Here is a 523,937-nt window from a genome sequence, read left to right as displayed (position 1 = left end):
CATGTTTCCCCACTTCTCATAAAACTCCAGTGGTTGCCCATCCACCTCCACATCAAACAAAAACTCCTCCTCATCAGCTTTAAAGCACTCATTCATTCATTCATTCATTCAATAGTATTTATTGAGCGCTTACTATGTGCAGAGCACTGTACTAAGCGCTTGGAATGAACAAGTCGGCAACAGATAGAGACAGTCCCTGCCGTTTGACGGGCTTACAGTCTAATCGGGGGAGACAGACAGACAAGAACAATGGCAATAAATAGAGTCAAGGGGAAGAATATCTTGTAAAAACAATGGCAACTAAATGGAATCAAGGCGATGTACATTTCATTAACAAAATAAATAGGGTACTGGAAATATATACAGTTGAGCGGACAAGTACAGTGCTGAGGGAATGGGAAGGGAGAGGGGGAGGAGCAGAGGGAAAGGGGGAAAAGAGGGTTTAGCTGCGGAGAGGTGAAGGGGGGTGGTAGAGGGAGTAGAGGGAGAAGAGGAGCTCAGTCTGGGAAGGCCTCTTGGAGGAGGTGAGTTTTAAGTAGGGTTTTGAAGAGGGGAAGAGAATCAGTTTGGCGGAGGTGAGGAGGGAGGGCGTTCCAGGACCGCGGGAGGACGTGGCCCAGGGGTTGATAGTGGGATAGGCGAGACTGAGGGACGGTGAGGAGGTGAGCAGCAGAGGAGCGGAGCGTGTGGGGAGGGCGGTAGAAAGAGAGAAGGGAGGAGAGGTAGGAAGGGGCAAGGTGATGGAGAGCCTTGAAGTCTAGAGTGAGCAGTTTTTGTTTGGAGCGGAGGTTGATAGGCAACCACTGGAGTTGTTTAAGAAGGCGAGTGACATGCCCAGATCATTTCTGCAGGAAGATGAGCCGGGCAGCGGAGTGAAGAATAGACCGGAGCGGGGTGAGAGAGGAGGAAGGGAGGTCAGAGAGAAGGCTGACACAGTAGTCTAGCCGGGATATAACGAGAGCCCATAGCAGAAAGGTAGCCGTTTGGGTGGAGAGGAAAGGGCGGATCTTGGCGATATTGTAAAGGTGAAACCGGCAGGTCTTGGTAACGGATAGGATGTGTGGGGTGAACGAGAGAGACGAGTCAAGGATGACACCGAGATTGCGGGCCTGAGAGACGGGAAGGATGGTCGTGCCATCCACGGTGATAGAGAAGTCTGGGAGAGGACCGGGTTTGGGAGGGAAGATGAGGAGCTCAGTCTTGCTCATGTTGAGTTTTAGGTGGCGGGCCGACATCCAGGTGGAGACGTCCCGGAGGCAGGAGGAGATGCGAGCCTGAAGGGAGGGGGAGAGGACAGGGGCGGAGATGTAGATCTGCGTGTCATCTGCGTAGAGATGGTAGTCAAAGCCGTGAGAGCGAATGAGTTCACCAAGGGAGTGAGTGTAAATGGAGAACAGAAGAGGGCCAAGAACTGACCCTTGAGGAACTCCAACAGTTAAAGGATGGGAGGGGGAGGAGGCGCCAGTGAAGGAGACCGAGAATGACCGGCCAGAGAGGTAAGAGGAGAACCAGGAGAGGACGGAGTCCGTGAAGCCAAGGTGAGATAAGGTATGGAGGAGGAGGGGATGGTTGACAATGTCAAAGGCAGCAGAGAGGTCAAGGAGGATCAGAATGGAGTGGGAGCCATTGGATTTGGCAAGAAGGAGGTCAGGGGTTACCTTAGAGAGAGCAGTCTCGGTAGAGTGGAGGGGACGGAAGCCAGATTGGAGGGGGTCTAGGAAAGAATGGGAGTTAAGGAATTCTAAGCAGCGATTGTAGACGACTCGTTCTAGGATTTTGGAAAGGAAGGGTAGTAGGGAGATAGGACGATAACTGGAGGGGGAAGTGGGGTCAAGAGCGGGTTTTTTTAGGATGGGGGAGACGTGGGCATGTTTGAAGGCAGCGGGGAAGGAGCCATTGGAGATTGAGTGGTTAAAAATAGAAGTTAAGGAAGGTAGGAGGGCAGGGGCGATGGTTTTAATAAGGTGAGAGGGAATGGGGTCTGAGGCGCAGGTGGAGGGGGTGGCACTTGCGAGGAGGGAGGAGATCTCCTCTGAGGATACTGCAGGGAAGGATGGGAAAGTAGGGGAGAGGGTTGGTGGGGGGGAGGGGAGAGGCGGAGGGGTGACTTTGGGAAGCTCAGACCTGATTGTGTTGATTTTCGTGAGGAAATAGGTGGCCAGATCATTGGGGGTGAGAGATGGGGGAGGGGGAGGAACAGGGGGCCTAAGGAGAGAGTTAAAGGTCCGGAACAATCGGTGGGGGTGGCGGGCATGGGTGTCGATGAGGGAGGAGAAGAAGTTTTGCCTGGTGGAGAAGAGGGCAGAGTTAAGGCAGGAAAGGATAAATTGAGGTGTGTGAGGTTGGCTTGGTGCTTGGACTTTCGCCAGCAGCGCTCAGCAGCTCAAGCATAGGAGCGTAGGAGGCCGACAGAGGAGGTGATCCAGGGCTGTGGGTTAGTGGAGCGAGAGCGGCGGAGGGAAAGGAGGGCAAGAGAGTCGAGATGAATAGAGAGGGTGGAGTTGAGAGCGGAGACCTGATCGTCAAGAGTGGGAAGAGAGGACAGGGCGGCAAGGTGAGGAGAGATGCTTTGGGAAAGATGGATGGGATCGAGAGAGCGGAGGTCTCTATGGGGCAGTAGCGAAGATTTGCAGGGGGAGGGAGTGTGAGAGATGAGGCAGGTGAGAAGGTTATGGTCAGAGAGAGGGATTTCAGAGTTGGTGAGGGAGGAGATAGTGCAGCGGTAGGAGATGACGAGATCGAGGGTGTGACCGAGTCGGTGAGTGGGCACGGTATGGTGGAGGAGGAGGTCGGCAGAGTCGAGGAGGGATAGCAGGCGGGCGGCAGAGGAGTCGTCGGGTACATCCATATAAATGTTGAAGTCTCCGAGGATCAGAGTGGGCAGAGAGAAGGAGAGAAGGAAGGTGAGAAAGGGGTCAAGGTGGTTGAAGAAGTCGGAGGTGGGACCGGGAGGGCGGTAGATGACAGCGAATTTATGTGTATCAATCACCTTGCCCCCTCCAACCTCACCTGTTCACTCTCCTCCTACAACCCAGCCAGTACTCTTGACTCCTCTAATGCTAGCCTTCTCACTATTCCTCAGTCACATCTATCTTGCTGCCAACCTCTCGCCCATGCCCTGCCTCTGTCCTGGCACACCATCCCTCCTCATATCCAACAGACAGTTACTCTTCCCTCCTTCACAGCCTTGTTGAAGGCACATCTCCTCCAAGAGGTGTTCCCTGCTTTCCTCTTCTCCCACTCCCTTCTGCATCACTGGGACTTGCTCCCTTTATTCACCACCCAACCCTCTAGCACTTAGCTGCACATCTGTAAATTATTTTTTATTAACATCTGTCTCCCCCTCTAGACTGTAAACTCACTGTGGACAGGGAATGTGTCTGTTTATTGTTATATTCATTCATTCAATCATATTTATTGAGCACTTACTATGTGCAGAGCACTGTACTAAGTGCTTCAAATGTACAATTCGGCAACAGATAGAGACAATCGCTGCCCAACAACGGGCTCACAGTCTAAAAGGGGGAGTCAGACAGCAAAACAAAACAAGTAGACAGGCATTAATACCACCAAAATAGATAAATAGAATCAAAGATATATACACACAATTAATAAAATAGAGTAATAAAGAATATAAACAAACATACACAAGTGCTGAGAGGAGGGGAAGGGAACAGAGGTAGAGAGTAGGGGCAATGGGGAGGGGAGGCGGGGTAGAGGGAAAGGGAGGGCTCAGTCTGGGAAGGCCTCCTGGAGAAGGTGAGCTCTCAGTAGGGCTTTGAAGAGGGGTAATAATAATAATAATAATAATAATGGCATTTGTTAAGCATTTGCTATGTGCAAAGCACTATTCTAAGCGCTGGGGAGGATACGAGGTGATCAGGTTGTCTCACGTGGGTCTCACAGTCTTAATCCCCATTTTACAGATGGGGTAACTGAGGCACAGCAAAATGAAGTGACTTGCCCAAAGTCACACAGCTGATAAGTGGCTGAGCCAGGATTTGAACCCATGACCTCTGACTCCCAAGCCCATGTTCTTTCCACTGAACCACGCTGCTTCACTGAGCCACATTGCTTCACAATAAGAGGACAGGATCAGAGAAAGGAACTGGGCTCTTCCAGGATCTCTCCATCTTTAGCAGAGTCCCCATATTGCTGACTCAGTGGGCTCTTGTTATATCCCGGCTAGACTACTGTGTCAGCCTTCTCTCTGACCTCCCTTCCTCCTCTCTCGCCCCGCTCCAGTCTATTCTTCACTCCGCTGCCCGGCTCATCTTCCTGCAGAAACGATCTGGGCATGTCACTCCCCTTCTTAAACAACTCCAGTGGTTGCCTATCAACCTCCGCTCCAAACAAAAACTCCTCACTCTAGGCTTCAAGGCTCTACATCACCTTGCCCCTTCCTACCTCTCCCCCCTTCTCTCTTTCTACCACCCACCCCGCACGCTCCGCTCCTCTGCCGCCCACCTCCTCACCGTTCCTCGGTCTCTCCTATCCCGCCGTCGACCCCTGGGCCACGTCCTCCCGCGGTCCTGGAACGCCCTCCCTCCTCACCTCCACCAAACTGATTCTCTTCCCCTCTTCAAAACCCTACTTAAAACTCACCTCCTCCAAGAGGTCTTCCCAGACTGAGCTCCTCTTCTCCCTCTACTCCCTCTGCCACCCCCCCTTTACCTCTCCGCAGCTAAACCCTCTTTTTCCCCTTTTCCCTCTGCTCCTCCACCTCTCCCTTCCCATCCCCACAGCACTGTACTCGTCCGCTCAACTGTATATATTTCCATTACCCAATTTATTTTGCTAATGAATTGTACATCGCCTTGATTCTATTTAGTTGCCATTGTTTTTACAAGATGTTTTTCCCCTTGACTCTATTTATCGCCATTGTTCTTGTCTGTCCGTCTCCCCCGATTAGACTGTAAGCCCGTCAAACGGCAGGGACTGTCTCTATCTGTTGCCGACTTGTTCATCTCAAGAGCTTAGTACAGTGCTCTGCACAAAGTAAGTGCTCAATAAATACTATTGAATGAATGGTACTCTCAGCCCCCTTTTCCTCTTCTCCCACTCCCTTTGGTGTCACTCTGACTGCTCCCTTGGTCATTTGTACTCTTCCCAAGGGCTTACTTAGTGCAGTGCTCTGCACACATTAGGCATTCAATATATATGACTGAATGAATGAATTACCTAAATCCATGTTCTGATCCATCCTCAACTCTGTGACTTTTGTTAGGGTACCTGTCTTTCTTGGCTTTATTGTCCCCAAAATTGGGATCAATAGCCTAGTTGCCCTAAGAGCAGGGCTCTGTAACAAGCAGTCAATCATATTTATTGAGTGCTTACTATGTACAGAGCACTGTACTAAGCACTTGGAAGAATACAATACAAGAGAATTAGCAGACACATTCCCTGCCCATAATGAGCTTACAGTCTATATGCCCAGGGACAGAGGAGTCCAGGGGACCTCGAGACCAACAATGCTCTCCCCTTCTCTGAAGCTCCTGCACCCTGACTCCATTCTTAAGCTGCTCTTCCTGATATTACCAGAATTACCAGTAGTCCCAGGAGCACTAGCAGAGTGGTGGGACAAAGTGGTGTTAGAGAGAAGGAAAGGAGTGGTTCCTTTTAGCAGCTACTAGGCAGGGGCAACTATCTCATTCTTTGGCAAAGCTGTGGCAGGACTTTGCAAGGCTCAGATGAACTTGAGGCTGTGACCCACTAGATCTACCATGGTGGTGCAGCTGGGCAGGGACCCGCTTGGGCAGGAGAGGAAAACTGGCTTTCAGGTCTACAGAAAAGGGTTGGGAACTTGGGAAAGATTCAAAGACAAAAGAGAAGACCCAGGAGAAGGAAGTTCTCCACATCAAAAACTCTTCACCATTGGCTTGAAAGCACTCCACCACCTTGCCCCCTCCTACCTCACCTCACTACTCTCCTTCTCCTTCTACAACCCAGCCCACACACTTCGCTCTTCTAATGCTAGCCTTTTCACTGTGCCTCAATTTCACCTATCTCACCCCCGATCCCTAGCCCATGTCCTCCCTAGCCCCTTCCTCCTCAAATCCGACAATTAGTCTCCCCCCGTTCAAAGCCTTATTGAAGGCACACCTCTTCCAAGAGGTTTTCCCAAACTAAGCTCCTCCTTTCCTCTTCTCCCACGCCCTTCTGTGTTGCCCTGACTTGCTTCCTTTGTTCTTCCCCTCTCCCAGCCCCACGGCACATATGTACATATCTGTGATTTATTTATAATAATGTTGGTATTTGTTAAGCGCTTACTTTGTGCAGAGTACTGTTCTAAGCACTGGGGTAGATACAGGGTAATCAGGTTGTCCCACCTGAGACTCACAGTTAATCCCCATTTTACAGATGAGGGAACTGAGGCACAGAGAAGTGAAGTGACTTGCCCACAGTCACACAGCTGACAAGTGGCAGAGCCGGGAGTCGAACTCATGACCTCTGACTCCGAAGCCCAGGCTCTTTCCACTGAGCCACGCTGCTTCCCAATTAATTTGCATTGTTGTCTGTCTCCCCACCTCTAGACTGTAAGCTCATTGTGGGCAGGGAATGTGTCTTTTTATTATTATATGGTACTTTCCCAAGCACTTAGTACAGTGCTCTAACACAGTAAGTGTTCAGTAAGTATGATCAAATGAATGAAAGTTAGGAAGAAAACAGCAAAGTATGTTAGGAGGAGGTTATCCACTGAGAAAACCCTCCAAATGCTCCAGATTGATTGACAGGTCTCAGTTATCCAGTTCACCATGGTAAGCACCACTGCCTCCAGTCACGAACTCGATTTTTTGTTCCCTTGGATCTGGTGTTCTTTCTGGTCCAGAATCTATGAGAGGAATGCTGCAGGACCATGGACCTCCATCTGGGGGACCCGATGTAAAAAACTTTGGCTTGGTCCAGCTTCAGAGGGAGAGCCAGCCAGCTGAAGCCAGACACAGCTCTCGGGCAGCCCCCAGTACCCGGTATGTAGGGGTGTCTTCATGAGTGAGGAAGGAATGTGCTCAAGGAGACACCAGAGAACTGGACAGAGAGTCTCACAGGAGGCCCTTCTCCTCCCCACCAGATCAACTACCCCATGGCAAGCAACCGAACATTAGCCTCCGTCCCTCTGCAGGTATGGTTGGTGTTATCAACCACTCCATCCCTCTCCCTGGGCTCCCCAAGGAGATGTTTGTCCATCTGCTTGTCCAAAACTGAGCTCCTTATCTTCCCTCCCAAGTCCTGTCCTCTTCCTGACTCCCCTATCACTGTGGATGGTATGACCATCCTTCCCATCTCTCAAGCCCGCAACCTCGGTGTCATCCTTGACTCAGCTCTCTCATTCATCCCACACATACAATCCATCACCAAGGCCTACCGGTCTCACATTTATAATATCGCCAAGATCCACCCTTTCCTCTCCATCCAAACGGCTATCTTACTGGTACAGGCTCTCATAATATCCCGGCTGGATTATTGTGTCAGCTTTCTCTCAGATCTCCCTTCCTCCTGTCTCTCCCCACTCCAGTCTATTCTTCATTCATCTGCCTGGATCATCTTCCTGCAGAAATGCTCTGGGCATGTCACTCCCCTCCTTAAAAACCTCCAGTGGTTGCCTATCAACCTCCACATGAAACAATAACTTCTCACTCTAGGCGTCAAGGCCTTGCCCCCTTGCCCCCTTGCCCCCTCCTACCTCTCCTTCCTTCTCTCTTTCTATTGCCCACCCCACACGCTCAGCTCGTTCTCGCCTATCCCGCTGCCGAACCCTGGGCCACATCCTCCCGCGGTCCTCGAATGCCCTCCTCCTCACCTCCACCAAACTAACTCTCTTCCCCTCTTCAAAGCCCTACTGAGAGCTCACGTCCTCCAAGAGGCCTTCCCAGACTGAACTTCCCCTTTCCCTCTGCTCCCTCTGCTCCCTCTCTGCCACGCCCCCCTTTACCTTCCCTCAGCTAAGCCCCCTTTCCCACCTTTCCCCCTGCTCCTCCCCTCTCCCTTCCCCTCCCCTCAGCACTGTGCTCATTTGCTCATTTGTATATATTTTTATTACCCTATTTATTTTGTTAATGCGATGTAATAATAATAATGTTGGTATTTGTTAAGCGCTTACTATGTGCCGAGCACTGTTCTAAGTGCTGGGGTAGATACAGGGTAATCAGGTTCATTCATTCATTCAATAGTATTTATTGAGCGCTTACTATGTGCAGAGCACTGTACTAAGCACTTGGAACGTACAAGTCAGCAACAGATAGAGACAGTCCCTGCCCTTTGACGGGCTTACAGTCTAACTGGGGGAGACAGGCAGACATGAACAACGCAATAAATAGAGTCAGGGGAAGAACATCTCATAAAAATGATGGCAAATAAATAAATAAATGGCAAATAAATAGAATCAGAGTGATGTACATCTCATTAAACAAAATAAACAAAATAAATAGGGTGATGAAGATATATATAGTTGAGTGGATGAATACAGTGATGAGGGGGTGGGACGGGAGAGGGGGAGGAGGAGAGGGAAAGGGGGGAGAAGAGGGTTTAGCTATGGAGAGGTGAAGGGGGGGTAGTGGGAGCAGAGGGAAAAAAGAGGGGGAGCTCAGTCTGGGAGGGGGGAACTCATTCAGGTTGTCCCACGTGAGGCTCACAGTTAATCCCCATTTTACAGATAAGGTAACTGAGGCACAGAGAAGTTAAGTGACTTGCCCACAGCCACACGGCTGACAAGTGGCAGAGCCGGGATTTGAACTCATGATCTCTGACTTCCAAGCCCATGCTCTTTCCACTGAGCCACGCTGCTTCTGAATTCCAGGCCCCTAGTCTTTCCACTAGGCTATATTGCCTCCTTTTGCATTGGAAGAATCTGGGGAAAACAAGAATGAAAGTGCAGAACGCTGGGTGTATTCCAAATAAACCAGTCAGTCAATTGTATTTCCTGAGTGCTCAGTATGCAGAGCCCTGTATTAAGCACTTGGGAGAGTACAATATATCAATATAACAGATACATTCCCTGTGTGCAGGCTCACGAAGAAATATCCTGGGACTAGAGAAGATAAGAGGATAGCAAAGGTCAAGTTGGCTGAACTCTACAGGGACCCAAAATGACAAATGAGCATGATTATATTTACTCGAGAATTGCTTCCATTGCATAATTTCTCCTTCCCTGATTTTTGAGGCAGAAATGAAAGATTATTTTTGAAATCAGTGATAGTAGTATGCACCAGGGGAGGAAGAAAGGTGGACCTGGGACCTTCAGGATATAGGTTTAAGCAACAAAGGTTTCTTTTGTGAAACACACTCTTGCAAGCTGAGAAAGGAAGGGAGTTGTTGGGGGGAGACTACCTCATTGAGTGCCTAGGATATATGCTGCACTTGGGAGGGTATGTGATAGAAGTAAATACCCTCTTACCTTTCTCTTCCTTATCTTTTCTTTCCTTCTTCATTTTTTCCTTTTTTTCTCCTGATCTCCTTTTTGCTTCTATTTGAGACTACTCAATTCTCCTGTTTCAGGATTTCAAAAATTATGCAAAAACTGGGACAACTTAATACAGTAATTACTTGTGTTATTGATTTGCCCCTACCTTGTTCTGAGAACTGTGCTAAATGGTGAGAGTAATACAAGATCAGTAGTTCAGACACGATTTCTGTCCCATCCCTGGGTTCCCATTTGAGATGGAGGAGAAAAAACACAGAGAGATTACAGACAATAAGAACAAAAAGAAAGAACAACGAAGATAGATGAACAAGAGTGGGAGGGGGCAGCCTTGAGAATTCTCTGGTCCAGACCACAGTCTCTATCTACAAGGTGACCCAGACTCCCAGCATTCTAGCAGGAGAGAAAGGCTAGTGGTCTCTGGGCCCAGTCCCAGCCTCTGTTGGGGGTTGGCTGGGGTTGGATTCCCTCAGTGACAGGTGGGATGGGAGGGGATACACCAAGCAGGAGCTCCTCCCACCCCCTCACTGTGAGGGTCCCTCAAGTCCAGTTCTAGGTACCCTTCTCTTTTCAATCTACATTCACTTCTTTTTTGTGCTGATCTGTTCCCATCGCTTCAACCACCACCTGTATGTAGATGATTAATCAGCATGGCAAGGCATGACAAAGCAGCATGGCACAGTGGACAGAGCATGGGCCTGGGAGTCAGAAGGTCAAGGGTTCTAATCCCGGCTCCACCACTTGTCTGCTGTGTGACCTTGGCCAAGTCACTTCACTTCTCTGGGCCTCAGTTGCCTCATCTGTAAAATGGGGATTGAAACCGTGAGCCCCGCATGGGACAGGGACTGTGTCCAACCCGATTTGCTTGTATCACCCCAGTGCTTAGTACAGTGCCTGGCATATAGATAAGTTCTTAACAAATACCATTATTATTATTGATTAATAGTAATAATAATAAACCTTGCTCACCTGACCTCTTTCCTTCTAAGGAATTTTTCATTTCTTATTTCCACCAGGACATCTCCATATGCATCCCACCAGTCCCTCAAGCATAAAATGTCCAAAATTGAACTCATCTTCCCTCCTGAATCTTCTCCTCCATCTAACTTTCCCATTGAGGTTGACATCACCCAACCTCCCATCTCAAAAGCCTGTATTCTTGGTATCCTCAATTTCTTCCCGTCTTTCAACCCACATATTCAGTCTCTTGCCTGTTGGTTCTTCCTCTACAACCATTTCAGAATCAATTCCTTCCTCCCCAGTCTGAAGATCACCACATTAATAAGGTATTTATCGTACTCTTACTTTCTTACTATATCTGCCTCCTGACTGATTTCCCTGCCTCCAGTCTCTCCTACCTCCAGTCCATACTTCATTCTGCTGCCTGGATCATTTTTCTCAAATGTCGGTCTGCAAATTTCTCCCCACTCCTCCAAAATCTCCAATGGTTCGCCTTTCCTCACCACATCAAGCAGGAACACTGACAACTGGATTTATGGCATTTCATCATTTTTTTTCCCTCCTGCTTATCTATTCCCTTCTCCCACTACCCCTTTGATTGCACTCTTTATTCCTCTCAGTCTAACCTATTTACTCTATCTGGTTCTCATGTCTCTAGCTGTCAACTTCTTCCACAGGCCCTCCTTCCTGCCCAGAACTCCACCCTCTTCACATCTGACAGACTACTGCTCTCCCCATATTCAAAACCCTTCTGAAATCTCACCTTCTCCATGAGGTCTTCCCTGATTGATTCCAGGAGGTCTTCCCAAATTGCCCCAATTTTTATCTCCCAAGTGCTATTTCAGCAACTCCACACCACTCAAGTAATAGTAATAGTACTTATTTAAGTGCTTACTTTGTGCAGAGCACTGTACTTAGCTCTGAGAATGTAATTCAGGTGGGAATTAAATATAGACCCTGATCCTTGAGGGGCTCACAATCTATGAAAGCACTAATCTACCTTAGTACTTCAGAACTCACCCTCTGCCATAATAATTATATAGATGACTTTATACTATTTATATATAATTATTATTATATATGACTACATACATAATACATTACAATATGTTATTATTTATATGAATTCATTCTATCTGTCATATATTTTAGTGTCTGTCTCCCCTGCTAGAATGTAGGCTCCTCGAGAGCTGGAATCATTTTTACAAATTCCATTAGACTCTCCCAAGTCCTTAGTAGAGTGCTTTGCCCACAGTAGAGGTTCAACAACACAACTGATTGATTTATTGATTGATTACTTGATGAAATGATTGTCTAGGAGCAGTTCCTTAAACTTCTGGGAGGCATGACGGATCCAAACACCTAGGTCCTGGTCCTGACTGTTTCTGGCCAGCAACTCCTGAGGGGTGCTGGACCTGGCCTTAGATCCAGAACAAAACGTGGAGTTCAGACCAGGACACTAATGAGAAGGGTAAAGAAAGAACATGATCATATAAATACAAGATCAGAAACAGCGAGCAGGAAAGCTGGAAACAGTTGGGAAAGTAAAGCATAGTGAGAGGTATAGAAAAAACTTTAATCCAAACATTCTTTGATTTTGTCAGGTAAAACAAAAGGCTTAAAGAAAATTTCACACATGCTTCTTCAGCAGGTAGAGAGGGAAAGCTGAGAACAGTTAGCTGTGAAAAGATGAGGTTTTTTTTTTCCCACTTCTGTCTTCATGAAAAAGATCAACAAAAATCAGGACACCAGAGCAAATACTTTCTCTTTCTTCCCTTCCTTTGAAGCCCAATTCATCAGCCTCTACCACCCACTCCAGATTCTAGTAACTGTCATCTACCTCCCCGCAGGTACTACATCCAACTTTATCCATTTTGATCCCTTTCTCACATTACTTCTCTCTTTCTCCATGCCCACATCGATCCTTGGGGACTTGAATATCCAGAAGATGTTCTTGATGACCCATCTGCTGACCACCTTCTAACACTCTTCAATTCCACTGACCTCATGCTCCACCCCACTTCACACACTTACTAACTTGGACACACACTCTATCTCATCATCTCTAACTACTGCATAATCTCCACCCTCACAAACACTGAAATCCTTCTATATGACCACAACTTTCTCACTTGCCTCCTCACCCACAAACCTCCTCCCCATAAATCTGTACTATTTCCCCACAGAGACCTCCGATCCCTGAACTCCATCCAATTTTCTCAATTTATCATTCCCCACTTAGCTTCCATACCCAAACTACCCTCCATTGGTGACCAAATAGATGCTCTTCCCACCACCCTCTCTACTGAACTCAACTCACTCGCTCCCCATCCCTTCCTCGATCTCGTACCACTAACCCATAGTCCTGGATCCCCTCCACAGTCTGCCTCCTTCGCTCTTGTGCTCAAGCCACAGAACACTGCTGATGGAAAATGAAATATCAGGCTGACTTCATCAACTTCAACTTTATTCTTGCATGCTTTAACTCTGTTTCTCCTCTGCTTAGCAAAATTATTTCTCCACTCTGACACCCATGTCCATCTACCTTGCCAGTTGTTCCAGACATTCTCAGGCCACTGCCCCCGGCTTCCCCCATCCCTTGCCCCCAGTGACCTGGCCTCCTATTTCATTAAGAAAATTGACACTACAAGGCTCCCTAAAATCTCCCCTGCCCCTCCTCAGTCCCTACCCCTTCTGGCCCCCTCTTCCACTCTTCCAACCTTCCCAGCAGTATCTCTAGAGGAGATCTTTTGCCTCGTCTCAAAATCCACACCCTCCACCTGTGCATCTGACTCTTTTCCTTCGTATCTTATCATAACACTTGCCCCCTCCTTCCTTCCCTCCCTAACAGCCATCTTAAACTGTTTGCTTTCCAGTGGCTTCTTCCCCAGTACTTTCAAACATGCCCAAGTCTCCCCTATCCTAAAAAAATCCCTCCAAGATGCCACAGTTCCCTCCAGTTATCACCCCATCTCTCTCCTACCATTCATCTCCAAATTCCTTAAGTGAATTGGCTGCACCTCTGTCTTAAATTCCTCTCCTTCAATTCTCCCCTCGACCCCCTCCAATTTAGCTTCCTTCCCCTTCACTCCACAAAAGCCGCCTTTTCAAAGGTCACCAATGATCTCCTTCTTGCCAAATTCAATGGCCTCTACTCCATCCTAATCCTCCTCAGCATCTCAGCTGCTCTTGACAGAGTGGAGACCACCCTGGTCTCCTGGAAATGTTACCCAACCTTGACTTCATTGACTCTGTCCTCTCCTGGTTCTCTTCTTACCTCTCTGGTTATTCATTCTCAGTCTCCTTCGTGGGCTCCTCCTCTGCCTCCCACCCCCAACTGAGGAGGTCCTTCAAGGTTCAGCTCTGGGTCCCCTTCTATTCTTCATCTACACTCACTCCCTTGGAGAACTCATTCACTTCCATGGCCTCAACTACCACCTCTATGTGGATGATACCCAAATTTACATCTCCTCCCCAATCTCCCTCCCTCTCTCCTAGCACACATCTCCTCCTACTTTCAAGACATCTCAAGATTAAGATGTCCAAAACAGAACTCCTTATGTTCTCGTCCAAACCCTGTCCTCCCCATGACTTTCCCATCACTGTAGACAGCACCACCATCCTCCATAACAAGCCCATAACCTTGATAATATCCTTGACTCCTCTCTCTCGTTCAACCCACATATTCAATCCATCACTAAATCTTGTTCGTCCCACTTTCACATCATTGAAATTAGCCTTTTCTTCTCCATCCAGACTGCTACCACATTAATACAATCACTCATCATACCCTGCCTGGATATGCATCAGCCTCCTTGCTGACCTCCCAGCCTCCTGTATCTCCCCATTTAAGTCCATACTTCACTCTGCTGCCCAGATTATCTTTCTACAGAAACGTTCAGGGCATGTCACCCCCGTCAAAAAACTACAGGGGTTGCCCATCCATCTCTGCATCACACAGAAACTCTTCTCCATTGGCTTTAAAGCACTCCATCACTTTCCCCCCTCCCCCCCACCTCACTACTCTCCCTCACTTCACTACTCTTCTACTGCAACTACACTTTACTTCTCTATTACTAACCTTTTCACCATGTTTCGAGTTCACCTATCTTGTCTCTGACCACTCAACCATGTCTTACCTGGAATGCCCTCCTTCCTCAAACCTGGCAGACCATTACTCTTCCCTCCTTCAAAGCCTTATTAAAGGCACATCTCCTCCAGGAGGCCTTCCCTAACTAAGCTCCCCTTTCCTCTTCTCCCACTCCCTTCCGTATTGCTCTGACTTGCTCTCTTCATTTATCTCCCCTCTCAGCCCCACAGCACTTATGTACAAATCCGTAATTTATTTATTTATATTAATGTCTGTCTTCCCCTCTCTAGACTGTAACCTCACTGTGGGCAGGGAATGTGTCTGTTTGTTGTTGTACTGTACTCTCCAAAGTGCTTAGAACAGTGCTCCGCACACATTAAGTGTGCAATAAATACATTTGAATGATTGAATGAAACACAATCAGAGAGGAAGTGAGACTACAATTCGAAAAGAGAAAAATGTTAAGTTACGACAGAATGCCCATTAGAGTCAGAAAAATTCCAGTGGAATCCCCATTGACTGCGGAACTCCCTTCTCTCTTTCTACCGCCCACGCCGCACGCTCCGCTCCTCTGCCGCCCACCCCCTCACCATCCCTCGGTCTCGCCTATCCCGCCGTCGACCCCTGGGTCACGTCCTCCCACGGTCCTGGAACGCCCTCCCTCCTCACCTCCGCCAAACTGATTCTCTTTCCCTCTTCAAAACCCTACTTAAAACTCACCTCCTCCAAGAGGCCTTCCCAGACTGAGCTCCTCTTCTCCCTCTACTCCCTCTGCCATCCCCCCTTTACCTCTCCGCAGCTTAACCCTCTTTTTCCCCTTTTCCCTCTGCTCCTCCACCTCTCCCTTCCCATCCCCACAGCACTGTACTCGTCCGCTCAACTGTATATATTTTCGTTACCCTATTTATTTTGTTAATGAATTGTACATCGCCTTGATTCTATTTAGTTGCCATTGTTTTTCGAGATGTTCTTCCCCTTGCCTCTATTTATTGCCATTGTTCATGTCTGTCCGTCTCCCCCGATTAGACTGTAAGCCCGTCAAACGGCAGGGACTGTCTCTATCTGTTGCCGACTTGTTCATCCCAAGCGCTTAGTACAGTGCTCTGCACATAGTAAGCGAGAAGCAGCGTGGCTCAGTGGAAAGAGCACGGGCTTTGGAGTCAGAGGTCATGAGTTCGAATCCCAGCTCTGCCACTTGTCAGCTGTGTGACTGTGGGCAAGTCACTTAACTTCTCTGTGCCTCAGTTACCTCATCTGTAAAATGGGGATTAAGACTGTGAGCCCCACGTGGGACAACCTGATTCCCCTATGTCTACCCCAGCGCTTAGAACAGTGCTCGGCACATAGTAAGCGCTTAACAAATACCAACATTATTATTATTAACATTATTAAATACTATTGAATGAATGAATTAATGCGGAAGACGGGAGGCTGCAGAGAGCAGCAACGGGAAGCTTGTAAATAGTTTCAAATGTATCAATTACCCAGTTGTTGTTGTATAAAGTCTTTATTGTCTGGTTCAATAATCAGAGATGTTACACAGCTTCTGTTACTGATAATCTCCTGGGGGTGAAATTCCCCCAGAATTTATAGCAGCCAAGCTGCAGCCGACTACAGTGGTCTGCCTACACAGTCTGTCCTTGGCCAGAGCAGGACACTCGATTCTCTTGGCATGATTTACTTTTCACAAAACTATGTTGGTGGTTTCTCAGTCTCCTGTGCCTCTTCAAAAGAGGCTTTCAGTGTCTATCCAGGTCAAATTGAAATTCCTCATAATCAGCTTCAAAGTTCTCTTCCATCTGGCTCCTCTTTTTCTATCTGTTCTCTTCACCTGTTATTCCCCAACTGGCTGCTTCCTTCCACCCAAGCCAACCTTCTAGCTGAACCTTGCTTTCGACTCTTCCCCTGTTTCCCCTGCTTGGAACACCCTCTCTCCCCAAATCAGATGGACCCCAGCTCTCCCCATATTTAAATCCCACATTCTAAAAGCCCATCTTCTTCAACAAGCTCTCCCTGATTAATTTCCCAGCACCTTGAGCCACATTCTCTCTTTAGTCAATGTTTGACCTTAGGAACTAATTTACATGCTCCTCAGGACCCATGTACTCAAGTTATTTGTTTTGACCACTCTACTTGTAAATATTTTTATGTTTACTTCTCCCCTTACAATGAATGCTTCTAGTGGGCATGACATGCGACCTTTCTTCATTCTGAATTTCCCAAGCCCCTTAAAACAGTGTACCACACCGAGTGGGTGGGGAAGAAGGCTTGCAGGTCTTAATAGACCTCTTCTCCAAATCCATGAACTGTCATGGATTGACAATCAATCTGAGGACTGAAGTTATGTATCAGCCTGCACCTGGCAATTCTTATGTGCATCCATGGCACAGAGTGAATGCTATATATATATAATGGTATTTGTTAAGCACTTACTCTGTGCCAGGCATGGTACTAATCTCTGGGTTGGATACAGGCAAATCATGTCAGCATGGCTCAGTGGAAAGAGCCCGGGCTTGGGAGTCAGAGGTCATGGGTTTGACCCCATGGCAGTGTAATGGCATTCCCCATTACACTACCCCAGCACTTAGAACAGAGCTCTGCCCATAGTAAGCACTTAATAAATACCAACATCATTATTATTATTATTATGTTGGACACAATCCCTGTCACATATGGGGCTCACTGTCTTTATCTCCATTTTACAGATGAGAGAACTGAGGCACAGAAAGTGAAATGACCGACTTGTTCATCCCAAGCGCTTAGTACAGTGCTCTGCACATAGTAAGCGCTCAATAAATACTATTGAATGAATGAATGAATGAAATGACTTTCCCAAGGTCACATGACAGACAAGTGGCAGATCCAGGATTAGAACCCAGGTCCTCTGACTCCCTGACTCATGCTCTATCCACTAGATCATGCTGCTTCTCATGCTATCACTCGGTTTTGTTATCTGAATAGGACAAAGATGCAGGACTGGACAAGGAAATAGAAAACAGAATACACAGGTTACTGTGGTCTTTGGAAGATTAAAAGACTGCAAATGTCCCTAGGATGGCATTGGGATTCTTAATAATAATTAATAATTATAATATTTATTAAATATTTACAATGTGACAGCAGGATACAGGACAACCAAATTGGACACATTCTCTTTCCCAGAAGGGCTCACTATAGTAACTGTGGTATTTATTAAGTGCTTATCAACAAAACTGTCCTGGTAGGAGGAGGCTCTGATTCTCCAGCCCAAACTAGAGGAGATAGGCTTTGGCATCACTAAAACTGCAGGGAGTGTGAATTCAGTTTGGTAAATCGTGGGTTTGGATCCCGACTCCGCCACTTGTCAGCTGTGTGACTTTGGGCAAGTCACTTAACTTCTCTGTGCCTCAGTTACCTCATCTGTAAAATGAGGATCAAGACTGTGAGCCCCAAGTGGGACAACCTGATAACCTTGTATCTACCCCAGGGCTTAGAACAGTGCTTGGCACATAGTAAGCGTTTAACAAATACCAGCATCACTATCGTCTTCCTGGCTACAACCATCCACACCAAACAAATAACATGGTTGTTGGGAAAAATAGTTTCTAGTTCCCCAGAGCCCAGAATATTATAATTTTTTTTATTAAACACCTACTAAGCGCTGATTAGGTCAGATCCACTGGGCATTCAGTCTTCGAGGAAGGGAGAGCTGAGATCTTATCCCTATTTTACAGGTGGGGGAACCGAGACTCAGAGGAGTAACTTGCCCATGGCTACCCAAGAGGCCTGTGGTGGGCCTGTTTTCTTTCCACCAGGCAATCCTGCCTCCCAGAGAGAAGCAGATTAAATTCGAGCTGAAGGGAGAGTCTCTCCTCACCAAAGGGAGCTTCTTCGGTGCTTAGTACAGAGTACTAATAAGCACTTAGTAAGCACTTAACAAACACCATTATTATTATTATTATTATCTTGCGACCACCTTTCTCTGGAGACTGTTTGGCACCCAGTAGGTGCTGAATGGCTACCTTTTTTTCCCGTTGGGCTACCGCCTGACTGGGGGCCCAGCCAGGCAGGGTGCGCCCTCCAGCTAGCTGGTCCTAGGAAGACAAGGGAACGCCATTTACACTGATTCATTGCAACGGGTGCCCTGCACATCCTTTGCAACTGAAATAGTCCCCTGCAGCTTCCTCCTCCCTCCATTCCTCCCTCTCCTTCCACACCTTCCAACGAAGCTGATTTCTGAGCCATTTGTCTTGCTCCCACGCGTGTTTTACGGTGGGTAATTACCTGGTAACGGGTTGTTAAGTAGCTGATGAGGTGTGAGTCAGCCACCACTTTGTTTTCTCTATTTACAACTTTCCCTGGTGCTGGAGGCTGACGGCAGGATAACTTTAATTCCCTGGTCACTTCCCCAGATTAAAAAGTGATTTGTGAAGCTGTTTTCAATCTCTCAGATTCCATTAGAAAGACCCATCTAGGGGAATCTGAATCAAGACACGAAAAGTTTTAAAATGTGAACATGGAAAGCCCCGATGGTACGACAAGATTACAGCCACACTATTCAGCTAATGCCTCTACTTGTCTGATGTCTGTGCTAGCATTGACCTTTTCCACTTTTCAAATCAGTCACGAGGCTTCCTTTCAGCTCAGATATTCTCAGATACACGTGGAACAGGGCTTTGGGCTCAAGAAGGGGACCTGGGGGGCAAGAATAGTGGTTGCTACCATGTAGACACAAGGCCTGTAGGGAGGCTCAGTCTTGTACAACCCTCTCCTCACCCCCAGCTCACAAGCCTAGGGCCTCTAGATAGGACAAAGTCAAGGCCCCTCCTTCGCTTTATGTGGGCACTGAGGGGAGGAGGGAAGTTGGGGGAGGAAAGGAAGGAATCAGCTGGGACGAATCACCTGCTCCAGAAGTTTCCCCAGGAAAGAGAAATGAAAGACCAGGCAGAAGGTGGTGGGAGACCAGCTACCCCAGCCCTTAGCATGCCAGTGAGCGCTTAGCAAATACCACAGTTATTATCATTATTATTAACAAGGTCAGGGTCAGTGATCCCGAGGAGGGTAGTGTGTATATATAAAACAGATATATGTATAATTCCAAATATATTAGTACATGCCTGGCACTGTACTAAGAAGCGCAGGGTAGATACAAGCAAATTAGTTTGGACAAAGTCCCTGTCCCATATGGAGCTCACAATCTTAATCCCCATTTTACAGATGAGGTAACAGAGGCACAGAGAAGTTTAAGTGACTTGCCCACAGTCCCACAGCAGACAAGTGGCAGAGGCAGAATTAGAACCCAGGTCCTTTTGAGGGCCAGGGCCATACTCTATTCACTAGGCCAACCTGCTTCTCAAGCCCAGCTGTCCAAGAGATGGGAGAAGCCATGGCTGCTGCTGCTTCATGAACGGGGAGCAGAACCAGACAGGCAGAGGGTGAGTTCAGGAGCTGGCTTCTAATCCAAAAGTCCACTCCTCCTGACTGGAAGCAGGACAGCCCTTGCAGGAGACAGGCAGGAAGCGGGCAGGGGGAGAGGCTGCCTGGCACAGGTGACTTGGATGAATGCCCACTCCCAAAAGCAGAAGTCAGGGTTCCTCCTTGGGTCAGGCGACACCATTTTGTCTCTGCCACAGTGTCTACTTCAGTCACCAGTGAAGCATAGATTGGCAGCCCCATGGGAGCCAGAGATTGAGCCAAATGCTTGGAGGAGCCTCAGAGGGAATGATCCAACTCTTCCTCCACCGTTATTGTCCAGCATGCTATAACATGGGATTCTCGCCCTGGCATTAGCAGGCTACTCATAGCATGCTCCTCTCTTTCGGCTCTGGGAGTCATGCTAAATAAAACAGCCTGAGAGGGAGGAGGGGGAAGGGGAAACTGTCTGAGGATTCAGTTTGTCCTTTTCTCCCTCCTTGGAGAGCTGTTGGGGGTCACCAATAGAGTGCAGAGCAACCCCAGCCTTCCCACCTGTTCCCGGATGTGTCCGGAATAGAGAGACAGCCCTCAACCTGGGGGGCCTGCTTCAACTCAGGGGCTACGGCAGCCTCGGCTCTGGCAGACACCTGGGATTGGGGTAGGGGAAAGCGGGTAATCAATCAAACAATCAGTGGTATTTATTGAGCATTTACTATGTGAAGAGCACTGTACTCAGCGGTTGGGAGAATGCAGTACAGTAGAGCAGGTAGATATGATCCCTTCCCACAAGGAATTAACATTCCAGGCAGGAATCAGATAATAAATTAAATTATAGATAGGAGAAATGGCAGAGAATAAGATGATATACATAAATTAATCAATCGATCATATTTATTGAGTGCTTACTGTGTGCAGAGCACTGTATTAAGCCCTTAGGTGAGTACCTTAGAAAAGCAGCGTGGCTCAGTAGAAAGAGCATGGGCTTGGGAGTCAGAGGTCATGGGTTCTAATCCTGACTCCACCACTTGTCAGCTGTGTGACCTTAGGCAAGTCACTTAACTTCTCTGAGCCTCAGTTACCTCATCTGTAAAATGGGGATGAAGACTGTGAGCCCCACGTGGGACAACCTAATCACCTTGTATCCCCCCAGAGCTTAGAACAATGCTTTGCACATAGTAAGCGCTTAACAAATGCCATCATTATTATTATTATTACTTTATAGACAACTTGGTAGACACACAATGAGCTTACAGTCTAGAGGGGGGTACAGACATTAACATAAAAAAATTATAGATAAGTACTAAGAGCTATGGGGCTGAGGGAGGGGTGAATAAAAGGTGTAAATCCAAGTACAAGTGGGCTGTGGGTGGGCCAAATATTAAATGCTTAAGGAATATAGATGAATGAATATAGATCCAAAATTCATACGTGATGCAGCTGGGAGGGAGAGAAGAGGAAATGAGGGCTTAGTCAGGGAAAGTCTGGCTAATGAGGTGGAAAAGGAAAGCAGCAGACTGGTGCTATTTCCTCAAAGAGACTGGAGGGGGCTAGGAGCATTGAAATACTGTAACACCAAAAGCCAATAGGGGAAATGGGTGCCATAGAGACCGGGAATGGAGCATGGAACTAATAGAGATTGAAATTTCTTTTAGGATTTCTCGGTTCCAAATCTTGTAGTCACAGTCTCATCCATCAGATTGGTTATACTGTACTTTCCAAAGTATTTAGTACAGTGGTCTCACATAGTAAGCACTCAATACATTCCACTGATGGATTGATTGAGACAAGTCTCTTAGGTGGGTAGGAGGGGTCCCCTCTTCCTACCCGGCCTCTCCCCCAAGTTTCCAGCTGAGACAGGTTGCAGCTTGAACTGCTTTATTTGCAAATGGAAATTGATTTGTACCATTTGGTTCTGCAGACTCTGCTAATGATGTCAAGCCCTTGGTCCTCCAGTTTCCTTTCACTCTGTCCTTGCAGACCTGGCTGGTCATCTCTGCAAAATAAGCCCCTCTCTAGGGATGCAGGGCCTGGAAGCTATCTGAGCAGTGGGAGAGTCCGACTCATCTGGCATTTTCAACCCCTCCCTGCTGCTTTTTCAGCCCATTGTTGCCCAGATAGGAGAGGTGTGCAGACGGAGTGATGAAGAAGGGTGCCCAGGACTATTACCAACTGGGTGAATTGCCTCCAAAAGGTCCTGTGCTAGGTAGGTTAGCAAGTCTGGAATACTGGGGGAAGTCGGTATTTGGAAAGGCGACATCACCCAGCAGAAAAAACATAAGCCTGGGAGTTAGGAGGCCCGAGTTCTAGTTCTGACTCTGCCACCAAGCCTCTTTGTGACCTTGGACAAGTCTCTTAATTCCTCTGAGCCTCAGTCTCCACAACTGTATTTGGTATTCAGCCCACCCTCAGCCTCACAACATTTATGTACCTATCTAGACTGTAAACTCGTTATGGACAGGGAATGTGTCTACCAACTCTATTTCACTGTGCTCTCCCAAGTGCTTGGTACAGTGCTCTGCACAGTTAGTGCTCAACAATAATAATAATAATGGTATTTGTTAAGTGCTTACTGTGCCAAGCACTGTTCTAAGCGCTGGGGTAGACACATAGGACTCACAGTCTTAATCCCCATTTTACAAATGAGATAACTGAGGCACAGAGAAGTTAAGTGACTAGCCCAAAGTCACACAGCAGACAAGTGGCAGATCTGGGATTAGAACCGATGGCCTCTGACTCCCAAACCCTTGCTTTTTCCACTAAACCATGCTGCTTCCTGTTGATTGATGCTATTGATTGATATATAAATAAATTATTATTGTCTGTCTCTCCCTCTAAGTTGTTCATTCATTCATTAATAGTATTTATTGAGCACTTTCTATGTGCAGAGCACTGTACTAAGCTCTTGGAATGTACAATTCAACCACAGATGAGACAATCCCTGCCCAATAACGGGCTCACAAGTTCACTGCCACAGAGAACATCTCTTATATTGTACTCTCACAAGTGCTGAGTACAATTTTCTGCACACAGTAAGTGCACACTAAACTCCTTGACTGATTGATTGATTGATTGAATGATCTGTAATATGTTCTACCTCCCTGTTCTACCTCCCCTAAGACTGTGAGCCTCATGAAGAACAGAGACTGTGACTGATCTACTTATCGTCTCCAGTGCTTAGTATATTGTAAGGCTCAATAATAATGGTAACACTAAAGTATAATATGATATGCTATGATATTTGATGGAATAACAATAATAGTTCATAGGCTCAATAATAATTTTGCCTAGCCAAATTATTTCTCCACCCTTATTGTCACCCATGCCCATTGCCTTCACCAGTTATTCCGTTGTTTAACTCCTCAAACCTTCTGGCCCACCGCCTCCCCCATCCTTTGAACCTAATGACCTGGCCACCTACTTTACTGAGAAAACTGACATTATCAGATGTGATCTCCCTAAAATCTTCTCTGCCCCTTCCCAGCCCTTCCCCCCTCCTGATGCTTTTTCAATTCTCCCAACTTTCCCAGCAGCATCTCTAGAGGAGATCTCTTGCCTTCTCTCCAAATCTCCCCCCGACCTATGCCTCTGACCCCATTCTTTCGCAGCTTATTAAAACACTTGCTGCTTCCATCTTCCTTTCTTAACTGCCATCTTCAACTATTCGCTCTCCAATGGCTTCTTCCCCACTGCTTTCAAACATGCCCATGTCTCCCCTTTCCAAAAAAAAAGCCTCTCTTGACCCGGCGGCTTCCTCCAGTTATTGCCCCATCTCCCTCCTACCATTCCTCTTCAAACTTCTTGAGTAAGTTGTCTATACCTGCTATCTCAAATTCCTCTCCTCCAATTTTCCCCCTTACCCTCTCTAATTTGTCTTCCTTTCCCTTCACTCCACAGATCTTCTCAAATATCACCAATGATGATAGTGACCTGAGACAGACTCTTGGAGAGGAGGAAGTAAGAACACCAAGGGATTGGCCCAGGTGGGACTGTCATCTTTTAAATTCCTCAGTAGGAGGCTGCAGCCCCATTCCTGCCATCCTGGTGAGGTCTTCCTTGGAACCCCACTTCCCCAATGGAACACTGTCTGTAAACCACCCAGCTATCCTGGGAAGTGCACTAATCACTAATATGTAATATCTCACCTGAAATATACAGTCCCCTCAGAGACTGATGATGATGATTACTATGGTATTTATTCCCACTCTCAGAATCACACTTGGAGAGTTTCCAGCACTCTACTAATCTCGCCATGGGAAGGAAAGTGAAGCAGAGGCATACCTATTCCATTCCTAGCTTAAGCAGTGGCTAGCGAGTGGAAGGCGATCTGCTACAAGTCAAAATTCAGCTGTGCAAGGCAGCAGCGGCATGGGAGAGAGTCAGGAGAGGAGACTCAGGTTTACTACGTGGAAGAAGGCAATAGTAAGCCACTTCCAAATTTTTACCAAAAAAACTATGGATACACTACCAGAAAACTTGCAGTTGGAGATGGGGCATTCTGGGAGAGATGTGTCCATGGAGTTGCTATGGGTTGGAAACAACTCAACAGCATAAGACAAGAAAAGACATGGTATTTATTAAGATCTTACTCTGTGCTAAGATCTGGGGTAGAATATAAAACAATCAGATTTGATATAGTCCCTGACCCACATAGGACTCATAGTCTAAGGGAGAGGAAGAACAGGTATTTTTTCCTCATATACAGATGAGGAAACTGCAGCCCAGAGACAAACCTGCCCAAGGTCAATCAGCTGACAAGAGGCAGAGGTGGGACTAGAAGCCAAGTCTCCTGACTTCCACAAGCCATGGAAGCCAAACCCCCAGTGTCAGACAGTCAATTCAGGATTTCCCCATGGTTTTACAGTGGAGCTCCCCAGATTTATGGTAAAGTGTAATTAGCAGCTATGCTTAACTCCAAGTTTGGTTAATGACCAAAGCTTCAGGTTCCCCAGCCCATCTAGTTGGTTGGAAAATTTAGAATTCTCAAGGTTACCTCAGGAGACCAAGCAGCCATATGAGAAACAACAATTATTGCATCCTTCAATAATTAAAGGTGGAAGAGTACTGGGAAATATTGAAAAAAGGGACTGGACCTCCCTTTCTACCTCATATCCAACAGCCACCACTGTACCCATCTTCAAAGCCCTACTAAAATCATCTCTCTTCCAAGCACCCTTCTCTGACTAATCACTTGTTTCCCCACCCCATTTGCCCTCCCTTCTGCATCACCTGTGCATTTGGGTATGTATATGTATGTATGTATGTATATGTATGCATATATTATATATTTTATTTATTTGTATTGATGTCTATTTATATTGATGTCTGTCTCCCCACCTCTAGACTGTGAGCTCATTATGAGCAGGGATTGTCACTTTGTGTTGCTGAGTTGTACTTTTCCAAATGCTTAGTACAGTGCTCTGCACACAGTAAGTGTTCAACAAATACAATTGAAGTAATGAATGAATATCCCCTTAAAGCACTTGGATACTCACCACCCCGGCCCCAGATCTATAGCACTTATGTACAGATCCTTTTATTCTGCCTCTTCCTTTATCTATAATTTATTTTATGTCTCTCTCAAGCTTTAGACTGTAAGCTCCTTGTGGACAGGGATCATGCTTACCTAGTATTATTGTACCATATTTTTCCAAACACTTAGTAAATGCTCTGCATACAGAAAACACTCAATAAATACCACTGATTGGTTGATTGATTGATGGGACATAACCAGAAGTAGAGACCCAAGCTGGAGCTTGGTGCACCAGTGGAAACTCCTTGAGAATCATCTCAGCAACCAGACCATGATACATACATTCCATGAGGGATCATCCTTCGGGTCTTCAGAACTGGCTCGGTGGGCAACCCATAAGAAAGTCCACCAAACCCCAGCCAGAAGTGCCCTTAAAGGAGTCCAGTGAGGGTCCCACCTAAGGTTAATGATAAATGCCATGGAATAGAGAATTCTAAAACTGGTCAATGAGTTTTCCCAGGACTTGGGATGGAGGTCAGTTTTCCCTGGCTGTGGTGCTCTATGAGTGAAGGCTCTTTGTGGGACAAGCTGAAATGGGCCCTGCATGGTCTTATACTCTCCTGCTTCTCCTTGCTATTAGCTCCTTTGAGTAGGGGTCATGTCTACCAACTTTTTTGCATTGTAGCTTCTCAAGCTCTTGATACAGTACTCTGCACACAGTGAGCACTCAATAAACATTATAGATGATTATGATGATGATGATGATAAAAGTCTGGGAATTTTTATGGCAATACAACAGTCAATCAATCAAATTTATTGAGCGCTTACTGTGTGCAGAGCACTGTACTCTTTACTTAAGAGAGTTCAATACAACAATATAACAGATATATTTCCTGCTCACAGCAAGCTTACAATCTAGAGGGAGAGATAGACATTAATATAAATAAATAAATTATGGATAGGTACGTAAGTGCTGTAGGGCTGGGAGGGGAAATGAATAAAGGGAGCAAGTCAGGGTGAACCAGAAGGGAGTGGAAGAAAAGGAAAAGTGGGCTTAGTCAGGGAAGGGCTCTGGGAGGAGATGTGCCTTCATTGAGGTTCTGAAGGTGGGAAGAATCTTTTGGATATGAAGAGAAAGGGTGTTCCAGGTTAGAGGCCGAACCTGGGAGAGGTCCAAGGCGAGATAGATGAGATTGAGGTACAGCGAGTAGGTTGGCATTTGGGGAGTGAAACGTGTGAACTGCGTTGAAGGAGATTCGCGAGATTAGGTAGGAGGGGGAAAGGTGATTGAATGCTTTAAAGCTGTTGGTAAGGAGTTTCTGTTTGATGTGAAGGTAGGTGGACAACCACTGGAGGTTATTGAGGATTGGGGAACATGGGCTAAATGTTTTTTAAGAAAAAAGATTCAGGCAGCAGAGTGAAATATGGACTGGAGTGGGAAGAGATAGGAGACAGGGAGATCAGCAAGGAGGCTGATACAATAATCAAGGCAGGATAGGATAAATACTTGGATTAACATGGTAAATGCTTAGATTAACGTGGTTAAACCATGTGTGGCCCTTCTGGTTCAGTTTGGCTATAGACACGGTCCCCATGCCAGGGGAAGATGGATCTGCCTCTATTTTCCCCAGGACAGAACAAAAGGGTAGAAGTTGTCACCACTGACACCTCAACCCCAAATGCATTAATGGGACAGAGATTGTAACTATTAATACTGACTCAGTATGGGGAAGGGGACAGCTCCATGGAGGTCAAGAGTTTGCTGCTTGAATCAGAAAAAAGAAGCTCAGAACAGCAGTGTGGGACTGGCTGTGCCTGTCCAGGAAGGCAGGAAGTCCCTTGATTACATCAAGAGGAAAATAAGGAGGGGGGCAAAAAAGGAGAGAAGAGAAGGTAAAGAAGGGAGAAAGGGAAAGGGCAAGGGGCCAAGCAGGGTTAGGAGTTGCTGTGTCAGTCCAGCGGGGAGGGGGATGTGAGCTATTGATTATCTGAGGAATATGGGTCACACTCCCCTGTTTGTAGCTCATGGACATGTTGGTACTTGCCCAGGAGGAAGTGTCAATCAAGGATGCCACTTCAAACCAAAACTCTGAGCTGATGCCTACAAGAAGTGACCCTGTTACTGACTTGTGATGGCCAGGATTAGTGGAAAGCCTCCCCTCACCCTCTCTCCCACCTCTGAACACCTGGCAAAGGGCTGCTGAGTCGTGCTCTTGAAATCTGGCTCCTAATTAACAGAGAGTCCAGGATCCTAGTTGGCCTTCTGGCTGCCACAAGCCCAGTAACAATGATCCACGAGGGGCAGGTGGGAATTTGGACAGCTAATCTTTTGCTGACAGAAGGTATGAGGCTTTTATTTAAGGAAATGTGGCCAAAAACTGCTGCTGCTTCTAATCCTGAAGAAACTCTTCATCCTGGGCTTTGTCGGCCAGCCCCAAGCCAGGTATCAGAGATACCAGAGATCCTGCAGGTCACAGCTGGGTATTGTACTCTGTGGCCTGAGGGTGCTGGCCTGAGTGCCTGTCCCCTCTTTACCTAGTGGTGCAAACCAGAGAACAGGGTGGGCAGGGAGAGAAGAGCCTAGGGTGTGGAACTGGGCCCTGTCAAGGTAGATAATGCCCCTTTAAATGAGGGATGGGAGGCGGGTCTTCCAGACAATCAATCAATCGTATTTATTGAGTGTTTATTGTGTGCAGAGCACTGTATTTAGTACTTGGGAGAAATCCACATAACAGAGATGGTAGACATATTCCCTGTCCACAACGAGACAATTGTTGACCTCCACATCGCCTCTGCCTCCATCAGGGAGGGCAGCCGGGGAGATGAGCAGAGTGATCAGTACAAAGTCTGCGACACTCAACCAACAGCCACGATAATCTAGCTCTTCCACCTAGTTCTGGGGCTAGGCTTTGGGGTGGAACATCTGACCATAAGTTTACCTGAGACCAGGTAATGTGCCTTTTATTTTGGTACTTTCCCAAAGAAAGTGTGTGCTGTGCACACAGAAGGGTATTCAGGTACTGCATAGCACACAGTGGGTGCCCAGGTCAGTGCTCTGCATACAGTAGGTACTCAAAAAATGCAAATGAATGAAAGAATGATGCTCTGAAGGAAGGGAGACCAAGTTGGTCCTGTGGAAAAGAGCACCAGCAAACCAGGAGCTGGTCTTCAAGTGCTTGTGTTCAGCTTGGGCCTCATCTTAGCCCTAGAGCACCTACCGAGTCCCTACACTAGCCCAATTCTCTTCCATCCAAACTCCTGAGTTCCCAGTGAGGTTCCAGTGCAGGAGTGCTCCAGCTGTCATCAAGAAATCCTCGTTGTCTCCTCTGCATGTTCCCAGGCTGGAGTTGGGGATCTGGGTTCACCGTGTTGACTCTGCCTGTCCTCATCTGACACCTTGTCATAGGCTGAAGTGCAACACTACATGCCTTCTGCCAGAAATGGAGGTCCATTTCTGACTGAAGGGATTAAGCCATTAAACAGTGGGCAGTCCCCAGGCAGCTTGGGTGCCATTGGACTGAGTTTTTCCCAAGTCTGGAAAGGTCAGAGGGGGTCAGGAGTCCCACATTTGCCAACCAGTGTTTGTGTCCACGGTGTTCCCATTCCTTCTCTCCATCTCTCATCCTCTGGTACCCTCTTCTTTGCCCCACTTCCTCCCCACAGTAGTGCTCCAGTTTGTGGAATAACGGATGGCTTTCATGAATACCACAGCAGGAGATGCCTGAGATATCATGCTCAAAAGCCAGGCACACAAAGGAATGTGATGTCAAACTCATTATTTGGCAGAAAGATGCCAGTTTTGCCATTCCTGGAGCATTTTTCCTGGAAATATCCATGAAGCTTCCCACCACTCCATGTCACCTCCCACTCCAGGCCATTACATCTCTCTAGGTCTAAAGGATTAGCAGCAATTCAACTGAGCTGCCAAATCAATCTTCACCAAGGGACACAGGTCAGCTAAAGACCAGGCTGCCCATTGTAAAACTGGACACATAGCCCTCCCTAGCTTCATTGGTGTGTGTGTGTGTACCCTGTACCCAGAGGGGAATTTTCTTGGTAGTCCCCTTCCATGCTTCCTGTCAGCCTTCCCTCTGCTCATTGCAACCTTGTTCTCCTCTCCCACCACCCCAGTCCCAGACCACCCCCTCCTACCAGATACCTCATCCCAGTCCATCCTTAACCCTGACTCGCTATGCACCACTCCCACCGCCGACCCAATCTGCAACTCCATTTCGCTGTGGCTTCTGGAAACCCCAGTCTAAACCCTGCTATGTAAAAATTCCCTTTAGTCTGAGACCTGGGCTGTTGTCCTCAATCTATCATCCTCCAGGACCCTCCACTGGAGATCTGGAGGAGTTTGGTGTCTTTCTCACCTTCCTCCTCTTAATTCCATCCCTTGTCCTAACCCTTGGAGACTGGGACATTCTCATCAATGGTTCTAGGACACCCACCTCCAACCAGGGTCTGTCTTCTCCTTACAACTTGATCTTGAACGTCTCCAGCTCCACTCCATATCAACCCCACACTCATCCTCATGCATGCAGTCCAGGTCTCATGGCATGTGAAACATGGCACCAACTCCCAAATCACTCTATCTCTATCCCTTTATCCCAAATCTGAATTATCACTTACCCACCTGTCAGCTCAACCACATCCTTTCATCCTTCATCTCCTGCTCCTTATTGATACCCATACCCACTGCCCTCACCAGTTGTTCCAGATGTTTAATTCTCTCCTCAAACTCCCTGTCCCACTGCTTCCCACATCTCATGCCCCAGTGACCTTGACACATACTTCAGTGAGAAAATCAAAACTATCAGTTGTGATGTTCCTGAAATCTCCCCTTCCCCTCTCCAGTCCCTCCCTCCTTCTACCCCTTCTTCTACTCTCTCATCTTTCCCAGAAGAGGACATCTCCTGCCTTCTCTCATGATCCACCTTCTCCACCTGGGTATCTGACCCCATTCTTTCACACCTGATCAAAACACTTGCCCCCTACCTTCTTCCACCTTATCAAAACACTTGCCCCCTACCTTCTTCCCTCCTCAACCTCCATTTAATAAAGGAACTCAATGTTCTGTACAAAAATCTGCATGCTGATATTTCTAAGCTATAATTTCATTTGTATGAAAGCATTTTCTTCAAGTGCTTTCAAATGGGGAGATTAATGAGCCAGAATTTAATCCATTGAACCCTATCAGCATGCGTTAATAGTAATAATAATGAGTAATAATTATGACATTTAAATGCTTACTATGTACTAAGCACTGGGGTAGGTATTAATAGTAATAATTCTGGTATTTGATAAGTGCTTACTGAATGCCAGACACTTTACTAAATGCTGGGGTAGATACAAGCAAATCACGTTTACAATATCGGCGAGATCCGCCAAGATCCGCCCTTTCCTCTCCACCCAAACGGCTACCTTACTGCTACAGGCTGTTGTTATATCCTGGCTAGACTACTGTGTCAGCCTTCTCTCTGATCTCCCCTCTTCCTCTCTCGCCCCACTCCAGTCTATTCTTCACTCCGCTGCCGGCTCATCTTCCTGCAGAAATGATCTGAGCATGTCACTCCCCTTCTTAAACACCTCCAGTGGTTGCCTATCAACCTCCGCTCCAACCAAAAACTCCTCACTCTAGGCTTCAAGGCTCCACATCACCTTGCCCCTTCCTACCTCTCCTCCCTTCTCTCTTTCTACCGCCCACCCCTCACTCTCCTCTCCTCTGCCGCCCACCTCCTCACCGTCCCTCAGTCTCGCCTATCCCGCTGTCGACCCCCGGGCCATGTCCTCCCGTGGTCCTGGAATACCCTCCCTCCTCACCTCCGCCAAACTAATTCTCTTCCCCTCTTCAAAACCCTACTTAAAACTCACCTCCTCCAAGAGGCCTTCCCAGACTGAGCTCCCCTTCTCCCTCTATTCCCTCTACCACTCCCCCTTCACCTCTCCGCAGCTTAACCCTCTTTTCCCCCCATTTCCCTCTGCTCCTCCCCCTCTCTACCTTCCCATCCCCTCAGCACTGTACTCGTCTGCTCAACTGTATATATTTTCATTACCCTATTTATTTTGTTAATGATATGTACATCGCCTTGATTCTATTTAGTTGCCATTGTTTTTACCAGATGTTCTTCCCCTTGACTCTATTTATTGTCATTGTTCTTGTCTTTCTGTCTCCCCCGATTAGACTGTAAGCCTGTCAAATGTCAGGGACTGTCTCTGTTGCCGACTTGTTCATTCCAAGCGCTTAGTACAGTGCTCTGCACATAGTAAGCGCTCAATAAATACTAAATACTATTGAATGAATCTTCAACTGTTTGCTCTCCAAAGGCCTCTTCCCCGCTGCTTTCAAACATGCTAATGTCTCTCCTATCCTAAAAAAACCCCTCTCTTGACCCCACGTCTCCCTCCAGTTATCACCCCAACTCCCTCCTACCATTCCTCTATAATTCTATTTATTTATCTTGATGCTATTGATGCCTGTTTACTTGTTTTGATGCCTGTCTCCCCGCTTCTAGACTGTGAGGCCATCTTGGGCAGGGATTGGCTCTACTTGTTGAATTGTACTTTCCGGTGCTTAGTACAGTGCTCTGCACACTGAAAGAGCTTAATAAATATGATTGAATGAATGAATGAATTCTTCTCCAAACTCCTTGACTGAATTGTCTAAGCATGTTGTCTCAAATTCCTTTCCTCTAATTCTCTCCTTGACACCCTACAATCTGTCTTCTGCCCCCTTCACTCCACAGAAACCACCCTCTTACAGATCTCAAATGATCTCCTTCTTGCCAAATCCAACAGCTCCTACTCCATCCTAATCCTCCTCAACCTCTTAGCGGCCTTTGACACTGTCAACCAACCCCTTCACCTGGAAATACTATCCAACCTCGACTCCACTGGCACTGTCTTCTCCTGGTTTTCCTCCTATCTCTCTGGTTGTTCATTCTCAGTCTCTTTCATGGGCTCCTCCTCTGCCTCTCATCTCCTAAATGTGGGGGTCCCTCGAAGTTCAGTTCTGGGTCTCTGTCTATTCTCCATCTACACCCACTCCCTTGGAGAACTCATTCTCTCACATGGCTTCAACTATCACCTCTGTGCAGATGATTCCCAAATCTACACCCTCAGTCCTGATCTCTCTCCCTCCCAGCAGTCTCTCATTTCCTCCTGAATTCAAGTCATCTCTACTTGGATGACCCGCAATCTCCTAAAATTTAACATGTCTAAAACAGAACTCCTTATCTTCCTACCCAAACCTTGTCCTTCCTCTGATTTTCCCTTCACTGTAGGCAGCAGCCTCACAATCCCATACCTTGGCACTTATCCATGACTCCTCTCTTTCACTGAACCCTCATAGTCAATTTATCACTAAATTCAATTGGTTCAACATTCACAAAATTGCTAAAATGTGCCCTTTCCTCTTCATCTAAACTGTTCCCGCATTAATCCAAGCTTGTATCCTAATCTCCCTTGATTACTGTGTCAGCCTCTTTACTGACCTCCCTGACTCCTGTCTCTCCCCACTCCAGTCCATACTTCACTCTGCTGCATGGATCATTTTTCTCCAAAAACACTTCTCAACTCCTCAAGAACGTCCAGTAGTTATCCATCCATCCATCCATCCATCCATCCATCCATCCATCCATCCATCCATCCATCCATTCAATCATATTTATTGAGCTCTTACTGTGTGCAGAGCACTTTATTAAGTGCTTGGAAACTAGAGAAGCAGCGTGGTTCAGTGGAAAGAGCATGGGCAGGGGAGTGAGAGGTCAGGGGTTCAAATCCAGGCTCTACCATTTGTCAGCTGTGTGCCTTTGGGCAAGTCACTTAGCTTCTCTGTGCCTCAGTTCCCTCATCTGTAAAATGGGGTTGAAGACTGTGAGCCCCACATGGGACAATCTGATCATTTTTAATCCCCCTAGTGCTTAGAACAGTGTTTTGCACATAGTAATCATTTAACATTCATTCATTCATTCATTCATTCAATAGTATTTATTGAGCACTTACAACGTGCAGATCACTGTACTAAGTGCTTAGAATGTACAATTCAGCAACAGATAGAGACAATCCCTGCCCACTGATGGGTTTACAGTCTAATCGTGGGAGACAGACAGACAAAAACAATAGCAATAAATAGAATCAAGGGGATGTACATCTCATTAACGAAATAAATAGGGTAATAAAAATGCATACAAATGAGCAGATGAGCACAGTGCTTAGGGGAGGGGAAGGGAGGAGGGGAGCAGAGAGAAAGGGGGCTTAGCTAAGGGGAGGTGAAGGGGGGGCAGAGAGCCAGCAGAGGGAACAGAGGGAAAAGGGAAAGCTCAGTCTGGGAAGGCCTCTTGGAGGAGGTGAGCTCTCAGTAGGGCTTTGAAGAGGGGAAGAGAGTTAGTTTGGTGGAGGTGAGGAGGGAGGGCATTCGAGGACCGCGGGAGGATGTGGCCCAGGGGTCGACGGCGGAATAGGCGTGAACGGGGGACGGTGAGGAGGTGAGCGGCATAGGAGTAGAGCATGCGGGGTGGGCAGTAGAAAGAGAGAAGGGAGGAGAGGTAGGAGGGGGCAAGGTGATGGAAAGCCTTGAAACCTAAGGTGAGAAGTTTTGGTTTCGTGCCGAGGTTCATAGGCAACCACTGGAGGTTTTTAAGAAGGGGAGTGACATGCCCAGAGCGTTTCTGCAGGAAGATGATCCAGGCAGCCGAATGAAGAATAGACTGAAGCGGGGAGAGACAGGAGGAGGGGAGATCTGAGAGAAGGCTGACACAATAATCCAGCCGGGATATTATGAGAGCCTGTACCAGTAAAATAGCCATTTGGGTGGAGAGGAAAGGGCGGATCTTGGCGATATTATAAAGTTGAGACCAGCAGGCCTTGGTGACAGATTGTGTGTGGGGGGTGAATGAGAGAGCTGAGTCAAGGATAACACCAAGGTTGCGGGCTTGAGAGATGGGAAGGATGGTCGTACCATCCACAGTGATAAGGAAGTCAGGAAGAGGAATACCATCAATATATTATTATATTATTATTACATTACAGCAATAAAGAAAGACAATCTTACAGTCTAGACGGGGCGAGACAGACATCAAATCAAGTAAACAGGTATCAATATAAATAAATAGAATTATAGACATATACATTCATTCATAAGTGCTCTGGGGCCGGGGGGAAGAGCAAAGGGACTGAGTCGTGGTGACACAGAAGGGAGTGGGAGCTGAGGAAAAGTGGGCCTTAGTCTGGGAAGGTCTCTTGGAGAAGGTGTGCCTTCAGTAGGGCTTTGAAGTGGGGAAGAGTGTTTGACTGGAGGATTTGAGGAGGAAGGGCATTTCAGGCCAGAGGTAGGAAGTGGACCAGGGGTCGGCGGCGAGACAGGCAAGATCAAGGCCCAGTGAGAAGGTTGGAACCAGAGAAGTGGAGTGTGCAGGCTGGGATGTAGAAGGAGAGAATAATACTAATAATTATGGCATTTGCTAAGTGTTTACTATGTGCCAAGCACTGTTCTATGCACTGGGCTAGATGCAAGGTAATCAGGTTGTTCCACATGATACCCATGAACATCCATTTTACAGATGCCCAAGGTCACAAAGCAGGCAAGTGGCAGAGGTGGGATTAGAACCCATGACCTCTGACTCCCAAGTCTGTGCCCTTTCCACTAAGCCATGCTGCTTCTCTGTAATAATGATGGTATTTGTTAAATGTGTACTATGTGCCAAGTTCTGTTCTAAGTGCTGGGGGAGATACAAGGTCATCAGGTTGTCCAACGTGGGGCTCACAGTCTTAATCCCCATATTACAAATGAGGCAACTGAGGCACAGAGAAGTGAAATGACTTGCCCAAAGTCACACAGCAGACAAGTGGCAGAGGCGGGATTAGAACCCACGACCTCTGACTTTCAAACCTGTGCTCTTTCCACTGAGCCATGTGAGAAGGGAGTTGAGGCAGGACTTTAAAGCGTTTTTGTTTGATACGTAGGTGGCTAGGCAACCACTGGAGATTTTTGAGGAGGGGAGTGACATGCCCTGAACGTTTCTGTAGAAACATAATCCGGGCAGCAGAGTGAAGTATGGACTGAAGTGGGGAGAGGTAGGAGGTTAGGAGGTCAGAAAGGAGGCTGATGCTGTAATCCACTTGGGATAAAATGAGAGACTATACTAGTGTGTTAGCAGTTTGGGTGGAGAGGAAAAGGCTGAAGTTGGTGATGTTATGAAGGTGAGACTGACAGGATCACCCCCACTGTACGCTTTCTCTACCCCTGCATTTGTACAGATGAGCGATCTTGAGAGAAATCCAAAGACCAGGCAAGCCTTTGCCAAAACACATTTACAGTTGTCAGCTGTAGCAGTGTTCTATTCATCTGCACAACAAAACTACTACATGTCTTTAATTGACTTCTATTCCAGACCTTTCACTCCCTAATAGCTCCTGGTGTCCTCTCTCACCCTGATGACTGAACTACTATGTTAGCAAGATAGAGGTCATTAAGTAGTAATAGCACGTCCTGAGGGAGTATATAAATATGCAAATGTTAGGGTTGACTGAGGAATTGATGTGACAGGTTATTGGGCTTTAACTGGGGAAGGCTTGTCGGAGGAGGAATTTGAGGGCTTTGAAGGTGGAGAGAGCTGTGGCCTCTTGGGCTATGGGGAGAGGGAATTCCAGACCAATGGAAAGCAAAAGGGAGTGGGCAGGGGATGGAGAATCAAGAGTGAGAAATAGCTAGAAGATTTTCTATGGAGAAGCCAAGAGAGTCAGCTGGAGAGAAGAGGGTGAAGTAGGCAGATAGGTAAAATAAGAAGAGTTGGCCTTGAACCTAGTCGTTGTGAGGAGTTTTTGCTTGAGATGAAGAGAGACAGGAAACCACAGGAGGGTTTAGAAGGGAGGAGAGAAGAGGGGAGTTGTGAGATGATTCAAGCCTCAGGAAAATTACTTCAGCAGTAGATTGTAGTATGGACTAGAGGATGGAAAAGCTAGAGACAGGGAGACAAGCCAGGAGATCAATACACTAGTTTAGCTGTTATAAAACAAGAGATTGGAATTGGGGGCTAGAAGTGAGGGTGGAGTGAAATGGGTGGTTGCTGGAAATGTATTTAGTAAGAAGCAGCAGGATTTAACAGCAGCTTGAATGTCAGAGGGGAAAGACAGTGAGGAGTCAAAGATGACACCACAGTTGGGGGCTTTTGGGAGATGGAAGATAGTGGTGTCAGTCCATACTTCACTCTGCTGACTGGATCATTCTTCTACAAAACTGTTCACTCTAGGTTACTCCACTCCTCAAGAGCCTCCAATGGTTGCTCATTCACCTCTGCTTCAAACAGAAACCCCTTAACCTTGGCTTTAAAGTATTCAATCTCCTTAACCCCTCCTATTTTGCCTCATTGATTTCCTCCTGTAACCCAGCTTGCTTACTTTGCTCCTCTAATGCCAAACTTCTATTCTCCAACTACAACCACTCGTTTGGAGAAGTCATTCATTCATCCATCCATCCATCCATCCAATCTTATTTATTTATTCATTCATTCATTCAATAGTATTTATTGAGCGCTTACTATGTGCAGAGCACTGTATTAAGCGCTTGGAATGTACAAATCGGTAACAGATAAAGACAGTCCCTGCCCTTTGACGGGCTTACAGTCTAATTGCGGGAGACGGACAGACAAGAACAATAGCAATAAATAGAATCAAGGCGATGTACATTTCATTAACAAAATAAATAGGGTAATGAAAATATATACAGTTGAGCGGACGAGTACAGTGCTGAGAGGTTGGGAAGGGAGAGGGGGAGGAGCAGAGGGAAATGGGGGAAAAAGAGGGTTTAGCTGCGGAGAGGTGAAGGGGAGCGGTAGAGGGAGTAGAGGGAGAAGGGGAGCTCAGTCTGGGAAGGCCTCTTGGAGGAAGTGAGCTGTAATTAGGGTTTATTGAGTGCTTACTGTGTGCAGAGCACTGAGCTCACAGTCTAGAATGGGGGAGCAGACATCAATACAAATAAATAAAACTACAGATATGCCAAGAAGGAGAGAAGACAGGGTTGGAGATGTAGATTTGGGGCTGGGAGTAGGGAAGAGCAAAGGGATAATAAAATTACAGATATGTGCATAAGTGCTTTGGGGCTGGGAGGGGGGAAGACCAAAGGAAGCCACTCAGTGCCACACAGAAGGGAAAGGAAGATGAGGAAAAGTGGGGCTTAGTCTGGGAAGGCCTCTTGGAGGAGATGGGCCTTCAATAAGATTTTGAAGATGGGGAGAGTAGCTGTCTGGCAGATTTGAAGAGGTAGAGCATTCCAGGCCAGAGGCAGGATGTGGGCTAGGGTTGGTGGTGAGTCAGGTGAGATCGAGGCTGGGTTGTAGAAGGAGAGAAGAGAGGTGACAGAGGAGGGGGCAAGGTGATGGAGTGCTTTAAAGACAATGGTAAGGAGTTTTTGTTTGATACGGAGGTGGATGGGCAACCACTGGAACTTTCTGAAGAGAAGGATGATGTGTTCAGAAGGTTTTTGTAGAAAAATGATCCAGGCAGCAGAGTAAAGTATGGACTAGAGTGAGGGAGAGACAGGAGGCTGGGAGGTCAGCAAGGAAGCTGATGCATTAATCCAGGCAGGATAGGTTGAGTAATTGCATTAATGTGATAGTATGAATGGATAGGAAAGGGTGGATTGCAGATTTTAGTGATGTCGTGAAGGTGGGACCAACAGGATTTAGTGATAGATTGAATATGTGGGTAGAATGAGAGAGAGGAGTCAAGGATAATGCCCAGGTTACGGGCTTGTGAGACAGGAAGGACGGTGGCACCATCTACAGTGATGGGAAAGTCATGGAGAAGACAGGTTTGAAGGTGAAGACAAGGTGAGAAGATAAGGAGCTCTGTTTTGGACATAAGTTTGAAGTGACGGGAGGACATCCAAGTAGAGGTGTCTTCAAGGCAGGAGGAGATGTGAGGCTGGAGAGAGATCAGGAGAAGAGATATAGATTTGGGTGTCATCTACAGAGAAATGGTAGTTGAAGCTATGGAAGTAACTGAGTTCTCCAAGGGGGTGGGTGTAGATGGAGAATAGATGAGGACCCAGAACTGAACCTTGAGGGACCCCCACAATCTCTCATGGCTTCAACTACCATCTCTATGCAGAGAATTCCCAAATCTACATCTCCAGCCATGTCCTCTCCTTCTTCGCAGTCACGCCTTTCCTCCTGCCTTCAGGATATCTCTACCTAAATGTCCCCTCAACACAAACTAAATGTGTCCATAGTAATAATAGTAGTAATATTGGCATTTGTTAAGTGCTTACTTTGTGCCAAGCACTGTTCTAAGTCCTGGGGTGGTTACAAACAAATTGGGTTGCACACAGTCCCTGTCCCACATGAGGCTTACAGTCTTAATCTTCATTTTACAGATGAGGCAACTGAAGCACAGAGAAATAAAGTGACTTGCCCAAGATCATCCAGCAGACACATGGCAGAGCCAGGGTTAGAAACAGATCCTTCTGACTCCCATGCCCGTGTTCTATCCACTAGGCCATGCTGCTTCTCAGAACTCATCTTCCCCCTCAAATCCAGTCCTCCCACTGCCTTCCCCATCACTGTAGACAATACCACTATCGTCTCTATCTCACAAATACATAATTTTGGCATTGTCCTTGACTCACCTCTCATTCCACTCACAGATTCAATCTGTTATCAAATCCTGTAGGTTCTATCTTCACAGCATCGCTAAAATTTACCATTTCCTTTCCATCCAAACTGCTATCACACTGATACAAGCACTTCTCCTAACCCATCTTGACTGCTGCATCTGCCTCCTTGCTGACCTCCCTGCCTCCTGTCTCCGCTCCAGTCCATACTTCCCTCTGCTGCAAGGATCATTCTTCTAAAACAATGTTGACTCTACGTCTCCCCATTCCTCAAGATCCTCCAGTGGGTGCCCATCCACCTCTGCATCAGATAGAAACTCCTTACCATAGACTTTAAAGTACTCAATCAGCTGGCCTTCTCCTACCTTACCTCACTGATATCCTACTAGCCATTCCACAGCACAGCCACTCCCAGACCTCAACTCCACTTCTCTGTCTGATGAATTACTGTTTCACCGCTTCCCCAGTCTCATCTGACATCCTGTTAGTTTGCCTCAGCCTGATCAGAGGTGGTTTGTAGAACTCTCCAAAGATGCTATTTTTGATAACTTATGGAATGTCTATCCAAAGGGAAGCCATGGTTCTCCTTTCCACCACTAAGATGTTTGAACAATACCACATCTTCTGTTTGTTGAGCACTCATTCTGACTTTTCTCATGGAGTTCACAAGTTGTCCATATTTTATCTCATTGGATTTTTACGCTGCACCAAGCCTCAAAGATGCCAATTTTACCTTGGACATTAACTCATCCCCTAACATTCCAATTCTTCAACAGTTATAAGAAGTAGAGTGGCCTGGGAAAGAGCACAGGCCTGAGAGTCAGAGGACCTGGGTTTTAAGCCCAGCTGTGCCACATGTCTGCTGGGTGACCTTGAGCAAGTCACTTCACGTCTTCCATACTTCAGTTCCCTCAGGGGCAAAATGGGGATTCAATTCCTGTTGTCCCTCCTACTTAGACTGTGAGCCCCAAGTGGGAACTGATTATCTTGTATCTACCCCCAGCGCTTAGTACAGTACTTGACACATACTAAGCATTTAATAAATACCACAATTATTATTATTATAATTCAACTGGCTCCTAGTGTGGTGAAATGGAAAAGACACAAGACTGAGAGTCAGGTGACCCAGGGACTAATCCCAACTCCTCCACTTGTTGCAGGACCTCTGGAAAGTCACTTGACTTCTCTGTGCCTCAGTCTCCCCATCTGTAAAATGGGCATTGGATACTTGTTCTCCCTCCTACTTAGACTTAGAGGCCCATGTGGGACAAGCACGATGTGCAAACTGATTCGTGGCCTACTGGATAGATCACAGGCCTGGGAGTCCTTCTGATCCCGGCTCTGCCTCTTGTTTGCAGTGTGACCTTGGGCAAGTCACTTCACTTATTTCTGTCTCAGTTGCTTCCTTTGTTAAATGGGGATTAAGACTATGAGCCCACTGTGGGACAGAGACTGTGTCCAATCTGATTGGCTTGTATCTGTTCTAGTGCTTAGAACAGTGCCAACATAGTAAGCACTTCAAAAATACCACAATTTCTTTATTATTATTATTATTATCATTATTAATAACATATCTATCTCAGTGCTTAGAACAGTGCATGATAAGTAATAAGCGCTTAACAAATCCAATAATAATAATGATAATAATAATAATAACTGCGTGATCTGTGTGGGCCAAGAATTGTGTTTGATTTGATTTTCTTGTATAATAATGATAATGATGGCATTTGTTAAGTGCTTACTATGTGCAGAGCACTGTTCTAAGCGCTGGGGTAGATACAAGGTAATTAGATTGTCCCACATGGGACTCACAGTCTTAATCCCCATTTTACAGATGAGGTAACTGAGGCACAGAGAAGTTAAGAGACTTGCCCAAGGTCACACAGCTACAAGTGGCAGATCTGGGATTAGTACCCAAGGCCTCTGACTCCCAAACCTGTGCTCTATCCACTAAACCATGTTGCTTCTCTTCTATCTGCCTCAACACTTGACACAGGGAAAGTGCTTAACATATATAATAATAATAATAATGTTGGTATTTATTAAGCGCTTACTATGTTCAGAGCACTGTTCTAAGCGCTGGGGTAGACACAAGGGAATCAGGTTGTCCCACGTGGGGCTCACAGTCTTAATCCCCATTTTACAGATGAGGTAACTGAGGCACAGAGTAGTTAAGTGACTTGCCGACAGTCACACAGCTGACAAGTGGTGGAGCCACGATTTGAATATCCCTATTATTAAGCATAGTATTTGGGTTTTGGTCTTTTATCATTTTCCCTAGCTGTCTCTTCCTGCTTCATGGGCACCACACTACCCTCATCATTTCCTTCAAGTGTTCTATTTGATTCGCCACCTGCCTCCCTCCTCCTTCCCACCTCCTGCATTCCCCTGATTTCAAGTCATCTCTCTCTTAGAAGATTGGGCCAGTGTGAGCCACGTGATTTTCTGCACTGGAAGTCTGTCCTCCTGTTTTCAGTTTAAATACTGCTTGACTACTTTCTATGTCTAGGGCCAGCAGCTTGGGGTCAGGTAGGTTGAAGAGAAGCACAACCCTCCTGTACAAATTCCAGCTCTCCCAAACGGTCCTCCCTTAGTGTCTGATGTATCTAACCCTACAATCTGCACCACCAACTCATCCATACTTTGAGACCTTGGAACTCTTCCACAGAGCTACTGGACCTAGATTTCTTGCATGTGATTTAAATCTATCTCCCAGGACCTCCCTGAAGCCCCTTCCTACGTCAATAGTGCAACATATGTCATCACCTCAAGGTCCTTCCCACCCCATTACAGCCCATCTTAGTCAATTGTATTTTTTGAGGGCTTACAGTGTGCAGAGCACTGTACCATGCGCTTGGGAGAGTACAATATAGCAATAAACAGACACATTCCCTGCCCTAGAGGGAGAGACAGACGTTAATATAAATAAATTATGGGTCTGTGGGGCTGCGGTGGGTGGGGGAACGAATAAAGGAAGCAAGTCAGTATGATGCAGAAAGGAGTAAGAGAAGAGGAAAGGAAGGGTTAGTAAGGGAAGGCCTCTTGAAGGTCATGTACCTTCGGTAAGTCTTTACATGGGGGGAGAGTAATTGTCTGTAGATATATGGAGGGAGGGCATTCCAGGCCAGAGGCAGGACATGAGCAAGAGGTCAGCAGCAAGATGGACAAGATCAAAGTACAGTGAGAAGGTTGTCATTAGAAGAGTGAAGTGTGTGGGTTAGGTTATAGTAGGAGAGCAATGTGGTGAGGTAGGAGGGGGCAAGGTGATGGTCTACTTTAAAGCCGATGTGAGGACTTTTTGTTTGATGCGGAGGTGGATGGATAACCACTGAAGTTTCTTGAGGAGTGAGGAAACATGTCCTGATCATTTCCTGAAATTCCTGAAATGTCCTGAAATTTCCACAGAGTTTCTGCCAGCAGCACTCTGCGGCTCATGCGCAAAAGCGAAGGATGCAGATTGTGGAGGTGATTGAGGGCTGCGGGTTAGTGGTACAAGAATGACGAAGTGAGTTGAGTTATGTAGAGAGGATGGTGTTGAGAGTGTCAATTTGGTTATCAAGGGAAGGTAGTTTGGGTATGGAGGCTAAATGGGGCATGATGAATTGAGAAAATAGGATGGAGTCAAAAGATTGGACGTCTCTGTGGGGGAACAGCACAGATTTGCAGGAAGGAGTTGGGTGGGAGAGAAGGCAGTTGAGGAATTTAGGGTCGGATAGAGGGATTTCAGAGTCGTTGAGAGTAGAGATTTTGCAGTGGCTAGAGATGATGAAAGAATGTGTGTCCAAATTGGTGAGTGGGCGAGGTGGGGTGGAGTAGGTGAGTGGAGTTGAGGAGTGATAGAAAGCAGGCAGTGTAAGGGTCATCAGGAACATCTGTACCTTTGCACCTGCCAGGCAAATCACCACAAGGACCTTCTGTCATCACAAAATAATAATAGTTGTTTTTGTTCGCCTCTGCACCACTAAGGAGACTCTATTCTGTACTGCCTTCTGCCATTCTGGTGAGAAAGAGAAAAGCACCTGCAACAAGGAAGCCTCTTCAGAACTTGGGCAGACTGGTGGCTGCTGCAGTGATCACTATGGCTGAGGATGTGCCCTGAACTCTGTGACTCAAAGAGCCTGGAATTTTGCTCCTCTAACCACAGCACCCTACTGATTTTGTATATATTTTGTGTATTTGCCTATGTTGTGTTTTATTGCTTCATCACTCCTGATGTTTCCATCTCCAGCTTCTTCTCCCCATCTGTACTTTTAGATTGTGAGCCTCCCTGAGGGGCAAGGACCATGTCTAATTCCCACTCATCAATTCTCACCCAGCTCTTAACACAGTGATCTACACACAGTATGTGCTTAATAAATACTATTACTAGTACTACTAGTATTAATAGTATTATCACCAAACACTGGGATAAACATAAACTACTCAGTTTGGACACAGCCCCTGTCCCATAGCCTCATGTGGGACAGGATAATCAGGGTTTATGGGGGTGGGAGAACAAGTTTTTAATCCCCATCTAACAGATGAGGAAATTGAAGCACAGTGAATTGACTTGCCCAAGTTCACAAAGCAGGAAAGTGGCAGAGCTGAGATTGGTGCTCAGCTCCTCTGATTCCAAGGGCCGTTCTCCTTCCACTAGGTCAGATTGCTCAAGCCCAACAAATTTCTTGGTCCAGCTTGTGGACCTCCTCAGTATAGAGTCCAGAGGACCCTTGATGTTAGTTGTTGGGAGGCTCCCATATATGGGAGAGCCTCTTCCCTCTTTAGCTGGGGACACCCTTTTCTCCATACCCTAACCACTATATTGAGCCTTGTTGCTGACTTCCCTGCTTCTGATCTCTCCCCACTACAGTCAATATTTCACTCTGCTGCCTGGACCATGCAGTCTATGTTTCCCCACTCTTCAAGAACCTTCAGCAGTGGCCTATCCACCTCTACATCAAGCAGAAGCTGCTTACCATCTGTTTTAAAGCACTTGAATCACCTTGCCTCCTCCTACCTTACCTCTCTGATTTTCTACTCCAACCCAGCTGGCACACTTCACTCCTCTAAATGCCAACCCACTCGTTGTACCTCAGTCTCATCCAATCCTTTGCCCACATCTTGTCTCTGGCCTGGAACGCCCTCCCCATTATATCTGACAGACAATCACACTCCTCACCTTCAAAGCCTTACTAAAACACATCTCCTCCAAAAGGCCTTCCCCAACTAAGTGCTTACTTCCTCTTCTCGCACTTCCTTCTGTGTCATCCTTGCACTTGGTCTAGTATCCTTTAGTCATTCCTCTCTTAGCTCCACGGTACTTACATACACATCCTTAACTCATTTATTTATATTAATGACTGCCTTCCTCTCTAGGCTATGAGCTCCTTGTGGACAGGGAATATGTCTACCAACTCTGTTATGTTGTACTCTCCCAACTTCATAGTTACAGTGTTCTGCACACAGTAAGCACCCAATGCATACAGTAGAAACTGAGACTGAGATTGGGAAACAATGAGACTGCCAATACTCAGGAACAGGAGTAGGTCAAGATCCAGCACTCAGGTATTGGGTTGATAAGTTGTGAGTTCATCAGAGACACCGATAGGTCACAGCAACAGTGGAGAGATAAGCAACTCATTATGATATTCAAACGAAAGCTGACCTGAGGGCCACCCTTCAAACTGCTGATGAAGCTGGTTCTAACTGAATCAGGCCAGAAGTGGGCTGGTTGAAACCGTTTGTCAGAACTGACAGAGTGAAGTGAAGCCATGCCAGCTCCCTAGAGAGTGGCTCCTGTTAAGTCCCACTGATGGGAGAATTCTTAACATCTCCATTGTGAGATATTGGGCTAGTCAATGGGCAACGCTTTGGGCTTGGTGGCGATGGGCCACCCACACAACCGAGTTCTAGAATTTGCCCCTGTCCTTCCTTCTCCAAAGTCAGAGTCATTAAAATGGCGGCACAGCTCTGAATGTGTTCGATACTTGTGGTGGGTTCTGCGGCTAACCAGTTGCACTGGAGCCACACCAGCCCCAGGAGGACATGCTCGTGCTGACACGGGGTCTCATTCGATTCCACCCCTGGGTGCAGTGGACCGTGCTGATTTGGGATGTGCTTTCTCTTCCACCCTGTCCTGATAACATCCTAGAAGGTTCCAGGGGGCTCCTCATGCTTTTTAAAATGTTTTTCTCAACATCTACAAAATCTGACCTCTGCTCTAGGAGTTGCCACTGACCCAACACAGTCAATCCTTATATGGAGGCTCCCCCTCCTCCAGTTATCCATTCCTACTTCCCCACTTGAGATCTCCAAGCTGAGAGGAAGGAGCTCAACAAGAAGGTTGTATGTGAAGAGAACAGGGGCTGTCCTGTAGCCCTCGTTCTACACCCCAGCCTGCACTTTCCGCTCCTCTGGTGCTAACCTTCTCACCTTGCCTCGATCTCACCTGTCATGCCATCCACCCTGGCTCACTTCCTACCTCTGGCCCGGAACACCCTCCCTCCTCAAATCCTCCAAACGATCACTCTTTCCCCCTTCAAAGCCCTTCTGAAGTTTCACCTCCTCCAAGAGGCCTTCCCAGACTAAGCCACCCTTTTCTTCATCTCCCCCTCCCTTCCGCATCACCTCAACTCACTCCTTTTGTTTGCCCCCCTCTACCCACCCCACAGCACTTGTGTATATATCATTCTATTTATTTCTATTGATGCTTGTTTACTTGTTTTGATGTGTACATTTCTATAATTCTATTTATTTCTATTGATGCCTGTTTGTTTTGATGTGTATATTTCTATAATTCTATTTATTTCTATTGATGCCTGTTTACTTGTTTTGATGTCTGTCTCCCTCCTTCTATACTGTTAGCGTAGTGTGGACAGGGATTGTCTTGTCTTTCTCTATTTCTGAATTGCACTTTCCGAAGCTTAGTACAGTGCTCTGCACACAGTAAGCACTCAATAAATATGACTGAATGAATGAGCTCATTACCACTCCAGACAAATGTGAGGAAACTTGGCGTAATTACGATTAATCGAGTCCTTTTATTTCATATTGACCATTCTGCAGAAACATCATGAACATCAGGGCAAACAGAATCGCATGAAGTGTTCGGCTGCAAAAAGGACTCCCATAACACACGTACGTGATAAATGCAACAATTCTGCTCACTGCCAGAATCCAAAATGGCTTCCTGAGCAGTTAACACTGATTCATTCTGTGCTCAGGCACGAGTCAACAAACCCATTAAACTGCACAGGGTGAGGAAACCAAAGCAGCTTTGTTATCGGATGGACAGGTGACACCCAACTTGAATGGGAGGCATGGCCTCTTGGGAGTCACAGGAATCCGTAGCCTCCTCCAGCTCGGAGCATGTGATGACAAATGCAAAGTGTTCTCTTCAAAAGCAAGAGCAGGTTTGAGAAATTTCAGGTTGCAAAGCTAAAATCCACAGGTTCTTGGATTATGAATACTTTCACTAAAACATAAATATTTTTAACATATATTAATTTCTTCTGACATTCAAAATTGTAAAGTCAATATGGCAGAATTATTGTTAAAAGCACATATGTACAAATATTCTTTTTTCCATACATAAAGTGTTTGGCATAATTATAACAATCATACTGCATACACAACAGTTTGCTTTTATTTCATTTTTTTACACGTCATGGTATATCTTATTAAAATTAACCAGTTATGTACAAAAATACTTGGACATTTATTATAGAAAACCTCTATCATCACCCTTGACAGCTGCTGAACAGTTTCACTGAGAGAAAATATAAAAAAGTGGTCACCATCTTCCGAGTTGGCTGGCAACAAAAGCAGACAACAGTTAAACCCACATCGGGTTCCTGACACAAGAGATAGAATAGATTTGAACCTCTTGGTCTGAAACTCAGTTCCCTGGTCCGCTGTCCAATGAGGGTTTTCTACACAGCCAATCAGAGAAAAGAAAAAGTACAAAATACAAAAGTACATACAAGGTGCTTCGCCACAACCCTTTGAGGGGGTCTTGGGTCACCGCCTTCAGTGGCCTGCAGGTGCTGGGGGTCAGAGTTTCTACTAGAAGGGAGAACGGAGAGTTCAGAGCCCTTCTGGAAAGGCCTAACTCGGTCAGGGGAATCAGGATAGCTCTAGGGAGGAGGCGGTGGTGGTGATGATGGGAGGGGGGGAGGGGAAGAGGGCAGAAAGGGGGAAAGGAGATGAAAGAGTGGTTTGGGATTTTTCTATTTTGTGCAGAATTGAATTAATGCCCTTGTCTTTTCCAAGTCCCGATGCTGTTTCATCAGGCTAATAGATATTCTTGAAGAGTATACTCCCCTTCTATTTGCTGTATTGAATTAATACTGGCTAGTATCGATTCCAGGAGCTCTGTTAATGGGAAACATTTATTTGTGCCTATTTAATGCTTGAACATCTGTTCATCCTCAATGACGAATTTTATGGAAGATGGTTTCAGGTTTGGAAGAACAACTCCAACAGCGTCGGCCAAGAAGGAACCATGTCGGGGCTAGCTGCAGAGATACCGAAGGTAAATGGCACCTTTAAAGAAATAGAAATGTCACCAGCTCCATCTGCAAACTCTAATGGAGCCCCAAGGAGCTGATTTGCCAGTGCTGTGTCCTCTGAGGGTGTGGTTAGCAGGCTGCCCCTGTCAACTCCCAGCAATCTTTGACTTTTCAAACTGAGCCCGGTTCACGAAAGACGCTGACAGCCCCCTGAGGGTAGATGGGTATTTGGACGGATGGTCTATCTAACCTAATCTTGTCTCTCACAGCACTGGCCAGACCAGTTGGCACTGGCTGCTGCTGACCCAATTCCACGGGTCTCCTAGGTGAAGAATATGCAGGTTAGGGAATGCATTGGTTTTGAGAAGAAGCTTTTTTGAAGTATCAAGTTTTCAGTAAAAACTACACCACGGTAACCTAAAGGACAGTTTTGTGTGAGTTTGAAGAGTAAACTAGGTTAAAAAAAAGGGAACATAAAAAGATACAAAAAGGTCTGTGTCACAATTTACCACTTTGAACTTCAAGAGTCTGTTTTTTTGAAGTTCTCTCTCTCTCTCTCTATTTCTCTCTCTCTCTCTCTCTGTGCTCTGGCGTCCTAGAACAGTCACTGAATGGGACACTGTGCAACTAACTAGGGCTAAGCAAGTTTTACGTCATTCACTTAAAGAGAATCAGAAAAGGAGTAAAGTGCCAACACCCTCCGCCTCTGCTCATGTCCTTCCTTCCGGTGCCTTGGCCCAGAACCCTCCCGCGTCTTTCCTTCCAGGCTTCTGCCCAGGCTTCCACCCACGTCCTTTCCTCTGGGGCTTCAGTCCAGAACCCTCCCACATTTTTTCTTCCTGAGACTCAGCCCAGGTCCCTGCCTGCTTCCTTCCCTCTGGGGGCCTCAGCCCAGATCCTGCTCACGTCCTTCCTTCGAGGGCCTTGACCCAGAACCCACCCGCATCTTTCCTTCTGGGGCCTCGGCCTAGATCCCGCCCACGTCCTTCCTTCCAGGGCCTTGGCCCAGGCCGCCAGAGGCCCCCAAGAGGTGGCTTAGAGCTGAGACACCTTCCGTGGGAGCGGCCTAGGGCGTGGGGCCGGCTCTGTCCTCCGACTGACATTGTCCAGGTTGCTGGAGCGCACCAGGAGGGGCTTGGGTGGCAGGGCTGGGGGCTCAGCAGGGATGGGGATGGAGAGGCTGTGAGGTAGCGGGACAGGGCGCCGCAGGGTCCGCTCGTAGACACTATATGGGGGTGGGGTCTTGCTCTCCTTCCGCACCGGCTCCTCGGGGACACTGTAGCTCACCGCCACAACCGTGGGCTCGCTTCCTTGATTTTCAAAGCCTGAGGTTTCAGATGTGCTACAACGACTGAGGGAGGAGATGCCACTGCTGTAGCTCCCCGACAGGGCTGGGGAGTTGGAGATCAGTCCTGAGGAGTGATAGTCCACCGGAGATGGTGTGAATGATGGCACGGAGCCCTGGCCGGATGCAAGAGACCAACACACACAGATTAGGGAGAGGGTGTAGAGAAACAACCCCGAGGACCTCGTGCCCCGATTCTGGAAAAAGAAACGGAAATGGAATACTTCCAGTCCATTGGCAGCCATCCAAGTCTGGCCTGTGGGTAGGGGAGGAGGAAACAGACAGAGGGGGGCAAGGGCCAGGTGCTGGACAATTGGAGGTGAGGGGGAGGAGCCCTGGGAGGGACTCAAGGGTCTGCTTTTTTCCTTCCCCTAAGCAGGGTGTAAGTTACACAATTTACTGTTGATGGCTTTTATGCTGATTGGATAATATTCTAGTTGTTTTCTGCATCTGTCCTCCCCAATTTAGACCATATCTGAATTGGTGTTCGTGTCTTTAGTTTAGCAGGGGAGGGTCTGTAGGACAGCTGATGAGTGTCCTAGGGAGACCTGCAAGAGGAGGTGATGCCACGAGGAAGGGACAGTTGGGGAGACTACAGGAATCTCTCTCTCATTAGCTCAAGGTCAGCCCAGTATATTCCCACGGGCCCAGAATTGGTGACCTGATAGTTAGTGACCTAGTTTCCTGCTCTGCACATAGTCAGGGCTCAAAAAATACTGATGATGATGATGATGACAATGAAGATGGCAAAAAATGGAACCATAGCAGATTACTAAGAGAGAGACTAATAGGGGTCACTAATGGTCTCGGCCACTAGCCCGGGGTCTTGGCTTTCTGCCTGGACTATAGACTGTTACTGTCTCAGACCTGAAGCTTGCCTGGAAAACAAGATCAGCCTTTGGGAGTCTCCCCCAACTCACCCTCATTACTTGGGCTAGAATCAACCCTTGCTCAAAGAGACCCTGTCAGTTTAAGTCAGGTCAAGTCACTGCCAGGGTTCTGGGGACTTTCCAACCCCCTTGGCAGCCAAGCCCTAAACCTGCAGAATAGTACAATTTGACAGACAAGAAAGAGAGACAGAGGAAGATTCAGGTCTGGACCAAAAGATGGGAGATGACTGCCCCCTAGTGTCCAAATACAAGCACTGCAGCGCCAACTGGAAACAATGCCAGCCAAACTCTCCAGACAACAGGGCCTTTACCCTCTGGTGGACCCAGAGGAGGAGGCTGGGGCTGTTTCTGACTCTGGTCAGTCTTCCTGTCTGCCTGGAGTGACAAGGGACCTGCGGGCCAAGCAGGGTTGAACTCACACCAATTTTACTGCTGATGGTTTTCTCGTTGCTTGGATTTTGTTGATTCTGACTCCCAGGCCCGTATTCTTTAATAATGGTGGTATTTGTTAAGCGCTTATTATGTGCAAAGCACTGTTCTAAGCGCTGGGGGGGATACAGGGTGATCAGATTGTCCCACGTGGGGCTCACAGTTTTAATCCCCATTTTACAGATGAGGTATCTTAGGCCCAGAGAAGTTAAGTGACTTGCCCAAAGCCACACAGCTAGCAAGCGGCAGAGCCGGGAGTCGAACCCATGACATCTGACTCCGAAGCCCGGGCTCTTTCCACTGAGCCACGCTGCTTCTTTCTGCTTCTCTCGTTGCCTTTCCCCCTCTCTCTCACCCCTGCCTCCCTTCCCATCCCCATCCTCTCTGTCCTGAGTGGTTGCATCTGCCCTTACTGCCCCCTCCAACCCTTTTTACCATGAGAGAACCCGCCTTTCCCCTAGGCACCCCAGGCTGGGTACTTGGGGCTGCCGACCGCCCTCCCCTTAAACAGGTACCTTCATTGGAGATCGCCCAGCAGGAGATGGGGACACAGCTGCCACATGTCTTGCTGGAGAAGCTGTAAGGGGAGCAAGATGGCATTTCAGGTTAGCAGGTGGCAGAGACCCATAGATCACAGAAGAGGCATCTGTGAAGAGACTTCTGATGAGCCCGTGGGGAGAACAGCAGATAGGCCCCAAGGACCCAGGAGACCGACCCTCTCTCTGCGGGGGCTGCTGATTGGGTGGGAACCGGGGCACTGGGGACACTTCCAAGGAGGGAACAGGCCTGTGACTGGGGGATCTAGGGCCTGTCAGGGGCCCTGGGGTTGGTACAGCTGATGGGGACTCCTGAAGGGCTGTCTGCGCTGTCTCCTGTCCCCCGACGACCAGTTGATCTGGGGCCCATGGACTAGAGAGTGCAAAAGGGACCAGAAATTTTCCATCTGGTGACTGCAACTCACTCACCTCCAGACTGACCTTCTGCTGGAAAGTTTGGACAGGCCTGGGGCAGGGCCCTCAATCAGTGATGCTTTCTAAACCTAAGTGTCAGTTACCTAAAACCCCCTCCCCAAGACCCTGCTGCCCAGAACCCCACTCCCAAGACTCCACCTTAGGATGCCACTCTCAGGACCCAACCCCCAACACCCTTCTCTCAGGAACCTAGGATCCCCAGGACCTAGGCCAAATTTTCCTCCCTGCCAATTAGCCCTGACCCCCATCATGTCCATGCAGATAGACCCTCTCACCCCATAGTTTTCCAGGAGAAAATATCTGTTCATGAAGGTTTTTGTTACAGTATATGAACACACCCTCATGGCCTTATATTCATATTTGCATGTGTATGTCCTGGTGCAAATTTTACATGTACACTGGTGTGTGTGTGTGTGTGTGCACACATGCATGGTGTGTGTACCTGCTTATGAAAGTGCACCAGAATGCAAGAGTGGGGTGTGCTTCACTGGGGGCAGCAGTGTATGCTCCCACCATCTTCCACCATCCCAGGGGGCTGCCCAGGATGTTGGCCCAGGGGAGCCCCTCTCTGAAACCACCCTGCAGTGTTTGGAGAAGCACAGCCCTATCCACTAATTGATCCACATCCTGTGGGCCAGAGACACAGATGCTGGGCTCACATTCCATAGATTTCGCCACTCACCCCAACTCCATCCCCGGGCCCACAGCTCCCCCAATGTCACTGCCTACAGGGAGCCCAGACCCACAGCCAGCCCACAGGAAACCCACCATTCCCCCCAGCTCCTGGAGAGTCTGGGGGAGGGGACAGAAGGGCAGAAGGAAAGGGGCTGTTGACTCCACCGCTTTCTCCCCGGCCCCACGGGCAGGACATCTTACAGCATGGACGCTCCCTGCACTACGCACAGCTGGCCCGGTCTGCCTTTGGCACAGTAAGCATCCATCTCGCACGGTTCTCTCTGGGATCTTAGCCCTGGGGGTTAGCCTGTTCATGGGTGCACGGAAGGTTTCTCACAGAAGGACGGGCAGACTTTCCCTCCTGCTTGAAGGCTTAAAATTTCAGAAGTCTCCCTGCTCTCTGAGCTCTAACCTCAGGGACTCCCAATCACCGGTCTGGAAGTGTGGCAGCAGCGTGTAGGATGGGGTGGAATGGGAGGCTCTACTGCTGGGGACCGCCCACCTGGGGTTGGCAGGGACACTTGGCATCTTCCTCTGATGAACGAACTCAAACAAGACCCAGTGCAATATCCAGTTTAGATCCCAAGACTGCCACCTCCAAGGCTAGATTCTCTGCCCAACAGTCACACTGTATTTACAAAGCTGGCAGGGAGATTCCAGTGGTTCCTTCTAGCCTCTCCCAGTTTGGGGACACAGGTGTGGTAGGAAGGACTTTTCCAGTTTAAAGATGTGGAAACTGAGGTCAGACTAAGGTGACAAGCAGATTGCAGGAATGCTGAGGGGAGGCCCCTGGTCCACGACTTCCTGCCCCTTGCTCTGTCTCCACCACCCAGCCCCTAGCCCCGGGAAGCTCAGGGCTGTCTCTTCTTTTCCTTGACTCAGAGGCTTTACCTGCTCTGCGAGTCAAGAACAGAGGTGACCTAGGTGACCTGCCCACCTTGGCTGGAAGACATGGCTGACAATGGCTCCTCCAGCTGTCCTGCATTGCAGTAGGGGGACAGCAGCTGTGCTCGGGGGTCTGGCCTGACTCCTGGGCACCCAATCCTCCAGCACCCCTGGCCAGGTGAAGCATTGGCTGCCACAGGATCAGGAGAGGAATTTCACTCCTGACCCGAGTGGTCAATGTCCGTCTCCTTGCTGGCCATGACTCTGGCACCTGGCATCCACTGATGTTCAGAGGAAGCTGCCAGCCAGGGCAGCAAAGGGGGAGCCAAGAATGCCATGTAACTTCTCGGGGAAGGTGGAAAGCTGGTAGAAAGTGGGGGCGATGAGAGAGGAGGCTTCTCATGAGGGATGGACAAAACGGCTTAAATACCCACCAGTCTGAGTGGGCCTCGGCGGGACCGGGGGAGAGATAAATTTCCCTCCGTCTGACATGCTCTTGGCTTCTTTCCCAGTGTCCAGGCTCCAGCTGCTGGGAATGGGGTTCACAGCTGGAAGGGAAGAACAGGGCTGAAGCATGATCTAGTCAGCCATCCACTGCTGACAGCAGGAGGAAGCCGTGAGGGGCTGGTCACTCTGCCAGAGTCCTTGGAGCCCTCGCAGCCTGCCCTGGGTTAGGACATGAGACTCCCATCTGACAATGGCGAATCCCTTCCCCTGTTCCCTGCTCTGGTTTTCCTCTCCCTCCAGTGGCCACACCAGGCCACGGCGAGATCCATTGCAGTGGGGCAGGGTAGGGCAGGGTAGGGAAGGACTTGGGGGGTTGAGTTGGGTGGGGCAGGGTGCAGCAGAGTAGGGCAGGGACAGGATTGGGTAGGGAAAGGTGGAGCACAGCAGGATGGAACATGGAAAGATGGGGAGGGCGTAGTAGGGAGGAGCAGGGTGTGGTAGGGAAGAGAATCACTGTGGGTTCCTCTCTCTCTCTCTTTCTCTGTCTCTCTCTCTCAGGCTACAGACAGATGAGGCCTCTGGCTGGATCTTCTAAAACCATCTTCATTGCTCCACTCCTGGGGCAACACCCCTAACGTCTTCTCTGTCTGCACTGGTCTGCCAGACTGACCGCCATTGGCTGTTGGGTGGGAGGGAAAATTCTGGTCTGTCTGGGCCCCCTCCCTCAAATGAGACTCAGCCATATCCAGAATCAAACCATCGCTCCCCGCCCTGGGAGACTCAGCAGGAACTGGGCAACCAAGACAAGCAGTGGAGGCCAGGACTCAGTCCTAGATGCTACTACTCTTTCTCCTTCCACCTCATCTGGAGAGAAAAGGGGGAAACTCTCCTTCTGACTCCTCCAGGGCTGGGTGCAGCCCAGTCAAAGCCAGCACTAGAGGATTTCCCAGCATGCTCAGGGCTAGGTTCTCTGGCCACTCCCTCCTGTGGCTCCTCCTTAACACACTCCAGGAAGGGTCAGTGTTGGGGGTAGGGTTAGGGTTAGAGTTGGGGGTCAATTTGAGTTCTTCCTTTGGGGCCAGATCCACCCTTACAGATTCCCGGCAGAAGCCAATGTGAAATTTCTACCCACCTTTCTCAGGGCCCGAGAGACTCGGGTCACTCCGAGGCAGAACTCCATCTCCAATGTGATTAAACAGCATCCTCTGGAATTCAGAACAGGCTCCTTTGTGATTCAGCCCTGGGTCCCTTGAGGCCTTTAGGACAATCATTACCAAGACCCTGGGGACTCAATCATCTCCCTGGGGATTGAAAGTGCCGAAGACCAAGTCTCCAATTATGTGAAAAAAAACTAGGCCCTTTTTGGAGGAATAGGAAGAAACCCTGGTTAGTTTCCCTGATGACGAGAAATGGAAATCTTGAGGAAACTGGGATGGAGTGATCGGTGTTTCTGGGCTGATGTCCAACAGGAGCAATGGGTGGGGGCAGCTCTTCCCCCAGGGCCCAAGCTAAAACAGCTCCATGGCTGTGGGGGAGGCTGGGGCTTAGATAGTGATAGGTTTGCAGGGTCCTGAGCCCTGCATCTCCGTCCCAGGAAATCTTGTGCCCTCCCCTATGCCCTGCCCTCTGCTCGGTCCTGTTCATGCCCTGCATTCCCCCGTCAACTCCAAGCCCTGCCCTCTGCCCATCACTGTGTGTCCTCCCCTGCATCCCGCTCTGTGCTCTCCACTATACCCATCACCTTGAGATCTGCCCTCTGTCCTGCCCTCCCTGGGACTGGGGAGCCATTTAGGAATTGACACATCTGCTAACCCTACAGACCTGTCCTCCATCCCACATCTCTCACAGCTCTCCCACCCTCCAGTTCCTGTGTATGGTAGGGGACCTGGGAGCCTGGCTCTAGGAGGGCCAGGCACATGAACTCAGGGAGTTTCTTACATAGTGCTTGGCACTTGGTAAGCACTTAACCATTACCATAAAAAAAAAATGGTTTCTGAGCTCAGTGAAGTTCTCAAGCAGCAGGTGAGTATGGGACCCCTGCCCTTCCCACCTCGGGAAAGAACGATGCCTTCTCCACCTTCATCACAGCCCCTGGAGGCTCAGGGCCTCCCCTCACCCCCAGCTCCCTCAGGACCCTCAGTGGTGAGGTTAGGGTCTGTGAGGTTAGGGACCCCATCCTGGGGACCACAAGGGGTGCCCAGGGCATTTGGGCAGTCAGAGGGCAGTGGGAGCCCTGCCTGTGAAAAGACCGCCAGAAGCAGGCTCTGAGTCTTGGGCTCAGTCCCTGCCTTTGGAGCGAGCTTGGTGAACTTGTTCAGGTTTAGGGTGAATTTATACCAAGCTCCCCATTGATGGAGAAATGCCTGGAGGTTCCAATCCCACAGTTCAAGCTCCTTCTGCTGAGAGTGGAGAAGGTAATACTGTCTGAACAGCCTTGAGGCTTCTGGGCCCAGGGAGGGAATCAGGGCAGCTCTATCAGCCTCACAGCTCCCATTGCTTTTGGGGGACCACATAGAGTGAAGAGCACAGGGGAGCCCAGGAGCTGCAGGGAGCCTCCTGCAATCAACAAGCATATACTGGTCCAACCAGTCCCAGTGGCCACCAGCAGTCCTAACCCTTGTCCCCAGATGCCCAGGGAAGACAGCTGCAGGTGCACCGAGCTCTCTTCAAAGGCAGGGACTGAGCCCGAGGCTCAGAGCCTACTTCTCCTGGAGGTCTTTGCATGGCAGGGCACCCAGGGGCCACTGTCTGCCCACATGCCCCAGACACCCCATGTGGTCCCCAGGATGGGGTCCTTAACCTCACCTCTGAGGGTCCTGAGAGAGCTGGGTGAGGGGACCCTCAATTTCCAGGGGCTGCAACGAGGGTAGAGATGGCATCGCTCTGTCCCAAGGTGGGAAGGGCAGGGGTCCCATAGATCTCACCTGCTGCTTGAGAACCTCACTGAGCTCAGAAACCAAATTTTTTTTAATGGTATTTGTTAAGTGCTTATAAAGTACCAAGCACTCTATTAAGTTCTGGGCTAAATATAAGCTAATCACTTGTCTGACATGGGGCTCACAGTCTTAATCTCCATCGTACAAATGAGGTAACTAAGGTCCAGAGAAGTGAATTGACTTGCCCAAGGTCACACAGCAGACAAGTAGCAGAGGTGGGATTAGAACCCAGCTCCTTCTGACTCCCTGGCCTAAGCTTTATCCACTAGGCTTCAGAGAAGACTGTGCTGGAGGAGCAAGTAGTGGGGTTTACTGCAAATCAGCTAGAAATATGACTCAGTTTGGGCACAGGGCTGGAGATTCATCAACTGCGCATACAGACACACAATTACATGAGTACAAAGACACACAAAAACACATATGGATATCTATACACAAACACACACACACCACACACAGAGAAATTCAAAAACAGGCACTCATATACAAGAACTTAAGTGAGATACCCACTTATTTCTCTCCAAGAACCTTTGCCCTCTGTCCTTTTTAAAAGTATTATTTTATTTTTAACAGTATTTGTTAAGCACTTACTATGTGCCATGAACTGTTCTATGTTCTGGGGTAGAAACAAGGTAATCAGGCTGGACACAGTCTATGTTCCAAATGGGGATCACAGTCTGAATCCGTGTTTTACAGATGAGGTAACTGAAGCCCAGAGAAGTGAAGTGACTTGCACAAGGTCACGCAGCAGATAAGTGGTGGAGCTGGGATTAGAGCCCAGGTCCCTCTAACTCCCAGGCCCATGCTCCACTGACTAGGCTATGATGCTTCTCACCCCTTCCCTCCATGCTTTTCCATAAGGTTGCAAAGCCACACAGGACCCAGGAATCTTGGCCCAGATCTTCTCCTCACGCATTGCCGGGAAATTCCTCCCACTTGTGTGTCTCAGACTGAAAATCCAAACTGGGGGTCAGGGACCTTGGGGAGTATTGGGAGAGCATAGGGTTAGGGGGATAGGGGTCCAGAGGGAGTTGTCCCTGTCCAGCTCAACTCCAGCTCCACTGTGCTGGCCAGGAGCAAGGGCACCTGTTAGCTTCCAGTGTCCGGGCCTGTTTGCACTCTAGAGCACAGGAGCAGGTAGAGTCCCTCCCAAAAGGGGTCCTCCCTCCGCCCCTCCCCAGCCCAGAGGAGTACCTGGCAGGGCTCCGCAGGGGTGGGGTAGACGGCACTGCACGGCCTTTCTCGGGGGGACAGGCATGCGTTCTCCCGGGAATGTTTGTGCTTGTCGGAGAGGAGGGGCGAGGCTAGGCACGGAAGAGACACGGCAGCACAAAGATTGTTAGCGGGTCTTCCCACCTCCCTCTCCTTCCCCACTGGTCAAGATATCGTTGGGACCCGGGAGCCCTGAGGTTGTTGGCCTATATGGCCACTCACCTCTGGCGCTGGATGGGGCCGAGCTGGTCACGTTAGGAGAAGCAGAATGAGTTGAGCTCAAGCTTGAGGTAGATGGGCTGGGCTGGGAGGGCAGGGAAGCTGCCATTAGCTGGTGCGGACAGGGAGACACATCCTAAACCCCCACCCCACATCAAGGCCACACCCTTGGTCTCAGGGTGTCGGCCTCCTTAGGAGGACAGCCAGTCCTACCCCACCAGCCCTGAGCATGCCCGCTCCTCCCTCTACCACCCCATCCCTTCCAGGTTCTATGGGCACAGCTCCCCTGGAGTGCTGAGGCCACAGAGCCAGTCTTTCCGGCCCCGGCCTATGGGATAACATGGGGCTGCTGACCCTGACAGACCCAGGTGTTATTTGCAGGTGCGGATCCAGGCTGAGCACCCTCTGGAGCCCGCGCTCCCAGGTGCACCTCACGTCTTATGGTGGGGGCACAAACGCTTTGCCAGGGAATAACAGGCCAGTCAGCCCATATGGCCCATCCAGGCACTGACAACCTGAGCCCAGCCTAGCAGGAGGCAGGCGGATCCACCAGCCATCAACCAGGAAGAGGAAGCTCCAAGAAGAGAAAGCCCTTCCTCAGCCACAAGGTAAGAGAGCAGGAGGTTAAGAGAGACCGATCTCTCTCCTTTTTCTGCAGTCTTGCATTTCTTCCAGCCTTCAAGGCATCTCTACCTGGATTTCCCACCGACACCTCAAACTAAAAATGTCCAAAATAGAACTTATCTTTCTACCCAAGTCTTGTCCTTCCCTTGACATTCCCATCACTGCAGATGGCACCAGCATCCTTCCTGTCTCACAAGCCCACAACTTTGGCATTATCCCTGTCCCTTTTCGTTTCTTCAAGCTGCGCATTCAGTTAGGTGCAAAATCCTGTCACTTCTATCTTCACAACATCTCCAAAATCTGACCCTTCCTCTCCATCCAAACTGCTATCACACTGGTCCAAGCATTTATCAAATCTTGCCTTGATTGCTGCATCAACCTTCTCACTGACAACCCTCCCTCCTGTCTCTCCCCACTCTAGCCCTTTCTTGAGTCTGCTGCCCAGATCATTTTTTTCAAAACATATTTAGACCATGTGTCCCCACTCTTCAGGATCCTCCAGTGGTTGCCCATCCATCGCAGAAATTCCTTGTCATTGGCTTTAAGGCACTCAATCAGCTCTCTCCCTACTCTTTATCTTCAGTCCTCTCTGACTACAACCCAGCCCGCACACTTTGCTTCTCTAACACTGAACGTACTTACTCTGCTTCACTCTCATCTCTCTTGCTCTTGACTTCCTCCGACCTGGTACTCTCTCCCTCTCCATATCCAACAGACTACTACTCTCCCCATCAACTCTATTATAATCACAACTCTATTATAATCACAACTCCCCCTGGAAGGCTTTCCTGGTTAATCTCTTGCCCTTCTCATCCACCTTTCCCTCACTGCTGTGTCACCCGTGTACTAAACACTTAGGTAACTACCTCATCCCTCACCCCCAACGACACTTATGTATGATTCTTTATACTTAGTTGCTTCCCTTAATTATAATTTATTTTAATGGTGGTCTTCTTCCCCAGACTGTAAGCTTCTAGAAGACAGAGATCATGTCCACCATATTATTTTCCCCCAAGCACTTAGTACAGTGCTATGTGAAGAGGAAGTGCTCAATAAATACCATTGATTGACTTTGTAAGAGAGCCACACTCATCACCTGCATGTTGAAGACTTCATCAGAGCTCTCAGACTGGCCCGTGAGGTTACTGACTTCGGCAGAGGCTTGCGATGACAGTGAAGATGATGAGTATCTATTGACTGCTGGGTAACTTAATGGGCTGTGGCAAAGAAAAGGAAATGGTGGCTTGCTCAGACCTGCTTTGCACCATGCTGGGAAGGAAGGGGACATGGAGTGGGGAGGGAGGGGACACTGAGGGAAAGAGGGGACAGAGATCCTGCGAGGTGGCCTCAGCCATCTCTTGGCACTAGCCATTTGGATTCCCAGCTCTGTCTTGCTGGTCCGAGGGCACTGAGACAAGCAGATGCCCATGACAGCGTTAAAGTCAGAGAGACACAGGGACCGGGCCAGGCTCTGGTGGCCAGGCCAGACTCAGAGGGCTCGCCCCGGCCACACTCTGCCCCGCCCAACCCTACCTGCGCCGAGGGATCCCACGGGCACCATCCGGGCTCATGGATGCAGGAGCGGAGTTCCGACAGCCTCGCGGGCTCCCGTTGGGGAAGTGCACTGGGCTGGCTTGGATGCAGGCGGAGAACTCCTAACAGAGCATTTGGAAAAGGAACATTTGATTGGCACAGTGTCCATTGTGGGGGCGGCAGTTTGGGGCCCAATCCATGAGATCCCTGGAGAGAACCTGGCGAGGCCCAACTCTGGCAAGAAGGCACAACTGCATTCTGCCAGCCTGTAGTCTCCGTGAAGATGGCCCGGTGGTGTAACTACAGCCTCATAGCCACAAGATGTCACCATTTGCGGTCCAAATCTCCCTTCCTCCTGGAGGGAGATGGGTGGCCAACCAGCCTGCCCCCTCATGACAAACCCCACAGCCCCTGCTGGAAGATACCTGTGCCTGGATGCCCAAGCTGGACTTCATCACGAAGAATTGGTCAACTAGCTTTTTGTGCAGAGGCCTCATATCCTGTGGCACAACCTTCTCGTGCACGGCCAAGCCAAACTCCAGGATCTGCGCCTTTGTAGGGGACAAGAGGAGGCAAGGAAACGGGGTGTTCCATGGCAGCCTAGCCCCAGCCCCCAGCAGGGAACAACCCACAGCTCATCCCTGAGGGTTACCCCTCTCTGGGGCATTTCACAGTCAGGCTCCTGGATTTAATTACACTTCCTCCAATAGACCAACCCCAATTCAAACCTCATTTCCCCTACTTACCCTTCCTTTCCTGTCATCTATTTACTTGGTTCTGTACTCGTTAAGCAACTAGATATTCACCCCACCCTCAGGCCCAAAGTACTTAAAAAATATCTTTATACACTGCTGCTTCCCCTCTCTGAAATTCATTTTAATTTTTAATTTAATCTGTCTTTTCCTCTAGACTGTAAGCTCCTTTTGTAAACAGGGCTAGGCATACCAACTCCACTGTGTTGTAGTAGAAGTAATAATAATAGTGGTGTTTGTTGAGCAGTATTCTAAGCACTGGGGTAGGAACTAGATAATCAGCACAGGTAGTTCCTGTGTTACATAAGGCTCACAGTCTAAGTAGAAACAGAGGCCCAGAGAAGTTGTAACTTGCCCAGAGTCACACAAGCAGAGCTGGAATTCAACCTGGGTCCTCTGGTTCCCAGGTCCATGCTCGTTTCTCTGAGCCAGAAGAGTGCTTTGTAGCTAGTAATCACTCAGTAAATATCATTGATTGACACTCCTCAATGCCCCTCATCCAAATCAGCACCCCCGGTGGAACAGGCAAAAGGGTTGAAATGCACACCACTCCCTGCTACAGCTACAGCTTTGTGGAGGGACATGTTGGAGTGCTAGTTGCCACCAAAGCCACATGTTGCTAATCCTGAGAATCATATTCATGTTCAGAAGTGACACAGACACATTCCTGCCTCCTCATGGAGCCACCCTGCTCCCACCACTGATCCACTCTAGCTGGCTCTAATACTACTACTACTACTAATAATAATAATAGTAATTGAGGCATTTGTTAAGTGTATACTATGTGCCAGGCACTGTACTAAGCTTTGGGGTAGAAACAAAATAATCACATTACACATAAGGGGCTCACAGTCTAAGCTGGGAGGGATGACAGGCTCTAGCTGGTCTGAGCATCTCCTGAGCAGAGGGATTGGGAGAAATCACCGCAGACAGTGGCATGGTTGGTGGGGAGGGGAGAGGGAGGAGGTGAGTTCTGGGGGCTCTGGGCTGGACCAGCCATCATTTTACCTACAACTTGGCTCAAGGGAGCTCAGATCTTGTCCACAGGGGAACTTGTGGATGAAGCGACTGGTCTCTCCATTCTGCTCAATCAGTGGCCCCCAGGAGTCCCACTGCCCTGAACTGCTGAGGCACATGGCGTCGCCTGATCGTGCCAGACACTCAGGTCGCCCTGGACCCTGACCATTTTTGGGGGTGCATTCACAGTCGGCCTCCATGCTCAAAGACACACTGCTGACAGTGTATCAGCATCCAGCACCCCCAAGCCAGGACGGTTTCCAGCAGAGGATGACCGACAGCCCCGAGCTGGCAAATTCATTTTCACTGCTGCATTGTCGGGGCAGGGTGGATTAAACACTGTCCAGGTTCTTTTCAGAAGAACAACCTGGCAACTCTGAACCCTGAGCTCCACCTTCATACAGCTCCACAGCCTCACTCAGACCCTGCTCTGCCTGTGGCCTCCTGACCCTGTCTTTAGCTGTAGGGAGGGATACGATGCAGTGTGATGCCTACTGCTCCCTATGATCTGGCCAGTGGAGTGATCTGGACTGGGTTGGAACTATCTTTCTGACTTCTTGGCCAGGGATCCAAGCCAATCTCCTGCTTTAATCACCTTTCCCCCTCCTATCTTACCTCCCTGATTTTGTATTACAATCAGACTGTACACTTTGCTCCTCTAATGCCAACCTACTCACTATACCTTGATCTTGCCTATCTTGCCCATGTCCTCCCTCTGTCCTGGAACTCCTTCTCTCTTCAAATCCAATAGAGAATCACACTCACCACCGTCAAAACTTTATTAAAAGCATATCTCTTTCAAGAGGTCTTCCCTGATTAAACCATCATTTCTGCTTCACGGACTCCCTTTGTTTCACCCTTGCATTTGGATTTGTACCTTTATCAACCCTTTCCTCATCCCCAGAGCACTTATGTACATATCCATAACATTCATTTATACTGTCTGCCTCCCCCTCTAAACTGTAAGCTCATTGTAGGCAAGGAACGTGTCTTCCAACTCTGTTACATTGTACTCTCCCAGGAGTTTAGTACAGTGCTCTGCCCACAGTCAGTGCTCAACAAATACAACTGATTGATTGATTGGTGGCAGAACCAGGAACTCAGCAGAGAGGACTTATGTCCATTCTCCTCGACAAACTCCCTTCCCCTTGCTTTTTCTGAGCCTGCATCCCACTTGCAGCTCCCAAACCCCAATCCATGGCCCTGGCTTCCAGCTGGCTCTGTTTGGAGAGCTACTACCCGACACCCACCTCTGGGCCAGACACTTCTAGGCCTAGACACTCTCAGATCTGAGATGTGGGGAGTGAACTCCTCAGACAAGTGAGTTAGGGGGCCATTAGCTGGCTTGGTGGTACAGTGGCCAGTGTCTGGAGGGGGGCTTCCTTGTCGCCATCCCCACAATCCAGCCCAGGGAATCTCTGGTCATTCTCTGAGAAGCAGCATGGCTTAGTGGGTACAGCACAGGCCTGGGAGTCAGAAGTACCTGGGTTCTAATCCCAGCTCTGCTACTTGTCTGGTGTGTGACCTTGGGCAAATCACTTCACTTGTCTGTACTTCAGTTATCTCATCTGTAATAATGGGGAGTAAGACCATATGGGACATGGACTGTGTCCAAAATGATTAGCTAGTATTTACCCCAGAACCTAGTACAGTGCCTGGCACATAGTAAGTGCTTAATACCATTTAGAAAAAAAAAAAAAGGGCCAGAGATGTGCACCCTCTGCCCACCCCTAGTAAGCAGCCCGTGGGAGCAGGATCTAGGCAGTTGGGGTTGCAACTTCCTCAGCCGGGTTCCACAACCCCCAGAGTAGGGCCAGCCTGGAGTGCCCACCAGGCCCAGTGGTCACTGTACCTGCTCCAGCATCAGCTCCCTCAACCGCGTGATCTTCTCTCCATCCTCTGGGTGGTTCAGCATGTACTCCTTCACAAAGAACGCCTGGCAAGACAGTCCCAAAGCCATGGACTGGCATTCCGGAAATCGGCCCAGGAGTCGAGGCGCCTTTCCTTAGGACACCCCGGTCTCCGCTCACCACCATCTGAGCATCCTCAGGGCTAATGCTCTTGTTACTGGCCAAACCCTGGCTTTTAAGCTGGGCCAGGCCAGGGAACTCTGGGGCTGAGGCCTCCTCATCTGGGGACTAGATGAAGTGGAATAGTGCTCACTCCAGGAGGGAGGGCAGTTCAGGGGGCCGATGATGGCCCTGTGCCCGGACTGCTGGAGACATTGGCTCCCAGAGCCATAGCCCTGGAGGCTTCGAGGAAGATGGAGATATGAGGCTGTTCTGGGACTGGTCTAGTGGGTGCTGGGAAATGTGCAGGCCCACAGAGAAGGAGGCCACAGGGCCTGGAGGACAGTTCCTGCTTCCAGGATTTTGTCCCAGAAAAAGCCCTCTACTGGCCCAACTCAGCATGCAGCCCTGCCCCTGACAGGGAGAGGGATTGCCTGGGGCATATTGGCCTTCTCCCTGCCATGGGCCTTTCCTCTAATCTCTGGAGATTTACAGTTCAACATCTCCATCCCCATCCCCCCCATCCCATCCCATCCCATCCAACCCCACCCCTCCTCTTCTCCAACTGTCCATCCCAGACTCCCTAATAGCAGCCAAAACCACCAAACTATCCCCAGGAAGCCCCCAGACCCAAGTGTCAGGTGGCTAGCAGGGGCAGAATGCCATGTTCCCCACATTGGATGACCACACTGAGACGATGTGGGGTATCACCATACACAATATGACATTTGGTCACTACTGCTAAATGCTGGGTTCAGGGGGCATCTCCCTCCCCATCACCCCTGACACCCACCTGGGCCCCATCCATCTATGGAGGAAGGGGTGGCACCCGGGGTGAAATGCTTCTCATACTGAAGAGGTCAGGGTGGGGGGCAGTGCAGAGGCAATGAGTCCCTTCCCCCATCAACTCCTATATCCCCCTGCACAGAGTCCTGGGCTGCAGCTCCAAGGTGGGCAGGAAATTAGGAGAAACTGACAGAGCCAGCCACTCAGCCGGGTCTTGTCTATGTCCAAGAGATGTTGCATGCCCCTGGGGAGTGCCCCTAGAAGGGGAAGGAGACTAGGGTGGGGGGCGGGCCTTGGGAGAAGAGTGAAAACACTGGGAAATGTGAGCTCCAATGGTTCTCCCCCAGATGGAGATCCGACTCTCACCTCCTGGTACCTGGATACTCCTCCATTGACGGCAGCATCGACAACTCCATTCAGACACATGGTGAGTGGGTTAATATTTTGCATCTGCCGTGTCTGGCACTGACTAATAAGGGTCTTCAGCTGCTGGTTCTTGTTTTCCAGTACCTCAATGGCATTCTCCAGAGGACTCATTTCCACCTGACAAAGACCCCCAATCCCACCATGAGGCCTTCAACAACACCACCTTGAATCAGCAGAGTCCCCACTTCCCCCCAGCACCCTTGAGCCACCCAAGCAGAACCCAGAGTCGGCTGGATTAGGCCTGGTTCCAGGATGACCACCCCAGGGTTTCTGAGAATCTGTGAAACACTTTGGGAGAGAGGAGAGAAGACTGGATGTCTCCCCATCCCCAAGTACCAGGCAAGTTTACTTGTGGTTGCAAGAATGGGATGAGCTTTGCTGGAAAGAACATGGGCCAAGTTCCTGCATCTGGAGCCATAGGCAGAGAGCAAAAGAGGGTTTCAATTAGGAAGTCCAAGCTTTTCCAGAGGGCTCAAAGTGACTACTGTGGGAGGTTTCTTAAACCACAGAAAGATCTGATCTGCAAGGTAAGAGCTGTATATCTGTCCTCCTAGGCCTGGCCCGGGGCAAAGGAATCTAGGTGCAGGGATGAGTGCTCTGGGTCTCAATGAATGCCACTGTTGATGGCAGCTCCCAGGAAAAAAGACAGCTGCATGCTATGCGTCCTAAGCCCCTTGGAGCTCATCTTCTCAGGGACCAGGGCAGTTGGTGGGACAAAGGCGTGTTTCCCTCCTTCCCCACTGCTCTGGTGTCCGGGGAAGTCACTAACGAAGTGTATGGGCTTAGAAAGTACTCATGGCCTCACTCCATTCTGTCTGCCTGCCTGCAGGAGTCATGATGAAGAAATCTGTTTGCATACTGCTATCACCCCTATCCCTGAGACCCCAGGGTACATGTGCTACCACCATGCAAGCCAATAAATCACGAATTTCAGGTTTGTTGTCAAAGACAGAATATCCTGTGGACCCACAACCGACATTTCAAAATAAAAATCTCTTCCGGCATCATGGGATGGAACTCTGGGAGGACAGGTTGGATTGGGGGCAAGGGCTGAGGAGGGTCGGAGGGAGAGGTGGAAAAAGCATTGGAGGGCCCCGGGACTTATCCCAGTACTTATTGGCAGGTAAGGAGCATTCACTCCAACAATGGGCAGGGTGAAGCAGATCGCCCCCACTGCTCAAGGATTGGGACCCCTTGGTTTGCAGATCCAGAACTGGGTGTCCTAGAGGCGAAGGGCCCAGTTCCACTTCCCTAGGTGAAAGACTGGGGTTTTATCCCCAATTTACTGGGCATATTCAGAAGGGGCAAGCAAACCTCTGCTCATTTGGGATGCCCACGTCCCAAAGGTCCGGGGAACCTAATGGAACCAAGTCAGCCACACGGGCTCGACGGTGGACCAGCTCAGGCCTCACTCACCACTTCACGCTTCTCCACCTCGAACCAGCGGGAAATGCCAGGCAAACTCTGCACCAGGATCAGGGAAGTCCTTTCTACCCACAGGCTCTACAAAACACAAGGAAAGCCAGTCAGTCTTCCCTGTTGGCCATGTAGCCTTGTCAGTTCCTGGAGCCTTTTGTCCCAATCTCTCTGGCTGAGCCAATTCCCCTCCCAGCTCTCTTTGTCAGATGCCACCTGAACTAGGAAGACTGAGTCAGGAATGGTAATGATGTGGAGTCCTAGGTGGCAGAGAGTCCTCCACCTCCTGCAGCACCAAGTATATGTAATGCCTGCCTGGCTGGTGCATGGGCAAAGACCCGGGGTAGGCAGAGTTCCCCTGATGCTTAGCTCCCCCTCCTCTTACTCAGCCTGCTGGCTGGTGCCACATCTCTATGATCCTAAAGTCCAACCCTGAGTCTAGTTGTTTCACCTAACACTTTTTGGCTGCTTCCCAGCACCAGGAGGGAATTGCGTTCACCCAACAGGACATCAGTGGTGTGCCCAAGCCCCTGAGTTAGAGAGCAGTGCTATCGAGCAGGCATGGCATCCAACTTCCAACTGCCAAGGAAGGATGGTGATAGGATGGCTAGGCTGACTTGTAATCCACCCCGCCAAGCTGAATTGGAAATGTGACTCCTCTGGGCTCTGCTGGGTCTGAGCCTGCCCTGTCTAGTGATTGCTAAAGTCCAAGGGCTCCCTTTCCCCAAACTTTCTGCTCCACCGTGGAAAGCAACCAGGCCAACCTGGCACATGCTAATTTGGAATGAAGGGACTTGATTGCAGAATAATAACAATGACTGCAGTATTTGTTAAGTACTTACTATGTGCCAAGCACTATACTACCCACTGGGCAGATACATGATAACCAGGTCAAACACAGTCTCTGCCCAAATGAAAACAGCACTAGACAAACATATAAGGTACATGTAGTCTGAATGTCTGCATATGCCTCATCAATCTTCTCAGCCACACTCACCCCAACAAGTAAACCCCCTGTTGCAGAAGTCTTTGAATATGAGGACCAACCAGAGGCAGAAGAGCTTGCCTGAAGAGCAGAAGTGTCACACAACACAAGTTGTGGGTTACTTCAAATGACAGTGTGTCTTTTCTTCAGGAAAAAATGGTCCCCACTGAGACTTGGTTTGCCAATGGCGAGGGGTGGGAATGGTAATGTTGGACTCTGAGCCTTGAGCTCAGGACGGAGGGGCTCTCATAAGCTATTTTCTGGTGGTTAGGCCAAGGTGGTCTTTCTCTCTCCTCAGCTCTTTCCTTAGCCTAGGGGTGTATCCTTCCACTGTTCACTCCTGACTGTTTAGGGAGGGCCAGCTATGTGCTTTTCACCTCATGGCACATTCCTTGAGAAAAAAATACATATTACTAGCTCCATTGCTCTTCTTTCTCACTGATTAAGTGTAGCAGGTCAGTACCAGATTATCACAGACCCCAACATTAGCAGACCAAGACACTGCAAGAATCGCTATGTTCCAGTAAATTTCTTTAGTCTTTGGACTGGCATGCCAAAGTCCTAGTTGTAGATGAGCTGAGACTGTTCTGCAGGCCAGAGGGCTGGTTAATGTGACCCTGGGCCAAAGAATTGCTGCAGGGCTGATTCACTAGGCATCTGAGAATCCAACTTGAGAGACCCCCCAGCCATGACCTCTCAGCTGCCTTTGACACTGTCGACCATCCCCTCCTCCTTCTTGCCAAATCCAATGGCTCCTACTCCATTCTAATCCTCCTTGACCTCTCTGCTGCCTTTGACACTGTCGACCATCCCCTCCTCCTCCATACCTTATCTCACCTTGGCTTCACGGACTCCATCCTCTCCTGGTTCTCCTCATCTCTCTGGCCGGTCATTCTTGGTCTCCTTCGCAGGCACCTCCTCCCCCTCCCATCCTTTAACTGTTGGAGTTCCTCAAGGGTCAGTTCTTGGCCCTCTTCTGTTCTCCATTTACACTCACTCCCTTGGTGAACTCATTCGCTCTCACGGCTTCGACTACCATCTCTACGCAGATGACACACAGATCTACATCTCTGCCCCTGTCCTCTCTCCCTCCCTTCAGGCTCGCATCTCCTCCTGCCTCCAGGATGTCTCCACCTGGATGTCGGTCCACCACCTAAAACTCAACATGAGCAAGACTGAGCTCCTCATCTTCCCTCCCAAGCCCGGTCCTCTCCCAGACTTCCCTATCACCGTGGATGGCACAACCATCCTTCCCATCTCTCAGGCCCACAATCTCAGTGTCATCTTTGACTTGTCTCTCTCGTTCACTCCACACATCCTATCCGATACCAAGACCTGCCGGTTTCACCTTTACAATATCGCCAAGATTCGCCCTTTCCTCTCCACCCAAACGGCTACCTTACTGCTACGGGCTCTTGTTATATCCCGGCTAAACTACTGTGTCAGCCTTCTCTCTGATCTCCCTTCCTCCTCTTTTGCCCCGCTCCAGTCTATTCTTCACTCCGCTGCCCGGCTCATCTTCCTGCAGAAACAATCTGGGCACGCCACTCCCCTTCTTAAACACCTCCAGTGGTTGTCTATCAATCTCCGCTCAAAACAAAAACTCCTCACTCTAGGCTTCAAGGCTCTCCATCACCTTGCCCCTTCCTACCTCTCCTTCCTTCTCTCTTTCTACTGCCCACCCCGCAAGCTCCTCTCCTCTGCCACCCACCCCCTCACCATACCTCGGTCTTGCCTATTCCGCCGTCGACCCCTGGGCCACGTCCTCCCGTATTCCTGGAATGTCCTCCCTCCTCACCTCAGACAATCTAATTCCCTTCCCCTCTTCAAATCCCTACTTAAAACTCTCCTCCTCCAAGAGGCCTTCCCAGACTGAGCTTCCCCCTTTTTCCCTCTGCTCCCTCTACTCCCCTTCACTTCTCCACAGCTAAACCCTCTTCTCCCCCTTTTCCCTCTCCTCCTCCCCCTTTCTGCTCCCACCCCCTCAGCACTGTACTCGTCTGCTTGACTGTATATATCTTTATCACCCTATTTATTTTGTTTATTTTGTTTAATGGGATGTACATCACCCTGATTCTATTTAGTTGCCATTGTTTTTATGAGCTGTTCTTCCCCTTGACTCTATTTATTGCCTTGACTCTACTTATTGCCACTGTTCTTGTCTGCCTGTCCCCCCCGATTAGACTATAAACCCGTCAAAGGGCAGGGGCTGTCTCTATCTGTTGCTGATTTGTACATTCCAAGCACTTAGAACAGTGCTCTGCACATAGTAAGCGCTCAATAAATACTATTGAATGAATGAATGAATCTCCCCAGTGAGGAAACAAATGTTTCTCGTTTCCAGAAAAACTGCTTTGCTTGTACAAGATGTCAGCATTGCAGCTAAAATATCCTCAGGGATTTCTTCTGCCCCCTTCATGTTGAGACAAGAGGCTATCGCCTCTTTCCTACATGCTTCAACCTCTCTTCAGACACAAGATGTTCCAACCCCTTGATTAACTTTTCTACCTCCAGTGCCAATGCACAGGGATGCCTGGAGAGGGCTCGGGAAAGACCAAATGGATTGGAGTGTCTAAGAAGGAGACACTGATGTAAAACACCCCAGAAATGCATGAAACACACACATAAAAGGTCTCTAGATCATCCTGGCTACCAATGGATTTATTTTCTGGTAACTCCTAGGCCCTGTCACTGCTTCTGTGCCTAAGCCCTGCAGCAGGTTGGGGATTTGGTGAGTGGACTGGGGATGAGCTGGCAGTCCCTAAATTGGGAGTGGCTCCAAGGAAATGTTTGCAGCCAGTAGACTGAGGCAGCAGGGAGCAAATGCCCTGTAGAAAGTGGCAGGGCCACCTAGGCATCAACCTGCAAAGACATAATCTGCCGAACATCAGGCTCTTTCTGGCCACTAAAGTCCTGTCTTTGTAGTCTCCCAAACTCCCAGGTGCCGGCCAGTTTGATCAAGAACGCCCTCCCTTGGGATAGTGATCCATGCCCCAACAAAGGCGCCTGGGAATGCAGGAGTGAAGCAGTCAAATAAGGGACTTGAGAAGGTGTCAGGGAGACCGGGCACCTCCACTTGGATGTCTGGTAGCCCCAGCTTATTTAGACTAGGGCATTTTCTCTCTCCCCTCCCAGGAGGTGGGGCTGTCATGGAGTCACTGGGCTAGCTTTGCTTGAACATCTGTCCAGTGCCCATCCCAGGGTAAGGACACAAAGCCAAGGTGGCTTATTTTGCAAACACACTAGTTGGGAAGGTTGAGGTGGGAGTCCCTTGTGCCTGGAGGAAGGAAGCCCCCAGCTGAGGCATTCTGTCTGGCGATGGGGCTGTGGCTGATTCAGCACATGCAGGTCTAAGACCCAGGACTTGCACAAAATCTCCCATGTCAAAAGAAGAGTCCCCAAGAGGGCCAACCATTTTCCAACAAAGAAAATGAAGAAACAGACACAAACCATTCCTCAAATACACTTATACCTAGTCTGCAAGGCAGGAAGAGCAGTAACAGAGACTCTCCCTGACATCTCATGTGAACAAACCGTTCCCCATCACTATCCTAACCTAGGAAACACCTAATGAAGCAAGCAGGAGTCCCACTCTCTTGGCCAGACCTCCTGGTGGTAAACATGAATTCTCCCCAAGAAACTGTCCCTGTCTGGAGAATGTCAGCACCTTGAATTCATTCTCCTTGTCCTTGGTCCCCTTGTGGAATGGCCGGTCATAGCGGAATCTCCAGATGTGGTTCACTTTGTAGAAACTCTTGATGTTGTCTGGGATGCCCTCTCTCTGCAGGACCTCCTGGCTCTCCGGGATGGGAGTAACCGCGTAGATCTGCAGATCTGCATTCTCAAGGTTAAGGAAAGGAAACCAACAGGCTGGTCCCCAGAGCTAGAAAGCCTAAGTGAGGGAGAGAGGTGTCACTCACACTTGGGAATGAGGGTCAGAGAGTGTCGAAGGTCGGGGAATAGAGGTGATTTCCCCAGCAGGCATCCCAGACTGTCCCCACCTCCCTGCTCTGGCCTACCACCCATAGACACCAGTTTATTCATCTACTTTTGATTGCTTTCTTACTTACTTTGGATGTTTGCATCTGAATCTGTTTTCCTTCTTGTTCAAATCATATATATACTATCTGTGTCTGCTTGCCATGAGACTGTAAACCTTTTGAGTGTAGGGGTCATGTCTTCTCATTTTATTGTACGCTCCCAAGTGCTCAGTATTATTATTATCATTATCTTTGTTAAACACCTACTATGTGTCAAGCACTGTTCTAAGCACTGGAGTAGATACAAGATAGTCAGGATTGACACAGTCCCTATCCCACAAGGTGTTCATAGTCTTAAGTAGGAGGGAAGATGATTTCATTCCCATTTTACAGTTGAAGAAACTGAGGCACAGAATAGTTAAGTGACTTGCCCAAGGTCACATAGCAAGCAACTGGCAGAGTCAGGATTAGAACCCAGGTTCTCTGATTCCAGGGCCCATGCTGTTTCTCAATACACTCAGTTCTTCCATACTACACAATTTTACTACATGTGCTTGGCTGGAACACTGTTAGAGAATTAGCAAACATTGTTCTGACAACACACATCTAGATGTCAAAAGAAACATGTGTGGGTGGGCCTGGCATCGAAGATGCTGTGCATGTCTCAACGCAGGGATCTTTAGTACGTAACCCCCCGCAATACAGGAGAACTGAGTGGACAGCCATTTGGACATGGGGATGGGAAGTTCCCATTTGGTGACCATTTTTTTGACTCCAGGAAGGGGCTGCTCAGGTCATAGTTTGTGGTTTTGGCCCCTGTTGGCCCCTGGTGGCTTAAGCCTTCAATCCCAGCTCAGTGAACCCATCTGCCCTGTGGCTGCTGTTCATCCTGGGCCAGCTGGCCCAGCCGAGGGCTGGTTGGGGAACACAGTGCTTTCAAGGACAGACACTGGCCACTCAAGCTCCCTCTGGTTGATTCCTGCTCTCTCTTGCCGTACCTGGAAGCCAGAGGGTTTGAGCAGACCAACCCAGAAGTCATTCTCACCTCCATGGGACAGGACTGAGAGAAGAGAGCAGCTAACATCTCTTGGAAGCTCGTCAGTTCTGGAGGGCAATGGGGCTTAAGGGGCACTCAGCTGGGGAAGAAGTCAATCGCTGGGTAGACGCCCTTTAAAATGAGGTTTCCAAGTCAGCTGGAGTTGGTGGGATGGGGGAAGAAAGGGACTGGGAAACAATTTCAAACACCAAACACAGACACTCCTCTGCCCAGAGGGTCAGTTGAGACTCCAGGCTGGGCTGGGTGGATACACTGCGCCTCGGCCTGGAAGATGGTCTCGTCGGGCTGGTTGACGTGCTGCATGGTGATGGCGTGTGGAAACTCAGTCAACATGCGCTGCTGGAAAGCCTCCAGACGTTCATAGTCATGCCCGCGGCACACAAACTCCTTGTTCTAAGGGAGACAGAGAAGCCAGTCATTGCTGTATCCTGGGCGGGTCTGGGAGGGGTGGGACGGGGTGGGGAAGGCCCTCACAACTGTGCTTCTGAGGGCAGAAAGGGTGCTCTAAGAGGGAAAAGCAGGTAGGGCTCATTTAAGGAAGAGTTAGTCCTGGGGCTGCACATCTTTGTCGATAATTTTTCCTGAATGGTGGCAGGGGAAGAGAACTTTGGGTTTAATATTCAACAAGGACCAAACCCTAGAATTCCAAGACATCCTGTTGAGTAAGACTGAACCTGCAGCCCCTGAACACCAGTGTGCCTCCTCACCCACATATAAAATATACATACCTGTATCATGTATATGCACATGTATGCACACAGCCATGTATGTGCATACATATGTACACCCCTCAAACATGTACATAGGTGCACATATGCCCCTACATACATATGCACCCCACAAGAAGACAGACATCCACGCCTTGACACATGCACAAACAAATGTATACTTGCCTACCCAGGGGCTACCCCCTGCCACTACCTTCCTCCTGCCCCCCTCAACATACCCCCATGCCCAATCCTGAGAGCACAGAAGGCTCAGAAGGCACTACAAAAACCTGGAGGAGAAAAAGGAAGATTCTAAATAACAGTGACCTGCCTTCCTCTCTCAGACCCCAATCAGGCTGCACTTTATAGGTCCTGCAAGAAAAAAGAAAAAGGGCTCCCTATTCCTACCCAGGGTGGCACCTCCACTCCCCATGACACCCACCCAGGCAGGTCCATATGAGTCAAGGCCTGGAGCTACCATCGCTTCACTCACCCCAGAAAGCAGTGGGGGAAAAGGTTACTCACCAACCATGTCAGCCACTGAAGAGGGCAGGTGCCAAGGGGAAGGGGGAGCCACCCTGGAGAGGACAGCCAGTGCTCTGCACCTCCCTGGAGTGGGGACAGCGGCTAATGACAGCTGAAGCTGGAGGGATTCTGGTTAAACATTACATGTTGTCCAGTGGTTTTAGGAACCAAAATCAGGGAAAACTTGCCAGTTGGTCCCCAGACCCAGAAAGAAACATGACTTCATGCCAGAGCTGGAGCAGCGGGGCCCCAGGATTCAACTGAAAGCAGCTGTGGCCCTCTCCTGCCCCTCAACCCTCACCAATGTCAGGTGGGAGAAGCTTCTCTGGGCATCTTCTCTGGGACATCTTCCTGGGGAGGGGTTGGCGAGACAGGGACCCACTTCACCTTCCCCACTTGGGAGATCCATCCTCTGTCCCCACAGGCCCCCAGGCTGCCTTTCTGTGAGTCTGGGTGGGTTGGTGGATGGGGGAAGGGCTCAGAGCCTCACTCTAAATAACAATAATAATAATAATAATAATGTTGGTATTTGTTAAGCGCTTACTATGTGCAGAGCACTGTTCTAAGCGCTGAGGTAGATACAGAATAATCAGGTTGTCCCACGTGAGGCTCATAGTCTTCATCCCCATTTTACAGATGAGGTAACTGAGGCATAGAGAAGTTAAGTGACTTGCCCACAGTCACACAGCTGACAAGTGGCAGAGCCGGGATTCAAACTCATGACCTCTGATTCCCAAGTCCGGGCTCTTTCCACTGAGCCACACTGCTTCCGTCCCCTCTGGCAGGGGCAGGGGGACTGCCGGGCATGAGGTTGGGCACATTTCCAAGCAGTTTCTCCATGCCTGAGTAGAGGGAATGATGATGGTATTTGTTGAGCACTTACTATGTGCCAAGCACCGTTCTAAGTGCTGGAATAATAAATATATACATATATACACAAGTGTTGTGAGGTGGGGAGAGGAGTAGAGCAGAGGGAGGGAATCGAGGTAATGGGGAGGTTGTTAAGCACTTACTATATGCCAAGCACTGTTCTAAGTGCTGGGATAGATACAAGGTAATCAGGTTGTCCCAAGTGGGGCTCACAGTCTTTAATGCCCATTTTATAGGTGAGGTAACAGGCACAGAGAAGTTAAGTGACTTTCCCGAAGTCACACATCTGACAGGTGGCAGAGGAGGGATTAGAATCCATGACCTCCGACTTCCAAGTTCGTGCTCTTACCACTAAGCCACGCTGCTAAGGAGTTTACCCAGAAGAATGGATGGGGAAGAACTAGAGCAGATGATCAGATAGGTTTCATACTCTGCTTCCCGAAAAGCTTAAAGAAAATGAGAGACTCTGTAGCTGGAGAGGGCAGAGGCCACTCCCCTTCCCTTTCACACCCCCGCACCCCCAGCCGGGACTTGCAGGGCCAATTCTCTGGGGCTGACATTTTGGTTCTGGGGGATTCTCTGGTTAATACACCCAATGGGTCAAGTAAAGATTCAGTGCCGAGAGGGGTTTTGCTTGGCCAAGCCTGGGAAGAGGGGCTGCTCTTCAAAGACTAGACTTCAGGTTGCAGAATCAGGTCCGTGCACTCAGCATCAAGATGCGGCAAACCCAGTCACAGGGCATGTGAGGATTAGGAAACCAAGAGATTGGATCTAATGGTGTTTGGGAGCATTGCTTAAAGAACATGAGGAGGAAGGCCTGTCTTTTTCACTGATCACTGTTAGGTCACTCCTGAAAGGAAAGGTTCACCTCTTAGAGCATTGCCTGACTTTTGGATGAGGTTGTGAGGACTTCTGAACTGGGCCATGAGCACCCAAAGGAGGATCCTTCATAAACTCTTCGCGGCTTATATCTACAGATATGAGAGAGTGCCATCTGGTTCATGGTGCTCAGAAGCCAGGGTGCTGGCTGCAGTCTACAATTCTACATCAGTAAATCCTGCCTGTGCTTGCCAAACCCACTGGCAGCCACCTTTCCCTCTCTCCATGTGCATTCCTGAAAGGGGAACTCACGCAGAGGTTGACTTTTGAGTGACTTTCTCTGCTAATTGGCACCACTTCTGAATTCTCTGAACCATCCCAATTTCCCAACCCGTGCCCCTTGGGACATGTTTATTTGAAAGGTGACTTCGCACCACATGACTACTCTCCCAAGTGACTGGGACACTATTCTGCATACAGTAGACATTCAATAAATACTGATAGATTGCTAGACTGATTTTGAGGGTTGACAGTGCCAGAGACAGGGGAGTATGATGGTTTGGGCTCCAACCTGCTCACCCAGCTCCTCTCACACCAACCTACTCTCTGTACCTTGATCTCATCTATCCCACCCTCGACCCCTTGCTAATGTTCTTCTTTGGTCCTGGAACTCCCTCCCCCTTCATATCCGACAGCTCACCACTCTCCCACCTTCAAAACTCTCCTCTCCTCCAAAAGGCCTTCCCTTTATTTCTCCTATCCACATTCCCCCATGCATAACCAGAAACCTGGCTTTGGACCCCTTAAGCAACTTGATCATCACCCCAGCTCCACAAAACTTATATAAATAGTTCAATACTCTACTAACTCCCTTTTCACTGATCCCTTTAATGTCTTATTCCCCCTGTAAGAGCTTGTGGGCGGGAATCATGAATCCCAACTCTGTTGAATTGTACTTTTCCAATTTCTTAGTGCAGTATTTTGTACACAGTGTTCAACAAATAGCATTGATTGATTGATCAATGTTATTGGACTGCCTGACTTTGCCTACTTCTGTGGCCTTTGGAATGTTCCTTTAGACTGCAAGCTCATTATGGGCAGGCAATATGTCTGCCAACTCCAATGTATTGCACTCTCTCAAAAACTTAGTACAGTGCTCTGCACATGCTAAGCATTTAATAAATACCATTGATAATGATGATGCATCCTGGGGAGCAGAGTCGCTATGAGTCACGTTATGGTATTTATTTATTTTTTAAGTTAGTTATTCATATTACTGTCTGTCTCCCCCTCTAGACTGTGATCTCACTATGGGCATGGAATGTGTCTGTTGATAGTTATATTGTACTCTTCCAAACATATAGTGCAGTGCTTTGCACACAGTAAGTGTTCAATAAATATGATTGGATGAATGAATGGTATTGCCTAGGACTCTCGTGGGTTTGAACAAAAGTGGCTGAGATTTGTGTCTTCCTCTCACCCCTGAAGCCCACCTGCTCTGCTCTTGCTTAAAGGTGGACAACACCGATTTATGTCTGGGACTTCATAATAATAACAATGATAATAATAATAAAGATATCAAGAAGTAAGGTTCATGATTCATTATGGGGCTTCACTATCCTTTAGGTTTCAGGACTAAAATTTCCTCCAGAGAAAATGGATCTTGGTAACAATGCTTGGGAGCCATCCTGGTCTCCTGCTGCCTGTCTCTTTCACAAAGAGATGAAATGACTTGAACAACCCTGCCTTGCTGGATTTTCTTGCCAGGATGAACACTTACAACTCCCCATTGACAGAGAATACTCACGGTTCCATTACTTGTCTTAAACACTACTCTAAAGGAAATCATAGCCTTAATCTCACGCTCTCTGGGCAAGCCAGGGACCATGAACAGGAGAAATGTGAAACTATTTCACAGCATAATCCCAACACTAAAGCACATCAGGGAAGGGGAAACCCCCACCATCCACTAAAAGTCAGGTCCTGGAACACAAGAAATTACCGTTCAGCTTAATACTTCTAATTAGCGGAGCTAAGCAGAGGATCCTGTGATTTTTGTGCTATTTCCTAAAGGGAGGAAGGGGAAAAGTAATGGAGACCTAGTGTCTCCAAGTTGTCCTGTTTCCTTGACTGGAAGTCAGGAGAAAGGATAAAGAGCATATTTACTCACTCTCAGGAAAAATGGAAATTTTTTCCCATAAAATCCAACTCTAAAGAACTCCGGCTCCAGACGCTGCTGGTCCATAATTTTGTCGTATAAAGAAGCTTCCATCATCTGAGAAGGCACAGGAAGAGTTATTAGGGCGCTGGCTACCATCAAAGTCCCGATGTTGAATGGAGGAGGCGTTTCCTGTCCACTGGGCCAGAATTTCATCTTGGAACAAACAGTGTGAGGGAGCACTTTCACACTCCTTCATGTACCAGAGCGAAAATGTATCTTTTTGCTTCAGCATCTGATGCAATTCATTTCCAGCCTAGCCAAGCAATGACATATTCACAACCAAATGGAATGTTTCTCATCTTTGCAAAATGGCCTCAGGGCTTACCAGCTCCCAGGGCCACTGCATGGAGGCATCAGAAAACCAAGCCCCGGACCTTCTTCAGTTAGTCACTCCTCTCACTCCATTCTCTACCAAACTGGTTCCTGCTGTGCCTTTAGTGAATACCCATGTTTCAGGTACCCATGATCACCAGACCTGAACCAGAACGTGGGCCTGAGCACAGCCCAAGCCTTGCTAAATGTCATAAGCTGGTGAGTCTATAATTCAGGGTCCAAGGGGTGAACCCTGCAGGAAAGATGGAAAACCTGTCCAGCTCATCCCAGCTGCTGGGACACCCTGCTCCACCCCAGGTGACTTTATTCCCAATCCCCATTTCTCCTCTCTCTTTTCCTTTAGGCACTGGCACCATGAACCAGCCCAAATGTGAGACAGTTCACCTCTTGCAGGGAGGTCGATCCCGATCAGGGGATCCACCGGCTGCCAGCCTCTCAACCAACCTTAGGGTTTTGACTGTGAAAACCTGTTTGTGGCTAAAGTCTTTTTTGTTGATGAGTCCTGGCAGGGCAGGCAGAGGAGGCTTCAGGCTTTAGGCTTATAAGAACCATAGCCAGGATGGGGACCTGCCAGCCAGAATGACAAATGACACCAAAAAGACTTCTATCAGGCTGACCTCAAGCTGACCACAGTCACACTACTATAATTCCTAGGCAAAGCTTTAGGGACTGTATCACTACCTTGTCTCTGCCCCGGTGCTTAGCGCAGGGTTTAGCATGTATTAAGCACTTAGCCAATGCCACAATTATAAGTGTCCAGAGCCAGAGGAGGCATGTTTGGCAGTGGATTGAAGGACCTGCAGTGATTAGTGTGGTTGACCTGTGCCCATTGATATGCCAGTGGCTGACATAGGAAATGGGCCCAGTTCTAAGGCTGAATGGCAAGACCACTGGCAGGGCAGACCACTTCCTGGAGCACATCAACTTTCCCCAGGATGGTGATAGCCTCCATCTCCGTCCATGGAGCCGGTCTTATGCCTGTCTCCACAAGTGACATGCAGGAGGCATCTCTGAGAGGTGGCCCAGCTGTCCAATTAGGCAGTTGCCACCCCCAAACTGGTTACCACCAATAATGGCATTGGCTCAGCACTTGCTATTTGCCAAGTACTGTGTCAAGTGCTGGGTAGATACAAATAATCAGATCAATAATAACAGTGGTACTTATTAAGCATTTACTATGTGCTAAGAACAGTGCCAAGCACTGGGGTAGATATAATATAATCAAATTGGACCCAGTTCCTGACCCACACAGAATTCAATTCCTAATGGGGAAGGAGAACAGGTATTGAAGGAGAATGGGTATTTTATCCCCATTCTCAGTTGAGGAAACAGGTCAAGAGAAGTTAAGTGAGTTGGTCAAGGTCAGACAGCAGGCAAGTGGCAGAGCTGGAATTAGAACCCAAGGCCTCTGAATCCCAGACCATGCTCTTTCCACTGTCACACTGCTGCTCAGACACACAACTATCAGACACAGACCCTGCTCAGAAGGGGGTTCCCAATCTAAATGGAAAGGAGAGTTCATCAGCTCAAATTCCAGGCATCACCAAGGACGGTGACATGAAGTAGTTAGGAGACTTGGGACTGTCTTCCTTCTACTGCTCTGTCTTTTTATGCTCCCTCTGCTTTTTGTTAGTGGACTGTAAATGCTCCCATTGTCTGTAATTGACTTCTGGTTTCTGTATATCTGTCTCCCCACCATCTAGACTGTGAACTCCATGAGGGACATGGATGGCATCTGATGATTATCTTATGCTTAGTCCATTGTCTCGCACATGGTAAGTGCTTACTAAATACCATTATTCCTTCTCCTCCTCCTCCCCTTTCTCAGAGGTCTAAACAGATGGGAAACAGCTAATGCATCTTCCAACATTTCCTGCTCCCTAAGAGCAGCAGGCCCAGGTTTGGGAAGTGATGTATCCAGGTTCGTTTCCTTGGTACTGCAGACTTAGTGAAGAGGTGACCCTAGAGAAGAGGAGAGGGGAAGGGTGTGGGTTTGCCTCCTTCATCTGCTTAGTCTTAAGGGATCCACAGTGGAAAAATAAAGCATCCTAAGATCCCCTCAGAGGTTTCAGATTGGGTGCTCCATTTATGCACTGTAATCTAATCCATATCCTACAAGGGTGTCATATATATATATATATAGAGAGAGAGAGAGAGAGAGAGAGAGCACGTGCATTATGGGCAGGGTATGTGTCTGTTTACTGTTGTACTCTCCCAAATGCTCAGTACAGAGTTCTGCCCACAGTAAACTATCAACAAATATGACTGAATGAATCGTATTTCATTCAAACCAGTCTTGGTTTCTCAGAACCAATTTAAGTGTGTGCTTCTCAGGAAACAAATGGATGTCTAAAAAAAAGTTTTCAACCAAGACTTGCACAATCATATATCTTTAAATTATATATTATAGATTATTCTTATTAATTTCCATTTCCCCCTCTACACTCTAAGCCTGCTATGGGCAGGGAATGTGTTTACCTACTCTGTTATACTGTACTCTCCTTAACTCTTAGTACAGCACTCTCTGCATAGAAAGCACTCAATAAGCACAAAGAAGAAAATGTGACAAACTTAATTTCACCCAGCTCCATTGCAGAACTAATCCAAAAAGAGTTTCCAAAATCAGGTTAAAATAGAACAAGTACATTACCCTCATCTTGCTGAGGTTCCGATAGTCATAATAGCTCTCATATTGCTCAGCGATCTTTCTGCACAGGATAATGCCGTTCTCCCAGCACTGTGGACAAACAAGCCACATGAATGCAGTACTGGGACCACCGATGCCAGGGAAAGTCCTTGCTACAAAAACACTGGGATCTCAGGGGGCAGGGCTGTCACACTAGGGTGTCCTCAAAGCCCCAATTACTGGTGGAAAGTGGAGTCCCAGGAGAGAGTTCAGGGGCCATTCAACTGGATTGAAACAGGGCTAGAAACACACAAGTTGAGGCTTGGAGGCTGGACCTACCTTGGCCAATTATCTCAGTCACCTAGGCCACAAAAATACCATTCTAAACTGATCAGACCTTTTCTCCCAACTGTGTGGATCATTCAGGCCAGGGTAGTTTGGGCCTGGAATTCTCTGACCAGTTAGAATTCAAGGGAGTGCTCAGGGAGTTGTGAGGGGACATTTCCGGAACAGTCAGTCAATTCTGGCTATGAAGGAGCAAAACGAGGGAGTTCAGACGGCAATTGGGGTGCCCCAATTCCTATCCTAGTGACCCAGTAATGCGGAATCACACTTGTTGCCTCAGAAGCCTGACACAGCTCCTTCCTGTCTTCATATCCTCAGAGTCCTCGGACTCTCAGAAGCCTCAGCCTTGGGGGACTCTGGGTAGCTTGATGACTCACTGAAGAAATGATGGGATTTCTGTGGGAGTAGATGAATTAGTGCCACTTCACAAATTGAGGGTAAAAGTTCTTCCTGAGCATGAGAGATTCTTTGACATGGGTTTCAGAGCAGGGGCGGGCCCCTGGGCCTTTGGTTCCCAGCCCTGCTCAACACTAGTTTCACTGGCTGCTAGTAGGGGCTGCGCAGAAATCCTGCAGCTGACAGCAAGTGGAAACAACCCTTCCTGGGCAAGTGGCTGAACTGAAGGAGGAGGGGGAAGGGGAGGAGAAGGAGAAGGGGGGGGGAGGAGGGAGAGGAGGAAGAGGAGGAGGAAAAATGGGGAGGAAGAAGTGAAGGGGAAGGAGAGAGGGAAGAAAGGAGGAAGGAAGAGAAGGAAGGTGGGGGAGAGGAGGAGAGGAGGAAGGGAAGGAGGAGGCTCCCCTCAGTTGACAGCTGGATTTGGATTCTGCTGTGGAGAAAGGCAAAGGACAGAACTGCAGTGAACTCCACCTCTTGGCCTGAACCGAGCCTGACAGAGAAGCCACCAGCCGGACCACTCACTTTGCCTCTGTCAAAGTTCTGGATGACGGTGAGGTGAAGGTATTCCTTGCGCTGCCACTCAGTTTGCATGGGGTAGGTCAAGAACTCCCTTAGCGGCCGGTCAGACCACTCCAGCAGCTCATCATACAGCAAGAGTGTGTAGGCCGCCTCTGGAACAAAGGAGAATGGATGCTTCAATGGATGCTCCCTCCCTCTGTCTAGCCCAGCCCAACTCAGCCCAGCCACGACACTTCCTTCATGGAGGAGGGCATGAGGGGCAGGCTCCTGGCTCCATGGGGAGGCAAGGGATCTGGTTTTAGGGGCCTATGACCAGGAGTCTCTTCCCCTCCACTCACAGTGCCCACTCCCCTTCCCTCCTGCCTGCCTGTTGCCTCTTTTCTGATTGCCCAGTTAAGTTCCCTTCAGCTGCCTGCTCCCTCCCTGAATTACATGCCTAATCTGGGGTGGATGCATAGACTGGCTGGTGACAAGAGACAGACTCTGGACCTACAAGGTTGGACAGGGTCAAGGGGCAAGCACTGGTGAGGGCCCTCTCCCCTACCAGTGACTGCAGAGCATGGCCCAATGGGAAGAAAATAAGCAGAAAAAGAACCATTCTCCTCAGGCACCTAGCTGAGGTGAGAGTAGATGGTTCTGTTCAACAGGGCACCTTCTCGCCATTTACTGCCTAGCATGTCTAAGACTGACCTCCTTATCTTCCCTCCCAAATCCTGTCCTGTCCCTGACTTTCCCGTCACTGTGGAAGGCACTACCATCCTTCCCATCTCACAAGCTTGCAACCTTAGTGTCATCTTTGACTCCGCTCTCTCATTCACCCCACACATCCATTCCGTCACCAAAACCTGCTGCTCTCACCTTCACAACATCACCAAGATCTACCCTTTCCTCTTCATCCAAACCGCTACCTTGTTGGTACAATCTCTCAGCATATCCTGACTGGAATATTGCATCAGCATCCTTTCTGATCTCCCAACCTCCTATCTCTCCCCACTTCAGCCTATACTTCACTCTGCAGCCTGGATTATCTTTCTAGAGAAACGCTCTGGTCATGTCATCCTCCTCCTCAAAAATCTCCAGTGGTTGCCTAACAACCTTCGTATGAAGCAAAAACTCCTCACTATTGGCTTCAAAGCTCTCCATCACCTTGCCCCCTCCTACCTCACCTCCCTTCTCTCCTTCTACAGCCTGCATACTACGTTCCTCTGCAGCTAACCTCCTCACTGTGCCTCGTTCTCGCCTGTCCTGCCATCAACCCCTGGCCCACGTCCTACCTCTGGCCTGGAATGCCCTCCCTCCTCACATTCACCAAACTAGGTCTCTTCCCCCCTTCAAAGTCCTACTGAGAGCTCATGTCCTCCAGGAGACCTTCCCAGACTGAGCTCCCCTTTTCCTCTGCCCCTTCCCATCGCCCTTACTCCCTCCCTCTGCTCTATCCCCTTCTCCATCTCACAGCACTTGTGTATATTTGTACATACTTATTATTGTATTTATTAATGATGTGCATATATCTATAATTTTATTTATCTATTTTGATGCTATTGATGCCTGTCTACTTGTTTTGCTTTGTTATGTCTCTCCCCTTTCTAGACTGTGAGCCCGTTGTTGGGTAGAGATTGTCTGTATCTGTTGCCGAATTGTACTTTCCAAGCACTTAATACAGTGTTCTGCACACAGAAAGCACTCAATAAATACGACTGAATGAATAAATGAATGAAACCGCTGGGCCTGGGGACAGAGACCTGGCTTTGTCAGTACTACATCTTCTTACCCTAGACAGGGGCGCATTATATGACCTGGGCTTGCCCACAGGCCCATGGCCAGGTCCAGCCTGAGATGATTCTGGGTAGGTCTCGGGCCTTTGATTCCTTCTGTCAATGAGAGGCCACTCTACTCTCTCCAGGCAGCAATTAGCCAGGGCTTCCCTGCTGAAAACAGTTACAAGACTGTCATGGTGGACTCACAATGACTGGAACAGGTCTGGGGAACCAAGCTGGGGCTCTCTGAGCCCAGCTCACCCCATCCCTTTCTGGAGCTCTGAACCTGCTAGGCAAACTGTCTCCACTCTAGGACTAAACCATTTTTACACTACTGAACCTCACCTGAAATGATGGGCAGACGGATGGACAGAAACACAGACACACAGACACACACAGACACACAAAGGCATCCACCCAATCACATTTATTTATGAATGGCTGAGCACATGTCTTCTGCAAGGCATAGAATTACCTGTGAAGTTCTGGGCTTTCAGGTGCAAATCATAGAGTTTGTGGATGTAGCGAATGTACATCTCCTCCTTGTTCAGTTCAGTCTTATAAAAGTTCTGAAACAAGAACACAAGTGCAATAAAGGATCAAATCATCTCTCCCCTCCCTCTGTTTCATAAACTGGTTGATATGAGGGCCGTGACAGGACTAGAAGCAAGGAGATCTGGGTTATTCTAACCCCTGCTCCACTACTTGCCTGTTGCATGACCTTGGGCAAATCACTTAACCTCTCTGTGCCTCAGTTCCCGCATCCACACAATGGGGATTCAATACCTTCTCCCTCTCCCCCCTTAGACTGTAAACCCCCTGTGGGACAGCAACTGTGCTGATCTGTCTTGTATCTAGCCTAGTGCTTAGCACAGTGCTTCTTATTATTTCTGTAGGGATCAGGAGGTGCTGTGGGAAAGTCTCCAGGGTGAGGGTGGTGGGTGGAGGAACCAGGAGAGGTAGGATAATGTGTTTGCAGGGGAAGACAGAATGTCCTGATAGTTCTCTGGAGAAACAGGTGAACAACAAAATTCTGCTGAGCTCCTCCACCTGGGTGGTCCCTTGACCATGTACCTGTGAGTGGACCAACTGGTAAAACCATAGTCCCCATAGCCTGGGTTTGTGTTGCTTTGGCCCAAATTTGAGCCATTCCCAGCTTCACAAGGAGGAGGGAAGAACTGACCAGGGGTCTGCATGGCTGACCGCCCCCTTCCTCCTTGTCGATCTCCCTGCCGAAGATGGGAGCATTCTCCATAGGAAAATCCCAATGCCCCCACCCTCTTTTAAACTAACCCCAAATTGGTTTAATCAACTTGAAGGGCTGGGCCCCAATTCCTGCAGCAAGATTTTGTAAACCATTAAGGGATGATGTGTTTTAGGTAAGAAACAGTTCTGCTCGGGAAGGATAGGTGATTCTTTCTGAATGGAGAGCACTCCTTCACAGAAAGCTCTGTGAGTCTCTCAGCAGACAAGCAACTCTCACAGATGTCTGCCAAACACAGATGGCACAAGGAACAAAACAATAGTTAAGTTTCCTAGTATTAGTCACATCAAAGATTAAGGATTTTATCAGTTTAGACCTGGGTTTAACTCATGCCAGTCATAAGGGGAAAAGGAACTTGCCTCAAGTTCTGGTGTCTTGGGCTCGGAGCAAAAGTCATGAGGAAGAAAATACCAATGAAGTGAAACAATGAAACAATGGCTTTGAGCAAGTCCTGGGTCTGCTGGTGTGGGATTGGGAAGTCTGGTCCAGAATTGATGGATTGGGTGCTCTCTGAGAATAACTGTTTCCATTCGTGGTCAACTTTTCCCTTCTCTGTGATGACCCAATAACTTTCCTTCCCAATCCAACAGTGCTATTGAATGAGCATCTACTTAATAAAGAACACCAGACTAAAAGTCTGGCAAGTAAAGGTAAGGAGCTGACAATCTCACTGGGGAGACAGATGTTAAAATACATCACAGGAAGGAGGAAGGCACGGAGTGTAAAGATGTTTAGAGGTTGGGGGTACAGTACCGAGGGGTTTGGGAGATTGAGAACTGTTGAAGTGGCAGTTGGGGTGAGGGGCACCTGCTGAGGAGGTAAGAGATTAATTTTGGAGGGCATCCTGGAGAAGGTGTGATTTCAGAAGGGCCTTAAAGATGGGGAGACCAGTGGTCTCTCAGCCGTGAAGGGAAGGTTAGTTAGAAAGATATCTCAGGGATGGAAATGGAATCACTCCTCTTCCCACACCATTTGGTCTTTTCCACACAAAAGGATGGGTGGTATCACATGGTCTGGAAGGGCACTGACTCTGGCTACACAGTGATGTTAGTGAGTGATTTATGCTGATGAATGACTGGACCCAAACTGCATAATCTGAAAAAGTTTGTGTCCCTTCTGAGAGTTCAAAACAGGGGAATCACTGGAGCAGAGGATAGTGAAGGGAGGCGGAGAGGAAGGAGGGTTGGCTAAGGTGGGGAGGGGTTTCATAATGGAAATGACAGTATCCAGAGCTGGGTGGTAAGTCTCATAAAGGAGGAGCAGTCACCCAAAAAGCAGGCAGAAGGCTGGGAGGCAGGTGAGGGCAGGCGCCTGGAGAGGGGGGCAGAGGACTGAAGGCAGGTCAGGAGGGCAGGCACCCAGAGAAGGGGCATTGCATGTTCAGAGGCAGTGATGTGGATCTGGAGCTGTGAGGGTGGATTTGATGCAGGAGAGGTTGGTTACACACTGAGGGAGTGGAATGGGCAGACAACTGGCAGATTGGGGGCAGAGAGAGTGAAAAAGAAGAGGAAAGAAGGAGGAGGAGCCGTGTGTCATCAGCTCATGGCCAAAGAAGGTCTGGCTGTGGAGAGGGGAAACAGCAGTGAACGTGGCAGGGCGTAAATGAGACCAGCGGGGAGAAAGGAACATATTGTGTTGGACTGGGTGGAAAAAATGGATCAACTGAAACAATGGACAAAGGAAGGAGTGTGAATGTTGACAGAGCTAGAATGGGGCGGAAAGAGGTACAGTTGCCTGAATTTTACAAAAACACACAGAAATGTGCTGCAGTGCCTAGCTGATCCTCCAGATTTATACTGATAAAATGTCCTGTCCAAGGCCCAGTTCCCCTGGTGGCAGTAGAGCAGATGAAAAAGCTGAAGGTGCAAGACCCAACCAGCTGCCTGTCAGCCCCGAGAAGCTGACAGATTTAAAAGAGGGGCAAGAGACATTTGCCATGTAATTGTCCTGGGTGTGAGTTGGCAATTAGGCAATTAAGCCTTGCCCTCCAAATTTATTGAGGAAATCATCATTTCTACGCATTAACAACAACTTGGCTATTCAGAGCCCAAAGAGCCATTTAATTATTATTATTATTTTTAATTTCCCAGAAAAGACATTTCTGGAAAGTGGCACAAAATTAGGGGCTGTAGAGAGAGGGAACTTCAACAAAGGAGATGCTGATTGTAACCTGTAACCTCTCAGTGGCTGCTTAATGAGTAGAGTCGGAAGGAAAGCGAGAAGGTGGTGGGGTGGGAGGAGGAAGGGGGGAGGGGGCACTGAAGGACACAAAAGGAGAAATCAGTGCCACTCCTGGGAGGCGGCTTTATCTTGCTCCAGAGGAAACCCAGAATCGGCTCCAGCTGAGATGGCAGAGACATTCGGCTGGTTCTCTCAGGCCCTCGAATGGTTTGGGGAAAGCAAAAGAAGTTAGCAGTTTCAGGGGTTGGGGAGTCCAAGTTCTCTGTGGTGCCCAATCAGATCACCGCTGGGTGTGTGCTCAGTTACTGGCTTCAGAGCAGGAGGAAAAGTGAATTTACCAGCCACGCTGGACCAAGCATCTTTCTGGAGCGGCTCTGAAAAGCCGGCTGGAAATTGAGCTCAGTGAAAACAAAGCCTGCCCCCACCCAGATGGACAGGGACCCCATGGGGATCAGGAGTTTCTAGTGTCCAAGCCCTGTGGTTTTAAGCCCACTACACCTAGACCAGTGTACGCACCAGGAGGCTCACGGTGCAGCCAATTTTTTTGCCATCCACTTCCCCTATCTTCATGCAGTCCCTGGAAACAAAAGAGCAGAGTCACCATCTGCGGAAAGACAGAAGGAACAGACCCCCAACACAGGTTGCTGGAGTCGAGAACAGGAGAGAGGGCAGACTGATCGAGGGGCGGAGCGGGGGAGTGGACTGTGGCATGTGATAGGCCCCGAGGGGCAGTCCTGGAAAGGGCGAGGTGGCTTAGAATTTCCTGCAAGGGAATAGCAGGTTCATCACTGAGGGGGCCAGCCTAGGAAGTGGCCCGCTAGAGGGAATCACGTTTACAATGGGGGTCATTGAACTGACCATCTCCTTGATGGTGACAGTGTGGTGACACTCTGTCCCTCTCACCGTGCCCCTGGCCCGAGAAGAGGTAAAGGCAGATGGTTATAACTCAACGAGGGTGGTTGCTGACGCCACTCAGGAAAGAGCAATCGTGGCTATGCTGGCTCCCCTTTCCCACATATGCAGTTCTGGCTGGAGGCAGACCAGCTGGAACCCCAAACATCCAGTACAAAACCAAGTGAGGGACCACCCTATCCTCAACCGCTCATCCCCAGGGCAATATGGGGGAGGCTGGCCAGGCCATCCAGCCCAGATCTCTTGGGTCTGACTCCAATTCGGGGGCTTGGGGAGCCCAAGAAAGGAGTCGTCATCATCAGAGGAATGGGGATCTGCCTCCTGGAGTCACATCAGGTAGAAGAAGGCAGGAGGTCCCCCAGCTCACAGTGCCACACTTGCCCCACCCAGACTCTCCCGAGATCTCAAGTGTGCTTAGCTCACTACATTTCCTAGCTTAGGGCTAGGATTCCCAGGTGGCCTGAGGCTGGGCTCACCTGTAGTCCAGGAGCCTCTCCATCAGGCGTGTTACAGTGGCAATTAATGAAACGCCACTCTCTCTCCATGTTTCCCGCTCAATTTTCTTTAGGAGGCTGGGAAAGAAAGAACCCAGGGCAATTTCAACATTTATTTTTACCGGTCACCATGACAACCATTTTACTTTCATCAGTACCTTAAATGCCTTAGCAACCACTGCAACATCTCACAAGTATCACAGTTTGCAAACAATGTCTTACCTAGGATATGGACCAAATAGTGGGATTCTAATCCAGGAAGCATTGACAAAGCAAATTGATGTTCAGATTATCCGGGTGGTAAATATCAGAACACAGGTGCATGCAGATCACCAGACACTCCCAAGACCCACACGGTTTCTAGCCCCACGACATCAGCAGTCTCTCCCAGAGTGTGGCCAGCCTGCTCAGCTCAGGAAATTAAACGAAACTGCACAAAGAGACCATCCCAGTGGCTGCAAGTTTCCTTTAAGGAGGCTCTCGGGTTTATTTGAATAAAAACGTTCTCCTACCTCTCGGTGGAATGCATCTCCTCCCTGGCAGTTTGACTGCAGTGCAACGGCTACAGGAAAATCCTTGTACAGACGGAATGACGTTTCGCGTTTTTTCCTTTTACTTAACATTTGCCCACTCAATACATATTGTACTCTTGTGCCCTCCCTCCACAGTTTCTTCCATTCATTTTGCCGTTAATCACAGAGCATTTGCTTACCAAAGTAGGCTGGTGACTAGCCCCGGACCCCGTCTCTCCTCCCGCCTTCCTCTGGATTTTAGCTCCTTGGACCAGAGGCTCTCCACAAATGTAAAATAAAAGATTATGGGGGAACAGGGGCTGGGCTAGTCTTCTCTGCAGCTGAAACCCAATGGTAATGATAAGTTGAGTCCATCTAGTTAACCCTGCAAAACCAAACTTGATCCAAGAGGGACTGAAAGTTGTCGGTGTTGCAGCACTGAGGCCAGGGCACATGTCTGAGCTGGTTTTCCAAGGGAATTCAAAATGAAATCATCTCATTGGCACCTGCGTTGGGTCTCTGTCTTTCACCGGTAGCCAAGGGGACACCCATCTTCCCCACAAATCCCACTGAAGCTGCCCTGGCGCTATCCTGTCTTTGCCCAGTGAGGCTCCTGGGGCTCAGTTCATTTCATTTCTGCAGCTCTGCCTGCCTTTCCTTTCCCCAACAACTTGGCGTCCCCCCAGCCCAGCATCTCTGCTCCCCATGGCATATGTCTGGCAAGTCCAACCTGTTCCCAGGGTTCCTGGGAGCTGTGGCAGCTGGGCGGGGGGCATGGCCCTGACTAATCCCTCGGGGGTGGCCAGATCTCTGAAAGGCACCTGCTTCGTTGGGCATGGCAAATCATAACAAACTGAGCCCCAAGGCCATGCCCGCCTGTCAAGTCCACTCAGGAGGACTCGTCTCTGGGTAAACAGTTACTATGCCAAGCAGAGTGCTGCCAGAATGCCAAGGAGAGAGCATGCATGTGTGGGAACATTGCTTTGGAGAAAGGGGCTTGACCTGCTGAGACCTTGGGCCTTGCCAGCTGTGGGCTTCATCTTCCCTTACTGGTGATGATCAGGGCAGAGGGCAGAACCTGGACCCTCCAGTGGCAAGTCCAAGCCCAACTGTGACCCAACCAAGCACCAGGGTGAATCTCTGGGACTCTGGACTTCCACTGCAGGGCCTTCATCTCAGCCATCCATGGGGGGCACTGGACAGATCAGATTTGAAGCAGCAGCTGGGGGGGTTGGCCAGGACTGCCCCATTGTTGAGGGTCAGCCACTATGCCACTATGTGGACTGAGCTGTGGAGCCAGGCCACTCCCTCAAGCTGTGGCAAGAACCACATGCCTTTTGGGGGTCAAGCCTCCTCCATCTCCTCAGCCCATGGCTGGGACTTCAGTCTTCAGAGCCTACTCCCCAGGGGATCCCCCAGGGACCAGAACCCAGTCTCTGAACCGCTGCTGCTGACTGCTCCATTTCCAAGGCATCAGAGAGCATCTCTGCATTCTTGCCTGGACTGGAGCTGGCCCCTGATAATCCCCTCACCGCCCCAATTGTGGGGGCTGAGCTCCAGGGTCCCCAGTCCCTTCCAGTTCATGGTTGAGGAAGAGATCGTGGGAAGGAAGTGGGATGGGCCCCCTCCCCACCAACCAGAAATACGCTATCCTGACCACTTTTGAGAAGCTCTGGGGGCTGATGGCTCCCTTTGACTTGCCAGCTCGCCCTCTCTGCTCCTACGAAGCAATCCTCATAGCTTTCCCCCACCCACCAGAGAGTATAGAAAAGGAAGAAAAAGGGAGGTAAACCAGAAGGGCTGTGGCTTTGGTGCTCGGGGTTCCGAGGGACCCAAGGTTCTGGTGAGTTCTCAGGCATGATTGTCAGGACAATCTTTCTGGAAAGGGAAAGGCTTGATATGATTCAGCTGCAACTTAACTTTGGGTTCACAAAGACTGTTTAACTGACTTGATGGCGTACAGCAATCTGGGATAGGAGGAGTGCACCACTCACAGAAGCCACAGCCCTTCCCCAGGGTTGGCGGCTGATTTTAGGAGGCTGTTATGCTTTGCAACTCTCTGCCTACCAAGACCACTGCAGGGAGGAGGCAAGGAAAGAGGCTGAGGACCAAAGTATTTCCCTCCCTCCTGCTTATCATCACAAATAGGAAGCTCCTGAAAGAGAAGGGGATAAGCACAGAGCCCTAAGTTCTCTGTGTTGAGAAAGTTGAGGCGGAACAGATATTGTGATGGGGATCCTTTCTGCTTGTCTGGGCTTGTATGGAGCCGGGGGACCGGAATTCCCCCATTCCACCCATCACTTTCCAAGAAGCAACAGTCAGCTTTTAGAACATCGGACCCTCAGCCATCTGATCCTGAGTCAGCCCTGCCACCTCCCAGGACTCTGCCTCTGATAGGGGTACCAGGACTCTTAAAGGAGCTCTGTGATATCTGCCCTCCTGGACACCCAATTTCATGGTAAGGATGGCCTATCCAATACACCAAAATGTTCCCACTAGGTCTTTGTCTTTCCCCCTATACTATCCTACCCAAGGTCTCTTCCCTGAGGGGGTTCTGTCCTCCATCTGTTTAGACTGGGAGGCCCATGGGCCAAGCCCCATGTCTTAATTTCTGTCAGTGTATGTCATTTTAGATCGACTAATCTTCCCATTCCATGGTCACCTTACTGCCAGAACACACATTTTTATCCCCATGCATTGACTTGCAGAGTAGTTTAACACTGTCCATTGCTCTTAAGCTAAAAAGTCACTAAAAAGATCAAATATCAGCTAAATGAACTAGGCACATAAAAAATACCCCAGCCACAGAAAATCCTATTGGCCTGGTGGGTTTGATTTCAAGGGGCTGTCTCTAGTCTACTCCCACAAAGCTGAACGGAAGTAATCCCATCTAAGTCTAAAAATCAGTTCAAAATGAATATTTTAGAGCTCCATTACATTCTTGCTTCCCAATCAAGTCAGACAGCTTGAAGCTGGTTTCAGAGCTGTTTTTGAAAAGAACGTATGATGTGCACAGTGTTCATCCAAGAAAGTCTGTTAATATTGAGCATATGTGAATGAATGGTTCCTTGTCGTCCTAATGATAAAATGTTGGTTTAATTGACCATTACTTTCAGACAACATTACGTGTGGCTTTGCCACTTCCTGAAGGCTTTTGTGAATGGGTGTCGAGAAATTATTTCAACATTCTCCCCCAAATAGCTACCTATGGCACGAACCATTTGGTTTTCTGAATCAATTTCCATAATGTTTCCAGATGTTTTATAAAACCTGATGAAGTTTAGCACACTTAGTTGGCCACACACAATGTAATTTTCACATCTTAATTTCTTCCTCATTTCCAACGGTTAAGGCGCCCTGGCGCTTATTTAGGAATTCTGAGCTATGCCCTCAGTGGCACCGAGGAGAACACAAAGCTTTCCAGAATCTACTTGGAGAAAGATACAAAAGCATTTTTTAAATGGCAGAGGCCTCTACCCACACTCTTTTGTGTGTGGGTGAAAAGGGCAGATAATGTACATGCCCATGGAGCTAATGCTGCTTTCAAAGATGCCGCAACCGGAACAATCTCAAGCCAACCTACTCACTGGGCATCATTTTCATCTCTCTAATCACCAACCTCTTGCTCACAACCTGCCTCCTTCCTGGAACTCCCCTCCCAATTCATAACCAGCAGGACACTGCTCTCCCCTTCTTCAAAGCCTTTCTGAAATCACACCTCCTCCAGATGGTCTGATTAATCTATCTTCTCCACACTAATTCTCCTCCTCCTGCCATTCCAGTGCTTTCACATCAATCAATCAATAGCATTTATTGAGCACTTACTTTTTAAAAAAATGGTATTTGTTTATCTCTTAGTATGTACCAGGCACTGTTGTAAGCGCTGGGGTATATACAAGGTAATCAGGTTGGACACAGTCCATGTCCCACATAGGACTCACAGTCTCAATCCCATTTTATCGATGAGGTGACTGAGGCACAGAGATATGAAGTGACTTTCCCAAGGTCACATAGCAGACAAGAGGCTGAGCGGGGTCTCGTCCTGCCTCTGGCTTGGAATGCCCTCCCTCCTCAAATCTGACAGATAATTACTTTCCCTCTCTTCAAAGCCTTATTGAAGGCACATCTCCTCCAAGAGGCCTTCCCTGACTCAGACCCCCTTTCCTCTTCTCCCATTTCCTTCTGTGCTGCTCTGACTTGCTCCCTTTGTTCTTTCCCTGTCCCAGTGCCACAGCACTTATGTATATATCTGTAGATTGTTTATTTATATTACTGTCTGTCTCCCCATCTCTAAACTGTAAACTCATTGTGGGTAGGGAATGTGCCTGTTTATTGTTATATTGTACTCTCTCAAGTACTTAGTATAGTCAGAAGCAGCATGGCGTAATGGAAAGAGCCCGGGCTTGGAAGACAGAGGGCATGGGTTCTAATCCCAACAACTCCACTTGTCAGCTGGGTGACCTTGGGCAAGTCACTTCACTTCTCTGTGTCTCAGTTACCTCATCTATAAAATGGGGATGAAGACTGTGAGCCCTATGTGGGATGACCTGATGACCTTGTATCTACCCAGAGCTTAGAACAGAGTTTGGCACAAAGTAAGTACTTAACAAATACCAACTTTATTATTATTATTATTACAGTACTCTGCACACAGTAAGTGCTCAATAAATACGATTGAATGAATGAATGAATGAAACCCAGGTCTCTATGACTTCCAGGCCCATGCTCTATTCTCTAGGCCATGTTGCTTAATGTGTGCAGAACACTATATTAAGTGCTTGGGAGAGTACAATACAATAGAGTTGGCAGACACATTTCCTGCCCACAATGAGCTTACCGTATAGAGGGGGATAGAGACATTAATTTAAATAAATTACAGATAGATACACAAGTGCTCTGGGGTTGAGGGGATGGTGAATAAACGGAGCAAATCAGGGTGAAGCAAATGAAGTGGGAAAAAAGAAATGAGGACTTAGTCAGGGAAGTCCTCTTGGAGGAGATGCTCCTTCAATAAAGCCTTGAAGGTGGGGAGAGTAATTGTCAGATATGAAGAGGGAGAATGTTCAAGTTCAGAGACAGGACGTGAGTGAGAGGACGACAGCACACAATAAGCACTCAATAAATACAATTAATGATGATGAAAAATGATCTGGGCAGCAGAGTGAAATATGGACTGGAGTGGGGAAAGACAGGAGGCAGGAAGGTCAGCAGGGAGGCTGATGCATTAATCAAGGAGGGTTAGGATAAGTGAATGTGAATGGAGAGGAAAGGGTGGATTTTAGTGACATTGTGAAAATTGAAGCAACAGGATTTAGTGGTAGATGTGTGTTGAATGAGAGAGATGAATCAAGGATAAAGTCAAGGTTATGGGTTTGTGAGACAGGAAGGATGGTGGTGCTGACTACAGTGATGGGAAAATCACGGGGAGGACTGAGTTTGGATGAAAGTAAGAGGAGTTCTGTTTAGGACATGTTAAGTTTGAGTGTTGACGGGACATCCAAGTACAGAAATTTTAAAGACAAGAGGAAATGTGAAACTGCAAAGAGGGAGAGAAATCAGGGCTGGAGATGTAGATTTGAGAATCATCTGCATTGAGGTGGTAGTTGAAGCCACTGAGAGAATGAGATCTCCATGGGAGTGGGTGTAGATGGAAAATAGTGGTTGAACCAGAACTGAGCCCTGAGGGACGCCCACAGAGCAAGGGAGGCAGAGGAGGAGCCTGCAAAAGAGACTGAGAATGAATGGCCGAGAGATAGGAGGAGAACCAGGAGAGAACAGTGTTAGGATGGAGGTTGGATAATATTTCCAGGAAAAGGGGGTGGTCAACAGTGTAGAAGGCAGCTGAGAGGTCAAGGAGAATTAGGTGGAGTAGAAGCTTTTGGATTTGGCAAGAAGGACTTGTAACCTTTCAGAGGGTGGTTTCCGCGGAGTGAAGGAAACTGAAGCCAGATTGGAAAAGATCAAGGAGATAACTGGAGGAGAGGAACTTGAGACAGCAGGTGTAGATAACTAGCTCAAGGAGTTTGGAGAGGAATGGTAGGAGGGACATGGGGTGATAACTGGAGGAAGGCGTGGGGTGAAGGGATATTTTTTAAAGATAGAGGAGACACGAGCATGCTTGAAAATGGGGGGGTTTTTTAGGATGGGGAAACATGAACATGTTTGAAAGCAGTGGGAAAAAAAACATCGGTGAGAGAACAGTTGAAGATGGAAGGGAGGGGGCAGGTGTTTTGATAAGGTGCAAAGGAATAGAGTCAGAGGCACAGGTGGAGGGGGCAGATTTTGAGAGAAGGCCGGAGGTCTCCTCTTGAGAGACTGCTGGGAAAGATGGGAAAGTGGAAGAAGAGGCAGGAAGAGGGAGGGCCTGAAGAGGAGCAGGGGAAATTTCAGGACAATCACACCTGACAGTTTCAATTTTCTCACTAAAGTATGTGGCCAGATCATTGGGGGCAAGAGACTGGGGAGGCTGAGGGACAGGGGGTTTGAGGAGGGAATTAAACATCGGGAACAACTGCCAAGGGCAATGGGCATGGGTGTCTATAAGGATGGAGTAATAACCTTGCCAGGCAGAGGAGAAGGCACACAAGGATAAAGTTGAAATGGACGAGGTAGGCCTGATATCTAGATTTCTGCCAGCAGCGCTATGGAGCTCATGCACTGGAGCAAAGAAAGTGGACTGTGGAAGTGATCCAGGGTTGTGTTTTAGTGGTAAGAGTGGTCACCTCTGCACTTGAGTATTCATCACAACCCTGACCCCAGTAGCACTTAGGTATATATCATTATGCTCTATTGCTTTCGCCTATCTGTAATTTATGTTAGTGTTTTTCTCCCTAGCTAGACTGTAAGACGGCAGAGACTATATCTACTAACTCTACTCTCCCAAGCATTTAGTACAATGCTCTGTGCAAGACTAAGCGCTCTAAGTGGCCAAACATCGGATGTTCTGCAACGTCAGATGCTCTGCACACAGTTGGCACTCAATAAATGCTACTGATGATGATTTTATCGCCAAGGACCTTCGAAGTCTTCTAGAAAGCAGTTGGCTCCCACCATACCTGTCCATCTCCCACTGCACACTCGCCATTTCAACTCATCTTGTGACTTTCTGGGACCCCAACACCCAGTCTTCCCTCCCTTCTCTCCTGTGAGATCTTGGACAAATCACTTCACTTCTGTTTACCTCAGTTACCTCATCTGTAAAATGGGGATTAGGAATGTAAATCCCATGAGGGACAGGGACTGTGTTCAAAACCTGATTAGCTTGAATCATTCCCAGTGCTTAGAACAGTGCTCGAGACATAGTAAGTGCTTAACAAATGCCATTATTATTATTATTGTTATAGATACTACTGATTAGAACAGTGAAATCAGTATTTGAGGACCTCTTTAGGCAGGCAGAGAAGAGACTATATGGTAGATTTACATTCAGCTCCCTGAAAAGGATTCCCTTATTCAGTCAGAGACCCTCAAAAGAAGAAAGGGGGTCAGCTGATCCTTACTGTGAGTGGGAACTCAGGGTACTGGGGATGGGCACTGAGCTCCCCATCCACAGGGCCCTCAGTACAATCCCCCTACTACACTCTTTTTCTCCTTCCCTTCCTTCCTCCCCCTTTTCCTCTCACCCCCGACTCAAGTGCCTGGGGCTGGATTACAACAGACCCGACTGTTTTGAAACTCTGAGTTTGTCTCTCTCTCTCTCTCCTCTTGTCTCTGACCATTTCTCTGGGTCCCTGACTTGTTTTGATACCTGTCACCCCCCTTCTAGACTGTGAGTCCATTGTGGTCAGGGATTATCTCTATTTGTTGCCGAATTGTACTTGTCAAGCGCTTAGTACAATGCTCTGCACACAGTAAGTGCTCAATAAATATGATTGAATGAATGAATGAGTACTTCAACCCCCCACCCTTCACCTGCCCCCTGCCTTGAGTCATTCAGCTACTCCTTCTTCTTGGTCAGAGGCAGCCAGGTTGCCTAGGGGAGCCTTTCCCCTCTAGATGCTAAGCTCACTGTGGGCAGGGAGCCACTCTTGTATTATATTCTCACAGGTGCTTAGTACAATGTGGTGCACATAATAAGTGCTCAGTACATAGCATTAATGATGATGATGACTTTTGAATTTGTGCTCATGCCTCCCCTCACCTATCTGCCTTCAATCCAAGTGGCAGCAGCAGCAGCAGTGACAGAAGCATGGGCAGAATAAAACAAATGAGGCATCTGGAGGGTAGCACCTATTGGGCTCCTCACATCCCCTTCTCCCTCCCTCAACAACCAGAAACTGCCCCATCTCCCTCTGTCTGCTCCAACAAACAGGAATTGCCCCTTCCATTTCCCTCCCCAGACTCCTTGCCCCAATAACCAACAACTGCTTCTCCCACCTCTCTTTCCCTCCACCTGCAACTTTTCTTCTCCCTATCTAAAGTGGTCAGGAAAATGAAGGGTAAAGTGAATTATAGTTACACTGTCCACCCTAACAAGGTAAAAGCTTCTGTCAGTAGCAGACTCAGACTCATTTGCAAATCCCCTCTGTTAGCCAGGATTCAGGAGACAGTTCAAATGAGAGACCACATCCACCAGGATACCGGAGACACTGAGGGAAACGAGCCTGAGAGAAATCTCTTACTCACATGCTGTTGAAGAGCTCCCGGTATGTCTCGTCCCCTTTTCCTTCAGACATCAAACTGTCCAATTTGTCGATCAGTTTGGCCTCCACCTGAAATAGGCCCCAGAAGGAGACTTGAACCCCTCTTAGCTCTGGCTTGTCATCGACTCCCAGAGGCATCCTGAGAAAACTCAAATGCTCTCAGGAGATGTGTCCATTTTATGGGGGGTGGGGAGGTTAGAGAAGCAGCGTGGCTAAGTGGAAAGAGCACGGGCTTTGGAGTCAGGGCTCACGAGTTCGAATCCCAGCTCTGCCACTTGTCGGCTGTGTGACTGTGGGCAAGTCACTTAACTTCTCTGTGCCTCAGTTCCCTCATCTGTAAAATGGGGATTAAGACTGTGAGCCCCACGTGGGACAACCTGATTCCTCTATGTCTACCCCAGCGCTTAGAACAGTGCTTGGCACATAGTAAGCGCTTAACAAATACCAACATTATTATTATTATTATAAGGGTGTCATACTGCTGGCTAGGCTGACTGGCACCTATCCACTGGATTTGTTTTTAGACTAAGTGGAACAACGTGACTCCAAATGTCTGGAGAAGAGTGGAGTTGGCCGTGGCTATCTGTGGATTGAAAGCAAAAAGCCGGCAGCCCTGCTTCACTCCCCGATTCTTCCTCAAGGACTGTGGTAAGGAGAAAGATAGGTCTTTACAAAGCTAACCAACCAGTCACCAGAGTCTGGGGAATGGGGATACCTCTCCATTACATCATCTCATTTCCAAACTGTTTGGCGACTGCTGCCTGGCCCTGGAGTTTGGGGCTGGACCCTATCTGGACTGGGGAACAAGCAATTCCTCTGCACAGCAGTTCGGTTCAGATCTTTAAACTCTGAACCTGTCATTTATTTTATTGTCTGTGTACCCCCACTAGATTGAAAGCTCCTTGAGGACGGGGTCGTGTCTACTTACTCCATTGTATTTTCAATCATATTTATTTATCATTACTGAGTGCAGAGCACTGTACTCAGCACTTGGAAGAATACAACATAATAATATAACAGACACTTTCCCTGCCAACAACTCTCCAAAGCACTAAAGCACTCTGCCTAGATCAAGCATTCAATAATTGCTATTGATTGATTGATTGATTATTCCTAGAACCACCTTCCCAGCTTTGCTACTTTCCTTTTCTGGATTAACTCCCATATTGCCAAAGAAGGCAGCCACAACACTCTAGGTTCCACTGGGCAGAGGAACCTCCACCTGACCACAATGCCCCCAGGCATCAGCAATTCCTTCCTCTGCATCCCTTGAAGTTGGGCAGAGCAAATGACCAGTTCCCATCTCTGCCTTCTGCCGGTTCCATGGGGTTGACTTGGCACTCAGCAGTCGGAATTTGCAGTGCACAGGCCCCAGCTCCACGAGGCCAACGGGGCTGGTTCCCCCCTGACTCCAGATGTTGAGGCTACTTGGACTGATGCCCCCCAGGTCCCCAGGTGTGGGGAAGATGACAGGGACCAATGCCCTCCCCAAGTTCCAAACTGTGGGGGTGAAGCCACTGCTTCCCTGCAGCCTTCTGGGCTGGACTCTCAATCTCATTAACTGTGGGTCTCCAACCAGACCTGAGAGTTTTTGAGTGGGACTAGCAAGAACTGAGAGTTATGCATGGGGCTGGAGAGACCCAAACCAGATCTTTCTTCCTGCAACTGCCCCAGGCTTCCCCTCAACTCTCTCCTGCCCTGCTGTTCCATATGACCCTGCAGTTCGGCCCCCTGAGATGGAACCACACCCACTTGCTTGAAGCTGCCACTGCGCCGCTGCTCCCAGTCCATCATGTCATGGAAGATGGGAATCATGACACTGCGCAGGTCCGGTTGAGGAATCAGAGTCACTTCTAGGAAGGGGCCGATGAGCGCAGGGATGAAGTGGAGTTTGTGCTCCCCTGGAGAAGGTGAGAGGGAAAGAGGGGGGATCAATGTCTGGTGTTCTGATGGGATTTAGAGAGCAAATGAAAACTGCAAACAGCAGCAGAGGCAATGGCATCTCAACCTGCCCAAAGGCTGAGGCAAAGACAACCTCGGGCTGGTATCATCAGCAAAGCACCCCATTCAGCTTTGCTGAGCCAGAAGGAGGGGAAAGCCACTCTCTTGCACCACAGAGAGCCTTCTGGAGATGGGCAGCTGTGCCGATTGTGTCCTACATTTATAAGTTACCTGGCTACATTTCAGTGGATTGGTCAGCACTGGAATCTGGGGTGATGGATCCTTCTTCCTGGGAGACCTGGGGAAATCCTCTCCTCCTCAAATCACTCTCCTCCATCTCAGAAAAATTGAGGTTCCCCCACTTCTAGTTACCCCCACTGACATCTCCCAAAGGGAGACCCACAAAACCCCCTCAGGTGATACCCTCCCTTAATCCTGCACAGCATCCCTCCACCTGGGGGACCTCCACCAAGGCATCATATCCCTTCTCCTCTCCCCTCAGAATTCAGACCACGGAGTACTCCGACAGCCACTGAGACACTGAGACTACCCACCTAGAGCTGGCAACAAGTTCAAATCAAAGCAGCTAAAGTCAAATCCCTCCCTGCCAAACTCCTTCAACCTCCAGAGTCCAAGGTCTGCCTGATAGGCCAAGCTACTGAGCAAGTGAGGAAAGTCTTATTTTCAGCACTTATGTAGATATGTATTATAAATTACTTATGTAATTTATTTATATTAACGGCTGTCTCCCCATCTAGACCGTAAGCTCTTTGTGGTCAGGGAACATGTCGACTAACTCTACTGTATTGCTCTCTCTCAAGTGCTTAGTACAGTGCTCTGCATACAGTAATAAATATCATTGCTTGCTTGCTTGAACCTTGCAAATATGGAAAATAGGATTTAAGGGGACTTGATGGTAACACTGCTGATCCTGTCAGACACTGAGCCCAGTGACCAGGTGGACCAAAGGAGTGGCTCAGGAAGTATCATTCAGGATTCGTGGTCTAATTCGTCATGTATTGTGACCTCACCAGATTAGAGGCCTTGGGCACCCAGTAGTGTGGAGCTGAGAGTGTGGGGGGTGGCATGGACAAGACCAGGAAATGTGAAAACAAGATTTGAGCCCCCTGGGAAAATATGAATGCCATCCACTGACCCCTCAGTTGTGTCAATCTGACAATCTAGAGATGCAGCCTAGAAGTGAGTGTGGTCTGGTCACCACAAGAGTCACATCAAAGCTGGGAGCAGGTCCAGGCTTCCTCCTGAGTCCCTGTTCTTTGGCTGTACACTCAATTCCTATCTAGATGGAACCGGGGCTAAGTCACAGCTGTCCTTTTCCAAGCACCAGCCTCCTCAACAGGAGCTGAAGTGGGAAAGGAGGGCAGGCAATAGGCCCGGGGGCTGAAGAATAGATTGAGGAGCTGGAGGGGGATGGGTAGAGAAGGGCCTGTCATCCTTGCTCCCACAATGGAGGGCTACAGCCAACACAGGCTGGGCAGATCCCATGCAGGCCAATGTGAATGTCTCCACACTAATCCCACCTCCCCCCTTTGATTTTTCCAAGTGAAATGCTGAGGGCATTGGGCTGTGAGGAGATCTGGGAAGTTGTGGGGGTGTGCAGGAGATACCTCCTCCCTCTGCAAGCCTCTAAAAGTAGGGGCGAAGTTTCCTTCCTCTCTGAACAGCTTGCCCAGGGCTGAGAGCAAGAGCTGGTAGCTCAGAGAGATCAGTTAAGGGATGAGGGCCACAAGCAGAGGAGGGGGAAGGAACTGCCTTCTGCTTGCTGATGCCGGAGCCCAGAATCAAATTGCTATCTCCTCCAGATGCCCCCTGGGTAATGTCCATGGCTCTTTCAGTCCTCAGTAAAAGTTCACCTGGTGTGAGCTGAATGATCACCATCAAACACAGTTTGGCGTAGAGGAGAGCCCCGATGTGAGCTGAGTGGTCACATCTAACAGTTGGGGGTATGGAGGTGGGCTTCGATGCAAACTGATTATTCACCATCAAACACAGTTCAGGGTTTGGAGGTGGCCCTGGAAAGAACTAAGTGGTCACCAACAATACAGTTACGGGTATGTAGGTGAGCCCTAGTGCATGCTGATTGGTCACCAACTAATAGTTTGAGATAGGGAGGCGGGCGCTGGTGTGAGTTGAGCTTTCATGTATGAACACAGTTTAGGGTTTGAAAAAGCACCCTGATGCAAGCTCAGTGGTCACCATCTAACAGTATGAGATATGGAAGTGGGCCCTGGTGCGAGCTGAGCAGTTACCATCTTCAGGGTAAGGAGATGGGCTCTCGTGTGAGCTGGACGGTCACCATCAAATGCAGTTCAGGGTATGGAAATGCACCCTAGTGGAAACTGAGCGGTCATCATCTAACACAGTTCAGGGTACGGAGGTAGGCTCTGGTGTGACCTGAGTGGTCAGCATCAAATGCATTTCAGGGTACACAGGTGCACCCAGGTGTGAGCTGACCTGTCAACATCAATTGTAGTTCAAAGTAAGAAGGTGGGCACTGGTGCTAACTGAGTGATCACCATTGAATGCAGTTCAGGGTATGGGGGTGGCCGCTGAAGTGAGCTGAGTAGCTACCATTGAACAGTTAGGCATACAGAGTTGGGCCCTGGTGTACTCTGAGTAGTAGCTATCGAATGCAATTTGGAGTACGGTGTTGGGCCTGGAAGCAGCAGCATCAACAGCTCTCCAGTTAAACTTTAGTGAACAATTAAAGAACCCTGGCTAAGCTAGGGCTACCACCTAGACCACTGAAGAGCCAGCTAATGCCCCCCTAAGCCAGACAGCACCCTTCCCCAACAGTCTCCTCATCGTCAGCAACTCCCACTTAGTGGATTGAGGAGCTGGAGAGGGATGGGTAGAGAAAGGCCTGTCATCAGACCATCTGTCTGAGGCCAGACTAAGAGCTCAGATCTGAGTACTGAAGGAACTCACAATAGAAGAAAGCGATCCCACTAAATTAAAAGAGCCTTGAGAACAGGAACAGTGTCTACTAATTCCACTGCATTTGACTCTTCCAAGTGCTTAGTACAGTGCTCTGTATATGGAAAGTGCTCAATAAATGTCACCAATTGATCGATTGCTTGATAGGCTTCAGCCTTCTAGGAGCATCTACTCTAATGGAAGATTAAAGTTTTCCATCACCACTTTACTCCAATTAACCCCACAACCTCCCGGGATCCCCCTACCTCACCTCTAGGACAGCCATCAGCACAGAAAAATAAAGGACCTAAAGGAAAAGTCTTCTAGGACTACCCTAAGGAAACTCCCCAAAGCCCCAGGAGATCCAGGCTGCTGGCCTGAACCAGGCTTAACACAGGCCAGTGGGTAATCGTGGGATCAGTCTGTGGTTGTGATGGCTTTCCAGTCAGGTTCAAGAGATGTGTGTTTTCGTCAGCCTGAAGCACTGTGGTGCTTGCAGCTTTAAAAGTGGTAGATCTCACCGAAAGCCCCCACACAGAGGGGCTGACTAAACAGGTATCAGGTTCACTGCTTCCCCTTCTTGCAGCTTTTCTAACTCTAAGAGAATCTGCACACTGGCCTCAGTGAAGAAAAAACCAGAGGATTATAAAGGGGGCAAGCTGTGGATAGGGGAGAGACTGGGCAGAGGTTGACTGGTATTTGTTGAGTGCTTACTCTGTGCCAAGATCTGGGGTAGATAATCAGGTTGGATAAAGTTCCTGTCACCAAGAGAAGCAGCATGGCCTAGTGGAAAGAGCACGGGCCTTGGAGCCAGAGGACCTGGGTTCTAATCCTGCCTCCACCACTTGTCAGCCATGTGACCTTGGACAAGTCACTTAAATTCGCAGTGCCTTAGTTACCACATCTGTAAAATGCAGATTAAGACTATGAGCCCTATGTGAGACATTGACTATGCCCAACCTGACTATCTTGTATCTACCCCAGGGCAAGGAGAATGAACAAAACTGAAATTCCAGGCTTCTTCCAAGCATAGATTTATTTCAGATTGACCTGGGATACCCTCTAGGCTTTGTGCTCTTGGGTTCAAGTTTTTCAAAATAAAGATGTTTAAACTAAGGGCTTCTGCAGGACTCAAAATGAGAGTAATAGCCTTTGCGGTCTCAACACAGGACTCTTTTCTAGGAACATAGTTTTAAGCCTGAGAAATCACAGATTCCTCAGGAGACACTAGTGTGGGTCCTGATCACACTAGAGAATACATATGGGATGTCACATGCACTACCCTGTGCACACCACATAATTGATGACACCCAACACGCTGCACTGTGCCTGGACCATTAGTGTTTCTCCAGGGAGATCCTCTCCCCACCCCACTTCCTCTAGAGCTGTGGCATTCCATTTCCAGTTCTGAGTGAACATGGGAGCCGCTTCCTGGCTGGGGACTTTGGTGGGTAGAAGCCGAGGTGTAGAGTGGTCGGGTATTGAAAATAAAAATGCTGGACGAACAGGTATCTGCTGTTGAATCCAGACCAGTGACTGATCTGATCAACCACTTGTTTTCCTCAAACCTCCAATTCTAATATTCCATGGCATAGATGAATAGAGCATGGGCCTGGGAGTCAGGAGGTGATGGGTTCTAAACCCAGCTCTGACACTTGCCTGTTGTGTGAACTTGGGCAAGTCACTTCACTTCTCTGTGCCTCAGTAACCTCATCTGTAAAATGGGGATTGAGACAGTGAGCCCCGTGTGGGACAGGAATTATGCTTGTATTCACCCTTAGTACTGTGCCTGGAACACAGTAAGCACTTAACAAATATCATCATCATCATTATTATCCTTATTATTATTATTGTATTCATTACCCTCTCTTGGTCAAATACAGCAAATCCTGAGGGGCTGTTCAGCTGCCTCCACAGGGGAGAAACTGACCACAGCCTCCTTCAGTGCTGAGTTCCAAGGACATTGTCTCAACATTTTCAAGTTCAACCACGTTTTCTCTGCCCTCTGGCTGACGCTGCCTGGATCCTCCTAACTACTGTTGCCCACAAGGTGTGGTGAATGTTTACTCTTAGGATGTGGCTTCATTTCCCTTCCTTACCCAGGTTCTGCCACATGCTGAAGATCTCACAGCCCATGGTCACCCGCATATCTCCATACCTAAGGAAGAACAAAGTATCAGAGGGGAAAGACTCTGTAAAGAGATTCTATCTTGCTGATGGTCTGGAAGGACAGATGGCCCATTCTCGAGAGGTGGTGGGTCTCCTCTACTCCAGGGAATGTGCAGGCCCTGGTAGGTGGGCAGGGGGAGAGGGAGAGAGGGTAGGTCTCTCAACCTTCCCCTCTGTCCAGGCTGGGAACAGGATAGGGGATGGAGGCCTGTTCCTCCCTCAATCCCCTACCTCCACCCTAGACTTCATGCTCCTGGATCTGAGAGGTGCCTGGGAGTGTTTCTGTGGACTCCCCCGAGTCTGCCTTGAGGGCCTGTGGGCCTGGGGTCTGGTGGCCGGGACCACATACTGAGGGTGAGCCCATATATGAAGTGTGGTGGGGGGAACACTCCCTTGTAACCAAGAGATGGGCCCCTTCACGCCACCAACTGAGGGCCCAACCCAAGCTCCCTAGGGAGGAAGCAGAGAGAGGCAGTATGGGGCTCAGTAAATTCTAAGGCTGGGTGGGGTACCCAAGACACACTCCTATGTGTCACCTCACAAACTCCCTCAACCATGCATGTGGGTACATAACACCATGCATATATGCATGCGCCTGCTGACAAATACGTGCATATGCATAGGAACATGGTTCCATACTTACCCCCACATCCACACATGTGCATATACAAGACACCTTCACCCATTAATATACATATGCAACTCCCCACCACCCCCACACACTCACAAACACACACATCCTAACTTCTTGTTGTTAATGTTATTTGTTAAGCACTTACTATGTGGCAAGCACTGTTCTAAGTGCTGGGGTAAATACAAAATAATCCATGTCCCAAACAGGGCTCAGAGTTTTAGTCAGAACTTGGTGCATCCCCATGCATCCACCCTCTCCTGAAGATTGTTTTGTAAAGCTGCTTTCTTAACAGTACTCAATACAGAAGCGTAAAGTTTTCAGCCATGTGAGATTCACCCCTCATCTCCTCTCTAATACCTCTCTCCCTACTTTTAAATGAATAGGGTTTTCCATCCCCTCCTCCACCACCTGAAATACAAGGATAAAAATTTTTGTGTTTTTTCTAACCTACTCTGGAGCAAAAGCCCATTTTCAGCCTTAACACTGTCAGTAGCTTCATTATCCAATTTCCACACCACTTGTCGACAGGGACCAGCAAAGATACTTACTTTTCCAACACTTTCTTCTTTTTGGAAGGTGTGACCATCTCCAACTGCAGGCACAGCTGGTTGATGAAAATGACTGCGAGGTAAAAGTAGGAGTCCCAGATCTAAAGGAAGCACAAGAAATTTATAACCAGAGCCTGAAGGTGGAGACAAACCCAGGTACATTATCTGGGATAATAGTATCCCAGACTCCTCAAGGAAATAGAATCTCTTGATGATCTTAGTGTGCCTGTTGGATTCAACCACTGGAAATTAGAGTTCACAATTTCAATTGCTTTTAAAGAGGGGAGCCAAGAGGGACTCCAGGCCCAAGAGGTCATCTACCTAATCTGTTGTATTGCGCACCCCCCAGTACTTAGGACAGTGCTCTGCACACAGTAAGTGCTCAATAAATACCACTGATTAACTGATTGATTGATTCCAATCTGAAAGGTGGAAACTAGGGAGAGGCTGCCCCAGAGAAACACCACCAGTTTCCCTGGTATTAATGGGGAACCTCACTTCCTAGGCCCAGATGCAAGGAAGTTTGATTTTTTTCAATCAGTCAATGATTCAATTTGTAAAACACCCTTCCAGGCTGTCCTCTGCATCTCTACACAATGTAGACACCATTGCTATTTGCTGGGGAGTGGGGAGTAAGATAGACCAAATGGTTCCTTCATTGAGTTCCATGGTCTCCTTGACCTGAACATAGCTAGAAAAAGTTAATATTCTTACCCGCAGCTGTGGGTCACCTACCTTGTAATCAAAGTTTTCATTTAAGAAGTTCTTCCTTAGTGCATCCGAGAGGTACAGCACTGTTGTAATGATGACACTAGTGATTTAAAAAAAGGATCATTATTAGAAAAATTTCATCTGATAGATTAAACAGGGAAGTTTCCCTTGTTCTGCAAGAGGCCTGGGCCATTCCAAGGGGCATTGAGGGCCACGGCGGGACAAATGAAAAGCAGTGGGGAGAATGAGTGTTTGCTCGCTCAGGACCAACTTCCTCTACAGTAGGGGGCAGCTATTTGCAATTTACAGTGAGATAAAAAGCAGTTAACCAAGATCAAATACTTTAGAGGGCAGACTGTTCAGCAGTGAAGGGGCTTCTGATGCTTATAGGGGAGAGTTTAGGAGAGATAGCAGGAGGAGAGAGAGCTGGTGGTTGGCAAGAATGGCAGAACTTGACCATACAAGTGCTCTTTCTGCTTGGTCACCAAGTTCAAGCCTTAAGAGCAAGCCAATATGTGTATCCCATATCAAGATAGGAGATGTACATCCCCTTGATTCTATTTATTGCTATTGTTTTGTCTGTCTGTCTCCCCCAATTAGACTATAAGCCCGTCGTAAGCAGGGACTGTCTCTATCTGTTGCCAATTTGTACATTCCAAGCACTTAGTACAGTGCTCTGCACATAGTAATTGCTCAATAAATACTATTGAATGAATGAAAGATACAGCACACACTCTATATTGCAAGCAGCAGAATTGACTACCAGAAAGAGCAAGGGCCTGAGAGTCAGGACATGACTTCTAATCTTGACTCTGACATTTGTCTGCTGCATGACCTTGGACAAGTCAAGTAACTTCTTTGTGCCTCAGTTACCTCATCTAAGGTCTGTGTCCAACTGGATTATCTTGTATCCATCCCAGTGTTTAATACAGTATTTGGCACATAGTAAGCACATAAGAAAAATACCATTAAAAAAATACTGTGTGCATACAGACATATTTGTCCTTTGTACTTCAAGATACCGCTGGCAATAGAAATTAACCTGTAGGTACCTGTGTATGGTACAAGCATTTAGCCCAGTGCCCTGGATACAGTATACGCTCAATCTATATCATTGATTGTATGCGGTGGACCTACTGTTGATCCGATGCATAAAGAACCTTCTCTGGGAATCAGGAGACCTGGGTTCTAGTCTGGGTTCTGCTTCTAGCTATCTAAAGTGGGGGAAGACCATACAGTCACTTCACACCTCTTCAGTCTGGCTCCTCACTTACTTCACCCTGTGCCCTAGGGGAACCTAGCTGGCAGGGATGAGAGAGAGGGAGTAGTGCCATGTAAACCACTATTGTTCATTTCTCTGTGAAGTTTCTTGGTTCCAAAGTCTCAGGCCTGAGGCTCATCTGTTGTTCTGGACAGGAGATCCCATCATCATGGTATCAAGTATCCCAAGTCAGTAGAAGAAAAGCAAAAAGACAGCGAAAAAGACCCATTTATCGTCATGATTCCTAAATCCCATTGAGGAAGAAGGGGCTAAATTCCCCTTCTTCTGAAGTCATCGGTCTCACGTGCCATCATTGCATATTATTTTTGGTTTATCACCAGATGGACTTGCCAAAGCATGTGATATTATCCACAGTTTTGGGCCCTGGCAGCTACTAAGCAAATTTGGCTGCCCTTCATGATGGAATGATTAGTGTACTAATAGCTGAAGATTCTCTGCCTGACTGTTTCCCCATCACCCCTGGAGTACATCAAAGCTGGGCAGTATGGTCTTGTTCAACTTTTTCTATGCCTCCATACTTGCTGATACAATGATGGATTTGGTAGCTGGAATTAACTTATGCTTCTGGTCCACTGGCGATCCTTCCCATTTTACAGGGTACATGTATAAGAAGGAGAGTGGCCTAGTGGATAGAGCATGGGCCTGGGAGTCAGAAGAACCTGGGTTCTAATCCCAGGTCCACCACTTGTCTGCTTTGTGACCTTGGGCAAGAAACTTCATTTCTTTGTGCCTGTTAACTTAAATGGAGAACAAGACCGTGAGCTCTGTGTGGACAGAGACTGTATTCAACCTGATTATCTTGTATCTACCTCAGCACTTAGTACAGTGCCTGGTACATAGTAAGTGCTCAATAATTACCATCAAAAAAAAAAGCGATTGCAAATTTTTTTCAAATAATTATCCAGGTTTCTGGTGACTGAGCTCTGGAGGACACACGCAAGATCACTGTAAACTACTTGGCCCAATCAGCACAACTCTAAGAACTGACAAGAAACCTGAAGCAAACCTAGGGTATGAATCACATTATATAAACTTGCAGTGAATGGCATATACCCAAAGATTTTCTATCAACAACAGGGAACTGATTGTCACCCACTTCTGCCACTATGTTATCCACTGAAGCCATGGTAGAGAAGAAGGACCATGAATCCAACAAGCCAGCATGAGTTGTGGGAGACTGAAGAAGGCCACAAAGCTTTATACCAAAGTAAAAGTTTCCAAAGTGCTAAAAATTCCCAGTGTTCAATGAGACTTAGGACTACTTCTGAGGACCCATCCAGCCTCTTGAGCAGTTTTCAAGACAGAACCAGCTGACTGTACCCGTCACCAACAGTAGGAGAGGGTGCCCAATGATAGATCATGAAATACAGACAGCTCTTCACCACACAGCGTCAGAGGAGAACGGGCAGTGGCAGTAAGTCCAGGCAGTGGCTATATGGTGACCCAGGAGATCTGAGAAATCATTTTAAAGGCACAAGGAAACATAGTTAATTTCAAACAATGTGGTATAACAGTGGAGTGGTGGGAGACAACAGCCCAGAAAAATCAGTCTGGTGGCAGTAACAGGAGGTGGGGATCATTTTCCTAGAGCAGAGGCTCCAGAAAAATCAAGAGACCAAGAGGTAGATTAGAAAACATTGACAGGATCTGCAAGTGGAAAATGTATCAGCACATAGAAGACACTTCCATGAAACCATCACAGAAGAGCAAATCAGTAATGCCCTGATCTGCATGGCCTCACTTTCATGCTTAGAAAGAATCTGACCATCCAGAAGAAGAATCGTTCTGCTTATTACATCCTCATGGGAAGATAAACAGTTCATGCTCTCCACCTATACCTTCCTTTGACTGCATTCTCCCTCATTTCCATCTCCTTTATGTCTCTAGAACCCAGATGTATTCCTTCCATCCCTCTCATTTGTTCTCTCCTCCGCCCATAGGCATGTTGCTCTGAGCCCATAATCGCCACTGTCCAACACAGGGCAGGGAAAAGCAGAGTGTAGAAGGCACCCTGTCAGCCACGAGCAGCGTGGCTCAGTGGAACGAGCACGGGTTTGGGAGTCAGAGTTCACGGGTTCTAATCCCAGTTCTGCCACTTGTCAGCTGTGTGACTGTGGGCAAGTCACTTAACTTCTCTGTGCCTCAGTTCCCTCATCTGTAAAATGGGGATTAAGACTGTGAGCCTCCCATGGGACAACCTGATTACCCTGTATCTACCCCAGCACTTAGAACAGTGCTCTGCACATAGTAAGCACTTAACAAATACCAACATTATTATTATTATTAGGAGGCTCTGGCATCAACCAGCCATCTTGAATGAAGAAGACAGATGAGTCTGCAATACCCGCACATCATTTAGTCATTGGTTTCATGAAATTCATCAGGGTTGGGCCACCCTTCCTGGCGCCTGGTTGCTGGGCAACCGGGCAGAGCTGACCAGCTTGTCAGTGACATTTGGGAAAAAATAGATTTCCAAGGAGAGAACCTAGCGTATCATGTAATTCTGTGCTAGGCCACAGCAAAAGGCCAGGCTGCTGAAGGAAACCCAGTGTGGGCAGCAAACAGTGATGAAATTTGAACTGGCCTTCACTTTGTTGGGTCACATCTCTGCTCTGATGGTGAACATGGAGTTGAAAGCTAACACAGACCTCCACTTGTGTGTCCTTCCTTGGTTTGCATAGGACAGTGTACAGACAGGTAGTGTTTAATCTTGGCACAGCACTATGAATCTGAATCCTTCAGGGCCAAGGTTACCTCTGGGGATGAATCAGGAGCCTTGAGATATGCAACTTTCCCAGTCCACTAGGGGGCCGTTTGTTGCATTGCTACTTCTGTGGTACACTCACTGTGGAAATGAACTAAACTCTCCCCTAAGGGTTGCTTCCAAAGTGCCCAACCTATTGCCAGGGAGTGCGCTTGGTCGGGGGAGAAGTAGTCTTCCTAAATAAGATGTGGAAGCAAACATTCCAGTGATCAGAACGACATTCATGTTCAAAGTAAAGTCAATGATTGTTAATTGGGCACTCTGTGGCTTTGGTCAGTAGAAGGTGCTGGATCTGCCGATGGGCTTTTGCCCCATGGATTCAGTCCACTAAAGAGAAGCAAACAGAGAGGCAAGTTGGGACTCTATGGCCACCCTACACAGGGACAGGAAGAGAAGTGGTAATGCTCTCCTCCACTCCAGTCACAGCTGTTTTCTCCAAAACAGTACAGAAGAGGAGCCTGAGAGAGTCCTGGGCCTCATCAGCGAACAAATGACCCTTGCAAATGGCTCTCCTGGGAAAAGAGTCCTGGGCTCCTGCAATTCCCTCCCTGGAGTGTCTTTCTTCTGCAGCTGCTGCCAAGGAAAGACCAAATCACTTTCACATGCCTGAGCTTTTAAGTACCAAATGACTCCCTAACAGGACTCCAATAAATTTGTCTGTTCTTCGAGAAAAACCTCCTCTGGTGCTAATGAATCCTGGTCTGGGTCACCCTAATCTGTTAAATGTCCTGGAAAGAAGCCAAAAACCAAGCCCTGCAGACAGCCAAAATGTTGCTTAATCTGTGGATGGTCCAATGAGCCAACATATAGCCAGAGTGTGGTTTGGTTCCAAACTGGAGCTTTGTGCCTGTGAACAACTCTCCATGGATGACATTGCTGTCCCAGGGTTTGGAGTCCTTAGAGGTCCAATCACAGAGCAATCCTACCCAACCCAGCTTCAGTGGTCTTAGCTTCAGCCTCAGAACCCTAATCAGCCTTCCAAAACTCAGGTGGTTCCCAGTCTTATCGTCCATTACCAGGAGAGAAATCCGAGTTCTCAGGGTTCTTCATAAAACTCAGGCAGGACCTAGGGGCATGCTGTAACAAATCCCACTGAGTCAACCACCTGAAAATCCAGGGCAGATGCACGATTTGGGACACAGAAGAGTGATCCAGTACTCACCCCCTGGTGTCAGATAAAGTCTGTTTATTATTGCTCTTGCTCTTTTTTTGATGATATTTCTTAAGTGCTTATTCATGTGCCAGGCACTGTACTAAGCACTGGTGTAGATACAAGCTAATTAGGTTGGACGCAATCCAAGATCCACATGGAGCTCAAAGTTTTCCCCATTTTACAGATAACTGAGGCAAAGAGAAGTGAAGTGACTTGCTCAAGGCCACACATTAGACAAGTGGTGGAGCCGGGAGTTCAGAACTCTTAAGGAGGTCTGCAGAGAGTTTGGAGGTATCAGTCTTCCCTCCTTCTCATATTTTGCAACCTGCAGGAGGTCACAAAACACCATTCAACCTAATATCTTCTCTTGCAAATGTCCATGAGGAATCTATCCTGAGTCTGAATAATGGACTATCCAGTTGGGATGCAGCCACTACCAGTCTAGGACACATGGTGATGGATGCCCTCTTGAACATCCATTCTCATGTTTGGGGATGGACTATCAAACACCCCAAATTCTAGCCTCTCTATCCTAGACTTTCCTTTGGGATTCTTGAGCAGGGAATGCTCATTCAGGGATCTCTCCAAACCATTCTGGAATGAAACCCACATGCTCACCTCTATGGGTGGAGAAGAATTTCCTACTGATGGTTCTGGATAGTCATTCAATAGTATTTATTAAGCACTTACTGTGTGCAGAGCATTGTATTAAGTGCTTGGAAAGTACAATTCAGCAGCATATAGAGACAATCCTTGCCCAAAACGGGCTCACAGTCTAGAAGGGGAAAGAAAGACATCAAAACAAGTAAACAGGCATCAATAGCATCAATATAAATAAAATTATAGATGTGTAACATCACTAATGAAATCATTAAAATTATGAATATGCAAATATATACACACAAGTGTTGTGGGGAGGGGAGGGGGTAGAGCAGAGGGAGGGAGTGAGAGTGATGTGGAGGGGAGGAGGAACAGAGGAAAAGGGGGCCATAGTCAGGGAAGGCCTCCTGGAAGAGGTGAGCATTAAGTAGGAATTTGAAGTGGGGAAGTATGCTAGTTTGGTGGATTTGAGGAAGGAAGACATTCCAGGACAGAGGTAGGACATGGGCCAAGGGTCGATGGTGGGACAGGTGAGAACCACAGTGAGAAGGTTAGCACCAAAGGAGCGGAGTGTGCCGGGTGGGCTTTAGAAGGTGAGAAGGGAGGTGAGGTAGGAGGGGGCAAGATGATAGAGAACTTTGAAGCCAACAGAGAGGAGTTTTTGCTTGATACGGAGGCTGATAGGCAACCACTGGAGATTTCTGAGGAGGGGGCTGACATATCCAGAACGTTTCTGTAGAAAGGTAACCAGGGCAGCAGAGTGAAGTATAGACTGAAGCAGGGAGAGACAGAAGGTTGGGAAATCAGAAAGGATACTGATGCAGTAATCCAGTCAGGATATGATGAGTGATTGTACTAACGTGGTAGCAGTTTGGATGGAGAAGAAAGGGAGGATCTTGGTGATGTTATGCCAAGTTCAGGCTCCAAGAGGGGTCCCCTCATCTTGGCGATGTGGAATTTAGGGCACAGCAATCCTGGATTCGCCCTGTCCTCAGCTTTACAACCATGTCCACTCCTAAAATCCATATCCTCAGGCTAAGGAGTTCTGAAATTTGTTCCATCCCTCTAACTTTAGGCTCAAGATTAAATTTCTGAAAAGCGGAACCAGTGAAATTTCAGTGCACAGGGATATTCGTTTTAGCTACTTTTGCACTAGAAATTCCAGCCCAGAGGTTGTCCTTTCCTTCCCCATCCTCTTATCCAAGCCATAATGGATTACCCATGTTGGTCAGTGATATCTGCCAACCACAATCCTCAAATTGGAAGGAACCTTGGGAAGTTATCCAGTTCCAACCCGTGGCTCCAGGTAGCTGAATGGTGTTGAGAACCTAGAAGGAGACAATCACATCTTCTCCTACCCTAGTACCAGGCCTGTCCTGTGCCCAGGGTGGTGTCGAGCATATTGTGGGCATCAATAACTCTGCTGCAGATGAGGGCTGGGAGTTTTTGTGCCTATAGTCCCATCACTCCTTTTAGCCTTAATCTGGAGTGAATGGTGCCATCCCATTGGTCTGTGTGGTTTAAAGAATTATTGCCAAAAGGGAAAGAGAAAGCAGCCAGGGAAGGTGGGATGAGTTTGTACAAGCTACAGTGGCTTTAGGGCACATCTGGAGCCAAACCAGCAGGAGATGCACACAGCAGAAACAGGATAGGGATGTTTCACGGCAATTCTGCACCCCCACAGCCCAAGGCCTTGGAATCGCAGCGTAGCTCAGTGGAAAGAGCCCGGGCTTTGGAATCAGAGGTCATGAGTTCAAATCCCAGCTCTGCCACTTGCCAGCTGTGTGACTGTGGGCAAGTCGCTTCACTTCTCTGTGCCTCAGTTACCTCATCTGTAAAATGGGGATGAAGACTGTGAGCCCCACGTGGGACAACCTGATTCCCCTGTGTCTACCCCAGCGCTTAGAACAGTGCTCTGCACATAGTAAGCGCTTAACAAATACCATCATTATTATTAATCTTCCCCCAAGGCAAGAGAGAAATTGACCACAGATGCTCAACGCTGCTCTCTTGGAGAGGTATATGTGAGGACCCAGTGGTAGTCTTCACTCCAGAGCTCATGGGAAGAGAGCAGCAAGAGCAAGGAGATCACGTTGCCTAAAATACCATTGCTTCTGGAGCTTCCTGTGCACCTCCCTTCTCTGAGCACCATCCCCTCTTCTCTACTGCCAGTGGGCATAGAGGTTTTCTTGTGTAACTGGCCCTGTACCAGGCCTGGGAATCAAAGGTCAACTGAAGAAAGGCCCGATCTCCCGGAGCCAGTCCATTGACCCCAGTCCTGCCTCTACAGCAGAGCCACATGACCAGTCCCCACCATGGCAGGACCAAATCTTCACAAGGTACAGTGCTCAAATGTTCAAACCAGATTTATTCATTCACTCACTAATTCAATCATTCATGTTTATTGAGCAGTCATGGTCAGATAACCATCAGACCTCTGGCTTCCTCCCCATTTCAGGATGAGTGGGGAGGTAGGGTGGCAGGAGAAGGAATAGACTCACCCAGCCGAGAAGAGTGAGGCTGCATACAGCTGGGAGGCATTACATCGCGGGGGATGGGGGAGGTGGAAGAGGGGTATGGGGAGACATGTCACCAAACTTATGGGATGGTGCCAGCAGCAGCCAACTGAGCCCCTGCTCTTCCCATCAGACCCAGGAGGACTGGGTTTCCCCTCCTCCGTTTCTTGCTCTAGTGTCTTACCAGCTGCCAGCCTCGGGGAGTGCAGCAGGACCCAGGAGACCTGCTTGTTGTTTCTCACTAATGCCTCTCACAATAGTGGCTGCACCAACCCCTGCTGCAGGATGTTGGGATTGGGTGATCTCTCAAGGACATGCCCATCACCCCAGCTACCCCGTCTGGGGCTTGGGGAATACTGTGAAGCACAAGCTTGGGAGTCAGAGGACAGGATTCTAATCGCAGCTCTGGCATTTGCCTGTTTGTGTGACCTTGGGCATTTCACTGCTTTGTGCCTCAGTTTCATCATCTGTAAAATGGGGAATGAATGATTCAGTACCTGTTTTCCCTTTATGTAGATCGTGAGCCCCATGTGAGATGTGGGACTGCATCCAACTTGATTAACCTGTAACTACCCCAGAACTTAGAACAGTACTTGACACGTAGTAAGTACTTAACAAATACCATAATTATTCATCTGAAAGTCTTACTTGTTAGCCACCAAGCGCATGACAGTCCAGTCCTTAGGAAACATCTCAGGCCGAATCAGGATTCGAAACACAGTGAAAATCTGCAGTAGGAAATCCTGGGGGGAAGGAATACATAGGGTCTTACTGTCGCTGTCCAAACACAAGCAAATAGAGAAACATATGCCTACACACACACACACACACACACACATATATCACACTCAAAAAACATCTATTTATACTCAGGCCCCAAAACAAAGAGAAATATGCTTGGAAAACATATACATTCCCACTGAAAAAGAATTGTTGCAAATAAGCAACAAGAGAAATGGAGATGAATCGTGTGTCTTTTCCACTTTGCTGTGCTCCCACAGCTTTTCCTGAAAACCCGAGATCACTCTGCCCCCCTCCCTCTCTCCACTGTGCCTCCTCTTCTCCACTCCAACACAGGGTATTTGGAAAGGGGGGTGATATTCTGGGGGTGATGGAAGGAAGGCCAGCTTTCCTGCGAGCTTCCTCAATTGCAGTCTCTCAGGGCCTTCTCAAGCCCAGTAGGTTCTTGGACTTTCCAGTTCACATAGCCATTTTGCTGCCTCCCTGTGGAAAGACTTCAGAAAAACACAGCTTCAACGGGTACCCTGAGCAAGGCCCCAGGCCCAGGCCCATTCCCATTCCCATTTCCCAGGACCAGTAAAGCATTACGACCGGCCTGGGTGTAACAGTGTGGCCATTCCCAGATCAGAGTCAAAATGAAATATCAATAGGGATTTTCCAGCCCACTCTGGGAAGAGTATACAGGTGATCTGTGATTAATTTGGCCCAGCACACTAAGAAGTCAGTCAGTCAGTCAGTCAGTCAGTCAGTCAGTCAGTCAGTCAATCGTATTTACTCATCATTTACTGTGGGTAGAGCACTGTACTAAAAACTTGGGGGAGTACATTATAACAACATAACAGACACACTACCTGCCCATAGTGAGTTTACTTCAAGGGCTGGTGGGATTCTCCCTCTTGAGGCACCCCAAAGAGCAGAGGGGATAATGGGAAAGTCTCTGAATTCACCCTGCAGAACCCCACATCCAAGAACCAAGTGAACGTCCAGAAAACTCCACTTTCTTAAAGTAGGCATTAAAGAAGCAGAACCTCCACTCTGCAGCAGCTTCCCCTGCTGGAACGAAACCCCTGCTCCTCTCAGCTGTGATCTCAGCTTCAGCCGAGATCCGAATAAAGTCATCAAAGTCATCAGCTCCCCGTTGTCTCTTCACACTCCGCCCACCTATACACCTTCTGAGCGCTACAGCTTTGGGAAAAAATTCTCCCTCTACTGGTCTGTTAAAGGCACAACTCAGGTTTCAATCACCGAGCAAACAAATGCTTGAGAATATTCAACAGTTCCAACGGCATGCTCTCTTAAATACGTTAAACCACTTGTAAGTCTAAGGCTATCATTCATACTAACAGAAATAAGAGAAGATGGGGCCTAACAGAAAACAAAAATAAGGGAAAAGAAACAATCCTCTGTCTCTACCATGTGGTAGATTCCTGTTGCTCTCTAACAGTTTCAGTTGACTTAATAAATATTTCTACAAGGTGGATGTGGAGCTTCTCACCATTCTTCCGATATGCTTTAATCATAACCGAGATAAAACCTCAGATGATGGGGCAGAGTTGTGAATGGCTGGGAGACAGCCAGAGACAAATCAGCCAGGTGGGCAGCAATCAGAAATGGGGAGCAGAGGCTTTGGGAAGGTCATGGCAACAAGAGGGAGAAAGGAAAACAGTGCCTGGGATGGGGAGCACCAGATGCAACAATCAGCAAGAAGCAAGCTTTCCAGCTCAGAGTGTGCAGGATACTGTCAGCCCAGCACTGATTTTCATCACACCTGTACACAGCCAGACTAGATGAAGTAATATAGCTCCAGTTTCAGCCACTGTGGATCACCTCACACCCATCTTCATCTTCAAAACCAATGCAGGCTGCATGCCAGTGGGAGGGCTGATGCCACAATGGTCCCCCTACCTCGCCATTCCCAGCGGGGCAATCAATAAAATCAATGGTATTTGTTGAGCACTTACTATGTGGCAAGGACGGTACTAACTGCTTGGGGGACAATAATGGAATTGGCAGACATGTTCTCTGCTTACAAGGAGCTCATAGGGAGAGAGGGAGAGGGAGATTACAGCCTGTAGAGTGGCAATCCAGTTCTGGCTGGGATAAGGCAAAGGAATCTAACTTGTCCATCTTCTAAATCCTCAGCCTGTTGCTTAGTTTGGCCTTACCCCTATCCAGCCTTGGATGGTCAGTGGACAGATATCTCCCAATGAGGGTTGAGGTTTTCCAATCTTCCTTCCCTGTTCCCTGTTTTGCATAGAGGTTAACAAGCTCTGAAGAACAATGGGTAGGTCCAGGGAGAGAAGGCAGAGAGGGAGGAGGAGGAGGAGAGGGAGAGGAAAAGACAGAAAGGAGAGAGAGACAGAGGAGTGGAGAGGAAAAGGGATAGAAAAGGTTCAGGTCATCCACACTGCCTGGCTCTTCAGCCCCTATCAGGAATAGGTCATTCAGCATTGAGGATACCTCAGGCCGCTCCTCCACACTTCCACATCTCAGTCACTCAACCACCTGCAGCCCCTCCATTACCAATCATGGGAATGAAAGGAAACAAAACAGCAAGAGAAAATGGGCGGGGAAGGGTACTGAGCTGGGGCAAGTATCAGAATTAACACTGGCTTCAGAGAAGTGGATAGTCAGTCACCTGGGGGCCAGGAACCCTTAGGCCTGTGGAGACACACCTTGGCCAGAAGCCTAGAGATATGACTCATTCTGGACCAGCATTTAAAAGTCAGTGAACAGCATCATGAAAGGCACTTAGCCCTCTGTAAAGGCTGCAGGCTTTCTGCACCTACCCAGAGAGTGTGCAACTCTTCCCAGGGTATCAGAGGGCACAGATCCTTTAGGCCAAAATTAACCTATTCACTCCAAAACATTCACAGCACAACTCCTCAGATTCCTCAGTCCCAGGAGGAGGAATTTATAGGTAACGCAAATTCTCTCTGTCCCTGGAGCTACCGATGAGCTGTTGAGATTCAAAACTCAGAAAACTTTTATGAGAAACTACAGCAGAATCCTCACCAGAACTGGAAAGTAGAAGGGTACGTGTTAAAAATGAATGAGGCATCTCCACATTCAGAGAGGGTGCATAATTTGTAATCTTAGCCTCCCCCAAGCTACCTTTTTCTTCTAATCTACCAATCAATTTCATTTATTGATCAATTACTATGTGCAGAGTACTGTACTAAGCACTTGCGAGAGAACAATATAACATATTTGGTAGACACCTTCCCTGGCCACTAGGAACCTACATGAATTATGGATATGTAGGTAAATGCTGTGGGGCTGGGGATAGGGTCAATAAAGGGTACAAATTCAGCCATCCCCTCAGGGTTCACTTAAACACGGCCTCATCACTCTCAAGACCCCAACGACAACTCTACCATCTTCTCTGGGTATCACCAGATTAAACTGTTACTGCTATCTCTTACCTCCCTGACCACACCATGACCTATGACCTTTCAATCCGCCACCTCCTGTCAGCCCATCCAGTCCTCTCCTTCCACCACACCTTCCCCACCCCCTCTGCCACTCAATTCCACCCCAAGCCTTGAATCATCCCCACCCCTCCTCCCTGCTCCATCCCTCTAATCCTGTTCCAGAGCCACCCTCTTCCTCCTCCCCCTGAGTGGGCCTCCATCTCTCATCCCTCCTCCCCCTGAATGGGCCCCTGACAACTTTTTCCCATCCTACTCCTCCCCACCCCTTGTGTCATCCCCACCCCTCCTCCCAGCCCCATCCCTGTAATCTTGTCCCAGTAGTACACCTCATCCCTCTCCCCCTGCACCAGCCCCCATCAACTCACTCCCATCCAAAGCCTTCTCACCCCTCATGCAGTCTATTCCTTCACCACCCCCCTGCCCCCATCCCGGCCACAGCTTCAGCCAAGTGTGGCATGTGGAACCCCCGCTCCATCATGGGGAAGCTTCCCTTCATCCTTGACATGTTCCTGATTCAGTCACTTCTCCTCCACACCATCACTGAAACCTCGATTTCCCCATATGACACAGTCTCTGTGCTGTCCTCCCGTGCTGTTCTCTCCAGAGAGGGCCTCATCTTCTCCCACTCTCCTAGACTCACTGGGAAAGGAGGAGTTGTTGGTTTCCTTCTCACGCCCCAATGCCACTTTCACACCATTCCACCTCCCCTATCCTTTTCTTTCCCTTCCTTCAAAGACCAAATCATCCTCCTCTATCTCCCATTCCAGATTCCAGTGACTCATCTACCGCCCACCCCCCCAGGTCCCACCTCCAACTTCTTTAACCTTTTTGATCTCTTTCTCACATTTCTTCTCTCTTTCTCTATGCCTACATTGACCCTTGGGGACTTCAATATTCACATAGATGTTCCTGATGACCCTTCTGCTGGCTACCTTCTAACACTCCTCAACTCTACTGACCTGCTCCACCCCACCTCATCCACTCACCGTTGTGGACACATACTGATATCATCATCACTAGGCATTGCATTATCTTTACCCTTACCAATTCTGAAATCCCTCTCTCTGACCACAACCACCTCACTTGCCTCCCCTCCCATATACCTCCGCCCCATAAATCTGTACTATTCCCCGACAGAGACACCTGGTCCCTGGACTCCATCCAATTTTCTCAACTCATCATGTCTCACTTAGCCTCCATACCCAAACCACCTTCCCTTGATGACCAAAATTACACTCTCAACACCATCCTCTCTACTAAACTCAACTCACTCACTCCCCTATCCCTTCGTCGAACTTGTACCACTAACTGACAACTCTGGATTACCTGCACAGTCCACCTCCTTCGCTCCTGTGCTGAGCCACAGAGCACTGCTGGCAGAAATATAAATATCAGGCCGATTGGGTCCACTTCAAGTTTATCCTTGCATGCTTTAACTCTGCCTTTTCCTCTGCCCAGCAAAATTATTTCTCTACCCATACTGACACCCACTTCCATCACCCTCGCTAGTTGTTCCAGACAATAAACCCCCTCCTCAGGTCCCCAGTCCCTCTGCCTCCCTCCCTTCCTTTGCCCCCAGTGACCTGGCTACCTGCTTTATCAAGAAAATTGACACTATCAGGAGTGAGCTCCCTAAAATCTCCCCTCGCACTCTCCAGTCCCTGTCCCTTTTCAACTCTCCCATCCCTCCCAGCAGTATCTCTAGAGGATATCTCCTGCCTCCTGTCAAAATTCACCAACTCCACCTGCGCATCCGACCCCATTCCTTCGTATTTTATCAAAACACTTGCCCCATTCCCTCTTCTCTCCTTAACAGTCATCTTCAACTGTTTCAATGGTTCCGTCCTTTCTGCTTTCAATCATGCCATGTCTCCCCACCCTAAAAAACCCCTCCCTTAACCCCACGGCTCCCTCCAGTTATCTTCCCATCTCCCTCCTACCCTTCTTCTCCAAACTCCTTGAGTGAGTTGTGTACACCCATTGTCTCAAATTCCTCGCCTCCAATTCTCTCCTTGATCCCCTCCAACCTGGCTTCTGTCCCCTTCACTCCACAGAAACCACCCTCTCAAAGGTCACCAATGATCTCCTTCTTACCAAATCCAATGACCTCCACTCCATCCTAATCCTTTTCAGGCACTCAGGCACTTGAACGCTGTCAACCACTCTTTTCTCCTAGAAACATCATCCAACCTCAAGCTTCACTGACACTGTCCTCTCCTGGTTCTCTTCCTATCTCTCTGGCCATTCGTTCTCAGTCTCCTCCACAGGCTCCTCCTCTGCTTTCTACCCCCTAAGACTGAGGACTCCTCAAGGTTCAGTTCTGAGTCCTCATCTATGCTCCATTTACATTCACTTCCTTGGAGAGCGCATTTGCTCCCATGGCTCCAACTACCACCTATGTGCTGAGGACACCCAAATCTGCATCTCCAGCCCTGGTTTCTCTCCCACTCTGCAGTCTTGCATTTCCTCCTGCCCTCAAGACATCTCTACTTGGATGTTCTCCCGTCACCTAAAAAAGCTTAACATGTCCAAAAAAGAACTCCTTATCTTCCTGGCCCTGTCCTCCCCCTGACTTTCCCATCACTGTAGACAGCACCACCATCCTTCCTTTCTCACAAGTCCTTAACCATGGCATTATCCTTGACTCCTCTCTCATTCAGCCCACATATTCAATACATCACTAAATCCTGTTGGTCCCACCTTTACAACATCACTAACACCCGAAATCTGCCCTTTCCTCTCCATCCAAAGTGCTACCACGCTAATACAATCACTCATCCTATCTTGATACAATCCTATCCTATCTGGATTACTGCATCAGCCTCCTTGCTGACCGCCCAGACTCCTATCTCTCCCATCTGCAGTCCATACTTCACTCTGCTGCCCAGATCATTTTTCTACAAAAATGTTCAGATCATGTTTCCCCATCCCTCAGAGAACTCCAGTGGTTGCCCATCCACCTCCACATTAAACAAAAACTCCTTACCATTGGCTTTAAAGCACTCAGTCAACTTGTTCCCTCCTACCTCACCTTGCTACTCTCCTACTACAATCCAGCCCGCATATTTTGCTCCTCTAATGCTAACCTTCTCATTTTGCCTTGATCTTGTTTATCTCGCCATCAACCCCTCACCTACCTCCTGCATCTGGCCTGGAACATCCTCCCTCCTCAAATCTGACACACAATTACTCTCCCTACACTCTGCTCCCATATCATTTCTCTAACAAACTGTCAATCCACATCTTCCCACTCCTCAAGAATCTCCAGTGGTTGCCAATCAGACTCGACATCAAACAGAAACTCTCTACCATTGGCTTTAAAGCACTCAATCACTTTGTTCCTTCTTAATTTACCTCTCTGACTTCCATCTACAACCCAATACACTAACTTCACTCCTCTAATGCCAACCTACTCACTGTACCTTGATCTCATCTATCTCACTGTCGACCCTTCTTATCCTATTTTCTATTTCCTCTACTCACTCTCACTTCTGTGTCATGCTGACACTTTCATTTATTCAGTCAATTGTATTTAGTGAGCACTTATTGTGTGCAGAGCACTGTACTAAGTCTTTGGGAGAGTACAGTATAAAGATAAAAGGCACATTCCCTGCCCACAATGAGCTTACAGTCTAGAGGCAGGGGAGACAGATATTAATATAAATAAATAACTTACAGCTGTGTGCATAAGTGCTGAGGGGCTGGGAGCAGGGAAGAACAAAGAGAACAAGACAAGGTGATGCAGAAGGGAGTGGGGGAAGAGGAAAGGGGGACTTAGTCAGGGAAGGCCTCTTGAAGGCGGTGTGTCTTCAATAAGGCTTTGAAGGGGGGAAAATAATTGTGTGTCAGATTTGAGGAAGGAGGACTTTCCAGAGAGAGTGAGACAGGAGTCAGGAAGATCTGTGAGGAAGCAGATTCAGTAGCCAAGGTGGAATAGTGCAAGTGCTTGGATCAGTATCAGTGATAGCAGTTTGGATGGAGAGGAAAGGGCAGATTTTGACAGTGTTGTAAAGGTAAAACTGGCAGGATTTGGTAACAGATTGAATATGCAAGTTGAATGCGAGTGGTAAGTAAAAAACAAGGCCAAGGTTATGAAAGGGAGGATGGTTAGGGTATCCACAGTGATGGGAAAGTCAGGAAGAGGACAGGATTTGGGAGGGAAGATTAGGAGTTCTGTTTCGGACAAATTTGAAGTGTCAGCCATCCAAAGAGAGATGTCTTGAAGGCAGGAGGAAAGGTGAGACTGCAGAGGAGAGAGATCAGGGCTGGAGACGTAGATTTGGGAATCACCTGAATAGAATTGGTAGTTGTAGACTTGGGAGTGAATGAATTCTCTAATAATAATAATAATAGTGGTATTTGTTAAGTGCTTATTATGTGCCAGGTACTATATAAATCCTGGGGTGGATACAAGAAAATTCATTCACTCATTCATATTTACTGAGCGCTTACTGTGTACACAGCCCTGTACTAAGTGCTTGGGAGAGTACAAAATAACAATTAACAGACAAATTCCCTGCCCACAATGAACTTAAGTAGGGTTGGACACAGTCCCTGTCCCACATGTCTCGTAGTCTCAATTCCCATTTTTCAGATGAGGTAACTGAGGCACAGAAAGCTGAAGTCACTTGCCCAAGGTCACACAGCAGACAAGTGGTGGAGCCAGAATTAGAACCCATAAGCTTCTGAGTCCCAGGCCTGTGCCATGCTGCTTCTCAAGGGAGTAAGTGTAGATGGAGAATAGACGGGGAACCAGAATTGAGACTTGAGGATCTCTCATAGTTAGGAGGTGGAAGGCATTCATTCATTCAATAGTATTTATTGAGCGCTTACTATGTGCAGAGCACTGTACTAAGTGCTTGGAATGTACAAATCGGTAACAGAGACAGTCCCTGCCCTTTGATGGGCTTACAGTCTAATCGGGGGAGACAGACAAAAACAATAGCAATAAATAGAATCAAGGGGATGAACATCTCATTAAAACAATAGCAAATAAATAGAATCAAGGTGATGTACATCTCATTAACAAAATAAATAGGGTAATGAAAATATATACAGTTGAGCAGATGAGTACAGTGCTGAGGGGAGGGGAAAGGAGAGGGGGAGGACCAGAGGGAAAGGGGGGAAAAGAGGGCTTAGTTGAGGGGAGGTGAAGGGGGGTAGAAGGGGGGCAGAGGGAGCAGAGGGAAAAGGGGAGCTCAGTCTGGGAAGGCCTCTTGGAGGAGGTGAGCTCTAAGTAGGGTTTTGAAGAGGGGAAGAGAGTTTGGCAGAGGTGAGGAGGGAGGACGTGGCCCAGGGGTCGACGGCGGGATAGGTGAGAATGGGAGACGGTGAGGAGGTGGGCAGCAGAGGTGTGGAGTATACAGGGTGGGCAGTAGAAAGAGAGAAGGGAGGGGAGGTAGGAGGGGGCAAGGTGATAGAGAGCCTTGAAGTCTAGAGTGAGAAGTTTTTGTTTCATGCGGAGGTTGATAGGCAGACACTAGAGGGAGAAGCCTGCAAAAGAGCCTGAGAATGAGCAGCCAGAGAGATAGGAAGAGAATCAGGAGTAGACAGTGACAGGGAAGCCAAGATTATATAATGTTTCCAAGAGAAGGGGGTGGTCCACAAGGTCTAAGGCAGAAGAAAGGTTAAGGAGGATTAGGATGAAGTAGAAGCCATTGGATTTGGCAAGAAGGAAATCATTGACAACCTTTGAAAGGGCAGTTTCTGTGGAGTGAAGGGGATAGAAGTCAGATTGGAGGAAGTCAAGGAGAGAATTGGATTAAAGGACATGTAGCCTGGGTGTAGACAACTTGCTCAGGTAATTTGGAGAGCAATGGTAGAGAAAGATGGGGTGAGTTGTGGGATCAAGGTAGGATTTTTTTAAGACAGAGGATACATGGGCATGTTTGAAAGGAGTTGGGAAGAAGCCATTAAAGAGTGAACAGTTGAGATGCTGGTCAGGGAAGGAAAAAGGGTTGTGGGGCCTAAGTGCAAAGGGATGGGTCAGAGGCACAAATGGAGGGTGTGGATTTTGAGAGAGGTGGGAGATATCCTCTTGAGAAACTGCTAGAAAAGATGGGAGAGTCCAAGAATGGACAGGAGGGAGGGACTGGAGAGTACCAGTGGAGATTTTACAAAGATCACATTTGTGGTTTCAATTTTATCAATTAAGTATGTGGACAAGTCATTAGTGGCAAGAGATGGGGGAGGGGAGACAAGGGATTTGAGGAGGGAGTTTAACATCTAAAACAACTGGAGAGAGCAGTAGGTATGGGAGTCAGTAAGGATGAAGAAATAATGTTGCTGGGAGGATAGGGAAGAGTTAAAGCAGGTGAGGATGAAGTGGAAATGGACAAGGTAGCCTGATATCTGGACTTCCACCACCAGTGCTCTGCAGCTCATGTCAGTAGTGAAGGAAGCATACTGTGGAGATATCCAGGGCTGTGGGTGAGAGGTAAGACATTGACAGATGGATCCAGGAGAGAGTGAGTTACATTCGTAGAGAAGGTGGTACTGAGGGAGTCAATTTGTGCATTAAGGGAAGGTACTTTGGGTATGGAGATTAAATGGGGCATGATGACTTGAGAAACTTGGTGCAGATCAAAAGATTAGAGGTCTCTGTGAAGGAACATCACAAACTTGAAGGTAGGGGCTTTGTGGGAGGGTAGGCAGGTGAGGATTTCAGATTTGATGACGGAAAAGATTGTACAGTGATCCCTGTCCACAAGGAGTTTACAGTCTATGGGATAAGAAGGGTTTGAAAATATTTGCTCTTCTGATCAATTTACTCTTGCTGACTCTTTCAGCAGTCCCTCTTTTATGTATAGTCAGAGTAGTTAAAGATAGAGTATGGTCTTGGGAGTCAGAAGGACCCGGATTCTAATCCCAGCTCCACCACTGGTTTGCTGTGGGACCCTGGGTAAGTCACTTAACTTCCATATGCCTGCTACCTCATCTGTAAAATGGGGATTAAGACTGTAAGCCCATTAAACCCCAGTAAATATGATTGACTGACTGACATGGACTGTGTCTAATCTGATTAGCTTGTATATACTCTAGTGCTTAGTATAAAGCCTGACACATAATAATCGCTGAACAAATACCATTAAAAACAAGGTGCATTGTTGTAAATAATAATAATTATAATAATAAAATATAATTAAGGTAATTGTAAAACATTTACTATGTGTCAAGCACTGTTCTAAGTGCTGGGGTAGATACCAGTTAATCAGGCCAGGCACAGTTCCTGATGCCCAGGGGCTCTCAGTCTAAGCAGGAGAGAGAACAGGTATTCTAAGTATTAGTCTTGGGATCTGGGAGTGGCAGAGCCAAGGGCAAAGGACAGGAATGCTGAGTGAGTTTGGGCTCTGCCGCTCACCTACCAAGCAACTGGGTTACAGACACAGGGATTAGAGCATCCTCTGACCAAGCCCATCCTTACACACGCTGGGATCAGGTCACCTAGCCTACCCAAGGGACACACTCAGGGCATGTCATGGACTTGGGGCAAACCAGTAGCTTCCTCTAGACAAGGAACAGAGCTTTTACCCATAGAATCATAGTCAGAAAGGGTCAGATCCACCAGCTAACTGCTTACACAAGACAGGCAAATCATTCTAGTCAGGCAGCCACACCCTTTCAGGGTTCTTTTATTTTGTTTCCACACAAAGGGATGGATGGAAATCAGGGTAGCGCCCTATTACAGTTGAACTCCTAAAACTGGAATCTGAATCCATTCTTTTGATTCCAAGGACCCTGAAAAATTTCTGATTTAGTTAATCGCTCTGTGTGTGTGTGTGTGTGTGTGTGTGAGAGAGAGAGAGAGAGAGAGAAAGAAAGAGAGGTAGAGAGAAAGAAAGAGAGAGAGAGAGATAATCCTATCCCATCCCAGTGGGAAAGAGAAGAGCAGCTACAGTGCACCTTTGGCATCCCCACCACCATCTACACTGCCTCTCGGAGAACCAGCAGCAGTTTCCCTCCTTGCCATGCCATCGATGAAACCTCATCCTGTCCTGCCTTCCACCACATGGTGAGAAAAAGACAAACATTCACAGCATGAGGCTTCCACAAAACCCCAAGAACACTCCTGGCTGCTTAAGTGATTGCTGTGGTTATAAGGGGACTCTGCTCTGAGCTCCCAGGACCTGAAATTCTGCTTCTCTAGTCACAGCACTCCTGTGATTTTGTTTTATTTTGCACATTTGTTTGTGTTGTGTTTTAATGTTTCATCATTCCTAATGTGTCCATGTACTTCTCACAAATACTCTCAGATTGTGAGCACAAGGGACAGGACCTGTGTGTAATTCCCACTTGTGGATTCTCTTCCAGTGCTTAGTACAATGCCCTGCACATAGTAACTGCTTAATAAATACCATTACTACTACTACTAATCCATGCATCCATGGATGTGGCTGAAAATACAATCATTTAGTCAATTGATTGTGCAGAACACTGTGGTAAAAATTTGAGAAAATATAATAAGGTTGACAGACAAAAATACCTGCTAACAAGGATCTTACAATCTTCTGATACAGGTAAGTGACCCACAATGAATTCTACACTATGAGCATTTAAAGATTACCCTGCACTAGACTTTCATGCATTACACCTACAGAATCTTTCTCTATTTCTGAACCTGCTTCTTGGTCTTCCAATCCTTCTGAAGCTTCTGTATAAAGAGAGAAATTCCTCTTCTGATTGCAGCTGTCAGACTGGTATGCCTGAGGCTGTTGTCTCTCAGTAGTCTAGTTCTGCTCTACATTGTTTGAGACTGTGCCTCACTGTGTTTTTAAAGCATTTATGCTGCCCTCCTGGCTCGTATCTATTCCTTTTTAGGGTCTGATGCAGCAGCTGTTTGGCTGTCCTGCTGTTACCCACTGTCCTAACATGTTCCATCCAGCAGAGCTCAATCAATCAATCAGTAATATTTATTGAGTACATATTGGGGGCAGATCACTCTACTAAGCTCTTAGGAGAGTGCAGCAGAACTAGTAGACAAGAATCCTGTCCTCAAAGACCTTACAATCAAAGCTCCTTGGGGAAAAGGGCTTTATCCAACTTCTCTCTTGCACTCTCCTAAGCACTGAGTACAGTATTCTGCCCATGGTAAATGCTCAATAAATACAACTAATTGACTGACTGGGGAAGAGAGACATTAAAATAAACTACAGGTAGAAGGCAGCAATAGAGTATAAAGACACTTTGTTGTTGTCTTATGTTTTCGAGTCATGTGTGACCCATTGCAACGCCATGGATGCACCTCTCCCAGAACGCCCCACTTCCATCTGCAAGTGTTCTGGTAGTGTATCCCTTGAGTTTCCTTGGTAAAAATATGGAAACGATTTACCATTGCCTCCTTTCATGCAGTAAACCTGAGTCTCCACCCTCGACTCTCTCCCATGCCGCTGCTGCCCAGCAAAGATGAGTTTTGACTTGTAGCAGACTGCCTTCCACTTGCTAGCCACTTCCTAGCTGGCTTCCTAGCTTCCTAGCTGGCTAGCTAGGTTCCTAGCTAGCTAGCTTCCTAGCTGGCTAGCTAGCTCCTGCTAGCTGGAGAAGCAGCGTGGCTCAGTGGAAAGAGTGTGGGCTTTGGAGTCAGGGCTCATGAGTTCGAATCCCAGCTCTGCCACTTGTCGGCTGTGTGACTGTGGGCAAGTCACTTAACTTCTCTGTGCCTCAGTTCCCTCATCTGTAAAATGGGGATGAAGACTGCGAGCCCCACGTGGGACAACCTGATTCCCCTATGTCTACCCCAGCGCTTAGAACAGTGCTCAGCACATAGTAAGCGCTTAACAAATACCAACATTATTATTATTATTATTATTCCCAAGCTAGGAATGGAACAGATATGCCTCTGCTTGACTGTCCCTCCCATAGTCAAGACTAGTAGAATACTGGAAACTCTCCAGGTGCAACCCTGAGATGACAAAGACATGTACAAAGTGCTATTCAGCAGGGAGAGAGGTGAGTGCCCAAATATTTAGTGATGTAGAAATGGTGAAGCAGCAGCTGTGGGGGAATAAAGGTGAAGAGATGAGAGATTAACTCAGGAAGATTTCCTGGAAGAGGTGTGATTTCAGGAAAGTCTTGAAGCTGGGAAAAGAGCTGAGTAGTTGGGAACTTTGTCTAAATGTTTGTGAGCTGATGGTATTCTAAAGCATAAAAATAATAATAATAATGATGGTATTTGTTAAGCACTTACTATGTCTCAAGCACTGTTCTAAGTGCTGGGGTAGATACAAGCTAATCAGGTTGGATACAGTCCTTGTCCCACATAGGGCTCACAGTCTTAATCCCCATTTACAGATTAGGTAACTGAGGCACAAAGAAGTTAAGTGAATCACTCAAGGTCATAGAGCAGACAGGTGGCAGAGCCGGGATTAGAACCCAGGTCCTTCTGACTCCCTGGCCCATGTTCTATCCACTAAAACACTCATTCATTCAATCATCATTCATTCACTCATCATTCATTCATTCAATCATATTTATTGAGCACTTACTGTGTGCACAGCACTGTACTAAGCGCTTGGAAAGTGCAACTCAGCAACATACAGACACAGTCCCTACCCAACAACGGGTTGTCTAGAAGAGGGGGGGCGACAGACAGCAAAACAAAGCAAGTAGACAGACATCAATAGCATCAAAATAAATAGAATTATAGATATATATACATCATTAATAAAATAAATAGAATAATAAATACACACATATATACACAAGTGCTGTGGAGCAGGGAAGAGGTAGAGCAGAGGGAAGGAGTAGGGGTGATGGGGAGGGGAGGAGGAACAGAGGAAAAGGGGGCTCAGTCTGGGAAGGTCTCCTGGAGGAGGTGAGCTTTCAGTAGGCCTTTGAAGGGAGAAAGTGAGCTAGTTTGGCAGATTTGAGGAGGGAAGGCATTCCAGGCCAGAGGTAGAACGTGGGCCAGGGGTTAACGGCAGGATAGGTGAGAATGAGGCATAGAGAGGAGGTTAGAGGCAGAGGAGTGGAGTGTGCGGGCTGGGCTGTAGAAGGAGGGGAGTGAGGTAGGAGGGGGCAAGGTGATGGAGAGCTGTGAAGCCAACAGTGAGGAGTTTTTGCTTCACACAAAGGTTGACAGGCAACCACTGGAGATTTGTGAGGAGTGGGGTGACATGCCCAGATAGTTTCTATAAAAAGATAATCTGGGCAGTAGAGCGAAGTATAGACTGAAGTGTGGAGAGAAAGGAGGTTGGGAAATCAGAGAGGATGCTGATGCAGTAATCCAGTCGGTATATGATGAGTGATTGCACTAACAAGGTAGCAGTTTGGATGGTGAGGAAAGGGTGGACCCTGGCGACATTGTGAAGGTGAGACCGGCAGGTACTGGGGATGGACTGGATGTGTGGGGTGAATGAGAGAGTGGAGTCAAGGATGACACCAAGGTTGCGGGCTCATGAGACAGGAAGGATTAGAGAAGCAGCATGACATAGTGGATAAAGCACAGGTGTAGGAGTCAAAAGTCATGGGTTCTAATCCCACCTCCACCACTTGTCTGCTGTGTGACCTTGGGCAAATCACTTAACTTCTCTGTGCCTGTTACCTGATCTGTGAAATAGGGATTGAGACTATGAGCCCCACGTGGGACCAGGACTGTGTCCAACCCTATTTGCTTATATCCACCCCAGTGCCTAGTACAGTGCCTGGCACATAGTAAGCATTTAACAAATACCATAATCGTTATTTGAGGTTAAGTTTGGCTTGCAGGAGACTGGTGAAAGTGTCTACGAGGTGGATGTGCCTTCTGCAGGCAGGCCACCCACAGAGAAGGCTAAAAACAGCCTTGACGGCCTGCAGTTTGGCCCAACTTCAGTCTGCAATGACCTTTTAAATGGATTGCCAGGCCTTTCCTTGAATGGGTGTCACCCCTTGAGCATTGTTTTCAGTTCTAATTAACATGGCACCCGATTCTCCTCTGCAGATGGTGGCTGGAATCTGGAGTGACCCTTCTGCCAGGGAGAGATTGCCTCACTCCCTGCTCCTGACTGTGCTTTGGCATGGGGCTCAGAGACAAACCCCACAGCTTTTCCTCTCCCTTCCCAACCCCCCACCAACTTGTAGTGTATTGTTGGGTTCTCCTATCCAAGCTCACTGCTTGCACCCCTCTCCCCATCACTGGAGGTGCAGGATGTGGGGGTGAGAATGATTGTTAAAAACCTCTTAAAAGAAAAATTGAAGAGCCCTGGTTTAGCGATCCTCCAGGGTCAATTCCTTCACTCTCTCTTGCACTTGGATTTGTACCCTTTATTCACCTCAGCCTCACAGCACTTATGTATATATCCCTAATTTATTTTAATATCTGTCCCCTTCTAGAATGTAAGTTCCACATGGCCAGGGAACATATCTACCAACTGTTATATTCCCCCAAGCACTTAATACTGTGCTCTGCACACAGTAAATGCTGAATAAATATGATTTATTGATCATCCAGGGGTCCCAAATTCCACTGGGTTTAGCTCAGTAAGGCTCTATTGTACCAAAAAATGTTAGCCGTACTTCCTATCAGTCAAACAGTCCTCCAGGCCAGTCAAGAAAATGATCAATAGAGCTCTCATTCAGAAAGACAAAAGGATTCCTTTAAACAATGTGCCTATATTAAAGGGGTTAGTTCTAAGTCCTCCAGTTATCGCCCCATTTCCCTCCTGCCATTCCTCTCCAAACTCCTTGAGCAAGTCGTCAACACCTGCTGTCTCAAATCCTCTCCAATTCTCTCCTGGACACCCTCTATCTAGCTTCTATCCTCTTCACTCCACTGAAACACCTTCTCAAGGTCACCATTGATCTCCTTCTTGCCAAATCCAACGGTTTCTACTCCATCCAAATCCTCGTCGACCTCTCAGCTGCCTTTGACACTGTGGACCACCCCCTTCTCCTGGAAACATTATCCAACCTTGGATTCACTCTCTCTGTCCTCTCCTGGTTCTCTTCGTCTCTTTCGGGCCTTCCATTCTCAGTCTCCTTTGAGGGCTCCTCTTCCCCCTCCCACCCCCTAAGTGGGGGGGGGGGGTCCCTCAAGGTTCAATTCCGGGTCCCTTTCTATTCTCCATCTACACTCATTCCCTTGGAGAACTCATTCGTTCCCATGGCTTTAACTACCATCTCTATTCAGATGATACCCAAATCTGCACCTCCTCCCCTTATCGCTCTCCTTCTCTCTAAATTCGCATCTCCTCCTGCCTTCAAGACATCTCTACTTGGATGTTCTCCCGTCACCTCAAATTTAACATGTCCAAAACAGAGCTCTTTATCTTCCCACCCAAACCCTGTCCTCTCCTGGACTTTCCCATCACTGTAGACAGCACCACCATCCTTCCTGTTTCACAAGCCTATAATCTTAGTGTTATCCTTGACTCCTCTCTCTCATTCAACACACATACATATATTCAATCCATCATCAAATCCTGTCAGTCCCACTTTCACAACATAGCTAAAATCCACCCTTTCCTCTCCATCCAAACTGCTGCCATGTTAATACAATCACTCATCCTATCCCACCTAGATTACTGCATCAGTCTCGTTTCTGACCTCCCAACCTCCTGTCTCTCCTCATTTCAATCTATACTTCACTCTGCTGCCTGGATCATCTTTCTACAGAAACATTTAGGATATGTTATCCCCCTGCTCAAAAACTCGAGTGGTTGCCTTTCGACCTCCATATCAAACAAAAACTCCTCACCATTGGCTTTAAAGCACTCCATCACCTTGAACCCTCTACCTCACCTCACTTCTCTCCTTCTATAATCCAGCCCATACTTCGCTCCTCTTCTGCTAACCTGCCTCAGTCTCACCTGTCTCGCCATGATCCTTGGCTCATGTCCTGACTCTGGCCTGGAATGCCCTCCCTCCTCAAATCTGCAGACAATTACTCTCCCCCTCTTCAAAGCCTTACTGAAGGCACATCTCCTCCAAGAGGACTTTCTAGACTAAGCCCCACTTTTCCTCATTTCCAACTCCCACTGTGTCACCCTGACCTGCTCCCTTGGCTCTTCCCCCAGACACACAGCACTTATGTATATATCATAATTTTATTTATTTGCATTGATGTCTGTCTCCCCCCTCTCTAGATAGTGAGCTCGTACTGGGCAGGGACTGTTACTCTTTATAGTTGCATTGAATTTTTCCAAGTGCTTAGTACAGAGAGGCAGCGTGGCTCAGTGGAAAGAGCACAGGCTTTGGAGTCAGAGGTCATGGGTTCGAATCCCGGCTCTGCCACTTGTCAGCTGTGTGACTCTGGGCAAGTCACTTAACTTCTCTGTGCCTCAATTCCCTCATCTGTAAAATGGGGATTAAGACTGTGAGGCCCACATGGGACAACTTGATTCCCTGTGTCTACCCCAGTGCTTAGAACAGTGCTCTGCACACAGTAAGCACTTAACAAATAGCAACATTATTATTATTACAGTGCTCAGTAAACAGTAAGCATTTAATAAATATGAATGAAATGAATTATTTATCTGAAAACTATACTGTCAATGAACAATTCAGAATAAGCATTTAGCTGTCCAATCAATCATATTTATTGAGCACTTATTGTGTGCAGAGCACTATATTAACCACTTGGGAGTGTACAATATGACAATATAACAGAATTGGTAGACACATTCCCTGCCCACGGTAAGCTTACAGTCTAGAGGGGTAGATAGGCAATAAAATTAAAAAATACATTATGTATACGTAACTGTTGTGGGGCTGAGGGAGAGGAGAATAAAGAGAGCAACTCAGGGAGGCAGAGAAGGGAATGGGAAAAGAGGAAATGAGCGACTAGTCAGGGACAGTCTCCTGGAGGGAACATGTCTTCAATAAGGCTTTGAAGGTGGGGAGAGTAATTGTCAGATATGAAGAGGGAGGGAGTTCCAGGCTAGAGGCAGGATATGGGTGAGAGGTCAGCGATGAGATAGACAAGATTGAGGTACAGTGAATAGGTTGGCATTAGAGGAGCAAAGTGTGATGCCTGGGTTACTGTAGTAAGAGAGCAGTGAGGTAAGGTAGGAAGGGCCAAGGTGATTGAGTGCTTCAAAACTGATGGTAAGGAGTTTCTTTTTGATGCAGAGGTAGAGGAGCAACCATTGTAGAATCTTGAGGAGTGGGGAAACATGGAGGAGCGATGATGTTTGTCATTCACGAAAGGGTAAGGTGCAAAACATAACTCCTTATCTTCCCTCCCAAACTCTTTCCCATTACTGTAGATGGCACACTCATTCTTTCTGCCTCACAAGCCCATAACTTTGGGGTTAACCTTGACTCCTCTCTCTCATTCAATTCACATATTCAATCGCTCACTAAATCCTGTTGGTCCCACCTTCACAACATCGCTAAAAACCACCTGTTCCTCTCCCCCATAGTACTATTACATTAATAAAATCCCCTTGATTACTGTATCATCCTCCTTTTTGACCTCCCAGCCTCCTGTCTCTCCCAACTCCAGCCCATACTTCACTCCGCTGCCCACGTAATTTTTCTATAAAAACATTCAGGACACATTTCCCCACTCCTCAAGAAACTCCAGTGGCTGCCCACCTCCACATCAAAACTCCTCACCATTGGCTTTAAAACACTCAATTACCTTGCCCCCACCTACCTCACCTCACTACTCTCCTACTACAACCCAGCCTGCAAACTTCGCTCCTCTAATGCTAATTTTCTCTGTATACCTCAATCTCATCTGTCTCACCACTGAACCCTCACCCACTTCCTCCTCTGGCCTGGAATGCCTTCCCTCCTCAAATCCGACAGACAACTACTCTCCCCTCTTTCAAAGCCTAATTGAAGGCACATCTCCAAGAGGCCTTCCCAGACTAAGCCCCCTTTTCCTCTTCTCCCACTCTACTCTGTGTTGCCCTGACTTGCTCCCTTTATTCAAACCCCCTCCCAACACCACAGCATTTATGAACATATCTGTAATTTATTTATATTAATGCTTGCCTCCCCCTCTAGACTGTAAACTCATTGTGGGCAGGGAATGTGTCTGTTTATTGTCATACTGTACTCTCCCAAGCACTTAGAACAGTGCTCTGCACAGTAAGCACTCAATAAATGATTGAATGAATTAATGAATGAATGATAGCTGGCAGTGAATGGTCCTGGCCCTTTTCTGGTGTTTCATCAATGCTTTAGTATTTATTAAACGTGGCTTCCCTCATGGTTGGGAGAATCAAGGGTTGGGGAGGTGAGGATCAAAAGTCACATTCTTTGGAGAACTTCAGAATTTGGCAGTTCTGTAACCAATCCTCAGTAAGCCCAAGACCACCCAATTTGGGGTGAGCTGGAATTTAGTACTGGCCCAAATGTTTCAAAATCCCTAGAGGCACCCCAGGTCCAGAACCAGAATTTATCCATCCCAATTGTCTTCCACCCCAGGTTTGGGGGTGGAGCCAAAAGAAGCGCTTCCAGAAAGAGCAGTTCCCAGCCTCAGCCCTCTACCTTGCTCAGTCCACTACCTTGAAGTGCCTGATGAAAACACTAGCCTTGGGGGAAAGCATTTTCTGGTGAATTTTGCTACAGGATCTTGCCTCTGCAGCCTGTGGTGACTGTTTCCTCTGTAGCTTCTCCTGGTACAAGATCTGCGAGATTGCAACTCCAAAGGGGAAGCCTGGTCTGAAGCTAAGAAAGGGGGCTCCCAAGACTCCTTCAACATTCCCAAAAGGACCAAGCAGAGGGGCTGTGGTTTGCCTTATTCAATTGGGACAGGGAATGCCCCCAGAGACCAGACCACATGGCAGAAACCTGACTCCACCTCCATCCCTCTCTGAGGAAATGGAAGACCCATACAGAGGGAAACTAAGAACGTGTCTCCTGTTCCTGTGCCTCCCCTTCAGTGTCTCAGCATTGGTTTGGCCCTTCCTCTGTGCTTCTGATTCTCCTCTGTGAGGGCTCCAATGAGGCAAGGACTTATTTTTCCACTGAGATCATAGACATTTACTGAGATCCTGCCTCAACAGTGGCATTCTCTGGGAGCAACAAACTCTGATCCTTCATGAGTACCTTTCTCTCTGCCCAGGGGTGCCCAATGTTGGTCTCAACTGTAACTGCAAGAGTTAGTGTCTCTTACCACTAGGCTCACCCTTGCCAGTCTTGTAGCCTGACCTATGTTCTACAGAATGGGGCAGAATGGAGCTCAGAAGATCCGAGAGAGAAAGAGAGAGCATGAGGGAGAGAGAGAGACAGTGGGAGAGAGAGAAGGTGGAGGCAGAAACACAGCTAAGAGACAGAGCAAGGCAAGAATGTGAGCCCTCATGTGAGGGAAGAGGAGTAGTGAGGAAGAAAAACCATTCAGGTTACTCACCCTCAGCTCCTCCTTGGTGCTGAAGCCATCAAGAAGCTGTTGATAATGTCGGTCTGTCATCTGCCGTAACAGAGACAAGAGACATGCGACAAACTCGCCCTGATGAAAGAGGAAAGAAGACACAGTGCAGTTAGGCAACCCCAAGAGAAATGTCCTGCCGTAGGGTCCCAGGACCTTCCAGGGGAACCTGGTCAAGGGGTCAATGGGGAACATGCCTGTTAGCTGGCCCCTCTGCCTTTGTCTCTGTGCCATCAGAGAGGAAATATACTTTTGGAAGGTAAGGATAAGGAGTTAGCTCTGAATAGAGTTTTTGCTGAACCACATTGTTTCTGGACTTTATTAATAATTGTGGAATTTGTTAATCACTTAGTATGTGCCAAGCACTATTCAAAGTGCTAGGGTAAATTCAGACTAATCAGGTCAGACACAATTCTTGTCCCTATCCCATAGTTTAAGTAGAAGGGAGAACAGGAATTGAATCCTTGTTTAACAGTTGAGAAAGCAGATGAGAGAGAGAAGCAGAATGACTTAGTGCCAAGAGTCTGGGCTTGAGAGTCAGAGGACATGGGTTCTAAACCCAGCTCCGCCACTTGTCTGTGTGACCTTGGGTAACCCAGTTAATTTATCTGTGCCTCAGTCACCTCATCTGTAAAATGGGGATTAAGACTGTGAGCACCACATGGGACAACCTGCTTATCTTGTATCTACACCAGTGCTTAGAACAGTGCTTGGCACATAGTAAGTGCCTAACAAATACCATTATTATCATTATGATTATTATTATTATCATTGTGAGGAAACTGAAAACCAGAGAAGTGATGTCCCCAAGTGACCCAGCAGATGGGTGACAGAGTTGGGATTAGAACCCAGGTCCTCTGGCTCCCAGACCCGTGCTCTTTCCAAGCTAGGAGAGGGTGATGATGATAGTGACGATGGTGGTGCTGGTCCCGATGATGAAAATAATGATAGCAATAATAGCGGTATGTGTTAAGGGCTTACTATGTGCCATATACTGTACTAAGTGCTAGGGTAGATACAAGATAATAGGATTGGATACCGTCACTGCTCCACATGGGCTCACAGCCTTAATCCTCATTTTATAGATGAGTAAACTGAAGCACAGAGAAGTGGAGTGACTTGCCCAAGGTCACACAGCAGATAAGTGGCAGAGCTGGGATTAATAATAATAATAATAATAATAATAACAATAATGTTGGTATTTGTTAAGCGCTTACTATGTGCAGAGCACTGGGGTAGACACAGGGGAATCAGGTTGTCCCACGTGGGGCTCACAGTCTTAATCCCCATTTTACAGATGAGGTAACTGAGGCACAGAGAAGTTAAGTGACTTGCCCACAGTCAAACAGCTGACAAGTGGCAGAGCCGGGATTAGAACCCAGATCCTCTGACTCCTAGGCCCGTGCTCTTTCCACTTCATCACACTGTGGTAACACAGTAACAGTTATGACGTACATAATGACAGTGACAATGGAGACTGTGATGATGACACTGCTGATGGGTAATCTGAAGAACCCCTAGATTGGGAGGTCCAGAAAGGAAAGTGAGGAGTGAGGCCAATCTGTTGGAAAGCCATGAGGTAAAAGTCAATGATCAACAGGGAAGCAAGTGTGTGCCAAGCTCCATGTCTCCTCCAAACAGGTGCCATTTGGGGAGAGGAGCTTTTCCTTGTTTTTGGAAGGGCCAAGGCCAGCACTCAGCATCAAGCTAGTGAGGCAGCTCCAGAGCCAGGAAGGTGGATCCAAAGTGGGCCCTGGGCCCAGCATCCACCCCTGTACACTGTCCATAATTCTGAGTCTTGCTGCTATACCAGCCTGGGAATCTAAGCCCAGGGTCCCCAGAGTCCAGGCCGGTTGATGGAAGAGGTGGTGGGGAGGGCGTTCACAGTGCCATCAGCATCTTGGGCGGGCGCTCTCATCACCTAAACTGTGGGGTCAATGGGTGGCAGTATGAGACAACTACCTCAAACTGTTCTTCGTAGAACAGTCTTACATGTTCTGGCTTTCCAGAACTAAGTGACAAAGTCGTCTTTCATTAGTTTCAGCACGAGGCTGCTCTCAATTGGAATCAGGAAGGGCCTGGAAATTTGCATTTGTATTTTATGTTGCCTACTGGACAAATTGTCTCCTGCAGAAAGCTTTGCTGACAAGACTCTCATTTAGTCCCTTGGCAACCAGTTAGGGTGGACCTCAGATGGCCACTCCACAGTTTAGACCAAGGAGTGGGGCAGGGACTACCCTCATTTCTCTGGGGAGGGCAAAGAGGCCTGGCAGGTCTGGGCTGTATGAGCCACAGGTTGGCAGGGCCAGGCTGCCACATAAACTCACCCAAGCCCCCAAAGCCTTTTTGCTTTTTTCAAGCAAAATCTCCCATCAGAAAAACCAGGAAGCAGACCTCCCTAACACCAGGATTCATTCTTTTTAGCAAACCAGTCATTCACTACTGAATGAATAAGCCCCAAGACTGGCAATTTTGAAGATAGCTCTGTAAGGCAAAAACCCAGTCATGGATTAGATGCTCTGTGTTCCATGGATCAGAAAAATCAGGACCACTCTGCCTCTGTGCCGCCTGACTCTGATGATGCAAGTTCCAACTGAAGACAGCAAACACTAACTCCTCTGTTGCTGAGAAGAGTTACCATCAGGGCTATGGGTGCAACCCAGACGTGGGTTATTGCTCATGGAAACAAATCAGTGCACTGCTCTTTTCTGAGGGAGAAACAGTGCCATGAGTCTTTACCAAGTGCCACTGCTACACAAACATATCCCTAGCATCAGTCTCAAGTATCAGCTCCCAAAATCAGTCTTCAGCCTCGGTCCCCAGCACTGGTCCCAGCATCAGTCTCCAGCACCAGTCCCCATCATCAGTCTCCAGTATCGGTCCCCAGTATCAGTTCCCAGCATCAATCTTCAGCATCGTTCTCAGGAAAAACTCTACTGAGGTGGGTGAGTGACACAGGAAAAGCCATTTTGGGGAACCTCATGCATAGGTTGGAGATGCGAGGAAATGATAGGAGAGTCTGAGAGTCTAATTATTGGAGGAGCAACTGTGCTGCTCTGAGCAATTAGGATTCGGAAGCTACCGCTCTATTTGCTCTCCCCCTTGAGACTGTGAACTCACTGTGGGCAGGGAACGTGTCTTCCAACTCTGTTATACTGTACTCCTCCATATGCTTAGTACAGAGCTCTGCACACACTAGAAGTGATTGATGATTAGAACTCTATTTTCTCTGGGAGAAAACATTGTGAAGTACAATTGCTCCAAACTCCAAAGGACTGCACCAAATAGGTCCACGTGTCTAGAAATGCATATTCATTTACACAGAACCTGTAAATAAAAATGCCTTTCATATTTGGAAAAGACTCCACAGATGGTGAAGTTCACTTATGAATGAGTGTGACCAAAAAGTCTGGCTCAGGACTCACAATGCTAGCCATGCTGTGCACACAAAAAGGTTACCCCTTGTTGTGTTAATTTTTGTACTGCCTGATATTTTCTTTTTGCCTCCTTGTCTCTTAACTTATGAAGCTTTTCCTTAGAATCACTCCTTTCTTGATAGCAGGACACCATGTTGATCTTTTTTCAGTAACTGACTCCCAGTTTCAGCTGAGATGCAATTTTGTCTGACAGTTTGCTTTATCATGTCCTTAAAACATTTCCTCTGCCCTCATTGTTTTTGGTTTCCTAAAACTGATTCAGTTTCTCTCTGACTCCTGCATAACTTTCAATTTTAACTCTCAATACAGCAGCAGTTTGGGTATTCATGTGGCTGTTACTCATTCTCCTAATGTGTTAACACGCCCAACATGGCTGTGTTAAGGTGAGTTTCAGTGCTAGGAGACTATGTTCCAGAACTTCATTGCTTATGAACCGCCTAGAACCATATCTACACAAACACCCTGGAAGTCATTCCCACATTCATCCATACATTTTTGTATATTTCTACCATTTCGGAGGAAATAAAGCAGAACAAGATGTACACAAACTTAAAGCTCAAAGAGAAGAGGGGTTTTGACTGACTCTGGTCCATTTAGCAACAGTAACACTCCCTGGTCTAATGAGGCATCAAAATAAAGGCTCTAAGGTGGTTTGGTGAATTTCATTGTCCAATCTCATTTCCAGTAAGAGCAGTACTTTCAGGAACTGAGGTCCCTGACCCTCAGGTCAGGATACTTGCCCAGCCACAGTGATCAGAGGTCTGATCTAAGATGGAATGCCCAAATTTTGGGGTTTGGCCTGTCAGTCCATCTGCCAATTGTTAGTGTCAAAATGGGAAGGGGGGATTCCTCCCCTACAGCGGTAATGATGGTAGGGATGGTGTGTTCTGCTGCTGCTGCTTTTGGACTGCTTCTGGTAGGGAGGAGGGAAAGGGAAATGAAAAGAAAAAGGAAGAACAGAAGGAGGAAGAGAAGAAGGAAGTGCGGAAAGAGGCAGAGGAGAAGGAAAGGAAGGAGGAGAAGGAAGAGGGAGGAGTGGAAAGAGAGGGAGGCAGAGGAGGAGAAAAGGAAGAAGGAGAAGGGGAAAGAGATGGAGAAAGATAGAAAGGAGTCAGGGACAGAGACAGAGGAGGAAGAGGAGGCAGGAGGGGAGGGGAAAGAGGAGGAGGCAGAGGACAAGGAGGAGGATGAGGAGACAGAGGACATGGAAGAGAGGATGAGGAGGAGGAGGACGAGGAAGAGGACAAGGAAGAGACAGGATGAGGAGGAGGAAGAGGAGAAGGAAAAGGAAGATGATGAGGAGGAGGATGAGGATGCAGTGGAGGACATGGAGGAGGATGAGGAGGACGAGGAGATGCAGCAGCTGTAATAGTGCTGTCCAGGGCCGAGCCTGAATAGGTGTTTCCGGTTCTGTTGGCACTTGGAAGTTCTGGTTGTGCTGCAAACTCTGCTCCATTTCTGGCCCTTGAAATGGCCCCTCGTGCCCAGCCCAGACAGATGGCAGCTTGGAGAATGAAAGTGAGTTTAAATTAAGGAAACTATTTTCCAGAACTCAACATGCGAGAAGAGGTAGGGTCACAAAGGCAGGAAAGGAAGATAGAAAGGGAGAAGAACAGAGGTGAACAGACCCAGAGGCAAAGAAATAAAAAAAACCCATCCACACAGAAAGAGGGACAGAGAGACAGAGCCCAGAGACACACAGACTGAGGGATAGACACACAATACATAGAGTGACACATATAGATGGGGGACAAACACACAGGGACACAAACACCAACTGAGGGCCAGAGAGTACCCAGATATAGACACACACAGACTGAGGGATAGACAAACAATATCAATCAATGGTATTTATTAAGCATTTACCATGTGCAGAGCACTGTACTATGCGCTTGAGAGAGTATAATATAACAGAATTAGCAAACATGTTCCCAGCCCTTGACAAGTTTACAATGCAGACAGGGGCAGACATATAATACATAAAGAGACAGGGGTACAGGCATACAGTACACACACACACACACACACACAAACACACACACACACGACTCAGTCAAAGGCACACATGCAGACAGGAATAGACACACCTGCAGGTACCCAGAAGAAAAAAAGGAAGGGAGGAAAAAGTGGGACAGGAGCAACAGAGCACACTCTCCCAAATACACAGAAAATCAAACACTACATTTACACATATTAGTGTCCACTCACAAACCTACATACATCGATTAGACAGTAAGCCCGTCAAACGGCAGGGACTGTCTCTATCTGTTGCCGACTTGTTCATTCCAAGCGCTTAGTACAGTGCTTTGCACATAGTAAGCGCTCAATAAATACTATTGAATGAAATACTATTGAATGAATCACAATATATACAGACTAGCACATACCATGCTTACACAACTGGAGCAAACACCCACACATCTAGAATCACTCATGATGATTACCCTTCCAGCTAGTTCCTGATAGAAAGAGGGACCATTAATGTGGCCATCTCAAATTCCATTTCCCATTAGAAAACTTTCGTATTAAATTTAACTTTGACCATAGCTGCCCAGACTGGTGCCTGGAAGTTCCTGGCACAGCTGGGAAACCTTTCCTTGGTCGCCATAGCAGAACCCACCAGGGAACGGTCTGCAGTGAGTTCTGGTAGCTGTGCTGCTGGAGGTGGTGGTGGCTGCCAGGGAGAGAGTGTCCATCCTTCACCGCTGCCTCTCCCACTCCCCAGCTCCTGCTGTGCTGACCTGGTGGCTGCCCAACCCTGGCCCAGAACAGGTCTGCTGGGGAGTTTGTGGCCTGGAGCTTAAATCCATGCCTGTCCTCGAGGACAAGGGGCATCCGGGCACTTTGGTCTACCCAGAGGCCTCTGCTATGGCAACTCCCACCAAGCTGATGAACTGAAGGGAGGGTTAGGCTGAGGGTTGGTTCTATTTCTGGGGTTAGAGTGCTTTTCACTTTCCAAACTGCCACCAGTGTAGTGGCCCATCCTCAAGAGTGACAGGAAGATCATTCACTCCTTTGGTCTTTCCCATGCTCCCACCATCATCAACAAGAACCTTTCCCTCAGGTCTCTGGCTCTGCCTACTGAGGCCAAGGTGGGCACTGGAGAGTCGCCGCTGTCGCTGCTGCAGCGGCTGCAGCAATTCTTGCACCATTCATCTTGCGAGACCTGACATCATAGGGGCTGAACAAAAGCCTTTCCATGTGAAAGGGCCTGAGGGACTTTTCTGCATCTGTTGAGGGGGTTGCAGACTTTCTAAAGAGGATGAGGCAGGAGCTGTGCTCACTAAGAGGCCTTAGTAATTGTTTGCTAAAAAGCTAAAGGAAATGTTGGTATCTTGCAAATAACCTGCCTGCGAAGAAAACATCGTTCAGCCGGTTTCAAACACCGGGCCAGAGAAAGCATTTAGCTCACACTCATATATAAAGGAGGAATATTCATTGTATCGACAGAAAACATAGTAAACACACACATTCAGAGATTACCCAGGGAGGGAGAGAAAATCCAATTCAGGCTTGTGAGCCTCCATGACTCCTCACCTCTTCCCTTGCAGATCAGTCTAGTACCTGCCCCACCGTTGAGGAATAAACTTAGCCAAACAGAGAAAGTGGCCCAGGCACAGCTGGTCCCCCAGTCTCCTATCTGGTCGGGGCCACAAGTCCCAAATCCTGGGACCACGGACTCTACACACCCAAGCTGGGGTCTGATCCCTGCCCTGGATCTTACGGTGACATCCTGAAACTGGAGCCGCATGGCAGTTCCCGCAGGCTGAGGCCGGCTGGTGATCTCCAGGATGGTTCTCAGCAGGATATCTAGCAGACTGTGCACAATCACATCAATTTCCTCCAAGACAGATTTTTCCTAAAATTAAATAATAAGAATGATATTTGGTATCTGCACTGTGCTATGCGCTAAGGTAAACATGATTGGTCAGAAACAGGCCCTGTCCCGCACACTAATAACAATGACAGTATTTGTTAAGAGTTTACTGTGTGCCAGACACTCTGCAAAGCGCTGGGGTGGATACAAGCAAATCAGGTTGGACACAGTCCCTGTCCCATGAGGGGTTCACAGTCTTTATCCCCATTTAAAAGATGAGGAAACTAAGGCACGGAAGTGAAGTGACTTGCCCAGACAAGTGGTGGAACCGGGATAAGTATCCATGACCTTTTGACTCCAAGGCCTGTGCTCTATCCACCATGCCATGCTGCTTCTCCACGGGACTTATAGTCTAAATGGGAAGGAAATGCCAAGTCCAGATGCGCCCAAGGTCACACAGCCGGCAAGTGGAAGAGCCAGTATTAGAATCCAGGTCCTCTGACTCCCAGGCCTGTGTTCCTTCCCCAGGAATAAATATAACCTAAGTTTCTGTTCTTCCAATTGGACACTGCAAACCTGGCGCAAGATTGGGAACAATGAGGAACCCATTTGGGGGGAATCTTCACCTCTGTGCCTTTCCTACCCTTGATGTCCCCCCCAAATTTTTTATTATTGTTGTTAAGTGAAAGGAAGAGCACCTGGCTAGGACCCATGCACCAGCTTTGTCTTTGCTTGCTAAAAAACATCGGGCAACCTCAGCGCTCCATGTTGGGGTTGGGCAGAGGGAAGATACAGAGCTACCAGAGGAAGTTGAGACCTCAGCCAGCAGCAGCCTTTGGCATTTTCATAGAGATTCCTTTGCTGAGGGGCACCCACCAAGTGGCTAGATCACTAGGCCTGGAGACCCACCCACCGTTTGGGAGCCACTCTATTTCCAAAGTATCTAGAGCAGGTCTCTATGGCAGGCATTGAGCACATTCACTTTCCACTGAGGGAAACCTCACTGGCATAGCTGCTCAAGGAAAGCAATTGAGCAGGATGCATAAAAGTGGCTTGACAGAGTCCTGCAGGAAGCATTCGTTCATTTTCTCATAAGACAGTATCCAGAACCTGTAACTCTCCCACAGCCCACAGATTCCCACTCTAAATCCCTTGCTCAGAAAGACTAGGGATTGCCCACCCCAGGGAACTGCATGCTCACCGAACTGTTCTTCTTGATGAGGCAAAAGATGTTACTCAGAATCCGGGCACAGATGACCAGGTCCTTCTGTTCCTGCAAGTGCATGTGAAGATGGTGCAAGACCACAGGCAGCAGGATGGAGCGGGAGTCTGAGAGAGGGACAGAGTAATTGAACGGGGGGCTAGTCATTAGAGCCCATTCCCACACAGACTTTCTCCAGACTGCCCAGGCATCGAGGGCTCCCATGGGTCCTTTGGGGCAAGCTGTCTGTCTCAGAGAATCTGCCACCCAGCAAGAGCCCTCAGCAAGTTCACTTCACAGCTTGTGATCGCCAGCCCCAGGAATGAGACCCCCAGCCAGGAGGACAAATATATCAGTTGTTACTGTGGTTGTGTTCCAAAAATCTTCCTTTGGCCTCAGCTGGGCATTCTCCCAAAACAGGGCTCTGCTTCCACATTCCCCCTGCTTGACAGCCCCATGTGACTGCTCTGTTTTGGCCTCTTTGTTCCTACTTAGGTTCTACCCATCCTGGCCCCATCCTGGTATTTCTAGTAGACTCACATGAGGGCTAATTACATCAGTGGCTTTGTAATGGTTTCTAGTCACCTCCAGGCCCCATCTGGCCCCATCTGCCCCTATTCTCTAGGGGCCCCTTAGCTTATATCCCATTCTCTTGGCCCACTGTGTGGGCTACTCACACACCATTCTGCAAGCAAGTCAAATGAAATATCAAGACATTCTAGTTGATGGTCACTAGCTGCCCAGGCATATGCTGATTTCAGTGGTCTCTGCTGGAGTTGATTAGTGGAGACCCTGGTAGAGGGATGGCTGGGGAGCTAGCTAATGGATGCTCTGCTCATTTTGATCCTCTTACGTTAACCTTCTCATTGTACCTCGATCTCATCTATTTCACCACCAACCTCTTGCCCACATCCTCCCTCTGGCCTGGAACACTCTCCCCCTAATATCTGACAATTACTCTACCTAGCTTCAAAGCCTTATTGAAAGCATATCTCCTCCAAGAGGCCCTCCCTGACTAAACCTTCTTTTCCTTTCCTTCAATCCCCTTCTGCATCACCCTGACTTGCTTCCTTTATTCATCCCCCCTCCCAGACTCATAGCACTTATGTTCATACTGATGATTTATTAATTTAGATTAATGTCATTCTCTCCTTCTAGACTGAGAGCTTATTGTGGGTAGGGAATGTGTCTGTTATATTGCTATATTGTACTCTCCCAAGTGCTTAGTACAGTGCTCTGCACAAAGTAAGCACTCAATAAATATGACTGGAGGATTGTTAGTGGAGACCCTGCTGGAGAGCTGGCTAGTGCAGACCCAGCTGGGGGATGACAAAATGAAGACCTTGATGGGGGCTGGTAAGTGGAGAACCTGATAGGAGCTGCTAGTGAGATCCTGCTAGAGTATTTTCCAGGCTTCCATAGAGAGCAGTACTGTACCCCAGACATACACACTTCCTGGTAAGGAAGAAGGCAGAGGGTTCAATGGCTCTGCCCATAGGAGGTGCCCTTTTCTCCCTACACCCAGAGGCAAGGTCATTCCCCCCTTAGACCAATGGACACAAGAGGTATCTGGGCTCTGCCACCCAAACCCTGTTCTCCCCGTGACTTTCCAATCACTGTAGACAGCAACACCATCCTCCCTATCTCACAAGTCTGTAAGCCTTGTTATTATCCTTGACTCAATTCTCTCATTAATAATAATAATAATAATAATAATGTTGGTATTTGTTAAGCGCTTACTATGTGCCGAGCATTGTTCTAAGTGCTGGGGTAGACACAGGGCAATCAGGTTGTCCCATGTGGGGCTCACAGTCTTAATCCCCATTTTACAGATGAGGTAACTGAGGCACCGAGAAGTTAAGTGACTTGCCCAAAGTCACACAGCTGACAAGTGGCAGAGCTGGGATTTGAACCCATGACCTCTGACTCCAAAGCCCATGCTCTTCCCACTGAGCCATGCTGCTTCTCATTCATTCAACACACATATTCAATCTGTCACAAATCCTTTCTGTTCTACCTTTAACAACATCACTAAAATCTCCCCTTTCCTCTCAATCCAAACTGCTAACATGCTGATCCAAGCAGTTATCCTATCCTGCCTTGATTGTTGCATCAGCCTCCTTATTGACCTCCCTGCCTCATATCTCCTCCCATTCAAGACCACTTTTTTAAAAAAAAAGTTCAGTCCAATTTTCCCTACTCCTCACAAACCTCCAAGGATTACCCAACTACCTCGGTATCAGACAGAAAGCCCTTACCACTGGCTTTAAAGCATTCAATTTCCTGGCCCTCCCCTATCTTACCTGACTTCCTTCTATAACCCAGCACACTCATTAGCTCCTCTAGCACCAACTTACTTACTGTACCTTGATCTCATCTACCTCTCCTCCGACCTCTCACCTATGTCATGCCTCTGTCCTGGAACTTACTCCCCCTTTATATTCAACAGAGGATCACTCTCCTCCCCTTCAAAGCCTTATCTAAAGCACATCTCCTCCAAGAAGCCTTCCCCAATTAAATCTTCATTTCTCCTACTCCCTCTCCCTTCTGCATCACCCTTGCACTTGGATTAGTACTTTTTATTTACCCCACCCTCAGCCCCACAGCATTTGTGTACATATCTGCAGTTTATTTATATTAATGCTTGTCTCGCCTTCTAGACTATAAACTCCTTGTGGGTACGGGACATACCTACCAACTCTGTTATGCTGTACTCTCCTAAGTGCTTAATACAGTGCTATGCACACAGTAAGCTCTCAATAATGATGATTGTTTAATAGATTGATTAACACCCTGCCTGCTCCCCATGCAACGTCAAGGAAGCGAGATTACCTAGCTGGCTAAAAAGGCTCATATTGTCAGATCTAATGGCTTAAACTTCATTCTAATCCTTCTCAACCTGTCAGATGCCTTTGACAGTGTTCACCACCTCCTTCTCCTGGAAACATTATCCAACCTCTGCTTCACTGATAGTGTTCTACTGTGGTTCTCCTATCTCTCTGGCCATTCATTTTCGGTCTCTTTTGCAGGCTCCTTCTCTGCCTCCCACCCCCTAACAGAGGGTGTCCCTCAAGGTTCAGTTCTGGCTCCCCTTCTGTTTTCCATCTACACCCACTCCCTTTTAGAACTCATTCACTTTCATGGCTTTAACTACCAAGCTCTATGTGTATGATACCCAAATCTCCATCTCCAGTCCTGATCTTTCTCCCTCTTTTCAGTTTTGCATTTCCTCCTGCCTTCAAGATATCTCTATTTGGATGTCCTCCTGTCACCTCAAACCTAACATATTTAAAACAGAAATTCTTACCTTTCCACCCAAACCCAGTTCTCTCCCTGACTTTCCCATTACTGTAGGAAGCACCACCATCCTACCTGTCTTACAAGCCTGTAACCCTGGCATTACCCCGACTCCTCTCTCTTATTCAACCCACATATAATAATAATAATTCATCTATTTGTTAAGTGCTTACTGCATACTGCAAGGGGTGAATACAAGCGAATTGTGTTTGACACAGTCCCTGTCCTACATGGGATTCATAGTCTCAATCCCCATTTTACAAATGAGGAAATTGAGCCACAGTGAAGTGACTTGCCCAAGGTCATACAGCAGACAAGTGGAAGAACCAGGATTACAACCCACAACCTTCTGACTCCCAGGCCTGTGCTCTAACCATTACGCAATGCTGCTTCACCATTCAATCCATCACTAATTCTTGTCGGTTCAACCTTCACATCACTGCTAAAATCTACCCTTTCCTCTCCATCCAAACTGCTACCACCTTAATCCAATCATGTATCCTATCCTGCCTTGATTATTGTATCAGCCTCCTTGCTGACCTCCATGCCTCCTGTCTCTCCCCACTCAAAGCCATATTTCACTCTGCTGCCTGGATCATTTTTCTACAAAAATGTTCAAGTCATGTTTCTGCACTTCTCAAGAACCTTCAGTATTTGCCCATCCACCTCCACATCAAACAGAAACTCCTCACCATTGGCTTTAAAGAACTCAATCAACTTGTTCCTTCCTACTTCACCTCACTACTATCCCACTTCAACTCAGCCTGCACACTTCACTCCTCTAATCTCATCTATCTCACCACCGACCCCTCACCCACATCCTGCCTCTGGCCCGGAGTGCCCTCCCTCCTCATCTCTGACAATTACTCTCCTCCCCTTCAAAGCCTTATTGAAAGCATATCTCCTCCACGAGGCCTCCCCTGACTAAACCTTCCTTTCTTCTTTTCCCACTTCCTTCCACTTTTCCCTGACTTGCTCCCTTTATTCATCTTCTCTCCCAGCCCCGCAACACTTATATACATATCTATAATTTATTTACATTAATGTGTCTCCCACTCTAGACTGTAAGATCACTGTGGGTAGGAAACGTGTCTGTTTATTGTTATATTGCACTCTTTCAAGTGTTTAGTATTGTGCTCTTTACACAGTAAGCATCAATAAATATGACTGATTGGCTAAATGACTCATATCTGCTTTGGAAAGGGAAACCTGCCAGGGTGAGGGAGCCATGTAGATGCCATTAGTCTTCCTAAAGGTCTCTCCACTAGAATCAGCTTGTCTTCATCCTTGGGCTGGGAGAGTGGCAAGGGAAGGGCAGGGTGGGTATGTGTCTCCCCAGAGCTAAGCCCTGGCCCTCAGGGTTGGGGTCTGCAGAGCAGCTTCATAGGAATCAGACATCCCTGTTTTTCCTCCCAGTCTAATCTCTTTTCAGGAAGGACTTCCAGGGCAAGCAGCGCTGGAGCATTGAAGCAGCTAAGCAGGAGAGCTTAGAAACCAGCCTTCTGCAGCTGTGTTGCTTGGCAGACTGAGCTGGACAATAACTATGTTGGCAGCAAGAGACAAAAGCCTCTACTTGCAGGGGGTTGTGAGGAACGGACATCTGGAGCAATCCAATGTCAGCCCTGGAAAACCAACCACCCAGCTCATCGGCCCGAGGACAAACAACTGCTGGCTGTTCCCCAGTGGCACCAGATCTCTAAGGGAGTAAGGAGTTTCTGCTGTGTAATCATCCAAAACCCCTGAAGTGGGACAGACCCATCTGTTTTTCCTCCAAGCATGAAAAGAGTGTACTGTGATTGAAAAACTGGTCAGGAAGGCCAAGTAACAGCCCCAGAATGGAGCAAGAATGGAAGCTGTGGCCTAGTCCATCAGTCAGCCCCTTGATCCCATCACCACCTAACCCACTTGATTTAACCCTAATACACCTGAAGAGTCACACTCAGCAGTAGATGATGCTGGAGACCTGGCATCATCCCAGAGGGGATTCGACAAGTAGTGAGACAGACTGGATGTTGCATTTAGCCCACTTAATCTTCATCCACTGGGGTGACAGGTTCTAACGCCTCTTCTAGCAGCTTCAAAATAATTTCCATCTTTGGCCTCAGATTTTCCAGGTTTTCCAGGTTTAATTCTATGGAGGTAGAAGAGTGGAGCCATATAATGGTTCCATTTGCTAGCAGTGGCTAGTAATCCTATTCAGCCTCTTTAAAATGGGGATTAAGACTGTGAGCCCCACATGGGACAACCTCATTACCTAGTATCTATCCCAGTGCTTACAACAGTGCTCGGCACATAGTAAGAGTTTAACAAATACCATCATTATTATTAATAATAATGGTACTTGTTAAACACTCACTATGTGTCAGGCACCGTACTAAGTACTGGGGCAAATACAAGATAATCAGGTTGGACACAGTCCCTATGCCACAAAGGCTTACAGTCTTAATCCCAATTTTACAGATGAGGTAACTGAGGCACAGAAAAGTTAAGTGACTTGCTCAAGGTCACACAGCAGACAAGTGTGGGGGCCAGGATTAGAAGCCAAATCCTTTGACTTCCTGGCCCGTGCTCATTCCACAAGGCCATACTGCTTACTATGGGCAGAGCACTGTACTAAGCGCTTGGGAGAGTATAATACAACAGAATTTGTAGAAACATTTCCTGCCCATAATGAGTTTGCAGTCTAGAGGGGGAGACACATTGATATGAATAAATAATTTATAACGTAATATGAATGAATAATTTATAATACATAGTTTAAAGATAGATGCACTCACTCCCTTTGCTCTACCCCCCACCCCACTTGTGTACATATGTACACATCTATATTTCTATTTATTTATATCAATCCTAGTTTATAAATAATGTGATATATTTTTGATGTGCATATATCTATAATTCTATTTATTTATATTGAAGCTATTGATGCCTGTTTACTTGTTTCGATATCTTTTTCCCCACTTCTAGACTGTAAGTAGGCAGGATTGTCTCTTTACTGCTGAACTGTACTTTCCAAGCGCGTAGTACAATGCTCTGCACACAGTAAGCGCTCAATGAATACGAATGAATGAAAAAAATGAATGAAAGTCCAGTTTACTTCTCCTCCTCTAGACGCTGAGGTCCTTGTGGACAGGGAATGTGTCTACCAACTCTGTTGCATGGCACTTGCCAAAGCGCTTAGTTCAATGTTCTGCACACAGTCAAAACACCCATGACTGATTATAAAACTGAAATGAGCTCCCCCACTAGTCATATTTCAGATGAAATTCCAATTTCTATCCCTCCTTACCTCACGCTTGCTTTCCTGGAACCTGGCTCAGTTACTTATCCAGAAAAGCTGGTTTGGGGTTACGCTCCCCGCTCCCTCAGTAAGGATATCTTATTTGAATTTCACTTTTGTGCCTCCACATTCAATGCTCCCATTCCTGACTTTTCCCCTTTCATTATCCTTGTTTTATAGATCAGGGATCAGGAGTCGGCAGACCTGGGTTATAGTCTTGACTCAGTCACAGGCCACCTATGTGATCTAGTTTGGGTCACTTCAGGTGCCTATGCTTTTTTCTGCAACTCTAAAATGGGGATAACAATACCTACTTTCGTCTGCTGTTCAAGGATAATGTGAGGACAAAAACTGGGGCAGCATAAAAGTGTTTTGTAAGTGCCTTATAAATTCAAGGCATGTGTTGAGCCCCTACAGAGTGCAAAGCTGTGTACTAAGGTGTTGGAAGAGTACATACATCAGAAGCAGCAGAAATCCCTATCCAACTGCCTAGATAAGCCACACTGAATAAGGAATAAAATGTGCCTTTCAGAAAACTGATGACTTGGCAAAGGTAGATTCTAGTACTCCCAGGCAAAGAGTACCCCTCCTACCCACCACCCTCAGGTGCATTGCACTACAGTGAGAGTCTCCGCCGCCTTACCTGGGTTAGTGTAAAGCTGGCTTTCCACTGTTTTCCCAATGCACTGAAGCTTCACTGCCTGGAGAGAATCATCAACATGCATGATGGTTGGCAGGCTGCCCAGGGTGTCATGCACCAGGTTCGCTACCTCTCGCACATCAAAGAGCTTCAACAGCTCCGAGTACACTGCTGGGAAGGAACTCAGGAAAACGGCCTGGAGAAGGGAAGAAACCAAATAAAATCAGTCATCCCCACACATCGCAGTGAGATTTAATTTTTCTGGCATCTGTGGGGACAAGGTGAATAAAGGGAAAATGGAAGGCAGATTCCCAAGTAAGTTTCCTAGATTTGCCAAAGGAAGGGTATAATGGGTGGGTGAGCTCCCTGCAGCCATTCCAGTGGATGGCATTCCTGGGACATACCTCTGCCACATGGCTAAACCCAAATGTGACAGTCAATCCCCACAGTTCTGGATGATGGAGAACTGGAGCCATGTTCACCATTTTCTTTCCTAAAAATCTATAGGATGTCCCATCTAGTAGTGCTATTTTCTAAAGTCAAAGCTCGCAGGCTCTCTGCTCTCTGTCCCTCTTCTGCCTCTCTTCTTCCCCCCTTCTCCCCACAAAGTAAAGGATTTGGGGACCCAAGCCCCAAACATATTTGGCCCTCCTGAATGTCGGAAGAGAAGTGATGGACTGCAGTGACAGCAGAATTGGGGAGGTGTCAGGGGGAGTCCGTAGGCCAAAAGAGCCCAATTTCCCCACCTCCCCTCCTTCCAGAAGTGTTGTAAAAACTTCTGCTTCAATCAGACTGAGGACAAGGCCAGGAGGTGGCCAAAAGTGAAGGAACCACAAGAAAATGAGAAAATTTGGTTTTCAGCTCTCTGGGCTACTGAATCCCCAAATCCATTCAAGCTAGTATCTCTAGGGACTTGCCTGGGAAAAGAGACTCTCAGAGACTCCCCCAGTCTCTCAAAAGGCAATTGGCGGCAATCATCCCAGGGAGTCTAGCAGTGGATTTTAGCATCCTGGGCATTATCCAGCCCAAGAGAGGAGCAGCCAGGGCCCTGAGTCTTTGTAGTGTTGGAGCCGGGGGATGGGGCCAGAGAGGCAGGGCAATGTCCTAGCCAATGTTCCTCTGGAAGCTGTTGGGACGCTTTTGCCTTTGGCATTTTGATTCCAAGAGTTTGACCAAGGGCCCATCAAGAGACCTGCTGAACTGGCTCCGGCCCAGTGGGCATTAGTTAAATAAAGCCCCTTTCCCCGTAATTGAGCAGACGTGCAAGGAACAGACCAGAGCTTTGAGCTGTTCAAATGCAGATCCAGGTTCAGGGAACAACATGCCTCCCCAACTGCTTCTGCAAAGACTGTTTCCACAATCACAAATATTCACTCTAGCAACTGGGGACAGTGCTAAGGCATTCCAGGCTTTCTTGATTCAGAGGGAAAACAGACTGGGGACAAGGCAACCTAGTTCTGCTATTCAGATGCTGGTGGAATAATAAAATCCTATTCTAAGTCACACCAGCTGGGAATAGAAGCTGGAGTGGTGGGCTTTCTCAGAGAAGACATTCCATCACGCCTCCACTTAAATGCATCACACACACCTTCCCCCAGTCGGTGGAAACGGCAAGCATTACCTGGGACTGAGATAAGGCTCCTGACCCTTTGCTTTCGTGAGAGAGGAAGAATCGGACTGACATGAGGAGCTCCTGGATGCAGCAGCGGAATTCATCTTCATTCTGGCCACCAGTGGCGAGGGAAAACAGCCTCCGAGACTGAACTATGTACTTAAAAATATATTCCTGGGCCTGAAAATTTCAAATACAGTTGCCATTAGATTCAGGCTATCGAACAACAGTCTTGGCCGGAAGGAAGCGATTCTGAATGTTTCTTCTCCGTGGCAGGCCGTGGGCTTGTTTTTCAATCTTATCATAGAGGATGAAACCGGCCAGCTGGGGCCTGATGGTGTCTTCCCACACTGGTGCCCAGCTAAGAGGGGGGGTGATGCCACCTTGCCTGGACCCTCAGCCTTGTTCACCTTGGGTCTTCTCCAAGAGGGGTTGGCAGGACCCCAAATGGGGTCTGCCACATTCACTCTCTGAACTAGGCCCCTCCCGAGCCCCCTTCTGCATGCTCATTCTTCAAGTCCCTCTTCAGGTGCCCATACACTGAACAATCATCACCTGAGGCAAAGCCATTCTAAGGGCGATTTTTCTAGGGACCAGACCAGATTAAGATCCCAGAGAAGCAAACTCCTAGCACTGAATTGTAGTTGAAAGGACATAATTCAAAAAGCATCAGCTCCCTCAGCAATCACTTTGGAAAAGATCCCATAGAGAGAACGCTGCTTTTCAGAATGAGTCTTCCTCTCTGGGACACATTTTCCATGATTGGCTGCCACTTGGATGCCCTCTTTCAGTGACATTCTAGTCCATCCCAAGAACATTATCTGGAGGTGCATATCCTTCTCCATCACCATGCTCAACATACCCCACTTGGCCAGTCTGCCCAGCCCCAGGAGTCACAGGATGGGGAAGGACCCAATCTGGGCACTCCCTGCACATGGGATTTCTCAGCTCCCAAAGTGGCTCTATGGCCTGAATTTCCTGGATAACGACTCATTCACCCATTTAACTCGGGCTGTGGAGGCCTGATCGCAGTGGTAAGCTACAAGGGTGCCCACTGGTTTCAGATTTTAATTTTGGAAAATAGAGTTGATCCTCCCAAAATGCTACTTAGAGAATTGGAGGAGGCTGGGGGTGGTCCAGGTCCAGCTGCTCCCTGGCCCTTTCTTCCACAAAGAAGACCAGCTGGTTAGAGGCTGGGTCCCTGTCAAGCCGAACAGGTTGGCGGCGAAGAATTCGTCTCTCACCTTGAGCACCTCCTGGATGTGCTCCTGGCGCTCTGCTTCAGTGATCCGGTCCACATACCATTTCAGCACTTTGATAAGGTCTCTGCACCAAGAAACAAAACCAAGAACTCCCTTCCTTAAGTGCATAACAGAGAGTCACAAATCTCCCAACACCCAACCTGATGCTGGGGATGAGGACCTCACCCACTTGGAGGGATGGGGAGGCCTCACTTTCCATCTGTTAAAGTCAGACACTGGGCAAGGCAGGGAAGACAACCCTTCCTGCTCCCGCTCTGGGAAGTCTGTGGCTCAAAGGTGGAGTGGAAAGAGAAGTAGAATCTTTTATGGCCATGTGAGTGTAAGTGGAGAAGAGTTTTTCTCAGACTGCAGTCCTGGACCCCTTTTCTCCTGGGCTGGCATGGTACTTGGTTTCCAGGAATCTAGGGGTTCCCCTGTGAGGAACCGGAAAGGGACCATGCCCTTTGTAATAATTACAACAGAATCAGCATGGCCTAGTGGAAAGAATATGGGACTGGAAATCAGAGAACCTGGGTTCTAATCCCGGCTCCGCCACTTTTCTACTGTGTGACCTTGGACAAGGTCATAATTAATGGTGTTTCATCATCACAAATCCTATTTATTGAGTGCTTACTATGTGCAGAGTAAGTCACTTCTCTGTGCCACGGTTCCCTCATCTGTAAAATGGGGATTAAGACTGTGGGCCCCATGAAGGACATGGATTGTGTCCAACCTGTGAATCTTGTATGTACCCCAGTGTTTAGTACAGTGCCTGACACAGTGTTTAACAAATACCATTAAAAATTATAATAAAAACAATAATAATAATAATAGTAATTTGACAGTTAAGCATTTCCTAGGTGCCAAGTGATGAGGGAGGCACAAGACAATCAGAAGCAGCATGGCCTAATGGGGATAATAATAATAATAATAATGATGGTATTTGTTAAGTGCTTACTATGTACCAAGATACTGTCCCTTGTCACAGTAAACAAATTCACCAAATATTTTTCTTGAATTTGATGAATTAGGGGAAGCAGCCTGGCCTAATGGAAACAGCATGGGACTGAAAATCAGGAGACCTACATTTTAGTCCCAGTTCCACCACCTGTCCACTCGGTGACCTTGAGTAAGTCATTTCACTTCTCTGTGTCTCAGTTTCTTCATCTGCAAAGTGGGGATAAACACCTGTTCTCCTCTTAGGCTATGAACTCTGAATGGGATAGAGGCTATGTCCGATCTGACTGGGACAGAGGCTATGTCCTATATGATTACTAGTCCTCAGCATATTGCTTAGCCATCATTATTATTAGCATGACTTCATATTAGCTCACCACAATGACAAAGCAGGTCACCAAAGCTTTTGGAGATGAAATGTGAAAGGAAAGGAAAGGGTTCAAGGGACTCTGCCAGGTCCAAAATTAGAATCCAGGGAGAAATTAAGATGCTCGTCCTGACTGGAATGGGGAGGATTGCAGGCAAGGAATCACTGTAGGTTTGGTTCCAAACCATGCTTAGAACCCTACCTGTAGGCGAGTGCTCCAGCAAAGTGGCTCTCAATATAGGTGTCCATTACAGGCTTGAAATGATGGAATTTGCTGTCTTGCAGTAGATTTATTATATGGACCTAAAGGAAATTAAGCTTCATTAAACCGCTACAAATCAAGGTTCTTTTATTACTTTTAAATTCTCTGCCCATTTCAAATTTCTTTCCCATCCATTAAATTCAAATCAATTTCACTGACACATTCTAAACTTACCAAGGAATCAAATACCTTTGACCCATATTTTTGAGAATTTTCATCTAAAATTCCAAATAAAGTATCCAACGTGTCTTGGAGAAACTGGATGGAAAGAAGAAGAAAAACAGAAGATGATACTCCGTGTCATCTCTCCCTCCTCCTCCTTGCCCTTGGCTGCCCCCTCCCACTCCAAGGCAACCTGCAGTCTGCATCCAGTCAGTCCCAGGGGAGAGAAGGGCATAGGGCAGCTCACCTTCACTATCTCCGACCCATCGATATCTTTCAGCTTGGAGAGGCAGTCTGTTATCTTGTCTGGGTGGGCTCGCCACTTTAGGAGGTCAAGCATATCCCCTGTGTGGGGAGGAAGATCTGATTAGTGAGCGGGCAGAGGCAACCACACCCCTGGCCCAGTGGAAACATTCCAGATCCAGATCTACCCCTGCACTCCTCCCTCACCACGTGGGCCCTTTCTGGCTTGCACAGGCTCCCTGCTCGACCCTTCATTTCCACGGTGCCTCATCTGTAAAATGGAGTTTAAGACTGTGAGCTCCATGTGGGACTTGGACTGTGTCCAACCTGACTAGCTTGCATCTACTTCAGAGCTTAGAACAGTGCCTGGCACATAGTAAATCACTTAACAAACACCATAAAATAAACTCCAGAGGGGTCCTAGGAGGAGGGATGACTAAGGGGGCCGAGATTACAGGAATGAGGCAGAGAAAATATCTCCACCTTAGTGGCCCTGGCAGATGGTAGGCAGGCACCTAATGCTCAAAGGGGTGCAGGGCAGAGACCACCCATGGTGTCCATACAAGGGAAGGGAATCATATCCTGTGTCTGGCTACCCTTGCCAGCAGTGCAGAGGGAAAAACATTTCTTCTCAGCCTCCACTGAGAAACTGGTTGGATGAAGCAGGCTCATGTGTCTGAGGGATTTGTCGGGATTGATCAATCAATCACTCAATCGATGGTATTTTTTGCATGATTACTGTATGTAGAGCCTTGAACTAAGCACTTGGAAGAGTACAGCACAAAAGAGTTAATAGACATGTTCCCTGCCCACAAAGATGAAAAATGACAAAAACAAGTTCCCTCAGTGAGAAATCCACTGTGCTGCTTTGATTTCAGGAGAAACCCTATTGTGGCTTGGGCGGGCCCAAGAAAAGCTATAAAGAGGAAGGAAGCAACCGACCTGAAACAAACTGTTGGCAGGGGCTGGGGCCCAGAAATGGAGAGAGCAGGCCCCTCCCAGGGAGTAGGGCCGAGAGACAATCTCCTCAGACCTGGGAAGCTACCCACCAAGAGAAAGCTCTGAAAAGAATGGAAGCCTGCATGCCTCTACGGGCTAGGGGAAGACAGGCACAACAGCAGAATGAATGGGATAAGAATTACTGAGGAGGTGGGAGAGAAGCAAGGTAAGGCAGGAGAATCCAAGATAGGAAAGGAAAATGCACTCATTACCTCACCTCCTAGATTCAGACAAAAGGTACTTAGCACTCCTAAAGCTAAATAGTACTGCACCTTACTGTGGCTCCTGGCTCTGTCCTTGGGGCTCACAGGGACTGACTAGCACCTCTGGCTGAGGATGCCCCTAAGCAGGACCCTGAAATGACTTAAAAACCACATTCTAGATTTCCAACACACTAAGAGCTATTAGGTGAATGCTGAGAGAGCGAATCTCTGTTTGTGAATTTCCCAGTCCTCCCAGAGGGGAAAGCAGAAACCAAGAAGAGAGGGAAACAGCTGGGGAGGGCCAGGCCAGGTCAGGTCCCCTACCCTAGGGCACCTCGGCCTTCGGCTGTGATCCCTTCACTTGCATTTGTGGGCTCCTGGCCCCTGGGTGGGCTCTGCCTCTTTGCCACGGTATGTTCAGTTAGCCTGGCAGGTAGCAGGCAGGAGCACCAACCAGCAGCTGCTGACCTAGAAGCCTGCCCCCTGTAGGCCATTTAGACCTGCCCTCCCTGACGGGACCATTCCTAGAACCCACCTCTGCCCTCATTGATTTTGGCCCTGAAGAGGAGGAGGAAAATAAGGGAGCAGGGGAGCCCTGAGTTACTGCTGTGCCCCTTACAGATGACACTGGAGGGTGAGCCACGATAGATGGTCTCCAGGGACAGGAGCATGAAGCCAAGATTTAACTGTTGATTTCCAGCCTCTGTTGAATCTGGGTGGCTCCTGTAGTGGCAAACTGGGGCTACATCACCCAGGCTGAGATACTGGAATTCTAATGAGACCCTTTTCAGTGCCCATGTAGGGAACAGCACCGCAGGAGCGTGATATGTGGACATCTGTTGAATGCTGGTGCCAAACCAATTTTTAATGTTTTCTCAGGGGATTAATAGGGAGTAGAAATGGGGTTTGGGATTCAGACCCAATCGCAGTTCAGCCCCCTGTTCCCCTGGGGCCTGAAGGTTTTCATTCCCCAGTTTCCAGCTGGATGCTGTCTTTGGTTGGACACTTTATTGCTAATTAGGTACAATGTCTTCCTGCACTGACCTGTCCTTAGACTCCAGAAATGTGCCAGCAGAACCTTAGGGAGAGAATGAACCCTCAGGCCCATGAACCTCCAATCGAGAACCTGGTTCCTGGATGTGCTAGACACTGGACTTCCCATCTATTTGGGGTTTTATTTATGAATTAATCACTTAAAAATAGACTTTGGGGCCACAGGGATCTCCCTGAATCTTGCAAACCTCAAAATGACAATTCCATAGACTGTCCAGTAATCCCTGCCCTTACTCTTCTTTCACTCCCCCATTTGGAATGCTATTATGAAGGAATGAATCTCAACCAGTTCTGTAACAGTTAAAGACCCAAGCTCCTGAGCCCTTTGGGAAATTTGGCAACAGAAAGTCAAAGAGAATGTTGATGATCGCTCCTGGTCTCCTGAGACAGTGACCTGCTCTAAAACATGTGAACTGGTAAATGCTTGTACTTGTTTACAAGGCAGGTGTGAATCTGTAGGGTTACCACTTAACACTGCTAAGAACGATTAGCTTTAGGGAAAAACTTGGTAATAATTATGGTTTTCCAGCTGTCCAAAGGCTTAGTGGAAATAAAGTATACTCTCAAGTTTTTCCTCAGTGGGAGTGATTCCTCCTGGGGAAGAGGAATTGATCAAATGGGAAAGAATATTTTCCTTTGAAAGATCTTGTCAGATGTTAGATTTCAGTAAACTCCTTTCATTCTGTCCCTATCACGGGGTTTGATTTCTCCATGAACTGCAGTCATATGGTTTCCCACAAGTTGTGCCTGCAGGGGTCGGAGGGGTGTTTGGTCATGGATAGAAGCTGCCTCCCCGCATTTTCTAGTCCAATTCCCACTCTTCTGGAAAGTAGAAGGGTCAACAGTGGGAACTCCCAGGGATCTGGAAGGAGGAGTGCACACTGAAACCTTCAAGTCTGCACTATCAAATAACAAAATGCCTGACAGAGGGGAATAAATTGCTGAGATATTTGAGAGAACTGAGTATGTGGGCTAAGAAATGAGTTTTAGTGTGAGCAAGGGCAAGGTAACACACCTCTAGGAAAATAATCCAAAATACAATTTAGAAACAGCAGGCCTAGTAGAAAGAGCACAAGCATGAGAGTCAGAGGACCTGGGTTCTAATCCCAGATCTGCCATTGCCTGGTGTGACCTTGGGCAAGTCACTTCACTGGGACTCCATTTCCTCTTCTCTAAAATGGGGATTTAATACCGGTTCTCTCTCCTAAATAGATTTTGAGCCCCATGTGGGACAGGGAGTGTATTTGACCAGATTATTTGTATCTATGCCTATGCTTGGCACACAGTAAATGCTTAACAAAAAGCATGATTTTTATTATTAACTTTACTCAATCATGGACTCAGCACTGGTTTTGGAGGATGAGTGTCCAGGGGGGCCACTCTCACACATTTCCTCCAAGGTTGTCCGCTCCCCTGTCCGAGACTGAATCCCAGGCCAGATGTACCACAGGGCTGATCCAGTATGGCAGTGCTTCTTAAATTATTTCTAATATGGATAATTTGTAGAGTCCATTTCGCATGTTATCGTTAATTGTTCTCAATGCTGCCACCTGACTCTCTGGCCTCATCATGTCCTTCCACCCCCGTCCTCCCATCTGCCCCTCCCAATCCTCTCCTTCCCCTTCCCATCTCCTGCCCAGATCTTTCCCGCTCTCTCCTCTGCCTCCTCCCCCCCACCACTCCCCCTCCCTAGAACCCCACTTTACAAGCGCCACCCCTCTTTCCTCTCCCCTACGCTCCTCCCCACCAAACCCCCTCCTCCCACCTTGCCCCCTTCCCTCTTCCCCACCCTTGCCCCATCCCAGTCCTCCTGTCCCACCGCCACCCCTCCTCCCCCTCTCCCCGTCCAGGGCCCCGCCACCTTGTTCCCATCCAAACCCTCCCCTCCCCCCGCTCTTCCCCCTCTCCCTACTCTGCACCCGCAGCTACTTTCAAGTGTGGCCTCTGGAATACCCACTCCATTACAGGTAAACTACTTTTCACCCTTGACCTTTTCCTTTCCCGCTCTCTCCTCCTTCTCGCCCTCTCTGACCATAACCTTCTCACCTGCCTCATCTCTCACACTCCCTTCCCCTGCAAATCTTTGCTACTGCCCCACAGAGACCTCCGCTCTCTTGATCCCATCCGTCTTTCCAAAAGCATCTCTCCTCACCCTGCCGCCCTGTCCTCACTTCCCACTCTCGATGATCAGGTCTCCGCTCTCAACTCCACCCTCTCCACTCATCTCAACTCTCTTGCCCCCCTTTCCCTCCGCCGCTCTCGCTCCACTAACCCACAGCCCTGGATCACCTCCTCCGTCTGCCTCCTACGCTCCTATGCTCGAGCTGCTGAGCGCTGCTGGCAAAAGTCCAAGCACCAAGCCGACCTCACATACTTCAAATTTATCCTTTCCTGCCTTAACTCTGCCCGCTCCTCCGCCAGGCAAAACTTCTTCTCCTTCCTCATCGACACCCATGCCCATCACCCTCGCCAATTGTTCCGGACCTTTAACTCTCTCCTTAGGCCCCCTGTTCTTCCCCCTCCCCCATCTCTCACCCCCAATGATCTGGCCACCTATTTCATCACAAAAATCAAGACAATCAGGTATGAGCTCCCCAAAGTCACCCCTCCGCCTCTCCCGTCCTCCCCACCAACCCTCTCTCCTACTTTTCCATCCTTCCCTCCAGTATCCTCAGAGGAGATCTCCTCCCTCCTCACAAGTGCCACCCCTTCCACCTGCGCCTCAGACCCCATTGCCACTCATCTTTTAAAAAACATCACCCCTGCCCTCCTCCCTTCCTTAACTTCTATTTTTAACCATTCAATCTCCAATGGCTCCTTCCCCTCTGCCTTCAAACATGTCCATGTCTCCCCCATTCTAAAAAGCCCTCTCTCGACCCCACTTCCCCTTCCAGTTATCGCCCTATCTCCCTACTACCCTTCCTTTCCAAAATCCTAGAACGAGTCGTCTACAATTGCTGCTTAGAATTCCTTAACTCCCATTCTCTCATGGACTCCCTCCAATCTGGTTTCCATCCCCTCCACTCTACCGAGACTGCTCTCTCTAAGGTCACCCAAGACCTCCTTCTTGCCAAATCCAATGGCTCCTACTCCATTCTAATCCTCCTTGACCTCTCTGCTGCCTTTGACACTGTCGACCATCCCCTCCTCCTCAACACCTTATCTCACCTTGGCTTCACGGACTCCATCCTCTCCTGGTTCTCCTCTTATCTCTCTGGCCGCTCATTCTCGGTCTCCTTCGCAGGCGCCTCCTCCCCCTCCCATCCTTTAACTGTTGGAGTTCCTCAAGGGTCAGTTCTTGGCCCTCTTCTGTTCTCCATTTACACTCACTCCCTTGGTGAACTCATTCGCTCTCACGGCTTTCACTACCATCTCTACGCAGATGACACGCAGATCTACATCTCTGCCCTTGTCCTCTCCCCCTCCCTTCAGGCTCGCATCTCCTCCTGCCTCCAGGATGTCTCCACCTGGATGTCGGCCTGCCACCTAAAACTCAATATGAGCAAGACTAAGCTCCTCATCTTCCCTCCCAAGCCCGGTCCTCTCCCAGACTTCCCTATCACCGTGGATGGCACGACCATCCTTCCCGTCTCTCAGGCCCGCAATCTCGGTGTCATCCTTGACTCGTCTCTCTCGTTCACCCCACACATCCTATCCGTTACCAAGACCTGCCGGTTTCACCTTTACAATATCGCCAAGATCTGCCCTTTCCTCTCCACCCAAACGGCTACCTTACTGCTACAGGCTCTTGTTATATCCCGCTAGACTACTCTGTCAGCCTTCTCTCTGATCTCCCTTCCTCCTCTCTCGCCCCGCTCCAGTCTATTCTTCACTCCGCTGCCCAGCTCATCTTCCTGCAGAAACGATCTAGGCATGTCACTCCCCTTCTTAAACACCTCCAGTGGTTGCCTATCAACCTCCGCTCCATACAAAAACTCCTCACTCTAGGCTTCAAGGCTCTCCATTACCTTGCCCCTTCCTACCTCTCCTCCCTTCTCTCTTTCTACTGCCCACCCCGCACGCTCCGCTCCTCTGCCGCCCACCTCCTCACCGTCCCTCAGTCTCGCCTATCCCGCCGTCGACCCCTGGGCCACGTCCTCCCGTGGTCCTGGAAGGCCCTCCCTCCTCACCTCAGGCAATCTAATTCCCTTCCCCTCTTCAAATCCCTACTTAAAACTCACCTCCTCCAAGAGGTCTTCCCAGACTGAGCTCCCCCCTTTTTCCCTCTGCTCCCTCTACCCCCCCTTCACCTCTCCACAGCTAAACCCTCTTCTCCGCCCCCTCTCTGCTCCCACCCCCTCAGCACTGTACTCATCTGCTCAACTGTATATATTTACATTACCCTATTTATTTTGGTAATGAAATGTACATTGCCTTGATTCTATTTAGTTGCCATTGTTTTTATGAGATGTTCTTCCCCTTGATTTTATTTATTGCCATTGTTCTTGTCTGTCTGTCTCCTCCGATTAGACTGTAAGCCCGTCAAACGGCAGAGACTGTCTCTATCTGCTGCCAACTTCTTCATTCCAAGCGCTTAGTACAGTGCTCTGCACATAGTAAGCGCTCAATAAATACTATTGAATGAATGAATGAACTGGCTCACTCCTGAAGACACTGTCTCCACTGCTGCTTTCTCCAGCGGAGGACTTTCCTTCTCCCACTCCCCCAGACTCTCCGGAAAGGGAGGAGGCATCGGCTTCCTTCTCTCACCCAGATGCTGCTTCCGCACTATCTCTCCTCCCCCTTCCCTCTCCTTCCCCACCTTTGAAGCCCATATCATTCGCCTTTACCACCCCCTCCAGATACTTGTAGCTGTCATCTACCACCCTCCTGGTCCCACCACTGACTTCTTCAACCACCTTCTCCTTTCTCACCTTCCTTCTCTCTTTCTCTCTGCCCACTCTGATCCTCGGAGACTTCTACATCCACATGGATGTACCTGGTGACTCCTCTGCCACCTGCCTGCTATTGCTCCTCAACTCTGCCAACCTCCTGCTCCACCATACCTCGTCCACTCACCAACTTGGTCACACCCTCGATCTCATCATCTCCTACCGCTGCACTATCTTCTCCCTCACCAACTCTGAAATCCCTCTCTCAGACCATAACCTTCTCACCTGCCTCCTCTCTCACACTCTCTCCCCCTGCAAATCTGTACTACTTCCCCACAGAGACCTCCACTCTCTTGATCCAATCCATCTCTCTAAAAGCATCTCTCTCCACCTTGCCCCCCGTTCTCTCTTCCCACTCTCGATGATCAGGTTACAACTCTCAACTCCACCCTCTCTACTCATCTCAACTCTCTCGCCCCCCTTTCCCTCCACCGCTCTTGCTCCACTAACCCACAGCCCTGGGTCACTGCCTCTGTCCGTCTCCTATGCTCCTATGCTTGAGCTGCTGAACGTTGCTGGCGAAAGTCCAAGCACCAAGCCAACTTTATCCATTTCAAAGTTATCCTTTCCTGCCTTAACTCGGCCCTCTCCTCCGCCAGGCAAAACTTCTTTTCCTCCCTCATTGACACCCATGCCCGTCACCCCCACCAATTTTTCCGGACCTTTAATTCTCTCCTCAGGCCCCCTGTTCCTCCCCCTCCCGCATCTCTCACACGCAACGATCTGGACACCTACTTCATCACGAAAATTAACACAGTCAGGTATGAGCTCCCCAAAGTCACCCCTCCCCCTTCTCCCTCCCCCCCGCAACCCTCTCCCCTACTTTCCCATCTTTCCCTGCAGAATCCTCAGAGGAGATCTCCTCCCTCCTCGCAAGTGCCACTCCCTCCACTTGTGCCTTGGACTCCATTCCCGCTCACCTTTTAAAAAACATTGCCCCTTCCCTCCTCCCCTCCTTAACTTCTATTTTTAACCACTCAGTCTCCAATGGCTTCTTCCCCTCTGCCTTCAAACATGCCCATGTCTCCCCCATCCTAAAAAAACCCTCTCTCAACCCCACTTCCCCTTCCAGCTATCACCCTATCTCCCTACTACCCTTCCTTTCCAAGCTCCTAGAATGAGTCATCTACACTCGCTGCCTAAAATTCCTTAACTCCCATTCTCTCCTGGACTCCCTCCAATCTGGCTTCCGTCCCCTCCACTCTACCGAGACTGCTCTCTCAAAGGATACCCATGACCTTCTTCTTGCCAAATCCAATGGCTCCTACTCCATTCTAATCCTCCTTGACCTCTCTGCTGCCTTTGACACTGTTGACCATCCCCTTCTCCTCCACACCTTATCTCACCTTGGCTTCACAGACTCCATCCTCTTCTGGTTCTCCTCTCATCTTTCTGGCTGTTCATTCTCAGTCTCCCTCCCAGGCTCCTCCTCCCCCTCCCATCCTCTAACTGATGGGGTTCCTCAAGGGTCAGTTCTTGGCCATCTTCTGCACTCACTCCCTTGGTGAACTCATTTGCTGTCTCGGCTTCAACTATCATCTCTATGCAGATGACACACAGATCTACATCTCTGCCCCTGTCCTCTCCCCCTCTCTTCAGGTTTGTATCCCCTCCTGCCTCCAAGACATCTCTACCTGGATGTCTGCCTGCCACCTAAAGCTCAACATGTCCAAAGCTGAGCTCCTCATCTTCCCTCCCAAGCCCTGTCCTCTTCCTGACTTCCCTATCACTGTGGATGGTACGACCATCCTTCACGTCTTTCAAGCCTGCAACCTTGGTGTCATCTTTGACTTGGCTCTCTCATTCACCCTACACATCCAATCCGTCACCAAGACCTGTCAGTCTCACCTTTATAATATCACAAAGATCTGCCCTTTCCTCTCCACCCAAACAGCTATCTTACTGGCAAGGCTCTCATAATATCCTGGCTGGATTATTGTGTCAGCCTTCTCTCTGATCTCCCTTCCTCCTGTCTCTCCCCGCTCCAGTCTGTTCTTCATTCCACTGCCCAGCTCATCTTCCTGCAGAAACGCTCTGGGCATATCACTCCCCTTCTTAAAAACCTCCAGTGGTTGCCTATCAACCTCTGCATGAAACAAAAACTTCTCACTCTAGGCTTCAAGGCTCTCCATCACCTTGCCCCCTCTTACCTCTCCTCCCTTCTCTCTTTCTAATGCCCACACTGCACACTCCGCTCCTCTGCCGTCCGTCCCCCATTCTCATCTATTCCACCGTCGACCCCTGGGCCACTTCCTCCCGCTGTCCTGGAATGCCCTCCCTCCTTACTTTCGCCAAACTAATCCTCTTCCTCTCTTCAAAGCCCTGCTGAGAGCTCACCTCCTCCAAAAGGCCTTCCCAGACTGAGCTTCCCCTTTTCCCTCTGCTCCTTCTGCTGCCCCTCTAACCCCCCCTTCACCTCCCCTCAGCTAAGCCCCCTTTTCCCCCCCTTTCCCTCTGCTCCTCCCCCTCTCCCTTCCCCTCAGCACTGTGCTCATCCACTCGATTGTATATATTTTTATTACCCTATTTATTTTCTTAATGAGATGTACATGCCCTTGATTCTATTTATTGCTGTTGCTTTTAAATCTGTCTGTCTCCCCCGATTAGACTGTAGCCCGTCAATGGGCAGGGACTGTCTCTAACTGTTGCCAATTTGTACATTCCAAGTGCTTAGTACAGTGGCCTGCAAATAGTAAGCGCTCAATAAATACTATTGAAGGAATGAATGAATTTCCTTAAGTTTCCAGACAAGGGCCATTCCATTTCCTGTTTTCCTGGACTGCCTCTATGGGGCCTTGGGCTTTGGCACCCCAACTAAGGTAAGAAAGCCTGGATGATCAGTTCCTAGCTGAAACCTCATTCCTGCTTGGGAAGAATGGTGTGTGGTGAAGTGGGGGCATTGGATTTCAAGCCGTGGCTTAGAGTTGTGGAGAAGGAGGAAGAGAGGTGGATGCAGGAAGCCTGCAAAAATACTGGAATTAAATTTGCCCAAGAATATAGGCTTGCATTCGCAAGGGAGATGGAGAGACTCCAGCTCATTGACTGAGCCCTGAAGCAAGCCCTCTGTGGGAGGGAAAGTGGCAGTTCTCTGTTAATTAATTTTCCAGTTCCACTACCCCATAAATTTTAAGTTTACAGCTATCATGCAAAAGGTGCTTTCTGCAATCAAGGTTCATTTCATACACATTCCTTCAATTCAGACTTTGCACTAATTCAGAAGTGGCACCCTTAGCCCAGGTGAGTTTGGGCAGTTTGCCCATATGCTGAAACTGGTTCATAATGGAAATGGATAGAAATGTAAGATCATTGTTTTCTGCAATAAGCCAAAAGAAAGAGCAAAGAGTGGTCCTACTTAGGAAGAGTATATGAGAAGGTGTTTGAAGGCATGAAGCTGCTTCCTAAACACAATCAATCAGAAAGCCAACCGCCAGCATTATGTGGTACCCATGAAAAGCTCCAAAAATCCATTAACCTCCACCACTAAATACAATATTTCTGAAAATAAATATTGTATATTTCCATATTGTACAATATTTCTATAACCATCTCTAGGAAGATGTTGCTTTACTTCCTGAAAAATTTTGACCACAAAGGAAAGCAATACTGGAGCACAAGTAGAAGAGCAACTTCTTTAAAAGAGCAACTGGCTGATATGTCTACGGGGATAAGTCCAAAATTTACTTCTCCAGCACTGACCTCTCTTCTCTGTAGTCTCACATTTCCTCCAGTCTTTGGGACATCTCTAACTTGGATGTCTCACTGAAATCTTAGTGAGAGTGTCGGAAACAAAACACCTCATCTTTCCACTCCAAACCTCTCCTCCCCTTGACTTTCCCATCACTATAGAGAAGCAGCGTAGCTCTGGAAAGAGCCCAGGCTTGGGAGTCAGAGGTCATGGGTTCTAATCCCAGCTCTGCCACTTGCCAGCTGTGTGACTTTGGGCAAGTCAACCTCTGTAACTCAGTTACCTCATCTGTAAAATGGGGATTAAAACTGTGAGCCCCACATGGGACAACCTGATCACCTAGTATCCACCCAGCACTTAGAACAGTGCTTTGCAAATATTAAGTGCTTAACAAATATTATTATTATTATTGAAAATACCACAATCCTTCATCTCTCATAAATTCACAACTGTGGCATCTCCTTGACTCAACTCTTTCCTTTAACTCTACCTTCTCTTCTCCCTGGCAAAATTATTTCTCCATTCTTATTGACTTGCATGCCTATTGCCTTTGCCAGTTGTTCCAGGCATTTAATTCCCTCCTCAAGCCCCTTGCACTCCTGCCTCCCCATCTCTTGCCCATAATGACCTGGCCACAAACTTTAGTGAGAAAATTGAAATCATCAGGTGTCATCTCCCTAAGATCGCCCTTACTCCTCTCCAATACTTCTAACATCTTGCCCCTTCTTCAACTCTCCCATCTTTCCCAGCAGTATCTCAAGAGGAGATCTCCTGTCTTCTCTCAAAATCCACGCCCTCCACCTGCATATTCAAACCCATCTCATCACACCTTATCAGAGCACATGCCCCCTCCCTCCCTCCCTCCATGAGCAGCATCTCCAACTGTTCACTTTCCAGTTGACTTTTCCCCACTGTTTTCAAACATGCTCATGTCTCCTCTATCTTTATAAAATCTCCCTTCACCCCACAGCTTCCTCCGGTTATCACCCCATCTCCTTCCTGCCACTCTTCTCCAATCTCCTTGAGCAAGTTGTCTACACCTTTTATTTCCAGTTCCTCTCCTCCACTTCTTTCCTTGACCCCTTCATTCTGGCATCTGCCCCCTTCACTCCACAGAAACCAACCTTTCAAAGATCACAAATCCAGTGGTCTCTATTCCATCTTAATCCTCCTTGATCTCTCAGCTGTCTTCAACACTGTCGACCACCCCCTTCTCCTGGGAACATTTTCCAATCTTGACTTCATTGACACTGTTCTCTCCTGGTTCTCCTATCTCTCCAGCTGCTCATTCTCAGTCTCTTCTCTGGGCTCCTCCTCTGCCTCCCACCCCCTAACTGTGAGAGCCTTTCAAGGTTCAGTCCTGGGTCCCCTTCTATTCTCCATCTACACCCACTACTCCTTTGAAGAACTCATTTGCTCCCATGGCTTCAACTGCCATCTCTATTCAGAGGATTCCCAAATCTACTTCTCCATGCCTGAACTCCCTCCTTCTCTAGAGTCTTGCATTTCAGGACCTACCTTCAGAACATCCCTTCTTCAATGTCTCACCAACAACTCCAACTTAACATGTCCAAAACAGAACTCCTTATCTTCTCACCCAAACCCTGATAGCTCCCAACCTTTCTATCATTGTAGCCAGCACCACCATCCTCTCTGTCTTACAAGCCTGTAACCTTGGAGTTATCCTCAACTCACCTCTCTCTAATTCAACAAATTCTAATTCACCAAATTAAGTCAGTTCAACCTTCACGGCATTGCTAAAATCCACCTCTTCCTCTGCATCCAGGCTGTCACTACACTGATCTAGGCACTTACCATATCCCACCTTGACTACTGTATCAACTTCTATGCTGACCTCTCTACCTCCACTCTCTCCCCGCCCCAGTCCACACTTCACTCTACTGCCAAGATCATTTTTCTACAAAACTGTTCAGTCCATGTTTTTCCCCTCCTCAAGCACCTCCAGTGGTTGCCCGTCCACCTGTCCATCAAACAGAAACTCCTTACCAGTGGTTTTAAAGCCCTCAATCACCTTTCCCCCTCCTACCTTACCTCGCTGCTCTCTTACTACATTCCAGCCCACACACTTCACTCCTCTAATGACAACCTACTCACTGTAACTCGATCTCATCTATCTTGCTACCAATCTCGAGTTCACATCCTGCCTCTGGCTTAGAACGTCCTCCTTCATATCTGACATCACTCTCCCCACCTTCAAAGCCTAATTGAAGGCACATCTCCTTCATGAGGCCTTCCCTGACTAAGACCTCATTTCCTCTTTTCCCACTCCCTTCTGCATCTCCCTTGCTCTTGGATTTACACCCTCTATTCACCCCTCCCTTAGCCTCACAGTACTTATGTACATATCCATAATTTATTTACTTATACTAATGTCTGTCTACCCCTCTAGACTGGAGATAGTTTTGGGCAGGGAACATGTCCACCAACTCTGTTATAATGTACCCTCCCAAGAGTGTGTGTGTGTGTACAGTACTCTGCACAGAGTAAATGCTCACTCAATATGATTGATTGATTTCCTTCAATTTAGTTGGTCACAAATCCTGTTGGTACAATCTTTACATCTCTAGAATCTGCCCTTACCTTTCCATTCAAACGGCTACCACGCTGGTCCAAGACTATCATTTTGCTCCTTGACTACTGCATCAACCTCTTCATTGCTCTCACTGCCTCCAGCCTCTTTACTTTCCAGGACATACTTCACTTAGCTGCTCAGATCATTTTTCTAAAAAATTGTCCTGGGCACATCTCCTTACTCCCCAAGAATCTCAAATGGTGCCCACCCATTGCCACACCAAGCAAAAACTCTTCATCATTGGTTTTAACTCTTTCTCTCTTAGCCTTCTCCCCACTATCTGTTCTTGATCCTCTCCCACCACAACCCAGCCTGCATGCTTCACTCCTTTAATGCCAATCTACTCTCTGTGCCTCGCTCTCGTCTCTCTCAACACTGACCCCTGCTTGCATCTTCCTTCCTGCCTGGGACTCCCTGCTCTTCACATCTGATAGAGCACCACTCTCCTCATCAAAGCACATTGCCAGGAAACATTCCTTGAGCAAATGATCACCTCTCCTCCCAATTCTCCCTCCTTTCTGTGCTGCCTAACACTTGGATCTATACCATAAGCACTCCGATACTCAATCTACCCTCACCCCTACATCACTTATACACATATCCTAATACTCTGCTACTTTTCTTATCTGTAATTTATTTTCATTCATTCAATAGTATTTATTGAGCGCTTACTATGTGCAGAGCACTGTACTAAGCACTTGGAATGTACAAATCAGTAACAGATAGAGACAGTCCCTGCCCTTTGACGGGCTTACAGTCTAATTGGGGGAGACAGACAAAAACAATAGCAATAAATAGAATCAAGGGGATGAACATCTCATTAAAACAATAGCAAATAAATAGAATCATGGTGATGTACATCTCATTAACAAAATAAATAGGGTAATGAAAATATATACAGTTGAGCGGACAAGCACAGTGCTGAGGGGAGGGGAAGGGAGAGGGGGAGGAGCAGAGGGAAAGGGGGGAAAAGAGCGCTTAGCTGAGGGGAGGTGAAGGGGGGGTAAAGGGGGAGCAGAGGGAGCAGAAGGAAAAGGGGAAGCTCAGTCTGGGAAGGCCTCTTGGAGGAGGTGAGCTCTAAGTAGGGTTTTGAAGAGGGGAAGAGAATTAGTTTGGCGGAGGTGAGGAGGGAGGGCATTCCAGGACTGAGGGAGGACGTGGCCCAGGGGTCGACAGCAGGATAGGTGAGAAGGGGGATGGTGAGGAGGTGGGCACCAGAGGAGCGGAGCGTGCAGGGTGGGCAGTAGAAAGAGAGAAGGGAGGAGAGGTAGGAGGGGGCAAGGTGATGGAGAGCCTTGAAGCCTAGAGTGAGAAGTTTTTGTTTCGTGCGGAGTTTGTTAGGCAACCAGGCAATTTTAATGTCTGCCTCCACGACTAAACTGTAAGTTCCTTGAGGGTAGGTGTGTGGCATAGTAGAAAGAGCCTAGCCTGGGATTCAGAGGAACTGGGTTCTAATACCAGTTCCTCTACTTATCTGCTGTGTGACCTAAGGCAAGTCACTTGACTTCCTCTTTGACTCAGTTACCTCATATGTAAAATGGGAATGAAGACTCTGAGCCCCATGTGGGACAGGAACTTTGTCCAATCTTACTAGCTTGTAACTTCCCCAGTAGCTTAGTACAGTGACTGGCACATAGTAAGAGCTCAACAAATACCACAGTTATTATTATTATTATTAGGAATCCTGTGTAATCCTATTGAACTCTCCTCAGCACTTATAACAGTGCTCTGCACACAATAAGAGCTCAATAAATATCATTGATTGATTAACTGATTGGATATATCAACAAAAGAATCTCAAAATCCAATAACACTCATTGCCTTACTGGCAATCAATGTTCCACCATACCGTTTTGGGTGAGCTTTGTGGAACAGAGGAAAGATGTTATCCAGAAAGATTCTTTAGTGGTTTTCCCTGCTAGGCTGTTGCTGCCGAGGAGGCTGCCCTTGGAAAAGGGGAGTTTGAGGTAGCGACTAAAGTCCTGGAGGTTCGTGTTCTCTTCACACTGGAAAAAGCAAATAAGAAAAAGAAGAAACATATGAATTGTCCAAGTTAAATCAGGGTTCCACATATAAAATGTAAGCAAGTACTGTCAATGTCATAGCTGGCATTATGAAAGTGCCAGATATATAATTTATTTCACCACGATTATATCATTTAAGACAAAAACATCCTAAATGTCTTAGAATAGCTAGTAGCCACACAGCTTAAATGATCTCAAGGTTAAAAGAGTGGTTGCATTTTGAAGGCTTGCCAGAAGCAGATTAGGTCTTAAAAGATCCTTAAATTCATACACATCTGTACTAAGATTTCTCCTCATCTCTCTGGTCATGCATTCTCAGTCTACTTTGCAGGCTCCTCATCCCCTTCCCATCCTCTAACTGCAGGGGTTCCTCAAGGGTCAGTTCTTGGTCCCCTTCTGTTCTCCATCTATACTCATTCCCTTGGTGAACTAATTCTCTCCAACGGTTTTAACTATTATCTCCCTGCAAATGACACCCAAATCTAGATCTCCTCCTCTGTTCTCTCTCCCTCCAGGCTCGTATCTCCTCCTGCCTTCAGGACATCTTCACCCGGATGTCTGCCTGCCACCTAAAACTCAACATGTCCAAGACTGACATTCTTATCTTCCCTCCAAACCCTGTCATCTTCCTGACTTCTCCGTCACTATAGATGGCACTACCATGCTTCCCATCTCACAAGCCCTCAACCTTGGTGTCATCCTTGACTCCGCTTTCTCATTCACCCCACACATTCAATCTGTCACCAAAACCTGCCAATCTCACCTTCACAACATCGCCAAGATTCACCCTTTCCTTTCCATCCAAACTGCTACCTTGTTGGCACAATCTCTCATCACATCCTAACTGGATTACTGCATCAGCCTCCTTTCTGATCTCCCATCCTCCTGTCTCTCCCCACTTCAGTCTATACTTCACTCTGCTGCCCGGATTATCTTTTTACAAAAACACACTGGGCTTGTCACCCCACCCCCTCAAAAATCTCCAGTGGTTGCCTATCAACCTTTGCATGAAGCAAAAACTCCTCACTATTGGCTTCAAAGCTCTCCATTACCTTGCCCCAACCTACCTCACCTCCCTACTCTCCTTCTACAGCCCACATACTACGCTCCTCTGCCGCTAACCTCCTCACTGTGCATCATTCTCGCCTGCCCCACTGTTGAACCTTGGCCCATACCCTACCCCTGGCCTGGAATGCCCTCCTTCTTCACATCCGCCAAACTAGCTCTCTTCCCCCCTTCAAAGCCCTACTGAGAGCTCACCTCCTCCAAGAGGCCTTCCCAGACTGAGCCCCCCTTTTCCTCTGCTTCTCCTCCCCTCCCCATCGCCCCTACTCCCTCCCTCTGCTCTACCCCGCCCCACAGCACTTGTGTATATTTGTATATATTTATTACTCTACTTTATTAATGATGTGTATAGATCTATAATTCTGTTTACCTATTTTGTTTGATGCCTGTCTACTTGTTTTGTTTTGTTGTCTGTCTCTTCCTTCTAGACTGTGAGCCTGTTGTTGGGTAGGGATTGTCTCTTTTGCCAAATTGTACTTTCCAAGCACTTAATATAGCGCTCTGCACACAGTAAGCACTCAATAAATATGACCGAATGAATGAATAAGATTTAAACCACATTTTAGACAACCTCAAAAAGCCTCAGTGGAGCAGACCACACTGAGTGCAATGTTTTCCAAAAATATCTCTAGACTGAGGACTTATTTGAAGGCCCAGTTGGGGATTTTCCTTATTAGAATTTGAAGAACAACCGAAGATTTTATAAGTAGATTTAGAACAGGAACCAAACAAAGGAAAAAATATCTCAGCCATTCACTGGAAACAAGTAATAAATGTATCTGGGTGAATAATTTAATAGATGGATCTCGGTTAATCAATCACTCATATTTATTGAGAGCTTACAGTATGCAGAGCACCTGGGAGAGTAAAATATAACAGAGTTGGTAGGTATGTTCCCTGACCACAAGGAGCTTATTTATAGTCTAGAGGGGGGACGGACATTAAAGTAAGTTACACATATGTACATAAATGCTGGTGGAATAAATAAAGGGTACAACTTCAAGTGCAGGGAGGATGCAGAAGGGTGAGGGAGTAGAAGAAATGAGGGCTTAGTTGGGGAAGGCCTTTATGGAGGATATGTGATTTTAATAAGGCTTTAAAAGTGGGTAAAGTGATTATCTGATGGATATGAAGCAGAGGGAGTTTCAGCCCAAAGGCAGGAAATGAGTGAGGGCTCAGAGGTAAAATGGACTAGATCAAGGTACAGTGAGTAGAATGGCAGTTAGAGGAGAGAAATAAGCGTGCTGTGCTGTAGTGGGAAATCAGCGAGAAGGGGGGAAGGTGAATGAGTGCTTTAAAACCGACGGAATGGAGTTTCTGTTTGATGCAGAAGTGGATGGGCAACCACTGAAGGTTCTTCACAAGTGGGGAAATATGGACTGAATGCTTTTTTTTAGAAAAATGATCTGGGCAGCAGAGTGAAATGTGGATTAGAGGCAGGGAGGTCAGCAAGGAGGCTGATATAATAGTCAAAGTGGGAAATGAAAACTGCTTGGATAGAGAAGTAGTGGTTTAGTGGAAAGAGTCCAGGTTTGGGAGTCAGAGGAGGTGGGTTCTAATCCCGGCTCCCCCACGTGTCTGCTGTGGGACCTTGGGCAAGTCACTTAACTTCTCTGTGCCTCAGTTACCTCACCTGTAAAATGGGGATTAAAAAAATGTGAGCCCCAAGTGGGGCAATCTGATTACCCTGTGTCTACCCCAGTGCTTAGAACAGTGCTTGGCACATAGTAAGTGCTTAATAAATACCATCATTATTATTATCATTATTATCAGCATAGTAGCAGTTTGGATGGAGAGGAAAGGGTGGATTTTAGTTATAATGTGAAGGGTAAACTGACAGAATTAGGTGACAGACTGAATATTTGGGTTGAATGAGAAAGAGGTGAGTCGAGAATAACTCCAAAGTTACAGGCTGGTGGGGCAGAGAGGATGTTGGTGCTGTCTACAGTGGTAGGAAGGTCAGAGAGGACAGGGTTTGGGTGGGAAGATGAGGAGTTCCAGTTTGGACATCAGAAGTTCTTTTATGGACCTGTAAAAGTGTTGGGGGAACAGAGGAGGAGGTAAAGTATCGGCTGACACTAATGAGGCTTATAATCTATATCCCTAAGAACTTTTTTTCCACTAGGAGCTTTCTGCAACATTATCTTTTCCCCAAGTAAACCTGTTTTTGGGACCTGCAGAGCAACTTCAAAATGCAGGTCACCCTTTGTCTCTCGCTACCAGGAGATGACAGGTGTAGGGGACAGGTTAGAGGGGCAGGACTGACCCCGGAACTGCACTGCCATTACCTTGTGTACGATGAGTTCGTGAGTGCCATCAGGCAGGGTCCGCCCATCTTCCTGCATCAGGGGCACGAAGGAGAATCCAAACAACTTCTTCTCACCCTTCTCTTTTGCTGTGGAATGGGTTGAAAATGAGAACTATATAGGGAGCCAATTGCCACAAAATGCCCAAGTCCACCCCACACAAACACAACTGTATATAGCACATGCTTACTCCCACCCACATACCCATATACCCGCACCTCACTGGACAGTGTGGTCCTTTGGAAAAGTAAATGCATTAGTGGAAGTTGACTGGGGTTTGGATGGGAAAACCCATCTGAGGGGAAGAAATCATCCCAGGCAATGAATGGAAATAAGCACAAATCTGCTCCCTCATACCCCTCCAGTATCAGCTAGGCCCTGGGGGTCCAGAGAGGAAGGGGAAGGGAAAGGGAAAGGGGAAGGGCTAGGTCCTCCATGCCCTGCTTAAGTATTGCCCAGCCAAGGTTGGAAAGCAGTATGGCATAGTGGATTAAGCATGGGCCTGGAAGTCAGGAGGTCATGGATTCTAATCCCAGCTCTGCCACTTATCTGCTGTGTGACTTTGGACAAATCATTTCATTTCTCTTTGCCTCAGTTATCTCATCTTTAAAATGAGAATTGAGGCTGTGAGCCTCACGTGGGACAGGGACTGTGTCCAACCTGATTTGCTTATATCCATCTCAGCGCTTAGAAAGTACCTGGAACATAGTAAGTGCTTAACAAATTCCATAATTATTATTATTATTATTATGGCTAGCTTTAATGAACTAAATGGCCTCTCTTGCCCAGAGGCGGCCCATCCTGAAGGGGCCAGATTCCTCCCCTCCAGTAGAGCGGGCTCAAGGGAACCAGGCTTGTTGTAAACTATGGATCCCTGTGAAAGGCGATGAGAGAACTGGCCCCTCTGGATGCACAGTGATTGCTTTCCCTAACATTGGCTTCTCTGAAAATTTAACACTAGATGGTGTTCATGCTTTGGACTGGTGCTCTGAGTCATCTGGAGAAGAAAGAAAAGGAAGCCCTTTGTGGGGAGAGACGGGTCTGACAGATGTCATAGACTTATTGGCCTGGCTACACTGGAAACACAGCAGTGTGAAAAGATCTAATGAAAGAAGCACAAGCCTGGAAGTCAGAGGACCTGGGCTCTATTCTTGGCTTGACCACTGCCTCACCTTGGCAAGTCACTTCCCTTCTCCTTGCATCAGTTTTTTCCTTGGTAAAGTGGGGATGAAATGTCTGTTCTCTCTCCTACTTAGGCTATGAACCCCATGTAGGATAGGAATCTGTGACCAACCTGATTATCTTGTATTAACCACAGTGCTTAGTGCAGTGGTTAGCACATAGTGAGTGTTTAATTCTATTGTTATTTTCATTATGGTTATTATCAGCATCCTCATTACTATGCCCCATTCAACGAATTGCTTATGAACCCTAGAACTATTCTGAAATGCTGGCAGGGCCCCTGGAATCAAAGGATGCTAAAATGGGATTGTGGGTGGTGGTTGGGCTTTGGGATCAAAGTACCCAAGCACTTACTTAATTAAACAGGAACAAAACTGGGAGATACAAATACACCTTATCTTTAAAGCCATAAAGACAAGCAATGTTGGCAGGGGAGAACTTTCTAGATAAGCAGAGAATTAAGAATAGTGAAACTTTTGATTTGGGCAAAAGATTTCCTGGCTTGTGATTTTTAATGCCTTGTAATATACACATTGCCTGGATGGTTATAGCAGTTGTATGGCAAGACAAAGATGATCAGTGATCAAAGTTGTAAAGAACCACTATTACAGAAGAAAGGAAGCCATTTTATAGCACTCTAAGACTTTCTGAGACCTGGAAGGTGAACCTGCTCAAAGCACTAGCAACATAACCTTAGTTTAAAGGGCCTTCTTTGGTACATGAGGCTTTGACAGAATCTGTTCAGGAAAAAAAAAAAATCTGCTCAGAAACACCCCCCGCCCCCTAAATAAAACCACATGCTTCTTAATGCCTTGTCATTTTTAATAAAAGGGGATTTGGTTCATTGCTAAAACCCTTTGGGGAACTCAGTGCTGAAGGACTGTAAAGCTTTATGCTGGGGTTACACATCAGGGTTGCTTTCTGTGAGACTGTGACCCTGTCTGGGGTTTCTTGCTTTGCTCAGGAATTTGTGAGATTGACAACTGCTGTCCGTGGTGCTGATTCTTTTGCCATAATCGACCGAGATTTGTAAGGATTTGCAATTTAAATCATTTAGCTTGTAGGTCTCCACAGAAATTAAAGCCTAAGGAGGAACAAGAGAAGCCATTGGGGCTTGAAGGCAGGGAAGCCATGTTTGCCCATCCAAAACTGTTCTTAGCATAACCTTGGAGTTAGCCTTACCTCCTCTCTTTCATTCAACCCACATATTGAAATGGTCACCAAATCCTGTCGGTCCCACCTTCACAGCATCACTAAAATCCATCCTTTCCTCTCCATCAAAACTGCTACTATATTAACACAATCACTCATCCTATCCCACCTGGATTATTGCATCAACCTGCTTCCAGACCTCCCAACCTCCTGCCTCTCCCCACTCCAGTCCATATTTCACTCTGCTGTCCAGATCATCTTTCTACAGAAAGGTTCAGGACATGTCACCCCCCCTCCTCAAAAATCTCCAGTGGTTGCCTATCCACCTCCATATCAAACAAAAACTCCTTACCATTAGCTTTAAAGCATTCCATCACCTTGCCCCTCCTACCTCACCTGTTTCTCTCCTTCTACAACCCAGCCGATACTTGGCTCCTCTGGTGCTAACCTTCTCACTGTGACTTGATCTCACCTGTCTTGCCACCAACCCCTAGCCCATGTCCTGCAATGCCAGCCAATTACTCTTCAAGAGGCCTTTCCAGACTAAGCCCCACTTTTCCTCATCTCCCACTCCCTTCTGCATCACCCTGATTTGCTTCCTTTGCTCTTCCCCTTCCCAGCCTCACAATACTTATGTATATATTTGTAATTTTATTTATTTGTACTGAGGTCTGTTTATCTGTATTAATGTCTGTCTCCCCCCTCTAGACTGTGAGCTCGTTGTGGGCAGGGATTGTCACTTTTTATTGTATTGTACTTTCCCAAGCTCTTAGGACAGTACTCTGCACACAGTAGGTGCTTAATAAATACGATTGAATGAATGCTTCTGTTGCCTGGATTCCTGCTTTTAACTGTGGGGAAAAGAGCCAAAGCCCCAGTAGCAACTCAACATGAATTTCCAATCTGGCAGCTGGAAAAATCCCTTGCCTCTGCCTTCTTTTCTTGCTGACACACCACCTGCCACATGGGATTGCCCAGGGTAGCCTGAGGCAAGGGAAGAAGGCTGAGAGGAAGAAAAATTCAGAAATGAAGCTTGTCAATCGATTAGGAGATGAGGTGCCAGTGTTCCCAAGGCAGGATGAGTGGCAGATCGAGTGGTCTAGGGCTCCTAAGACACCATCTCTGGCCAAATGGGACAATCCCCATTAATGTTAGGTTTTTCACATCCTCTTCTCTGAGCTGGATCTGGGCACCGTTTGTCAGTGAACCTATTTCCCTCAGTCTGGAGAACAGGGAGATCTCTGACACTCCTTCCCATGTGTGCAACTCTTTTTGTTTTTCCAAGCTTTTTCTTGATTCATCTGAATGTGGACTTTGCAAACTGCCATCAGCAGACCTTCACCCCCATTTCCCCAACACACACACACAGCGTTTCCTCTGAGTGACCTCAGGAAAAGTTTTGGTGATGGGGATGCTGGGGGGGTTAAGAAAGAACAGGTTAAAAACTGAACCATCAAGGAAAATCAAAATAATATTTTTGCTTCCTATAAAATTATCTTGGAAATTTCTGGATAATGGAGATAAAAGCAAAACACATGCCAACACCACATTTCTCTGAAACTGAGGCAATCACATTTTTAAGAAAACCTCTAAAATCAGAAGCTTCTCAGTAGAAAAATAACACATTCCTCCAGGCATCTTTTCCCAACAATTCTATGTACCTGTCACTTGCCCCTCAATTCTGGAAATCTCTCTTACTGATAATGGAGGTTGACAGACACAGCTTCCCATTTTCTGAAGGTTTTTTACCATTATCATTATTTCACATAACTTTAACATTTTTTTCATTTCTTCATCACTAGTTTGTCATATTTCTGGTACTTATATGATTACAGTGCCACCAGTTTACCTCAGAGATGCTTCAGAGGGGCTGAGGGGAGAGGGTATTTTTCAACCATGTGATCTTTCTTTGGTCCAAGGGGTGTTCAACCTGGCCTGTTGCTGCAATCTGGAAGTGTAGGGGCTGGAAAGGATTGTAAACTGCCTTTGTCTCTCTCTGTTCAGGCTGGAAGAGGGTAAAGTGATGGGAAATGAGGAACAGCAGAGGGAGGGTAGAGAAGTCAAATGGAAGCAGAAAGATGGGAGGAAATTTAAGAACAAGCACCAAGGGGGTGAGATGTAGCTAAAAGAAGGAAACTAGAAAGTCAGAGACTGGCTCTTGTGTCTCTGAGTGGGTGGATGCAGTGGGGAAAGGACAACATTTCCCATGAGGCTGTAGGGCAGTTTAAGATTCCCACAGCATCTGTCTGGCAAGTCTGTGTTTTAATCAAGGAAAAAAAAATTGCTCCAGCCTTGGGTCTGTCTCATGCACACCTATCCCCTAACAAACTGAGTTCCTTGGTTGACTTGAGAATAGTTGTAACAGTAATTATAAGGATAATGATTATTATAATAATAATAATAGTGGTATTTGTTAGTGCTTACTTGGCACCAAGTACTTTGTTAAACACTGGGGTGGTTACAAAATAATCATGTTGGACACAGTCCTTGCCCCACATGGGGCTCCCAGACTAAGACCCTGAAAATCAACGACCTTTTCATGCCTGCTGCTCTCCCAAAGTCTCCAGGCAGCAGCCTTAGCCTGGGACAGCAGGAAGAGTGAGGGGAGAGGCCCCTGGGTCAAAGTCCTGGGCTTTCCTGCAGGTTGGGACCCAAGCTGGGGCTGCAGGGTTATGTGACTTCATTCATGATGGAAAGATGAATCTTATTTGTTCCTAAAAACTGATGCAAAAGTCAGGTTGGTTTTGGAGTTACTCAGGGTCCCTGTGGCTCCTCTACTTCCTCCTCTGTCTCAATGTGGTCTTAGGGGGAAACTGTGGCCTAGACCTTTTTGGAACAGAACAGAAATGGCACTTCTCCAGATGGTGTCCACAGTAAGCCTGGGGCTGCTGACACTGTGGGGGCCAGTCCCCCATCCATTTACCCTAGGAATGATACAGTCCCCTTGGGCTGGCCACGGAAAGCTAAGCTATACCGGGTGTCCTCCCATTTCTACTTCTTCACCTGATGAAGCTGACAGACTAGGGTTTCTGCAGACAATGCTTTCTGGAGCTCACACAGAAATATACCCCTATGGCCCCTTCCCCAGAGGAGAGGCCATGACCCTCTCCACCCCTCAAGGGGTCCCCAGGCCAAACAGAGAGGGCCTTGCTCATCAGGTCATCCTGTCCTTCCCTCTTGCCCAGCTCCTTGCTGCCCCAGACTCTCAGAGCAATATGATACCTGCTCCACCCTATCCCAGTACATGGCTCTTACTTGAACAGTGGCGGAATTCAAAGCGGACGTGAGAGCCCCTGAATTTATCCACAGGAATGGGCAGCTTCAGCAGTTCGGCCCAGCGGGGGCTGTTGTTGTGGTACAGCACGAAGGAGTGGAATTCACTGGCCGGAGGCTCTCCAGAGCCAAAGGAGATGAAATCCTAGTGTAGAAGACAAATGGGTTGGCAGCTGGGCTTTTCTGAGGGTTTCCACAGGCAACGGGGTGGCTGCTTCTCCTGGGGACCCAGAATCATGTGGGCTCCATCCTGGGAAATTAAAAACTCATTTCTCCATTGCTCAAGCCTGCTCTGGGCCCCCAGAGGCTTGCTACCCTGCATCCTGGAAATGGATGGCCTGTGCCCAGTCAGCTAATCAGGACTAAGGGGGCACATATGGTGACACTTATGGGGGTGTGTGTGTGTGTGTGTGTGTGTGTGTGTATGTGTGTTGTGGGGAGGGGGCAGGCTTGACTTGACTGGGCTTCAGTCCAAATACTTCACCTGGTTCTGGAGTTCCAGCCATGGAAGGGGCTCAACTGAAACAGTCCTCACTCACGGACCCTCTCCTGGGCAGTGTAGCCAAGGATACTATTCTCCTTGTGCTCAGCAGTTGGCCTACAGAATCCTCTCTGTTACAGCATTTGGGAAGCCTAATGCTCTATATCTGAGTTACCTAGATCAAATTACAGGAGGAAGTGGCTCTGCGGGTTTCTTAAATTTCCTTCTGATGTGCTCAGTGAACATCAGGTGCCAACCTGGGAGAGCCAGGGTTCATCTTGGTGGAAAATGAAAACGAAAAATGCACTGTGTGGCAGAGGAAATCCACTAAAAAAAAAGCCATCACAGAAACATGGCACTCAGTGGGAACAATTAGCCTAAAAGGTGCCAGCAATCACTCTCATTTTGGAGGGAGGGATGGAGAGAAAGACAGGATTGTTGAGGTTAAATTTAGTATAATTAATGGTGAAAAAACAGCTAACCTACACCCTGGGGTTCAGTCGATGACTTGTGGGTTTTTAGGATACCCATAGCAGGAAAGGTCTTGCCCTTTGAGCCAGTCCTCCTCCCTCCCTGGAACCCAGACTCATTTTTTCCTAGAAGCTCTGGGAGCAGCGAATCCAGCATCTCCATGGTCATCCACCATCACTCCACCAACTGGATTCAGGAAGTCATTTCTCATAGCTAGCCTAAATCCTTCCTTCTGTTGTATAAGCCCTTTTTGTCTTTTGCGCTCCTCAGTGGAAACCCCAAATTCCCTGTCACCATCCTATCAATAGTAAGTCTCCAGATACTCCAAGTCGGGGATGAAACAGGTACACGAAGCAACAATTCTGGAACCTGCCGGCCATCAAGGTCCATCAATAGCGGGAGGTGTGAGCCATAGCGGGAGGTGTGAGCCTTGGAGCTGAGGTAAGGGTGGCAGGCAGTCCACCCCCACAATACAGCATCGAAAGTTTCCGCCATGTCTGCTCTTCTCCAGGCTGAATGGAAATGTGGCCCAGGAAGTGTGCTCTGACACAAAATACCAAACGGGAATTTTTAGACATGGTATTCTTTTGAGGCTAAAAAACTAGTGATTATGTTGATCAAAGAGCACTTTGGGCAGTTGAAAAGGGGAACTAAGCCCTTGTTTGGGGGTAGATAACTGAGGGCAGGTGAAGGAAGGTGAAGGAAGGTGAAGGAAGGAAATAAGGGCAGGGGAAGGAAGAAAATGCCATCCTACCTCTGGCCTGGAATGCCCTCCCTCCTCAAATCAGACAAATAATTGCTCTCCCCCACTTCAAAGCCTTTTGAATGCACATCTCCTCCAGGAAGCCTTCCCTAACTGAGCCCCCCCCACCTTCTCCCACTCCCTTCTGCGCCACTCATACTTGTTCCTTCATTCATCCTCTCTCCCTTCCCTATGACATATATGTACATATCTATATATATCTGTTATTTATTTATCTATTTATTTATATTAATATCTGTCCCCCCTCTAAACTGTGAGCTTGTTTTGGGTAGGGAATGTATTTTATGTTAAATTGTGCTCTCCCAAATGCTTAGTACAGTGCTTTGCACACAGCAAGCATTCAATCAATACAATTAATAATAATATTAACTTGCCCCACCTCTACTCCTCTCCTCTAGACCGGGAGCTCCTTGAGGGCAGGGAACATGTCTACCAATTCTGTTGTACTCTCCCTAATTCTGTTGTACTCTTAGTACAGTGCTCTGCAATCAATCAATCAATCGTATTTATTGAACACTTCGAAGAGTACAATACAATGCACACAATAAGCGATCAATAAATACGATTAATTGATCTCCACTCTCCTACTTTCCACTGCTCTACCCTCTACCTTCTCAAATTGGGATTGGCTGCTGGAGATGGGTTTCTGTTAAATGCTATAAATCAGAAGGAAAGAAATAAATTGCTCCAAGCAGTGCTAGCAGGGGGCAGGAAGTGGACTATTCAAGCATTGACCAGATTAAGTTGGCTATTTGACCTTTCCCCCTTAGATGTGGTGACAGCATGCTCCTGCTGGCTCAATCATTCATAAAATCCACTAGTCCCTTCCAGAAGCCCATACCAAGTTAGGGAATGGAAATGAGATGCTACAAATTAACGGGTGATGCCCTCACCTTCAGATTCTGGCCACTGCTGTCCACGATGAACATGGTCACTTCCACATTCCGAGCCACGCTCTTCCCTCCTTTCTCAAACTCGCCCTTCTCGATGGTGATGTATAAATCATTTCGCATTTCACCTTGGAATAGCCGGAAAAAAAAACCACCACTGTAGTGAGTGTCACTGGGACGTGAGGGTGGCAGATCCCTCTGAGAGCCCCCAGACATGCAGGCTGGGAAGGACCATGTGGCCAGAGAATCCCAGGACTGTTGCTTCCACAGACTGTCAGCACAGCCCCTGGGAAGAGTGGAGACTGGAGAGTTCTGGCGCTGCTGTTTCTTTCACAGGAAAGGAGCAGGAGGGTGTCAGGAGGCCAGGTTTAAATGGTACTGTGGCATTTCCAGGGGAAGAATGTGGTGACCATTCAAATCTCTTCCCTAAACTCTGGTCAAAGGCTGTCAAAGCTGTGGGAGATGTGTAAAGGGTCTCAGAAAGAGGGAGCAGAGGGTGGGGGCTGAGTCCAGGGGTGATTTAGCAACTGGAGGAGGCTCATGATTTAGCAGAGATGAAAAGGACTGTGAGTGAGATCTGGCTCTTGTTCCCATCAATACCCGAGTCCCTGTATCTCCACCAGCCCAGAGGACAGATGCCTGGTGACAAACACAGCATTATCTTTTCTGAACAGAGTGATGTAGGTGCCAGTTGAACAGAGTGGGTGAGTATGCAACAGGAGTGATTGAAGGGGAAATTCCCGAGGGCTGAGAAAAGCGATATCCTGAGAGGGGAAGAAGGGAGCTTAGAATTCAATTGATTTTTCACCTGTTATAAATTCTGGGCCATGAACAGGGCAAGTGAAGGGAACATCTCTTTACTGATAAACACCACCAGAAGCATGGTGCCTGGCCCCTAAGGAATGTGGTAAAGGGTCCCCTTACCTCTGACCTCTTCCCCCAAGCCCCCCAGGCCCCAAGCAGGAGAAGAGAGTGCTTCCTGTTTACAACAGGAAGAGGAAACTGTTTCCCATTTCTCAATGGTCCTGTCCCAGACTCCAACTGCCACCTGGCTCCAGGCCTCCTCGGGTCTGCCAGTGACCTCCACTGACCAGGAAACAGATGGCCCTCCAGCAGCAGGAATGGGGAAAACCACAACAGGAAGCTCAGCAGAGACAGACTCTGCTCCCCACCCTGGGAAGTGAGTGACACGTATCAGATCTGGACAGGAAAGGAAATCTGGAGAATTAATAAGCAGGAAGGTGGTGGGAGTGGGAAGGAGGGATTCTTAACTCCGGGCCCAGAAAACAAGTAAAGGATGGGTTTCCTCTTGAATGGAAGTGTTCATCTGCCTTCCTTTCACATTCACCTGAATAAGAATGAGACTGGCTAAACCAAGCATCTGACTCAGTCCTTGGGACTGAGCCCTGAGATCCTAAAACATTACTCAAAGAGGGGAAAAGGTGGGTTCAAAAGGTAGTATGTCCTTGTACACTGAGTGCCAGGAAGAAGCAAAAGAAGAAGAAGGGAGCAAAGATGCAGACAGCTTGAACCCTGGCTAACTTTGTCCTTTTCAATTTTTTATTAGGTTTCCATTGTCCATTTGCACTACAGTCAGAAATCTGACTAACCAGATACCTTTTCCCAATGACCTAATTTCTCTTGGTTTTGCTTCCCTGGACAATGACACCCACCCTTTCATCCCTGTGTGACCCCTAAGCCTTCTGATCCCAGCAGCCTCCAGCCTGTGATGGACTGGCTCTGGGATGGCAATCATGCCTTGTGCTGCTCCTATGTCACTGCTGTGGGTGAGCTCCTGACCCAAATGTTCTGTTCCTTTAATCATCACTAGCAGCTGGACTCCAGGAAAGGAGGCTCCGGCCAGGTGCAACAAAAACCTCTGGGGCAGTTAAAGACCTTCTGACACATAAAGCCAGAGCTGATGACAAGAGAAATCTTCCACCCTCCCATAATGCTCTTGGTGACAACTGGGGCATTTCCTGCAGTAGATAATCATGGCAAGCCCCAGAGGGAGTCGATTCCAAATCTCTCTGCAGGGACGTTTGGCTCTTTAGACTATTCTCTAATAATTGGCACCTCCTTCTATAGCACCTTTTATTAATTCACACTTTTCAAACACAAAGTGAAATATCTTCCCAGAGGAAGTGCTGGGGATGAGAACGCTATTCTGGGTGTCAGCCTGCATATGTCTCTTCCAGGAATTTCACAGGCAGCAGTGGTGGCGGCTGCTGCCTGGGCTGGAAGGTGCCAGAGGTTTGCCCGAGGTGCAGGAGCAGAGCAGCTCTCTAGAACAAATGTTCATTTAAACCAATTGCCTTGGGGTCGGCTACCAAGATGGAGGGCGGGAGAAGCAGAGACTGAACCCAAGCAGAAAGAAGGGAAATTTGCCAGCAGTGATCACTGAACCCACCACCACTCCAAAAGCTTGAAGATTCTCCAAGAGCAGTGGAAGGACAACCCCACCTTCCCCGCCCCAAACCTCAACCACTCCTTCCCCTTGACCCCATCTTGGCAGTGTTCCAAATCACCCCATTCTCCCCTTCATACACTCTGAACTCTAGGGACACAAGGTTTACAAGACTGGGGTCACTGGTCTCCCCAGGCTGCAGCCAGCTGGTAGTCTATGACTGCCCTGGCTTGCATCCAGTTTTAGAAACACAGAGAGAGAAAGTTAAGAATAGAGATCTCATTCCTCTGCTCTCCTGCAGTAGTAGTACTTCCCGTAATAGGAATAGTAGTAGTGTTTATTGGTGCATTACACTGTACTCAGCACTTGGGAAATATAGAATGACATAGTGAAATGCTTCCTGCTTACAAGGAGCTATCATTCTAAGGGGGAAGACAGACATGAAAATATTTACAACTAGAGTAGTCAAAATAAATAAATATATATGAGTGCTAACAAGTGTGTAAATAAGTTCATAAGCAATGGAGCTGGCTGAAAGGATGATATGACCTTGCTGGGAAATTAATCAGGGAAGGCTGGTTGGAGGAGGTGGGATTTGAGCAGAGATTGGAATGGAAGAGAGCCGTGGTCTGACATGTTTGGAGTGGGAGGGAGTTCTAAGTTAAGAGAATAGTGGAGTGAGGGGATTCAGTGGGGAGAGATGACAGAGAGGTATAGCTAGAAGGTTAGCTTGGGAGGAAGGATGACAGCAATTTGGGGAAAACAGGAGAAGAGAGCAGAGAGTTGTGATGGAACTGGGCTCCCAGATATGATGAGGTAGCAGGGCTGGGAGAGAGGTTGTTGGCCAGGCAGAGAACCCTATAGGCAACTAAAGAATCAACCAAGTTCAGCTTTTCGGGAAATCCAATCCTGCCACAGGCAAAGGCACAGTCTACCTGTCACCCAGGAGGCAACTGTGAACTTACCAGGCATGATGATGTTGGAGAAGCCCAGCTTCCTGGTGATGGACACCCCATGCGTGAACACCGACGTACACTCCCGCCGAATCTGGTCGATGTCCCCATGCAGCAGCTGCAGGGAGACGGCCAACCCTGCCCAGAAAGAGAGGCGGCACAGTCAGAAACTGCAGGAACCATGAAGAGCCTCAAGGCACCCCTGTGTGGCCCTGTCCACCTAATGGATCTTGGTCAGGTCATCCCATGAGACCCAACCCCTTCCCCCACACCCAGCACTTTCTCATTTGTGCAGGCCAGGAGCCAGAACTGAGGTCTCCATCAGTAGTAGCCCATGCAGGGATTTGGGTCTTATCCAATTTTCCAGCCTCAGTAAGGACCCCAGCTGGCTCTGGCATGCTGACAAGCACCTCCAGAAAGGACCAGACTTTCACCTAACCTAAGCGTCTTATTCTCAGCACCTGGAAGATTTCTCTTCAGTGTTACTTACCAAGCTACCCAGAGGCCAGTGGAAAGCAGGAAAAGGCCAAAATGGGCAAAATTCAGGAAAATGAGTGGATCCTCATGGAGCTCACAGTAATGATGCCCTGGAGAGGTAGTGTGGTTGAGTGAAAAGAGCACAAATCTGAGAGTCAGTGGCCCTAGATTCTGATCCCACTGGCCTGCTGAGTGAGCCAAGCAAGTTACTTCACCTTCTGGGCCTTAGTTTCCTCATCTGTAAAATGGGGAGAGGAATATCAACCTCTTCTTATTTCACAGGGAAGTTGTAAGGATTAAATACTGTAAGTAATGTGAAAGCCCTCTGGAAATGCAAATTCAAAGTGTTATTATCTGACTACCACACCATATTTATATAAGACCTATTTTCCAAGCTCCAAGAAGTTGAAAAATGGGACTTTTCATAAGGAAGCAAAAAGCAGAAGTGGGCCTTAGGCCACCGGGTGCAGTCTGGAGACTCTTAATGGCTCCTTCACTGACATCTGGAAGAGTCCTTTAGGGAAGTGTCTGGCCAAGAGTATTCCTAATCCCCCAAAAACAGGTTTCTCCCACTGCTCCCTCCCCTCCAAAACAGGATTCCCCTACTGCTCTTCAAGTCCAAAATAGATTTCCCCAACTGCTCTCTCCCCTCAAAACTGCTTTCCTCCATAGATGGGGAACAACAGAATCCAGTACCATGATGTGAAAGAGCTGTGGCCTTTGATCATGTTTTTGTATAATAACCCTCTGACATATCCACCTACACAAACATATACACACGCAAGCATACTCATTCCCATGCTTACACTTCCATAGTCATTCACAAGTATTTTCATCTTTTAGATGCACACTAATTTACATACACATCCTTACAAACTATACATCTGTGCATATTGTCATATATGCCCATGAACATATTCACATCCATGCTGTGTAGGAAGATCTGGCAGGATTTAGCAGTCTGAAAACTTTTCCATGCAAATCCTGATGACTCCCTTACATTTGCTGTCTCCACAAAGATGGGGGTTGGCAAAGGGATGTTACACACATAATTACATAGAATTGTACACTTACACACAGTCACACCTAAATATATACATACATGTCCACATATCTACAACTCTGCCAACATATTCACATACATATTTTGATCCCCTCCTCATCCTTTCTTTCCCATTTCCGCCATGGTATTTTCTGGTTTTTTCTCCAGGCACTCTCTGTCTAGAACAGTTTTCTAAACAACTCAGACATTCCAGACTTCTCCTTGGTACAGGTAATGTGCAGTATTCATTCATTCATTCATTCATTCAATAGTATTTATTGAGCGCTTACTATGTGCAGAGCACTGTACTAAGCGCTTGGAATGAACAAGTGGGCAACAGATAGAGACAGTCCCTGCCGTTTGACGGGCTTACAGTCTAATCGGGGGAGACGGACAGACAAGAACAATGGCAATAAATAGAGTCAAGGGGAAGAACATCTCGTAAAAACAATGGCAACTAAATAGAATCAAGGGAATGTACAATTCATTAACAAAATAAATAGGGTAATGGAAATATATACAGTTGAGTGGACGAGTACAGTGCTGTGGGGATGGGAAGGGAGAGGTGGAGGAGCAGAGGGAAAGGGAGAAAAGAGGGTTTAGCTGCGGAGAGGTAAAGGGGGGGGTGGTAGAGGGAGTAGAGGGAGAAGAGGAGCTCAGTCTGGGAAGGCCTCTTGGAGGAGGTGAGTTTTAAGTAGGGTTTTGAAGAGGGGAAGAGAATCAGTTTGGCGGAGGTGAGGAGGGAGGGCATTCCAGGACCACGGGAAGATGTGGCCCAGGGGTTGAGGGCGGGATAGGCGAGACCGAGGGACGGTGAGGAGGTGGGTGGCAGAGGAGCAGAGCGTGCGGGGTGGGCAGTAGAAAGAGAGAAGGGAGGAGAGGTAGGAAGGGGCAAGGTGATGGAGAGCCTTGAAGCCTAGAGTGAGGAGTTTTTCTTTTGGAGCGGAGGTTGATAGGCAACCACTGGAGTTGTTTAAGAAGAGGAGTGACATGCCCAGATCGTTTCTGCAGGAAGATGAGCCGGGCAGCGGAGTGAAGAATAGACTGGAGCGGGGCAAGAGAGGAGGAAGGGAGGTCAGAGAGAAGGCTGACACAGTAGTCTAGCCGGGATATAACAAGAGCCTGTAGCAGTAAGGTAGTCGTTTGGGTGGAGAGGAAAGGGCAGATCTTGGCGATATTGTAAAGGTGAAACCGGCAGGTCTTGGTAACGGATAGGATGTGTGGGGTGAACGAGAGAGACGAGTCAAGGATGACACCGAGATTGCGGGCCTGAGAGATGGGAAGGATGGTCGTGCCATCCACGGTGATAGAGAAGTCTGGGAGAGGACCGGGTTTGGGAGGGAAGATGAGGAGCTCAGTCTTGCTCATGTTGAGTTTTAGGTGGCGGGCCGACATCCAGGTGGAGACGTCCTGGAGGCAGGAGGAGATGCGAGCCTGAAGGGAGGGGGAGAGGACAGGGGCGGAGATGTAGATCTGCGTGTCATCTGCGTAGAGATGGTAGTCAAAGCCATGAGAGCGAATGAGTTCACCGAGGGAGTGAGTGTAAATGGAGAACAGAAGAGGGCCAAGAACTGACCCTTGAGGAACTGCAACAGTTAAAGGATGGGAGGGGGAGGAGACACCTGCGAAGGGGACCGAGAATGACCAGCCAGAGAGGTAAGAGGAGAACCAGGAGAGGACGGAGTCCGTGAAGCCAAGGTGAGATAAGGTATGGAGGAGGAGGGGATGGTCGACAGTGTCAAAGGCAGCAGAGAGGTCAAGGAGGATTAGAATGGAGTAGGAGCCATTGGATTTGGCAAGAAGGAGGTCATGGGTGACCTTAGAGAGAGCAGTCTCGGTAGAGTGGAGGGGACGGAAGCCAGATTGGAGGGGGTCTAGGAGAGAATGGGAGTTAAGGAATTCTAAGCATCGATTGTAGATGACTCGTTCTAGGATTTTGGAAAGGAAGGGTAGTAGGGAGATAGGGCGATAACTGGAGGGGGAAGTGGGGTCAAGAGCGGTTTTTTTTAGGATGGGGGAGACGTGGACATGTTTGAAGGCAGCGGGGAAGGAGCCATTGGAGATTGAGTGGTTAAAAATAGAAGTTAAGGAAGGGAGGAGGGCAGGGGCGATGGTTTTAATAAGGTGAGAGGGAATGGGGTCCGAGGTGCAGGTGGAGGGGGTGGCACTTGCGAGGAGGGAGGAGATCTCCTCTGAGGATACTGCAGGGAAAGATGGGAAAGTAGGGGAGAGGGTTGGTGGGGGGGAGGGGAGAGGCAGAGGGGTGACTTTGGGGAGCTCAGACCTGATTGTGTTGATTTTCGTGAGGAAATAGGTGGCCAGATCACTGGGGGTGAGAGATGGGGGAGGGGGAGGAACAGGGGGCCTAAGGAGAGAGTTTAAGGTCCGGAACAATCGGCGGGGGTGACGGGCATGGGTGTCGATGAGGGAGGAGAAGAAGTTTTGCCTGGCAGAGGAGAGGGCAGAGTTAAGGCAGGAAAGGATAAATTTGAAGTGTGTGAGGTTGGCTTGGTGCTTGGACTTTCGCCAGCAGCGCTTGGCAGCTCGAGCATAGGAGCGTAGGAGGCCGACAGAGGAGGTGATCCAGGGCTGTGGGTTAGTGGAGCGAGAGCGGTGGAGGGAAAGGGGGGTGAGAGAGTCGAGATGAGTAGAGAGGGTGGAGTTGAGAGCGGAGACCTGATCATCGAGAGTGGGAAGTGAGGACAGGGTGGCAAGGTGAGGAGAGATGCTTTTGGAAAGACGGATGGGATCAAGAGAGCGGAGGTCTCTGTGGGGCAGTAGCGAAGATTTGCAGGGGGAGGGAGTGTGAGAGATGAGGCAGGTGAGAAGGTCATGGTCAGAGAGAGGGATTTCAGAGTTGGTGAGGGAGGAGATAGTGCAGCGGTAGGAGATGATGAGATCGAGGGTGTGACCGAGTCGGTGAGTGGGCGCGGTATGGTGGAGGAGGAGGTCGGCAGAGTCGAGGAGGGATAGCAGGCGGGCGGGATAGCAGGCGGGCGGCAGAGGAGTCGTCGGGTACATCCATATGGATGTTGAAGTCTCCAAGGATCAGAGTGGGCAGAGAGAAGGAGAGAAGGAAGGTGAGAAAGGGGTCAAGGTGGTCGAAGAAATCGGAGGTGGGACCGGGAGGGCGGTAGATGACAGCGACAAGTATCTGGAGGGGGTGGTAGATGCGAATGATATGGGCTTCGAAGGAGGGGAAGGAGAGGGAGGGGGGAGGAGGGATAGTGCGGAAGCGGCAACGGGGCGAGAGGAGGAAGCCGATGCCTCCTCCCTTACCTGTGAGTCTGGGGGAGTGGGAGAAGGAGAGGCCTTCCAGTACTTCCAGCATGGCCTATTGGAAGGGGCACAGGCCTAGGAGTGAGGGGACCTGGATTCTAATCCCAACTCTGCCACTTGTCAGCCATAAGACCTTTCGTCTTCCTCAGTTTCCTCATCTGTAAAATGGGACTTCAGTACCTTCCCTTGCTCCTACTTAAGCTGTGAGCCCCATGTGGAGCAAGAACTGTGACTGACCTGATTATTCATTCATTTATTCAATAGTATTTATTGAGCGCTTACTATGTGCAAAACACTGTACTAAGTGCTTGGAATGTACTAGTATTTGGCATATAATAAGCATTTAACAAAGTCTACAATTATTATTATTAACTGGAGTTTGGGCTCAATCTGGCATCCCCTGGTGGCTTGTCTAAGTTAACACTCTTCTCTACAGCATCTCTCAAGCAGACTTGGCTCTTAGCTTCCAGCTTCACCTCCCACCTTGTGCTTGAAGCAAAGGAGAGAGGGCATTTTCCCCATCCAGCGGGGGGCAGTTCCATCCCCCGGGGGCATTAAGGTCTTATCATCTTCCTACAGAAATGTTCTGGGCATGTCACACCCCTCCTCCAAAACCTCCAGTGGTTGCCTTCACATGAAACAAAAACTCCTCACTCTTGGCTTCAAAGCTCTCCATCACTTTGCCCCCTCCTACTTCACCTCCCTTCTCTCTTTCTACTGCCTACCCCATACACTCCGCTCTGCTGCTCTCCTCCTCACTGTCCCCCATTCATGCCTATCCCGCCATCGACCCCTGGCCCATGTCCTACCGCTGTCCTGGAATGCCCGCCGTCTTCATGTCTGCCAAACTAACTCTCTTTCCCTCTTCGAAGCCCTACTGAGAGCTCACCTACTCCAAGAGGCCTTCCCAGACTGAGCACCCCTTTCCGTCTGCTATCCCTCCCCTCCACCCGGCCCTCTGCTTCTCCCCTTCACTCTCCTCTCCCCTCAGCACTGTGCTCCTTTGTATATATTATTTATTACTCTATTTTCTTAATGAGGTGAACATCCCTTTGATTCTATTTCATCTTGATGATGGTTTTTTGTTTTTGGTTTGTTCTGTTTTCCTTTGCTGTCTGTCTCCCCCATTTAGACTGTGAGCCTGTCATTGGGCAGGGATTGTCTCTATCTGTTGCCAAATTGTACATTCCAAGTGCTTAGTACAGTGCTCTGCATATAGTAAACACTCAATAAATACTATTGAGTGAATGAAGGTGGCAAACACAGCACTAAGAAAACCCAGACACCCCTTTGTTAACCCCCAATCTTTGTGGAGACAACAAAAGTAAGGGAGTCATAAGGCACACATGGAAAGGTTATTTCAAATTGCTAAAATCTGCCAGTTCTTCCTACACAAAATTTTCCCCATCTGTTCATCCCTCTCTACTCAGACTCTATTTCCTTGGCCCAAGCTCTCACCAAGTGGTGACCAGGCTATTGTAACAACCCTCTTGCAGGTCTCCCTGGGACCCATCTCTATCCCTTCCAATCTATTCTACACTTTGCTGCCTGCAACATCTCCTTGAAGAAACTCTCTACGTTCAGCAAACCCAACTCTTCAAGACTCTCCACCAACCCTGCCCTTCTTACATAGTAGCTCTCTAGAAATAGCACTATCATGCGGACCTAACCTCCTCCTCAGTGGGCCATGCCCAGAGAGAGTAATGAGGGGGCCAGAAAGTGTGGAATTCTTCTGGCATCTGAGAAGCAGTGAGTCTGGGAGGAGTGACAGGAGGTGGGGAGGGCTTGGGGGAGGAGTTCCAACTCCAGGTTTGGCCAGGAAAAGGTAGGGGAGGAAGAGGCGTGGCCTAGAGGGAAGCAGCATGGTCTAGTGGAAAAAGCATGGGCCTGGGAGTGAGAGGACCTGGGTTCTAATCCTGGCTCGGCCAGTGACATTGGGCAAGTCACTTAACTTCTTTGGGCCTAAATTTCCTCAACCTTAAAATGGGGATTTAATAACTGTTCTCCCTTCTATTTATACTGTGAGCTCAAATGTGGGACAGGAACTGTGTCTGACCTGAATAACTTGTATCTATCCCAGCACTTAGAATAGTGTTTTACACACAGTGAGTGCTTACAAATGCCATTTTTTTTTAAAAAGCGGTACAGACGGGAACAGGTCTACCAACTCTGTTGTATTGAACTCACCCAAGCACTTAGTACAGTGCTCTGCACACAGTAAGTACTCAATAAATACTAATGAGTATTTAAATAAATTCCATTAACCATTAAACCATGCCATTAAAATGATTAAAACCAATTCCAAGAACTGAGACATGTTTGGGGAACCTGGTAAAAATCCATGGGACTTTAAGAACTAGTACTTGGGAACTTATTTAAACACTCCTCAGCACTTATGTGAATTCAATTTTATATTTTAATTGCTCCAGCTGGAAATGTGTTTATACTTGTTTCCCCTGTTATAAGCTCCTGAGGGGAGGAAATGCGTCCCTTCTTTATTTGGTACTTCCTAAGCACCTAATAAAGTGCTTGGCACCAAGTGGATGCTCAATAAGTATTACTACTATTACTGTTCCTTCTACTATTACTCATGATAGACAAGTCCCTTCAAACTCATTGATTTTCCCTTGCTTTGCAGGCCAGACCTGGAGAGACCAGGTGAGAGCTGTGGCAGATCTGGACTTGAGGAGGCCTAGGATCACTCAGGCTGATGTGCTTATAGAGAAGCCAAGCACCCTCAGGGGGTAGGGGAGGAGGGAGGGCACACTAGGGTGAAAGAAGTCTCCTGAAGAAGTGATCAATGATCAATGGTGACCTGCAAGAAAGGAAGGGAGGAAGGGAGTCAACAGAGTGGTTTGAATGGGGGTGGGTTGTTGGGCAGCAGAGCTCCAGGAGGGCTGGTTGGTTTGGCACAACTCCAGGCCAAACTCATTTTGATCAGTGACAACTCCAGGCCCTACGCATCATACAGAAAACATAGGCCCCTCTGGCTACCCCTCCCCACCCACCCAGCCTAGGGAAACAGGAAACAGGCTACCCCTCTTCCCAAACAGAACTGAACTGGAACATTATCCCCAGGGAGAATAGACTTACTGACCAACAGCCCTGCAGGAAGGACTTAGGCCAACTGGGTTGGCTCGACTGAGCCAGGAAGAACAACTGGTGTGGGCAAAGCATGGCTAGCAGAGCCACTCTGCAAGACTCCTGCCTCTTAAGGAAAGTCCCAAGGATTGGAAAGTGGCTTCTCTAATCTACTTCAAGTCTTCTTTCTCCATGGTTCCCCTGCAACACAGGCAACCCTCAATGGAGGCACAAGGGAGAGGAGGATCCCAGAGAACATGGGCAGCAGAGGGTCAAGTCCAGAGTACCCTGGGAACACCTGTATTTCTTCCATCTCTTACCCTATAGCTCAACCCCAGCATCCAGGGCAAGAGAGCCACTGAGAGCAGCTGGGGAATCAAGAGAAAGCTCAGAAGACAGGACCCACAGAGGAAGAAGGTGTGTGTGGTGAGGGCGTAGGGGTGAGGGTGGGGGCACTGGGCACCAGGCAAGTGTATTAAGATTCCTTCAGACAGCAGGAACTGCAGAAAGGAAATAAGAAAGGAAAGCATGAAGCTAGTTAGAAGGTGACTGTATGAGGAAGAGATCAGCCAGTGGTGGAGGTGAAGAGGAGATGGCCATGGGATTACAGTAGGCTAAGTTTTGTAAAGTCTCAGGGGAACTAAAACACAAGGAACCACAATGCCTTGGCCTCTGAGATGGTCAGTTATACTGAAGAGGTGAGGACTCACAAGGAGCTGTTGCTAAGAAGGTGGACACCAAAAGTCTGAGCCTCCCACTCTGCTTCCCTTTGCAGCCTGAGAACACCTGCAGGATTCCAGAGGCAGGGAAGTGTCTCATCCCTAAGTGCAGTGGAAACCAGGAGCTTGTTTGCTAGCCAGTCTTACCTCCAGCACAGGTTTTTTATTGTTTTGGGGGCTTTTTTTAATGGTATTTGTTAAGCACTTAGTATATACCAGGCACTACTGGGGTAAATAAGACCTAATCAGGTTGGACACAGTCCATGTCCCACAAGGGGCTCACAGTATTGATCCCCATTTTACAGATCATAGAGAAGTTAAGTGACTTGCCCAAGGTCACAGCAGACAAGAGGTAGAGACAGGATTAGAAGCCAGATCCTTCTGACTTCCAGGACCGTGCTCTATTTAATATGCCATGCTGCCTCTGATTCTGTCAGGCCCCAGTCTAGTACGCCACAGAAAAGACATTCCATGCTGACTGTCCCACCTTCTGTCTCACCCACCCCACCATACCCTCTGTCATGAGAACAGTATTTGGCTTCTGAGACTGGGGGAGCCTGGAGAGCTTTCCCCAGAACTGGACTCTGGTGGAAGTGTACCACCCACTCTGGAGGGGGCTTAAGAACTTTTAGACCATCAGGGTCCCAAGATGAATGACCCAATCAATTTGTGCCCTGGGAGAACTGGGCCGGGGATGTAAAAAAAAAAAAAGGAAAAAGAAGAAATCTAGTTCTCTTCCTGGCAGGGGGCTGAGTTGATGCCATGTGTGTCCTCATTAAGGTGATAAAGGTTACCCAAGGGCAAAGTAGGCCTGCAACAGGCCACCAGGGGCCAGAGCCCCAAAGCAGAAGGTAATGGTGTCCTCCAGGTACAATTCCCAATCTGTTCCTGGAGTGGGGCTATTTGGGTACTAAGACAGAAAACCCCTTGCTGTGTTTTTTTCCTCACTATCTCTTTGCTCCAGTGGATAAGTAACCACACAGGATGAAAATACTGAACCTGCATGAAGGATCAGGCAGACAGACTGGGGAGCAGTCACAAATGCAAGAGTGCTTACTTCTATACAAATTCATCAAAGATCGGGTCTTATTGGCCATCTTGAATTCATCATAGGGCTTTTGGCACCATGGAAGTGCTCAAGAAATACAATGAAAACAATGATGATCAAAATGAGGATGACGATAATTAATAACAAGAATATTGAGAATAAGAGTGATGAGCATTTCCATACAATGAGATGGAAAGCAGGTGGAATGTCCAGAGGGTAGAAATCTAAAGAGAAAAACGAAATTCATAATTCTCACTCATCATCTTCCCCAGTGGGCCAATACGAACAAACCAGACACTGGTGAGAGATTCTCCCAATTATACAGCCTTTTCAGAAAGTTGGATGACTAAGGCCAAATTGTTATCTTACCCTCCACTTCTGAAGGTTTGTCATCTTTGTGATGGGCAACCTCGGGACTAGACATGAAGTTCCTGTATCAATTATGGAAAAATACGGGCCCCTAATTGAAGCTCTAGACCAACTTCAGCCAGAAGGAATGCTTACTGGTAACTCACTGTTTCAGAGGCATCAAGCCACCCAGCTGGCTACCATGACCTGTCTTGTGAACCCCCACCCCAGCCTAGAAGGCTGACCATTGGGCAGAGAGTGCAGAAGTCCTAGGTAGCTCTGATTAGGATGAGAAGCAAAGATGGACAGTCTCATTCACTGCAGGAGACAAGGAGGGTAGCCAGGCCTGGTGGGTGGAAGTCTTCAATGTCTCTCAAATACAATCTGACCCTGGTGGCTTTCCAACTCCAGCATTCCTGGGAATGCGTGGCTGCTGGTCCAGGAGCAGTACAGTCTGATGTGACCACTTGAACATTCTTGAAAAACAATGGGTCTTGTGGACACACAACTTGTGTGGCTTCCTGCTGGTAGCAGCTGCAAACCACAGGGGAGATTCCAAGAAGTGACTACCTCTGACTCCACTGAGTTTGGTGGCTTTAGTTTCAGGCTTACTCAGCCTCCACAGGGTCCATCAAAGGATTAGGGGAGCGAGGGGAGTGAGGCTAGAAAATACCCCCAAGCCCTGCCCCACCAAGCCTCAATCTCTAGCAGTTTATCTGATGGCAGTGTGCTGATCTGGTTGGGCGGGAGGAGGGGAATGGGAACTATAGAGAAGCAGCGTGGCTCAGTGGAAAGAGCCCGGGCTTGGGAGTCAGCGGTCATGGGTTCAAATCCCAGCTCTGCCACTTGTCAGCTGTGTGACTGTGGGCAAGTCACTTTACTTCTCTGTGCCTCAGTTACCTCATCTGTAAAATGGGGATTAACTGTGAGCCTCATGTGGGACAACCTGATTACCCTGTATCTCCCCCAGCACTTAGAACAGTGCTCTGCACATAGTAAGCGCTTAACAAATACCAACATTATTATCATTATCATTATTATTATTTGAGTTCAAGACAGATATAAATGTTAAAGCCAACCACAAATGGAGTCAATCATTCCAAAGGCAGCCTGGAAACCATCAAAATGGGGGAAAACTCAGGATGGAAAATTCAAAAGTAAGGTGTATGACCCCCCTGCCCATCTGTGCTGATCCTTCATTCTTGCCTTGCTGGTCATACCAGTGGTGGTGCCAGGATTCCAGCCCCAACCCGCACAACATGTCTGGAAACAGGAGTTCCCCAGGGAGGGTATTGGACCATGAGCCTGAGTCTGTGGTTGAGTCGGTCCATGCAGAATTCATGGGTCCAGGTGCCAAGACAAGGTGCCAGTTGAGCATGGAGCTGGGAGCACTGTAGACTGTGTGCGCCCTCTAGGTTGGAAGCTCATTAGGGGCAGGGAACATATGGGCTAATTCTGGTGTATTGCACTCTCCCAAGCACTTAGTACAATGCTCGGCACATATTAAGTGCTTAATAAATATTGTTGATTGACTGATTGAGTCAGTCAGGCTGCAAATCAGGCTCTGACCAGACTCTTTATCGGGCCGAGGGCAAGGTCCCTTGTGGGTCTCTCATCTCCATCCCCTGAAAGCTGCAATCATAGCAGGAGGAGAGTAGTTTGGGGTGCAGGGGTAGGAGGGTACATCAAATACAAGAGAGTCTAGATAAAGACAAAAAATCAAATTCATCTAATGGCCAGCTTTCATCTCTATATCTCTTGACCTGTAATGCTAAATGCCCAGCTTCTCTATTGTTCAGCCTCTGTGACATCATCATCACCTGGAAACAGGCAAGCCTTGGAATCCTAGGGATGGAGCTCTAGGGAACTGGGCTACTGGGATCCTGGAAAGGTGGGAGCTGGGTTCCTGGAATCCTAGAATGAAATACTGAGGAACTGAAGTATTGGGAAATGAGGGAAATGGGTCCAGAAATATTGGGATATTAAATACTTGGGAGTTACCGGGACGCTGGAATTATGAGATACTGGACCCTGTGGGGCTGGGGTCCTGAGCTGTTCAGACTCTGAGATGTCATTCCTCTCTCAACCACTGCCATATCAGGGATGGAGAGGAGGGTGTATTATTATTATTACTATTAATAATGATAATAATACTTATGGTACTTGTTAAGTGCTTACTATGTGCCAAGCACTGCTTTAAGTGCTGGGGTAGATACAAGTTAATCAGGTTTGATACAGTCTTTGTCCTACATGAGGTGCATAGGTAGGAGGGAATAGGAGGAAGGAATAGGATTTAATCCCCATTTTATAGATGAGCTAACTGAGGTACAGATAAGTTAAGTGACTTGCTCAAGGTCTTAGAGCAGGCACATGGCAGAGCCCGGATTACAACCCAGGTCCTCTGACTCCCATATCTATGCCCTGTCCACTAGATCTTAATGTTTGGGCTTGGCTTCAGGGAATCCTGAAACTCTGCAGCATCCTTTAAAGACCCCTTTGAGCAGGACAGAAGGAAAGCCTCAGATTCAATATTAATCCAAGAGCAGAACACCAGAATTAAAATGTCACCCCGAACCAAAAAAAAACAGAACTAAATGTGACCCAGTGCAGATTAGATTAGAACTGATTCAGCTGTGTGGGAACACAAGCCTCTCAAACTTCCCAAGAAGACTGGCAAAGGAGCAGGACATGGGCTAGAATTGAAATACAGAAAGTTGAGTTAACACAACCGCTGACTCTGACCACTTGGGGCAGACATTTGAGCTAAAAATTCCACCAAACAGAGCTCTGCTGCAGATCTTCCAGAAAGGCAGGCATGGGAGTTTATAGATTTATTTATAAAAAAGTGCACAAATTCCTACAAGTGGGATATATTTCAGTATTTGCCATCTTAGTGAACACATCAGGATAAATATAGGGGCTAGTATCCCGCTCTGGACCCCACTTCCCCTTCTAGTTATCGCCCTATCTCCCTACTACCTTCCTTTCCAAAATCCCTAGAACGAGTCGTCTACAATCGCTGCTTAGAATTCCTTAACTCCCACTCTCTCCTGGACCCCCTCCAATCTGGCTTCCGTCCCCTCCACTCTACGAGACTGCTCTCTCTAAGGTCACCCATGACCTCCTTCTTGCCAAATCCAATGACTAATCATCCTCCTTGACCTCTCAGCTGCCTTTGACACTGTTGACCATCCCCTCCTCCTCCATACCTTATCTCACCTTGGCTTCACGGACTCTGTCCTCTCCTGGGTCTCCTCTTATCTCTCTGGCCTCTCATTCTCGGTCTCCTTCGCAGGCACCTCCTCCCCCTCCCATCCTTTAACTGTTGCAGTTCCTCAAGGGTCAGTTCTTGGCCCTCTTCTGTTCTCCATTTACACTCACTCCCTCGGTGAACTCATTCGCTCTCACGGCTTCGACTACCATCTCTATGCAGATGACACACAGATCTACATCTCTGCCACGGTCCTCTCCCCCTCCCTTCGGGCTCGCATCTCCTCCTGCCTCCAGGATGTCCCCACCTGGATGTCGGCCCGCCACCCAAAAGTCAACATGAGCAAGACTGAGCTCCTCATCTTCCCTCCCAAGCCCGGTCCTCTCCCAGACTTCCCTATCACCGTGGATGGTACGACCATCCTTCCTGTCTCTCAGGCCCGCAATCTCGGTGTCATCTTCGACTCGTCTCTCTCGTTCACCCCACACATCCTATCCGTTACCAAGACCTGCCGGTTTCACCTTTACAATATCGCCAAGATCTGCCCTTTCCTCTCCACCCAAACGGCTACCTTACTGCTACAGGCTCTCGTTATATCCCGGCTAGACTACTGTGTCAGCCTTCTCTCTGATCTCCCTTCCTCCTCTCTCGCCCCACTCTAGTCTATTCTTCACTCCGCTGCCCGGCTCATCTTCCTGCAGAAACAATCCGGGCATGTCACTCCCCTTCTTAAACACCTCCAGTGGTTGCCTATCAACCTCCGCTCCAAACTAAAACTCCTCACTCTAGGCTTCAAGGCTCTCCATCACCTTGCCCCTTCCTACCTCTCCTCCCTTCTCTCTTTCTACCGCCCACCCCGCACGCTCCGGTCCTCTGCCGCCCACCTCCTCACCGTCCCTCGGTCTCGCCTATCCCGCCGTCGACCCCTGGGCCACGTCCTCCCGCAGTCCTGGAAGGCCCTCCCTCCTCACCTCAGACAATCTAATTCCCTTCCCCTCTTCAAATCCCTACTTAAAACTCTCCTCCTCCAAGAGGCCTTCCCAGACTGAGCTTCCCCCTTTTTCCCTCTGCTCCCTCTACTCCCCTTCACTTCTCCACAGCTAAACCCTCTTCTCCCCCTTTTCCCTCTCCTCCTCCCCCTTTCTGCTCCCACCCCCTCAGCACTGTACTCGTCTGCTTGACTGTATATATCTTTATCACCCTATTTATTTTGTTTATTTTGTTTAATGAGATGTACATCACCCTGATTTTATTTATTTGCCATTGTTTTTATGAGATGTTCTTCCCCTTGACTCTATTTATTGCCACTGTTCTTGTCTGCCTGTCTCCCCCGATTAGACTGTAAGCCCGTCAAAGGGCAGGGACTGTGTCTATCTGTTGCCGACTTGTACATTCCAAGCGCTTAGTACAGTGCTCTGCACATAGTAAGCGCTCAATAAATACTATTGAATGAATGAATATTTTCTGGCTACCCACCCAAAAGGCTGAGGCCAGTCTTGAGCACTTGCTCACTTGGGGTGAAATTGAGAAAGCGATTATTGCTCTTTTACAAATTCCTCTCACTCTCAAATTTCATTCAGTTCATCTGGAACTTTGAATGCCAAAAACAGACTTCTGCTCTTGGCCATTCTCCACCTCTGGCAGGGACTCTGCCTGAGATTTCCTAGGGTCAACGGTATGCAAGTCAAGCCATCACGTTCAGGGAACAATGGGGTCACATTATCTGCTCTTCATAGGCAGATCTAGGCCAACTGAGACTGTTCTGAAAACAGCAACCAACAAGATTAGCGAGTCAAAGGGATTAGTTTCTGAGAGGAGCAAATGCAGTGAATCATACTTGAGCAAAACCCCACTTGTCCATATCCAAAGGCTGTCCATATTCCGTCATACTGAAAGCTCCAGGGGCTATTATTATCATTACTATTAATAATAACAATCATTAATATAGTAATCACACCTTCTTTCTCAATGGTCAGCTCAATTTGTTCCCAGTCTCTGCCCTTTGCCATTAGACTTGCTTTCTTAATGCTTTCAGAAATGGGCAGTATCCTTGCCAGAGGAGATAATCTCTAGCAAAAGACAGCCTAGTAGTTTGGGAAAAGAAATTTATAAATAAATACCCTTTCCTGTCTAGGACCTGCACTGCCAGGGAGCCCTGATAAAGCAATCTAAATAGAACCATTTCCCAGGTCATCATACAATTTTTATTTTCTGATGACACTTCAGTCATTTGAAATTGCAATTGATAATTACAGTATTTAAGCACTTACTATGTTTCAAGTTCTATCCCAAGTGCTAGAGGAGACACAAGTTAATCAAGTCAGACTCAGTCCCTGTCACACATGGGGCTCACAGTCTAAACAGAAGGGAGAATAGATATTCAATCCCCATTTTACAGTTTAGGAAACTGAGGCACAGAGAACTAAAATATAAAATAAAATAGCACACAGCAGGCAAGTATGGGAGAGCTGGATCCTATAACTCCCAGGCCCGTGCTCTTTCTGATAGGCCACGCTGCTTCCCAGCTGATTAAAATATAAAATTGGAATAAGTAAAGTGTACTACTCCATGTTTCTGGCCAATAGATGGTGCCAATTCTTTCCACAGTGATAATGAAGCTTTTCAGAACTTTCCAGTGACAAGAAAACAAAGTTACAAGAGTAAGACCACATTGCACTGAAGCACGAGGGACCCAGTCTTTGCTGGAAATGGGAAGAAATGTCATTAATTTCTCTGTCAGGATACTGGTCCTCCTCACCAAAGGAGCCCACCCTGGTGCCCAGCTGCATCGCCAGCAGTGCTTTCACCCAGTCAAGAGAACGGAAACTTCAGCTGCAGGGTCCTGACTCAACACATGAGGGTTCTCTTTTTCCTAACCATGCCCCTCTGAGCATCACAAGGGCAGAAGAAGAATGGGGGTAGCTTCTGTTCAGAACCCTGATCAGTGTTTCCTGCCCCACTGCAGCCAGAGCAGGGGCTCAGGGTACAGCAAAAATCCCAGAATCCCCTATGTCAGCTTGAGCTCTGGGGCCGACTTTGCGTGGGGCTGCATTGCCCGTTTGTCTGCTCTCTAGTTTCTTTGGCCTATTCTTCTGCTCTCACTAGTTATTCCATAGCCCTGCCCTAGGCCCCATTATCATCCTGGTTCTTCTTATCACTCCCTCTGTCCTAACTACTTGGAATTTTTTTCCCTAAATCTTAAACTCAAGACAGAAAATGGTTTTAAAAGGCCTAAATATCATTAAAATATATGAAATAATTTTCTGCATCTTCTGTTCCATGGCTTAGTGGAAAGAGCATAAGTCTGGGAATTAGACCTGGGTTCCAACTGCAGCTCTACCACTTGCCTGCTGTATGGCCTTGGACAAGTCACACAATTTCTCTCTGCTTCAGTTTCCTCATCTGTAAAATGGGGATTCTATATCTGCTGTCCATCCTTCTTAGACTTTGAGCCATCTGGGACAAGGACTGTGCCTTATCTATTTATCCTCTATCTATCCCAGAGTTTAGTACAGTGCTTGGCACATAGTAAGGACTTAACAAATATTATTATTATTATTATTTATTCTCTATGGGGCCTAACTTCATAATAGAAGCTTCTTGGTTTACCTACCTGCCCAAAGCCTCTGCTCAAGGGAGGCAATCATTGCTCTAACCTCTGGTTAGATATATAGCATAGATGAGTCTGATGAGCTGTCCTTTTGGGGTCAGCAATAGTGGTGAGGCTTTTCTCATATGGACCTGTGTGCTGATTAGACCCATCTGTGACCTCTCTCCATCTCACATCTCCTCCTGCCTCCAGTGCATCGCTACATGGACATCTCACAAACACCCCAAATTCAACATGTCCAAAACTGAGCTCCTCATTTTCCCACACAAGCCCTTTCCTCCCCTTGACTGTCCCATCACTGTTGACAACACCACCATTTCCCTGTCTCACAAGCCGGCAATCTTGAAATTATCTCTCCCTTAATCCACATATTCAATCAATCACCAAATCTTGATGGTTCTATCATCTCATCTTCTCACCTTAATATAACCCTTGCCCCTTCGCTTCTTCCCTCCTTCACTCAATTATCAAATGTTTACTTTCCATTAGTTCCTGTCACAGTGCTTTCAAACATGCCCTAGAATCCCCTATTCTAAAAAAACCAAAAAACTCTCCCTTGACCCCGAGGCATCGTGGAGTCCCTCCTACCATTCCTCTTCATACTCCCTACCATTCCTCTTCAAACTCCTTGAGTTTGTCCACATCTGCTGCCTCCAATTCCTCTCCTCCTGTTCTCTCCTTGACACCCTGCACTTCATTCATTTGTATTTATTGAGCGCTTCCTGCGTGCAGAGCACTGTACTAAGCACTTGGGAGAGTACGATATGACAGTAAACAGACACATTCCCTGCCTACAAAGAACTTACAGTCTAGGGGGGAGAAAGACATTAATATAATTAAATATTAATGCAACCTGACTTCCACCCTTTTCACTCCATAGAAATGGTCCCCTTTAAGGTCACCAGTGACATCCTTATTGCCACAACCAATAGCCTCAATTTCATCTTAATCTTCAACCTCTCAGTTGCCTTCAGCACTGTAGATCGTCTCCCACTAGACTGTAGGCTCCTCCCTCTAGACTGTAAACTTCTTATGGGCAAGGAAGGTGTCTACCAATTCTGCTATACTGAATTCTCCCAAGCTTTTAGTACAGTGCTCTGCTCACAGCAAGGGCTCACTAAATATGATTAATAGATTAATTAATTGGATCATTCCCTTCTCATGGAAACATAAACAAACCTTGGTTTCACTGACACTACTCTCTTGGTTCTCCTTTCTTTCTGGCAGTACCTTCTCGGTCTCTTTCACAGGCCCCCACCCTCTAACTGGAGGGCTCTTTCAAGCCTCACAGTTGGGTCCCCTACTAGTCTCCACCTACACCCACTCCTTTGGACAACTCATTCACTCCCACAGCTTCAACTACCATCTCTTTGTGGATGATTCCCAAATCTACACCTCTGTTCTTCTCAGCTCTTTCGCATTTTCTCTTGCCTCCAAGGCATCTCTTCTTGGACTTTCCACTGACACATCAAATTTAACATGCCCTAAACAGATTTCCTCATCTTCCCACCCAAATCATGTTCTCCCCTTGATTTTCCCTTCAAAGCCCTACTGAAAGCTCACCTCCTCCAAGAGGCCTTCCCAGACTGAGCCCCCCTTTTCCTCTGCTCGTCCTCCCCTGCCCATCGCCCTCTGCTCTTACCTCCTCCTCCTCACCCCACAGCATTTGTGTATATATGTACATATTTATTATTCTATTTATTTTATTAATGATGTGTATATATCTATAATTCTATTTATTTATTTTGATGCTACTGATGCCTGTCTACTTGGTTTATTTTGTTGTCTGTCTCCCCCCTTTCTAGACTGTGAGCCCATTGTTGGGTAGATATTGTCTCTATCTGCTGCAAAACTGAACTTTCCAAGTGCTTAGTACAGTTCTTTGCACACAGTAAGTGCTCAATAAATACAATTGAATGAATGAAACAAGGAATTTCTATAGACAACACCACTTTTTTCTCTGTCTCACGAGCCCATAAACTTGGAATTATCCTTGATTCATCTCTCTCATTCAACCCACATGTTCAATGTCACCAAATACAGTTGGTTCTTTATTTGCAACATCTCTAGAATCTGTCCCTTCCTCTTTATCTAAACTGCTACCATGCTGATCCAAGCCCTTATCATATCTCACCTTGAATTTTGCATCAGTCTTCTCATTGAGCTCCCCACCTCCTGCCTCTCTCCCCTCCAGTCCAAACTTCAGTCTGTTGACCAGATCATTTTTCTAAAAAAATCATTCATGCCATGTCTCCCCACTCATCAGAGAGCTCCAGTGGTTGCCCATCCACCTCCACATCAAGCTGAGACTCCTTACCATCATTTTTGAAGCACTCAATCAGTTCAGCTCTTCATACCTCACCTTACTGATCTACTAGAACCCAGCCTGCAAACCTTGCTCTTCTAATGCCAACCTGTTTGTACCTTGATCTCACCTATCTTACCACTGACCCCGTGTTCATGTTCGCCTTCTGGCCTGGAACTCCCTCCCCCTTCATATACAACAGACCACAACCCACCCCATCTCCAGAGCCCTCTTAAAATCACATCTCTAAAATGCCATCATCCCTGACTAAACTCTCTCACTTCCCCTATTCCCGGTCCCTTCTGCATCACCTAACTCCTTGGATCTGTGCCCCTTAAGCCCTTGATATTCACCTCACCTCCAGCCCCTCACCTACCTTGTTATAAGCCTTGTCTTATGCTGTCGAGTCATCTCCGACCTATAGCGACTCCATGGACACATCTCTCCCAGAAAACCCCACCTCCCTCAACAATCGTTCTGGTAGTGTATCCTTAGAGTTTACTTGGTAAAAATACAGAAGTGGTTTACCTTCTATAAACCTGTAGTGCCCTCTTCCACTGAGTAAAACTGAGTTGCCACCCTTGACTCTCTCCCTTGCCGCTGCTGCCCAGAACAGGTGAGTTTTCACTTGTAGCAGATTGCTTTCAACTCGCTAGCCACTGCCCAAGCTAGGAATAGGTATGCCTTTGTTTGATTCTTCCTCCCTTAGCCCAGACTGGTAGAGTACTGGAAACTCTCCAGGTACGATCCTGAGAGGGGAATACATATCTTTCACTCTGTCATTTCCCCTCCGTTCATTTATTTTAATGTTATCTCCCCATCTAAATTGTATGCACCTTGTGGGCAGGGACTGTGTCTGTCTATTTTATTGTGCTGTATTCTCCCAAGCATTTCGTACAGTGTTCTGCACATAGTAAGTGCTCAATAAATGCCTCTGATATATTAATCTCCAAAATCCACCCCTTCCTCTTTATCAAACTGCTACCTCACCAGTCTAACAATTTGTCCTATCTCTTCTCACCTATTGCATCAGCCTCTCTTCCCTGCCTCTAGTCTCAGCAATCTCCAGTCCATGCTTTACTCTATAGCCCATATCATTTTTCTATAAAATCATTCAGCATATATCTCCCAATCTTCAAAAACTTCCAATGGTTGCCCATCCATCTCGCAGAAATGCAGAAACTTTAAGGTCTCAATTAACTCTCTCCCCACTACCAATCCTCATTCCTCTCCCAGCCCATCTACCATTGCTCCTCTAATAGCAAATGTATTCACTGTACGCCTCTCTCACCTCTTTCACTGTGACTCCTTATCACCTCTCCCTCCTGGCTGGAACACCCTCCCCCTTCATAACTGACAGACCACCACTTTCCCCTTTTTCAAAGCCTCATTAAATCACACCTCCTCTTGGAAGCCTTCTCTGACTAAGCTCTCATCTCCCCAGCCTATTCTCTCTCCCTTCATGCTTCACCTATGCATGTGAGACACCTCCTAAGCACTTAGGTATTCATCCCCTACTCCCAAAGCATTTATGTACATAAATAGGTACTCAGTTACCTCCCTTTCCTGTAATTTATTTTAATGTCTGCTTTCCCTGCTAAATTGCAAGATCCTTGGGAGCAGGGACTGACTGTGTCTATTTACTCTATTGTACCTCCCAAGTGCTTAGTACACAGTAAGCTCTAAATAAATACTATTGGTTGATTGACCAAGAATACCTTCACCATTGTGCACATGTAAAGGTTACCATTTGCTGTTCATTTTCTAATGCTTTCATTATCTCTCCCTGAGGTCTCTATTCTAAGATAGTCACCTGATTTTTGATTGCTGTTCCCCAGGTTGATCATATTAATAATAATAATAATAATGTTGGTATTTGTTAAGTGCTTACTATGTGCAGAGGACTGTTTTAAGCGCTGGGGTAGATACAGGGTAATCAGGTTGTCCTACATGGGACTCACAGTCTTAATCCCCATTTTATAGATGAGATAACTGAGGCACAGAGAAGTTAGCAGATCTCACTGTCAGAACTGTCACTCTCAAATATGATGGAAGAAATAATAATAATTATGGTATTTGTTAAGTGCTTACTATGTGCCAGGCACTGTACCAAGCGCTGGGGTGCATACAAGCAAATTGGGTTTGACACAGTCGCTGTCCCACACAGAGCTCACAGTCTCAATCCAAATTCTACAGATGAGGGAACTGAAAAAGAGAGTAACTTGCCCAAGGTCACACAGCAGACAAGTGGTGGATCTGGGATTAGATCCCATAATCTTCTGATTCCCCAGCCCATGCTCTATCCACTAGACCACACTGCTTCAATATATATTCAGAAAAGGTCAATTATCCAAAATGCTCAGGAAACTGAAGGTGCTCGTCAATCAGGGCTAACTGATTGGGCTAACTAGGATTCAGGGCTGTCCAGTATTTTAGATAATCACATAGCAGGTTTTAGTAAAATCCCCCTCTCCCCACAAAGCCCCAGGGAAAGTCAGTAAGGAAAGCTGAGCACAGTGAACCATGGCAGTGCTCAAGAGACAGTTTCCTAATCAGATTAGGAGATCATCTAGGTTAAAGCTGTTGCTAGAAAGAGAGGACTACTTGCTTATCACATTTTCAGAAACAAACCTTAAAGGGTTCCAGGAAGCCCTGTTTGATGTCTGTGGACAGTTTATATGCAGCAGCCCCTGAGGAGACCTGCTGTTAGTACAGTGGAAAGAGCATTATTCTGGGAATCACACTCAATAAATACCACTGATTGTTTGACTGATTGATTGTTTGATCTTTGGGGTGATAACCCTTTATGGTTTAGGCGTAGACTAGGTTCAGGTTACGATTACCAGGGTTTTATTTCTAAAGTCTTTTCTGCCTAATTTTGTTACTCTCCTGTTTACTCTCTTGTGACTATGGGAGACAGAAGACTGTACATAGAGTAAATATTTGTATCTCCTTGCTAGGAAGATGAGGGTCTGTGCTGTCTTTAAGGACTTACAAACTCTGGGAATACACACTCCTACACTGGGGAGGGAGCTGAAACTTTATTCCCAACCCACTGCTAAAGCCACCTGGGTTCAGGCCAGCAGCCAAGTCCTCCAAAGTAAAGTCACCCAGGCTTTTTGTGGAGCTTCAAATTTGTTAAGCCCTGGGCTAGTGACAGCTGATTACCAAGGTAACTTCAGGGTGCCCTAGCTAGCAAGGCCACCTAGGAGTCCAGTCAGATGGGTCCAATCAGGGTGGGGGCTCAGGCTGTTTTTCCAGGCTGATCCAGGTATGAAGCACCACAGTTCAGTGAGCTTGGAGTTGAAGCCACCAATAGTGGTATTTAAGTGCTTATTCTGTGCCAAGCACTGTACTAAGCACTGAAGTAGATACAAGGGGCTCACAGTCCAACTAAGAAGGAGAAAGTGTGTCCTGATAGAGTTCTGAGTGGCTGTGAGCTGGTAACGACTTTGCCCCAAACACCCTGCTGCAGCTGCCACAAGAAACTGGCTTTAGGCAGCCCAGAACCAAACCCAAATTCAAATTTCCCCTCTAGAGTATCACAGTGTGCCACACCATTCCAGATAGCAATAGACCAACTGGGTTGACGAGCTGGCTGATAGAACATCTTTTTTTTTTTTAAATGGTATGTATTAAGCACTTTCTAAGGTGCCAGACACTGTAGTAAGTGCTGGGGTAGGTACAAGTTAATCAAATTAGACACATTCCATGTTCCACATGGCATTCATAGCATTAATCTCCATTTTACAGATGAAGTTACTGAGGCACAGAGACGATAACTGATTTGCCCAAAGTCACACAGAAGACAAGTGGCAGAGCCAGAATTAGAACCCAATTCCTTCTGACTCCCAGGCCTGTGTTCTATTCACTAGGCATACTGCTTCTCATCTTAATAATAACAATAATGACAGTATTTGTTAAGCGCTTATTATGTGCCAGGCACTGTTCTGAGCACTGGGGTAGATACAAGCTAATCAGGTTGTCCTACATGGGACTCACAGTCTTAATCCCCATTTTATAGATGAGATAACTGAGGCACAGAGAAGTTAAGTGAGTTGCCCAAAGTCACACAGCTGATAAGTGGCAGAGTCACTTAGAACCACTCCCAAGCCCATGCTCTTGACACTAAGCCATTCTGTTCTCTTTCCACTTCATCCTGGCAGGTCTGTGACCCCTACCCATTTGGAAAGGAAAAAACATAGTGTGCAAAGGAGCATCCTGATAAGAGATTTGCCCAATCCAAAATATGTTTTCTTCATGAACTGTAGTCATGAGGACAGGACAGTCACTACAGCAATCAACTCCAGAAATCCAATGACTCCCACCCTTGTTAGAAAACAGGATTTCCTGAGCTGTGCACCTCAAGAGCTTGCCAGATTTCAGCCTTATATGGTTAATACGCTAGCAGAGTTCATTAGGTTTCTCTTCCACCAGATGGTTCATCAGCTACTGATTCCAAGACACACCTGATTCCAAACAAACCTGAGAGTCCAATCCTTCCAAGCCACTCTGATTGGAAGGGTTTTCTCCTAGTTCCACAAATCCAATCACTCACACTTAGCCCTCTTCTGGAAGATCAGAGGGGACATTCACAGGGACCCCCTGCCTCTGAAATCTAAATGGGATCAATTTAATTAACATTTTAGCAGGCTAAATTCCCTTTGTGTTTCATTGTGATGGTATAGCTTGAGGGTTTCAAATTAAAATATAACCTTAATTAGAAAATCTTGGTTGCATTCTTTGGGGTATTTAACAATGAAACAGAACACCTGAACTCTCCAGCTCCCAAATTTACTGATGAGGGGCTTAATGCCTCTCTTTGACACAAACATTAGGCTCCTAAAAATGCTCTAAATTGCTCGATGGACAGGATACAACACTGTGCAGGGGTAGGAGGTGTGGGAGGTGTACTTTGCTCTCAATTGAGACAAGGCAGATTCTTAAGAGGAAGACAGGGAAAATGATTAAAGATATAAAGTTGGAGCTGAATTGGTCCCATGAGAGATACTGGATAACTTGATTACTTGCTTTTCTCCTAGGCTCCAACTCCAAAGAACAGCCTCCCAACAGCAAAAGACACTAAAGCTCAAAAGGTCTGGAGGGGAGAAGGAATATGAGTCAAGAAACAGAAAGTCCTCTGCTTCTGGAACTGAGTACTGAAGTCCAAGCGAGACCCAAACCAGCTTCCCCTTAGTGGGAAAGGAGCTAAGTAGTGCTCAGTGAGAGTGACTCCCATTTTTTTAATGGCATTTACTAAGTGCTTACTATGTGCCAGGCACTATACTAAGTACTGGGATAGATACAAGATAATTGGGTTGATTACAGTCCCTGTCCCACATGGAGCTCACAGCCTTAATCCCCATTTTACAGATGACAACTGAGACACAGAGAAAGAAGTTAAGTGACTTGCCCCAGGTCACATAGAGGACGAGCGGTAGAGTCAGGATTAGAACTCAAATCCTTCTGACTCCCAGACTCATGATCTTTCCACTAGACCACACTGCTTCTTTGAGAGACTGACAACCAGTTGGGTACTTTGTTCCTGTGGAGGACTCAGGATTCAATCCACAATCCCATGACTGAGCCACAGCAAGCCTGCTCTAAACTCAGAGCTGGTGGGAGTAGTCCTCAGGTCTAATGGAAAAATTGCAAAATAAAAACTACATCTTGGTGGATCCTGGCCTGTTCAAGGCGGTGTTGGGGGAGGGGTGGCTAGTATCCCCAAATCTAATGTTGGTATTTGTTAAGCGCTTACTATGTGCCGAGCACTGTTCTAAGCGCTGTTGCATCTCTCTCCTGCAAGACTGCTGGCAGCCTCCTGGAAGTCACAAAACCACGGCCTCACTTGCCAAAAAGCAATATGCAACTGTGCATGTTTGTTCACTGAAACAATAACCTTGGCCCCTTGGAAGCAGATGACTGGATAAGAAGTCATTTAATCAGATTGCTGTGACTGATTTGGACTGGAAATACTGCTTTCTACAACGGGCTTGGGCCTGAGCATGTTTCTCATTTAGGCCTCAGCTGCATCAGTGTCGACCTGGCCAATGATGGCTATAGAGGACGGGATCAGAGATCTGGATTCTGCTCCTCCCCAACCCCACGATGACACAACCATGATGCGGAGGCTTCGGGGGGCCAGCAGCAGCTGACTGCAGACAGAGGGCCAGGATGGAAATTGATCTGTTGGCAGGGAGGAAACACCCCAGAGGATCCAGCTTGGACATTTACATGGATACACACAAGCACACATGTGCACGCACACACACACACACATGCAGCTGCAGCCCATTCCATCAACTCACCAGCATTGGAGCCTGTCAGGTTGTAGCGGGCATTCAGCTTTTTGATAATGTTTTCATGGATTTGATACCACTCACTTTCAGTGTTGCACCTATGGAAATAATAACAACAGCGCTCTATTAGAGCCTGGCAACAGGTAGCAGCATATACTGCCATGCTAATGACATGTCTGCCCTTTCTGACCAATTGCCATTTTGGAACCCTCGAATGTCTCGTTGGCTCCTCTGCCAATTCTGGCCAGAGCTGTTTTGGCTTGCCATGAAACTTCCACAGGTGGAAGAGGAGCAGTTGTGGAAACTCTTTGAGCCCAGGAGACACTGCTGCCTAACTGAAGCTTTACGCTCTGGAATAGTAGTGGGTATTTGTTTTTCCTGTAAGGAACTTTCTCTTGGTCTCCAAACCTACCTGATACAAAACTTCCCCCACAGCCTGCTTTAAAAAGGGGAAATCTCAATGAATGGTAAGCAATTGAGATTTTTACTCTCACTACTGAACCTCAAGCTCTTAGCATGGTGCAGACTGCAGACAGTTATGAAACAATATTTTACCAACTTCATATTTCACCTTTTCATAATTTAGCAGGGTCATGGGTTAAAATTCACCCCATAATTTATCCCCTCTCCTATATGTTCTGTTCTGAAGCCTGCATTTATTTGTTTTGATTGTGGACCCTGACACCTTCCACACCTATCCTCCCTCGTCTTATGCTGTCGAGTCGTCTCCGACCCATAGCAATGCCATGGACACATCTTCCTCAGAATGTCTCACCTCCATCTGCAATCGTTCTGGTAGTTCATCCAGAGAGTTTTCTCGCTAAAACTATGGAAGTGGTTTACCATTGTTTCCTTCTCCGCAATAAACTCAAGTCTCCACCCTAGACTCCCTCCCATGCCACTGCTGCCCAGCAGAGGTGAGTTTTGACTTGTAGCAGATTGCCTTCCAATTGCTAGCCACTGCCCAAGCTAGGAATGGAATGGATATGCCTCTGCTTGACTCTCCCTCCCGTAGATGAGATTGGTAGATCTTTCCAGGTGCATCCCTGAGAGGGGATCTGTCCTCCCTTCCCTTTCTTCAAAGAGGAATGTAGAGGGCCCTAATTTAACCCTCTCTCTCCCAGCAGGGAGCACTAATCAGAACACTGAAGCCTAGATGTCAATACCTGAAAATCAAGCCAGCCAGTCCCCTGACCACCATTAAGTCACCCAACTGCCTTCCTGGAGAATTTGCTTCCAGTATTTCAGCACTAGCCCAGTGGGGTGGGGGCAGGGGAAGGGCAGCAGGGGAGGGCTTCTCACAAATTCAGTGACTGTCGGATCTGAACATTTAACCTTTAAGACTGGACTGAAACCAAAAGCCCTTGAGTGTGCATCTAGATGGTTTCCATCCATTCTCTGGGGCCTGGAAGGTTTTCTTAACATTTTGATGCGGAACTTGAGGTCCACAGATGGAACATCCCATTTCGCTGTCCTAAATAAACGTCACGGGCTTCACAGCAGTGTCAACAAGCCGTCCCCACCAAACCCGACCCTATCTAGAACTCGACCCATCTCAGGCTCTTTTCAAGCTCTAGATATTTGGGTTTGGACATTCAAGTGGGGAACCACCATATCCTCCCTTGTCGGCTCAGCTGGCACTGCCAGGTGCTCTCATGCATTATTAGTGAAACACTCCCAGTGGCAATGTTCATCCATGACACGGCTTAGAGGATGTGCTAGGAAGGCTCATCTTTTCAGCTGTCTGAACCATGTGTGCCCTTGGGCAATATGGGCTGCTCTAAGAATACTGCATAAATGAGTGCTGCATCACTTTCCACCAACACCCTGGAAATAAAGGTTGCAAACGAGAGGCTCAAGCTCATAAAGTATTTCTGGCTCTCAGGATGTGCAGAACTGTGCTGGGCAAGAACCATCAAGGCTATTGGCTCCTGGGATGGCCTTCACTCTCCTGAACCCATTCTGGGTCAGAATGATTCATCGATCCCAGCTGAGAGCTCCTTGGGAAGGGTGACATGAGGGGTGCAGAAGCATTAACAGGCATGAAGAACTTCTCTTCTGGAAGAAGGAAGCTCTAGTGGAAGGAAGCAGTGTGGTCTAGTAGAAAGACTACCAGCCTGGGACTCAGAGGACCTGTGTTCTAAACCCAGCTCTGCCACTCATCTGCTCTGTGACCTTGGGATGAGCGGCAGAGGGATAGGGTGGAGATCCTGTTAGTGTGGGTGCATGTTGGCGGGGGGGAAGAAGAGGGTATAGAGGGCTGCTGCCCCTGACCCTCCCCTCACCGCAACTCCCACCTCCCGCAGTAAGATTCTTACATGTACACTTTGAGGACGAGGTCATCTTTGGTGTCTCCAGCCAGCAAGTCTGCGATGCTGAGCACAGCACAGCCAAAGGGCCGACGGTACTGGACGTTGCAGGAATTCTTCTTCTCCCCAGCCCCCATGCGGCCTGTTGCAGAAAATATCCATGTGACCCCCTCCCTGCCACACTCCTGCTCATAGACCCCATGAGATTAGACAGGGGTTGATTTCAGCATGAGAGGTTGCCCTTCATGCCACCTACCCTGGTCTTACAGGGCCCTTACATCTCCCCAGAGAGGTATTCAGAGATCCTGCAGATAGGGACAACCTAACCCTCTCCAGACCAGCCAGTGCTCTCTATTTCCTTTGCTATCATCTCACTCTGAGTTTTGAGGTAAAAGCAAAAGTGCAGTAGAATTTTTTCCAGGAGAAATGCCACCCCATCACTCTAGGCTGCACAGTAGGAGCTGTGTCATTCTAGGACATTCTTTCTGATCAGGGCAAAATGCTCTAGGAAACTAAGATTGCTGTGCAGATTAATAAGGCAGCTTCAGGAAGGTTATTAAAATGCTAGAAACACTGCCTGGCATTGGAAGAAATAAAGGGAAAGAACTTAAAATTCCCAGAACATCTGTTTTAATACTTCCAATTAAAATCACACCCTGCCCTTGAATAATACAAGGAACAATATCCCGGGGGAGATGCCCCAGTGAGTTGATAGGAAAGTGAGCTATTTTGCTTGGCTTGCAGAAATGAAAACAGTTACTGTACAATTCGATCATTTTATTCAAGGGTACTTCCCAGCAATGGAGAGAACATCTCTTTGCATGCAAACACAACACACAGAAACACATGCAAACAAACATGTACACATTCTCTCTTAGCACTCATGGCCTAACAGTTCAGCAGGAATCCCCTGGATACCTGCAGTGGGCTCTGATGGTGCAGCCACCAAAGAGGCTGGTGTTTTAACTTCTGGCCCAAAATAATTAAGGGGAAGGGGAGGTTCCCACCTGTCACAGCTCTAGGAATTCAACCAGATTAGAGCTCCCAGAACCTCACATGGGCATGCCCATGATCCCCTCAGCTTCTCCTTCCTGTACAGGGCATCTCCACATGGCTTGATCCTGTCTCTCCCTCTCCCTCCATTCCCCCACCACCGGCAATCCCTGACACTTACCTATCCGGATAATGTGCACCGTGATGTAGATGTCCTTCCTGAGCTCGCTTGCTGCCCAAGTCCTGCCAAAGAAGCAGGGTCTCATCATTTTGGTGTGGGAATCTCTTAGAGTGCATAATAGGAGGCTGGTGGCAGGCAGGGGAGGAGACGAGGGATGTGAAAGGAGTGGAGATGGGCCACTCCAATGGGTATACGTTCTCACTGGGTGCAGGCAGTCAGCGGGGGGACTCAGCTGGGGCTAAAGACCTTTCCAGCCCCATTGTTCCCAGGGCCCAGCACCCAGGAGAGTTCCTCTGGGGGCCGGACCCAGGAATGCTAGTTAGAAGGACAGTGTCCACAGGATCCGGGAAGCACTCACCACAAAGAGGGAACAGTGGCGTTCGGGCTTTTCTGGAGCCTTGGGCAACCCATTCCTATTCAGGCGCAAAAAAAAACCTCTCGCTGAAAGAAAGCAAATTGAGTTGAGTTTGTGGACCGTTCCGCTAGATCCCCTGGTTCCCTGCTCTGTCTGATACTCCCCCAAGGGCTTGGTACAGGGATCTGCACAAAGTGAGCACTCAATAATTGATTGAATGGGGAGTCTCTCAACTAGGGAGCAAACCAAACATTGTCTACCAGTGTGATGCTGAGCACAACAAACAATCCAGCCAATCAAACAATCAAACAATTCCCACTGGCAAATTAGGGCACTGAATGAGTGATGGAAAGAGCCACAGGTAATTACTGAATGGGGAACCCCCACACAAGTGCGTGCACATGCATGCACACGTGTCCATGCATGAACAAAGAGAGGGGGTGGAAATTACATTTTTCCTGCTATAGATAAGCCAATGAGGTAACTGCTCTCTTTCCTCTGAGATAGAGGTAGAAACAGAGGAAACTAAATCCTCTTGTCCATTATGTGCGAAGAGGAGATACTGATAGTTGAGTATCTATTTTTCAGTCGGACTAAATGCCACTAGTTTTTTCTTCATTACTGCAGCCATGAATCCTGTGACCTGATAATCAATTTCCTCCTCAAAACCACGTCTTGGTCTGTGCATGAAAGAGCTGTTTGAGGTGGAGGAAGGGCCAATAACTGAAAGCTCTATTCTGAAAAGAACTCCTCCCTGGGGCTGTATCAGTTTTGCTTTGCAAGGTACTCAAGCGAGTGAAGCTTTGGTCTCTCCCTTCCCCTAGCTTCCACCTTCTCCTGCCCCTGAGCATGTAGTGAAGTCCCTGGGCTAGAAGAAAGATTAAGTTTGCCTCTGCCTTGAAAGTCTCTGGCCATTCCTTTTCTGGCCTGCCTCTTCCTGGGCTGTGGGAATAAAGCATTAAATTTGGGGACTGCGCTTTGACCTGGAGGCGGTGTCTAGAAGGGTCCAGAGTTCAGTGGCAGGACCCCAGGAAGACACCTCATCTGACAGCATTGCAAGTTTTAGCATCCAAGAATACATCTCAAACGTGAACTCCATGGTGCTTCTCTTTTCCAGATTTTGGAGTCCAGCAGTGGCAGTTACCACTGTAAACTAACAACAACTGTGGTTACTCACTGGCATCAACCAGGATGCTGCCCCTGGTGCTGGAGGGCAGCAGAGAGGGAATGGGAGAGTCACAGTCCAACAAAAACAGCTGGTTTAGGAGAGCCATGGAACCCACTCCTGTCCCCACACTGAGGGCTCAAAGAAATCAAGCTATGGAGTAAATGAAAGAAGGCGCCAGGCTGAAAAGAATTCATCTGCTCAGCTGCTCTCTAATTCCTCTTTATTGCCAGTTTACCTTGGAAACATAGGTTGTTGCCTTGGAGTTATAGCTCCATACAACTACGGAGAAACGCAATTACACCAGACCACCATTGTCCCTATGTCTAAAGCCTAATTTAGATCTCGTCTCCTCCAAGAGGGCTTCCCTGACTAAGCCCTTTTTTTCCTCAATTCCCTTTTCCTTCTGTAACATCTATGCACTTGGATCTGTACCTTTTGGGCATTCAGTATTCACCCCACCCTCAGCCCCACAGCAATTACATACATGTCTGTAAATAATTTATTTAAAATAATGTCTGTCTTCCCCTATGAACTGTAAGCTCAGCATGGGCAGGGAACGTGTCTATATCATACTTTCCAAAGCACTTAATACAGTGCTTTGCACATAGTAAGCCCTTAATAAATATCACTGATTGACTGACTGAGATGTGATATTCTGGATTCACAGAGAACCTGTTAGTTACTTGAAAGAAAAGGATTAAATGCCAGTGACTTTTGTGAGAGTTTTAAAAATTAAATAAGTAATTCAGCCCAGGAAGAACTCAGATTCCAGACTCTCAAGGAGACTTGAGAAAGTTAGTGCCCAGAGTGGAAGGGATAACCAAGCCAGTGTTTGCCCAGTGAGCACTACGTCCCTTTAGCACGTGCCAGCCTATAGAACTGAGAGTCCATGGCACCTTCAGCCCACAGGACCCACTGCTCTCAGCATCTTCTTCCCATAATACAGTCATCCACAATACTCACAGCCTACAGTGACCTCAGTTCATAGCATCATCAGCCCACAGACCCCTTGGCTTGCAGCATCCACTGCCCACACAACAGCTTTAGGTGCCCACAGGTCATGACAACATCAGCCCACAGACCACTCAGTCCACAGCACCCACTACCCATAACACTCACAGACCCAGTAATCGCAGTCCCTGGCATCATCAGCCCATAGCACCCCAACATCCTCAGTCAACAGTACCATAACACCATCAGCCCAGAGCACTTACACAAGACCCTCAGTTCATGACATCCACTACCCTCGCCCCCAGCCCCTACAGCCTACAATCACCATCCAGACTGAGACAGACAGGAGGAATTCTGGCCCCCAGAGTGGAGGGGAAGGGGTGTAGGAAGGCACTGTTCTAAGACTCTTTCCAGACCAAAGCTTTGCCTTCCAGAAACTATCCCCAGCAGTGACTTCTGCCGGGTTTGAATCACCCACGGAGAAGCAGTTCCTGAAATAGTCTTTGAGGGTCAGGGAGGAGGGGAGAGGGGATAGCAACAGCACTGGCATGAATGACAGATTTTAGGTGTGAGGAGAAGAGAGACGAGGGAAGGAGAAGAAGAGGAAAATGAGAAAAGAAGAGGGGTCAAGGGCAGAGCTGGAAATAAAAGCTACTGCAACATTTTATTCTGAGCCAGGAGGTATAATGATACGCCACAGAAATGCCCTGGACCGAAAGATTCAAATGGATGCTGCAGAGCTCAATCCATCCCGCCTGATTAAATTTAGCTGATCCGAAGGGTCCACACTGCAGACTCTCTTCACAGGAGGTGATGATGAATCCTTTTTCATTCTTTGAATATTATAAGCAAAAATATAATCATGCACATCTCTCATGCCCCTTCACTTTAAAATATAGCAACTAAGGCTGGAAAAGCAAGGTAAAAGGTAAAAATCCTCAGTCAGTATGTAAAGGGGAAGAGAGAGAGTTTGGCACTCGGGAGAGGCCTCATGGGTTTAAAATGTTTTCCTGGATTTTCTTCTGGGTACTCAGGTTAGGCCTGACTGGGAAGAGATTGACTTAATGAGCCGTGCAACCAAAGCAGAATTCTAAGATTAGAAGAACTTGACTTCAATCAAGCAAAACTCCTGAGGGTTAAAACTAGGGCAAGAGCTGGTTTCTCAGCAGTCAGGTGTGGACAGGCATCAGTTTTTAGTTAAATAACCAACATCGCCAAAGGGAAATCCTATTCTTCTGAATAAGGCCAGTAGGTTATGCCTGAAATTCCTGGAAAGCAGCCCTGATTGCGGCTTAACTCTATTAAACACTTGGAACAAATTTCCACTGAACTACAAGGCCTAGCTGTGATATGCAATGGTGAGGATTTTCATCAGAACAGGGAAATTGAGAATTGGGAATTTTGCCTCAGAAGCTGAAATGGTTGAAGCAGCTTGGCCTAGTAGCACAGGCTTGGGAGTCAGAGGACATGGGTTCTAATCCTGGCTCTGCCACCTGTCTGCTGTGTGACCTTGGGCAAGTCCCTTAACTTCTCTGTGCTTCAGTTACCTCATCTGTAAAATGGGGATTAGGATTGTGAGTCCCACGTGAGACAACCTGATTACCTTGTATCTACCCCAGGACTTAGTGCTTGGCAAGTAGTAAGCACTTAGCAAATAGCATAATAATAATTAGTAATAAATAGCACCTTAATAGAACCTTAAAGAAACATCACTACCAACCATTTCATCAGAAAGTTATCTTTTCACATTCATCTTAATTGCTTCCACTTCACCTTTCAACACAGATTCCTCCCGCAGTGATTTGGACAGGCAAATCTGGATCTTGCAGTGCTGGTGTATTGCTTATCTGGGTTATTGTACTGCAACATAAATTGCAGATGCACAAGGACTATAAACAAGGATCTGAGAGAAGATGGGCAGGAGAGAAAGGGCAATCTCCAAATATGTTTATGTACCCCTCCCATATTTGCTCCATCCTCCTTATTGTTCAATTCCCAGAGCCGAGGTATCTGCACATAATGCCCGGGGGCCCCTAAGGTGTTGGAAGTTTGGGGGCTCATTGCAGCAAACTTCTACAGGAAGAGGCTAATTGGGGGAAGTGTTACATGGGCAGAGAAATTCATTTTGCCGAAGGTGCAAATGCCCATCCCATTCCTTGAGATCACAAAGGTTTACCTAAGGTCCCTTTTTGCTCAACACTGGCCCTGTATGGAGTGGTTCCTCTAACGCCATCTGCGAAGGATGCAGCACAGAGTTAAGACAGAACCCCAAACAATGAGTCCTGGAATACAGAGAGCCAGCATCAAAGCCAGTCTTATCGCTTCACACCTTTGCTTGAGAAGGTTGGGGAGGGGATAGTGAAAAGTTACTTGACAGGAGAATGGAGAAGAGCAGGAAACTCAAAGGACCACACAATGGAACAAAAGACCCTTCCATATACTCAGGAGCTGAGACACTGACCCTATACATGTGATCTATTTCCAGCTTTGATTGGTACTGCAAGTACTAATCAATAAATGGTTCCTACCAAAAAAAAACTAATTACCACAACTATGAATTTTGGGATTCATAGAGACTGCTCTCTCTAAGGTCACCCATGACCTCCTTCTTACCAAATCCAATGGTTCCTACTCCATTCTAATCCTCCTTGACCTCTCAGCTGCCTTTGACACTGTCGACCATCCCCTCCTCCTCCACACCTTATCTCACCTTGGCTTCACTGTCCTCTCCTAGTTCTCCTCTTATCTTTCTGGCTGGTCATTCTCGGTCTCCTTCGCAGGCGCCTCCTCCCCCTCCCATCCTTTAACTGTTGGAGTTCCTCAGGGGTCAGTTCTTGGCCCTTTTCTGTTCTCCATTTACACTCACTCCCTTGGTGAACTCATTCGCTCTCACGGCTTCAACTACCATCTCTACGCAGATGACACACAGATCTACATCTCTGCCCTTGTTCTCTCCCCCTCCCTTCAGGCTCGCATCTCCTCCTGCCTCCAGGATGTCTCCACCTGGATGTCGGCCCACCACCTAAAACTCAACATGAGCAAGACTAAGCTCCTCATCTTCCCTCCCAAGCCCTGTCCTCTCCCAGACTTCCCTATCACCATGGATGGTACGACCATCCTTCCCATCTCTCAGGCCCGCAACCTCGGTTGTCATCTTTGACTCGTCTCTCTCGTTCACCCCACACATCCGATCCGTTAACAAGACCTGCCGGTCTCACCTTTCCAATATCGCCAAGATCTGCCCTTTCCTCTCCACCCAAATGGCTACCTTACTGCTACAGGCTCTTGTTATATCCCGGCTAGACTACTGTGTCAGCCTTCTCTCTGATCTCCCTTCCTCCTCTCTCACCCCGCTCGTCTATTCTTCACTCTTCTGCCCAGCTCATCTTCCTGCAGAAACACTCTGGGCATGTCACTCCCCTTCTTAAACACCTCCAGTGGTTGCCCATCAACCTCCACTCCAAACAAAAACTCCTCACTCTAGGCTTCAAGGTTCTCCATCACCTTGCCCCTTCCTACCTCTCCTCCCTTCTCTCTTTCTACTGCCCACCCCGCACGCTCCGGTCCTCTGCCGCCCACCTCCTCACTGTCCCTCGGTCTCGCCTATCCCGCCGCCGACCCCTGGGTCACATCCTCCCGCGGTCCTGGAAGGCCCTCCCTCCTCACCTCAGACAATTAATTCCCTTCCCCTCTTCAAATCCCTACTTAAAACTCTCCTCCAAGAGGCCTTCCCAGACTGAGCTTCCCCCTTTTTCCCTCTGCTCCCTCCCCCTTCACCTCTCCGCAGCTAAACCCTCTTCGCCCCCCTTTCCCTCTCCTCCTCCCCTCTCCCATCCCACCCCCTCAGCACTGTACTCGTCCGCTCGACTGTATATATCTTTATCACCCTATTTATTTTGTTTATTTTGTTTAATGAAATGTACATCACCCTGATTCTATTTAGTTGCCATTGTTTTTATGAGATGTTCTTCCCCTTGACTCTATTTATTGCCATTGTTCTTGTCTGCCTGTCTCCCCTGATTAGACTGTAAGCCCGTCAAAGGGCAGGGACTGTTTCTATCTGTTGCCAACTTGTACATTCCAAGCGCTTAGTACTGTGCTCTGCACATAGTAAGCGCTCAGTAAATACTATTGAATGAATGAATGATTTAATGCCCTCCTACCTCTCTCTGAGAATGACTTCCATCCGGACTACAAAGCTTGAAGGGCCCCAACCTTCGATATAGCATCACTATTCATTCATTCATTCAATAGTATTTATTGAGCGCTTACTATGTGCAGAGCACTGTACTAAGCGCTTGGGATGAACAAGTCGGCAACAGATAGAGACAGTCCCTGCCGTTTGACGGGCTTACAGTCTAATCGGGGGAGATGAACAGACAAGAACAGTGGCAATAAATAGAGTCAAGGGGAAGAACATCTCGTAAAAACAATGGCAACTAAATAGAATCAAGGCAATGTACAATTCATTAACAAAATAAATAGAGTAATGGAAATATATACAGTTGAGTGGACGAGTACAGTGCTGTGGGGATGGGAAGGGAGAGGTGGAGGAGCAGAGGGAAAAGGGGAAAAAGAGGGTTTAGCTGCGGAGAGGTAAAGGGGGGGTGGCAGAGGGAGTAGAGGGAGAAGAGGAGCTCAGTCTGGGAACGCCTCTTGGAGGAGGTGAGTTTTAAGTAGGGTTTTGAAGAGGGGAAGAGAATCAGTTTGGCGGAGTGAGGGGGAGGGCGTTCTAGGACCGCGGGAGGACGTGGCCCAGGGGTCGACAGCGGGATAGGCGAGACCGAGGGACGGTGAGGAGGTGGGCGGCAGAGGAGCGGAGGTGCAGGTGGGTGGTAGAAAGAGAGAAGGGAGGAGAGGTAGGAATGGGCCAAGGTGATGGAGAACCTTGAAGCCTAGAGTGAGGAGTTTTTGTTTGGAGTGGAGGTGATGGGCAACCACTGGAGGTGTTTAAGAAGGGGAGTGACATGCCCAGATCGTTTCTGCAGGAAGATGAGCTGGGCAGCAGAGTGAAGAATAGACTGGAGCGGGGTGAGAGAGGAGGAAGGGAGGTCAGAGAGAAGGCTGACACAGTAGTCCTAGCCGGGATATAACGAGAACCTGTAGCAGTAAGGTAAGCCATTTTGGGTGGAGAGGAAAGGGCAGATCTTGGTGATATTGTAGAGGTGAAACCGGCAGGTCTTGGTAACGGATAGGATGTGTTGGGTGAACGAGAGAGACGAGTCAAGGATGACACCGAGATTGCGGGCTTGAGAGACGGGAAGGATGGTCGTGCCATCCACGGTGATAGAGAAGTCTGGGAGAGGATCGGGTTTGGGAGGGAAGATGAGGAGCTCAGTCTTGCTCATGTTGAGTTTTAGGTGGCGGGCCGACATCCAGGTGGAGACGTCCTGGAGGCAGGAGGAGATGCGAGCCTGAAAGGAGGGGGAGAGGACAGGGGCGGAGATGTAGATCTGCGTGTCATCTGCGTAGAGATGGTAGTCAAAGCCGTGAGAGCGAATGAGTTCACCGAGGGAGTGAGTGTAAATGGAGAACAGTAGAGGGCCAAGAACTGACCCTTGAGGAACTCCAAGAGTTAAAGGATGGAGGGGAGGAGGCTCCAGCGAAGGAGACCGAGAATGACCGGCCAGAGAGGTAAGAGGAGAACCAGGAGAGACAGAGTCCGTGAAGCCAAGGTGAGATAAGGTGTGGAGGAGGAGGGGATGGTCGACAGTGTCAAAGGCAGCAGAGAGGTCAAGGAGGATTAGAATGGAGTAGAAGCCATTGGATTTGGCAAGAAGGAGGTCATGGGTGACCTTAGAGAGAGCAGTCTCAGTAGAGTGGAGGGGACGGAAGCCAGATTGGAGGGAGTCCATGAGAGAATGGGAGTTAAGGAATTCTAAGCATCGATTGTAGATGACTCGTTCTAGGATTTTGGAAAGGAAGGGTAGTAGGGAGATAGGGCGATAACTGGAGGGGGAAGTGGGGTCAAGAGCGGGTTTTTTTAGGATGGGGAGACGTGGGCATGTTTGAAGGCAGTGGGGAAGGAACCATTGGAGATTGAGTGGTAAAAATAGAAGTTAAGGAAGGTAGGAGGGCAGGGGCGATGGTTTTAATAAGGTGAGAGGGGAATGGGGTCCTAGGCGCAGGTGGAGGGGGTGGCACTTGAGAGGAGGGAGGAGATCTCCTCTGAGGATACTGCAGGGAAGGATGGAAAGTAGGGGAGAGGGTTGGTGGGGGGGGGAGAGGCGGAGGGGTGACTTTGGGGAGCTCAGACCTGATTGTGTTGATTTTCGTGAGGAAATAGGTGGCCAGATCATTGGGGGTGAGAGATGGGGGAGGGGGAGGAACAGGGGGCCTAATGAGAGAGTTAAAGGTCCGGAACAATCGGTGGGGGTGACGGGCATGGGTGTCGATGAGGGAGGAGAAGAAGGTTTGCCTGGCAGAGGAGAGGGCAGAGTTAAGGCAGGAAAGGATAAATTTGAAGTGTGTGAGGTTGGCTTGGTGCTTGGACTTTCGCCAGCAGCGCTCAGCAGCTCGAGCATAGGAGCGTAGGAGGTCGACAGAGGAGGTGATCCAGGGCTGTGGGTTAGTGGAGCGAGAGTGGCGGAGGGAAAGGGGGGCAAGAGAGTCGAGATGAGTAGAGAGGGTGGAGTTGAGAGCGGAGACCTGATCATCAAGAGTGGGAAGAGAGGACAGGGTGGCAAGATGAGGAGAGATGCTATGGAAAGACGGATGGATCGAGAGATCGGAGGTCTCTGTGGGGCAGTAGCGAAGATTTGCAGGGGGAGGGAGTGTGAGAGATGAGGCAGGTGAGAAGGTTATGGTCAGAGAGAGGGATTTCAGAGTTGGTGAGGGAGGAGATAGTGCAGCGGTAGGAGATGACGAGATCGAGGGTGTGACCGAGTCGGTGAGTGGGCGCGGTATGGTGGAGAAGAACACTGTTACAGAACTGCATCAGCATCTCCCTGAAAAGGCCCAAGAGAGCCCACATTCGGGCAACTTAGAAGCTGCTTCATTACCTTCTTGCATTAAACATAACTATCTTTCCTATGAGTGTAAATCATTTCACTCTTAAATGTTTGCACTAATTAGGATTCATTAAAATATTCTCGCTAGGTTCTGGCTCTCCAAGCATGCAGAAAATGTGGGCAATTCTTAACAGAGGTAATGGATCCAGCAAAGCCAGGTTCTGAGCAAAGGAATTGGCCCAGAAAGCATTCAAGGATAGCAATCCCAGAACATTCTGGGATTCCAAAATCCAAACCACTGCTGAACATGCTACTAAGCAGCAGTGACGCTCACAAGGAATGCATTTCTGTTCCTATGGAGAACAAACCTGCACTTAGGGATCCAAACAGCTCTCTACTGGGAAGCAGTGGATAAAGCATGGGCCTGGGAGTCAAAGCACCTGGGTTCTAATCCCCAGCTCTGCCATTTGTCTGTTGTGTGATCTTAGACAAGTCACTTCACTTCTCTGCACCTCAGTTACCTCATCTGTAAAATGAGGATTAAGACTATGAGGCCCAGGTAGAATGCAGATTGGGTCTAAACTAATTAGCCTGTATCTACCACAGCACTTAGTGCAGTTCCTGGCCCATAGCAAGCACTTAAGAAATACCATAAAAAATCATTTAAAAAACTGGCCCTATTAACTGGCCCTAATCATGAATTTTGGATGCAAAAGCCTGGAAATGTGTTTATAACCTGGGAACCTTAACTCCAGCAAGCCCTGACGGTGGCCTCCTGGGCTTCTGTGGATGGGCAGGTATTGCTGGGGAGTCACTAGCAGCACTCACAGACTATGGGATGTGACCTTAAGGTCAAGAAGGTGGGCAAAAGTTCTGACAATCTATAAGGGGGAGGGAGGTGGAACTGGTAAATCTGAAATGATTGGTCAGAACAAGTAGAGGCTGGGAAGATATTAGAACTATGATCAACAAATCACTTTGATGTTATTCAGCACCTCACTGGACCATCTAACCAGAGGAACCCACGATGTCAGAAAACTCTCAGGGAGACTAATTGAATTTATGAAGGAGAGCAGCACAGGAAACACCATGGTAGGGACTTTATCCCAGCAGCACTTATGGTTGTGCCAATCTAGAGCAGCCTAATCTCAAATCTGCTGGATCGGTTGGGTCCTTGCCATCTGGAGGCGCCAATGTCGATGGCTCAGTGACCCGCAGCAATCAGACCTAGGGCCAGATGGATCACTAGTGGTGATCTGGTCAAAGAACTGGGAATGTGAGTGTCAAAACAACTGGCAATCCCAAAGTGAGGGTTTCCCAACATATTGGAAGCAGAAAAATTCAAAGCAACTATGAGATAAATTACTCCAGTAACAGGATAAAATTCAAGATGGACAAGGGCTAACCAGGACATCACCATCAGGGTTGAGAACAGAATGGAGCAAGGCCATTGAGGCACAAGTTCAACAGAAAAAGACTTCAGGGCTATGGATGGAGAGGGAGGAGTTAGGGTGTTAGGTGATTCCCCCCCAACCATGAAGATGGATGCCCAGGAGGGAGATCAGCAGAAGATGGTTGTTCCCAGCAGCCTGGGGCTGCTGTTGGAGATGGGCAGATGGACTTTGGGTCTGATACAGTATGGTGTTACTTATGTTACTCATGTTCTAATGTTTCTAACTTGCTCTCCTTTAGAAGAAAGCATGTAAGTCCCTTCTTTTTTTCACTGTGCTTCAGGAAAATCTCCAGGCCAAATTTAGAGTTTTCCTAATAAAACATAGACAAACAGATAGGATTACCCCCCACCTCACCAGCCCAGGCCTCCTGAGTTACTCCACCTCTGGGCATGATCAGAAGGACCCCCTACACCTCTCCCCCTCCCCAAAAGTCACGTTGAAAGGCAAAACAAGGGCTTTTCAGGGGGCTTGGATCTCTAAGAGAGAGAATCAGGTCATTTCTAGTGTCTCCCTGCCCTTTCCCTCTGAGAGAGAAGAGGGAAGAGGGGAATGAGAAAAGAAGGAATAATGCTTGTGACTTTGGGCCCGCAGAGAATTGGTCTAAGCAGTTGGGTTTCCCCTCGAAGATCTGGATTCATCCTACTGAGCAAAGCAAACTCAGCTTTCTTGGACATCCAGGACTTCTACAGACTATGTTTCAGGGCCCAGGATGGTATTCCTGCATTGATGGGAAAGTGAAGCGGATCTGGGGAAGGGGGAGTGGTGTGTTTCATTCTCACAGAGGGCTTTCTTCTTTCTGAAGCTAAACAGCCACCTAATGCCCCCTTGAGTCACTCAGGTGAACCATGTCAGACACACTGCAGGTATTGCTCACAGCAAGTCTGGACAGAAAGGAATGTGACTCTGGGGAATGAAGTGGAAAGGCATAGGGGGAACTTCAAGGAAACCGGCAAACTGAAGGGCATGTAGGGGACAAGAAATGAAAGACAGACAAAATGAGACTTAGGAGTGTTGGGAGTTGGGGGCCACCTGGGCTCTGGGTTTCTGCAGTGTGGAATGGCTACAGACAGGACCACCCCCGAGTGGGTAAAGTGGAGTGGGAGGTGCAGGATCAGGGGACAGTTGTTCAGTAGAGGCCTCGGATGGGAGCAGCAGACAAAGGACAGGTGCATCAGCCATCACCCCCAAAGGCTTCAAAGAAAGTGGAATGCTGAGGGGGGTGGGCCCAAGCCACACTTGGCTTCCTGGGCTTCCATGGAAGACTTCAAGCTCAGGAGGTCCGAGGGATCTGGTCAAAGGTCACCTCAAGTCACAAACAAAGGTCAGATTGGAGAGCTTTGGCCCAGCTCTATTCATTCAATAGTATTTATTGAGCGCTTACTATGTGCAGAGCACTGTAACCGAAGTGCTTGGATGAACAAGTCGGCAACAGATAGAGACAGTAGCTCTAGACTGTAAGCTCATTGTAGGCAGGGGAATGTGTCTGTCTATTGCTGCTCTGCACATAGTAAGCGCTCAATAAATACAATTGAATGAATGAAAAAAAGCTACAGACTCATGTCCAGCCCCCCCAGAAGGTGAGTAACGCAGGAGAGGGTGTGCCATAGGCTGGGGCAGGGCCAGGTCTTAATAATAATGTTAATAATGGTTGGTATTTGTTAAGCGCTTACTATGTTGCCGAGCACTGTACTAAAGCGCTGGGGTAGACATAGGGGAATCAGGTTTGTCCACGTGGGGCTCACAGTCTTAATCCCCATTTTACAGATGAGGGAACTGAGGCACAAGAGAAGTTAAGTGACTTGCCCACAGTCACACAGCCGACAAGTGGCAGAGCTGGGATTCGTAACTCATGAGCCCTGACTCAAAGCCCGTGCTCTTTCCACTGAGCCACGCTGCTTCTCTTGGCAGTGAGGGTGGCCCTATTGAGCCCTAAGCTCTATGTGTCATCCCCAGTTCCTTCTTCTCTGGCCAGGCAGGAGGAGATTGAGGGCATAGAGAGAAGTGAGGGTGGGGAGGAAGTGAAGATGGGGAAAAAAGTGAGGTTGGAGAGGGAAGGGAGGACCAGGAGGGAAGTGAGAATGGAGAGAAAATGAGGAAGGCAAGAGAAGTAAGGGCAGAGAAGGAAGTGAGGAAGGGGAGGGAGGTGGGGATGGGGAGGGGAACTGAGGATGGACAGGGAAGTAAGGAAGGGAAGAAAAGTGGAGGAAGGGGGTAAAATAAAAAATCAAATTCAGAGGCCTAAGATTTTTTTCTCTGAGATCTATCTTTCACCTCATACTCATTAATAATAAATGTGTGATTGATTCCTAGACATAACTACTATAATCATCCATTCATTCATTTAAATTCTTGGATTATTCTTGGAACAAGAATTTGTTACTTTTGCTTTTAATAAAACAAACTCTGAAAATGAAAGGTGATATGAAGCCTGGAACTTACTCATATAGAATACGCATACTGCCCCCCAGACTGTAGGTCTGAATTATATCTCAATCCTGCTGTTTAGTGTTAATGGATTACAGATAGTGTCACCCCAGCTAGTCATTCCACAGCTAAAAATGGAGTCTGGATTCAGAAGGGCTTTCAATTGTAATGGCTTTCAAAAATCTGACTTTAAAGAAAGTTTCCTCCATACTGAGATTAAGTGACAGACAGTCCTGGGGGAGACGTTTTAAGGGTACCGTCTTCTGAGCTATAGACTGGTTAAACTCACTGTGAGCAGGAAATGTGTCTGTTCATTATTAGATTGTACTCTTCCAAGCACTTAGTACAGTGATCTGCACATAGTAAGTGCTCTATAAATGTGATTGACTGACTGAGCTCAGGGAAGAGTGGGGTCTACCAGGCTGCTAGCTCACCTACATGGAGCCCCAGAAACACCACCCAAAGGGAGCTGAGGTGCTCATTTTTGGGGACTTTGAAGATTGGTACTCCTTAGGATGAGGGGTCTGATGTATGCCACAGTTTGGGCAGCTGGCCAAACCACCCTACATAGGTTGCCACGTGGCCCTGGGGTCAGAAGCCCAGAATCCCCTTTTCCACAGCCCTTTTCCTGACAGAGGCCAGGAGTGCTGTCATGGCCTGGAAGACCCACATGGTAGCAGGGACATCCAGCAGGGGTAGAATAGAGTGGGTAGGGGTGGGACAGAGCTAGCAGGGCAGGACTGAATGGGCTGGGCAATATAAACGCTGGGCTTCATGTACTTAAAAACTCTCCTTGTTGAGCTCACCATGATCCCCAGGCTTCAAGACTGCAGGGCTAACAGTGCTCCTGCTAACTAGGCGTAGTACCTTCTGAATGGGTGTAGGTCCATGCCACCTGGGAGATCCAGAGTGGCTTCTGGAGTAGGAGGCAGCTTCCCCAGCTGGGGACTGGCACAAAGGATTCTTGCTCCCACAGGCAATTCACAGTCCTGAAACCCTGTAAGCAGGGTCCTGGTAGTGGCCGGGTTACTGCAAGACCCTCCCACACTTCCCCAAGAAGCAGGGGATGGACTGCCAGCAGGTCACATGGACAGAGTAGCAGATGGGAAATGAAAATCTCATTTCTTTGAGATTTCAGGACCATGAGGACAGGTGAAGGCCGGTTATGGAAAATCAGTAAAATAATTTAAAACAATTGAGAGCTTTGGCACCCAGCTGCAAACCTACTGAGGATGCCTCACTAGCCCCAGCCTGATCTCTTCTTCATTGCTTCTATGCTGGATGGCATTCAAGGACAGGCATGTTTTCATGGAGATTTTCCAGTACTTCTGTGAATTCCTTTGACTTTCCCCAATCTCTCTGCCTCCCTTGGTGTTTTGGGATAAAGGTGTTTCACATGGAACTCCCCATTGGTGACATGATGAAAACACTGCCAGCCTGAAGGGGCTCCTGGACTCCCCTGGGTCTTGCCTTCTTTCCCCTTCTGGGAGTGGGGAGTCCATATTCTCCGAGCCTTGTATCTCTGCTCCACACACTGTGGGACTTAGTTATGAGATTTATTAAGCAGTTAACACGGGCCAAGTGCTAGAATAAACACAAGATTATGAGATTTGGCACGGTCCTTGCCTTACGTGGGCTTTTAGCATATTTTATTCCCTCATTTTACAGATGAAGAAACTGAGGTCCATCGAGATTAAGTGACTTGCCCAGGGTCCCATAGTAGGACAGGGGCAGTATTGAGACTTCAACTGATTAGAACTGGGTTCTAATCCTGGCTCCGCCACTTGTCTGTGGTGTGACTTTGGACAGGTCACTTATCTTCTCTGTGCCTCAGTTACATCATCTGTAAAATGGGGATTAAGACTGTGTGCCCCATGTGGGACATAGTGTCCAACCTGATTAGCTTGTAACCACCCCACTGCTTAGTACAATGCTTGGCATGTAGTAAGTGCTTAACAAATACCATCCTTCTTCTTATTATTATTATTATCTATCCCAGAACTTAGCTCAGTGCCTGGCACACAGTAAGTGCTTACCAAATGCCAAGAAAAAAAACCAAAAAACAATCCTGTGACTCCGGAGCCCATGCTCTCTCCACTAGGCCATGGTGCTTAATTATCTTTCTGGCCGTTCATTCTCAGTCTCCTTCGCGGGCTCCTCTTCTGCCTCCCACCTCCTGTGAGAGTCCCTCAAGGTCCAGTTCTATGCCCCCTTCTATTCTCCATCTACAACCACTCCCTTAGAAAACTCATTCACTCCCATGGTTTCAACTACCACCTTTATGCGGATGATACTGAAATCTACATCTCCAGCCCTGATGTCTCTTCCTCTCTAGTCTCTCATTTCCTCTTGCCTTTAAGACATCTCTACTTCGATGACCTCCATCACTTCAAGCTTAACATGTCAAAAATAGAACTTCTCCTCCCACCCAAACCCTGTCTTCCCTTTGACTTTCCCACTACTGTAGATGGCACCAGCACCCTTCCCGTCTTACAAGCCGGTACCCTTGGCGTTATCCTTGACTCCTCTCTGTCATTCAACCCACATATTCAATCCATCACTAAATCCTGCCGGTTCCACCTTCATAACAGAGCTAAAATCTGCACTTTCCTCTCCCTCCAAACTGCTACCAAGTTAATACAATCACTCATCCTATCTTCTTGGATTACTGCATCAGCCTCTTGCTGACCTCCCAACCTCCTCTCTCCCCACTCCAGTTGATACTTCACTCTGCTATCCAGATCATTTTTCTACAAAAATATTTGGGACATGTCACCCCGCTCTTCAAAAAACTCCAGTAGTTGTCCATCCACCTCCGCATCAAACAAAACTCCTCACCATTGGCTTTAAAGCACTCCATCACCTTTCCCCCTCCTATCACACCTCACTTCTCTCCTTCTACAACCCAGCATGCATATTTCGCTCCTCTAGTGTTACCCTTCTCACTGTACCTCGATCTCGCCTGTCTCACCCCCAACCCCTAGTCCACGTCCCACCTCTGGCCTTGGTAAACCATCCCTTCTCAAATCCGACAGTTACTCTTCCCTTCCTTCAAAGCTTTATTGAAGGCACATCTCATAAAAGAGGCCTTACCGGACTAAGCCACACTTCCTCATCTTTCCACTCCCTTCTATGTAGCCCTGACTTGCTCCCTTGCTCTTCCACCACCAGCCCCACAGCACTTTTGTACATAATTGCAATTTATTTATTGTATTGATGTCTGTCTCCCCCACTCTAGAGAGTAAGACCGCTGTGGCCAGGAAATGTGACTGCTTTATTGCTGCATTGTACTCTCCCAAGTGCTCTGCACACGGTAGAGCTCAATAAATACAACTGAATGAATGAATATCCCTGAAATGTCACATCCCAAATGCCTATATGACTCCTAAAATCCAACAGAGGCAGTCTAACTTTTGCTGCAGCTTCTATCTTGGCAGGCAAACAGCATGTTGGTGCTTGAAGAATTCTCCTTCTCCTGCTAGTGTCATTTCTCACTGAGACCAATAACCTCTGCCCACAGCCTCACTACAGGGTTTATCTAATGTGATGGGAATGCTGCAAAAAGAAATACACTGCAAAACCACATAGACGCATATGGAACAGATTCATGGTTTACCCCAAGCTTTGGGGGAAACCAGGTCAGAAACAAGGTATGTAGTGTTGGCAAGCCAAGACTGCAGGCACAAATAGCAGAAGGAAATGTCACTGCAGGTCATTGATGGTACAGATTACCAAAAACTGAAGTCCTTGCCAAGAGTGTCTAGACAGATCAGGAAATGCTGTGTGCTGTCTGGAGCACATGATATCACCACGTCACAGAAAAGTCCTTCAACACCCACTCATCTATTTATATTACATACTAAAACTTGCTCCCGCCAACTTGCCCACTGAAGAGCTTTTTCCTCCACTATTTCTTGGCTTGATCAGTCAACCAATGGTATTTAGTGAGTGCTTCCTCTGTGCCGAGCACTATTACTAAGCCCTTGGGAGAGTAATACAACAGAGTTAGCAGTCATGTTCCTGCCCATAATGAGCTTATGGTCTAGAGGGGCGACAGACATTAATACTGGATCTGTGATCTTTGGACACAAGGACTTATGTATATATCTTAAATTAGTTATTATAAATATGGGTTTATTCATATTAATGTCTGTCTCCCCGACTGGACGGTAAGCTCTTTATGAGCGGGAATGTGTCTGCTAATTCTGTGAACTGTATTTCCCAAACACTTAGTATAGTGCTCTGTACATAGTACATAATAAATACCATTGATTGATTAATTGATTGACTGAATAATTTACAGATATGTCATAAGGCTGTGGGGCTGAGGGTGGGCTAGGAATCCAAGTACAAGGGCGATGCAAAAGTGAGAAATGGAGAACTGAACTTCCTTTATGCTTCCAAACATTCGGTAGTAAAATGATCTCTAAGACATATGTGTTTTAACTCCCCAGAAACACAAATTATGCCCTCATAATCCTTCATTATGGAAAACAGCTGCTGAAGAAGGCAGCTCATCCAGCAGTTGTATTTATTGAGTGCTTACTGTGTGCAGAGGCACTGTACTAAGTACTTGGGAGAGTACAACAGACACATTCCCTGCCCATAATGAGCTTACAGTCTACGGGGACAGACATAATACACATAAACTACGGAATATGTACATAAGTCCTGAAGGAGCAAATCAGGATGTCACAGATGGAGTGGGAGAAGAGGAACTAAGGGCTTAGTCAGGGAAGGCCTCTGGAGGAGATGAGCTTTCAATAAGATTTTGAAGGTGGGGAGAGTAATTGTCTGTCATTTTGAAGAGGGAGGACATTCCGGGCCAGAGTCAGGATGTGGGCATGAGTCAGTGTGAGATACAGAAGGACTGAGGTACAGTGAATACATTTGCATTAAAAAGAGTAAGTGTGTGGGCTGGTTGTAGTTGGAGAGCAGTGACATGCAGTAGGAGGGGGCAAGGTGATTGCGTGCTTTAAAGCCGATGGTAAGGAGTTTCTGTTTGATGCAGAGTGGATGGATAGGCAACCACTGGAGTCTCTTGAGGAGTGGGGAAACATGGCCTGAATATTTTTGTAGGAAAATGATCTGGGCAGCAGAGTGAAATATGGACTGAGTGGGAGAGACAGGAGGCAGGAAGGTCAGCAAGGGAGGCTGATAGAGTAATCAAGCAGGAAAGGATAAGTCCTTGATCAGTATAGAAGCTGTGTTGAATGGAGAGGAAAAGGTAGATTTTAGTGATGTTGTCAGTGTTGAACTAAAAGGATTTAATGATAGATTGAATATGTGGTTAAATGAGAGAGATGAGTAAAGATAATCCTAAGATTATCCAAAGATCCAAAGATATGGGCTCGTGAGACAGACAGGATGGTGGGGTGTCTACTAGTGAAGGGAAAGTCAGGGGGAATCCAAATGGAAAGCACTCTGAAAGAATGATGAAATGAGGAAGGACCTGAGCGGTATCCAGAGAATAGCCAGCCATTCCTCAGTGACTGCCCCCATGTTCTGAACAACAACAGTAGCTGCTGTCATGTCTGTGCTGGAGGAGAAGCCCATGTCTCCCAGCCATTCCTGGTCTGGCTACTTTATACAGGAAACTAATAAAACTTAGGCTGGGAAAGTCCTCTAGAAACAAGTTTCCCTTTCCAAAAAGAAAAAAAGTGGGAAGCTGCTTCTCCCTGGTCTCGGCCCTGTACATATTACTGAGTGCCTTTGCTGGGACCAGAAGGCCTCCAGGCTTGGCTCCCTGGGCATCACCCTGTAGACACTCCAGAACAGCCGGAGGTGGCATCAGAAACTCCTGTGGCATCAGAAACTCCTGCCTCAAGCAACCAGCAGAAATTGAACTTGCTGGGTCATCCCCCACTCCACACTGGCCGAATCTCAGAAGGGATGTCTGCTCCACTGCTCTTCCCTGAAACACACATCAACATCAGTGATCTTACCCATGTCAGCAACTCTCCAACTTATCAACCAGCAGGCTCCAAGCTTAGCTAAAGAAGCAGCATGGCCTAATGGATACAGCACAGGCTTGGAAATCACAAGGACCTGGGTTCTAACCCGGCTCCACCACTTGTCTGCTGTGTGACCTTGGGCAAGTCACACAACACTCTCTGCTCAGTTTTTCTCCTCTGTAAAATGGGATTAAGACTGTAAGCCCTATGTGGGACAAGGACTGTTTCCAACCTGATTAGCTTGTATCTACCCAGTGGTTAAAACAGTGATTGATACATAGTAAACACTAAACAAATACCATCATCCTCATCAGGAGCTTGCCAGTGGCACCAACCCTTGGGTAGACATCTTGGAATAGAAGCTCTGCCTTGCCCTCTCCCTCCCCGCCCCCAAACTGGGCTGAACCTCACAATACTTTCCCTGGCTGGCTGGCATGCAAGGCAAGCTAAGAGCAAATTCTGACATCAATGAAACCCACAAGTGGATTCATCTCTATCCTGCATTTCACCAGTAAGCTGGAGAGCTCTGGAAGAACATGGGGGTTGAAATAAAACAGAGAGGAATCCAGGCAGGGAGGGGGAAATCCCAGCAATTCACATCACACTCTTCAGCCTGAAGGGGTGTGCGATTCAAGATGAAGTTTTGTGCACCAGTCCAAGTCAGCTAAGCATCAATCAATCAATCGTATTGTACTAAGTGCTTGTGAGAGTACAATATAACAAATCCCTGCTCACACAGTCTCTGCTCACAATGAACTTACAGTCTAGAGGGGAAGACAGACATTAATATATATAAATCGATTACAGATAGTACAGAAGCATTGTGGGGCTGGGAGGGTGGATAAATAAAGGGAGCAGTCAGGGCGATGTGGAAGGAAGTGGGAGAAAAGGAAAAGAGGGTTTAGTCAGGAAAGCCTCTTGGAGGAGATGTGGCTTGAAGATCAGGTGAGTAATTGCCCTATAGGAAGAGAGAGGGTGTTCCAGGCCAGAGGCAGGATGTGGATGAGAGGTCGGCAGAGAGATAGACGAGATCGAGGTACAGCGAGAAGGTTAGCATTAGAGGAGCGAAATGCACAGGCTGAGTTTTAGTAGGAGAATATCGAGGTGAGGTAAGAGGAGGAAAGGTGATTGAGTGCTTTAAATTGCTTTAAAATCCACTCTTCATTGCTCCTCACCATCAACTGAGGCCAATCTCCTCTGCCAGCAATAACACAAGGCAGAGGTGACAGCTGCTCAGAGAGGCAAACAATAGGAACTTGTAATACTTGTATAAATGCTTGAGAATTGAAACACAGATCACATCAGTAGCCTTTTCTAGGAAAGGTAATTAAACAGAACTCCTCATCTTCCTACCCAAACCCCTTCTTCCCCTGCCTTTCCCAACTCTGTAAACAGCACCACCATCCTCCCTGCCTCACACCCCTTAATCATGGCATTATCCTTGACTCATCTCTCTCATTTCACCCACATATTCAATCTGTCACCAAATCCTGTTGGTTCACCCATCACAACATCGCTAAAATCTGCTCTTTTCTCTCCATGTTAATCCAAGGATTTATCCTATCCTGCCTAGATTACTGCATCAACCTCCTTGCTGACCTCCTTGCCTCCTGTCTCTCCTCACTCCAATCCACACTTCACTCTGCTGCCCGGATCTTTTTCCTTCAAAACTATTCAGTTCACAATTCTCCACTCTTAAAGAACCTCCAGTGGGGCTCACCACCTTTGCATCAAACAGAAAAGCCTTACCAATGGCTTTAAAGGACTCAATCTCCTTGCTCCCTCCTATCTTAATTCTTTGATTTCTACTACAACCCAGCTGGCACACTTTGCTCCTCTAATGCCAAGATACTCACTGCACCTCGGTCTCATCTATCTCATCACTGACCCACTCCCTGCCTCTGACCTGGAACTCCCTCCCTCTTCATATTTGACAGACCATCACTCTTCCCATATTCAAAGCCTTATTTAGGTCACATTTCCTCCAAGAGGTCTCCCCTGATTAAGCCATCTTTTCCCTGACCCTCTCCCTTCTGAAAAGCCCTTTCACTTGGATCTGTACCCTTTATACACCCTACTCTCAGTCTTACAACACTTATTCAACACTTAAGAATAAGAAAATATTCTTATTTTTGTATATTAATGTCTGCTTCCCTCTAGGCTGTAAGCTTGTGGGGCAGAGGGCTACTTTGTTATAGAGTACTCTCCTAAGTGCTGGGGTTTAGAGTGCTCTGCACACAGCAAGCATTCAATAGAGTACAATTAAACACCTATGTAGCGAAGAGAAGCAGTGTGGCCTATTGGAAAGAGCATAGGCCTGGGAGTCAGAGGAACTGGGTTCTGATTCCAGATTCTTCTTGTTTGATCTTGGGCACATCACTTAAGTTCTTTATTCCTCAATTATCTCATCTGCAAAATGGGCATTAAGACTTCTGAGTTCTTTGTGGATAGGGACCCTATACAACCTGATTAGCTTGTATCTACCCCAGTGCTTAGTACAGTGCCTGGCACATAATAAGCACTTAACAAATACCATTTGAAAAATTAAATGTCCAGTTCTGCTCTGCTCTGTCCCTCCGGGACACCATTCATGGTGGAATCTCCAGGGACCATTTCAGGACCTCGGTGGCCCCTGAAAGAAATACAATACTGTTTATGCTCACTCCCCTGAACTTTTCTACTTAGATGATTGAATGCTGCAGATATTTCTGCCAATCAAACTCAAGGAAACAACCAAAAGAGTTGGATATTTTCAGTGATGATGAGCAATTGTTCCCCCTCTGTTGGCTCAGACTAGGGTTTGGGGCTATTGTGGAGGAACCTGTGGCTTCATAATGGTCAAGATTGGAAAACTCTAAATCAGACCAATGGAGCCACAGGAGAGATTTCCATCATCAGTAAACCACTCCAGAACCCACATCACTCGTTTCCCCAGAGCAGACTGGGACATGTGGTCTGACAATCTGCAGAAACCCCAGGGGGCTTGGAAGTCACCCCCACTGTCCCAGGACTGATCAGGGTAGGACGGGGGCAGAGGAAGCTGCTGATGGAAAGCCAGTAGTATCAGAGAGGGAAGGGAAGGGAAGCAGGTGGGGAGGTAGAAGCTCAAGAAGAGCCTATGAGCTCCCTGCCAGTCCATGATCTATCCAGAGGAAGATCCATGAACCATTAACTTGGGAAGGGACCCCAAGGGATCCACTGCCAAGAGTTCTGTCATCAGCAGATTTCAGGCACTGATGCTTCCAATGACCAGCAATAACCGTGTATAGCAGAAGAAACTTAAGGCAAAACTAGAGTTAGAGCAGGGACAGAACTGGGTGGGCAGCCAGATCCATGATAAAGCTGGGTCCAAGACTCATCTCCAACATGGTACCCGGGATGGAGGAGTCAAGTCAATGAGGGGTGTGGGGGCAAGACCCACTTGCAGTGGCCCATGCAAGTCTGACAGGGGATGACACTGCTTCAAGAATTTTGCTTCTGCTCCTGGTTTCCATCCTCCATGTAGATAGGGCTTTTTAAGAGACAAAGGCTCAGGAGAGGGGTACTTTCAGTCTATCCATGGCTGCCAAGTGACATCTCTGTCACCCTCAGAGATTTCCTTCCTCATTCACAGAGCTCTGGGCTAGGACTATTCATACAATGGGGTGGTCAAAATCCTGATTCATTCTGCTAGCAACTTCGAGGCTCACACCCCAGGCCTTCCCTTCATTGTGAAAATAGACTCCCTCTCAGGCTGCAATTTTCCGAATGAATTTCTGTGTAATTAATTCCTCGGTAGTCTTTCTGGGCTAATCACACTGTTCTGCCTCCTCTACTGCGATGCCCTGCCATACCCAGTCCCCAGGAAAGCTTAGTTATGCTGCAGCAAGTCCTTCAAGTTATTCAGGTTGGCCCCTGGAGAAATGTCTGGATGGTGCTCTGCATACAAAGTGCCTCTCCCGAAAAAGTACCCGCCAATGCTGGTGGAAAGGCAGCATGGATTCCAAAAGGCAGGTTAGCAGTTCTTAGCCCAGGCACCCTAGAGAGGCCACTGGGGTGGTTGTTCCTACTGATGGGTACATGGCCCTCCAGGCCCAGCCAATTGAAGCAGTCAGAGCACCACCATGATGTTGCTAGACTGCAAAGGGGCCAACGTTATAGCTTCTCCCCAAACAGCAGAGAAGCAGGAAAACCTGCCCCTTCAGGAAAGACCTAGAAACGGAAAGGGGAGCAGCACAGTACTAGTGCTAGCTAGCTAGTGCTAGTGGAAAGAGCACACATCTGGAAGTCAGAGGACCTGGGTTCTAATGCTGGCTCTTCCAGTTGCTTGCTGCATGACCTTGGGCAAGTCACTTAACTTCTCTGGGCCTCAGTTTCCTCAACTGTAAAATGGGGATTCAATATCTGTTCTCCTTCCTACTTAGATTGTGAGCCAGGGCTCTGTCAGGGCTGTGTCCAACCTGATTAACTCTTGTCTACTCCAGTTCTTAGAATGTTGCTAGACATATAATAAGTGCTTAAAAAACTACCATAAAAAAGATGAGGCAGGAGGGAGGACTTTTTGCACCCGGAGATCTCCAGGACATCTGAAAACAATTCTGTTAGGCCACAGTAACTCCCATGACCCCAGTACCCTGCCCAAATAAATCAAAACAGTGATATTTAGTGCAAGGAAGGGAGAAAATAACTGCAATTTCCCCAAAGTGCATTTGCAAAAGCAAAGACTATTCTTTAAAAATATCCTTACGGGATTCAGGGCCCAGGTCCAGACCAACTACTATTCGTGAAATGGTTCCTGGCCAGTACCATCCTATTAGGCCAGTTACTATCTTCCAGAGTGACTGGGTACAACCAAACTCTAAACCACCCTTACCGCTTGAGGAGGGAGAATGTGAAAACAAATTCTCTCACTGACGATTGAAGCATTACCTGATTGGTCGGTTTTCCTTGCTGTCAAAGAGGGAGAAAATCACTTCTAACTCCTCCCCGAGGTTGGAACACATCAGACTCTTCATTTGGATGAACAGGTGGTGACTGCTGGCAGGGACCATGGTGTCTTTCTTCCGATGCCGATGCTCCATCTGGAAAAGGTCCAATCAAAACACAGAAAAATGATTAGAAACAGGAGCACTAAGGAAGCGCTCACTGAATTCCAAGGCATTTCAGAGAGCTATGTTTTGGAGGGAAGTTGCGTTGGAATATCAGCTTCTGAACCTGGAATTTGTTTAGTTCAACCCCAAATTTTCCCAAAGAGAGTAGTTGTGGTGGGATATGAAGGACACTCATTGGGTCCATAAAAACCCTGAGCGATTTGAACAACTACAGCCTGAGTCACAACCAGGGTAGGGGTAGGATCCCTGGCAGGGCTCCAGTCAGGGCCCTAGCTGGGATCACAGCAAAGGTCACAGACAGAATCACATCCTTGGCCATAGCCGAGGATTGTCAGGGCCATAACCAGGACCAAATTTGTGAAATTGTCATTTCAGGCTTTCAGTGGTTTCCTTCAGGTGTTTCTAGAGGTCCTACATCCTTGATCTTCTCAGTGTGCCCCTGGGCTGGAAATGACTGCTGAGGATAGGGTTAATAACCATCTGATTACATTTGATATAGGCTTTCATTCCAAAGACGGTGGCTTAGAGAAATGGGGACTCAGGCTCCCCAACTAAAAGCCTGAAAATCTCCCTCCTATGATTTTATGGCATGTCGGTAGCCAACTGCCACTCCATTGAAGTGGCTGAACATTGAAATATGCCAACCATTGTCGGGGAAGCCACGAGGGCTGGCCCAGCCAGCTCTCTCTCTCTGCTGGGAATGAGATTCCCAGGGCCCCCTGAGCTGTCCCTGCCCAAACAGTACTGCAGAGCTGGCAGAGGTGATGCTTGGACAGTTGGTCCTAGCAAGAAGATTCTGATGCTTGAGGAGTGTGGGGGTCTCTAGCACATTAACAGGGGTCCAGGAGTGGGAGGCTGAACACTCAAAGGAACACTCACTCCATGCCAAGCAAGCTATCCTGTGCATGGCAAGTGCTTGCATATTGGATTTCTAGTGGCCTGAGGCAAAATTTAAACCCTCTCATGCTTCTGCACATCCCAAGGCCTGTAATAATAATAATAATAATTATATTTGTTAAGAGCTTACTACATGCCAAGCAACGTTCTACCCAAGCATAAGGTAGATACAAGTTAATCATATGGTCCCACGTGAGGCTCATAGTCTTAATCCCCATTTTACAGATGAGGTAACTGAGGCACAGAGAAGTTAAGTGACTTGCCCAAAGTCACACAGCTGACAAGTGGTGGGATTTGAATCCATGGCCTGTGACTGCCAAGCTATGTTCTTTCCACCAAATCACATTGCTTCTTAATGGTGACAATAACAGTAATTGTGGTTTTTGTTAAGTGCTTAGTCTGTGCCAAGCACTGTACTAAAGGCTGGAGTAGATACAAGTTAATCAAGTCAGACATATTTCTTGTCTCTCCTAGGGCTCACAGTCTAAGGGGAGAGAGAACAAGTATTGAATTTTCATTTTAAAGATGAGCAAACTGAGGCACAGAGAAATAAAGTGATTTGCCCATGATCACCCAGCAGGCGAGTGGTAGAGCTGGGATAAGAAACCTAGGTCCCCTGACTCCTAAGCCTGTTCTTTCTCCATTACACCAAAGTGCTTCCCTGTAGACTGGCACTGGATTAAGGAGGAGTCTCCACCCTGAAATCTTTGAGCCTCCCACCCTCACCCCCCTCAAAATACCTCCACCAGGTAGTAAGGCCAGCACTGGAGCAAAGTGAAGAGGTTATTGGATTTTACTGAAGACAAATCTTCCTTTTTTCTTCTCAAAGAAAAAGTCAAGAGTCTGCTCTGTTGGACACAAAGGTCCAGGTTTTGCCATTCTTCATACAGAAATAAAAGAGCTGAGCCAGCCCAGGTGAAAATACAGTACCCAGTAATAGTTTTCTACAGTTGACAATCCAGCCCTGAAGCCTTTGGCATCAAGGAAGCGGCTAGAAGGTCAAACCGGGGGATCTGCTCAGCTGGACACAGCTTGATGAGCAAAAGGTGGAGAAATCTCTGTCTGGGATGACCTGAATGATCCGGGAGCTGAGGCTGGGGCTTTTACTTCCCTTCCTCACTGGAGGAGAGGACCACAGGCAGGGAGGAGATAGAATTGTCGGGTGGAAGAGGGGGGAGCCCAGAATGATAGGCATTTTCATCAGAAAATCCAAGTACAGTGGATCCCCATGGGGAAGTCTAACTTGCCACCACTCCTGGTTTGGGGTGGGGGGGTTGGCTTTTTTTGGTGCATGTGGGGGGAGGCGGAGGGAGGGGGAATGGTGTGTTCATGGGACTGGAGCCAAAGGCAGCAGCAGCTGCAGCAACAACCTTGTCTCCATGGAATGAGGGCCCGCAGGGACTGTGAAGCCCCCACAGCCAGGCTGGGCCCAATCTCAAACTGGCATAGAGAAAGCAACGGAATGTGCAGGTGGAGAACATCTTTTATTATTGCAGTTCTTTGTTATCATCCAGGCCGGGCCCAGGCTGGTTATCACCGGAAAGCCTGGAAACCATTTCATGGATGGGAATCCAGGGCCAAGTCACCCTGGGCCATATGCTTACTCATTCTTCTGCTATCAATAGTAGTCCTACTGCCCCTGAATTCTGAGCTGCAATCGAAAGCCCCCAAAATACCCAAAGGTTAACAATGGTGCAACACAGAAATGTCAAATCCATGAAAATGATCTTCTCAGGCCAGAATCCTGGGAAACAAAGTGACAGGAAACAGGAGATGGAAGACTGAGGAGAGAGGACAGGTGGTAGACTGAGAGGATAGGTTATTTTCTTTTTCCATTCTGAAACTGCTAAGGTAAGGAACTTACATTAAAATCTTAAATCCGGGACCATCTTGGGTTTTTAATAGAAACACATAGTTTCTGTATAATTTCTGCAACACAACATTTCCTTAAATCTGCCCTGGTGTTCATTTGTTCTGAAAGAACACTCTTCACTGTCTAGGAAGAGGCTTCCTTAAAAAACTATGTGTGTGTATATAAATACATGTATATGTATGTATTGTTTCCCGGAAGCCTGACAAATTGTTTCAACTACTCTATCCATACATGAAAATGTTCACCAGCTCTACCCCACCTGTTTTAATTCTGGTTCCAGAGCCCACACTGGCTGGCCTCTTCTGGTTGAGACTCTATCTTCAGGCAATGGGAAATATAACTTTTTTCACAGATTCAAGAACATATGACTTCTGAGAGAACATGAACCTTCTGAGGCTCACATGGAGGCTAATGAGAATTCACAACACTTTTGCCATCCTTGCCAGCTGACTTTCTCCACCTCGATCAGTGCTTTGGGTTCTGGGAACACCTGCTTGTTTACGAGGTTGTTTTTGACAACTCGAAGTACAAAGCCAATTCACACATACCATCAATACAAAGCCAATCTTGGACGGAACACAAACTCGGTTTCTAACTTGCTGGGCTGGAGGCCACATTGGATGGAATTAAATCATTTCCTGAAGGGGCTCAGCTCTACTTCCTTTGCTGGGAATGGTCAGGCTAAATCTTCACATTTCTGGCCTTCACCTTCTCCATCCCCACCACAGCCCCGAGGGACAGCACACCAGGTGGACTCTGGGCTCTAATTCACATACCTACTTGACATTGTCTGTTAGATCCCACCCAGGGAACAAGCTGCCCACACCTACCAGTCTGTAAAGTTCAGTGATGCTGATCTCCTCAGGGTCCACCATGGCATACTCCTTCCTAGGAACTAAGTCCAGGCCCAGTTGCCTACAAAATAAGTTGCAGCGGTTTAAATGACAAATATTTCTGGACTGGGGACAATGGAGGGTTCTCACATGCTTGGCTCACGGGTAAGAGGAAGGGAAGAGTGAGAGTCTGGAGATGCCTTTTCCAGGGAATACAGTGTTTGGGGGAGAGGGCTTGGGGCAGAACAGGAGATCCAGCCATGGACACCTCTGCTTGGGCCATGGAATTTCTTCTCTGTTGTTGCTCCCCATTCCCAGATCCACCCCTTTGATTCCTCTCCTTCCAAGCAGTGCTCAGTGCCCCTGACCAGACTGTCCCCTGGATGTGCAATCCCATCTCCCCTGGACCAGGACCAAGATCACCTCCAGATTCTCCTCAAGCACTGCACCATGCTGTACCAGGCCGCCCTGTTTCTCACTAGGCCATGCTGACACTCACAGCGAGATCCCTCCCCCAGCTCTCCTACATACCAGTGGTCACTCCTGCCACAGCTTAGAGCAAAGTCACCCTTCTCCTGACAGATTGCCAATAAGCTCCTGAAAACACCTCCTCCAGGAAGCCTGTTGGGAATACCTCCTAACCTTGTCCTGTTGGACATATACCACTTCATGCAACCCAAATACACAACTTTATTCTGACTTGTACAGAATGCTAAATGCATCCACTTTGTGGAGTTACTCTAGCTGTCAGGACACCCACCATCCAGACTCTTTACTTAGCTGTCTAGCTCAGGGACACAGCAGAGGCCTTTCTAATGAACAGCTCTCAATGACATCCAGAACCACACTGTCTCTGCCGGTCTCTTAAGCCCATAACCTTCTGGCATTGTTAATAGCTGTAGTATTTAAGTGTTTACTATGTGTCAAGCACTGTACTAAGCATTGGGGTAGATACAAAATAATCAGGTCCCACATGGGGCTCACAGTCTAAACAGGAGGGAGCACATGCACTGAATCTCCATTTTGCAGATGAGGGAACGGAAGCAGAGAGAAGTGAAGTGACTTGTCCAAGGTCACACAGCAGACAAGTGGCAGAGCTGGGACTAGAACCCAGGTCATCTGATTCCCAGGCTTGGGCTTTTTCCACTAGGCCATGCTGCCTTGCACATAGTAAGCACTTATCAAACACTACAATTACTATTATTGTCCTGGCTCAATTACTGCATCAGTTTCTGCCCTCTCGAGTCCAGTCCTCCCCTCAGATCATTTTCTTATAACATTTTTCTGTCAACGTCTCCCTCCTCCTCAGAAACCTCCAATGATTGCCCATTCCTCTTTGCATCAAACAGAAATTCCTAATCATTGACTTTAAGATACTTAAAAAGCACTCTCCCCACCATGACTTTTCCTCTCTCTTCTCCCACTATACACTGGTTTCCATGGTTCTTTCTTCTCAAACCAACATATTTGCTATGCCTCATTCTCATCCCTCCCTCCTACCTGGTACTCCCTTCCTCTTCACATCCAGCAGGCTACTGATCTCCCCATCGTCAAAGCCCTTCCAAAATCTCATCTTCTCCAGGAAACCTTCTGTAATGCATCTCTCATCTCCCCACTCAACTTCCACATCACCATCTAAGCACTTGGGTACTCACATTTCCTATAGCACAGAGTTCATATCTTTATCACTTCCTCCTACCCATAATTTATGTCAGTGTCTATCTCTCCTGCTAACCTGTAAACTCCTTGAAGACAGAGACCATATCTACTAATTCTATTACGAACATACCTACTAATTCTACTATCCTCTCGTAAGCATTTAGTACAGACTACTGTACATAATAATAGGCACACAATAAATACTATGGATTGGCCATGGGCAGCAGGTCACAGTGGTAATAACAATGACAATATCTGTTACACTTTGTTCAAGGGCTTAGTATAGTGTTCTGCCCACAGGGAGCGCTCAATAAATACCATTGATTGATTGTTAAGCCTGGGAGTTTATTACCAGCAGACACTGTACAATGACTTTTATCTGAATAGCTCCCAGGGCAAAAAACATGACCATGGGCCTGGGGGAGTGGGTTGCCCTTGACCCTGGCATCCTGAGGTCATCCCTCCACAATGTTAAAGAGAAGTCATCTGTTGAGAACCGTGTTCTCTTTTATTTTATCTTTTCAGTGTGCAGACATTGGGTGACAAATTGGGTTAAAGTTATCAGGTCAAAGTAGCAGTAAGGATGCATCATCTTCTCTCGTTCCTCTTTTGTTCTCTATTCCCATTTCCCTCTAAGCCATCTTCCTTCTTAATGCTGGAAAAGGGCTACACCATCCCTACTCCACTCAGTGATGCACAGCACAGGAGGCTGCTGCAGATAGTTTATGAATTAATCATGGGTATTTATTGAATGAGTATCTGTTATGTATAGAGTACTGTACCAAGTGCTTGGAGCCTCCTGGCCCAATCCAGATCCGTGACTCCCTGGAATTGTGGCTCATGGTGCCCACCAAGCAGCCTTGCGGAGCCATCAGAATTACAGTCTCACTGCCCAATCCCAGAGAAACAGTAGCAGAAACACAACGGTGCTAGTAAGCCCAGATTTCTCCTGCTGGTTCACTTCCTGCACATCCATCTCCCTTTGCTGGGGTGTCCAGGTGACTAATAAGCTTGGCTGGAATGGTCAGATGGCGACTGGCCCAAAACCCCTTCCCAGAGCAGTGGAGGTTAGAATGCCCATCCCTGGAGACAATGACTGACTTTGGGGGCCCCCTGGGCAGCTCTTGCAGGGTCCCAGCCCCAGAGCTGCCTCCTGCGGAACCCAGTTAGTGTGAACTACTCACTCGTTACCCCAGTCCAGGCGTGCAGTGATGTGCCGTTTCACATCCTTCATCCGGTCATGGGTGAGGTGGCCCACGAGGACCTGGCGTCGCAAGTCCAAGATTTCGTTCATTATGTGCCACAGGCGGTGGAACAGGTCCCCCTCATTCCTCTGGGAGACATGGGCATGCAGACAGATATAAGAGCATTCAGAGACATCGTTCTAGCCCACAATGCAGTGTGGTGGACTGGGGTGGGACGGACAGGGCAGGACAGTGTAGATGGGGCAAGGCAGGGGCTGGGGCAGGAGAGGATGGAGCAGGATGGGCCACGGCAAGGCATGCATGTGAGGGGCAGGGCAGATTTTAATTCTGTCCAGAGCAGCCTGGGGCAGGGTGGGGCAGGCTAGGGCAGGTCAGGGCAAGGCGATAGATCCCTCTCAGTTTCTCCCCAATCACATCTATCCTAAACATAAAGGCACATATTCACAGGCACAAATCTATTTTACACACACACACACACACATACTTCATACATATACAATTCATCTACACAAACATTCATACCTTTCTCACACATACACACTCACACTTCTCTCTCTCACATATACTTCCTATACAAACACCCCCTTCACACACACATTCACACACACATGCTTCCCCCACCCAGAAACTAACACTTCTCACACCCACATTTTACACACCAATGCTCAACTTTCACATACCTTTTCTCAGCAGTTACCTCACATAAATACCTAATGTAAATTCAATGATTTAATCTTGTTTATTCTGATATTTCACCCTGGTATAGTCACAACTTGCTCTTTCTCCTTCTTTCACTGTTTCTGGGTAATTGAATATATCTGTTTCCTTAGAGAGCTAATGACTTTTTGAGTGGTAGGCAAGCTTTCCCCTCCCTTCCCGACCTATCAGAAGGAGGGACAGACAGCGAGGGGCCTATGATGTAAGCCTATGATGTAAGTGATGGAGTTCCAAATCTCCATATCTCTTGTGGCTCCAACCTCTCCTTGACTCTAAATAACCTGCAATACTCCCTCTCTCCCTTTTCATCCACGAATGGTCATCCCAATGGCCAGTATTATTACATCCCTTCCAGTAAGGGTGTATAGAGCTATTCTGTCTCACCACCACATATGGCACCCCTAACACCAGTCTGCCATCTCGTAGTGCCTGCTGCCGGTCAGAGGGACCAGGAAAGAGAGTGTGGATGGCTCTAAGCAAGCCATCACCACTGATGGAAAAAACAACTCAAGTCCCCGTCCAATTGATGGTGGGCATTCCCTTGCCCTGCCCCCTAAACAATATCTTTTGTAAGGCAGCAGTTCATTTGCTCATAGACAAGGCAGCATTTTTGCTTGGTGTCATCGTGGGTGTCTGAACAACCCCTCTTAGGGATTCACTGCTGACCTCAAATTGGGGAGGAGTTAGAAAAGGTGACTTACACTTTGCCCACCTTCCATACCTCAAACGAGACTCACAGAGGATCATGCTTGGGGAATCTTAATCTGGAGGGAAATAACAACACAGGATGGGGTTTCTAACCTGCCTGCTTCTTTTAGTGGTGCACACCTAGATAGATCCTCAGCATATGTCATCATTTTCACATATGAAGAACAGCACTATTACTAATACTAGTATAATGCTCTGTAATCAATGGCATTTACTGAGTGCTTACTGCATACCGAGCACTGTCCTACCCTCCCCAAGAACGATGCTCTCCTCAAAGCTCAGATACCACTGACTTGGCAGCAGACAGGACTGGATCCAGCCCCTTTAGGGCCTGGCAAACACCGTCTGTGTTTCCCAGAAGCACCCCAGCAGTGACTGGACTGAGGGGAAATGGCATTTTCCTGCCTAGAGCCCAGTTCACTTCTTCTCCGGCCCTGGCCTCAAGCTAAGCCTGGGGTGGCTTGTTTCTGGGTGTTTTTTTTTAATCCAGGTGCATGCCAATTCACTCCTCCAAATGCCTGCAATCATCAGCCCTGCTGGGACTTTCCTATAAATAATGGGAGAATCAGTTTTTCAGAATGCTCAGCTTCCCTCAGCAATAGATGTGGTTTCCAAGGGTAGTGATTGTTGCTCACTATTGGAAAAACAAAGGAGGAATGGGGGCCTTTATCTTCATCACCCTCAGGAGTGTCCATTCCTGAGTTCTGACCCAGACTATGTGGAGAGCTGGGTGGACCCACTTACTGTTCTGCAGGATGGACAAACTAGACCAGACCCAATGGACAGCACACTGTGCACAGCTAGAGCTATTTCTTATTGGGAGCAAGAGAAGATAGCACTGAAAGAAAAAGGAATGAAAAAAGAAAGCTTTCTAATGTCTATTTGGCAATTTGTTTTCTCTTCTCTCCCCCATTAAATAGGAAACCTCTTAGAGGCAGGGGAGATCTAGTACATGGTCTCAAGCTCTGCACACAATAGGCAACCAATACAGTGTTCTGTACAGAGTAGGTGCTCAATACAGTGTTCTGCATACAGCAGATGCCCACTCAGTACTGTCAATGGAGAGGAGGAGATCAGGGCCATACTGCAGAGTCACACTACATAAAGTCCCAAATGACAGAATTTGTGTTGTGTGCTGCCCTGACATTCAACTGCTCACCCCTTCCCCAGCGTTCCCGGGCTGCTTGGGATGTATGCTGGATTGCTGATGAATTTTTCCTGTGCCTTTTGCTCAAGTTGAAAGGGAAGAGGGTTTTCTTGAGGATGCCCAATTCAGGGACAGGCTGGGTGAGGAGAGGATAGGTCTAGAATGATGTGGTAGAATAAACCTATCATGCTGTGAGCATGACAAATCTCTACTGCTACTCCTCCTGCCCTGGGCATGTTCTGCCCTTATTGGGATTCTGCTCCTGTCTCCCCTCATCTGCTGCTTCACCTCCTAGTAGATTCCCAGCCAGGTCTCTGCACACAGTAGGTACCCTGTACATCTACTCTGAGTGGCCCAGTGCCCAAAGGGCTGCCTCTCTCTTCAGCTGGACCCCAATCCCAGTGAATCTCATGGCTGTTTGGTGGTTCGAATTTCCCACCTTTCGGTCAGTTGTATTCATTTAGTGCTTACTGTGTGCAGAGCGCTGTACTAAGTGCTTGGGAAAACACAATATGATAACGTAAAAGACAGATTCCCCGCTTACAACAAGCTTACACGTCTAGAGGGGGGACTGATGGTGGCTGATGTGCAGCACACAGCAGTGAAGGTGGTCTCAGCTCCCACACACACTGTACTCTGTGTGTGGGTCTCTCTCTCCTCCCCTCCCTTCCTCTCTCCTCCCTTGAGGTTCAGTTTCCAACAGAACTCCCTCTCCACATTCTGTACAATGGCAGAGGCACTGGCATGAACGAGAACCAGGGTCCTAGAGTAGACTCAGTTGTCTTATGGGCAGGGAGGAAATAGACATTGCCCATCATCCCTGCCCTCACCCCACAACAGGGTTTAGGGTTGTTTGTAGATGTGTTTGGGAAGAAGGGTGGGCAGGAGACTGGTATGGATGGAGGATAGAGATGGATCAGGGATTATGCTATCCTAGCACCCATCTTCCCCTCTGGCAGTTGCTAGGTCGGAGCAGAGTGGAGCCCAAGTGCGGAGGCCTGTGCCCATGGTGGTTTTCAATCTCAACAGGTAAGTGAGACCATGAGAGGGAACAGAGGGGTCATCCTCTCCCTCCTGCTCCCCCAGGGCATCACTGTGGCTCCCTTAGAGCCCCCACCAAGAGCTGGGATCCGTTTGATAGAAGCAAACCTCCCTAGCAGTCAGAACTCATGCCACCTCTTCCTTTTGGGGTCTGTTTCAGTGAGAAATGGAAATCCTCCCTCCTTTTTTCCATCCTATTGGCTAAGGAAGTTGACTGGCTTCAGTTCAAACAATCGTAACTTGCAAGACTTAATGAGTTGATTTAACTTGACCATCACTAAGACTCCGCCAATTCACACTACCCAGGACAAGAGGAAATTCACCTCAAAATAAACCAGATGAAGTCAACGTCCCAACTGGGGAAGATAGGAAAAGGCTAAATCCTTCATCCAAGTTTCACACTGGTATTCCCATTACCCCCACCCCCCCAACGGGGCTCTCTCCCAAGCCTGGAACCTCAGAATAAGCTAGTTACCACATAGAGCTGCTTCCACATGGTCCCCCAGTCTCTCAGAGTGGATGTCATTTCCGTGATTACAGAGTCCTCTGTGGGAATCACCATTTCAAACTGCTGTGATTGTTTTTGAAAATTGGGAAAAACAGTTTAATTACACACCTGTGCCACACACACACACACCACCCAAACCATACAGGGCTCTTGTCCCCCCAAGGATCCACTGAAGAAAACTGTACTGCCCCTTTGTGTGGGACTAAGGATGGACTGACCTTTTTAGCTCCCTGCCCTCCTCTTCCACCCCTGCTCTCCTTCAGTGCTTCCCTTCTGCTCCTGTGAGCTCCCAGAGGGCCTTACCCCGAGCTTTGGGCAGAGTCAGCCGCAATATGGGGATACCCTTCTTCCCTCTTCTCTGATTTGAAACTCACTCTCTAATCTCCCTAAGGAATTACCCCAGTTACTCCAGCCCTCTAGACTATAAATTCAATGTGGCCAGGAGATGTGTCTACCAACTCTATTATATTGTACTCTCCCAAGTGCTTACAACAGTGTTTCTGCCACACAGTTAGCACTCAATATAGTAATAATAATATAATAATAATAATAATGGTATTTGTTAAGTGGCCTTACTATGTGCCAAAATCACTGTTCTAAGCACTGGGGATAGATATAAGGTAATCAGGTTGTCCCCCATTGGGGCTCACAGTGTTAATCCCCATTTTACAGATGAGGTAACTGAGGCACAGAGAAGTTAGTGGCTTGTCAAGGTCAATAGCAGACAAATGGTGGATCTGGGATTAGAATCCATGTCCTCTGACTCAAAGCCTGTACTCCTGCTCTAAGCTGATTTCTCATCGTTGGGCATCACCCCAGCATCCTGAGATTTTACCCTTTGGAAGGTGGAGCAGACAACTCCATCAACTCTGAGGGGAGAGGAGAGAGTCAAATTCAGGAAGGGGGAGAAAGTTGGATCGGATAAAATGGGTGCCTAGGGGCAGGGGAGCTTGTTGAGTCCAAACTGAGAGAAAATGATCTGTGGTATTCCCTAGGCCTGGGTTCATTGTCCAACTCTCTGCCCAGGAATCCTTGTAATCACATCTTCTCATTTTCAGTGTTTTTGAGCCCGAGCATTAGCAGCACTCAGGACAGTGCAATCCCACCTCTGGAGCTGTCAGAGACTGGTGCTCAAAACTCATCTGGCACGGTCCATCTTGGGATTTAGCTTTCCCTCTTTCCAAACTATCACTTTAAAATTGAAAGATAAGCTAAGGATTTAAAATAGAAATCACTTATTTATGAAGAATGTGAATCCACCTCTGAGACCTGAATATCCCTGACACTTTTGTAGGCTTTGCACAAAAAGGGGTTTCTTTGTATACTAACAAGTAATTTTGCCCACAGAGAAGCTGTTACCATAGCAAAATGGGGAGGTAGCCAGCTCTTGAATCCAGCACTGATGAGAGGGTAGAAATTTCTTGGTTAAACAAAAAAGGTGGATAAAGCAGAACAAAGGGGGTCACTTAATCCCCTGACAGTCTGTTGAGGGAATCAGCCCAGAGTAATAGGATCTGGATAAAGACAGTTTTGGATATGAAGGGTGCTGCCAGGACAGAGAGAAGGGTGAAGGGGAGGTTGACTGGTAGCTGGTGATGATATAGAATCTCCCTCAGCTATTCCCACAGTGGATGCCTAGAATGTAAGCTCATTATGGGCAGGGAATGGATGGCCCCTCTATCATGGCCTAGTGGATACAGCATTGGCTAGAGTCAGAAGGACCTGGGTTCTAACCCTAGTGTTGCCACTTGTCTGCTGTGTGACCTTGGGGAAGTCACTTCCACTTCTCTATGCCTCAGTTACCTCACCTATAAAATGGGGATTAGACTGTGAACCCTGTGTGGGAAAGGGACTGTGTCCCAATCTGCTTATCTTCTATCTACCCCAGCACTTAAAACAGTGCCTGGCACATAGTAAGCACTAACAAATACCGCAATTACCATTATTACTACTATTATTATTCATCCAAGAGCTTAGTACAGTGGCTCTGCAAACAGTAAGCACTCAATAAATTCCATTGACTGATTGATTTAAACTCTGTAGGCAGCTTCCGGAGGTTTGATTGAATGATAATCATAAGCTTTCTGGATCTGGCAATGGCCAAGGTGAAGGGAACTGGAAGAGACTGATGAGTCTTTGGGATAAGTCAAATGTTTTATTGGTATTTTATGCATAATAAATTGGGACCAATCCACCCAGAGATGTTGTCATCTTTGTGGCAGTGATCTCATCTGCTACCTCTATTACAGTGTACTTTCCCAAATGCTTAGTACTGTGTCTGCACTCAGTAAGTGCTCAGTAAATACCATTCACTGATTAAACTCTACAAGTGGTTTCCAGGAGGTTTTCAATGCTCTCTCTAAAGTCCAGGTAGTAAGAGGGTTTTTCAAAGTTCAGTTTAATCTGCTGCTGCTGGATTGAACCCTTGGGAGTCTTTTCATAAGGCAAATTGCTACTGCAAGTATTACAGTGATTTAAAAGGATAATGGAAATGACTATTTAAATATCAGGATTCCTAAAATGACCATAATTAACATACTGAATAAATTATAAATATTTATTATCCCACTTTCTTTCCAAGAGACTCAATAATATTTCAGCTTTCCTAGTATCCTGGTGGGCAGGGGAAGTTACCTGGCCAGTTACCAGGCCCATTTTGCAGATGTGAGAACTGAGAAGGAATGCCAAGAAGGGGTGGCCCAGAAGAGTGAACAGAGGCTCTATCCAGTTTCCTTTCCCCATCCCCCTTCCTTGATGCACTGTAGTTCATTTCTCTCAGGGTTCTCATTGGTAAGTGAGGTGCTGGTGGAGGAGAATATGGATACTGCCTTCATTCCCACAGAAAGCCTTCAGTTCCGCATCCTGATAAGATCTTCCAAAATCGACCACCTCAAATCCAGTTCTTACCCTTTATCCTTAACAGAGGCGTTCTTCAAGTGAATGAAGCTGGAAGGAAATATACCCTGGAAGAAGAAACAGCACATCAGCACTGAGATACACTTATGTATACATGCATGTACCTATAATTTTATTTATTTATATTGATGTCTGTTTACTTGTTTTGCTGTGCCTATATCTATGATTCTATTTATTTTATATTGATTGTCTGCTTACTTTTTTGATGTCTGTTTCCTCCTCCTAGACCGTAAACCCAGTGTGGGGCAGGGATTGTCTTGCTTTATGGCTGAATTGTACTTTTCCAAGCGCTTAGTACAGTGGCTCTGCACACAGTAAACATTCAACAAATACGATCAAATGAATGAATGAATACCACAGCACTAGTTGTCACCTGCAGGGAGTTGCAGTTGAGATTAATCTGAATGTCACAGCAGAACAATCTAATAGGAGCAAAGATCTTCCTTCACAGAAGGCAGGATGAGAAAGGGGAAGTCCCTGGACGAGCTGAAATTTCAACAGGTCCCCAGCCAGTTCAGGTCATTTTACAGGGATCTGTCTTTCTGTCCGGGTTTCTCCTTGGTTTGAAGCAGGAAGCTAAAAATAGTGGAATGCTCATTGACGTTTTCCATGCACCGGCAGCAACCTCTGAAAGTTTACTGTCAGATCACAAATGCAGCATAATACTCCGCCCAATGGCCATCAGGTACTCTGGGATCTTTTGAGGCTCAGGCTTCTGATTCCAATCCCTAAGGCCAGACCTGCACTGTGAGCAGCAGGAAAGCAGGGTCAGTCAGCTTGTCCTTCTCCTCCCAAGAGATCTGGACACAATCCATGCACCTGGCTGCCTCCCTCCAGGAGCTGGAAGTTCCTTGAGCAGGGGCAAACTGTTTAAAGGGATTCAGATTTCAAGAAGGCAAAAGAAATAAAAGAGGAGAAACCCTAGATTATTTCTTCCCAAATATTCTTTCTTCAGGAGCCAATTACGAAGCAGAGCTCTGGTTCCATACAAACAGCAAATAGCCAGGCCAGACCACTTTGAGGTTAAAACAAAGAATTGCAATGAAATGTCATTTTGTTCCTCTGGCATGCCTTAAAATGATGACCTAGCTTGTGGAGACAAAAAAGAAATCGGCTTAAAAGAAGAGTGAGCAGAAGATTTGGGAAGGACAGGCCTCATAAGGTTCCTGCAGCAGAGACTGAGTAGTAAAGTTGGTATTATGGGATGGGGCAAGAAGTCAAAGTGACATGGAATGCATTTCATATGAAAACAGAAAACAGAGATTTGAGTCAGAGTATGGAGGAGGCATGGTCACTGCTGACTTGAAGTTGGCTCATGGGTCATGAGAAGCAGCAGTGGTCTAGTGAAAAAATCATGAAATAAATAGAATTATAGATATAGACACAGCAAAACAAGTAAAAGATGACCAAGGTTCTAATCCCAGCTCTGCCACTTGTCTGCTGTGCCTTTGGGCGAGTCACTTCACTTCTCTGGGCGTCAGGTCCCTCATCTGCAAAAAGGGGATTCATTTCCTGTTCTCCTTCCTACTTAGACTGTGAGCCCCATGTGGGACCTGATGATCTTAAATCTACCCCAGAGCTCAGTACAGTGCTTGGCACAAAGTAAGTGCTTAACAAATACCACAATTATTATTATTATATATCCAACCCTCCTGCATAGGCAGAGGGCAGAACTAGGACCCCCAACACCTTGCAGTATTTCCCCTACAAACAAAAAGAAAAGCCTCGCCCCAACAGGCTGAAACATAAGGTCTTCCCTTCTCCTGCTTTCCATAAACCCAAGATCCTCCCCTCCTCTCCTTCCCATCAACCCAAGGTCTTCCCTTCCTTTCTTGCCCATGGCTTCCTACAACCAACCTGAATCAGCTGTCTTCTCCACCACTGGTTTTAGAGAAAATAAAGAATTTTTGTAGTCAAGCCTTATCCAGTATATTTATGGGCTTGCTTTTGATGGTTGGGTGGTAGTATATGGAAAGAGGGGTCCCTCTTCTTCCTTTTGACTTTAATTGAAGTTTCTGCCAAAATCACTCTTTTTACAGATTTGCTTAATGAGCTTAATACATCTCCTGACTCAAAACTCATTGGAGACTTGCAGGATTAACATTGGTGACCATTTCCAAACTGTAATCCCAGTTCAAAGAGTTTTGGTTTCAAACTGAAATCTCTATTTCCAAATCATCATCAAATCGCAGCCAATAAGAACCATCATGGCACCTCTCTGAATTGTTTCCTGAATGTAGAACCTGGTCAAAGTCATAGTGCTGTGATAAACTCCCACGGTAAGAGTTAGAAACAACTAGGTCTTTACCTTGATGCTTGGGTTTTTTAAGGCAAATCCTCTGTACCAGCCTGTGGAGAAAGAATGATTGTCATATTGTCACAAGTATTGGATTGCATAGGCGATCCCTACCTTTCTGTTATGAAGTTAAGGGAAGTTGGGAACAGGAGAGGGGTGGGACTGAAATGGATAGGAATGAGAGTGGGTCCCAAAGGGTTATTCTGGGGAAAAGAAGCAAAGTGTCTCAACTGTGATAACCCACTGTCACTGTGACAACTCCTTCTTCTTTCTGAGAATACAGAAAGAGACATGGATGAATTTTATCATGAAAACCCTGACTCGTCACCGTCTAGACATTTAGAGTATAGGAAATGATGTTTTCACAGGGAGGAGTGAATTTCTGCCTCACTGCTTTACCCCCCATTCACTGCCCCTGCCCCCCTTCCCTATCCCAACCCTTGCTCTGGGTCATTAGTTCCATTACTGTCCACACTGAATGGCTCAGCCACTACTGGGATATTGACCATGGGTACAGGGATTCTCCTAGTTCGGAAAACTTACCTGCACCTTCCCCTCAGGGTGTCTACTGTCGCTTCCCAGTGGATCTCTGCTCATGAGTCCCTTGGACACTGTTTTCCTCATAAAAGGCTAATAATCAATGCAACCCTATTACATATATGTGACCTAAACCCATCAAGAGCTAATGGCCCTAGACTCTGTCATGCACCTGAATGGAGAGAACTATTAAGCCTGGGGTCCCATTACCCTTTTGATTCCTTTCCTAATTCAAACTTTATTTTTCAAACCCCAGCTCCATTTGTGTTCCACCTGACAGAAAGCCTGAACTGGAGCCCCAACTCCATTCCTGCCCGAGCTGAATGGGATCCCCAAAAAACACATCAGAGCCCTGGATTGGGGATTAGAAAAGATCTGATGCTGAAGCAAGAAAGACTGAACCAGAACAAAGCCCAATCACAGGGGGCTTCCAGACATGGGGTTTGAGGAACCAGGCCTGCGGGCCTGGGACCTAAACATGCCCCAAACCCTGGGTATTTGAGTCAGGTACCTCTCCCAAGGAAACATGGCAAAGCTCATCCTGTTGTAGGACTGGAGTGGGACATCAAGGAGAAGCTTTCTATAGGATGTCAACTGAGGCTTACTTGGTGCTGAGCACAGGTAGGGATAGTCAAGACAACCCGAGCCCAGACTTTCCTGTGGAGGTGGTGCCTTTAGAGGATCATCTAACCAGGGGCCCCAAAGTCACCCTGCAGAGGATGGGCTTTATTGAGTTTCCCCACGGTTTCTGCTGAGATGGCACAAACTGTTCCTTTGGGGATTTTTCTTCTAAGCCTGGTTACAGTGGCAAGGCAGACTGGGCACCCAGGATGCCCCCTTGCCATCCAGTGGCTAAGGAGGGATGGGAAGTGGAATACCAAACTGGCCAGGGTGTTCCTATCCATGATCATTCAATCCTGAGACTGGCCAGAGCGATCCAGAGAGCGGAAATGGATGTGCAGTGGAATACCAAACTGGCCAGGGTGTTCCTATCCATGATCACTCAATCCTGAGACTGGCCAGAGCGATCCAGAGAGCGGAAATGGATGTGCCCTGGTTCTAAAACCAGTCTTAGCAGCCTCACCTTCCTTGAGGGAAAAAGGGAATGGAGCGGCCACATTTGATTCAAGGGACAAACTCTTCTCTATAATTGTGCCAGCTTCAAGGGTTCAGCCCTCAAGAATGGCTGGAAGAGAGTCAGACTGAAGTTGGTGCCAGGCTGTTTGGGTTTCTGCCCGTTGGGCAGCAGGGACCCGACAGCTCCAGCCCATCACCACACCAAGATCCCCAGATTCCTTCAAAGGCAGAAGGCAAATGCCAACTGCTCCAGGATAGCAGTAAGAAGCTCCTTTGGGAATTTACAGAGCATGCACAGGGAAGAGCCTGGGAGTCCACGGGAGCTCAGAGCCAACTTACCATCACACTTCTCCAGGATCTGCACCGTATCACCAATCTCTAACGAGAGGCCATAGGGAACCGTTCCTCGAAAACCAGCAATGACTGGAAGAAGTAAGAGATGTCAGTTAATTGCCTCATTTTTGCAGGATGAAAACTTGTGATTAATGGAATAAGGTTAATGTTGATTCCAAATGAATGGTTTTCCCTCAGGATGATCAAGGGATAGACTAGACTTGCTTCCTGGTTCATCCAGAGCTTCCAGGGATCCTGGGTCCAGTATGGATGGAGGTGGTTAATGTGAGTGTTCAAGAAATAGGAAGGAGAGTTGAACAGCTGCCCTAGGAACCTTTTGGAATTTAGTGATTTTTAAAAAATTTTTCCCAAGTGACATGACTTCTCATTTTGTCCTCACAACCTCCCCATGAGATGGGAGAGAGGCATGTAGTATTTTATTATTATTCCTACTTCACAGCGATGAGAGGATCTGGGCACAGAGAGGATAAATGACTTGTCCAAGGTCACAGAGCATGTGGGTGTCAGAGCTGGGACTAGAACTCAGATCTCCTAACTACCAGACTGGCGGTGTTCATTCCAATAGACCATGCTGGCTTCCCAGTTCTTGGGACTCAGAACCTCAGAGCTATGAGTAGGCCTATCACACTTTGGGACCCCAAAGCAGCTCCTCTCTGCCTCCCCCTAGTTTCTAGACAAACCTTTCTAAAAAGGAAATTGACTCACAGTGTTTCCTAACTACCCATCAAACTAGCCTTCTCTCCCGCTTACTGGCATAGTCACAGACTGATTAGAAACTCAATACAATTAAGCAGTATGAACAGCATTTCCAAGCACGATAAAGCTTCACTATTACATGCTAAACAGAAAGCAAGAAGAAAAGCAAAGAGAATGGCAAATTAGGAAGTCATTTTCCAGTCACAAAGAAAATACTTTGTCATGTAGACAAAGATGAATTAGGTACTGTCCTTTAAAAATGTATCAACTCCCCAGTAGCCCGGAAACTCAGAAATTACAATTGCAAATTACAGAACCATTCTAGAGGGATCAGCCTACTGATAAAGTGCCACATTGCATCCCAAATGAGGGTGGTTATTAAAAATCTAGGCACCTGTCCTTGGTACTCAGAGGTGACGTGACTGTCAGTGAGACCAGCCACGCATGTGGCTGAGGCCAAACAGACCAATCCATGACTTCCATACATGACTGTTTTACACTTGGCTGCACTTAAGATTCTTACTAGCATGGCCTCTCCCTGTTTGCAAATCAGCCTTGGGCCTCTCAATCTGCTCAAAGTTTCCCAAAGAGTATTTATTAAGAGTGTGTCAGCACATTGCATGGCATTAAGCATGATATGGGATGCAAGCCAAGAACTACGTTGACTCAGAATTGCATGCCAAAGGGCGGGCTTAATCTGTTTTCAATGCCCAGTCTCACAGGATGGTGTGAGCATCACAGTACGTGCTTACAGAGAATTGGAAAGGGCCTGGAAATGTCATTTGGTCCAACCCCCTGCCTCCAGGCAGGTGAATCACTAGCCATCAAGGACTTTCTTTTTTCCTTAGAAATCCTTAAAGATGAAGTCCCCACACTCTATTTAGCCTATCCCAGAATTTTCTTTTCCTGATGGAAATTTGTCCCCATTTCCAACTGTAAGCTCTCAAGCTGCAATGTAATGCCATTTCCTCCTGTTCAGTTCTCAGTGGACTGGAGAACAACCAGGCAACTATCTTCAATCAATTGACCATTTACTATGTGCAGATCACTGTCCTAAACACTTGGGAGAGAACAATACAACTGTAGACACATTCCTGGTCCACAAGGATCTTACAGTCTAGAGTAGGAGACAGACATAAGCAGCGTGGCTCAATGGAAAGAGCACGGGCTTTGGAGCCAGAGGTCATGGGTTCGAATCCCCGCTCTGCCACTTGTCAGCTGTGTGACTGTGGGCGAGTCACTTAATTTCTCTGTGCCTCAGTTACCTCATCTGCAAAATGGGGATTAAGACTGTGAGCCCCACGTGGGGCAACCTGATTCCCCTGTGTCTACCCCAGGGCTTAAGACAGTGCTCTGCACATAGTAAGCGCTTAACAAATACCAACATTATTATTATCATTATTATAAATTATAGATATGTACATAAGTGCTGTGGGACTGCAGGTGGGGTGAAAATCAAGTGCTCAAAGGGTATAGAACCAAGTGTTCTGTAATAGGCAATACAGGCAGGGGGGGTAGTATGGGCAGTAAGGGCTTCATTAGGGAAGGTATCTTGGAGATGATGTGATTTTTAATAAGACTTTGAAGGTGGAGAGAGTGGTGGTCTTTTATATACGAAGGGGAAAAGTGTTCCAGAGAGAGGACGTGGGCAAGAGGTCAGCGGTGAGATAGACAAGACCAAGCTATGCTAGATAGGTTGGTGTTAGAGGCATGAAGTGTATGGATTGGGTGGTAGGAAATCATCTGACTGAGTGCCTTAAAGCCAATGGTAAGCAGTTTCTGTTCTATGCGAAGGTGTGTGGGTAACCACTGGAGGTTCTTTTCATTCATTCAATAGTATTTATTGAGCGCTTACTATGTGCAGAGCACTGTACTAAGCGCTTGGAATGAACAAGTCGGCAACAGATAGAGACAGTCCCTGCCATTTGACGGACTTACAGTCTAATCGGGGGAGACGGACAGACAAGAACAATGGCAATAAATAGAGTCAAGGGGAAGAACATCTCGTAAAAACAATGGCAACTAAATAGAATCAAGGCAATGTACAATTCATTAACAAAATAAATAGGGTAATGGAATTGAGGAGTGGGGAGGTATGAACTGAATGGTTTTTGTTTTTTTAAGAAAAAGGATCCAGTCAGCATAGTGAAATGTGGATTGGAGAGGGGAGAGACAGGAGGCAAAGAGGTGAGTGAGAAGGCTGATGAAACAGTCAAGATGGGATCAGTATATATATCATCCTTCACACACTGTCACAGATTGACAGCTAGGGATTAAGTCCCCTTGACTCCCCACCTTCTTTTGTTCAGGCTCTGCCACTGCAATTCCTTTACCTAGCCCCTTTAGGATCTATGTCCTGTCCCTTTTTCTATTCCACTGCTCTTCTCTGCATATTCACTGGTTTCCCCGTGCCCTATTTAAAATGTAGTCAGAAAACCAAGTACAATATTCTAATACATGAATAATAATAGTAATAATATCTATCCAGAAAGAGTTCAGCTGATTTTCTTCCTGACCTTGGTGGGTCACAATTCTGCTGATCCACCCCAGTACTATGTCAGTATGTAACAACACCTCTGCCCCGTATTCAGCTTCTGGCTTGTCTCCCTGTTCTGAGGCCTTTGCTCCACTGGACCCATGCCTGGCCAACTCTATCCTCATTCTGCATTCCCATCTTCTGTTCTTAATAGTATCTCCTTCCTCTTGTCCCTATCACAGCTCATCTTGTTGGTCCAGGACCAGTGGGGATAAAGGAATAACTTGATGCGTTATAAGCAGTGTGGCCTAGTGGATAAAGTCCAGGCCTGGGAATCAGAAGGACATGGATTCTAATCCTGGCTCTGCCACTTGTCTGCTGTGTGACTTTGGGCATGTCACTTCATTTTTTTGTGCCTCAGTTACCTCATCGGTAAAATGGGGATTAATGACACGAGCCCCTTGTAGGACATGGACTGGATCCAACCTGATTAGTTTGTATCTACCCCAGCACTTAATACAATGCCTGGTTCATAGTATTTAACAAATATCATAAAGAGAAAAAGGGCTGTTGGCAGCCATCAGTTGATCCAGATCTGCCAAAATCAATCTATCAATCAATCATATTTATTGAGTGCTTATGGTATGCAGAGCACTGTACACTATATACTTGGAAAAGTACAGTATAACAGAGTTGGTAGACTTGTTTTAGTTCGTTTGCTTTTTTATGGTATTTGTTATGCACTTTCTGTGTGCCTGTACTCCACTTCTTCAAATCTCTCTTTAACCTCCTACAATCTACCTTTCAACCCCTGCCCTCCAAGGAAACTGCCCTCTCTAATGTCATCAAAGACCTCCTTCTTACCAAATCCAATGGCCTCTACTCTATTCTAATGCTCCTACATCTCCTAGCTGTCATCCACATTGTGGACCACCACCCTTTCCCAGAAACAGTATTTACCCTTGGCTTCACTGACACTGTCTTCTTCCTCTTATCTCTCTGGCTACTTCTCCTCCTGTGACTCCCACAGTTTTGGGACCTCTTTCATTATCCATCTACACCTTTTCCTTGGAGAACTCATTTGCTCCCACAGTTTCAACTACCATCTCCTTGCAGATGATTTCCAACCACAGCTTCACATTTCCTCCTGCATTCAGGACACTGATATTTGGATGTCCCGGTGATACCCCAGACATCACATGTCCAAAATAGAACTCCTCGTCTTCCCACCAAACTCTCTCCACCTCCCAACTTCCCCATCACTCCAGAAAACACCACTACCCTCTCTGTCTCACAAGCCTGTAACCTTGGCATTAACCTCAACTCATTTCTCTCATTCAACCCACATATTTAGTCTGCCACAAATCCTGTTAGTTCTTCCTTCACAACATCTTTAGACTCCATCCCTTCCTCTCCATACAAACTTTTACCATACTGGTCCAAGAACATATCTTATCCCACCTTGCTGACTATATCAATCTCCTCCCTGACCTGCCTCCTGTCTCCCCCAACTCCCATCCATACTTCATTCTGATGCATGGATCATTTTTCTCTAAAATCATTCTGCACACATCTCCTCACTCCTCAAAAACCTCCAATGGTGCCCATCCATCTCTATATCAAACAGAAACTCTTTACCATTGGCTTTAAGTCACTTAATAAGCTCTCTTCTTCTTACCTTGCATCACTGATCGCTCACTTCAACCCAGATCACACACTTTGCTCCACCACCTTGTCTCACTGTACTTTGATCTTATCTGTCCTGCCACCAACCCCTTTCTCACATCCTCACTCTGTCTTGGAACTCCCTCTCCCTTCACATCTGGAAGATCACCACTCTCCCCAATTTTCTAAAGCCATACCTTCTCCATGAGGCTTTCCCTGACCAACCCCTCATTTCCCCAACTAATATCCTTCCTTTTTACATTACCTGTGCACTTGAGGCTATACTCCCTAAGCACTTTGATACTCAACCCAACCCAGTCCCATAACACTTATGTACATAGCCTTAAATTCTTGTTTCCCTTACTTGTAATTTATTTTAATGGCTGTCTCCCCCTGGAGGATGGGAATTGTGTCTACCTAGTCTACCCCCAGTGTGTCCCATCATGATGGCTAGGAGTGCCTGGTGTTGGTTCATAGAGGGGAATGTCCATAGACCACCAGTGTAACCCACTGTCCATGTCTGGCAGCTCTCTACACCGTGGGCCATTTCCTCTCACCACCAGCTCCTTCCCTGCTTTTTCCCATTGCCCCCTTCTTCCCTTCCCTTCCTTGCTCCCCACCCATTTTTACAAACCTTGCCCATCACCATTCCAGGCCTCTCAGGGCTACCACCCCATGTGTTCCAGAGTAGGCTTCCTCTGGGTCTACCTGCCCAGACCTCATCAGGAGTAAACAGCTGAATAAACAATTGAATGCAGTTATACATACCCAAATAAAAATGTACATGTAGGCGTAAGTAATAATAATAATAATGTTGGTATTTGTTAAGCACTTACTATGTGCTGAACACTGTTCTAAGCACTGGGGTAGATACAGGATAATCAGGTTGTCCCACGTGAGGGTCACAGTCTTAATCCCCATTTTACAGATGAGGTAACTGAAGCACCAAGAAGTTAAATGACTTGCCCAAAGTCACACACCTGACAGGTGGCAGAGCCAGGATTAGAACCCATGACCTCTGACTCTAAGATTGCACTTCTTCCACTGAGCCACGCTGCTTCTCATAAGTACTGAGGAGAGGGATACAGTACGGGTCAAGCTGGTGAGGGATTAGCTGGTGCTATCCCAGGACAATAGTCATTCTCTCATAGACTTTCCTGGATGGGTGAAGAGATGTCAGAAAGTGCTCCGGGAAGGGTCAGCAAAAGAAGAGTCAGAGCAAAAAAAGGAGCTACTACAAAAAAAGGACTACCTCTACCTTAACCTCTCTGCCCTCTCAGTGTCTGACTGCTGCCAAAATGTTCTTGATATCATGGAACATGCCATACCATAGAGACTGCACAGAAAATTGGGCTCATTTGGGCCCTTGGGGGGTGGGGGTGGATCCCAGATTGGTCCTACACATTTCAGTCAAACCTCCATGACTGCTGGTCTGTGGTCCTTGTGCCTGAAGGGAAAGATCACAGAAAACTGGAACAGCAACCACTAAGCTTCTATTCTGCACCGAAATGCAAGGGGCACAGTGCCGTATGATGCTTGCGCTTCTCCGTATCTCAGTAACCTCATCTGCAAAATGGGGATTAAGACTTTGCATCCTGTGTTGGTCAGGAACTATGTCTAACCTTATTAGCTTGTATCTACCTCAGTGCTTAGTTTAGTGCCTGGAACATTTTAAAAGCTAAACAAATACCATTAAAAGAAAATAAAAACAGCCACACACTGTGGGACACCAAGTGTTGGAAGCCCTTCTCTTTCCCTGCAGTGAATTTTATGGGGTGGGCAAGGATTGTGGATTGACACCCACGTGGTTCAAAACCTCCTTTAGACTGGGAACTCCAGGATCCACTCCTTCACCTGGTTAGCTGTCCCTCAGCCAACTACTCCCATGGGGCAGAACTCCACAGCAGCAGTGGAGAATCTAATCCTTGCAACCTTTATTATACTGGGGAGGCTGCTGCAACTGGGAACTAAGAACTCTTTGCCAGGATCAGTGAACAGTCTGAGGTCTCCTCCATCCAAGGACTGTTTAGTTGTTTATTTCACCATTCCTCCTTTCATTGGTTGGCTTTATTACATACTGTTGTCATAATTCATCATTATCTTCCTGTGCATCTGTCTACTCCAATTTAGATGGTGAGCCTGGATTAGCCTGAGCTAATTATCCTGTGGGTCCCTCAGCATTTATCACAGTGCTCAACATATAGTAAACACTTGATAAAGACCAATATTACTACTGTGTAAACTCCATGGGAAAAAACTTCTAAAGACCCTGTAGGACTACACATTACTGGATTGTTTATGATTTGGGGGTTTTTATTCTGTTATTTTTCAGTGGAAAATTAAGAAGAAACTCATAAACCAATGATATCAAAATAAAGTATGTGGTTAAAGTAGAAACAATCACTGCAATGATCAGGAGATGGAGAAGTGATGGAGATGGGGCATGGACAGCCTGAAAGGGTGAAGATTCTTCAGAATGGACAGAGAAAGGATGAGTGGGTATGGGGTTGAGTTCACAGAACTGGGAGGGGTGCAGACAGGGCAAACACGGAGTAGCTGTTTCCTAAATCCGACCCCACTGGAATGAGGGGAGCTTCTACTGGGGCTTGAAGATAGTGGGTTCAGAACAGCAGGGTTTACTCCTTCACACAGCTGGGAGTGAGCACACGGAATCCAATCCCACAGAAAGCTGTGCAGGCAAAAATACCAAAAGGTCTCAGAGGGGTCTGGTTTGTGGTCCATAATAGGCTTCTAGGGGGAAAATTAAGGATATTTAGGATATAAGGAGAGGTGCCTGGGAGGGAACTTTCATGGAGTTCCTCCAACTATCTTAGTGACAGGGACAGAGACCTGGGTTGGATGGACCATGGGGCTGAACTTATTCTGAAGTTCAGGCCCAGCACTTATAGACTATAAATGAGTTTAAAATCCTTGTCTTTGTTTTAGGTCCCTCTCTCCTCTGGGAGCCTCCCACCCACCCCGACCCCCTGTTTTTCACTACCCATAATAATGAACTGATCAATCAATCAATCATACAAACAGTATTTACTGAGTCCTTACTCTGTGCAGAATATTTTACTAAATACTTGAGTGAATTCAACAGAGGCAAAAATACCCCAGTTCTGCCTTCCAAGGGTTTTCAATCTAATGAGGAATTTACAGTCATTGTTCTTTTTCTGTCAAGAATGTTAATTCCAGATGTCCCTCATTGACTGCACTCCAGCTGTTGCTCTGGTGCTACCAGAGCTCCTCTTAAAAGCCTTGGAAAATTCGACTGATGCAGTCTTTACAAAAGTCTTTTCCTTCCCATTCCGCCACTCCAATTCCATCCCAACCATGAAACTTGCCAAACAAATTACAGATAAGCAGGCCAAAATAACTACAAACACAGATATAAGGTCTAGTTTTAGAGCCAAGGAAAATAAAAACAATACTTATTACAAAATATAGCCAAAAGAGACAGATTAAAATTTGGGGAGGCATTGCTTTTCATACTGATTTGAGGTGCTCTCAAGTCTTCTAATGATCGCCCTAAGAAATTCCAATATTCATGAACTAGGTTGGAGAACAACGTGAGCTAACAGGGTTAAATTAAGACTGATGCACAGCTGAAATAGCAAAAGGATTCAGAAAACAAAATTAATAGTCCAGAATTGAGGTTAATTCTTTAGAAATAATTTCATAATGCTATAAATATCCTCAGCATTAAAAAAAATTGAAAGCAGATGCATGGAGATTTCAAAGGTAGTTCCCATTACCAATAAGAGGAATTAGGAGCTTAAATCCCTTGTGCATCAACTGGCAAACAGAAGACTCTATAGTTTAAGACCACATGAAAGGAAACAAATATTTTCCCCTTTCTACAGGCTGAAATTAAAAGGATAGCCATGTCAGTAGCTGCTGATTTTATTCAAATGATAATGATGCTTTGTGATGTACTTTGTCATTTTTCTAAGGGTTTAAATGTCACTGCATTAAAAAAAATCAAACACAAAAATGTTGATTTTCTTTTTCCTCAAAAATGAAAAAGGCCCCCCTGCTAGTTATTACATCTTTCATTTAAGAAGCACAATCCTGGCTGAACTTTAATTTGCAGAAACACAGTTTGCTTCTCCTAATCCAACAAAGCAGAATTTCCATAAATTCAGCATCACCCTCTGGATCGTTGTCAAAGGAGAAGATACGATAATGAATTGGAGTCTTTATATGAAAGCAAATTTATGTAATTGGATATATCAAATCCCTTCCAGAAACTCACTGATAGCTCGGACGGAGTCTATGTCAGCAACTGCAACGTGAAAGCAAGGGTTCATTATATCACCTGCTTGCTAAATTCAGCTGGTGGGAGGCTTTCCCAAATGAAGATGTTAGCTACAAAGAACACCCTGACCAGCCATGAGGATGACCTCTGACCCAGTAAGAGATATGGCCTTGGGGTGGCCCTAGACCACTTCTCCCAACAGCCTGGGTTCAAAAGAACTGGGTCAGACCCTCCCTCATCTCTCTCCAGGACTTTTTGCAATGTCCCTGTGGGTGTTTCTAATGACCCCCACCCAGCCATCCACCTTCTGTCACTCCTCAACTCCTCTGACCTCTTGCTTCATTCCACCTCAACCACTCACCAACCTGGGCCCACACTGGACTTCATCATCACTAGTCATTGATCCATATCTAACCTCATGAACTCTGAAATCCCATTTTCTGGCTAATTCCTAAAACTGCCTTCTTTCCCCTAACACCTATTCTTCACAAAACCGTTCTCGCTCTACACAAATTCTGCTGATCCTTAGCCCCCCACCACCACCACTCCTTCACATAACCCAAGTCTTCAGGACCTTCTTGGACTCCTCATTTCATTCATTCATTCATTCATTTAATGATATTTATTGAGCATTTACTGTGTGCAGAGCAGTGTAGTAAGCACTTGGGAAAGTACAATACAGCAATTAGACAATCTAATTAGACAGTTAGACAGAGACAATCCCTGCAGTGAGCTAACAGTCTAGAGTGGAGGAGACAGACATTAATAATAGTAAACAGACATCAATATAAATATATATAATTAGAGCTATATACATAAGTGCTGTGTGGTGGGGAGAAGGGGGGAAGAGCAAAGGGAGTAAGTAAGGGTGACATGGAAGGGAGTGGGAGATGAGGAAAAGTGGGGCTTAGTCTGGGAAAACCTCTTGGAGGAGCTGTGCCTTCAGTAACATTTTGAAGTGGGGGAGAGTAATTGTCTGGCAGATTTGAGGAGGGAAGACATTCCAGGCCAGAGGTAGGACATGGGCCAGGGGTCAGCAGCAAGACAGGCGAGACTGAAGCAGAGTGAGAAGGTTAGCACCAGAGAAATGAAGTGTGTGGGCTGGGTTGGAGAAGGAGAGAAGCTAGATGAAGGTAGGAGGGTGCAAGGTGATGAAGAGCTTTAAAGCCAATGGTGAGGAGTTTTTGTTTGATATGCAGGTGGATAGGCAATCACTGGAAATTTTTGAGGAGGGGGATGATATTCCCTGAATATCTCTATAGAAAGATAATCAGGGCAGCAGAGTGAACTATGGACTGGAGTGGGGAGAAAAGGGAGGTTGGAAGGCCAGCAAGGAGTTTCATCTAGGGTACTGATCTAGCAGGAATCAAGAATCTAGCAGGATAGGATGAGTGATTGTACTAACGTGTTAGTGGATTGGATGGAGAGGAAAGGGTGGATTTTTACCAGTGCTGTGAAAGTGAAATGGACAGGATTTAGTGACGGACTGGATATGTGGGTTGAATGAGAGAGCAGAGTCAAAGATAAAGCTTAGGTTATGGCCTTGTGAGACAGGAAGGATAGTGGTGCCATCTACAGTGATGGGAAACTACGGTAAAGGACAAGTTTTGGGAGGGAAGATAAGGAGCTCTGTTTTGGACATTTAACCTCCCTGCCTTTATGTACAAACACCACCATCCCTGCCAAACTCTCCTCTGTTGATCTGTCTCCTTTGATCAACCTCACACCCCAGACCCAGATCACTTCCCCAATATGCTCCCGGAAGCGGTGCCGTTGGAGACACGGTCGCCGGTCTGTCTGCCACCCTGTCCCGAGCACTTCGGATCCAGCGGAGCCCCAGCCAAGAGAGCTCGGAATGGAACCGTTGGGCCCAAACCTTGGTGTGGCTTCTCGGGGCCCCTGCCCGACTGGCGGGCAGCAGGGGCCAGTGCCATCCAGAGAGCTGCCTAATGCAACAACATTTGGGAGCTGGGTGGAATCGATGCTCTGCCTGTTGAGGAGAGGGATCGGGGAGAAGGCAGGGAGGATGCTTTGTCCGTGTTCCCTTGGAACCTGAACCGAGGAAGAGATAATCATCGACTAACCACCGGTGGATGTTTTGGTGTGGAGTTAGATTTGTGTGGAGTGTTTTTCTCCATCCTGGTGGACGATGAGTGCCCTTAGTCATTTTTATATGCACCTGGAGCCTTTGTTGTGTGATTGAGAAGCCAAAGGACTGTGGGCTTAGGGTTTCCTGCCAGTTATTTAGTTCACGCGGAGTCTGAGGAGCTCAGGGTGACGGAGATTTCACTTGGCCAGGTCCATCCCACCCTCCGTGCAAAGCGATACACCGATGCCTGTCTTCTTGTTTTGTTTTGGTTTTCTGTATGTCTTCCTCCCTTCTAGACTGTGAGCCCGTTGTTGGGTAGGGATTGTCTCTGTTGCCGAACTGTACTTTCCAAACACTTAGTACAGTGTTCTGCACACAGTAAGCACTCAATAAATGCGATTGAATGAATGAATGAATGCTTTCTCTTCTCTTGCCACAGTGCTCCGTTGGCAGGAATCCAATCACCAGGCCCACTTTGGCCATTTCAAATTCATCCCTTTTTGTTATAATACTGCCTTCCTTTCAGTAAAGTAATATTGCTTCTCTTCCCTTATCATCTCCCATGTCCACTCACCCTCTATAATTCAGTTTCTAGCCACTTCACTCCACTGAGACTGCTGTTTCCCTCATCCTTGCCAAATCGAACAGACACTACTCCAAATCCTGCTTGACTTCTCATGGCCTTGACAGTCCCATCTCCTTGTAATTCTAATTAACTTAATCCAGTATGGACCCAGGTCTCTCCTGGTTCTCCTCTTTTTGCTCTTGCCAATCTCCTCCAATGCCTTTTACTAGCTCTTCCTCACTCTGGCATCCCCTAACTGCTCCTCAAAGTTTTGGTTTTGGGTCCCTCTCTACTTTACACCCACTCCCCTGGGGAGTGCATTCCCTACCTCGTCTTCAACTGCTACCTCTATGCAGATGACTTCCAAATCTAACTTGCTAGCCCTGATCTACTTCCTTCTCTAATCACATATTTCCTCCTGCCTCAAGGGCTTCTCTTCATGAATACTCCTTGGCACCTCAAGTTCAATAGATCCAAAATGGAACTCATTTTTCCTCCCAAATCCTTTTCTCCACCTAACTTTCCTATCAACTATTGACCACACCATCATTCTCTGTCTCCAAAGCCTGTAAATTCGGCATTTTCCTTGACTCTTTTTCAAAGTCTACTGCCTAATTCTGTCGGTTTTTCTTCAACAGTGTTTCCAGGGTTTACTTCTTCTCCATCCAAACAGCCACTACATGAGTTCATAAGCTCATCACTTCCTGGCTTAATGACGGCATCAGCATCCTGAAGCAGCTTAGTGTAATGATAGAGTGGAAGTCAGAAGGTCATGGGTTCTAATCTCAGCTCTTCCACTTGTCTGCTGTGTGACCTTGAGCCAGTCATATCAGTTCTCTGGGCCTCAATTACCTCCTCTGTAAATGGGGATTGAGACTGTGAGCCCTAGTGCTTAGTACAGTGCCTGGCACATAGTTAATGCTTAATCACAATTAGTATTATTACTTTCTCACTGATCTCCCCATCTCCAGTCTCTTTGCCATCTAGTTAATATTTCACTCCACTGCCCAGATCAAATCCTCATAAGACCACTCCCTCCTACTTATCCACTCTCTCTTTTTTTTTCTTAAATGGTATTTGTTAAGCACTTACTATGTGCTAGGCGCAGTACTAGGTGCTGGGGTAGATGCAAGTTAATCAGGTTGAACACAGTCGTAATTACAGATGTAATCCCCATTTTACAGATGAGGGAACTCAGGCACAGAGAAATGAAGAGACTTGCCCAAGGTCAAACAGCAGACAATTGGCAGAGCCAGGATCAGAACCCAGTCCTTCTGATTCCCAGGCCCGTGCTCTATCCCCTGGGATCACACTGCTTCTGTGCCTTCTTCTCATCTCTCCTGACCCTCATCTCTTACTCATGCCCTCCCCTTTCATAATCAATAGGCCACAGCTTTCCCATTTTCAAAATCCTTCTGAAATCACCTCTCTTTCAGAATGTCTCCCTGATTAACTTCTATATCTCCTACTTATATCCTCCTGATATCTTTCCAGCATTCAGTGCTGCCTAAGCATGTAAGTACTCGTGACCTCTCATAGCACTTTTGTGCATCTCTTACCTAACCCATTACTTAAGCACTAACTCATGTCCATCTGTATTCCTTTTCTCCTATCTCCTAGCAGTAATTTATTTCAGCGTCTGCCTCCCTCTGCTAGATTTGTAAGTTTCTTGAGGGCTGGGATCATGTCCACTAATTCTGCTCTACTCTGACGAGCACTTAGAATGGTGCCATACTTGCTCAATCCATACTCGTGGCGCAGTGGAAAGAGCACGGGCTTTGGAGTCAGGGCTCATGAGTTCAAATCCCAGCTCTGCCACTTGTCAGCTGTGTGACTCTGGGCAAGTCACTTAACTTCTCTGTGCCTCAGTTCCCTCATCTGTAAAATGGGGATTAAGACTGTGAGCCCCACGTGGGACAACCTGATTCCCCTGTGTTTACCCCAGCGCTTAGAACAGTGCTCTGCACATAGTAAGCGCTTAACAAATACCAACATTATTATTATTATTATTACTACTGGCTGATTAATGAATTGTGTGCTGGTTCTGACTATTGCAACACTTTCACCAAAACCCCTGATGAAACTTAGTTGGGGGTTGGAAAGGAAAATCCCATTTTGAAGAAAAGGATGGTGGAGTGTGTAGCTGAAATAAGAGTTTTTGGCAGCCCATCAAATCTGGATGGAGAATTGCAAACACTGCTGAAGGGGACTGCCCCAGAGAGTGTGCCCAGCCCACTGGTGGTGGAAACCAGGGCATTTACCCTTGGATTGGTCCTGTGTAGACAGGCCAGTCAGATCATTCAGGACCCCCAAAATGCACCTGCCTGTAGCTGTTGGGGAGCAATCATCAAATCATCCGATTTTTTTCAACCTCTGCTCAACCCTCCATGGCCCTTGATCTGGGCATACCAGCCAATTTGTCTTAATCAAAAGAGTTAGGCACTATTCCTACCCTAAAGCCTGAGGGCTTATTCTTGGTTAGGAGTGGAACAGGGCATCATAAGGACTGCCTTCCTCAGGCTGGCAAGGCATTGGAATGTGACCTTGCATGAGTTAGTGCTGGGGGCAAGCGCAGGCTGCTCAAGATGGAGCTGTCAGACAGAATCTAGTGGCTCTGGTTCCCAGAGCTGCTGGCTCACACCTAACCCCATAGACTCATGGAAGACTTCCCAGGCTGGATGATTACAACAGATTAGGGGAGTTGGATGTTGTCAGATGCTGGACTACAAATTCCTGTTTGCCTATCCTCAGTTCCACATCAGCAGGGAGAACATAGTACATTTCCCCAAAGACAGTTCATGAAGAGTTATAATTGCCTACCCAGGCTCAAGACTGTAATTTGCATAATAGACCCAAAGCTTTATTATTTCCAAACCAGAAAATAGCAAAGCTGCTTAGGGACTATAAACTGTGTCTCCTGTAGTTTGGGTATCATCAACATGGTCCCAGTGAATCTAAAACTGACCCTCTCGTTATTCTGGGCCCCTGGCCCACATCCTGCCTCTGGCCTGAAATGCCTTTGCTCCTCAAATCCGCCAGACAATTACTCTCCCCTGCTTCAAAGCCTTACCTAAGGCACATCTTCTCCAAGAGCCCTTCCCAGACTAAACCTGCGTTCCCAGACTAAGCCCCACTTTTCTTCATCTCCCATCCCTTCCCATCCCATCCCATCCTGACTTTCTCCCTTTGCTCTTCGTCCCTCTCCCCACCCCAAAGCACTTTTCACTCATTCAGTAGTATTTATTGAGCGCTTACTATGTGCAGAGCACTGTACTAAGCACTTGGAATGTACAATTCGGCAACAAATAAAGACAATCCCTGCCCATTAACAGGTTTACAGTCTAATCTCCATGCAAACGACCTGAGAAGCATGAATAGAAGTGCAAAAGCAACTGAAGTTTATTTGCCTGCATGGAGAGAGATATCCTTCTCCAGTGATTCTTCCCTCCATGCAGGGAAATAAGTACGGAGCTGAAAGAAGTGGGTGTTGGTCAAGACGACTGGCCAAGGAGGAGAGTTGGTTCGGCTGCCAAGGTGAAATTTCGTAGCTGAAAGCCAGTTTCCAGGGTAATAGAGAGATGTCGTTCCTAACAGTAATGAATCTCCTCTGTCTCTGTTCCCTGCTTCACAGTCGCAGTGGCTTCCTGGTTCTTTGGACGTTTGTGCCATTCTTGCTGGAACATTATTTATTCTGGCACTTATTTATATATCTGTAATTTTACTTATTTATATTGATGTCTGTTTATTTGTATTGATGTCTGTCTCCCCGCGCACTCTAGACTGAGCTCATTGTGGGCAGGGATTGCCTCTCTTTATTGCTGTATTGTACTTTCCAAAGGGATTAGTATAATGCTTTGCACACAGTAAGCGCTCAGTAAATACAATTGAATGAATGAATGAATCTGGAGCCTCAGCTCTGGTTCAGAGGGTTGAGGCTCAGCAAGGGTCATGGCCAAGAGAGGTCATGGCAGCTGAAGAAAGGGGTGAGGGAATCAGCACAGAGCCACAATCCTCTCATCATCTCAGCTGGGCAGAGGCCTGTAAACTGGCCCTTGTGACCACGGAAGTGGACAGGCATTGATCACCCCTGCAAGGATTCACCAAGATTCCAACTCTTGTCCCTGAAGCTGGCCATGCCCCCTTCTGGCTGTGCTCAAAATATCCGTGCACATACTCGAAGCCACTTGGTGTGTTGTCAGAATGCATTGTACCTCTGGAAGCATCATGGCTCAGATCTCCTGCTGGCTTCATCTAAGAGATTATTTTCACTATGAGATCCAAATGGGAATCCATTCACTCATTTATTCATTCAATCGTATTTAATGAGTCCTTACTGAGTGCAAAGAACTGTTTTATGCACTTGGGAGAGTATAATACAACAATAAACAAACTCGTTCCCTGCCCACAATGATGTACTTGTTTGATGAGCAAGTGTAGAAGTCAACACACTCCCAGAATCCTCTCTCCTCCCACCCAATACAGCTCCTTCCTCTCTGAAAGGCTTGTGGACCAACCCTGTAGGCAAGTAGCATGCTTGTTACCCAGACTCCACCTTGCTCTATGGCAGGGGGCCTGGCAGGCCTGCTCCTTGTTGCCTGGGTGCTAAATCCATGTGGCACCCTCCAAACTGGGGTGCAAGACATGGACCAGCCCAAAGGTAACTCCACCAGGGCAAACATGTGAGCATCACTGCTTCCCTGACTCCCCAGAGGAAGTGCCCTTTGAGTGACTCTTGGCCTGCTTGACTCATTAGGAGAAAACAGTCCTAATGGTTGAGCCCTCACACTGCTTGGGCTGGCTGAGCTGTAAGAAAAGAGCCCTCTGGATTTAGGTGGAAACTAGAGTCATAATAATAATAATAATATTAATGATAATAATGTGATTTAAGTGCTTATTATGTGCCAGGCACTCTACTAAGAATAGCACTCCTTTTAGGTTTCTTTCTGACTTAAACCAGGTTATCAACCAAGGGGTATAAGAAACCCTCAGGGCACTTCAAAGCCTGGAAGAGGCACAGACATTTTGTCAGACAATGGAAACTCCAAGAAACATCCGCAGGGGCCAGGTGGGCAAGGGAAGATGATGAAAGGATGTCTTGTTCCCTGCTCCAGTCTTTGAGGCACCCAGGAACTCTTCACTTTCAAGTGCTCAGGCTGCTACTGCTATCCATCCTCTGTCCACTAGAACAGTTCCAGTTTTTTTGTATTAGTGACACACACATACTTGGATTTCCCGCTGACACCTCAAATTTAACATGTCCAAAACAACTCGTCTTTACATCCAAATGCTCTCCTTCCCCTGATTTTCCCATTGCCACCATCCTCCCTGTCTCACCAGCCTCAGCATTATCCCCAACTCATTTCTCTCATTCAACCCACATATTCAATATTTCACCAAATCCTGCTGGTTCTGTCTTTGCACCATCTCTCAAATCCTTTCCTGCTACCATGTTGGTCCAAGCTCTTATCATATATCACTTGCTGGCCTCTCTCCCTCCTGTCCCTTCCTCTTCCAATCCATTCACCACTCTGCTGCCTGTATCCTTTCTCAACTGTTCAGTCCATGTCTCTCCGGTCCTCAAGAACCTCCAGTGGTTGGCCATCCACCTCGTCATCAAACAGAAACCACTGACCTCAGTGCACTCCATCACTTTTCCTTATCTTACCTTTCTTCACCACTCTTATCAGCCAGTCATTTGTATTTATTGAGTGTTTACTATGCGCAGAACATTATACTAAGCACTTGGGAGAGTACAATACAATACTAAACAGATACGTTTTCTGCCCACAATGACCTTACAGTCTTGAGGGTGAGACAGACATTAATATAAATGAAAGCTACAACACATGGTTCAAAATTTGTTCCTCTAATGCCAACTTACTCACTGTACTTGGATCTTGTCTATTTTGCTGTCCCCTATTCTCCCCTTGACCTGAAACTCTGTTCCCCTCTCCTCTCCTTCAAAACCTTCCTAAAATCACAACTCTTCCAATCCCAACTAAACCCACATTCCACTTACATTTCACTTACCTATCCTCCCTTCTGCATTGTATATGTACTTGGATCTGTACCCCTTAAACACTTGATACTCACCCCACTCTCTGCCCCACATCACTTAGGTACATACCCTTATACTCACCAATTTCCCCTATCTGTAATATAATGTAATGAAACATAGCTGTAGACTGTAGACACTTTTTGGACAGGGATCACGTCTACCAACTCTACTGTATTGTACAAGAGTTTAGTTCAGTGTGGTGCACAAAGTAGGGGAGGGTGGTGGATACAGGGGGAGAAAGGTCCTTGAATGAGGTGCTTGAATTCAGGGGGCCATGTAAAGTCAACCTCTCCCCTGCTTTACTGCTGTCTTACTGCAACTCTCAGTTGCAGATGGTTCCTCACTTGCTCTCTTCCGACACACCTTTTATGGCATTTGTTAAGCACTTACTATGCGTCAAACACTGTTCTAAACACTAGGGTAGATATAAGTTAATTAGGTTGGACAAAGTCCCTGTCCCACATGGGGTTCACAGTCTAAACAGGAGGGAGAACAGGAGACCTGAGGCACAGATAAGTTAAGTGACTTGCCCAAGGTCACAAAGCAAGCAATTGGCAGAGCCAGGATTAGAACCCAGGACCTCTGATTCCCAGGCCCATGCTATTTCCATTAGGCCAGGCTGTTTCTCCTAGGCCATGTTGCTTCTCACTTAAGTCTCCACTATACTAAAAAGTCTTTTTTGTACTCCACAAACACTCTCAGATACCTCTCCACTTCCTTCCTCCCCATCTTTTAAATTATATATTATAAATTACTTATTTATATTAATAGCTGCCTCCCCCTCTAGACTGTAGGCTTATTGAGGCAGGGAACATGTTAACTAATTCTGTTGTATTGTACAGTCCCAAGTGCTTAGTACAGTGCTCTGCACATAGTAAGTGCTCAATAAATACCATTGATTGATTGATTGATTCATGTCCATACTCCTTAAAAGTACTTGTATAATCAGTGGTATTTTTTGAGCATTTACTGTTTGCAGCACACTGTACTAAGCACTTAATCCCACTGCCTTTACTTCCTTTCAATAATCAAACAATCATAAAACTTCCTCTGTACCGTGGAGCCTTCCCCAATTAATTCCCAACACCTCAAGTTGCATCTACCCCAAAAGTCATCCCCAATAACTGTGATATTTGTTAAGCACTTACAGTGTGCCAAGCACTGTACTAAATGCTGAGGTAGTCCCTGTCCCATATGGGGTTCAAAGCCTAAATAGGAGGGAGAACAGGCATTGAAACCCTATTTTTCAAATGGGGAAATTAAGGCACAGAAAACTTCACTATGGTCACACCACAGGCAAATAGCAGGACTGGGGTTAAAACCCAGGTCCTTTAACTCCAAGCCTCTGCTTTTCCACTGGGCCAAAATGCTTCTCTAAATAATTAAATGTACTTATTTATACCCATACTCAGGACTTGCACATATATGCATATTCAAATGGACATTCAATTATTTATTCTGCTTTATTCTGATAGTTCATCCTGTCCTCTCTAATTCCAATCTGATCACTGTTCCTTCTTCAGCTTCTACTATGTGTGCATATTTGTATGACTCCCCTGGATTGTAAGTTCCTTGTATGGTATTTATTGAGAGCTTACTGTGTATTGAGTAGTTTGGGAGAATACAATAGAATTGATTGACATGATCCTTGTCCTCAAGGAGGATAAATTATAGATGTGGGAAACAAGAGTATGAGATAGGCACATTAATGGTGGAGATAGAGTGAGCATCAATGTGCTTAGGGAATTGCTTAGGGGAACAAACCCAAGTGCATAGGCAATGCAAAAGAGAGGGAAATGGGGGTAGAGGGGAGATGAGAAGTTAGAATGTCCACTTTGGCCTCAGAGACATTTAATAAAGAATAAATACAGTACTGATGGTATTTGTTAAGAGCTTACTATGTGTCAAGCACTGTTCTAAGCACTGGGGTAGATAAAAGCTAATCAGGTTGTCCCACGTAGGGCTCACAGTCTTAATCCCCATTTTACAGATGAGGGAACTGAGGCACAGAGAAGTGAAGTGACTTGCCTAAGATCACAGAGCAGACAATTGGCGGAGTTGGGATTTGAACCCACATCCTCTGACTCCCAAGCTCATGCTTTTGCCTCTAAGCCACTCTGCTTCTCGTAAATACTATTACTACTCTTACGACTAAGAAGGGGTCACTTCAGGTGAAGCTTCAAAAACAGTTAACCTATTCAGGCTTAAGAGATACCCACGCTATAACATGCCTACCCCTCAGTGTTGTGGTGGGGAGGAGATTCCATCTGTGATCAGTTTAGCCTATGGGATCAGGAGGGGTTTGGGACACACAATGCTCTCCCTTGTTGGTTCTCTTTTCCAAGGCTCCCAGGATGAAGAAGCAAGGAAAAGTGAGGTAGAACTATGTCTCTGAGAAGCGGGGGAAGTAGGAGAGCTCTGGCCAGGGCAGACAGGGGTCTTGGAGGTCCTGGCCCCACCCTGCACACATATATTCTAGCATCTGTGTCTGACCTGCTCCCACCTGATCATGCAGGTCCCACCTGGCTGGGTGGTCCAACTTGGGGGGATGGCTGGACTCTCAGTCCAATGGAGAAGTCAGGATGGCCCTGCTGAAATCCCGCTCTGGCAAGAAATGCAGCCTCAGTCCCTCTCTCCAGGAATGGGGCTGGGGCAGTCAACCCTGCCCGGCCATTATGCGAGTCTCACTCTAGGCTTCAAGGCTCTCCATCACCTTGCCCCTTCCTACCTCCCCTCTCTTCTCTCTTTCTACTGCCCACCCTGCACGCTCCACTCCTCTGCCTCCCACCTCCTCACCGTCCCCCGTTCTCGCCTATCCCGCTATCGACCCATGGGCCACGTCCTCCCGCGGTCCTGGAACGCCCTCCCTTCTCAGCTCCGCCAAACTAATTCTCTTCCCCTCTTCAAAACCCTACTTAAATCTCACCTCCTCCAAGAGGCTTTCCCAGACTGAGCTCCCCTTTTCCCTCTGCTCCCTCTACCCCCCCTTCACCTCTCCTCAGCTAAACCCTCTTCTCCCCCTTTTCCCTCTGCTCCTCCCCCTCTCCCGTCCCATCCCCTCAGCACTGTACCTGTCCGCTCAACTGTATATATCTTCATTACCCTATTTATTTTGTCAGTGAGATGTACATCACCTTGATTCTATTCATTAGCTATTGTTTTAATGAGATGTTCTTCCCCTTGATTCTATTTATTGCCATTGTTCTTGTCTGTCTGTCTCCCCCGATTAGACTGTAAGTCTGTCAAAGGGCAGGGACTGTCTCTATCTGTTACCGATTTGTACATTCCAAGCACTTAGTACAGTGCTCTGCATTAGATACACTAGACCAACCCCCTCTTCCAGACCCGATCAGCATCACCAACTCAAGCCAGATAGATGGGAAGGGGCTTGGAGAGGACTAGTTGGCTGACAACACTGAAGGATATGGAACATTCTTCACCACCCATCTCCCTAAGGAGGAGGACGCCAAGCGCTCCTCTTTATCTAATGTTGTAGTGTCTCCCTCCTTAGTCCACATTAACTCTGAAGCTGCCAACTTGGTAGCAGAACCATCTCCCAGATAGTTTTCAAAGCCACAGTCGAGGACAGTTTCCATCTGCCCTGGCTGTGACACCTCATCCCTCTACAAACCCTGCCCTCAGCACGGCCTGCCTGCCTGAGAGTTCCCTGCAGGCCTGAGCTAAGGCCCCGTTCTGCTGGCCCCGAAAGTGTGGCATCTAGAGAAATGAAAATGTAGAGCTTACAGCTCTCTGGGCTTCAAAAGGATACAGCGAAGCTGGGGCTGGACAAGGGTGTTGCGGGAAGTAGTGTGGAATTCCAAGCCTGGGAATAAGAAGACCTGGGTTCTAATCCTGGATCCACCATTTGCCTGTGGTTTGACCTTGGACAAATCACTTCACTTCTCTATGCCTCAGTTACCTCTCTCTGTAAAAATGGGGATTAAATTCTTCTCCCTCCAATTTAGACTGTGAAGAGCTCCAGATGGGAAAAGGACTGTGTGCAACCTGATTATCTTGTATCTACTCCACTACTTAGTACAGTGCTTGGCACAGAGTTAGCGCTGAAATACCCCTCACAAAAAGGAAAGGTGTAGGGGGAACTGCCTATGGGCCCTATGTTTGTGACATTCATGACATCATGAATGGGGGTTCCCCAACCTGCAGACTGGGGGTGAGGCAGGACCTATGGAGAAGATACGGACATACTCTCACCATTACGCTCCCAGATTTTACTGGTCATTCCTCTGCAATGACCCAAAATGTCCAACTCTAGTGCCTGAGCCCCAGCCCTGAAACCAGACCAGAGCTGGTCTGCCCGCTGGCTGGGCTTGGTCCCGAGAGCCCACTGCTCTGACTTCAAATCAACCTGCCCCAGGGGCTCCCACTGCTACCTTCTGAGCCCAGAGTGGAAAACACATGGTTAAAAAGGGCACTGGGGCTGGGGCCTGCCCGCGCTCAGGGCTGGGCAAACATGCCACCTCTTGGCAGGAGCAACTGTTGTTTCCCAATCCAACTAAGTGTTTACTTCATTCAAATTGCAAGCCTTGGTCGGGGAAACAGAGCTGAGCAACAGAGCCAGTCCATAGCCATCCAGGAAACAAGTGCTCCTTGTGGGCCGTCAGCTTTGTCCAGGCTCACACTTCCGGAGTGGAGGGCAGAGGGCTGTTTGCTGGCTGCGGTTCCTATTGTTTCCCGATCTACCCTCTGAAAAGCGGGTTTCTCCCATCCCAGGGAGCCTCCTGCTGGAATACTAATGACATAGACAGTCAGGTGACCAGTCCTCCAGTCCTGGTGCCTTGAGACTAGCTTCTTTGAGGTCGTATCTCCAAGCTGCCACAGGAAGCCTGGACAACTCAACCCATTGGTCATTACCAGGCCCCAGGGCAGAACCTCTACATCCTGCCCATGCTGAGAACCAATAGCCTTACAGGCAAGAGGAGAACCAAGAATGAACTGTGTCGGTAAGATTAAGGTTAGGTAGTGTTTCCAGGAGAAGGGAGTGGTCCTTGGAGTCAAAGACAGCCACAAGGATTAGAACAGAATCTGTAAGACTGAACAAGAAGGAAATCTTTGGTGACCTTGAGAAGAATGATTTCAGAGGAATTAAGGGGGCAGAAACCAAAGGATAGAACAGAATTGGTAGACCTGCTCCCTGTCCACAAGGACCTTACAGTCTACAGGGGGAGACAGACATTAATAAAATTTACAGATATGTACATAAGTGCTGTGGGCTGCAAGTGGGATGAATATAAAGTGCTTAAAGGACACAGATCCAAGTGCAAACACTGTACTAAGCACTGGGATAGCTAAAGGATCAGATCAGCACACTACCCAGCCTAGGTGGAATGGAGCAAGAGGCTGGTGGCCATGACTATTTTCAAGATATTGCGATGAGCCCTGGCTTCCCCAGCCAGGAGGCACCAGATGGTAACTGATGCATTCGGAGTTTGGTTAGGAAGGATCCCATTCTGTTTAGTGGTAACCTTCCATTTATTCATTCAATAGTATTTATTGAGCACCTACTATGTGCAGAGCACCGTATTAAATGCTTGGAACGTACAGTTCGACAACAGATAGAGACAATCCCTGCCCAATGACGGGCTCACAGTCTAAACGGGGGAGACAGACAGCAAAGCAAAACAGAACAAAACAAAAACAAGACAACATCATCAAGATAAATAGAATCAAGGGATGTACAACTCATTAACAAAATAAAGAGGGTAGTAAATAATATATACAAATGAGCACAGTGCTGAGGGGATGGGAAGGGGGAGAAGCAAAAGGCGGGGGGGGGGGGGAAGGAGGGGAAGGGAAGCAGAGGGAAAGGGGGCACTCAGTCTGGCTCAGTCCCATCACAGCTGCCTACTGCATCAGCTGATATGTTCTAGCCAGAACATGCCATGACAATCTCTGAGCCTGTGCCCTCCAGGTGGGTACTGCTCAGGACTTGGAGGAGTTGAGTGATCCAAAAACTTGCCAGGCTTGGCCAGCCTGTCTCTCCCAGCTGGGGAGAGAAGCAGCGTGGCTCAGTGGAAAGAGCACGGGCTTTGGAGTCAGGGCTCCTGAGTTCGAATCCCAGCTCTGCCACTTGTCAGCTGTGTGACTGTGGGCAAGTCACTTAACTTCTCTGTGCCTCAGTTCCCTCATCTGTAAAATGGGGATTAAGACTGTGAGCCCCATGTGGGACAACCTGACTCCCCTATGTCTACCCCAGCGCTTAGAACAGTGCTCGGCACGTAGTAAGTGCTTAACAAATACCAACATTATTATTATTATTATTATTATCACTTCTTGTTTCCACTCCCTGCCCTGGTGGGATCAGAGCAGTCCAGCTGGGACAGGAAGTGGGGGAGAACCAGGTCCCAGGGTAGTTAGCTGGTGGGGACTAAGCAGGGTGGAGACAGGAGGCGGGGCGGGGGGGTAGGGGGTGGGAGGTGAAGAGTGCAGAACCCTCTGGTCCCACAGAGTGGGAGGAAGATTCAGGAAGCTTAACCCCTGGTGCCTACCCTTGGTCTGTACTGACAGTTTTTCTATCAGAATTTTTAACCAATTGTCTGCCAGGTGACTGCAGCCTGAACATTTGGCCAGTATTTGAGCTGGCACCAAATTCACATAAGCCCTGCTCACCCAGACACACTCCTCTACCCCCAAACCAGTTTACAGATGCACATCCATCCTCTGCCACACCCCAGGTGCCCTTCATGCCCAACCCTCTAATGGTCACTGCCCCAGGCAGGTAAGATTTGGGAGTTCAAATGAGTTTAAATGAACTTTCTTCATCTAGGCCATCCAGACAAGGGGAGGACAGTTTGACTTGTGTCTGTCTTCATTCCCCAGGGTATAAAACTGAATTCCTTATCTTCCCACCTAAATCCCAATCTACCCCATCTTTCCCATCTCTGTAGATAACACCACAATACTCCCTATCTTGCAAGCTGGTAACCTTGGCATTATCCTCAACTCATCTCTCTTATTCCACCCACATAGTCAATCTGTCACCAATCCTGTCAGTTTTACCTTCATAACATTGCTAAAATTTGTCCTTTCTTTCCCATCCAAATTGTTTCTAAGCTGATCCAAGCACTTATCCTATCCCGCCTTCACTAATGTATCTGTCTCCTTGTTGACCTCCTAACCTCCTGTCTCTCCCCACTACAGTCCATACTTGGCTCTGCTGCATGGATCATTTTTCAACAACAACAAAAAATACATGTCTCCCCACTTCTCAGTGGCTGCCCATCCACCTCCGCATCAAAGAGAAACTTCTTACTACTGGTTTTAAAAGAACTCAATCAGCTCACTCCATCCTACCTCACCTTATTAATCACCTATTACAGCCCAGCTCACACACTCCACTCCTCTAGCACCAGCTTATTCACTGTGCTCTGATTTCATCTATCCCAGCACTGATTGCTTTCCCACCTCCTCCCCCTGGCTTGGAATTCCTTCCACCTCCATATAGGCCAGACCATTACTCTCTCCACCTTCAAATCATGATTAAGGTCACATCTCCTCCAAGAGGCCTTCCCCAATTAAGCCCTCGTTTCTCCTGCTCCCTCCCCCTTCTGTGTCATCTATACACTTGGATCTGTCACTTTTGGACATTTGATATTCGCCCCCTCCCAACCCCACAGCCCTTATGTATATATCTTTAAATTACATATTATAAATTATTTATTCATATTAATGTCTGTCTCCCCTTCAGACTGTAAGCTCGTTATTGACAGGGAATGTGTCTACTGATTATGTTGTACTATACTCTCCCGAGTGCTTAGTGCAGTCCTCTACACATAGTACGTGCTCAATAAATATCACTGATTAACTGGATAAAAGACATTGACTAATTTTCAAATGGAAAACACCTTTGCCATTTCCCCATTGTACCTCAGAAGATGGCACCCAGGAAAAAGTCTTTCAGAACACACAATCTCTAGGAGCAAGGAGTACTTAGTACAGTGCTCTGAACACAGTAAGCAATTAATAAATACCAGAGATTGATTGAGCTAGAGAGGAGAGAGTTTCATGCCCACGAGCTTCTGGATAAGTTTCAAGAGGGTACCAGTGACAGGGAGACCCAACACTTATTGACACTGTCGACCATGACCTCCTCCTCCATACCTTATCTCACCTTGGCTTCACGGACTCCGTCCTCTCCTGGTTCTCCTCATCTCTCTGGCCGCTCATTCTCGGTCTCCTTCGCAGGCGCCTCCTCCCCCTCCCATCCTTTAACTGTTGGAGTTCCTCAAGGGTCAGTTCTTGGCCCTCTTCTGTTCTCCATTTACACTCACTCCCTTGGTGAACTCATTCGCTCTCACGGTTTTGACTACCATCTCTACGCAGATGACATGCAGATCTACATCTCTGCCCCTGTCCTCTCCCCCTCCCTTCAGGCTCACATCTCCTCCTGCCTCCAGGATGTCTCCACCTGGATGTCAGCCCGCCACCTAAAACTCAACATGAGCAAGACTGAGCTCCTCATCTTCGCTCCCAAGCCCGGTCCTTTCCCAGACTTCCCTATCACCGTGGATGGCACGACCATCCTTCCCGTCTCTCAGGCCCGCAATCTGGATGTCATCCTTGACTCGTCTCTCTCGTCCACCCCACACATCCTATCCGCTACCAAGACCTGCCGGTTTCACCTTTACAATATCACCAAGATCTGCCCTTTCCTCTCCACCCAAACGGCTACCTTACTGCTACAGGCTCTTGTTATATCCCGGCTAGACTACTGTGTCAGCCTTCTCTCTGATCTCCCTTCCTCCTCTCTCGCCCCGCTCCAGTCTATTCTTCACTTCGCTGCCCGGCTCATCTTCCTGCAGAAACGCTCTGGGCATGTCACTCCCCTTCTTAAACACCTCCAGTGGTTACCTATCAACCTCTGCTCCAAACAAAAACTCCTCACTCTAGGCTTCAAGGCTCTCCATCACCTTGCCCCTTTCTACCTCTCCTCCCTTCTCTCTTTCTACTGCCCACCCCGCACGCTCCAGTCCTCTGCCACCCACCTCCTCACCGTCCCTTGTTCTCGCCCATCCCGCTGTCGACCCCTGGGCCACGTCCTCCCGCAGTCCTGGAATGCCCTCCCTCTCACCTCCGCCAAACTAATTCTCTTCCCCTCTTCAAATCCCTACTTAAAACTCACCTCCTCCAAGAGGCCTTCCCAGACTGAGCTCCCCTTCTCCCTCTACTCCCTCTACTGCCCCCCCTTCACCTCTCCGCAGCTTAACCCTCTTTTCCCCCCATTTCCATCTGCTCCTCCCCCTCCACCTTCCTATCCCCTCAGCACTGTACTCGTCTGCTCAACTGTATATATTTTCATTACCCTATTTATTTTGTTAATGAAATGTACATCGCCTTGATTCTATTTATTTGCCATTGTTTTTATGAGATGTTCTTCCCCTTGACTCTATTTATTGCCATTGTTCTTGTCTGTCTGTCTCCCCCGATTAGACTGTAAGCCTGTCAAACGGCAGGGACTGTCTCTATCTGTTGCTGACTTGTTCATTACAAGCGCTTAGTACAGTGCTCTGCACATAGTAAGCACTCAATAAATACTATTGAATGAATGAATTATGGGCAGGAGGGGCTGGACAGATGGATGCAAGACAGACCTATCCATGCCAGTCACTGTTTGCAAATCTTGGCTTCCCAATTAGATTGTGCTGAAGCCTCTGCTGAACAGAGTACCCCCTTACTTAGCTGGCACCCACAAGACTGACCTGCCTAATGCAGGTGCTGATGGAACATAGCCCGAAATGGAAGTATCTGGCTGCATTAAGTATGCTGGTTTTCACCCTGGTTACTTGCTAACCAAGGGCAGGACACTCTACTGAATGTTGCAAAAAGATACAAAGAGAAGCAGTTCTTGCCCCACACAGACTCAGTCTAGAAGGGATGTGGGACAGACACATAGAGGTAAACTGGCAGGGAAATTGAATGGCTTGCAAATAAAAAGTGGCTGGCTGATGGGGCTGCTGCCAGGGTAAGGAGTGGCCAGGGGCCTGCCCAAGAAAGGGATAGATTTGTGTTTGTTTGACGACTGCTACAGTAGCAGGCCAAGCAGTTTCCTGCTCCGAACTGGCAGTTGCCCAATAACTGGTTGATAGTGGCTGGTTGACCTTTCTCCTGAGTGATCATCTCAGCTAGATTCAGCCTGGAAAGTACATTTTCTGGAGCAATAGAATCAAATGAAAGAGAAACTTACACCAGACTGGCCACCCAAACCACAAGGTTGACAGCAGGGCTGACCCAGCAGGGCTACAGTTCAGCTCAACTACTGCATACATTACCTTCGCATCACCTGATTGAAATGTCTTGTCTTTTTCTGGAAGCCTCAGATCTTGAAATCTAGCAAGAAACCTTTCCAGGTCACCTTGAAAATCTCCAAAAGGCTAGGACCAGCACACAGGATGAGGTGGCCAGTTTGCACATGCAGGTCAGATAGGATAGATGAGATTGTAAGGCCGGGGAGGTGGGGGGGAAAAGGGTGTGTGTGTATAGGGGGCATGTGTGTGTTTGTATGTGTGTGTGTGTGTGTGAGACAGTGACAAAGAGACAGATAGAGATGAAGAAAAGTCACAGCTGGCCTTTGCAGAATGCAACCAGAATCAGCTTCATTGTGCTTTCGGCATTTGCTAACCCCAGAGCTCCAGGTCAAATAGCAGGATCCCCTCTGTCACTTTGTTAGCCCACATCGCAGGCCAGCTTGCTCTGAAATTCATTAGTTCCAAGTAGCAGAGGTGCTAACGAATATGATAATTACAATCCCTGGGAGGTTGGGTTGCACATTGTGACAGCAGGAGAAGCTATTATGGGACCAACCTAATCCGTGCTAATCCTTGGAAGCACAAGTGTGAACTACTGATGTGTCAGAAAGAGAAATTGTCAGTGAGCAAACACAGGGAAGCAAAGTGCCAATCTGACTTCGCTATTTCTTTTGGCTTCAAAATGTGTGATAATTAGGCAATTAGTTCACAGAAGAGACCAGGCACTGTACTAAGGGGTCAAGCTGAAGGGCCAGGATGCACTACATCTCCTAAGATTTGTCGCCTTCTTTCACGTTAGCAATCAGGCAGGCTGTGTGTCCCTCAGGGAAATCTCTCTGACATCACATTTCCTGCCCATTTCGACAAAGTAAACCAATTTTCCTTCAGTCAGGATAAACACAAAGACGGAGACAAAGGTCTCATCTTTTTTTTTTTCCTCTACAATCCAACCATCTTCATGACAAACTCCCAGCTTATGTCAGAGCCAGTAAATGTCAAGTCTGCTAACTTGCATTCTGTGGATGGGGTGGGGAGCTGGGGAGGCAGGAAGGAGGGAGGCAGGACCTGGGGAAAGGTAGGTGGGTGGATAACCACCACCATCCCCACCAGGACCTCTGACAAAATGAGCCACTGAGAGCCAGGGGAAGCTACCAGACTTCCATCCATCCGGGCTCCAAATTGCAGGAATGGAGTGGCCGTGAATGTGACAGCCACTGTGGCTCAAGGTCCACAGGTGGATTGCTTGGCTCCAAGATGGACTGGCAACCACTATGCCCAGCCATCAGAGGCGGGTGGATGATCAGCTGGAGCAGCCCAGGGAGGGTAAGAGCCAAAAGCAACCCTGCCAATGGAAGGAGTTCCTTCCGGCCTCAGACAGGAATAGTGTCTGCTGTTTTCACTAGAACAGGAGGAAGGGGTTCATCCTCCTTTTAGGAATGACAGCATTTAAGCACCTTCTGCACACAAAGCACTGTAGCAGCCACTGGGAAAAAACACACTGGTGAGACGTAGACATGATGTCTGGTCCCCAAGGGGTTCACAGTCTAGGAACAAGTGAGGGTGAGTTAGAGATGGACAGGTAAGGAAATAAGAAAAGGCAACAATGGTTACTCAAGCAGTGGCATTTATTGAGTGCTTCCTGTGTGCACAGCATTGCTCTAAATCCTTGGTAAAGTATTATAGAGTTGGGAGACACAATCCCTGTCCACAAGGATCTTAGAGTGTTGAGGGGAGCTTACAGTCTCAACAAAGCCACCTCTGAAGCATTTAAATGCAAGCAGATGGTCTAGAAGATGAGTGTGTTTCACCTCCACCTTCCCAGGGCACAATCTAGGTGTCCTGCAGCCTTGTCAAAGGCAGAGTCTAGGCCAGTAGGCCATGGGGGCAGTCCAGGAGGCTTCACTCAGGTCTTTCCATTTGGCATTAAAAAAATGGGCCAAGGGCTAGCCAGTTTGTAAAAACAGTTTTAAAATGGCATTACACCCTCACCATAGACTCTGTGTGTGTGTATGTGTGTTTGTGTGTGACTCGGTATGGCTGGATGAGTGTGTGCATTCGAGTGCATGTCCTGCGAATGAGGGACTGTGAGTGTTCATGTCTCTGTGACTGAGTCTGTATCTCTGTGTATATGCGTGTGTATGTGTACACATACAGATATGTTTCTGGATGACTCCAGTTGGCCGCCTGCTGTTTCCCTGCTCCTCCCACAGGACAACCGCTATCCACACCTGGATCATTCTGGCTTGAAATATGAAATACCAGGATACCTGGGACCAAAGTAAACCTTGGGCCATAAATGATTTGCATACCCCACCCCCATTCTCCTAGTAGGGTACCTACCCTTCCCCAATTTCTCCAGCTTGGATGGGTAGCTGAAGCTGGGATAGGAGAGGCCTTGGGGAGGGGGAATGGGCTTTTGGGCAGGTGGGAGAGGCTTATGACTCCCCAAAATCTCAGTTCCATCCAGATGGGCCAAAACCCACCTCAGGGAGGTTATTTAAGCTGGAGCCCTCAGGCCTCAGCTTTTCTTTGATTTATTCTTGGTGCCTCCTCAATGGAAATGACAAAAGCAAGGTGAATCTGGTTCAAAACTGCTAAGCTTCTTGTGGACAGGAAACATGTCTACCAAGTCTGTCATAAGATACCCTCCCAATTACTTAGTACAGTGATCGGCACACAATAAGTGCTCTATAAATACCACTGATTGATTGATTCACTGCCTCTGCTTCAAACTTCTCTATTTGGGCAAAGCATGCCAGATCTTTAACCCAGGACTAAGCCAGAGTCAGGGACAGCGCTGCCCACCAGCTGACACAGGGAGAATCCAACACTGTCGATATGAGACACCAGTCACCCCCATTGGAAGCCAGTTCATGGGAAACACATCAGAAAAGGAAGCTAAACAGTGGGCTCGGAGGACAACCCTGACCATCAATTCCCTAGAAACACAAGTGGTAAGTACAAATGCAAATGCTGTTAATGCTGCAGCCTACAGCAGGGAATGAACTAAGAGTTGAGTCTTGTTAGAGGACTCAAAAGTAGGTCATAAAGAGCCCAGGAAATGGTGATAGCATGTGCAATGGGCTGGGGGTGCTGCAAAGAGTTCCCAGCTAACTAACTTGATGTTTCTGTTTTTGTAACTGACCAAATCTCAACTGCAGAAAGAGGTGTGGTATCCTGGGGAAAGCTATGGGGGTCCCATAGCCACCTTCTAAAATAGCTCCAAAAAAGAAAAAGAAAAGTGGGCAGTGAACATGTAAATTTCTGAACCACTTTTTCTCTTCACTCAGACTAGAGTGTAAGCTGCTAGTGGATAGGGAATGGGTTACTTGTTTTGTACTTCCCAAGCACTTAGTATGGTGCATGTTCAATAAAAACTTTTACTATGACAGTTTCATTGGAAAATCCTACCTGGAAGTCTTCAGAGAGAGGATACAGCAATAATAGTAATATACATTATACATCATTATATATAAATATTAGTAATATACTAATAGTATTTATCAACTGCTTACTATGCCCAGGGCAATATATTTGTTCTGTTTTGTTGTCTGTCTGTCTCTTTTAGACTGTGAGCCCACTGTTGGGCAGGGATTGTTTCTCTCTGTTGCCTAATTGTATATTCCAGGCACTTAGTACAGTGCTCTGCACACAGTAAGCGCTCAATAAATACGAATGAATGAATGAATAAGTTCTGGAAATTGGACGCAGTTCCTGACCCACAGTTCTAAGAGCAGTAGGGTTTAGGGTTCAAAGTTAGGGGAATTTTGGGTGGATTTTCTCTAGATTGTAAGCTTGTTATCAGCAGAGAATGTATTTGCCAATTCTGTTGAATTGTACTCTCTCAAGAGCTTAGTACAGTGCTCTGCCCAGAGTTAGCATTCAATAAATACCACTGATTGATTTCCCCACACCTGCATGTGCATCATTGAAGGCATTTGGATCCAGAGGCTAAGGATCCCCAATCACCATCAGTGGTATTTATTAAATAGTTTATGTGTGCATATCACTCTACTAAGTGCTTAAGACAATACGATACAATAAAGTTGGTAGACACAGTATAGAGAAGACCAGCTTCACCACTGTCTGACTCCAGGGTATAGCCATTCTTAAACGTCCATTTCCTCAGTTCTCCTGCATCTCCCTACCCCTGCACCCTGGGCCACAGAAAGCTCAAATTTGAATAAGACTTTCTCAATCGTTTTGAATTTCAGGCCAAGCAAGGTGGGTTGGGGGATGAGGGGTTACCAAAGGCATTCAGCTTGCACCCAGCTGGAAGTGGCAGCTCTCTATGATTCCCAAGGGAGGGTGGCTGAGCAGCTGATGCGCTGGGCACATTTGTGACCAAAAAACAAAGTGCATCGGAATCAATTCTGACCAACTATGGGCCTGGTGCATTCAGGGAGTCAACCTCTCTTTGATCTGAGCCATCCCACATCCACTATAGGAAGGCCCAACAAAGCAGGAGATTCAGATTTAGCATAGACTAATTATTTATTAGGTTTTTCCCAGGGCTTCTCCACTTAGGAGTTCAAGATGAGGTAAGAAATTGAATCCAGACACAGGCCTTTCTGGGTGGGGTGGGCAAGGGCCAGCATTAAGGCTGAGTTGTTAAAATAATCACCACTGTTAATATCAACTTAAGGAAAGTTCAATTAGAGAAGTTAGACGCTGCCATCTGAAAGAGAATCTCAATTAAGAAGCCTGGAATGCTGAGCATTCTGGACAGATTAGTTCCTCTCCCAGACCCCCTTTTTGGGTGGAAATGGCAGACACACCTGACAATTCTTTGGTTTAAGTGGGAAGGCTGGAGGAGAGCCTGACAGGATTCCTTGAAAGCCAGTCTTCTTCAGGGCTCTGGGCTCCCCGCTCCGTAGCCTCAACGAAAACTTTATCAGGGAGGGGTGTGGTGTTGACTGTAGGAAGGGAAGGTGGGGCAACCCCCATCAGGACCCTGTGCTAAGTGATCCATCCCTAGCTGAAAAGACCGGAAGCAGGTCGGCGCCACCCAGAACACCCGGGAGCGTGGCCTCTGATTCCACACTGCTGTGCCACCAGTAAACCTCCCCCTCTTCCTGACAGGCTAGACCTCGTTTCTACTTCCCCATCTCCAATGCAGCAGACTGTCTGGCAGAAACATGTGACCAAGGTTGGAGCAGCCCCCAGAGACGGGCAGGGGTGAAGAGCTGGAATCCAGGCTTGCCCTACTCCACACCACAGCCCCTGACATGGTGACACCACCCCTCAGGCCTGTTTGGGGGTCCTGACCTGCTGACCTGCTAGCCCTCACATCCAATCAGAGCCTAGCCACAGGAAACTGAATTCAATAGAAGAATCTGGAGCTGGGTGAAAAGAAGACCTTTCTGATGATCAGGGGGATGACTACTTGGACCAGGGGATATAGGGACTGTGAAAGAAGGCCTCCATCCTTGGGGAAGAACAGACCCTGTTTGCCTTGGCTGGTCATACACCAGCCTGGAGGCAGGTGGCTGGATCAGATGACCTCTCAAAATCCCTTCCAGCCCTATGACTTTATATTGGTTTAGCTGAAGTCATCCCAAGAAGCAGCAGGTCTCAGAGGGCAATCATCTTAGCTTCAGGGCCTGCAAAAAACAGTCTCATTTTCTGTTCTTCCTTGAGTCTATTCTCCTTAATTAGTTTTGGGTTCTTGGCTGGTCTATTCCGCCTTTAGATAGGTTTAATATTTTTATGAGCCCCTGAGGGAGGAGAATGTATGCTGGTGAAGCTCCTGACCAGCTGAGCCAGCCCGATTTCATCAATCGGAGAAATAAACCCAGGCACACAGCCCCCACAGCAGCAGCTGCAACAACCACAGCCGCAGCTCTACAAACATGCTGCAACAAAGACAACCAGGCTGCCAGCACGTGGTCAGGAAATATAATCAGAGAGAGGGTAGGTCAGGGAGGAGGGCTTGCAGGAGAGCTCATTAGTGACAAATTTTCCTGTCTCAGCAAAACAGACTAACTCTTCCCTATCCTCAGGGGGCAGTCAGTCATTCTTGGGGGAGCTGATGGTGGGGGAAGGAAGCTGAAGTAAAGCTTCTGCCTGCGTCCCCATCCCCAACAGGGCCATGCGCAGCTCCTTAAGGTGAGACCAGCTGAGCCTGGCTCAGACCCAACAGTATCTCTGTGAAGAGTGAGATGGGTACTAGTAGCATTTACTGGGCACCACTGAGTGCAGTGCTCTGTACTAAGCATTCTGGAAGTTCAACAAAAGCAAGTTAACATGTTCCTTTTCCAAAAGTCACTTACACCACCACACTCTCACACTGACCAAGACATCAAACTCCACCAGACATAATCTCCGGACCACTGCCCAGGTCACGTGGGTTCCTTCTGGAGGATGTAAAGACACTAGTTGCACAAGTATGTGGGAATGGATGACCCCTTACAAGTACCACACATCTCCAGGAGGAAGGAGTTGGGAAGAGTATGCCACCAGCTACAGCTGAGGGGAAACAAGGCAAGGACCGCTAAATCACAAGAATGTTCATGTGGAGGGCTGCCACTTGGAAAACAACTGCTGCTCCCACATCAAGACCATAGCAGGGAAGAAATTTTCACGGCTGAGAGGGGTTGGGAATATGGTGGGCTGAGAAATGGTGGTGAAATGAAATATGGTGGTGAGAAATTTTCATGGTTGAGAGGGGTTGGGCATATGGCGGGTAGATGGCCCTCTCATGGCAAGGGAGAATTCCTCTCCTGTCAGGCCCTCAGCCAGGCCTCAGGCCTCCTCAATCTAGAACAGCCCAGGAGGTGGGTGCCTATAAGATCAACATTATGGGACCATTCCAGCATTCAACTTCCTTTGGACAAGGACTCTGGAAAACCCTCATTCAATCTATCCCGCCTCCAGGCTAGCACACACATCTGTATCCAAGCCCCACATATTTGAGAGAGCGGTACCAAGTATAGAGCTCTGACCACAGTGGGCACTCTAGACAGAGGGACACATGAATGAACGAAAGAAAGAATGAACGTAGATTCTGACAGAACCACCTTCCACTTCATCAGCTTCAAGGAGCACAGTGGTCTTGTGGAAGCATTCTGAGCTAGTGGAAAATACAGGGGTCTGGAAGCCAGGAAACCTGAGTTTTGTTCCCAAATATGGCCTGCTGAGTGATTTCAGCCAAGTTACTTAACTTCTGTGGGTCTCAATTTCCCCATCTGTAAAATGGAGAGAATAATCCTGGCTCTGCCACTTATCTGCTGTGTGACCTTGGGCAAATCACTTCATTGTCTATGCCTCAGTTACCTCATCTATAAAACAGGGATTAAGACTGTGAACCCCATGTGGGACCTGGACTATGTCCAACCTGAGTAACTTATATCTGCCCTGGTGCTTAGAATGGTGTCTGGCACATAGTAAGCGTTTAATAAATATCATTAAAAAAATACCTGCCTTTCCCTACCTCCCAGGGAAATGAAAATAAAATAAGGAAACTAAAGTGAAGATGTTTTGGGAAATTAAAGTACTCTTCAAATGAAAAGTGACTGTGGCTCTCTCTGGAGCCAAGGGAGGGCAGAGGTGTGGGACCATTTTGTCTAGAGTTCCCTCCCAACTGTCCATGGGAACCTCTTCTGATCCTCCAGCCAGTCAGTCAGTCAGTACTGATTAATAGACACTGGGTTAGTGGTTGTCATTGACTCGCTCCTCTCCCCAGTGGAACGTAGAGGGCCCACGAAGCAGTTTCCTTGGTTTCTTTAGCAACTGCTCTTAGCTGTCCACTGGAAGGAACTTTTGGTCATTTTCTGAAGATGGAAGGATTAATGAATTAATCTGAGCAGTCTAAGAACGGGAAGGAAAGGAAGCAGAGTTAGAGCTGGAACCCCTTCAAGAAAATCTGCCTTCATCTAATCCTCCAGCTTGAAAGGTCAAGTGGCTTGGTTTCTAGACTGTCCTTTTTAATTTCGATTGGCCTCTGCGGTGTGGAACACTTCCAGCTGCCCTGTGGTCTTCTCACTTACTTGGCAGAACAGATGAGGTTGCCCAGGATGTCTTCTGGCTCTGAAATGCTGCCTTCTAGGCCCTGGCCATCAGTCCTCATTCTGGCCCCTTGATCCTCTCCTGCCACACTCAGCAGCCCAGTTTAACATCATAACCGCCATTTCTGCCAGTCAACTTCAGAATGGGTGGGTACTGAGGTGGCTCCATAACCTTCATATGGCTTTAACAAGCCAGGGGCAACAATCACTGCTGATAGCAATTCTGCCTAGGCCAGATCTCCCAGCTGGGTGGCAGGGAGGTCAGAGAAGCCCTCAACTCTTATAGTTTCATATCCTGGGTAGGCTCTGATGGGTGGCTATCTGAAATAATCAGCATCCATTCCTTATCAAAATGTATTTTCTGTTTCTGGGGAGAACAAGCTGCAGGAGGCAAAAAGGAATAGAGGAAAGAAAGTGCACCTGTTCGTGTTCATGCGCATACACACAGACACATACACCCGGCCCCCAGATGAAGTTTAGGGGACACACACACAACTCATAGGTACATGCGTTCCATATCTATAAACCCGGTTCGGCTATAAAATTTGTTGTCATATTATTTGGCTATAACACGCTGGAAGAATTAGGGAACATTTTCTCCAGGAAACAAGTCTGTACTGGTAGAACAAAACTCACAAACAGATGCAAGTAGTATTGATGTAAGAAGAAACAGTACATATCACTCAGCCTCACTGTACTGTACCATTCAGTATATTGTGTTTTAGCGGCTTTGCAGTACTGAATATGGTAAAATAACCACATGTTTCCAGGGTGGAAAGCATTCTGCTAGTGGTGGAAATAACACTGTAGGAATTATGTATCCAAAAATTTCAGTCATAGCAGCATCTTCAAACGACCTAACCCCAAACCCACTGATTCCAGGGGTATGGTGATTCAATTATCCCATCACATGAAGGTCTTCTAAGATACAATAGCCAAGACTTCAATCAATGAGCTTCCATGTTCATTCATTCAATCAATCATATTTATTGAGCACGTACTGTGTGCAGAGCACTGTAATAAGCACTTGGAAAGTACAATACAGCAAATAATGAGAGACAATCCCTGCCCACAATGGGCTCACAATCTAGAGTCAGGGAGACAGACATCAATACAAGTAAGCAGGCATCAATGTAAATAAACAGAATTAAAATATACTTATGTATACATAAGTGCTGTGGGGCAGGGAGAGGGTGGAAGAGCAAAGGGAGCTACTCAGGGTGACGCAAAAGGGAGTGGGAGGTAAGGAAAAGTGGGGTTTAGTCTGGGAAGGCCTCTTGGAGGAGATGTCCCTTCTTCAATAAGGCTCTGAAGGAGGGGAGAGTGAGATTGTCTGGAGGATCTGAGGAGGAAGGGCATTTCAGGCAGAGGTAGGACAGAAATGGCCACTTGAGAGGGTTTTGGTAGGTGTTGGCTCTGTATCCAAGTCTGGTTTGTTTTACTGTCTTGAGAAGCCCTGGGGTTCACCTCTTCATGGTGAGAACAAATCCCTGTCCTGTGAAAGTTATCCCACACTCAGCACGCTTTGTTTGACCGCCTGCCCAGGAATTAGTTAGATAACATCCCCCTGATCCAGGCAGAATATTTCTGGGCACTTCCTTTCACAAATTCCTCTGTAGCCCAGCTCCAGCCCAAGGGGAAATTTAAAGGCTGTTGTAGCTGAAAGTTGAAGAGTTTAAGGAAAAGATCTAATTATCCACTAAGACCTAAGACCTAATTATCTTATATCTACTCCAGTTCTTAAAACACTGCTTGACACATAGTAGGTATTTTTATTATTATTGCTATTAAAATAATAGATTTTCTATATGGTTTAAGAAAAAGCAGGTTTCTATTTTCCTCCTATACTAAAAATTCAACCTTAAGAAACTTAAAATCATTGAACCCCAGATCGCAAGGGGCCTGGATGTGATGGTGATGATGATAATTTTGCCATTTGATGAGCATTTTCTATATGCCAAGAACTGTACTAAGCACTTGGGGTAGATACAAGATAACCAGGTCCCACATGGGGCTCACAGTCTAAGTAGGAGAGGGCACAGATATTGAATTCCCATTTTCTAGATGAGGGAACTGACGAAGAAAGAAGTTAAATGACTAGCCCAAGATCACATAGTGTAAGTGGCAGAGCCAAGATTAGAACACAGTTCCTCTGTCTCCCAGACATGTGCTCTTTCCACTATACCATGTTGCTTCCCAGCAGGCAACTGGTCCAGCCTCAGCCTCCAGCATCATTTGGAGTAAGACAGTTGTCAGAAGTTCAATGAAAGTAGGGGGGAAAGCAGAATAATGAGGTACTGAAGAGTTTTAAGAACTTGAAACTGCTGGTTAGAAATACAGACCTCTTGTGCTTCTTTCAATACAGGAAATGCCATTTCAGTAGGGAGCAGTGGGTGTGGAGGCATAAAACTCAGGAGTTGTTAGTTATTGGAGGTCCAATTTTCACGTACTTAATCGGGAATCAGAGGAGTGACAGGGAGGAGGCCACATACCACAGGTTCAATGTCAGCATATGGCAGCACTCTGAGTCAGGGCTAACACTGACCAAACACGAGCTCAAAGAAAATGCTCAAGAGGATAAGTGACTAATAATAATAATAATTATGGTATTTGTTAAACTCTATGTGCTAAGTACTGTTCCAAGCCCTGGTGTAGACACAAGGTAATCAGGTTGTCCCACTTGGGGATCACAGTCTTAATTCCCATTTTACAGATGAGGTAGCTCAGGCACAGAGAAATGAAGTGGCTTGACCAAGGTCACACAGCAGACAAGTGGTGGAGGCGGAATTAGAATCTATGTCCTCTGACTCCCAAGTCTGTGCTCTTTCCACTAAGCCATGCTGCTTCCCAGGTGAAGAAACAGAGACCAAAGCAGAAGAAAGCCATTATGCAGGGTTCCTAGATAACCACGTGAAGGTGGCCCAAGCTCTCTGAATTCTGGCTCTACTATTTGTGTGACACTGGGCAAGTAACTTCACTTCTCTGGGCTTCAGTTACCTCATCTGAAAAATGGGGAATGTGAGTCAGGGACTGTGTCCAACCTGATTTGCTCACATCCTCCCCATTCCTGTGCCTGGCACAAGGTAAGCACTTTACAAACACCATTATTATTTAAGCACTCAACAAATATCATTGACTGACTGATAAATACTCAGGTTCAGTGGGTGGTGTTCTGCACACTGAAGGTAATCAGTTAATGCCGGTGGTGATGATGAGGGTATGAACAGATCCCAGAACACTTAGTCAATCTAAGGCAAAACCAAGAAATATCCTAACATTCTTCTCCACCCAACCCAGGCCTGTGCTTTCAGTCCCAGTGGTTAGCCAGTTTCCTGGATCAAGAGTCTAGCAGGCTGAAAAGCAAAATCTTCAGTTTCCACACCTCAGGCTTTTTAAAGAAAACAGATTTAATCTTGTCAATCAACAGGATTTCAGGGAAAATCAAGGCTTGGCAGGAGCAAATTCTACTCTCTTAGTCTGTTCAAACAAAGGCCCAAAGAAAGCTCCTTTCCTGGAGCTAATGACAAGCCATAAACTTAATCTAATGATCCTGCCATCCACCCAGCTGCACAAATGCAGATTCTTCAGAATTCCAGAGTGCAGGTTGCCCAACCTTCATCACCTGATTCAAACCACAAACATCCATGCCAGGAAAGGAGCCTCAGGCTGCAGTTCCCCTGCCCTGGGGGCCCACCTCCAGCCTGACCTGCCTCTCCTGTCCCACCCATTGGCTAGGCTCTAGAAATGAGTTGCTAATTTGCAAGCTACTTGTGGTCAAGGATGGTGTACCCTCCCAAGAAGTGTTCTGCACAGAGGAAGCGCTCAATACACACTATTGATTGATTATCAACAAGCATTGCCCAGGGGCTCCCAAACTCTAAACCCAAGCTCCAGGCCCAAAGGACAAGGAATTTCCTTGGTACTTGTTTGGCCATAATTACATCCACCAGAAAGGCCTTGACAAATACCACTGATGGACTGGCCAATTGATTACCGGACACAGTTGGTTACTGCACACAGTAAGTGCTCAATAAATACAACTGATTGACTGTCTCATTTCCACAGTGCCCAGGGACACCAGTCTGACCGTCTGTTCACAGGCCTGCTGCCATTTCAATTGGTAACTCATTTTAGCTAGGCCTGGGCATGCAGTTGGCTGCGAACCAGCATTGTAGAGGGTGAGCTGTGCCTCATTGCCCAGGAAGAGCCCAATTACCCTCTTACCTAGTCCCTCCTCTGTCTGGGTGTTCAAGAAACACCCTCTGCTCCTGGCCTGCTCACCCCATCATCTCCCATTTCCTTATGTATTCTCTTGCTAAATAATCCTGCTCCTGATGATCAAAGGAACACCACACCAATGCCAGGTTGGGTTTGTGTGGCATCAGGGTGGAACAGCCACAGGAGAGAGGATGAGGACACATACTCCAAGCTGAGAGCCCAAGTGGGGTGGGGGGACAAATGGGGGATTCTGGGGAGATTTCAGGGTCAGGGAAAGGTTCCAGATAATATGCAGTGAAGGTGAAGTGGGGGTTCGCTGCTGCTCTGGAGGGACCCTGGTTCCCCATCATTGAACCAGGCATCCCCAGATACCCTGTTCCCGCTCTGTTTCTAAGCTGACTGGTCCCCTCAAGTCCAGGTACCATACTATCACTGGACTTGTTCGATTCTGTCCTTTGGTGCTGTTATATATTTATATTATTTCGTCTTCAACCCAGTTTGCTTGTATCCACCCCAGTGTTTAGTAGAGTGCCTGGCACATGGTAAGTCTTCAACAAATACCCCAGTCATTATTATTATCATGAATTACATGAAGCAGCGTGGCTCAGTGGAAAGAGCACAGGCTGGGGAGTCAGAGGTCATGGATTCAAATCCCCACTATGCCACTTGTCAGCTGCGTGACTTTGGGCAAGTCAATTAACTTCTCTGTGCCTCAGTTCCCTCATCTCTAAAATGGGGATTAAGACTGTAAGCCCTACATGGAACAACCTGATCACCTTGTATCCTTCCCAGCACTTAGAACAGTGCTTTGCACATAGTAAGCGCTTAACAGATGCCATTATTATTATAATTATTATTATCATTACTATCTTTCCTACTGTGTCTGTTCCCAAACCCTGCCTGCCGCTCCCTGATTCTAGACTGTGAATTCCCTGAAAGATAGGGACCATGTATAACTGTCACCTGGGTACTTTTTCTAGTGTTTAGTGTAGTGCTGTGCACACAGGATGCACTTAATAAAAAGTATTACTACTACTACAACTAGACCATCAAACCAAACCTCTGGAGTCTCCTGCCCAGAGGCCTGAACTTCCTCCAGGGACTTCCCAGCTTGCCTAGTTCTGCCCTGATTGGACTATGTTCGGAGACCCCCAGGCCTATTTGTGCAGAGTTAGATTCTGGGTGAGGGCAGGCTCCTGTCCCGATGCAGGGAGCCCCACACCAACCTGGCATTGCCAGGCTGCCATGGGGAAAGGACCCTCCGGAGAGGGATAATGACCCTGCCACTCCGGTTTTCCCAGTTTCCGCACTGGTTGGACTCTGGTTTCCAGAAGGCAGTGAAGCCATGGTTGAAAGCTCATCTCTAGACCATAAACTTGTTGTGGTCAGGGAATGTGTCTGTTTATTGTTACACTGTACTCTCCCAAGCACTTAGTAAAGTGCTCTGCACATAAGAAGCGCTCAAAAATACGACTGAATGACACTTTTCCTGTCTTACAATCTCCCTGGATGGATCTCCCTCTTCCTCTTTTTTTTAAATGGTATTTGTTAAGCACTTACTATATGCCAGGCACTGTTTGAAGTGCTGGGGTAGACACAGGTCATCAAGGTCATCAAGGTAAAGCCCCCTCCTTCTTCACCTGCTACTACTCTCCTACTAATAATAATGTTGGTATTTGTTAAACGCCTACTATGTGCAGAGCACTGTTCTAAGTGCTGGGGTAGATACAGGGCAATCAGGTTGTGCCATGTGAGGCTCACAGTTAATTCCAATTTTACAGATGAGGTAACTGAGGCACAGAGAAGTTAAGTGACTTGCCCTAAGTCACACAGCTGGCAAGTGGCAGATCCAGGATTCGAACCCATGACCTCTGACTCCCAAGCCCAGGCTCTTTCCACTGAACCACACTGCTTCTCTAACTACAACTCAGCTGGCACACTTCACTCCTCTAATGCTTTCTCACTCTACTTCGATCTTATCTATCTCATCCCCTTCCTGCCTCTGGCTTGGAAAACCCTTCCTCTTCATATCTGACAATTACTCTCCCCACCTTCAAACCCTTATTGAACGTGCATCTTCTCCAAGAGGATTTCCGTGACTTAGCCCTCTTTTCCTTTTCTTCCACCTTCTGTGCTGCCCTGACTTGCTCCCTTTATTCATCCTTCATCCCAGCCCCATAGCACCTATGAATATAACTACAATTTTATTTATTTATATTAATGTCTGTTTCCCTCTGTAGATTGCAAGCTTGTTGTGGGCAGGGAATGTGTCTATTATATTGTACTCTCCCAAGTGCTGTGCGCACAGAAAGTGCTCAATAAATACGATTGATTGCTTGACTGATTGATCAGGTTAGACACAGTCCCTGTGCCACATGGGGTTCACAGTCTAAATCAGAGGCAGAATAATTTAATCCCCATTTTACATATAATGTAACTGGCACAGAGAAGTGAAGTGACTTTCCTGAGGTCACACAGCAAATGGAGTTAGAATTAGTCCTTTGACTCCTAGGCCTGTGTTCTTACCACTAGGCCACACTGCTTCTCTACTCCTGCTTCTCTTCTTCCCTTCCACTGATTTCCTGCCCCACCATCTCTCCAGGGAATTCTTGGGAATTCTGTATGAGAGGTGGAGCTGAGGAGTTAGTGAGGACATCAGTTACAGCTGGCATGAGAGAGGAATCATCAATTTCCATTTCAGTGAGCCATTTCCACAGAAGCCCAGTCTGCCCTTCATTGTCAGCATCTGCAGCAAGACCGCCTTCACAAGAACTCCCTGCAGCCATGGTGACCGGTAGGAAGGAAGAGGGGTTGAGGTCTTTAGGCCACTTCTCAATATCCCCCAGTCCAATGATTCCCTGAGCCCCTCAGTTAATAATAATAATGTTGGTATTTGTTAAGCGCTTACTATGTGCAGAGCACTGTTCTAAGTGCTGGGGTAAACACAGGGGAATCAGGTTGTCCCACGTGGGGCTCACAGTCTTCATCCCCATTTTACAGATGAGGGAACTGAGGCACAGAGAAGTTAAGTGACTTGCCCACAGTCACACAGCTGACAAGTGGCAGAGCTGGGATTTGAACTCATGAGCCCTGACTCCAAAGCCCGTGCTCTTTCCACTGCGCCATGCTGCTTCTCATGAGAGTTAATGAGAGCATGAGGGCAGGCTCAGACTGGCCTTGGAGGGTATGGACTGTGCTTTCTAATCAATCCAAAGTGACTCCCAGCCTTGCTGATCCTGAATGCCCAGGCAGACTTGAGACCACTCACATAGGTGGTCACCTAAAGGCAGAAGTTCCTGAAACCTTGTAAGCATTAGGAGCAGAGCAAGCTACTGGCAGATCAAACATCTCACATGCAAAATCCCCCTACAAACCCCAGCCCCATTCCCAGACCAAAGGGAATAGCGCCCCTTCCCCTCGCCCCACTTGCAGGATTCAGTGTCTGGGAACAGCAATGTACCTCGGGAATGAGACTTTCCCAAGGACAGATCACTTACTCAAACAATCAGTTTCCAGAGCTGGACCCCAGTTTCCAGGCTGACACAAGAGAGAAATTCTCATTTTTGGAGAACGGATATATTGCACCCCATCAATGTGCAAATTACCCCAACAGCAGCAGAGTGGGCCAAGATTTGATTTTTGCTTTCAATTGGAGAAAATAGGGCTTTCTAATTGAATAGTCCCACTGCAATTAGGAAATTATGAAACACAGCTGTACCAAGTAGCCCAAAATATTCTCCACTGCCAGTTCCATTTTCCTATCCCATATCGTAAAGCTGAATCTCTCAACAGTCCCCACTGTCTCTTAACTGTCACAGGGCAGGACTGGCAGCCACCCCTTCCTCCAGGGATGGACTTCTGAGCATCTTCATCCAGGGCAACAGGGCCATCCCCTCCAGAGACCCTCAGAGCCCTGTGAGAATGATCACTCAACATGCAAGGGCTGGAAACAAGAGGGGCATTTTGCCACAAAAAGTTGCCCAACACTCACACCTAGAGTGGCCCCAGGACACCCAGATCCCCTGGCAGACAGTCTTTAAGCCACTCCCTCTCATTCTCTGGGAATCCTGCTACCCTAACATCCTCTGCCTTGTGCAAGCCAGGCAAAAGGTGGCAGAAGGAAGCAAAGGGACTGCCATTGGCATCAAATTGCCACTTTGTTCCCATTTTCCTCTCATGAGGGGAAGCTAGATGGCCTAGTGGAAAGAGCACAGGTCTAGGTCTAGGAGACTTAAGCCCACCTCTGCCATCTGCCTATGTGATCTTGGGCAAATCACTGAACTTCTCTGAGTCTTGGCCTCCTACTTAGGCTGTGAGCCTCATAAGGGACATGGAGTTGGTATTTATTCCAGCACTTAGCCCTTACTAAATGCTTAAAGCACATCTCCTTCCAAGAGGCCTTCACCAAATAAGCCTTCATTTCCTCTTCTCCCACTCCCTTCTGCATCACTCTTGCATCCTGTATTCACTCTAGCCAAAGCCTCACAGCATTTATGTACATATCCATAATTTATTTATATTAATGTCAGTCTCCCCCTCTAGATTGTAAGCTCCCTGTGGGCAGGGAACACATCTCCCAACTCTGTTTTGTACTCTCCCAAGAGCTTAGTATGGTGTTCTGCATACAGTAAGCACTTAATAAATACAATTGATTGATTGATTCGCAGGGACTGTGTTTACCTATTATATTGCATTATATACTTCCAGGTACTTAGTCCAGTGCTCTGCACATAGTAAAGCACTCAACACATACCATTTTAGGAGGGCCTCATTCTACCTCCCGAACACCACAACACCAAGGGAAGGACCTCAGGCTGTGGTGAGGGTGGATGAAGGATGAACATATCCCCGCTAGACTGCAAACTCCTTTGTCTACTAATGCTACTGTACTGTACTCTCCCGAGCATTTAGTACACTGTTCTGCTCATAGTAAATGCTCAGTTGATACTTCGGATGGATCGATTCTCTCTCCGCATGAAGCAGCAAGGGAACCAGAACCCAGTTTCACTACCCACTCTAGAAGGGCAGAGTTAGGTTCAATTGAATCTTCCCTTGGGATGAACGTCCTAAAAAGTCTCTAAGGAGACCAGTGGTCTGAGCATGCTGAGTGCCAGGCTGTGCTGGTGAGCACACCCATGGGGTGAGCGAGCCCAGGGCATCTAGAAGCTCCAGACCACCACCCACTGCTCCTTTATCTGTTGGACCCAGGCATCTGGCCTCTTAGATGTTTGCTGAATTCCTTCCCTGAACCCATGGCTATTTTCTAAATAACATTTGTAATATCTGGACATTTCCAAGGAGCTGGCTTTCCCACCCAGATACATCACCTGCAGACATTCTCTCAATAGGCAGGCTGACTTCTATTCATTCATTCATTCAATAGTATTTATTAAGCGCTTACTATGTGCAGAGCACTGTACTAAGCGCTTGGAATGTACAATTCGGCAACAGAGACAATCCCTGCCCAATGATGGTCTCACAGTCTAATCGACTCAACTCTTAGAAATGAGCCTGAACCAAGGTAGGAAAATCAGCTCATTTGGGGGAATGAAACTCGGAAAAACCCAGAACAAAAACCCCTTTCTTAGCCCATTTCTAATAGTTGAATTAGCACTGCTACAGCCTCACTCCAAGGAGAATTAAAATTGCACTTCAAACAGTCATGTTAGAATCTGGCAGTGTTTCACTACTCTTTCTGCAGTGCTGGCAGTTTTCAAATAGGTGTCTTTCCTGGAATGCTGAGCTCTTCACGTCTTGGAAGAAGGCAGCAGCAAACTTTAGCCTCCCATGGTAGCTTAAGAAGTAATGAAGAGACCTAGAGGCTGGGGGCAGAATCAACTCTTCTCTGAGCTGCAGTGAGGGTAGGATTCTTGGTGAGTGCAGGACTGCTGGGCACAGAAGGAGATGGCTGGCTCATTTGCTCTCCATCTTCAGGACTGGGACCCAGGCATTCCCTCCCTAGGCCCCCTCTATGAACCCCAACCCCTCCTCCACGATCAAAAAGTGGAGAGTCCATTTCCTCACTCAGTGATCTCCTGGGGACAGGAACCTTCCTACTGCAGAACCCAATCCCCAGGACTTTAACCCAAAGTAGCCTAGTCAGAAAGTGAGGCTCACAAACACCCTGCGCATAGAGCTCTTTCTTTCCAGAGCAATAAAGACCTTCCCGCTCAAGAATTATCTCAGTAATTCATGATCAGCCCTCGGCAACACAAAAAGTGGTTGTGTGGGCTTGATTTGATTGCAAGGAAAGCAGGAGAGGGGATGGGGAGCTATTCAGACTGTGCAGCCAAAGAAAGGTCAAGTGACCCATTTCTAATTTGAATGAGGCTTGGACCCAGAGGAAACCAAGTTCTAGGTTGTAGTTTCACAGGGGTAGTAATAATAATAATGATGGTATTTGTTAAGCACTTACCGTGTGCCAAGCACTTTTCTAAGTTCTGGGGTAGATACAAGGTTATCAGGTTGTCCCATGTAGGGCCCACAGCCTTCATCCCCATTTTACAGATGAGGTAAGTGAGGCCTAGAGAAGTTAAGTGACTTGCCCAAAGTCACACTGTTGACAAGTGGCGGAGCCAGGATTAGAACCCACAACCTCTGACTCCCAAGTCCATGCTCTTTCCCATAAGCCACGCAGAACATTGTATCTATGTTTAGATCTCTGGATATACTGACTGTGTAAGCAGTGTATGATTCTGTGCATGTAAAAAGGTGTGTGAACTTGCTCGTGTTTGTTGTGTAAGTTTTGTAGTGTGTGTGCGTACATGTTTAACTATGCAACAGAACAGAGCAGGCACAAGGGGGTGCAGAGATCACAGAAGACAAGGAGGGAGGAGGGTCCAAAAGATGTCTGCTAGAGCCTGGGTGAAACATACCTGGAGTAGCTCCACCAGGAGGAACCCCCTCAAGGGCCCAAGTAAGAATCTATGACCCATCCAAGAAAGGTGGACCAGCCAATCAGTGGACCATGAAAGATGGATGCTCAAGAGTACTAAGCATGTTTCCCTGCAAGAATATGACAACACTGGTCTTATTGTCCACTTCCCCCCAGCTCTAGATTCTCCAAAGGCCCATGTCTGACAGGTGGCTAGGACCAGCTGGTATCTGGTACTTCACATGATTTTTGCCCCGTGCTGGGCAGGGGCTCTCAAGGTTTTTCATTTGCTTGCAAATGCTCAGTCCCCAACAGTCTACAAAGAGGCTGGGTCCTAGGAAACTCCTGGGGAAAAAGTGGTACACGGGCCACCAGGCCTACAGAGAGCAGCTGCTCACAATGGAGTGAACTCCAGTACACTGAGGCTGAGGGGCAAAGGGAATCTCTTCCCCAGGCAGACTTCCCATCCCTACCCCCACCCCTGGGGTCCTGATGTGCTCCAGGGATGCACAGCTTGGCCTAGGCCCCTGCAACATATCTGTACTCTCCCCACTCCCAGTCTCCCTGTCTTTATGGAGGTGAAAATAAGAAACCTGCTACCCTTCTCCAACTCGGAGGAAGCCAGACTCAGCATCTCACTCCCAACTGGACAAATCTTGGGTCAGGTGGAGGCCGTGGGCCATGAGAAACAGCAACTGCTGCATGGGAATCTGTGACCAGCTGTGAAGCAGTTCTAATCACCAAGCTGCCGGGATCATTAAGGGCAAATCAACTCAAAATAATCCAGACTCCAGGCAGGGAATAGTAAGGAGACTCCCACACAAATCCATCAACCGAGGGACAAGAGCCTGTGAAGAACGAGTCAGGGCAAGGGGCCAACTTTCCAAGCCATGATTTCAAGACGAAGACAGTGAAGAAGGGCACAGGTATTAGGGCTAAAGAGCCTTTCTGGTTCTGAGGGATTCCTGGCCCCCTTTTCCTCTATCCCAAGCCCCAGGGTGCTCAGACAGTTGAGCCAGGGAACGAGCCAGGAACTGCTTCTCCTTTTAAGTCTTTCCAGGCCCCTTTCATCCTCTCTCCCTACTCCTGTGTCCCCCAACCCTGCATCCTTAGGGAAAGCAGAATCACAATCTCTGAACACACCCCAGAGAGCAGGCTTGACCTTTCTGCCCTGCACCATCCACTCTGGGATGCCCAGAACAGCGCCATGGGAGCGGGAGCAGGTGGAAACTACCAGGGATGGTCATGACTTTGGCAGGACTGGCAGAAGGATGGTCTGACCTGCCCTTGGAGGACTTGCACCTCACACATCACTGACTCCTCTGCCCTGGTGACAACATAACAGTGCTGTAGCAATAATAATAATAGTAATTGTAATATTTGTTAAGCGTTTACTATTTGCCAGGCACTGTACTAAGAGGTGGGGTAGATACAAGCTTCAAGATTCAATGCATGTCCCTCTTGGGCCCACAGTATTAATCCCCATTTTATAGATGAGGTAACTGAGGCACAGAAAAGTAAAGTAAGTTGCCAGGTTTCACAGCAGACAAATGGTTGAGATGGGATTAGAGCCCAGGTTCTCTGACTCGCAGGGCTGTGTTCTTTCCATTAGGCCATCCTGCTTCCACTGCCTTTCTCAGAAATGCACAGCTCAGACTCCATGGCCCAGAAAATGACTCAGAGGTTGCAGAAAATGCATCAACAACTCTTTTCAATTCCTCATGGTCAGAATAAAATGGAGGCCTAAAAAATCTGTGCTGGGTCACACAGATATGGCTATAAGACATGTGACCAGTGGTGGGATACCAAAGTTGAGGGAATCCAGAGATCTGCTGAATGCTGTCCAATTAAAGACTTTCATTAATCACTACAGAAGCTCCATGACCATCACACCCACCACGATGATATCACACACACCACAATGATCCCACAGAGAACTTCAGTGGAAAAGTCCCTCATCAAGGACAGAAAGAGCATTCCACCTTGTCAGCATGGATAATCAATCATGAACAGTACAGCATCTTCTAGAATCTGCCTTTCATAACCGAGGAGGGGGCCCTTTTACACAAAATGGAGAGATACAACTTTAGCCCCAACTTCTGAGGAAGGAATCTCTGCTGAACAAGCCATGAAAAATGGAAAAGCGCTCCCTTCGGATGGCATCCCTACAGAAATCCATAAGCATGGAATGGACCCACACCTCAGGTGTTGTCAATGAGCTTTTTTCATCACATAAATCATTGATTAAATGTGGTGAGATGTCAAAGATGCCACCCAGCAGGATACCCAAGAAGAAATTGCATAGTGGATAGCAAAACAGGAGGGCAGGACAGACTACTGAAAGATAATGTGAAGCACAGTCCTACCGGGTGACCTAACACCAATAATAATAATGATGGCATCTGTGAAGCTCTTACTATGTGCAAAGCACTATTCTACGTGCTGTGAGCGGGGGGAATACAAGGTGATCAGGTTGTCCCTCGTGGGGCTCACAGTCTTAATCCCCATTTTACAGATGAGGTAACTGAGGCACAGAGAAGTTAAGTGACTTGCCCAAAGTCATACAGCTGACAAGCGGCAAAGCGGGGATTAGAACACCTGACCTCTGACTCCACTGAGCCACGCTGCCTCTCTGCAGTGGTTGGGAGACCACTGCAGCAAACTGGCCAGCCTGACAGACAGTAATTGGGTGAGGGTTTGCTCTCCTTGAGCATAGCTTGATCTAGTGGAAAAATCACAGGACTGGGAGTCAGAAGTCCTGAATTCTAATCCCAGATCTGCCACTTGCCTGCTGTGTGACTTTGGGCAAATAACTGCACTTCTCTGTGCTTCACTTTCCTCATGTGCAAAATGGAGATAAAATACCTGTTTTCCTTCCTAGAAGGTAAGTATTGTGTAGGATAGGAACTGTACCCAATATGATTATTTTGAAAGGGCCCCAGGGCTTAGAACAGTGTTTAGCACCACAGTAAGCACATTATTATTGTAATGATCACTGTTATTACCAAAAGAGAAGCAGTAAGCCTAGTGGATAGAGCATGGGCCTGTGAGTCAGAAGGACCTGGGTTCTAATCCTGGCTCTGCTGTGTGATCTCAGGCAAAGTCACTTTACTTCTCTGGGCCTTGGATACTTCATCTGTAAAATGGGGATTATGACTCTGAGCTCTACAGGAGACAGTGTTCAACCCAATTATCTTGTATCTACCCCAGCACTTAGAACAGTGCCTGGTACAAGGTAAGCGCTTAACAAATACCATTATTATTATTATTATATTATAATATATACTACTACTAATAATAAAAGATAGCCCCCAACTAATAATAATCACAATAACAGTAATAATAACAGAGACAGGCCCTGTATGGGGCAAGTCCATTACTGAAACAAAGAACTAATTTGGCAAGCTTCCTACATGGGAGTGTGTCAGTCACCCATGGGTCTTTCCAGAAAATTCACACACCTGACTATGACCCCACCATCATCAGCATCAAAATCAAGCTCGAAGGATGAAGGATGGGTGTCTCCTCCTCCCCCACACACATCTCCCACTTATTTCTGCCTGAGGCCCTAGCTGACAGGCCTTGACTGGCATCCCTGCTAGCCACAGTGTCCACTGCCCTTGAGCTATCCCCTACTGGTCTTTGGCAATGTTCCACAGCACAGGAGAAGGCCCAGGCTGCCCTCAACCCTCACACCGCATTAATCCTGCAACACCATTCCAGGGTGACAGAGGGGTGACATTTTCTGACATTCCTGATCTGCTGATAAAGTTGCTGGCTTATAGTGCCCAGCTGATGGTGGGCTTCTTCATTCATTCAATCATATTTATTGAGCACTTACTTTGTGCAGAGCATTGTACTAAGGGCTTGGAAAGTACAATTTGGCAACAAAAAGAGACAATCCCTACTCATCGGGCTCACAGTCTAGAAGGGGGGAGACAGTCAACAAAACAAAACAAAGCAAGTAGACAGGCATGAATTGCATCAATGTAAATAAATAGAATTATAGATATATACATGTCATTAATAAAACAGAATAATAAATATGTACATATACACACAAGTGCTGTGGGGTGAGGGGGAGGGTAGAGCAGAGGGAAGGGGTAGAGGTTATGGGGAGGGAAGGAAGAGCAGAGGAAAAGGGGGGCTCAGTGTGGAAAGGTCTCCTGGAGGAGGTGGAGGTGAGCTTTCAGTAGGGCTTTGAAGGGGGAAAAGGGGTTGCTTTCCCAGGGTGGCTGAAGCTAGCAGAGGTCTGAATGTGGGGAAACAGAAAAGCTAGTCTAGTAACCCAATGACCACAGGAGCCATGGAGCATCCCTTGGAGGACAGGAAAGGCTCTGTGCACCAGCCCCCAAGAAGTGAAAACAAAATTTAGCATAAGGTCCTTTCCCTAAAGCCAAAACCAAAATTTAGCATAAGGCCCCTTTCCTAAGACCAAAGAGGAAATCTAAGTGCTTCCTCTTTCTGAACAGAACTTAACTGCTCTAACCCCTTCTGGCTTGGACCTACTGCCTCACAGAGTCTGAATTTACATAAGCAACAACATGGGAAAACCACTGTTCAAAAGTGTCTGGAGGCCTGTGAACAGCTTTTATAGAGATGATGTATATTAGGCATTTATTATGTGTCAAGCACTGTATTAAACCTTAGAGTAGATGAAAGATAATCAGATAGGGCCCTCCCACACAGGGTTAATGGTCTTAAAGCCTTAAAGTGGGAGGGGGAAAAAGACATTATTCCAATTTTACAGATAAGGAAACTGAAAAACTGAGAGAAGTTAAATGATTTGTCCAAGGTCACAGAGTAGGCAAGTGGTGGAGTCCAAACCAGGACTCAAATCTCCAAACACCCAATCACTTCCTCTTTCCCCCAAGCCACGCTGCCTCTCTTCTGCCTAAAGTACAGTGCTCTACACATAGTAGGTGCTCAATATGATTGATTAATTCTGTTCAGAGTTCTCTGTTACAACAACCAGGCAGGCACCAGCATGGTGGACCCCAAGCCAGAAGGACCTGGGTTCTACTCCCACATCTGCCACTTGTCTGCTGTGTGAACTTACTTACCTTCGCTGGGCCTCAGTTCCCTCACCTGTAAAAAGGGGATTAATATTGCAAGCCCCATGTGGGACATGCACTGACTCCAAGCAGATTAGCTTGTAACTACCTCAGCAGTCAGTCCAGTGCCAAACTCCTTACATGAGTTGTCTACACCCATGGTCTCAAATTCCTCTCCTCCAATTCTCTCCTTGACCCCCTCCAATCTGGTTTCCGTCCCCTTCACTCATTCATTCATTCAATCGTATTTACTGAGTGCTTACTGTGTGCAGAGCACTGTACTAAGTGCTTTGAATGTACAATTCGGCAACAGAAACCTCCCACTCAAAGGTCACCAATGATTTCCTTCTTGAGAAATCCAAAGGCCTCTACTCCATCCTAATCCTCCTCAACCTCTCAGCTGTCTTCACCACCATCAACCATCCCTTTTTCCTGGAAATATTACCCAATATTACTTGGTTTCATTAACAGTGTCCTCTCCTGGTTCTCCTCTTATCTCCCTGGCCATTCATTCCCAGTCTCCTTTGTGAGCTCCTACTCTGCCTCCCACCCCCTAAGTGTGGTGGTCCCTTAGGGTTCAGTTCTGGGTCCCCTTCTATTCTCCATCTACACTCGTTCCCTTGGCTTCAATAATAATAATAATAATAATGTTGGTATTTGTTAAGCGCTTACTATATGCCGAGCACTCTTCTAAGCACTGGGGTAGATACAAGGTAATCAGGTTGTCCCACATGGGGCTCATTAATCCCCATTTACAGATGAGGTAACTGAGGCACTGAGAAGTGAATTGCCCCAAGTCACACAGCTGACAGGTGGCGGAGCGGAATTAGAACCCATGACCTCTGACTCCTAAACCTTTCCACTGAGCCACGCTGCTTCAACTACCACCTCTATGCAGATGATACCCAAATCTTCATCTCCAGCCCTGATCTCTCGCCCTTTTTCCAGGCTCACATTTCTTCTTGCCTTCAAGACATCTCTGCTTGGATGTCCTCCCATCACCTAAAACTTAACATGTCCAAAACAGAACTCCTTATTTTCCCACCCAAATCCTGTCCACCCCCTGACTTCCCCTTCACTGTAGATGGCACCACCATCCTTTCTGTCTCACAAACCTGGATTACTGCATCAGGCTCCTTGCTGACCTCCCAATCTTCTGCCTCTCCCTGCTCCAGTTCATACTTCACTCTACTGCCCATAGCATTTTTTTACAAAAGCATTCCAGGACTTGCGCCTCACTCCTCAAAAAGCTCCAGTGGTTGCCCATCAAACAAAAACTCCTCACCATTGGCTTTAAAGCGTTCCATCTCCTTGATCCCTCCTTCCTCACCTAGCTACTCTCCCACTACAATCCAGCCCACACACTTCACTCCTCTAATGCTAACCTTCTCACTGTGCCTCAATCCCCTTGCTCTCCTCGCTCACATTCTGCCTCTGACCTGGAGTGTTCTCCCTTCTCAAATCCAACAGACAATTATTAACCCCTCTTTCAAAGCTTTATTGAAGGCACATCTCCTCCAAAAGGCCTTCCCAGACTAAGCCCTCCATTCCTCTTCTCCCACTCCCTTCTGCTCTGCTCTGTCTTGCTCCTTTTGTTCATCCCCACTCCCAGGCCCACAGCACTGATGTATTTATCTGTAATTTGTTTATATTAATGTCTGTCTCCCCCTCGAGACTATAAGTTCATTCTGGGCAGGGAATGTACCTGTTTATTGTTGTATTATATTCTCCCAAGTGCTTAGTACTGTGCTCTGCAAACAGTAAGGCTTCACTAAAATACAATGGAAAGAATCAATGAAATGCCATTTAAAAAATAATCCCCTCCTCTTCACACTCAGAAGGCTCCCCGCAAGTTGGAAAATGAGACTTGTAAACTTCTTGAGGGCAGGAATCCTGTCTACCAACTCTCCCAAAAGTATACTCTCCCAATAGCTTATTACAGTGCTCTGCACCCAGTATATAAATTAAATGATCGGTTGAAGAATAATTAGCAGCCTAGTGGTGACTGAATAGGAAAATGATATTTTGAAGGCCAAGGATAAGTGCAATTTAAACTTCTTAATGATGTCACCATTACAATTTCAGTCCTGGAGTGCTGCAATTTAGAAGGAGGGCAAAAACTTTGCATAAGCCACAAAACTGCACAGATTTAGAGATAACAAAGTTCACACTTGGGAGACGACTGGAGGGTGTTTCTCTCACTCCCTTCAACAGTCTAGGTCAGGTTTTAACAACCTAACCAAGAAATCCTCCCTTACCTAAAATGAGTCTCTCACCAGCAATTTTATTGTTTCCTCTAATTCTGCAGAGATTGGATCCAGGGGCTCAGTTGCTCCTCAATCCACTGGCCATTCCAAGTGTGCAGGGAGTCACTCCTCAGTCTCTCTAAGGAACCCAAACTACCAGGGAAGGCCCCTGGCCATTTCTGTTGCATACTTCTGGAGCCTCTCCCATTTTGTTTCAGGGTTTCCCTCTGAAGCTCACCTCTTGCCAGATATGGACCTGCTGAACTGGGCCAGAATCTCTCTGATTTAACCACCAGTATTGCATGCCAGCGAAGTTACTTTTGCCACTGTTCAGGGAAAGATTCCCCAACTTCAAAAGTTCCAAGCCCATCTGGGATCAGATGATTCTCAGACTTTTATCAAGGGTCCACCATGTTCTAGGGTAGAGGCGTCTAAGACATATTTCATATCCTTTTGAGTGTCAACTCGCCAATGGCTTTAAAACACTCAATCATCTTACCCCCTCCAACTTCACCTTGCTATTCTCTCACTACATCCTAGCCCACATACTTTGCTCCTCTAATGTTAACCTTCTCACTACACCTCCATCTCATCTATCTCACTGTCAACCTCTCACCTATGTCCTGCCTCTGGCCTGGAACTCCCTCCCTCCTCAAATCCAACAGAAAATTACTCTTCCTCACTTCAAAGCCTTACTGAAGGCACATCTCCTCCAAGAGGCTTTCCCTGACTAAGCCCTCCTTTCCTCTTCTCCCACTCCCTTCTGAGTCAGCCTGACTTGGTACCTTTATTCATCCTCCCTCCCAGCCCTAAAGCATTTATGTACATACCGATAATCTATTTTTTTTTTAATGTCTGTCTCCCCCTCTAGTCTGCAAGCTCACTGTGGGCAGGGAATATGTCTATCATTATATGTACTTTCCCAAGTGCTTAGTACGGTGTTCTGCACATAGTAAGCACTCAATAAATATGATTGACTGATGGACTGACAAACAATAAGCTTGGTGGCAAGTGGCCAGACAGCTCTGTGCAGGTTCAAACCATCATTCAATCAATTGAATTAACTGAGTGATACCTGTGTGCACTTGGGGGAGTAGAATACAACAGAGTTGATAGATATGTTTCCCTGACCGTAAGGAGATTACAGTCTACAGATATGTACATATATGCTATGGGTCTGAGAGTGGGTGAATTTCAAGTACTCAGCTTTAAGTGCATACAGGACACAGAAGGGAGAGGGAGTTGGGGAAAGAGGGAAGGCCCCTTGGAGAAAATGTGATCTTAATATGTCTTTGAAGATGGGAAGAGTGGTGGTCTGGCATATGTGGATGGGGAAGGAGTTCTAGGCCAGAAGGAGGACATGGAAAGAGGTCAGCAGAGAGAAAAACAAGATCGGGGCACAGTGAACAAGCTGGCATTTGAGGAATAAAGTGTTATATTGGGCTATAATAGGAGAACAGTGAGGTAAGGTAGGAGTGCTGATTGAATGCTTTAAAGACAATGGTAAAGAGTTTCTGTTTGATGTGGAGGTGAATAATATTAATAATAATAATGATTATAATATGCTATTTGTTAAGTGCTTACTATGAGAGGCTTCATGGCCAGGAAAGAGCTTGGACCTAAGAGTCAGAGGATCTGAGTTCTAATCCTAGTTTGGCCACATACCTGCTGTTGGACCTTGAGCAAGTCACTTAATGTCTATGTGCCTCAGTTTCCCCAACTTTAAAATGGGTCTGTTCTCCCTCCTACTGTGAGCCCCACTGTGGAACACAATGTCTGCCCTGGTAATCTTGTAGGTACTTCAGTGATTAATAATAATAATAATAATAATGATGATGGCATTTGTTAAGTGCTTACTATGTGCCAAGCACTGTTCTAAGGGGAAATAAAAGGTAATCAGGTTGTCCCATGTGGGACTCACAGTCTTAATGCCCATTTTACAGATGAGGTAACAGGCACAGAGAAGTTAAGTGACTTGCCCATGGTCACACAGCAGACAAGCGGCAGAGCTGGGATTAGAACCCATAACTTTCTGACTCCCAGGCCTGTGCTCTTTCCACTGTGCTATGCTGCTTCTGCAATGCTGGGCTCAGAGTAGGTACTTAAACACCATAATTATTATTATTATTATTGCCAATCAGTGGATTATAGATTCATTCATTCAATCACATTTACTGAGCACTTACTATGTGCAGAGCACTGTACTAAGCGCTTAGGAGAGTACAATATGGCAATAAACAGTCACATTCCCTGCCCACAACAGGCTTACAGCCTAGAGTGGGGTAAACAGACATCAGTACAAATACATTAAATGTACATGAGTGCTGTGGGGCTGGGAGAGGCGTAGAGCATAGGGAGCAAGTCAGGGTGACACAGAGGGAGTGGGAGATGAGGAAAAGTGGGGCTTAGCCTGGGAAGGCCTTTTGGATGAGATATGCCTTCAATAAGGCTTTCAAGGGGGGAAGAGTAATTGCCTGTCAGATTCGAGGAAGGAGAGTGTTCCAAGCAAAAGGCAGGTCTTGGGCTATGGGTCGGCGGCAAGACAGACAAGATTGAGGTGCAGTGAGAAGGTTAGAATTAGACGAGTGACGTATGAGGGCTAGGTTGTAGAAGGAGAGAAGTGAGGTGAGGTAGGAGGGGGAAAGGTGGTGGAATTCTTTAAAGCCAATGGTGAGGAGTTTTTGTTTGATGAGGAGGTGGATGGACAACCACTGGAGCATTTTAAGGAGTGGGGTGACATATCCTTTATTTATTTTTTTTTTTAGAAAAATTATATGGGCAGCAGAGTGAAGTATGACTGGAGTGGGGAAGAGACAGGAAACTGGGAGGTCAGCAAGGAGGTTGATGCAGTAATCCAGGCGGGTTAGGATGAGTGATTGTATTAACGTGGTAGCAGTTTGGATGGAGAGGAAAGGATGGATTTTAGAGATGTTGTGAAGGTGGGACTGACAGGATTTAGTGATGGATTGAATATGTGGGTTGAATGAGAGAGAGGAGTCAATGATAATGCCAAGGATACAGGCTTATGAGACAGAAAGGATGGTGGTGCCATCTACAGTGATAGGGAAGTCTGGGGGAGGACAGGATTTGGGTAAGAAGTTCTGTTTTGGACATGTTAAGTTTTAGGTGATGGGAGGACATCCAAGCAGAGAGGTCTTATAGGCAAGAAAAAATGTGAGAATGGAGAGAGGGTGAGATATCAGGGCTGGAGATGTAAATTTGGGTATCATCTGCATAGAGACGGTAGTTGAAGCCATGGGAGCAAATGAGTGAGTGAGTATACTCAATCCAAGGGAGTGAGTATAGATGGAGAATAGAAGGGGACCCAGAACTGAAGCTTGAGGGACCACGACACTTAGGGGGTGGGAGGTAGAGTAGGAGCGCACAAAGGAGACTGGGAATGAATGGCCAGAGAGATAAGAGGAGATCCAGGAGAGAACAATGTCAGTGAAGCCAAGGTTGGATAATGTTTCTAGGAGAAAGGGGTGGTTGACAGTGTCAAAGGCAGCTGAGAGGTTGAGGCGGATCAGGATGGAGTAGAGGCCATTGGATTAGGCAAGAAGGAGATCATTGGTGACCTTTGAGTGAGCGGTTTCTGTGGAGTGAAGGGGACAGAAGCCATAGTGGAGGAGGTCAAGGAAAGAATTGGAGGAGAAGAGTAGGAGACAGCAGGTGTAGACAACACCCCTTCCTCTCCATTCAAACTGCTACCACATTAATGCAAGCACTCATCTTATCCCATCTTGATTATTGTATCAGTCTCCTGCTGACCTCCTTTCCTCCTCTTTCCACTCCAGTCCAAATTCCATTCTGCTACCTGAATCATTTCCTTCAAAAATGTTCAGACCATGTTTCCACACTCCTCAAAAAACTCCAGTGGTTGCCCATCAACCTCCACATCAAACAAAAACTCTTCACCATTGGCTTTAAAGCACTTAACCACCTTGTGGCCTTCTACCTCACCTTGCTGCTCTTCTACTACAACCCAGCCTGCACATTTCATTCCTCTGGTGCTAACCTTCTCACTGTACCTCGATCTCTTCTATCTCACCGCTGACCTCTTGCTCACATCTTACCTCTGGCTTGGAAAGCCCTCCCTCCTCATATCAGATACATAACTCCTCTCCCCCACTTCAAAGCCTTCTAGCAAGCTTTCCCTGACTGAGCCCTCCTCTCCTCTTCTCCCACTCCCTTCTGCGCTGCTCATACTTGCTTCTTCATTTATCATCCCTCCCTTTCCCACAGCACATATGTTTATATCTGTATATACCAGTAATTTATTTACTACTTTATTTATATTAATGTCCATTTCCCCCTGTAGACTGTGAGCTCGTTGTGGGCAGGGAATGTGTCTGATGTTATATTGTACTCTCCCAAGTGCTCAGTATAGTGCTTTGCACAAAGTAAGCACTCAATAAATGCGATTAATAATAATTATAATAATTAGGAGTTTGGAGAGGAATGGTAGGAAAGAGATGGGGCGATAGCTGGAGGGAGCCGTGAGCTCAAGATACAAGGTATCAGGATGGATATTGTCCAGCCCCAAATAGGGGCTGGGCAGGGAATGTGTCTGCTATTTCTGTTGTATTCTCTCAAGCACTTAGTATGCTTTGCACATAGTAAGCATTCAGTAAATACCATTGATTGATTGAGGGAAAACAGATATTGAATCCCCATTTTATAGATGAGGAAACTGAAGCCCAAAGAAGTTAAGTGACAGCAGGCAAGTGGTAGAACCAGGATTAGAACCTAGGTCATCGCGCTCCAAGGCCTGTGCTCTTTCCACTAGGCCAATCAGTCCTTGGAACCATTGTTTCCAGAAGCTTGTTCTGGGACAGAGGGGGTGAGTTATCTGGGTGAAACTCAGGTCTTGACAAGTGGTTCCACCCCTCCCCACGATCCTCCACAGATGCTAGCAGACTGAGTTTGTGTCTCCTATGGCCATTATGGGGATAGCCCTGGGCACCCCTGGTTTAGCAGCAGTGCAAGTTCTTTCCAGAGTGGAAAGAACTCTGATCACACATGGTCAGAGAACATAACATGATCCCACTGGACCATGTCATGCTGGTGAGGACACGACCAAGAACATTAAGTAGGGCTTCCAAAAGTGCTTCCCATTTTCCATATTATTGTCTCTTGGAAGCCAGAGATGGTGTAGATGACAGTCTACCCATAGGTCAGCCCTGTTCAAGATGATCAGATGGGTGGGCAAATCTTCCCTGACTCCCAGGGGCGGAATTCCTAGGAAGAGGGTGGGGGAGGGGGCCCAGGGAGTGGCCTGGCCTTCTCTAAACCCATGGCCCCAGGTAAAGACCACGACTTTCCCTTTAGTATGTCTCATAAATCCCCTCAATCACTCCTGGGGATGATGGGATGCCAGTGACCATGTCGAGAGACCTCCCTAGGGGATCCAGAATGCTTTATGGGAGGAATCCAAAGCCTGAACACATGAACAGTGAGTAGAGACATTAGAGGGTGGTGACAGAATTTCTGAAATAGTATCCTGCTTGGCACCTCTCCATGGAATGCAGTCCTCCTGTAAAGCCCCTGCTGACAGGCCTAGCCAGCCTAGCCAGTAATCTCTCCATATTCAGGCCCTCACTAACAGACCCCCCTTCCCGCTGGGTGGCCCTGTGAGCCTTGTCTGCAGAGTTAGTGGAGGAGGGCAGCCAGCATGCCAACACCGTGGGGAGATTAATGACAGCTCACTTCCATAGACTTCATGGACCTGACAGTGCAGAGCCCAAGGGCAGAGAGTCTGTGAACTCCAACACCACAGAAGCAGCAGTTCGAACACCAGCCCTGCAGGGAGCTGGACTCCAGGGGAAGCCCCTGCAGAGGCTGGGGGACTGGCCAAAAAAAGAAATAAAATCACTATGAAAATGCAAATCAATAGGCTGCTTGCAAATGGGAAAAAAGTCACCATCAAACCTCTCACTGGCTCTGTAAAGCACCTCCTCCCCCCACAGCCTACTGGACAAGCAGTAAGGCGTAGTGGATAGAGCATGGGCCTGGGAGTCAGAAGGACCTGGGTTTTAATCCTGGCTCCCCAACTTGTCTATTGTACGACCTTGGGCAAGTCACTCCACTTCTCTGGGCCTCAGTTATGTTATCTGTAAAATGGGGATTAAGACTGTGAGCCCCATGTGGGACAGGAACCATGCCCAACCTGATGAATTTGTACCTACCCCATGTTTAGAACAGTACTTGAAGCAAAGTAAGTGCTTAACAAACACTATTATTATTATTATTCTCTATTTGAGAGCTAAGGAAACTTTCTCTGCTAGTTTCTCCAGGGCTGGGCATGTGCTGGTGGAAATCCCAGTGCTCCTAAGCAGAAGCACTGGAAGGCTAAGGCTTGGACTGGTCAGGCTGAGTCACTCATTCCAATGGTCCGCTGGGCTGACAGTGGCAGGGACAAACGACTCAATACAGATTTTGATATTTCACACATCTTGGTGCTTAGCAAAATATTGGATCATTATGATTGTCACGACATTGAAAAACAAAGAAGCAGCCACCCAGTAGAAAGAGCATAGGACTGGCAGTCAGGAACCTGGGTTCTAGTCCAAACTCTGCCACTCATCTGCTGAGTGACCCTCTATAGGTCTCAATTGCCTCATCCATAAAATGGGGATAAAACATGCTCTCTTTACTTCATACTAAAAATAGTGATTATTTTAAGGGTTTACTATGTGCTTAGCACTGTACTAAATGCTAACCAGATAGTATACACTTTCTGTCCCTCCTGGGGACAATCTAAAAAGGAGGGAGAACAGGTATTTAATTTCCATGATGCAAATGAGGCACAAAGAAGTTAACTGACTTCTCTAAAGTCACACAGCAGGCAAGTGACAGGCTGGGTTTAGACCCCAGGTCCCCTGACTCATAGAGTGAGCCTCAAGTAGGCGAGAGACTGTGTCTAAACTGCCTATTTTATATCTACCCCAGTGCTTAGCACAATGCTTGGTATATAGTAAGCACTTAGTAAATGCTGTTTACATTATTTTATTAATAATATTATTATTAATATTATTAAGAAAAAGGACTGTGGGATGGTGAGAAAGCAGTGTGGCCTCATGGAAAGATCATGGACCTGGATTCTAATTCTAGTCCCACCATTTGCCTGCTGGGTGACCTTGGGTAAATTACTTAACTTCTCTGTGTCTCAGTTCCTCATCTGTAAAATGGGAATTAAATACTTGCTCTCCTACTTACTTCGACTATGAATGCCACATTGGACAGGGACTCTAACCACCAGCACCTGCACACCCATTTGGATACCAGTTGGGGCCCAGCCCCTTGGTGGTCTGCATGGCCTAATGGAAAGAGGAGAGACCTGGGAGTTTGAGGAGCTGGGCTCTAATCCTGACTCTGCCACTTGTCTGCTGTATAACCTTGGGCAAGTCACTTACCTTCTTTATGCCTCAGGTACCTCATCTGTGAAATGGGGATTCAGACTGTGAGCCCCATGCAGTACGTGAAGTGAGTTCAACCTGATTATCTTGTATCTACCCCAGCACTTAGTACAGTGCCTGGGACAGAGCAAGTGCTTAACAAATACCATTAAGAAAAGAAAAAGTCACTGCACCAGCTGAGCATCTTTTCCCTCCCAGGAGAGCAGCCTCTGAAACCCAACAAATGTGTTATAAGCCCATCCAAGCACTGGGACCCTTACATGTTGACAACATAAGGGCTCAAGCAAAGCTAGCTCATTTCTGAGAATTAATGAGGACTGTTGCAGTCCCAAAGTAAGGAGATCTCCACTGGAGCATGAGGGTGGCAGGTCCAAAACAAGCCAAAGGAAAAGTCCTCCAGACTGGAAGCTTGTGGGTAGGGAACACGTCTGCCAATTCTGTTGAACTGTACCCTCCCAAGCGCTTAATACAGTGCTCTGCACACAATAAGAGCTGAATAAATACCATTGATGATGATGATGATGATGAAGAAATACTTCTTGATCCTGTAGTGGGGTGAGCATACAGCATCCAGTCCCAGAAGAAGCCATGCTGCTGGAAAGCAGCAGGACAGGCATTCTACGCCGGGTCACCAGAGGGAGGGAATGTTAGGGGCATTGGATCGCCCATCCCTAACCTTGAAGATGGTTGTCCAACGGGATCCCCCCAAGTGTCCTGGTGCCACTGTTGGAGACAAAGTCCTGGGCTAATGTTCTAAGGTGAACTAGGGTACCCACCATCTCAAGGTTAAAATGCTATCTCATGACTTCCCAAGCCAGTAAAGCAGAACTGGGAAGCATGGGAGGGACACCTCCCCTGCAACCAAAAATGCTAGATTGACATCCCAGGCAGGAATAGAGAAGGTGTCCCTTGCCCTCCATGCTGATCAAATGAGGTATGGAGGAGAGGGGAGGGGGGAGATTGGACAAGTGGAGGGCGGAAGCTGGAACAACCTGGAAGCACAGGAAATGTATACCTGTGACCTTTGACCTTTTGGATAGTGGATTGAGTCCTGCAGCAGTTAGCTGCGTGTCACCTTTGCTGAGAGTATGGAATGCCCCCTCTGCCTGCACCAAGTGAGGAGTCATGGAATTGATGAATGTCCCGCTGAATGTTAATGGAGCTGGAAGTTAGGGAGCTTTGCCCCATATATGTAACATATAAATGTATTCCTCCCGAATGGGAAGTGTTCAGGGGTGGGAGCTAGGCATTTTGCTACTTGAGAGCAAGTCATAAGTGGATTCTTTCTGTTTGGAAAGCATTCATAGGTGGGAGCAAGGTGTTTCGCCATGTACAAGTAACTCTGAAGTTTATTCATCTGGATAGGGAAGCTCCAGTATAATTAAAAAGTCATATTCCTTCCAAAAGGGAAGTTCAATTCGCCGCACACAAATAATCATACTTCTCCCAAAAGGGAGGTTCAATTCACCATGTCCAAAATAATTAAATAATTATATCATTCCCAAAAGGGAAGTTCAATTTCACTAGGTGGAATAAATTTTGCCTGAACTGAGCCTTTTTGACCCCGGTCACTCTCTCTCACCATGCCGATTCCCGAACCTATTCCTGGGTAACAGATGACAGCTAGATAGACTGAGGGACTGGGCCAAGGTGGCTGATGAATAAGACATGGCAAGTTCAGAGTAGGTAAGATGAGTGATGAGACAGTTCTGGCCAGGGTCTCCCTCATGTGGATTGGGCCATTAGCCTCACACTGATGCCCCTGCAGGCCATTCAGGACCCTCTCAATCCACTGGGTCCCTATTTACCAGTTTCCTAGAAACAAGCTAAGCGGAACCCAATCTTCAGGGACCCCCTGCTTCTACCCATGGAAAATGCCTGCATGGCTGCATGGCTGGGTGGCTGAGGCAGTTACTTGCTGACTTCCCATAAACCCAATTAATAAAATATGGGTGGTCAGGCTCCGCATTCTGGCAAGTGTTGCACTGCGGGTTTTCAGCACAGATCCAGATCATCAGGCTAGCAAATGCCTTGGCCCCGACCACCTACCCCCATCCTCCCAGTCTCTTTGCTGGTCTGGACATGGGAACCAAAGGTTCTGATGCACCAGAACTGGGCAGGACCAGTACTTAGAGAAAGACCTCGGGTCAGAGCCCAGCTCCAGGGTCCAGCTGGCCCACACTCCACTCCTAGTTCTGCCTGAGTCAGCAGGTTTACTGCCTCTGCAATCACTCTGAAGGCTAACTGAAGAATAAACCCAAACAGCAGTCCTCAGGCCACTAGCTGGCAGAGCCCAGGTGAGAGCAGGCCCAACTGGAGCAGCCCTATAGGAAGTGGACGGGGGAGAGACCAATGTAGCCCCATCATTAATCTGGGCTTCAAAGGCTTATGGGCACAACATGCTCACCCACCATGCACCCTCTCTACCAAAATCCCACTCCCTGATTGCCCTAGCCCCTTCCACCAGGCTTATATAGCAACAGCGGGATAGACATCCCCTGCAGTTGGCTCTCACCTCCCCAGAAAGGGGAAGGGCCCAGAGCCCCCACAGGCAGTATAAGGGCAGGGATCTATGTGTATGAGGAGGGGGAGACTGAGGAACACAAGGGAAAGAGCTTCTAAAGACACTCATGTTCAAATCTGCAGTCATGCTCCCTCCACCTCTACCCCAAACACCCATGATGAGCAACCCAGTAAGGCATATTTCCTGTTCAAACCCATTAGAGGGGTAGAGGTCATCCTTCAGCCCAGATCTTAAGCTGAACTCTCCCTTCCTTTGGGCCTGGAGGGGCGGGGCTGTGTTGGCCCACCTCCTCACCCAGCCATCAGTCTTGAGTGGGGCCTCCAGTTAGGAGTGGGGCTATAAGTCACATATGGGATCATCAGTTAGGAATGGGCCAGAATGGAACCCAAAGAACACAAGACTCATACTAGCAGTATCTGAACAATTCCCCAGCTGACAGACTCCAGTTTATGACAAGATTTATTTTTTCCCCAGCAGAAGGGAATTTCTACCAAGGACTTTAGGGAATGTGGAGATAACTGCAATAGATGGGAGGGAAAAAGCAAAAAATAGGAAAGGTGAATGCATTTTCCGGCACCCAGCTGTTCATGCCAGTTTTCATTTTGTATTCAGACCCACAATAAATTGGATACAGCTTATCATCCTTCCACAAAGAGACATGATCATTCCCATTTTACCTCCATCTCTCCTCCAGCCACTTTTAGTCACTTTTATTTATGTGGTTACATTTCATTGTTTATTTTCTTATTTACTGTTTGTCTTCCACTATTATTATTCTATATTTTTACTTCCATTTAGACTGTGCAGGGACAGGGATGTGTCTAATCCTTTTACCTTGTGTTTATGTCAGCATAAAGCATCCCACATTAAATGCTTAATAATTACTATTACTAACTTCTAGTCTCTCTCTCCCTTCCCACCTTCCCCCACACTCGCTTTTCATATCAACTCTCTAGTTAATCCCTAAGGTCAGTTGATTTTTGATCCTTCCAACTAGGAACTAAACTAGCCCAAACATCTTCCATTCCCTTTCCCTAGCCCCCTACAGATAATGTACTCTCACTTCAGAAGATTAAATCCAGAGCAACCACACAATTAAAGGGAAAGCAACTGCATCAACAACATTACCTGCAAGTCCAGTAATGGCTGGAGACAGGTAGTTAGGGAAAGCCAATAATTATAAGACAAAGAATCCTTTTGGGTATTTAAAAAGCATTTTCTGCAGAACTGGAGTGACCTAAAGGGATTTTGCAGTAGGGAGTTTGTTGTTTTGGGGGTATTTTTTCCCTCTTTTTTTTAAATAAAAAAAAGCAAAACAGCTACATTAGCCACACAAGAGAGGACTCTCATATCAAAGGACCAGATCACTCCTATGCAACAACTAAAATCTGAATCCAATTCAAAGGCAGTGAGTTAACTGGGGCAGAATATAACTGATCTGCCTTAACTTTGGAGATGCAAGTGGCTCCAATGAGACCATTAATGATAACTGATATTTGTTAACTTCTATGTGCTAAGCCTTGAACTATGAGCTGGATGGACCCAAGATAACGAGGTCTGACACAATCCCTGTCCCTTATGGGGTTCACAGTCTACATAGGAAAGGAAGTAGGTTTTGAACTCCTATTTTTCAGATCAGGAAACTGAGGCTCTGAGAAGTTAAATGACTAGCCCAAGGTCATACAGCAGGCAAGTGGCAGAGCTGGGATTAGAACCCAGGGTTTCTGACTCCTAGGGCCAGGCTCTTCAGCTGGACTCTTTCCACTGGGCCACACTGCTTTCTAGATGAGGGTACCATGTGGGTTAGGCAGGACAATCCCAACATTTCAAAGTCTGTCCAGCTCTCTACTTTAGGTTCTCTAAATCTTGTTGATGGGGTGGGGAGGAGGAGGAGGAGAAGGAGGAGGAAAGTACTGAGGTTTGGGAGGAGGAAGACAGGAGGGCCCAAGGCTGTTAAGCCTGTGGGCCCAGAAGTAACATAACAGCCCCAGGCAGAAGTAGGGGCACTGACCCCACGTGAATTAGCCTACTCTGGTCTAGACCTCCACTGGACTTACCATATGGAAGTGACTGAGGAGTTGGCAGTAAAGAATCATTCAACCAATCAATCAATCATATTTAGTGAGTGCTTACTGTGTGCAGAGAGAGTACAAAGTAACGGAGTTGGTAGAAAGATTCCCTTCCCACAGTGAGATTACCATCTAGAGGGGGAGACAGATATTGATATAAATAAACTAGATATATACATAGGTTCTGTGTGGTTGAGGGAGGGGTGAATAGAGAGCAAATCCAAGCACAAAGGCAATGCAGAAGGGACTGGGAGGAGAGGAAATGAGAGCTGAGTCAGGGAAGCCCTCAAGGAGAAGTATCTTCTATAAGGCTTTAAAGGCAGTACAGTAAATGTTTGTCAGATTTGAGGAGGAAGGGCGTTCCAGGCAAGAGGTCGGTGGTAAAATAGACGAGATTGAGGTACACTGAGTAGGTGGGCAGGACAGGGGGCTTGAGGAAAGACTTAAACATTTGGAACAATTGGTGAGGGCAATGGGCATGGATGTCAGTACAAATGGAGAAATAATTCTACAGGGCAGAGGGCAGATTTAAAGTATGCAAGGATGAAATTGAAAAGGACGAGTTCTTCCTGATATCTAGATTTCGGTCAACAGCGTTCTGTGGCTTGTGCACAGGAGCAGTCTGTAGAAGTGATCCAGGGCTGTGGGTTAGTGGTACAAGATCAATGAAGGGATAGGTGAGTGAATGAGTTGAGTTCAGTTAGGGAGAGTGGTGTTGAGGGCATAAATCAGAGGACTTGGGTTCTAATCTTAACTCTGTCACTTGTCTGCTGTGTGACCTTGAGGCAGAACCAAGATTAGAACTCAGACTCTTCTGACTCCAGGCACATGCCTTATCCACTAGGCCACATTGTTTCTCTAGAAGCTTAGAACCCATTAGAACCTTCTAAAAGGTCCTCTCCTCTAGGAGGCATTCCCTAATTAATGCCCCATTTTCCAAGTCTTGTCATCCCACAAGCCTCTTTGGCACTATTGTATTGATCTGTTACTGATTCATTTCCTCACTTTGATTTATTCTCTCCCCTAGCTGAGGCACACTTTTATTTTCATATTTACTTTCTCCCCTACTAGGTATTGGAAGCCACTTAATGACAGAAGCTGCATCTTTTATTTCTCCTGTTTACCTCACATTGGCTGCATGCACTGAGCATCCAGTACAGGCCTGGGTCTGCAGTGGGTGCCCAGACAGTCCTGGTATGGCTTGCAATCCTGATGCTGGGGGTGGCAGAGCTATTCTCTGGAGCTGGGAATGACCGACACGTTTATCCTGGGAAAAACTCCTTGCCATATGCACTCTGGGGGTACCTGGGTCAGGGACCCCACCTTCATAAACACAGATGAACTTTGAGGGCAGAGAATGAGCAGAGTTCCTCCAAAACAAGGAAATTCTGGTTTTGGGGTGTCCAGTTAGGTGAAAAGATTCATGGTTCTGGTTTCTGTCTGATTCTAGAATCCAGGGGCTCAGGGGAGAAGAGATTTGCAATCCCGCAAGGCTCTCTGGAGGTTGAAATCTACCCTGGAAACTGAACACACTCAAGAGGCAATGTTTGGTGGTCACCTTGGCTTCCACAGGCACCCTGGCCCAGGACTTGCCCCTCCTCCCTCACCTCCCTTCTCTCCTTCTACAACCCAGCCCACAAACTCCACTCCTCTGGTGCTAACCTTCTCACTGTGCCTCATTTTCGCCTGTACCACCGTCGCCCCCTGGCCCATGTCCTACCTCTGGTCTGGAATGCCCTCCTTCCTCACATGTGCCAAACTAGCATAGAGCGGCCTTCCCAGACAGAGCCCCCCTTTTCCTCTGCTCCTCCTCCACTCACCATTGCCCCTACTCCCTTCTTCTGCTCTACCACCCCTCCCCACCACACAGCACTTGTGAATATATGCATATATTATTGTATTCATTTAATTAATGATGTGTATATAGCTATAATTCTATTTATTTATATTGATGCTATTGATGCCATTTACTTCTTTTGTTTTGTCTCCCCGCTTCTAGACTGTGAGCCTGTTGTTGGGTAGGGATTGTCTCTATTTCCTGCTGAATTGTACTTTCCAAGTGCTTAGTACAGTGCTCTGCACAAAGTAAGTGCTCAATAAATATGACTGAATGAATGAATGTATGAATGACTGTCTGACCCTGGCCTCAGGACGCTGAGAGGAATGGGATGCTGTCTCTGCCTCCATCCTCAATGCCACCCATGTCCTGTCCCGACGTGGCCAGTTGTTTAGGATGGCCAACCTCACTCTCTCCCTCCCTAATTGGAGATTGCCAAGGTGGTGTCAGGCCACTGTCCCCAGCTGCTTGTGAATAGGGCTCCCAGCTTGCAGCCAAGGCTGGGGCTCTGGGCAGAACCTCCCACCTGTGGGTCTGGGCTTTGGGGGAGTTGGGAGGGAGGGCTCAGCTGTAATGATGAGCTTGCTAATGGAGGCACTTAATGAGGCATTCGTTTCAGGAGTGCACTTTACAGGAGCAAGACACTAATTGCCCACTGCTATGATCCCGATCCCTAACGGAGAGCACATAAACACATCTGTGGTTAAAATATCATTGCAAGATGTGTTCTCCTACTCAACCCCAACTCTCCAGTGGTCAGTCATTTTATGGACAACATTTTGGGTGAAAACACCCAACTCCACCTAATAATTATGGCATTTATTAAGTTCTTACTATGTGCCAAGCACTGTACTAAATGCTGAGCTAAATACAGAATAATCAAATTGGACACAGTCCCTATGAATCAGTCCAATGGTCATTATTGAGCATTTACTGTCAGTCAACTGTATTTATTGAGACCTTACTGTGTGCAGAGCACTGTACTAAGTGTTTGGGAGAGCATAATGCAACAATATAATAGACACAGTCCCTGCACACAACAAGTTTAAGAGCTTACAGGGTGCACAGTATTGTAGTAAGCACTTGAGATAATAATAATAGCACTTGTTAAGCACTTACTATGTGCCAAACACTGTTCTGAGCTCTGAGTTAAATATAAGTTAATCAGGTTGGACATAGTCCCTGTTCCACATGGGGCTCACACTCTTAATCCCCATTTTACAGATGGTAATTGAGATCCAGAAAAGTTAAGTCACTTGCCCAAGGTTCATTCATTCATTCAATCATATTTTTTGAGTGCTTATTGTATGTAGAGCATTATACTAAGCACTTGGAAAGTACAATACACCAATAAATAGAGAAAATCCCTGTCTACAATGAGCTCACAGTCTAGGGTGGAGGAGACAGACATCGACATAAGTAAACTGGCATCAATATAAATAGAATATTACAGGGTGGGGAGAAGTGGGGAAGAGTAAAGGGAGCGCGTCAGGGTGATGCAGAAGGGAGTGGGAGATGAGGAAAAGTGGGGCTTAGTCTGGGAAGACCTCTTCGAGGCGATGTGCCTTCAGTAGGGCTTTGAAGGTGGGGAGAGTGATCGTCTAGTGGATCTGAGGCGGGAGGGTGTTCTAGGCCAGAGGTAAGACATGGGCCAGGTGTTGGCGGCAACACAGGTGAGATCGAGGCACAGTGAGAAGGTTAGCACCAGAGGAGCACAGTGAGCAGGCTAGGATGCAGAAGGAGAGAAGGGAGGTGAGGTAGGATGGGGCAAGGTGATGGAGAGCTTTAAAGCCAGTAATGAGGAGTTTCTGTTTGATATACAGGTGGATAGGCAACCACTGGAGATTTGTGAGGAGGAGGAGGGGTGACATGCCCTGAACATTTCTGTAGAAAGATAATCCAGGCAGCGGAGTGAAGTTTGGACTGGAGTGGGGAGAAGCAGATCCTATCCCGCTTAGATTACTACATCAGCATCTTTTCTGACCTCCCAACCTCCTGCCTCTCACCACTCCAGGTTGGGAGGTCAGAAAGGAGGCTGATGCAATAATCTAGGTGGGTAGGATGTGTGATTGTACTAACACAATAGTGGTTTGGATGGAGAGAACAAGGCAGATCTCGGCAATGTTGTGAAGGTGAGACTGACAGGATTTGGTGATGGATTGGATATAATAATAACAATAATAATAATAATGTTGGTATTTGTTAAGCGCTTACTATGTGCTGAGCACTGTTCTAAATGCTGGGGTAGCTACAGGGTAATCAGGTTGTTCCATGTGGGGCTCACAGTCTCAATTCCCATTTTACAGATGAGGTAACTGAGGTACCGTGAAGTTAAGTGATTTGCCCAAAGTCACACAGCTGACAGGTGGCAGAGCCGGGATTAGAACCCATAAGCCCTGACTATTAAGCCCATGTTCTTTCCACTGAGCCACGCTATGTGGATTGAATGAGAGAGCGGAGTTGAGGATGACATCAAGGTTAAGGACTTGTGAGACGGGAAGGATGAATGTGGCTTCTATAGTGATGGGAGAGTTTGGGAAAGGAGAGGGTTTGGAGGAAATATAAGGAGATATGTTTTGGACATGTCAAGTTTGAGGTGGTAGGAGGACATTCAAGTAGAGATGTCTTGAAGGCAGGAGGAGATGAGAACCTGGAGAGAGAAGAGGGGAAGAGATGTAGATTTGGGTATCATACGTACAGAGATGGTAGTTGAAGTCATGGGAGTGAATGAATTCTCCAAAGTAGTAAGTATAGATGGAGAATAGAAGGGGACCCAGAACTGAACCTTGAGGGACTCTTACAGTTAGAGGATGGGAAGGGGAAGAGGAGCCCACAAAGGAGACTGAGAATGAGCAGCCAGAGAGATAAGAAAACCAGGAGAGGACAGAATCAGTGAAGCCAAGATTGAATAATGTATCCAGTAGAAAAGGATGGTCCACAGTGTCAAATGCAACTGAGAGGTCAAGGAGGATTAGGATGAAATAGGAACCACTGGATTTGGTAAGAAGGAGATCATTGATGACCTTTGAGAGGGCAGTTTCAGTGAAGGGGTTGGAAACCAGATTGGAGGAGGTCCAGGAGAGAGATGGAGGAGAGGAATTTGAGCAGCAAGTGTAGACAACTAGCTCAAGGAGTTTGGAGAGGAAAGGTAGGAGGGAGATGGAGCGATAACTGGAGGGGGCTGTGGGATCAAGGGAGGGTTTTTTAGGATGGGGAAGATAAGGGTGTGTTTGAAGGCAGTGAGGAAGAAGCCATTGGAGAGTGAGTGGTTGAAGATGGTAGTTAAGGAAGGAAGGAGGGAAGGGACAAGAGTTTTTATAAGGTGTGAAGGAATGGGGTCCAATGAACATTTGAGAGGAGGCAGGGGCTCTCCTCTGGAAATACTGCTGGGAAGGATGGGAAAGTTGAACAGGGGCCAGGAGGAGGAGGGACTGAGGAGAGGGAGAGGTGATTTTGGGGAACTCACACCTGATGGTGTTAATTCTCTTAATAAAGTAGGTGGCCAGATTGCTGGGGGTGAGGGTGGGGGGCAGCAGGCCTGAATTGGAAATTAAATATCTGGAACAACTGGTGAGGGTGATGGGCATGGGAATTAATAAGGGAAGTAAAATAGTTCACATAGCAGAAATATGGCAGAGCCAGGATTAGAACCCAGGTCCTTCTGACTCCCAGGCCCATGCTCTATCCACTAAGCCATGCTGCTTCTCTGAATAATATAACACAGTAGAGTTAGTTGACAGTCTTGTAGTTACAGTCCTCTAGACTGTAAGTTTGTTGTGGGCAGGGAATGTACCTGTTATATTGTTACACTGTATTCTCGCAAAAGCTTAGTACTGCGCGCTGCATACAGTTAGCACTCAAATACCACTGATTAGACACAATCCTTGCCCACAGGATACATACAGGCTAGAGTGAGAGACCTAAAATAAATTTGAGAGGGGAAACAGAATATAAGATCGGAGCTGTGGGGCTGGGGTGTACATCTAATGTTCTAACAAGTGACAAATCCAAGTTCATAGGTAATGCAGTAAGGAAGGCTTTAATCAGGGATGGCCTCTTGGAGGATCTGTGATTTTTAAGAAGGGTTATGAAGATGGGGAAGAGTGATGGACCCTCAGATGTGAAGGGGGAGAGTGTTTCAGGCCAGAGGATGGGGGAGGACAAGGAGTCAGCAGGGAGATGAGATCAACGTATGGTGAGTAGGTTGGGATTTAGAGGAGCAAAGTGTGCTGGTTGGGTTGTAGTTGGATGTGCAGTAGGAGGGGGAGAGTTGATTGAGTGCCTTGAAGCTGTTGGCAAGAAGTTTCTGCTTGATGCCAAGGTGGATGGAGATCTTTGAGGAGTGGGGAGTGTGAACTGAATGCATTTATAGAAAAATGATCCAGACAGCAGAGTGAATGATGGACTGGATGGGGAAGAGACAGGAGGCTGGGAGATCAGCGAGGGGACTGATACAGTAGTCAAATACAGTAGATATGATAAGTGTCCTTGGTGGAACTCACAGTCTAAAGAGGGGAGGGAGAACTGGTATTCATTTTTCAATTTTTAGATTGCGGAGACTGAGACACTGAGAAGTTCAGTGACTTGTCCAAGGTCACACAGGCAACTGGCAGAGCTGGAACTAGTAATAATTCCAGAACTAAATGAACAAGTAGGAAAAAAAAAGACCACTGCAAAATCCTAATCTGGGGCTCTAACAGCTGTCAATCTTTATTTGTAGTAGAATTTCTGAAGGTCAAAGATCTCTCCTTTCACTCATATGTCCCTCATTCTCAGAAGTATCCCAGTATTGTTTCTGCCTGGAAGATTGGGGAATCTACTCTTAGTTGGTGACACTAGAACTATGGGGGTCCAGTCTGGTGGGAGAACCTAAGGTGAAGGGCCCATCTGGTCCCACTCTGGTAGCCTGGCTCTGCCGTGGTGGCCCTCTGTAAGCAGCTGGGCATAGAAATCTGTGGCTCACCTCAACAATTCTTCTCAAGACTTGAGGGAAGGGCTAAGTTTGTTCTGTGCACACTGATTTATAGTCAAAGCATTCTTTTAAGGAGCACTAGAGCTGGACAGCCAATCAGAATCGGAGACACACTTCCACCCCCCTGAATGGTGGAAGTGACTTCTCAGCATGTAAAGCCACAGCTCCTTCTGCTCTGTTTCTGTGAGTGTGTAATGCCAGAGCCCTGGATGAGGGATCAAGGACACTGGCAAGGCAGAGTGCAGTGGCCCGGTGTGATCCAACCCTTCAGTAGTAGTAGAACAGTATTTATTGAACACTTCATATACACAGTGTGCTTCCCTAGGCAAAGAGAAAAAATATGCAGCTCGGAATTGGACAAGGTCCCTGTCTAGGGGGTTCAGTCTCTCTGTGACCATTAGGTGATCAGCTTCTCCAATCCCTGCTCCCTGGCCTGGCATAGTGGATACAGCAAGCTAAAGCAGTTGAGCTGGAATAGTTCCTCAAAGCACTGCATGCTCTTCATCAACCTGGACCTATTTATCCAGGGTTATTTACCCAAACCTAGAATTGGGGTTGTCTCTGTGGGGGTGGGCCGATTTGCATGCACTCATATGCTGGAGGTTAGGCTACTTATGGGAGCTTTGCTTGAGAAGACACCCCCCACCCCGCCACCCCCAAGCAGGAGACCCAACTCCGGGAAGCCCCAGGATAGATGGCAGTTGGGAAGAACCCATACTGAATAAGCATTTCGAAGCTAAGACATTGGCAGCACTAATGGTCCCAAACTAAGTCCCCCGTTTCCTCAGCTCCCCCTCCCCTACATGTCACCCCAAATCGCTCCCTTTGCTTTACCCCCCTCTCCAATACTGCCCAACACTGTTAGATGGATGAGGAAGGATGATGATGATGATGATGGCTGCGATGGTGGTGGTGGAATCTCCCTTCTCCGAAGATGGACAAGCTTCAGTCCAGTTGTGCACTTGTGCATGTATGTATATATCTATAATTCTATTTATATTAATGCCCATTTACTTGTTTTGATGTGTATATATCTATCATTCTATTTATTCATATTGATGTCTGTTTACTTGTTTTGATGTATGTCTTCCCCCTTCTAGACTGTAAGCCCGGTGTGGGCAGGGATTGTTTCTATTGCTGAACTGTACTTTCCAAGAGCTTACTACAGTGCTCTGCACACAGTAAGCGCTCAATAAATACAATTAAATGAATGAATGGGGTGTGTGTAGAGAGCTACATTTCCACTGCAGGCAATTTCTGCTGGATCTTAGGGGCTATAGAAGAGGAAGTTCCTCACATTTCGATTTTCCTGCCTGCAGTTCAAACTAGTCAAGGGGAAAAAGCACAATCAACCTGTCAATCAGTGGCATTTATCAAGGCACCTAATGAGTGTCAAGCACTCTACTGAGCTCTAAGAGCGCAGAAGAAGCAAAACACCCTTTCTCTGCCTTCAAAAAGCTTTCACTCTAATGTGTGGATGGAAGGGTGTACAAAAAGTATTTATAAATTCATTCAACCATATTTACTGAACATTTACTTTGTGTATAGCAAGGTACTAAGCTCTTGGGAGAGTACAATAAAAAAACAGACACACACATTCCCTGCTCTTAGTGGCAGCAGGAGGAAGAATAAGGCAAGAACAGGTAAAGGTATGTGTTGGTCATGATGAAATAGCTGAAAAAAAATAACTGAATATATATTTTCATAAAAATGCTTATGATGGGCATAAACAGGGTAAGATCTTTGGGTAGTCAGGCTTGAGAGAGTCAATTATATGGTTTCTATCTATGGGTGGCCTAGAAGAAAGAGTGTGGACCTGGGAGTCAGAAGACCTGGGTTCTAACGCTGGCTCTGTAGTTTACTTGCAGTGTGTCTTTGGCCAAGTCCCTTAACTTCCTTTTGCCTCAGTTACCTCATCAGTAAAATGAGGATTCAATACCTGTTCTCTCTCCTACTTGGACCTTAGAGGAGCAGGCAGCAGAGGTGCCTGCCTTCCTGAGTCAGATCCCTTCTGTCTCCAACCTGCACTGGAAGAGGCCCTCTCAGGAGCCATAATCCCTCACCAGCCCATTTCCCTCAAACTTGCAAATTTCTCACAAAACTTTTCATATGGGACCTGCTTATCTTGTATCTACCCCAGTGTTCAGTATAATGCTTGGCACATAGTAAGTGCTTAAGAAATACCCCAAATATCATTATCCTTCCTTTGTTGGCCCCACCACAATTCAAGGTTTTGCAGATTTCATCTGAGCTGAGCTGGGGGATAGGATGCATATAGTGAATTTCAAAGGCTTCTGGACTTGGAGAGCTACAGTCTTTTCATCCATCCTGAATGCCCAACACTGTTAGATGGATGATGAGAATGATGATGATGATGACTGTGATGATGATGGAATCTCCCTTCTTCAAAGATGGACAAGCCTCAGTCCAGTTGTAAGGACTTTGGGTCTGAGAACCTGCATGTAGGAAGTGCTAGTGGTTTGGGGAGTGCCCCGGTGGCACTCTCTTATCCCTGCCAGTCATAACCTCACTGGGGCAGTGAATAGGTTAGTACAAAGTGCAGTCAAGGTCAAAAATTCACTTACAGCCAAAGTAACTGTGGCTAATTAACTTTCTCTGGTAGCTGGTATCTGGTATCAGTTTGGTGGTTCTTCATTCACACTAATGTTGGTGCATCATTCATTCAATCATATTTATCGAGCACTTACTGTATACAAAGCACTGTACTAAGCTCTTGGGAGAGTACAGTATAACAACAGACACATTCCTGCCCAAAACAAGCTCACAGCCTAGAGGGGTTTGATAGTATGGTTGTCAGTTCTGCTCAGGATCCTCTTCAATTTCTATACATCCCTCTGAAAAATAGTGGCCAAACCCAGAGATGTTTTTTAAGGTATTTGTTAAGTGCTTACTATGTGCTAAGTACTAAGGATTTAGGTAGATACAAGCTAATCAGGTTAGACACAGTTCATGTCCCACCTGGGGCTCACAGTCAATCACTGTTATTTGATATTAGCCATCTGTTCTTGTAGTCAGGGGGCATGAGGCAGCCTGGGAGGAGCAGGCAACAGAGGCTCCTGCCTTCCTGAGTCAGATCCCTTCTGGCTCCCACCTGCAAGGGAAGAGGCCCACAGGAGTCTTAGCCCCTCATCAGTCCATTTATCTTGAACTTGCAAATTTCTCACAAACCTTTTCAGGGCTGGGGCCTCCACAAGGTCCAGAATGAGCACGGAGGCTCAACTCCCATAGAGTGAGGGAGGTGGGCCTCCCACCTGACCAGAGTGGAGTGACATCTGGCTCACCCAAATGACATCTGGCTCACTCTGCTCTGGCCCTGAATAGAGAAGAAATCCACCCGGGGATCCCCTTCTTGATATCAAAATATTTCACCTCAAACCTCCCATGCTGCTCAGTCCTCCCCCATCATCAGCTCTGTTCGGTGATGGTTTCCCACCTGGACACCCACTCTTATAATTAGGGAAGGGTTCTACAACACTTATCTGCCCCCTCTCCATCCCCAACTCGCCCCCCCATTCATTCATTCTTATTTATTGAGTGCTTACTGTGTGCAGAGCACCGTACTAAGCGCTTGGAAAGTACAAGTGGGCAACAGATAGAGACAATCCCTACCCAGCAATTGGATCACAGTCTAGAAGGGGGAGACAGACAACAAAACAAAATAAGTAGACAGGCATCAATAGCATCAAAATAAATAGAATTATAGATATATACACATCATTAATAAAATAAATAGAATAATAAACATGTACAAATATATACGTGTTGTGGGGCAGAGAAGGGGGTAGAGCTGAGGGACGGGAGTAGAGGCGATGGGGAGGAGCAGAGGAAAAGGGGGGCTCAGTCTGGGAAAACCTCCTAGAGGAGGTGAGTGCTCAGTAGGGCTTTGAAGAGGAGAAGAGAGCTAGTTTGGCAGCGGTGAAGAGGGAGGGCATTCCAGGCCAGAGGTAGGACGTGGGCCAGGGTTCGATGGCGGGACAGGCGAGAACGAGGCACAGTGAGGAGGATAGCGGCAGAGGATCGGACTGAGCGGGATGGTCTGTAGAAGGAGAGAAGGGAGGTGAGGTAGGAAGGGGCAAGGTGATGGAGAGCTTTGAAGCCAAAAGTGAGGAGTTTTTGCTTCATGCGAAGGTTGACAGGCAACCACTGGAGATTTTTGAGGAGGGGGGAGACAAGCCCAGAGTCTTTCTGTAGAAAGATTATCTGGGCAGCAGAGTGAAGTATAGACTGAAGCGAGGAGAGACAGGATGTGCCCAGGGAGCCAGCATGGACCACTCGTCCTCGGTTCTATACAAAACTTTCTGAAAACTGCTAGTGTTCCTGATTGCTTGCTGTGGTAACAGATCCCATGCTCAACCAATGCTGGGGGAGGAAGGGTTACTCTGGGTTTCCTGTCTTGCCACTGCGGGACTCCAAAGTTGATCCCTCTTCCTGGTGGGGTGAGTTCTGGGGAACAAATATGCTGTGTTTGCCCTTTCCACACCCTTCCTGGTTCTGTAAACTTCAATCCTTCCTCATCCCATCAGCTACCTTTAACTGCTAAAAAAGTGTTATGATCCATCTGACACTAGCAAAATTGAACTGAGCGGCACCACAGGATGGCAGGGAGGAAAAGGAGAAGACACCCAAAATGGGGAAAGCAGAGGTTCCAGACCCACCCCACTGCTGCCCCCAAACTGTCAATCCCCCCACTGCCAAAACACTCCTCAGCAGCAATAAAGCAGCCTGAAGAGACAAATCAGTGTTCCAGCTAGTCGGCTCAGTGAAGCTGAGTCTGGGGTCCCACCAAGAGAAGCAGGGAAGGGATAGGAGCTGCAGGAGAGATTTCCACCCAAGGAGACTGGAAGAAGCCTGGCTGGGGGAGCCCAGCTCTGCCGCCCTATCCCTGGTACCCTTTGGTCTGGTTTCTTCTCTGCCTCCTATGCCTTTCTCCATATCTCCTCCAGCCCTCTGCTGGGGGATGCAGATGGACGATGCTACTTGGCAGAATCTGACCAGATCTGACCATGCGCTGGAATGTCTGTTCATCAACCCACATTCAGACTATGTTTATGTACTTAATAGATTTAATTTCCATGCACTTTACATGAAACTGTTTAGTGCAGCTATTTTAAAACTGTGTTGCAATGTAGGAAAAAGTCCTATATTTCACAATTTGGCTGAGTTCACATTTCCTGTAAGAATCAGTTACATCCTAGAGGACAGTCTATGTGCAGAAGGTTTCCAGTGGGGCGCCAGCCACCCCAACCCTCCCCAGTCCCCTCCCCCAACTCCTCCCCCCACCTACTCCTCTGGCCCCTCTCCCCACTCTGACCAGGTGCACTGGGTTAAGGGAGAAACTTCCAGGTTGGACTTAGCAAATGGCCTGGAGGATTTGTATATTCATGGATTCACTGAGGCTCAGCAACTTGTTGTCATATGAAGTTTTATCATGCACATTTTGGACTGTTTTGCCACTTTGAACCTGTTGTAGACCTCAAGCTCTTTATGGGCAGGGATCCTAACAATTCCATTACATCACACTTTCCCAAGCACTTAGTACAGTGCTTTGCGCACAATATGCACTGAATAAAAAACGTTGATTGATTAGATGGAGTGCAGCTTTATCAATCCAGGCACCCAGGTGGGGTACTTTTTTTTTTCCTATGGTATTTGTTAAGCACTTACTATGTGCCAGGCACTGTTCTAAGGACTGGGATATATACAACGTAATCAGGTTGGACACAGTCCATGTCCCATATTAATCACAATTTTACAGAAGAGGGAACTGAGGCATAGAGAATTTAAGTGATTTGCCTTAGGTCACACAGCAGACAAGTGACAGAGCTGGGATTAGAACCCAGGTCCTTCAGTCTCCTAGGCCAGTGCTCTAACCATTATGCCACACTGCTTCTCAATGAAACAAGCCTCCAGGAGAGAGTGCAGGTGGTCTAGATTGGCTCAGAAAAGGGGTGCCATTTGGTTATTATTTAAGGGTCTGGGCCACTGGGGCTCCTGAGTAGTCCCCCCACACAACCCTTTATCCCCATCTCCAGATGGGTGTGGGGATGGCCGGGTCTGTGTGGCCTTCCAGCTCTAGGCCCTGCCAAACCCTCAGAAAAGAGTGAATCCTGACCCAGTCACAGGAACACAGAGTCTTGGACTCCACTTTCAGTCCAGGGAGCACTGCCCCTACTGCACTAAGGAGAAAGAAATTATCAACTCTTTGACGGCATTAATTATCTCCACTAACTCTACTGCACACAGTAAATGCTCAATACCTTGACTGATTGATGGATAATGGTGAGGAATTCTCATCTCCATTCAATTCCCTGTATCTCCTAGGCTACCCATTTTGCCACAAAGAGTGGGAAACAGCTGCTCTCTGGAAGACCTAGCCCTGTGTCAAAAGGGGCACTGCTGGTAGGGGCACTATGGTGGGGGCAGTTGTGAGGGGTGGAGAGAGGAGTACAGATAATGGGAGAAGGGGCTTATATCCACCTGAGGAAGTTATTCCTTCCATCTAGTGGTCGTGTTCATGTGTGAGATAGTCACAGTCTAGGCACAGCCCCAAGGAAGAAGCTGATGGTGAGGGACCCGACAGACCCTTCAGACTCTGTTCCATACCTTCCACAGCCATGAATGAAGAGACTAAAACCCACTCCTGCCAACAGGCAGGGCAGCCCCTCTTTCTCTTCCTCTTCCTCTTCCTCTTCCTCTTCCTCCCATTCCACCCAATTCCTTCCATTCCCTGCCACCTGGGAACAGCATGTGATCACACTGCCCATCCTACCAGCTGCAGAGATACACAACACATCCATCCTTGCAGCCACAGAGATACATAACATGTCCATTCTCACGAGTCTCCAAGATATGCAATACACTCAATCTACCAACCACAGAGACACACAGAGATACAGTGACACCCATCCCAGCAACTGCAAAGATAAATAAGACCAGTGGCAGAGATACATAACTCACATATCCAGTCAACCGCAGAGATATACAATAAAGACATTTTCCAGAGTGAAGTACCTCTAGTTCTGGAAAAGGTGACATGGCCCATTTTAAGGGTTTAAAATCAGGATCGCTGGGTCTCCTCCTTTGTTTCCCTTAGTTTTAACCCAGCTGATCTGTCCATTGGTTTCTCTGTCTGGTTCTCTTTTAATAGCATTAATGGAATTTATTAAATGCTTATTATGTGCCAACCTACATGCTGAGCACTGGGGTAGATACAGGACAACCAGATAGTGAGACCAGACACTGCCCCTTCCCAACATGCCCTGTCCTGCTCATAGGTTTCCTCCCTTCCTCTCTGACTCTCCTGGCCAATTCCTCCTTCCACTATCTCCCCAATCATTTCCACACCAATTAGCTCAATTGCAAGGGTACTTATTGAACTCCCACTGGAAATGGTGCACTAACTTAAGCCCTTAACGTTACAAGAGAAACACGAGACACATTCCCTGCCCATGAGAAACATATTCTAATAGGAAAGACAGACACAAATATTTACAAAGAGAATAGCTGAATATACAATTACATACATACACAGACCCACATATACTAAAGTTAAGTAAAAAAAAATACGAACATGCCCAGGTGAGACTGTAGTGTTATGACTTGGTGTGTTGGGCATGAATAGGGGAAGACTGGAGGACTCTGAAATATTGTACCCTCCCAAGCACTTAGTGTAGTGCCCTGAACACAGTAAGCACTCAATAGAGCTGTGACCGATTAGACTGTGAGGTACTTTCTGGAGGATGTTCCAAGTCCCTTCCCCTCTCCTCCACCCATACCCTTCTCCTCATTCTGTACATGGGAAGACTGAGGCAGTCTCAGAACCTCACCACTCAGCCACTCGCTACCAGTGTAGGAGCCGGACTACAACACTAAAATCCCATGTCTGTGAGCAATGGGCCTTTCTATCAGGACAAAATCAGCTTCTGCTAGCACCCCAAACAGCATCTGCCAGTCAGGCAAGCATCCTGGCCAATGATGAGTTGTGGGCCCCATAGTCAAAATTCCATGTCTGCATCGGCTCCAGCAAACCCCAGAAGCAACCAACTGTCCCAAACAAGAATTAACTCTGCCCTGGCACCACTGGGCAAGAGTAGCAGACAGACAACAGGAATTGCTCCTTTTCCCTTCTTCCAAGCTCAGTATGCACCAAGCCACCGCGAGACAGAGAGTGGAAGTTGACTTTGCCACACCCATTAAACCAAAGGGGCAAATGAGGTAGAGAGAAGTTTTTGATCCTAGTCTGAAACAGAACCACTCAGGCTCATTCCTTAGCACTCTGGACAGCAAGGGGGTCAGCAGGACCGAGTTGGGCTGGTCTCTGGAGCTTCAGGACAGGGCAGGTGCAGTTGATCTGTGCACCAAGAGGTTGCCAGCTCAGGAGCAGGCCTAGCCTGACAGGATGGGGTGGGGAGAAAGAGGGAAGTGAGACAGGAAAACTCCCCAGAGGGCAGGTAGCCAGCAGAAGGGATGGAGATAAAATGCTGGTGCCAGGCCCTCCTTCAGATCCCACTGGTCAATCCCACTCTGCCCACAGCCCCAGTTGCAATCAACTTCCCAGGGGAAATTCAAAGTCTTAGTTCGTTGGCAACCAAACAGCTTGTCCATCAGTGCAGTACACCTGAGCAGCCCATTAATGCTAGGTCTGTCTAGTCTGTCGAGACAGACCACCTCTGCGGTCCATCTGTTTAGGTCAAGACAGCCCACTTGCCACAGTGGCTCAGAGTGAAACTGGAACAGGAACAGGCTGTCTGCCCTATAATTCCAAACTTCCCCTTTTCCCCTCCCTGGGGAAGCCTTCCCTAGACCCACCCTGGTCGGCTCTATGCATATGGAAAAGCAACTCCATGGCTGTGTTCAGCTTCTTCTCCCCTGTTAGATCATGAACTCCTTGTGGGATGGGTCCAGATCTGACCTGATTATCTTGTATCTACTCCAGCACTTAGCAGCACTCTCTGGCACACCGCTAGTTCTGAACAAGTACCACTGTTATTATTCCCCAGGTGCTCCTCCACATCCCCACAGCACTGTACTCGTCCGCTCAACTGTATATATTTTCGTTACCCTATTTATTTTGTTAATGAATTGTACATCGCCTTGATTCTATTTAGTTGCCATTGTTTTTACGAGATGTTCTTCCCCTTGACTCTGTTTATTGCCATTGTTCTTGTCTGTCCGTCTCCCCTGATTAGACTGTAAGCCCGTCAAACGGCAGGGACTGTATCTGTTGCCGACTTGTTCATCCCAAGCGCTTAGTACAGTGCTCTGCACATAGTAAGCGCTCAATAAATACTATTGAATGAATGAATCCCGAGGAGACCCCAACAAACTCAAAGGGGTAAAGTTGGCAGGTGAGGAGGAGAAGAGGAAGAAGAAAACCAAGCTGAAAGAGGAAGTATCAGAAGTGACACTGGGTAGTGGGTGCAGTTTTGGGTGTTCCCATTGAAGGGGACCACCCCAGACAGGACCCCTGGGCACACTGCACAGAAAGACCTCAACGAAACATTTGATTTGCCACTATCCTTGCAAAGTCACATGGAAACGACTGGGTACACGATGACAGGTTTGATGGCCACCATCCACCAGGTTACTGGCTCCTCCCTTGGAGGCTGCATCACTATCAGGAGTGCCAGGTCGGGTAGAGGGGGCAGCTAGGGGACAGGGTATGGAAACCAAAGATTCAAACAGTACATAACACCAGACAAAGCCTCCCCTGGGAATAATCATTCCAAACCCATAACAGCAGTTTTAGTGATCAGCCCTGTCACCTTTGACTTGCTAGGGACAAACCTTCCGTTGGGGCTTCCCTGAGGCAGTTATACCGCAAAGTCAAAGAGTCTGCTCTTTCCTAGATATCCTTGGCCCAGCTTCAGAAGAAGCAAAAACAGGTTGTAGAGCTAGCTACAGAAGGGTCAGGCATCTGAAGATCTAAAGTCTCTCTCTTCCCAAGACACCAGCAGATACATACATACACAAAATACACAAAATCTTAAACTTTAGCATATAGTGACACCAAAGAGAACATGTAACATTATGAAGTTATAAAAAAACAAAAAACCCAGGGAGTCTCCCAGATTCAGCTTCATCGCTCTTCATTACCCTCAGCATCCATTTCCCAGCAGCAGTGACTTTAATGGAGTTTCAACCCCAGGTGCAGCCCCTTTGGGGCAGGGCTCCATTCCACTCTAGGTCATTCCACCTGGAAACATTTCTGGAAAGAGATGTGGTTGATGTTGAGAGGTGGAGAGAGCCATTCACTCTACATCAGGCTGGTTTTACAAGCTATCTTCACCCAACTCAGGTCAGAACAATCATTGCAGGAATACATCATCCAGTTCAGAAACCAATAAAGACAAATCCTACCCTTGATCTGGGATCTGAGGGGCCTTTGGTGTTGGTTTAATTATAACATAGGCATCTCAGGACCCTGGATTGAAGGCCACAGACAATAGGTATTCAAGCTGCACTGCACTTTTCAGGGTTCAAATTGTGCCCCGGAAGAGATTCTCTGCTAATTACAGGGTACTTGCTAGGGAGTTGGAAAACAGGGTACAAGTGAAACATTAAATGCCATGTGACCATTCCAGCTTGAATTATTTCAAAGCGGATGGTTTTTTTTTCCTCTCCTTTTGGTTCCCTGACAGCACAGAGGCCAGGATGTCTCTCACTGCCCTGCCTAGCAAGGAGCAGGCTTGGTCCAAGGTAGTGACATCCTCCACCAGGGCAGTTAATTGGCCCCCAGCAGTGTCACCAGCTCCTGCAGCAGGCTGGCACCTCTTGGGGGCAGTGCAAAGGGCACGGAGGCTGTCCATGGTTGGGACAGGGGACAGCCAGTCTGCACTCCTGCAGTTCCTGCTTTCTCTGCCAGCAGGTCACAACTTCCAGCTGAGCCCAGGGACTGGTGGTGTTCCCCTTGTCCAAACTAGGCTTTAGGGTGAGCTGAAGTCTTGCTGCCAATTCAGTTTGAAACTCCTTGCTTCTCCCTGACCACACATCAGAACTGGTCTCATCAGAACTGCCAAGCATCTTGAAATGACTTGGCCCCATCCCTCAGTTCCAGTTCAACTCCATTAGGACTTTCAGCCCTGACTGAGCCCTTGTCTCATTTCTGCCTCTAAAGAGACTGGGATTGCTGGACCAGCATAAAGCCAGAACCAAGCAGCTCTCCTCCATCTTTAACAGTATTTATTGAGCACGTACTGTATCTGGAGCCATGCACTAAATGCTGGGGAGAGTACAGCAGATGAAAAAGATAGAGGCCCTGCTCTCTAAGAGCTTACAATCTAGTAACAGCAATGGGGACTAGTAGAGGCCCAGCATGACAGTGTGGAGAGGGCAGAACAAACCAGAAGTGTGTTTGAGTGAGCAGAGTCCACAGGCACTGTCTTCTACTTAGAAACCAGGACAGTGGGAAGGAAGCCTGGCATTTACCCTACCTGCCGGAGGCTGCCCAGTCAAGGTCAGGCTGTTCCTCCTTGCTGGCAGCTGTGCCCACTAGACCCACCTTGAGAGTCAGAATTCCCAGTCGGAAGGAGTCTAGAGAAGTGAGTGCTTAGGGCTACTATGGGCAGGGCCACACTCCTCCCACCTCAGGCCCCTGGGCCCAGGGACCTGTCTGAGCCACAGACTGGAGCCTGTATGGCATCCTCTTCACCCAGGAGTATTTGTGCCTAGGAGCTCAACAGTGTGAATGTCTAATGCAAGCACTTTCCAGACTGGTGCACAGCACTCAGGGAGGGTGAAGGCATGAGAAAGAGGGCAAATGGGTGATGTCATGGTCTGGGGGCTAAAAAGCTGTGGTAGAGCCGGTTAGGGATGTACCACTGGGTGGAGGAAGAGGGAAGGAGAAGGGCAGGTTGGAGTTCCTTAGATCCAACCAATTTCTTCTGCTGGGTTCTACTTCTGTTTTCTGTCTCTAACCCTGTATAGACATTTTCTTCTCTCTTCTTTCAAGTGTTGTTCACCACACTGTTTCTACAAAGCATTCTTTCTAGGGGAAACCGCCTTGGCCCACATCTAAACCAATGGTCACTCCAGGCAGAGTCCTTGGGTCCCAGCAAGAAAATGGAGACTCAGGATGATGCTGTGGAAACAGGGCATTTGGTCCCCCCAGTTCCAAGGGCAGAAGCACAAAGGCCCAATATTGCAGAAGAATGAACAGAGCAGGCAAAGAGTGGGGGACCACACTCAGAATAATAACCAATAAGGTCGCTGTCCTACTGGCTTCACCAATCCCTGGGGATATATACACAAACACACAGCTCTGATGCAGAGTTGGGTCGGAGATGGACAGCAGAATGCTGCTTTCAGTGCCATAAATGTTTCTCCTGGGCATCCTCTTAAAAATGTTCACATAGATGTGTTTCCCTGAAGTTAGCTATCCTGCTAGCAGAATCCCCTTCCAGAGAGAAAAGGCAGCACCCTAGCACAGGGAACGTATGTACCAATTCTACTGTATTGTACTCTCCCAAGTCCTTACTATAGTGCTCTACACACACTAAGCACTCAGTAAATACCATTTATTGACTGGAGAGCAGGGATGTGTCTGTTCACCTTAGCTAATCCAGTTCTGCCCACAGCTCTGCACAGGAAGGGGCTGTTTGATGGGGGATGCTTCTGATGATGCCACCTTGAAACTTGAAAATCCATATCAAAAATTCTGATCTTCCATCACTTTTCAATTCTAATCAGAATTTCTCATAATGGACTGTCAACATCACCTCTGCTCGTCTTGGCATGGGCTCCTCTTCCCATGGTAGTAGCCACATCAAGCAGGTAAAACCTGCTCCTCTAGACTGCAGCCAGCTGGCTAAAAAAAAAAGGTACAGTGCAATGGCATTTTTAGACAATTCCAAGTCATTTATTCATTCAATCATATGTACTGAGTGCTTACTGTGTGCAGAGCACTGTACTAAGAGCTTGGAAAGTACGAGTTAGCAATAAAGAGAGACAATCCCTGCCCACACCGGGCTTACAGTCTAGAAGAAGGGAGACAGACATCAAAACAAGTCAACAGACATTAATATAAATAGACTATAAATAGACTTATAGCTATGTACATATATACAACAAGTGTTGTGGGGCGGGGGGTAGAACAAAGGGAGCAAGTTGGGGTGACATGGAGAGGAGGAGCTGAAGAAAAGGGGACTTAGTCTGGGAAGACCTCTTGGAGGAGGTGAGCCTTCAGTAGGGTATTAAAGAGGGAAAGTGGGATTGGTGGATTTGAGGAGGGAGGTTGTTCCAGGCCAGAGGTAGGAAATGGGCCAGGGGACCACAGTGGGACAAGTGAGAACGAGGCAGTGAGAGACATGAGTTCGGGCCAACCTAAGGGTGTAATGGCACAATGGTGGTGGCTGAAAGGAAGAGAGTCATGGGGGTGGCCATTGTTGGCTGACCAATAGGGCTGGACCACAGAGTTGGTTGGTGACAGGAACCGTGGGGACAGACTGACTCAGAGGGGGATTCGCTCTGCCTGTCTCTCTGGGGTTCCCCTGCCTCTACTCCTCATAGCTCTCCCCACAGATGGGCTTCCTCCTGGCCCCTTTGACCATCCCCTCAGAAGAAGCCTGGGGTGGATACTGATTGGTCAGAAACTCTTGGCATGTGGGGGCAGGGCAGCCCTAGGAATTCATCAGTAGGCACCCATGGTTGGGTTCTGAGTAGAAATAATAATAATAATTATGGTATTTGTTAATAATGGTGGTATTTGTTAAGCGCTTACTATGTGCAAAGCACTGTTCTAAGTGCTGGGGGATACAAGGTGATCAGGTTGTCCCACGTGGGGCTCACAGTTTTAATCCCCATTTTACAGATAAGGTAACTGAGGCACAGAGAAGTTAAGTGACTTGCCCAAAGTCACACAGCTGGCAAGCGGCAGAGCTGGGATTAGAACCCATGACCTCTGACTCCCAAGCCCAGGCTCTTTTCACTGAGCCATGTTGCTTCTCTGTGTGCTGAGCACTGTTCTAAGCGCTAGTGTAAACAGGGTAATCAGATTGTCCCATGTGGGGCTCACATTTTTAATCCCCACTTTTCAGATGAGGTAACTGAGGCACAGAGAAGTTAAGCAACTTGCCTAAGGTCACACAGCAGACAAGTGACAGAGCCAGGATTAGAACCCATGACCTCTGACTCCCAAGCCCATGTTCTTGCCACTAAGCCTGGGAGCTTGGTTTGAACAATTTAAACTAAGGTGACCATCTGAGCCTCCAGATCAGGAAAGCCTAGTGGCAGGTTGTGTTTCCTGTGCTCAGACATAAAGGCCCGGGGAATGCCTGAAGAGGAACACCATACTCCCTGGGGAGATCACTGTGGAAAGACAGGGACATGCCAAAGCCTACCAGGAGCACCCCTGGAAGAATCCAAGATCCTCATCTGCTGCCTTCAGCATCTCTTTTCATTCATTCATTCAACAGTATTTATTGAGCGCTTACTATGTGCAGAGCACTGTATTAAGTGCTTGGAATATACAATTCAGCAACAGATAGAGACAATCCTTGCCCATTGACAGGCTTACAGTCTAATTTGGGGAGACAGACAAAAACAGTAGCAATAAATAGAATCAAGGGGATGTACACCTCATTAACAAAATAAATAAGGTAATAAAAATATATACAAATGAGCAAACAAGCACAGTCCTGAGGGGAGGGGAAAGGAGAGGGAGAGGAGCAGAGGGAAAGGGGGGAAAGGGGGATTAGCTGAGGGGAGGTGAAGGGGGGGCAGAGAGGCAGCAGAGGGATCAGAGGGAAAAGGGGAAGCTCAGTCTCAGACTGGAAAAGCCTCTTGGAGGAGGTGAGCTCTCAGTAGGGCTTTGAAGAGGGGAAGAGAGTTAGTTTGGCGGAGGTGAAGAGGGAGGGCATTCCAGGACAGCGGGAGGACGTGGGCCAGGGGTCGATGGTGGGATAAGCGAGAACGGGGGACGGTGAGGAGGTGAGCGGCAGAGAAGTGGAGAGTGGGGGGTGGGCAGTAGAAAGAGAGAAGGGAGGAGAGGTGGGGGGGGGCAAGGTGATGGAGAGCCTTGAAGCCTAGAGTGAGAAGTTTTTGTTTTGTGTGGAGGTTGATAGGCAACCACTGGAGGTTTTTAAGGAGGGGCGTGACATGCCCAGAGCGTTTCTGCAGGAAGATGATCCAAACAGCGGAATGAAAAATAGAATGGAGCGGGGAGAGACAGGAGGAAGGGAGATCAGAGAGAAGGCTGACACAATAATCCAGCTGGGATATTATGAGAGCCTGCACCAGTAAGATAGCCATTTGGATGGAGAGGAAAGGGCGGATCTTGGCAATATTATAAAGGTGAGACCGGCAGGCCTCGGTGACAGATTGGATGTGTGGGGTGAATGACAGAGCTGAGTCAAGGATGACACCAAGGTTGCGGGCTTGAGAGATGGGAAGGATGGCTGTACCATCCACAGTGATAGGGAAGTCAGGAAGAGGACAGGGCTTGGGAGGGAAGATAAGGAGCTCAGTTTGGGACAGGTTGAGTTTTAGGTGGCGGGCAGACATCCAGGTGGAGACGTCCTGGAGGCAGGAGGAGATACGAGCCTGAAGGGAGGTGGAGAGGACAGGGGCAGAGATGTAGATTTGGGTATCATCTGCACAGAGATGATAGTTGAAGCCGTGGGAGCGGATGAGTTCACTAAGGAGTGAGTGTAAATGGAGAACAGAAAAGGGCTAAGAACCGACCCTTGAGGAACCCCTACAGTTAGAGGATGGGATGGGGAGGAGAAGCCTGCGAAGGAGACCAAGAATGAACGGCCAGAAAGATAAGAGGAGAACCGGGAAGAGGACGGAGTCCGTGAAGCCAAGGTGAGATAAGGTGTGGGAGGAGAAGGGGATGGTCTACAGTGTCAGAGGCAGCTGAGAAGTCGAGGAGGATTAGGATAGAGTAGGAGCCACTGGCTTTGGCAAGAAGGAGGTCATGGGTGACCTTTGAGAAAGCAGTCTCGATGGAGTGGAGGGGACTGAAGCCAGATTGGAGGGGGTCCAAGAGAGAGTTGGAGTTAAGGAATTCTAGACGAGTTTAGTCGACTCGTTCTAGGAGCTTGGAAAGGAAGGGTAGGAGGGAGATAGGGCGATAAGTGGAAGGGGAAGTGGGGTCAAGAGAGGGGTTTTTTTAGGATGGGGGAGACATGGGCCATGTTTGAAGGCGGAGGGGAAGAAGCATTGGAAGAGTGAGCGGTTAAAGATAGAAGTTAAGGAGGGAAAGAGGGAAGGGGCGATGGTTTTTATGAGGTGAGCGGGAATGGGGTCCAAAGCACAGGTAGAGGGGGTGGCACTTGTGAGGAGGGAGGAGATCTCCTCTGAGGATACTGCAGGAAAGGATGGGAAAGTAGGGGAGAGGTTTCAGGTGGGGGGGGGAGGCAGAAGGGGGAGGGGTGACTTTGGGGAGCTCAGACCTGATTGTGTTAATTTTCGTGATGAAGTAGGTGGCCAGATCGTTGGGGGTGAGGGATGGGGGGGGGGGGGAACAGGGGGCCTGAGGAGAGAATTAAAGGTTCCATCCTCACCTCCACCCCATGAGACCTGGAGGCCCTGAGGACTCTTTACCTGGGCAATTCACTTTTCCGTGCCTAGTCTTTGTCCAATTTTGTGTTTTCCTTTCCTAATTATTGTTCAAAGCTACTAATTGAAACTGGTCAGCATGAGAAGCAGGACTTGGTAGTGGATTGAGCACAGGCCTGGGAGTTAGAGGTCATGGGTTTTAATCTCAGCTCTGCCACTTGCCTGCTGTGTGACCTTGGGGAAGTCCCTTCACATCTCTGGGCCTCAATTAACTCATCTGTAAAATGGGGATTGAGATTGTGAGCTCCATATGGGAAAACCTGGGTCCAATCCACTTTGCCTGTATCTCCCTCAGCACATAGTACAGTACCTGGCACATAGTAAATGCTTAACAAATACCACAAATACCAAATTATTATTATAATTCCTTACAGATAGGTTACTCTGTGCTGTTAGAGATAGGTTACATTTTCAGGGCTCAATATGAATGTACAGAAACCTTGGAAGCTGCTGACTTAGCCCATGCATTCCAGCTTGGTATCAGCACTGCCTCTTCTTGGGAGACGGCAGGCACAGACCCAGAGTCATAGAGTTTGTCCTACTGCTGACCAAGCTCAATGGTCCACTATATGGATATCTCCTGTCTCCTGAAACTAATTTGCATTGGTCCATACAGGTCCTAGCCCCATTGCCAATTCACTCATTCATTTAATCGTATTTATTCAGTGTTCACTGTGTGCAGAGACTGTACTAAGCATTTGGAGAGTACACTACAACAATAAACAGACACATTCCCTGCCCATAATGAACTTAAATCTAGAGGGGGTGAGACAAACATTAATATAAAAAAAAAATTAGGGATGTGTACATAAGTGTTGTGGGGCTGGGAGCAGAGATGAACCAAGGGAGTAAGACAGGGAAATGCAGAATCAAGTGGGAGAAAAGAAAACGGGGGTTTAGTCAGGGAAGGCCTCTTGGATGTGATGTGTTTTCAATAAGGCTTTGAAGGAGGGGAGAGTAACCATCTGTCGGATTTAAGGAGGGAGGGCATTCCAGGATAGAAGCAGGACGTGGGTGAGGGATCGGCAGCAAGGTACGTGAGATCGAGGCACAGTGAGAAGGTTAGCACTAGTGGAGCAAAGTGTGGAGGCTGAGTCATAGTAGGAGAGTAGTGAGGTGAGGTAGGAGGGGACATGATGATGGAATGATTTAAAGCCAATGGTTAGGAGTTTCTGTTTGTTGTGGAGGTCGATAGCCAACCACTGCAGTTTTTTTGAGGAGCGGCATGACATGTCCTAAATGTTTTTGTAAAAAATTGATCCGGGCAGCTGAATGAAGCATGAACTGAAGTGAGAAGAGGCAGGAGGCTGGGAGGGCAGCAAGGAGGCTGATGTAGTAATTCAGGAAGCATAGGATGAGGGATTGTATTGAAAGTTTGAATGGAGAGGAAAGGGCAGATTTTGGCATTGTGAAGGTGGGCCTGACAGGATTTAGTGATGGATTGAATATGTAGGCTGAATGACAGAGAAGAATCAAGGATAACATCAAGGATAATGCCAAGATTAAGGGCTTGCAAGTCAGGAAGGATGGTGGTACCATCTACAGTGATGGGAAAGTCAAGGGGAGGACGGGTTTTGGTGGAAAGATAAGGAGTTCTGTTTTGGATGTATTAAGCTTGAGGTGACATGAGGACATGCAAGTAGAGATGTCTTGAAGGCAAGAAGAAATGTGAGATCAGGGCCAGAGATGTAGATTTGGGTATCATCACCACAGAGGTGGTAGTTGCAGCCATGGAAGTGAATAAGTTCTCCAAGGAAGTGGGTGTAGATGGAGAATAGAAGTGGACCCAGACTGAACCTTAGGGGACCCCCACAGTTAGAGGGTGGGAGGCAGAGGAGGAGCCCACAAAGGACACTAAGAATGAATGGCCGGAGATGTAAGAGGACACCCAGGAGAGGACAGACTCAGTGATGCCAAGGTTGGATAACGTTTCCAGGAGAAGATGACACCCCCTCTGGAGAGAGCAGAAGGGGAAACAGTGTTGTCTGGGGAGAGCCAGGTTTCAGTGATGGCGAGGAGGAGGAGTTACTGAGTCAGGAGCAGGTCAAAGATGAAGTGAAGCTTCCCCATGATGGAGCAGGGGTTCCTCAGGCCACATCTTGCTGTGGAGGGGGCAGTGGAGGAAGGGGACAGCACGAGGGGTGGGGAGGGTTTTTATTAAATAATTAATTAAATCATATTTATTGAGCACTTACTGTGTGCAAAGCACTGTACTAAGTGCTTGGGAGAGTACAATATAACAACAAACATCCCTGCCCACATTGAGCTCACAGTCTAGAGGAAGAGACAGACATTAATATAAATAAATTTTAAAAAATAAATTACAGATAGTATACAGATATATACATATCTATATGCGTTCCAATAGGAGTTGATGGGGACCAACGTGGGGGGAGGGGGATACAGGGATGGGGCAGAGAGGAGGGATGGGACAGGGTGGGGAGAAGGAGTGGGGATGGCACAAGGGCTGGGGAGGTATTGGATGGGAGTGAGTTGACAGGGTCCCAGACAGGGGGAGGGGGAATGAAGAGTGGGGCCTGATCGGGGGAGTGGGACAAAAGGTGGTGCTGGGAAAGGATTACAGGGATGGGGCAGGGAGGAGTAGGAGCTATGCAAGGGAAGGGGAGGAGGCTGGAGGAGGAGGGGGGCCGGAAGGTGAGGTGGGAGAGGAGGACTGGGATGGGCTGACAGGAGAGGGGGGGATTGAAGGGTCATGGGTGGGGTTTAGTGAGGTAAAAGGCAGCAATAACAGTTTAAATCTGGTGATACCCAGAGGGGATGGTTGAATTAATAATAATAATGTTGGTATTTGTTAAGCACTTCCTATGTGCAGAGCACTGTTCTAAGCGCTGGGGTAGACAGGGGAATCAGGTTGTCCCACGTGGGGCTCACAGTCTTAATCCCCATTTTCCAGATGAGGTAACTGAGGCCCAGAGAAGGGAAGTGACTTGCCCACAGTCACACAGCTGACACGTGGCAGAGCTGGGATTCGAACTCATGACCTCTGACTCCAAAGCCCGTGCTCTTTCCACTGAGCCACGCTGCTCATTAAGCGTGAAAAGGCCAGGAACTAGGAGAGTCCTGAGGAGATGGTTAAATTGTTCTTGGAGCACTGAGAGTGAAGGGTCCAATGTTTAGGGGAGCTCTGAGGAGATGGTCCCCCTTTCAGGGTAGGACCTGGAGAGTTTCCAGTTCTCTCCAGTCTCGGCTATGGGAGGGAGTCAAGCAGAGGCATACCCATTCCATTCTTAACTTGGCCAGTGGCTAGCCATTGGGAAGCAATCTTCTACAAGTCAAAACTCACCCATGCTGGGCAGCAGCGGCTTGGGATAGAGTCGAGGGCGGAGACTCAGGTTTACTGCGTGGATTGAGGCAATGGCAAACCACTTCCATATTTTTACCAAGAAAACTCTATGGATACACTACCAGAATGACTGCCGATGGAGAGCGGGGTGTTCTGGGAGAGATATGTGCATAGTGTCGCTATGAGTCGGAAACGACTTGACGGCATAAGACAAGAGGAGATGGTTGAGTTGGTTGAATTCAATCATTGGTTGAATGCCAATCATTTTGGAAGCTGGTGAATACTGGGGCTATCATCCCCTGACAGAATTGTGAGCACTCTCCTGAAGGACCATATATTCAGCCTGGCTCAGAGGGAAGTCTTACAACCTGGCTGGCAGTGGTCAAGTGTCTAGGGCAGATAGTCATTTGAGTACAGAATGGCCGGAAGCTGCAGTGGGAAGACTTAGGGTAAAGGCAGCCAAGCTGAGGTCAGGGGGAAGGAGGGAATGGAAGGGGTCGACACAGGGAGGAGTGGAGGGGATAATGTGGTGGGTGGGGTGGTGGGGATAATCCACTGCCCGGATTATCTTTCTATAGAAATGCTCTGAGCATGTCACTCCCCTCCTCAAAAACCTCCAGTGGTGTGGTTGCCTATCAACCTTCACATGCAGCAAAAACTCCTCACTCTCGGCTTCAAAGCTTTCCACCACCTTGCCCCCTCCTACCTCAACTCCCTTCTCTCCTTCTATAGCCCACCCCATACACTCCACTCTTCTGCCGCTAACCTCCTCACGGTCCCTCATTTGCGCCTGTCCCGCTGTCGACCCCGGCCCATGTCCTACCACTGACCTGGAATGTCCTCCTCCTCACAACCGCCAAAACTAACTCTCTTCCCCTCTTCAAAGCCCTACTGAGAGCTTCACTCTCCAGGCGGCCTTCCAGACTGAAGTCTCCTTTTCTCTCTGCCCCTCCTCCCCTCTCCATTCCTCCTACTCCCTCCTCAGTTCTACCCCCATCCCCTCCCCACAGCACTTGTATATTTTGATATATTATTTATTACTCTTTTCATTAATGATGTGTATATTATCTATAATTCTATTATCTATCTTGATGATATTGATGCCTGACTACTTTGTTTTTGTAGTCTCTCCTTTTAGACTATGAGCCCGATTGTTGGGCAGGATTGTCTCTGTTGCTGAACTGATACCTTCCAAGTGCTTAGTACAGTGCTCTACACATAGTAAGCACTCAATAAATACGATTGAATTGAATTGAATGTGAAGCACTGCCTCCCATGCCCCCAAGGAATCCACCAAAATAGCCCAGGACTGACGACTAGGGAACTAATGGAATGAACTTGGAACCCTGCCTTCAGCTCAGCCAGTAACGCTCTTGTTCATTCATTCATTCAATAGTATTTATTGAGCGCTTACTATATGCAGAGCACTGTACTAAGGCACTTGGGAATGAAACAAGTCGGCAACAGATAGAGACAGTCCCTGCCCGTCTGACGTCTTGTTTCTAAAGGGAGAGCAGTTTCCCTATATAGAAGTGGTCAGATGCCCCTTTGTTGCCATCAGTGGTATCTACTGAGCACTTTCTGAGTCCAGGGGTCTTGTATTAAGTGCTTGGAGAGAACACTACAACAAAGCCCATTTTGCCCTGCTTCCATGAGCGGGATAGTGGCGGGGGAAGCAAGAGCGTGGCTCAGTGGAAAGAGCACGGGCTTTGGAGTCAGGGCTCATGAGTTCGAATCCCAGCTCTGCCACTTGTCAGCTGTGTGACTGTGGGCAAGTCACTTAACTTTCTGTGCCTCAGTTCTCATCTGTAAAAATGGGGATTAAGACTGGTGAGCCCCGACGTGGGAACAACCTGATTCCCCTTATGTCCTACCCCCGCGTAGAAACAGTGCTAGGCACCATAGTAACACGCTTAACAAATACCAACATTATTATTATTATTATTTAGGGGGAGCTAACTCCATACGGACGACAGCTGGGGTTTCAGGAAAGATTATTTGGCTGCCCCCCACCTACCCCAGATCTCCTGCTTCCTGCACCATCTGTCCAGTTTGGTCCGACCTGAGCACTACCACCAGATGTCAAGCCAGCACGGGGCATCAGGACAGGATGGGCGTATTAGACCCTTGACACACAGCATTACAAACACAGGCCAACAAGGAGATGGCACTCGCATGCCCCCGCCGGGCTAATCAAACTACCCGGAAATAAACTTGATTTCTGCAGCCGAAAATATATGTGTCAATGGGTCAAAACTGTTAAAACACCAATTAACACACACACAGCACTGTCACAAAAAGTGCTGCTCCACCACATAGGCCGCCTTACCTGAGGGTGTCTATTTTTATCTGAATCCATCTTGAATTTTAGTTCTTTTGACAAATTACAGGAAGGCAAATCTCTTCTGTGTCTAGTATTTCAAGAATAACGCTCAAATACTGGAGCACAGCACAGCAACAGCTCAAAAAAGCTTGCATTGAGCTAACTAGTTTAACCTTAAAGTGAGCCACTGCTTCCCAGCAGCCAGCTCCCCAAAACTTGAATGTTAATCCAAAGATTTAGTCAAATGGCCAATAAAATATATTGAGTACTTACTGTGGGCATTGCATTGTACTAAGCGCTTGGGAAAGTACAATACCACATAGTTGATAGATTTGTTCCCTGTCCACTAGGAGCTGACAGTCTAGAGGGAGAGAAAGACATCAAACTACAGCTATGTTACGGAAGTGCTGTGGGGCTGACTGTGGATTGAATATCAAGTGCCTAAAGGGTATCTTTGAAATGCATAGGTGATGCAGAAGAGAGGGAGTATGGAGAAAGTCTCTTGGAAGCGATGTGATTTTAAAAAGGCTTTGAAGGTGGGGAGAGTGATGGTTTGTAGGATATGAAGGGTGAGAACCTTCTAGGCCAGAAGGAGAATGTGGGCAAGAGAGAGGTGGCAACATAGACAAGATTGGGGTCAGGGGCAACATAGACAAGATTGAGGAACAATGAATAGGCTGTTATTGGAGAAGTGAAGCATGAGGCTTTGCAAACAATTCTTTATCTAGTGGAGTAGTTACTCTATTAATATTCTTACAATTCTCCAAACACTTACTAGGTGCCAATCCGCTAGACTATAAGAACTTGTTCCTACCCACTCTATTGTACTCTCCCAAACACTTAATACAGTGTTTCGCACACACTGTAAGAACTCAAAACCACTGACCCTCAAGACTAAAAGCTCCCATCTAATCTCTAATATCCAGTGAGGGTGTCTACCTACTCTACTGTACCCTCAATCAATCAATGGTATTTGAGTGCATTCTATGTACAGAGCACTGTACTCTGCATATATTAAGCGCTCAATAAATACGACAATGAATGAATGTACTGAGCTCTTGGAAGAGTACAACAGAGAAGACAAACTCCCTGCTCATTCATTCATTCAACTGTATTTATTGAGCGCTTACTGTGTGCAGAGCACTGAACTAAGCACTTGGAAAGTACAATTCAGCTACAGAGAGAGACAATCCCTACCTGACAACGGTCTCACAGTCTAGAAGGGGGAGACAGGCAATAAGACAAAACAAGTAGACAGGCATCAATAGCATCAAAATAGATAAATAGAATTATAAATCCTTAGGACAGTGCTCTCTGTCCACAGTATGCAGTCAATAATTGGTAGCTTCACCCAGCAGCACAGACCAGGCCCCGACCTTTTATACTAAGAATGGAGAAATGGAACAAGCCGTGACGTGTCTCAGCTGTTTGTGGTGAATTGGAGAATCAGTTGTGCGATATTGGTCAAAAACACATCATAGGCAAATTTCAAACTAAGATTTGATTTCCACTGGCCTGGGCTGCAAGCACAGTCCCCTTACCCACTCCCCACAGTTTACTGAGAATAAAACACTGGAAAACCTTTAGATGGATCAAGTAGAAATCACTAAGTTCCTACAGATTAAGTACATAAATCTCTGTGATTAGCATCACTTGTTCTCAAGTTACCCCAGTTCAAAACTCATATATAACGCATCCAGATTAGTAATAACTCATGACACCAATGTGAGTTCCCATGGTGACATGAAGATTTCAGGTTTTTGCTAACAGATGGGAAATATTTGAGTGAATTCCTTTCTCATCACTATTTCTGAGGAACTTGGAGCCACTTTCCCAGGATAGATAGCACAATAGATCCTTAAACACATTTCCCAATATGCTTTTGTGGCCATTATACTTCCCAATTATCACTTCACCTATGTGTGCAGATGAATAAAAAGCTAAATTCTGCTTAAACCATACTCCCTGAATGGTGCAGTCCTGGGTGATGAATGAAGCCCCCAGGCAGGTAATAATAATAATAATAATGTTGGTATTTGTTAAGCGCTTACTATGTGCCGAGCACTGTTCTAAGCGCTGGGGTAGACATAGGGGAATCAGGTTGTCCCACGTGGGGCTCACAGTCTTAATCCCCATTTTACAGATGAGGGAACTGAGGCACAGAGAAGTTAAGTGACTTGCCCAGAGTCACACAGCCGACAAGTGGCAGAGCTGGGATTCGAACTCATGAGCCCTGACTCCAAAGCCCGTGCTCTTTCCACTGAGCCACGCTGCTTCTCCAGGTCTCTGGGAATGTGAAGTGACAAAGGATTCAAGTCTAGTCTGCCCCATGGCTAGGCCCAGCTGGGCGGACTGGGTCTGCAAGGTCAGATTCTTCAGCTTCAAAGGGTTTTAGGGAACATAAAGGCAAAGGGTTCGGCTGCTCAAGTTCTATGGAGCCAAGGACTCCACTACTGGACGTTTCTGTGGATTACAAACAGCATGGAACTCGCTGGAGGGTGTCTTCTCCCCCACTCTGCCCCCCCATTCCTGATTCGGGGTACAGAATGTGCTTGGAAATGATCAGCCTGGATACTTGCAGCAGAAGGGCAGGGTCACCCCTGTGCTCCCCAACCACAATCATACCTCTGCCCAGGGCTCCCATGGGTCAGCACAACGGAAGGTCGGACAGTCTGGGGCTGAGGTGTGGCAGCACGGTCCTACCTGGCACATAGCTGGACCAGAAAAGCTGTTATTACTCAGACTCAAGAGCCCAAAGGTGTGAGCAAACTAGCCCACCCATTTCCTCCCCTACCCCCTCTAGGTAGATAGGTCTCAATGACTTACGGGTTTAGTAAAGAACTGAGTATCTCTTAAGTATCTATTCTGTGCCATGCACTGTACTAAGCCCGGGATAGATCCAATAAATTGGATCGCCAGGTCAGGGCCCTGGCTGGAGAAGTGGAAGATCATAAAGGAGGCTCTGATATACAAGGCTGGACGAGGGAGAGAAGGAGGCTTTTGAGGAGGAAACCAAGAAAAAGTATAGAAAAGGGTCAGATGCTTGATGACTACAACCCCTCCAGGAATGCAGCAACAAGGGATAGAAGAAATCCCAATCCCCATCTCAGATAGAGGGTACCCTCAGCTGACTAAAAAAGGATTCCCAGGCAAGTCGGTAGGAACTCTAGACTTCTTTCCAGGAATGTAGCAATGATTTGGGAATCAACAAAGGATTAACGAGGGATACTCTATCCATGTCTCAGACCAGCGAGAGACTTTGGCCAGTTGTCTCTTGCACAATGAGCAAATGAAGGATCTCAACAAACTTCAGGGCACAAGAAGGAATATTGGATTCTTGATTTTTGAGAAAATTCTCAGCATCTAGAGTGAGATTCTAGGAAGAGGATCCAAGCAAAATTGACCAGACTCCGGGCAATCAATCAATCAGTCTACTGAGATCTACTATGCATCTTGCACTGAATAAGTGCTGGGGGAGAGAACTCCAGGGCCAACAATCATATTTCCTTCTGTCAATCAATCAGTGTATTTATTCAAAGCTTACTGTGTGCACTGCACACTGTACTAAGTGGGAGATACAGTACAACAGAGTGGTAGACATGCTTCCTGGCCTGAAAAACTTACAATCTAATGAGGACACAAGCCAACACACATTAAGGGAACAAGAATAAGGAAAAAAACTGACAACTGCAAAGTTTTGGTAGGATGGAATTCCAACAGTTCTCCTAAAATTTAGGAGTTCTGAAGAACCTCATTTATAGAGAGAAATCACACTGGCAGTACCCATTGCTGATTGGCAATGTCAATGAGCATATAACCATTTCTTCCAGTGTCACGCTCCATCCAGTACAGCCGTGGGTTGTTGGAAGGATCTTATTATACTTATTATATTATTTTATTTGTTAAGCACCTACTAGATGTCAAGCACCATTACAAGTTAATCAGTTCAGACATAGTCCCTGGCCCACATGGGCTAACAGTCTGAGGGAGAGTGAGAACAGGAATTTATCCCCATATTTTACAGGTGAGAAAACTAAGAACCAAGGGAAGTGAAGACACTTGCCCAAAATCACACAGCAGGACATGTAGAGCTTGGAATTGGAAACCCAGGCCCCCTAACTCCCAGGCCACACTGCTTTCTTTTCTACCTGGGAAACCTATTTTCATCTCCCATCCCATAATAAGCATTTAGTCTGAACCCTGTGAGCAAACGAAACTGGTGGTTGCCACAGACCAAGCAGTCACCGCCCACAAGGAACCCAGCACCCAGACAGTGAACAGAGCACGGTCGCAAACACTGGATGCTGAGATGGCTAAAAATTCCCACCCTATGTGCATCAGCCCTCAAGTTGTCCCATCCCAAGCACTCTCCAAGCAACAATTCTCACCCTGACAGACTACCCGGCAGGCACTTCAGACAGCAGCAGCCCTGTGCTCGGCCCACCCAGGTCCCCAGCCAAAACCCTGGACCACTCACCACACTCGCTGCTGGGTTGCTGCCCAACAGGAAACACTAGAGCGGTGCAGACCACTCCTTGTGCAGTCTCCAACACCAATGCTGTTGAGGCGATTAATGAATGAGGATTTCAGTTGATCCATGGGGCATTGTGCATCGAAGAGTGGCATCCCTGCTCTCTGAATGTGATCCACAGAGATGGTGCCTGGTAGCCATCCCTCCAGGGGAGGGAATAAAGGCGCTCTCACAACAAAGAACACTGGCTCCGACTGAACCAGTTTTCATCCGGGGAGGCCTCTGGTCCAGCTGAGCAGGAGGGGGACCCTCCCCCCAAAACAGAGCGTTCTTCATCTCAGCCATCACATCACCACTGTCTGCAGGACAAAACAGAATTGCTCATCTCCACTCTCTCCAATCTGGACAAAGACATGCTGCTGCTCAGGCCCTGTCCTGGAGGCGGAAGAGCATCCGGGGCAATGGAAAGGCCCAAGCCACTGCCACGTCCTCCCCTCCACACACTCACATGAACTAAACCAAGAAAACATCCATGTTTAATCTCTAGAGTCAGAGGCAGGCCAGGCTGGAGTCTGAGTCTGGGTTTTGAAAAAAACAGGAGCAATTGAAAAACTCCAGCCTCCATTTTACAAGCTGTTTCCCAGGAGGACACTGAGGATTCATTTAATCCACTGAGAACTCACCAGAGTGCGCTCTGAATTTCAACGCTTGTTAATTACCTACGATTTGTCACTCAGCCACCCCCTCTGCCCTAAGACTGAGCAGTTCCCTCAGTCGACGGGAAGAGAGTGCTTTCCTGCACTAGAATGAGCTATTGGCTTCTTCCCACACCAAGAGGCAGTAGTTGTGTTCTCCCAGGAGTTGACCTCTTGAGAAAGCTATTCCCTTGACAAAGTATCTAGTCCAACATTTAAAACCCTACTTCCTGAAGGAGACTGGGCATCGTGTTCCCAAGTCTCATCCTGGATTCTGGACTGCCTCCCAATATTTCCTGGTCTTCCTTTCCCCTCCTGAGCAACAGTGATAAGCCATGTGTAGGCTGGGCCTTGCTGTGGGGACCAGGCAGGAGTAGGGCTTTGGGGAGAGGTTTCTGTTAGTAAAATCCACTTCCAGGCAAACAGGGGATCCCTCTAGCATTTGGGCCTTTTGCTTGATTCCTGTTGCCTGTAAGATCTTTGCCATGTTCCATCTTATGCCCTCTTCATCCTTTTGACCCTTGGTATGGCCCTGTGGACCCAGACCCAAACACACTGCATCCTCAGGAATTCCACTTACTGGTCTCTGGGGCCTATGCAAACAGCTAAGGTAACAAACAGGTGATTCTCTTTCATTCATGCTGCCTTCATGGGCAAGGAAAAAGTCACTCAAATCTTAGTCCCAGAGCCACTCTTGTTCATCCACATGGATAGAGGAATCAGTGAGGTCAGCACTAAGTCTAACCCTGCTTGTCAGCACTGCAGTGGGAGGGAGGGCGGGCGGGCCTGAGTACCACCAATGGTATTTACTCAATCAATATTTATTAAGCATTTACCATGTGCAGGACACGGTATTAAGTGCATTGGGAGCTCTCAGGAGGGCCATTCACTGCCTTTGAACCGAGCATCTCCCTGCAGAGGCAGCCACAGCACAAGGCTTCTGCCCTTACAGACACCTGTGCTACTATTACTAGCTGCTGGACTCCATCCTCCCTAAGACCTCTCTCCCACTGTGGGGTTGGCAGATCGCAGGGGTGGGGAGAAAACAGCTTTAGAACAACTAGAGAAGTGGCATGACCTAGTGGATAGAGAACGGGCCTGGGAGTCAGAAGGACCTGGCTTTTAATTCCAGCACTGCCACAGAGAAGCAGCGTGGCTCAGTGGAAAGAGCCCGGGCTTTGGAGTCAGAGGTCATGGGTTCGAATCCCAGCTCGGCCACTTGTCAGCTGTGTGACTTTGGGCAAGTCACTTCATTCTCGGTTGCCTCAGTTACCTCATCTGTAAAATGGGGATAACTGTGAGCCCCACGTGGACAACCTGATTCCCCTGTGTCTACCCAGCGCTTAGAACAGTGTACTATGTGCCAACTGTGGCACATAGTAAGCGCTTAACAAATACCACATTATTATTATATACTTGTCTGCTGTGTGACCATAGGCAGTTTACTTTACTTTTCTGTGTCTCAGTTCCCTCTTCTGTAAATGGGATGAAGACTATGAGCCCTTATGTGGAATAGGGCCCGTATCCAATCCAATTACCTTTGTATCTATCCCAGCACCTTAGCTATAGTGCTGGACATAGTAAGTGCTTAACAAATACCACAGTTACTATTATTATTATTGTTAGAAAAGGCCCAGCAAGATAGGGAGTCTCATTTTGCCTTTCTGGGCCTCTTCCTATAACCTTTCCCTCTCCAGCAAGGCATTCAGCTGAGGCAGCCTCTAGAGTTTAGACCATTTTCACAAATCTAGCATGGGGCTCATCACTCCTGCTTAATTACTGGCCTCACTGCTCCCCACCTTCTATTTAGTTTCTCATCAAGAGAAAGGGGAGAAGCAGAAAGGGTGGGGGGAGAAAGAGGAGACTGGAGGGGAAGTAGGATACAGGTAAGAGGTGTTCTGGTAGACAATACTGTGCCTCCAGGGGATGGGGTGTCAAGTGGGGACATAGCTGGCCAGCATGCCCCTCCTACATCAATCCCTGAAATCCTTTGCTGACACTCCCCACTCCAGGCTGGAGTAAGGACAGTACACTGGTCAACCACCAGAATTACTAATGCTTCCAAGAGTTCCCATTTCCCTCTGCATTCAAACAGAAAATTCCTGATTCTTGGCTTTGAGCCCTCCACCAACTCCCCTCTTACTTATCTCACTACCTATAGCATAGCCCTTTCTCCTGCCTGAATCAATCAATTATATCCAGTGCTTAGAACAGTGCTTGGCATAGTGAGTGCTTAAAAAATGCCATCATTATGATTATTTATTGAGTGCTTACTATGTGCAGAGTGGCTTAGAGATTTTATTGAGTGCTTACTGCATACTAAGCGCTTAGAAGAGTACAATATTACAGAGGTTGGTAGATACGATCCCTGCCCTCAAGGAGTTTATAGTCTAGAAGGGGAGACAGGACAGTAATATAAATTTACTAAAATGTACATAAGTGCTGTGGGATTGAGCGAGAGTGGTAAATAAAAGGTTGCAAATCCTAGAGCAAGTGTAATGCGGGAGGGAGAGAGGAAATTGAGGGTTTAGTTGGAGAGGGCCTCTTGGAGGAAATGTGCTTTTAATAAGGTTTTGAAGGTAAGAAGAGTGAACATCGATCGGCTATGAGGAGGGAGGTGCTCCAGATTGGAGGCATGATGTGGACAAGGGGTCAGAGGCAAGACAGACAAGAATGAGCTACACTAAGGTAGGTTGGCATTAGAGAAGCAAAGTGGTGGGCTGTGTTTGTAGTAGGAAATCAGGGAGGTAATGTAGGAGACGGCAAGCTGATTGAGTGGTTTAAAGCCTATGGTAAGGAGTTTCTGTTTGCTGCAGAGGATGGGCAGCCACTGGAGGTTACTGAGGGGAAATATGCACTGAACATTTTTGTAGAAAAAAATGATCTTGAGTCAACAAAGTGAAGTATAGACTGGAGTGTGGAGAGACAGGAGGCAGGGAGGTCAGCAGGGAGATTGATGCCCTAGTCAAAGTTAGGACAGAATATGTGTTTGGATTAAAGGAGGGTAACAGTTTATGGATGGAGAGGAAAGAGTGGATTTTAGCAATGCTGTGAGGGGTGAACCGACATGATTTTGGTGATGAATGAATATATGGGTTGAATTAGAGAGATAAGTTGAGGAAATTGCCAAGGTTACAGCCTTGTGAGACAGGGAGGATAATGATGCTGTCTAAGTGATGGGAAAGTCAGGGGGAGGACAAGTTTGGGTGAGAAGATGAGGAGTTCTGTTTTGGACATGTTAAGTTTGAGGCATAGATAGGACATTTAAGTAGAGGTAACCTGAAGGTAGGAGGAAATATCCTGAAGGTAGGAGAAAACTTTTCCCCCTCAAATCTGCCAGACCAGTGTAAATTTCTCCTGAAATCCCTCCTCTATGAGGCAGTTTTTTTTGTGTTTGTTTTTTTTTAACTATGTGCCAGGCACTGTACTAAGTGCTGGGGTAGAGATAATCAGATAGGACACAGTCCATGTCCCACATGAGACTCACAGTCTTAATTCCCATTTTACAAATGAGGTAATGGAGGCACAGAGCAGTTAAGTAACTTGCCCAAAATCACAGCGCAGACAAGTGGCCAGGGCCAGGATGAAGAACCCAGGTCCCCTGAATCCCAGGGTCAAGATCTTTCCTCTAGGTCAAACTGTATTACATGAGTAAGCTCACCTTTTTAAGTCCAGCCCCTCCAACAGCTGGACTTAGAAACAATCACTGGCATTTATTAAACTGTAAAATGGGGATTAAGATTGTGAGCCCCATGTGGGACAACCTCCAGTGCTTAGAACAGTGCTTGGCACATAGAAAGCACTTAACAAGTACTATTATTATTATTATTATTAAACGCTTTCTGTGTGCAGAGCACTGTACTAAGCACTTGGGAGAGTAGAATACAACAGAGCTGGTAGACATGCTCCCTGCCCATAAGGAGCTAACAGTCTAGAGAACAAGACACACATTAAACTACATTAGAACTAAGGCTTATTTAGGTCTTTGAAATATATCTTGTCTATCAATTTACTCTTAATTTTCTATTTATCCTTGCCGTACTCTTGGTACTTCACTTGTTCCTGTTCTAGTAGTACTATGGCGAGTAGAAATCGAATAGTAATATACTACTAGTTATATAGTCGAACTACTAGAATATGAAATAGGAGGAGGAACAGGAGCAGTGAATTGCACCCAGTGGCCTTCACAATAAATGCTAAGTGCTTGGATAAGGGAAAACAAAGAAGTGACATTCCATCCAGAGGAGATTACACTCTAATGGGGAGACAAACATAAAATATTTAAAAGGAGTAATCAAAATAAAGACCTGAATGTACAGGAAGCCAATTGTACTTATACTCAACCTCAGCCCTCTTTTATACCAGAAGACAAGGCTAGAGGTGGCTGATTAGTTGGGATACTGGGAATTTATCGGAAAGTCGTGTGGGAGAAAGTGGAATTTCAGGAAGGCTTTGACCATAGAGAGAGTTGTGGTCTGTTGGATTTGGAAAGAAGGGAATTCCAAGCAGAGGGGTGGGGGAGGGGGAGAGAGGGAGAGAGAAGGAGTTAAAGAGGCTAGGAAAGTCAAGTGCTGAGTTGGAAGAGGAAGCTCCTTGTGGGCATGTCTACCAACTCTGTTATAACTGGACACTCCCAAGTACTTAGTTCAGTTGCTCTGCACACAGTAACTGGCCAATAAATATCCCTGATTGATTGAGAAAGTGGAATTATTGGTTCCCCCAACTTGTAATTATTTTTCTGCCTCCCCTCACTAGATTATTAAGTTCCCTGAGCACAGAGACCATACCCACTAATGCTATCATACTCTCCCAAGTGTATAGTCCAGTGCTTTGCTTAGACCAAGGACTCAATCATTGTTACTGATTGACTGGGGATTAGCAAGTAAAGAAAGCAGTTACACAAGGTAGGGAGAGTTGGTGGACAGCCTTGAAAACAATTTTGAAGAGTTTTTATAATAATAAAGATAATGTTGGTATTTGTTAAGCACTTACTATGTGCCAAACACTGTTCTAAGCACTGGGGTAGATACAAGGCAATTAGGTTGTCCCACGTAGGGCTCACAGTCTTCGTGCCCATTTTACAGATGACGATAACAGGCACAGATAAGTTTAAGTGACTTGCCCAAGGTCACACAGCTGACAAGCGGCAAGAGGCCAGGATTAGAACCCATTGACCTCCGATTTCCAAGCCTGGGCTCTTTCCACTGAACCACTCTGCTTTGAGGTGGAGGGACCCTCGGAACCAGTGAAGGGTTCGGAGAATGAAGAGAGAGATGGGTGCCGAGCAACTATGCAAGATGATCTGGGCAGCAGTGTGTTGTATAGATTGTAGAGTGGGGAGGCTTCAGGCAACAACACCAGCAAGGAGACTTATACAATGGGAGAGGAAGGGTCAATTTGCACCTTTCATTCATTCATTCATTCATTCAACAGTATTTATTGAGCGCTTACTATGTGCAAAGCACTGTACTAAGCGCTTGGAATGAACAAGTCGGCAACAGATAGAGACAGTCCCTGCCGTTTGACGGGCTTACAGTCTAATCGGGGGAGACAGACAGACAAGAACAATGGCAATAAATAGAGTCAAGGGGGAAGAAACATCTCGTAAAAAACAATGGCAACTAATAGAATCAAGGCGATGTACATTTCATTAACAAATAAATAGGCGGTAATGAAAATATATACAGTTGAGGCGGACGACTACAGTGCTGAGGGGATGGGAAGGGAGGGGGGAGGAGCAGAGGGAAATGGGGGAAAAGAGGGTTAAGCTGTGGAGAGGTGAAGTTGGGGGTGGTAGAGGGAGTAGAGGGAGAAGAGGAGCTCAGTCTGGGAAGGCCTCTTGGAGGAGGTGAGTTTTAAGTAGGGTTTTGAGAGGGGAAGAGAATCAGTTTGGCAGAGGTGAGGAGGGAGGGTGTTCCAGGACCACGGGAGGACGTGGCCAGGGGTCGACGGCGGGATAGGCGGAGACCGAGGGACGGTGAGGAGGTGGGCGGCAGAGGAGCGGAGCGTGCGGGGTGGGTGGTAGAAAGAGAGAAGGGAGGAGAGATAGGAAGGGGCAAGGTGATGTAGAGCCTTGAAGCCTAGAGTGAGGAGTTTTTGTTTGGAGCGGAGGTTGATAGGCAACCACTGGAGTTGTCCTTTCAGCCTCCCCATAGACTGTAAGCTACTTCGGTGCTGGGGCCATGTCTTTTCCTTTTTTCTTTACTTTCCCAAGTACAGTGCTCTGCCCATAGTAAATGCTCAATAAATACCAATGGATTATTAGAGGAAAGGGGAAGGAACCCATCCTAGCCACAAACACAGACCGTTACTAAGTGATTTAGATGGAAGATAGTTTGGACACTAAGAACTTTGAATCAATCAACAATATTTATTGAGTTATTGAGTATTATTGAGTTATTACTGTGTGCAGAGCAGTGTATTAAGCACTTAGGAGTATACAGTACAATAGAATTGGTAAACACATTCCCTGCCCACATGGAGCTCATAGTCTAGTGAGGCGAGGCAGATACCAAAATAAGTACTGTGGGATTGAGCGTGGGGTAATTGTCAAATGCTTCAAGGGCACAGGTCCAAGTGTATAGAGGATGAAGGAGGGAGAGGGAGTAGGGGAAATGAGGGCTTAATGGGGGAAGGCATTTTAGAGGAGATGTGAATTTAGTAAGGCCTTGCAGGTGAGGAGAGTGGTGGTCTGTTGAATATGAAGAGAGAGGGCATCCCAGGCCAGAGGGAGGATATGGGCAATGAGTCAGCAAGAAGATAGATGAGATCAAGGCACCGTGAGAGTAGAGGAGCAAGATTGAGTCGAGGTAGGAAATCAGGGAGGTAAGGTATAAGGAGCGAGATGATTGAGTGCCTTAAAGCCAATGGAAAGGAGTTTCTGTTTGGTGCAGAATAGGGTGGACACCACTGAAGGTTCATGAGGAGTGGAGAGATGTGAACTTGAGTGGTTAACTGGAGACCCAGCCAGGGTGAAACCGAGTTGGAAGCACCAGGAAGGGCTTCCATTTTATCCCTCTTCTCCAAATGCAGAGCTTCAAGCAGAAAGCCTTCTCAGCTCCTACATCCCTCTGCTGGCTGTAGCCTGGCCCAAGGATGACTGATTGACAAATGACTGACAGGCAGTCTAGCCACAGATTGCTTGGGCACATTCATTGAAACGAGTGCCCTAGGACAGACTACTGCTGCCAAATGGGCAGAGGTGTGATTCAGGGGAAGGCAGGAGTCCCCCTCTCTCCCAGCCAGTTTGCTCCTGCAGGTCATGTGGACAAGGGAGCTCTGCTGTTTCATCTGAACCTCACTGGTTCTGGGGAAGCAAACTCAGGGCAGGAGAGGAATCTTAGGGAGGGAGGTGGGGGTCAGCCCACGGCCCTGGTTCCCTTAAGCTTTCCCCGTTGGTCCATTCGTCCATCAATATGTAGGTGCCTCCATTTGTCCATCAATATTGTAGATGCAGCTGCAGGCCAAAAGCACCTCCCCAGGGAGGAAGGAGCAAATGGTCTGCGTCCAGTTTGAGCCACACCCTCATCTGGAAGCACCATCAATTAGGGGGTGGGAGGGCAGCAGGCAAGCCAGAGCTGGGGCTGTGCAGAGATAACGGGGCAGAAATACCCAATTTGGGTTTCTCCAGCCCTACTCAGAAGCTCTTCAGGTGATTAAATGATAAGCTCTTCGAGAGCAGGGATTGTGCCTAACCAACTCGTATTATACTGAACTGTCCCCAGTTCTTAGTTACAGTGCCACTGCACAGAGTAGCACGCAGTAGATACCATTGATTGACTGCTCTGCACATAGTAAGCAGCCAGTAAATACCACTGATGGATTGGTCAGAGCCCTGCAGTAAATAAGGTTGAGAGTCCAGTCCAATCAGTTGTGGGGGGAGCCGTGGGGCTCTGGTCCCTTTTGCTCCCATGTGGGATGCAGGGATGTGAGTGCCCAGGATAGGGGATTATCCAGGTCATCCAGTTGGCTGCCAGCCACACCCTTTCCTGATGGACTCTCCAGCTAGGGGTCAGAGGCCCAGGAGGCAGTTTAAGTCTCTCGAGGAGCCACATGGGACCTTTCTTTAGAGTTCCCTCCGATAGGAGATCAATCACTGGCATTTGTTAAAGTGCTTACTCTGTGCGCAGCACTGATGTAAACACTTGGGAGAGAGTAAAATAGAGTTGGCAGACACAATTCCCTGTATTGTACTCACCTTCTGACCAACCTGGGACACTGGGCTCCAGGACTCTATGACACTACCCAGATGGCTGGGAGCCCAAAGAGCCTGGAGGAAACAGCTGCTGCTCTGCCTCCCTGCCCACCCGACAGTTCCTCTGCCCTCCACAGTAGTAATATTAAGTGCTGACTATGTGCAGAGCACTGTACTAAGCACTGGGTAACAGCATATAGGTCCTCAAAAATAGATACATATTTTTAATAATGCCTAATAAATAATTATTCATTTAAATATTTAATATTCTCTCTCATCATATCCTAACTGGATTACTGCCTCAGCCTCCTTTCCGATCTCCCACCTCTGTCTCACCCCTCTTCAGTCTATACTTCACTCAGCTGCCCGGATTATCTTTCTACAGAAATGCTCTGGGCATGCCACTCCCTTCCTCAAAAATCTCCAGTGGTTGCCTATCAACCTTCACATGAAGCAAAAACGCATTACTATTGGCTTCATATCTCTCCATCCCCTTGCCCGCTCCTTATCTCACCTCCCTTCTCTCTGTCTACAGACCAATCTATACACTCCGCTCCTCTGCTGCTAACTTCCTCACTGTGCCTCATTCTCACCTGTCCCATCGAACCCTGGCCCATGTCCTACCTCTGGCCTAGAATGCCCTCCTTCCTCACACCCGACAAACTACCTCTTCCAGGAGGCCTTCCCAGACTAACCCCCCTTTTTCCTCTGCTCCTCCTCCCCTCCCAATCACCCCTACTCCCTACCTCTGCTCTACCCCTTCCCCTCACAGCACTTGTTTGTATTTGTACATATTTATTACTCTATTTTACTAATGGTGTATATATCTATAATTCTATTTATCTATTTTGAGGGTATTGATGCCTGTTTGTTTTGTTGTCTGTCTGCCCCTTCTAGACTGTGAGCCCATTGTTGGGTAGGGATTGTCTCTATCTGTTGCCGAACTGTACTTTCCAAGTGCTTAGTACAGTGCTCTGCACACAGTAAGTGCTTAATACATACGATTGAATGAATTTAATCTAAATATTTATATCATTTAAATATTTATTTAAATTATTTATTAAATAATTTATTTCTAATAAATAAATGTAGAGAAATATAAAGCATATAATATAGACTGTACACTCACTGTGGGCAAGAAACATGTCTACCAACTTTGTTGTGTTGTACTCTTCCAAGCGCTTAATACAGTGCTCTGAACTCAGCGTGAAGAAGCTGAGTTGGAGTTGGAGAAGCAGCGTGGCTCAGTGGAAAGAGCACGGGCTTTGGAGTCAGAGGTCACGGGTTCGAACCCCGGCTCCGCCACTTGTCAGCTGTGTGACTGTGGGCGAGTCACTTCACTTCTCTGGGCCTCAGTTACCTCATCTGTAAAATGGGGATTAGGACTGTGAGCCCCACATGGGACAACCTGATTCCCTTGTGTCTACCCCAGTGCTTAGAACAGTGCTCTGCACATAGTAAGAGCTTAACAAATACCAACATTATTAACTCAGTAAGCACTCACTTAGAGAAGCAGCATGACTCAGTGGAAAGAACATGGGCTTGGGAATCAGAGGGCATGGGTTCTATTCCATTTTATTCCATTTTATTGCCATTGTTCTTGTCTGTCCGTCTCCCCCAATTAGACTGTAAGCCCATCAAACGGCAGGAACTGTCTCTATCTGTTGCCGACTTGTTTCATTCCAAGGCGCTTAGTACAGTGCTTCTGCACATGTTAAGCGCTCCAATAAATACTATTGAATGAATGAATATTCCCAGCTCTGCCACTTGTCAGCTGTGTGACTTTGGGCAAGTCACTTCACTTCTCTGTGCCTCAGTTACCTCATCTGTAAAATGGGAATTAAGACTGTGAGCCCCACATGGGACAACCTGATCACCTTATATCCCCCCAGTGCTTAGAACAAGTGCTTCAACACTTAGTAAGTACTTAACAAACACAATCATCATTATTTTTAATACCATTTTTGGATTAATAAAATATTCTCATCACTATACTGGACTTGGGATGGGATGCAGTAATTAGGAAGTCACTCACATGCCTGCAGATTTACCCAGGCCACGTGGACTCCACCATCTAAGCCCCCAGCCCGGGCACACCCCACCTACCTCACCCATGGGGACCTATGGACTCTCTTGTTTCAATACAATTTGAATTTGCCTTAGTTCTCCTCTGACTTAGAGTCTATAAAGCCTGTGAGCCCATGTGAGACAGGGAATAGTGTCCTACCTGATTATCTTGTATCTACCCTTAGCGCTCAGAACAGTGCTTGACACATAGAAAGCACCTAAATATAATAAAAATAATAATAACAAACACTTGTGGAGGAAACTGCCTCTCCAATTTGTTTTGCAGGCAAATGCATTCCATCCTCCCACCCACCAGAAAGGGGGCCCTGGACTACAGGAAGGGATGCAATGGATAGAAGAGCAGGGGTGGGAGCAGCGGCTAAACTCTGGGAGTATCCAATTCTACCTTCCGCCCACCCATGATGGCACCCATCCCAGCCCACCCCAGGAGAGCAATGCCAACCTCCTCCCAGCCAATGGTGGCTTGCAGGTTGGGATCTTCTGGCTCAACCCTGTTGCCACCTGTGAACAGAGCTTTAAACACTGTTGCTTCCCTCTACTTGCAGTGATGGTAGCATCCGTCTTCTCCCCCTACTCCCTCTTCCCCCACCCCACTAGATTGTAAAGTCCGTGAGGGGAGGGATCATGTCTGTTAATTATACTACACTCTCCCAATCACATAGTACAGTGCCCAACACACACACTTTAAGTGTTCAGTAAACAGGACTGATTGATCGATATGTCAGAGGTCCTAGTCCTGTTCAGGTGGGGGCTGTCATTCATTCATTCAATCGTATTTCTTAAGCATTTTCTCTGTGCAAAGCACTGTACTAAGCCCTTGGGAAAGAACAACAACAATACAACAACAGAGACAATCCCTGCCCATAATGACCTCACAGTCTAAAGGGAAAAATAAGCGTCGGATGACCTTTGTGAGGATCGAACTCATGACCTTCAGATTATGAGACTACTGCGCTAACGAGGCTTCCCGTCCAGGCCGCCAAGACCCCACAACTCACACACACCCAAGGTTGCACTGCCCAGTTCACATCCAGCAAGAGGGCTCTGACCTCTGCCTTTACAGACACCGAGGACTCATCTTTGAGTCCGGAAGACATGAGCTCCAGATTTTCCTCTGTCCCTGATTGGCTCTGTGATGTAGCTCAGCAAAGGGAAAGAGTGGACACTGAGCAGCCTGATCCCTGGACTGTCCCTCAGGGAGGACAGGACCCAAGAACCAGGGAGATCAATCAATGGTCCAATGGACCAATGGATGACTGCTTCTTCTCACATTTTTCCCCCAGCAGTCCTCCAGCCTCAGCCACTTCTGACACAGATTAGGAGCCCTGCCCCAGCCCAACCAGAATCATACTGACACTGCCCTTAAGGTGAGGGGCTCCTCTATAGCAGCCCCAAGGGGAGGCAAGGGGCTCCCTCCCTCCAGCTCCTGCCCTATCCAGAGGCTGAACCTATCTCAGCTCCCTCACTCTGTGCATTCTCTCCCAGTTGCTGACAGGCTGAGAACAGTGAAAGAAAAATCCCACATGCCTCTGTCCAAATCGTTATGGGTCAGAAGTCCTAATGGTCATCTGGTGCCACGCCCCCAGTGCATGCGTGCATAGGCTAGCACATATGGGAGGCTCAGGAATGCGTCCACATATATCGCCTTCAAGAATCATGGAGCCCACTGCACCCTGACCTGCTCCTTCAGGCAGAAGCAACCAGCTGCCTTCTGGGTGGGGCAGCAATACTACCTGCTGGACATGGCCTTTGGAGCTGAGTGGGCATCGCCACTGGGTGCAGGCTGGGTGCCCCAGCAGCTGGGCTCCTGTGCAAGTACGACATGCTGCTTGCCATCAGGCATGCCTGCAGCCACAACTTGATCACCAAGGTTGAGACTGTCTCCACCTGGGAAGGTGAGGAGACCCAGGCCAGGAGTGGGAGGGCGGGCCAGGGTGAGCCCCCCGCTCCCTCTCCCTTCTGTGTCACCATCATTTGCTCCTCCTAAACTGTAAGCTTACTGTGGGCAGGGAATGTGTCTGTTTATGTTTGTATTGTACTCTCCTAAGTGCTTAGTACAGTGCTCTGCACACTGTCAGGGTTCAATAAATACAGCTGAATGAATGAACATGACCACCACTGCTCCAGAGGCCAAAATGCCAGTAGCCCCCAAAACCAGCAGGCAGGGAGGTTTCCCATTCTGCTCCATCCCCATAGCTCTGGGCAGCAGCAGCAGCATGACTATCCTCAGTGGAAATAATAATAATTGTGCTATTTCAAAAGTGCTTACAATGTGACAAGCACTGTCCTAAGAATTGGGGTAGAAGCAAAATAATCTGATCACACATAGTCCCAGTCACACATAGCGCTCACAGTTAAAGAGGAAGCAGCATTTAATCCTCATTTTATATCTGAGAAGGAATGTGACCTAGTGAGAAGCAGTATTGCCTAGTGGATACAGCATGGGCCTGGGAGTCAGAAAAATCTGGATGCTAATCCCAGCTCTGCCCACTTGCCTGCCCTGTTATCTTGGGTAAGTCACTTAACTTTTCTGTGCCTCAGTTAACTCATCTGCAAAATGGGGGATTAAGACTGTAATCCCCACATGGGACATGGACTTTGTCCAACCTTATTAGCTTGCATCCACCCCAGCGCTTAGTACAGTGTCTGGCACATAGTAAATGCTTAACAAATACCATAAAAATACTACAGAGGAGGAAAATGAGACGCAGAGAAGTTTAGTAACTTGTCTAAGATCGCACAGCAGACAAATGGCAGAGCTGGGATTAGAACCCAGGTCCGTGCTCTTTCCACTAGGCCATGCTGCTTCTCCACTTAGCAGGCCAGGCACCCTCTGACTGCCCTGAATGTATAAGGCCTCCAGGTTCAGAAAGTGAATTTCCTTCTCTTCAAAAAGCACATACATGCATACATATGTGTGTATGAATGCACACACCACACATTTGTGCACATGCACACATGTATGCACATGCACACGTGCACATAGACACACACACATACACACAGTCAAGCCTCCTCCAGACACTGAGTTCTGGCGCCAGGAGATGAACAAACATCCCACCATCATGAACGGAACAGAAAAACAGAAGCAGGTGGTCACGCAGCTTAGCTGGCAGAGACTCTGGCTGGGGCCGCAGGGCCTGAATTCAATCCTGGAGGAGGTGACCGAGGACTGGGCCCTGGCTAGCTGACAAACTCTTAATCCAGCTGGGAAACAACCTCAGATGGGGCTGGGGACAGAAAGAGAACCATGAAGCCAGAGCAATTACCAGAGAATGAGCCAGATTGGGGAATGCAGGCAAGGAGAAGAGGGTAAGGAAGAGAAGGAAGAAAATGAAGAAAGGAGAATAGGAAGGAGAGTGAAATGTGCTCCCGGGCCGTCCACCACAAATGGGGAAAAGGCTTTGGCATCCTCCAAGGTCTGCTATGACTGCCCCACCAGCTCCAGTCCTAAGTCAAGAGGAGCCAGGTTTCCTCGGGGATCTGAGTCCCTTGGGCAAGTGTCTGCCAGCTTCCTGCCCCCCTCCATTCCAAGATAGATGTTGCCCAGCCCTGTTTGACCTCACATGGCCTCCCAGTTGCAGGCCAACTGCTTCAGTTCCACTTTCCCACCAGAGCCCTCTTCTGACACTAGGACTCCCAGGCTCAGCTCCTGGACCTCTGGCAATTGGCTTTTGGCTCCATTCATTCATTCATTCACATTTATTGAGTGCTTACTGTGTGCACAGCACTGTACTATCCACTTGGAACAGACAACAAAACAAAACAAGTAGTCAGGCATCAGTACCATCAAGATAAATAGAATCATAGATATATACACACCATTACTAAAATGGAGTAATAAATAATATATACAAATATGCACAAGTGCGGTGGGGAGGGGAAGGGGGGAGAGCAGAGGGAGGGAGTGGGGCAATGGAGAGGGGAGGAGGGGCAGAGGAAAAGGGAGGGTTCAGTCTGGGAAGGCCTCCTGGAGATGGTGAGCTCTCAGTGGGGCTTTGGAGAGGGGAAGAGAGTTAGTTTGGCGGATGTGAGAAGAGAGGGCATTCCAGGTCAGTGGAAGGATGTGGGCCAGGGGTCAATGGCAGGACAGGCGTGAACGAGGGACTGTGAGGAGGTTAGTGGCAGAGGAGCAGAGTGTACGGGGTGGGCGGTAGAAGGGGAGAAGGGAGGTGAGGTAGGAGGGGCCAGGTGATGGAGAGCTTTGAAGCCAAGAGTGAGGACCATCAAAATGGATGGTTTTGATGACTCAGCTCATTCAGATCCCCAGTGCTGCTGAGAAGCCTCAACTGGGCCCAACCCGCCAAGAGGAATAAGAGTGATATGATCAGCATGGAGCCTTAACTCCCCACCCATCCACACTGCCAGCCGCTGGACTGGTGGTCACAAATGAGTGGAACCACCACCAAACCAGCCAAGCAGTGTGGGACAGGTTCCCCAGTTTGGGTCTCAAGAGAGCATCAGCAGCTCCTGGCCCCAATGGAAGCTGGCAGGCAATGGCAATACCCAATGGCCAGACAGGTGGCTGGATGGATGACCAGGCAGAGCACCCCAGGACTCCTTGCATGAATGTTCCCTGCCAGGTCTCAAGGAGGAAGGACAGATATCTGGCATCCTAGTTTCAGGCAGGATGCTGGGAAACACCAAGCTTGCAAATTGAGGGTGGATCCTGAAGAGTAAGATGAATATCTGGTGGTGTCTTCCTGAAAGCAATCTGGAAGCAGGAGACGGGAGGCTGGAGGCTGAACAGAAACCACCCTAAGGACAGGCCACTGCTCAGATCCTCCCTTCCCCACAACCCCTAGAAGTAGGTTACAGCCCTGTTTCCCCTCTGGGCAGCAAAACTGGTTCACCCAGAACAAACACTCATCTCCCTGCCCTCTTCTTTCTAAAGGACCAAGCCAGAATGGCAGGGACCATTCAGCAAGGCACTCTGGAGCCTGGGAGAGACTCTGCCGTTGCCCGACTGCCTGGGGGCTAACACCCTAGTCAATGGGAAATTTGGAATCTGAGCTTCCATCATCCTCCAGAAAAATCTCCCATGGCTCATGGAAAGTTCTAGGTTCAAGCAGAGGATTTCTAGAAAATTCAAACAGGATTTTTATACACAGGAATTTTCACTGGGTCACAGAACTCTCACTCCAGATTGACCTGGGGAGAGCCAGGGGATACAATAGGCCTAGATTTCCTGGTGAGAGGAATCTGAATACAAATTAGACTCAGAGGATAATCCATTTAGCTGCAATAGGGCTTATGCCCTTCATTGATGCTCCTGGGGTCCCAGACATCAACAAGATCCACTCCCCCTCAGCACAAGTCCGGGACCCCACCTGAAGCCACATCTGGACAAATCTACTGTGACCTCCATATACTCTAATACACACATACATACACATACAGGACCTCCTCCTGTCTTCTGGGACAGTTCCACCCTGGGGGACCAGAGAAAAGCTGGAGCCCTGAACCTGCTCAGACTCAAGAGGAGCACAGACCACACTCTCCCCAAACAAACCACAGCCAGGCAGCAACAGGAGGGCCCTCTTTATGGCAGGGAACAGTCCAGGGTCAGATAGACAGATGGTCAAACAACCATCAGCAACCTGGATCCTGCTGATCTCTCTGCCTTCCTGTATGCTTGCTCAGTGAACTCAAAGTTCTTTAGGTATACCTGGAAACAAACTAGCAGTATGAAAAGACCAAGGGCCTCAGAGTCAGGGGACCGGAGTTCTAATCCCAGCTCCTCTATTTGCCTCCAGTGTGACCTTGGGCAAGTCACAACTTTTCAGGACCTCAGTTTCCTCTTCTGGAAAAGGGAGATCAAATACTTGTTGTTGCCTCCTTACACAGTGAGCTCGGAGTGTAATAGGAACTTTGACTTGATTATCGTGTATCTACCTCAGTGCTTGGAACAGTGCTTGGCACCTAATAAATGCTTAACAAATACTACAATTATCATTATCCTTATTAGGCCATCCTCTCTTCTAAACTCTTAGTGAAGGAGAAGACAGCACAGTGCTGGCTTCTCTCCAAGAAGAGAGCACGGCCTTCCCACATGGGCTATGACAAAAGTGACCTAGGCAGCAGGGGGTGGGAATAGTCACTCTGTCTGGGCCCAGGGGGCTGACCTGTTTGCCACTGCCTACTCCTCCTAGCTTGGGGAGGGGGCAGAGGCAGCTATTTCAGAGGCTCTGGGTCCCCCACCATGCTGTTCTGTGATGTCACTTCCAGATGAACAGTGGTTGCACTGTGCCAGCCTTGAAAGCTCCAGTCAAGCAATTGATAGCATTGATTGTTCACCTATTGTATGCAGAGCACTGTATTAAGTGCATGAAAGCAGCAGAGGAGATGGATTCCAGAGTCAAGATATAACCAGCATGATGGCCATTTGGATGGATTCTGGAAATGTTGAGCAAGAAGAACCAATGGGATTTGGTGGCAGACTCGATATGGGGGTTGAAAGAGAGAGAGAGAGCAAGGATAATGACAAGGTTGCAGGTCTGGGATGGAGAGGGTGGTGGTGTTTGTTGTCAGTAATAGGAAAGTTTAGTGGAGGGCAGGATCTGGGTAGGGAAGATGAGTCCAGTTTTGGACAGGTTCTGCTTAAGGTGCTGGCAGGACATACAAGTCCTTGTGGCAGGAGAAGACATGAGATTGCAGGGAAAGAGAGAGGTTGGGGTGGTGTGAATCATCCCCACTGAGGTGGTAGTTGAAGCAGCCCCAAACAATAGCCAGGTGAGAGATTTTGGATATGACAACAGCCACTCAGCTCAATGTCCATGCTGGCAACCAAGAAAATTTGGCAGGTGGGTCTGCCTAGGGTAACTGGTCTGCATCTTCCCCCTGGACCTAACAGGACCTGACTCATGAGCCAGTCTTTGCCTGGGGACTGGCCATTAAAGCTTCCTCTGCAGTTTGGTGTGAGAGGGCTGAAAAGAGTGAGATTGGGACCTTGGGTGTATCCTGAAAAATGTACTGGCCTGGCTTTGAGGGCTGCTGCTTAGAAGTGCTGGTAGCACTCAATAAATACAATTGACTGATTGATAGCCCTGCCCTTTCCAATGGACCCAGCCCAGCATGCCTGTCAGGATTCTGCCCAGAATTTACATAAACGTAACTGATTTTAATGTCTATCTTCCCCTCAATCTGTAAGCAGGAAACCCATCTACCAAGTCTGCTATACTGTATTTTTTCCAAGTACTTAGTACAGTGCTTTGCATCCAGCATGTGCTCAAGAAATACCATTCATGGGTGTGGGGCTGGGGTCAGTATCAAAGTGCTTGATTGACTGATCTACTGGAGCAGGAGGGCAGGAAGGAGTTATAGAAGAGCACAATACAATCAAGGGTATTAAGTGATTATAGGGCAGAGCACTATTCTAAGCACTTGGGAGAGTACAATAGAGTTCACACATACAATTCTTGCCTTCAGGAATTTACAGTCAAGTGGGGGAGTCAGATGTTAAAATAAATTACATATAGGAGAAGCAGCAGAGTATACGGATGTCTCCTATGAATCAGTGACTTACCATGGCAGAAGAGCTTGCCAATGAAGCTTAGAACTATGCCATTGAGAGAGATTCTCTTGTCAGGGGTACCCATAATGAAAAGGTGTAAGTCAAAGTGTCAAAGTTGATTCACCTGTGCGGGGCAGCAGAGGCATGGGAAAGAGTCAAAGGGGGATGATCAAGGGATTAAAATGTTGATCAAAGACAATGGCAGAGATTTAAATCTTTACTATGTGGAAGAAATCAACGGTAAACCACTTCCGATTTTTTTTTTACCAAGAAAACTCTATGGATACATTGTCCATAAAGTCACTATGAACAGGACACAACTCATTGTCATTTGAAAAAGAAAAAAAAGCAAGTGTTGTGAGTTCCACACAGGCAGAGACTTTGTCCAACCTGATTACCTTGTATTTGCCCCAGTGCTTAGTGCAGTGTTTGGTATACAAAAAGTCCTTAACATATACCACAATTATTACCAGTGATGGAGGTAACAGCCTTCAGGGTTGCGTTGTTAGGAAACAGCAATTGGAACTATGCTGTAATCAATTTAGCTGTAAATAGGTGCTGCATCCATAATTTATGTTAATATCTGTTTCTCCCTGTAAATTGTAAATTCCTTGTGGGCAGGGAATGTGTCTACCACCTCTGTTGTACTCTTCCAAGTCCTTAGTATGGAGCTCTGCACACAGTAAGTTCTAATCAATACCACTAATTGATGGATTACTGGGAGGTTGGGGTCAATATCAAAATGCTAAAGGAGTTCAGACTCAACTGCAGAGAAACAGCATGGCTTAGCGGACACAACATGGGCCTCGGAGTCAGAAGTGTTACAAGTGTTTAGTACAGTGCTTTGCACACATTAAGTGCTCTATAAATATGATTGAATGAATGATCTTTTATCCACCCCAGTGCTTAGTACAGTGCCGGGCACATGGCAGGTGCCTAACAAATACCATTAAAAAAAATGGGGTGAGGCAATGCAGAAGGCAGGGTGAATATTGGGGAAATGAGGAGTTTGCTAGAGAAGGCTTCTTGGTGATGTGATTTTAGTAGGGCTTTGAAGACAGTGAGAGTTCTAGTCTGTTAGCTAAGAAGAGGGAGGGAATTCCAAGCCAGAGGGAGGATGTGAGCAAGGGCTAGAGGACGAAACAGATTAAAGGGAGAATGAGTATGTTGGCATTAGAGGAGAGAAATGTGCAGGCTGGATTGTAGCAGATCAGTGAGGTAAGGTAGAAGGGGGAGAGCGGATTGAGAGCCTGGAAAGGAGTTAGATGCAGAAATGGATAAGCAACTGCTGTAAGTTCTTGGGGAGTGGGGAGATGTATGGAACCATGTACAAAGTCATCGTGGGTCAACCCCATGGTCCTACAGCCCTACATGGTCCTACTTTGTCTCACACAGAGGCACAGGGTGCTTGGAGTAACCAAATGCTGACAGCCTCCTGAACACTCCACCTCACTTTCCCTGCAGTGATTCAGGACAGACTGCTCATGCATGAATCTATCACTTGCTACCCTCTGGAACCAGTAAGTGCCTATAGCTGCCCAGCTTCTTTCGGAAACAGGTTCTGTGTGCTCATCCCCCACCTGGTGAGGAACTGTTTCCTCCTGTTGGTTTGAACCCACAATCCTCAAAGTCCCTCATCCTGGTGGGGTCAAATTTGGAGATCAAGCTCACATTTACCCTGTCTGCATCTTCATAGTTATTAATAATAATAATTAATGATAATTATGGTATTTGTTAAGCACTTACTGTCAGTCACTGTACTAAGCTCTGGGGTGGGTATAAGCAAATTGGGTTGGTCACAAACCCTGTCCCACATGGGGCTCACATTCTCAATTCCCATTTTACAGATGAGGTAACTGAGGCACAGAGAAGTGAAGTGACTTGCCCAAGGTCACACAGCAGTCAAGTAGCGGAACCAGGATTAGAACCCAAGACCTTCGGACTCCCAGACCTATGCCTATGCCATGCTGCTGCTGTCACTCCGCAGCTCTCCATATTTAAGAGAAGTAAACCTCTACAACATACATAAGTTGCCTCATAATAATAATTGTTATTATTATCAATAATAATTGTGGTATTTGTTAAGCACCTACTATGTGTTAAGCATCCGGGAGGTACAGATAATCAGGCTGGATACAGTCCCTGTCCCAAATGGGGTTTACAGTCTAGGTAAAAGGGAATAGGATTTAATTCGCCTTTTTTTAGATGAAGAAATTGAGGAACAGAGCACTGAAGTAACTTGCCCAAGCTCACATATCAGGTCAGTGGTGGAGCTGGGATTAGGACCCAAGTCTCCTGTCTCCCAATCCTGTTCTCTTCTAACTACGCCATGGTCCAACCCCCTAATGGTTGCCCTCCTCTGTCCCCTCTCTAGCTCCGCAGAGTCCTCTCTGAGATTGAGAAGCAGCATGGCTTAGTGGAAAGAACACAGGCTTGGGAATCAGAGGACATGGGTTCTAATCCCAGCTCTGCCACTAGTCTGCTATGTGACTTTGGGCAAGCCACTTAACTTCTCTGTGTCTCAATTACCTCATCTGTAAAATGGGGATGAAGACTGTGAGCCCCATGTGGGACAACCTGATTACCTTATATCTACTCCAGCACTTGAACAGTGCTTGGCACATAGTAAATGTTTAACAAATACCATAATAATAATAATAATTCAGTGACCAGACCTATATCCTATAGCGCAGGGATGAGAAGACCCCGATTTACACCTTCGTTTCCTATCCCCTTTCTGCTGGACCCCACAATTGTTCCCCAATTATATTCTAACTATACTGACCCCTCCTCACAGTGTCCTTACCACCTCAGGCCCTCGTCTGGCCCGCCACAGGAGCCTGACTCATTTCAGCTCACCCACCCCACCAGTTGGAGCCCATGTGGCACCAGGTCCCCACTGAGTCATGCCCCAGCTGGCGGAAGTGAGCAGGACTTAGGGAAAACTGACAAGAGTCAAGCAACTACTCAGTGCCACCAGCCCAAGCTGCACTCTCAGCTGCTGTTTGTTCCCCCACCTCCACTCTTAGTACCTACCCTGCAGGGGAAATTCACAGGGAGAACCAGGACTAGACAACCCCTAGCTACTACTTGTACTCTGACAACCAGCATGGGTTCAGGGTGTGGGTTGGGGTCAAGCCTGACCCCAAAGCCCAGGAGAAGGTGGGCCGGCTGGAGATCTGGCAGGTCACTTTCAGGACCTCAGTCCCAGAGGGGCAGCTGTTCTGAGCACCCAATGTGGTCACAGCTTAGGACTAGGTGCCTACTCTGTACAAAGTACTGAGCGCTTGAGAGCAAATAGAAGTGAATGACAATCCTTGTCCTCAAGGAGCTTGCTATATAATGGGAGTGGGGGGAGGATCATATATTGATCAATACCCTTGAGTTGAAAACATGCAAATAGATATAAATCGTAAACCAGTAACAAGTAGATTCAGAGGGAGTGACACAGGTAAGCCAACCGGTAACAAATAACTCCCACTCTCACGTTTGCCAACCGACAGGTGTGATCCAAGTACAGATGTAAACGCCAATCGTTCCTGGACAGCAGAACTAGCCTGAACTGCAGGGACGAGGGAAGTACCTGAATTCCTGGTGAGGCCATGCGGCAAAGATAACTGCTGTGTAGAAGACTGGTTTTAGACATTAATCAGAAGGGAATCGTCCTGCCAGCCAACGGGCCCCAGGTTCCTCCACTCCCTTCCCTTATCTCCCAGGTCAGTCAGAAAAGGGAAGATTCCAATATGTATTTGGCTTTCTGCACACATTTGCCCAGTCACACATACACTCAGATGCTCACAGACACCCTGACATGAATACGCACAGTCTCACAACCACCGACCCAGACCAATATACACCCACAGACACACATACAGGCCTCAGAAAGCTGTCCATTATTAACAGGGAGCAATTAATCAGATAAAGGTTGCCAGAAGCAACCTACACCCTAAACTCTAGGGCCAGGACAAGCTTCCAGGACAGGTGACAGGGTTGGAGTGCTGAAGGGGGAGGACACCCAGTAGTCAATCAATCACATTTATTGAGCACTTACTGTCAGTCGACAATCTAGTTTATCAACTGCTTACTGTGTGCAGAGTACTATACTAAGTGCTTAGGAGAGTACAATATAACAATATGACACATTCCCTGCCCACAACTAGTTTACAGTCTAGAATGGAAGACAGACATTAATATAAATAAATTACGGATATGTACAGAAGAGTTTAGGGGTTGGGTAATGAGATGAATGAAGAGCGCAAGACAGGGAGACGCAGAAGGGAGGGGAAGAAAAGGAAAAGAAGGCTTAGTTAGAGAAAGCCTCTTGGAAGAGATGTGCCTTAAATAAGAGCATGCAAAGGGGCCCTTTGCTCTATTTCCTTTATTACTACGGTTCTTGTTAAGCTTTTACTGTATGCCAAGTACTGTTCTAAGTGCTGGAGTAGATATAAATTAATCAAATTGGACAGTCCCTGTCCCTTATGTGGCTCACCATCTTAACCTCCCTTTTTACAGATAAGGCAACTGAGGCACAGAGAAGTTAAGTGACATCCAAAGTCACAGAGGAGAGAAGTATAGAGGCAGGATTAGAACCCAGGTCCTTCTTATTTCCAGGCCTGTGCTCTATCCACTAGCTAAACTGCTTGGTTAGGGGGAAAGAGAATGGGCCTGGGATCCAGAGGCCTTGGATTCTAATCCCGGCTCCACGACTTGTATGCTGTGTAACCTTGAGCATGTTAATTAATTTCTATGTGCCTTGGTTCCCTCATTTGCAAAATGGGGAATTCAATACCTGTCATCCCTCCTACTTAGACTGTGAGCCCCATATGTAACCTGATTATCTTATATCTTCTCCAGCATTTAATACAGTGCTTGGCATATAGTATATGCTAAGCAAATACCACAATTATTAAAGGGCCTGACTAGATCTAGCCATCAACAATTGGGGATGTGATGATGATGTTGGCATTTGTTAAGTGCTTACTATGTGCAGAGCACTATTCTAAGTGCTGGGGTAGATACTGGGTAGTCAGGTTGTCCCACATGAGGCTCACAGTCTTCATCTCCATTTTACAGACGAGGTAACTGAGGCACAAAGAAGTGAAGTGACTTGCCCACAGTCACCCAGCTGACAAGTGGCAGAGCCTGGATGTGGCATGTCTGAGCCACAGAGGGGGGTTTAAGGGAAGAGATGGCCCATTTGGAAGCCCTGAACACAGCCCGCAGGTTCCAAACCCATGGGATAGACTGCTTTTTGAACCCCAGACTCCTCGAAGATGATTTCCAGACCCTAGCCCTACCACAAGCAATGCTAATCAATAAAGCAGCCAACCCACAAGCCCTCTCTCTTCAGGATGCAGAGTCACCACTCCATATTCAAGCTGGGCAGGGCCATCTGGAAGGTGTGATGAACACTTATCTCTAGCTGGAATCCTTTCCCATTTATATTTCATCTGCAAAATGTCCATGGGCCACCAATCAATCATATTTATCGAGAGCTTACTATGTGCAGAGCACTATACCAAGCACTTGGGAGAATACAAAATAGCAGAGGTGATAGACCCACCAGTGGCAAGCAGGCAAGGCCTCCAAGGTCCAGACTGGAGGGTTGAGACAGCCACAGAGGTTCGAGCCACAACCCACCTTTGTTGGCCACCAGGACTGGCAGAAAGGTCAGACTTGGGCTTATTATTATTACTAATTACTATTAACCATATTTATTGATCACTTACTGTGTGCAAAGCACTGTACTAAGAGCTTGGGAAAATACAATATAACATCAGACACATCCCCTGCCCACAATGAGCTCACAGTCTAGAGGGGGAGACAGATATTAATATAAATAAACCGTAAATACATATATATATATGTACATACACATACACACAGAGCTATGTACAGGCTTTTCAACAAACTGAAAGTCTCCAATGTCACATCCCTCCAATCCATTATTCAGATTCAGTTCCTGGCCCTCAGGACCTGAATGACCCCAGTAGACTGACACTCCTGGGTTATCCATGCAGATGGAGCGAGGCCTGGCTCAGTGTGAGCAGACGTGAAAATGCAGGAGTGCCCCTGCACACGGGGTAGTGCCACAGACCACACACACACACACACACACATAGCCACACACATATAAACTCCCCAAGCCTGCCAAGGAGTCCCCAACTCTGGGCAGGCTAAGGCATTCAATAAATCGATCAGTGGTAATTATTGAGCTCTTTATGTGTGCAGAGCATGTATTAAGCACTTGGGAGAGTACAATAATAAAACAGAGTTAGGAGACAAAATCCCTGCCCACAATGAGCATTCAAAGCCCAAATATCCAGTGAAACATCAGGAAGAGTTACAGGAAAAAGGTTTTAGAAAGCTCCCAAGGCCATGCTGGACCAAGCTCTTCCCAAGCCCCTATCCATGCTCCCACAGTAGATCAACCAACACAAACCCAAAGGGACCTGAAACCTCATCCACACACATGCACACCTGATGAACAGGAGGAGGTGCCGGGGAGGGGATCAGGCACAGAGGGCGGGAAGCTAAGGTCAAGGAAAGACAGCCGTAATACAGGCCGTGTGGGGAAAGAGAGGCTAAACACACTGCCAGCAAAGGGGAATTGCCTAGCAACAGATCCAGACCTGAGTCCTGAGCAAACCTGAGATGGTGGTGTCTCAGGCTAGAGGAGAGAAAGAAAAGAGGGATGTTGGGACCGGCTGGATCCCAGAGGGAACGGGGAGGCAGAAGGGAGTCCACCACTCCAGCCCATCCCCTAACTCACTATTTCCAGAGCTGCCCAGTCACCTCAGTCCACCCTGGAAAGAGGAAGAATGATTGTGCCCCTGGTACAGAATTGTAAATCCAAACTTTTCTGTGGAAAATGATGACTTTCTCCCCCACAACAAATGAGCTCGGTCAGCAACCCATCTGGGATTTATCATGTTTGGCTTCTGTCAGAGACAGATTATGCCTCTGGAAAAATGGGAGGTTCAGGAAACACAGTACACACCACCCTAAGGGGCTCCTCAAGTCCCATTCCACCACCCACAAGGACCCAGGAAGAGAGCCCAGCTGACCCAAGGCAATGACTCTCTTTGTTCCTGGCTCCTTTTGGCTATAACTTCACAGGGCCTCATGCCTGCTCTTGCAGTGGTGGGAGGAGTGGGGTAGCCTGACAGAGTTCAGTCAGCAGTCTATGGCGGAGCTAAATGCTCCTCTAGCTCTAGAGTTAAAACAACTTTGTGTGGGTGAGAGAACACCCTGATACTTTGTGGGCTGAAAACAATACAGAGTATACAACATTGCATTTAGTGATAGAAACGGACCTTCTGGGCAAGAATAATACCCCAGATGCTCTGTATCTAACCTCTGAAGCTAAAACGCTGAAGGGAATGAATACCAAAAACATCGTGAAGGGCAGGCATGGAAAAGAGTTGGTGACAACCAGGGTATGAAAGGGAGGATATGTATGAAAGGGAGGATATGTACCCAAATTAATGGTTAAGTAATAGAGTATTTTGATAGATACTTAAACGCACTGGGGATTGTAAACTCACGACTGCTTAGGAGGTAAGGTGCAGAAGTAATGAATCTAGTTCTGGAGACAGAGGTTTCCTGGGGGCAGGGAATGTGTCTACCAACTCTATTACACTGTACTCTCCCAAGTGTTAAGTACAGTGCTCTGCGCACAGTATGGGCTCAATAAATCCCATCGATTGTTTAAGCATAGAAATCAATTGGGGAAGACCTGTGGAAGGAGATATGATTTCAAGGCTTTGGACATAGGGAGATCTATGGCTTGTCAGATTTGAAGGGGGAGTCATTTCCAGGAAAGGGAAAGGGTGTGGGCAAGAGGCTGGCAACGAACCTGACACAGGGAGACCCAGGGAGTAGTTTCTAGTAGTAGTAGGTTATTTTAGGAAGGAAAAAGTTGATCAAGTGCCTTAAAGCCACTAGTCTGGTATTTCCACCTGATCTGGCAACTACTGGAGGTCGTTGAAAAGTGGAGAGCCGTGACTAAAACAACGCCCTAGAAAAAATGATCTGCACACCAGAGTAAAGTATGAACTAGAGAGGGGTGAGCCTGGAATCTCAGGAAGAATTAGCTTTTAACGCATAGAGTGGCACAGTGGGAAAAGCAAGGGCCTGGGAATTAGAGGACCTGAGTTCTAATTCTATTTCTGCCACTTGCCTGCTGTGTGACCTTGGGCAAGGTGCTTCATGGTGTCTCAGTTTCCTCAACTGTAAAATGGGGATTCAACAACTGTCTTCCCTTCTACTAAGAATATGAGCCCCATATGGGACAGGGGTTGTGTCCAACCTAATTATTTTATATCTACTCCAACACTTAGGGCAGTGCTTGGCATATAGTGAGTTCTTAACAAATACCACAGTTATTATTATTATTACAGAATTTACAGACTTGGTTTACAAACTGCAAGGCATTTCACTGAATATCAGCAGCCAGTGGTAAAGCTTTGGCTCCCAACATTAACCAAAAAGTGGTGATTAGTCCCTCTGTAGAAAACCTCTAGAAAGGCAAACAAATGGGAAGTAGGGAGAGTGACTGGAGAGCAAACAGAAATCTGAGAGAGACCACAGAGAGAACAAAATCATTCTTTGGAACAGGATCACGGTCTCTCTCTCTCACTTTTCATCCAAGGTCAGTTCAGCAAATTCCCCACCCACATCACTCTAAACTTCCATCTCCTACCACTATTTTACTAAGTTTTATTATGCACAAAGAAAGGATTTTCAGTCATACAATCCCTTCTTACTCTTAAGTTTGAATGCAGCATCAATCGGAATGACTAGAAGAACTTTAGATCTATGTTAAGTATACTTCTGATTTCACTCGATGTCAGTTGGATCTGTTAGGCTGATCTGGTTTAAGAGTGTCCAAAGAAATCAGCCCACAGAAAGAGGAAGAGGGGGAGAAGAGGAGGCAAGACTGAGAAAAGGCAGATGAGTGGAGTAGGAAGAGATCCAGATTATACCTTATCCACAAAGCCAAAGCCCAAGAGGGTTTTGAAGAGGAGGGACTTGTCCAGCATACATGTGGTATTATATTAGCAGGTAATTTTTTCAAGTGAACTTGCTATAACTGTATATACAGCAATATTACAGTTATTGAGGAGAATGACAATAATACTGCTAGAGACAGTCATTACAAATTTAAAGTGTAAAATTATACAATTACTTGAGCCCCAGTGCTTCTCTGATTAGAGACCTGCTTTCTCCAGCCTCTGACCCAGAATTATGTGCTCTCTGCCACTGTGGCCATGGAGAGATACCCCTGCACCCCAGGACCCCAAACACACACACACACACACACACACACACACCACACACACACACATATACTCCTGCGGGTCCAGAACCCGAGGTGAAACCCTCACACCAAGCACCAAGAGACTACCAGGGAGGTGACACTCTCCACTAGCTTTGGGAGAAGTGAAAGCTCTGGGAACCTCCCCCGAGCCTTGATTCTGGGTGGAACCTCCCCCGAGCCTTGATTCTGGGTTTCCACCAACCAGTTTGCTGGATGGACTCATATGGCCCCACCTCATCAAACTGACCTCTGCTTGCTTCACAAAAGGAATTGAAATTTAGGGCATGGTGGGTATGTGCATGTGCATTTTCCAGGGGGTGCCAAAGCACTCCTGAAATTAAAAATTCAGGACCAAAACAATTCTTGGGCTCTGTTCTTAATTACTACTGCAGTTAGAAAATTACTAGTTTCACAAGACAACCTTGGCACTCTCTGGTTCAATTAAAGAAGAAAAATAAAAGCCCAAAAATGTTTTCTCTCTCATCTCCAAAAAGAAAATTACTGAATTCAGGTTCAGGAATGGTTGGAACAAGTAAAACATCCACCTTCCAGAAAGCATTTCCATTTTCTTAGATTGAGAGAATATCTATCCCAACACACACACACATACAGGCACACACACATAGGGACAGGCACACACATGGACAGATGGGCACTCCACCCTCAGAAATGGGTTCTGGATGTTCCCTAGGGCTCCAGTGCCCAAAGGACCAGCAGAGGGCTGGAAAAAGCATTCTTCCCCCTTGCAGATGGAAGCATAAATACCATGAGCATTTCAGAAGTCTTTGTCTGCTCCCCAGTACAGGGCCGCCAGACTGCCAATGGGTGAAAAGGAAATGGAATGGTGGAGAGAGAGAAAGAGGATTGTTGACACTTCAGACTGCCATTTTTCAGATGGGAAATATGAATACCGTGCCATAGAGACATTATGCCCTGCGTCACAATGATTAATAGGCCTAATTTTTTCCAATTAGGGAAATAAATGCAACGAGCCAGTAGAATCTGACCAGTCTTAACCGGAATGGCTCACAGAAGCTGAAAACTGGATGGGGAGTTAGTTTGGGCGTTTCACTCTTTCTAGTGCACTTCCAGGAGTCTGACTTCATTTATGTTGTATGAATTAGAAAAGGGGAAGGTCCTTTAAGGCCATCAGGAGAATGCTTCTAAAGTTTGCCCTTCTCAACCCATAAATACAAGTTTTCTCAAAATTATGCAGGCAAATTTTAATCACTAGGTAATCGGAGCATAGCACATGCCCTGTGAATGAAACATTTCAGCATTAAAAGACATAGCTAATGCATTAAAGTGGGAAACCTACTCAAGAGAATGAGGGCAGAATGACAAAGAAAATCACTTTTTTAATATGACAGACAAACCAGCTGAAACACTTCAAAATAAAACAAAACGCAGGCAAAGCTGTGAAGTCAGCAAACAATCTGTCAACTCTAAGCCTGGCAGAAGAGCCCACCAGAAGGACTTAAAAGCATTAAAGACAAAAGTCAACTTATTCCTTTGAACACAAATCAAGACTATTTTGAAGGCACAGCACTCCTGCACAGGAAGCACGGTGGAATAGTCAGTGTTATTTCAGAGAAAGAGAAAGACAAGGACAGAAAGAGGAAGGAAGAAACAAGTTGGGAAGGGATTATGGGAACAGGTCTCTGAATCATTTGCTGTAACGGAGGGTTCTCACGAAAGCTGCTAGCCAAACCCTTCCAACAGCCTCCTGCTGTGGCAGTGTGGGCCTGTGGGAGACAGTTATGTCAGTCAAATGCAAACCACTTTCTGGTTCTAGAATGCACCTTCACAAAGGGCCTGGCCTGATGATTTGCAAGGGTTAGATTAGAGCTCCTGGGTTCTTCCCAATGCAGAAAGACCAGGGGCCCAAGAGGCAGAATACTGCAATGTAAAGAGCACGGGGTTGGGAGTCAGGAGACCTGGGTTCCAGTCTCAATTCTACCACTTGCCTACTGGATGTCCTTGGACAAGTCACTTAATCTATATGTGCCTCAGTTTTATCTCTAAAACTGATAAAATACTGTTCTCCCTTCCTCTTCCTGGGAGCCCCATGTGGAACAGGGTCTGTGTCTAATTTGATTATCACTCACCCTGGACTGTCCAGCAGCACTCTGCTCTGTGGACGTATCCAACTATCCTCTGGATTTCCAACAGTCATTCCTCCACTCTGAGATGAAACCACCAAGGTCCCGAATAAGGAGGATCCAGACTAAATCCCTAACTGTGCGTCGCTCAGACACAATCACAACTCTGACCCGGGAACTAATCTTCTGGGATGAGTGTTTGAGTCCCAGGTCTCGTTGCCAAAAAAAGAAAGAATGGAAGCAAGGAGGAGCCGAGCAGAACCCAATTCTTTCTGAGCCCATACTGTTTAGCACTTCTGGGTGAGAGGGTAGAGTCCGGCAAGGCCAGGTCAACAGCACCCAGTTCAGAACTGAAATCAGCAAACATGGCTTCTGAAAGTAAAGTGGCTGGTTACAAATCCAAAGGAAAGATCATGGGAGGAAATCCTATCCCTTCTGCCTGATCTTGGAGAAATGCACTTGGCCTGCAAGACGGAATTGAAGAAAATAATTTCTTAAAGTAGCAAAATGTCCCACTTATTTGATGCAGTGGCTGTTCGATATCTTGGGCCCAACAAGTCGCATTACACTTGGACTATGGCCCTGAGACTCCACAGGTTGGACTCCCTGATCTGCAAAGCTTGGTTCACTGTTAGAAGAATCAAGCCTAAATAGTCCCCCATGCTAGGGAACTACGGTTAGACTTTCCCCTAGGAAAGGCTTGAGGGGTTGGAAAGACACTGGGGTTAAAAGTTATTATTTACTATGTAGACTACCATTCCCACAGGATGGAATGGATCCATTCTGTGGGAGACGAAACATGGCCTAGTGGTTAGAACATGGGCCTGGGAGTCAGAAGGACCTGGGTTCTCATCACTGCTCCAACACTTGTCCACTGTGTGACCTCGGACACGTCACTTAATTTATCTGTGTCAGTTACCTCACCTGTAAAAAGGAGATTAAGACTGTTAGCCCCATGTGGGACATGGACCATTACCTTGATTAGCTTGTATCCTCCCCTAACGCATAGTACAGTGCCTGGCAAGAGTAAGTGCTTAAATGCCATTAAAAAAAAATCCAGGCATAAAGGCACCCAGAATCCTGGTGTCCAGGAACAGGTCAGCCAGGTGGACTTTGCTAAGACCCAGAAAACATCATCCCCAACATTTTCCTGCTCTCACATCACTAAGGTTGAACCAGACAAATGCATCTGGACCCTGGCATGGGTAGCAATTGGGGTTTTCCTAATTCCCTGGTCAGAGTCAGACTGGTTATAACATTCCTGGGATTTGGCAGAGGATATGTAAACCAAGGACTACAGGGTAGGGGACAGGGAGAGACAGGGAGAAGAAAAGGAAAAGAGGATCCAGACTCAATCTCTATCTGTGCGATCCAATTTTCAAAATCCAGCCATGAAAATCATCCCTGGTCAATGGTCCAAAGCTGGAGAGTGGATGGAGCAGGTTTAGGGGCAATTTTGGCTCAGGAGAGAGGGATAGATTCCCCAAGACCCACAGCTCCCAAAAATGAGGAACACTGGGTATTGCTAGCAGGAAAGTGGGGAAGGAGGGAGAATATTGGGCAATGCAGTCTCGACTTTAGATGAGCTACTGAGCATATGTGAGGAAGTCCTGAGTGCACATGAGAGACGTGTTATTTTGATGTTATTGATGCCTGTCTACCTGTTTTGTTGTCTGTCTTCCCCTTCTAGACTGTGAGTCCGATGTTGGGTAAGGGTTGCCTCGATCTGTTGCCAAACTGTACTTTCCAAGCGCTTAGTACAGTGCTCCGTACACAGTGAGCGCTCAATAAATACAACTGAATGAATGAACGTGGAAATCCACTGATTTGACTTTAGGAGCAGTGCCAATCTTGACAGACCCCCAGGGCTGGAAAACCAGACAGTGGCCTGAAAGGACCTCAGTGACCTCTGTGTTCCTTTCTAATCAGATGGCGGGTCCATGGAGGCCTCTGACCACAGGCGGGCAATGGGGATGGGAAAGAGACAAAACAGACTAATGAAGAGTAGCATATCTGGAGGAGCCAACCAAACCAGGTAACCGTTGACAACGGGGATTTTTACCAGCAACTCGGTGAGTTGGTGCAGCCTATCCCTTCCAAAGCAACATACTTTGGGAGAAGGATGACAGAGAAGGTAGCAGGGCTTCTGGAATCCTGACCCTCCAAGGCAGCCCTCCAAAATCACTTAAGGGGGAGGAAGGTGCCCCTGAGCCCCTGCCACTGCCCAGTCACCTGATTCTGCCTGGAGAGGGATGACTGGGTTGGTGGAGAAGGAGAAGAAAAACAGGTACAGATCATCCCCAAAGGAAGCTGCATGTTCACCTATCCGGTGACTTGCACCACTATAAATCAATGACATTTGAGCACTTACTGCATGCAGAGCACTATACTAAGTACTTAGGAGAGTACAGTATAACAGTTGGGCTTGCTCTTGCCACCTGATTTCTGTCAGATCCAAACTGCTTTCCTTACCCTCCACTTAAGGAAAGCTAAAAACTTGGACTCCTCAGCTCCAGGGGGGCCGGGAAGATCAATGCCACCAGTACCTGTCAACACTAAGGAGGCTGTGCCTTCCCGTCCCAGCACCTGGAGTTATGAACAGTAAACAGGTCCCCGAAAATCCATCCGCAAATGCCCGGGGATAGTGGGAGATAGAGGGATTTCTCCTCCCCATGATCAGAGTTGTCCAGAGAACAGTTCAGGGCCCATGAGAGGCCTCGAAGAGGGCCCAACAACTCATGAGCCTCCCAGTCAGAGAGGAAGGTGAAAGAAGGGTGGAGGAACCTGTGAAGACCCCTTTCCAGACTGAGGGAGCTAAAGCAGACTCAGGCACACACACCCGGAGGCACAAGGGTCCACCACCCGAGGCACTTCTTCATTGGCAGAGGGGCGAGGGCCCCGCCGCTTCTAGGCCATCCCTGCAGCACCAGCTGTAACTGCAGCACACGTGGGTGAGGGGGCGATTGCATTAGTCATGGCAGAGCTATTTCCCCCAGAGAGAACAGGCAGAATGGCCAGGCGAGTGAAGCCACCTGGCTCCCAGCAGCCCTTCCACACAGCCGTGGGGCTAAGCTTCCTTGCCCATCTCGGGAGTTCTGGGTGTAATGAACAAGCTCCCACCCCACCACATTCGTACACCCACCCATCGTACAACCCTAAGGCCATTCTGAGCATCTCCCTGCCAGTCCTCATGCTTGCTCCAGCAGAGCACTCTCTGGGAACACCCCCACCACCTGGACTGGATCCCAGCTGCAGACAAACATCCCAAAGGGGAGTTTTACTGGCTCCCACACAGGACTTCATTCCTGTTGCCCTTCTCGTTGCCCAGGTCAGAGAAGATCCTCCTGGCTACCAGGGGAGAGAAGTACGTTGCTGAGACACAGGAGATGGAGTGGGTACCACCGAGAAGAGGGGATTTAGCATGGAAAAAGGCATTTTGTTCCAGATGAGGTTCTGGAAGATGAAACGAGCCACCCCAGCACCTGCAGGCAGAGGTATCTGCAATCCATGAGCTCAACCAAACAGTCCCAGGGATGTGTAGAGGCCCGAGGGGAGAGGGCCACCCAAGCTGCTGAGATCTCAGGTTACAGCAGACCCAGTGTCCAGTGCAGCCTGGGAGACTGATTTATTTCCAATTGAGATGGAACCACTGGCAGTCATACCTCTTACCCTCGAGACCCCTTTGGGCCCTAGGAGAAACCCACAAAAAGCAGAAACAGGGGTTAAACTCACAGATCCAAACAAGGTTCCCTCCCCAGGGGGAAGAAAGGCACATCCTGTGGGCAGGCCCAATGGTTGGACCCCCGGCAGCAACCACGACCCCCGGCAGCAACCACCCCCAAAGAACCCTGGAGAGCAGCCTGTCAGCCATTTGGCCATAGTTCCAAGGCCTCGGGATGAGGCCACTCTGGCCTGGCTACTCACAAAGAACCAACGGAGGTACCCCTCCTCTCCAGCCACTCATTGCTCGCTCCCTCCTCCGATCCTGATTTTAGCCTTTCACATTTTTTTTTGCTCTCTCCTGGCCTGGCAACAATGACATGGATCTATCCTAGCGGGAGGACCTCACCAGGGTCTTCATTCCACCACCATGCCCTCTCCTACCTCACCTCACTACTCTCCTTCTACCAGATGGCACACTTCACTCCTCCAGTGCTAAGCTTCTCACTGTGCCTCGGTCTCACCTGTCTTGCCACTGTCCCCTGGCCCATGTCCTGCTTCTGGCCCGGAACACCCTCCATCCTCAAATCCAGCAAACAATTACTCTCTCCCCCTTCAAAGCCTTACTGAAGGAACAACTCCTCCAGGAGGCCTTCCCAGACTAGGACCTCCCTTTCTTCTTCTCCCATTCCCTTTTGCATCATGCTGACTTGCTCCCTTTGTTCTTCCCCATCTTAGCCCCATGATACTTACATACATATCTGTAATTTATTTATTTGTATTGACTGACCGTAAGCTCGCTGTGGGCAGGGAATGTGTCTGTTTATTGTTGTAGTGTATTTAATCAAGTGCTTAGTACAGTGCTCTGCACACAAACACTCAATAAATATAATTGAATGAATTAATTGAATGAATGAACGCACGAGAACCCAGAAATGGGAATGATCTCAATCTAGGCCGGCGGGCTAATCAATCTGTCCTCTGCCCAGCGAGTGCATCTGACCCACAGAGGCTCCTTCTGGAGCCGAGCACAACCTTGGAGGCCCATCCCAGCCACTGCACCTCTTGCAGGTGCCAGAGTTCAACTGGATCTCTGATCCAGGTCTCTGATCTCTGATCATGTGGCACATGAGCCTGGACTCCAGACCTCATGCCAGGCTGGGCATCCCAAAACATGGACTCCCGAAACAGCTATAGTCCAGGCAACCCTAGCTTGAAGATGCTTAAAATAGGGTTTCTCAGAGATTTGGCCAAATCTTGGATGGCCAGAATCACTCAGCCGTGACTACTCCGGGCGTTGGGACAAAGAAGCAGTCTCAGGCAGAGCCATCTTTCCCTATAAGAGGACTGTGTGCTCGGGATGTACACTGTGTATTCACTAGGCTGCTGCAAAGCATAATCGTTAAGTGGATAAAGTAAATATACCAGGCATATACTCTAAGGGGATACCGAAGAGAAATGGGTGGATACACCGTGTGCACCAGGCCTGGACACCGGGTGAATCCACTGCACAGGTACCAACTTTTCATTGCGCAAAAAGTGGGTGGGGCTTTTAGGGGAAAAGCAGGCAGGACAGGGCTTGGGAGCAGCAGACAGGTTGGAAGAGCTGTGGGTTCGGAAAGAGTTAACTATTGGTCTCTTCAAATCCAGCCCAGAAGCTCTGGGATTGTGGGGAACCTGGAGTGGGCAAGGAAGCTGAGACTCCAGCCTGAGCTGCTGGGGGAAGTGGGGCTGATCCCAGCACAGCTGGGAAATGAAGGAATTGGGAGGGGGTGGGACAACGGGCCCGAGAAACTGGTACCTACGATACGATGTGAGGGTATCAGCTGGAGCTAGCCCAGATACAAGATCTGTGTAACGTACGGAAACCGGGTGGACTGGGCACATGAACAGAGACGGACTGAAGAGGAGTGGATACAGTGTACCTAAAGAAGAGGGCGGTTACAAGGTGCCGACAGGCGGAGGGGGTGCGGCGGGATAAGGAGGGGGTTTAAGGTACCGACGGGAGCGGGGGGGTGGAGGGAGACAACGTAGATAGCCGGTGCGGGGGTACAACGTACCCACAGTTGCGGGGGAGGGGGGGAAGACACCGTCCGGATCGACAGCGAAGGCTGAAGGGCGACGGGGGGAAGGAGGAGAAGGGAAAGAGAGAGACTGCGGGGTTCACGGCGAACGGACCGACAGCGCGGGGGATAGAGCGGATCCCCCGCGAAGCTGCGGAGCGGCCGGGGGTCGTCCCCCAGAGGGGCCAATGCTGGGACGGACGCCTGCGGCCACGGGATCCAGCCCCTACCCCGGCACAAAGCCCCAAGCTCCGGGGCCAGGAATGAGCGCTCCTTCCCCCTCCCCCTCCCCCCCTCCCAGAGGCCGGGAAGGAACCCGGGACCCCGGGTGGGGAGACGGAGAGCCAGGGGCCCGAGGGGGAGGGGGACGAGGGGGAATGGGAATCCTTTGTCGTCCCCGCCGCGACCCCGCAGGACCGCCCGCCCCGAGCCGAGTCGTGCCCCTTCGTCCCCGCGCCCTCGGCTGCCAGGATCCCACTGGATCGGGCTGACTGTCCCCGAAGGGGCGGAGGCGAGGAGGGGAAATTGGGAGACAAAGCAGAACAACAGACACAACCCGCGGGGCCGCGGAGGGGGGCCGGGGCCGCCGACGGGTAACTCCGGCTCCGGCTCCTAGGGGCGCCACGGCCGCCCCGCTTCTCCCGCTCCGGGGCGGCCCTTGCCCCCAGCCCTGGCCGGGGGAGCCGGGGGAGCCGGGGCGGGGGCTAGCGGGGGCAGGAGGTGGCCGGCGGCGCGGCCGTCCGGTCCCCGGGGCGACACTCACCCACGCCAAACTTCTCGTGCTCCGTGGGGACCCACATGGCTGCGGAGGCGGCAGCCCGTGCTGCCGCGGGCTCCGCAGAGGACGGGGCGGCCGGGGAGTCGGGCTGCGGGGCCGAGCGGTCCGGTCCCCGAGCGGCGGGCGGGCGGAGAGAGGCTGGACTAGCCGCCTCTGCCCGCCCCGCGGTTGCCCCGCCTTCGGCTCCGCCCCCGAGGCAGCGGCGCCCCGCCCCCGGGCTGCCCATTGTTCCTGGCTCCACCCCGGCCGCCGAGCGCTCCGGGAGGAGTAGTTTCTCGAGAAGACTGGTGAGGGGCGGGCCTCTCCCCCATCCCACCCTCTTCTGCCGCCGTCCAATCTGGAGGGGGAAGGGGGCCAAGCTCCGCTCCGGCGCCGCTCGCCCATTGGAGCTGGCATCGGTGCATTTCCCCGGCGTGCTCTCCCCCTGCCCCGCTGCGCCTCCTCCACGCCATGGCTGCTGCCGCCTCCGAGGCCCCGGGCGCCGAGACCCGGGCGGGCGCCGGCCAGTCCTTCCCGCCGGGAGCCGGTGAGTGTTGGGCCTGGGGCGGGTGGGGGCGGCGGCGCCGGAACGAGGCCGAGGACGTGGCCCGGCCCGGCCCGGCCCGGCCCCCCATACCCGGCCAGCGGCGCCTTTCACCGGAGATCCGGTCCCAGCGCGACCACCCCGGGGCTTTGTCTTCAGGCCGGGCCCGGGGTCCGAGGCGGCCGAAGCCCAGAGCCAAAGAACTCCGGGTGGCACCGTAGCGCGCTTCAGTCCGGTGCAGACGCCTGACCTGTCCCCGGACTCGGTGGGGGAGGTCCGGGGCCAGGCGCCCGAGCAGCGCGGCCCGATGGAGGGGACATGTACCCGGGAGCTGTGAGACCCGCCCGGGTTGGTATCCCGGCTTAGCCGCTAGCCCGGCACATAATAATAATGATGATGGTGGTATTTGTTAAGCGCTTACTATGTATAAAGCACTGTTCTAAGCGCTGGGGGGAATACAAAGTGATCAGGTTATCCCACGTGGGGTCCACAGTTTTAATCCCCATTTTACAGATGAGGTAACGGGCACAGAGAAGTTAAGTGACTTGCCCAAAGTCACACAGCCGGCAAGCGGCGGAGACGGGATTAGAACCCATGACCTATGACTCCCAAGCCCGGGCTCTTAACACTGATCCACGTTGGCACATGGCGTCCTGTCTCCTCTCCCAGCTTCTGGCCATATTTCACTCTGCTGCCCGGATCATTTTTCTACAAAAACGTTCAGGACACATTCCCCACTTCTCAAGAGATTTCCAGGGGTTGCCCACCCACCTCCGCATCAAACAGAAATTCCTCACCCTTGGCTTTAAAGAACTCGATCACCTTGCCCCCTCCCACCTCACCTGGCTAGTCTCTTCCTACAACCCAACCCGCACACTCCACTCTTTTAAAGCTAATCTTCCCACTGTACCCCCATATCATCTATCTCCCCGAAGACGTCTCGCCCACGTCCTGCCTCTGCCCTGGAACGGCCTCCCTCCTCATATCCGACAGTCAGATGCTCTCCCCCACTCTTCAAAGCCTTATTGAAGGCACATCTCCTCCAAGATGCCTTCCCTGACTAAGCCCTCATTTCCTCTTCTCCTGCTCACTTCTGCACCGGCCTGATTTGCTCCCTTTTCATCCCCTCTACCAGCCCCGCAGCACTTATGTGTGTATCTGTAATTTTTATTAACGTTCTTCATTCATTCAGTCATATTTATTGAGCGCTGTGTGCAGAGCACTGTTCTAAGCGCTTGAGAAAGTACAATATAGCAATAAAGAGAGAAAATCCCTGCCCACAACAGGCTCACAGTCTAGGGGAGGGTAGAGAGGGTGCTCTGCACACAGTAAGCACTCAAAGAATAGAATTGACTGACTGGCCTCAGACAAGTCATCTACATTTTCTTTCTTTTTTTTTCATGGTATTGGTTAAGGTCTTATTCTGTGCTGGCCACTGTATTAAACACTGATAGGGCAAAACTAATCAGATTGGACACTATTCATGTCCCACATGGGGCTTACAGTCTTCATCCCCATTTTCCAGGTGAGGGAACAGAGGCCCAGAGAAGTAATTGACTTCTCCGAAGTCACCTCAGCCCTTAGAATGGTGCTTGGCACATACTGAGTGCTTGGCACATACTAATCGCTTAACAAATACCATCATTATTCAGTGCTTAGAACAATGCTTGGCACATAGTAAGTGCTTAACAAATACCATCACCATCATCATCATACAGATAAGTGAGATGTGGAGAATTGGGGTGAGAACACAGGTCTTTCTGACTCTTGGGCCTGTGCTCTATCCACTAGGCTGCACTGCTACTTCATATCCGACAGACTATTACTCTTCCTATCTTCAAAATCTCATTAAAATTACATCTCTTCCAAGAGCCCTTCCCTAAGCCTTCATTATCTCTCTTTGCTCTCCCTACTGCATCGCTGATGCCCTTGGGTCCCTAACCCTTAAACACTTGGATTTTCATCCCTTCCCTGCAGCACTTATGTACACATCCATCTGTAATTATATTTAATGCCTCTCTCCCCCTAAAGTTTGTAAGCTTGTTCTGGGCAGGGATGATATCTACCAAAACTATTATCTTGCACTCTCCCAAATGCTTAGTGTAGTGCTCTGCACGTAGTAAGCACTCAAATGCCACTGACTGGGGATTAAATAAATACTGTTTTCTCACCTATTTAGTTTGTGAGCCTCATGTGGAACAGGGACTGGGGCAACCTGATTATCTTGTATTTACCCCAGTAAGTGCTTGACTACCACAATTATTTTTGTTAAATTAAGAGGAGGGTATGATGGAACTCTTCAGTTCATTGTCATATTTATTGAGCACTGTACATACCATTATTATTACTAAGAACATGGGAGAGTACAGCATAACAGTAAATGGTCACATTCCATGACCACAAAGAGTTTACAGTCTAGAGGTGGAGACAGATATTAATTACAAATAAATAAATTACAGATCTGTACATGAGTGCTGTGAGTCTGGGAGGGGGGATCAATAAAGGGAACAACTCAGGGCAACATAGAAGGGAGTGGGAGAAGAGGAAGGGATGGCCTAGTCATGGTTGTCACTGTCTACCATCCCCTTCTCCTCAACACATTATCCAACCTTGGCTACACTGACTCTGTCCTCTCCTGGTTCTCCTCTTATCTCTCTGGCTGTTCATTCTCAGTCTCCTTTGTGACTCCCCCTCCCCCTCCATCGCCTAACTGTAGGGGTCCTCAAGGATCAGTTCTTGGTCCCCTTTTATTCTCCATCTATACTCATTCCCATGGTGAACTCATTCACTCCCACGATTTCAACTGTCATCTGTATGTGGTCGACACCCAAATCTATATCTCCTCCCCTGTTCTCTCTCCCTTCCTCCAGGCTCGCATCTCCTCCTGCCTTCAGGACATCTCCACCTGGATGTCCTCCCGCCACCTAAAAGTCAGCATGTCCAAGACTGAGATCCTTATCTTCCCTCCCAAACCCTGCCCTGTCTGACTTTCCCGTCACTCTGGAGGGCACTACCATCCTTCCCATTACACAGACCCACACCCTTGGTGTCATCCTGGGACTCTGCACTCTCATTCACCCCACATATCCAATCAGTCACCAAAACCTGCCGGTCTCACCCTCGGAACATCGCCAAGATCCGCCCTGTCCTCTCCATCCAAACTGCTACCACATTAGTACAATCACTCATCATATCCTGACTGGATTACTGCATCAACATTCTTTCTGATCTCCTAGCCTCCTGTCTCTCTCCATTTCAGTCTATACTTCCCTCTGCTGCCCAGATTATCTTTCTAAAGAAATGCTCTGGGCACCCCCTTCTCAAAAATCTCCAGTGGTTGCCTATCAACCTTCGTATAAAGCAAAAACTCCTCACTATTAGCTTCAAAGCTCTCCATCACCTTGCTCTTTCCTACTTCACCTCCCTTCTCTCCTTCTAAAGCCCAACCCCTATACTTCGCTTCTCTGGAGCTAACCTTCTCACTGTACCTCATTCTCGCCTGTCCTGCTGTCGACCCTTGGCCCTCTGGCCTGGAATGCCTGGAATGCCTTCCCTCTTCAAATCCACCAACCTAGCACACTTCCCCCCTTCAAAGCCCTACTGAAGGCTCACCTCCTCCAGGCAGTCTTCCTGGACTAAACCCACCTTTTCCTCTGTTCCCCTCCCCTCCCCATCGCCCCAACTCCCTCCTCTGTTCTACCCCACTCCCTGCCCCACAGCACTTATGTATATATGCACATATTTCTAATTCTATTTATATTAATGATGTGTATATAGCTATAATTCTATTTATTTATATTGATACTATTGGTACCTGTTTACTAGTTTTGGTATTCATTCAATTCATTCAGTCACATTTATTGAGCGCTTACTATGTGCAAAAGACTGTACTAAGCACTTGGAAAATACAATTCGCCAACAAATAAAGGCAATCCCTACCCAACAACAGGCTCATGGTCTAGAAGAGGGGAGACAGACAACAAAATAAAACAAGTAGACGGGCATCAGTAGCATAAATATAAATAAATAGAATTATAGATCTATATACATGATTTATAAAATAAGTAGAATAATAAATATGTACTCATATACACAAGTGCTTTGGGGGGGGTGGGTAGAGCAGAGGGAGGGAGTCAGTGTGATGGGAAGGGGAGGAGGAGCAGATGTCTGTCTCCTTCCCTTCTAGGGCAGGAATTGTCTCGATTGCTGAATTGTATTTTCCAAGTGCTTAGTACAGTGCTCTGCACACAGTAAGTGCTCAGTAAATGTGACTGACTGACCAAATGAATGAATGATTGGAAGGCCTTTTGGAGGAGATGTGCCTTCAGTAAGACTTTGAAGAGCAGGACGAGTAATTGTCAGATATGAGGAATGAAGGCATTCCAGGCCAGAGGCAGGATGTGGGCTAGAGGTCGGTGGCTAGATAGATGAGATTGAGGTATAGGGAGAAGGTTAGCACTAGAAGAGCTAAGTGTGCAGGCTGGATTGTAGTAGGAGACTAACAAGGTGTGGTAGGAGGGGACAGGGTGACTGAGTACTTTAAAGCTGATGGTGAGAAGTTTTTGTTCGATGCAGAGGTGTATGGGCAAGCACTGGAGGTTCTAGAGGAGTCAGGAAATGTGGCCTGAATGTTTTTTTAGAAAAATAATCCGGACCAGCAGGGTGAAGTATGAACTGGGGTGGGGAGAAACAGGAGGCAAGGATGTCAGCAAGGAGGCTAATACAGTAGTCAAGGTGGGATAGGATAAGTAATTGGATTAACATGGTAGCAGTTTGGATGGAGAGGAAAGCTGTGAAGGTGGAATAGACAGGATTTAGTGGTGGACTGAATATGTGGCTTGATTGAGAGAGAGGAGTCAAGGATGACACCAAGGTTATGAGCTTGTAGACAGGAAGGATGGTGGTGCCATCTACAGTGTTGAGAAAGTCATGGGGAAGACAGAGTTTGGGTGAGAAGATAAATTCCATTTTAGTCATATTAAGTTTGAGGTGACAGGACGACTCCAAGTAGAGATCTCTTGAAGGCCAGGGGAATTGAAAGACTGCAGTGAGGGAGAGAGATCAGGGCTGGAGATGTAGATATGGGTATCATCCATATAGAAGTGGTAGTTGAAGCTGTGTTAGTGAATGAGTTCTCCAAGAGAGTGGGTCTAGATGGAGAATAGCAGAGGGCGGAACCTTAAGGTACTCCCCACAGTTAGGGGATGGGAGGCAGAGGAGGAGCCCATGAAAGAGACTGAGAATGAGCGGCCAGAGACTTAGGAGGAGAAACGGGAGAGGGCAGTGTCAGTGAAGCCAAGGTTGACTAATGTCAACTAATGGAGAAGCAGCGTGGCTCAGTGGAAAGAGTCCGGGCTTGGGAGTCAGAGTTCATGGGTTCGAATCCCGGCTCTGCCACTTGTCAGCTGTGTGACTGTGGGCAAGTCACTTAACTTCTCTGGGCCTCAGTTCCCTCATCTGTAAAATGGGGATTAACTGTGAGCCTCATGTGGGACAACCTGATTATCCTGTATCTACCCCAGCGCTTAGAACAGTGCTCGGCACATAGTAAGCGCTTAACAAATACCAACATTATTATAATGTTTCCAGGAGAAGGGATGGTCGACGGTGTCAAAGGCAGCTGAAAGGTCAAGGAGGATTAGCATGGAGTGGAGGCCGATGGATTTGGCAACAAGGAGATCTTTGGTACCTTTGAAAGGGCGGTTTCTGTGGAGTGAAGGGGACAGAATTCAAATTGGTGGGGTCAAGGAGAGAATTGGAAGAGAGGAACTTGAGACAGCGGATGTAAAGAACTCGCTCAAAGAGTTTGGAGAGGAGTAGTAGGAGAGAGCTGGGGCAATACCTGAAGGGAGCTGTGGGGTCAAGGGAGGGTTTTTTTAGGATGGGGAGACATGGGCATGTGTGAAAGCAGTGGGGGCAAAATCCATTGGAGAACAAACAGTTGAAGGTGGCAGTTAGGTAAGAAGGGAGGGGCAAAGGTGCAAGGGTTGGATTTGCAGGTGGAGGAGGGGGATTTTGAGAGAAGGTAGGAGGTCTCTAGAGATACTGGTGGGAAAGATGGGAGCATTGAAGAAGGGGCAGGAGTGGAGAAGGATTGGGGATGGATGGGGAGATTTTTAGGGAGATCATGCCTAATAATGTCATTTTTGTCAGTAAAGTAGGTGGCCAGGTTATTGGGGCAAGGGATGGAAATAGGGTGATGGGATTTGAGGAGGGAGTTAAATGTCTGGAACAGCTGGCAAGGGTGATGAGCATGGGTGTCAATAAGGACGGAGAAGCAATATTGCCAAGCAGAGGAAAGGGCAGAGTTAAAGGATGCAGGGGTAAACTTGAAGTGGACAAAGTTGGCCTGCTATCTAGATTTTTGCTAGTAGTGCACTGCGGCTCATGCACACTAGTGAAGGAGATGGACTGTGGATGTGATCCAGGGCTGTGGGTTAGTGGTATGAGATTGATGAAGAGATAGGAGAGCAAGTGAATTGAGTTCAGTAGAGAGGATGTTGTTTAGAGTGTCAATTTGGTCATCAAGGGAAGGTAGTTTGGGTATGGAGGCTAACTGGGGCATGATGATTTGGGAAAATTGAATGGAGTAAAAAAATCAGAGCTTCTTGTGGGGAACAGCACAGATTTGCAGGGAGGAGGTGTGTGGGAGAGAAGGTGGGTGAGAAGGTTGTGGTCAGACAGAGGGATTTCAGAATTGATGAAGGTAAAGACTGTGCAGTGGCTAGAGGTAATGAGATCGAGTGTGTGTCCAAGTTTTATGATTGAGTGAAGTGGGGTGGTACAGGAGGTCATTGGAGTTGAGGAGTGATAGAAGGCAGGCAGTGGAAGGGTTATCGGGTCCATCAATGTAGATATTGAAGTCCCCAAGGAGAAAGAGGGAAGGAATGTGAGAAAGGGATCAAAATGGTTAAACAAATTGATTGTGGGACCCGTGGAGTAGTAGGATGTCTGTTACTATAATCTGGAGTGGGTGGTAGAGGTGATGAAGACAGTGGTATTTGTTAAGCACTTACTATGTGCCAAGCACTGTTTTAAGCACCGGGATAGATGCAAAGTTGTCAGGTTAACTGAGGCACAGAGAGTGAAATGACTTGTCCAAAGTCACACAGCTGACAAGTGGTAGAGCCAGGATTAAAACCCATGACCTCTGACTCCCAAGCCTGCACTCTTTCCAATAAACTAAGCTGCTTCACTGAGGTGGATGATATGGGCTTCGAAGGAAGGGAAAGAAAGGGATGGGGAAGGTGGAATGGTGCAAAAGTGGGATTGGAATGTGAGAAGGAACACTTCCTAATTTCCCAGTGAGTCTGGGGAGGGGGAGAAGAGACCCCTACTGGAAAGAACAGCAGGGGAGACCATGTCGTCTGGGGGATAGCCAGGTTTTAGTGATGGTGAGGAGGAGTGACTGAGGCAAGAACAGGTCAAGGATGATGGGATGGTTCCCCATGATGATGGAGTGGGGGTTCCACTGGCCACACTTGGTTGAGGCTGTGGAGGAGGCTCTGGGGGAGGTGGGAAGGGGTTAAATGAGAGTGAGTTGATGGGAGCTGGGAGCACAGGGCAGGGGGATGAGGAGTGGCACAGGGACAGGATTGCACAGATGGGGCGGGGAGGAGTGGTGGAGACGGTGCAAGGGATGGGAAGGGGTTGGGTAGAAGATGGGGGGATGTGGTGGGAGGGGAGGAGTGAGATGGACTGACTGGAAGGGTGGGGAGATTGAAGGGTCAGTGAAGCATCCCTATCGGTTTTGTCACCCAATCCTCATTTCATTTTCTTGCATGGCCCAGTGGAAAGAGCCCAGACTTCGGAGTAAGCCCTTAACTTGTCTGTGCCTCAGTTTCCTCCTCTGTAAATTGGGGATCATTTACCTGTTCTCCCTCCCACTTAGTGTGAGAGCCCTATGTGGGACAGGGATTGTGTCCAATCTGATGAATTTATATCTGCCCCACTGCTTAGAACAATGTTTGACATATGCTGAGCACTTAGCAAATGCCATAATTAGGCTATGGTTGCAGCCAGGTCTGCCATATGACTTCTATTAGAAGAAGGTTTTTTTTCCACCATCTTTGGAGTCCCTTTGTGGCTTTTGGGGTATTTCTTTCCTCTCCTGTTAATATCCTTATCCCCGCACCAGTTTGCTTATCACCTGCCTACCATGCTGAATGACCATCCCAACCTCCCTCCTCAGCTTGGATCCTCTGTGAACAATTCTCAGCGATGGCTGTGCTGGTCTCTGACCTGATGCTGAGTCACGGTGGGTCCACGCCTCCACCCCAGACAGTTAATTATGGGGGACGGGAGTAGGGGTGTTATCTAAGAAGCCTGGCTGGAGCAAGGATTGTCAGTGATCTCCAGACACTGGGGCAGTCTGGGTCAGGTGCTCATGGAGTCTGGCACATCCCCTAAGTCTAGGTCTTGGGGAAATGGGCAGTCCAAAAGCTCTGGCTCCAAGTATCTGTCACCACATCCGCCCAGCAGGGTATAGCTTTGACCTAGAATGAGTTCTGCAAAACCCACCAGAAAGGAAACTTGGCCTTGAAGGCCCACTACTGGCTCAATTTGTGTCAAGAGATTTTTCTGGCAGCATTGTAGTCATCTCCTGAGGACTCCCAACCGTGATGGCGGGAATCCTGGTGACCTGTCCGTGCTCCCTGCACCCCTTACCAAGTCCCTGGTGCTGCCTGGGAGAGGAGGCTTGGGTGGGTCTGAATGCATTTTGCTAGCAGACCACACTTCTGCTCTTCTCTGCCCGCTCTCATGACTGCTTCTCCTGCTCCCAGTCCCACGGGACCATTGACTCTGGCCCAGTGGAATGGCCCAGAGCAAGCTGCAGGGGAATCAGAGAAACATTTGGGGTCTGGGCAAGGAAAGTTGGTGGAGTTGACCAGGCTCCCTCCCAGCCTTCCAGCCTTTCACCTCTTCCTCAAAACTTGCAAGACCTCCCCTCTGCCCTCATTTACCTTCTCCTTTATAATTTGCCAGGACCCTTGAGTCAGTAAAGTGCCAGCCCACTTCCCTGCCTCAATGAGCCAGACTAGGCCCACCTTGCCAGAGGAACCCAGCAGTCTCCTGTAGGGGTGCATGGCTATGAGCTCTGCTTTGCTTTCCTCTTCCCCCACAACCTAGGCTTGGGCAGGCAGTGGGTGGTGTGCTCAGTTTCAGTATGGAAATCCAGGCAGATCCAGCAGTTTCAGACCCTGTCCATGTTGCTGAAAAATCCACTCCTTGGAGTGGGGCAGGGGGATGGGGCAGGTATCAGTAAAAGCAGTGGTCCTCAGCAGTTTCAATAGGTCACCTTCAAAAATATGCTTTGGGCTGTATTTCACAGAGCATGGAGCCAGCAGTCACATAGACAAGGCAAAGGGAAGGACTTAGCTGCCATTATGTGCTAGGCACTGTACTAAGCAGCGGGGTGGATACAAGCATATCAGGTTGGACACAGTCTGTGTCCCGCAAAGGACTCAGTCTTAATCCTCATTTTACAGAAGGTAACTGAGGCACAGAGAAGTTAAGCCCAAGACCACACAGCAGGCAAGTGACAGAACCAGAATTAGAACTCATTACCTTCTGACTCACAGGCCTGTTCTCCATCCACTACGCCATGCTGCTTTCACTATGCCATGCTGCTCTGAGATGGCTCTCTGAGATGCAGATCCTAGCCTGCTAGTGAAGCCACTCAGATGGGGCAGGATGTGAAGGTGTTGACCCGCCAATGGTCAGTTAAAGCTTCAAGGTCGGGGACACCTGGCAGCTTCCCAGAAGCAGGGTTACTGCAACTTTAATTACTGTCTTGACTCACATAATTGCTCCCCCTTTTTGCATAATTTTTGCAACCCCAAAACAGGGGAGGAGCTGTTATATGGGGAATTAAGTGTCACAATAAGGAGAGCAGAAGGAAAAGGGAAAAAAAAAGGAGGGAAGAATGGGAAAAGAAAGAGGTAGGCCGGCATTTGAGACTGGTCTCTTTTATTGCACTCTCCCAAGTGCTTCATACAGTGCTCCCTCGTGAATTAACCCCACTCCGATTTTTCAAAAAACAATAACTTTGCAGTGTAAACCCATCTCTGTGACTTTCTGACCCATCCCTTCTCCCTACCCCAGTGTATGCTGCTTTCACCACTTACAAAAACAGTCTTTTATTTCTTCCTCCAAAATCAGGAGGGGGTAAAATTATGTGGTAGACACAATCGTTCACATAAATATAGCATTTGTTATTTCTGGTGTTGGTTGAGTTCTTGCTTTATTCAAAGGATTGTAATAGCAGTGGGGAAAAGTACCAGGATACTGAATCAAACTGGGCGCTCTGCTTTCAGGAGGTCATTGTTCTGAAAGTGGGGTGGGTGAACAGATACAATGGTAAAGAAATAGCTGGACAAATTCAGAAAGGGGCAAAAATTCAACAACAGTGGGGAAAGCAGCATCCTTCAGTGCTTGTAGGATCAGTCCTGGGGCTATTCACTGCCCCGGGAGCAGGGCCACTGTGAGTCGGAACAGCCCCAACCTTCCCAACAACCTTGCCATTGATCTGAGGTTTTCACCTCCTCCCAGCTGCTTAGGCACAGAACTCTTCCCCAGTTGGGGTGGAGAAGTCTCAGTCACAGACTTGGGGCCCCTCGAGCTGGGGATTATCTTTCTACAGAAACGCTCTGGGCATGTCACCCCTCCTTCTTAAAAATCTCCAGTGGTTGCCTATCAACCTTCATATCAAGCAAAAACTCCTCGCTGTTGGCTTCAAAGATATCCACTACCTTGCCCCTTCCTACCTCATCTCCCTTCTCTCCTTCTCCAGCCCAGCCCATACACACTGCCCCTCTGGTGCTGACCTCCTCACTGTTCCTCGTTCTTGCCTGTCCCACCATCGACCCCTGGCCCACGTCCTACCTCTGATCTGGAATGCCTTCCCTCCTCAAATCCGCCAAACTAGCGCACTTCCCCCCTTCAAGGCCCTACTGAAAGCTCACCTCCTCCATTAGGCTCCCCTTTTCCTCTGCTCCTCCTCCCCTACCCATCACCCCGACTCCCTCCCTCTTCTCTACCCCACTCCCCACCACACAGCACTTGTGAATATATGTATATATTTTTATTCGATTTATTAATGATGTGTATATATCTATAAATATCTATAATTCTATTTATCTATTTTGATGCTATTAATGCCTGACTACTTGTTTTGTTGCCTGTCTCCTCCTTTCTAGACTGTGAGCCCATTGTTGGGTAGGGATTATCTCTGTTGCTGAATTGTACTTTCCAAGAGTTTAGTACAGTGCTCTGCACACAGTAAGTGTGCAATAAATACGAATGAATGAATGAATGGGGATATGGCTGCAGCCCTGGCCTATGACTTCTGGGAGACCCTTCTATGAATCTGCTCTCTTAAGGGGTCTGACCCCCCCCCCCCCCCGGAGAGCGGAGGGGTTGGCCTCTCCGTGATTAGTGTATCACCCTCCTTGCTGACCTCCCAGCCTCCTGTCTGTCCTCACTCCAGTCCATACTTCACTCTGCTGCACCGATCATTTTTCTGAAGAAATGTTCAGGCCATGTTCCTCCACTCCTCAAGAACCTCCAGTGGTTGCCCATCCACCTATGCATCAAACAAAATCTCACCACTGACTTTAAAAAACTCAGTCACCTAGCCCCCTCCTACTTCATCTCGCTCCACTCCTACTACAAACCAGCTGGCACATTTTGCTCCTCTAATGCTAACCTTCTCACTTGTACCTCAGTCTCGTTTATCTTGCTGCCCCCCTCTCGTGCACATCCTGCCTCTGGCCTGGAACACCCTCCCTCCTCATATCCAGCAGACAATTACTCTCCCCACCTTTTAAGCCTTATTAAAGGCACATCTCCTCCAAGAGACCTTTCCTGACTAAGCCTTCTTTTCCTTTTTTTCAACTGCCTTATGTTTCACCCTGACTTATTCCCTTTATTCACCACCCCCTCTCATAGCCCCAAAGCCCTTATGTACATTTATATTAATGTCTGTCTTTCCCTCTAGACTGCACATTCATTGTGGGCAAGGGAATGTGTCTGTTATAGTACTCTCCCAAGTGCTTAGTACAGTGCTCTGCACAGAGTAAGCACTCAGTAAGTATAGTAGACTGACTGATTGACTGTCTCTCGGGAAGGTCTGTGGGGATCAACTCTGCTCTAGGCAAGTAGCATCCTTGCTTTCCCCTGTACCACCTCCTCAGGTTCCTAAGTCCTCAGATTCAGCTGGTCCCACTTCCTCTCCCAAGATGCTTGGAACCCAACATGACCCACTAACCCAAATTCTCCCTCAAATCTCTGCCCGGACAGGTCTACTAGATTCTCCTGGATTGTGTCTATGCAGCCTTCTTTACAACTTGGGAAGCAGTTGGAGTTGAGCCCCAAGGACTGAGCTGGCCCGGCCCCCAGGCTCAAGACTAGTCTGCCTGAAACCTGGAATCCCACTTTTTTTCTGAGGGGGTGGGGGGGCAATAACCTAGGCCTGGCTGGGGCCCCTGCTTCTCTGTTGCTGCCTAGGAGTCACTCCAGCATAACGATTCCCTTCCCCATAGTGCCGGGTCTTGCAGAAACCCACCTGGTAGGCCTCACTAAGTAAAGAATATCAGAGTACACCCATTTGGGTTTTGAGATTGACACCAGATTTGGTGGTTGGGCCTACTAGCACTCGTAGCCAACAAGTGAGCATTTGACTGGGGTGGCCAATTAAAAATGAAAATTTCTCAGGGATTCCAGCAGTTAAGCATCTGATTGCCGATGTGAATCATTTCTGACCAGTAGCTCAAATAAGTCCTCGGGTCATTCAGCAACCACAGCACCCGACTGGCATCGACTTAAGAAAGGCCATTTGTCTGCGCTAACCAGAAACTCATGTGAATTTCGTGGTGGAGAGTGATCCCCTCCACTGGCTGACCCCAAGGATTCTGCTACCAGCTATCACTCCTCCTCTAGGATTTAAGCTTGCTGTGGGCAGGGAATGTGTCTCTTTATTGTTATATTGTACTTTTCTAAATGCTTAGTACAGTGCTCTGCACTCAGGAAGCACTCAGTAAATACGATTGACTGACTGCATGAAAGCTCATTTTTGGGCAGAGACCATCTTTACCAACCCCTGTACTACGCTCCCAAGTGCATAGTACAGTGCTCATTAAATATCATTGATGATGATGATGAAGACAGAGGGAAGTGGTTGGAATAGCCTGGGAGTCAGAAGGACCTGAATTTTAATCCCAGCTGTATAACTTAGGACAAGTCAGTTCACTTTTCTGTTCCTCAGTTACGTCCTCTGGAAAATGGGGATTAAGACTCTTATCCCTCTGGCTGCTCATTCTCAGTCTCCTTCGTGGGCTCCTTTTCTGTCTCCCACCCCCTAACTGTGGGAGTCCCTTAAGGTACAGTTCTGGGTCCCCTACTATTCTCCATCTGCATCCACTCCCTTAGAGAACTCATTCACTCCCACAGCTTCAAGTATCATTTTTACGCAGATGACACCCAAATCTTCATCTCCTCCCCTGTTCTTGCCCCCTCCCTCCAGGCTCGTATCTCCTCCTGCCTTCAGGACATCTCCACCTGGATATCCACCCGCCACCTAAAACTCAGTATGTCCAAGACTGAGCTCCGTATCTTCCCTCCCAAACCCTGTCCTCTCCTTGACTTCCCCATTGCTGTGGACAGCACTACCATCCTTCCCATTTCACAAACCCGAAACCTGATGTCATTCTTGACTGCTTTCTCATTCACCTCACACATCCAATCCGTCACCAAAACCTGCTGATTTCACCTTCACAACATCGGCAAGATCAGTCCTTTCCTCTCCATCCAAACTGCTACCTTGCTGGTACAAGCTCTCACAATATCCCGACTGGATTATTACATCAGCCTCCTCTCTGATCTCCTGTCCTGTCTCGCCCCCTCCAGCCTATACTTAACTCTGCTGCCCGGATTATCCTTCTACAAAAATGCTCTGGGCATGTCACTCCCCTTCTCAAAAACCTCCAGTGGTTGCCTATCAACCTTTGCATGAAACAAAAACTCCTCATTCTGGGCTTCAAAACTCCATCATCTTGTCCCCTCTTACCTCACCTCCCTTATCCCCTTATACGGTCCACCCCATACACTCTGCTCCTCTGCCACTCACCTCCTCATGGTTCCTCGTTCGCGCCTGTCCCGTCATCAACCCCTGGCCAACATCCTACCACTGACCTGGAATGCCCTCCCTCCTCACATCCACCAAACTAACTCTCTTCCCCTCTTCAAAGCCCTACTGAGAGCTCACCTCCTCCAGGAGGCCTTCCCAGACTGAGCCCTCCCTTTCCCTCTGCCCCTCCTCCCCTCCCCATTGCCCCTACTCTCTCCCTCTGCTCTATCCCCTTCCCCTCCCCGCAGCATTTGTGTATATTTGTATATATTATTTATTACTCTATTTTAGAACAGTGCTCTAACTACAGTAAGTGCTCAATAAATATGATTGAATGAATGAATTTGTTCCCATGTCTTCAGCTACCATCTCTATGCTGATGATACCCAAATCTACATCTCCAGCCCTGATCTCTCTCCCTCTCTGCAGTCTTGCAATTCCTCCTGCCTTCAAGACATCTCAACTTGAATGTCGTCCCATCACCTCAAATTTAATATGTCTGAAACAGAACTTCTTATCTTCCCACCTAAACCCTGTATCCCCCAACTTTTCCATCACTGTAGATTGCACCACCATCCTTCCTGTTTCATAAGACTGTAACCTTGATGTTATCCTTCACTTCTCTGCCTCATTCAACCCACATATTCAGTTCATCACTAAATTCTGTCAATTCTACCTCACCAACATTTCTAAAATCCTTATTTTCCTCTCAGTCCAAACTTCTACCTTATTAATCCAGGTATCCCACCCTGCTGTAATTACTGTATCAGCCTCCTTGCTGACCTCCCCACTCAGCCTCACTCTGCTGCCCAGATCATTTTTCTACAAAAACATTCGAGCCATGTTTCACCACTCCTCAAGAAACTCCAGTGGTTGCCCATCCACCTCCACATCAAACAAAAACTCCTCATTATTGGCCTTACACTCAACCAACTTGCCCTCTCCTACCTTGCCTCGCTACTCTCCTACTGCAGCCCAGCCTACATACTTTGCTCCTCTAATGCTATCCTTCTCACTGTACCTCAGTCTCATCTATCTCACTGCCAACCTCTCGCCCACATCCTGCCACTGGCCAGGAATGCCTTCCCTTCTCAAATCTGACAATTACTCTCTCCCCCTTCAAAGCCTTATTCAAGATACATCTCTTCTAAGAGGCCTTCTCTGATTAAGCTGTCTTTTCCTCTTCTCCCTCTCCTGCATTGCCCTGACTTGCTCTCTTCATTCATCTCCCAGCCCACAGCACATATGTACATATCTGTGATTTATTTATTTATATTAAAGTCCCTCTCCCACTCTAAACCATGAGCTCATTGTGGGCAGAGAATGTGTCTATCGTATTGTACTCTTCCAAGGACTTAGCACAGTGCTCTGCACATAATAAATACTCAATAAATACAATTGAATGACTGTGAGCCCCATGTGGGACAGGGTCTGTGTCCACCCCAATTACCTTGTGTCTTCCCCAGCGCTTAGTACAGTGCCTGGCACGTAGTAAGTGCTTAACAAATACCACAATTATTATTATTATTATTGTTATTCATTCATTCAATTGTATTTATTGAGCACTTACTGTGTGCAGAGCACTGTACTAAGCGCTTGGAAAGTACAATTCAGCAACAGATAGAGACATTCCCTACCCAACAACTGGCTCATAGTCTAGAAGGGTGGAGAAAGACAACATACAAAACAAGTAGAGAGGCATCAATAGCATCAAAATAAGTAAATAGAATTATAGATATATACAGAATATATACACACATATATACACATATATTTATGTGTGTATATACACAATATCTGTACACACATATACACATATATGTATATATACACATGCACACACATTATTATTATGTTTCTCCACTACTAAAGAACCTCCAGTGGTTGCCCATCCACTTCCACTTTAAACAGAAACTCCTTACCGTCGACTTTAAAGCATTCAGTCACCTTGCCCCCCTTATACCTCACCTTTCTGCTCTCCTACCACAACCCAGCCCGCACACTTCACTCACCTAATGCCCGCTTACTTAGAGTAGCTTGATCTCATATATCTTGCCACCGCCCTTCTCGCCCACATCCTGTCTCTGGCCTGGAATGTCCTTCCTTTTCATGTCCAACAGATAATTACTCCCCCGGCACCCCATCTGCCTTCAAAGCCGTATTGATGGAACATCTCCTCCAAGAGACCTACCGTGACTAAGCCCTCATTTCCTCTTCTCCCACTCCCTTCTGGGTTGCCCTGATTTGTTCCCTTTATTCACGCCTCCCTCAGCCCCACAGCACTTATGTACATGTCCATAATATATTTATATTAATGTCTTCTCCCCTTCTAGACTGTAAGTTCATTGTGGGCAGGGAATGTATGCATCCCTATTATATAGTATTTACTCATGCAATTCATTGAATCATATTAATTCATTCAATCATATTTATTGAGCTCTTACTGTGTGCAGAGCACTGTACTAAGCACTTGAAATGTACAGTTTGGTAACAGATAGAGACAATCCCTGCCCAACAACAGGCTCACAGTCTAAAAGGGGGAGACAGACAACAAGACAAAACAAGTAGGCATCAATACCATCAAGATAAAAAGAATCATAGATATATACACATCATTAATAAAACAGAGTAATAAAATTTACAAATATATACAAGTGCTGTGGGGAGGGGAAGAGGATAGAGCAGAGGGAGGGAGTGGGGCAATGGGGAGGGGAGGAAGGGCAGAGGGAAAGGGAAGGCCTCCTGGAGGAGGTGAGCTCTCAGTAGGGCTTTGAAGAGGGGAAGAGAGTTTGGTGGATCTGAGAAGGGAGGGCATTCCAGGTCAGTGGTAGGATATGGGCCAAGGGTAGAAGGCGGAACAGGTGAGAATGAGGCACCATGAGGAGGTTAGTGGCAGAGCAGAGGAGTGTACGGGGTGGGCTGTAGAAGGAGAGAAGGGCGGTGAGGTAGGAGGGGACCAGGTAGTGGACAGCTTTGAAGCCAAGAGTGAGGAGTTTTTGTTTCATGCAAAGGTTGATAGGCAATCACTGAAGGTTTTTGAGGAGGGGAGTGACATGCCCAGAGCATTTGTGTAGAAAGATAATCCGGGCAGCAGAGTGAAGTATTATCTGGAATGGGGAGAGACAGGTGGATGGGCGATCAGAAAGGAGGCTGATGCAATAATCCAGTCGGGATATTGTGAGAGCTGTGCCAGCAAGGTAGTTTGGATGAAGAGGAAAGGGTTGATCTTGGCGATGTTGTGAAGGTGAGACAGGCAGGTTTCAGTGACAGATTGGATGTGTGGGGTAAATGAGAGAGCAGAGTCAAGGATGACACCAAGGTTGTGGGCTTGTGAGACGGGAAGGATGTTAGTGCTGTCCACAGTGACAGAGAAGTCAGGGAGAGGACAGGGTTTGGGAGGGAAGATAATGAGCTCAGTCTTGGACATGTTGAGTTTTAGATGGCAGGCAGACATCCAGGTGGAGATGTCCTGAAGGCAGGAGGAGATACAAGCCTGGAGGGAGGGAGAGACAACAGGGGAGGAGATTTAGATTTGGGTGTCATCTGCATTGAGATGATAGTTGAAGTCATGGGAGTGAATGAGTTCATCATGATAGATGGAGAACAGAAGGGGACCAAGAACTAACCCTTGAGGAACCCCTACAGTTAGGGGATGGGAGGGTGAGGAGGAGCCCGTGAAGGAGACCAAGAATGATTGGCCAGAGAGATAAGAGGAGAACCAGAAGAGGATAGAGTCTGTGAAACCAAGGATGGATAATGTGTTGAGGAGAAGATGGTCAACAGTGTCAAAGGCAGCTGAGAGGTCAAGGAGGATTAGGATAGAGTAGGAGCCATTGGATTTGGCAAGAAGGGGGTCATTGGTGACCTTTGAGAGGGCAGTATCGGTGGAGTGGAGACGATGGAAACCAGATTGGAAGGGTTCCAGGAGAGAGTTGGAGTTGAGGAATTAGAGGCAGCAAGTGTAGATGACTCTTTCTAGGAGTTTGGAAAGGAAGGGTAGGAGGGAGATAGAACAATAACTGGAAGGGGCAGTGGAGTCGAGAGGGTTTTTTCAGGATTGGGGAGACATGGGCATGTTTGAAGGCAGAGGGGAAGAAGCCTTTGGAGAGAGAGCGGTTAAAGATGGAAGTTAAGGAGGGGAGGAGGGAAGGGGCAATAGTTTTTATAAGATGAGCTGGAATGGGGTCTGAAGCACAGGTGGAGGGGGTAGCACTTGCGAGGTGTGTTTATTGTGTGCAGAGCACTGTACTAAGCACTTGGGAGAGTATACTAAAACGATAAACAAGACACATTCCCTGTATTTTTTCCCAAGCGTATAGTACAGTGCTCTGTATACAATAAGTGCTCAATAAATAAAATTGATTGATTTTCCTTCCTCCCCCCACTCCCAACCTGGGTGGCAGTGTTACTGTGGGGTGATGGAGACCCCTAGTGGCTTGGAAGAGCCTACCTCTTCCAGGTGCTTGTTTTGTGGCCAGTCTCTGGAGAATCTGGCCGAGAGTGGAGCTGCTACCCCAACTCTGGAATGGAGAAAGCTGGAGGAAGAGCTGAGCCCTGAGGCCTGCCAGCAGGAGGGGTTAGAGTTTGTTTTATGGCCTGCTCAGCTTGTTGTGGTGGTGAGGAATGGGGGGGGAGGGGGCAAATGAGGGGCCATGGCTGTGGTCACCCCCCAGTCCTTCACTCTGGAGACAGGAAAGGGTCAAGAATCATTCAACCCCAACTGCTCCCACTGGCCCCCCAGTGTTCCTCAGGGCTATGATTTCAGCCACCCCATCTCTCGCACACCCCCTGTGCTCTGGCCAAAGAGCAATTGTTCCATGAGTCATTGGCTAGGTGGAGCTCTTTGAGGTTAGAAAGGGCTGCCCTGGGAACTTTCTAGGGACATTTCTTGTTGGGGAATGAGGGCTCTCTGTGTCTGTGGGAGGGATAATTTCCTGTCATGGGAGCCCTGCAGTTGCCCAGACCTCTCCCAGCCCCCCAGGATGGTCCGGTGTGTCCTCTGTCCGCCCCGCCTTTCCAGAACAGCAGGAATGGGTTCTCTCAAAGGTTTCCCGCGTGACTTGCACAGCAGTAGCTGGACATTCTGCCACACCCTTCTGCCTACCTATGGGAGCCCAAGGACCAGACTGATGCTGGCCTGGGTTGGTCACAGGAGGCCGGGTCGCCCAGTGGTGCCTCTCACTGGCCTCATGCATTATTCAGGTAGATTAATATTTCAGTGAAGTCGGTCTCTTGTCTTTTAGGGCCTCACTGCATTTAGAGGGCAAGGCTTGGACCACACTGGGGGCCCAGGCTCTCCAGGAGGGAACATGGAGGCAGGGACCACTCCCTTCATATTCTGGTTGGCAGGGAGTTGGGCCCAGCTCTGAGTGGAGACCCAAACTACCCCGCGGTGGCTATCCCACCCAAACCCTGCCCTCCCCCTGACTTTTCCCTCACTCTAGACAGTACGACTATCCTCCCCCCCTCTCTCTCTCTCTCTCACGAGCCCATAACTTTGGCATTATCCTCAATTCAGCTCCTTAATTCAACCCACATATTCAATCTGTCACCAAATCCTGTTGGTTCTATCTTCACAGCATCACTAAAATCCACCCTTTTCTCTCCATCCAACAGCTATTACACTAATCCAAGCACTTATCTCATCCTGTCTTGAGTACTGCATCAGCATCCTCACTGACCTCCCTGCCTCCTATTTCTCCCCAATCCAGTCCACATTCACTCTGCTGCCCAGATCATTTTTCTCAAAAAACACTCAGTCCGCATTTCCCTACTCCTCCAGAACCTTTAGTGGTTGCTCATCTACCTCTACATCAAAAAAAAGCTTCTTATATTGGCTTTAAATCCCTCAAATACCTTGTTCCTATCTGACCTTGTTGATTTCCTATTGCAACCCAGCATGCCCACTTCGCTCCTCTAACACCAACTTCCTCAGTGTACCTCCATCTTGTCTATCTTGCTGCTGACCCCTTGCCCATGTCCTGCCTCTAGCTTGGAACTTCCTCCCCTGTTCATACTCTCTAGACCACCACTTTACCCATCTTCAAGCCTTATTAAATCTCATCTCCTCTAATAGGTAGGTCTTCCCCACAAAGCCCTCATTTCCCCTACTCCCTCTCTGCATTACCTTTGCAATTTGTACCTTTCATTCAGCCCACCCTCAGCCCTATAGCACTTATATACAAATGTGTAATTTATTTTAACACCTGTCTCCCCCTCTAGACTCTAAACTCCTTGGGGGCATGGAACATGTCCACCAAATCTATGTTGCACTCTTTCCAATACGATTGATTGGGCAGACTTCCCTGACTCTCATCCCTAGTTCCTGTGGCTGCAGGATCAGAGACATGAGGCCCTTTGGGCAAGAATTCAGCATTTTGCCTCCTGAGGCCCAATCTAGGTCACTGGTTTGAACTCACCTGATTTGTGGTCATCAGCTGTGCAGCTCTTGAGAAGCAGCATGGATTAGTGGATAGAGCACAGGCATGGGATCAGGAGGGATTGACATTCCCTGTCACCTTCTTTCCATTAATAATTGTGGCATTTTGTGAAGTACATATGTGGTAAACACTGTACTAAACACTGGGGTAGATACAACATAATCAAGTGAGACAGCCCCTGCTCCACATTGGCTTCAAAGTGTAAGTAGGACAGAGAACAAGCATTTCTCCTGGGAAGCAACATGGCCTAGTGGAAAGAGCACAGGCCTGGGAGTCAGAGAATGTGGGTTCTAATCCCAACTCTGCCACATTCTGCTTTGTGACCTTGGGCAAGTCACTTCACTTCTCTGGGCTACAATAACCTCATCTGTAAATGTTTAAGCGTGTGAGCCCCATTTGGGACAGGGACTGTGTCCAATGTGATTAACTTGTATCTACCCCAGTGCTTGGCACATAGTAAGCACTTATCAAGTACCACAGTTATTATTATCATTATTATATACATTATAATAATAATGTCGTATTTATTGAGCACTTACTGTGTTTAGAACACTGTACTAAGCACTTGGGAGAATAAAATACATGAGAAAAATGGCCTCCGTCCCCTCCACTCTACCGAGACTGCTCTCTCAAAGGTCACCCATGACCACCTTCTTGCCAAAGCCAATGGCTCCTACTCTATCCTAATCCTCCTCGACCACTCAGCTGCCTTTGACACTGTAGACCATCCCCTTCTCCTCCACCCCTTATCTTACCTTGGCTTCATGGACTCCGTCCTCTCCTGGTTCTCCTCTTATCTTTCTGGCCATTCTTTCTTGGTCTCCTTCGCAGACTCCTCCTCCCCCTCCCATCCTCTAACTGTAGGGGTTCCTCAGGGGTCATTTCTTGGCCCTCTTCTGTTCTCCATTTACACTCACTCCCTTGGTGAACTCATTCGCTCCCATGGCTTCAACTATCATCTCTATGCAGATGACACACAAATCTACATCTCCTCTCCTGTCCTCTCCCCCTCCCTTCAGGCTCGTACCTCCTTCTGCCTCCAGGACGTCTCCACCTGGATGTCTGCCTGCCACCTAAAACTCAACCTGTCCAAAACTGAGCTCTATCTTCCCTCCCAAGCCCTGTCCTCTTCCTGACTTCCTTATCACTGTGGATGGTACAGCCATCCTTCCCATCTCTCAAGCCCGCAACCTTGGTGTCATCCTTGACTCAGCTCTGTCATTCACCCCACACATCCAATCTGTCACCGAGGCCTGCCGGTCTCACCTTTATAATATTGCCAAGATCCGCCCTTTCCTCTCCATCCAAATGGCTATCTTACTGGTGCAGGCTCTCATAATATCCCAGCTGGATTATTGTGTCAGCCTTCTCTCTGATCTCCCTTCCTCCTGTCTCTCCCCGCTCCATTCTATTTTTCATTCCGCTGTTTGGATCATCTTCCTTGCGAAACGCTTTGGGCATGTCACTCCCCTCCTTAAAAACCTCCAGTGGTTGCCTATCTACCTCCGCACGAAACAAAAACTTCTCACCTTAGGCTTCAAGGCTTTCCATCACCTTGCCCCCTCCTACCTCTCCTTCCTTCTCTCTTTCTACTGCCCACCCCGCACGCACCGCTCCTCTGCCGCTCACCTCCTCACTGTCGACCCCTGGCCCACGTCCTCCCGCTGTCCTGGAATGCCCTCCCTCCTCACCTCTGCCAAACTAACTCTCTTCCCCTCTTGAAAGCCCTACTGAGAGCTCACCTTCTCCAAGAGGCCTTCCCAGACTGAGCTTCCTCTTTTTCCTTTGCTCCCTCTGTTGCCTCTCTGCCCCCTCCTTCACCTCCCCTCTGCTAAACCCCCTTCCCCCCCTTTCCTCTGCTCCTTACCCCTCTCTTTCCCTCCCCTCAGCTCTGTGCTCATTTGCTCATTTGTATATATCTTTATTACCCTATTTATTTTGTTAATGAGGTGTACATCCCCTTGATTGTATTTACTGCTATTGTTTTTGTCCGTTTGTCTCCCCCGACTAGACTGTAAGCCCGTCAGTGGGCAGTCTCTATCTGTTGCCAAACTGTACATTCCAAGCACTTAGTACAGTGCTCTGCACATATTAAGCGCTCAATAAATACTATTGAATGAATGAATGAAAATACCTCTGTTATAATAATAGATTATAGTATTTGTTAAGCGCTTACTGTGTGCCAAGCACTGTTCTAAGCGCTGGGGTAGATTCAAGGTAATCAGGTTGTCCCTCGTGGGGCTCACACTTTTAATCCCCATTTTGCAGATGAGGTAATTGAGGCACAGAGAAGTTAAGTGACTTGCCCAAGGTCACACAGCGGACAAGCGGCAGAGCCGGGATTAGAACCCATGTCCTCTGACTCCCAAAACCGGGCTCTTTCCACTAAGCCATGCTGTTTGTACTAGGAATCCTATGGAGTATCTGCTGAGTGAAGAACATGGTACTGAGCATTTAACAGCATACAGGGGAAAATAAAGATGTAGTCTGTACCCTGTTTGTTTGCTTGTAAGGGTATTTAAGTGCTTACTTTGTGGCAGACATTATATTAAGCAATGTGGTAGATACAAAGTAATCAGTTTGGACATAGTCCATGTCTGACACAGAGCTCACAGTCTTAATCCTCATTTTACAGATGAGGGAGCTGAGGCACAGAGAAGTGAAATTCATTCATTCAATAGTATTTGAGCGCTTACTATGTGCAGAGCACTGTACTAAGCGCTGGGAATGTACAATTCAGCAACAGATAGAGACAGTCCCTGCCCATTGACGGGCTTACAGTCTAATCAGGGGAGACAGACGGACAGAGACAAGACAACTTAATCACGATAAATAGAATCAAGGGGATGTATACCTCATTAACAAAATAAATAGGGTAATAAAAATATATACAAATAAGCACAGTGCTGAGGGGAGGGGAAGGGAGAGGGGAAGGGGGCTTAGCTGAGGGGAGGTGAAGGGGGGAAAGGGGGAGGAAGCATGGGGGGAGGGGGGAGCAGAGAGGGAGCAGAGGGGAAAGGGGAAGGCCTCTTGGAGGAGGTGAGCTCTCAGTCGGGCTTGGAAGAGAATTTGGCAGAGGTGAGGAGGGAGGACATTCCAAGACAGTGGTAGGACATGGGCCAGAGGTCGACGGCGGGATAGGCGTGAATGGGGGACATTGAGGAAGTGAGCAGCAGAGGAGCGGAGCGTTTGGGGTGGGCAGTAGAAAGAGAGAAGGGAGGAGAGGTAGGAGGGGGCAAGGTGATGGAGAGTCTTGAAGCCCAGAGTGAGAAGTTTTTGTTTCATGTGGAGGTTCATAGGCAACCACTGGAGGTTTTTAAGGAGGGGAGTGACATGCCCAGAGTGTTTCTGCAGGAAGATGATCCAGGCAGCGGAATGAAGAATAGACTGGAGTGGGGAGAGAGGCTGGCACAGTAATCCAGCTGGGATATTATGAGAGCTTGTACCAGTAAGATAGCCATTTGGATGGAGAGGAAAGGGCGGATCTTGGAGATATTGTAAAGGTGAGACTAGCAGGCATTGGTGACAGATTGGATGTGTGGGGTGAATGAAAGAGCTGAGTCAAGGATGACATCAAGGTTGCGGGTTTGAGTGACAGGAAGGGTGGTCGTACCATCCACAGTGACAGGGAAGTCAGGAAGAGGACAGGGTTTGGGAGGGAAGATAAGGAGCTCAGTTTTGGACAAGTGAAATGACTTGCCCAAGGTCACGCAACAGGCAAGTGGTGGAGCTGGGATTAGAATGCAGGTCCTTCTGACTCCCAGGCTTGTGCTTTATCCACAAGGCCATGCTGTTTAACCTCAGGGAATTTACATCCCAGCAAAGGAAATAAATGGATACAAGTTTCCAGATACCAGTAGGTAGAAAAGTTAGAAAGCAAATGTAACTGATAACCAGGTAGGTGGGAGTTAGTCAGGGAAGGCCTCCTGAAGGAAGTGGGTTTTTCGGAGACTCTGAAAGTCACCAGGGGAAACATGGTTTGGCAGATGTGGGGTAGGAGGGAGTTCGGTGCCAAGGGAAAGAAGGGTGCGAGCACTGGGCAGAAGACAGGAAAGGGAGGCCTGGGCTTGTGTGTTCTTGGGAAGGGGCCAAAGGGAAGGAAGATGGGTCAGAAGAGATGGGTTGCACTGAGAGCTCTTTCTCACTAACCATGGTTAAAGTCATTATGGCCACCAAAAGCATGTTTCTGGCCCCCCTGGTTTTCTGGACACTGAATTACCTCATTGAGAAACCTTGAACTTTTCTTTAGGGAATTATGCCCCAGTGCCTATGTACCTCCCTCGCCACCCCAGTCCCAGGGCTGGCGGTGCTGCCCTCCTGAAGCAACTCTACTATTTGGAGAGATGCCATGCACGTTCGCCCTTTGTTTGCCGGCCCTCCAACTATATTGGGCTTCACCACTGTTCTCGGCTCCCCTGGGTCACCAGGCTCAATCAATTAATTGTATTTATTGAGCACTTAGAGCATGCAGAGCCCTGTACTGGGAGAGTATGATATAACAATGTAACAGTTGGTAGGCACATTCCTTGCCTACAACGACCTTAAAGTCTAGCGGGGCGAATTTACATGCTCTGGCAGCATTCCTGCACAGCCAGAGGGTCCTGGGCCCGGGTCCCACTGTGAAACCCGAGCTGTGCTCTCAGTTGGGGTGGAGGCTGGCAGGCTCAAGGTCACCCCTCCTGCTTCAGTAAGGACTCCCAGAAGGATCCCACCCCCACCACCCTGCCCAGGCTTGCCGGGGAGCTGCTCTTTGCCCTGACAAGCGGCATGTTTTCTTGGTCACCAGGTATCTTCCATGGTCTCTGATGACTGCCATCTGGCCATCTGGTCTCATGATGGATTACAATTCAATTTCCCAAGTGCTTCTAGTGGGCCGCCTTCTCCTCCCCAAATCCCACCTCCTTTTGTTTCTTGGAATCTCCTACTCTCAGGATAGCAGCTTGCTGCCCCCCCCGCCCCAAGACCCACTCATCATTTCTCCATTGGGGTCTGGCTGACTCTTATGTTTTTCCTCAGACATTTTATCATTTGGACACAATGTTCGTTCATTCCCCCGCACAGATGAGCCACCCATCTGAGGTGATTCCCACTCTCAACTGTCCCCAGAGCCTAGAAGTTCCCCTCTCCCAACGCTAGCCAGGGTTGAGACGATACCCACAACCAGCTCTCCCCAGAGCCGGAGCAGTCCCTTCTCCCACCTCTCCCTGGGACCAAGATGGTCCCCTCTCCCTCTTTCTGGGACCAAAAGAGTCCTCTCTCCCAACCCTCCCCGCTGCCAAGGCGGGCCCACTCCCAGCTTTCCCCAGACCAAAATGGACCTTTGAGCTGGTCTCCTTGGGACCCAGGAAAACCCTTTACTGCTCTCCCTCGGGCCCAGCCGAGCCCAGACCTCACTGCATCCAGATACTCTGAGGGGCTCTGCACACACGCCGCCTGTGGTTCCACTGTCTCTGATAAAAGCTAACCCATTTGTGTTGGAGAAATAATTTTGAGAGAAAGATTCAGCCCGTTATTTCAGAAAGAGACAAGATAGAGGTTTCCACTTCATTAGAAAAGAAGATTGAGCTCCATTGGATGGCTCTGCCACTTTTTTCCGATTGTCTCCCTGGAGGGACAGGGACTCCTTAAGCCTGCCCCATGCAGAAGTTGACATCTCTCTCTCGGACATGGAATTTCCCCAACTGGGCTGGAAGTCCGTATAATGATTCCGCTTCTTCCTCTGCCCAAAGGGAGATTTGCAGAGCTGCGGGTTGAAGGGGGAGGGTGGAGGGTGGCAGGGCACTATCACAGCGAGATACTTAGAGGGAAGTGGGAAGGGGAGGGTTGTGGGGCCCCAAGGGCTGGTTGAGAAGCACAGAACCCACTGGTCCTGTGCTTTTCAGCCTCCATCACTCTCCGCCATGGGGGAATTGGCAGAGAGAGCAGGCTCAGTGCATGACATACAGCATGACAGGGAGTAGCTGTAGTTCATGGGCTCACTGATCCCTTGGAGGGGCAGTGAGTGAGAGGGCAGGATCTGAACATGGACTCACTCCCACTTGATGGGGCCAAGGGCTCACACAAAGGAAGCGTGGCTCAATCTGAGATGATGTGGTGTCCTCACACTTCAGTGCTGTTGGCTAGTTTTCATGTGTCCCAATTTCATCCTGGGCTGGCTGCTCTCTGCCTAGTTTGGCACTTGGTCCCGGGGCTTGGGGGCTGCCCTGTGCTGGAGGGCTGTCTATCCCCTTTAGAGGTGTGGAGTCCCTGGGACTCTAGGGGACTGACCGGTCACTGTGGAGATGTACCCCTGGGGGAAGGGTGAGCCCTGGAGCTCAGCCAGTTTTTGCCCAGCTTTTGTTCCGTTTATTTGACTAGCCCTCCTCTAAGTTGGCAGGATTCATATATGAGATGTCAGTCAGTCATCCAAGTAGCAGAGTTGTCCTGAAAGCTTAAGGAAATGTGAGATTGCAAAAAAGGAGAGAGATCAGGGCTGCAGAGGTAGATTTGGGAGTTAGCTATATAGAGATAGTAGTTGAAGCCCAGAGTACAAATGAGTTCTCCAAGGGCCTGGGTGAAAATGGGGAAGAGACAGGACCCAGAACTGAACCTAGAGGGGTCCCATAGTTAGGGAGAGGGAAGCAGAGGAGGATTTGGTGGAAGAAATTGAGAAGGAGTGGTCAGAGGTAGGAGGAGAGCCAGGAGAGGACTGGATCAGCAAAACAAGGTTAGATAGTGTTTCCAGGAGAAGGGGGTGTTGCACAGCATTGAATGCAGCCAAGGGGTCTAAGAGAAGCAGTATTATCTAGTGGATAGAGCACAGGCCTTGGATTCAGAGGACCTGTGTTCTAATTCCAGTTGTGCCACTTGTTTGCCATGTGACTTGGGCAAGTCACTTTTCTGTGTCTCATCTGTAAAATGGGAATTGAGAGCCCTATGTGGGACATGGACTGCATCCAACTTGATTACCTTTTATCTACCCCAGTGTTTAGTACAGTGCCTGGCACATAGTAAGCACCTAACAAGTACCGTAAGAGAAAAAGGAGGATGGAGAAGAGGTCATTGGTTTTGGCAAGAAGGAAACAGGTCATTGGTGTCCTTGGGGAGGGCAGTGTCTGTGGAGAGGAGTGTGGGGAAGCCAAATTGCAGGGGGTCAAAGAGAGAATTGGAGGAGAGGAAGTGGAGGACACATTGTAAACAACTCCAGGAGTTGGGAGAAGAATCGTAGGAGGGAGATTGGGTGATAACAGTGGGGTCAAGGAAGGATGTTTTTTTGGCGGGGGGGTTAGAGAATTCATTCATTCATTCAGTTATATTTATTGAACGTTTACTGTGTGCAGAGCCCTTTACTAAGCACTTGGAAAGTAGAATTCAGCAAGCAACAAATAGAGACAATCCCTACCCAACAACGGGCTCACAGTCTAGAAGAATACATGAGAATGTTGGAAAGCAATGGCAAAAGAGGAATTAAAAGGTGAGTGGTTGAATTTGTTGATCAGGGAAGGGGCAAGTGTTTCAGTGAGGTGTGATGGGATGGGATCAGAGACACAGGTGGAAGGAGTAGATTTTGAGGAGATCTCTTGTAAACGTTGGGAGATGGAAGGGTTGTTGAGGTAGCAGGAAGAGGGAGGAACAGGAGAGAAGCACACCTGATAATTTCAATTATACCAGTTGAAAGAGGTGGAAAGGTCATTGGGGCAAAAGATGAGGGAGATTGGGTGACAGGGGACTTAAGGACGGAATGAAAAGTCTGAAACAATTGGCACAGGAATGAGCTTGGTGGTCAATTAGGGTGGAGAAGTATTGTAGCGGGGCAGAGGAGAGGCCAGAGTTGTAGCAGGTGAGAATGAGTTTGAAATGGATAAGATCAGCCAATTGAACAGGAGCAGAGGAAGAGTATTGTAGAGGTAATCTATGGTTGCTGGTTGGTGTTATAAGATAGATGCGGGGATGGGGAGTGGGGCAGTGGGGTTGAGTTTAGTGGAGAGAGTGGTGTTGAAGGTATGAATGTATATGTTAAGAGAAGGCAGCTTGGGAAGGGAAGCTAAGCTCCTCCTCCCCTTCCCATCCACTAATTGTAGGGGTTCCTCAAGAGTCAGTTCTTGGCCCCCTTCTGTTCTCCATCTATACTCACTCCCTTGGTGAACTCATTCGCTCCCATGGCTTCAACTATCATATCTACGCAGATGACACCCAAATCTATATCTCCCCTGTTCTCTCCCTCCTCCCACCAGGCTCGTATCTCCTCCTGCCTTCAGAACAACTCCACCCAGATGTCCGCCCGCCACCTAAAACTCAACGTCATTCATTCAGTAGTATTTCATGAGCAGAGCACTATACTAAGTGCTTGGAACAAGAGATAGAGACAATCCCTGCCCAATGACGGGCTCACAGTCTAAACATGTCCAAGACTGAGCTCCTTATCTTCCCTCCCAATCCCTGTCCTCTCCCTGACTTCCCTGTCACTGTGGTTGGTACTGCCATCCTTCCCATTTCACAGGCCTGCAAGCTTGGTGTCATCTTTGACTCTGCTGTCTCATTCTCCCCACACATCCAGTCCGTCACCAAAACCTGACAGTCTCACCTTCACAGCATCGCCAAGATCAGTCCTTTTCTCTCCATCCAAACTGCTACCCTGCTGGTACAGTCTCTCATAATATCCCTACTGGATTATTGCATCAGCGTCCTCTCTCATCTCCCATCCTCATGTCTCTCTCCGCTCCAGTCTATATTTCACTCCACTGCCCAAATTATCTTTCTACAGCAACATTCTGGGCATGTCACTCCCCTCCTCAAAATCCTCCAGTTGTTGCCTATCAACCTCATGAAACAAAAACTCCTCACTCTTGGCTTCAAAGCTGTCCATCACCTGGCCCCCTCCTACCTCACCTCCCTTCTGTCCTTCCACAGCCCACCCCGTACACTCCGCTCCTCTGCTGCTAACCTCACAGTGCCTCGTTCTCGCCTGTCCCGCTGTCAACCCCTGACTTAGGTCCTAGTACTGACCTGGAATGCCCTCCCTCCTCACATCCACCAAACTAACTCTCTTCTACTCTTCATAGCCCTACTGAGAGCTCACCTCCTCCAGGAGGCCTTCCCAGTCTGAACCCTCCCTTTCCTTCTATCCCTCATCCCCTCCCCATTCCCCCTACTCCCTCCCTCTGCTCTCCCCCCTTCCCCTCCTCACAGCACTTGTGCATATTTGTATATATAATTTATTACTCTATTTTATTAATGATGTGTATATATCTGTGATTCTATTTATCTTGATAGTATTGATGCCTGAGTACTTGTTTTGTTTTGTTGTCTGTCTCCCCCGCTTAGACTTTGAGACTGTTGGGCAGGGATTGTCTCTGTTGCCGATTTGTACATTCCAAGCGCTTAGTACAGTGCTGTGCACACAGTAAGAGCTCAATAAATACGATTGAATGAATGAATGTAGCACTGGGATAAATGGAAGGGGTGGAATATCTGGAGGTCTCTGTGAAGGGGCAGGAGAGTTTTGTGTGATGGGGACATGTTGGGGGGAAGGCAGGCAAGGAGGGTTTTTTCATGGTATTTGTAAATTGCTCACTATGTGCCGGGCTCTGTATTAAGTGCCCGGGTAGACACAGTCTAATCAGGTTGGATACAATCCCACTTGAGGCTCGCAGTCGTAAGCCACATTTTACAGATGACGTATCTGAGGCACATAGAAGTTAAGTGACTTGCACAGAGTCACACAGCAGACAAGTGGCAGAGCCGGGATTAGAACCCAGGTTCTTCCGACTCTCAGGCCCGTGCTCTATTCCCTAGGCTGTGCTGCTTCTCATTGTGATTGTGGTCAGCTAGAGGGATTTCAGAGTTGTTGAAACTAGAGAATTGTCCAGTACTAGAGATGAGGAGAATGAGCGAATTACCAAGTTGGTGAGTGGGCTAGGTTGTTTCTATTTATTTGCTATTGTTTTAATGAGATGTTCTTCCCCTTGATTCTAGTTACTGCCATTTTTCTTGTCTGTCTCCCCCGACTAGACTGGAAGCCTGTCAAAGGGCAGGGACTGTCTATCTGATACCGATTTGTACAATCCAAGCGCTTAGTACAGTGATCTGCACATAGTAAGTGCTCAATAAATACTATTGAATGAATGAATGAATGGAGCTGGTGGTCAGCAGGGGTGGGGAGTGAGAGGAAGCAGGCAGCTGGGGACCCCGAGCCTGTGTTTAGGTAAGAGTTTGCCTACCCATTCTTCATTCCATCTCAGTGAAAGGCATTACTGCCTCAGGGATATCGGCTTCCTCTGGGTTTCTCCAAGTATTCTGCGCTTGGCTGTTGAGGGTCTTGTGGGTCTTGCCAGTGGAGCTGTAAAATCATCTTGTTGTAGACCCTCTTTCATTGCTGTGGTGTCTTGGTCCTTCCATTAGGGAAAGATTGGTCTGGGCCCCAGGAGGGTTTGGATTGGGGGATGTGGGTGGATAGTTATTGGTGTGGGTGGGTTTCTGCAGACCAGGAGTCCTAGGGAATGGGATGAGCTCCTGTTCATCAGAACATTCGGGGTGTGGGTCTGCTCTCAGCCTCAGGTTCCAAGGAACATCCAGTCCGCTGGTCTTTGCCGAGTGATGCTGGGTGTTTGTCACAGATGTCTCTGGATTTGAGCCACGTGGCACAGCAGTCATCCCCATGGCCAATCCCGGAGGGAGGTTTCTGTCTCACCGTATCTGCGGCTCAGGACCTCTGTTCAGGAAAGACTGAACTGGCCACGCTGGAAGACAGCAGAAATCCCACAGGAACATTTTGTGGGGCTGAGCGGAAGAAAGAAAGAGAGAGAGAGAGAGAGAGTGCATGCCTGCATTCACACCATCTACAAAACTTAATGCCTCAGCTTGTCAGGCCACAGCTGGTGAGAGTCTCCCACTCTTCCAAACAGATCCCATAACTGTGATGTACCCGTGCTACCCATACTACAGAAGGCCTTGCCAGGCACCTCCTGGCCCCCAGGGCATGCTCTGCCCAGGGCCAGCTTCTGCTGCAGTGGCAGCAGCTTATGGATATGAGCTTGGTCAAACTAAAACTGGAAAATCCAAATGAGGTGCTGGCCAGTCCAAGGGAGAGTGGACTGATTCCAGTTTCAGCCTGGAAAAGGTGTGTGAAGATGGCTTCATTCTGTCAAGGAGGGCTCACTTCCTGGGACTTGTGGTGGTAAAGAAGGGGAAGAAGGGAAGGGGAACCTTGGAGGCTCCTAGCTGCAGACCCTATCCTCTCCTGACGCTTTTCTGCCTGTCCCCCTGAGCAGCTTATGTCCCTCTTTGGTTGTGCCCCTGTGGCCCAGCACTGCTTTTCCTGAGTCTCCTGAGTGCATTCTCAGGAGCAGTGTCATACCCAGGTGGAGGTCTGGCGTGGAAGCAGGCCATTTCTCCCCACACCTGCATCCAGCTCGTTGCCCACAACAAGCTGCTGACCTCGCTGGCAGGCCACTCCCATTACTGCTGGAACCTGACCACCAAGGCCCAGGACTCCCCACCTTCCTGCCAGTGCACTGGCTCAGATAGCTTTGGGCCCGAGGCTACGAATGAAATCTCTAGCCTGCAGTACCCTGGTGGACCTGCAACATCTCGTTGCATTTGACTCCCTGCTCTGGCTCTTGCCCCTTTCAAGATTTCCGGTTTCAGGGTGTGTCAGGATAGGGGATGCAGTCAGGGTTTTTCGAAGCCACTGGTGCTTTGAAGTGTTTTTATATCTGGGCTTTCAAAGGTTGCCCACTGATTCTCCAGCCTACAAAACCTTCAAAAAGAAGATAATGGCTGGCCCACAGCTGCAGCAAAATCCCCATGCTACGCTGGTCCAGGGAGATGCATGGCCTTGGGAGCCAGGCATTAAAGGAACTGCCGCCGAACCCTTTGCCCCCTACCTCCTAGAGGTCAGCGGGTGAGGCAGACGATCTCATCATGCAACCAGCACAGCCTAGCAGGATCCCTGAGGTCTTTTGTGAAGAAAGAGGCAGGCCCCCTCAGGAGGTGTGTGCATTCACTGAGTTTGTGGTTTGAAATAATGATGGTGTATACTAAGCACATGCTTAAAATGTGTCAAGCATTATAAATTATCCAGAGAGGACACTGTCCCTGTCCCTCATGGGGCTTATCATCTAGGAGGGAGGGACAGCAGGTTTTCTAGCCCTATTTTACAGAGGAAGAAACTCTGAGAAGTTAAGGTCCCACAACAGGCCAGTGGCGTAGTCGGAACTAGAACCCAGTTCTCCTGACTTGCAGTCCCAGTTTACAGCGAGCATCAGTTATCTGCTTTGCTGTCACTTAGCCCAGGCTTGCTGTCCATGGTGGGAATACCACCGTCTTGTGGGACATCTGAGCCTCCCTGGTTCCTTCAGTGCTCTGTCCTCTTCAGCTGGCCATTATTGGCAGAGGGAGGTGGGCCAAAGACAAACTTTGTTCCGTGGAGAGGACCCAGCTGCCATTGGTGGCCCAGCATGGGTTTTTCACATCCAGCCAGCACAGGAGTTGGGCCCACTGTGGCTCCTTGGCAGCAGAGTCCACCCACGGGTTGGGATGAACCTACTGTTTCACTTGGGTACTTGGTCTCGACAGGCCCTCCCCAAGCCCAACCTGCCACCTGCTCTAGTTGATAATCCTTCTTGGCAGGACTTGCCTTTTACTTCATGCATGCTGGGGACTCTTGGGGTTGTTTCTAGCCATCCCGTCCCCTTCTCCTCCCCCCCGACACCCCCGCTTCTCCTTGCTGCTATGGCCTCATGGGAAGAAGTGGTGACCCAGGGTCTTGTGTGATTCCCCTAGAGGCTTGTGGCCTCTGGACCACAGCCCCACTAAATGCTGGGTATCTCCCTCTCGCTCTACAAACCCAGCACCCCCTCACAACAGAGGTGGGAAGTTCCAGTGCTGTCCCCTCTCACTCTGCCTGAAGTCAGTGTTCGGACTGCCTCATCTTCAATCTGAGCCTGCCCCTGTGATAGAACCTGTGGGCCAAGGAGTTCACCAACACCTCATATTTAGCATGTTCAAAAGGAGCTCCTCATCTTCCCACCCAAACTCTAACCACCCCCAGCCTTTCCCATCTCTGTAGACAATGCCATCCATCTTCCATGTCTCACAAACCCATAATCTTGGCAATATCCTCTGCCAATCTCTCTCATACCTGAGGGACAAGGACATGTCTAACTTGATTATCTTGTATCTATCCCAATGCTTACTACAGTACCTGGCACATAATAAGCACTTAGCAAATGCTATCATTATTATTATTAATCAATGCACACATTGTCACCAAATCTTGTCAGTTATAACCATACCACATCTTTAGAATCCACCATTTTCTCTATCCAAGCCACTATACTAGGCCTAGCACTTATATCCTGCTTTGACTATTGTATCTACCTCTTCGCTGACTTTTCTGCCTCGTGTCTTTCCAGTCCTTACTTCACTCTGCTGCCCGGATAATTTTTCAAAAAATGCATTCAGTTCATATATCCCCTCTCCTCAAAAACTTCCAATCTCATCCACCTCTGCATCAAAAAGAAACACCTTACCATCAGTTTAAAGGCACTTAAGCAGCTCTCCCCCTCCCACTTTGCTGATTTCCTACTCCAGCTCAGCCCACACGCTTTAATTCTCTAATGCCAACATGCTCACTGTACCTCAGACTCATCTATCTGGCACCGACCTCTTGCTTACATCCTCTTTGTGGTCTGGAACTCCCCCCCCCCCCCATCATATCTGATAGGCCACCATTCTCCCTACCATCAAGATCCTCTTAAATCACAGCTCCTCCAAGAGGCCTTCCCTAACTAAGCCCACATTTCATTCATTCATTCAATCAGTCATATTTATTGAGCGCTTAATGTGTGCAGAGCACTGTACTAAGCTCTTGGAAAGTACAATTCAGCAACATTTCTCCTACTTTCCTTCCCTTATCACTTACTCAGATCTGTACCCCTTAAGTACTTGATATTCACCCCACCTCAGCCACACAGGTCTTATGTACATTAAGCACTTACTGTATTGCAGAGCACTATACCGGATGATCAGCCAATAAGAAAAATCCACAGTTAACACCACCCACAGCCAATCCTGTCCCAAACCCATGACCGAGGTACCAACATAGCAACAAGTCCCAGGGAAGAAGTTTGTCCTCTTTTACTTTTACTTCACAGTCCCAGTTATTGGGGCTGGAAAGCAGGCAACAGGAAGGAACAGGAAGAGAGAGACAAATTGGATTGTTGGCCTTGCCTGACCAAAGGGTATTGGCAAACTGTGGTAGAGTTTGGATCTCAATGAGTAGGAGCGAGGTCTGAGATCTGTCTCCTGCTGGATTTGGTGTGTGGTGAAGAACCTTCCCCCAGGGAGTTGGGGACGGGAGATAATTTGTTTTGATCTGGCCCAGGTTTGCTACATGGGGAAGAGGGAGTTAAAGGCAGCACTTCAGTTGCAGTTCAAAGGTTGCATCACGGAAGTGTGGGCTGAAGCTGCTCAGTAAAGATGAAGAATGTTTCCATGGGCTGTGTGAAGGAGCCCCTGACATGGGTCAGGCGTGGGTCAGTGGGTGGAAAGCTGTGACTTCGCTTTCCTCTTGTCTTCCATTGGAAATGAGAGCCAGAATGAGCTGGGCCCCAGAAGGCAGAGGGCATGCAGGCTATGTGACTGCATAGGAACGCTGGCTCAGAGCACGGGCACTAGCTTGGGCTGATGCCTAGTAAGTAACTGTGTGTCACTCCCCATTTCCCCCATGAGTGAGTTCCTTTGTTTCAACCCCATCCACTGGGCCCACATTCTGTCAAGAAGGCTCACTGGGGTTCAGCCACCTTGCAGATAGGGACACAAACCTCACCTTGCTCATGGGCTTCTTACTGTGGGAAGAAGTATAGCTTATTGGAAAGACCACAGGCCTGAGAGTCAGAAAACATAGGCTCGTTCATTTATTCATTTATTCAGTTGTATTTATTGAGCCCTTACTGTGTGCAGAGCACTGTACTAAGTGTTTGGGAAAGTACAGTACAACAAGAAACAGTGACATTCCCTGCCCACAACAAGCTAACAGTCTAGAATGGGGGAAACACATCCATACAAATAAATAAAATTACAGATATATACATAAATGCTTCCGGGCTGGGATGAGGGAAGAGCATAGGGAGCACGTCAGGGCAACACAGAAGAGAGGGGGAGATGAGGAAAAGGGACTTGGCCCTCTTGGCCCGCTTCTGTTCTCCATTTACACTCACTCCCTCGGTGAACTCATTCGCTCTCACGGCTTTGACTACCATCTCTACGCAGATGACACGCAGATCTACATCTCCGCCCCGTCCTCTCCCCCTCACTTCAGGCTCACATCTCCTCCTGCCTCCAGGACGTCTCCACCTGGACGTTGGCCCGCCACCTAAAACTCAACATGAGCAAGACTGAGCTCCTCATCTTCCCTCCCAACCCCGGTCCTCTCCCAGACTTCTCTATCACCGTCGATGGCACGACCATCCTTCCCGTCTCTCGGGCCCGCGATCTCGGTGTCATCCTTGACTCGTCTCTCTCGTTCACCCCACACATCCTATCCGTTACCAAGACCTGCCGGTTTCACCTCTACAATATCGCCAAGATCCGCCCTTTCCTCTCCACCCAAACGGCTACCTTACTGCTACAGGCTCTTGTTATATCCCGGCTAGACTACTGTGTCAGCCTTCTCTCTGATCTCCCTTCCTCCTCTCTCGCCCCACTCCAGTCTATTCTTCACTCCGCTGCCCAGCTCATCTTCCTGCAGAAACGATCTGGGCATGTCACTCCCCTTCTTAAACAACTCCAGTGGTTGCCTATCAACCTCTGCTCCAAACAAAAACTCCTCACTCTAGGCTTCAAGGCTCTCCATCACCTTGCCCCTTCCTACCTCTCCTCCCTTCTCTCTTTCTACCGCCCACCCCGCACGCTCCGCTCCTCTGCCGCCCACCTCCTCACCGTCCCTCGGTCTCGCCTATCCCGCCGTCGACCCCTGGGCCACGTCCTCCCGCGGTCCTGGAACACCCTCCCTCCTCACCTTCGCCAAACTGATTCTCTTCCCCTCTTCAAAACCCTACTTAAAACTCACCTCCTCCAAGAGGCCTTCCCAGACTGAGCTCCTCTTCTCCCTCTACTCCCTCTGCCACCCCCCCTTTACCTCTCCGCAGCTAAACCCTCTTTTTCCCTTTTTCCCTCTGCTCCTCCACCTCTCCCTTCCCATCCCCACAGCACTGTAGTCGTCCCCTCAACTGTATATATTTCCATTACCCTATTTATTTTGTTAATGAATTGTACATCGCCTTGATTCTATTTAGTTGCCATTGTTTTTACGAGATGTTCTTCCCCTTGACTCTATTTATTGCCATTGTTCTTGTCTGTCCATCTCCCCTGATTAGACTGTAAGCCCGTCAAATGGCAGGGACGTCTCTGTTGCCAACTTGTTCATCCCAAGCGCTTAGTACAGTGCTCTGCACATAGTAAGCGCTCAATAAATACTATTGAATGAATGAATGACTTAATCTGGTAAGCCCCCTTGAAGGAGATGTGCCTTCATTAAGGCTTTGAAGTATGGAAGAATGGTTGCCTGTTGGATTACTGGAGGGAGGGCATTCCAGGACAGAGGCAGGACATGGGCTAGAGGTCTGTGGAGAGACAGGCGAAATTGAGGCACAGTAAAAAGGTTAGCACTAGAGGAGTGAAGTGTGTGGGCTGGGTTGTAGAAGGAGAGAAGGGAAGTGAGGTAGGAGGGGGCAAGGTGATGGAATGCTGTAAAGCCAATGGAGAGGAGTTTTTGTTTGATATGTAGGTGGATAGGCAACCATTGGAGATTTTGAGGAGTGGGGACATCTTTACTGACATTGTGGACATCTTGTCCAGAATGTTTTTGTAGAAAAATGATCTGGGCATCAGAGGGAAGTATGGACTGGAGTGGGGAAAGACAGGAAGCTGGGAGGCGAGCAAGGAGGTTGATGCAGTAATCCAGGCACGAGAGGATAAGTGATTGTATTAATGTGGTAGCAGTATGGCTTAATGTGGTAGCAGTATGGATGGAAAGGAAAGGGTGGATTTTAGCAATGTTGTGAAGGCAGGACTGACAGGATTCGGTGAAAAATTGAATATGTGGGTTGAATGAGAGAGAGGAGTCAAAGATAACACCAAAATTACAGGCTTGTGAGACGGGGAGGATGGTGGTGCTGTTTACAGTGATGGGAATGTTAGGGTTCTTATCCCAGCTCCACCACTTATCTGTTTTGTGACTTTGGGCAAGTCACTTAACTTCTCTGTACCTCAGTTATCTCACCTGTACATGGGGATTAAAGCTGTGAGCCCCATGTGGAACATGGACTGTGTCCAAATGTCCTGCTGGGACACCCCCAGGCCCAGTTCCATTCACAGGAAGCCTGGCTGATCCTGCACTACCAACACTGGGATTTCTACAGTTTGCCTTTATTTGATTGATATTGCAGGATTTCTCTTGGGATGGATTCGGGATTAGGAACTGCATGGTAGTGCAGCAGGCTCTAAGGAATGTCTGGGAAAATGAAGGCAGGGAGCTTCCTGGGTTCCCTGAGCAGACCCGATCTGCCTTGCTAGCTCCTGCCCATCCTCCTTCCCTGACTGCAGAGGTAAAGTCCAACGGGCTAAGAGATCCAGGTGGATCCCAAGCTGTGCTGGAGCCAAGGAATATCCAGCCTCCGACAAAGTCTCCTTCCCCTCTCTCTCTCCCCCCGTCACCTTCTCCCTCTGTCCCTCTTTCGCTCTCTTCCTCTCCCCTGCTCCCTGCCCAGGAGTCAGTGGGAAAGCAGGGAAGGGAGAGGTAGCCCTCCTTGAAACTATAGAGGTTTTGGCAAAAAAGTGGCAGTCCAGCAAGGACAGAATTGAAGCATGGACCAAAAATGACAGGCCCACAAAGCAGCAGGCTGACCCTGCTTCAGGGGCAGGAAACAGTTAAGTGCTTTTATTCAGCCACTTCCCTCTTTTCCTGCATTTTCTCCTGGTGATCCTCCTCTGGTCCCCATAGCAACCTTCACTAATGCTAATGAAGCAGCTTCATCCTCAGCTCCCACCCCCAAGAGCTCCTCTGTTCCAGGGTCCACTCAGCACTAGAGCCAGTACTGGGATTTTTGCCTGCTAAGCAATTCCCTTGGATGGGAACGCTTCCCAGAGGGAGAGCATAGAGTCAGGCATTCCTTCCACTGCCTCAGTGCTGCCAGGTTGGGGGCTGGACTGTTGGGGGCATCAGATTGTGAGTGTGTTGTTGCTTGAGTGTGTGCTTGCTCCTGGATATGAGAGTGTGTGTGTGTTTGTGTATATATATGTACCCTAGTGTTGATGCAACCAAGCCGCCTCTGGCATAGCACCAATTTGTATTCAGTGAAGCCACCTTAGGGGTGGACCAGGAGCCGAGAGCTCAGGGTCTCCCCCCACCGGGAAGCTGCTGCTCCTCTGACTTGTGGCTGGTGGGAAACGAGAGAAGGCCGAGTACTGTAGGCGGCAGGGATCTCACTCCTGAAGAGCCGCTGCTATCTGGGTCGCTCAGCCCAGGTAAACTGGATTGGTTTTGGTGTGCCCACAAGCAGTCATCTTCTGGGTGAGGGAACATTTCCAATTGGGTACACTGCTCTGAGGGCAGATGGGTCCCACAGCCTTGCTGCCCAGGAAGCCCATGAATGCTGCTTGCACAAGAGGGCCCTCAGTGCCCTCCTCCCCTACCACTCAGGGAGTCCCAGGGCAAGACCTGATGTTCACTTCCAATACCCACAACTCTGAGAACCTGTGACACAACTGCATAATACAGTGCTCTGCAGTGGCTCAATAAATGCCATTGATCAATTGGCACAGCAGGGAACTTTGAAAAACCACCTTGTCTACCCCCCTTCCTTGGGACCAGTCTGTTTCTGGGAAAGGAGACCCACTGCCTCACCATTCCATGGGCACTTTTAGGTGTTCACCACCTCATGTGTGTCAGGATCCCTCAGGACCTAACCTCACCTCTGTCAGGGAAGTCAGGAAAATGCCTGAAAGAGAATAGGGGAATTGTGGAGGGGGAGGTAGGGCCCCCAAGGGAGAGAACATTTGCAGGAACAACTGTATAAAGGGGAAGCATCTTCTGAGGTTTGTATTGTGTTTATTATTGAGAAGGGTGTAGCCGCCCACTGTCCTGAAACACATCTTTTGTTCTCTGTGCTGCCCTGATTCCTGAGATCTTTTTTATCTTCCTAATTGTTACATTATACTCTTTGGATTTTAAGGAAGAAGCTGGAGTACTGCTCCTCCATCTCTGCTTCAGCTCCACTTTTGCAGAGACCCTGAGGGTCTCCCTGTTGGCCTTTCCCAAGTTGTTCTCCTCCTCTCTGCATGAGATTCCCCGTCACTATGAATGAGAGACTAAACCAGGCTTGTTGCTAATGAATTGATTCATTCAGCTGCTGAATTTAATTAGAGACATTGCACATTACAGCAGATGTTCTGATTTTCTTTCATTATAAGTTGGATACAATGAAGCCCAACACAATGAGTTTCTAGATAGTTTTCGTAAATTGAACTAAACCAAATACTTGCACCTGGATGGAAGAATCCCCCCCCCCCCCCCGTGACCACACTGGTAATTTGTGGGCGCTGCAACTTTGCAGGGTCATTTCCCCACCAGCCAGCCCACATTAGCTAGAAAAGGGAGCCAGCTGCTAAGGCCTGCAGGAAGGCAGCCCTGGACTGGGAGCCTCCAGTGGTGTTATCCATGTTTTAACCTAGAAAAGCAGCTTCCAGAGCCTCAGGAAAGAAAATGAAACCAGCCAGATGAGGCTCACTGGATCCAGCCCTATCCATCACCACCCCCCCACCTCCACTTCTCCACTTTTCTCTCTGACCTCCCTTCCTTTCTCTCTGACCTCCCTTCCTTTCTCTCTGACCTCCCTTCCTTTCTCTCTGACCTCCCTTCCTTTCTCTCTGACCTCCCTTCCTCCTCTCTCGCCCCGCTCCGGTCTATTCTTCACTCCGCTGCCCGGCTCATCTTCCTGCAGAAACGATCTGGGCATGTCACTCCCCTTCTTAAACAACTCCAGTGGTTGCCTATCGACCTCCGCTCCAAACAAAAACTCCTCACTCTAGGCTTCAAGGCTCTCCATCACCTTGCCCCTTCCTACCTCTCCTCCCTTCTCTCTTTCTACCGCCCACCCCGCACGCTCCGCTCCTCTGCCGCCCACCTCCTCGCCGTCCCTCGGTCTCGCCTATCCCGCCGTCGACCCCTGGGTCACGTCCTCCCGCGGTCCTGGAACGCCCTCCCTCCTCACCTCCGCCACACTGATTCTCTTTCCCTCTTCAAAACCTTACTTAAAAATCACCTCCTCCAAGAGGCCTTCCCAGACTGAGCTCCTCTTCCCCCTCTACTCCCTCTGCCATCCCCCCTTTACCTCTCCGCAGCTAAAGCCTCATTTTCCCCTTTTCCCTCTGCTCCTCCACCTCTCCCTTCCCATCCCCACAGCACTGTACCCGTCCGCTCAACTGTATATATCTTCGTTACCCTATTTATTTTGTTAATGAATTGTGCATCGCCTTGATTCTATTTAGTTGCCATTGTTTTTACGAGATGTTCTTCCCCTTGACGCTGTTTAGTGCCATTGTTCTTGTCTGTCCGTCTCCCCCGATTAGACTGTAAGCCCGTCAAACGGCAGGGACTGTCTCTATCTGTTGCCGACTTGTTCATCCCAAGCGCTTAGTACAGTGCTCTGCACATAGTAAGCGCTCAATAAATACTATTGAATGAATGAATGAACACTTGGAAGTTTTACTGGGACTCCCTGAGAGGATGACTTGCTCTAGCAGAGGAATTGGACTATGACTACTGCCCGAGGCATGCATTCCCTCCCTTGGGTCAGTTCATTCAGTTGTATTTGTTGAGCGCTTACTGTGTGCAGAGCACTGTACTGAGCGCTTGGAAAGTACAATTCAGCAACGAATAGAGACAGTCTGTGCCCACAATGGGCTCACAGTCTAGAAGGGGGGAGACAGACATCAAAACAAGTGAACAGGCATCAATAGCATCAATATAAATAAATAGAATTATAGATTCATTCATTCAATAGTATTTATTGAGCGCTTACTATGTGCAGAGCACTGTACTAAGCGCTTGGGATGAACAAGTCGGCAACAGATAGAGACAGTCCCTGCCGTTTGACGGGCTTACAGTCTAATCGGGGGAGACGGACAGACGAGAACAATGGCAATAAACAGAGTCAAGGGGAAGAACATCTCGTAAAAACAATGGCAACTAAATAGAATCAAGGCAATGTACAATTCATTAACAAAATAAATAGGGTAACGAAAATATATACAGTTGAGCGGACGAGTACGGTGCTGTGGGGATGGGAAGGGAGAGGTGGAGGAGCAGAGGGTAAAGGGGAAAATGAGGGTTTAGCTGCGGAGAGGTAAAGGGGGGATGGCAGAGGGAGTAGAGGGAGAAGAGGAGCTCAGTCTGGGAAGGCCTCTTGGAGGAGGTGAGTTTTAAGTAGGGTTTTGAAGAGAGAAAGAGAATCAGTTTGGCGGAGGTGAGGAGGGAGGGCGTTCCAGGACCGCGGGAGGACGTGACCCAGGGGTCGACGGCGGGATAGGCGAGACCGAGGGACGGTGAGGAGGTGGGCGGCAGAGGAGCGGAGCGTGCAGGGTGGGTGGTAGAAAGAGAGAAGGGAGGAGAGGTAGGAAGGGGCAAGGTGATGGAGAGCCTTGAAGCCTAGAGTGAGGAGTTTTTGTTTGGAGCAGAGGTTGATAGGCAACCACTGGAGTTGTTTAAGAAGGGGAGTGACATGCCCAGATCGTTTCTGCAGGAAGATGAGCCGGGCAGCGGAGTGAAGAATAGACTGGAGCGGGGCGAGAGAGGAGGAAGGGAGGTCAGAGAGAAGGCTGACACAGTAGTCTAGCCGGGATATAACGAGAGCCCGTAACAGTAAGGTAGCCATTTGGGTGGAGAGGAAAGGGCGGATCTTGGCGATATTGTAGAGGTGAAACCGGCAGGTCTTGGTAACGGATAGGATGTGTGGGGTGAACGAGAGAGACGAGTCAAGGATGACACCGAGATTGCGGGCCTGAGAGACGGGAAGGATGGTCGTGCCATCGACGGTGATAGAGAAGTCTGCATATAGATGCATACATATATCATTAATAAAATAAATAGAATTATAAATTTGTACATATATACATACAAATGCTGTGGGGTGGAGAGGGAGGGTAGAGCAGAGGGAGTGAGTGGGGGTGATGGGGGGGAGCAGAGGAAAAGGAGGTCTTAGTCTGGGAAGGTCTCCTGGAGGAGGTGAGCTTTCAGTAGGGCTTTAAAGTGGGGGAATGTGCTAGTTTGGTGGATTTGAGAAGGGAAGGCATTCCAGGCCAAGAGGTAGGATGTGGGCCAGGGGTCGACGATGGGACAGGCAAGAACAAGGCACAGTGAGAAGGTTAGCGGCAAAGGAGCGAAGTATGCAGGATGGGCTGAAGAAGGAGAGAAGGGAGGTGAGGTAGGAGGGGGCCAAGTGATGGACAGCTTTGAAGCCGAGTGAGGAGTTTTTGTTTCATGTGAAGGTTGATAGGCAACCACTGAAGGCTTTTGAGGAGGAGAGTGACATGCCCAGAACGTTTCTGTAGAAAGATAATCCGGGCAGTGGAGTGAAGTATGGACTTGGGGAGAGACAGGAGGTTGGGAGATCAGAAAGGATGCTGATGCAGTAATACAGTCAGGATATAATGAGTGTTTGTACTAACACGGTAGTAGTTTGGATGGAGAGGAAAGGGCTGATCTTGGCAATGTTATAATAATAATGTTGGTATCTGTTAAGCGCTTACTATGTGCAGAGCACTGTTCTAAGCGCTGGGGAAGACACAGGGGAATCAGGTTGTGCCACGTGGGGCTCACAGTCTTAATCCCCATTTTACAGATGAGGGAACTGAGGCACAGAGAAGTGAAGTGACTCGCCCACAGTCACACAGCTGACAAGTGGCAGAGCCGGGATTCAAACCCATGACCTCTGACTCCAAAGCCCGTGCTCTTTCCACTGAGCCATGCCGCTTCTCCATTGAGACTGAAGGTGAGACTGGCAGGTTTTGGTGACGGATTGGATGTGTGGGGTGAATGAGAGAGCAGAGTCAAAGATGACACCAAAGTTGCTGATTTGTGAGATGTGAAGGCTGGTAGTGCCATCCACAGTGATGTGCAAGTCAGGGAGATGACAGAGTTTGGGAGGGAACTTAAGGAGCTCAGTCTTGGACTTGTTGAGTTTTAGGTGGTGGGAAAACATTAAGATAAGGTGTCCTGAAGGCAGGAGGAGATGCGAGCCTGAAGGGAGGGTGAGAGAACAGGGGAGGAGATTTAGATTTGGGTATCATCTGCACAGAAGTGATAGTTGAAGCCATGACAGTGAATGAATTCACCAAGGGGGTGAGTGTAGACAGAGAAGAGAAGGGGACCAAGAACTGACCCTTGGGGAACGCCTACTGTTAGGGATTAGTGGGGAGAGGAGCCTACGAAGGAGATTGAGAATGAGCAGTCAGCTAAGAAGAGAACCAGGAGAGGATAGAGTCAATGAAGCCAAGGTTGGATAACGTGTTGAGGAGAAGGGGATGGTTGACAGTGTCTCGAAGTCAGGTGAGAGGGCATAGAGGATTAGAATAGAGTAGGAGCCTTTGGATTTGGCAAGAAGATCATTGGTGATGTTTGAGAGGGCAGTTTCAGTGGACTGGAAGGGACAGAAGCCAGATTGGAGGGACTCCAGGAGAGAGTTGGAGGAAAGGAATTTGAAGCAGTGAGTGTAGATGACTTACTCCAGGAGTTTGGAAAGGAAGAGTAGGAGGGAGATGGGGTGATAGCTGAAGGGGGCTGTGGGGTCAAGGGAAGGTTTTTGTAGGATGAGGGAGTCATAGGCATGTTTGAAGGCAGGGGGAAGAAGCCACTGGGAGAGTGAGCAGTTGAAGATGGAAGTTAAGGAGTGGAGGATGGCAGGGGCTAGAGTGGGAGGGGATGAGGTCAGAAGTGCAAATGGAGGGGTTGGCATTTGAGAGGAGGGAGATCTCTGAAGATACTGCTGAGAAGGATAGGAAAGTAGAAGAGGGGGTTGAGGCGGGGGGGGGGGGGATGGAGGAGGGGGACGGGAGACTTTGGGACCTGATGGTGTTGATTTTTCTAGTGAAGTAGGAAGCCAGATCGTTGGGGGTGAGGGATGGAGGAAGGGGAGGAACATGGGGCCTGAGAAGGGAGTTAAATGTCCAGAATAGCTGAAGAGAGTGATGGGCATGGGTGTCGGTAAAGGAAGAGAAATAGTTTTCCCTGGCAGAGGAGAGGGCAGAGTTAAGAGAAGAAAGGATAAGCTTAAAGTGGACAAAGTTGGCCTGGTGTTTCAATTTCTGCCAGCAGTGTTCAGTACCACGAGCATAAGAGGCTGAGAGTAGAGGTGATCCAGGGCTGTGGGTTAGTGGTGCAAGAGCGATGAAGGGCTAGGGAGCGAGTGAGTTGAGTTGAGTAGAGAGGGTGGAATTGAGGGCATCTACTTGGTCATCAAGAGTGGGCGGAGTGGGTATGGAGGCCAGGTGGAGTGTGATGCGCTGAGAGAGATGGATGGGGTCAAGAGAGCAGAGGTCTCTGAGGGGGAGTAATACAGATTTACAGGGAGGGGGAGTAGGAGGAGACAGATGAGAAGGTTGTGGTCAGAGAGAGGGATTCCAGAGTTGGTGAGGGTGTAGATTGTGCATTGGTTAGAGATGATGAGATCGAGTATGTGACCAGGTTGGCGAGAGGTGGAGTGGAGCAGGAGGTTGGCAGAGTCAAGGAGTGATAGGAGCCAGCAGGCAGACGAGTCACTGGCTACATCCATGTGGATATTGAAATCTCCGAGGGTCAAGGAAAAAGAGAGGGAAGGTGAGAAAGGGACCAAAATGTTTAAAGAAGTTGGAGGTGGGACTCGGGCGGTAGATGACGGCTACAAGAATCTGGAGGGGTGGTAGAGGCATATGATATGGGCTTCAAAGGAGGAGAAGGAAAGGGAAAGGGGAAGAGGGATAGAATGAAAGCAATAATGGTGTGTGAGAAGGAAGCCAACACCTCTTCCTTTCCCAGTGAGTCTGGGGGAGTGGGAGTAGCAGAGGCCTCAGTTGGAGAGAGCAGCAGAAGAGACCATGTTGTCAGGGGTGAGCCAGGTTTCAGTGATGGCAAGGAGGAAGAGAGAGCGGGACAGGAACAGGTCAGTGATGGAGAGCTTACCCATAATGGGGTGGGGGTTCCATAGGCCACACTTGGCAGCAACTGTGGAGGGAGGGGAGAGGGGGTAAAGGGTGAAGGGAATGGGGAGGGTTTGGATGGGAATGAGTTGGCGAGGGGAATGGGATGGGGGTGGCACTGAGACAGGAGGAAAGGGATGGGGTGAGCAAGGGGGGTGAAGGAAAGGGATTGGAAGGGAGGGGTTTGGCAGGTGTGTGCACAGGGGAAGGGAGATGAGGGTTGGTGCTGGTACAGAGGGATCCAGGGAAGGGTCAGGGAGGAGGGGTGGGGGTGGAGTAAGGGGAGGGAAAGAGCTGGATGGGAGAGGGGAAGGGGAAGGTGAGGACTGGGATGTACAGATGGGAGTAGGGCGAATTGAAAGGTCATGGTGACGTCAGTGAGGTTAACGACAGCACTAAGAGCAGTTACCAATTAAAATATGATAGGAACAACAACATAATCGGGTGATCCCCAGAGGAGAAGGTCCATGGGTTGTTCAAGTAAAAAAGGCTAATGTTTAGGAGACTCCAGAGGCTCTAGGCTGAATTATCTCTGAGGTGGTAGAGGAATGGCAGGAGAGCTGGAGCAGCCCAGTGGCTCATGCTTTCCCTGGCTTCTTTCCACTTCATTGCAGCTGTCATCTAGGTCATCATTAGCTACCCTCCCTCTCCCTCTCTCCTTCCCTCTCTTCCTTCCTTCCTTCTCCCTCTCCCCAGCAAGAATCAGGTCTGTGTTTCCATTCCCTGACTCACAGTATCTGCCTATCGCCCAGTTCTGTTTTCACCTTCAAGGTGTATGACCCCAGGCAAATGGTTCACACAGGTGAGTCCTGTAGGTTTTCACCAACTAGGCAGCTCTCTCAACCTGATCTCAGAATGACCAGAGTTATATTTTATTAGGAAATTGTCTGTGGTCTGCACTACAGTGACGGAAACCCCATTGTATTAGAGAGGTCCTGGGCAGGTTGTGGTGGGTGTCATCTCTCCTCTCGACCACTCTTCTCCTGTCTGCCTGATGGGAGTTCCTGGCCCAGTCTGTCCACATTTATTGAGTGCTTCCTGTGGGAGGCTCATTTTACTAGGGGCTTGGGAGAGTAAGGAGGGTATAAAATAACAGAGTTGGTAGATACATTCCCTGCCTAAAAAGGAGCTTACAGTTTAGAAGGTGAAAACAGACATTAATATAAATGAATAAATTACGGATATATATATAAGTGCTGAGGGGGTAAGGGTGGAGTAAATAAAGGGTGCAAATCCAAAGTCAAGGATGACGCAGAAGGGTGTGGGAGAAGAGGAAATGAGGGCTTATTTGGGGAAGTCCTTTTGGAGGAGATGAGAAACAGCATCATCTACTGGAAAGAGCATGGCACTGGGAGTCAGAGGACCTAAACCCAGGCAGGATAGGAGGAGGCAAACTGATTGAGTGCTTTAAACCCTATGTTAAGGAGTTTCTGTTTGGTGTGGAGGAAGATGGGCAACCACTAGACAACTGAATTTTTTTTAGAAAAATGATTCAGGCAGCAGAGTGAAGTATTGACTAGAGTGGGGAGAGAGCAGGCAGGAAGGTCGAGGAGGCTGATGCAGAAGTCAAGGTGAGATATGGTAAGTGCTTGGATCAACATAATAGCAATTTGGTTGGAGAAAAGGACAGATTTTAGTGTTGTTGTGAAGGTAAACCTGACAGCATTTGATAACATTCTATGTGGGTTGAATTTATCTGTTTTGATGGTAGTGATGCCTGTCTACCTGTACCTGTCTACTTGTTTTGTTTTGTTGTCTGTCTCTCCCTTCTAGACTGAGCCCGTTGTTGGGTAGGGATTGTCTCTATCTGTTGCCGAATTGTACATTCCAAACGCTTAGTACAGATGAGCCTTGTCCCGTGAACCTCATAGCTAAGAACTTACAGGAAAGACCTGACTGTGTCATAGTGCTGTGTGTGCTTGTGATGTTACCTGGAGTTCTCAGTCCAAAGTCCTAGCCCCAGGACTCACTTTAGGAAAGCCAGGGCTCCTGTTAGCTTCTGCTGGGTCCTAAAGCAGAATTGGCAGGTTGGAGATCACTGCCTAGTACCCTACTCCCCCCACACCCCCAATTTTAAACCCAGGGTTTCTCAGTTTCCTTTCTCCCCCTCAGGGGCTAGAGTGTCAAACCTCCAGAACTGGTGGTTCCCAAACCTTCCGGATATCCTAACCCTAACCTAGAATTGTCTCCAGTCCCTCCTCTGCTCTACCTTGTCATAGCTCCAAGCCTTCCCTTTGCTCCATCGTCCCAGGAACATGACTCTAACTTCTCACCTTGAAATGGCTGAGGGTCTTCTTCCCCAATTATCTGATCTCCTTTTTTCATTCATTCAATAGTATTTATTGAGCGCTTACTATGTGCAGAGCACTGTACTAAGTGCTTGGAATGTAAAAATCGGTAACAGACACAGTCCCTGTCCTTTAATGGGCTTACAGTCTAATCGGGGGAGACAAACAGACAAAAACAATAGCAATAAATATAATCAAGGGGATGAACATCTCATTAAAACAATAGCAAATAAATAGAATCAAGTTGAAGTGCATCTCATTAACAAAATAATAGAATCAAGGTGATGTACATCTCATTAACAAAATAAATAGGGTAATGAAAATATATACAGTTGAGCGGATGAGTACAGTGCTGAGGGGAGGGGAAGGGAGGGGGGAGGAGCAGAGGGAAAGGGGGGAAAAGAGGGCTTAGCTGAGGGGAGGGGGAGTAGAGGGAGCAGAGGGAAAAGGGGGAGCTCAGTCTGGGAAGGCCTCTTGGAGGAGGTGAGCTCTAAGTAGGGTTTTAAAGAGGGGAAGGGAATTAGTTTGGCAGAGGTGAGGAGGGAGGGCATTCCAGGACGGCGGGAGGACGTGGCCCAATTCAGTCATTCATTCAATCATATTTATTCAGTGCTTACTGTGTGCAAAGCACTGTACTAAGCATTGGGAGAGTAAAATATAACAATAAACAGGCACACTCCCTGTCCACAAAGACCTCACAGTCTAGAGGGGGAGACAGACATTTAAATAAATAAATAAATAAATAGCAGTTGCATACATAAGTGCCATGGGACTGGGAGTGGGGGATGAACAAAGGGAGCAAGTCAGGGCTACACAAAAGGGAATGGACAGATAGGTGAGGAGGGCTTATTCAGGGAAGGCTTTTTGGAGGAAATATGCCTTCAATAAGGCTTTGAAGGTGGGAAGAACAATTGTCTGTTTAATATGAGTGGGGAGGGCGTTTCAGGCCCGAGGCAGGATGTGGGCTAGAGATGTGGGCATGAGATAGAGGAGATAGAGGTACAGTAAGAAGGTTAGCATTAGAGGAAAATGAAGTGAGTGGGCTAAGTTGTAGTAGGAGAGAAACAAAGTAAGGTAGGAGGGTGCAAGATGATTGAGTGCTTTAAAGCCAATGGTGAGGAATTTTTGATATGGAGGTTGATGGGCAACCACTGGAGTTTCTTGAGGAGTGGTGAAACATGATCTGAACTTTTTTTAGGAAAATTATCCAGGCAGCAGAGTAGAGAATGGACTGGAATAGAGAGAGACAGTAGGCAGAGAGTTCAGCAAAGAGGCTGATAGAGTAATCAAGGCAGGATAGGATAAGTGCTGGTAAGTGCTTTCCTCTGATGGATTACAAATTAATGTCCTAAGGCATTGTAACTGCTTAATTAAACTTCTCTTTGGAAGGACACTCAGAAATCTCCCAGTTTCCTCTTCTTTCTCCTGAGCATGTGGGCTAGGTGGGGTGACTGCCACATTGCTATTTTCAAAAGTGCTAAGGATAGAAGATTCAAATTAATTCTCCTCTTATCTCTCTGGCCATTCATTCTCAATCTTCTTCATGGGCTTCAACTCTCTCCCTCACCCCCTAACTGTGGAGGTCCCTCAAGGTTCAGTTCTCAGTCCCCTTCTATTCTCTATCTATACTCATTCCCTTGGCAAACTCATTTGCTCGCATGGCTTTAACTATCATCTCTATGAGGATGATACCCAAATCTAAATCTCCTCCCCTGATCTCTCTCCCTTTCTCCAAGCTCGCATCTCCTCCTGCCTTCAAGACATCTTTACCTGATTGTCCTGATTGTCACCTCACACTTAACATGTGCAAAACAGAGTTCCTTGTCTTCCCACCCAAACCCTGTCCTCTCCCAGACTTTCCTGTCACTGTAGATAGCACCATCATCCTTCCCATGTTATAAGCCCATAACCTTGGCAGTATCCTTGACTCTGCTCTCTCATTCAACCCACATATCCAATCCATCACCAAATCCTGTCGGTCTCACCCTCACAACATTGCTAAAATCTGCTCTTTCCTCTCCATCCAAACTGCTATCATGTTAGTATAATCACTCATCCTATCCCTCCTAGATTACTACATGAGCCTCCTTTCTGACCTCCCAACCTCCTGCCTCTCACCATGCCAGCCTATACTTCACTCTCTTGCCTGGATTATCTTACTATAGAAATATTCAGGGCATGTCACCCCCTCCTCAAAAATCTCCAGTAGTTGCCTATCCACCTCTGTATCAGACAAAAGCTCCTCACCATTGGCTTTAAAGTACTCTATCACCTTGCCCCCTCCTACCTCTCCTCGCTTATCTCTTTCTACAACCCAGCCTGCACACTTCACTCCTCTGGTGCTAACCTTCTCACCCTGCCGCGATTTCTCCTGGCTTGCCGCTTACCCCTGGCCCACCTCCTACCTCTGGCCTGGAACACCCTCCTTAAATCTGCCAGACAATTACTCTCATCCCCTTCAAAGCCTTACTGAAGGCACTTCTCTTCCAAAAGGCCTTCCCAGACTAAGCCCCACTTTTCCTCATCTCCCACTCCCTTCTGCATCATCCTGACCTGCTCCCTTTGCTCTTCCCCCATCCCTGTTTCACAGCACTTATGTACACATCGGTAATTTTTTTTATATTGATTTATTTTATTTATATTTATATTTATATGGATATCTACCTCCCCCCTCTAGGCAGTGAGCTTGTTGTGGGCAGGGATTGTCTCTCCTTACTGCTGTATTGTACTTTCCCAAGCACTTAGTACAGTGCTCTGCACACAGTAAACACTCAGTAAATTCGATTGAATGAATGAATGAATAAAGGTGAGTGGCTATTGATGGTCCTCCTTAATACCAGAAAAGGAGGTACACATGATCAATGAATGGTATTTATTGAGTGCTTTCTGTGTGCAGAGCACTTTACTAAGCTTTTGGGAGAGTACAGTATAACAGAGTTGGTAGATATAACGGAGTTGGTAGACTTATTCCCTGCCCACATGTGACCTGGTACACAGCATGACACAATGATGTAATAGCTGCCAATTTTTGGAAAATGCACTAGTTTGGTGTGGCCCTACTAGACTATTTCTCCAGGAGGACCCTTGAACCATTTCTCAGTTCCAGAACCTCTGCATTGTCCTTCCAGTTCCATTTGAACCCTGCCACAGTATATGAGCTGCAGAGCTTAGCGGCAGGATCCATGGCAGAGGGAGCAGATTAAAAAGAGAGAGAGAGGAAGATTAAAAATAATTTACAAACAATCAGTGTCTATGAACCATACAGGGGGCAGATCAACTGAAAATCATACATCCATTGAAAAAATAGATGACTGGCCACCCTAACAAAGGCTGGTGACTCTAGAGTGACAAAGGGTGACCCTACTAGGCTTTTGTGAATTATTTGAGGAAGTCTTCCTGAAGGAGGAGGGATTTTAGGAGGCCTTGAAGATGGGGTGAGCCATGTTCTGTCCAGAATGTGGCGAACCTGGGCATGCAGTGATGCCTCAGACTGAGGCCCTCCATTAGAGCAGGCCCAGTTGGAGTCATTGCCCCAGGCCCTACACTTTACAGAGCCCCCAACACTACCTAAAGGATGGTCCTGGAGATAACACTTCCAAGTGCTCTATATCAACCTGTATTAAGCACTGGGGTGGATACAAGCAAATCAGGTTGGACACAATCCCGGTCCCACGCGGGACTCACAGTCTCAATCCCCATTTTACAGATGATGTAACTAAGGCACAGAGAAGTGAAGTGACTTGCCCAAGATCATACAGTAGACAAGTGGCAGAGCTGGGATTAGAACCCATGACATTCTGACTCCCAGATCTATGCTCCATTCACTACACCATGCATACACCATGCATACACCATCCATTGTACTAAGTACTTGGGAAACTATAATGCAACAGAGTTGGTTGAGGTGATCCCTGCCCACAGGAAGCCTACAGTCTATAGGGAAGCAGCATGGTATAGTGTATAGAACATGTGCTTGGGAGTCAGAAAGACCTAGGTTCTAATCCCAGTTTTGCCACTTGTGTGCTGTATGACTTGGGCAAGTCACTTAACTTCTCTTTGCCTCACCTGTAAAATGGGTATTGAGCCTATGAGCCCTATGTGGGATAGGGACTGTGTCCAGTCCGATTATCTTGTATCTACCCCAGTGCCTGTTACATAGTAAACGCTTAAAAAATACCACAAAAAATACATATAGGGGTAAGCGGACATTAAAGCATATTAGGCATAGGGGAAATAGAGTATAAGAATATTTACCTAAGTATTGGGCTGAGGTGAGTGTCCAAGGGCTTAAAGCGTACACAGCCAAGTTCATAGTCAACACAGAGGGGAAGATAGAGGAAATAAAGGATGTAGTCAGAGAGACCTCTTGGGGGAGATATGACTTCAGGAGGGTTTTGTAGATCGGGAGAATCATGGACTGTTGAATAGGAAGGGGGAAGAAATTGCAGGCCCAAAAGAGAATGTCGACAAGGGGTCATTGGTAGGATATACAAATATAGTTGTAGCAGTACTAAAGGTATTAATTGAGAGCCAGTTTAACTAGTGCCATCACTTGCGAAATTACAACAGAAACTTAAGACTGTTCCCTGCCCACAAGGGGCTTATACTCTTATAAGTAGAGGAGAGAGACACAGACATTTACAACAGTGGAATCAGAATGCAAACTCTGTCCTTGGGGGATGCAATTGAAGGGTAGGACTACTCCAGCAGGAAGTGTTTCTATTATTTAATCTACTCCCACTGCCTGCCCTAGCTAGATGAAAGATCCCTAGTCTGGGTGTGGCCTACTGGAACAGTAGTCAGTCCCACCCTCATGACCCAGACCTTGAATTCTGACCTGGAAACTGCTGAATTCCATGGTTTGGGTACAGCCAGATGAGCAGCAAGACCAGGGGCTTGAATTGGGTCATCATTCTGCGCATGAGCTTGGTGCACTGTGCTACTGGTCACTCTGGCTGGTCAAGGCTGCTGGGTCCAGTGTAACCACTGAGGACCCTGCCAGCACCAGGCCTATGGCAAGCAGGTGATTGTCAGTTTTAAATTAATAACTGGGCCACATGGTGTTTAAAAAGAAAATAAATTCCCAGTTCAACCAGGACTAAGCCTTACCTCTTCCTGTCTTGATTTTCCTCTCCCTTGGGGATGAATACACATGGAGAAAGCATTACCAACATGCCCTTGTAAGCCCTCTCGAATGCTCCCAAAAGAATTGTGGGTATTTGTTTGCAGTCACTTCATAGTCTTTGCAGTTTTCTCAAGACCAAATTGCCTTTTGGCTCATCCTCTTGAACAACCAAAGCCCAAGCCCCAGCCCCGGAGTTGCTCCAACCTGCCCTGAGCTTTTGGATTCTGCATTTCTGTCAACCCTCAAGTTACACCGCTACCTAAACAAGCAGATGTTTGATTTCTCAGGCCCTTAAGAGACAGTCTAAAAGTTCTGGACTCCATCATCTTCTGAAGTCAATGTTGGCAGCAGGTGGCTGTCTTGTTTAACTATCAAGATGATTGTAAAGTAAGGCACCTTGGGGAATCCAGAGTTCAGCCAATCAACAGCTCACAACTGAGATCATAGGCTTATTATCCACTGCCCTTCAGATTCCCAGTGCAGTGTGGACTAAGGAAGGAAGGCCAGGAAGGCTAGCTGAATGCTGGACATTTTGGGGGAACAGATAGAAACCCAAACATGTTGCAGCCAGAAATCTGGATGTCCTTAGTTTTGCGCGATCCTAGGTCACATGGAACATTGGATAGGCAGAGTGTTGGGCTGGGTTGGGTTTAGGAGTTATGTTGTTGCCTCGTCCATTCTTTTTTTTTAAATGGTATCTGTTAAGCACTTACTATGGGTCAAACACTGTTCATTTTCCCTTTGTCATGGCAGCATTCTCCCCCTAGATGGTTCAAACTGTCCTCAAGTACTCTGTGGGGCTGCCAGTCCAGTTAAAGTGATTGATCCAAGAGTGCTAGTCTAAATCAATGTAAAAAGGAACTGAGATCCATCCTCTGTGGCTGCTAGTCAAAGCCTGGCCATTCCTGGGCTGGCCTGGGAATTCCAGCCCATTGGCCCCTGAGTTTCTTGGCCCAGTGTTGGGAAACAGGTCTGGAAGTGTGTCCTTCCACGTAAGACCTGATTCCTGGGGCTTCTGGGGCAGGAGTCGTCAATCAATCACTGATGATGACTTTATCTGTGTGGAGCACTATTTTAAGCACATGGGAGACTACGGTAGAGTTAATAGACACTATCCTTGCTCTCAAGGTGCTTACAATCTAATGGATTGAAGTCCCGTTCCCCCCCCCCCCCCCCCACCATGGAGCTGGTACAGCTGATCAGGGAAACCCCAGGAGATGCCAAATCCAGCCTGTAGATCAGGGGTAGGGTTGTTCGTTCCCTTGGAACATTGTCTCTCTTGCTGGATACAACCCGCTATAGGCCTGAGGGAGACCTGGGGCCCAGGAAGCAACGAGTCAAGAGCTGTTTCCACTCAAGTCTCTGTTGAAGTGCCTAGAGAGACAGGCTCTCGCCCACCCCTTCCCTGAGTGCTTAACATTAATGGCAACCCCAGCCTGTTGCAAGGACCACCGAAATTATTCATATGTGCGGATGTGAGTGTGTGCATGGGCACGTTTGGGTATTTACCCAACATATGGGTGTAAGGAAATGCCGGAAGACGGATGTGAGCTTGCCATCGGTCAGAGTGTAGAATTACTCTTGCACAATCTTAGGAAACCCTCCCCCAGCACATTGTGCTCCTACATCCTCTTCCTTCTCTTCCTCCCTACCGCCTCTCCCAACCCCTCCCCAGGTCCTGCAGCTGGCAGGCTGGGAAGGCCAAAGGAAAAGGAACCCAGATAGTCTGGCAGCAGGGAAGTTCCTGCTGGACATGACTGTTTTTTCTGAGTTGTTTAGGAAGGATTTTTGTTCAATTTCACCTGAAGTCTCATCCTTTTCCAGATGGAAAACAGTAATTGATTTAGAATAGACCTCTCTCTGCTCTCCCCCAAAATTGTGACTGGTGTTCGCTACTCTGGACAGGAGCAGTCTGCTGATTCATTGCTCATTTTGTTTTTCTTCCTGCCTTGGAGCTTTGTGGGTGTCCCTGTGTTGGCAGCTGGAGGCTCTGGGAATGGGAATTCTGGGGAAAACAGGATAAACTCATTGGCAGCTTATGGAAGCTGTTTCCGTGCAAGCCCCAAGGGGAGTCTTGAGGAGAGAGAGGGCATTCTGAAACTAATTCAATCTTGCTGGAATGAATGTGATACTCAAGAAGGGATTTCAGGTCTCAGTAGTTCCTGCCTTGCCCCTGTTTCCACCATTTGACCAGCCCTATGTATTTATTTGGACAGTAAGTTGACCTGTTTTATATGGGCTAGTTGTCCGACAAGCGGGTGGGGAGAGACTATAAAGGATGAATCGATTGTCCTGTAATAACTTCAGTTAAAATGTACTGTAACATTGTTTAATTCTCAGCAACTTGAGGAATTTCTCCACCTTGTGGCCTTAGCTCCAACTCTGTGATATTGTGCCCTTGATCTCTTACCCCTCTCCCAAGATTTCCCCCACCTCTTCTGTAGCCTGCTGGGGTTGTAGAACTGTAGAACCCTCTTTTTTTAGAATTTGAGGTTCCCTGTCTATTTGTGAACCCCATCGTGCATGCGTCCATTTTAATCAGTTGTTAACCCAGCCCCCAGCCCCCAGCTCACTGATTACAAAGCAAGAATGAAAACTCAGAGCAGTAGCTCTGCTAGATGGTCTCAGCACCATTAGCCTAGGAGATAACCCAAAAGGACCAACCTGAAAATGTTTAATTTTAGAGAAAGAAACTGAAAAGTTGTGAAAGCTGGAAGAAAAAACTGGCAAAAAAGATTTACCAGATATCCAGATGCTGTTTAAAGACCTTTTTGTATGTCAGTCAATCAGTCATATTATTGAGCACTTACTGTGTGTAGAGCATTGTAAGGAGCACTTGGGAAAGCACAATATAGCAGAGTTGGTAGTCATGTTCCCTGCCCACAAGGAGCTAACAATCTAGAGGGGGAGACAGACATTAAAATAAATATAGGTCTGCTTAAAATCTATGTCCCTGAACAAAAAAACAGTGGCCAGACAGAAACTTTGCAAGGCTAACTGAAAGGATAAAAGGTCACCAGAGGGGAAAAGTTACCCTTTCAAAAATGGAAAGCTCATCTGAGTTAAGAGAACAGGGAAGTTGATAATGGTATTTAGTGAGAGCTTACTATATGCACTGAATGCTTGGGAGTGTATAATACATTGGAGTTGACAGAAACATTCCCTGCCCACAACAGGTTTCCAAGCAGTCCTTAAGAAGTGTCAGGGTCAGGAAACAAGAAGTTTGAAGAACATCTTGCAGGAGATGGCAAACTTTGACCGTATTTGAAGCCAGATAAGGAATCAGATGGGGCCACTTGGTGATCAGGCCGCACATGGGGATGAAAAGATGAAACACCTAAATGTTTTATTGTAATAGATAGGATGGTTAAGGCCAAATTGATAAATTAGATTAAAATAAATGACCATACAACTCGAGTCCTGAAAAGACTCAGAGGGGAATTTAAAAACTGCTGGTGAGTGTGTGTAACCTATCTTTACATAGGGCCACCACACCAGAGGACTGTAGTTTGCCAGTGTAACTGCCATCTCTGAAAAAGGTTACAGAGGTACCCTGACCATTATCACTTCCCTACTTGACAAATTACTGGTCTTGATAATCAAGTTTAGAATTCGTGAGGTGTTTGAAAAATGCAGCCTGTTTGGGGAAGGACAACATAATTTATATGAAGGAAAATCAGGCCGCACTATTCTGCTGGAGTTCTTTCAAGGTGTCATTATGCATGTAAGGAGAGGCAGGGAAAGTGGCATAATATATCCGATTTGTAAAGACTTTGGCCAAAAATTTAAAAAGAGCATAATCATGGGATTGAGAAAATAGTCAAGGTTTTAAAATGGTCTGCATGATAGGAAACAAAGAGCAGTAGAATGCACTCGTGTTTCAGGATGGAAAGTGGGTCCCCCAAAAATCAGTGTTTGGATGAGTTTTGCTTCAGTCTTCATCGGGAGTCATAGAAGAGAGAGTGTGCAGTGAAATCTTCAAGTTAGCAGATGACACGTAGCCATTCTGGGTGGTGAGATGCCAGATGGATGGGGATCACCAGCAGGGAGATCTCACAGAGCCAACTGAGTGGGCTGAGAAATGGCAGGCAAGCTTCAGTGTGAACAAGGACAAGGAAGCGCACTGAAGGAGAACAATCCGGATTATCCCTGCAGGACGATGGGCTCAGAGAACTCAGGAAAGAGATCTCAGATGTCTGTTTGATGTCTGTTCCTCTAAGAAATCAGGTGAATGTGTGTTAGCAGCTACAAAAGCTAACCAATCGGGCCCTCATCTAGAAGGTGTTTAAAAAATAAAAGACAATTTTGCCTCTATGTAAAATCGTGGTCACACCAAAATCTGTAACTCTCTGTGCAATTTTGGTAGCTGTGTAACAGGAATGGCAGAATACAGTTGAAGAAAGGATGGAGAAGTGTGACCAAGAGGAGGCCTATATAAGAAAAGACTGTAAGAGTTAGCAGCAACTATGTGTGGCCACCGGAGGGTGGGGGGTGATGAGGGCCGTCCCCCAAATAGTTTGCTGGGCTGGATGCCCACCTTTTTCATCTCAGAATTGTGCAAGACCTGAAAGCTTTCAATCAGGGCCAAAAAGACCCAAAATGATGGCTTTCTGGCTTGTTGGTTCTGAAATCTGTAATCTCCCAGTCCTCATCCCTCCTAAAATCCCTGCACGCACAATGGAAAATTGGCACCACTGGTTAGGACTCAGAAAAGTGATGGCTGAAAGGGAACGGGATAAAAATCCACAAAATCATGAAAGGCGTGCCCCAGAATTGTTTGTCAAATCCCACTTCTACAGGAAGAGGGGAGACTCAATAAACCTGGAGGGTGGTGGGCAGGTCCCAAACAAATGGAAGGAAACCCTTCTTCAGCTAGCAGGTTCTAAGCGGATGGAATGTGTTCCATAGAGAAGTTGTGCAGCTGAAAACATGTGACCAACAGCCGATTCAAGTAGACTTTAGCTATGATGTCCCCTCTATTGACATGTCTGTTGTCACTTTGAAAAGTCCCCAGTTGATTAGTGAAGCACAGTTGTCCATAATGGACTACTAGAAGCCAAGTTCAAGATTTTAGGTGGTCCTTCCTTAACCGTGATCCCCGGAGAATAGTCATGCAGATGCTGCTGTGACAGTCCCAACATGAGCTGGGCAGGCTTTGGGAGGGCTGGACTAGGATGGTAAGGAGCAGGATCATGGAATGTGAATTTTATTTTTAATCACCCATCTAGCAGGTCAGTGACTTTCCAGACAAGCTGCAGAGAATTGTTGAATTGCTGCCTCGCCCTGCTGCCCTCCCAGGGTCAGCCCTGGAGTTAGAAGATGAGTAGCATCCTTGACCTGCTGGGGATGAGCGGCCCCCATGGAAATGGGCAGGGAGCAGCGATGATGCTGAGGAGATGGGGTCATCCTGAGGAGTCTTTTTTTTTTCCATGGTATTTAAGTACTCACTATTTGCCAGGCACTGTACTAAGCACTGGGGTAGATACGAGCTAATCAGATTTTCCCATGTCCGTGTTCTTGTCCCAAATGGAGCTCACAGTCTTAATCCCCATTTTACAGATGAGGTAACTGAGTCACAAAGATGCTAAGTGATTTTCCCAAGGTCACAGAGCAGAAAAATGGCAGATCCTGGTTCTCTGACTCCCAGGACTGTACTCTTTCTGCTACCACTCCCAGAGAGCTGTAGTGTAGAGAACTCAGAGACAACAGCTCACTCCAAGTCAGGCACCTTTAATCCCACTCTCTCCCCAAAGGGCTCAGCACGTGGCCGTTAATCCGGCTAATAATAATTGTGGTATTTGTTAAGTGCTTTCTATGTGCCAGGCACTGTACTAAGCACTAAGGCAGATACAAACAAATTAGGTTGGACCCAGTCCCTGCCCCAAAAGGGGCTCACAGTTTTAAGCCTTTGAGGATTAAAGGGATTAAATGAGGTAACTGAAGCACAGAGAAAGTAAATGACTTGTCCAAGGTCTCTCAGCAGACAAGTGGTAGAGCTGGGATTAGAACCCAGGTCCTTCTGACTCCCAAGTTCATTCTCTATTCACTAGGCCATGCTGTGAGCATGGGGTGCTTACACAAATGGGGTTTTAACACACCCATTCATTTGCATAAACCCACCCCAAGTTCACACAGCTTCCCTTGGCCCTCTGGAAGATGCTCCTATAGGAACAAGCCCTTATTAGTCCCCGTGGCTTCTCGTTGGCAGTTGAGCGGGAAATTGGCATCCTTCAGTCTCCAGTGGTACCCATTCATCACTCAAAGTCCTTTAGAGAAGCAGCGTGGCTCAGTGGAAAGAGCATGGGCTTTGGAGTCAGAGGTCATGAGTGCGAATCCCAGCTCTGCCACTTGTCAGCTGTGTGACTGTGGGCAAGTCACTTAACTTCTCTGTGCCTCAGTTACCTCATCTGTAAAATGGGGATTCAGACTGTGAGCCCCATGTGGGACAACCTGATTCCCCTGTGTCTACCCCAGTGCTTAGAACAGTGCACTGCACATAGTAAGCGGTTAACAAAAACCAACATCATTATTATTATTATTATTATTATTATTATTTCTCCAAGTGACCCTTAGTCTCCACCTTACAGCCTGATCCACCATCTTCAAGACCTGGGGCCTGGGGCAGTTGGGGCAGAGGGCACCTCTAAAATACCTAAACACTGGGGAACCCCGGAATGCTAGGGTCAATTTCAAGTTGTGATAGGACAGGGGTTGAAGATGTCCTGCCATGTCATCTCAGCACGGGGGAGGGTGTGGGAAGGGGCAGCGGTCCTGGGCTGCTGGAGCCAGTCCAACAATCAGACTGGGCCCCGAGGATGGCGGGGTGCTTTACGCAAGCAGGGAGGCACCTGCTGAACACTGCAGAGGCACTCCTAAGCAGCTGGCCTCTAAGCCTCTGGCCTTCAGAGTGTACTGCAGATGAGAGGAGACCAGGGGAGGGGAAGGAAGAGGTGGCATCAGCTCCATGTGGTGACAGCTCAGAGTCCCCTCTCTGTGCTGCGGGGCTAACCTTAGATCACAGGGGTGGCAACATGGCTTAAATCTCCCTCCCCACACCACAGAGCTCAACCCAGACTGCGGTTTGAAGCAGGTTTGGGGGGAAACTGCCATGGCAGCCCAGGGATGCCCTGTGGCAGCAGAGACTCTATGCACAGGGCTCCATGGTAGAAGCAGCTTAGGGCTCACCTCTCTGACAAGGAGCCCAAGCCTGAGGATGGCAAGGGTAACACTTTCCGGTAGGCCATGCTACTTCCCTGGTGCCGAGCAGTACCATGCCACACACCCTGGCGTGCTTATTGAATGCAGGCTTGAGTGTGCCAATGTGCAAGAAAGTGGGGAGTATCTGAAGTGCTGGGGCAGGGGAGGAAGTTTGGCTGGAATCAGGTTTGTGGATGCCGGATCCCTCTCCCCGCTTCCCTTTTGGGTTGGGAGTTACTTGGAAATAAAAAATGACTCAACATTGCATTTGTCTTCATAATTACTGGCATGCCAGGCCCCAGAACTGACTCCATCACGAATTTTCAGTTGTTAGATCCTCCCTGGCGGGAATTATCTAGGGGTCCTTCAGCTGGGACACCTAGACATGTCTTCCATAGTAGGAGCTCAGGATGCCCTGCTGTTGGGCTTGGCAAAAAGACATTACTCCAGAGATCAGGAGACCTGGGACCTAGCCCCAGTCCTATCCACTGAAGTATTGCTTCCTAAAAGGTTCCACTAGATGGGCAGGGCCAGCAGGAATTATGAAAAATAGAGTTGGCAAAGACAACAGCAACCACCAAGATGACAAAACACCTTGTAGGTCATGGTGCTACAGCACACAGCAGCACCATGCTGTGGTCACTTTGGCCACAAATGTGTTGTGCACCCTGCTGGGAAGTAGCATGGCCTAGTGGAAAGAACACAGGCCTGAGAGTCAGAGGACCTAGGTTCTGATCCCAGCTATACCATCTGTCTCCCCACCTCCAGCATCTCTTGCCCTTAATGACCTAGTCATGTACTTTACTGAGAAAATGAAAATGATTGGTGTGATCTCCCTAAAATTGTCCCTGTTCTTCTCTAGTCCCTCCCTCTTCCTACTCCTTATTCAACTCTCCCATCTTCCCCCGCAGTATCTCAAGAGTTGGTCACTGGCATCCTTTCAAAATCCACTCCCTCCACCTGTGTCTTTGGCCCCACCTTGTCACACCTTATCAGAGTGCTTGCCCCTCCCTTTTTCCTTTCCTGACCACTGTCTTCAACTATTCACTCTCCAATGACTTCTTACCCTTTGCTTTCAAACATGCCCGTGTCTCCCCTATCTTAAAAAAAAAAAAATCCTCCCATGACCCCATCTCCCTCCTACCATTTTTCTCCAAAATACTTGAGTGAATTGTCTATTCACACTGCCTCTCTTCCAGTTCTCTCCTTGACCCCCTCCAATCTGGAAACTGCTTTCTCACATGTCTCCAGTAATCTTCTTGACAGTGGCTTCCTAATCCTCTACAAATTCTCAGCTGCCTTTGACACTGTTGACCGCCCCTTTCTCCTGGAAACATTATCCAACCTTGGTTTCACTGTCATAATCCTCTCCTGGTTCTCTTCCTATCTCTCTGGCTGCTCATTCTCAGTATCTTTCATGGACTTCTCCTCTGCCTCATATCCCATAACTCATGGTTCCTCTCTGGGTCCCCTTCTATTTTCCAACTATACCCACTCCCTTGGAGAACTCATTTGCTCCCATAGTTTCAACTTGCATCTCTATACAGATGATAATCAAATCTACATCTCCAGCCCTGATCTCTCTCCTCTGAGGTATCACATTTCCTCCTTCCTTCAAGACATCTCTACTTGGATGTCCTGCTGACTCCTCAAACTTAACATGTCCAAAACAGGACTCCTTTCTTCCCACCCAAACTCTGTCCTTCCCCTACTTTCCTGTCACTTTAGGCCCTGCCTATCAAGCCCATAACCTTGGCATTATCCTTGATTCATCTCTCTCATTCAACCCACATATTTAATGTCACCAAATCCTGTAGCATCGCTAAATTCTGCCCTCTTCTCTCTATCCAAACTGCTGTTATATTAATCCAAGTACTTGTCCTATCTAACTTAGATTACTCCATCAGCTTCCTTGCTCATCTCCCTGCCTCCTCTCTCTCCTGACTCTAGTCCATACATCACCCTGCTGCCCGGATCACTTTTCTACAAAACGGTTCAGTCCATTTTTCCCCACTCCTCAAAAACCTCCAGTTGTTACCCATCACCTCTGTATTGAACAGAAACTCCTCCCCCTCAGCTTTAAAGCACTCAGTCACCCTACCCTCTCCTACCTCACCTCGCTGCTCTCCTACTATACCCCAGCCTGCTCGCTTCACTCTTCTTATGCCAACCTACTCACTTTACCTTGATCTTGTCTACCTCACTACTAAGTTCTCATTCACTTCCTGCCACTGGCCTGGAATGCCCTCGCTATTGATGTCTGACAGACAATCACTTTCCCCACCTTTAAAACTTAATTAAAAGTTCATCTTCTCCAAGAAGCCTTCATTTCCTTTTCTCCCACTCCCTTCTCCATACTCCTTGGATTTGCACCCTTTATCCACCCCTCCTTCAGCCCCATTGCACTTATGTACATATCCATAATTCATTCATATTAGTGTCTGTCTCCCACCTAGATTATAAACTTGTTGTATGTCTGTCAACTGTTATATTGTACTCTCCCAAGCTCTGCACACAGTAAGCATCAATAAATACAATGGGTTGATTTATTGGATTGTGTCTACCAACTCTGTTGTATTGTACTTCCCCAAGTGAGTGGCACAGTGCTCTGCGTACTGTAAGTGTTCAATAAATACCATTGATTGATGCTGAAAGCAGAATGGTTCCATTTCCTGACTCTCTGCCAGCCTTCTCTATGCCCCAAGAGCAGGCCACAGGATAACTCCTCCTGCCAGGGACTTGCTCTTAACTGTCCTCCAAGTGAGGCAGTGGTGGAAAGGGCATTTGGGGTCTTGAAATGGGGCTGTGTGGGTAGCTCACCACAAACCCTTTTAGAAACAGGAAAACTGATTTGATGGAGCCATCTGGAGAACAGAGTACATTTCTCCCACCCTCTATCTCAGGTTTGGGTCAGGAACCCCAGAAGCAGGCCATATTTAAATTTGGGTCACATACACACAGGATCTCCCTTTATTGACTGAACTGTACTCCCTTCCTGGCCATAGGGCCTTCCAAACACCTAGTTGATTAACATTCTACTTAAAGCCACCTGTCCCCCCAGTCTAGACTGTAAGCTCCTGTATCAGAGTTTGTGCCTACCAGCTCTGTTATATTGTGCTTTCCCAAACACTTAGTTGAGCACTCTGCACACAGTTAATGCTTAGTAAATATGATTGATTGATGAGTGTCAGTAGTTTCAGGAGTATCCTGATGCTTGAACTGTGAAATCATCTGTCTTCAGAGTCAGGTTTGGATTCTCCTCTTTCTGTGTCATCCCCAGACAGTCGTGATTGTATCTTGGAGCCCCTGTCCCTGCCAGAAAGTCCAGGTGGTCCCACTGCCCTGGAAGTATCTACGTCTGTGCCCTGCATCTTCTGCGAGGAACATTATCCTGGAGCCGAAAAAGACAAACTGCTGAAACACATGATTCTCGAGCACAAGGTGGTCATAGCTGACATCAAGTTGATTGCTGATTTCAGAAAGTAAGTCTTGCCCTTCTTTCCTTCCATCCTGGCAAGGCTAGGTACTTCTTCCTCCAGAGGCAGGCCTAGAAATTAGTGATTTTTAGTAATTTCTAGACAAAGGCCTAGAAATTAGTGATTTTCACTGGTGCCGTGAGAACCCAGAGTTGGCCAGAGAAAGCAGAGCCCGGCCCAGGGTAGTGGAGAAGTCACAGGGAGGGAGAGGGGATGTGGTGTTGAACTGACACCACCCCCCAACTCACACACACACACACACACACACACAAACACACACACTCTCTCTCTCTTTCTCGTATATATGTATGTTCATTCCTTCCAGAAGAAAAGCCGGGAAAGAAAAATCTGTTCCAGGGAGGGCCAAGGTGGATGATAGGTTCCAGAGCTTGGGAGCAGAGGGAGCCTGTGGGTCAGGACCTGAGAGTTTCAGGGAGCCAAGAGAGAAAGGGTGGGTGGATTGTCTGGGGGCTCTTCTGTCGGCAAGGGAGGCTGGTCATGGCTGGTTTAGGACAAGCCAAAGACACCCAGACCAGAAGGGAAACACCAAACAAAATCCCATTAAATTTTCACATCTTAGTCAGTACTCTCTTTGATGCCTGTCTCCTCAGAATTATTTGATCTTTGCTATAGGATTCTGTGAGTTCCCTTGCTGAAGCATCTCTTCAACTGGTGAGAATTAAGTCTCTGCAAGCAATAGTGCCCTCTGCTGCTCTCTCTATTTGTGTTCATCTTAAAGTGCCTCCTCTTCCCATTGGCTGTCCCTCAGTAGCCTCATGGAGAAGGTGGAACCTGTTCCGGGGGTGTTCATCATCTGGTCTTCTCTGGACTCGGCAGTTAAGCTTTTTTGATCTCCTCTGCCTGTTTAGTGATTCTCTGCCAAGAGTTCCCATTACAGTGAGGCAGTCACCCCTGGTGAGTGGTATTGGCCATTATCCTCATCCCTCCATACACACCTAAGCCTCCAGTCTTTCATGCTGGGAATGAGTGGGAAGGGGCCTGTTAGACTTGTTTGATTTGGGAGAACAGTGGCTCCTTATTCACCTATGCTGAGCAAAGAGAAGCAACAGCAACTCTCCCAAACCCAGAACCTTTGGAACAACAAAGTGGAGCTGTGAGTGTGGCCAGGATTCAGGTGGGAGTTCTACAAAACCCTGGCCACCATGGCTGAAATAGTTTCCCAGAAAGATTGATGACCAGCAGCTAATGTTTAATCCAAATGACATTGGAAAGAATACGAAAGGAGACTCCAGTGAAGATTCACTAATTGTTATAACTTCATGCACAAATATTGACAGATTGCCTGTGTACTTTCCCTGTAAGACTTTTCCTCAGGGCTGGAATCATAAATCCTAAAAGTAAATCCTTATGTACCTGGCCAATTAAAACTCAACACATTCTAAATAGACTCAGAGAAAATCAAAGACTGAGTCTAATAGGGTCTCCAACAGGCAGATACAGAGAGAGGTTTAGAGTCTAGACCAATACTTATAAAGGCTTACTTCTACCCCAGAGGTAGATGTAATTTTCACCTCTGGCCATGAAGGCAAACTTCTCCCAGCCCCAGTGGCCTGTGCAAAATGTGGGCACTAAGTCCCTTTGCTTCCTGGGTCATGTAGTTATTTTACTTCCCTTCCATGCTGCAATTCCCCTGTCACCTTTAAACAAGACCTGATTGGAGGGTCTGAAAGCACGCCCCTCTTGCTTAAAGTCTGACTAGGGCCAAGGATGGCCATCTAACAGTAGTGAGTGTAGGTTTTTGACCAAAAGCGATCTCCTCATTTGGAAAGGTTGACTAGGGGGACCTGGGAAGTAATGCAGCTGTGGAATTTGGGGCCTGTGACAGGGAGCTGACATCATCCACACAACAACCTCTCTCAGCAGGTCACTGGCCCCAGCCTGCAGGTCGGACAGCCAGGCAAGGCCTGGGCAAGCCCAATGGGGTCTCAGTAGTGGAGGGAAGATCAAGGAGCAGGTGTAGGTCTCTTGAGATCAGGGCGGGGTTATTTATGGCAGAAAGTACACTCTGGTACAAAGGTACAGGCTTGGGAGAGGGCATAAGTGGGATTTAGCCTTCACATGAGTCCTAGGGAGGGAAAGAGAGCAGACCATTCAGTCAGACCAGCTTCAGATGGTAAACCAGGAAAGCAGACACCTCGGGGTGGCCCAACCTCAGCCCCAGGGAGCTGGACCGAGAGTCCCCTGTCTTCTTTGCCCAGATTCAGCTTTTGGGTCCCGACCAGGAGGGTTGGGGAAGGAATGGCTGGGGAGAGGGCTGTGTGGAGCAGGCAATTAAGAGGGAAAGCAGAGAGGCCACTGGTGCTATGACTACAGTTGAAAAATGGAAAGATCCCAGACCCCTTCTGCATGCGGCAAAGTGGTACCTATGTGAAAAGGGACCTGGAAGGGGATGCAGTGGCCCCAGAGCAAATGGCAGGGGGAATCAGGGCTCCCTTTGGAGACATACTCTGGGTTTGGCCTTTGTCTGGACTTCCTTATAATATCATGCTTTACATGCCTAGCATACTGCCCGCAGGGTAGCATAATGACCACACTGAAAGGGGGTGGCAGAGAGAGGGGGCATCAAAATTTTCCCCTCCTATAGCAGATAGTTTGTAAACTGCTATGTCATATCTGTTGAGAAAATTTAGCAATGGGGAGTTTGTGGTCACTTCTATTGTGGAAATGAAGCCACAGGGTGATATCGGGCCTCCTGAAAGGAATTGTCCAACTGGGTTATCTTGTATCTATAGTAAGTGCTTAACAAATAGCATTAAAAAAATTGGGATAGTGCCCTGTTCTCTTTCTTTCTCTTTCTCTTTCTCTTTCTCTTTCTCTTTCTCTTTCTCTCTCTCTCTCTCTCTCTCTCTCTCTCTCTCTCTCTTTCTCTCTTTCTCCCTCCCCGCCGCTCCTCTCCTCTGCCCATTGCCTTGCTTATGTTCCCTTATTGTCTCTCCTCTATCCTTCCTTCATCCTCTCCCTACACCCCTAATCCCATTCCCCATCTCCTCTTGCTAGGGTTACTGACTTGACTCACACTGGGGAGAGAAGTTGGAAGAACCAACTAGAGCTCAAGTTGAGGAGCCTTGCGGGTGAGGTCAGCCCCCAGCCATATAGCTCTGCAGTTATAGGAAGGAATCAGCAGCACGTACTTCAGTTAAAGAACCAGAGGAATTAAGCTTTGCCATCGATTGCTATCAAAAGTGAAATGTGCTCTTGTGGTAAGGCAAAAGATAATGAGCAAATTAGACCACTTCATGAAAGAAAAAGAGGCTAATCATATCCCACCTTGACTGCTGCATCAGCCTCATTGCTGACCTCCCTCCCTCCTGTCTCTCCCCTCTCTAGGCCTTACTTCACTGTGCTGCCCAGATCATTTTTCTTAAAATTACAGTCCTTGTCTTCCTTTTCCTCAAGAACCTCCAGCGGTTGCCCATCCACCTCCATATCAAACAAAAACTTTTCCTGTTGACTTTAAAGCACTCAATCAACTCATCCCCTCCTACCTGACCTAACTAATTTCCTACTTTTACCCAGCCCACACACTTCAAAACTCACCTACGTACTGTACCTCAATCTCATCTGTCTTGCTGCTGACCCCTTGCCCACATCCTTCCTCCCCCTTAAAACTGCTACTCTCACCATCTTCAAAGCCTTTTTAAAATTATATCTCCTCCAAGAGGCCTTCTCCAACTAACCCCTTATTTCCCCTGCTCCCTCTCCCTTCTGTTTCATCTATGCATTTGGATCTGCACCCTTTAAGCACTTGTTATACACCTCACCCTCATCCCCATAGCACTAATGTACAAAGTCAGAGTTGATTTTAATGTCTCTCTCCACCTCTATGCTGTAAGCTCCTGATGGGCAGGAAATGTGTCAATACAACTCTTTTGAACTGTGCTCTCCCAAGGTCTTAGCACCATTCTCTGCATTCAGAAAGTCCTCAATAAATACCATAGGTTTATTGATTGAGGCTTCCTCAGAAAAGGGAGTGGTATTCACTGAGTGATTTTTAATCATTATTGGCAATATTTAGTGAACACAGACTTAGGGCAGGCACTGACTGTGGTTTGGGGACAACACAGGGTTAAAGAGGAGTGCCCCTAATAAGTCGAAACTATTGATGCCTGATTTAATAGAATATCTACCTCAGTGCTTAGCTCAGTGCTCAGTCCCTAGTAATAACTCATGTACTTAAGTAACATACCAACTTAATGGAAGAGGTAGAACCTGTAGAAAACATATAGTTAGGGGAATAGTGCAAAAACATAAAAATATAATATCCATGAACAGAATTTACAGGCTGCCTACTGAAGGCAGAGTATTGTATTGGTTCAGGGCACAAGGTGCTTGGGAACATATACAACAAGAGGAAAAATCTGATCCCTGCAACTAGACTAAGGAGAGGCAGTTTGGCCTAGGTGGAAGGAGCACAGGACTGGAAGTCAGAGTTAGGAGGCCTGGGTTCTGATCCCAGCCCTAGGTTTGCTATTTGTGTGACCTTGAGCAAGTCATTTAACTTCTCTGTGCCTCAGTTTTCTCAGCTACAAAATGGGGATAAAATAGTTCTCCCCCATCCATTTTACACTGTGAGCACTGTGTGGGTTAGGGGCTGTGTCTGCTATGATGACCTTGTACCTGCCTGATCACAGTGCCTGGCATACAGTAAGAGCTGAATAAATATCATCATTACTATTATTACTATTACAGCATAAATGGCAAGAATACTGAGTGAGTGATGGGACCAGGATGGTGAGGGAGAAGAGAGGAGAGAGGGGCTTCATTTTGAAATGCTTAGAGTGGGAGTGAGATTTTTGCATAGTTTAGACAGAGGAGGGGTGGTGTGTGAGGAAGTGATTGGGGGAGGGTGTACCTTATGTGTGCCAGGGCTTAGCAGCATGAGCTTTCTGCAGAGGGTGATGTGGGGGTTTACTAGGAAGAAGTGATTGGCTGAACCTGGTGCAGAGGGAGAATAGGACAAGGAGGCTTGGGGATGCCCCCTCAGGGAGAAGATTTTTGTTGGAGCTACTCTGGGCACTGGAGAGGAGTGACGGGATCAGATTGGCTCTTGAGAAAGCAGAGTTGGACCCAGAAAGGAGGTCCATGCCACACTTTCGGGAACATATCTCTCCTCTTTCTGGGTGGTGCTGCACTTTCGTGACAGCAGATTGGGGAAGTGAAGAGCCTCTTCTTTTTGTACTTGAAATCCAGGATTGTTTTTGTGCTTGGCTGAGATGCTTTTTTTTAATAGTACTTATTAAGTGCTTACTATGTGTTAAGCACTGTACTAAAGACTGGGGTGGATACAACATAATCAGGTTGGACTCAGTGCCTGTCCCGCAGGGGGCTCGCAGTCTAAATAGGAGAGAGTTGGATTTAATCCCCATTTTACAGATGAGGAAATTGAGACCAAGAGAAGTTAAGTGACTTTCCCAAGTTCACAAGGCAGACAAGTGGCAAAGTTGGTATTAGAGCCCAGGTCCTCTGACTCCCAGGCCCCTGCTCTTTCCACTAGGCCAAGCAGGTTTTCCATATTAGCAGTATTCTAGACTCCCAAATATTTAGAACAGGGCTCTGCGCACTAGTGTATGCTGAATAAATACTATTGGTTGACTGGCTAAAAAAAAAATACTATTTGTTCTCTTTGTGGGCAGGGAATGGGCTTACCAACTCTGTTGCATTGTACTCTTCCAAGCGTTTAGTACAGTTCTTTGTGCAGCGTGGCTCAGTGGAAAGAGCCTGGGCTTCAGAGTCAGGGGTCATGGGTTCGACTCCCGGCTCTGCCACTTGTCAGCTGTGTGACTGTGGGCAAGTCACTTAACTTCTCTGTGCCTCAGTTCCCTCATCTGTAAAATGGGGATTAACTGTGAGCCTCACGTGGGACAACCTGATTACCCTGTATCTCCCCCAGCGCTTAGAACAGTGCTCTGCACATAGTAAGCGCTTAACAAATATCAACATTATTACACAGTAGAGCACTCAGTAAAGATTGATTGATTGAAAGTGGCAGAGCTGGGATGAGAACCCAGACCCTCTGACTCCCAGACCCCAGCCTGGCCTGGACTGTCTGGATCCTAGGTGAAATGCTCTCCCTCCTTCACCTGTCTCAGCAAGGAAATCTAAAATTGAGCCATGCAAATAAGGATTAGATTGAAACGCCTTCGCTCCAAGCTCTCGCTCCTAAAGATCAATCTTTCTTTCATTAACGTGGAGATGCAGCTGCTTCCTAGCACTTATTAGGTGATGAATAATAGATAAAGGGGTGGAGCGCACTCCAGCCTGAGAGAGATGAAGATGGCTAAAACCCAGCTTCACTCACACTGCTGAAATACACTGGAGTCTTTGCCTGAACCAAACTTCACTCCTCATCTGCAAATATGTGCCCTTCTCTGATTGGGCCTTCCCTGACCCCATAAATACTATTATTACTATAACTAACAATAATACTAATAATGGTATTTGTTAAGCTTACTCTGTACTAAGCACTGTACTATGTGCTGGGGTACATACAAGATTATCACAGTCTAAGAAGGAGGGAGAACAGGTATCGAATCCCCATTTTACAGATGAGGAAAAAGACACAGAGAAGTGGAGTGATTTACCCAAGGTCACACAGCAGACAAATGGTGGATTAGAGTCCCAATAAGCACTGAGGTAGATGCAAGATATAGAGGATCAGACACAGCCTCTTTCCCACATGGGTTTTTGTTATGTTCCAAAAAGGCCTATTGGGAACAAATTGGTTTGTGATTCAGCTTTATCAACAGACTAAACCACTGTATTCAGTATCACAATAAGAAAACATTTATTAACATAAGAAATACATCAAGCACAACAGATCCTGCTTCTGTTAAGTCCTCAACCAAAGGGCATTGAGAATTTTCAACCGTGGGATGATCAATTCCTGACGGCATTTGGTCCCATTATTGGCTGAGACCAGTGCAAGCATTCCCATCTAAAAGGTCTCCTCCATCTCTGGCTGTCTCTGTTGTCCACTGGGATAACAGCTAGTAGCAGCAACAGGCATTTCCCCTGAGCCTTTATACTGTGCTTGTTGACCATTACAGTGGCCCTAATCTACCAATTACAGTTCCATTGTCTTCTGCTTTTAAAAGACATCTCACTGTACCCCTGCAGGTGTGTCAACATTTTGATCTTCACTTGGAAGCTCTCTGGATAACCTGCAATCACAGGAAGCAATAAGCGAAAGGGCATTAAATTTAGCACGATGTTTATGCAAGGTGCAAATTGTACACTTCATTCTTAAAGTCTAAATAGGAAGGAGAACAGTTATTTAATCCCAATTTTACAGGTGAAATAACTGAGGAACAGGAAAATTAAGTGACTTGCCCAAGGGCACACAGCAGATAAGTGGCAGAGCCAGGATTAGAGTACTGGTCCTCTGGCGTCCAGGCCTATGGTTCTTATCCCCGCACCATGCTGCTTCTTGTTCCCTCCATGGACACGGACCCTCCATGTTCCTCAAAGAAACTGTCCCTCTGCCCACCCCAAGGTGTGCCTCATAGTGCAGTATGGGAAGGCCATCTTTGACTTCAAGTGCTGGGAAGTCAGTGTCAACAGCTGTTAGGTCCCCAGAGGACCAGGGGCTCTATCCAGACAATGATTGAAGCTTGCTCTCTTGGTGTAGTGGATAGAGCACGGGCCTGGGAGTCAGAAGGTCATCGATTCGAATTTATTGAGCGCTTACTATGTGCAGAGCACTGTACTAAGCGCTTGGAATGAACAAGTCGGCAACAGATAGAGACAGTCCCTGCCGTTTGACGGGCTTACAGTCTAATCGGGGGAGATAGACAAGAACAATGGCAATAAATAGAGTCAAGGGGAAGAACATCTCGTAAAAACAATGGCAAATAAATAGAATCAAGGCGATGTACATTTCATTAACAAAATAAATAGGGTAATGAAAATATATACAGTTGAGCAGATGAGTACAGTGCTGAGGGGATGGGAAGGGAGAGGGGAAGGAGCAGAGGGAAATGGGGGGAAAAGAGGGTTAAGCTGTGGAGAGGTGAAGGGGGGCGGTAGAGGGAGAAGGGGAGCTCAGTCTGGGAAGGTCTCTTGGAGGAGGTGAGTTTTAAGTAGGGTATTGTGATTGAGTGCTTTGAAGCCAATGGTAAGGAGTTTCCATTTGATGCAGAGATGGATGGGCAACGACTGGAGGTTCTTGAGGAGTGGGGAAACATGAACTCAACAGTTTTATAGAAAAAAAATGTGGGCAGCAGAGTGAGATATGGATGAGTGGGGAGAGACTGGCAGAGAGGTGAGCAAGGAAGCTGATGCAGTAATCAAGGTGAGATAGGATAAGTGACTGGATTAGTAAGGTAGCACTTTGGATGGAGAGGAAAGGGCTGATTTTAGTGATGTTGTGAAGGTAGAACTGACAGAATTTAGTGACAGATTGAATATGTGGGATGATTGAGAGGGATGAGTCAAGGTTACGGGCTTGTGAGACAGGAAGAATGACTTTGCTGTCTACAGTGACTGGAAAGTCAATGGGAGGACAGGGTTTGGTTGGGAAGATAAGGAGTCCTGTTTTGGACATGTTAAGTGTCAGTGGGACATCTAAGTAGAGATGACAGGAAGGCAGGAGGAAACGTGGGACTTCAGAGGCGAGAGATCAGGGCAGGAGATGCAGATTTGAGAGTTGTCCCGGTAGATATATTAGTTGAAGCATGGGAGCAAATGAGTTCTCCAAGGGAGTGGGTATGGGTGGAAAATAGAAGGGGCCCCAGAACTGAGCGAGTTAGAGGGTGTGAGGCAGAGAAGGAACTTGCGAAGGAGACCGAGAATGAGCAGCCAGAGCAATAGGAGGAAAACCAGGAGAGCATGGTGTCAGTGAATCCATGGTTGAGTAATGTTTCTAGGAGAAGGGGGTGGTCAGCAGTGTCAAAGGCAGCTGAGAGGTTGAAGAGGATTAGGATGGAATAGAGGCCTGAATCATTTTTCTACAAAAGTGATGGTTGCCCATCCACCAGAAACTCCTAACCATTGACTTTAAAGCACTCAATTACCTTGTCCCTTCCCCTGCCTCATCTTAGCTCTCTGGTTTCCTGTTAACAACTCAGTATGATCACTTCGCTCCTCTAACGTTAACCTCTCACTGTAAGTCAAACTCATCTGTCTCACTATTGACCTCCTCACCCACATGCTTCCTCTGGCATGGAACTCCCTCCCCCCTCATATCTGACCGACCTTTTACCTTTTATTGTACCTTTTATTCATACAACCGTGCTTCCCACAGCACTATCTGTAATTCATTTTAAAATCTGTCTCCCTCCTCTAAATTGTAAGCTTCTTGTAGGCAGGGAACATGTTTACCAAATCTGTATTCTCCCAAGCACTTAGTACAATGCTCTGCATACAGTAAAAACTCAATAAAGGTGATTGGCTGATTAATCTCCCCTCTCATTTGAAGGTACATTCTCTACTGGAAGAGGAGGTTTGCTGAACAGCCCATCATTGATTTCTGTAGTGTAATAAGAACAAATTCACAAGCCCCACCAGGTGAGTGAATTTCTCAACCCCAATCTGTTCCCTCTTCTCCAAAATGCAAAGGAAATCCACCCACATCCCCCAGACACACACAATGGTGAGTCCATGGCATTTACAATTAAACACCTGAGCCTATCTCATCTGGAACAGCTAAAACAGCTGTATGTCAGACATCCTAGAATAAAATGCAGTATGATGATAAAATTATGGGAGAAAAGAGGGTAAATTTCCTTTTCATTTTTCTTCCTAATCTCTTCCCAGAGGAGCAAGAACATTACTTTTTGTTGTGTGATGTTTTACCAGAAGACAGAATTCTCAGAGAGAAACTGCAGCAAAAAAGATTGGTAAGTGTTACATCCCAATAGAGTCAATTTGGTAAGGACGGGTTCATGACTCAGCTTTACTGACAAAATAAACCCCGATATTCAGTATCGCAGTAAAGAAAACATTTATTGAATGATACAGAAAGACATCAAGTGCAGATCCTGCTTCTGTTAAGCCCTCAACCCAGGGCATTGAGAATTTCCTACTGCAGGATGATCAATCCTAAATCGGTATTCAGTCCAAGTATGGGCTTAAGACCAACATGAGCATTTCCGGTTAAAAGGTCTTCTCCTGCCCGAGCTGTGTCAGCCTTTTGGATAAGAATGAGCAGCCAAGTATGGACTGAAACCAGTGCAGGCATCCTCATTTAAAAGGTCTCCTTCTGCCCAGGCTGTCTTGGTCATCCTTTTGGGTAAAAGTGAGCAGCAGTGACAGGCATTTGCCCCAGCCTTCTGTACTTTACTTGTTGACAGTTACATTGAACTACTTCTGCCTTATTATTCTGATCTATCAATTACAGTTACTTTGTGTTCCTTTCTTAGAAGGTGTCAGGCCTGGGGCCCCTGCAGGTGGGTCCACATTTGGTCTTCCAGTGGGGCCTATCTGTCTGGCTGATTGGGATCACAGGAAACTATTTGTGGAAGGGCATTAGGTTTAACAAGTTGTTAACACAAGGTGCAAGGTGCAAACTGTACTCTTCAATAAGAAACTAGTTACAAAAGCGGCATTGCTTAATGGAAAGAGCAGGGGCTTAGGAGTCAGAGGTCATGGGTTCTAATCAGGCTCCGACACTTGTTAGCTGTGTGACACTGGGCAAGTCACTTAACTTCTCTGTGCCTCAGTTAACTCATCTGTAAAATGGGGATTAAAACTGTGAGCCCCACATGGGACAACCTGATTACTTTGTATCTACTCCAGCACTTAGAACAGTGGTTGGCACATAGTAAGTGCTTAACAAACACCATCATTATTATTATTATTATTTGCCTTAAGGAACAAGTGAAAAGTGTTATGGAGTCAAAGGAGGTCTGGCAGCATTTTGGCTTAGGGATCACAGTCTAAGTAGTGAGGAGAACAGGTGTTGAGTCGCCTTTTTGCAGATGAGGGAACTGAGGTACAGAGAAGTTAAGTAATTTGTCCAAGGCCACTCACATCTCCTCCTGCCTTCAGGACATCTCTACTTGGATGTCCTCCCGCCACCTAAAACTCACCATGTCCAAGACTGAGCTCAAGTTCCCTCCCAAACTCTGTCCTCTCCCTGACTTTCATGTCACTCTGGACGGCACGACCAACCTTCCCACCTGACAGGCCCGCAACCTTGGTGTCATCCTTGACTCTGCTTTCTCATTCACCCCACACATCCAATCCGTCACCAGAACCTTCCCGTCTCACCTTCATAGCATCGCCGAGATTCGCCCCTTCCTCTCCATCTGAACTGCTACCACATTAATATAATCACTCATCCTATCCCATCTGGATTACTGCATCAGCATCCTTTCTGACCTCCCAACCTCCTGTCTCTCTCCATTTCTGTCCTTACTTCACTCTGCTGCCCGGATTATCTTTCTACAGAAATGTTCTGGGCATGTCACCCCCCTCCTCAAAAACCTCCAGTAGTTCAACCTCCATATCAAACAAAAACTCCTCACTATTGGCTTCAAAGCTCTCTATCACCTTGCCCCTTCTAACTTTACCTCCCTTATCTCCTTCTACATCCCAGCCCTCACACTCCGCTCCTCTGTGCCTCGTTCTCACCTGTCCCACTGTCGGTCCCTGGCCCACGTCCAACCTCTGACCTGGAATGCCCTCCGTCCTTTTATCCGCCAGTCACACTCCCCCCCTTCAAAGCCCTACTAAAGACTCACTTCCTCCAAGAGGCCTTCCCAGACTAAGCCCCCCATTTCCTCAGCTCCCCCTCCCCTCCGCGTTGCCCCGACTCTCTCCCTTTGCTCTAGCAAAGGGCTCTAGCAAAGCAGCGTGGCTCAGTGGAAAGAGCATGGGCTTTGGAGTCAGAGGTCATGGGTTCGAATCCCGGCTCTGCCACTTGTCAGCTGTGTGACTGTGGGCAAGTCACTTAACTTCTCTGTGCCTCAGTTACCTCATCTGTAAAATGGGGATTAAGACTGTGAGCCCCACGTGGGACAACCTGATTCCCCTGTGTCTACCCCAGCGCTTAGAACAGTGCTCTGCAAATAGTAAGCGCTTAACAAATACCAACATTATTATTATTATTATTACCCCGCCACCCCACAGGACTTGTGTATATACGCACATATGTATAATTCTAATTATTTATAATGATGCCTGTTTACTTGTTGTGATGTGTATATATAATTCTATTTGTTTATATTGATGCCTGTTTCCTTGTCTTGATGTCTGTCTCCCCCTTTCTAGACTGTAGGCCCTGAGTGGGCAGGGATTGCCTCTCTTTATTGCTGAATTGTACTTTGAAGCACTTAGTACAGTGCTCTGCATACAGTAAGCGCTCAATAAATAAGATTGAATGAAAGGATGAAAGATAAGTGACGGAACCAGAATTAGAACCCAGGTCCTCTGACTCCTAGGCCTGTGCTCTTTCCATAAGGTCACGTTGTTTCCCAATTTGAGAAGGACTTGGGTGAGTTTGTTAGGAAAGAGGCTCTCTCTGCCCACGACCTCCCTGGTGGCCCTTAAAACCAGCAAGCTATTCTCATTGATTTTGAAAGACTCAGGTCAAATACTGTCTGCTCCAAGGACCCGAGCTGACTTCCCGCTGGCTACCCAAGGTGTTGCGGGCAGCTTCTCCTGCTAACCTCCACCAGTCCCCCAAAGTTGGTCTGATCAGCACAGTCCCTGGGAGCAAATCACTCCGCATGAGGAGCACTCAGCAGTGAAATTTTACTTGTATTTCCAGTGGAAACAGTTGACTTTGATCATACTCGAACCTTTTATTTCAAACTGAAAGATCAGTGAGGGAGCAATCTAAAAGCAGCAATAAAGATTTTATAAGTCACTGAATGCATCATCTGTGGGGTAACAAAGCATCTTTAAACAAATGGAAGGCATTTCCCCATGCGCTTTGTCCGTCATGCATGTTATCCTGCCTTTGTTGGTTCTCATCTCTGCTCACTTTACACAGAATGAGATCCCTGGAGTCGTGGTCGGGCTTGTATTCTGCTGGTTTGGGCTGAGCTGGTCTTTCAGAAGGAGCTGCCGGAGGTTAACAAAAATGAGCTTCAGCTCCTCTCTTTCTTGCTTCTCTCCTGCCTACACAGCTAAACCCAGGCACAGTGATTTTGCAGATCTGACCTCTCCCTTGACTACTAAGCTGCAGGGATGGTTCTCTGTAGGTTTTGTTGGTGTTCTTCTGATATTTGTGTGAGTTTCATGTATCTCTGGAGGGCTGCAAGCTCTCACATTATTTGGTGGTTTCGTCTTGGTCAGCTGGAATCGGTTGGGTTTTTCCAGATATAGGTGTGAAAACCACAATTTTTTCCAAAACCCAGGTGAAGCTTTGTGAATTTATAGCAATAAAAAAGCAAACCTACCCTGAACGTCATGGTGTAATCAATCAGTGGTATTAATTGAGTACTTTCTGTGTGCAGAACACTGTACTAAGCAGTTGGGAGAGTACAACAGAGTAGGTAGACATGTTCCCTGGCTACACGTCTAGGTGGGGAGTCAGACATTAAGATAGAGTAGAATATATCATTTATAGAGTTACCTAAGTGTTGTGGGGTTGAGGATGGTGCAAATACTGAGGTGTAAGGCTGGGTAGAGCAGATAGCCTCCCTACCTGGCTGGTCCTGAGGTTTAGCCTTTGGGCCACCCAGAGATCTCCAACTCAGCAAGCGTCTTTCCTGCCCTGCCTACTTTAAGATCGCAGGGATTGCTGCAGTTCTTCAGGTCAGGGGAGCAGAAGGATGGAGCAGGGTCCCATAAGAAGTCCCCTAGGGGCTGAAGTCAAAGCAGGCATGGAGAGTGTAGACATGGCCAGAGCAGTCTTTTGTTCCATAAGTTAAACAGCTCACAGTCTTGAGAGGCTGCCCCATAAACTCATGGCATATGTAGTCCGTTTTTGAGCATGGTTACTTGCTCAAAGGCACAGAGGCCAGATTTCTACTTTGTAGTTCCATTCTTTTTCCTATGTTTTTTAGTGGTATTCGTTATGTGCTATGTGCCAGACACTATACTAAGCTCTGGGCCAAATACAAGCTAATCTGGGTGGACACAGTCCCTGTCCGATATGGGGCTCACAGTCTTAATCCCAGTTTTACAGATGAGGTAAGTGAGGCCCAGAGAAGTTATGTGGCTTGCATTTCTACTTAAGTTAAAGTTTAATGACTAGCTAGCTACTGGAGGCTTTTCAGGAGTGGAGAGGTGAATGCCAAATAGCCCTGCAAGAAGGTGATTTGTATAGCAGAGTGAGGTATGCACTGATGCAAGGAGAGGCTGGAGGCAGGGAGACTGGCAAGCAGTTACCCTGTAGACTATAAGCTTCTAATAGATTAAAAGTGCCTTATTTTTTGTGTTACTGTGTGCCAGGCACCATATTGAGCACTGAGGTGGTTACTAGATAGGTTTGATACAGTCCATGTCCCACATGGGGTTCACAATCTTAATCCCCATTTTACAGATGAGGTAATTTAGGCACAAAGAAGAGTCTTGCCCAAGGTCATACAACAGGCAAGTGGCAGAGCTGGAATTAGAATTCAGACCCTCTTACTCCCAGGCCAGGTTCTGGCACTAGGTCACGCTACTTCTCATACTGCTGCTCCTGTGGGCAGAGAACGCTCAATTGTCTACCTTTTTATCGATTCATTTTATTTTCAGTGTTTATTCATCCCTTACTATATGGTAAACACTGTGGGATAGATTAGTGGATACAAGGAAATCCTAAAAAAAAGCATGGGCTAGTGAAAAGAGTATGGGCCTGGGAGGCAGAGGGTGTGGGTTCTAATCCCAGCTCCACCATTTGCCTGCTCTGTGGTTTTGGACAAATCACTCAACTTCTCTGTGCCCCAGTTACCTCATTGTATACCCTCCCAAGCACTTACTTCAGAATTGTGCACATAGTGATCAATAAATTCCATTGATTGATCGAGTTTGATATAGTAGGATAAAGTAAGATGCCTCCCATTCCACCATTGGGAGCCCATTGTCTTGAATGCGATACTTAAAGCAAAAATAGATCCTTGCTCCCTTTAGAGTAGTTAATTACACTCTATTCCCAGCTGCATGATTCCCAGAGAACAGCAACTGCTCTTTCTCCAACATTAAGATAACTGCAGTACATTAGTAGTACATTAAGATACAGTTATGACTCTGCCAATCTGCCCCACCTAGTTTTTTGTTTTGCCAACCTAAAACAGGTTGGCAGCTGTTTTAGGGGGCAAGGAAGGGGTAGATTCCTCACATTCTGCCTTTCCCTTTCCCCTCCCCTTTGTCTTCTCTTAGGCTGAGCAGAGAGAACAGGCAGTTCATGGTCTTGTCTTATCCTCCCTATGTATTCCCAGTGGATCTGGGCTGTTAAAACAGGCTGAATTGAACTCCATCTGGTTCAGAGAGAAAGATCATATGATCAGGAGGGAAGATAAAAAAAACACTCCACATCACAAGTGTCTCTAAGTTAGGCAGTGGTGTAGAGGATTAAAAGATATCCTGTTGATTTTTCCAAGCTATGGTGGGTGCAGTGTGATTACTGCTTTCTTGCCTGAGACATTTCCCTTCAGGCTTGAAGCCAGAGTAGCTTCCTTGAGAAACAAGGCCAGAAGAGAGCCAGCAGATACAAACCCAATCATCAGTTTACCCTGGTTTAAAAATCACCCAAAAGAAGTTTCCACAACCTCACTCAGTCACACACTCCATTGTCTACAACCTTTTTATTGATTCATTTTATTTTCAGCATTTATTCAACCAGTGCTATGTACCAGTGCTATATGGTAAGCACTGTGGGATAGATTAGCAGATACAAGGAAATCCTAAGAAACAGCATGGGCTAGTGAAAAAAGCATGGGCCTGGGAGGAAGAGGATGTGGGTTCTAATCCCAGATCTGCCACTTGCTTGCTCTGTGGTTTTGGGCAAGTCACTCAACTTCTTTGTGACCCAATTACCTCATCTGTAAAATGGGGATTAAGACTGTGAGCCCCGTATGGGACATGAACAACTTATATCTACCCCAGCATTTAGTACAGTTCCTGGATCATAGTAAGTGGTTAACAAATACCATTTAAAAAAAAAAAAAGCAATTATATCAACCAGGCCCTATCCCACATGGGACTCACAATCTCTCTTATCCCCATTTTTCAAATGAGGAAACTGAAGTTAGGTGACTTGCCCATGGTCAAACAACTGGAATTAGAATTCTGTGCTTCTTTCTCTCAGCCCCATGCTCTTTCCATTAGGGAATACTGCCTCCTACCTTTGCTTAGGCCTCACTTACCCTCTCATTTACTCACAAGTAGATATGCAGGCAGGAGATTCCCTTCATCTTTGTTCTTCTCTGACTTTCATCTTCAGCATCGAATTTAGCATTGCAGCTGATCTGTTGGGTCTGAGATCATCTGACCAATCCTCCCCACCTGGTTTACCAGTCCCAAAATATCCTGCCTACTCTCTCTCTGTCCTCTTTCCCCCATCCCCCTCCTCAAACAGTTCCTCAGGAGTCCTCTTATAAGATGGGGAAGCCTGACTCTCTCTGCATGACCACCAACCTGTGGTCAGGGCTCATAGTACTACAATTCCAAAAGGGGCTGACATTGTTCCTGTTGGCTGTTGAGGAGAGGATTGGCCTGGCCCTCTCTCAGAACTTCAGGGGCCACATTGGCCAATTGAGATGTCTTTCTCCAGGAGAACTTTGGGGACACCAAGACACTGGCTCTGGGCACCAGATTGGTTTTCCCTGAAGTCAGGAGAGATGGGTGTCTGTGTATCTCTTGCCACCCTTCTTCTCTGTGGATTGAGCTGTCGAGTGATAAAAGCCTCAATGACCTGCTTTGCTGCTAGAAGGTACCTGATCTTGGCCTCCGGCTCTGCCATCTGGGCCGGGGGAGTCCAGGGGAGCACCGGGAAGCTAGGAACCCACCTGGCTCTCTGCCAGGATGAGAAAGCCAGAAAGCTCGAGATTACCTGTCCTTCCATGTGGCTCCAATTCTCCTCACCCTGCCAGGGAAGCTCCGAGACATAGAAGGCCCATGTTCTGTTCCCAAAACATCCCCATTGTCTTGGATGGGATACTTAAAGGCAAAATAGGTCCTTACTCCCTTTAGAATGGTTAATTACACTCTATTCCCAGCTGCATGGTTCCCAGAGAACAATGATTGCCCTTTCTCCAACAAAATCCGCTCCCGTTGGGTCTTGGGATGAGGAGAAGAACCCCAGAACACTTTTATGTCCTCTGCTATGTATACTCTGCTGCTTTCCCTACCTGTCACTTATTTTTTTTCTGGCTCCCCAACTAGATTGTAAACTCTTCGAGGGCAGGGATCGTACGTACCAACTCTTTGGTATTCTTCCAAGCACGCGGTACAGTATTTTGCACATAGCCCTCGATAAATGCCATAGATTGATTAAGAGGAGTAGAGTAGAAGTTATTGAGCCCCCACTCGATGCAGTGCACTGTATTCAGCGATTGGGAAGCACACAGCAAAGCAGCTACACAAGGTCTCCTGTCCACGAGGAGTTTACACTGTAATGAAAGAGAAAGACAAAAAATTACAACTAGAGTAATTATAATACATAATGGAACGTACAGTTGAATACACACATACACACATATGTAAATGCTAGAGATGTTTGATGGGTTTCTTTCTTGGGGCTGCTGAAGATTAATTGGGAAAGGCTTGTTGGAGGAGGTGGGATTTTTGGAGAGTAGACATAGAGCTGAGGGGTATATTTCCCCAACTCAAACAGAAATTCCTCACCATGGGCTCTAAAGCACTCAATCATCATGCCCATTCCTACTTCACCTCATTACTCTCCTACTGCAACCCAATCCGCACACTTTGCTCCTTTTCACTGTACCTTGACTTCGTCTATCTCGCCACCATCCTCCACCCACGCCCTGACTCTGGCCTGGAACACCCATCCTCCTCATATCCGACAGACACTCTCCACATTTTCAAAGCTTTAATGAAAGCACATCTCCTCTAAGAAGCCTTCCATGACTAAGATCTCCCACTTCCTTTTACATCGCCCTTACTTTCTCCTTTTATTCATCACCCCCTCCTAGCCCTACAGCACATATGTACATATCTGTAATTTGTTTATATTAATGTCTGTCTCCTCCTCTAGACTAGCTCTTTGTGAACAGGGAGTGTGTTTGCTTTATTGTTATAATGCTGTGATGACTGACTGCTGTGCACATGTTTGCGGAGCTCAGGGTGGCAAGAGCATGGGCTTGGGAGACAGAAGTCATGGGTTCTAATCCTGGCTCCTCCATTTGCCTGCTGTATTACCTTGGACAAGTCACTTCACTTCTCTGTGCCTCAGTTACCTCATCTGTAAAATGGGAATTAAGAGTGGGCGCCTCATGTCAGACAGGACTGTGTCTAACCTGATTTCCTTGTATCTACCCCAGTGCTTAGAACAGTGCTTGGCACATAGTAGGTGCTTCACAAATACCATAGTTAATATTAATTATTATTAGGCAATGCCAGATCCTGGAGAGTATCCTGGAGAGCTCCTCCCAGTGGGTTCAGAATGAGAACACTGGTACACTTGGAATTTCAGCAGCTTCTTGTCTTTGGACAGATCAGAATTTGAATGGACCAGAGATGACAGGAGACTTTGAACATAAAGAAAACCCTACCGAGCAGGGCCGACCCCTGGAGATGGCAGCCAGCCCAGGAGCTGTTGCCACATGGAGTTCAGGTCCCTTGTCTCTGGCCCCCTGTCTCTCCTGGCCAAAATGGAGGGCCAGCATGAGCTTCTGTGGGTCAGATGGCCTCAATGCCAGATATCACCTAACCCTGGCCTGCTTCCTAGGGAAGGAGGAATGGCCCATCTTGAGGAGCAAAACCTGGGATTAGGTGGCCCTGCTGTGACTGTACTCCAGTGTTCAGCCAGACCCTGGAGAAGGGAGTTTCCCTCCCCGTGACTGTGGTAGTGGCATTAAATCTGGTTTGACCCAGGAGGCTCAGAGGGTGAGTGGCTGGTTCTTTTGAGGAAAGGACATAATCGCTGGGACTTCTGTGCTGAGACTTAGAAAGCCCAAGCCCCCTCCCTCTCCCAGAGCAGGGGCAGGAGCCAGCCCCCAACTCCATCTGCAGAAGGTACACAGCCATGTAGTACAGTCTGGGACCTGGCCTATGAACAACTCTCCAAAGCAGCCAGCAGGAGACCTGGGCTGGACCTTCTCATCCTCTCCCTGAAGCTCCGTCAGTGCACTCATCTCATTTCCCAAGGTTCCCCTTCTCCCTCAGCCTGCTTCTAGAGGTCTAGAAACAGAATTGCAAGAATCCCTGGAGTGTGGTGGAAGCCACAAACGGGCCCAGAGACCGCCGGGCCAGACTCCATGCCACAGCACCTTGCAAATGCACCTGAGGTGGGGTCTGAATGGGGTGGAGGCCCCCGTCCTTTGGGAGGCTCGTTTTGAGTTCAGAGCCGAGATTTGAAACCAGTTCAATCCCTGGCACCCCAGTATGGCTCCCAGCTTGAGGGGAAGTGGAGCTGGGGTCAGGGCAAGAGTTGGAACCTGGCTTTTCCACCCTGCTCAGTCCCCACCAAGGAAACAGTCATGGGGGCATGACCATGAGCATGGAGGGGATCAGCAATATTCCTCCCCTCTCCCTGACTGTGGCTCCAGTCCTCAGGCCAGGTTAGTCCAGAGGGTGGTGTCAATAGGCCATATGCATGAGCTCTTGCTCCAGTCAGACCCCCCAGGGCAACTCAGGGGCCAGAATTGAACTGCCAAGCAATAGCTACTTGCACCCTGAGCTTGGGAGTAGAGGTAGGGGGTGAAGAGATTTACTTTTTTATGGTATTTGTTAAGCATTTACTCTGTGTTAAACACTGTCCTATGTACTGGGGTAGGTACAAGTTAGGTTGGGGACAGTCCCCGTCCCACATAGGGCTCACAGTTTAAGTAGGAGGGAGAAGAGATATTTAATCCCCATTTTAAAGTTGAGGAAAATGAGGCACAGAAAAATTAAGCAGCTTGCCCAAGGTCACACAGCAAGCAGTTGACAAAGCTGGGATTAGAACCCATGTCCTTCGACTCCCAGGTCATGCTCTTTCCACTGGACCAGGCTGCTTCACTGCTCCCCTAAAAGAACCGGTGCTGACCCTGGAGAAATGGGCAGAGGAGGGATGACTTCACATTCTAGAACATAGCCTTTGTGTGCAGAGGTCATGGGCCACCGCTGGGATGGCTTTCCAGAGGACGCAGAATGCCCTCCCTCTCCCAGCCTGATTGCCAGCTAAAGTGACTGACTAGCTTCACCTATGTTCATTTCCCCAGCCCCATCTTACAGAAGATTCTCCTGGACAGAGAAGGGTCTGAAATGGCTGCAGGCTCACCTACACCCCACCTCCCAGCATAACTGCTCTCTCTCCCCATAGGGACCCCCAATCTTTAGTCCCCCTCCAGTTATCCCAAACTACCATGCCCCTACCCAGATTTTCCTTTCTTGATGCCCAAATCCACACTCCTAACTCAGCCCTCTCCACCAAACTCACCTCCCTTGTCTAGCTATCTTTCCATCGATTAGCACTTCCAACCCTCCAGTCCCAGCCTCCTATGCTCCGGTGCTAATGCTGCAGAGCGCGGTTACTGGAAGTTCTGGCACTGGGCCAATTTCTGCCACTTCAGGCCTACCCTCACTTACTAGAATTCTGCCGCCTTGTTTCCTGTATCAGCTCCAAAGCCTATTGCCCCAACCAATTATTCCAGGCCTTTAACTTCCTTCCAAAGCCCCCAGAGCTCCCACTTCTCCATCTCTTGGCCTGATGACCTTGCCTGTTCCGTTTTCAACAAAATTGAATCAGGCCTGAGTTCCCCAAAGTCTCCTTTCCACATCCCCATCTCCCTTCCCTTATCAAAGATAATAATAATTATGATATTTGTTAAGCACTTACTATGTGCCAGGCACTGTACTAAGCGCTGGAATAATGGTGTTTGTTAAGCGTTACTATGTGCTAGGCACTATACTAAACGCTAGGGTTGATTCAAGTAAATTGTGTTAGACACAGCCCTTTGTCCCACATGTAGCTCACAATCTCAATCCCCATTTTACAGATAAAGTAATTGATGCACAGAGAAGTCAAGTGACTTGCCCAAAGGTCACATAGCAGACAAGTGGCAGAGTTGGAATTTGAACCCATGATCTTTTGACTCCCAGGCCTATGGGAGATCTCCCACCTGGTTTCAAAATCCACCCTCATTCCAGTCCATACACCTTAAATAACTGATTCTATTGTATTGTACTCTCCCAAACATTTAGTATAGTTGTTTGCACAGAGCAAAAGCTCAGTAAATCCAATTGATTGATTGACATGCTCACTGTCCACCAACCCCTAGCAGGGACAGGTATTAGGAAATCTGAGTAGGCTATGGCCGGTGGCGGACAGAGAATTGGGAGCCAGGATGCAGGCTTATCTACCCCTTTTCTGAATCTTGAGCATCCTTTCTGCTGAGCTCAAGGAGCCAAGATTTCTGGAGTACCCCAATCAAGCCCATGCCTTTCAGTATTGCCCCAGCCCCATGAGTGCCACAACAAGTGGACTGTGATCAATATAGATTTTTGGTGCCTGGCTAAGGCATAGAAAAGTTGAAGAATGCATGAAGAATCTCTTCCTTTCTAGCCAATGGCCACATCTTGAGGGGAATTTTAGATTTCCTGGGCAGTGAGTTGGGATAATGCAGAACTTGGGTCAGAATGCTGAACATTTGGACTTTTTTGTTCTTGCCTCTCCCATTCCTGTTGCCCCGTGGGCCACGCAGTGGTGCAGGGGACCAGACAGTCTGAGTTCTTCTATTGGGGTGCTGCTGGGTTCTCTGGTCAGGCCCTGAGAGGTGTGGTCCAGCAACCTGTTTCTGGTTTCCAGGAAGAAGTTCTGGAGCAGCAGCAGCACGAGAGAGATGACACCAGTTTCCAGGGCATGTGCATGTTCTGCACCGAAGAGTTCTCGGGGAACAGGTTTGCTTTGGGCACTTCCAGCTCCCCCAGTGGAGCGGGGGCTGTCCCTCACCAGTGGCCTAGGCTGTTGGATGGGTTCAAAGGGGAGGCAGGAGAAGAGCATAACCCTGGATGGGCCCTTCTCCATTCTCCAGGCAGGAACTAAGAGAGGCAGAAGAGGAGATGCCTGGGTTCCCTCCCCCATCAGCCTGAGGATCTCATGGCTGCAACAGAGCCCACTGCCCTTGTCCCTCTTGTGAACCTAGAGCCTGTAGTACCCTTGAAATGGATGAGGACAGGGTTAGGGAGCTGTGTATGTGGTCACCTCAGCCTCTGCCCAGCACAACACCAGGCTCTGCAGCCCCCACAATGGCTGGAAGGAAACATGCAGGCTTTCCAGGGAGGTTTCCAGCTTCACATGTCCCGTTAGTGGCTGGAAAGTGGGAGTCTGTAGATATACTGCAAGCTCCTGGCTGTCTACGGTCCCCTCCTGCTCCAAGCAAGCTAGGGTCATGGAAGGGTTAGTGGGAGGAGGCTGAGGATCTGGAGCGGTTGAACTGGGGCTGGGGGGAGGCAGAGAGCCTGAGGCAGGTGAGAAGAGGTTGGGGTGGCAGTCAGGGGTGACAGCTCTTGGAGCAGAGTCCAATGGGGCCAGATCGGTTGAGAGCGGAGCAATGAGCAGAGTGGGGTCAGGGGTCATGAATAATAATAATAATAATAATAATAATAATAATAATAATGTTGGTATTTGTTAAGCGCTTACTATGTGCCGAGCACTGTTCTAAGCGCTGGGGTAGACATAGGGGAATCAGGTTGTCCCACGTGGGGCTCACAGTCTTAATCCCCATTTTACAGATGAGGGAACTGAGGCACAGAGAAGTTAAGTGACTTGCCCACAGGCACAGCCGACAAGTGGCAGAGCTGTCCGGGATGAGAGTTGGGTATTGGGCTCAGGGTGGAGGTGGCAGAACATGGACAGGGAGTGGGAATTGGGAGGTGACCCTGAGCAAAAAAAGCAGGAGGGACCTTGAGATTTTCTTAGTTCTCAGCCAGGACCCAGACTCACCTGGATGGGGGTGGCCACTCCCCTTTGTCCCCAGGTCCGTCCTTCTCAACCACATGGCGAGAGAGCACGACTTCAACATGGGGCTGCCCGACAACATTGTGCACTGCCGGGAGTTCCTCGCTACTCTCCAGGAGAAGCTTGACAGGTCATTGTCTCCAGGGAGTCGTACCTGCCTGTTTGGTCGCAAGTTTGGGCTGGGGTGATGATATAGTCAGTGCTGCCTGTGGACACCACAAAGGTGGCCACTCTGCCGCACTGCGCTCCCCACCTCAGGTCTTGCCTCGAGGGACTGCCAATCCCACATGCCATCTTTTCCCTTAAAATACACCCCAGGGAGGGAGCCGCAGCCCAGCAGCCCAAGGGTCCAGCAGGCCAAATCAGCAGCTTGCTGACTCCCCAAGGGGTGATTGGTTTGCCTTCTCTCTCTAGCCCCATCCTGACCCTGGGCAGTCCCAGTGACATTAAGTGGGATAGCTGGGTGACCGCCCTCCTTCCAGAGGCTGCAGAACAGGCTGGGGAAGCAGGCCCAGATCATGCAGCACCAACACAGAAGAATGCAATCCTTCGTTCCTATTTATCTCACAGCCTGCAGTGCCTGTACTGTGAAAAGACATTTAGAGACAAAAATACCCTGAAAGATCACATGCGAAAGAAGCAGCACCGCCGGATTAACGCGAAGAACAGGGACTATGACCAATTTTATATTATCAATTATTTGGTAAGACTTGTTCTCCCAGCCTGGGGGACTGATCACAGAGCTCTGCAAATGGATCTTTTTCCCCTTAAGCATTTTGATATTCACCATCCCCCCACATCCAGACCCACAGCACTTAGGTATACATGTCCATCTGTATTCTATTTGCATCTCTGTTCCCCTCCTAGACTGTCAGCTCCTCCTCACAGGAAATGTGTCTATCAACTCTTTTTCTGTTGTACTTTCCCAAGCACTTAGTCCAGTTCTGTGCACCCAGTAAACACTCAAAAAATGCCATTGATTGAAATCTCAGCCCAACCATCTCTGGTCCTCCATACCAGGCCCTCCCTCCACCCAAACCTGAGTCAAGGACCTTTCCAGGATTATTTCCTTGGCAGCATCGATGTTTCCAAAGCAGCTATTTTGGCTCATTATTGAATTCAGGAAAAGCAGATCGTCACCCAGCATAGAGAATTCCCCACTGTCAGAACTTATTACCCTTGCCTACCCCAGCTTTCCCGGGACCACCAATGTGTCAGGAAAATAACCCACTCTGAAGAGGTGAGGAGGGGTTCGTTCATTCAATTATATTTGTTGAGCACTTCCTGTGTGCAAAGCACTGTACTAAGTGCTTGGAAACTGCAATTCAGCAATAGAGACATAGATGAGACCTCAAATTAGTAAAGGTTTTTGTTTTGTTTTTTTTTTTTTAATTTTCCCAAAGCATTTCCACAGCCTAGATCTTGTTTTATTTTCATGAAATCCCTATGAGGTAGGAAGATGATGTTATTCCTATTTTACTGAGGAGGAAACTGAAACACAGTCATCCGCCTCTTCCCCCCCATCATCTCCCATGCAAGTTCAGTTACCTTCTGTAAATGCAGCCCAGAGCTGCTGGTCCTAGGCTGGGCCTGGGGTCCTCAGAGATATTTGAATGGTAGAACTGACCCCTTTGGGAAAGAGAGATGCAGCCCCCATCCCCTGTCCCATACACGCAGAGCCTAATTTGGTTCTTGCTTTCTCTGCCTCTCTTTACTCCTTACTCTTCTACATTTCACAGATGGATTAGCATTGCTTATCCTTTTTATTCATTTATTCATCTGTATTCATTGAGTACTGAATGAGAAACAGCACGGCCTAGTGGAAATAGCTCGGGTCTGCAGGTCTATTAGGTTCTGCCACTTGTCTGCTCTGTGATCTCAGCAAGTCAATTTTTCTGTACCTCAGTTTCCTCATCTGTAAAGTGAGTATTCAATACCTGATCTCCCCTCTTCCACTTAAACTGTGAGCACATATTGGGCAGGGACTGTGTCTGATTTCTTTTTAATGGTATTTGTTAAGCGCTTACTGTGTACCAGGCTCTGTACTAAGAGCTGGGATAGATACAAGCTAATCAGGTTGAACACAGTCCCTGTCTCACATGGGGTTCACAGTATTGATCCCCATTTTACAGTTGAGGGAACTGAGGCACAGAGAAGTTATGTGACTTGCCCAAAGTCCCACAGCAGACAAGTGGCAGAGCTGAGATTAGAACTCAGGTCCTTTTGACTTCCAGAACCATACCCTACCCATTAAGCAATGCTGCTTCTTTGTAATCTTGTAATTCTTTGATCATCTTAGAGAAACAGCATGGCCTAGTGACAAAAGCACAGACTTGGGAGTCAGGGGACGTGGGTTGCCTTCAAGACGTATCTACTTGGATGTCCCACCGTCACCTCAAGCTTAATACATCATAAAGAGAACTCCCTATCTTCCCACCCAAACCCTGTCCCTTCCCATATCACTGTAGAGGGCACCATCCTTCCTGTCTCACAAGCCCATAATCTTGGTGTTATCCTTGACTTCTCTGTCTCATTCAACCCACATATTCAATCCATCATTAAATCCTGTCAGTTTGACCTTCACAACATCACTAAAATCTATCCGTTCCTCTCCATGCAAACTGCTAACCGCATTAATCCAAGCACTTATCGTATCCCATCTTGATTACCATATCAGTCTCCTTTCTGACCTCCCTGCCTCCTGTATCACCCTGTCCAGTATATATTTCACTCTGCTGCCTGGATCATTTTTCTACAAAAATGTTCAGGCCATGTTTCCCCACTCCCCTAAAACTCCTGTGGTTGCCCATCTACCTTGGCATCAAACAGAAACTCCTTACCGTTGGCTTTAAAACATTTAAAACACATTGCTTCTCCTACCTCACCTTGCTGCTCTCCTACTACAACCCAGCCTTCACACTCTGCTCCCTATTGAATATCCAACTTATTCACTCTACCTTGATCTCGTCTATCTTGCCGCTGACCTCTTGCCCATGTCCTGTCTCTGGTCTGGAATTCTCTCTCTTTTCATTTCCATCTTCTCCAAGAGGCCTTCCCTGACTAATTTCCTCTTTTCCCACTCCCTTCTGCATCACCCTGACCTGCTCCCTTTATTCACCATTACCATCCCCATCCCCACAGCACTTTTGCAATATCTGTAATTTTATTTATATTAATGTCTGTCCCCCCTTTTAGACTGTAAGCTTGTTGTGGGCTGGTAATGTGTCTGTTATAATGTTGTATTGTTCTCTCCCAAGCATGTAGTACAGTGCCCTGCATACAGTAAGCACTCAATAAATATGATTGATTGATTGATTGATTACCTCAATGCTTAGTAGGGTGTTCAATAAATGCCACCATTATTATTATTACAGTCATTTTGTATGTATGGTGTGAGAATGGACACTGATTTGCTTAGCTGACCAGAACTCTGGTTTGGACCCCACAGTACCCAAACCCTATTAGTGATTGAAGGGAGGATGAGGGGCTCTCTTGCTGCTATCTCCTGGGCTCCCCTCCCCGCTCCCACCATCTTGGATCTTTGTGCAGGCTTCTCTGGCCTCCTAACATCACCTTTTGCCTCTGATGTCCACTTTGTACAGGAACTGGGGAAATCCTGGGAAGAAGTTCAGTCAGAAGATGATCGGGAGCTGCTGGACCTGCAGGAAGAGTAAGAAGTGATAATTCCCTGCTAGAACCCTCGGTTCTAGGTGTCCTGCAGCAGAGGAACCTTCCTGCAGCTGAGACAGAAATCAATACCAGCCCCAACTAGAGACTCAGCTCCACTCACTGCCCAAGCCCTGCCCTTAAAGCAGTAGAACCTCTCCGGTTCACAACTAGTTGTTAGAAAATCGCCTCTGTGCCTGGTGAAGGTGGGTGGGAGTCCCTAGGAGGAGATGCTCCAGATCAGGTGCTGGCCATGACCTCAGCCCGGCCCTTCCCTGGAGGTGGCTGACTGTGCCCTCCACCGTCTCTCCCACAGGGACTGGTCTGACTGGGAGGAGCATCCTGTTTGTGCTGTTTGTCTGTTCTGTGAGGAGCAAGCCGACACCACCGACAAGCTACACGGCCACATGCAGGTGAGGCATGCCCCTTCTGAATCCTTCTGTGCCCTCAGTCCCAGCCAGTTGTGAGTCCCATGTGATTGTGGGACAGGAACGAGGGCCTGGGTCATCCAAGGATGGATTTGGCGCCTGTTCACAGGAGCGGCCAGGAACCCTTCTCCTTTTCTCCCATTTCCCCTCCCCAACCCGCATCCTCAGGTAACACCAGTAGTGTTTGGGTACTGGCCCAGGGCAGCTCTAAGTTATCCAACAGCCAGCAAGCCCTTTAGGAGAATAGAGCTGAGTTTATTGCCTAGGTGAACTGCTGACCCTTTTCCATCCCCAGCAGAATGACCAGAAAAATGATGCTGTAAAAAAATCGTTGTAGAAAACCTGCTGTAGGGGAGTTTGCCAGGCCTACTTTTTATCCCCCCGAGATTCGCATGAGCACCACTCAGAGGGCAGAGCGATGTTGGTCATTTCCTTCTCCCCCATCATTGACACAGGTTTAACAAGCATTTGCATCTTCTGTATGCATGGCATGACCACTACAATGAGACTCTCCCTATGTAAAAGTCATCATTTTCACCACTGCACATTTCTGGTCACTTTCAGAGAATTCTCAAGACAGCTCCCATTGGCCAGCCCTGCCCATATCTCTCTGGGCTCCAAGTCATTGCCCAGTCTCCAAGTCATTGCCCAGTTGACACAGCAAGTTCCTCTCTACATTGTTTCAAGGTCTCCCTAGTGCTTTAAACACATTCCACTCTACTGCTAATATCTTGGGGAGCTGTGCCCCGTAAAGGTACAAGCTCTCATAATATCCCGGCTGGATTATTGTGTCATCCTTCTCTCTGATCTCCCTTCCTCCTTTCTCTCCCCACTCCAGTCTGTTCTTCATTCCACTGCCCAGATCATCTTCCTGCAGAAACACTCTGGGCATGTCATTCGCCTCCTTAAAATCCTCCAGTGGTTGCCTATCAACCTCCTCAAAAAACAAAAACTTCTCACTCTGGGCTTCAACAAAAAACAAAAACTTCTCACTCTGGGCTTCAAGGCTCTCCATCACCTTGCCCCCTCCTACCTTACCTCCCTTCTCTCTTTCTACTGCCCACCCCGCAATCTCCACTCCTCTGCAGCTCACCTCCTCACCATCCCCCTTCACGCCTATCCTGCCGTCGACCTCTGGCCCACGTCCTACTGCTGTCCTAGAATGCCCTCCCTCCTCACCTCTGCCAAACTAACTCTCTTCCCCTCTTCAAAACCCTACTGAGAGCTCACCTCCTCCAAGAGGCCTTCCCAGACAGCTTTCCCTTTTCCCTCTGCTCCCTCTGCTCCCTCTCTGCTCCCCCTCCGCCCTCTGCTCTCTCCCCCTTCCCCCCTTCCCCTCCCCTCAGCTAAGCCCCCTTTCCCTCTGCTCCTCCCCCTCTCCCTTCCCCTCCCCCAGCACTGTGCTCATTTATATATTTTTATTACCGTTTATTTTGTTAATGAGGTGTACATCCCCTTGATTGTATTTATTGTGATTAGGTTGTCTTGTTTTTGTCCGTCTGTCTCCCCCAGTTAGACTGTAAGCCTGTCATTGGGCAGGGATTGTCTCTATTTGTTGCCAAATTGTACATTCCAAATGCTTAGTACAGTGCTCTGCTCATAGTAAGTACTCAATAAATACTATTGAATGAATGAATGAAAGGGAGAACCTCCCTCACCAAGGCCATCTCAATGTTATTCCTCCCCCAATAGGGCACCTTGGGTGTCCACCCCTGTGATTAAGCATGTGGGTAGGGAAAGGGGATGTTGCCCTGCCGGGCTAGAGCTTGTTCTCCTGGCCCCTCTGCCCAGGATGTGGCCTGTCTGTGCCACCTCCCCTTTTATTCCCTAACACTCCCAGATAAGTAGTGCTGCCTGAGTTAATGACAGTAGTAGCAATAATAATCATAATTATAATATTTGCTGAGTGCCTATGAGGTGCCAGGTCCTATGCTAAGCACTAGGATAGATATAGGATAATCAGATCAGCTCAGTGCCGTTCCACGTGAAGCTCACGGTCTAAGGGGGAGGGAAAACAGGTATTTTCTCCCCATTTTACAGGTGATGAAACTGAGGCACAGAGAAGTTAAGTTACTTAGGGTCACACAGTTGAACTGCCATGGTCTCTTCCTTCATCATCATGTGTATTTGTGAAGTACCTTTGTACATGTGGTTGGGCTTCGGGGCTGGATGGTCTAGGACAGCAGTTTCCAAATTAGATGCTGGCAGACTGATGGGAGCAGAGGGTCCTCGGAGATAATCAGTGGCCGCTACATCTCAGAGTTGTGGTGACCCATTCCACTTCTTCAAGCCCAGTGAGCTCTCTGGAGCTGTGTGGGTCTAGCCCACCCGTAGTACCTGTCTGTCACATTTACCAGAATCCCCTTCCTCCTCCACAACAGGCAAGCCTGTAACCTGGCCTGCAGCTGTGGGCTTTGGGTGTTGCTTCTGTCAGTTCTTTTCAAACTGACACAACACAACACTCCATTCCCTGCATGAAGAGAAACTGAGAGAGCTGTGAACATGTTTGGCTAGTGGCCACCTATCAATCTCAGCCCTGTGGTATTCACTAAAAGGAAGAGAAGCCATCCAAACAGTTTTTATTGGTTTCTGTGGATACGCTGCTTGTGTGGCAGCTGATCTGGGGATGAATTGAGTCTGGGGAACAAGTGTCAATTTGAAACCCAGAATTATTTTAATTTGAAGCAGTTGGATAATAAAGCTGTCTGCTGGTGGTGGCGGGGTGGCAGGGAGGGGGTAGGGGGAATGGTGTGTGTGTGTTTGTACTTGCATCTGTGTATATGTATGTATGTGTGTGTATGTTAGGGGGGTGCCAGGGATGGGGGAGGTTCTAGATAGGCATTAGAGAATAAGGGTTTCAAGAGGAATAAGGTGGGATCCATGGTCCCGAAGAATAAGTGTGAAGAGTTTTCACAAAATAATAATAATAATGTTGGTATTTGTTAAGCGCTTACTATGTGCAGAGTGCTGTTCTAAGCGCTGGGGTAGATGCAGGGTATTCAGGTTGTCCCACGTGGGGCTCACAGTCTTCATCCCCATTTTACAGATGAGGTAACTGAGGCACAGAGAAGTTAAATGACTTGCCAACACACTTGACAAGTGGTAGAGCTGGGATTCGAACCCATGACCTCTGACTCCCAAGCCCGTGCTCTTTCCACTGAGCCACGCTGCTTCACATCAACTGACTAGTTGGGCATGCATGGAACAGAAACGGCAGCAAAGTGAAGGTTTCACTCAGAGTTGGTGTTGGGGGCTGAGGGACAGGTGGTCCCTGTTAGACTGGTTTGAGAGAAAACTAAAACACAGGATGGAGATTTGCCTGTGAAGACTTCTTAGGACAGAAGTGGAGACTCCCTTTAGTGACTGTGGATCCCTTTGGTTGGCTCACAGAAATGCAGGTAGGAACTGCTTCCTCCAAACTGCCAACCTGCTCCAAGAGGGGCAGGAACTGAGTAAAGGGAAAGGGGAAAGTAAAGCTGAGTTTCTACAGACTTCAACTGCCTGGTCAGGATCCACTCCTGAATTTCAGCCAGAGGAAGAAGGCAGTCCTCCTGACCCTGAAGTGTTGTTTTGCAGGATGTCCATGCATTTGATCTCCACAAAATCAAGTCTGAGCTCGGTGAGTTCATCCTCGGGGACACTGCTGATGTATGGGCTGCTTGCTTCAGAGACTGCCAGAAGGTTGGCCTCTGGGATCTTCTGGGGGCTCTCTCAGAGGGTTCAGGGGATTGTTTGGGTTATAATTATGTCTTCTTTGGAGTTTAGCTGCCAGGACTAGGGGGTGATGGGCCTTGAACCTTTCACATGATCAGTCACTAGCTCCATGTCCCACAGACAGGTCATGTATGGAAGGGGGCTGGAAGCAAAGCTCTGTGCCCGAGGGGGTAAGGGGGCATCCACCCAGACCTCCCAGAGTCAAGCTGAGCCTGGCTCTGTTGGAAGGAGCCACCAGGCCTCCCACCGTGGTCTCCCAGGCCTCATAGCCACCCAGAGCTGAGAATATCCCCTCATAGCCCAGGCAGGATGAGGACAGGGCCTTCTAGTTAGTGGGGCAGAGACCCTGGACAGGAAGGTGCCCAGCACCCACACTGCTCAAGCCACCAGGTATGTAATCGGAGGCAATGGGCAGCAACCCTGACCTGACAACATGATCCCAGCAGTGCTGCAGGGAGGGATGGGGTGAGGATGGGGTGAGCGGAGCCTTGCTATACAGGTGAATCAGGTCAGGCAAATATTTCTGCTGAACACCTGGCCATTCCTGATAGCGCCATGGCCTGCACCCAGGCCACCTGACGACTATACCCTCTTCCACTGGGTCACAGGTCTAAACTTCTACCAACAAGTGAAGCTGGTCAACTTTATCCGGCGGGCAGCACACCAGGGGCAATGCTACGGCTGCCAGGAGAGCTTCAGCTCCAAGGCCGACCTGAGGGACCACATGGAGGAGGCCGGACATCTGCTGTCGCTACCAGACCAGCACACCTGGGACCAGCCTCAGTGAGTGTTTGTCCTCCCATTTCGGCTTTCCTGGCATGGGAGACCCCACTACACCTCTGTTTCTGATCATTCCAGGTATTGTGTAGCACTAGGAGGAGCCTGAGGGGAGCAAGGTGTTTTGCCATCCGGGAGGTAGGGGAGACATGGGGCTGACTTGGGCTCCACTCCCACCTAGATTTTCATTCAATATTCATTCAATAGTATTTATTGAGTGCTTACTATGTGCAGAGCACTATACTAAGCGCTTGGAATGAACAAGTCGGCAACAGAGACAGTCCCTGCCATTTGACGGGCTTACAGTCTAATCGGGGGAGACAGGCAGACAAGAACAATGGCATTAAATAGAGTCAAGGGGAAGAACATCACATAAAACAATGCCAACTAAATAGAATCAGGGTGATGTACATCTCATTAAACAAAATAAACAAAATAAATAGGATGATAAAGATATATACAGTCAAGCGGACAAGTACAGTGCTGAGGGGGTGGGATGGGAGTGGGGAGGAGGAGAGGGAAGGGGGGAGCTCAGTCTGGGAAGGCCTCCTGGAGGAGGTGAGTTTTAAGTAGGGATTTGAAGAGGGGAAGAGAATTAGATTGAGGTGAGGAGGGAGGGCATTCCAGGACCGCAGGAGGACGTGGCCCAGGGGTCGACGGCGGGATAGGCGAGACCGAGGGACGGTGAGGAGGTGGGCGGCAAAAGAGCAGAGTGTGTGGGGTGGGCAGAAGAAAGAGAGAAGGGAGGAGAGGTAGGAAGGGGCAAGGTGATGGAGAGCCTTGAAGCCTAGAGTGAGGAGTTTTTGTTTGGAGCGGAGGTTGATAGGCAACCACTGGAGGTGTTTAAGAAGGGGAGTGATATGCCCACATCGTTTCTGCAGGAAGATGAGCCGGGCAGCGGAGTGAAGAATAGACTGGAGCGGGGCGAGAGAGGAGGAAGGGAGATCAGAGAGAAGGCTGACACAGTAGTCTAGCCGGGATATAACAAGAGCCTGTAGCAGTAAGGTAGCCGTTTGGGTGGAGAGGAAAGGGCGAATCTTGGCGATATTGTAAAGGTGAAACCGGCAGGTCTCGGTAACGGATAGGATGTGTGGGGTGAACGAGAGAGACGAGTCAAAGATGACACCGAGATTGCGGGCCTGAGAGATGGGAAGGATGGTCGTACCATCCACGGTGATAGGGAAGTCTGGGAGAGGACCGGGCTTGGGAGGGAAGATGAGGAGCTCAGTCTTGCTCATGTTGAGTTTTAGGTGGTGGGCTGACATCCAGGCGGAGACATCCTGGAGGCAGGAGGAGATGCGAGCCTGAAGGGAAGGGGAGAGGACAGGGGCAGAGATGTAGATCTGCGTGTCATCTGCGTAGAGATGGTAGTCAAAGCCGTGAGAGCGAATGAGTTCACCAAGGGAGTGAGTGTAAATGGAGAATTGAGTGTAAATGGAGAACAGAAGAGGGCCAAGAACTGACCCTTGAGGAACTCCAACAGTTAAAGGATGGGAGGGGGAGGAGACGCCTGCGAAGGAGACCGAGAATGACCGGCCAGAGAGATAAGAGGAGAACCAGGAGAGGACGGAGTCCGTGAAGCCGAGGTGAGATAAGGTGTGGAGGAGGAGGGGATGGTCGACAGTGTCAAAGGCAGCTGAGAGGTCAAGGAATCTACCAAATCTGCTATATTGTACTCTCCCAAATGCTTAATGCAGTGCTCTACATACAGTAAGGGCTCAAAAAATACAGTTGATTGTTTAGTGCCTCTCTGTTCTGTCCCCAGGAGTGTGGATAAAAAGCATGTTCTGCCCACCTCCTCACCGTCCCTCGGTCTCGCCTATCCCGCCGTCGACCCCTGGGTCACGTCCTCCCGCGGTCCTGGAACGCCCTCCCTCCTCACCTCCGCCAAACTGATTCTCTTTCCCTCTTCAAAACCCTACTCAAAACTCACCTCCTCCAAGAGGCGTTCCCAGACTGAGCTCCTCTTCTCCCTCTACTCCCTCTGCCATCCCCCCTTTACCTCTCCGCAGCTAAACCCTCTTTTTCCCCTTTTCCCTCTGCTCCTCCACCTCTCCCTTCCCATCCCCACAGCACTGTACTCGTCCGCTCAACTGTATATATTTTTGTTACCCTATTTATTTTGTTAATGAATTGTACATCACCTTGATTCTATTTAGTTGCCATTGTTTTTACGAGATGTTCTTCCCCTTGACTCTATTTATTGCCATTGTTCTTGTCTGTCCGTCTCCCCCGATTAGACTGTAAGCCCGTCAAACGGCAGGGACTGTCTCTATCTGTTGCCGACTTGTTCATCCCAAGCGCTTAGTACAGTGCTCTGCACATAGTAAGCGCTCAATAAATACTATTGAATGAATGAATGAAAGGAAGGAAGATTAGAATGGAGTAGGAGCCATTGGATTTGGCAAGAAGGAGGTCATGGGTGACCTTAGAGAGAGCAGTCTCGGTAGAGTGGAGGGGACGGAAGCCAGATTGGAGGGGGTCCAGGAGAGAATGGGAGTTAACTGGTCCGACCCAGGAGCTGACCCAACTCAAGGTCACTGGCTGGGACTGGTTGGGTTAGGGTCCCCATTGCCAGATGCCAGGAGAGTACCCACTGAGCTAGCCATTGAGCCTTCTGGCCACCTAGACCAGCCATCCTGGAAACGCCGCCTCCACTTCATTTTGAGAGGCCTGAATGTCCTGGGAGAGCCTGAGCAGGGCTGCAGGATCTAGATGCAATTTGCAGAACAGAATTTCCTGCAACTGTGATAGATTCTGCCCTTTGAACCATCCCCTCCCAACACCAAGCTTGGGGAGTATTCTGGTCCTGTTTCCTTGCCAAATAAGAGGACTCACCCCTGCCACCAAGCTTTTTCATACTTTGGGTCCTGGGAGAGTTCAGTAGTCTCAGAGTTTGAGGCTACAACCACTCCTCTGAACCAGATTCCTTGCTGGGTTACCCACTGGGCACCTCCCTGGATTCCTCTCCAAGCCCTTCACTGAGCTCCTCACTGGACCCCTCACTGGGCTCCTCAGATGACTGGTCATTAGCTCCTCCATTGTCTGGGGCAGCTCTGCTTCAGTCCCCAGCACCCTTTTCTCAGAGACAGTATGGTGCCAGGGGCCAAGGCAGAGAAATTGATCCCCAGCCCTCCCCCTCACCCTTCAGGCAGCCAAAAACCCCAGCAGTCAGTCAATTGTATTTATTGAGTGCCTGCTGTGTGCAGAGCACTCTACTAAACGCTTGGGAGAGTACAGTATAACAGACACATGCCATGCCCACAACAAGCTTACAGTCTAGAGGGGGAGGCAGACATTAAAAATTATGGATATCTACATAGGTGCTGTGAGTCTGGGAAGGAGGATGAATTAAGGGAATCAAGGCAACGCAGAAGGCAGTGGGAGAAGAAGAAAGGAGGGCTTAGAGAAGGCCTCTTAGAGGAGATGTGCCTTCAGTAAGGCTTTGAAAGTGGGAAGAATATCTGTCAGATATGAAGAGGGAGGGCATTTCAGGCCAGAGGCAGGATGAAGTCTAGTGGTCAGCAGCGAGAGAGATGAGATTGAAGTACAGTGAGAGGATTGGCATTAGTGTGCAGACTATGTTGTAGTAGGGAGAGGAGTGGGGTGAGGTAGGAAGGGTCAAGGTGCTTTAAAGTGTGCTTTAAAGCTAATGGTAAGAAGTTTCTGTTGGATACACAAGTGGATGAGCAACCACTGGAGGTTTGTGAGGAGTGGGGAAATATGGCTGGAATGTTTTTGTAGAAAAATGATCTGCACAGAGGAGTGAAATATGGACTGGAGTTGGGAGAGACAGGAGGCTGGGAGGTCAGCAAGGAGGCTGATATAGTAATCAAAGCAGGATAGGATAGGTGGAGAAGCAGCGTGGCTCAGTGGAAAGAGCACGGGCTTTGGAGTCAGGGCTCATGAGTTCGAATCCCAGCTCTGCCACTTGTCGGCTGTGTGACTGTGGGCAAGTCACTTAACTTCTCTGTGCCTCAGTTCCCTCATCTGTAAAATGGGGATTAAGACTGTGAGCCCCACGTGGGACAACCTGTTTCCCCACTGTCTACCCCAGCGCTTAGAACAGTGCTCGGCACATAGTAAGCGCTTAACAAATACCAACATTATTATTATTATTATTATTAATGTGGTAGTAGTTTGGGTGGAGAGGAAAGGGTGGATTTTAGCAATGTTATGGAGGTTGAACTGACAGGATTTAGTGATGGACTGAATATGTGGGTTGAAGAAGAAAGAGGTTTGAACAATAATGCCAAGATTACAGGCTTGAGAGACAGGAAGGGTGTCTACCTGCTGTCTATAGCGATGGGAAAATCAGAAGAAGAAGAGGATTTGGGTGGGTAAATAAGGAGTTCTGGTTTAGATATGTTAAATTTGAGATGCCAGGAAAACATCCAGTAGAGATGTCTTGAAGGCAGGATGAAATGCGAGACTGCAGAGAGGTTGAGAGATCAGGGCTGGAGATGTAGATGTGGGTATCATATGAATAGAAATGGTAGTTGAAGCCATGGGTGCGAATAAGTTCTCCAAGGGAGAGGGTATAAGTGGAGAATAGATGGGGACCCAGAACTGAAGCAGTACTGCAGCTCTCCCATTGGGGCTGTTCTAGCCCAGCGCCTCAAGCATGTCCTGCTCCACAGAGGGGTTTGTCCTCAGTGAACATCTCCCAGCACCTTATTGACCCTTGGTGTGGAAGCACCTGCATCTGGTCTGGATGACAGCCAGAGCAGGAGAAAGTGCATGCCTAATGTTGGAGCCTTCAAATTGTGGGCTTTGTTCAGATCATGACTTAACTGAGGCAAGTCGTAATCCGAAGATGGCTGATTAGCACCACCTGGGGAGGTGGGTACTAATCGGGTAAAGGAGGGTTTTGAGGAGGACTTGGGAGATCTGGAAAGATGTGGGTTGGTCAGTTTTTAGGGGGAAGATGTTCTGGGTTAGGGGAAAAGTATGAACAAGGAGTCAGAGATGAGAGAGTCAAGAGCGAGGTAGTTAGGTGGTCACATTTGGGGGAGCAAAGTGTGCAGGCTGGGTTGTAGTAAGTGAAGAAATCAGATATGTAAGATGGAGAACACTGGTAGAGAGCTTTGAAAGCAATGGTAAGAAAGAAGTTTCTGTTTGATGTGAAGGGAGATGGGTAACAATTTGAGGATTTTGAGGGTGAATAGTGGGTTCTAAATGGCTTTTTAGGAAGATGATCTGGGCAGCAAAAAACAGGATCAACTGAAGAGGAGAGGTCAGGGACAGGGAGACCAGGAAGTAGTCGAGGCAGTAGTCTGGAGATGCTGAGAGCTTGAACCAGGGGGTGGCCATTAAGGGGAAGAAGGGCAGAGCTGGGAAATTGTGGAGGAAAAAGCATCAGGGATGAGACAGACTGAATCATCTCTTTACAAAGGTCACATCTCCACCAAGAGGCCTTCTCCAATCAAGCCCTCTTTTGGCTTGCTCTCCCTTCTGCATCGTCTGGGCACTTAGATTTGGGCATTTGATATTTGCCCCACCCAAACTCCACAACACTCGTGTAACATATCTTTAAATTATGTGTTATTTATATTAATGACTGTCTTCCTCTCTAGACTGTAAACTCGTATGGGCAGGGAATGTTTCTGCTAATTCTGTTGTACTCTCCCAAGTGCTTAGTAAAGTGCTCTGCATATAGTAAGTGCTCTATGAACACCATTGATTGACTAATGGAAGATTCTGCAGATACTGCGGGCAAGGGCTTGCTTTCTCTCATAGGTCTGAAGGAGTTGGGCTACCTGGGGGGCAAGCCCAGCCCCTGTGTGCTTGTGTTCCAGGTACTACTTCCCAACCTATGAAAACGACAGCCTTCTGTGCACTCTCTCTGATGGGGAAGGGGACCGAGTTACAGAAGACACCAGTGTGGAGGCACCGGTCATCAGCGAGGATGTTTCCAGGCTGCAGGCTCTAAGACAGAGCAGTGTTTTGAACCAGTTGCTTCAGGGAGGGGCCTTGGACAGCTGAAAGAAGCTACAACAGTGGGAGAACTAAACATGGATTCCTGTTGGCAGGTTTCAGCCTACCCAAAGGGTCAGCAGGGTCAGCTGTGCATATTGGACAGTAACTTCCAAAAAATGGATTTGCTTCTAAGAAGGCACAAATAAAGAGGTGGAGGCGACCATCTCATTTTTGCACAGTGGCTTCTATGTGCTTATTTATAACTTCATTTGTTTTAGTATACTCTGTCCTTTATCCGGGGTCCTGGGAATGAGCGAAGCACAATAAGGATAAATGAGATAGAAGTGCAGCATGCCAGGAATACCTGCACTTCCTCCCCTACAGACCCTCCCAAGTCCTCAGTAGCGAGGTGGAAACCCCATGGAGCCTCCCCCAGTGTCTGGGCTCTGCACCTTGTGGCCGCCACCAGCTTCAGAGGCTAATCCCAACAGGAGCCTCCCTCCCTCACCACCCCTAATGATGGTATTTGGTAAGTGCTTACTAGATGCCAAGCATTGTTCTAAGCACTGGGGTAGATACAAGGGAACCAGGTTGGACACACTCCCTGACCCAAATGGGGCTCACAGTCTTAATCCCATCGCACAAATGAGGGAACTGAGGCATAGAGGAGTGAGGTGACTTACCCAAAGCCACAGCAGGCAAGTGACCGAGCCAGAATTAGAAGCCAGGTCCCTCTGACTCCCAGACCCCTGCTCTATCCAATAAGCCACGGACCTGAGGCCACAGCTATGAGTACATGTGGTCCCTGTTAAAGTTTGGGAACTATGGTAAGCACAGGGTTTCAGACCTTCCATGATTTTTCCCTTTTTGAGATGGGGCTACCTGAAGGGCCCCTCCCATAGAGACCTCCAACAAGTTATCTCTTCAATCCTTCTCCAGTCACAGCCACCACTGTTCTGTAGAGCACCTGCTCCAGGAGAGTTGGGGGAACGAGGGCGGAGGAGAGAGATGACAGATAGGGGACTCTCCCTTTCTGGAAACCCATATCTCCCTAGTTCATCTCCCTCTCCCCCCACCATAAAAGACACTACAAGATAACTAGATCACAGATGGTTTAATTGAACACAAATACTTAATGAGGTAACATTTCCTACCTAAACAGGCAAGGTGAAATACAGCAGTTGAGTCATCCTGTAAGTGATCCCTGAGCTAGGGGACAACTTCCCCTCTCCTCCTAAGCCCAGTGCCCCTCCTTCTCTTCAAAGACCTTCAGCCCCTTTATTTTCAACCCCAGTTCCAGGGCTCTTAGGTCTGTGGTCCACGGACTGGAGGGAACTCAGACTTTCCATCTGCGCTTAAGATTCCCCCTATCTTCTTACCATTTAGACCATTTTTTTCTTGTTTCCTGGCAACATCCCTCCTGCCACCACCACCCACTCCCCCCCCACTCACTTCTTCTCATCAGTTATTCCTTTGCTTGTGCTACTCTTCCCCATGGTCAGTGTCCTTGGGATTAACAAATGTCATGTTTTCTATCTAGCCTGGCTCTGCTTCTTGTTTTGCCTCTAAGAAATGATATTTGGACATCCCCTCTAGCAATCTGTAGATCTCACCTACCTGTCTCACTAGGCCAGGGCATTACCCCAGCCCCTCAGCAACATTGGTTACATGCAGAGAACCTCAAATGCAGACCGAAAGGTCTGTGGAAGCTGTGATGACCTGATCCCATGTCCCAGGTACTCTGGGATAGATACAAGCTAATCAGGTTGAACACAGTCCCTGTGTCATATGGGGTTCACAGTTTATAGCCATAATCAGCATACCCCCACAGCTTACTGGCTGGAAGGATATTCTGGGACGGACTGGGCCTTGGGGTGAGGGCATTGATGACCATCCTAGTCCTGTTTCCTTGCCAAATCAGAGCACTCACCTTTGCCATTACAGTTTTTCTACTTTGGGGCCTGGGAGAGTTCAATAATCTCAGAATTTGAGGCTTCAGCCACCCATCCAGAACAGATTCCTCACTGAGCTGCTCTCTGGGCTCCTTAAAATGACTCTGGATATTAGCTCCTCCATCTGAGCCACAAATTGCTGGACTGCTAGTCTCAGAAGGGAGGGAGGCACACTGGTCCTGTCTGACCTGGATTAGGACTGTCCCTGGAGCTCCATTCAGGCAACAGGACCCTCATGCCACCCCAGCTGTGATGGCTGAGCTGGATCCTCTCCCTTAGGGTACTCCCAGCACTCCAGCTCCACCCCCAAACCTGGACCCTGGTTGGTACAAGGGGGACCCCAACAGACATGCCCTCTGCAGTGAGAGATGAAAGGAGCTGTATTAATACCTGCCAGGTCATCACTCCCCAGCCTCCCAGATAAAGGACAGCATAAATCCATTGAGGGTAATGGGGTTTCCTGTTCCCCACCAAATCTGGTTAGAAAAAAAGAGCTGCTCTGTGCCTGCTGAAAGTTCTGAACCCATTGGTCACAGCGGAGGTGCGGAGGGAGGGCGTTCCAGGACCACGGGAGGACGTGGCCCAGGTGTCGACGGCGGGATAAGCGAGAATGGGGGATGGTGAGGAGGTGGGTGGCAGAGGAGCGGATCATGCGGGGTGGGCAGTAGAAAGAGAGAAGGGAGGAGAGGTAGGAAGGGGCAAGGTGACAGCCTTTAAGCCTAGAGTGAGAAGTTTTTGTTTTGGGCGGAGGTTGATAGGCAACCACTGGAGGTTTTTAAGAAGGGGAGTGACACGCCCAGAGCGTTTTTGCAGGAAGATGAGCCGGGCAGCAGAGTGAAGAATAGACTGGAGTGGGGAGAGAGAGGAGTAAGGGAGATCAGAGAGCAGGCTAACACAGTAATCTAGCCGGGATATTACGAGAGCCTGTAGCAGTAAGAGCCATTTGGGTGGAGAGGAAAGGGTAGATCTTGGCGATACTATAAAGGTGAGACCGGCAGGTTTTGGTGACAGATTGGATGTGTGGGGTGAATGAGAGAGCCGAGTCAAAGATGACACCGAGGTTGTGGGCCTGAGAGACAGGAAGGATGGTCGTACCATCCACAGTGATGGAGCTCCAGCAGCCAGTGCTCTAGGAAGGCAGCCTAACTCAGGGGTAAAACAATAGACTCCAGCTCCAACCATTCAGTCCCTGTCTCCCCACCCCTCAAAAACCTCCAGTGGTTGCCCATTCACCTCTGCATCAAACAGAAGTTCCTTACCATCAGCATTAAGCTCTCAACCAATTCTCCCCCTCCTACTTTTCCTCACTGATCTATTACAAATCCCAGCCTAAGACATTTCGCTCCTCTGATGCCAACCTACTCACTGTATCTTGATCTCATCCATCTTGCCACTGACCCCTTGCTCAGGTCCTCCCTCCCTCTATCTGGAACTCCCTCCTGCTTCATATCTGACAGACCCCCTCCCCCTGACACACTCTTCCCACCTTCAAAGTCTTATTAAAATCCTATCTCCAAGAGGCTGTCTCAATTTAGGCCTCTTTTACCCTATTTTCCCTTCTTCATTGCCTATGAACTTATATCTGTACCCTTTAAACACTTGCTATATATTTGATATACACCCTCACCCTCCTATACCCTTATGGATATATTTCCATAATTTAATGTCTGTCTCCCCCTCTAGGCTGTAAGCTCCTTGAGGGCAGGGAACATATCTACCAACTGTATCGTATTCTCCCAAATGCTTAGTACAATGTTCTGCACACAGAAAGTGCTTAATATATGCCATTGATTATTACTCTTCAGCCCAGCAGGCGCTACTCCAAGTTCTACTGAAGGAGCGTGCTAAAAGAGGGTATGTTAGTTTGCTTCAGATACCAATTGGATCTCTGCTGCTCAGAAATGGCTTACTTTTACATTTTACTTTTACCTTATAGATATTATTTTATGTCTTCATCCTGGCCTAGCAGGCTTTTTGATGGATAGAGTTCTACCAGTAATAATGGTAGTATTAATAATAACAATAATAATTATGGTATTCATTAGGCACTTACTATGTGCTAGGCACTGTTCTAACCCTGGAATGGAGACAAGTAAATCAGGTTAGACACAGTCCCTGTCCCAGAGAAGCAGCATGGCCTACTGGCAAGAGCATGGGCTTGGGAGTCAGAGAATGTGGGTTCTAATCCCAGCCCCACCACTTGTCTGCTGTATGACTTTGGGCAAGCCATATAACTTCTCTGTGCCTCAGTCACCTCATCTGTAAAATGGGGAGTAAAATGTAAAAAGGGGTATGTGAGCCCCTATGGGACAGGGACTGTGTCCAACTTGATTACCTTGTATCTGCCCTAGCTCTTGGCACATAGTAAGTGCTTTAAAAATACCATTATTATTATTATTATTGTTTTTAGAGATATATAAGGAAAAAAGAAAACAGCAAGAACAAAAATCATAAAAAACAAGGCAAGGGGTAAATACAAAAATAAAAATACAAGCCATAGGGTAATGTGACTAGAAGACAGTGTGTTGGGGCTTTTCATGACTCAGAGAGTAATGGTCACAGCCCCAGAGCGAGGTTCTCAAATAAAAGATTGAAAAGTACGGGGCTCAGCATTTGGGAAGTGAATGTACACCCCCTGGCTCTGCCTTCAACTTACTGCATGACTTTAAGTAAGCTTTTTAATCGATCTGGACCTCTATGTCTCTTTCCAAATTACCCATCCACCCATACTGAAGGCAGAAGGTGACCACTATGAACACTGGGAGACCACCTGCCAAATTCCCACATTGAAGGGCATGCTAACAAATGCAATGACAAACTTGTCTGACTGAGAGGGTGGCACAATAAAGCAATATGTGGGCTAGGGAAGAGTTGACCCAACTGCTGTGAGTCATCCTGAGGAGTGCATTCATTCATTCACTCATTCATTCAATAATATTTATTGAGCACTTACTATGTGCAGAGCACTGTATTAAGCGCTTGGAATGTACAATTTGGCAACAGAGACAATCCCTGCCCACTGAGGGGCTTACACTCTAATCGGGGGAGACAGACAAAACCAAGACAACAATAGCAAGAAGTAGAATCATGTCTGCTCAGGTTCTGCGATGCCAGTGGCAGAGGTTAAAAGATTTCCCTTGCTGACACCTGGCCGGGGATATCGTCTCTACTTTCACCCACGTGGGCTTCTCCATCCCAACCTGCTACCTTCTCACCTTCCTATTGTCCTAGATTTTATGGTGAAACTAAGGAATATGCCATTGCACTGTTGGTGATGGAAGCTGTCTACTAGATGAGTGTTGTGTCTCTGGGAAGTATTGATTCCCCCCCTGCCAAAATTATTCTGTTTATTTTATCAATAGGTTTAATACCATACACTGAATGTTCCCAATCTTTCTTAGGGATCTGTTCAGTTGGACTATAGGGAAGCACACAGGTTTGATTCCAGACTCAATCGATCAAGTATGTACTGAGAGCTTATTGTTAGCAAAGCTTTGAATGCCATCCCTCCTCACCTCCGCCAAACTAACTCTCTTCCCCTCTTCAAAGCCCTACTGAGAGCTCACCTCCAAGAGGCCTTCCCAGACTGAGCTTCCCCTTTTCCCTCTGCTCCCTCTGCTGCCTCTCATTCTAAGCTAAGCCCCCTTTCCCCCCTTTCCCTCTGCTCCTCCCCCTCCCTTCACCACTGTGTTCATTTGTATATATTTTTATTACCCTATTTATTTTGTTAATGAGGTATACATCCCCTTGATTCTACTTATTGCAATTAAGTTGTCTTATTTTTGTCTGTCTGTCTCCCCCGATTAGACTGTAAGCCCATCAAAGGAGAGGGATTGTCTCTATCTGTTGCCTAATTGTACATTCCAAGCACTTAGTACAGTGCTCTGCACATAGTAAGCACTCAATAAATACTATTGAATGAATGAATGAATGAATGAATGAATGAATGAACTAAGCACTTGGGAGAGTACAATAGAACAGGGTTGGAAGGTGTGATACCTGCCTGCTAGAAGCTTACCGTCTACTGGGGTTCACAGAGATTAAGTTTGGAATAGGGGAAAGAGTAGAGAATAAGAATGTGTACATGAGTGCTGTGGGGCTGGAGTGAGTATCAACAGTGCTTAAAGGGTATACAGCCAAATGCTAAGTAGGGAGAAGCAGTATGGCGTAGTGGATAGAACACGGGCCTGGGAGTCAGAAGGTCATGGGTATAACCCCGGCTCTGTCACTTTCATTCAATACAATTCATTCACTCAATCATATTTATTGTTTACTGTGGCAAAGCACTGCACTAAGCACTTGGGAGAGCACAATACAACAACAGACATATTCCTGCCCACAACAAGTTCACAGTCTAGAGGGAGAAACAGACATTAATATAAATAAATAAATAAATAAAGAACAGCTACATGCAGATATATACATATGTGCTGTAGAGATGGGAGGGAGGGTGAATGAAGGAGCAAGTAACGGCAGCGCAGAAAGGAATGGGAGAAGAGGAGAGGAGGGCTTAGTCAGGGAATGCTTCTTGGAGTAGATGTGCCTTCAATAAGTTTTGAAGTTGGGAGAGCAATTATCTGCCTGATATGAGGAGCGAGGACGTTTCAGCCCAGAGGTAGGATGTGGGTGAGAGGTTGGAGATGAGATAGACAAGATCGAGGTACAGTGAGAAGATTAGCATTAGAGGAATGAAGTGTATGGGCTGGGTTGTAGTAGAGTAGTGAAGTGAGGTAGGAAGGGTCAATGTGATTAACTGTCTTAAAGTCAATGGTGAGGAGTTTTTGTTAGATGCGGAGATGGATGGGCAACCACTGGAGTTCCTTGAGGAGTGGGGAAACTTGTCTGCTGTGTGACTTTGTGCAATCCACTTTATTTCTCTGCGACTCAGTTACCTCATCTGTAAAATGGGGACTGACACTGTGAGACCCATGTGGGACAAGTACTGTGCCCTACCTGATTTGCTTGTTTCCACCCTAGTGCTTAGCACAGTACCTGGCTGGTACAATGCCTGGCTTAACAAATACCACAATTATTATTATTATTGTACAGTCAATATTGTGGGGAGGGCATAAAGGGGAAATACTGGACTTATTCTGGGAAAGCTTCTTGGCAGATATATAATTTTAGGAAGGTTTTGAAGGTGGAGAGAGTGGTGGACTGTCAGATAGAAAGTTGGGGGGAGTTCCAAGCCAGAGGGAGGATGTGGGCAAGGAGTCAGTAGTGGGGTAGAGAAGATCGAGATACAGAGAGTACGTTGGTGTTTGAAAAATTTAGTGTGTAGTATTGTTAATCACTTACTATGTGTCAAGAACTGAACAAATCACTGAGGTAGATACAAGATAATCAGATCCCACATAGGAGTCACAGTCTATGTAGGAGGGAGAACAGGTTTTGGATCCTCATTTTGCTGATGAGGTAACTGAAGCAGAGAGAAGCTAAGTGACTTGCCCAAGGTCACACAAGAGAAAAGGGCAGAGCTGGGATTAGAACCCAGCTCCTCTGACTCCCAGGCCTAATCTCTATCCACTAGACTACCCTGCATCTATAGTAAAGTAGTAGAAAATCACTCTGCTTCTCAAATAGGAAATCAACGGTAGGAGGGAGTAAGCTGATTGAGAGCCTTGAAGCCTAACCTGGAGGTAGAATGTTGCCAGTGTTGTGGTTCTTCATCATTTTTATCATGTTTGAGGAGGCAGATTTCTCCCCCACTTCCCAAGCCCCGAATACTCCTCCCACCTCCCAGCAGGACCCCAACAGCTCTTGTGGGGTGTAGCTGGTGGCCGTACAGCTGAGGCTGGGAAAGCTCTAAAGCTCTATGCCACCATGGCCCGTCAAACCAGCATCAAAACGGGTTACCCACAAGTGTCAGATTCCCTGTCTGGTTTCTGATTCTCAAATGGGCCAAGGAAAGGCCAGTGTCATCATCTCCTGCCAATATTGCAGGTCTCAAAAGGAAAGCAACCAGGAAGCAAGCCTCTGGGAGAGGCCCTGCAGCAGACCAGAGAGGTCCAAGAATCCCAGGAGGGCCTGCAGCAGGACAACGAGGACCAGAACCCTGGGAGGGTCTGTGGCAGAACAGCAAGGTCCAGAACCCCAGGAGGAACTGCAGCAAGAGAGTGAGATCCAGAACCCAGGAGGACCTTTCATTCATTCATTCAATAGTATTTATTGAGCGCTTACTATGTGCAGAGCACTGTACTAAGCGCTTGGAATGAACAAGTCGGCAACAGATACAGTCCCTGCCGTTTGACGGGCTTACAGTCTAATCGGGGGAGACGGACAGACAAGAACAATGGCAATAAATAGAGTCAAGGGGAAGAACATCTTGTAAAAACAAGGACAGCAAGATCCAGAACCCCAGGACAGCGAGAAGCAGAATGGGTTAGTGGATAAAGCACTTGAGTCAACAGAACATGATTCTAATTCCAGCTCTGCCATTTGTCTTCTGTATGACCTTGGGCAACTTCTCTGTGCCTCAGTTACCTCATCTGTAAAATGGGGATTAAAACTGTGAGTCCCATGTGGGACATGGACTGTGTCCAACCTAATTAGCTTGTATCTACCCCAGCACTTAGTATAGTGCCTGGCACATAGTAAACACTTAATAAATACCTTAGAAAATAAATAAATACATACATGCATGCATACATAAAAATCCTGGGAGAGCCTGCAACAGGACAGTGAGATCCAGAAGCCCAGGAGGATCTGCAGTGGAACAGAGATTCAGAACCCCAGGAAGACCTGTGGCAGGACAGCAAGATCCTAAACCCTGGGAGAGCCTGCTGCAGGACAAAGATTCAGAACTCTGGGAGGGCCTGAGGTAGGATAGCAAGATCCAGAATCTTGGAAGGGCCTGAGACAGAGCTGGATCTCACTGCCCCTAACTTGGCCTGGGCATCCAGCTGGACAAAGCAGATCCCGGGCCCAGCCTCCCTCTTCATCCTGGCTTCCACATGCCACCTCCTCCTAAGGCTTCCCCCTGCCACCCGACCTCCCTCCCCTGCCACCTACCGCTGGCTCTCCCGACCCAACTCTCCAGTAGAGTCCAAGGGATCCCTGGGGCAGAAAGCTGAAGGTCCCAGACCGGGACTCCAGTGGTAGCACCCATTCCGAGACTGTGAGACCTCTCCGGGCACCTACCGGGCGGCTTTCCCTGCCAGTTCTAGACAGGTCTCAGTGGAATAACATTCTGGCCACCTGAGATGGGTATTCCCGGAGGTGACAGAGGGATGGATACTAACCACGGTTCCACAAAACGCTCTGTCGAATCGGGGCGACGACTTGAAATTGGAGGAGGAGGAAGCGGCTCTTTCGGGCTCGAGGCGGCCTGAACGAAGCCCCGGAGCTCCCTGTTGGCCCATGGTTGACATGTCCTGAGCGAGCCGTGATGCCCTCTGCTGGCCAAAGATTGGCGTGAGTCGCAGCGTCCTCTACCGTAGGATGATCGTTGTGTTCATAGCGAGCCATATCGCCGTCTGCCGGCCGGTACTGGGCATGACCCTCCCTTGGTCCACACATTTGATCTGTTCACGGGGAAGGGCACTTAATATGCGCCAAAGGCTGTGTCCCATACAGAGTTCACAATATTAGAGAGGGGAAGAACATATAATAATAAATGGCATTTGATTGATTAATCTTAGATGAGGCACAGAGATGTTAAGTGACTCGGTGGCAGAGATGAAGGTGGAACCCAGACTCCAGACTCCCTGACACATGCTCTTTCCACTAGGCCATATTGCCACTCATTTTAGAAGATCCAGTCACTGCCCTGAAAGGGTTTATAATCTAGCAGGGGAGACAGACACAAAAATAAAGGACAGATGGGGGAAAGAGAGGATATGTGGTGGAAGAAAATTCATTCAATCATATTTATTGAGTGCTTACTGTGTGCAAGAAAATGCTTTAGAATGTGTAAGTCAATATGTACAAAAGGGCTCCAGGTTTGGACATCAAGCCAGAATGGGCCTGGACTCCCTGATTCCGACCCACGGTTCCAGTTCCATGGCCACCCCTCCCCTTGGAGGCCTCCTCAGGCTCACAACTCTGTCAACCTCAGGCCTGCCCCAACCTCAGGCCAACCCCCAGCCACCAGCCCAACCTGACAGGGACCCACGGAACATTTTGCGGCAGGGTACCCAAACATGCATCAAGAATATTATAGTAGTAAAACAGAAAATAGTAAGGAAGCCAAGTAGAAAGAGCATGGACCTGGGAGCCAGAGGATCCGGGTTCTAATCCTAGTTCTACCACTTGCCTCCGTACTCCCAGGCTCATACTTTATCCACTAGACCATCTACTTCTCCTACATACCTGTCCTTACCTATCTCCCGGCCCCTCACTCACCCTCATCTCCTACACCCTCACCCTCCCCATCAGCTGTACCCCCTCATCCATATCTGAACCCATGTCTGTACCCTCACATCTGCCCTCCTCATCCATCTCCTCATGCCCTTACCCACATCCTTCACCTACACTCACCTCACCCATATCTGCACCCATGAAGCAGCGTGGCTCAGTGGAAAGAGCACAGTCTTGGGAGTCAGAGGTCGTGGGTTTGAATCCCTGCTCTGCCACTTGTCAGCTATGTGACTGTGGGCAAGTCACTTAACTTCTCTGTGCCTCAGTTACCTCATCTGTCAAATGGGGATTAAGACTGTGAGCCTCACACGGGACAACCTGATGACCCTGTATCCACCCCAGCGCTTAGAACAGTGCTCTGCACATAGTAAGCGCTTAACAAATACCAACATTATTATTATTACCCTCACACTTGCCATCACTCATCCCCCAAACCCTCTTCACCTGCCTCCATCACCTACAATCTCCTTGCCCATATCATCATCCATGTCTATACCCTCATCCCCGGCCCCCTATGCATGCCCCATGCCTTTACCTACATCATCACCTGCACCTACCCTCACCCTCACCTGCACCCATGTCTTCACCCTCCCACCTCAACCATCTCCTGCATTCTCACCTGCCCCCATCACCTGCACCTCCCCATACCTGCACCTATGGCCACAACCTCACACCTGGCCCTCTCACCCATCTCCTTCTCCACCATTACCTGCACCCCTTTTCACCCATACATGCACGCATGTCAGCACACTCACGCCTTTCCTCACCCCCACTCCTACACCATCACACAAATATATACCCCAAAATACACAGAACATGCAGGAACTACACAAACTCACTCATAGAAACTCACCCGTACGCCCAGGTATGATCAGAAACACACACACATATGGGGCACACACTCATGAAAGGTGGGGCAGGGGAGAGGAATCCACAAATGAAGTCAAGGCACAGTACATATCCTGGGGAAGATAGTGGTGACAGTGACACTTCGGGGTGGATCAGAAGATCTGAAAGAGGCCCTGGGCTCAGTGGGAGGAGGCAGGTGACAGTCCAGCCTTGCCTCCAGTGGTAATACCTTTAAATCCTGCCATTACTACTGCTCTTATTACTTCATCTTCATGAGGCACCTGAGAATCCCTGTCCCCCACAGCACCCTCCTTTTCCCCCCTCCCCCCACCACCACCACCTCAACCCTTGGCAGGAGGTCACCTGCTGGTCAGGGAGATTCAGAATTGCCAACCCAGACAAGTTCTCAAGTGCCCTGGGCCAGGAGCTCAAGTCACTTCAGCTATAGGGCCCTTTGATGGGGAGTCGCTGGTGGAGATGGAAGGGATATGATGAAAGGTTCCCAAGGTGCCACCAGGGAGGCATTTCCACCCCTCTTCTGGGTTTAAAGTAGTTTAGGGGGGAAAGCCCATTGTGGGCAGGGATTGTCTCATTTTTTCTGTCCTGTACTTTTCAAGCACTTAGTACAGTGCTCTGCACAAAGTAACCTGCTCAATAAATATGATTGAATGAATGAATACATAGCCCAGTGAGGTGGGAAGAAGAGGGAGATGGACTCTTCCAACCTGCCTACACCCTGATAGCTGGTCCTGGGCTGACCAAATCAGGCACCCTAACTGAGGATCCAGGCACCTGTAGGTCAGGCCTCACCTAACCAGGCTCCATCAGCTAAACTTCAAGACCCGGGGATGCCAGGATGCTAGCCTGCTGAGCCCCACACCAGCAGTCCAGAAAGTCTCCTGCAGGAGAGGAAAATCTCCTCTGGGAAGCTCTACTCTGATTGCTGTTCTTCCTGGAGGTTGGGGCTGCAGGACCCCACACCCCATCCCTTCCCTGGAGAGGCAGGGCTCTGTGGATTTGCCTGCTCTGACCAGCTTAGGCCCTTTTGGCTTTGACTGGGTTTAGGCCAGCTCCCTCCTGCTCTGGACATTGGGCTGAAGACACTTGTTCAGTTACTGGCTGCTGTGGTCATTGCGTCAAGGGAGCCTTGTGGGAGTGAAAACCACAGAAATAAAGTCACGTATCTGCCATAACGCTTTCTCTCCCAACTAAGTCCTGTCTAAAACATTTCAGACATTTCAGGATGGCAGCAGCCCAAAGAACTCATCCAGGGCTGCCAGAAAAAACCGACTTGGCCCAAATTACATAGGAAAGTGTTTCTCATTCTTATTAACATTCTCTTTTCCTTTCTTTTTTGGTCTTCTTTTAGGATTTGTCTCTGGGGTGTCACCTGTCACCCCAGGATGGGTTCATTCAGTAATCAGTGTGGCGAGAGAGAGAGAGAGAGACCGTGAACAGATAAGTTTTTTTATATAAAATTTATTCCACGAGGCAAATTGAATTATTTGATTATTTTGGATAATCTCCCTTTCGGGAGGAAGATGGATATTTAATGATATTAAAGCTTCCCTATGGGGAGGAATGTACTTATGTATTACTTGCGTGTGGTAAAACCCCCAGGTCCCACCCAGGAGGAATTAACATCTTGCCTGCTTCTTGCTCTGTGTGTGCTTCCTCGTGATTCAAAGCAACTACCTTTTATCTGCCTTAGGCATCACAGCTGTGGCTCTACATGGCAGTTATTGATTGATCCAGGCCCGATACTGGGTCCTGCCAAAACCATACCCAAACCAGAGCCACAGACGCAAATGAGAAGACTGGGTACTTTTAAGTCCTTTAAATGAAAGAATACCATTAGGCCACCTTGGAAGGGATCGTATCACTTATTGCTAATTACAGGAACTGCGATAAAGTGTCGAGGACAGATGACCTGGATCCACACATCTCATGGTTGTATGAATTTATGAAAAATAACCACCTCTGGAGAAACCGCAGAACTAATGGGACACTGATACCCAGCAGTGATTCTTGACCTTGAGGCTAGCACTATTCCTCAGGTTCTGTAAAGATCCTGTTGAACCCTTAATAGTGGCCCCAGTTATCGCCTAGGTCTATCTGTACAATTTGGGAAGTATATGCATCCACCTGGCCCCAAATCACTCGCTCCCACTCAGAGTGGTATTGGGTCTGTGACATCCAAATTTTTTCCACCCTATGGAGTAGAGCTATACATGGCATAAGTGGCTTTACCAAATTAATAGAAGCAATTCTTAACTGAACAAGCGAAGTCTAATCTTATTAAGAAGGGTGTGCAGGTCACCACCTGGTTGCCCTACAGAACTGTATGATTTTAGACATGCTGCTCACAGCTCAAGGTGGGGACTTGTGTTTTCAGTGGTGCACCATATTGTATATACTTCCCTGATAACTTTTGCAATCTTACAGCTCTTTGAGAGGGCCTATCTCAGTTAGACAAGGGGCTTTAGGAAGCATGTGAAACCTCCCAAGATTGGGGAGAATTGTGATCTATTATCATGTCTTGTTTCTGCAGTGTGAGGGGCTGGGCTAAGAGCATACTCCAGCTCCTAGGTCTGGGTACCCTCCTAGTCCTGATGGCTTGCTTTTTCTTGTTTACACTTTAAGGCATTGCTATACCTTAATTGTTATTATACATGTATGCAAGAGTCTGCTAATGCAAATAAGATGGAAGGTATACTTTCCATAAACCCTAAAGAAAAACAAGGACAAGGAAACATCCACAGATAAGGAAATCCCAAAAGTCATGCCCCAAAGCCTGCTTCTTGATCAAACCAAAGGGATCTGTCCGCTAAGCTACTCTGTGATGGTAGTGATCGGGTCGGGTCAATATCATGAGAAAGTAAGCTGCCTAAATTGGGACAATGTCCAGGACCAGCTGAAGTGAATTGAGAACAGAATTTTCTGTGGTGATGCCATCGAGGCATCAAAGGGGGGAATGTGAAAACCAACTCTTAACCAGCCTTATTCCATTTTGTTTCAGTCTCCATTTTGCATTATCTACCTTTTTATTCATTCATTCATTCAATCGTATTTATTAAGCACTTACTATGTGCAGAGCACTATACTAAGTGCTTGGGAAAGAGCAATACAACAATAAACAGTGACATTCCCTACCCACAATGAGCTCACAGTCTAGATGGGGGGAGACAGACATTAATACAAACGGTGCCTCAGTTACCTCATCTGTAAAATGGGGATTAAGACTGTGAGCCCCACGTGGGACAACCTGATTCCCTTGTGTCTACCCCAGCGCTTAGAACAGTGCTCGGCACATAGTAAGCGCTTAACAAATACCAACATTATTATTATTATTAAATAAAATTACAGATAAATACTTAAGTGCTGTGGGGCTGGTGGGGGGTGCTGGGAAGAGCAAAGAGAGCAAGTCAAGGTGACGCAGAAGGGACTGGGAGATGAGGAAAAGTGGGGCTTAGACAGGGAAGGCCTCTTGGAGGAGATGTGCCTTCAATAAGGCTTTGAAGGTGGGGGAGAGTAATTGTCCTTTGGATTTCAGGAGGGAGGGCATTCCAGGCCAGCAGCCGAATGTGTGCAGTGAGACAGGTGAGATCAGGGCATAGTGAGAAATTTAGCACTAGTTGATGGGCAACTGCTGGAGATTTGGGGCAGCGGGTTGTGGGGGGTGGGGGCAGCATGTCCTGAATGTTTTTGTAGAAAGATGATCTGGGCAGCAGAGCGAAGTATGGACTGGAGTGGGGAGAGACAGAGGTTGGGAAGTCAGCAAGGAGGCTGTTGCGGTAATCTAGGCGGGATGGGATAAGTGATTGTATTAACATGGTTAATACAAATTTGGATGGAGAGGAAAAGGCAGGTATGCTGTGAAGGCAGGACCAATAAGGCAGGATTTGGTGTTGGATTGAATATGTGGGTTGAATGAGAGAGAAGTCAAGGCTAAAGCTGAGGTGATGGGCCTGTGAGACGGGAAGGATGGTGCTACTGTCTATAGTGAAGGAAATGTCAGGGAGAGGACAGAGTTTGGGTGGGAAGATAAGGAGCTCTGTTTTGGACATGTTAAGTTTGAGGTGACGGAGGACATCCAAGTAGATGTCTTGAAGGCAGGAGATGTGAGCCTGGAGAGAGGGAGACAGGTCAGGGGAGGAGATATAGATTTGGGTATCATCTCCATAGAAGTGATAGTTGAAGCCATGGGAGCAAATGAGTTCTCCAAGGGAGTGAGTGTAGATGGAGAATAGAAGGGGATCAAGAACTGAACCTTGAAGGACACCCACAGTTAAGGGGTCGGAGGCAAAGGAGGAGTCCACGAATGAGAATGAATGGCCAGAGAGATGAGAACCAGTAAAGGACAGAGTCAGTGAAACCAAGATTGAATAACATCAATTCAATGGAAATAAATTTCCAAGAGAAGGGAGTCATCCACAGTGAGGCAACTGAGAGGTCGAGGGGGATTAGGATGAATTAGAGGCCATAGGATTTGGCAAGTAGGAGATCACTGGTGACCTTTGAGAGGGGTTTCTGTGGAGTGAAGGGGACGGAAGCCAGATTGGAGGGGGTCTAGGAGAGAGTTTCAGGAGAGGAATTTGAGACAGAGGGTGTAAACGACTCAAGGAATTTGGAGAGGAATGGTAGATGGGGCAATAACTGGAGGGAGCCGTGTGGGGTCAAGGAAGGGTTTTTTTAAGATGGGGAGACATAGGCATATTTGAAGAAAGTGGGGAAGAAGCCTTTGGAGAATGAGTGGTTGAAGATGGTTGTTGGGGAGGGAAGGAGGGAGAGAGAGTTTTGATGAGGTACAAAGGAATGGAGTCTGATGTGCATGTGGAGTGGGTGGAATTTGAGAAGAGACAGGAACTCCTCTAGAGATATTCCTGGGAAGGATGGGAGAGTCGAAGAGGGGGCTGGAAAGGGGAGGGACTGAGGAAGGATAAAGGCGATTTTGGGGAGGTCACACCTGATGGTGTTAATTTTCTTAATAAAGTAGATGGCCAGGTCACTGGGGGCAAGGGATGGGGGAGGCAGGGGACAGGGAGCCTGAGGAGGCAGTTAAATGTCTGCAACAACTGGCTAGGACGATGGCATGGGTGTCAATAAGGGAAGAGAAGTAATTTTGCAGGGGAGAGGAGAAGGCAGAGTTAAAGCACGCAAGGACAAACTTGAAGTGGACAAAGTCATCCTGATATTTACATTTCTGCCAGCAGCATTCTGCGGCTCGAGTACAAGAGCAAAGGAGGTGGACTGTGCAGGTGATTCAGGGCAGTGGGTTAGTGGTATGAAATCGATGAAGGAATGGGGAGCGGGTGAGTTGAGTTCAGTAGAGAGGGCGGTGTTGGTTAACAAGAGCGGATAGATTGAGTATGGAGGCTAAGTGCGGCGTGATGAGTCGAGAAAGTTGAATGGGATCCAGAGATCTGAGGTCGCTGTGGAGGAATAGCACAGATTTACGGGGAGGAGGAATGGAGGAGAGGAGACAAGTGAGAAGGTTGTGGTCAGATAGAGGGGTTGGTGAAGGTAGAGGGTTGTACAGTAGTTAGAGATGATGAGATAAAGTTGGTGAGTGAAGGAGGAGGGTTGGAGCAGGGGGTCGGCGGAGTTGAGGAGTGATAGAAAGCGGGGAGTAGAGGGGTCATCAGGAATATCTACTTGGATATTGAAGTCCTCAAGGATCAAAATGGGCATGGAAAAAGAGAGAAGAAATGTTAGAAAGGGATCAAAACGTTGAAGTTGGAGGTGGGACCTGGGGGATGGTAGATGACAGCTACTAGTGTCTGGAGGGGGTGGTAATAATAATAATAATAATAATAATAATAATGGTATTTGTTAAGCGCTTACTATGTGCAAAGCACTGTTCTAAGCACTGGGGGGATACAAGGTGATCAGGTTGTCTCACTTGGGGCTCACATGCTTCATCCCCATTTTACAGATGAGGTAACTGAGGCACAGAGAAGTTAAGTGACTTGCCCAAAGTCACACAGCTGGCACGTGGCAGATCTGGGATTAGAACCCATGACTTCTGACTCCCAAGCTCGTGCTCTTTTCACTGAGCCACACTGCTTCTGTAAATAGTGGCAGGTGATATGGGCTTCTGAGGAAGGGAAAGAAAGGGAAGGGAGAGGTGGGATGGTGTGAAAGCAGCACTGAGGTGCAAGAAAGAAACCAACACCTCTTACTTTCCCAGTGAGTCTGAGCAAGTGGGAGAAGAAGAGGACTCTTCTAGAGAGACCAGCAGGGAAGACAGTGTTGTCTGAGGAGAGCCAGGTTTCAGTGATGGAGAGGAGGAATGACTGAGGCAGGAACAGATCAAGAATGAAGGGGAGTTTCTCCATGATGGAGCTGGGGTTCCACAGGTCACATTTGGCAGCAGCCGTGGAAGGGGGAGTTGGATGGGGGGAAAGGGTGCGAGGGGTGGGGAGGGTTTGCATGGGAGTGAGTTGATGGGGTCCGGCGCGGGGGGAGGGGACGAGGTGTGGCTCTGGGACAGGAGGACAGGGATATGGTGGGGAGGATGGGTAGGGGCACAGCAAGGGGAAAGGAAGAGTTGGATGGCAGAAGGGGTAGGGGAGGAGGGTGAGAAGAGAGGATTGGGATGGGCACACAGAAGAGGAAGGATTGAAGGGTCATGGTGAGGTCGGTGGGGTAAACAACAGCAATTGGAACAATTACCACTTAATATACGACAGCAATAACAACATAATCTGGTGATACCCAGAGGAGATGGTTGAATTGTCCTTGGGCCGTTCAGTGTGAAAGACCAGTAACTAGGGGAGCCCTGGGGCTCTAGCTGAATTGTCCCTGGGGTGGGAGAAGGAGGAGTCCAGTGCTCAGAGCAATCCTGAGGAGATGGCTGAATTGTCTTTGGGAGCATGGGGGTGAAGACACCTGAGAAAAAAGTAAAAAACCTGGGTTGGGCAGAGTAGGGGAGAAGGCAGGCAACTTTTGAAATGTACTAATGTATGAACCTGGGCCTTTGTCACCTGGGGGTTAATCAGCCACACCCTGATCCAAGCGCAGGGAAAGAGGGAAGGGGAAGAAAATGGCCCTTTCTCGGCCATGGCATCTTGAGAATGGAATGTCCCACAATTCTGGTTGAGGGAGGGCAGCGGGGCGGGAAGGCAGGAGTGGTTTCAATGGCTGATAGCCTGGTCAGGATGAGGCTGCTTGGAGGAGAGATCTTGGCTTCCTTAGACAGAACTCCGACTCGGGAGATGCTTGATGGTCTGGTCCAGCTTCTGGCCCTTCGAGAGGAGAGATCCTGGCTTCCTTGGGCAGGCCTCAGCCACACCCTCCTCCTGTCGTAGATTAAGAAAACTGGAGCCATACTTAATTGGAGTCTGCTGTTGGTGTGAAGGAACACCACACCCAGCGGGGCTACCTCTTTTACCTTTCAGTGATGAAGTTGAGTCTGCTTTTGGGGCAACAGACTGTATCTGTTCTCACCCTTACAGATCTGTATTATATATTGCAATAAAGAAACCCTTGTGCTAAATTGATGCGACTTAATTTTTTTTGGCCTTGACACCATCCAGCCCAGTCCAGCCAAGACAGTCCAATACAATACAGCCAGTCCAGCAACCCAGCCCAGAAAGCTCAGTAAACCATAGCCCTGCCAGTCAACTATCCAGCCCATACCAAACTGCCCAGTCGGCACAGCCAAACCAGCCGACCTCAGCCTAGCCCAGCCAAAGCATCCTGGACACACCAGTTAAACTCAGACAACTCAGCCCAGCAAGCCCAGCTCAGCCCATCCAGCCCAGTCCAGTTCAACCAACTCCTCAATCCAGACCAGAAAGCTCATGATAGGCCACCCAACCCACACTAGCCAGCCCAGTCCATCCAGTTCAGTCAGCCCAGCCAGCTCAAGCCAGCAGACCCAGCCCAACCCATCCAGTCCACCCAGCACAGCAACCCAGTCCAGAAAGCTCAGGACATGCAAGCCCCACCCAGCTCAGCCAGGCCAGCTATCCCGCCCACAACACCCAGCCCAATCCATCCAGCCTAGATAGCCCAGCTAGCCCCACCCACACCAGCCAACCCAATTCACCTAGCCCAGCCAGGCCAGCTCAATGAAAACCAGCCCAGCCCCACCAGCCAACCAACCTAACCCAGCCCACAGAGCACTGCTTAGCCAGCACAGCACAGCCCAGGCCAACCAGCCCATACAGCCCAGCCCATTCCAGCCTGCCCAGCAACTAAACCTATAAATCTCAGGACAGGACAGCCCAGTCCAGCTCAGCCAGCCCAATTAACCCAGCCCACATCAGCCAGCCCAGCCAACTCAGTCTAGGCCAGCTCAGGCCAGTCAGCCCAACCTAGCAAAATCAACTCAGCCTAGCCCAGTCCAGCAATCCAGCCCAGAAACAAAACAGACCAGCTCTGCCACCCCAGGTCAGCCCAGACCAGAACAGCTCACTCCTCCCAGCCCATCCACCCCAGGACAGCCCATATCATCCCAGCCCGCCCAGCCCAGGATATCACAGGACAGCCAGAACTGCACAGCCAGCGCAGCCAACCCAGCACAGTTCTACCCTGCCTAGCCCAGCCCAGCCCATCCAGCCCTGCCACACTAGCACAGTACATCGCGGCCATGTCCAGACTGGCAGCCCAGTAGCCCAGTAATCCTAGAAAACCCAGCAACTCATCCCAGAAAGCTCAGGAAGGACTTATCATCTCAGTCCAGTCCAGCCCAGCCCAGCCCAGCCTAGCCACCCAGCGATTCCAGTCCACCCTACTCAAGCTAGGTCAACCCAACCTACACCAGCCAACCCAGTTTGGTGCACTGGGGCCAGGCAGCCCAATCAAAAAAACCCAAACATTCCAGCCAAACTCAGACAGCCCAACCCATCAAGATTATGAGCTGGCCTGGGCTGGGTTGGCTGGGCTGGCTGATATGCGCTGGGCTAATTGGGCTGGCTGAGCTGAACCGGGCTGGCCTGTCCTGAGATTTATAGGCTGGGTTCCTGGGCTGGCTGGGATAGGCTTGTCTGTATGGGCTGGTTGGCCTGGGCTGTGCTGTGTTGGCTGAGTAGTCCTCTGTGGGCTGGACTAGGTTGGTAGTCCAGCCCAGCAATCCAGCCCAGAAAGCTCAGAACTGGCCAACTCATCCCAGCCCAGCCAGCTAGCAAAGTCAACCCAGTCCAAAACACTCCAGATAGTCCAACCCAGCCCCACACACTCCAGCCTGTCCAGTCCAGCCGGCCCAGGAGAGGCCAGTTCATCCCAACCCTGGCATCCCAGCCCACACAGCCCAGTCCCCCCAGCTCAGCCAGCCCAGTTCACTCCAGATGAGCCCAGACTAGTCAACCAAGCCAACCAAATCAACCAAGCTCATCCAGTCCAGCCAGCCCTGCTAATCCAGCAATCCAGCCTAGAAAATACAGGACAGGACAGCTCAGGACAGCCAGCCCAGGCCAGGCCAGTTCATCCCAACCCTGGCAGTCCAGCCCACACAGCCCAGTACTCCCAGCCCAGCCAGTCCAGTTCACCTCAGAGCAGACCAGACCAGAAAGCCAAGCCAACCAAGCCAACCAAGCCCAGCCAGCCCAGCCAGCCCAGCTCATGGCTCAGTGGAAAGAGCACGGGCTTTGGAGTCAGGGCTCATGAGTTCGAATCCCAGCTCTGCCACTTGTCGGCTGTGTGACTGTGGGCAAGTCACTTAACTTCTCTGTGCCTCAGTTCCCTCATCTGTAAAATGGGGATTAAGATTGTGAGCCCCACGTGGGACAACCTGATTCCCCTATGTCTACCCCAGCGCTTAGAACAGTGCTCGGCACATAGTAAGCGCTTAACAAATACCAACATTATTATTATTATTACTCCAGCAATCCAACCTAGAAAATACAGGATAGCACAGCCCAGGACAGACAGCCCAGCTAGCCCAGCCCAGAGCCAGCCAAGTCCAGCCCACCCCAGTCAGTCCAGTCTGCCCAGCCCAGGCAGACAAGCTCAGCTCAGACCAGCAGAGCTCAGCTAGCCCAGCCCTCCCAGTCCAACTCAGACTAGTACAGCCAACCCAGCTCAGCAGAGCCAATCCAGTCCAGCCCAGCCCTCTCTCTCCTGCCAGCCCAACCAAAACAGCCCAGACTCTCCAGCCAAACTCAGATAGCCCAGAGCAGCCAGCCAGGCTAATTAGACTATTTCAACCAGCCTAGCCAGCCCAGCTCTGCCTAGCCCAATCCACCCAGCCCTGCCAACCCAGCTCAGCCCCAACCAGCAGGGCCCAGCCAGATCAGCCAACCCAGCCCAGCCCAGCCCAACAGATCCAATTCAACCCAGACAAACACAACACATCCAGCCCAGTCTAGACCAGCAAGTAGGCTAGCCCTGCCCAGCCCTCCAAGTCCAGCTAGCCAATCCAAACCAACCAGCCCAGTCAGCCCAGCCCAGCCATATCAGCTCAACCCAGACCAACCCAGCATAGCGCAGCCCAAGGGGCCCAGCCCAACCAAGCCAGCCAAGCCCAACCTAACCAGCTCAGACCAGAAAGCCCAGTCCAGCCCAGCCAGTCCAGTCCAGAATACTCAGGATAGGCCAAACCAGCCCAGCCCAGCTAACTCATCCCCCACCAGCCAGCCCAGCCCAACCCAGGCTAATTAGCCTAGCCAGCTCAGCCCAGTCCACTAAACCCAGCCTGATCAGTCCAGCCCACTCCAGCTAGACCAGGCCAGCCAAGCTCAGTCCAGACAGCCAACCCAACCAAATCAGGCAAGATATCCCAGCCAAGCTGAGACATCCCAGCTCAGCACGTACATCCCAGCCCAATGCAGCCCTGCCCTGACAGCTCAGTCTAGTCATCCCCACACAGCCCTGCCTGGCCCAACCCAGCCAAAAGAGCCTAGCCAAGCCTATCCAGCCCAGCCAAGATGGCCCAGCCAGCCCAGCCAACACAACCCAGTGCAGCCAGCCCACTCCAGACAGGCCAGCCCAACCCATGCCAGACAGCATAGACAGCCCAGTCCAGCCCTGACTTTTCATTTTAGTTTAGAACAGACAGGTGCATCCAACCCAGCTCCATCCACCTAATCCAGCCAATCCAGCCCAGCACAGCCAGCACAACCACTTCAACTCAGTCCAGGCATCCCAGGCCTCTCCAGCCATCCAGACGAAGCAAAAGAAGGACAAAAAGCATTGCCTAGTGGATAGACCTGGGAGGCAGAAGGACCTGTGTTCTAATTCCAGTTAGGCCACTTGTCTGCTCTGTGACCTTGGGCAAATCATTTAACTTCCCTGTGCCTCTGTTCCCTCTTCTGTTAAATGAGGATTAAGAGTGTGAGCACCATGTGAGACAGGGACTGTGTCCAACCTGATTTGCTTACATCTACCCCAGCACTTAGTACAGTGTCTGGCAAATAGTAAGCACTTAACAAATATCACAGTTATTATTATTAAAACAGCACAGACACCCCAGTCAAGCCCAGACAGCCCAGCCTGGACAAGCCCAGCCAGCTCAACCCAGCTGAGGCAGTCCAGTTCAGCCTAGACAGTCTGGGCTGTCCAGCCCAGGAAGTTCAGGATAGGCCAGCCCAGACCTGCCAGCCCAGCTCAGCCAAGCCCACAAAAGCCATCCCAGTCTACCCAGCCCAGTGAACCCAGCTTAATCCAGACCAGACCAACCCAGCCAGTCCAGCCAGTTCAGTCCCAACAGCCCAGGCTAACCACCCCAGCCCACTCTAGCCAGCCAGTCCAGACAGCCCAGCCCAATCCAGACAGCCCAATCCAGCCAGCATACCCCAGCCCAACCTAGGCAGCCCAGCCCACTGCATTCCACTCCAGCCAGTCCAACCCAGCCCAGGCAAACAAAATCCAGTGCAGACAAGCCAGCATAACAACCCCAAACCAGCCAACCCAGTCCAACCCAGCCAATTCAGCAGAAAGCAGCCCTGACCAGCCTATCTAAACCTAGTGTGGCCCAGCCCAACCCTTTACAGCCAGCTCAGACCATCCCATTCCAGACATCCAGCCCAAACAAAACAGTCCAGAGAGACCAGCCAAACTCAGACAGCACAGCCCAATCCAGAGAGCCTAGCCCATCTAATTTAGTGCAGCCTTCCCAAGCCCAGCCCAACCTAGAAAGCCCAGGCCAGCCCGGCCAGCCCACTGCAAGCAGCTCAGCAACAGTGCAGCCCTGTCAAACCCAGAACAGCCAGCTCACTCCAGCCAGCCCATCCCAGAAAACCCAGCCCACCTCTGTCCCACCAGAACACTCCAGCCAATCCATCCAGCCTTGCATAACCTAGCTGGACAAAACTCAGCTGAGGTTAGGTCTGAAGTTGAGGCTGGGGCTAGAGTAGAAGCTGCAGCTGGAGCTGAGACTGGGGCTGGTGCTAAGTAAGACTGGGGCTGTAGCTGAGACTGGGGATGATGCTAAAACTGGGGCTCTAGCTGAAACTGGGGATGGAACTGAGTCTGGGGCAGGACCTGGTGCTGAGCCTGGATCTGGGGCTGAGGTTGGAGCTGAAGCTGAGAGCCAGCCTAGCCAGACCAACCAACCCAGGCCAGCCTAGAATAGCCAACCCAGGCCAGGCTAGCTCAGCCTACCCACTCCAGCCAGTCCAGCTAGCCCAAACCAGCCAGCTCAGCAAACTCAGTCCAGCCAGCCCAGACCAGCAAACTCAGCCAATCCATTATATCTGTCTTCCACAGATTGTGAGCTCTTTATGGGACAGGACCCTTCTCTGAGCACATTATCTTGAATTTATCCCTGCTCAGTGATTATCATTTGGTGTTTAAAACCATTATTTTTTTGGTTTAAAACCAAAAAAGAAAGAAAAAAAAAAGAAATATCTTTCCACTTTTTTTGTTAAAAAAGTGGTTTCAAATGTATTATAGTCAAGCAAAACAATTACTTTACTTTAAATAAACCCATGAAATGGCTATTTTTTATATTCTTACAGATAAAATGGTTTTGTGTATGAAACTGTGTTTCCTTCAGGTGCAACAAGCAATACATGTTGAGAAAATACGTGTTCTAAACTGTGAGCCCGTTGTTGAGTAGGGATTGCCTCTACGTGTTGCCGAATTGTACTTTCCAAGTGCTTAGTACAGTGAGCGCTCAATAAGAATGATTGAATGAATGAAGGGATACATTTTCTGTTAAGAGCAAAAGATTTTTATTAAATTCCCTACCAGGTGCAATATCTTCTAACACTTCCTGAATCCAGTATGTGATAAAAACAACAGATGTTATTCTCCCATTAGGTCAAGTTATTCCTGAGTAGTAAACTTCAGAAATGGACAAAATGGCCTCCCAGTATCTGAAGGAATCCTCTCAATGGACCCAATTTATTATCAAGGATAACTAAATGACCTAAACATTAACCATTAAATTCAGAATTTCAATACGATTTTTGTTAAAGTAGCTTTTGTCTTGTGCAGGATCCAAAAGATATCCCAAAATGGCCAAGACTATTTTCTCAGGTATTACCAATGTCTGGGAAATCACAATTTTAGAACTGTACCTGGGTCAATGAGAGCAATAAAGAGGAATCAATCACTTAACAAATATCATTTATTGACCACTTGCTAGGTACAGTGGACTATACTGGGAGAGCATAATAAAACTGATACACATAATCTCTGCTCCCAAGGATTTTCCAATCTAGCAGGAGAAACAAACACTACAAATGCAGCTAGGAGGAAATAAAAGAATATAAGGCTATGAATTTAAGTGCTAAAGGGCTGGGAGAGGTTAGCAAGGTGTTGAAGTGGCAGTTGGCTACAATGGGCAGAAAATATAAATTATGATTGGGGAAGACTTCTTGGAACAAATGTGATTTCTAGAAGACTTTGAAGAGGGGAAATGTACGGTTTATCAGATATGAAGAGGTGGGGCGTTCCCCTTCCACACCAGGAAGGGGCCGTGAGCAAGAGAGCAGAAGTGGGAAGGATGAGATCGAGATGTGAGTAGGTTACGAGTCGGGAGATTTTGGTTGTGGAGGAGGCAGGGAGAGCGTCAGGTAGCAGAGCATGCCCCGCCCTCCGACCCCGCCCTTTTCGGAGATATCGAGGGGAAAGAGATGGAGAAGCCCCCCCGGAGGGAGGGTGAACGGGATCAGACCAGAGCGGAAAACCACAACGACACTTGTACGGTCCCCGCAGACCTTCATCTTCGGCGTCCAGTTTACTTGGAGCGTGTCCCCACCTTCTAGTATTCCCCTGAAGCTGGGGCCGAATCCCAGGGTAGGGAAGGCTGATCTAGTCTCCGCACCGTCCGCGAACCGCCCCAGACAGGATTCCCCTCGGAATTAGCCCCCGGGAACCCCGACCGTAACCTGGAAGAAGCAGAAAGCCCCGACCATTCACCCCTCGCTGAACGAGAGCCCCCTCTCCACCACCAAGGAGCAGGAAACTCCGGCCAGGACCAGGAAAGCGAAGAGTGTCATGGTGATAGAGGTGGTGGAGGTGGCCTAGGGCAGAGGCACGGTCCACGCTGGATGAGCCAAGGGACCACCTCCTGGATCTTTGTAGGCGTGGGGTCAAGGGGGCAGACGTATCAAAAATTCCTCACCATTGGCTTTAAAGCACTCCATCACCTTGCCCCCTCCTACCTCACCTCGCTTCTCTCCTACAACCCAGGCTGCACACTTCGCTCCTCTAGTGCTAACCTTCTCACTTGTCTCCATCCCGCCTGTCTCACCACCGACCCCTAGCCCACGTCCTGCCTCTGGCCTGGAATGCCCTCCTTCCTCAAATCCGACAATTACTCTCTCCACCCGCACCTTCAAAATCTTATTAAGGCACATCACCTCCAAGAGGCTTTCCCAGACTAAGCCCCACTTTTCCTCATCTCCCATTCCCTTTTGCGTTGCCCTAATTGCCTCCTCCCAGCCCCACAGCACTTCTCTACATATCTGTAATTTTATGTTTGTTTATTTGTCAGTCCCTCCCACCGCCCCCCTGCCCTCCCGTCTAGACTGTAAACTCGTTGTGGGCAGGGAATGTCACTGTTTATTGTACTTTCCCAAGCGCTTAGTATAGTGCTCTGAACACAGTAAGAGCTCAATAATACGACTGAATGAATGAGTGCATGAATGAATGAAAGTTGGAGCTGAAGGAAGGGCCATGAGCTCGGGGACGGTGTGGGAACCAATTCGTCGCCCGGACCTTGCCCTGACTACAACGGGGCTACTCTCCACTGTCTCCCCCAGCCCCCATTCTCCTTATAACGACCCGATCCCCTTTCCACAACCTCTCCGATCCAAGGGTGTTCTCCGGGGATCTCAAGGCACATTTCAAACTTTTCGCTGCCCCAAGAGGGTGAGGAGAATACCGCAGAGTTGCAAAGACCGAGAGCAGCAGAGGCGGAGATTAGGATAAATAAGGACGCAGAGAGGAGGGTGGAGATGCCCAAATCGCGGCCTCCCTGGTCCCGGAACTCCGGACTGGGGCCGAGAAGCCCAGAGAGTTTAAGGGAGTGGCCACAGAACACCTAGCACAACCGGGCGGCGGGGACCGAGCTGGTGCTGCCACCAGCAGCGCAGAGTTCCCCTCCCCGTCGACAAACGACCCGGCACGGCTCAGGGAAGAGAGAGGAGCCTCGGACAGTTGACCAGCGTAGTTCCCGCCTCCGCAGCATACAGCCTTATTCAGCCTCTGGTGCTGGGCTGGATTCAATCCTCGCGCCTTTCCCAAAGGCGCAAAACCTCCTTACCCCGTCCCCCCTTCCCAGACACCAGAGCTGACAGCCCGGTCTTGGGGGTCTCCGCCCCCGCCCTGGGTTAATCTGGGACTCGTCGGGGGTGAGTGGGCGAGCGTCACTGAGGCTGCTGCAATCCATGCCTAAAAAGACCCCCGAGCCTCTCCGCAACCCCCGACACCCAGCTGTTCCCATGTTTCGCCTCCGCTCCCGCAAGGAGTGGACGCCGCGCTCACTGTTGCACTGGGGACCCCGGAGGGGGGACTCGCTGTCTCCCTCTCCTCCGCAGGGTCGTTCCTGGTCCCGGCCCCTGCACAGAGATCTTCCTCCTGAGCCCGGCCCATCACCTACCTCCCGCAACACGCGGGCCAGGAGACCCTTGGTGGGGGCGGCGCCGGGGGAACCGATTCTGGATTAGGCTCGAGGCGCGGGGCCCCCTCGGGGGATCGTGTACAAACATCTTCGGGACACGGCCCTCTGCAGCCGCTCCACGGGTGTGCGGGCCTCGGGCTTCGGGACCAAGATGCGCGGGGGCGGGCCCGAGGAGCAGGATCAGCTGGACGGTGACGGCGTGAACTTTTGCACGGGCTTCTTGGACACGTAGGAGTAGAGACAGTAGAAGGCGTCGGCGACGACGGCCAGAGTCTGGACTTCCTTAAAGCGGCATGCCGGGGGGAGGAAGCAATTGTTCGCGGGAGCCAGGAGGGGAGGGCGCTGCGTTGATTCGCCTGGAGAAGAGAAGACTAAGGGGCTGAGAGGGGCTAGAGCAGTGTGGCTTAGTGGAAAGAGCACGGGCTTGGAAGTCAGAGGACGTGGGTTCTAATCCCGGCTCCGCTACTTGTTTTCTGTGGGATCTCGGGCAAGCCACTGAACTTCTCTGTGCCTCAGTTACCTCATCTGTAAAATGGGGATTAAAACTGTGAGCTCCCTGTGGGACAACCTGATTACTCTGTATCCCCCCAGCGCTTAGAACAGTGCTTGGCACATAGTAAGCGCTTAACAGGTACCATCATTATTATTATTATAGAGCCTCAGAAGGGTCATTTCCCAGGAGGT

General features: G+C 47.9%; 2 protein-coding genes and 1 long non-coding RNA gene across 4 annotated transcripts in view; 1 reads left to right on the top strand and 2 right to left on the bottom strand.

Moving 5' to 3' along the window:
• Positions 1-45,937: 45,937 nt before the first annotated feature.
• On the bottom strand, positions 45,938-394,291 carry DOCK4 (dedicator of cytokinesis 4). Its single transcript, XM_029072864.2, is given in 55 exon segments — positions 45,938-48,888; positions 50,607-50,668; positions 53,057-53,170; positions 54,202-54,274; positions 57,200-57,309; positions 57,440-57,521; positions 59,157-59,277; positions 59,594-59,715; positions 60,019-60,144; positions 63,215-63,298; positions 64,524-64,700; positions 66,000-66,086; positions 70,652-70,818; positions 72,273-72,414; positions 77,113-77,217; positions 80,147-80,233; positions 81,386-81,534; positions 83,615-83,708; positions 87,101-87,161; positions 87,973-88,068; positions 88,213-88,239; positions 97,128-97,213; positions 98,897-99,045; positions 104,122-104,180; positions 105,374-105,474; positions 106,109-106,184; positions 115,048-115,142; positions 135,853-135,951; positions 143,032-143,166; positions 144,326-144,453; positions 151,546-151,738; positions 153,164-153,334; positions 154,399-154,480; positions 155,922-156,022; positions 156,156-156,239; positions 156,391-156,488; positions 171,661-171,817; positions 175,189-175,295; positions 180,796-180,958; positions 183,422-183,546; positions 186,791-186,916; positions 212,207-212,295; positions 214,516-214,648; positions 215,681-215,729; positions 215,731-215,742; positions 216,039-216,121; positions 217,213-217,241; positions 239,845-239,996; positions 243,627-243,711; positions 246,473-246,621; positions 250,582-250,678; positions 253,522-253,577; positions 255,839-255,879; positions 257,780-257,863; positions 394,161-394,291. Coding segments are annotated over 55 exon segments (5,943 nt in total). The 5' UTR covers positions 394,198-394,291; the 3' UTR covers positions 45,938-48,462.
• Positions 394,292-394,510: 219 nt separating this feature from the next.
• ZNF277 (zinc finger protein 277) lies at positions 394,511-496,320 on the top strand. Of its 2 annotated transcripts, XM_029074235.2 has the most exons (12): positions 394,517-394,701; positions 458,366-458,567; positions 467,998-468,086; positions 468,336-468,418; positions 480,424-480,515; positions 481,595-481,705; positions 482,146-482,278; positions 485,178-485,245; positions 485,558-485,654; positions 489,246-489,288; positions 489,992-490,166; positions 495,959-496,320. In XM_029074235.2, the coding sequence occupies exons 1-12, from the start codon at positions 394,626-394,628 to the stop codon at positions 496,143-496,145; spliced, it is 1,356 nt and encodes a 451-aa protein (XP_028930068.1). In that variant the 5' UTR covers positions 394,517-394,625; the 3' UTR covers positions 496,146-496,320. The 2 variants fall into 2 exon arrangements, with proteins under 2 accessions (XP_039769277.1, XP_028930068.1); XM_039913343.1 differs by lacking the exon at positions 482,146-482,278 and having other exon boundaries at positions 394,511-394,701; positions 489,246-489,350; positions 495,959-496,202.
• A 25,900-nt stretch (positions 496,321-522,220) lies between these two features.
• Positions 522,221-523,937, bottom strand: part of LOC120638639 — a 5,881-nt gene continuing 4,164 nt past the window's right edge. The window contains exon 3 of the long non-coding RNA XR_005660402.1: positions 522,221-523,609. This is a non-coding gene — a long non-coding RNA (uncharacterized LOC120638639). The remainder of the gene's footprint in view (positions 523,610-523,937) is intronic.

The sequence above is a fragment of the Ornithorhynchus anatinus genome, chromosome 10 (genome assembly GCF_004115215.2).
Source record: "Ornithorhynchus anatinus isolate Pmale09 chromosome 10, mOrnAna1.pri.v4, whole genome shotgun sequence".
Taxonomy (NCBI): domain Eukaryota; kingdom Metazoa; phylum Chordata; class Mammalia; order Monotremata; family Ornithorhynchidae; genus Ornithorhynchus; species Ornithorhynchus anatinus.
Note: the sequence above shows the minus strand (reverse complement) of the source record. Positions and strands in the feature narration are given on the sequence as shown.

Bases quoted from the DNA above. Each gene is read 5' to 3' on its own strand.
- ZNF277 (XM_029074235.2), top strand. From the start codon at position 394,626: ATGGCTGCTGCCGCCTCCGAGGCCCCGGGCGCCGAGACCCGGGCGGGC. The intron at 394,702-458,365 runs GTGAGTGTTGGG...TGTCATCCCCAG, and splicing joins GTCCTTCCCGCCGGGAGCCG to ACAGTCGTGATTGTATCTTG. The intron at 490,167-495,958 runs GTGAGTGTTTGT...CTTGTGTTCCAG, and splicing joins CACACCTGGGACCAGCCTCA to GTACTACTTCCCAACCTATG.